Source organism: Gorilla gorilla, chromosome 2 (genome assembly GCF_029281585.2).
Source record: "Gorilla gorilla gorilla isolate KB3781 chromosome 2, NHGRI_mGorGor1-v2.1_pri, whole genome shotgun sequence".
Taxonomy (NCBI): domain Eukaryota; kingdom Metazoa; phylum Chordata; class Mammalia; order Primates; family Hominidae; genus Gorilla; species Gorilla gorilla.
This window is the reverse complement of record NC_086017.1, coordinates 176,210,821-176,787,536: the sequence shown is the minus strand read 5'-3', so window position 1 is coordinate 176,787,536 and position 576,716 is coordinate 176,210,821. Positions and strand designations below refer to the sequence as shown.

General features: G+C 35.2%; 1 protein-coding gene and 2 long non-coding RNA genes across 8 annotated transcripts; 2 read left to right on the top strand and 1 right to left on the bottom strand.

Moving 5' to 3' along the window:
• Positions 1-182,844: 182,844 nt before the first annotated feature.
• Positions 182,845-477,100, bottom strand: LOC129532269 (uncharacterized). 5 transcript variants are annotated; one of them, XR_008677928.2, is made up of 9 exons: positions 476,889-477,100; positions 339,189-339,242; positions 308,145-308,310; positions 299,629-299,793; positions 221,492-221,672; positions 191,027-191,097; positions 186,986-187,031; positions 184,094-184,317; positions 182,845-183,166 (listed from the first exon to the last, which is right to left on the bottom strand). It is a non-coding gene; the product is annotated as an uncharacterized lncRNA (long non-coding RNA). The 5 variants fall into 5 exon arrangements; XR_010132993.1 differs by having other exon boundaries at positions 182,845-183,162; XR_008677931.2 differs by having other exon boundaries at positions 221,492-221,585.
• Positions 433,837-441,081, top strand: LOC109026198 (uncharacterized). Its single transcript, XR_008677934.2, has 4 exons — positions 433,837-434,110; positions 439,393-439,442; positions 440,629-440,721; positions 440,810-441,081. It is a non-coding gene; the product is annotated as an uncharacterized lncRNA (long non-coding RNA).
• Positions 477,101-487,071: 9,971 nt separating the features above from the next.
• SLITRK3 (SLIT and NTRK like family member 3) lies at positions 487,072-497,649 on the top strand. Of its 2 annotated transcripts, none has more exons than XM_004037961.5 (2): positions 487,072-487,391; positions 493,133-497,649. In XM_004037961.5, the coding sequence occupies exon 2, from the start codon at positions 493,154-493,156 to the stop codon at positions 496,085-496,087; it is 2,934 nt and encodes a 977-aa protein (XP_004038009.3). In that variant the 5' UTR covers positions 487,072-487,391; positions 493,133-493,153; the 3' UTR covers positions 496,088-497,649. The 2 variants fall into 2 exon arrangements, with proteins under 2 accessions (XP_004038009.3, XP_004038008.3); XM_004037960.5 differs by lacking the exon at positions 487,072-487,391 and adding an exon at positions 487,501-488,403.
• The last annotated feature ends 79,067 nt before the right edge of the window (positions 497,650-576,716 follow it).

The window sequence follows — 576,716 nt, the reverse complement described above, 5'->3', positions numbered from 1 at the left end:
ATTTTAGATTATCCAAATAGGAATAGAAAGAGTTCCAGAAAGATAAACTAAAACAGAAGAGAGAAAAAAATACAAAGTTAAGTGGTCTAAAAATGTCCTAAAAACCGAGAGACATGAGTTTCCAGATTGTAAAGGACCAGTGATCGCCCAGTAAAGCAAATGTAAAAAGACCAGCATCAGTACTTATCATCCTGAAATTATAGAACACACAGAATAGAGAAATTATTGTAAAAGCTTTCAAAGAGAAAAAATAAATTAGTTATTAATATGAAGACTCCATAGACAGAATTGCATGAGACTTCTTAAAAACTACACTGAAAGCTAAAGAAAATGAAGTAAATCCTTTAAAATTCTGAGGAAAATAACTTCCACTTCAAATTATATATCCTATCAAATTATCTGCTAGATATGAATGTGAGCTAAAGACATTTTCAGTATGCAAAATCCCCCCAAAATTACCTATGTCACTTTTCTAAGACCCTGAGAAAATATCATAAGAGAAAGTTGTTTAGGCTTAAGTTTTGTCTAGCCAAAAACCTTATTTAACTGCAGAGAAAATGAAGTCAGATTGCTTATATAAACACTGTTCCCTTATTCATAAGCTTAAACCAACACAATCAAGTATCATTATATAATTCAGAATTACCATTAAATGATGGAAAGAGCTGATCCATGTTAAAGAGAAGTAGAGAAAATAAAAACACTGGGTGGACAATTGACAACAAAGTTGTGAGATTTTTTCTTAAAGTTAGGAAGAACTGAATTTTATGAGATTTAAAGAGCTCACCATAATTTAGGAAAAAACTAGTTTCAAAATCCTCTATGCTGAGATAAATAATTGAATTTCAAGGAGGAAGAAATTTTAAAACATTTAGCAGGAGAAATAAGGGAATTTATACCTCTGTATTCTCTAGTGATGATCTATAGTGAATCTTGGAAGACAATGGAGCAATAATTGTAAAATTTTAAAAGCCCAACAAAGGTGTGAATAGCTTTTAATTTTTAGTCTATGCTTTTTGCACTACTGGAATTTTTGAAACATATACATTTCCAGAAGATTAACAAGTATTGATATATGTTTATTGGCACAGAATTCTGGACCTGTATTTGTTAGTATTAGGTTCAGCTACATGTAACAAAGTGAAACTAAAATGAAATCTATCAATTAAATAAAATGAATACTGGATAGGCAAGTTCGTTGTCTGTTTATCTCTTGAGATACTTCAATCTGGGCCTTCTCTTCCAGAAACCAGGCTTATACTAGCTTGCTATTCCAAGCTGATTTTCTCAAACTAGGCCATCATGTCTAAATTCTACATAAGAAAAGGAAGAAATAAAGAACTAATGATTCATTTTTAAGGACACGTACCAGAAATACCATAATAAAGATCTTTTGGCTGGGCACAGTGGCTTACTCCTGTAATCCCAGCACTTTGTGAGGCTGAGGTGGGTGGATCACTTGGGCTCAGGAGTTTGCAGCTAGCCTGGGCAACACAGTGAGACGCTGTCTCTACAAAAATATTCATACAAAATGTAGCTGGGTGTGGTGGCACACACCTATAGCCCCAGCTACTCAGGAGGCTGAGGTGGGAGGATCACTTGAGCCCAGAAGTTCAAGGCTGCAGTGAGCTGAGATCCCACCACTGCACTCCAGCCTGAGCAACAGAGCAAGACCCTGTCTCAAAAAAAAAAAAAAAAAAAAATCTCCTTACCTCATACTGTTCAAAACTTAGTAACACTTATTTTTAGAGAGGCTGGGAAAGAGAGGCCTTATAACTTTCTCACGGATTATAGATTCACAGTATTCTATTTAAATACAATAAAATACATAGAAAAATGTTTATATTTCTCAGTGAAAAAGAAAAGGTATTAACTTTGTCTATGCTATGATTAATAATATGTAAAAATCACATCTGCAATTGGAAAATGACTCAAATGTAAACATGGAAAAAGTAAAACTGCTACAGTTGTTGGGGATCATAACATTGTAAATTTATTTTTCCTTTTTGTCAATTAAAGTTAGTGCTCTTCAGTAAACTTTTTAAAATATTGCTTCACGAGTAGTTGGAGAGACAAAGAATGGACCTGGAAATTTTATATTTTGACTTTTGTAGGTTATTAAATAGGTCTTTGGGGGCAGTGATCATTGGAGCACTTGGACCATTCAGGATCTTCAGGTGAAACAAAGAATATTACACAATGAACACTCTTCTTTACTTTTTTTAAAGTGTTGTCTTGTAGCTGTGAGCAGCTGATATTTTAATAGGAGCTTGAATGGCATTATTTAAATCATTTTAGCTATTAAATTATTGTTGATAAATTATTTATTTACTAAAATCAGTAAATTGAAGCGTTTTAAGCTATATGCACCAAATATATTTCTTCTTTTTTACTGTCATAGAAAGAAACTTTTATGATTTCAATTCCCCAGAATCTGCCTTTCCTACCATATAACTATGAAAGAATTTACCATTGTTCATCAATACCTGAATCCCCATCCCACTTTCCACACTGTGTGATGATATCACTGCCCCTCTTGACATGAGACATGGACATATAAAGTTTGGATAAATGATTTGTCAGTAGAACCCATGTACCTCACTTTCTGATTGGAGAACTTAATTGGCAGAGACCCTATATGCTCACTGTCCCTATTTTAGTGATTGTGAAAGACTCATTACTACATAACTCTGATGAGCAAAGCCCCTATCAGCCATTTGGGGCATGTGTTCCCAGTAAGAAATAGTAAGAAATAAACCTTTGTTGTGTTTAACCAGAAAGAATAACCTGAGGGGACTATATTTGCTTTTCTGAATGTTAAATTTCAAATTTTCTATAAGCAGCCATAAAATCAGAGTTGTGCTTTACTGTTTTTTCATAGGAGGAATCATGAATGGCTAGAATTTTAAGTGTATTTATATATTCCCCTTCTTACACAATTTTGAAGTCCACTTTCATTTAAATTCACAAATTATTTTCTATCATACAAAATATTATTACAAAACAAGCTTAAAACTGAAAATATCAACCATCATTTGCAATTCTGATCTTAATATTTTTCTTACATGTTTGAATCTTATCAACATGGAGTTAGAGAATCAACTATATATTAAACGACTATATATGTATATGTATAAGAAGTGTGTATATGTATATTCATTTGTATATAATTTGGGTTTAATTAACATTGTAAAAATACACTTGTTTAAGGTATTTGGTTTATTGAGTTCTATAAAAATACATTTCTTTTAGGTATTTGGTTTATTGAGTTCTGGCAATTGTATAACTGTGTGACCATCATCCAAAACAAGGTAAAAAACATTTTCATTACCCAGGAATGTTATTTTTCTCCTTTCTGGTGAATCTCCCTCCCTCATTCTCCAGGAAACTACTTTCTAATTTCTGACAGATTAATTTTTTTCTGTTCTTGCTTTTTTTAATATATGGAACCAGAGAATGGAACACTTTTTTGTTCCAGGTTTCTTTTGTTTAACAAAATATTTTTGCAATAATTCACATTATTTCATTCAGTTCATTTATTTTAATTGATGAGTAACATTCCATTGTATGAATACACTATAGTTGGTGTAGCCTTTTTCCAGCTGATGGATATTTGGGATTATTTCCAGTTTTTGCCTGCTATGAATAGGCTGCTCTGAACATTTTTGTGCATGTCCTTTTGGCAAAATATGATTTCACATAAGTTGAGTAAGTATCTAATTGTGAAATTCATACTGTAGAAGAGCTATTTTTGGTGATATGTATATGTTAACTGGAATCAGAACAACCTTTCCACTTCAAGTTTATTCTCAAATCTGCATATCTTAGGGGGAAAAACTATTAAATCAGAAGCCAATGAAAGCTTCTGCCTGTTTTGGTTCCTGTGGCTGGCTAGGGGGTGGATACTCAGACTCTTACAACTAAATGCTCATACCTCCAGCTTTGAATCTTGAGAAAGTGATCAAATGATGTGAGGATATGCAGACAGTTTTCATTTCAGTATTGACAGTCAGCACTGTGACAGTTCAGCAATGGAAACAGTGATAAGTACTCAGTGGTATTAGTGCCAGCAGTAATATCCTAATCAGACCATCACTGAGGCATAATGTTGCCTTTCTTTCCTGCTACCTGGATATTCCTGATATATGAACATTCTGAGTCTATTTTTCCAGCCTTCTGTTAATATTATGAACTACCACACATTCTCCCAGTGAATTTCTTTTCTACTTGAGTTCTAAAATATATTCATGGAACTGTTGTAGTATTCTGTTGAAACAAGATGGACACCCACCTAAAGTCTGGTTCTATGCCAAGACTGATGATACACACAAAAATAAGAAAATATATAAAATTGTTTATTTCTCACATTAGGAGACATTCTGGAGGAAGCAGTACAGGCTTCCAAGCTGGTCAGAAAATCATTTTAGAGAGTTGCATAAGGACACTGGCTTGGCTTTCATGGTGATTACGAGTATAACTGAGTGAAGGTTCCCAGGTGTGGTGACCTAGGTTGCATGGTTTGACATTGTCACAGGAACCGGAAGAGGTAAGCATCTGAGCTTTTCATCAGTTTGCCCCGATGTGGGGCAAAAGGGGAACAGGTAGGCCGAAAAATGGTTAGTAGTCAAACATTAAAAAATGAAGTTAGATTCTTTATTAGAGGAGTTACTAAAAATATTAGTTGACCAAGACCAAATCATGGAGACCAAAATTATAATGAACACCTTCAAAAGGAGTAAAATTGTTGCCTCATTAATAACTACTGAGCACATTTTTCTAAAATGTGGTAAATGGCAAGTTTAGTGGCTTTGGAATTAGATAAATATAACTTAAATTATTGCTCATACCTACATTAACTATCACCTTGTACAAGTTATCTTATCTCAAGATTCATTTCTATCATCTGTAAGAATGGTACTCATAATAGCAGCATCACACAATAATTAAGAATGTCATCTCAGGAGTCACAGGGCCTTTGTTAAAATCTCCTCTCTACCACTCACCAATTCAATAACTGAGCAAATAATGAAACCTCTCAAAGAATCAGTTTCCTCATCTAAAATGGAGAGAACAACAGTACCGATAGAAACATTGGGAAATGTAATCACAGATTTGGCTCAGAATAAGAATTCACTAAACCTCAGGTGTTAATATTCTATTCACCAAGTAGATCCAACTCTACCATGTACTAACAAAAATTGCATTACTTACTGAAGATACTCTGAGAATGTAGGTTGATGTTTCACGTTACATACCACACAGCAAAAGCTTTGTCAGATTGCATATTTTGGGGCTTCCTTCTTCTCCATTAAGGTCTTTTCTCTACAAGCTACTTGTTTCCTCTCTATCCCTCCACAGACCCCAAAATCATCCCATGAATTGATCATTGTAATTAGTTCTCACTCCTTATTTCAATACCCTAATCAGTCACATACAATCCCAGGGGTCACCATTGCATTAAAAAGGTCTTATCTTTTAACAAGTTTATGGAAGAGGGTCTTATTTGCTACAACACGGTGAGTGACTTACCATATTATTAACTCAACAAAGTATGTCTCTGTATAAAACAGGATGTCTCCTAAGAAAATGAATATGTCTAAATAGTGCTATAAAGGAATTATACCTGTCTCATGAGCTTGTAGAGAGGATTAAAGCAGGTAATTTCTGTAAAGAATTTATTTCAATACCTTGCTCATGAGAGCTGGAAAATTCATATTAGTAATTTATATTAGTTATTAGTTACTCCCATTTGTGCTGTATGTAAGGATCTATTTCATATTTTCTCAAGATGGTATTTAATCTTATAATAGATCTGACATTTTAAAATTCTATTTGTTAAAAATAATATCTTACTTATGATGCCAGTTTACTTACCAAACTGTAAATGCCAATTCAAATTTTATGCAGTTCAAGGCAAAGGAAAAGAATAATTCATTTAAAATCACGGCAGCCAACTATAGACTGACAAAATATACTTTGGGATTTAAAATCTTCATTAATCTTTTAACTTTTCTTTTCCTCTTTAGACCTCTGAAATATAAACTATTTTGGAAAAGAGTGAGAAAATTATCTGCTTTTGGACCACAGAAAATATCCTGAGATTATAAAATATTTAGTTTATTTGTCCAATATACACTGTTTTTATGCTTTCCAAAACCTCTAAGTCAAAACTGAAAACAAAATATTTAACTTGTTAGCCTTTAAATGCTTGGAGGGCTACTTTACTTATTTATTATTTTAAAATAAACTGAAGAATGTACAGAAATATTTGAACATTTAAAAAATATAACCTCTTACAGCAAACAAAACAAAACAATGTTAGATTTTATTTCTGAAGGTTTAAAATCTCTACTGCTAGTGATGCTAAAACTGAACAATCCTAAATAAAATCTTATAGTCCCTTTCTCTTCCCAAAGTAAGAATGCAGGCCTAGGTTAAGTAGCAGAAAAAAAGTCAGCAAAAATGTTTGCATTAATAACATAGAAAAATGCACTATCTTATCCACATCATGAAGGATAAAGGACCAGGTTATATTTCAAAAGAAAAAATATTCATAAGGATATAAAATGCTCTTAGATCAATCCTGAGTTGAATATGCAGGAAGACTAAAGCTTTGACAAGAGGTGGGTAAGACAAGATGTTTGGTGGGTGATTCTCACCCTGCAACCCATTTCTTGAACATAGAGCCAATTACTAATGCTGCATACCTATGCACTAAGATTTTTGCATTTTTATCGAAGGAAAAGTACTCTGTTAAGAATATTGTTGAGGAGAAAACGTGTTTTCTAAGCTTGCTTAAATATAGATTGAAAGATAAAAATCTACAAACACAGGTAAAAACAAAAACAAAAAAATCTATTTATTGAGCAATCAATAAGCAAATGTATCAGATAAATACATTAATAGAGTGCAGGTGAAGTACTTGAGTCATTGTCATTTGCAAAACAATATGTTTTTGACTCGGTAGTTACTCAGAAAATATAGAATTTAGTTGCATAAGTACCTCCCTAGGTTGCTTTGTTCCTGATTTGGAAAGTGCAATCTGTTTTTCTACAAATAGGAGAGGGAAACAAAACTTTGGCATTATTAATATGGGTGTAGAATAGCTCATGGTTTTTCAATGAGTCTGACTAAAATATACTTAAAGAATTTTAGGTCAAACATAACATTAGCCTATAGAAGACAGTATTCTCTGAATTCTGAGATGGCTTCAAGTCTTCAAAGACTTTTGAGATAGCTAAAATGTTGCCTTTATGAAGAAAACACCATATTTAGAGCAGAACCAGGGACTATGCACATCAGCCAAGGCATGCCTGTTTCACACTGTAGGGACCCATTGTGCTTGTTGAAACAGACATTTCAACCTCCATTTCACACAACCTACATTGCCGCCATGACATTTTGGGGATTGACTCTTGTACAACACAATAGTGTGACTTGATTCATCTATGAATTCCTCTTGCCTGCACTTGGCTTAGATTTAAGCCACATTAAGCCAATAAATGCTTACAGACTTTTGCCAGTGGAGCTGTGGTAACATGTGAGAGTCACAGTTTCTCTCTCCTCTTAGAATGGGAGCATGGGAGCATGCTGCCTGTATTGTTGCAAGTAGCTATCCTGCAACTATACAGGAAGTATAATAAAACCAAACAAGCAAGAAAGTGAAACAAAGAATCTCAGAGAAATAAAGTCAGAGCTACTATTATGTGACTCAATATGATTCCTTGTTCTTCAGGCTGGTTTGAATGGAGTTCTTGCTATACACAGGAAAAAGCATCCCAATACAGGATGCTTTTCCTTTCTGCCTGCCTCTGAGAGGCCACTGTGTAGGAGCACACAGTGAATGCTGGCTTTACCACATCTAAGTACACTTATCTCCCAACTGTAGAATAAGCCCTTTTCCAATTACTGCAATCAATGAAATTTTCCTGACTTTCTTTTTAAAGTCTTGCTTCTTTTGAAACAATATAGAAATCTCCAGTTTACAGAAAACAAAGTAGGGATGGGGCACAAGAAAATTTTGTCTGGAAAAACAAAACAAAAATTAATTTTCCAAATTAAATTGTTGTAAGATTTATCAAAACAAAACCAAGCAAACCCAAATATTTTTGTCTTCTTTGGAAAAGAAAGAAGAAAGAATGGAAAAGGAAGGAAGAAAGGAAGGAAGGAAGTGAGGGAGGAAAGGAGGGAGAGAGGGTAAGGGGCCTGGTGGCATGGTGGGTCATGCCTCACAGCACTTTAGGAGGCCAAGGCAGGTGGATTGCCTGGCCAACATGGTGAAACCTTGTCTCTTCTAAAAATACAAAAATTAGCTGGGCATGGTGGCAGGTTTCACCATATTATCCAGTGTAGGGAGACCCCCTGAAACTATTGCTATGGAATAAAAGATGAAATGCTCCTGATTATTGTAAATACAAAATTGCATGCAGGATTGTGTAAAGACAATGCCACAATGAGCCAACAGCATGTGATGTGTTTCCCCCTGCAGAGAGCCTATGAATGGATGTGCAGTCAGGGAGGTTTCACATCACCAAGATTCCTATCCCAGAAAAGCAGATGTTCATAGCTCTGGGAATGGAATGCAACCCTTGTGGAGAGCCTATAAACAGATGCATGAGGGTCACCGGTTCATATGGATAAGATAGGGCTATAAATGCCCTCATCTTGCCACGGCTCCTCTAGGCCTCTTTAGGGTAAAGGCATACTCCCTTCTGAGAATTTCTGGTCTAACTGGTTGTCTAGCTTCATGTCCTGTTTCTATTGATTGTTTGTAACCAACTTTTGATGCAACTGTTACTGCTGATTAATATCTTGCTAACCATAGGTTATGGAAAGACTGTGTTTCTGTTTTTAGGCTCTGTTAGAAATTACTGATGCACACACTATATTGTAAATTCTTATCTCTGTATACTGTACTTCTGCATACAGATGTCATGTTAAAGAATTACTTCATCCCCATGTGACCATCTCACCTCATAATCAAATGACCCTAAATCCCTCACTAACCTACCCCCACCGTCACTAAACTTAATAATAAATGTTGGTATATCCAGTGCATTGGCAGCATCACAAGAACAGAAGGCAGTTACCCCCTTGGACCCAGCTTTCACTATCTTGTGTGTGTCTATTATTTCTCGACCTGCCCATCCACCTGGGAATAAAGAGAGAGCCACATTGCATTACAGGCTGCTGGCCAGATCCCACAATAGTCCAGGGTGGTCTCAAACTCCTGACCTCATGATCCACCCCCTCGGCCTCCCAAAGTTCTGGGATTACAGCTGTGAATCACCATGCCTGATCTATGTTTTATTTTTTAATAGCATTATGTAAGAACTTCATGTATGTTAATAATTTATATTTATTATTAGACTATTGGCAGAATTAAAATCAATACTTTCAATTTTATAGTATTTTGAAAATCTAGTATTACTTTTAAAGAGGTAGTCAACAAATCAATAAGTCAATGGATTATAATAGGTGATATCGGAATTAGCATTTGAAAAGTCTGATGAAGACCATCTTACTTGACAAAATAGGAAAACTGATCTATAGAAATCATTTTGAGAATGCCTGAATAATTCAGATATGATACTTATATAATGGATGGAATATAGCATTAGATAAATTTAGCATTGTCTACTCAACTATACTTAGCTTATCAAAATATCTGAAATAATTGGAATATACAAATACATATAGAAAGAGATACATGTGTGTTTAATTTTTAAGTTAATTGCTGAACATTTATAATAATGAATCCATGGATCCCAGAAACACAGTGACTATAGGAATCTTAGAAGACATTTAGGAGCCAAAGACATGTTTCTGTCAAAATCTACAGCATCAAAGCCAAGTTTCTGTCAAAATTAAGTATCTAATTTGAGGACTGCACAGGATATTGAGAACAGGATCTACAGCCTAAGTCTTCTCGATATCAGAAATCTAATTAAAAAAAACAACATAAAGCTGAGAACTTGCATAAATTTGGAACCTTGAAGGGTTACAGTCTCAGTGTAAGTACAAATGAGAAATAAACCCCATTTTCCCCACTATCTTAGGGATTAACATTTGGCTCCTCATTGCTTATGCACATTTCTACAGCTGGTTTGAATTTCTCTTCAGAAAATGGAATTTTCTGTTCTATTGCATTGTCAGGCTGCAAATTTTCCAAACTTTTATGCACTGCTTTCCTTATAAAACTGAATGCCTTTAACAATACCCAAGTCACCTCTTGAATGCTTTGCTGCTTAGATATTTCTTCTGCCAGACACCCTAAATCATCTCTCTCAAGTTCAAAGTTCCACAAATCTCTAGGGTATAGGCAAAATGCTGACAGTCTCTTTGCCAAAACATAACAAGAATCACCTTTGCTCCAGTTCCCAACAAGTTCCTCATTTCTATCTGAGACTACCTCAGCCTGGACTTTATTGTACATATCACTATCAGCATTTTGGGCAAAGCCATTCCACAAGTCTCTAGGGAGTTCCAAACTTTCCCACATTTTCTTGTTTTCTTTTGAGGCCTCCAAACTCTTCCAACCTCTTCCTGTTACCCAGTTCCGAAGTCACTTCCACATTTTCAGTTATCTTTTCAGCAGCGCCCCACTCTACGGGTACCAATTTACTGTATTAGTGTGTTCTCATGCTGCTGATAAAGACATACTTCAGACTGGGCCATTTACAAAAGAAAGAGGTTTAATTAACTTACAGTTCCACATAGCTGGGGAGGCCTCATGATCATGGCAGAAGGCAAGAAGGAGCAAGTCATGTCTTACATGGATGGCAGCAGGCAAAAGGAGAGAGCTTGTGCAGGGAAACTCTTATTTTTAAAACCATCAGATCTCATGAGACATATTCACTATCATGAGAACAGCACAAGAAAGACTCACCCTCGTGATTCAACTATCTCCCACCAAGTCTCTGCCACAACACATGGAAATTACAGAAGCTACTAGATAAGATTTGAGTGGGGACACAGAGCCAAACCATATCACAGAGTTAGCATACAGGCCTTGCACTTGCAGCTACATGCCATACACTGCAATTGATAGGATTTACCACATTATTATTTATGTTTGTGGGAACACCAATCCTACACTTAGCCCATGTCATCATATTGCAAGTGGGTGGGTAAAGAAGTAGGTGGTATCCAAATCTTAAAATTAACCTCAATTGACTTTCAAAAACTGGGCCATCTTAGTTTTCATGAAGCTTAGGCTGGGCGCGGTGGCTCACACCTGTAATCCCAGCACTTTGGGAGGCTGAGGTGGGTGGATCATGAGGTCAAGAGATTGAGACCATCCTGGCCAACATGGTGAAACCTCGTCTCTATTAAAAATACAAAAATTATCTCGGCATGATGTCACACGCCTGTAGTCCCAGCTACTCGGGAGGCTGAGGCAGGAGAATCACTTGAACCCAGGAGGTGTATGTTGCAGTGAGCTGAGATCACATCATTGCACTCCAGCCTGGCAACAGAGTGAGATTCTGTCTCAAAATAAATACAGAAATAAATAACTTCTATATGCGCATCCAATTTCTGAGCATTTAAATCTATAAGGCAATATTGACAGATATGAAAGCAGAAATTGACAAAAAAAAATAAGAGACTTTAATAACCTACACAATGACTAGAACATCCAGACAGAAAATCAGTAAGCAGCTTACTTGAACAACGCTATAGACTAAATGGATCTAACTGATATATACAGAACTTTTCACCCAACAGCAAAGGAATGCACCTTTTTCTCAAGCACTCACTGAGCATTTTCCAGGGTAGATCACATGTTAGGTCTCAGAATAAATATTAACAAATTGAAAAAAATAAATACCACTCCAAGTAGCTTTTCCCACCAATACAGAATGAAGCTAGAATTCTGCAACGGCAAGAAAATGAAACAATACAATCACAAATATGTGGAAACTAAACAACACACTCTTGAACAACTATTGGTTCAAATAGAAAATCAAAAGAGAATTTAAAAAGTACCTTAAAATAAATAAAAATGAAAAGAAAATATACTAAATCCTATGCGAAACAGCAAAAGTGTTAATAAGAGGAAAGTTTATAATACAAAATGCCTACATTAAAAATAAAAACCCTAAAATAAAAATCCAATTTTATACCTCAGGGAACTAAAAAATAAGAATAAACTAAGCCCAAAATAAGCAAAGAAAAAGAAATAATAAGACATAGAGAAGAAGTAAATAAAATAGAGAACAAAAAAGTAAAAAAAAATAAGACAACTAAAGTTTATTTTTGAAAGAAAAACAAAATGGACAAACCTCTAGCTAAAGAAAGAGAGAAGACTCAAATAAATAAAATCAGAAATGAAAGAGGACACATTGCAACAGATGCCTCAGAAATAAAAGAATCATAAGGAACTATTATAAAAATAATATGTCAATATATTGAATAACCTAAAAAATTGATAAATTTTTAGAAATATACAACCTACCAAAGTTAAATCAGAAAGAAATGGAAAGTCTAAATGGACCAATAATAAATAAGTAGATTGAATCAATAATCAAACATTTTGCATCAAAGAAAAGCTTAGGACTTTATGGCTTCACGGGTAAATTCTACAAAACATCCAAAAAGAGTTAATAAACTTTTCCCCAAAATAGAAGAAAACAGTTCCAAATTCTTTTTATGAGGTCAGTGTAACCCTGACACTAAATCAGGCAAAGATATTAAAGAAAAGGAAACCATAGGCCATTATCCCTGATGAGCATAGATGCAAAATTCTTAATTTAGTACTAACAAACAGAATTCAACAGCACACTAAAAGGATCATATACTATAACCAAGTAACCAAGATTTATCCTAAGGTTGCAAGGATGGGTCAACCTACACAAATCAATCAATATGATACAATATGTTGTCTATTTTTTTCTTTCTTTTTTTTTTTTTTCTGAGATGGAGTCTCGCTCTGTCGCCCGGGCTGGAGTACAATGGTGAGATCTCAGCTCACTGCAACACTGCCTCCTGGGTTCAAGCTATTCTCCCACCTCAGCCTCCCAAGTAGCTGGGACTACAGACACCGGCCATCATGCGTGGCTAATTTTTGTATTTTTGTAAAGATGAGGTTTCACCATGTTGACCAGGCTGGTCTTGAACTCCTGACCTCAGGTGATGTGCCCACCTTGGCCTCCCAAAGTGCTGAGATTACAGGCATGAGCCACCGTGCCCAGCCAATACAATGTTAACAGAAGAAAAAATGCATGATTATCTCAATAGATACAGGAAAAAAAAAGCCAAAGTTTAACACCATTCATAATTAAAAGTCTCAATAAAATAGGTATAGAAGGATCTTACCTCAACACAATAATTGTTGTATGTTAAAAGCCCACAACTAGCATAATTAATGGGGAAAAAATAAAAATTTTCCCTCTAAAATCTGTTACAAGGCATTTTATTTCATCAGAAAGACGAAAAATAAGTATTGGCAAGGGTGTGGACAAAAGGGAACCCTTGTCCAGTTTTGGTGGGAATGTAAATTGGCACAACCAATAGAACATTTGTATAACATTTCTTCAAAAAATTAAAAATAGAACTGTCTTTTGATTCTGCAACTCCACTTCTAGATATATGTCCAACGGATATGAAACAAGGATCCCAAAATGATGTCTGCACTCTCCTTCTTTCAGCATTATCACAACAGCCAATAAATGTCTCTCAACAGATAAGTGGATAAAAACAGTTTTACACACACACACACACACACACACACACACACACACAATGGAATGCTATTCAACCCTTAAAAAGCAGAAAGTAGGCATGGAAGAAGTATGGAGTTCTTGGTCAAAGAGTAAAAAGTTTCAGTTATGCAAAATTATTGAGTCCTGGAGAGCTAATGTAAAATAATATATTGATAGTTAACAATACTTTATTGTATACTTGAAATTTCCTTTGACGGTAAATATCTAGTGTCCTTACCAAAAAAATTTAAAAAGCAATAATCTGAAGTGATGGATATGTTAATTAGTTTGATTGTGGTGATTGTTTCAAAATATATATGTGTAGCAAACCATCAAATTATATAATTTAAATATATACAATTTTTAATTGTCAAATATACCTCAATGAAATTTTTTAAAACAATGTAACTCCTTTTCAGGCATTTTATTGTTATTTTTATTAAATTTTAGTATAATTATATGTATTCCTTTCTATGTATAATGTATTTCACAATCTTATGTTAAGTATATTTAAACTCATGTTAAATATATTTCACTACTTTGGATCAACAGCAGTAGCACCTTCTCAAACACTTTATTTTTAATACATAAGTCATTAATCTGGAGCATAAAATTTCTCCAACCAAGGTGTCAACACTAAAAGAAGAATTTCAGATTTCTACATGACATGGTTTGGAACAAAATAAACTAATCACCTCCTGCAATTTAATAACCTGTGATAACTCATGAAATGATGTTTTCTATTTGATGGATTATATATATATCTTCTTCCCAATTTAACTTTTACCATACCCAATGTCTACACCATAACTATGTCTTTATTTCTTAGATGCTCCTGTTTTCTCTGTGTATTAGTTGTCTCTCTCATTAAAGATAGTTTCTCAAAATCAGGTATGCCTCAAAATCACAGTTGTAATCATTGGCTCCACTCAGCACATATAGCATTTCCCTAAACTCAAATATACATTATAAACATTTCTTCTCCCTCACACCCACCCTCACCTTAGTAAGAGATGAAACAAAATAGTTTAGTTTCTCTAACTTTTGTTTGGCAAAGGGTCGGAGCTGGGATACAACCCATATTCCATAGTGTGATTCTACCTCTTTAGACATAGGAATCCCTATGGTTAGACTATGCATGTTCCCTTAACTGTCATGCCCAATTCAACATAGTAATTAGAAGAATCAAAGTCTGGTCATGCCATGTTGGGAACTAGAGAAACATGAGTGAAGAAAGCCTCAGGTTAACTTTTTTATTCAAAATGGAAGATTGTTGAGAGCAGCTTATATTGAGAACTGGTGGTTCACTGAAAAGGTTCACTAGTTGCGTGAGGCATGTGTCAGAAAAGTAACCAAGTGCTTTGGACTGAATGAACTGTGTCCCTCCGTAATTCATATATCCAAGTCTTAACACCCCAGGTGTCTATAATGGAGACAGGACTTTTAAGAAGGTTATTAAGCTTAAATAAAGTCATAAGAGTGGAGCCTTGATCCTATAAAAAAAGAAAGAGGCACAAGAGATCTCTCTCTTTTTGCTGTGTAAGGACATAGCAAGAAGGTGATAGTCTGCAGGCCGGTAAGAAGGACTTCATCAGAGACTGAATCAGTCAGCAATTGATCATGAACTTCTAAGCCTCCAGAACTGTGAAAAAATACATTTTTGTTGTTTAAGCCAACCCATTTATGCTATTGTTTTGTTACGGCAGCCCAAGCTGACTAATGCACCATAAGTAGAAATTGAAGATCAGTATTCATGGAAATCAGGTGAAATAACCGAGACCACAACATGGGCAGCAGATGCAATTTGCTGTTAACTCTGCCAGAAGGCATTTCTGTGAACCAGAGCTGCTTTGAAAGAGATGGGGACTTGTGTTCTTTTGTTGCTGTGCAACATCTTAGTGTTGCCTCACTCTTGACAGAGAGATTGAAAATTTTCTGTACTTTGGATCAGGAAAATCTTTCAGATTATTTACTTTATCTTAATATTAGGTTGAATTAGTTATTTAAAAATAAAACGTAGTTAAAACTAAAAAATCATATCATAGCCTTGGGAGATGAGGGAAAGTTTTGTTACTATTAAATGCAAGCAAAATAAACATACTTGTGTCAGGCACTAAGCTGGATGCTGAAAATACAGGGGTGAATAAGCAGAGTCCCTATTATTGAGTGTTAACACTTCAAAGTTTAGAATAAATCTGGGGATACAACTGCCTAAGAAATGAATCAGACAGAAATGGTCCCAAGAATTAGTCAAATCAGAAAAGATGCTTACCTAAGGAAACCTTGGATACCAAAAGAGTTTTCTAAACTGTCATAAATAATAGCATGCAAAATGGAACTAAGCTTCAGAAATAAGGAGAGAAGTGAAAACAGTGATAAAACAGTGAGCAGTGTGTTTGGTGTTAGCTGATGAAGACAGAATCAGAGAGATCAGGCAGCATTCTGAGTTAAAGTGAAAAACAAGCTGCTTTCAATGTGGTAATTCCCAAAATCTCTGGGGCCAGAATGGTGGATTAAAAGAATAGTTCAGCTCTGAACTCTATTTTAGATATCGTTGAGAATGTTTTACACTTACTTATGTATTTGTCCAACACAAAATGTTTGGGCATTTTTGATGTGTGCAAAACCACATAAGGCATAAAATGGAGACCCTACCCCTTAGGATGCATTTACTCAAATTGAAAATCTTTAATACCCCACAATGGGAGTAAACTTTTTTTTCTTTTCTTTTTTTTTTTTTTTTTTTTTTTTTTTTTTACGATTCAGAGCCAGAAGGGATAAACCATGAATACCTAGTGAGTCAACCTAAAGATAGTTTCTAAATAGCTCTCATGGATTTCAGGGTCCAGGACCATAGAGGGAATAAAACCACGAAGTTGTTGTAGATGAGGAAGGAAATGACGCTTTTTGATGAACGAGAAAAAGCAACTTGACTTTCCTTTAGTATGAAAGGGACACGGTTTCAGATTGTGCATCACAGGTTCATGGAATGGAGCACTTCTAAGGAGATGGCAGTACCTTTACAGAGATAAATTGGATGTTCCTTTGGTGAATAATCAGCAAGGTTTATGACCCTTTAAGATATAAAAAGGTCACTTATAGCTGAATATGACAAGCAGAAGCACATAAACTAGCATAGCCCACTGGCTAAGGTGAAAAGTCAGGAAATAAAACCCACTTCAGTGACTTATTCTACTTCTTCCAGGTTTATCTGTGTTGTAACAAGCTGCAAGGTTTTCTTCTTTTTAAGTCTGAATAATATCTCATTGTATGTAGCTACCACATTATCTTCATCTATTCATTCATCAATGGATATTAAGTCTGTTCCCATGTCATGGCCTTGTGAATAATGCTGCAATTAACACAGAAGTGCAAACATTTCTTTGAGATTCTGATTTCATTTTTTTTGATATCTACATAGAGATAGGGTTGCTAGATTATGTAATGGTTCTATGTTTAATGTTTTGAGCAATCTCCATACTGCTTTTCATCATGGCTACATTTTACAATCCCATTAACAGTGTACAAGTGTTTCATTTCTCCACATCCTTGCCAGAACTTCTTTTTTTGTTTATAACAACTATGCTAACAGGTATGAAATAATATCTCACTGTGGTTTTGATTTTTGGTTCTCTGATTATTAGTCACATTGAACATCTTTTCATATACCTCTTGGCCATTTATAAATATTTTTTGAAGTAATGGCTATTCAAATTTTTTACCTATTTTTAAATTGTGTTATTTGTCACAAAAGGACAAATACTGCATGATCGACTTATATGAGATATCTAAAATAGTCAAATTCATTGAAACAAAGTCAAATGATGGCTGCTACAGACTGAAGGGAGAAGGAAATGGGAAATAGCTATTCAATTGGTATGAAGTTTCAGATATACAAGATGGGTAAGTTCTAGAGATTTGTATAACTTTGTTCCTATAGTTAACAACACAATATTGCACACTTAAAAATTTGAGTACATCTCATGTTGTGTTCTTAGTACGATAAAAACCAAACCAAAACAAAAACCACTTCTGATGGAGCATCAGTGTCAGATTTTTTCATAGCAGTATTGCATGACTTCAAGGAAAAATGCAGCTGCAGTGACCACATCTGGTAAACCCTATTGCCTCCAAACAGGTCCCTTGTATAGATCTAAAGACAGGTCAAAGTAGCCGACATTAGATTTCTCTTTGATTTTTGAAGATGGGTGCTCAAGTTGGATTTAATCTAGTTTCAAAGCAGATCTTTGCAACTGAGTTTTCATGAGAGAATTCCTTTCTGTACTAGGCATACATTTAATAAATCGATTGATCTCTTAAGCATCTGGAATGATCCTAGAAATGCATCTTCCATGGGATAAATGAAAATAATAATGGTCCTTAATTTTCTATGAACTGTGGCTGAAAAGCTGTTCTAGAGTTACAAATAAATATAATGTGCTACACAACAAAGTTCATACATGTAGCGTACAATTAAATATGCAGAGGTAGTGAATATTAGAGACTATATCAGGAACACGAATTCTTCCTTTTGACTACATCATCATGCAGCAATATGGGTAAAAGACACATAATGCTTTTAAAGTGAGTGAAAAAATTTGACTATTATTCTTTGGGTAACTAGGAACATTTAAGTTTTTGAGTGGAGTGTCAGGAGGCTCATCTAGAGCAATAAGATCCTAATTCTCTATGGCTGCTTCTGTTTTCTTGTTTTTGACAGACTTTCCCCTGTCCCCTCACAAACTGTGCTATATAGCCACAGCAGACTCAATGACAAGAATCATTTAACTTTGGAAAAGCCTAATGCTTGCTTTAATAACATATTGTAGAGGTTAACACAACTAGACACAATCGAAGTTACCTTGCTGTAAAGTTCTTTGAATCCAAAATCACTTATATAGGCTCCTTGAGGTACCTATAAAACTAATTTCTTCTGTGTGACTAATTTTCTGCTCAGTCCCTTTTTTTGTTGTTGTTTTTTTGAGATGGAATCTCGCACTGTTGCCCGGGCTGGAGTGCAATGGCATGATCTTGGCTCACTGCAACCTCCGTCTCTGGGTTCATGCGATTCTCCTGCCTAAGCCTCCCGAGTAGCTGGGATTACAGGCACATACCACCATACCTGGCTAATTTTTATTCTTATTTTATATTTTTAGTAGAGACAGGGTTTCACTATGTTGGCCAGACTGGTCTCAAACTCCTGACTTCGTGATCTGCCGCCCTCGACCTCCCAAAGTGCTGGGATTACAGGTGTGAGCCACTGCGCCCAGCCGGTTCAGTCACTTTAGGCAGGTGACAAGCTTGTTAGGGAATCCTGTGCACTTAGGCTGATGTCACCCACATTGAGCCCTTGCTCATAGTTTATTGGTAGGAAAATGGCATGGACTTTAACCAGTACTCAAAATTAGGTGATGATTCTTCCCTATTTCACCAAGAAGAGGGAAGTAATGGGATCAGAGCTCCACTTTAAGGGAGACTACTGTGATGAAGACCGAAGGAAGGAAAATTACATATAGGGACAGTTAGGAGGCATTTATGCTCTAATCAGGGAGATAGGAGCTGGAATTATAAACATATAAGAGAAGTGAATGCTTTTCAATGAGGATTTTATAATCAAGTTAAAGACCCAAAATGCATGCACAAACCAATTCATGAATACAATGTCTTAAAATCTAGCAACTCACATATTTGATACCCTTTCAACAGTAAAAGTTTAAAGTGTTCTTGATGTGTATATAGATAGATAGATAAATATCTATATATAAATATCTATAGATAGATATATATATATTTCTATATATACATAGAAATCAGGAAAGAAAACAACTTCACTGTTGTAGTTGGCAAGGCTAAATTAATGAATGTATAGGATGTGAATTATTTTTCTGTATGAGAAAACATATAACTTGTTTTTATTTCTCTTTTTCTTTTTTTAAATTACCATTCTTGAAAATGTTTTTCAATGATAATCAAGAGTAAATGTTATTGCTAATTCTGGTTAAATTTGACACAAATAGAAAAATTTATATGAAGAAGAAAATGGACTAGCTTCTCTATTTCTTTTCTTCTTTGAATCCATCTTTATTAGGTTAGACATGGTGCTGGAAATTTACAAGTTTCCCATATGCTGCAAGAACCCTGAAGGTCAGAGCACGAGTACATTTTGGTTGGCATTAAATGTCACACTATCCCAGAACAGTGGGACTTTGCATTTGTATATTAACTCATTATCTGCAGGCAGTACTGATGGCGAATTTGCTCACAAACCATCTCATAGTGTAATTAAAAAATATTTAAGGAATTTGAAACCAAAGTAAGCATATAGAAAAAAACATTCTAATTTGATCTATTTTCAATGAATAAATTAAAATTCCTCTATCTTAAATAAAATGCAATCTGAAGTTAAATAAGAAATCTGGTGTAGAACTAACACTTTGTGGTAAACAACTTTGTACACAGCTAACTAAATATATGCATGTGTCTCCAAAGGGAAACAAGTGAACAAGGCATTTAATTCAAAGCAAATATAACTTTACAAAAAATGATTTACTTTAAATAGCCACCCAGTATTTCATTTCGGCTGGTGAAGTTCTGAGAATTCCATTGTTCTATAATTTTAATCTTGGATCCTAAAGTGCTGTGTAAATGTAAGTAACAAGTTAATACTTGTTTGGTTGAAAGCCAAAAACCAGATTTAAAAGGGTTGGAGAGATTCAGCTTGAATCTTGCTGTTGTCAGAATAAGTACTATGCTCTTCCCTCTGAAGCTCTGAACATAAATAGATATAGAGTGCTGGCGGGATCCTTGGAAAATTGTACAAGCATGATTATCCTCTTTAGAGGCCTTGGTGGGGTAGAGGGGGGTGACTGTCATCGTGGGTCTCTTGATCCCCAGAGATGGCTGGCCTTTGTGAAGTCATAGCATTGTCTCTCTAATAACATTCACCTTAGCACCCACAAATTCTGTCCCAACTCTAAGAAACAGAAAAAAACCTGAGGTTCCAAGTTAATATCCACAAGAATACCTTATAAATAGATTCAGATAATTTTTCATTTCAAATCCTATAACACTAATATCTTTTCAGTAAAATTCAACACTGAGTAAAAGTTGCATCGATGTTATAATTTAAATACATACTCTCTGTTTTAAAACAAAGATAACTTCAGACAAAAATTGTTTACATTAAATACCCATCCAGTATTTCCATTGCACTGGTGAAGTTTTGAGAATGCCAATGTTCTGTAATTTTACTCTGATCCCAGAGTGCAGTGCAAATATAGGTAACAAGTAAATATCTGTTTGTTTGAAAGCCAAGAACCAGATTAAAAGAGTACAAATTGATTAGCTTACTAGAAAAGTAAAGTATTTGAGTCAGTCAATATTTTGTATGAAAATCTGGCAGTCCTCAGGTAATATCATCAACAGTTCACCATGGTTATAGTTTCAATCATTTGTTAAATTCATTGATTAATAACACACTTATAGTTTACAATTTTAATTATTTTTCTCACTATTTGTCCCTGTGGATATTTATAGTCAAAATTGCATGAGTTCCTTATAAATGGCTTGATATTGATCCAGAGAAAAAATTTGTACAAAATATCACTGAATCAAAATAAGCAGAAATGGTATACCAGCATTTTGCTTTTTAAACTCTCTCAAAAATATACATTTTTTGGACTTAAAAACTACAGATTTAGGCCGGGCGTGGTGGCTCACACCTGTAATCCCAGCACTTTGGGAGGTGGAGGCGGGCGGATCACGAGGTCAGGAGATGAAGACCATCCTGGCTAACACGGTGAAACCCCATTTCTAGTAAAAATACAAAAAAATTAGCCAGGCACGGTGGCGGGAGCCTGTAGTCCCAGCTACTCGGGAGGGTGAGGCAGGAGAATGGCGTGAACCCGGGAGGCGGAGCTTGCAGTGAGCCCAGATAGCGCCACTGCACTCCAGCCTAGGTGACAGAGCCAGACTCTGTCTCAATAAAAAAAAAAAAATAAGAAATAAAAAGCAACAACAACAAAAACCCTACAGATTTAGTAGAATGAATTGGTAGTTCAACTACACAAAACATATAGTCTTCTAAATGTGAATAATGCATCCATAGAAAAACAACAAATTACTATAATTACATACTTCTCTAATTGAGGTGAGCAATAGTAATATAATTTATTCTCCTTCAACACAATATAAAAGCAAATAAAATTTTAATTTTGGACCACAAAATGAGTTATTTTATTGACATATAACTAGCAAGACTCTGACAAATCAAAATGTTTCATTATCTGTAATTATAGTTTGCAAAAACTTTATCTTGGCAACTTGGTAAAGTTACTTGGCTTTAAACTTTCATTTGAAAGGTGCTTTATTGAAGTAATTTATATGGGTACCTATAACCTCAATTTATATGATGTCTAATTTTTCTTGCAAGACTTATATCAAGTAATAATGTAGTAGAACTATTCTCCTGCACTAAAAGATGTTGTAACAAAGTATACATATTTTATAGTATGTATAGGTACAGTAATTAAGCTATTACTGACAGTATAATATATTATGTAATATCTTCTTTTGGACAAACTATAATTTTCTAAATACACACTACCAGGGAAAGTTTGATTCATCTTAAACAAATGGTTTATGTTAATCATATATACACTAAGAATCATCTCTCAACTGATTGTGTTTACCTCTGTATTTTAGCTTTAGTCATCTCAAGAAAGAATACAGGGGTTTATGGTATAGATTTTCTGCATTAACCTTACCTTAGGTCTCATCATATGGTGATGTCCTATTAGTTTTTCCTAATCCCATCATATTATCATATTAGCATTTCTTAATTAAATGGCATTGTATATAAACTCTCTCAACTGTTCCAAATTTCGTGATTTATTCACTATATATATATATATATAAATATTTTTTTTTTTTTGAGACGGAGTCTCGATCTGTCGCCCAAGCTAGAGTGCAGTGGCTCGATCTCAGCTCACTGCATCCTCCACCTCCTGGTTCATGCAATTCTACTACCTCAGCCTCCTGAGTAGCTGGGATTACAAGTGTGTGCCACGTCACTCAGATAATTTTTGTATTTTTAGTAGAGACAAGGTTTCACCATGGTGGCCAGGCTGGTATCAAACTCCTGACCTCAAGTGATCGGCCCACATCGGCCTCCCAAAGTGCTGGGATTGCAGGCGAGAGCCATCACGCCCAGCCTACAATATATATTTTTAAAAATTTATACCTGCTTTATTGAGATAAAATTGACATGTAATTAACAGCTCATAGCTAAAATACACAGTTTGATAGGTTTTATTTGTTATATTTTAATTATTTTATTTTATTTATTTATTTTTTTAGACGGAGTCTCGCTCTGTCACCCAGGCTGGAGTGCAGCAGTGCAATCTGTGCTCACTGCAACCTCCGCCTCCTAGGTTCAAGCGATTCTCCTGCCTCAGCCTCCCAAGTAGCTGGGACTACAAGTCCATGCCACCATATCCGCTAATTTTTGTATTATTAGTAGAGACAGGGTTCCGCCATGTTGGCCATGCTGGTCTTTGAACTCCTGACTTCTGGTGATCCACCCGCCTTGGCCTCCCAAAGTGCTGGGATTATAGGCATGAACCACTGCACCTGGCTCACAGTTCGATAGGTTTTGACTTAAGCACAGACCTGTGAAACTATGACCACAATAGAAAGAGTAAACATATCCATCATTTCAGAAAGTTTCATGTGCATTTGTAATCCTGCCTTCCACCCTGGCCTAATCCTTCATCATCCCCAATCACTTCTCTGCATTCTGCAATTATGCCTTTTCCCAGAGTTTTATATAACTGTAATCCCACACTATATATTCTATTTTATATTGCACATTACATCTTCCACTAAACATTATTATATTGGGATTCATCCTTGTTGCTACACATATCAATAATTGCTTTATTTTATGGCTGAATAGTTATTGACTGTATGAGCATAGAACACTTTTAAATTCATTTATCTGTTGGTGGTTATTTGGATCTTTTTTTCAATTTGGGACTATCATGAATAAAGCCTATATAAATATCAATACACACATTTCCATATAAACAAGACTTTTCATTTCTCTTGGTTGATTACATTGAAGTGAAATGGCTGGGATATACAGTAGGTCTAGCTTGGACTTTTTAAGAAAGTGTCAAACTGTATCCACAGTGACTCTATCATTTGACATTCTCACCACCATGTATGAGAGTTTCAGTTCTTCACACCCTTGTCAACAGTTGTTATGAGCATGTTTCTTAGTTTTTGCCATATATAAAATGGGTAGTAATAAATAGATATGATTTAATTTGCATTTTCTTTATGACTAATGATGTTCAGCCTCTTTTCATGTATTTATTTGTCATCTGAATCTTTTGTTTTGTGAAATATCTTTTCAAATATTTTGTCTACTTAAAAAAGTTTATATGTATATATACAAATGCACACATATATATATACATATATGCACATGCACATGTACACATATATATCTGTATGCATATATATTTATACAAAGTGTGTGTATGTATGCATATGTGTTTGTGTGTGTATATATTATACACTACTGAACTCATCTAAAATTTATTATGAGTGTGATTCCAAAATATCTCAATACCATTTGTAAAATAATTCTTCTCCATTTTCTTATGCTTTCTTTGTCACATAATACATATCTTTATATAAAGGCTTGTTTATTTCTTATATAATTTCAACTTTAATTTTAGATTCAGGGGTACATGTGCAGGTTTGTCACATCCTAGAAGACAACCTAAGAAATACCCTTCTCCACATTGGTCTTGGCAAAGAATTTTTGACTAAGTCCCCAAAAGCAACTGCAGCAAAAACAAAAACTGACATGTGTGACGTAATTAAACGAAAGAGCTTCTGTACAGAAAAAAAAAAAAAAAAGAATTTCAACAGAGTAAACAAACAACTTATAGAATGGGAGAAAATATTTGCAAACTCTGCATATGACAAATGTCTAATATTCAGAACCTATAAGGAACTTAAATCAACAAGCAAAAAAAAAACAACAAATAACTGTATTTAAAAATTGGCAAAAGACATGAACAGACCCTTCTCAAAGGGTCTGTGGCAAACAAACAGAGGAAAAATGCTTGTGATCACTAATCATCAGAGAAATGTAAATCAAAACCACAATGAAATACCTACCATCTCACACCAGTCAGAATGGTTACATTTTACAAGTCAAAGAAATAAGGTTGAGAAGAAGAAAACACTTTTACATGGCCGATGAGACTATAAATTAGTTCAGCCACTGTGGAAAGCAGTCTGGAGTTTTCTCAAATAACTTAAAACAGAGCTACCATTTGACCCAGCAATCCCATTACTAGGTATCCACTCAAAGAAAATAAGTCACTCAACCAAAAAGACACATGCACTCATATGTTCAATGTAATGCTATTCACAATAGCAAAGATATGGAATCAACCTAGGTGTCCATCAGTGGTGGGATGGCTAAAGAAAATGTGGTTCATGTACACCATGGAATAATACACAGCCATAAAAAAACTCATGTCCTTTGCAGCCTGTAGGTGGGGGTCATAATCCTAAACAAATCACCACAAGAACAAAAAACCAAATACCACATGTTGTCACTTATAAGTGGGAGCTAAACACTGAGTACAGATGGGCATAAAGATGATAACAATAGACACTGCAAACTACTAGCATGAAGAGGGATAAAGAAGGTCATAGGTTAAAAAACTACTTATTGGGTATTATGCTTACAACCTGGGTGATGGAATCCATACCTGAAACCTCAGCATCATACAATAGAACCATGTAACAAATATTTTGCCTATTTTTAATGGGATTGTTTAGCATCTTTTCATGGATTTTTGAAATCTTTTTACAAAAATATGTTGGGATGACTTGTCCTTTATAAAATTTATGCATTGCAAATAGTTTCTTCCAATATATAGGTTGTCTACATATTCTCTTAACAATGTCTTTTGAAGAGCAGAAGTTTTTCACAGTTGAGAAAATCTGAATTATTAATTTTTTTCCTGTATGGATATTTTTGGTAAAATAAGTAAGAAATATTTGCCTAACACAATATCACACAGATTTTCTCTTACTATTATTTCTGAAAATATTATAGTTTTGATTTTAACATTTTGGCCTATGATTTATTTTAAGAAAATATTTGTATAAAGTTCAAGATATGAATTAAAGTTTACATTTTGCATGGGAATATCCAATTATCTTACCACCATATTTTGGAAAGACTGTCATTTTTCCATGTAATTTCCTATTCTTCTTTGTGGAAATCAATAGTCCATATATGCCACAGACTGAATGTTTACGTCCCCCCAAAATTCATATGTTGAAAGTTAATTCCCAATGCGATGGTATTAAAGGTGGTGCCTTTGGGAGACTGACTAGGTCATAAGGACAAAGCCCTCAAAAATGGGGTTAATGCACTTATAAAGACACCCTAGAGTGAGTGGTCCCTTGTCTACTTCTGCCATGTGAGGATGCTGCAAGAAGACAGCTGTCTATGAACCAGGAAGCTGGCCTTCCAGACAACAGAGTCTTCTTTTTTTTGAGATGGGGTCTAGCTCTGCCATCCAGGCTGTAGACAGTGACACGATCTTGGCTCACTACAACCTCCACCTCCCAGGTTCAAGCTATTCTCCTGCCTCAGCCTCCTGAGTACCTGGGACTACAGGTGCCCGCCACCACACCTGGCTAATTTTTGTATTTTTAGCAGAGACGGAGTTTCACCATGTTAGCCAAGATGGTCTCGATCTGTTGACCTCATGATCCACCCGCCTCGGCCTCACAAAGTGCTGGGATTACAGGCGTGAGCCAACACACCTGACCACAACAGAGTCTTAATTATGGTTTTACCAGTCTCCAAAACTGTTTTTTTACTCCAAAAATAAATTTCTGTTGTTTATAAGCTGCTCAGTTCATGGTAGTTTGTCACAGCAATTCAAATTGATGTAGAAAATATATATTTGAGTCTATTTCTAGATTCTACTCTGTTCCATTGATGTATTTATCTATCTTGATGCCAATATCACACAGTTTTGATTACTGTAGCTTTATAATTCTCAAAATAAACTAGTGTTGGTTCTCCAATTTTGTTGTCTTTTTAAAGCAAATATCAGAAGCCTCTGGCTTCTTTCACACCTGTTGTCTTAAATATATAAAACCACTTTGTTCTGGGATTGATATGACTCTTAATCACTTAACCTTGATCCCATTTCTAGGTTTCTGCTTGTTTCTTTGAACAAATGACAAGTCTCTTTTCCTTAATCACTAACATTATTAAATATGCATTTTCCTGTTTAATCCATTTTATGGCAATTTTTGGTAATAACGCCTAGTGAATTTCTGGTCTCTGTTTTTTTGCTTTGTTTTGTTTAGTTTCATTTTTACAGGGCTTAATTCTGGTCTTAAAAGGAAATTCAAAAAATCTAACCCAACATAAAGCCAAAAGAAGTACTCTTTAAATTCTTACAATGTTAATTGAACCTATTTATAAATTATCTCCGGAATAATCTTCCTTTGCTCACATGAACTATTATCAACCAGAAAGTGAAGGCAAATTTACATCAATACTTGCTGCCTTGTGGTTTGCCATTATTTATCAGACTGATTTCAGCAAATTACACAGGTGTTCTCTTCCTCAGTACTGTTTAGCTTTTGTTCTGAAAATAAGTGATTGACCAACATTTCTAGATAGAAAATATTGATTTTTTTTTTTCTGTCACGCTGGTGAGCTAGTGGCGGGACTCAACAAAAATAAGTCCTAAAGAAGAAGAAGTGTGAGAGAATGCTAGATGAAAGATCCAGAGAAATATGAAAGTAAATAAGAAGCCATCTATTTGGAGAAAGGAAATCTAACTGTATATAAAACATCATGGTTTATACTGAATAGAGGTGTTGAAACCCAAGTCATGCAAGAATTTAAGGCCAGGAATGAATGTAAGAGTGGAAGGAATGAGTGGAAGTCACGGTGTTGAAGGCTAATCTGTGGGAAGTTACAGGCCTATAATCAAAGTTTTATGATGGAAATCAATATAATTGCTTTGAAGATAAGTGCTTCTCTGATCTAAACTCATGGATATATGTAAGTGTGTAAGGTAGATTGACATTATTTATTTAAATAATGTAAGATTACTAGTTTTAATTCTCCTAACAGTACTAATAGTTTAGGTTTTGTGTTTTGTATTTTGGTCTTAGGGCCTTTTTTGCTCTGTATTTTGATTGATGAAAATCACATTGTGAAACTTCTGCTTCTGGTCAAGTATACACACACACACACATGCGCATGCACACACACATACACATTAGTACATAATATATATTACATATACATGAATATAATAGTTATATATACGTATACATACACAATGGTGTTAGGACACTAGACATGGGATATTAAAGGACTATAGAGATATTGGAAACAAACAAGGTGAGCCCAATAATTGCCCCAGTTTACTCCTCCAGACATTTTATAGACTGTATGCAGGAAAAGATAATCCAGGCAGGCTTGGTAGTCTCCCTGAGTTGAGAAGGTATAGCTGGGGGCCCAGGAAATCCAAAGTGGCTACACTTCATGGAAAACGAGTACCATTAATTAGAGAGATGCCAGAGAACCTCAGAGATCTGCAAGGTGCCCCCTCTAATATTCAGTTGAGTATTTGTGCATGAGTTTAGGAAAGTCATTAAAAGCAGTGAAATGGTGGAGCAGGGAGGCTATCTAAAAGGCTTAGTGAGAACAGCCTGGTGGTGACAAAATCTCTCAGCATTTGCTTGTTTATAAAGGATTTTATTTCTCCTTCACTTATGAAGCTTAGTTTGGCTGGATATGAAATTCTCGGTTGAAAATTCTTTTCTTTAAGAATGTTGAATATTGGTCCCCACTCTCTTCTGGCTTGTAGAGTTTCTGCTGAAAGATCTGCTGTTAGTCTGATGGACTTCCCTTTGTGGGTAACCCGACCTTTCTTTCTGGCTGTCCTTAACATTTTTTCCTTCATTTCAACCTTGGTGAATCTAACAATTATGTGTCTTGGGGTTGCTCTTCTCGAGGAGTATCTTTGTGGCATTCTCTGTATTTCCTGAATTTGAATGTTGGCCTGCCCTGCTAGGTTGGGGAAGTTCTCCTGGATAATATCCTGAAGAATGTTTTCCAACTTGGTTCCATTCTCCCCATCACTTTCAGGTACACCAATCAAACGTAGATTTGGTCTTTTCAAATATTTCTTGGAGGCTTTGTTTGTTTCTTTTTACTCTCTTTTCTCTAAACTTTTTTTCTCACTTTATTTCATTAATTTGATCTTCAATCACTGATACCCTTTCTTCCACTTCATCGAATTGGCTATTGAAGCTTGTGCATGCGTCACGGAGTTCTTGTGCCACGGTTTTCAGTTCCATCAGGTAATTTAAGGCTTCTCTACACTGTTTATTCTAGTTAGCCATTTGTCTAATTTTTTTAAGGTTTTTAGCTTCCTTGTGATGGGTTCGAACATCCTCCTTTAGCTCAGAGAAGTTTGTTATTACTGAACTTCTGAAGCCTACTTCTGTCAGCTCGTCAAAATCATTCTCCGTCCAGCTTTGTTCCATTGCTGGTGAGGAGCTGCGATCCTTTGTAGGAGAAGAGTCACTCTGGTTTTTAGAATTTTCAGCTTTTCTCCTCCAGTTTCTCCCCATCTTTGTGGTTTTATCTGCCTTTCCTCTTTGATGTTGGTGACCTAGAGATGGGGTTTTGGTGTGGATATCCTTTGTGTTGATGTTGATGCTATTCCCTTCTGTTTGTTAGTTTTCCTTCTAACAGTCAGGTCCCTCAGCTGCAGGTCTGTTGGAGTTTGCTTGAGGTCCACTCCAGACCCTGTTTGCCTGGGTATCACCAGCGGAGGGTGCAGAACAGCAAATATTGCAGAACAACAAACATTGCTGCCTGATCCTTCCTCTGGAAGCTTCGTCCCAGAGGGGCACCCACCCATATGAGGTGTCAGTGGGCCCCTACTGAGAGGTGTCTCCTAGTTAGGCTAAACGGGGGTCAGGGACCCACTTGAGGAGGCAGTCTGTCCATTCTCAGAGCTCAAACACCATGCTGGGAGAACCACTGCTCTCTTCAGAGCTGTCAGACGGGGACAATTTAAGTCTGCAGAAGTTTCTGCTGCCTTTTGTTCAGCTATGCCCTGCCGCCAGAGGTGGAATCTACATAGGCAATAGGCCTTGCTGAGCTGCAGTGGGCTCTGTCTAGTTAGAGCTTCCCTGGCTGCTTTGTTTACCTACTCAAGCCTCAGCAATGATGGATGCCCTTCCCCCAGCCAGGCTGCCACCTCGCAGTTTGATCTCAGACTGCTGTACTACCAGTGAGCAAGGCTCCGTGGGCATGGGACCTGCCAAGCTAGGCACGAGATATAATCTCCTGGTGTGCCATTTGCTAAGACCATTAGAAAAGCGCAGTATTTGGGCAAGAGTGTCCCGATTTTCCAGGTACAGTCTGTCACGGCTTCCCTTGGTTAGGAAAGGAAAATCCACCGACCCCTTGCACTCCCTGGGTGAGGCAATGCCCCACCCTGTTTTGGATCGCCCTCCGTGGGCTGCACCCACTGTCCAACCAGTCCCAGGTACCTCAGTTGGAAATGCAGAAATCACCCATCTTGTGCATCAGTCACTCTGGGAGCTGCAGACCAGAGCTGTTCCTATTCGGCCATCTTGGAACAGAATCGATCGTTATAAAAATTTAACATCCATAAAGCATTAAGAACACATCTACAACACAGAAGCACTATTGGTTTGTTAAATACTTGTATCAGAAATTGCCACATTTTATTCTCAGGATTTTTATTAAAATATTATTTCCACACATTGTATAACTAATTTTATTATTGTTGCTTTGTTAAAACATACCTAATGAATATATTTCTTGAAATACTGTAAAAGGAAAACAGATTATAATTATTTGACTTCTAAAAATGCACATCAAATGAGTATTGTTATTTTAGGACAATCAATGAGATAAATGATGAACTGAAAAATAATAAAAAAATATTTAGTTACCTACAAAATATTTATCTCTAGACAGTAGACAGACCCTTAGAGCGAATGCTCAAAATACTTTACAAGTGAGAAGTAATAAGGAAACTGGATTGTGTAGAACAAAGATGGAAATATGAAGACATGTGATACTCAATTTCTTGCCTCATATGCCTTCAGCAAGGTCTTTAGAATAGTTTTCATATTAGGAAGGAATTAATATATTGTAAACTTTCTAAATTCAAGACAAACTATGAATAACCATCCAATAAGCATTAATGGGCAGAATATAAATATCCATTATAGTAAATAATTCCCAGATACCTTAAATGTGATTATGCCACAGTTGGGGAAACCTCAATTTGTGCAACTATAAAAATTAGGTTCAGATACTCCCTAAATTGATCTATGAATTCAATGTGATTCCCAGCACAATCCCACCTGACTTTTTACATAAAAAAAAATGACAAGTTAGTCTTCAAATTCATATAGATATGCAAGGGAGCCAGAATAGTCAAAGCAATAAAAAAAAATTTGAAATTTTCACGTTTCCTGATTTTAAAATTTAGGACAAAGCTACAGTAATCAAAATAGGTATAATGATTGACTTATAGATAGATCAGTGGAACATAATTGAAAGTTCAGAAATAAATCTTTACCTGAGGTGAATTCATTTTCAGTTTGGATGCCAAGACATTGTTTCAACAGGGAAAGAATATCCTTTTCAACAAATGGTGCTGGGACACCTGGATATGTAAATGCAAAAGATAAAAGTTAGATCCCTACCTTATACCATACACAAAAATAAACTCAAAATGTGTTGTCACCTGACAAGTTTTTCCTGCCCACACAGTAAAACCAATTCACCAAAACCATGGTATTGCAGTAAAAAAGAATTTAATTAATACTAAGCTAGCCACATGGAAGACAGAGTTTATTACTCAAATCAGTCTCCCAAAGACTAAGAGGTTAGAGTTTTTCAAGGATAGTTTGGTTGGCAGAGAACTAGGAAATGGCTGTTCCTGATCGGTTGGGAATGCAATCATAGAGACATGGAAAATTGTCCTTATACACTGAGTTGGCCTCTGAGTGAGGGACACAGAACCATTTGAGTCAGGAGTCATGGAACCAGGTGGGGTCAGTTGGTTAGCAGAATGCAAAAGTCTGAAAAACACCTCAAAACACCAGTCTTAGATTTTCCAGTAGTAATGTTATCTGTAAGAGCAATTGAGGAAGTCATAAATCTTGTGACCTCTGGCCACATGACTCCTGAGTAGTGAGGAATTATAGAAACTATGTTTACATTTTAGCAGAATTCATGCCCCTCCTATAATCCTAATCTCATTAACTTTACAAAGGCGGTTTTTGGTCCCTGAACAAGGAAAGAGTTAGTTTTAGGGAGAGACTGTAATCATCTTCTTTGCATCAAAGTTAAACTATAAACTTAATTTCTCTTATGTTCAGCTTGGCCTATACCCAGGAATGAGAAGACAGCCAGTCTGTGAGGGTAGGAGCAAGATGGAGTCAGCCATGCTAGACTTCTCTTACAGTAATAATTTTTGCAAAGGCAGTTTCAAATGGATTGAAGATCTAAGTGTAGGAGCTAAAACTATAAAACTTTTAGATAAACACATAGTTATAATTCTTTGTGGCCTTAAATTAGGGAATGTTTTCTTATATTTGACATCTAAAGCACAGGTAACAAAAGAAAATTATATTTGACATCAAAAGCACAAATAATAAAAGAAAAAATAATAATTGACTTTATCAAAGTTAACATTTGTGCTTCAAGGAAGCCATCAAGTAATAAAAAGACAACCATCAGAATACCAGAAAATATTTGTAAATCAAATATATGGTAAGGATCTCAAATTCAGAATATATAAAGAACACTTACAATTCAATAGTAAAAAGAAAAACTCAATTTTAAATCAGGCAAAGAATTTGTGTAGACATTTGTTCAAGGAAGATACACAAATGACCAATAAGCACATGAAAAGGTGTTCAATATCACTAGTCACATGGGAAATGCAAATTGAAGCTATAATGAGAAACCACGCCACACGCACTAGTGTGGCTGAAAAAAAGAGTCAGAAATTTGGAACCCTCACACATTGATGACGGAAATGTAAAGTGGTTCAGCTGCTTTGTAAAACAGTGTAGAAGTTCCTCAAAGACGAAACATACAGTTACTCTATGACCTATCCATTTCCACCCCTAGATAGATACCAAAAAAATAAATGAAAGCATATGCCCACACAAAAATTTGGATAAGAATGTTTACAGCAACATTATTCATAATATCTAAAAGTTGGAAACTGCCCAAATATCTTTCATTTTAATTTAATAATTAAAATTTGGTAGTTCTATACAATGTAATAATATTCAGCTATTTAAAGAATGATGTACTGATTCATGCTACAACATGAATGAACCTTGAAACCCTAATACTAAGTTAAAGAGGCCAGATACAAGCGATCACACGTATGACCTCAAATTTAGATCTTAAATTATATACTGTTTATAACTGTATTTATATATTATTTTATACACCTTTATCACTAAAGACTTTCTAATTGGGTTACTCAAAATCTGTTTATAAGTGTGAGCATATGAAAGATATTTGGGTGGTTTCCACCTTTTGCATATTATGAATAATGTTGCTATGAACATTCTTATCCAAGTTTTTGTGTCGACATATAATTTTATAATTCTATTTATATGAAATGTTCAGAATAGGTACATCTATAGACCCAGAAAGTAGGTTAGTGGTTGCTAGGGGCTGAGGAGACAGGTGGTTGGGAGAAAATAGGAAGTGACTACTACTGGCTATGGTGTTTCTTTTGGAGCTGATGGGAATATGGTAAACCTAGATGGTGGTAAAGGGTGCATAACTCTGATTATACTAAAAGCCACTGAACTGTATACTTTGAATGAGTTAATTGTATACTATATGAATTATATCTCAATAAAAGCTATTTTTTACAAAGAAGAAATTTGAAGACTAGTATTCTTCTTTTTGAGTTTGTTTTGTGTCATTTATTTTTCTCATAAAACTACAAACATGCTTTTAAAATTTTTGCTCATTCTTACAACTAGATTTTGATTAACCCAATTATAAAATCTTTAGTGATAAAGGTATATAAAAAGTATAAATATACTTATGAACTACTTATGAAAATTAGTATATGAGAGTTAAAACAGATATTAAATTTAAGTTGAAATTTAATAAATAAAAATGAAAAATAAATAGAATAAATCCAGCTCATTTATTTTAATATAAAATTATTTCTTACTTTTTAATTATTTGGAAATTATAAAAATATTTTTCAAAATCTAATACATTAAAGCCACTAAAAATATTCTGAATTGTCCTTCATGGAGAAGCATATATAAATAACACTCCTCATTTTAGACAATACAGATTTTCTCTTTTACTGCTTCATATAGTAATTTCTTTTCTTAATTATTCTACTCTCTTAGATGGTTCTCAGTAGGGCTTGATTTTTGGCAATATATTTGGAAAGACTGACAAAACTAGATAAATATTTATATCTATTACAATTAGTGACATTAAATCTACCAATACCTCATTTAGAGAAGTGAAGTCTTTGAAACTGCAGTTGAGCTCTGTGTATTTAAAATGCTGTATAATTTATATATTTTTACAAATAAACCTAGTTTTGCATAAAATATTTTAAATTTAAAATACCAGTGTATTAAAATTTTCAATACATTATTAGATATTTGTATCAGAATTATGAATATTAATTATGAATTATGAATATATATTCAATACTATTTATGCATGTATATAGGTCTTAAGTACAAATTTGTTATTTTTTCTCTATTGCTTTTGTAGCATTTTCATTTTTTAAAGAACTAGAATACTTGTGTATAATTTTTAGAGTAACAAAAATAAAACATTAACACTCATCACACATTGCAAAATAAATAAAGAAGTATTTAAATTACACTACATATTATGGTTCTAAAAAAATGCTAAACTTGGAGTGATTCTAGCCTGGTTATTTGACCTTTTAAAAATTACCATGATTAAGATGAATGACTTTTTCCTTTGTTACATTGTTCAATAACTTACTAATATAGCAGGCCCCCAAATGTTTAATGAAAGATTCTTAATTTACTCAATAATTGTACATCAGCCTCTTGCTACAGAACTGCTTATTTCTGAGTTGACTCTTCCTGAAAATAGCAATCACAGAAGCAGAAAATTGTGTCGACTTTATTCTTCTCTTTACTTTTAACCTAACATTCTCTAACAATTACTTGACAAGTCCTGCTGATTGTATTTCTTCTGTTTCATAGTCAATACTATCATAAGATTTTACTCTAACAATTTACACTATGAAATATAACCAGGTACATAGTCATGAAGCCCTGTTTTAATAGTGCAGATCTTTCTATTATGCTTCTAAATTAATGTGAGTCTTTCATTAAGAATTTTCCACAGTGTGATGTTCACCTATCTTTGCAATTTTAATCCTAAAGTTCCCTCAGAGGAACCATATGTCCATATGTCCAACCAAATTTAGCTAGCGATGTAGATTTATATATACATACATCCATAAAACCTGCTCTACAAACTTCTTTCTCTCTTCTGTTGCCAATATTTCTCAAAGAAAATCTACGTAATTATAGTCTAAAATATTGGTCGTTATCAATTAACCATTTCTGCCTCACATTTGGTATGGCTGTGTATATTTACAGTATAACTGGTTGCTCCAAGCCAAGCATGGCACAGGTGAAATATAATTAATATAATTCAAAAGAATTAGGACTTTTTTTTTTTTTTTGAGATGGAGTCTCGCTCTGTCGCCCAGGCTGGAGTGCAATGGCACAATCTCAGCTCACTGCAACCTCCGCCTCCCGAGTTCCAGTGATTCTCCTAACTCACCTTCTCAAGTAGCTGGGGCTGCAGGCATGCGCTACTGAGAGGTGACAGCGTGCTGGCACTCCTCACAGCCCTCCCTCGCTCTCGGCGCCTCCTCTGCCTGGGCTCCCACTTTGGCGGCACTTGAGGAGCCCTTCAGCCCACCGCTGCACTGTGGGAGCCCTTTTCTGGGCTGGCCAAGGCAGGAGCCGGCTCCCTCAGCTTGCAGGGAGGTGTGGAGGGAGAGGCGCCAGCGGGAACCGAGGCTGCGCGCGGCGCTTGCGAGCCAGCTGGAGTTCCGGGTGGGCGTGGGCTTGGCGGGCCCTGCAGTCGGAGCAGCTGGCCGGCCCTGCCGGCACCGGGCAATGAGGGGCTTAGCACCCGGGCCAGCGGATGCGGAGGCTGTACTGGGTCCCCCGGCAGTGCCAGCCCACTGGCGCTGCGCTCGATTTCTCGCCAGGCCTTAGCTGCCTTCCCGCGGGGCAGGGCTGGGGACCTGCAGCCCTCCATGCCTGAGCCTCCCACGCCCTCCGTGGGCTCCTGTGCGGCCAGAGCCTCCTCCACAAGCGCCACCCCCCGCTCCATGGCGCCCAGTCCCATCGACCACCCAAGGGCTGAGGAGTGCAAGCGCACGGCGCGGGACTGGCAGGCAGCTCCACCTGCAGCTGCAGTGCGGGATCCACTGGGTGAAGCCAGCTGGGCTCCTGAGTCTGGTGGGGACGTGGAGAACCTTTATGTCTAGCTCAGGGATCATAAATACACCAATTGGCACTCTGTATCTAGCTCAAGGTTTGTAAACACACCAATCAGCACCCTGTGTTTAGCTCAGGGTTTGTGAGTGCACCAATCAACACTCTGTATCTAGCTGCTCTGGTAGGGCCTTGGAGAACCTTTGTGTCCATACTCTGTATCTAACTAATCTGATGGGGACGTGGAGAACCTTTGTATCTAGCTCAGGGATTGTAAACGCACCAATCAGAGCCCTGTCAAAACAGGCCACTGGGCTCTACCAATCAGCAGGATGTGGGTGGGGGCCACATAAGAGAATAAAAGCAGGCTGCCGGAGCCAGCAGTGGCAACCTGCTGGGTTCCCCTTCCACGCTGTGGAAGCTTTGTTTTTTCACTCTTTGCAATAAATTTTGCTACTGCTCACTCTTTGGGTCCACACTGCCTTTATGAGCCGTAACACTCACCAGGAAGGTCTGCAGCTTCACTCCTGAGCCAGCGAGACCAGGAACCCACCAGAAGGAAGAAACTCCGAACGCATCTGTACATCAGAAGGAACAAACTCCAGACGCGCCACCTTAAGAGCTGTAACACTCATCGCGAGGGTCTGTGGCTTCATTCTTGAAGTCAGTGAGACCAAGAACCCACCAATTCCGGACACACTACCACACCTGGTTAGTTTTTGTATTTTTATTAGAGACGTGGTTTCACCATATTGGTCAGGCTGGTCTTGAACTCCTGATCTCATGTTCCAGCCGCCTTGGCCAAACAAAGTGCTGGGATTACAGGTGTGATATTATTCTTATTATTAACAGAGAGATGTGGGCCAAGAATGTTCTAAAAATATGCCCTGCCAAGAATTAGGACTCTTTAGCAGAGACAGCAAGGAGAAACAAGTCTGCCTTTTCCTAGGCTCACCTTTATTCCTTCCTGGTCTCATTCCTCAAAAGAAAGATCTAGCACAGGTCTTAGACCCAACCAAGAAAAATAAACTTCCTTACTAAATATTTTAAAATCATTTTCACTTATGTTTGAAATTTTTCATAAACATTAGTTTAAAATTTGTATAAGAATCCATTCCACTTAAATTGTGTTTATTGATGAAAATGTGGAATATTTCCAAAGTCTAAATATGATGACTATTTTAAATAATATCTTTGGGCATAATGTTTTTATTGTATTTTTGTTTATTTCCTTAAGATTCTAGAAGTGAAATTAATGAGTAAAGAAATATAAATAATTTTAAGACAGAGAAATCTTACAGAATATTCTTGTAAATAATCTGCTGACTTTAAAAAAATAATTTCTCCCATTCTGGAAAATCTACATCAGTTATGCTGTTGAATTATTCTAACATAAATATGTTTACATTTTCTCTCTGTGTCTCTGAGATAACAGACAAATATATTTCTTTAAGAAAATCCTTGAAAGTCTTTCCACCCTACCAGAGACTATTATAGAGAGGCTGTAATGTAACGGATGAGACAAAGCTGTGGTTCTTAGATATTAGCAATTTCACCAATGACTCAAAAAATAAAAATAAATAAAACAAATTCTAGCACATTATAAACAAAAACCCACTTTTTTTGAAGCTCGTATAGGTTTCAGGCGTGGTCATATTATATTTATCATTGAAGCACACTAAAATAGCACTAAAATAGCAATAGTGTCATCAGGAGTAAATTTTATAGGTTTGAATTTAAAAAATAATTCTTTCAGTAGCTAAAAATTACAGCAATACTGTTTGACATACATTTTACTGCTACAACATACAGTAACTGCAATAGAAGCAATAAAAATTGCTATATTAATGTTGAGTATAAAAAGTTAATGTGAAAAAACAAGTGAGTCTGGCAGTCAAGTTGCAATGAATCAGAATTATTTTCAACTGATGATCTGAAATGTACAAGGCAAAGCATTATGGATTATTCTGTTATAGATGGTAGTGAAAACTCAAGATAGGAAAGAGTGGAATAAAGCAAAATGCACAGTGAGAAGCTGGCAACAGGAACCTAGGGAACCCATTTAAGGAGGGGCCAGCAATGTAATAGCAGTGACAGAGACTGAAAATACACCTAAAAGTTAGAAGGAATACCCAGACAGTATAGCAGAGACAGTTGATGTACAATTATATACATACAAGTAATTTCTCTTCTCAGTTCTGTTTTCCATCCAATAATTATCTCTCCTTCCTGTGAAGCCCTGTGTCTTCAGGAGAATCTATCTCAAGCACAATTCTCAGGTGTGGGCATTGATTCTAACCAGTCATTCCCTTCCTTGACTAGCATCAGGATCACTCGGAACTTAGGGAAAAAAAAAGAAAAAAGAAAAAAAACAATTCTCAGGGCCATTCCAAAGGTTATGTTTTAATTAGTAAGTAGAAACACAGAACATACTCTATTTTTAATCCCTCTCCTGCAAGAAGCTCTTAAAAAAACAATTTGATACATAGAAACAACTAAGTTCATTGGAATGCCTGAATTTGAAAGTGAAACACAGGATTTTTAAAAATTTTTCTAGGTGAATCTAAAATACAGAAAGGGTTAGAGCAACTTTTCTAAAGTAGAATTCTATACCACTTTAAAAGGATCAATTAAAAAAATATATATATATGGCCCAAATTAGCCAAAAAACAACAAAGAGAAATTGCTGATAGCTGGAAAAAAAGAAGTGATGTTTCAGGAGAAATATTTTCTGGAATCAGACTGTCCAATATGGTAGCTACTGGTCACATGTGGCTATTGGGTATTTGAAATGTAGCTAGCAAAGCTAATAAATAAAATTGTATTTAATTTAATAAATTAATTTAATTTGATAGAATAAAATTTTCTTAAATTTTATTTAATTGTATTAACCATAATTAAATTTAAAAACTGATACTCAAATTCATTATTGGAAAACTTTTAAATGTATTTGAAAAAAACTTTGAAATAGAATCCACTTTTTCATCTACACATATTTCAAAATATGCACTTTAATATGTATATTTAGCATGACAAAGGGAATGCACAATATCTCAATAATTTGATTATGTAGATTATGGGTGGGAATAAGTGTTTTGATTATGTTGGGTTAAATAAAATATATTATTGAAATTAATTTTATCAGGTTCTATTTACTTTTTATGCATTTTTTCTAAAAAATTTTAAATTATATTTGTGACTACCATTATACTTCTGCTGGACAGCACTGGCTAGATATGAGTGACTGCAAGGCATGTGGCTGTCATAGTTATCTTACCACCAGCATGAGGTTACACAGAGTATGGTAAAGTCAAGCTAAGTGCAGAGAAATTGAACAAGAGCCCTCGTGGAAATTCACTGATTTTACCAGGCTGCCAGACATTTTCAGTTATTTCTCCAGCCTTCCTGTATTAGTTAGCTGTTGCTGCTTCAAAATTTACCCCCAAACTTCGTGGTCTAAAACAATAGACACTCATTATTTTGTTGTTTCTGTGGAGTGGGAATCTAAACATTCCTTGGCTAGGCACTGCTACCTCAAGGTCTCTTACAATGCTGCAACCAAGGTGTCAGGCAGGCCTGTGGTCTCATCTAATGGCTGGGCTAGGGGAGGATCTGCTTCCAGGCTTACTCATGTGGTTGCTACTAGGATTCATTTCCTTGTAGGCTATTGGATAAGAGCTTTAGTTCCTTACTAGTTGAGGAATTAGCCTCTGGCCTCTTCAGTTCTTTGCCATACAGGCCACTGCATAGATTAGCTCACAACATGCCAGCTGGTTTTCTCAGAGCAAGCGAGAGAGCAGGGGAGGAAACTCAAGATGGAAGCCACCATCTCTTTATAACCTAATCCCTGAAATGATATCCCATAAGGTTTGTCATATTAAATCCATTAAAAGTGAGTCATTAGGTCCAGTCCAAACTTGAGAGGAGTTATTACATAGGGGAATTAATATTAGAAGGCAAGAATTCTCAGAACCATTTTGGAGGCTGCCTATCAGTTTTTCATGCACTTCATCTCCAGCCTTAGAGGTGATTACTATCCTGAAAGTGGAAAATAATATTTATAGGCAAGTTTTCATGCTTTTACCTCAGATTAGTGAATTCATAAATAACATTCATTGTTTTGATTTTAAAAGTTGTATATATATATATATAACTTTATACATATGTATTTACAACTTATTTCTTATTTTCCTCCCTCAAAATTATGTGCATAAGTTATATCTATGTTGTATTTGATGTTGATACTGGATAATGTAGTTTATATAAGTTTATATAATGTACCTGCTATATAATATTTTATTCAATGAATATGCCAGTTTATGCAGTAAATATTAAGAAATAGTTACCCCCATATTTATTCTATTACACAAAGTGCTACAATAGACAGTGTTCTAAATCGTCTCTGTGCATGTATGAGAGTCTCCCTTGACCCAAGATTACTGGGATATAAAGTCTACACAACTTCAAATTTATTAGATATTGCACAATTGCTTTCCAAAATGTTAAACTAATTTATCAACTCACCTGCAAAGTTACAAGTTTTTGTTTCTCTAGCACATGATTTTTAAAAACAATTTATTATATTTAACTACATTTTTCATTCTGTTGGCTATAAAATTATACGGTTTTAATTTGTGTTTCCCTGATTATTCAAGAGGTTGTGGATATTAAACTCACTTTTACATGCAAATTTTGGCAGAGTTTTTTCTCTGAGGCTTGTTTAAATGCTTCATCTATTTTCTCATCAGCTCCTTATGATTTCTTTGTTGTTTTTTTTCTTAATCATTGGAGCTTTCTATTATTCTTGTTACAAACCCTTTTATCCAACATATGGGTGGAAAATATTTCTTTCCAGTATACAATTTGTTTTTATTTTTTATGTTTTGTGTCTTAATTAATACAAAGTCTTAAATATTAATGTGCTAAACTTATGGTAGTATCTCCTTTATGGTTTACATTTATTATATCTTGTTTAAGGAAATATTCCTACCCAAAATGTACTAAAATATTCTGTCTTTTACTTTCCTCTTCTTAATAAATTATCCACTTGGATAATATCCACTTCTGTTTGCATTAGCATTTCTAGGAATGTGTTGGCAGGAGAATTTTCAGATTTACCATTATCTTTTTGCCTGAACCAGAGACAACCCATGTTAACTTTTAAACCAGCCTGTGATTTTTCAATTACATAAAATCTAAAGCATACTTAATTAAATAATAGGAAAAAAGCAAATAATTTAATAAAGAATATGGTATTCAACAATTTAAAGTGTAAAGGAAAGCTCAAGAAACACTGTATTTTGTGACCTTGGTGATAACAGGTTTAGGGAGCAGTTTGTATGGAAACCGGACATCCATGAGTTGAAAACTATACCAATCTCACTAGGACAATTCTCTGAATATTTTCACCTCTCAATCTTGAGAGACTGAGATTATTCTGTACTACTCATCTGACCACAGTGGGGCCAGGAAATATAATGTAGGATATAATGTAGAATTATACTTCCTGGTTCCACTGTGGTCAGATGAGGTCATATGACTGCTTTTAGCTAATGAGTTATGAGAGTAAATTACATGTGCTGAATATTTTCTTGTAACATCTAGCGCTTTCTCCCTCTGCCAGAGCCACAAGCACATTTTATGGTGTGCTGCTTCGCCAGAATGAGTCCAGGAGTGAGGAGACTGGCAGAAGCAAAAAATGAACCTTTCTCATTGCAAGCCATTGAGATTTTGGAATTTATCACCACAGCATAACCTAGCCTGGTCTGATAACATATAAATTGATACAAATGAAGTGTAAATTCATGTCCATTAGTAGAAGGATGGGCTAGATTATGCTGTAGTAACAAACCATCTGATAATTTAGCGTCTTTTAAAAGGAAAGCGTCATTTTTATCCTCATGCAACGTGTCCATTATAACTTAACTGTGGGCTTTGCTTCATACTTTTCTCACTCTAGGCCTCTGGCCAAAGGAGCAGTCACTGTTTGGAATATTGCCAGTTGCCAGGGTAGAGGAAATAGTAAGTGATGAATCATACGTAAGCTGAGCTCCTTAAGCCTGGTATGACACATATTAATTCCACACATTTTTTTGTTTTGTTTTGTTTTAGTTTGGGTTCCCCAGCTGACAGTTTATGTGAAAGTGATATCAGTAGTAAGTGTTATGCAGCTAAAACATGTAGGAAATTGGAGAAATGGAACTAAAAAGAAAGAAAGCCAAGTAGGGTTGCACTATCAAGCAGAGTTCCCTAAAGAGTACTTCCGGCTCCATCATCAGGTCATCAGGGCCACTCGGGAGACTGGGGAAGTCAAACCTGAAAGTTGTCCTGACCACAGGGCACAGAAGGCACAGAACCTGCGTTATTCTACCCCATCATTTGTCAGTTAATTTTTAAGATTTTTAATGTGGTGATGTAAAATGCTCAGCTTTTAAAATTTTGGTGGCCCAGTAAGAGACACATTCTATATTTGGCAGAGAAAAACATGTGAGCCTTTGTACGCTAAAATAGCAAATGGATCCCGGGGTGAGGCGGTGGGTACACTGACAGCTCTGATATTTCTATGGCTGGGCACAATATACTTAGGTTTAATGAGGCAAGCTAGTACCATATTAGCAGAAGGAGGGAGAAGTCACAATAATTAGTGAATGGCAGTACTGACAACTACAACAAAATGGACGGTTGAATAGAAATAATAGAAGCGTTCTTAGAAAAAAGTATTTGACAACTAGCTGCTTCCAAGAAGGAGCAGAGGCAAGAAGGGAAGAAGAGGGGGGATAAAAGCAGAAGAAAGACAAAATATGAGAAAGCAGAGGTTGAAGGAGGGTTTTTTTTTTAAAAAAACCCTAAAAGTCCTCCGGAATATGTAAATGCTGTTATAAAGTTTTAAAATGTCAATATGGAAGATGAGTTTGAAGATGTAGGTAAGAAGAGGTAATATATGAGAAAAAGTATTTCAGGAAACACAAGAAAATGAAATCAATTGTGTTGATGAAAATTTTATTTTCACAAGATGGACAGAAACCATTTACTTAAGTAAGAAAAACAAAGAGTAGTAAGATTAATTGGGCATGAAAATAAAACTACAGGCATCAGGCCAGGGAAGTAAGGATTAGCTCAAGTGCTGTCATCCCTTTATGTTTCTGAAATAAAATCACCAACTCATTTCCTGAATGGGTGGAAAGAGGAAACCTGGGAGTAAAGGTGAGTTTGGGGTGAACGCCGAGGGGAATGTATAAAGTGTATAATAACAATGAAAGCCAAATGAGGACCCAGATCATAAGTTTAGGGTGAAATCGACACACAGGTCTCCTCTATACATTGAACAGATCTGGTTCTGTTGTGGAGAAGCGTGTTGCAGGGTGGTGGTAAAACATAGCAAGACAGAAACGAAATTCATATTTTGGCCAGAGAGTGATTAAATTGAGTTATTTTATGACATCATCTTGTAAGAAAATGAAGGAAGCCGGAGAGATCAGAAAGATAAGAAAATGAAGGAAGCCAGGAGAGATCTGAAAGATAAAGTATAGAGAGTTGGGGGCTTGATATCAACAAAGATCAGCCAGAATAGAGCTAATGGAGTAAAAGGCCTGCAAGGAAAGAAATTGTATACATGTACACGGTTGAGCTCCTGAATTTCAGGGATTCTGCCATTTAGAATGATAAGAAGATTTAGTGTATGGTATGAAATTATGTTAGAGAAATTTTGAGGTTAAGGTGTGGTGTTGGGCACTTCATTCACATGTACAATTTGGTTTAGATGATAAGGTGACCAAGAGATAAAATATAATGTAGTTGTAATTTTGGAGCACAATATTCTATAGCACAAAATGCAGTTTGTTGTTGAAACACCGCAGTTAGAATGCTGATCTCTAAAACAATGTCTAAAATTATAAATTGTGATTAATACTATCTCTCTTCCCTACTTAGCTAGTTATTATGACTAATCATATTCATTATCTTGATAATTAAACATCATAATGAATGTGAACTCTTATGTAATGTGCAAAGTGCTGGGCAAATAGTGTGTTGCCCAACTACATTGTGTACTTAAAATCTTACATAATGGCAAGCATAATGCAGCACATCAGAGCTGCGTAATGTGTGGTAAATTGAATTGAACCAATATTTGAAAATGCCAGATATCTTTACCCTTCCTTAAATGCAGTGTGATTAGGGAAAAAAGAGGTAGCTGGCCTCAGATCGTACAGTATTGATCAATGTTCTCCTTAGATAAACAAGTATAATTTGATGTAAGTTACTATCTGTCTTTGTCTAGGAAATACAATTGAATAGTCAGCAGGAAAACCAAATTGCAACTCCATTTAAGTAACAAGACACAGCAGGAAACGGTATTGTTACATTAAACACCCTGAAGTGAGTTAATGTGATTATAAGGTGGGTTCTTTAAACAAACCAATTATAATATGCACAGGTAATAAATTATTATCACTATTAGTATGTGAAGCTAATTCTTTCATTTTCTATATTTCTTATATATGCACATTTAAAAATACTTCTTCTTAAAACATGAATATTTGTATTTTACTGTTCGTAGTTCATCCCACCAGACAGGCTTTACTCTTCATTCAAGTATTATTTCTTTCATTCACTTATATGAAAATACTTACCAATAAGGCTATATGTGGAATTTAAATATAATACATTCCTATACATGTAGTGCATGTGTGTGTTTTAATTATTTTGTTAAAAGAAGTCACATTACAACTACATTAACTCATGGGGAAGGAAGGATTCTAATATGACAATAGTAGAACTTGCTATGTCTTATTATTTGAAAGAAGATGGCCTCAAGGAGTTTATAAAACTCAGAACAATAACTAAATGTCAGGAAAAACATGTTTCAAGCGTCACAGAGAGATAAAACTGGAGTATACACGTGGAGATTTAGAGAGTAACAAATAATATTTCCTTGGAAGAATGCAGGAGAGTTTCCTAGAGAAGATACTATCTTAAAAGAATTTTGAGGGATCAGCAAAATTTCTACAATCAGAAATTAGAAGAGTTGTCAAGAGAAGATTATACAGTTAAGCTCGTCCTGAATAAGTTTGGAAAGTAATAACCATCCTGTTTAAAATTATTTTTTAATTAAAAATAAAATGGAAATATTCTCACAGAGTCTTTTCATAAATCAATGCATATATAATTTTCAATCAATTGTTCAAAAAATATTCACTAAGCATTGATCCTGTTCCATGCAAATGGAGAGAGCTCAAGGTAACTTAGTGTATTAGTGCTGAAAAAAGAAAAAAAAATCAGATTTGTAATCTATATAGAATTAATACTGACATTTTTTGCTAATGGACTAAAAGAGTATAAGTGAAATTAAGAATAACTACAAGGTTTTGATTTCACCAACTGAATGGATGGTGCTGCCAGTTACTGAGAAGGAGGATTGAGATCAAGAATTTGTAGACCTGTTAGTCCAAGATACCTGCGACCCATTTCTTATATAAAATTCTATAATAAATATATTTCTGCCTAGAAATATTTCTGCATTTAGGGAGCTGTCGACTTGAATGGATCTATCTCTTTTACATCTGAAGAACTGGGAACTGAAGTGAGCTTGTTCTAGTAGCTTGGCTGACTATTCTAACAATGCATCTCTCTCCAGTCTCTGTCATTTCTACATTAACAATGAAACAGGTCAGCATGCGTCCTTTCCAGTATACATTAAACCACATAAAAAGTTATTGGCTGATTTCTTTAAAGTCTCTTCCCTCAGATTTGGGTAGCAAAGTCAACCATATGCCTCCCTCCCTTAAACATCTATAGAGAGTGATATCCTGCTTCACTAAGTTTTTCCTGAGGGAGGTGACTTCCTTTCTCTTGTCAAATATCAAACAATTTGGCCACTGTTAAACCTGGAGTAAAACTGGTACTCTTATTTTGAGAAATAAGCCTCGAGAAAGTTAAGAATTTTATTTTCCACATAATGCTTTCTATGTTGTAAACACTGCACTATTCAACAATTCTAAAAGCCCAAAAATACTGCTTTTAGTTTCTACCTGGGGTTTTTCCTTTGTTTTCAGAAAGTGTAGACACCTTTAAATAAATAGTTATTCAAAATGTTGCATCATTAACTATTTTTTACTGGCTAAATAAATAAATTAGTCTATATAGTAAGATAATTATTACTAACTGCTCACTCCTCCATTACTAGAATTCACTGTTTCAATGATAGATGCGGTTTTGGCTTCCAATTCTACATTTTTTTTTTCACATTTAGAGTTCATTATCACCGTGGGTTATGATTATCTGATCTACTCAACACTTTATCCTCCCATGACATATACACACACCAAAAAATAGAGCAACAACAAGAAAAACCTGTCACTGGTTTGATGGAAGGCTCCCAACTTAAGTGTGATTTTATTTTTCCAGTACTTGCTATCAGATGTTCTCTTTAGAATCACCCTTTCTCATGGGTTGTAATTTTTCCTTAATAATACATTAATTTAGTCTCATAAATTTTTCATCATACTAAAAAGTTTGAACTTATTCCTCATAGTAATAGACAGTTATTGATGATTGTTAAGCTAAGGAGTGACATGACATATTTCGTGTACTGGAAAAATTAAGTCAACTTAGTGAAAGAATAGGCTTAGAGATATGGAAAAATATTAGTTAAGATATTTTTTAAGTCAAGGAAGGTAAATAATGTTATGTAAATTTAAAAATATGATACAGAAAGTTGAGAAAACTGAAAGTTTTACAAATGTAGGCAGTAGAATCAACAGAAATTGGAGACCAATTGACTGTGCAAAGTAAGGGAAAGACAAATGTGGATGCAAGGACAACACCAGACTTTTGACTTTGACAGCTGTGTAGATGATATCGACAATGACTAAAACTGACATTCAGAAAGAAAAGCAAGGGAGAAAATGATGTCAGTGTTAAACCGTGCTGTTCCTGAGCTAACGGTAATGTTTGGTATTCAGTCGGACATGTGAGTCAGGAGCTCATTAAAGAAATGTTGTTTGGTTATCTAGATGAAGAAATCATTAGAAATGATAAAAGTTGCATCACAAGAGGATGTGTAACAACCCTGAATTATAATAATATATGAGAGAAGGAAAAGGATTGCATAAGAAATCTGATAAAATGTAACATAACAAAAAGTGAGAACTGCCTTTCTGAATGTAAACCAAAATAAGTCGGATTGGAAAGTAAGTCACAATATACAGGGTTAAATAAAACCCATCTGATGAGAATTTATGGTTTGTAGGGTATGACTCCCCAGACTCTTTAGATAGGAATTTGGGCAAGAGAAAAAAGTCAGAGCTTAGTCCTCATTAATAAAGGTGTCATGTTATCACACAAGATAGTGTCAATTTTATAAATATAAAATATTTTATATAAATATAAGATAGTCAAAAATACTGTAAAGTGTTTTTTTTTAACATAGTGAGAGATCGGGGTCTAGTTTCAGTCTTCTGCATATAGCAAACCAAACCCAAAGCTAGTGAAAGAAAACAAATAATAAAGGTAAGAGGAGAACTAAATAAAATTGAGAAAAAAATAATGAATTAAAAGTTGGTTCTTTGAAAAGATAAACAGAATGGATAGCTCATTAGCTAGACTTAACAAATAAAATAAGAAAGGATCCAAATAAGCATAATCAGGAATAAAAAGGAGACTTTACAACTGATACCACAGAAATAGAAAAGATCATCAGAGACTAATATGAACAGCTATATATCCACAAACTAAAATGCCTAGATAAAATGGATAAATTCCTGGAAACATACAATCTTCCAAGATTGAACCAGGAAGAAATAGAAATCCTGAACAAATCAGTAACAAGTAGTGAAAGGAAGCCCAGGACCAGAAGGATTCACAGGCAAATTCTACCAAACATACAAGGAAGAACTGGTACCAATCCTCCTGAAAATTCCAAAAAATCAACGAGGAAGGAATTCTCCCTAATTCAGTCTAGGAAGTAGGTTTCACCCCAATACCAAAGCCAGACAAGGACACAACAAAAAAAGAAAACTACATACCAATATGAACATAGATGCAAAAATCCTAAAGAAAATACATTTTGGAATATACACACATAAGCTTACATTTTTTTTGCTTCCAAATTGTGTCATATCAAAGGTGGCAAAACTATGAATATCTATATTCATGGATTAAAATAATTATTTAGAGGCCCACTACTTCCCTATAATTATTGCATTTTGCATAATCTGGATTTATACAATTGGTTTACATTTCTCCTTTAACATGAATAAATTTATTTTTTTATTTGTATTTATTTATTTATTTTTGAGACAGGGTCTTGTTCTCTCATCCAGGCTGGAGTGCAGTGGTGTGATCACAGCTCACTGCTGCCTCAACTACCTGGGCTTCAGGAATTCTCCCACTTCAACCTCCCACATAGCTGGGACCACAGTCATGCACCACCATGTTTTTTTGTTTTTTGTTTGTTTGTTTTAATATTGTAGAGGCAGTGTCACTGTATTGCCCAGGCTGGTCTTGAACTCTTGGGCTCAAGCAATCCTCTTGCTTTGGCCTCCTAAGGTGCTGGGATTATAGGCGTAAGCTACCGCACATGTCCAGAATGAAAGTTTAAATTGAAACTTAAACTTATCTTTATTTTCAGCTCTCTGTAGTCTGAATGTGGTAGACTTTCACAGTCTCTGGGCACAAATTAGATCCCATTAATGATTAATCTGAACTTTGGTAACTCCATAGTTATATCTGTGTAATTGTAGACTCCCAGACTGTCATTTAAGGTTCACCCTTCCAGTGTCTCTGAGAGTATTTAGAAGTCTTTCATGTGTTCCTGGTCGATTTAAATTAGCTGCATATACTCCTGCAATAACAGTACCTTTGACATTGCCCTAACATACCCGCAATTACATCACCCCCACAGTATTTCTCAGGACTACCACTGCTCCAACAGAAGGGTTTGCCCCTCAGGATGCTCAGCTCCTGGTTGTGTTCCCAATATTTTTTGTAAACCACAGCCTATGCCCCTGACCTTTCATTCCATTTCATTCTTTTCAGGCAACTGTTCTGCCTTGAGCTAGATTCCGGTTACTAACACACCGCCTCTTGGGCCCTTCTGTGAGGTTTTCCTGCTTCAAGTACCCTTCTCTACACTTCCCTGTAGAGTTCCCCAGTGCTATGTCTCATGATAGTTTTACTTTTTTGGACCCAGACATGATTGTCTCCAATATTACTCACTCTTCTCTCCAATATTCTTCTCCTGATGAGTCATACTATTCATATTGACCATAACGTCTTGTCTTTGTTCTTGTAGAAGTAAAATCATTCTATTCTATGATTCAAAGGAGCATTGCATGATTCTCAGTTGTTAGAATTCTTTAATTTACAGCTAGGTCATTACTTTTTGTTTGTTGTGTGTGCGTCTGTTTTAAACAGTTCCAAGAATACGGATGTGCTACATGAGTTTAGATCAACGGTAAAGTCAAGTATAGTCACCATGTTCTCCCAGAAGCTACTTCTACCCCTGGCCATGTTGCTTTTCCTGAATTCAGATTCTGTTAACCACAGTGGATTTATTCCCAGAAATCATATTGATTCCAAAATTTTAGTTTTTTCATATTTCCCATTATGCCTTCCATCAAAGTTTAAACAATACCTTTCATAGATATTCCTGTATATGACAAATGCCAGAATGTGGACAAAGCTTAATTGAGTTCCATGTAAATGTTGGACCTGAATGCAAATCATTCATTGCTACCAGATCCTGAAGGTAGAATATATTAACCAATTTTACTTGCCAACTTTATCTGAATCTGTTTTATTTCAGATATGAAGCCCTGTAGTATAACAAATTCCATTTTATATAACTCTAAAAACCCTGAGCTCCTTTAATGCAAGAACTGGGTCATAAATATTTCTACTCCTTGCCATCTTCAAATTTTAGCATAGCATATACTCATAAGGCAGCATATATATTTTCTGTTCACATCCAATTGGTTAGAATTTTGTAACATTACCGTATCTTGCTACAAAGTATGCTGGAAAATAGTAGTTTATATTCTGTATAGACATAAGTTTTACCAACTTTGAAGTTATATTTTTGTGTGAGAGAAGGGGAGAGTAGGTATTGATAAGTAAGTAGTGATCTCTTCCACAGAGGTCAACTGTATGTGCTTTCTTGATGATGTGTGAAGAAATCACACTAAGAAGACATGAGCATTGGATAAATTTCCCCCCCAAAAATAAATAAATACTCCCAACTCTCTTCTCCATTGATAGAAGACTTGCTTGGATATAAAGAAATAAAGCTAATAGACAAAGAGCTACTTTGAGAAAGGATTGGACAAAATAATATATTATTGAAAGTTATGTAATCTTTATAACTCTCTAGGAATATCAGTTATTTTGAGTTGGACTTGAGTAGTAAGAATTCTTGCTCCCCTTATATTCTTAGGTCCACATTGTTGATAACACTTCTTACACCCAAAAAACAAAATGATCTCTATTTTCTTCATGCCAGAGACATGAGAAATTGATTGATTTATTAATTCAACAAATACATCAAAGCACCTACTATATATGCTAAACACTAGGAGAAACAATGGGGAATAAAACAATCCTGAAATTTAAATCTAAAAAAATAGTAAAGAAAAAATAACCATGATAATAGAGGGTTTTAAAAAGACTTACGAAGAAAATAATAAAATATTTCAACAGAGAACATTGTAGAATTCTGCATTTGGTATGATAATCAGAAAACCTCTTTGGCTAGGGGATACGTAGAGAAAATCTGTTTGGTAGATCGGTGAATGTTACACAGTTTCATTGTGGTACACAACTCGGCTTTCCTGGGTCTGAGAGTAGGGCGTATATGGAACATATACATCTGCCATCTAGGATATCTTAAAGGAGCCAGTGGCATCACCTAGAAAGTGGGACATTTATTATAGGCACCACTCAAAATAGATGCTAGGCAGAAAGCCACAAAATTATCACAGGGACCCTTGCTATTGCAATTAGCCTTTTGATTGCTAATTGTGAGGATATCTGGGGAGTCCCAAATAAGGAGCCTGCAGATCAGAGCAGCAGTGGAGCACTTGAGGGGGTTGGGTCAGTAGCTATTTGCCAACAGGTTTGGGAATATTTTATATTTCACACACCAGTTATGTAGTACCAGTGCATCTTTGCTGAATGCCAGCTCTGAGCATAAGGAACATTATGGGCAAAGACCTTGAGGCTCAGAAAAAATTAAACTGTTTGAGAGGCAGAAAGAAAGCCAGTGTGAATGGAATAGAACAATTATGCAAAATAACATACAAAATGGAATGCAGGTGCCAAATTGGTATGTTTTTACTCTGTAGACTAGAGAGTAATCATTAGTGCTTATTTTAAAGGAAAAATGAATGTTCTGAAAAGTTGTAAGCAAAAGGTATGTCTAAAAAATTGGACGATGGAAAGAACAAAATGAATGAAGCCACTTTAGAAGTTGAATATGTATATCAAGTGGGTGATGGTGATGGCCAGGACAAGGATGATGACATTAAAGATAAGAATAAATTGTTTAAAGAACTATTTAGAAATTAGAACAGACTGGAATTTATTCAATTGGATGTACAGTGTGAGAGTAAAAGAGGAATTACAATGGATTCCCAAGTTTCTAGTTAGGCTACATGGTGGCGTTAGAAAAAAAATACTGGGAGAGAAACAGGATTGCTTTTGAAGAGAAACAGGTTTTTTCTTGATTTTGATATTTTATCTCTTTTCCTTAGTGTACATTCCACTGTCTGTGAGTGTTATGTTATAATTATTCTGAGGAGACTTTAATACATTGGCTCAATCTCTCTGCTTGGCATCACTAAGTTTAAAAGTGGTTAAACCACTTTGGGATTCTGAGGCAGGTGGATCACGAGATCAGGAGATGGAGACCATCCTTGCTAACACGGTGAAACCCCGTCTCTACTAAAACTAGAAAAAGTTAGCCAGTCATGGTGGCGGGCACCTGTAGTCCCAGTTACTCGGGAGGCTGAGGCAGGAGATTGGTCTGAACCTGGGAGGCAGAGCTTGCAGTGAGCCAAGATGGCCCCACTGCACTCCAGCCTGGGAGACAGAGTGAAACTCCTTCTCAAAAAAAAAAAAAAAAAAAGTGGTTAAACATTTTGTTTCTTAAGGTATGATTATGTTCTCAAAAGACCATAAAAATTCCCCAGAATAAAACTGAATCTATGAATTTAGAAGATATAGACAGCTAGATATATTATATACAATATGCAATATATAATTTACATGTTCATGTTTTTGTATGTATGTGTGTGTGTGTATGAGTGTGTATAGATATATTTAAATGCAAAAAAAATTCTTTGGTGGTTACTTCAAGGAGTATGGGATCAACACTCCTCAAACAAAATTGATTCAGATGCCTAGCCTGATGATGCCAAACATGCCTCAAAAGATTACAAAAGGATTTCTTACTCACATAATGAAATTTTCTGGAGATAGAAGGATGAGCACCCAAATCAATCCACTGGGCTTGAGCAGAGAGAGTGGATTGGGCCCTTATAGTGACTAGAGGAATGTTCTGGGTAAATGTTCCTATGCACCCACAGGGAATTTATGGGCTTCAAACTTCCTGATAGTGACCAGGGAAGAAGTTAGTGGGTTTTAAAATCAGCTTGGCCTAATGTGGAAAAGAAAGAAAAGTAAAGCTATCAGTGGTCAAAAATGTAGCCATATGCTTTATTACAAATCTCATTGCTAGGTTTTAACATGAGATCCTATATAGCCTTAGTTTTAGAAACTCTTGACCATAAAATAAACCCATAAAATAAAATTACCTTGCAAATAACCAACTGTATTAGTCCATTTTTCACACTACTGGTAAAGACATCCCTGAGATTAGGTATTTTATAAGATAGAAGTGGTTTAATGGACTCACAGTTCCACATGACTGAGGAGGCCTCACAATCATGGTAGAAGATGAAAGGCTCATCTCACATGGTGGCAGACAAGAGAAGAGAGCTTGTGCAGGGAAACAACTCATTATAAAACCATCAGATCTTGTGAGATTTATTCACTACCATAAGAGCAGCACAAGAAAGACCTGCACCCATGATTCAATTACCTCCCACTGGATCCCTCCCACAACATGTGGGAATTGTGAGAGCTACAATTCAAGATGAGATTTGGGTGGGGACATAGCCAAACTGTATCATTCTACCCCTGGCCCCTCCCAAATCTTATGTCCTCACATTTCAAAAGCAATCATGCCTTCCCAAGAGTCCCCCAAAGTCTTAACTCATTTCAGCATTAACTGAAAAGTCTATAGTCTAAAGTCTCACCTAAGACAAGTCATGTCCCCTCTGCCTATGAGTGAGTAAAATCAAAAGCATATTAGCTACTTCTTAGATACAATGGAGATATAGGCATTAGATAAATACATCCATTCCAAATGGGATAAATTGGCCAAAATGAAGGGGCTAAAGGCCCCATGCAAGTCCAAAATCCAGCAGAGTAGTCAAATCTTAAAGCTCCAAAATGATCTCCTTTGACTTCATGTCTCACATCCAGCTCACACTGATGCAAGAGGTGGGTTCCCCTGGTCTTGGGCAGCTGCACCCCTGTGGCTTTGTAGAGTACAGCCTCTCCCCGGGCAGATTTCACAAGCTGGCATTGAGTGTCTGCAGCTTTTCCAGGCTCACGGTGCAAGCTGTTGGTGGATCTACCATTCTGGGGTCTGGAGGACAGTGACCCTCTTCTCACAACTCCACTAGGCGGTGCCCAGTGAAGACTCTATGTAGGGGCTTTAACCCCATGTTTACCTTCCACACTGCCCTAGCAGAGGTTCTCCATGAGGGTCCCACCCTTACAGCAAGCTCCTGCCTGGACATCCAGGATTTTCCATAAATCCTCTGAAATCTAGTTGGAGGTTCTCAAACCTCAGTTCTTGATTTTTATGTACCTGCAGGCTCAACACTAAGTGGAAGTTGCCAAGGCTTGGGGCCTGCACCCTCTGAAGCCATGGCCTGAGCTGTACCTTAGTCCCTTTTAGCCACAGCAAGAGCAGCTGGGATGCAGGGCACCAAGTCCTTAGATTGCACACAGCAAGGGGCCCCTGGGCCTGGCCTACAAGCAATTTTTTTCTCCTAGGCTTCTGGGCCTGAGATGGGAGAGATTGCCACAAAGTTCTCTGACATACCCTGGAGACATTTTCCCCATTGTCTTGGTGATTAACATTTGTCTTCTTGTTACTTACGCAAATTTCTTCAGCAAGCTTGAATTTCTTCTTAGAAAATGGTTTTTTATTTTCTATTGCATAGTCAGGCTGAACATTTTTCAAAATTTCATGCTCTGTTTTCATTTGAAACTGAATGCTTTTGAAAGCACCCAAGTCACATCTTCACTGCTTTGCTGCTTAGAAATTTCTTCCACCAGATACCCTGAATCATCTCCCTCGAGTTAAAAGTTCCACAAATCTCTAGGGCAGGGGCAAAATGCCACCAGTTTCTTTGCTAAAACATAGCAAGAGTCACCTTTACTCCAGTTCCCAACAAGTTCTTCATCTCCACCTGAGACAACCTCAGTCTGGATTTCATTGTCCATATCATTATCAGCATTTTGGTCAAAGCCATTCAATAAGTTTCAAAGGAGTTCCAAGCATTCCTACATTTTCCTATCTTCTTCTGAGCCCTTTAAACTGTTCCAACCTCTGCCTGTTAACTAGTTCTGAAGTTGCCTCCTCATTTTGTGATATCTTTTCAGCAATGCCACACTCTACTGGTACCAATATACTGTATTAATTCATGTTCATGCTGCTGATAAAGACATACCCAAGACCAGGCAACTTACAAAAGAAAGGTCTGTTGGATCTACAGTTCTACATGGAGCAAGTCACATCTTACATGGGTGGCAGCAGGGAAAGAGAGAGCTTGTGTAGGGAAACTCCTGTTTTTAAAACTATCAGATCTCGTAAGACCCATTCACTATCACTAGAGCAGCAAAGAAAAGACCTGCCATCATGATTCAATCATCTTCCTCCAGGTTTCTCCCACAACACATAGGAAGTATGGGAGCTACAATATGAGATTTGGGTGGAGATACAGAGCCAAAGCATATCAATACCTGAAAGTAGCAACTTGGGAACTGGGTAACAGGCAGAGGTTGGAATAATTTAAAGAGCTCAAAAGAAGACAGGAAAATGTGGGAAAGTTTAGAATTCCCTAGGGCTTATTGAATGGCTTTAACCAAAATGCTGATAATGATATGGACAATAAAATTCAGGCTGAGGTGGTCTCAGATGGAGATGAGGAACTTGTTTGGAAGTGAAGCAAAGGTGTCTCTCATTGTTTTAGCAGAGAGACTGATGACACTTTGCCCATGCCCTAGAGATTTGTGGAACTCTGAACTTGAGAGAGATGATTTAAGGTATATGGTGGAAGAAATTTCTAACCAGTGAAGCATTCAAGATATGACTTGAGTGCTGTTAAAGGCATTCAGTTTTATGAGGGAAACAGAGCATAAAAGTTCAGAAAATTTTCGGCGTGACAATGTGATAGAAAAGAAAATCCCATTCTGCAAATCTGCAGAAATTTGCATAAGTAGTGAGAAGCCAAATGTTAATCCCCAAGATGATGGGAAAAATGTTTCCAGGGCATGTCAGAGATCTTCATGGTAGCCCCTATCATCACAGGCCTGGAGGCCTAGGAGGAAAACATGGTTTTGTGAGCCAGGCCTAAGGTCCCTGTGCTATGGGCAGCCTAGGGACTTGGTGCTCTGCATCCCAGCTGCTCCAGCCATGGCTGAAAGGGGCTAACATAGAGCTCAGGCCATGGCTTCAGAGGGTGGGAGCCCCAAGCCTTAGCATCTTCCACATAGTGTTGAGCCTGCAAGTACACAGAAGTCAAGAATTGAGGTTTGGGAACCTCAAACTATATTTCAGAAGATGTATGGAAACACCTAGATATCCAGGTAGAAGTTTGCTGTAGCGGTGGAGTCTTCATAGAGAACCTCTGCTAGGGCAATGCAGAAGGGAAATGTGGGATGGGGTGGGAGCCCCTACACAGAGTCCCTACTAGGGCATCATCTAGTGGAGTTGTGAGATGAGGGTCACCATCCTCCAGACCCCAGAATGGTAGATCCACCGTCAGCTTGCACTGTGCGCCTGGAAAAGCTGTAGACACTCAACACCAGCCCATGAAGGCAGCTGGAGGGGAGGCTGTACACTGCAAAGCCACAGGAGTGGAGCTGCCCAAGGCTATGAGAACCTACCTCTTGTGTCAGTGTGACCTGGATGTGAGACATGGAGTCAAAAGAGATCATTTTACAGGTTTAAGATTTGACTGCCCTGCTGTATTTCAGACTTGCATGGGACCTGTAGCCCCTTTGTTTTTGCCAATTTCTCCCATTTGGAATAGCTGTATTTACCCCATTCCTGTACCTCCTTTGCATCTTGGAAGTAACTAACTTGCTTTTGATTTTACAGGCTGGTAGACAGAAGAGACTTGTATTGCCATGGATGAGACTTTGGACTGTGGACTTTTGAGTTAATGCTGAAATGAGTTAAGACTTTGGGGGACTGTTGGGAAGGCATGATTGCTTTTGAAATGTGAAGATATGAGATTTGGGAGGGGCCAGGAGTGGAATGATATGGTTTGGCTTTGCTTCCCCACCCAAATCTCATCTTGTAGCTCTTGTAATTTCTACATATTGTGGGAAGGACCCAGTGGGAGATGATAGAATCATGGGGCCGGATCTTTCTTGTTCTGTTCTCATGATAGTGAATGGATATCAGGAGAACTGATAGTTTTAAAAACAGGAGTTTCCTTTCACAAGCTATCTCTTTGCCTGCTGCTATCTGTGTATCCATGTAGAACTGTAATTCCAATAAACCTCTTTCTTTTGTAAAGTGCCCATTCGTGTATATGTCTTTATCAGTGGCATGAAAACAGACTAATACAGGTATCTTTAAAGCAGCGCCCCACTCTACTGGTACCAATTTACTGTATTAGTCCATTTTCACACTGCTGATAAAGATGTAAATGAGACTGGGTAATTTATAAGGAAAAAGAGGTTTAATGGACTCACAGTTTCACATGGCTGGGGAGGCCTCACATTCATGGCAGAAGGTGAAAGGCATATCGCACATGGCAACAACAAGAGAAGAGAGTTTGTGTAGGGTAACTCCCCATTATAAAACCATCAGGTCTCATGAGACTTATTCACTTATTCACTATCATGTGAACAGCATCCACCCTCATGATTCAATTACCTCCCACCTGGTCCCTCCCACAACATGTCAGAATTATGGGAGCTACAATTCAAGATGAGATTTGTGTGGGGACACAGCCAAACCATATCACCAACCAATTAAAATATCACTCAAATATGTGAAAACAGATTGAGGTGTTAATGTGGATGGCATTTAAAAAGCCAAATACAATTTAAAAAATAGAGGTTAACTTATAAAACTTTTTATAAGATAAAAGTGATACTTTATACATGGGCTTTTGAAAACGCAAAAATGTATAAATATAAATCTTCCACAGACTTACTGAAAAAAATTATGTTAAAATATTTTCTTCTTGTTACTGTTCTAAATATGTATCTGTACTGTATCTGTGTCTGATTCTACATATTTACATATGTACATCCATATATCTGTATCCATATCTGCATCTATCTATAATGTTTTCAGCTCAGCAATAATTGTGTTTTAACCTAATATTATCTTAGGTGCTATTCTCTCAGCAAATGTATTGTTCGAAGTTATTCCATTGAATGGGTATTCCAAATATATCTCACCATTATTCTCTCTTTATATAATATGCTGTTTTAAATATTTCTATAATAAAAATTATAAAGCACACTACTGAGAACTTTGAATTCTTTAGCTTGGATGTACTGAGTCGAACAACATGAATGATATTAATATTAATTCCTATTTTAAATCTGCTTTTAAAAGAACTTGTGACAATTTCCAAATTTACCATAATATGAGAGTAAATCTCTACAAATAATCACTAGTAGTGGTTGTGTATTTCCAATACACACATCTGTTTATATTCTTTGATAAGATAGTTAAAAATAATATCACAGTTTTTTATCCACACTTCTGTGATGCTGCTAGATAATTCTTGATGAATCTCTGTTGTTTCTACACATCCAGACATTAGTCTTTGTTCTCCAGAACTATAGTCTCAAGAATGTTTTTACAAGCCACCCTGGAAAGATAGAGACAGGAACTCCCTCTGGTGCAAATGTATTTACATTTCCAGATAGTAAAGAGAAAGTCAGTAACTTCTTCTGTAGTGATTTAAAGATGTCTTACCCGTGAGAAATGTCTCAGTTTAATAATTATAGAGACCCTCCCACTTCTCCAAAATGAACTTGCTTATATTCCAAGGTATAAAGACAGTGTCTGTCTCAAGAGGGGAGAAGAACAGGTTTGTCAGCACCCCATTTATAAGACTAGAGTGTCCTAGAGGCAAGGTTCCTTTCCTGGAATGCTTCCCCATGGTATATTCATGTACCACCTGGCCCTTATCATGTTGCCCTGTGAAAATTGGGGCTCAGAGAACTGATGTGAAATGTTACTCTGGTTAATCTACTGCATTGAATAAGAAACTTTGCTCTTACTCAGAAGTCTGATATCTTTCCACCAGATGAAACTGTAAAATTATGACTGACTAACTTGCTAGCTTGCTGGCAGAGTGAATTCTCAAATGCTGAAATTTCTGACTTGGCTTCTTAATGCTAGTGATATGGACAGGAGGCAGGGACCTAGTAGAAGAGGGCAATTCCCTTGCAAAGGCCCCACCCTCAAGCCTGGTAATCCATGTCCCTCAATGGGAATAGGCATTCATGTTTTTGTGCCCAAATGCTGCCTTTACCAAAACCACTCTGGCCTGCCATGCTCCTATCCTGTATGCATATAAACCCCAAGCTCCACTGACAGAGTGGCAGAACAGCACAGCAGTGAAAGAAAGAAGACAAGGAGCTTTTGAACGTTGAGAGGAGTTTGTCTGGGGATGGTCAGAGAGGAGATCGGCGGCGAGACAGCTGAACTCCGGGGAAAGATCATCTTCTCACTCCATCTCTTTTTCAGCTCCTCATCCATTCTGCTGAGAGCCACCTCCACCACCCGATAAAATCCCCGCATTTACCATCCTTCAAGTCTGTGTGAGCTGATTCTTCCTGGATGCTGGACAAGGACCTGGGTACCAAGAGGGCAGGGTGTAAAAGGCTGTCACCCTGACTCCACTGAGCTGGTTAACATTTAGCCACCCACAGACGGCAAAACTAAAAGAGCGTCGTAGCACCCGTAGACAACGGCTGTGGGGCAAGAGCCCAAAAGCACTTGCCCCAGCTCACCTGCATGCTCCCATAAGGGGTTTGAGTGCATGGCGGCCGAGTAAATGAGAAACACCCCTGTTGCAAGTCCCACTAAGGGGTCAGGGAACTCCTCCGTCTTAACTGGGGGCTCGCCTTTGATCCAGGGGTTCAGCACAAGGGTGAGTACAGATGCAGAGCTGTCGGATCTGCCTCTTTTCCAAGACCCTGACACCTCCCTCTTTCCTTTGAGTAAAATAAATATTGGCTCTGTTTTTCTTCATGGAGGTCTAATCGTAGACCTCCGGAGTAGAGTCCTGGGGCAACCAAAGGCATCTTTTGTTGCTGGAAGGCCCCAAGACTAAACTTCTTTGGCCAAGATCCCCAGACTTTGCTGTGGTGTCTTTTGTTTTTTCATGGTTTGAAATGGCTCCTATCTCTTCTGTATAATGTTAGGGGTAATGCTGCAAACTGCTGAGATGTTACTAAGTACAATGTATGTTTGGCCCAGCAATCAAGGGAGCAATTTAGAACAATTTGGTTTCCGTTTGTTCTTAGAGGTGCGACCCCAAACCTCTCCCTAATGGCGGCAGGTGATGCGTGGGATGGACAAGGTGCAGTGACTTACCACCTTACTGCCTCCCCTTCTTACTTGGGCACCTGGGCCTGTTTGCAGCATGCACAAGCTGTGCCCAATGGCCATGAGGGGTGGGAAAAAACCATGGCTGCCACTGGGCCCCCCAGTGCCTCCTGATTGCTGCACCAGTAGAGCCTTTCCTCCCGTGGTTGAGTGGTCCTTACTGGTCTGAACCGGGTAAGGGATACAGTAGTTGAAGAAACCCATTTGTACAGAGCAAGAAGTTCCCCCCAAAACACACTTTTTTTTTGTACTTTAAGATGTTTCCTTTATTCTTTTCTAAGTGAGAGGGTTCCTATCTCCAGCACTCTGCTTGTAACAGGAAAAACAATGGATGACCGACCCCTGCTGGCTGATAACTGCAAATTCACCAGGGCACATCTGAGACTTAATCTAAACAGATCCATGCAGCCCCTGAAACTTGTCCCAAAATCAATTCTAGGCTTCAGATTGAGGCCCTAGAATGAAAAACCTGATCTGAGGGATCCAAAGCTAGGCAACAGGCACAGTGTAAATGGGTAGGACCAATTCCTGCCAACTAAATCCCTGTTTCACGGAAGGAGGCCATGCTCCATGACAAAGATGAGGCCCAGGGAACTCAAAGGTTGTTTACAGCAGGGAAAATAGGACGTAATGGGTAAGAGAAGATACTCCCACCCAATAGCCCTTCCTCTGTTAGCACAGGTGAAAATCACTTTGGCACCCGTGGGTGGCACCTGCCAAGGTCGCCAGGACTAGGGGACAAGATGGAAGAGAAAGAAAGGATGCCCACTTTCTCTCCATTACACCTCTGGTTATCACTGAAAGAAGAAAGAAAATGAAGGATGCCTCTATTTCCCTGTCTTTTAGAATTGGAAACCAGCTATCTTCACCATCCCCAGGTTATACTTCTCTGGAGTGTATCCTGAACCAATGGGACTGCTTTGACCCTCAGACTTTGGAGGAAAAATGCCTCATATCCCTCTGCACAAAGGTTTGGCCAAATTATGGTTTACAAGAAGGACTGGTTTGGCCTCAGGAAGGACCCATTCATTTTGATACAGCCCTGCAGTTGAACCTTTTCTGTAAACATGAGGACAGATCTGAGGCCCTGTATGGGCAGGCTTTCTTTACCTTGCATGGCAATCCAGACCTTTCCTGACAGTGTAGGATTTATCCATCCCTCCTGTTTGCCATCTCAGGGGAGGCTACAAGGGGCAATCCCAGGGAACTAATAAAACAAATCCCAGAAGCACCTCCAACAGAGAAGCCAGCTCCCTGCAGCCTTGCTCTAGGTCTACCTCATCCTCCCTATCCAGCTTCTCTCTCTTGCTTGCCCCCTCCTAGAAATCCTCACCCTAGACAAGCCCCAGTCTCGCTCTTGCTCTCCAACAGATGCCTGGTGAATTTGGCCTCAGTAAAGTCCAGGTTCACTTCTGTCTACAGAACTTAAAACAGATTAAGGAGGATCTTGGCAAGTTTTCAGATGACTCTGACAGATAAATAGAGCCCTTCCCGAGTTTCACCCAAGTATTTGAGCTCTCCTGGAAAGACTTTGTGTTACTTTTGAATCAGACCCTGACTAACACGGAGAAGCAGGCTGCTCTGCAAACAAGAGTGAGATTTAGGGATGAGCTTTCTATCACATATAGCATCAGGGAAGGGGACAAACTTTATCCAACTGGAAGAGAAGCAGTACCAATAGATGACCCTGGATGGAATCCCAGTGACGAAATGGGAGAATGGAAGAGGAGACTTTCAGGAGTGCATAATGGAGGGGTTACACAGGACTAGGACCAAGCCTCTCATTTATACCAAGTTATACACGATAAACCAGGGATTTGATGAAAATCCCACTGCCTTCCTGGAAAGGCTAAGAGAGGTCTTGGTCAAGCACACTTGTCTATCTCTTGATTCAGTCGAGGGACAACTAATCCTGAAAGATAAATTTATTACTCAGGCAGCTCCTGATATCATGAAGAAGCTGCAGAAGCAGGCCCTGGGACTAGATAGTACTTTAGAGAACCTCCTGAAAGTGGATACTTTGGTTTTTTATAAGTGAAAAGGAGGCCCGAGAGAGACAGAGAGGAAACACAGGAAAGATACAGGAGCTTTAATGGCCACCAGGCAAGCCAACAAATCCCAGAATTCCCAGGATACACCCTTTAACTGGTACAGATGTGGCAAGCCAGGGCATTTTAGGAAGGATTGTCCAGGAAGCATGAGGTAGCCACCTTGACCTTGTCCAATCTGAAATGGGGACCACTGGAGGAGGGTGGACTGTCCCCAGAGATGCTGGTCACCAGTTCCAGACCAATCTCCCAAATGGTCCAGCAGCAGGGCTGATGAGTCCCAGAGCTCATCTCTTCAACTTCCCGGTGGTCCAGACCACCATTACCATCCAGGAGCCCTGGGTAATTCTGAAAATCAAAGGGAGAAAAGTGGACCTCCTTTTGGAAACCAGAGCTGGTCTCAGTTCTCCTCTCCAACACAGGGCCCTCTCTCCTCTTAGCATGACCATGAAGGGCATCTCAGGAAGGCCTTTTACTGAATATTTTTCCCAACCTCTTAGTTGAAGTTGGGGAGAACTTTTGTTCACCCATGCATTTCTAATTATGCCTGAAAGCCCAACTTCTCTGTTGGGCAGGGATATTCTGGCCCAACTGTGGACCACCATCCTGATGGCCCCTGGGCAAACTCTTTGTCTCCCTCTATTGGAGACTGATATTAACCCAGAAGGTTGAGCAATTGAAGGGAAGATTGGCTAAGCCACAACCGCCATACGGGTCAAGGTCCACCTTAAGGATTCCACCTCCTTTCCTAACCAGAAACAATATCTCCTGAAACTAGAGTTTAGGAATGGACTGGAAGCCATCATTGATAACTTGAGGATGCAGTGCCCCCTCAAGCCCTGCAATAGCCCTTGTAATACCCTGATATTGGGGGAACAAAAACCCAATGGGGAATGGAAACTAGTTCAGGACCTCCACCTTGTTAATGAGGCTGTGGTTCTGATACATCTGGTGGTTCCCAATCTGTATACCCTGCCAGCTCAAATACCTGAGGTAACTAAATGTTTCACAGTCCTGGACCTAAAGAATGCCTTCTTCTGCATACCATTATACTCTGACTCTCAGTATTTGTTTGCATTCAAGGATCCTTCTAACCAAACCACCCAGTTAACCTGGACAGTGTCACCTCAGGAATTCTGAGACAGCCTCCACTTTTTTGGGCAGGTAATTATCAAGAGACCTCTCTGAGTTCCTTTATCCTCAGGTTAAAGCTTTACAATACATAGATGACATTCTCCTCTGGGCTCCAACAGAGGAAATCCCTAAGGAAGGCAGTAAGGCTCTTCTTAATTTTCTAGCTAACAGATGATATAAGGTTTCAAAATCTAAAGCTCAGCTCTGTCAGACCCCAGTGAAATACCTAGGCCTAGTCCTGTCAGAGGGGACTAGGGCATTGGTCAAAGAAGGGTTTAAGAAAATCTTCTCCTTTCTCCTCCCCCAAACTGTCAAGTAACCAAGGGAATTCTTGGGCATTACAGGATTCTGCAGACTGTGGATACCTGGGTAGAGTGAAATAACTTGTCCCTTATACCACTTAATAAAGGAGACTCAGGCAGCTAAAACTCACTGTCTAATTTGGGAACCAGAGCCTAGAAAGGCCTTTGACCAACTAAAATGAGCCTTCCTTAAGACACCAGCCATTTATCTCTCCATAGGAAAAATGTTTAATCTTTATGTGTCAGAAATAAAGGGAATGGCACTGGGAGTTCTAACATAGGCCCAGGGTACAGCCCAGTAGCCTGTTGCCTACCTACGTAAGGAACTTGATTTAGTAGCCAAAGGGTAGCTGGCTTGCCCCTGAGCAGTCTCAGTGGTAGCCTTGCTTGTAACAGAGGCTATTAAGTTAACCATGGGGAATAACTTAACTGTTTATGCCTGCATAACGTGGTAGGACTACCGTCTACTGCCTTCTTTATGTTTGTTTGTTTTTGAGATGGAGTCTTGCTCTGTTGCCAAGGCTAAAGCCTTGGCTCACTGTAACCTCTGTCTCCTGGGTTTATGTGATTGTCCTGCCTCAGACAGCCAAGTACCTGGGATTACAGGTATCTGCCACCACACCAGGCTAATTTTTGTACTTTTAGTAGAGACAATGGGGTTTCATCTTGCTGACTAGGCTGATCTCCAACTCTTGACCTCAGGTGATCCACCCACGTTGGCCTCCCAAAATGCTGGAATTATGTGTGTAAGCCACCATGCCCAGCCCAGGACTACTGTCTTCTGACGGGAGTCTCTAACTAACAGACAACCACCTCCTCAGGTACCAAGCTCTGCTATTAGAAAGATCTGCAGTTCAATTATATATATATATTGGGGTAAAATACTTCAATTTCTTTTAGGGCTTGTTATCTGTCATATGATGCTATACTAGAGTAAGATTAGAATTTGGTATGTTATTGCTACAAAAAGTCTGTTTTGTCAGGCTTAAGATCTCTGTTTTAATGTTAATACTGGTCAGTTGTGCCTGAATGAGGCATTTCCAAGCCCCTTTTCTTATCATGGCCTGAACTAGTTTTTCAGGTCAACTTTGGAATGCCTTTGGCTGAGAGGAGGGGTCCATTCAGTCTGTTGGGGGGCTTAGAATTCTGTATTGTGTTTACAGAGCACTACCATTATCAGTGACCCCTTCCCTTCCCTTTCTAATCACTGTTTCCTGTCAAAGATAATCATTAAGCTGATTCCTAACACAGTGAAAGGGTTTGATGAGTCTGTTTCTGAAGTTTTCATAAATCAAAGTATTCAGTGTAAAACTCCTCTGTATCATTTTTTTCATCTATGTGGTTATGTGTAGTTTTCTCATAGTTCTATAGCAGAATTTTTCAATCTTGCACTATGCACATTTTGGACTGGATAATTCTTTGTTATGGGAGCTGTGCATGGGAAGATATTTGGCAGCATTGCTGGCATATGCCCCTTAGAAGCCAATAACATTTCTCCAGTTGTGTCAACTAAAACTGTCTCTAGACATTGTCAAACATCCTCTGGGGATGAAATAGTCTCCAACTGAGAACCACTGTCCTATAGAATTCAAGTTAATATGATAAAAATTGTTAATCAATTTTACTATTGGTTGGTATTTTAGTTGTTTCTCTTATTTTATTTGCTGGTATGAACATTCTGCTACATATCTTGTGGTAACAATAGGCAAATCTGTTTGGTATATACATAAGGGAGGGATTACTGATTCAAAATGTTAGTCTTAGATATGCTAAGCAGTACTTTAGAACTGGTTGTGCCAATTTATTCTTCCATTAGAAGTGTGTGTGTTATATTTTCTATACAATTGTTGGTATTTTGAGTCTTAAATTTTAGTGCTTCTGGTAGATATCAATTGTTATCTCTTTGTGGTTTTCCTTTGCGCTTTTCATTAAGTAATTAAATGCACTGCTTTTTCAGTCCATTTAATGTTGAGTGTACATTTGAATAACTTTTTATGACTATATGTTCAAAATTTTTGCAGATTTTTAAAAATTAATTTGACCCATCTTTTGGGAAGTTCTTTATACTTGCTAGAAGTAAATTGATTGTTAGATGTATATATAGCAAATGTAGCTTGTCTTTTTATTTTCTGAATGGCGTTTTTTGACGAGCAGTTATGTTTAACTTTAATGTAATTCCATTTATGTATCTTTATAGTTAGTATTTTTTGTGTCCCACTTGATACATTTGATATACACTAGATATTTCATATTTTCTTCTAGGACTTTTAGTGTTTTACCTTTCACTTTTAGAATTATAATCCCTAATAAATTAATATTTTATATAGGGTGAAATGAAATAAAATCTACTTTTTCTGATGGGAATATCCAATTGATACAGCACTGTTGATTAAAAGACCATTCTACTCCCATTGCAATTTATATGTTATGTAATTCACTATGTCATGGCATTATTACACTTATGTTATAAAACAGGTGACTTACATGGCAGCATGCTCATTCTCACATGGAAACATTTCAAAAGAAAGCTTATGCTTAAGAGTGCTCTGTTTTATATTTTCTTCCACAGTTTTTGGCACCTTGACTCAGGTCAATACTGGACTTGCTGCTCCTCAACCTGGATTACTTCAGCAATGATAGTTTGCAGCAGATCTGTCTCTCTCTCTCTCTTATTTTTTTTTTTCATTTTCAGATTCTCCTACTGAACATCTGAATAAGTCTTGCTGATGACCACTCTGTCGTCTTTCTTTAAAGACTACTGATACGGTTTGGCTCTGTGTCTCCAAACAAATAGCATCTTGAATTGTAATCCCCATGTGTTGAGGGAGGGACCTGGTGGGAGGTGATTGGATTATGGAAGTGGTTTCCCCCATGCTGTTCTCATAATAGTGAGTTCTCAAGAGATCTGTTGGTTTAAAAGTGCTTGGCAGGTCCCCCCTCACTCTCTCTCTCTCCTGCCACCTTGTGAAGAAGGTGCTTGCTTCTCCTTCGACTTCTGCTATGATTGCAAATTTCCTAAGCCCTGCAGAACTGTGAGCCAGTTAAAGCTCTTTTATTTATAAATTACCTAGTCTCAGCCACTTTTTTATAGCGGTATGAAACGGACTAATACAAACTCCTAAATCATTACTATTTCCTTTATTGTCTTTGAATAAGTTTCTTTTAATCTTTTCATTACTCAGGGCTGTTATAGATGACATGGAGATGTACAGCCCAGTTTCCATAGGCATAAATATTTGTTTCCGGTTTTCTATCCATATTTAAATATAAGCATTCATTGAAACTCCAAGTCATTGTCCAGATTTAGCTCTCTACAACACAGAAAAGTTCTAAAACTATTTCCCCTAAGAGATCTTAGAAAGATCAAATATATCTTTTGAAAAATAAATAAATATAAAAAGCAATATAAATATAGAAATAAAAAGACTAAAATATCCAAACTTAAACTTTTCTCTTCCTCTTGATTCAACTTTTGTTTGGCCTCCTTTGTGACCTCGACTTGAATTCCTCCATCCCCTTGCTCTGTTCCTGCTCTTCCTACTTCTGTACTTTGCAAGAACCTCTTTTTTTTCCTCTACCTCCTCTTGCTGAGCACACAATTCTCATTAGATTATATCTCATTACAATGTCTTATAAAGATTAGCCTTATTTTTATTGGTTAAATCTTGTTCCTGATTAATATAATCTAATGAAATATCTAGCCCTCAAAAGAAAAGACAAAAGTCAACAAACAATTTACGTTTTTCCATAAGACATATACCCTAGGATGCCCTAATATCTACCAATTATTTCATCATTTTGTGGAACTCAGTGATACTAATATTTGGTCAGAAAAAGTAAAATAGATTATCAAAATTGTATTCAATATAAGGATCAAAATTTGACAACAGATACATATATATATTTATGTATGTCATATAAAAATAACATTATAATACTGTACATTATATGTGTTATACATAACATATATATACACCTGTATATGTTATATAATATCATTTTATATGTTACATGCCATTTATATATGTTATATGTAAATAACATATATATACACACTATGTATTATGTATATACAGCCATGTGTCATTTAATGACAGGAATACATTCTGAGAGATATTAGGCAATTTCTTCATTGTGTGAACCTCATAGAGTGTACTTACATAGAGTATGTATAGTCTACTACACATCTACGCCATATGGTATAGCCTATTCCTCCTAGGCTACGAACCTGTGTAGCAGGTACTGTACTCAACATTGTAGCCAATTATAATACAATTGTAAAAATTTTTGTATATAAACATAGAAAAGGTACAGTAAAAATAGCATATAAATGATTTTTTTAATGGTACACTTGTATAAGGCACTTACCATGAATGGAGCTTGCAAGACTGGAAGTTGCTCTGAGTAAGTCAGTGAGTGAGTGGTGACTGAATATAAAGGCCTAGGGCATTACTGTATACTTTATCAACACTGTACACTTAAACTACAATAAACTTATAAAATAAATTTTTTTCTTCAATAATGTTATCCTTAGATTACTGTAACTTTTTTACTTTATATACTTTTTTAACTTTTTGACTCCTTTGTAATAACACAGTCTAAAACACACACCGTATGCTATATAAGAATATTTTCTTTTTTGTATAGTCTTACTCTATAAACTTTTTTTATATTTTTAAAGTTTCTTTTTCACTCTTTAAGTTTTTTGTTAAAAACTAAGACAAAAGCACATGCATTAGTCTAGTCTGCACAGGGTCAGGATCATCAATATCCCTTCCTTCTACCACCTCATCTTGTTTCTCTGGGAATTCTTCAGGGGCAATAACAGGAAGTGAAATTGTAATCTCCCATGATAACAATGTCTTCTTCTGAAATACCTCCTAAAGGACCTGTCTAAGGCTGTTTTACAGTTAGCTTCTTTTACAAGTAGAAGGAGTACATTATAAAATGAAAGCAAGAAGGCTAGTATAGTAAATACATAAAGCCATAACATATTTATTATCATTATCAAATATTTTATGCTGTACATAATTGTATGTTCTATATTTTTATGTGGCTGGCAGTGCAGTAGGTTTGTTAACATCAGCATCACCACAAACCCATGAGTAATGTGTTGCAGTACAACAGCTATGACATCACTAGGTGAGATAACTTTTTCAGCTTCATTATAAACTTATGGGACCACCACTGTATATGAAGTCCATTGTTGAGCAAAACACCTTTATGTAGCACATGACTGTATGAGAGAAAGAGAAAGAGAGAGAGAGAGAACTTAGAAATAAGACCTCTTCATATGCTTCATAGCTATTCTTGAAGTTCTTCCAGTAAAAAGTAATTGGTCAAAATTGCACTCCTGAAACAGAAAATAAATAAATAAATAAATAAATAAATTCATCTCATTCTAGCCTTTTGAGACATTGCTATTCTCAGAGGAAAAAACATTACAACTGTCATATCCACCTTTCTCAGTGATGGTATTTAACCAAGTGTGCCAGGTTTTGTTAGCAAACTAAAAAACAAACAAGAAATAGAATGGCAGCTCTTTCTAGCTCTCTGAACTACTAGGTTTTGTTTTTTTTTTTTTTCAAAACTTTAAAGATCCAGAAAAAGAAAAAAATACAAACCAAATTATTAGCTTTTCATATTAGAAATTAGATAAACCCAAGAATAAGGACACCTTTAGCCTAGCCTAGACAAAGATGTCTGATAATATTTTAAGGCAAAAGGGTAATGGAAGAAAACTTTCCCTATTTTAGCTGAAAAGATAGACTCTAGTCGCACCTGCAAGGAAGTAGCTACTCACCTACCTACAATTTCTATTAACAAAAAAGGAAGAAAAATTTCATGCAATTGCAAAACTGGAACATTCCATTTCTTGTTACTTCCCAGGGTTACACTCCCTACTATAAACCATATGACCCTTCCGTCATTTCTTTTTCAGAGTTACAAAGTCATTTTATTGGTAGAAATCTGAGATACCACACAAACACTGCTTTTGCCTCACTCAGTTCCTGTCTCTCTGGAACTTATCAATATACGTTTATGTTTAGTGATGTTACTCCAGTGAATTTGTGGGAACAAGACTTATTTGGAAATGAGGTGCCATTATAAAAGATAAACCAGATGACCTCATTCTGAAAATTCCAGAAGGAGATGAATTCTGATCCATAGTTTTGTGATAGCCTGGAGTGATCACTCACTCTGATGCCTTCCCTACCAACATCTCAGACCTTGAATCTGTTCCCAATAGCCTTTTGGCTAAAGAAAGTTTATATCTAAAGCCGATGAAAGAGGCTGAAGCCATAAAGATCTTCATCAATTCATCTATGTCTTACTGAAACTAACCCAATGTCTATTAAAAAAAGAGACTTTTGAAGACCCATCATACTACATACCTCCAAAAAGTACTCACAGTTTCCTATATTAGCCCTTGTTATGCCTCTTCTGCCCATCAAAAAGCCAAATGAGTGTGGTTACTACCTTGTACAAGATTCATGGACCATTCATTAACAAGTTTGTACTCCCTCATTCTTTGCAGTTTTCAACCATAATACAATTCAAAAATACCTTACCCCTGAGGCAGGTAACTTCAGTGGTAGATCCATATTCAGCATTTTTCTTTTAAGTATACCTTTCCATCCAACCTCATGATACCTTTTTATATTTCCTTAGGGAAATAAATAATATACGTGATAGTTACATTCCTCAGATTTACAGAAATGTTCTATTAGTTTTTGCAAATACTGAGCCAGTACTCCACTCTTATATTATAAATGGTTGGTTTTCTGTTCTGTGCTTCAGTTTGAAAGTCTTACAGGATTGATTTCCTCCTTTTTCTGACAAAGATTTTAAAAACAAACTTCAATTTTTTTAGATGCAAGAGCATTTTCTAGTCCATGACAATACACAAAATGGTAAATCTTGTTGCCTCAAAAATTCGAAGTTATTTTTCATTGTCTCTGACCAATTAGTAGTAGGGAACTTAGAGAAAATCTTGTTCTCATAAGACACTGTACAAAGAAATGCTAACATTTTTGAACTTAATGACACTTTGTATATAATCGAATGAAAGCTGAAAAATCTGAGCCTTTGGCTTGGAGAGATTCACAAGAGACTGTCTTCACTAACATTAAGCATTTCCTTCAAAATCCCTTTCCTTGGACTACATAACCATAAAACTTTTCTTCTATTTGTATAGAAAACTTAGGACAAGTTAAGAAACTTTGATCTAAAACAGACCGCTAGACATGGCCTTCATCCAGAGCCTTCAGATCAAGACACCTGAATGCAGAAAGCCAAAAACTGCTACAACTATCTTTGTATCTTTCTCCTCTAAATTTTAATGGCTTTTAATTCCCTCTCTCTGTTAGTTTAGTGTTACTGATTGCCAAGATGAGATTCTACAAGTTATTTCTTCAGTCTTCTTTGTCTAAACATCAAAGATTAAACCTGTCATTTATATTACACTTGGCACCAATGAGTCCACACTCTAGCTAAAGGTTTAATCAGATCGCTGAGTTTGTACCATTTTCCCTAGGAAACTATATCCTTGTGCAAAATAATAATAATACCACTTTCCTTTCACTACATACTGCTAAAGAGACTTGAGAATAATTAATATTAAAAAAATCAAAATAAAAAAGTCAAAATCATTGTAGACTATTATTCCCCACAAAGAAGTTGTGTGTTTAACTAAATCTAATGATTAAAGGTATCTGAAAACAAGTTTTACAAAAATACCATAAACTTCCTTCTCTTATTCTTCAGGACTAAATAAGGTTTTTTTCTCTAAACCTTCAGGACAAAATTTGACTATTCATTGCCTTCTACAACCTTATATACTACATTCCCATTTGCCCTGTTGCTAGCCTGATTGCCAACTCTACTAAATGCTCTGATAGTTTTAAGTTTAGGAGACAATCTTGTTTTTTCTTTTCTATTTGATTCTTATTAAGTTTAGGAGACAATTTTGATATATGCCTCCAACCAGAAATCACCCCAAAGTTCCTGCTTTTCATAAGAAATTAAATTTTTATGACAAAGTGTCATAATTTTTATGATTCCAACCTTATCAAAACTATGCAGCAATTTTAAAAAATAAATTTAACATTCATTTGGGAGCCGTTGATCCTAGAAATTCTTCATAAATACAAACAAAGCTATTTGATTAATCAAATACTTAATACTTAAATATAGACTCTGGGTCACATTGTTTGAATATTTTCAATCTCTGGGACCCAAGATTACTAGATAATTCCTACTTATTTGTTAGCTATTAAAAACTTATAATTTTTATGAGTATTTCAGTTTTGTAATAATCTGACTTAATTCTTTTAAATGATAAAAAATTCTTACTCTTTTTTTTTTATTGCAGATACTGAAACCTTAAATAACTATGGCCCCTGCATAGAAAGGCGGGGTCTAAATTTCCAAGAGAATATTTACTGGAATTTGAGGAAGTTTAAGCCTGAATAAAGATATAACAAACTATGTCTACCAGTGAATAGTGGATAGCTGTTTTGTCTCCTAGTATGTAGCTTTGACAGCCATGCGAAAGCTCAGAAACATAATTTATTATGCCATGATGAAAAAAACATTAATAACCTAGGCAAGCTAAGTAAGGCTGTAAGACTTGGTAAAAACTGGACAAGCTGTGATGCAATAGAGAAAGACTTTAAATATACTCAGCTTCCAGGGAAGTACACGTGTTGACTTATGGAAAGAAGAATACACACATCTAACAAGAGACGTATTGGATATTTTTCAATATAAAAAAGAAGGTTAGGAAAACTAATAAGAAATTAGAGGAAAAAGTAAGTGTTATGCAAATTTATATCAAATTTCTCTTCTCTACAGATTCAAAATAAGAATGAAACCTATTCTCTCGGCTTAATCATGACTCTTGACTAAAATGCATTGTCTGAGACATTCTGATAATTATGATATTAATATTTGATATCTGCATAATTGTTTGCTCTGTTCTCAAAGACTCTTAAATGCTCTGCACAGAAACTCATTGGTCGGATAATTTAAATTCAACTACAAAGACAAAAGTTACAAAAAGCCCTGATGTCTACAATCACCAGTGAATCTGTGACCATAATTAATATGAGTGGTATCAATCTAGAATTCTGAACAAATCTAAATGTGATCAAATTATAATACCCAGCAACCTGTTGAACAGTAGAGGGGACTGTGAGAGACCTTGAAGACATAAAAATTATTCCATTGAAAGTGTTGTATAATATTAGCACCTACCTTTATTTGCCCCCATCCTTCTTGGTAGTCTCATGACTTTAACACCCATGTGGCTGGACACACATTGCTCAAAAAACTTTTATTAAACTACAATTACAAATGTTCCCTTTTCCAAAAACTGTTTTTGGCCAATCATTCTCCAATCTAGCTGAATTAATTTTGCTTTTTTCTCTTGCTTAAGCTCTATTAAATTTCATCTGTCTTCTCTAATTTATACTACATCATTTTAAGGGAAGACTTTATTGATCTTCTTCCTAAGAATAATTAATATTTTTATAATATTGATCTTGCCAATTCATGATCATGGTATATACTTCTATTTAATTTAGGTCTGTAATTTATCTTAAAATATGTTTGTGGTTTTTAGTGTTGAAGTTTTCCACATTTTTTGTTAGAAGTTTTTCCTTGGTATTTAATTGGTATGCTATTGTAAATATTATTTTATTTGTAATTTATTTTATTTTTATTATTATCATATAAAAATAAAATTAATTTTATACATTGATCTCTTATTAAAACCTGTTTGCTAAATTTATTTAAATTCACTTATTAATTGTAATGTTTATTTTGAAGATTCTTTTGGATTGTCTCTATCCACAAACACATTGTCTGTAAATAATGAGAAGATTTTTTTATTCAAATTATTAATTTTTTTCTTCTTGTCTTATTGTATTGGTTAGGGCCTCTAATACAGTGTTGAAAAATGTTGATAACTAACACTTACATCTATGTAAAAAGAAAATTTAGTAAAATATCACTAAATATGGTGTTTGCTGTAGTTTTTTTCTAGTAATTGTTCTAAAATTAAAGATGCCCTCTTCTAATCCTACTTTGCGCTAAGAATTTTCATCATGAATTAACTTTGAATTTTTTGTCAAATGCTTTAGTACATCTAATAAGATGTTCTAATAATCTTTTCTCCTTTTCTTTCTGTTAACATGGTACATTTATAGGGTTTTGAATATTAGGCTATTATTATATACTTGGAATAATCCTGTTTAGTCATGAACTATTATCCATTCTGTATAACGCTGGACTTGATAAAATGTTTTTTACAATTTTTGCATCTATGTTTAAAAGATAGATGGGCCCATCATTTTCTTTTTCTCTAATGTTTTTGCAGGTGTTGATTTCAAATTTACGTTGGGTTCATAAGATAAATTAGAATACATTTCCTCTTTTCTATATTCTGGAAAGGTCTACATAAGTCTAGTGTTATTTCTTTCTTGAATATGAGGAAAAAATAACTTTAAGATATTCAGGTTAATAAATTACATATTAACTTATTTAAATAGATAATTTTGTTCTATTTTATTTTACCTTTTTGATAAATTTTGTTTAAATTTCTATTTTAATTATGTTTATTTGTTCAAAATAGTATTTTATCTGACTAATGTCTGTAGCATTGTAGGAATGTCTTTTTTTATTAGTTGCATCCCTCTTACCAGTCTTACCAAACTCTTATTAATTTTAACAGTCTTGTTAGAGAAAAATAACTTTTGCTTTTGTGGTTTCTCTCTAATTTTGTTTCGTTTCTATTTTGTTAAATTTTTTCTTATTATTTTTTCGTCCATTTCTTTTGGCATTAATTGGCTTTTTCCCCCAACTTCTTATAATGTACTTATATATCATTTATTTCAAGCTTTTTTCTCTTAAAGGTTCATTTAAACTTACAAATCTCCTAATATGTACGGTTGAACTCAATTTCTTAAGTTTAGATGTATTGTAATTTTATTATCATTTAATCAAAATTATGTGGTAATTTGTACTGAAAATACATCATTCAGTCATGGGTTTTTAAAAGTTTATTGTTTAATTTCAAACATTTCATGCATGTTTAGTTACCCTTTATTATTATTGTTGATGTTGATTTTAAAATAAATCCACTTAAATCTACATATGGTCAATTTTGGTAAGTACACAATAAATTGAAAGTAATATATATTCTATAGGTATAAAATGCAGTGTTCTGAGTATCCAAATTTGGCCTGATTTGTTCACTGTGTTAATCAGATCTCCTACTTGTCTACCAGTTGTGTTAACAGTGAAATGTGAATGCTGTGAAAATAGCTTCCACTAAGGTTTTGGACTGTCTTTTTCTTCTTTTGTTCTGTCAAGCTTTGCTTTATGTCTTTTTAAGCTATGCTACTCAGTGTTCATAATTAGAATCCTTCTTGAAGGATTTATGTTTTTACCATCATTAAATATCCCTCTCTATCTTTAGTAATTCTATTTGCATTAAAGTTTACTTTCCTGTAATTAATAGCTACAACAGCTGTATTTTAATCAGTGTTTTCATGGTATACTTTGTTTATTTTCATTTTTCTATGTCTTTCTATATATTTCATCTGCAGTTTTTTATTGTTTTTTAAACTAGTCTAACTAAATTTGTATTTAATTGTTACTACATTTAATTCAGTTACTGATAGTTGTGGTAAAAGCTACCATTTTTCCTTTGTTTTATATTCCTCAAAACTGTTTTAAATTACTTTTCTGTACTCTATTTTTTCTCACAAATTAATAAAGTACATTTTTATAACCTTCCCTATTAGCTTTTTTAAATACATCCTTTTATTGTTCACTTAGAGAATACAGGGAGATTACATTATTATTGAATAATCACTGTTAAATATAAATTAATATTTTATAATTTTAGGCAATATTATAGTCTTCAAAATTTTAATTCCATTTACCACTTCCTGACTTTTTATTTTCTTCATATATTTAATATTAAACATATATGAAAGTTCACAATTACTAAAATCATCTTAAAAAGTAAATAATTGTATTTCTGTTATTTATTGCATTTTTAGGTTTCTCTATAGAATCATTTATTTTTGCCTAGTGATTTCCCTTTAGCACTTCTTTTTGCATAGGACTGCTATTGACAAATTTGGTTTTGAGTTTTAGTTCATCTTTACTGTTAAATGGTATTTTTTTCTATATATTAAATTCTACTGTGACAATTTTCTTTTTTTTTTTTTTTTTTTGAGAAGGAGTCTTGCTCTGTGCCCACGCTGGTGTATAGTGGGGCAATCTCACTGCAACCTCTGGGTTCCAGTGATTCTCCTGCCTCAGCCTCCTGAGTAGCTAGAATTATAGGTGTCCACCACCATACTTGGCTAATATTTATATATATATTTTTCATTAGAGACGGGGTTTCACCATGGTGGTCAGGCTGGCTTTGAACTCCTAAACTCAAATGATCCCCCGACTTTGGCCTCCCAGAGTGCTGGGATTTCAGGCATGAGCCACTGCACCTGGCAAACAATTATTTTATTTCAACACCATCCTAACAGGTAGATGTGAATATTGAAGTTAAAGAGAAGATGTAAATATTGAAATTATTCAATGGAAATAAACATGGAAATAAAGAAAATTAATACTATAACAAGAATTTTTAATCAAGGTAGATCAAATCCGTAATGTGTAATAAACTATCTTAATTGTTTGCGTTGAAAATTAATGAGTGACATTCCAACTTTAATTTGTTTATATGATCTCTTACCCTACTTGGAGAGATCTTTAGGCTACCTTTAATTAGCCTTTGGCATAGCCAGGAGTCTCATATGATTGCAATGAGTAGAAATTATAAATTTTACCATGGGTCTGAAACTAGGAAACATTATTTTAAAAATTTTAATTAGAACATTTTCTCTTTTGAAATAGCTGTAGGCCAGAAATTTTCTGTGGATATCCAGAGATGTGCTGAAAGTAGACCTTCATTTGTCTTTAATAGCTGCAAACAATGCCAATTCTGAACAAAGAATGTCTTATCTTTGAGTTGTTTGCATTTTTAATTCATATGAATGTAAAAGGATAACTTTGAGTTTAATTCATAGGATCTCAAGTTATCTTTGTGTTGTTTCAGAATTGAACACATAGGGACTTGAAAGGAATGTAAAACTCTGACCATTTTCTTTTTCTTCAACTCCTGAAATCTCTATCTCAATGTGATTTTTAACAGAGGTTTAAAAACTGCCATGTTTAGAAAAGGAGACCATCCTTAATGTGGGTAAATGATAAAATACCTTGGAAATTTGAAAATCATTAAATTATCTAGGCAACCTCAAGTGAGAGGAGATTACCTAAATCTTGCCATGATTATTGTCAGATATAAATGATTGAATCATAATTTCAAAAAATATAAATTACAGAAACTCAGAATGATCATTTGGAAATGATTTAAAAAACAAGTACATCTCAGTTGCTTTGTAACTGGAGAAAACAAAAAATCAAAAAACTGAAGCTGCATTCTTCAAAGATTTGGCTAAATTTATGTCACCAAAATTAGAACCAACTTATGCCTACATCCTGGGTCCTCTCACAGCAAGTTATCCTCTTTAAGTATATCTATTTTATTATATATAATTACATAAGAGCGGAATACTTCAGAGTTCCTCTAATATATGATTATTTTTAAGTTAAAGGAGTATAAGATGCCAATGCCTCTCAGCAAACCTGTAGTGTGAGTGATTATTTGTGTCAAGGTAAGACTTTTCACAGACAATGTATTAGGTTGTTCCCTAAAAACATACTGAAAGATTATTTTTCTAAAACTTTATTATAAGAAATATATCAATCTTTGGAAAAGCAAAAGAAACAAATGTATAATATATGTTGGTCTTGAAGATAACCAAAAACAAAACACAAACAAGCAAAAAAAACTCATAGCATCAATTGTCCTAAAAGGTAGCTAACAAATCAGGCTCCATAATTACTAGTTATTTCTTTAAGATTTTTTAAAAAACAGAAAGGTATGGAAATTCATAAAATTAATCTACTATCCATAACTGAAAACTAGTTGTACATAATTTTTATATAAGTTTGTTAAAATAACATATGACTTCTCTTTTTTTACCTTACCAGACCATCTAAATTCATGGGGATTTTTCTATACAAAACCCTGACTACTTCAGGAAGGTTTAATAAACTATTTTAAAACATTTTAAATGAAGGCTATCAAACACCTCTATATCTCTCTATACAAATGGAAGGATGTATAAAAAGAGATGGAGAGAACTAAATGTAAATTTTCAGACTTTGCTTTTACCCAGTTCAAAACAACTCCATGTGATTGTATCTTTAACCAGAACACCTAATGCTTCCCATCAGATTAGTGCTCAATTATGTCAAAGTGCACTGAGTACTCATTTTAAAATAGATGTCTATTATCAGAGCTACAGAGACAACATGAGGAAATGGATACAAGAGAAAAAAAATCTAGACATTTATTGTTAGTGGTATACAGAAAGAAGAAGGCTCAGAATTCAGCTGCATAGAATATTTTTTTCTTCATGACAGCAAAACTCTTTGTTAAATGTTTTGAATATAAAAGTCAAGTTGATAAATGCTAAGGATTCTTTCTGCTCCATAGCTACAATAACTAGTCAGTTGTTAAAACTACAAATGATTTCTACATTTCCTCTTGAAAGGTAGTTCATATAGGAGTTATTGAAGTGGGATATACTAAATCTAAGTTTATGTTCAATGCCCTGTGGTGATGTAGGTGTTTTTAGTGTTTTTGAGAGTGAAGGGTACTGTGGTTGAGTTTGGTTAGAATTGCTCTAGAAATTTTTGATTACAATACTTTAAAGGGGAGCATTATACTGCAGGATTCTTTAACTCAACATATTGGAAGATTTATTTCACAGTGTTGTGTGTAACTGCCAAATAAGTACACTGCTAAACCCTTACTACCTTTCCTTAAGAAAGTAATTGTAGAGTAGCTAAAGAATTTGTGGGTCTCATGGAGACTAGAGATAAAAACCAATTGGTTCATAAAAACACCTCTTTGAACTTGTTGTAATAGAGTGCTCAAATAATTCTCACATAAAATATATGGATTGTAATTATGTTGATAATATCTCCACAGAGGTAGGAAATGCAGTTCTATATTTTAGATTAACACATCATAGAGATAACAAATGAGACATAATATTGGACTGGATATGAACATGGGTCAGTATTAATTCACCATTAATTTAATAAATAGGAGTGTCTTTAATAATCGTTCTTGTTAAAATTATAATTCCAGGAACAAAAATCTAGCAAAATTCCAGAAAATTTATAAAATCTTTTGGAAAATGAACAATATATTTTGTTTGCTGTTTGTATTTTTGTTTTTAAACAATCCATATAAAATAATAAGTAACCAATTAACCTAATTGTAATAAAATTCTGAAGGGATGTTATTTCATAATCAACAATTCCAAAGACACTTTTGTTCTATCATTTTATACTATCGTATGGTTACTTCGTTTGTAGATATGTATTCCATAGATGCCAAAATAGTAAGTTTGAGTTTGTGGTTTATAAATAAAATAGCATATGTATAATAGCACATCCTCCAGATAGTTTCATTTACCAGACTAGAGAACTAGCATTTATTAAGCAGCTACTGTGTGCCTGCTCTGTGCTTCCTTTTAAAAATATTACGGCATTCAATTTTCCTTACAATTTCTGTAAGTATTACATAATAATATTCCCACTGTTTTAGATAGAGTAACTGAACTTTGGGAGGTTAATTATCTTATTCAAATAAGTAGAAAGGGTTAGAGACTAATTTTCATCTAAGACTTCCTAAAACTACAATCGTTACACTTTTTTCCTAAGAGAACAAAGACCTCTTGGAAGGGGTGGCCTTCAAATTGAGTCTGTAGCACCACTTTCCTAGCAAAAGCCATTACGTGCTAGAGTTTGATCCAGATATAGAACAAACCTAGAATAAATAATTTATTTAAACTGATAAGTTTCTGTCTTAATTTGCTTCCACAAAAATGTTATTATGAGTACTTGGCTTAAAAAGAAAAGAGTGTTGTCCATCTAACTCGAATTTCAATTTATTCTTCTCTAAAAATGTTCAATGTCTGTCACAGCTTTCTCCCTAAATAATTGAATTTAGGAAGGTAAATAATAAAGTGAGCTAAAAGAAAAAGTAGGCCAGATTAATCTCTTTAGAACTTTATATTCTGTTAACAGGGGTGGATGAAATACCAGAATTCCCTGAAGCAAATAATAAAGTTTCAAAACACCTGAGTTTTTTGGGGGGAAAGGGGGGAGACATAAAGCTCAGTGTTTTAGCTTCCTCAGTTGTTCCTTTTTGATGTGGTAAGATACAGTGCCTGTATCCACTCAATAGAGATAGAAAAAGAATTTAATAAAATTCAACACCCCTTCATGATAAAAAAAAAAATCTCAACAAAGTAGGCATAGAAAGACCATAACTAGGTTGGGTGCATTGGCTCATGCCTATAATCCTAGCACTTTGGGAAGCCAAGGTGTGTGGATTGGCTGAGCCCAGGAGTTTGAGACCAGCCGGGACAACATGGCAAGACTTCATCTCTTAAAAAATAAAAAACAAAAAACAAAAGAAAATAAAGATTATACCTCAAAATAATAAAAGCCATGTATGAGAAGCAACTCACAGCCAAATCATACTGAATGGTGAAAAGTTGAAAATATTCCCTAGAGAACTAGAAAAAAGACAAGTATGCTCACTTTCATGACTTGCATTCAACATAGTACTGGAAGCCCTAGCCAGAGCAGTCAGTCAAGAGAAGGAAGTAAAGTAAATTCAAGTTGGAAAACAGAAAGTCAAACTATCAGTGTTTGTTGATGATACGATTGCATACCTAGAGAATCCTAAATACTCCTCCAAAAGACTCCTAGATTTGACCAATGAATTCAGTAAAGTTTCAGATTACAAAATCAAGGTATGCAAGTTATTAGCACTGTTATCGTAATGACCAAGCTGAGAATTAAATCAAGAACTCAATCCCTTTAGAATAGCTGAAGAAAAACAGTAAAATATCTAGGAATATACATAACCAGGAAGGTAAAAGATCTCTACAAGGAAAATTACAAAACACTGCTGAAAGAAATCAGGGATGACACAAACAAGTGGAAACACATTCTATGCTCATAGATTGGAAGAATCAATGTTGTGAAACAGATCATACTGACCAAAGCAATCTACAAATTCAATGCAATTGCCATCAAAATACCAACATTGTTAATCACAGAATTATAAAAAATAATCCTAAAATTAATATGTAACCAAAAAGAGCCTGAATAACCAAGGCAATCCCAAGCAAAAAGAATGAACCTGGAAGCATCACATCACATTACTGGACTTCAAGTTATACTATAAGACTATATAGATACAAAAACAGCATGGTCCTTACATAAAAGTAGACAAATAGACCAATGGAACAGAATAGAGAGCCCAGAAATAAAGCCAAATCATTATAACCAGCTGATCTTCAACAAAGCATACAAAAACATACACTGGGGAAAGGACACTCTAATAAATGGTGCTGGGAAAATTGGCTAGTCACATGTAGAAGAATGAAAGTGGATCCCTACCTCTCATCTTATACAAAAACTAACTCAAGATGGATCAAAGACTTAAATCTTGCCGTCATATATGATTTTGGAAAATTTTAGTTATTTTTATACCATAAGCAATTAATAAATTCTGATTGAATACCTAATTGATACCTATTTTATAGAGAATATTATATTCAAAGGCAGGGGTTACATTATCTTTGTATCTTCTATAGTGTCTCACGTATACAAGGTATTCAAGAAATATTTGTTAAAATGAAGTATATTTTATTGTTTCATATTTATATTTTTTTACAATTAGCTTTTCCAATGCCTTGATAAATACATCAAGTTATTATTTAATGTTTGATAATATATATTTAATTAAATATATTCTATACTTCTAAAATACAATTCATGTTTGATAATATATTAAAGAAGAACGTACATAGAATGTGTAATAATTTTTATCATAAACAACTGAATGTCAATGTTTATTGATTTAGTCTTAATTACATACAACCTTTTCCACTCTAAAACCATCTATACTTTTTCATATATTTTTAAACAAACTTAATACTTTCAGAAAGGTTGCTGCTCAATTCAGCCATTTTATCCTGTTTATACCTCCATTATTGTTTTAACTTGCTATTCTATTATCCTTCAGTCCCTATATCTTTATTTTATATGTATGAGTTTGTTTTTTCTTCTAGAGTAAGTTTCAAAAATTCCAGCAAACTGAGTAGTCTGTTGTACCTTATGGTTCTAAACCATTGTTGTTTGTATTTACGAATTTTTCCATTATCTTTTAGGCATTTCATCGTTGTTTCACAATCTAAATGCTGGTTTTGTTTCCACCACATTTTTTTTCTCTAAGCACACTATCCTGGACAGAAGTTCTGCAATTTATTGCTGTTTTGTTTTTCATCCTTGAAGTTCAGTTAAATTTCGTATTAAACGAAAAGATCAAATGTGAATACAGAAAATCGTGCAAATAGAATTACTGTGTAGGATAAAATATTTTTCTTTAAATATTGGTCTCCTGTTTTGTTTATATTAAGAATATATTTATTGCGGCACTATTCACAATAACAAAGACTTGGAACCAACCCAAACGTCCATCAACGATAGCTGGATTAAGAAAATGTGGCACATATACAACATGGAATACTACGTAGCCGTAAAAGATGATGAGCTCATGTCCTTTGTAGGGACATGGATGAAGCTGAAAACCATCATTCTCAGCAAACCATTGCAAGGACAAAAAACCAAACACTGCAAGTTCTCACTCATAGGTGGGAATTGAGCAATGAGAACACTTGGACACAGGAAGGGGAACATCACACACTGGGGCCTGTTGTGGCGTTGGGGGAGAGGGGAGGGATAGCATTAGGAGATATACCTAATGTAAATGATGAGTTAATGGGTGCAGCACACCAACATGGCACATGTATACATATGTAACAAACCTGCACGTTGTGCACATGTACCCTAGAACTTAAAGTATAATAAAATATATATATAAAATAAAAATAAAAAATACACTCTAGAAATGTACATTTTCATGACTGTACCCAATATTGCATACTAGCTTCTAAATCTAAACCAGAGAGCCTGCTTCTTTTTGTTACTTCCTTTTGACATGCAGTCTTCCTTCTTACCTTTTTTAAGAAATGACACCATTTCCTGTGACCAGGCAGAAGGGTAAGTTACAACAGTCATCTCAAACATGTGTACAATTTCCTTGCTGGAAGTACTGGAGCAAATATGATATGGTCTTTTAAGGGAGAAAAGAAGTAAAAGTCTTCATTTGTATAGGGCAAAATAAAAAATAAATTGTTTCCAAGCTAAACTTTCAAGCAATAAAATACCTGTATCAATTTCTAAAAAGTAGAAATAAAAAATAAAAAGGAATATATATTTAGCCAATTTAAGAGAATGTGTATGTTACACACTATTGAGGGAATATAGTTGAAAAATAAAATTTCCTCTCAGCCTAGAAAACTGCTGCACAAAGGTAGAAGAAAAAGACAATTTTTCTTTTCTTTTTCGTTTTAATTGAAGAAGCATTAAAGCAGAATATGGTATGTATCACAGGCAATCTTCTAGGAGATTATAAAGAAACAAAAAAAACCTCACTCTTCTACGTAGCTAAGCAGATTCAAGCCATTGCATACATGGTCTCAGAATAAATGATAACTAATCGTCAAATAAGAGGACTTGACAACACTATTTATCACACATAGCTCATCATAAATTCATCTGGTAAGTGGGATGACCATTTCTGTTAGCTAAATGGTTTTCTTCAAAGTAAGAAAAATTTCTTATGATTTTATGTTAGGAAGTTGTTTTGAAGCAAGGAACTCTTTTGAGTTAGGTCCTATTCTTCCACAAAAAATGGGAGACAGCACCACTTTTCTTGATAATTACATTTCAGAAATGGTGCCCAGGTCCTTTAAAAAGACATTCTTGGTCTGTACAGCTAGCAACAAGCTTATTTAGGTTTTTAAAATATTTATGTGCATCTCAAAGGGACAGAGAAAGGATTCGTAATTGCAAGTATTTTTTAATAAAATGATTTGAAAGAAAAGAGGAAGATAGAGGAGTCTCCCATAATTACCAGAAAATTCCCCTCCTCACCCCCAATTTGTATTCATTGTTACAATACCCTTGGGCTATATATGATTCTTTCCAACAAAAATTTGCAATGAGTTTAGGGATATGTGAAAAATTTTTTAAATAATCTCCTGTCTGAAGGATGAAGTGTATTTTTTGGTTCTCCTTTACTTTTCCCTCCATTTGGCTTATAATCTAACTGAGGAATAAGAGATTCTTCCTGCATCTATTCCACATTTGCAGGGGAATATCTGTTGAATGAATTGATGAAGACAACTTTAACAATATTTTCATGCACACACTCAACTAGACTCTATTTGGTGCTGGTAGATTGTCTTCTTTATTCTGACATTTTTAAATCTCTTTTAGATGAGTTCATTCTAAGGAAAGACATATTATATACTTAATAACTATTTATATAAATCATTCAACAAATGTATTGGTCTCAATTCTTCAAATATTTCTATTCTACAAATAATAACTAGAGCACTTTTTGTGCAAAGTATTGTTCTAGATTGTATGAACATAGTATTTCTTGCCATTGTTAACTAAGATATCTTACATTCTTCGGAAGTTTGAAACAGATGCCTTTTAAAAAAGTCATATATACAAAAAAGAAACAAAGAAATTTGAGTACACATAAAAAGCCTATTTTTAAGTTAAGAGCCAAGACAATGATCTTTTAAAAACCTCTTAAGTAACTGAAACCTCATTTTATTAACACAATCATTGTACAAGAGTTAATTTCTTGTCCCTGAGAACAGTCTAACATTTGTCCTATTCAGGTTTTTTTGTTCTTTTTCTTTGGTGAAATTATACTTTTCAGTGACCACAGTCAATTGCCATCACTACTTCCAGATACATTTGGAACAATTGGTGAAAAATATTTTACCACAATAGACGTTTTGATTCTGACAACACATGTACTGTGAGCCTTTAATTTACTCAGTCAAATCCCACAGGACAGAGAAAATCCACATAGCATTGACATATTTATTGAGACACTCTTCTACTGTAGCTTGGGGATATTTTACTTTTAGAAATTGATTAATTTATATAATTTAGATTCTTCACTGGAAAATCTTATATTGAGACACTCTAAGTGTAAAATTTAATTCTTCCATACAGTCACTCTCTTTTTCATCTCACTTCTTTTCCTCTCTGCTTTCCCTATCTCACTCTTTCGTTCTACCACTGAAACATTTAAAAATAAAACAAGACCTTTCATCATTATTTAATTCACAGATATAAGTGGATTTCATTTTCTTTGATCACCATTTTTTGTTATTTATTACTTAATATTAACTGTATTTGTTTATTGAATTATGAAAAATATTTTTAACAAAGTTATTTATCTTACTAAAATGAATCCATTTGGGTGACATTGCCATTATTGTGATAACAGTGAAATTGATTGCAATAATCATTTCTCCAATTAGAAATTAAAATCTAATGTTAAAAACCATTAAAAACACAGTAGAAACTCTGATATTTAAAAAGAGTAAGCCCTAAAAGTCTCAACTAATTTATAAAAGAATGCAGTTAGTTGATGAAAACAGTATGCTAAAACATAATTTAAAAATACATAGCGAGTCTCAAATCAGATTAGATGGATAATTTTTTAAATCGGTGGCTAAAGTTAATTGTTTTGTTCTCCTTAAAGTACTAGCATGTTCGAAAACCAAACAAAACAAAAACATTATCATATTTAAATTCAACCTCTCTGTAGCAATATTTGCAAGATTATAGACTTTTCAAGCTAAGTGCATCAATCAATCACCAGAGAGCAGTAGCCATCATTAACATTGGCTTTTATGAGATATATTCTCTCCTACATTCAGAGGCAACAAGCTAGGCAGAAAGAGATAGGCAACTGAATAAAAATATTAAATATTTATGATTTAAAATTCCCATATTGTTCAAGACTTTTAAGGTGATGCCTTTTAGTAAAAACTCATGATTTTTTTAGCCATCAAAATGTCTCTTTCTCTGGGATTTACTATCACAGGAGTTTAAAAGAAAAATAACCTTTCCTTTGTCTCCTGATGTTAAAGTTCCTACTTTAGTGTACTCCAAAATTAAGTACTAAGCACAAAATTCTACTGTGGTTAATAACTGTAATTGATCACACAAAATAAAAAGAAATATGAATTCTATATGACAAAACCAGATAATTTCCCATGTGATCAGTCTTAAGAAAGGTTTGAGAATTTCTATGCTTGTGATATTAGAAGCTGTTGCTTTCAAATTTTACCTTACATCAGAATCACTGGGAAAGTTATTAAAACATAGAATCCTGGACCTCATTCCCAGAAGTTCTAATTCAGTAGGTCTGGGCAGTAATTTGCTTTTCTGACAAGTTTCTAGGTGATGCGGATGCTGCTGGTCTGGAAACCCATCTTTGAAGATCACCTAGGATTAGAAACTAGGTGACTTATGTTGAAGTATCACTTGCATAACAATCTCACTATTAGTAAATAATAAAAGTTTCATAAAATTTATTTTATTCATATCTTACATTAATTGAAGAACAGCACTTGCCTATGTTAAGAATTTTATTGTTTTCACTTGACGTGGCTTTGTGGAAAAATTATAGAAAAAAATGTGGAAAATAAAGCCTATTTTGGGGATAACTATGGATTTCTGTTATATATTTTAGGGTGCTAAGTGGTATTAAGGTATGTAGGGAAAAAAATTCATGTTTAATGCAGTTGATGGGTTTGATATTAAAGGAAGGGAAGACTGTAAAGAGTTTAGTGAACATGGCAGTTCCCAGTATTATAGAGCTTTATGTCCTGAAAGACAAGTGTGAACATATTTCTCACCTTTATTTTTATGATTTATTTATTTTTCTTTTTTTTCTGGAACAAAAAGCATGAACTGCATTTGAAGGGCCATATATGATATAAAAACAGAACTAAATGAGAAATTTCAAAAGCCTTTTAGTTGCTGTTCCAAGGAAACTGTTTTTAACAAGAAACCACAATGTCATATTTAATCAACGATGAACAGAAAAGTTGCATGACCAGAACAAATAAAGGAATAATCTTGCTTAATGAAACCAGTTTATCCCCCTTATTATGAATATCATATTTCTATAGATATTCCAAAGATATCATGGGCTTAGAAAGTAGAGTCAAAAATTAACAGTAATTTACAAGGAACCAAATGACCCTTAAAAAAGACCTTTTAGTGGTTTCATTTCCCATTCTTCACCAAAGTGTCTCTATGTTTTTTACTAGCATTCTAATTTTGACTTTTTTTTGGCATGATAGTTTGATAATAGTTATGCAGAAATTCATCCATTTATAAAATCTCTAATCTTGCTTTACAAGCAAGAATCTAAAAAAATCTATGCAAAAACTCTACATAATCTATTACATACGATGTGTACTGTGAAAAAGCACACAGGAGATCCCTTATGAATTAATAACTGGTTTTCTTAACTTTAAAATTGTTTTCCCGGCCAGGCGTTATGGCTTATGCCTGTAATCCCAGCACTTTGGGAGGTCAAGGCAGGCAGATCACTTGAGCTCAGAAGTTCGAGACCAGCCTGGCCAACCTGGTGAAACCCCGTTACTACTAAAAATACAAAAATTAGCTGGTCTTGGTGGTGCATGCCTGTATCCCCAGCTACTCAGAGGCTGGAGCATGAGAATCACTTGAGCCCCGGAGGCAGAGGTTGCAGTGAGCCAAGATGGGGCCACTGCACTCCAGCCTGGGTGACAGAGCAAGACTCTGTCTCAAAAAAAAAAAACAAAAAAAAAAACAACCAAAAAAAACAGATAGCAACCTACTTTCTTCTCTTTCCAGAAGGCAGTTGCTTCAATGCAATTTGCTGAATAGTCTATCCTTTCTTCATTTATTTTTTTCAATTTACCAAGAACCCATACATTTGGAAAACATAAGCAATGTTTAACAAAGTAGAAAATAACCCATACTCAATGATTTATGGTAAAAACATACAACTCCTGTTTGTTTTCCTTTACAGAACTGTCTTAGACAATCCTAAATTTTTACACTTTTGGAAGAATTGTAGAATCAATTCCTCAAGATTTCTCCCATCAAAAAACTACTTGGATTTTTAAATGTAACTGTATTATCTGTATATTTTAATTTGGAGAATTTAACATTTCCAGATTGAGCCTTAACACTCAAAAACATGAACATCTCTTCATTTATTCAAATATTATTTATAACTTTCAATAATACCTTACAATTTTCTCTCTAGAACTCTTTTATTTCACTGAACAGCTTTAAACTATTGTTTATTATAATATTTATTTTATTATGTTTTCTATATATGAAATAAATGTGTACACAAGATAGATAGAAATTTTAAGGAACTACTTAGTGCTTTTCTGATAAATGAAGTATATAGTATTCATTTGGGGTTAAAGGATCGGACATATAGTTTGGGTTTACATCAGATATAATAATAGTGGCTCTCACTCAGGATATAAAAGAAAAAACCTGAGATGAAGAGGAACATAGAGGGCTACAGCTTTACCTATAAATTATTATTCTTTATATAATTTATAGCTTTACCTATAAATTATTACCTATAAATTATTAGAAGGACAGAATGGTCTGAAATAAATATATTGTTTCTACTTTTGAATAGTGAGTATATGTGGAATAATTGTATAACTGTAATTATCTTTAATTTTCCATGTAATTAAAAAAGAAACATAAGGCAGGGCTTTAAAAGATTAATATAATTATATGAAATAAGCAAATAAATAAAAAGTTAGAAATGGAATATGCCAGCTGTGTATTAGCCATTGTTGCTTTATCTAAGAGATATATTTCCCAGTTACAAGAGGAAGAACCTTTCAGGTTCAACAATACAGCTTTTCCATATTATACTTAAAATCTTAGATGGATGCAGTACACCGCTCGGTGTCAACAATCTCCACTCGACCTGTCAGTGCGGGGCCAGTTAATAGCCCCATGCTTCACATCCTTGTACATCTTACATAACTGACATTCTTATACCTGCGCTGTGCTGTGCTTCTTCTCAATCATTTCCACAACAATGTCTGAAACCGCTGTCCATTAAAAAGAGATCCTCCTTTAACCTGCAACTTTTCACAGAATTCTTCCTCCCTGTCCTTGCCTGAGGCTAACACTTGTCCTTTTTCCCCTCCGAAGCTTTCTTAAGAGGAGGAGGGTATTCATTCTTCCATACTTCATGTACCTCTGGACAAAGAAGTAATTCCATTAGTATTCTTTCAGTGTTTCATTGCCGCTTCTAGACAATTTTTTTTAAAATCCAAAAATAGCGTAGACTCTGGTGCCTGAAGTCTTAACAAGTTTTTAGCAGTGACTTACTGGACAATTAAAAATTCTATGTCTCCATGCCCTCATATGAAAAACAGAGAGATATAAAATAGTCAACTTGTAGACTTGTTGTTAGAATTAAATGAGTTAATACACATAAAGGACATATAAAGTGGTTTTTAAAATGTAACATGATTACAAGGTTTACACACATATTTATTATTATAATGTCTACTAGAGGAATCCAATCTGAACCTTTTAATTTCTACCATTGATTTCATTCATACATGATCTCTGTAACAGCACAGAATCTAAAATATTTCTTTTTCTCAAAAATAAAACTCTATTTCCTTTTAGTTTCCTCCATGGAGAATTCTAGTCATTTATTTCATGTATTCTCTTGTGATATAATTTCAGACAAACTACAGACTTATCTACTCCATATTCGAATGACGATTTGCTACTGATTTACATCTAAATTATATAAATGATATATTAACATCAAAATACTGATTGGCTATATGTAGAAGAACTAAGAAAAAGTGCTTATGAAATGATGGTTTAAATTAGATGGCTACTAATTTTTAAATATAGAGAATGAAGAGAATTTTAAGGAAATACATGAAACATGATATAAAGAAAAATACATTTTTTCTTACCTATAAATAAAAATAGCTTACATTAAGATGGAGCTTTAGATGTATTGTACTATAGGTGGAGGCTCCATGGCTCAAATGAACTAATTTATATTCCAGTCAATAGAACAAAATCTCATCCTATAGGAGCTGTGGCATATTAAACAATTTTTGTGGTCTTCCCAGAGTCCACTAAATCAGAATAAAGACCAACACCAATAAAAATAATTACGGGTCTAGAGATTTTATCTATAAATTCATTCTCCACTATAAATTGAAAAACTTCTGGTAAGTTGGATAAAGTACTCATGTATATTAAGATAAATAGCTTTGGTCTGAAGCTTTCTAGATTATTCCCCTTGAATGTATAATAAAGATAAGGTACACACGCAATCATTATAGAGTCAAGACACTTGCTCCGATTTCCTCAACTATTCAAACAAGAATTCCATGCTTACAGCAGTCCTAAATTGGCACTGATTCTATGATAATTCCTAAACCATAAAAAGTTAAATTGGACCAATTTGATGTTTTACACTTGTTTTGTAAAAGTTTAAGTTTGCTACGTCTGTTTCCAATATAAAAGTAAATTAGAAACCAGGTCTCAGAAGTCGCTCTGGGTTTTTTTCTGATTGGCTATGCTAATAAAAAGTACTGTTTTCAACATTGCAATAACAAGATTAGTCATCAAGTCTTGACAATTTTTAAGTAAGAATTAGTATTTCTCAAAGGGTAGTCTGCAGACACTAGTGTGTCCTCAAAACTGTTCCAGGGTATCCATGAAGGTAGAACAATTTTCCTGTAATATTAAGACATGATTAGCCTTTTTGACTGTGATGACATTTGCACTGATGGTTGTAAAGGAACAAAATATAAAGCTCTGGGTACTTAAGCATGAATTAAAAAACCGAACTGTGCCAGTAATCATTGAATTCTTCACAGTAGCAAATTTGAAATTAAAAAAAAATCCAGTTTCACTTGAGAATATATTTGATGAAGCAATAAAAATTACTTATTTCATTAGATATCTGTCATCTGGTGCAATTGTTTTCAATATTTTATGTGATAAAATAGAACGTACACATAAAAACCCTTCTGCTCAGACCTGAATTACCATGGTTGTCTGAAGGAAAAGTGTTTTGCAGTTTGAACTGTGAGTGGGCCCAGCCACATTTTTTGTGAAATACCATTACACTTGAAAGAACTATAAAAAGACAAACTACAGTTGTTAAGTTTTGGATATTGGACAAACATTTTCTTCAATATGAATTAAATGAATCTACTTTTCCAAAAAAAAATAAATTTTTCTGTGATTCTTTAAGGGTTTTTGTTTTGATTTGTTTTTGACACAGGCTCTGTGCTCAAGTTGAAGTGCAGCGGAATGATCTTAGCTCACTGCCGCCTCGAACTTCTGGGCTCAAACAATCCTCCCCCTGCAGCCTCCCAAGTAGCTGGGCCTATAAGCACATGCCACCACACCTGGCTAATTCATTTCATTTTTTGTAGAAAGGGCTCTCACTGTTTCTCTGGCTGTTCTCAAACCCCTGGCCTCAAGCAATCTTCCCCACCTCAGCCTCCCAAATTGTTGGGATTATGCAGATGAGCCATTCCACCAGGCCTATTTGTGGTTAATAATGAAATTCGAGCTTTCAAGTAAAACATTAGAAATTTGGAAAATACATTGTCATTATCATGAACTTAATAGCTTGCCAATACTTAGAGGCTTTACTAATGAGATCAACTGATAAAAATGAATGTGATTTAAATTTTAGCTTGAACAGTAAAGTATGTCAGCAGTTGGGGGATATGGATAGTTCTGTGAAACTACATTTTTCCAATGAACAATTATGCATAAAAGGTGCATTCAAAATGTAAGATGGAGCAATGGATCTTAATGTAATAAAGTACACAAAGCTCAATGTTGTAGTTTCAGAATCCACATTGCAACTAACTTTAAGAAAGTACTATTTCTCTTGTTTTGGTACAGTAACAAAAAAAGTCCTTAATTATGTGAAAAGCTATTAAAATGCCCTTCACATTTTAATGTGTATTTGAGGTTGAACTTTATTCACGTTTAAACCAAAATAAAACACTGTGATAGATTAAATGCAAAACAGCAGAAAACAGCAGAAAACAACTGTCTTCTGTTAATCCCAATATTAAACAGGCTTGCAAAATTATAAAATAATTCCAATCTTCTCAATTTTTTTGGTTTGGAAAAGTATAGTCATTTTTTATTTAAAAAAACTCTTTATGTTAACATTTGTCTGTTTCTTATTTTTATATTAAGATAAAATAGAAAATTAAAAAAGATTTTGTCATTTAATAGCAATAGATATAGTACTTATATACAAAAGCATTTAAGGATCCTCAATTATTTCTAAGAGTATAAGGGAGTCCTTATAGCAAACCGTTTGAGAAACACTGTTTTAGATCAATGCCATCATCAGTCTCTTACTCAGCCTTAACATCAGTGGTTTTTCTCCTGGAGCTGGAAATTTTACTGGTTCTCTGCAGTAACATCAGAAAAGAATTTTCTTTAGACCCTGCAGCATGTGATTTTAAACTATTTTTACTCTTTCCTCCAGAAGTGCTTCCTGGTGTCTGACTTATGCTTCAATGACGTTATTTTTACAAATACTTTTCTGTTCCCATGCCACTGCAACAAGATTTGCTCACCAAAATGCCATATTACTTTTTCAGCCACATTCCTATAATAAAGTTGCTATTTTAAAGCCAAAGAATTTTATATGTATTTTTATTAAATCAATTTTTGATTTGGTTCATTGTTCAAGTTCATTCACATTTTTGACTGGATTTTCTATCATAATATTAATGTCTGCTAACACAACATTTTAGTCACTCTATTAGAACGTGTTTTATAGGTTGTCAGTAATTAATGTCACTGGTAAATTGTTAATCAACAGTAGAATCAACAATATTATTATTAATAGCATATTCCAACATCTTACAAGAAGAAAGAGGAGGAGGACAGGAGGATGGGAGGAAGAGCTGGAGGAAGAAGAGGATGAAAAAGAAGAGAGACTCTGCCAAACTTTTTTTTTTCTGGATATCATGATACTACATATGATCTACTAGTCTAAGAGAGACCATTAAGTTTGCTCTGACAATTCTCCAGTGAATCCATCATGGATCTTTGTGATGCCTATGCTATTATTTCTGAGGTTTTACAACATTTTGAGAAGCATTAATATCAAACTTCTCAGTATGTTGCTTCCTGTTGCTTCCAGGAGACTTCTATACTCAATGAATACTTTTTAATAATATAACTTTTTTAATAGCTCTTTTTCCAAAACTTCCTATTTTTACCATTATTTTGTAAACATTACCAGTAGTATTTTTGTTTTTGTTTTTGAGAGAAAGTCTAACTCTGTTGCCCAGGCTGGAGTAACTCTGTTGCCCAGTCTGGAGTGGTGCGATCTCGGCTCACTGCAGTCTCCACCTCCTGGGTTCAAGCAATTCTTCTGCCTCAGCCTCCCGAGTAGCTGGGACTACAGGCACCCGCCACCATGCCCTGTTAACTTTTGTATTTTTGGTAGAGATGGGGTTTTACCATATTGGGCAGGCTGGTCTCGAAATCCTGACCTCGAGATCCGCCCACATCGGCCTCCCAAAGTTCTGTGATTACAGGCACCATGCCCGGCCACCAGTAGTAATCTTTACTCACCTCTATAAACTTTCCAGTGAACTTGAATATAATATTTAAAAGAATTTATAATTTTTGTATTCGTATTTTACATCCACAGTTTCCCAATATGACTTAGTAAAATGTTATTCCAAGTCTTGCCTGAGGAGACATGGAAAGCACTAGGGTACACAGACTGTCATACGGCCCCCAGTGATCCCTGTTCCATGCCCTCATAGACTTCCTTCCCCTCTTGTGTGGGCTACACTTATTGATTAACTTCTATTGAATAGAATATGATAGAGATGATAAAATGTCATTTCCAAAATTAGGTTATAAAAAGACTGTGGTTTCTGTCTTGGGCATAATCTCTCTCACTCTTTCTTTTGTATTGTTCACCCTGGAAAAAAATCAGCTGTAATGTATGGTATCCCTGTAGATAGGTCCAGGTGGTGAAACGTCAAGTCCCACCAAAAACCACATAAGTAAACTTGGAGGCAGACCTTCCTTTCTGCAATGGACCTCTGAAAGAGGATTACAGCCACAGCTGAATGCTTGAGAAAAACTTCGTGATATATCTGAAGCCAGTGGTTATTGGTTAAGCCATATTCACATAGATACTTGACTGTCAAAAATTGTAAGACAATAAACATTTATAGTTTTAAACTGCCAAGTTTTGGGGGCAGTTTGTTACAGATTGTCAATATAGGCACTAAAGTGGCAGATTCTACACTTTCTTAATGTAGAATCTGAATTTTATATTGTCTTCACCATAGGTTTTCATAAGTTATATCAACAATGAAAGAGCCAGCTAAACAAAGTCATAGAAAAATCAAATAGAAAATTCCAAATTATCTAGCTAGTATCTACAGCATTAATAGTGTTGAAATTAAGTCTTAATGCTTAGATATAACGGTATCATTTAACGGGCTAAGAGTAGTAATTCTTGAAGCACATACAATTGCTATAGGAGATTATTTTGCTACAGTGTTATACAATTACCAATTCTTCAGTGGCGACCGCTCCTAATAGGTATATCAAGGAAATACTAGATTGAATTAAATTTAATATTATTTATAATTTTTTTGATAGAGATATGTTTTCCTTAGAGGCTTTTATTCTTTTACTTGACAAAATTGAGTCCTCAGGAAATACATATTGATATTGCTACTGTTTGGTTGGCTCATCATTTATAACAAAAATAACTAGGATGCATAATACGTCTCTTTTATTCTTCACTCAGTAACATTTTGAGGTAGTTATTATGATTAACACTTTTTAAAAAGAGACATTGTGATTCAGGGAATTTTAGTAGATTTTGTGGCTGAAGTGCAAACAATAATAGGAGTTTTTGAATCTCATTAAAACAATAAAAATTGCAATTCCTTAGATATGATGACCCTTCCAAAGTGTTTCATAAAACACTAGTTTTGTCAGATGTTAAGATGTGTTATATTGGAATCAAATAACTTGGAAAATACTGGATAATAAGTATTTAAACAGTCTTTGTCACTTCTGAAATTTCAAAGCAGTTACAAATTCTACATCGTGAATCATTTTGCTATGTGAATTTTTACGTTATAACATATATCAAGAAAAGTGTACTACAAATCATGTGCACAGCACTATGAAAATTTTCACAAAATAGAATATTCATGTTACAGCATCCAGATCAAAAGATAGAATATTACTAGTAACCCAGAAGTCCTCATCATGATGTTTCCCTTCATAAAACCTCAAGCCCATGGCTAATAACTACTGATTTCTAATGCCTTTTTAAAAAATCATTTTATAAATGCAAACATATGTCTTTTTTGTTCAGCATTATACTTGTGAATTCACACATTTTTGTGTGTAGTTTCAGTTCATTCATTCTCATTGCTGTATAATATTCTAGTTATGAATATATCACAATGTATGAATTCATTATTGCAATGGAAATGTGAATGTTTCTAAATGAAAATTATTGTGAAATCACTGCTAATGATTATTCTGGTATGTTTCTCTTTTTTTGTCAATGTTTGGTTATTTTTTTTTTTGTATTTGTCTTTTGGTGGACATATTCTTGATTATTGGAGAGTTAGAATTGCAGGTAAACAGGGTATGGTTCCTGATACAGTCTGAATTTTTATGTCCCCCCAAATTTCATATATTGAAACTTAATTCACAACAAGACATCAAATCTGCCAGCACTTTGATCTTTGACTTCCCAGCCTCTAGGACAATGAGAAATACATTTCTGTTGTTCATAACCTACCTAGTTTATGGTATTTTTTTGTAGCAGCCCAAATAGACTATGACTGAGACAGCTATGTCGAGTATTAGTAGAAAGAGCAAAAAAGTTTTCCAAAGTCGCCATACCAATTTACCTCCCAATGCAGTGTATAAAGAGTTTCCCTTTGACTCATTCTCTTGCAGAACTTTAGCTGGCTTTTCTGTTTTTAACTTTCTTCTGGTGCAGTCTGATATTGAGGTTTAATTCACTCTTCTCAGGTGACAAATTATGGTGCAACACTGTATTTCATGATTGGCAATTGGATATCATATTACAGTGTCTTTTGATAAACTTATACTTCATTTTTAATTCACCTAATTTGCTAATTTTTCATTAGTAGCACTTTGTGTTCTATTTTATTAAAATCTGAGGCAGGAGAATGGCGTGAACCCGGGAGGCGGAGCTTGCAGTGAGCCGAGATCAGGCCACTGCACTCTAGCCTGGGTGACAGAGCGAGACTCTGTCTCAAAAATACAAAAAAAAAAAATAAACAACAACAACAACAGAAACCTTTATTCGATGTAATGTCATAAATATAGTTTCATCAATTGTCTTCTAAAATCTATTACCTTTTATGTTTAAATCTACAATCTATCTGGAATTGAGCTATCTGTGATGTGAGGTAATTCTCAAGTTATTTTATTTCCATGTGGATATACAATTTACCCATTACCTATTATATATTTCAAAAATCCTATCTCATTTCACTGTAGTCCGTCTTGTCTTTAATCAGGTGAATGTGCATGTGAGAGTCTGTTTCTTGAGTCTATATTCTGGGTTATTAGTTTGTTTATATATCCTTGTTCCAGTACTGCATGTACTGTTTTATTCCTTATATACTTTTTCATAAATCTTGATCTCAGGTGTTCTATCAGCTATGATTATCTTCTTTAGTATTCATTGTTTTGTCTAGTCAAGATTATATGCACGTTCATATTAATTTTACAAACAGCTTGTCATTTAAAAAAATACTTGTTGAGAATCTGATTGAGATTAAATTTTATATATATATATACACATATATATATGGAAGAATTTTTATGTTAACAGTATGAAGTCCTCTAATTAGTAGACATGGTCTATCACATTGTTCATTTAAGCCTTTGAAGTCCTTTAATAATGTTTTGTTCTTTCCAATATAGAGGAATTACATAAGTTTTGCTGAATGTATTACTAAGTATTTGATGTTTTAATGCTACTATAACTAACAATCTTTAAAACTTTTATTATTTATTATTGGTATATAAAAATAAAAATTATTTTTTATATATTGGCCTTGTAGTGAACTGATACTATATCTGTGGATGTATTTGGATTTTCTACATAAATAAGCATAAATATTTCTTCTGCAAATAGTTTTATTTTTATTCTCATTTTTGTTTATTCTTTCCTTATTAGATTTGCTAATTTTATCTCAAGGATAAAATTAAATAAAACTGGTAATGGGCCATTATTTTCTCATTAGCTATCTCAACTTTTTATAACACTGCAAAGTAAGATGTTTGCAATAATATTTCAAAGGCATTATTTATTAAATTAATATATTTCTGTTCCATTTCTCGATTGCTATGGATCTTAATTATGAATCGAATAATAAATATATTATCTATAAATTTTCTTCATTATTATATTTCCACATTTAATTTATAAAAAATGGTATTTATTGTGTTTTAAATATAAACCTCCCTCATATTTCTGAAATAAAAAACATTTTGTAATATTTTTATATGTATTTTAAAACGTTATTTGCTAACATTTTATTCAGGAATTGCTTCTATGTATGTTAAATAAATTGGTACATCATTTTTTCCTTCAGCCTTTCTTAACAAATTTTTGTGTCAAAGTTATTCTTGTCCTCTAAAAGGATTGGGAAGTAGTGCCTACTTTTCTATTCTCTGCCAGAGTTTAAGATTAGAAAAGTTAACTATTTAAATATTTTAAAGAATTCATGTTGGAGCTAGGTTGGCCAGCAGCATTCTTCTTAGGAAGGTTTTAAATATGGATTTATTCTGATTAGGTATCCGAATAATCAGAGTTGCTATTTCTTCTATTTCCAATTTCTTAACTAAAGTTCTTCAAATAATTTTTCTATTTTGTCTCAGTAGATTTTTTTCTGGACATAAATTTATTGATAATTTGCCTAATTTTACTTTTACGGTCTGTAGTACCTGATATTGGCAACGGTCATTTTCTCCCATTTATCTTGTTGCATCTCGCTAGCTTTTCAAAAATCAATTTTAGTAATATTTTTCAATAAAACAATTTTCAGCTTGGTTAATTTTTAATATATTATTTTCTCATTCATTGTTTTATCTTGATATTTATTAATTATTTTGAATTTTATTTACTCTTTTTTTCCTATTTTATCACAGATTGTTTAATAAAAACCAAAAAAACAAACGAAAAGAAAAAAATGGCCTGGTGCAGTGGATTACAGGTGTAATCCCAGCACTTTGGAGGCCAAGGTGGGGAGATCACTTAAGCCCAGGAATTTAAGACCAGCCTGCGCAACATGGCAGAACCCTGTCTCTACAAAAAAATTACCGGCTTGGTGGTGCACATGCAGTCTCAGTTACCGGGCAGGCAAAAGTGGGAGGATTTATTGAGCCTGGAGATCGCGGCTGCAGCGAGCCATGATCACGCCACTGCACTTCAGCCTGGGCTACAGAGTGAGACCTTCTTTCAAGATAACAAACGAACAAAAAACTTCGTTCTTCTTAGGAAGGTATTTAAGCTTAACTTCAAACTATTTCTTAAAAGTAGGCAGAAGTAAAATTTCACATATTTTAATATGTTGAATTTTCATTATCGTTCAATTCAAAATATTTAAAAGTTTCTATTTTGCAATCAGTTCATATTGTTAATGAAATAAAGACCACAGTTCAATATTATATATATTCTCAAATTAAACAAGTCAATTGTAATATAATAAAATGAAGAGAAAAAATAAGACTAATATTAGGCCACATATTTACCTTTTTTGGTGTCTATATTCTTTCCTGTACATCTGAGTTTCTATCTTTTGTAGTTTTTCTTCAGCTCAGAGAACGGCTTTGACCCAAGCATGGTAGCTCATGTTGGTAATCCCAGAACTTTAGGAGGCTAATGCAGGCAGATCGCTTGAGCCCAGAACTTCAAGACCAGCTTGGGCAATAAGGTGAAACCCCTTATCTACAAAAATAAAAATAAAATAAAATAAAAATGTAGGTGTGTGTAGTGGCATGCACCTGAAGTTCAGCTACTTGTCAGGCAGAAATGGAAGGATTACTTGAGCCCAGGAGGTTGAAGCTGCAGTGAGCTGTAATTGTGCTACTGCACTCTATCCTGGGAGACACAGTGAGACTCTGTCTCAAAATAATAATAATAATAAAAATAAAATATTTGGCCTTTTGCAATAGAGATATACTAGTGATTCAGTCTCTCTCACCTTCACTATGTCTGAAAACAAGTTTTTATTAAACTTTTATTTTTTAAAGTTTTTTTTCTTTAAGTTCTGTGATACATGTGCAGAACATGCAGGTTAGTTACATGGGTATACATGTGTCATGGTGGTTTGCTGCACCTATCAACCCATCATCTAAGTTTTAAGCTCCATATGCATTAGGTATTTATCCTAATGCTCTACCTCCCCTTTCCCCCCACCCCCCGACAGGCCCCCGTGAGTGATGTTCCTCTCCCTGTGTCCATGTGTTCTAATTGTTCAACTTCCACTTATGAGTGAGAACATGCAGTGTTTAGTTTTCCATTCCTTTGTCAGTTTGCTGAGAACTATGGCTTCCAACTTCATTCATGTTCCTACAAAGGACATGAACTCATTCTTTTTTATGGCTGCATAGTATTCCATGGTATATGTGTGCCACATTTTCTTTATCCAGTCTATCATTGATGAGCATTTTGGTTGGTTCCAAGTCTTTGCTATTGTAAATAGTGCTGCAATAAACACATGTGTGCATGTGTCTTTATAGTAGAATGATTTATAATCCTTTGGGTGTATACCCAGTAATGGGATTGCTGGTTCAAATGGTATTTCTGGTTCTAGATGCCTGAGGAATTGCCACACTGTCTTCCACAATGGTTTAACTAATTTACACTCCCACCAACAGTGTAAAAGTGTTCCTATTTCTCCACATCCTCTCCAGCACCTGTTGTTTCCTGACTTTTTAATGATTGCCATTCTAACTGGTGTGAGATGGTATCTTATTGTGGTTTTGATTTGCATTTCTCTGATGGCCAGTGATGATGAGCATTTTTTTATGTGTTTTTTGGCTGCATAAATGTCTTCTTTTGAGAAGTGTCTGTTCATGTCTTTTGCCCACTTTTTGATGGGGTTGTTTGTTTTTTTCTTGTAAATTTGTTTGAGTTCATTGTAGATTCTGGATATTAGCCCTTTGTCAGATGAGTAGGTTGCGAAAATTTTCTCCGATTTTGTAGGTTGCCTGTTCACTCTGATGGTAGTTTCTTTTGCTGTGCAGAAGCTCTTTAGTTTAATTAGATCCCATTTGTCAATTTTGTCTTTTGTTGCCATTGCTTTTGGTGTTTTAGACATGAAGTCCTTGCCCATGCCTATGTCCTGAATGGTAATGCCTAGGTTTTCTTCTAGGGGTTTTATGGTTTTAGGTCTAACATGTAAGTCTTTAATCCATCTTGAATTAATTTTTGTATAAGGTGTAAGGAAGGGATCCAGTTTCAGCTTTCTACATATGGCTAGCCAGTTTTCCCAGCACCATTTATTAAATGGGGAATCCTTTCCCCATTGCTTGTTTTTCTCAGGTTTGTCAAAGATCAGATAGTTGTAGATATGTGGCATTATTTCTGAGGCCTCTGTTCTGTTCCCTTGGTCTATATCTCTGTTTTGGTACCAGTACCATGCTGTTTTGGTTACTGTAGCCTTGTAGTATAGTTTGAAGTCAGATAGTGTGATGCCTCCAGCTTTGTTCTTTTGGCTTAGGATTGACTTGGCGATGCGGGCTCTTTTTTGGTTCCATATGAACTTTAAAGTAGTTTTTTCCAATTCTGTGAAGAAAGTCATTGGTAGCTTGATGGGGATGGCATTGAATCTGTAAATGACCTTGGGCAGTATGGCCATTTTCACGATATTGATTCTTCCTACCCATGAGCATGAAATGTTCTTCCATTTGTTTGTATCCTCTTTTATTTCATTGAGCAGCGGTTTGTAGTTCTCCTTGAAGAGGTCCTTCATATCCCTTGTAAGTTGGATTCCTAGGTATTTTATTTTATTCTCTTTGAAGCAATTGTGAATGGGAGTTCACTCATGATTTGGCTCTCTGTTTGTCTGTTATTGGTGTATAAGAATGCTTGTGATTTTTGTACATTGATTTTGTATCCTGAGACTTTGCTGAAGTTGCTTATCAGCTTAAGGAGCTTATGCTCCTGTGTTGGGTGCATATATATTTAGGATAGTTAGCTCTTCTTGTTGAATTGATCCCTTTACCATTATGTAATGGCCTTCTTTGTCTCTTTTGATCTTTGTTAGTTTAAAGTCTGTTTTATCAGAGACTAGGATTGCAACCCCTGCCTTTTTTTGTTTTCCATTTGCTTGGTAGATCTTCCTCCATCCTTTTATTTTGAGCCTATGTGTGTCTCTGCAGGTGAGATGGGTTTCCTGAATACAGCACACTGATGGGTCTTGACTCTTTATCCAATTTGCCAGTCTGTGTCTTTTAATTGGAGCATTTAGTCCATTTACATTTAAAGTTAATATTGTTATGTGTGAATTTGATCCTGTCATTATGATGTTAGCTGGTTATTTTGCTCATTAGTTGATGCAGTTTCTTCCTAGTCTCGATGGTCTTTACATTTTGGCATGATTTTGCAGGGGCTGGTACCGGTTGTTCCTTTCCATGTTTAGTGCTTCCTTCAGGAGCTCTTTTAGGGCAGGCCTGGTGGTGACAAAATCTCTCAGCATTTGCTTGTCTGTAAAGTATTTTATTTCTCCTTCACTTATGAAGCTTAGTTTGGCTGGATATGAAATTCTGGGTTGAAAATTCTTTTCTTTAAGAATGTTGAATATTGGCCCCCACTCTCTTCTGGCTTGTAGGGTTTCTGCCGAGAGATCCGCTGTTAGTCTGATGGGCTTCCCTTTGAGGGTAACCCGACCTTTCTCTCTGGCTGCCCTTAACATTTTTTCCTTCATTTCAACTTTGGTGAATCTGACAATTATGTGTCTTGGAGTTGCTCTTCTCGAGGAGTATCTTTGTGGCATTCTCTGTATTTCCTGAATCTGAACGTTGGCCTCCCTTGCTAGGTTGGGGAAGTTCTCCTGGATAATATCCTGCAGAGTGTTTTCCAACTTGGTTCCATTCTCCCCATCACTTTCAGGTACACCAATCAGACGTAGATTTGGTCTTTTCACATAGTCTCGTATTTCTTGGAGGCTTTGCTCATTTTTTTAAATTCTTTTTTCTCTAAACTTCCCTTCTTGCTTCATTTCATTCATTTCATCTTCCATCGCTGATACCCTTTCTTCCAGTTGATCGCATTGGCTCCTGAGGCTTCTGCATTCTTCATGTAGTTCTCGAGCCTTGGTTTTCAGCTCCATCAGCTCCTTTAAGCACTTCTCTGTATGGGTTATTCTAGTTATACATTCTTCTAAATTTTTTTCAAAGTTTTCAACTTCTTTGCCTTTGGTTTGAATGTCCTCCCATAGCTCAGAGTAATTTGATCGTCTGAAGGCTTCTTCTCTCAGCTCGTGAAAGTCATTCTCTGTCCAGCTTTGTTCTGTTGCTGGTGAGGAACTGCGTTCCTTTGGAGGAGGAGAGGCGCTCTGCTTTTTAGAGTTTCCAGTTTTTCTGTTCTGTTTTTTCCCCATCTTTGTGGTTTTATCTACTTTTGGTCTTTGATGATGGTGATGTACAGATGGGTTTTTGGTGTGGATGTCCTTTCTGTTTGTTAGTTTTCCTTCTAACAGACAGGACCCTCAGCTGCAGGTCTGTTGGAGTACCAGGCCGTGTGAGGTGTCAGTGTGCCCCTGTTGGGGGGTGCCTCCCAGTTAGGCTGCTCGGGGGTCAGGGGTCAGGCACCCACTTGAGGAGGCAGTCTGCCCCTTCTCAGATCTCCAGCTGCGTACTGGGAGAACCACTGCTCTCTTCAAAGCTGTCAGAGAGGGACATTTACGTCTGCAAAGGTTACTGCTGTCTTTTTGTCTGTGCCCTGCCCCCAGAGGTGGAGCCTACAGAGGCAGGCAGGCCTCCTTGAGCTGTGGTGGGCTCCACCCAGTTTGAGCTTCCTGGCTGCTTTGTTTACCTCAGCAAGCCTGGGCAATGGCGGGTGCCCCTCCCCCAGCCTCGCTGCCGCCTTGCAGTTTGATCTCAGACTGCTGTGCTAGCAATCAGCGAGATTCCGTGGGCGTAGGACCCTCCGAGCCAGGTGCGTGATATAATCTCGTGGTGCGCCGTTTTTTAAGCCCGTCGGAAAAGCGCAGTACTCGGGTGGGAGTGACCTGATTTTCCAGGTGCCGTCTGTCACCCCTTTCTTTGACTGGGAAAGGGAACTCCCTGACACCTTGCGCTTCCCGAGTGAGGCAATGCCTCGCCCTGCTTCGGCTCACGCACAGTGTGCGCACCCACTGACCTGCGCCCACTGTCTGGCACTCCCTAGTGAGATGAACCCAGTACCTCAGATGGAAATGCAGAAATCACCCGTCTTCTGCGTCGCTCATGCTGGGAACTGTAGACCAGAGCTGTTCCTATTCGGCCATCTTGGCTCCTCCCGAAGCTATTCTATTATTATGAGCACTGAAATTCTTTTGGACTTTTTATTTTTTCTTAATTTTTAGACTTTATATACTAGAACAGATTTTTGCCTAGAGAAAAGTGAGCAGTTGATACAGTTCCTATAAATCCCCTCTAACCCTTTCTCACAGTTTCCTCTATTATTTACATTTTGTATTAGTGTGGTATAGTTGTTACAATTGATGAACTAATATAAACACCTAATTATTATTTAAACTACATAGTTTACATTGTTTCACTCTTTGTGTTTACAGTTCTATAGATTTTGACAAATGCATGTCATGTACTCAACTTTATGGTGTTATATAAGAAAGTTTTACTCTTAAAATTCCACTGTGCTCCAATTATTAATCATTCATCTCCTTCCCCCAAGTCCCTGGAAAACCACTGATCTACTATTCCTGTAGTTTACCCTTTTCCAGAGTGCCGTATAGTTGGAATCATATAGTATGTTGCTTTTCAGACTGATTTCTTTGATTTAGAAATGTTCGTGTAAGGTTCTTCCATGTCTTTTCATATCTTGATAGCTCATTTCTTTTTATCACTGAATAATATTCCATTGTATGGATATACTAGTTTTTTATCCTTTCATATTTTGAAGTACATCTTGGTCACTTTCAGATTGAGGTAATTATGAGTTAAGCTGCCATAAACACTTGTGTACTGGTTCTTGTGTGGATATATTTTCAACTCATTTGTGTAAATATGTAGAACAGTTGTTGTACTGCAGGGTAAGGCATGTTTAGTTTTGTAGAAAACTGTCAAACTGTCTTCCAAAGTGGCTGTACTACCTTGCTTTCCCAGCAGCAATGAATGAGATTTCCTGTTGCTCTTCAGGCTCATCTGCATTTATAGGAGTATATATTTTTAATTATTGTTTTAATTTACAATTTCCTGATGAAATATGATGTTGAAAACTTTTCACATACTTTTGCATTTTGGATATATGTACTTTATCATATATATATACACATATATATATATATACACACACACATATATATATGTCCTTTATCAGGTATATATATATATTTTTTTTTACAAATATTTTTCCTAGAATGTGGCTTGTATCTTTATACTCTTAACAATGTCACTCATAGACTAGAATTTTTTTGTTTTATTTTAATAATATCCAACTTCTTACATTGTTTTGTCGTGGGTCAAGCTTTTGGTGGATGATTCCACCAATCTGCAGTATGGTCACCTGCATTTTCCCTATGTTATATTTTAGAAATTTTACAGTTTTGCATGTTATGCTTAGTTTTATCATTCATTTTGAATTAAACTTTTGAAACATGTAAAGTTAGTGTCCAGATTCATATTTTTTGCATCTCTCTTCATCTTATATTTAAAGTGGGTTTCTTATGTACACTGATGATTAGCTCTTTTTTCTATCTGCTCTGTCATTCTTTGTCTATTAATTTTCATATGTAGACCACTCACATTTAAAGTAAGTATTGATTTAATTGTATTAATATCTACCTTTTTTATTATTCCAGTCTTTACACTTGTTCCTTTTTTTTTTTTTTTTTTTAAATATTTCCCTCTTTCCTGTCTTCTTTGGCTTTGGTTTAGCATATATATGATTTCACTTTCTCTTCTCTCTTAGCATATAGATTATTCTTCCTTTTAATTTTTTGGTGATTTCCTTATGGTTTCTAGTATCAATTTATAACTAAGTCCACTTTCAAGTGACACTGTACCTCTTCATGGATAATGCAGGTTCCTTTTAACAGAATATTCCTGATTTCTCCCTCCTGTACTTGCTGTCATTTATTTTACTTATAAATAAGCTATATTCAACCGATACATTATCACTGTTATTAGTTTGAACAAATAGTTATCTATTAGATTAATTAATAAGACAATTATAAGCTTTTATTTACTTTTATTTTTTAATGCTCTTTTGTTTATGAAGATCTGAGTTTCTGACTTACATCATTTTCTTAGTGTCTGCAAAACTTCTTTTAACATTTCTTGCAAGGCAGATCTACTGGTGACAATTTTCCTCAGTTTTGATTTGTCTGAGAAAGTATTTCTTCTTTTTTGAAGGATAATTTTACTCGGTAAATAATTCTAGGTTGGAAGTTTTTTCCTCCTTTAATACTAAATGTTTTACTCCATTCAATTGCATGGTTTGTGAAGAGAAGACCAATGACAGTCTTTTTCTTCTGCCTCTGCAGGTAAGGTGTTTTTTTTTGTTTTTTGTTGTTGCTTTTTTTTTTCTTTTTCTTGTAGCGTCTTTTAAGATTTTCTCTGTCATTGGTTTCCTGGAGTTTAAGTATTACATGCTTAAGTGTAGACTTTTTGATATTTTTCCTGTTTGGTGTTGTCTGAGCCTTCTAGATGTGCGGTTTAGGTTTGTCACTTATTTTGGAATTTTTTCTGCCAATATTACTGCAAATATTTATTCCGCTCATTTCTCTCTTCCTTCTTCCCCTGATAATTTTATTATGCATACAGTATTTTTTATTTGTCTCATAACTTTTGAATATTCTGATCTTTTTCATTATTTTTGCCTTTAATTTTCAGTTCAGAAAGTTTCTATTGACATGTCTTCAAAATGACTGCTCAGTTATCTGCAGTGTACGATTATACCAATCTGAAATATTCTTTATTTCTCTATAGCATTTTTTCTTAGCATTTTCTTTTGAATTCTTTCTTAGAGTTTCAATTTCTCTGCCTTTGCTACACATCTATTCGTGCATATTTTTCACTTTTGCCTTGAGTAATTTTAGCATACATAGTTATGTAAGTATAATTTTGATTACATAGTTAAATTGTCTGATAATTTCCATGTATTTCCAAGTCTTATTGTAATGCTTTCTCTGTCACAACAAACTGTGTTTTATGTCTTTTAGTATGTGTTATAGTTTTTTGTTTGTTTGTTTTCTTAAGCTAGGTCTGATGTTCCAAAATAGATCTGGAGTAAATTAGACTTGAGTGTGAGTTTTTATGTTTGTCTGCCTAGGAGTTAGGCTGTATACTGCCTGCAATAGCTGTGGGTGTCAGAAACTAAAATTTCCTCTGGTGTATTAGTTTTTGTTTTCTTTGTTATCATTGGGTGTCCCTAGAGACCTCTTTAAAAAAAAAAAAGACTGAGACTTGTAGTTCTTTCAGTAGTAATAATCTATTATTGTACAGAAATCTCACTGAAGTGGTTGTAGGTGTTGGAGAAGGAAAGAAGCTGTAGTCCTATGATTATATTTTAACCTGCTGGTGAGACTGTACCACTGAGATATGACTTTTGAAATTATCCTCAGCGTGTTTATTCCCCTGAAGTGATACAGGAAGCATAGACAGGGCTGCTATTCTCCGTTTCAGATAATACTCCAGTAAAGTAGTTTTCCTTGAGGGCTGTTGTTTTTGTTGTTGTTGTTGTTGTTATAAGTAAATATCTTTACTTTTTAAAACTGCATTAGGAACACTTAACTTGAAATCTACCCTCTTAACAAATCTGTAACTGTGCTTTAACAATACAGCATTGTTAAGTAGTACAATGTTGTACAGCAATTATCTGAACTTAGTCATCTCGTGTCACTGACATATTTTTTTAATAACTCCCTGTTTCCCCCACCAGCTAGCCCCTGGCAGTCAGCCTTCCACTTTCTGTTTCTGAGTTTGGCTATTTAAGATACCTAAGCATAATCAAGCAGCAATTATCTTTCTGTTACTATCTATTTCGCTTAGCATAATGTCATTCATGTCCATCCATGTTTTTGCATATGCATATACAAAACTTCCTTCTTTTTAAAGGTTAAATTACATTCCTCACAAGTTACAGTTTCCTCTAATCTCTGCTCTGTTCAGGCTACATGGCGAAAGCTGGGGGTGGGCTGGAGAGAGGGCTCATTGTCGTTATCAAGAACAGAACAACAAAAAAGAGAATTCTCTGGACATATTTCAAAGTGGTTACTTTTTCCTATGCCTATTGGATGTATGAGGAGGTTTTTATTCAATCTTTAAGGTGAGATCCCAGTGGGATTCTGGAAATAAAACTCTTAGAAGTGTGGTGGCCCAGCTAAGACTGGACTCTCTGAAATTGTTAATTCTTAAACTAATTCAAATTACGCCTCCTATAATTCATCAATTACAGTTTAAATGTTTCTATACCACTGGCTCCAGTGTTGAACTTCGGTTTCCAGTAAGATGTCATTCTCTGTATGCCTCTCTCACCAGATTTGGGGGCAGTAGTTTGCCCCTTGATCTCAATTATCTGTTGCACCTGAAAACAGTTGTTTTTCTTGGGTTTTTAAGCTTTTATCTTATGATAACAAAAATGATGAACTCAACAAGAAATTAAGCACTGCAGAATAGATAATCAATGAAGTTAAAAACAGGTTAATGTAAGCCATCCAAACCGAAGTAAAAGAGGAAAAAACAAAAAATACAATAAGACTGTCAGTGACTTCTTATGTAAAATTAAGCTGTAGAAAATGTGTGCATCTGTGTCTCTCCCAGATAATAGAGCTATTAAAGGATAAAAATATTTGAAGATATAACATCCAAACATTTTCTAAATTTGATAAAACATGTTAATTTATTAGTACAAAGAATATCAGTCATAGGCATATCACAGTCAGTTTCTGTAACCAAAGACAAATTTTAAAATTTTAAATTAGTGTCAAAACAAACATTACATACAAAGGAACAATAAAAACAATTCAGACATTTCATAAGAAATAATACAGTCTGAAGATATGAACTACATTTTTAAGGTACTAAAGGGAAAACAAATATCTTGACAGAATTCTTTTGCTTTTCCAACTTTTATTTAAGATTCAGGGAGTACATGTACAGTTTTGCTAACCTAAATATATTTCATGATGCTGAGGTTTGGGGTATAAATGATCCCATCATTCGGGTACTGAGCATAGTACCCAGTAATTAGGTTTTCAACCCTTTCCTTCTTCTCTCCCCCGATAGTAGCCCCAGTTTCTATTGTTGCCATCTTTATGTCCATGAGTATCTAATGTTTAGCTCCCACTTATAAGTAAGAACATACAATATTTGCTTTTCTGTTCCCGTGTTAATTCACTTAAAATAATGCCCTCCAGTTTCATTCATGCTGCTACAAAGGACATAATTGTATTCTTTTTTATAGCTGTGTAGTATTCCGTGGTGTCTATGTACCACATTTTTTTAATGCAGTCTACCATTGATGAGCATTTAAGTTGATTCCATGTCTTTGTTATTGTGAATAATGCTGTGATGAACGTGTGAGTGTATGTGTCTTTTTGGTAAAACAATTTGTTTCTTTTGGATATGTACACAGTAATGGGATTGCTGAGTCAAATAGTAGCTCTGTTTTAAGTTCTTTGAGAAATCTCCAAACTGCTCTCCATAGTGGGTGAACTAATTTACATTCTCACCAACAGTATATAAGCATTCTCTTTTCTTCGCAGTCTTGTTAGCATCTGTTTTGACTTTTTAATAATAGCAATTCTGACTAATGTGACATGGTATCTTATTTTGGTTTTGATTTGCATTCATCTGATGATTAATGATGTGGAGCATTTTTTCATGTTTGCTGGTCACTTGTATATCTTCTTTTGAGAAATGTCAGTTCCTATCTTTTGCCCACTTTTTTAATGGTTTATTGCTTGTTCAGTTGCTGAAGTTTCTTATACATTCTGGATATCAGACCATGTGGTGATAGAATTCTATATCTAGTAAAAATATCCTTTAAAAGTGGTAGTTTTAGAAAAACAAAAACAATGAATTAGTCCCCAGCAGACTTTAAATATGAGAAATGTTAAAGAACATTCTTCACACTAAAAGGAATTTATATATATGGAAACTTCAGATATTAAAAAATGAACAAAGATGCTATAAATAGTAAATATTTGAACTAATTTTAAAGATTTTTATCTTATTTCTTATTTTTAAATAGAAATTAAATTTAATAAAGCAATAATATCATTGTATTCTTGGTTTTATAAATACATAGAAATAAATTGTATAACTATAGCACAAAAGAGAGGAGGAATTATATTGATTTTCACATTTGTGTGTAATGTGGTAAAATATTAATTTAAAGTTTTAAGGTGGACTGTGATAATTTAAGCTTGGATATTTTAATCCTACCACAAAATATGAAATAAATCATAGCTAAAAATAATGAAAGAGTTAAAGTGAGGTACAGGAAAAAAAAAAAACCTCATTTAATGCAAAATAAATCAGAAAAAAAAGAAACCCCTAAATCAAATGTGACAAATAAAAAACATTAAAAAATGATAAGCTTTAATCTAACTAAACCAATTATTACATTAAATGTAAATGAACTAAAACATTTAACATTGCCAGGCACTTGAGTAAAGGTGGTGGATACATATGGAGCTCGTTCACCATCTGCTATTTCTGTTTCTAACGAAGAGCTATTAGAAAAAAAAAAATTCTAAAAACTGCTCATCCAATATGTATATATAGGAAATACATTTTATTTATTTTGTAAAATCTTCACTGTTGTCTGTTTTACATGGTATCAATAGCATATTACATAATTTTTATATGCCAATATTTAGAATAATGTACAAAAATTTCTGAAAGTTATATATATGGTTGGATATTATAACTTAGTGAAATTACTTTAGAGCTCAGTTATAGCATATAAATAAACTGTAAAATACCAAATAATTGAGTTCCAAAATTTGTACTTGTCTTTTAAAAGTACAAATGAGAAACATAAATCTTTCTGTGCCATTTGTTTTTAATTCAAATTCTGAATTTTCTACTTAAATGTAATTACAATATAAATGGAGTATATTTTGTTCACTGGAGATCAGTCTGTCAGAATGTTAAGTCTTTATGAAAAGTTCTGTATCTACAAGATGCCAGTAAAAAAAAACACAAGCAAATAGAATAGATATCTTTTTAATGGACATAGATAGATCTTGCATATCTTACCAGTTTAATGAAAACTTATCTAATGAATAATGCCTTTAATTTATACACATTAGTAATTATTCACACAAGGTATAGCCATTTATATTTTCTTACAGGTATTAGCATGTGGTTTATTTGTTAACTTCTGATTGATAGTAAATAGAGAGGGCAAAAGAACATGTTAAATTATACCATGAGGATGCAATGGCAAAATCTCAAGTGTCAGAAATCATAGCAGGAGAAATCAGGTTTCTCCAAAAATTAATTTTAAAGAATAAACAAAAAGACAGAAATCATAATTTCAGTTGTTTTGAAATATTAAATATTTGTAAAATTTAAAATATAGGAATATGGCAATTTATTCAAATAAACTAAAAAGTATGAAACAAATGGAAATTTGAACACTATAGGCTCTATCTACCTCCTGGGTTCAAGTGGTGATCCTCCCATCTCAACCTTCTGAGTAGCTGGGACTACAGGCATGTGCCACCACAAACGTCTAATTTTTGTATTTTCTGTAGAGAGGGAGTTTCTCCAAGTTGACCAGGCTGATCTAAACTCTTGAGCTCAAGAGCTCAAGATCAAGCAATCCTCCTGCCTCAGCCTCCCAAAGTGGTGGGATTACAGGCATGAGCCACAGTGCCTGGCCTTATGACATTGTTTCTATTTCCATGAGTGAAGTGGGGTTATAATGCTCTTAGGTTTTGTCATCAAGGTTATGATGACGTTAGAAAACAAGGAATTCCTATATATATATTTTTTTACTATCTAGGAGTGGTTCTGTAAAAGTTATACTATTTCTTCTTTAAATATTTTATAGGATTTACCAGCACAAAAATCTGGACCTAGGAGTCTTATTTTTAGTAAGATGTTTAAGTTATAATATTTTTAGATGTCAACATTTTATTATTAAATACCTCATGCTGCAGTTAGCCTCTGGAAACTTTTTTTTTAACATTTGATTTCCTGTATTACCCCTTGATTCAACCCTTGATTCAACTTTCAGACTAAAATATATCACCCAACATGTGTTATTACATATTTCAAGAGAAAGTTATGCCAAAGATATAACTTGTAATGATAGTGTGTTTCTAAAAGAAAATACAAATAAAAACTTGGAGAAAAGTTTTGTCTTATGCTAATTACAAAAGTATCACTTTTTTCTGAGAATGAAGAATTTCTAAGTTTAAAGATTGCAAACCACTCTCATTTAACATTAATTCATGTGTGAGAGAGAAGCATAGATACAAACTAAAGAACTCTGATTCATTTGTACTTGTATTTCTATATTTTACATGATACACACACACACATATGCACTTTTGAAAATTATTTTAACAGAGACAGGGACTTTCTATGTTGCCTAGGCTGGTCTTGAAGTCCTGGCCTCAAGTGATCCTTCCATCTGCCTGGGCCTCCTAAAGTGTTGGAATTACAGCCTTGAGCCACTACAGCCAGCTAAATTGTATTTTTAATTTTGAAATATTTTTCTTATTACCTTCCTTATCATATGAACTAGAATGTGTTTTTTTTTTTTTTTTTTTTTTTATTCTTTGATGTGGAGTTTTGCTCTGTTGCCCAGGTTGGAGTGCAGTCCGCACAATCTCAGCTCACTGCAACCTCTGCCTCCTGGGTTCAAATGATTCTCCTGCCTCAGCCTCCCGAGTAGCTGGGACTACAGGCATGTGCTGCCACACCTAGCTAATTTTTTCGTATTTCTAGTTGAGATGGAGTTTCACCATGCTGGTCAGGCTGTCTCGAACTCCTGACCTCAAATGATCTGCCCTCCTCGACTTCCCAAAGTGTTGGAATTGCAGGCGTCAGCCACCACACCAGGCCCAGAAAGTGTTTTATAAGTGTTGCAGCTAACAAAAATACATTCTGTTGTTGGATAGTCTGTATTTTTAAATTAAATTTACTAATCATTTTATTTACATTTTCTAGTTTTCTATAATTTTTTATTTCTGCTTTTAGTTCTGTCAATTTTTGTTTTATATGTTTGAGAATATATTCATTTGTATATACAATTTAGAAGTATTATATCTTAAAGAATTATGCTTTGTTATCATTATGATGTATTCTTATTATTTTTGGTAAAGGTATTTTATTAAAAGCCTATTGTTTTTGCTGTCCCTAAAGCAACAATAGCATTCTTTTAGTTAGTGTCTGCTTTGTTTTCTTGGATTATTCTGTAATCTTTTATTTTCACTGTTTCTTTGCTCTTATTGCCCTGAAACTTTATTTTCAGTGTTTCTTTTCAATTCAATTTAATTACTAAAAAAAAAAAAAAAAAAAAAAAAAAAAAAATGGCAGGCTGCTTGGTGGCTTACGCCTATACTCCTAGCACTGTGGGAGGCTGAGGCAAGAGGATCACCTAGGCCAGGATTTCAAGATCAGCCTAGGCAACACAGCCAGACCCTGTTTCAGCAAAAACTAAAAAAACTATCCAGGCATGGTGGTAAAAAATGTACAGCATTCAGTCCATTTAAACCTAATGTGCTTACTGATATAATTGCATTTATTTCTACCAAGCTTTAAATTGTAATTTAAGTAATTATTTGTATTATTTGTTTCCCTTGTTTGGGATTATATTTTTCTCCATTTCTTTTCTCTCTGGTGTTAAAGAAATATGTTCTTTAAATAATTGGTCTTTTCCCTAAAGATTGCAAAATCTATTCTTGGCATGTCAAAATATAATATTTATGACAACTTACCCTCTTCCCATATAATGAAGGAATCTTAAATCACTTCAATTCCATTTGCCACATTCTCAATGTATAGACTGCTGTTTGCATGTATTTTAATTTAATTTTCATTTTAAGCTCAAATGACATGATCATTGTTTTATATAATCTGTGTTTGTTTAGATTCCCTTACATTTATTCTCGTCATTCGTCCTAAATCTGTGATTTTTCTTTAAATATTACACAACTTCTGCTTGAAGAAAACCATTTGGTATTTTCATCAATATTGTCTCCTGTTGGTCGATTCTGTTTTTTTTAATTGTACTTCCAAGATATTGCATTTTTAAAAATTTTTGTGGGTAAATAGTAAATGTATATATTTGTAGAGTACATAAGCTATTTTGATACAGGCATACGATATGTAAGAATCACATCATGGTAAATGTGGTATCCATCATCTTAAGCATTTATCCTTTTTTATGTTACAAACATTCCAGTTATATTGTCATCATTTTTAGTATGTCAATACCATTTTTCAGCTCCAGGATTTCTGCTAGATTCTTTTAAATTATTTTAATCTCTTTGTTATATTTATCTCATAGGGAGCTAAACAACTGAAACAATTGAACTTATGAAGATAGAAGAATGATGGTTACCAAAGGCTGAGAAGGATAGAGGGGTGGGGCAGTGGTGATGGTTTATGGGTACAAATTATAATTAGAATAAATAAGATCTAGTATTTGATAGCACAACAGGGTGATTACAGTCAACAATAAGTTATTGCACATTTTAAAGTAACTGAAAGTATAATTTGAATGTTTGTAAAACAAATGTTATCAAAATCTTATGCACCATATCTATAAATATATACACCTACTAGGTACTCTTAAAAATTAAAAACTAATAAAAAAGAAATACATTTTTAAGGTTATAGCTGCCATAGATAGTAATTCTTCTAATGGATCTGGACAAAGTAAGTTAAAAACCTTTTGGAAAGAATTTACCAGTCTAGATGTCTTTAAGAACATTCATGGTTCATGGGAGGAGGTCAAAATATTAATGTTAATAGGAAGGAATTTACTCAAATTCTTATGGTTTACTTGAAGGGGTTCAAGTCCTCAATAGGGAAAGTAACTGCAGATGTAGTGGACATAGGAAGAGAACTAGAAGTAAAATCTGAAGATGCAACTGAGTACTGCAATCTCATAATAAAAATTTAACCAGTGAGAAGTTACTTTTTATGGAGTCAAGAATACGGTTTCTCGAGATGGAATCTATTCTTGGTAAAGTTGGTGTGAATATTGTTGAAATGACAACAAGGGATTTTGAAAAACATGTAAACTTAGTTGAGCAAGCTGTGGCAGGGTTTGAGAAGATTGAGTCCAGTCTTGAAAGACATTCCAGTGGGACCAGAAACAATGGCTCACATCTATAATCCTAGGACTTTGGGAAGTCAAGGCAGAAAGATTTCTTGAGGCCAGGAGATTGAGACTAGCCTGGGCAACATAATGAGACCTGGTTTCTAAAAACAAACAAACAAAAAAAATTAATGAGACAGGCGTGGTAGTACATACCTGTAGCCCTAGCTACTCTGGTGGCTGAAACAGGAGGATCTGCAGGAGCACAAGAGTTTGAGGTTACAGTAAACTATGATTGCACCACTGCACTCCAGCCTGGGAGACATAGTGATATTCTGTCCCCCAAAAAAAGAAATTAGTAAGAAGTTCTACTGTGGTTAAAGGGCTATCAATCAGCATCATATGCTACATAGAAATCTCATGTTACGGTCAATTGATGCAGACAACTTCTTTGTTGTCTTATTTTTGAAAATATCCATAGCCACTTCAACCTTCAGCAATCACCACCCTGATCAGTCAGCACCCATTAACATCAAGACAAAACTTTCCGCTGCCAATAAATTACAACTTACTAAAGGCTCAGAGGATCACTTGCATTTTTAGCAATAAAGTATTTTTAATTAAAATATTTACATTGTTTTTATACATAATACTATTGCACACTTAATAAACTGCAGTCAGTGTAAACATAATTTTTATGTGTACTGGTAAACAAAAATATCATGTAAATTGCCTTGTTGTAATATTCACTTTATTGTGGTGGTCTGGAATAAAAACTGTAATATCTTCAAGTTATTCCTATAATCTTTAGTCGGTGTCCTTGGAGGCTTATGCAGAAAGTAAGAGTAAGAATTAGACAAGTAAGGATCCCACTTGTCAGCTTCTGGACTCCTTGCCCTTATAGGCACAAACGTGATCAAATGTGCCCTTAAACACCTCTACAATTCACAATTGTCTTTTGGAGAAAAGGTGCCCCCTATATAAGGGTACACATCCCTGGAAACTCACCCTCCTTAGAAGAATGGCCCAGTAGTTATTTACTTTAGTGTCAATTCTTCAATATCTTCAAGTAGATCTTTATTTGTTTGATTTTTTTGGTCCAGATTTTCTTATCTTCAGTAAGGAAGGCCTTCAGAAGTTACATTCACCATTATCTAGTGATAAAAATTTGTATCTAATTATTAAAATCCAAAAATAAATATTCAGGCATAATATGTTTTACTTGTCCAATAGTGATGATATAGTGTAATAAGTATAGTTACAGCCTAATTTTTTTTAATCTTAGGCCCTTCCTCCACCTATTTTTCTGGAACTCTTTTTTTACAGGAAGTTCATATTTCAGCAGGTGGTGCAGGAATGTGGTTCAGGCTAACAAGACTTGCCTCTGATCCAGGGTTTCACATTTGAGTTTTTTGAGCCTTTACTCTTTCTTTGTCAATGATAATAGGCAACAGTATAGTTCTTTCCTCCCTACCCTCACCACCAAATACAAACATTTTCTTCTCTTTCATTCTCACAGAGCAAGCTATTTCCTTTGATTAAGGTTACACATATAATTTTTCATTTAATCCTGTCTTCTCTTCTAGCTGGTTCCATCTTGATGCTATTATTGTGGTGAAGACATTTAGTTTCTTCATGCTTTGATATTAAATAGTTTATTTTACCTTCAAAGAGTAATTTTTATTGGCTCTTTTGAGGTGCAGGAATGACATCATTTGTTAGAAACAGCTTTTATTTACTTTCACCTGGATTCCTTCCCTGATGAATATCCACTGCTGTGAACATTCTTTCTATCCATCTTGGGGTTTGAGTTTTAGCTCCTTCCACTTTCACTTACTATACAGTGTGGGCAGGAACAGAAAAACAAATACTGCATATATTCATGTATAAGTAGGATCTAAACATTGGACATAAAGAAGGGAACAGACACCAGAGTCTACTTGAGGGTGGAGGGAGGTAGGAGAGTAAGGATCAAAAAGTTACCTATTGAGTACTATGCTTATTACCTGGGTGGCAAAATAATCTATACATCAAACCCCTGTGACATTCAATTTACCCATACAACAAACTTGCATGTGTATCCCTGAACCTAAAATAAAAGTTAGAAAATTTTTAAAAATAAATGCTATGGCTATTGGAAGATTTCTTCAAAAAAATGAAGGAAACAATTTCTAGAAAACTGAAATTTTAAAAACTGAAAAATTAAATTATATATTTTATAATATATACTTTTTAAACAATTATACGATCTTAATTAATTTTTAGGAAAAATGAAACAAGTTAACAAAACAACAGCATATAATAGTTAAATACTTTAAACAAACTTGAACAGTATATATACTGTAACATAACTGAAAAGTTGATATCTTTAAGTACATACTTCATTATTTCAATTTCTTGACCTTTAAAATTTGTTATGAGACCTGACAATTTTCAATGTCACTTCCAGTTTTAAATATTCAGAACTCGACTGCTGACTTCATTAAAGTTTTGGCTTGTCAAGGTTTAGTTATATATAGCAAGAATAATTGTTCAAGAGGTGTTTCCTTTAGATTAATTATTTGATTATATAAATATTTTATAAGGGATATGTTTATGTTAAAATGTTAAACTTCTAGTACATTTCTTAAAAACCTCTTAATTTACAATAAAAATTGCTTATATTTTTCAAAAACTATAACATGCAATTGAGCCTGGATACTTTAAGCAGTTTTAATTTGAAAATGTAGCTATATTGTTTTCTTTGCTTTTCTGTCTTGAAAAAGGTAAAACAAAAAATGTCTCGTCATTCTGCAGAAATTTTAAATATTAAGTCTTCCCTTTTATAAAGAAAAGAGCTAGCTTTAAGGTCATCAATGTTTCCAAATTTGGATTTAATAGGCCATAAATGTCTCTTGCCAGAAAAGAAGATATATTTTTTAAAGAGATAGGAGATGTGGTTCCTCCAGAGAAAGCAATAAAAAAGGAATGATTTCCCCTAGGAAAAAAAGGAGGTCAGAAGCTTTGGGAAAGAGTTACTGGCATCCACTCTCAAGCCAGGGAGTTGATCCTGAAGTTTGATAATGCTAGATAAGTCTAGAAAGAGCTGAATGACTGGACCAAGTGAACACTATAAAGACATAAGAGGTCGCTATTGGGATAGACGCATTGACCAAACACTTCTCAGCCTTTAGAGAAAATATCTCATTGTCTTAAACCAAAAGATTATTATCATTTCCAAGTGGTCATTAGCAAGACCCATTAAATAAAATATCCACTTAATGCATATTTTCCAAATAACTTAAATAATATCTCTCTCCAGATTAAGTAAATTGTAAATGCACAAATTAAATCAGGACATCTGGAGCTTTCAAGAATATTGCCTAGAGATTATATGTAATAACCATTTATTCAGCACATTATTACTTTTTCAAAGAACAATTAAGCTCATGATCTTACTTACTCTCCATAATAAAAACTGACAGTGAAGTATAATTGAAAAATTCTGGCCTAAGACTCAGGAATCTCAGGACCAAATTTGGCTTTATTTCTAAAGTCACTTAACTTCTCTGTGAAAAGTCACTGAATTTCAGTATGCATTGAAAGCTTAAATGTGGTTTTATTCCTTTTGCCTGTGCAACATCCAATCCAATGTTATTTTGGTAATAAAACATATGTTTTTTTTTCAAGATGGAGTCTTGCTTTGTCACCCAGGCTAGAGTGTAGTGGCACTATCTCAGCTCTCTACAACCTCTGGCTCCTCTGGGTTCAAGCAATTCTCCTTCCTCAGCCTCCTGAGTAGCTGGGATTACAAGTGCCCGCCACCACACCTGGTTAATTTATTTATTTTTAGTAGAGACAAGTTTCACCATGTTGACCAGGCTGTTCTCGAACTCTTGACTTCATGATCTGCCCATCTCGGCCTCCCAAAGTGCTGGGATTACAGGTGTAAACAACCATGCCAAGCCAAAACATGATTTTTCTTTGGGGAAAATAGATTTAATTTTTCAGGAGTTAATGTTTAGATGACGATAATTCCCTGTTACTGGCTTAACAGATGAAGCTTTAGCCTGTATGGCAGTGATTTGTTCATGAATGAACGAATAAGCCAATTATGACCAGTAACAGTCATACCTGAAACATTGTTTTAGAGCTATAGAAAAGAGATGTTGTTTCCCCTGGAGTAACTAAACTAGTAAAATATAACCCCGGAGAAGTTTGAAATTCCCAATGTGGACAGCAGGTCAGCAAATAAGAGCAATGCAAAGGAAAATATAATAGATAATGGGAAAGACAATGATTTAATATGAATTAACGTTATTTTAATTAATATAAATTTATATATTAATATAAATAAGACTTGATTAAATATGAATTTCTATATTCAGCCATGTTTGCCCAATACAGTCTTTTTTTAAAGCACATTTTAGTTCAGATTCTATCATTTGCAAGGGGACAAGTCATGACTCATATACTATCTTCCACTATAAAATCATAGAAGTAACTAGATAATAATTTCCAAAGTTAAATCACTGTAATGCAAACCCTAAAGAGAGGTAATTAAATACAGAACCTAAGCTCTCTAAGTGGAGAGATGTTTTTCCTCCAACTGCTGATTCATCAGCACCAAGAATAGTATTAAGTGCTCAATACACGTGTTAAATAAATAGATGGATTTTCATCTTGAGATGAGGAGGTCCTTTTATAATTTTTTTCCTCTTATCATTCTTCTAGAAGGAAAAAAAAATCAATATTATTTATTTACAGTTGAGTGTGGTACTAAATTATGTCACATCTTTAATTGACTGTCTGGCTCCCATAAGCATCTTGGGAACGTGGAAGTCTTTCCTGTCTTTATGAAATTGCAAAACACAGGCAAATCTTTATTGTTCTTACTGGTGAGGCTGACCATGAGTACAGTTGTCATAAAATAGATGAAGCATCTATTTTAACACAATTAAATCTGTATTGAACACATATTTTTGCAAGTCTATATTATGCATGAATGATTCCATGGTTATGAAATATTTGTTGAGCACTTACTATGTGCTAAGAATTGTGCAATTACAATGTGTTATAAGAGAAACAGCAAAATGACCCTTCAATTTCCTTATTCATTAGATATGAACAATATAATATTTACCTAATATGATTTATAAGGAAAAAATATAAAAATATAATTATTTATTTGAAAATACTTTGTAAACTGCAAATTAATATGCACATCTAAGTAATTTTTAGGCTAACCCACATTAGGACCTAAAATTGCATCATTATTCATAGACATGAACATTTTCACTGTTTCAGGCAGGACAATTTCTGCAAAATAGGGTGTGAATGACTCCCACTGGAACACAACTCCAGAATGCATCATTCACTGGAATAATTCAAAGCTGTTGCCCTGGGCCCAATCAATAATAACAACTCATTTATCTCAATTGTCTCCTCACTTTGCTGTCACTGAGACCTCAGTCCCTGCTAAAGCTTCCTAAATCATGTATATATTCCCAAAGGCTGCTTAATATATACTTAGGAACACACGGATCCTGCCCTCCTTTTCATCTCCAGATTCAACTTTCCATAGAAATGTCCACGGCTAAGATCACTCTGTTTTAAAACTGCAGGAAGGCATTTTAATTTACACCCTGTTCCCCATGGCTGTTACCACCAGACATTGAAATCACCTTTCCCAATTTCTACCGCTGACACTGGCACTGTCACATCTTCTGTGGGTTTTCACTGTGTCCTCCTCTGCCAGGAACTTCTATCTCTGATCCAAAGGATATCTCAGAGAGCCAATGTGGTTTTGCAGAAAAAAAAAGTCATTAGCTCGAAACTTTTTTATAACATGGAAACATGGGAATGGGTCATGACTGTTTTATGGAGAGCAAGAAGTTTAAAGGCTTTATAAGAAAAATTGAGGATGATCAGGAAAAGTACAGTTTTTTCAGTGAGTTTTAACTATTCAAATTCCTAAAAGGTGTGAGGATATTGAGAATGTGTTAATCATGGGAGAAGATGTGAGAACAGCAGGACTGAGTTTATGGTTAGCAGTTTTTTATCAATCGAATTTAGGAATATGTACAGGAAGGAACATTTGGGAACAAGTTCTTGCTGGTGTCAACAGAAATTTTTTTACTCCTTCAGTATTTTTAGCACTCAACCTAGTAGATTCTTCATGGGCATTTTGCTCAATGCAGATGTGAAGAATGACTCCCACTTTTGCTATTAGGATTTATCACACAGTTATTATGATACTTCATAGTCTACCTCCCTCAACCCCTCCAGAGGAAATAGACATAAATGTATGGACATTTGGGATAGTGACTAATGTTTCTGTACATACAATATTGCATTTAGACTCATCCTTTCTGCTATGGGCTGAATTGTGTTCCCCCAAAATTCTTATATTTATGTTCTAGCCCCTGGTTACCTCAGATGTGACTATATTTGGAGATAGGGTATTTAAAAGAGATGATTAAGTTAAAATAAGGTCACTAAGGTGGGCTCTAATGCCATATGATTTGTGTCCTCATCAGAAGAGGAAATTTTGTCATAGTCATATAAAGAAGGAAGAGCCTATGAAAATACTCATCTCAGATTTCCAGCCTTCAGAATTGTGAGAAAATACATTTCTGTTGTGTTAACCACCCGGTTTTTGGTACTTTATCATGATGACCCTAGCAGACTAACACACCTCTCCTCTTAAAACTAAAGTATTGTTAATAAAGGAGGCCTGTTCCTATGTCCTTCTCATTCCTTAAAATAAATTCTCACTCAAAAGTCATATCAAGTCTTCTGATACACAAATCCCCCTGAAATATCCAGTAGGTCTAAATCCCAGTGTTGGATGCAGCTTAAGTTTCAGATGAGCCACACACTCTCTATTCTCAAACCAAACACTCTTTTATACATTTAATGAACTGTCATGCCACTATTGCTGGCCCCATTATTATAACAGATGCTCCTATTAAAAAAGTAAGTATTACTTTGCTGTAAGTCAGTCTATAATTAAGGTTCACAGGTAAAGGGAAAACTCTACTTGAAAGAGAGAGTGATGAATTTGTTCAGCTGCTTCCACTTTGTAATGGCATCTTTAGGAGAACCTCTCTATTGCTCTTCTGTGTACAAGTTTTGGTCAATACCTGAAGTAATGGTGTTGTCATTAGGCTCGCTTAAACATAAAAGCTTTGAGGTGTCAAAGAGAACGTTCATTGAAAAAGAAATTGACTATATGGCACACTTGAATGTGCCTGTACTTCTAAATGAATTTGTAAACTCATCCTGATTGATGACACAATGGGCAGCACCTAGCAGGCTTGGAGAAGAAAATTAAATACACATAGATTGCACACTGATAAAGGGTAAATGCTCTTTCTATTGTTCAGTGTGATTTAAAATTTTGTTATATGTTAGAATAATTCATTTTACTCTCACTGTAAATTAATAGATAGATGATGAACACTGGAATTAAATAGAAATTAATTAACATACTGGCTCTCCTACTTAGTACCGTCAGACTCCTGCCCCTTTTTCACAAAAATATCTTAATCTGCAAGCTAGAAATAATAATACCAATTCTTCAGTAATTGTAAGAATTATTAATGTATATTGCTTAGAAATTTGTAAATGTTCAACAAGTGTTAGTTGCTTTCAGTAATGTTAGTCAGCAAAGGCAAAAATGTTGGTGTTACAGTACAATTAAACTGAATACAAAATGTCCCTATATTGCATATTTTCTTTAACGGGATGTATTAGTTTCCTAGGACTGCCATAACAAAGTACCACAAACTGGGCAGATAATAACAACAGAAATTTATTTGTCACAGTTCTAGAGGCTAGAAGTCTGAAATCCAAGTGTCAGTAGATTGGTTCCTTCTGGAGCCTCTGAGGGAGTAACTCACATGCATTCTCTCTTAGCTGCTGGTGGTTTCTGGAAATCCTTAGTGTTCCTGGGCTTGTAGATACTTGAAAATCACTCTCATCTCTGCCTCCATCTTCACATGGACTTCTTCCTTGCATATCTTCCCATGATCTTCTTGTAAGAGAAATATTCATTGGATTTAGGGATCTCCTCAATCTTGTATGATCTAATCTTAATCAATTACATCTGCAAAGGTCCTATTTCCAAATATGGTCACATTCTTAGGTTACACGTGGACAAGAATTTTGGGGAGACATTATTCAATCAAACATAGTTCATCCTCTTTTTTCCCCAAAATTCACATCTTCTCATTTGCAAGAGTCACTCCATCACAACATCCCTAAAACTCATTCCAGCATTAATTCTAATCCAAAATTATCAACTCAAAAAGTTCTGAATCTCATCACTTAAATCACCTTAATTGGCCAGGAATGGTGGATCACGCCTGTATCTCAGCACTTTGGGAGGCAAAGGCAGGCAGATCGCTTGAGGTCAGGAGTTCAAGATTAGCCTGGCCAATATGGAGAAACCCTCCCTCTACTACAAATACAGAAATTAGCCAGGCGTGGTCGTGTGCTCCTGTAATCCAAGCTACTTAGCTGGCTGAGGAACCAGAATCACTTGAACCCAGGCGGCCGAAACTGCAGTGAGCTGAGATCATGCCACTACACTCCATCCTGGGTTTCAGAGTGAGACCCTGTTTCAAAAAAAAAAAAAAAATTACCTTAATCAAGAGATGTTGAGACTCTAGCTATAATCTATCCTGAGGCAAAATTCCTATGGATGTGTAAAACCAGAAAACAAGTTGTCTATTTCGAAAATACAATGGTGGAACAGCCATACAATTGATGTTACCATTCTGAAAGGAACAATACAGAGGAATAAAAGGGTCACTGATCTAAAGTGAGTTCACAACTCATCAGGGCAAATCTCATTAGGTAGACCTATGTAACAAACCTGCATGTTCAGCACATGTATCCCAGAGCTTAAAGTAAAATTTTAAAAAGATCAAAAAAATAGCTAATATGTAGAATGAACATAATGTCCATCAACAAATGAATGGATAAAGAAAATGTAATGTATATACACACAACGGAATATTATTCGGCCATAAAAAATGAAATTCTGTCATTTGCAACAACATAGATGAGCCTGGAGGACATTATGTTAAGCAAAATAAGTCAGGCACTGCAAGTTCTCACTCATACGTGGGAGATAAAAAATATATTTTTTTGAGCTCGTTGAAGTAGAGAGATAATTTTGGGCGTCAGAAGCTGGGAAATGTAGGAGGGTGAGAGGATAGGGAGAGGTTGGTTAATGGATACAAAATTATAGCTAGATAAAAGGAATTAGTACTGATGTTCTGCAGTACTGTAGGGTGAATATTCTTAACTATGAGTTATTGTGTATTTTTTTTAAAGATAGAAGAGAGGATTATATTTAATGTTCACAATACAAAACAATGATAAATGTTTGAGGTGATGGATATGCTAATTACTCTGATTTGATCATTACACATTTTATATATATATATCAAAATATCCATTGGTATCCCATAAATATGTACAATGATTACATATCAACTAAAAATAAAACTCATTTTAAAAGAGAAATAAATAAATAAATAAATAAATAAATAAATATAAAAATAACAGCCTGAGAATTATCCTCTGTGGCTTTATGCTCTGCCTTTTGTGATGGAGGCTCCACTAGCCACATCTTCTGTGTTACCTTCGAAGTTATTCTTCCTTCATTTCATCTCACCTTTGTCTTTTTCAGTCTGGCTGGCAGTATTTCAGCTGGTATAACATTTTTTAAAAGCATACCAGCCTTCTGTGTATGTGAAGGAGATCCACACCATTAGGTAGAATAATTTTCCACAGTTTTTCCTGGATAATCACATGCCTATTCCTAGTCTTTGCTGAGATAATTAACTGGCTCCATGAGTGTCACACCTAAGCTCTTCACCAAAAGATAGTCCAGCCCAACATGCTTTATAATATCTTATAATATGGATCAGCTGAGAATTTTCCAAAAATTCAAGTTCTGGTTCCTTTGTGTTGAAGAGTTGCTTCCTCATCTTTCCTCCTGCATTTGACTATAAACAGCAAGAAGAAATCAGGTCACACCTTCCTTATTTTGCTCAGAAATGTTTTCAGCTAAATATTTAAGTTTCTTGCTTACAACTGCCACTTTCCACCCAGCTAGAACACAATTCATCTAAGTTTTCTGCCACCTTGTAATATGAATTAAGAATCACTTTCCTCTAGTGTCCAATAACATGCTTCTCATTTTCTTCCAAGACCTCACTGGAAGCACCTTTAACATTTATATTTCTACCAACGTTCTGTTTATAATGCTATGCATATTCTCTAAGATGATAGTTTTCTCTACCTTCCTCTTCATTTGCATGTGACCCTTCACCAGAATAATTTTTAACATCTGTATTTCTACCAATCTTCTCTTCAAAGCAATCTAGACTTTTTCTATCAAGTGCCTCTACCCATTACCCAGTTCTAAAGCCACTTTCACAATTTTAGGTATTTGTCACAGCAGCACCCCACTCCCCATTACCAAAATCTGTATTGGATTTTTTGAGTTGCCATAAAAATGTATCACAAACCAGGTGTTTTAAAACAACAGAAATGTATTATTTCACAGTTATGGAGGCTAGAATTCTGAACTCAAGGTGTTGGTGGGCTTGGTTTCTTCTGAAGAAGCTGAAGGAAAAACTCTCTGATGACTCTCCCCTACTCTCCGAGGGTTGCCGACAGTCCTTGGTAGTCCTTGACTTAGAGATACAGCACTCCTATCTCTGCTTCCATCTTCACATGTCTTTCTTCTCCATGTGTCTTTCAATTACTTTTTTTTAATAAGGACCCAATCATTGAATTTAGGGGTACCCTAATCCAGTGGCCCTCATCTTAATTAATTATATCTTCAAAGATAATTTTTCCAAATAAGACCACATTCTGAGGTTCTGGGTAGACATGTGCTTAGGGAGAAAAACATTCAACCTAGTAGCAGAAGGTCATGTGTTTCAAATCAGCACATGGATCTAACAGTTAATGTAGTGTCTATGATAAATGGAGAGCACTTAATAAAGCATTGATTCAGACAAAATACATCAACACTAAGCATCATTCTCCTTCTTCCACTTTCTGCATAAAAACATTTTTAATACAATATGGTTTGACAGAAACATTTAATCTTGTTCCAAAATATTTTCAGGGATCCAGTCTCTGAAGAAAACTGATGTTTAAGATACAGCTACACATATGTATTAAGTAATAAAAAAGACAACAAAAATTAAAAGCATTTTCTTTAATGCCAAGAGTGATAAATGCAGCAAATGCTAAAAAAAAAATTTTTGAAAATCGAAATTAGCTATAGGCCAAAACCATCACCCCAACCAATTCCTTATATTATGCTTCAATTGTAAAGTAATATTTACATGATAGGAAATTGATTTCAAGTGGCTTATTGTTTGATTTTCCTAATTAATAATAATCCTCCTGGGGTACTTGTTTTAAGCCCAATATTATGCAGACTTGGCGTGCAAAGGGAAGCTGAAAGCAGTGGTGGTATGTGCTATTTCCCGTGGTGCCAGCTGCTTTGAAAAGATGCATCCAGCTGCTTGGCCGTTCCTCCAGTGAGCAGCAAGACTGAGAAGCAGGGCTCCAGTGGCACCTGGCAGCCACAGTCCCTGCAGGTGACGAAGGCTAAATGACTTTGAACAAGGACTCAGAAGAATAGTATGACCGAAGCAAGGAGTATTGTGCTGGATTACAACAGTGAAGATGAAAGTAAAATGAAGCTGAATAAGCAGGCAGGAGTGGTGGAACAGATGAAACATTTAAATGCCACCTGTTTCCTATCGCTCCCATTACTAGCTATCCCTTACTTGATGAAGGAAAAATTTTCAGAACCACTTGTTTGGAACTCACTCCTGAGCATTTGGTTAGAAAGTTTTTATGTTGCTTCCTTTGCTTGTAGGGGTCACTTTTAATTAATTATACTAAAATCTATTAATATCTGAGGACTTGGCCCCAAGCATTGGCTCCTAGGTAATTCTGATAAATATACATATATATATATATATAGTTAAAAATTGCTAAAAATTATGATTTGTTCCTACTCATGCTGTGATCCTGTCTCCTGACAAAGTAGCTTGAGTCGCACAAACATTAAATATTACATTCCAACATGGTTTTGTAAAACCTCTAGTTTTCTGTTAAGTCTTCCCTGGATTCAGGGGCTTCCCAGGAGTAAGGTTGCAAAAGAATATCACATATGCTCAGAAGCAGGTCTTGACTAGCTTTGAGGTGAGTCCAGCTTCTTAGCATTTTCCTGCTGGGACTTACCTTTTTTGTGTCCACAAAAGTTCTTTGCTTCCTGCATGAAGATGCTCTGCCAATGCTTCCAGCATCTGTCCATCAGCTTCCATCTGGAGACCATTGCTTTCTCTGGGGCACTGACACCCCGCTATACATGCAATAAAGGAGCCTCTCTTCTCTACAGATCTCAGTGTTCCCCTGCCCACCACCCACTATACAGAAGTGGAGAACTCTATTCCCTTTTATTTTTGTTCTGTTACTTTGTTTCTAAAGCAGTACTGTATTGCGGGATCTGGCCAGCAACCCGCAATGCAATGGGACTCTTTCTTTGTTCCCAGGCAGATCAGCAGGTCTAGAAATAATAGACACATGCAAGATAGTGAAAGCTGGGTCCAGGGGGGTCACCACCTTCTGGTCCTGTGATGCCACCAATGCACTGGATATGCCAGCATTTATTATTAAGTTTAGTGAGGGCGGGGATAGGTTAGTGAGGGATTTAGGGTCATTTGATTATGAGGTGAGATGGTCACATGGGGATAGAGTAATTCTTAAACATAATATCTGTATGCAGAAGTACAGTATACAGAGATAAGAATTTACAATATAGTGTGTGCATCAGTAATTTCTAACAGAGCCTTAAAACAGAAACACAGTCTTTCCATAACCTATGATTAGCAAGATACTAATCAGCAGTAACAGTGGCAGCAAAATCTGGTTACAAACAATCAAAGAAACAGGACGTGAAGCTAGACAACCGGTTAGACCAGAAATTCTCAGAAGGGAGTATGCCTTAACCCTAAAGAGGCTTAAAAGAGCCATGGCAAGATAAGGGCATATAAACAGGCACCCGTCATGCATCCATTTATAGGCTCTCCACAAGGGTTGCCAGTGCTATGAACATCTGCTTTTCTGGGATAGGAATCTTGGTGATGTGAAACCTCCCTGACTGCATGTCCGTTCTTAGGCTCTCTGCAGGGGGAAGCACATCACGTGCTGTCGGCTCATTCTGGCAGCCCAACCTGGCTTTGTCTTTACACCATCCTGCATGCAATTTTGTATTTATAATAATCAGGAGTATTTCATCTTTTATTCCATAGCAATAGTTTCAGGGGGTCTCTCAACATCTCCCCCTTTTCTCTGATTTAAATGAAACTCCATAGCAATCATAGCTTGGTGCTGATCATGATTGGATTGAAGAATATTTTTTCCAATTTTACACATGAACAATAAACCAATAGCACAAATTATACCCAGAACAAAATTAATGATAGTGGATCCTCCCAAAGATTTTACCCATTGATGGGGTTGAGATTAGATAACCACTCAGAGATACCATCTAAAACTTCAGCACTGGGTAAAGCAGTGAAGTGTGCTTGAGAGGCCTCAAAAATCTGTTCTTTAAGCGTGCTTATGTCTAAACTTAAATTATCTTCACTTCCTTGTAAATGGTGTTTTACTGATTCCTAATTGTGAACAGACTCATTATATTGGAACGGAGTTATACAAAAATCAGAAGTATTCCAATCACATTGCATTTGTAATCTATGTTCTAAACTCATAATTCTGTCTCCCATCCATATAACAGTTTGTGTTAGATCATTAATTTGATTGGCCAATTTTTGATCAATACCTGACTGAGAATTCCACATCCGAGTAGAATTTTTTTTTTGCCATTTATCCACAAAATGAACAGTTTGTATAGATCAATGTAATGCAACTCCAGCAGCAGCAGCAGTCACAGTAACAGCAATCAAGCCCATTACTACTGCAATTAATGTAAAAATAAATTGTTTATTCCTTTTAAGAATTTTTTATAGAATATTGTTAATAACATGGACAGAAGGGGAAGATTCCCAAGGCCTATGTAAGGCTACGGGGAGCCAAATACCTTCTCTGGCTCTGACTATTAAAATACTATGATATTGATTAAAGGATGAGTCAATACAAGTATACAAGTAACAATTAACACAGGTAATTATGTTGGTTTTTGAACTAATGTGCATCTTTCCTACTAATAACATATATGGTGTTTTAACACAACTTTAAAGCAGTATAGTTTTGTTAGACTCCATATAGATAGTATATATATTTTGGGATGGTACTCTTTTTTGTGAATGTGGGGTGGGGGGAATAGGTTGTATGAGAGGTGGTGGGGGGGACATTAGCAACAGGGGGGTATAAGTCCTCATAATCTTTACTGTCCCATCTTTGAATTGACCTTTTGACAACTGCCATAGTGATATTTTTTGCCGTGTGGAAATAGTAGTGTAAATCAATCTGTTGTCTTAGTTTTCGAGGTGACAAGGTGGATTTACTTATAACACTTTCTCCAGCCCAAACCCTCATACCAGTCATAGCTATGGTTAATCTCCATAATTCTGAATGTTCAGGTACTAAGTGGGGAACAACGAGCCTTGGCTTTGGAGGGACAACCCCTTTCATATTTTATTCTGTAGCAATAGTTTCAGGGGGTCTCCCTATAGTATTGCCCAATGTTCCAATGGCTTACAGAGTTTTGATTGCTTTCAGAGTTTTAATTGATAAAAGCTCCCTTTTTCAATTTCACTGGGGTGAAAGGAGGGCTAATAGCTAATAAATACACATTTCTGGACAAAGAGTTCACGTGGGTTTTTACTTTGTTGATTGTATCCTTTGCTGTGCAGAATAATAGTTTAAAGAGCATAGATTGTTTGCAACTTAATGGATAAATGCTTGAGATGATGAACACTCCATTCTTCATGATGTGCTTATTTCACATTGCATGCCTGTATCAAAACATCTCATGTACCCCATAAATATATACACCTACTATGTACACACAGAAATTTTCAAAAAATTAAAAGGACAAAAACAAGAGAAAACAAAAGGGTTTTTAGTGGAAATAACTTGTTATTTAATTAATTTCAGTGGCAACAATTTTTATACAGATTTTTTGAATGAAAACATAGTGTTTTCACACTGAAATCAAAGCATAAAAATCACATTCCTGAACAATCATCTTTATAAATTTAACATAATTTGCATATTTGTACTTATTGAGCTATGGTATTCTTTACAATAGCTAACTTTAATATGTTTTTTATTGTATTATAATAACGAATATTTTAGATGTTTTAATTCTTTGGTATTTCCAAAAAGAGCTAAAATTAATTACCTCATACATATATATTTGTCCACTGTGGAAATAGATCTGAAAGATAAATTCCTAGAATTATTTAGTCAAATCTCACATTTTAAAAATCATGATAAATGTTGTCATATTGTGCTCCATGAAAGCTGTACCCAAATAAACCTTACAATAATAGGTTGTTTCATCACATCTACATACTTTTTGTCTTTGCCAGTGTAATAGGTGAAAAATAGGATTTTCTTATAGTTTTAATACGCATTTCTGGTTATATGATTTTCATTGAGCTTATTTTAAAGTTGTTTTTGTGTCATTTGATGTGAACTTTTTCCATACGTGTTACTTTTTCAAATTTTTTTCTCATTAATTTGTTAAGGCTTTAAGGGATTTAGAATAATAGTATTTTGCCCATGTTAAGTATTCAACATACTTTTTCACACTTTATCACTTTTCTTTTGATTTTGTAGATGTTTTCCACATCAAAGTTTTAAATGGCTTTGTGTCATCAACAGTCCACAATAGACTCCTAGAAAAATGTATTGATCAAGCAAAGTTGAATTTAATAAACTTAGTGTATCAAGGAAAAACACAGCCTTGATAAAATCTTAGTAATGTCTTAAAAGGAGGAAATAGTATACCGAGTTTATAGGGTTAAGCTTAAATGGCTTTAGTTCTCAAGGTGGTAAACTGATTGGAATTGGGAAAGTTTATGACATAAAGGTGTGGAATTGGTGGACACAGAGCACTAAGGAAGGGTATTGAAGCGATTCTTCATGAGCAAATTGTCCTGAGAAATGAGCTGTTCGTCCAGGTGAGCAAATTGTTTGCCTAGATGAATTGATTTGCAAACATTTCCTAAAGTAAACAGAGAAGCTGTTTATTGATTTTCATTCTTAACTTCCTGTGTAAGAAGTTTCTGGAGCAAAGAGTTAAATTACATTGTCAAAGGTGGTCTCAGTTCTCAATCCTAACAATTATATATATACATATATTTATAATTATAACCAATATAATTACATTGATATTGGTGGTGTCAGTTGTTGTGGTTTTTAAGTATTTATATGTCTTCCCAATTTCAAAACTATTTCTAGAAATATTAAAAAGAAAAGTCTAATAATTTTATAGTTTCCTCTTTTTCTTCCTCTGCTTTTTCTCCTGTTTCTTCCTCTCAATTTATTTGCTTGTGTATTAGTCAGGATTCTCTCGAGCGACAGACTAATAGGATTTATATATACTCGAAAGGGAGTTTATTATGGAGAACTGACTCACAAGATTTCAAGGTAAAGTCCCAAGATAGGCTGTCTGCGAGTTCAGGAGAAAGGAAGCCAGTGATCAATCAGTCCGAGTCCCAAAAACCTCAAAAATAGGGAAGCCAACAGTGCAGTTTACAGTCTGCGGTCAAAGGCCCAACGACTCCTGGCAAACCACTGGTGTAAGTCCAAGAGTCCAAAAGCTGAAGAACTTGGAGTCTGATGTTCGAGGGGACAGAGAACATCCAGCACAGGAGAAAGATGAAGACCGGAAGAATCAGCAAGTCTGCTCTTCCGTCTTCTCCTGCCTGCTTTATTGCAGTGGTGCTGGCTGCTGATTGATTAGATAGTGCCCACCCACATTGAAGGCGATTCTGCCTCTCTCAGTCCACTGACTCAAATGTTAGTTTCCTTTGGCAACACCTTCACAGACACAGCCAAAAACAGTGTTTTCCATGCTTCAATCCAATCAAGTTGACCCTCAATATTAACCATCGCAGCTTGAATAGGTATTGAGTATGTTATAAGAAGTGAAGTTGTAGTACCAACTCATTTTTAGGTTCCTAATCAACATCCCCAATATCATCTATGAATTAATCTACATTTTCTTCACTTACATAAAATGACATTTTTCATGTACTAAATTCCCAGGCATATTTGTATATATATCTAGACTCTTTCTTCTTTAACATTGGTTTATTCATGAATTAGTACACTATTATATGCATTATTAAGGTTTACGATATTTCATAATATGTTTGACTATCTTCAGGTCCTTCAAGTCTACCTATTATTCTTACTTTTCAATAATTTCCTAATTAATCTTAAACATTCATTTATGCTCATGAAATTTAGAATCAGCTTTACCAGCACTAGTAAAAAATATCCTATTGGTAGATTGCAAGGATCACAGCTTGCACACTGATTTATTATTAATTGAGACTCTTCTTATATTAAGCTTATCTATCCAACAATAGAGCATTTATTTCCAATGATTCAAGTTTCACTTTGGATCTTTTAGTAACATTATAAAAAGCTGCTGTATTTATTGTTTAGATTATTCACAGGTATTTTTTGATTTGGGGCTATAGTAAAAGAAAGATGTTCTTCCATCGTCTAACAAGTTTTTTGTGTGTGCATAATGGCTATTGATTTTGGGATGTTGATTTTGTGCCAACTACCTTATTGAAATATCTTATTGCTTGTGATAGTTTTTTTAGTTTTACAGGATACAGTTTGTAAGTATTCTTCATGTCATTATAAATAATTTCAACTTTGCCACCCCTTTGAAGTTTTTATAACTCATTTCTTTCTCATGTAAATTCCATTAAGTAGTACCTTCACAAAAGTATTAAACATAAGTGATGATAGTGAATTTGTTTATTTTGTTCTCAACTTTAATACACATTTTCTTATTTTGGCTCGTAAAAGACACATATATGCTATGCACATATAATTATATTTACGTGTTGCACATGTATGTGCATATATATATTCAAAATGTATACATATAAATAATTGCCTTCACCTATATACACAGTGAGGAACTATGTATGTATCAGTCTTATCCAGTATGGATATGGTTTTTGATAAAAGGAATTTTCTATATCAATATATATGACATTTTCTTTATAATTATAGCAAATCACATTTATTGATTTCCCAATATTGTTGTGTAAACAGACTGTAACCTACTTTTGTGCCAATCATGGCGTTTTGGCAAATCAAAGGCATTCAATTGTTCAAACCGTGCTCAAATAAGACAAAAGCCAAGCTATAATATATAAAATGTATACATATAACTAGTCTGGCTCTTTCTGTATGTCACTTCATTTTCTGTATGTCACTTTCCTTTTTCTGTCCATAAACCTTTTTTTGACCAGCAACAGTGGTAAAGTCTCTCTGAATCTATTCTTTTTCAGAGGCTGTCCCATTCGTGAATTGGTCTTTGATCAATCGACCTCTGATTAAAATTTCTAACATTTTTATTTCACAAGACAGTAGATGTTTTGGGACAGAAAAAAAGAGACGGAAAAACATCATGTAACTTTTAGTACGGCATGTTGTTATGATTGTTCCTTTATTTTTATGATTTTTATTTTTTTGTTTTTTCTTGCCCTTAGCATATGAAGAAACCATTCTCTTTTATTATGAGTTATTGTTAGGATAACTTCAGTTTTGATTATATGGCTTTAGGCAGTTGGCCTTGAGATATATCTAAACTGTGGCCTCCATTTTTATTTATTTTTAATAATGTGCGTGTGTATATGATTTACACCAACAAATGTGCATACATACACTCCTAGAAAGAAATACACACTGACAGAAAGGGATTATTGACTTTTACTTCTCTCAGGTGAAATATCTTATTGTACCTAATTTGTAAAGACAAGTTTATCACAAGTATGTATATATAGGGAAAAACATAGTGTATATAGGCTCTGGTGCTATCAGTGATTTCAGGCATCCACTGGGGATTCTGGAATGTGTGCCCCATGGATAAGGGGAGAATACTGTATTTATTTTTCCAACCTTTTCCTCATGCTCTTATATCTGTTTTGGGCTCCTAATTTAAATGGATACATTTTCCATGTAATTTTGTCAAAATTGTGTATCTTTTCCATGGTAATATTTTTCTGCTATGTCTCCCTTACTTGCCGTTTGTATTTTTCCTATTATTTATTATGTAACTTATAGGATCTTTGTAGAGATTATAAGCCAAACATTTAAAATTATTACTTACCTGTGAATGAGAGAAGTTCTACTTTTGCCATCATCTTTTGGTAGAGCTTTTCCATGGTTTAAAAGTGAGAACAGTTTACAGACAGCCAGGATATCTTCCTCATTTATAAAGAAATTTCTCACAACACAAGGTTTTAAGTTTGCGTGTGTGTTGTCAAAAAAATACATCAAGTCAAATTTTAAAAATGTACAAGCTTCTTTTGATTATAAAACAATAGTTTTCAAACTGGGATTTCCCAAACTAAGTGGTTAAAAAGCTCACCTTACAATAAATATGGCACAGCTTATAAAGCTCAGAAAAAGGAATTTTGCATTTTTTTAAGATTGGCTGTTATACATGAACATTTATTTTAAGGCAAACTGAGCTGTTTAAGTTGATAGGTCTATAGTTGATCGGTTCAATTTCACTGAATCATGCTGACGAGAACATAAAGTTTATGTCTTCTTGGTTTATGATGAGAGCTAGGGTTTCAGGAAAATCAGGATAACTTAAGCTTTGACTATATGGCTATAGGCAGTTGGCCTTGAGATATGTCTCAACTGTGGTCTCCATTGTTATTTATCATTAACAATGTGCGTGTATATAAGATTTACACAGAAACAGAAACGTGCACACATACACTCCTAGAAAGAAATATAAAGTGATGGAGCTTTTACTTCTTCCAGCTGAAAGAAATCATCAGTGTCAGGGCTGTTACAGATCTGAGGCTCGCCTTTGTCTGGCCATAATGACAGAATGCTTTCAGCATATTCTGCATGTCCGTGTGCTGTCTGCTGCAGTCTCCTCTCCTTGCTTCTCTGTGACGCTAAAAATGGTCCAGAAAAGCTCCTACAAGCTATCCTACCATTCTGGAGATTTATTCCGAAGTTACAATTTTATCCCTCAGGATGGCAAACTACCTTAAAGAATTCTCCATGCCAGCGTTATTTTATGGTACAGCTGTAGATTTCTTTTCTCAGCACTTCCTTGCATCATATTATTTTCGCTAGTCTTAGCAGGCCTCATTTGTCTATTTTTTAGAGCTACAGGTAGTTTTTAGTTTCACCAAAGATAGAGCTGTGCTTTCATCTCTTCTTTTACAATTCTCTCGTTGTTTTGGAATGATTTCAGAGAGAAGAGGCAAAGACCACAGAAATGTTATTATTATGCCATTGTAAACCAGAAGTTAATTCTTAAAATTTATTTTGTTATCAACTTCTGTGTCTTCTGTCAACTTTGGACTTACTCATTAACCAATTGAGGGTTAATGTGGGGAGATATTTGAATAATAGTAACATTAATAGGACAATCTTACAAAAACCTGTGGCATTGATATTGGGTCAATCAAATGACTTTGGGATATTTGGGTTATGTCTTGATCAGGAGACTCCTGATAATCTGATTCCAGTATGATATTGATTCTGCCAAGAGAGGGGTCATAGTTTCAGTTCAAGATGAGACTATTCCTCCTACTCTAATATTCCCATTGGCATACCAAAGTGGAAATGTCAGAACAATGAAAAACGTTGAGAGGGAGAATAAGGCATGGGGGAAGGAAACTATCTAGGGTTAGAAGAGAAGTGTTTTGCAGTGGAAGGATTTCTGAAGGAGGTAATGCCTGAGCTGGATCTTGAAGGATGGGTGAAAGGATGGGAAGACATGAGCTGAAATGAGAAGAAATAACAAATGAAAGGCAAGGAGAATTGAGAAAGCATTATGCATTAGTGTTCTATGGTTGCATAGCAAATGATCACAAACCTAGCAGCTTAAAAAAACACTCATATTATCTCATAGTTGTGCAGGTCAGAATTTTGGGTATATCTCAGCTGCAGTGTCTCCTTGGTATCTCACAAAAATACAGTAAAGTATCAGCCTGGCTGGTGTTCTTATCTGGAGTTTAGGATCTGCTTCCAAAATTATTTAGATTGTTTGATGAATTCAGTGACTTGTGGTTATAGAGTGAAGTCTTCTGTGGCCAATAAGGCATCTGGTGCAGCTTGGAGTATCTCAAGCTTCTTTCATCTCTGACCTTCGCATCCTCTTTCCAAAGGACTCACTTGATTGAGTCAAGACAACTCGCATTCAAGGGAAGGAAATTATGCAGCATGTGCACAGAAAGGGGTAGGCATCTTGTGAGCCATTTTAGTCTACCTACTACACACAGTGTTTTGAGAGAGACTTGAGACCTTTGGTATGACTGCAGTACAGACTGGAAACAGGCAATCTGGATGAGCAGATAGATGCCTGATGTCTGTCATGCCATAGCATTTGAACACTATTTTTTACATACGATGGGCACACGGAAAAATTTTAAGCAAGATCTTTGCTGCTTTAACAGCAATGTGGAAGATGCATTGGTGGAGTATGAAACTGGAGAAAGAGATATTTTAATAAAGAATATTAAAGTGTTCCTGGAAAGAGCTAATAAATTAAATTTTGATAGTAAGTGAGCATAGAAAGTTTACCTTTAGATACTAAGGAGATAAATTTGACTGTTTTAATGTACTCTACACTTACCTTTATATATTCACTATCTACTATGTGATAAACACCATTCTAGGCATCAAGTCAGAATGAATATAAAATAGATGTTTTTTTTAAAAGCAGGGAAAGACAAAAACAGGCAAATTCATAAATGAGGTAATTTGAGATTTATTTCCTGCATGAAAACAACTGGATAGGGTAACAAAGCAGAGAACATGTCAGTTAAACTGCTTTGGTCTGAAATGAACATTAGACTCAACTTCAAATGGCTTAAGTATAAGTGAGATTTATTATCACACATAAAAAGAAGACTAGAGGTAGTGTAGTGATCTAACTCAACAATGTCATTTAGACTCTGGTTCTCTTTGTCTTCTCTGCCATCATTAGGATGTTGGCTTCTAACCTCAGGTTTTACCCTTCCTGGAACAAGATGGCTGCAGCAGTGCCAAGCTTCACATTCTTACACAACAGTGTCCAGCTGATTGTTGAGAGGTTAGGTCTTGTTTGACACCTCCCCGTCCTCACCTTTCAAGACAAAGAACATTTCTCAGAATCTCATCAGCAATCTTTCTTTCATGTCTCATTTACCAAAGGACAACCCATGCCCATTTTTATACCAAATCACTCAAAGTTTATTCAAAGTACTGTAACTGAGCTGGATGTGGTGGCTCACACCTGTAATCCCAGAACTTGGAAGGCCGAGGTGGGCAGATGGCTTGAGCCCAGGAGTTTGACACCAGCATGAGCAACATAGTGAAACCCAGTTTCTATAAAAAATTAAAAAAAAAATGAGCTGGTGTGGTGGTGCCCACCTATAGCCCCAGCTCCTTGGGAGGCTGAGGTGGAAAGATCACTTGAACACAAGGAGGTCAAAGCTGCAGTGAGCCATGATTGCACCATGGTACTCCAGCCCGAGTGACAGAATGAGATCTTATTGAAGAAAAAAAAAACAAAAAACAAAAAACCCAAAAACAACAACAACAACAAAAAAACTGTTTTAGAAAATTAGAAGTTTCTAAAAATTTTAAAACTTCAGATCTATACCAGAATTTCTGTGTGTGGAGCTCTTGCACTGGTTGAAAACTTCAGGGTTAGACTTATGAATAATGAAGTGCATCAGATTTAGACTAATGGGGATTGAGCTCACATCCTCCGAAACATGTAGCTATGCGAAGAGGGTATACAAACTCAGAGTGTTGTTAAACATAAATAAGAGGAAAAGAGTTGTCTGTTGAGGAAAATGACATGGCAGGATAATATTTTAAATAGAAAGTTAAGAACTATTATTTCTAAGGAGGTGATATATGACCAAAAACCTAATCATGAGAAGGCAGCCAGCCAGAACTGGGCAAAGTGGAAGGAAGTAAAAGGCCTTAAGTTGAAAATGACCTTGGAATAGCAGAAGACAAAATGAAAACCAATGTTAAATAAGTTGGTGGAGTCAGTTTCCATAGTCCTTGATGGTTCCAACACAGAGCATGGACTAAGGGCCGTGACATGCTATTTTACAATATGGTGCTTCGTTGCAGCCTGATAGAATTTACTTTTCTTCTAAACATTCACTTCTGAAAGAATAAATCATGTAGAGGGCTTAAGTGAGAAGAGGAGAGTCTTTTAGCAGTTTATGCAGCAATCCAAGTGCTTTGGAGAGAAAGAGAAGTGAATGGATTTAAAAATAAATCCATTTCATGTTTTCCTGGTAAATTGAATATGTCAGGTGAGGAAAATAAAAAAAGAGAGGGAGTATAAGGAAAATAAATAATCCCTCTCATGTTTAAGGTACTGAAGAAATGGGTAAACATGGATGGTCTGATTGACTAACAGAGTCACAAAGAAAATAGAAAGTTAAAAAATATATTTTTAGAAGCTAAAATTAATATTGGAGGAAGATCCAAAGGTACTGGTTGAAAGAAATAACAAACATAACTCATGTATGTAAATCCAACTATTTGGTATGAATAAACAACACACAGACTCTAGGCTATTTCTAACTGGAATTATAATGAAAAAAAATCCAAAAATTAAACCCTTATGAATGTAAAAGAGAGCAACAACAACTTGTAATGGTGGTTTCAAACTTAAAAATACGTGGAAATAGTTTACGGTGGACAGATATTTCCAGGAAGTTGTCAATGCCATACTCTATGAAACTGTAGGCAAGAATTTCACCAAGTTAGCAAATAAAGAAGGCCATTTGTTTGGAAGTATTTGTGATAAACACTGCCTGGAGAGAAAATTAGAGAAGTCCCCAGTTCCCTTCAACCCATCATCTTCCCTCGACCGCACACTATTACATATTCATGCATTATGCCTAACTACATTAAGATTATCAAGAAAGCACAAATCAGTTTGTAATTTGTGTTCTTGACAAGTTAACTCAACACTGCAAAATATATCAACTACTACCTTTAGGAATTTGTTGGCTAAAAGAAGAAAAATTTTCTAAAAGCTTATTTTCCTCATAGTGGTTAATGTGGACAATTTAAATGTAACCACACAGTGAAAAACATACTTTTCAGTTTCTGATACTGTGGGAATATCTGCAAGTTATCAAGATGTAGTAAAAGAATATCTATAAAATAATTTGTTGCAGGACCAATTTTGCCAACTAAAATTGAAAAAATAAAAATACTATAAATGTCATGTTAATGGAGAAGTACAACTGATGTTTATAAAATTGAAACAACAAATATATACTAGGACCTTGTTTAATGTTATCACAATATAATGTTTTGTTTCCAGGTGTGAAAAAGTACTTCATTTATTCATTCAGTGAATATTTATTGAAATAACTACATATGCCAGACTCTATTCTAGGTAGTGAATAAACATTAAAAAATTCTCATTCTCATTGAGTTTATATTCTAGTGAGAGAGAAAAAACAAAAACAAATAATAAGAAACCCACAAAAATAAATAAACCCCCAAGAACCGAGAGAATATACCTGTTCCTTGAGACAGGCATATTTTTTTCTTGCACTTTGCTATGCAAACAATATCTGACTTAGAGATTCATTTCAAGGTCACTTGGAGTGGATATTACACTCACTATGGATAGGTTTACATTCTACATCTAGGTTCAATGCTTGTGTCACAAAAGCAGAGTGAAATTAAAGCTATTATTCAGGCAATTAAGATCATGTGCCCTAACACTTCAATCAATGCTTCCCAACCATTTTCAGCCACCACACCATTCACATTCACAAAACGGTTCTGTAAGTAGGCTATTTCAACAGAACTTAATAATTCTCAACTAGGAGGCAATATGCATCATCTCAATGTGGGCAGAATAGGTGGAGGAAGGAAAGGACCTAGAATTTCCAGAGAGGTTTGGATAGAGGAAATACTTTTTCTCCATTCTTCATCTGATGTCACCTTTTCACAGTTAAAAGTCAGTAATTTTAAATAAGCAGCATATCTATCTATCTCATTATTTAGGAATATCTACATAAATGCCACAATAATAGCAGCTAATGATAGTGCTTACTATGTTTCAGGCACTGTTCTAATAGATTTAATTCTGAAACCAATCCCTGATTAGAAAACCAAGGCATGGAGAAGTTAAGTGACTTATCTTAGGTCCCACAGCTAGTAAGTGACAGAGCTGGGATTCAAAATCAGGTGTAAATACCAGACACTGTGGTACTACTCTACGAAAAGAACACACAAATGTATAACCATGGCTAAAACATACCATTACTCAATTGTTCATTTATGAAAAATTTAATATACAGTTTATTTCTTTTTGGCATGATCAGAAACTTATTGTTGGATCTTTCTGATTATGTCAAAAAGAGATGGAGTAAATATAAATTTAGCTAGTCCCTGAAGCTTGAATGGCTCTAATTAATAGCAGTGAGCTAGGTCCATACTTCTGAGTTTATTGAAATCTTTATGGAAACACTTGTTCAGTATAACCTTATGAGGATCAGGATCTGAAACCCTGCTAGTTCTGGAAATACGAACCACCACAATAAAAACAATACTGGGAGTATCACTCATTTCCTCCTTTGTTTATTGACTTGCATCAGTGTGCATCTGGGATACATAATGATGGAATTCATAGGTCCTGTTCTATGGCATTGTGGAAGCTACTGGAGCTTCGTGTGGCAGTTTTTTTTTTTGTTTATAAAAGCCATGTAAGAGTAAGTGAGAAATAAATTATAAACTGTGAATGTGAAAACATTTGTCACAGTACCTGGAATACATAAATGATAAATCAATGGTATATATCAGTTCTATTTATCTAAATGTTTATCAAAAATAGGTTTTTCTTGTTAAATAATTTTATTGAGTACTCCTTGGTAGAAAATGCTTAAATTGAGATTAAGTAATTATTCATTATTTCAGGTTTTTTTTTTTTTACTTTTTCTGTTTTATTTATAAGCGACAAAACTTCTACATAACACATACCAGTGTGTACATATACACACATTCACACACCTGCACGTGAGCATACATATACCCTTTCTCTCTCTCTGTCTCTCTCTCTCTCTCTCTCTCTCTCACACACACACACACACACACACATAGAATATGCAGGTAGATATGTTTTGATATAGTTTGTATTTCTGTATGTTTGATTATTATGGTGCTTTTTCCCAAGTCCTAGAAATAGATAATGGGTTTTTTCCCCTTCCTACTGAAATTTGACTGTATTTCAACATTTTCTTTCAGAACAAAACTCTCCTCTCTGCTTTCAAAGTTGTTAGCTACCAAATCTGATGAAAAAGTCCTTGTTAGTAGTGTGACGGCAAAGTATTTTAGCACCTATTTCTAGATCCAGATAATACATAACAGTTCCAAATAATACGTAGTATGTTCATAGTAGCTTCCTGAAGGCAATAATTTCATATCCACCATACTTTCCAAAAGAGCTATTTCAATGGTGGGAATTTAAAGCAAGCAAAAAAGGAAAATTATAACAAAGGAGGATGAAAAAGATGATTTGCGTAGGTTGTTAGGATTCTCCAATTTTATTCCTATTATTTCTTTCATTTTAGCAATAATCAAACTTTACATTAATTCAACAAAGTTACTTCCCTCCCTCCAGGCATTGCCAATATAAAAAAGATTTTGGATTTTTAAGCAGAAAATGACAGCAATATTTTTAATCACAAAAGACAATCATGTAATTAGCATTTATTATGTACCCATTTAAACGTCCTTTCTTTGAGAAAATGTCTTGTGAACACTGCAAGATATGAGACATGATAAATTACTCAAGTACAACATATGCCCGGTGGATGAGTTCACAGTCCAATTGAAAAAATAAAACCAAAACAATGAGAGTATTGATTTATATACGCAAGTATTAAATTATTAGACTCACATTACAAGGACTCTGAATAGCTATCAATACCTTAACTTTGACATTTCCAACTGCAAATGCCATTGCGTGCTATATAGATCTTTTTACCCATAATCTGCACTTCTGCTATTCTCTCTGTGTTCTCTCAAGTATCTTGCCTTTTTGCCAGCTATTCTTCTAACAATAACTTGTCAACTAAAACAATGCTTAAATTCTACGTCATCTATTTGGATTTTTTTCTGATCTCTATGGTATTATCAATCAAATCTCAAAAATTCAGAGGTTCTCTTTCATTACTAGGCATTTTATATATTAGTCTTGCTTCTTCAAATAGAGGAAAGCTCTTTGAAGGAAAGAATCACGTCTCTAGTTTTCAAAATGTAATTAAGAAAGTTTTAGCAAGTGCGTTCAAACAAAAAAATTTTGATAAACACATTAATTGAAGAGAAGAGATTAACAAGCCACATTTATTTCAGCATTCATCCTTTGTCTAATGACCATTAAGCTTTAATTAACTTTGAGTCAACATGCTTCAACCACCTTTTTCCCTGCTAGTTGTGCCCGATTAGAAAATAAAATATTTATCATCATATTGCCCCAAATTTACTAAAAATACTAAGGCTAGATACTTTGTGTTCCTATGAATTATTCTTAAAATTATATTACATTGTTATTGCTATTTGACTAAATGTACAAAATATATATAGCTTGAAGAATATGAATATAAATAAAAGTGACTCACAACTACAAGAATAAACATTACTCAGTAGATAACCAAGTGGTACCCTACTACCCACAGGTAATACTAATGGTCTCGGAGCAACATTTATATAATCACACTTCAATGGAAATGATTGCAATTAGAATAACATGTTATTTAGTTGGCTCTGATCTGATGATGCTCATGACTAGCTAAATTTCAACAGATTTCAATGTATAGCCTTGGACAAAGGTTGGTACCACCCACATTTTTACATGTAGCTAGAATATGTTCATGTTGTATAATATTTTCATTTTATGTCTTTTATCCCACAAATGGCATTTTAATAGAGGATCGTTCCATTAGTAAACAGACTGGTCTTGCTGACACATCTTTCCTTTTAAAATATACTTTGGCTGAATTCTAACAAAATCATTTTGAATGCAAAAGGGATGCTTTTCAAGCCAGATGGTTTATCTAATAGGAATGTTTTCTGATTAGAGAAACAGCAGTAGACTCATGATCACAGCAGGTGCCAAACTGGTTCTGTAGCTTACATGAATTTGCAACTGAACAAGTCATGAACTAAAGAGAATCTATTTTGAAATGTGCCACAGTCTATTCTGAGAAGAAGGGAGAGTGTAAAAGTTGCTACCATATTAGATAGGGTTCATATGGCATTTCTTGATATGAATGTGGTCATTATTGCATTTGTGATAAAATCTATTTGTATACTAAATTTCCTGAGTATGTTGTAGAGAAGATTAATAACACTTCAAAATCATAAAGCTTACAGAGCATTTTATGATGGGATAATAATCTAAAGTGTTTTTTGGGTCAAAATAATTTGGAATCTTTTAATTGGAAAAAATGTATCTTTTTTTTTCTTTCTTGTTTTCCTTATTCCTTGTACCTGTATTCTGCTTTTGTTTCAAGAAAAAAAATTTTACATGTACTGGTAATTAGGGAAACAGAATATTATTGGTATGATAGGCCCAGCCATGTCTAAGTGTGCATAAAAGGAAACCTCCCAGGCATTGCAGAGATGGCATCCCCATTCAGGTTCCGAGTAATGGACTGTTGCCTTTTACTACAGTATAAGTTGCTCCTGGGTGCTGAGATGACTATTGGGTACAAGAGACAGTGAGCCAGTAGATTCACACTGAGACTTAGTAGCTTCCCATTCTTCATGGTCTGACAATACCATCAAACTTTGATGCACCTTAATGGCATACAAAAGGAAAAGTATGTAGTCTAGGAGAAAAGATGTATAGCCCCCTATGATGGTTAACCCTGACTGTCAACTTGCTTAGATTGAAGGATACAAAGTATTGATCCTGGGTGTGTCTGTGAGGGTGTTGCCAAAGGAGATTATCATTTGAGTCAGTGGGCTGGGAAAGGCAGACCCACCCTTAATCTGGATGGGCACAGTCAAATCAGCTGCCAGCATGGCTAGAATATAAGCAGGCAGAAAAATAGTGAAAAGAGAGACTGGCCTAGACTCCCAGCCTGCATCTTTCTCCCATGCTGGATACTTCCTCCCCTTCCTTGAATACTGGACTCCAAGTTCTTCAGTTTTTTAACTTGGCCTGGATCTCCTTACTCCTCAGCCTGCAAACAGCCTATTGTGGGACCTTGTGATCCCGTGAGTTAATGCTTAATAAACTCGTATAATGGACAGACTCCATTAGTTCTGTCCCTCTAGAGAACCCTGACTAATCCAGAATTTGGTACCATAAGTGGTTCTAGAGGAACAGAATATTAAGGATAGAGTTCCTTCATTGGTTTTGGGGTTTCTGGAGTTGGCTGCTTAATATGATTAAACACAAAAATGCTAAGGAATCTACATCTAATCTTATGGAGAACACTGATAGTCCTTGGCGTGAACTGTTTATAGAGTTATGCAAGATAAATGCATTTGACAGTCCTGATTCATTGCTCGTGAGAGGCAAGGAGTTTAGTGACTCTATACATAATACCTTTGACCATAGTGGAGAACCAAGGAACATAATGAAGCTGGTTGGCTGCTAAAAAAAAAAGTGATGAAAGAAAATGATGAACTCAGGGATTCTATCTCCCAGCTTCAGAAGCAGACACTGAGCCTTAAATCTGCTAAGATTGCCCTGAGTGAGAGTCTTATCTCCTGTAGAGAAAGAGCTGAAATTGTGGAAAAACAGACACAGGCTCTTATCATGCGAGTGGCTGACCTGCAATGAAAGGTGCATGCACAGCCTTGCCAAGTGTCCATTGTTAAACTGAGGGCATCGATTGGAAAAGAATGGGAGCCTGCAACTTGGCATGCAGATGTGTGGGAGGACCCTGATGAAACTGGGGACACTGAGTTTGTAAATGCTGATGAACCTTTTTTTGCTAGAAGCAGCAGCTTCCCCATCCCCAGTAGTGGCAACATCCCCTCCCTGACCCACGCTGCCATCGCCTTTTCACCTTTGTCTGAGGAGATAAACCCTGTGCTGCCTGAGGCAACAGTGATGACCTCCCCTGAGGCAGTTGCCAGGCAAGATAATGTTGATTCTCCTCAGGAGCCACCCCGAACACCCCTGTTTGCTTCTAGACCTATAAGTAGACTAAAGTCCTGGAGGGCCCCTAGAGGTGAGGTTGAGAGTGTAACCCATGAGGAGGTACACCAACCTCAAAAATAACTGCTTGAGTTTGCTAATTTGTAGAAACAGAAATCTGGAGAACAGGCATGGGAATGAATATTAAGGGTGTGGGATAATGGTGGAAGGACCATAGAGTTGAATCAGGCTGAATTTATTGATTTGGGCTCTGTATTTAACTTTGCAGCTCATGGAATTTAAAAAGGTTCTAATAGTTTATTTGCTTGGTTAGCTAAAATATGGATTAAAAGATGGCCCACTGTGAGTGAGCTGGAAATGCCTGATCTTCCTTGGTTTAATGTAGAGGAGGGGAACCAAAGGTTTAAGGAGATTGGGATAGTGGAGTGGATTAGTCACTTAAGACTTACTCATCCCAGCTGGGAGGGTCCAGAAGATATAACTTTGACCAATGCCTTGTGAAATAGATTTGTGAGGGGCACTCACATCTTTGAAGAGCCCTGTAATTGTTCTTCTCTGTATGTTAGATCTAACCATGAGAACCACAGTCACTCAACTACAGATTTTAAATACAATGGGAATAATTGGATCCCGAGGTGGCAGGGGCCAAGTGGCAGTACTCAACCATCAAAGACAGGGTTGCCATAGCTACTGTAATGGACAGCAGAGGCAAAGCAGCAATCAGAATAGTCTGACTCATGTAGATCTCTGGCATTGACTAATTAATCACAGTGTTCCTAGAAGTGAAATTGATAGGAAACCTACAAAGCCCCACAATAGGCTGTCTGCAGGCTGAGGAGCAAGGAGAGCCAGTCCAAGTTCCAACACTGAAGAACCTGGAGTCCAAAGTTCAAGGGCAGGAAGTATCCAGCACAGGAGAAAGATGTAGCCTGGGAGGCTAGGCTAGTCTCTTTTTTCACATTTTTCTGCCTGCTTATAGTCTAGCCATGCTGGAGCTGATTAGATTATGCCAACCCAGATAAAGTGTGGGTCTGTCTTTCCCAGCCCACTGACTCAAATGTTAATCTCATTTGGCAACACCTTCACAGAAACACCCAGGATCAATACGTTGTATTGTTCAATCCAATCAAGTTGACGCTCAGTATTAACCATCGCAAGTTATTTTTGTTCCCCTAGAGAACCCTGACCGATGAGGGAACCCCCACCTACTTTCTTATCTTATTTACGTCAGTCACCTACTTTCTTATTTATATCAGCTATTCTGTTTATTTACTGCTTTGGAAGGAAACTAAAGTAAAAGTAATCTAGAATTGAGTCCAAGTCATCATTCTCACTTATTGCCACCCCAGGCAAATTTCATGATCTGTTCTAAAACAGTTGGTTAGACTGTTGGTACCTGGAACATGTTCAAGTCAGAGATGCATCACCTAGAAGAATCATAATTTTGAAATTTTTGATAGTTCAAAATGCAAATGAAATTAGATTTCTATAGTGATATAAATGCAGTTATCTAAGTCCTCTCTAAAGGTGTTCAGTAAGCATCAAAATATGTAAGTTAAAACTTGAGGTCTCATTTTTTAAAGAAATATAATGATTTGGCCCATTTTTCCGTATATGGATTTGTCATTATAGGAATCAAAACTTTCTATGGCTCATTATTACAAGTATCTTTACTAAGTAAATTCCTATACCTTATATCATTTCCTCTAACTAACCAAACTTCTTCAGAATTTTTAAGTATTGATTTTGTTTTAACCACTTGTTTTGGTAGTTATTAATACAAATACTTAAAGTTTTATAATACCTAACCACTTGATGTAGTAAATTTTGGATATTATTTAGATTAGCTATGAGTTTTATAGCATATTATACATTTATCTTCGATATTCTAATTCCTTCATAATTCACATTATGCAGAATAGAACATTAATGTGCTTATTTCATTAAAATTATGAGGTTGCTTACAGGAGTGTGAAATAGGGAACCTGGATTGAACTTTCTACTTAAATTATAATAGTCTATAATGAAACCTCTTCCAGCATTAAGCAATGTTATAGCATCGTTCATCCTTGCCTAAATGACCATTAACCTGCTCTTCTTTAACTTTTAAAATATTTCTATCTTTGTTCTAGTGTTTTGTAACCAGAATAGAGGTAAGACAATGTATACAGGTAACCTACAAGTTCCCAATGAGAACAGTTAAATTTCCCTCTCCATCTAAATAATATTGTATGCATGTACATAAATGTATGTATGTGCATATGTATGTAGATTTATATATGCATACATATGTGCTAAAGTCAAATAACCTGGTTGGTCATCATAAACAAGAACTTCCATGAGATTCCAGTGCTCACACTGCATATCAGTTTGAAATGAATTGTTTAAGAACTTCAGTTATATGATCTTTCGTCATTCATGATGTGCTCACTAACAAGCCAAATCCAATTAATTCAACATTTTCTGTCCCAAGGAGGTTTCATGGAAATTTGAATGGAGAAAAATGGAGAGAGAACTCAATCACATGGAGTGCAGTAGGAGCCATGTACCAAACTGAAAAGGCTGTAGTCACATCAGGTAGTGCCATTTTTATGCCTCAAGTACAGAGTTAGTTTGTGCAAAATAACATTACCATTAAATCCATTTAATGTTAATTTTATGTGTGCAATACTTTAGATATATTTTGGGACAAGCTAAACCTATAAGGAGTGTATACCTAAATATGTATTTATTTGGATTTAAGAAACTGTATAATAAAAGTAATTTAAGTCATTACTGGTGGTGAGGAGAATACTTTGCATCCTTCCAAGGGAATATTCACATTTCTCAAGCATGAGAAATGCTGCTATAGTCTATGTGTACTCTCTGTGGTCTTGGGGTTTGTTACACTGATGGGGCAAGACACAAGAATCAATTTGTTCCCTTCAGGAGTTAGTAAATATTTTTGTAAATGACCAAATAGTAAATATTTGGGGCTGTGCAAATCAGAGCCTCTGTTGCAAACACTCACATCTAGCAAAAATGCAGCACAGACAATAAATAAATGAATGGGCATACTTGTGTTCTAACAAGATTTTATTTACAAAAACAAGTACTTCACCAGACTGGATCTGTAAAGTAAACTTTGCTCACCCCTAAAACTAGCTGAGTGGGATATCAGGAGATGCACTAATAAAATATTTCAAAAGTCACCAATTACCCTAGCTTCTACAAAGGATATCCTAGTACTATTAACATAGTATTCCAAAAGAAAACAAGCACAAAGCTATCCAGTTGTTTCTTACTTTAACTTAGAAATGGCTTATTATTTAAAGATGCTGAATAAAATCTACCAGAAGTAAAAGAGATAGTATTCTCAACACATAGAAATGATAAGTAGCGGAGGCGATGGATATCCATACACACATACATTCTATGACTATAATAAAATATCATATGTACTCCATAAATATACGCAAATATTAAGTATCAGTGAAAAAATTTTAAAAGGTACATTTTATACACATCAAAAACTTAACAGTGACATAAATTAGCCATGTTATTAAATATTTAAAAATAAACATTCACCACTCCTAAAGCCAGCATTTCATTTTTCTCCCTTAAACATAAATTTTCAGAAACCTTTATGGTTATGATCTTTATGAATTTGGCTACTTTTTTTGGAAAAAAGCAATGTGCTAAGGTAACACATTTTAGTAATGAGAGCAAACCACCTTTCTAATGTCAGCATGAATGTGTCTAATGCATTCTAAGTACCCTGGTTCTGAACAATAGCTTCACATATTTTGAACGATGATTACCTTTAGAACAAATAAATGTAACACATCAGGCACTTTCTCTTCTTGCCAACTCAAAGGTATTAATTGAGAAGCAATAAAGATAACCAAAGAAAGTACATACTATTTTTTAAAACAGATTTCATATTAAATATAATTAGTTGATACATTGTGAAAACCAGATAATTCAATTCTTTCAGCAAAACAGCATTTCTTCTACTCAAAATACATTTATGGTATTAGGAGGAAATCCTGATGCTTGAAGTTTAATGAATGACATGCGTTACTACTTAAGCAATTTTACAGCAAAGGTAATTTGTTGTATCTAATGGTGTACATGATTGTGTTTTATTTTGTTTGTAAAACAGACATAAAGTAGTGAATCATTTATATCAATGTCTAATGGCCATTACTTCCACTCAGCTAAATTTTGATGTTTAGCTTTCCATTTTATTTTTTAAATTCTTTATAGAGGATTGTAACTTTCTAATTTGCCATACTCATTTTTCTTCTTTATTTTCCCCTCTGATATAATTCAGCTGTGTCTCACCAAAATCTCTTCTTGAATTGTAGTTCCCAAAGTCTCCACGTGTCATGGGAGGCATCTGGTGGGAGGTAATTAAATCATGGGATGGTTTCCCCCATGCTGTTCTGGTGACAGTGAGTGAGTTCTGATAGTGAGTGAGTTCTGATGGCTTTATCAGCATCTGGCATTTCCCCTGCCAGCATTCATTGTCTCTCCTGCCACCCTGTGAAGAGGTGCCTTCCACCATGATTCTAGGTGTCCTGTGGCCTCCCCAGTCATTTGGAACTGTAAGTCAATTAAACCTCTTTTCTTTATAAATTACCCAGTCTTGGGTATTTCTTCATAGCAGCATGAGAATGGACTAATATACCTACTGTTACCTTATTACGTTTATACTTTCATTCTTTCTTTCGCCTGTTATTTTTTATTTAGGTCTTTGGCAAATATTTATTAATTATTTTACATTAAATTAGCCATTAAAGGTATTTTGAGTTCACAACATGCCTGACATGTTACACCGGATGCTTATATAGAAAGCAGTCATGTATAGAGTGATGAATAATAACAGCAAGAGCATCTAGCCTTATTGGGGCAGGGCATGGAGGGTGTCAAGCTTTTATTAACACTGGCTATAATTTGAAGTAAGTAGCCTTAAAAGAAGTAAATGTTCATTGAAAATATTCAGTAATACGGAAGTATTAATATATAAGTGAAAAGTACATTTTTCATACCTATCTCCCAAGCTCTTACACACTTGTAATCTGTCAGCACATCAATATATACAATATACATTCTGCACATGCAAACGTAAATGTTTATATATGTATCTGTGCCTGTATATACAGGTATAAAAATACATTACAATGTATTTCTTTTTACAAAATGAAACCTGACCTTGTACACTGCTCTCTTTTATTTTTTTCCCCATTCATCAAACACAGAAGTGTGGGCATCCTTGTACAAAAGTACGTCTCATTTTTATATCAGCCAGCTACTCCAAATTGAAAATATCCTTTCCTTTATTAAATTATCCCCCTATTGATAAAATATAAGGCATCTGTATTTTTTTTCCTAAAAATGATGAAATACTGAACACCTAAATGGGGGAGTTTGTATAACTTTGAATTTTGCAAGCAGAATTTTTGAATCAAAGTGTTTGCACATTCACATGTTGACTGACAGCTTAAAGTAGTTTGTCTTCCAATTTGCTTTCCATCAACTGTGTATATTTCACCACACTGCCACATTCACTAATCATTGCCTTTTGTAAAAAAGGCAGTTTTTTGGAGAAATTTTGAATTGTATTTATTTCAGATACATTTCGTAATCACCAATGTAGTTTTACATTTTTACATGATTCTTGCTCTTATTTATTTCTTCCTCTGTGAATTATCTTCATTTCCTTTGTCCATTGCTCTGTCATGTTGTTTAGATATTGTTCTCATTGATTTAGTGTTGTTAATACATATTGACCATTAAGCCATCATTTACTATGTTGGTATTCTTTTTGCAACTGTTGTGGCTGTAGTTAGCCATAAATTACTTTTAAATTAATTATATGTAGTTTTATTTGTCATTGTTTTCTTTCCAGGCCACATATCTTGAACAGAAAAGAGTCTCTCAAGAAAATAAAAACATTTTATTGATGATATATTTTATTTTAACATTTTATATGTAATCATTGAGACCTATTTAATGAGTTGAGTACATTTCTTTTTTTCACTTTTCTTTTTCTTTTGTATTTGTTATAACTAGCTTAAGCCACAATGACTAGAGTTTTATTGGATGTATACATTTATTTGACACACATTTGGTATGCTTATGTTTTGGTATGTTTTATTTAGTTCTTCAATAAAGATTTGTATTTTTTGCAAAAAAAACTTAAGTATTTTATGTCTGGAATAAATATACATATTTTGTAGTTGTTTTCTCATGAAGGAAATTTTTTTCTTAATATTGTCTTACTAAGAATCACAAGAAAACTATTGGAGTATGTTAGAACTTCAACTAGTTCAAATAATTTATTTGAGTATCTTATATTTTCTATGTATTAATCAAATAATCTACCATTTGCCAATGGTAGAGTTTTTTTATTCCTTTAATTTAAATCTAGAGTTACTGATTTTATGACATTTCCAATATACTTGATTAATTCTGGTATTTTTAAGTATTTTTAATGAAATTTTAAAATTCCTTTACATTTTAAAATATTTAGAATAAAATTCCTCAGAAAGCCATTTAAAAATAAACTCTGATTCTTTGGGGATGTCCCTGTTTAAGTACTAATTGATTTTTTTCTCTTTGTTTATAATCTGAATTATCTGATGTATTTCTCATTTATTTATGAAGTACTTTATTTTGCTTTCAATTTCAATTTTTTTTCTTTTAGGATATTACTGTAACTAAATTCAAGACTTATTTGGATGTCACCAGTTTTTCCATCAATGTCCTCTTACAGATTTAGGATTTAATCTAGGCTACATCATTGCTTATGATTGTTCAATTTCCACAATGTCTTAATCTGTGATTGTTTATCTCTCCTTTCTGGTTTTCATGACCTTGAAAGTCTTGAGGCATACTGGGCAGGTGTCCTGTTGAAGGTCTCCAATGGATCTGTGTTGTTTTTCTCCTGATTAGACCAGAATTATCAGTCATTTGAAATAATACCACAGAGGGAAATGCCTTTCTCATCACATCATACCAGGGAGGTAGTAATGTCCACATGGAATCCGTGATGTTAACTTTCATCGTTTGGTTGAGGTAGAATGTGCCAAGTTTCTTGTACTAAAACAATGCACCTTTTTTTTTTTTTCACTGCACTATTTTTTTTGAAAGATATCAGCAAATCTAGCCCAATCTCAATGGGAAGGTGTGAAGAAAGGATAAGAATTCATCTCCACCTCCTGGGAGCACAGTATCTCCATATGTTATTTGCAATTCTGTTAAAAAAAAAAGACACTCTTTTTTTATTAAAAGAACTGGTTTTCAAATATTTATGATTTATTTCTCTTCCATTGACTGTTAACTTCACAAAATACCTTCAGAGATATTGAGGAAGACAGCTAAGTTTACATGACCTATTGCAGGAAGAAAAACTATCACCTTAATAGAGTACAAGTGTAGTGTCTCAAGAAGGAGAAGTCAGAGGGAAAGGGAGATGTTTATTAGAATCTCATACCTTCATGAGTGATTTTAAAGCTCGTCTTGACAGGGGGGAAGTTGGTTGAGATTCAACAGGGTCTAGGAAGTAGTTTTGGATTGATGGGCACCATGAAGCCAGGATCTTGAAATGAGTATTGATCAACACTTTTGTTAGTTTTGATTAAAAACCTATTTTAGCTGGTTATTCATCTTATTTTGAAAGAGAAAATATTTTCTAGAACAAGTAATTGCTTTATTTTTGCTTGTTCTTGGTATTAATTTAATAGAGGTACAAGGAAATATTCTGGTTTCAATTTTATTTAACAAAGTGACCAGAAATTATGTTGATTTTAGTTCTTAATGTTTTGTTGTTTTGCTAGCTTCTTGAGGTGAATGCAGATTTCATTTATCAGACTAAAAATATACATCTGTGGCTACAAAATTTCTTTAGAGTATGATTTTGATATTATGTGATTTGATATATAGTAAGATTCATTTTTAAATAATATCTAATTTTAGTTTTGATTTCCCCTTTAACACAAATAACAAAACATTTTTATTTTCAAATATTAATTTTGGCTATTTTAAATTTTAACTTCTAATTTTATTCCATTAATTCCATTAATATAATTTACATAACTTCTGCTTGCATTTTTTTCTAATATTGTAAATATATTATGGGTATTTGGGAAAAATTTATATTCTGTTTACTGGAAATTTTAAATATATTATTTCATAAAATACTTCTATTTCTAATATAGGCTCACTTTATATGGTTTGTGGCTTTTTTTTGGTACACACATGCTTATAAAGGCAGCATATTTATGATAGATTATACCTCTTTGCCTTTTTGTTCCAGCTATTCCTCTCCATTTCCATTCCACTTCTTTATCCCCTAGATCACCAAAGGAGGCACAAGTCCTTCAGGGTCTTAAGACTCTTAGGAAAACAGTTGCTTTGCCTTTTGGCATTCAGCCTGTCATTTTCCATCAGAAGTAATCACAGTTCTCCACAGGACAAGCTGTAGTTTTTTAGAACAGCCAAGTCTCATTCTATTAACAACAACAAAAATCAGATGTCAGGCTGCAGAGATGTACCACAGTGACCATATTTTCTACTATTGTATAGAGCATTTTTACTTCTTATAATGAAGGGTCTGTAATTGCTTTTCTGATATTGGAGTCTGTCTTTTATTTGTTTAGTTATATATCTCAAGAGATTTTTCTAGAATAAAAGAGCCTGTCTTAAAAATGTGTTTATTACCTCTATTTTAAAACAGAAACCTGATATTTTCTCTGAAACATCTGAAGGGTTACTGGAAGTTCTACTCTCTTTCAAGATTTCAAAAATTCTTGGGACCACATTAGAGTTCAATTTCAAAGTAACCAGTCACATACCTCCAGCAGTCTGTATAATAGTTTCCCCAAGATTCTCCCATGCTCACAAGAACATTTAATATAGTAAGTGGTCAGCCATTAGAGGTAGATGGCACCTGTTGCGTCTTTATTGTCCTACAACTTACTGTGAGGCCTTGCACAATTTACTTAATTTCTTTACAATTATATTTCTCTAAATAAAAAATGAAAATAATACCAGGTTTTGCCTTGTACCACTGTTGCCAGGATTAAATGAGATAAAATCTGGGATGTGTTTTGCAAGAGCTTAGCACGGGGTGAGGACTCAAGGTAAGAGAACTCTTATTAGTAATGAAAGCTCAATTGTAAGATAATAAATATATACCAGGCATATATATCTTGTTCCAGGATCATTACCTTTTTCCTGGGAAGAGATCACAATTATACCTAGAAGCAAAAGCCAAGAACCCATTAGTATCTGAGAAAGCACATGGTAACAGAAGACAGGGTACAGGAAGCAGGTGCTGAGGGATCTACTTAATTCTGAAGGATGGCATGTGTCTGGCCAAGGGCTATTTTTAACAAGCTCAGCAAAACTACAGCAGATCATATTCTATAGCCTCTTAAAGGCACTGCCAGCACCTTCAGGTTTCGGGACCAATGGGAACTCTGTGCAAAGGTATTTGTTATCATTTCTGGCAAAATATTTACTTTAATTATGACTGGAATTCCTTGTCAAATATTTTAATAATATTCCCACTGTCAGTCTATCCATAATAATTCAAACAGTGAAAATAGTCTCTACTACTAGATACTTGCCTTCTCTTTCACACTACCTAAATTTCTGAGAGTTAGCTGCTTCCTCACACCAGCAAGTTGAGTCAGCAGATAAGTGACCACATGCACATTGCAAAAGTACCTCTTTCCCTGTTACAAACCACAATTATCTCTAATTAAATTGTCTTGTAAGCACCTCAAACTCAACATCTCCAGGCATAATATCTTGATTCCTATTATCATCTGCTCTCAAACTTTCGTCTTTCAATGTTACCCATCATAGAAAATGGTATCACCATTCATCTAGTTCCTCAGGGTTAGAACCTTACAATCACATTTCATCCCTCTTTCTCTCCTACCTCATAACTAATCCCTCAGTGAATAGCAGTCAGAGTAAAGGTAACAAGAGCTACCTTAAGCATATGTTCTTATTGCACCCTTCTCCCTACCTGCACCACCACTGAAGTCACACCATCATTTCTAACCTGGACAACTTCTGTAGCCTCCTAACTTGCCTCATTGCTTCCTCTATTGTATCACTCAGTCTATTCTGAACATACCAGCAATTATATAATTTCTTGACCTCTTAATGACTTCTAAATGGCAAATCAGATAGTGTTACTCTTGCTTAAAATCTTTCAATGATTTCCTATCATACATTGAATAAAATTCTTATTATGGCTTATAAGAATGTCAGAACTCGGTCTTATCTCTAGCTTCCTCTGTGTCATCATTTCTTATCATTCTACTTGTTGCCCACTTCACCCCTGCCACAGAGCCCCCTTGCAATTTCTTAAGCACTCTCAGCACACTGTTGTCTCAGGATATTTGCACTTGCTATTCCCCTGTCCCAAAATCCTACTTCTTACATGGCAGGCTCACTTAATTCACTTCATTCAGATTTCAGTTCACATATCCTCTTATCAGAGTATCTGCTTTTCTGCTTATAAACCCGTAACATTTTTTCCCTAAAACAGCATCCATGTCTCTTTATTCTATGATATTGTACTATTTTATTTTTCTTCATAGCATTTATTACTTTTCAACATCTTGTTTGATTTGGTTTGATTTGATTATTATTGGCCCCTACCCATACTAAAATGTAAGCTCCATGAGAGTGGGGCTGGCTCTTTACTATCCACTTTTGAGTTCACAACATTTGTAACACACCTTGAACCTGCCCCATTGTAGATACTCATCAAATAAATTTTCTGTTTATTACTCATTTTAGTTTTGTTTGCTCTTTGCAGTAATTAGTGTATGCCCTGCTAAGGGCCCTAATTAAAACTGTTATATGGAGCTGATGCAGGGTTATTAGATATGTTTTTGAAGTTTGCGTATTTCAGAATGCTAGGGGCACCCCTTGGATTTGCATTATTAAGAAACTCTGCAGCTCTACACATTGGCCCTACAAGTAAGAAGAAAAAAAAAAAGAAAGTATTGAACAGGAACCCAACCTTAAGGCTGATAGAGAGAACCAGAGGAAACTGATAAATTTAGAGCAAGTGGAGCCAACAGGATTCTTAAGTCTACTGTTGATGATGTCATCATGCGGGTGATCATACTAGAGATCCTGATTCTACTGAAAGTCATTCCCCCTTTCCCCAGCCCCCACCTGCAAATAAGCAAGTATAATAAAAGCATAATTTGGAACCAGTAAAATATGTGATTAATATTTAATAAACAGGATGTGTCAGGAGAACAATATCATGTCAGGTAGATGAGGTTAAATAATATGTGAAATTGAATTTATAAAATGTATTTAAAGGGATGAAAAGAAATGACAATAACCGATATCAAACTAAACATGTTCACAGTATTTTCTTCTCTTAGTGTCTTAGGGATTTTATGAATTGAGGAAACTTCAGGAAGAGACAAATGCTCTGTATGTTTTCTTTCCTTTGTCTCCTCCACGCAATGAGGTGATAGAGGTTTCAAATTGAAATGCACTTTGAAGTTATTAGGACAGAAGAGTCATCAATTTTAAGGTATTTTTCTCCTTTTCTTTCTACTATTCCTCACATCATTTTATGCCCTGGACCATTTTAACTTCCACTTTCTTAGGTCTCTATCACTCATCTCAAATTTCTCCACCTTCGCTATTCTGGCATTTCACCTTTGCTTTCCTCCTATTAAACCCACTAAAAGGCCCACAAATCATAGCCTCTGGTGAGTCATTTATCTTTCATACTTCAGTTTCATCATCTATAAAATAAAAATACTAGCAATCTTTTATGTGTTTTACAAATACAGTATGGTATAAAGCAAGTAATATGTGTGGAAAATGATGGAAGATGCTATGAGACAATCAGAAGGTAAGGAAAGTGGAGGAAGCCTGATCACCTGCAGAGCGGTCACAAATAGAGGAAGAAGGTGAAGCAAGGGTCTAGAGAAAAAGATAAGGAGCAGATAGTGGAAAGCAGGTGGTAGGGAAAGTGACTGCCCCTAGTAACCTAAGGGAACAGTATAGAAATAAATGAAAAATCTTGTGAAACATCAAGATAAGCACCAATAAATATATAATATTTTGCTCATCAGACAGAGCTAAGCACTGTGATATGCTAAATATGTGTTATTATTTATATGCTTTGGAAATTGGTTAGTAAAAGCATAAGCTGGCTTACTTACAGTGAGTTAGGAATTAAAATTAAGTCATGATTGCTATGGCTGTGTTTGTGCTGAAGTGAAATTGCATTATGATTAGGTTAATAGAATAAGACATAAGTGCAAAATCCATTGAAGTCTTGGGCTCTCAACTCTTATCAAAAGAGTAAGGGAATGAGTTAAAAATAGTAGGCAATTAGAGTCTACCAACAACTACTCTCGGGAGATCTTTGTGCAAGAGCCAATAGTAGAGGTTGTTCAGAATAGGCAAATGGATGACTCAGAGTAGAAGATGGTCTCCTGGCCTGAGGCTTTCTTTTCATGCTTCTCAAATCAGAAGTACTTTTCACACTTCTCTCAGTAAAATATATCCAAGGAAATCCTGAGGAAAATCAAAGCAGGCTGCAAATACTAGATTATGACATAAATAAATCCCCTGATTCTTTCAGCGTAGATACCAGTGAGATTTCAGACTACTGCTCCTCCTCAGGGAGAAAATCAGTAAAGAAATTCCTCTCACTTACTTTGGGACTGCTTCTTGTTGAAAAGTGTTATTCTAACGATTTTTGTGCACTTGCTTTGTTACCCAGGCTTCAGGGTGAAAAGGAGTAAACTCCAAGAAAATAAAATGAAAGTATTTGTCTATTTTATACATTAATTAGATGAAAAAGCTCTATCTCTATAATGCCAGAATTCCACATTCCAAATTCCTAGAAATTGGAGTCTTTTCTTTTATTGACTGCTACCAGTACTTTTTTTCTTTTTTGGAAATGTTTTTTGTTTTTTTGTTGTTGTTGCTTTTGTTTTAACGTTTGACACTAAACTCAAAGCCTAACATTAAAGAATGAAAATTGGCCAAGCATGGTGGATTACACCTGTAATTCCAATACTTTGGGAGGCTGAGGTGGAAGGATTAGTTGAGTACAGGAGTTCCAGACCAGCCTGGGCAGTATAGCGAGACCTTGTGTCTACAAAAACTACAAAACTTATCCAGGCATGGTGGTGCACACCTGTAATCCCAGCTACTCAGGAGGTTGAGGTGAGCAAACCTTTTGGGCCTAGGAGGTTGAGCCTGAAGTGAGCCATGATTGTGACACTGCACTCCAGCCTGGGTGAAATAGCAAGACTCTGCCTCTAAAAACAGACTGAAAGTTGCTGAATCATATTTTGGGTTTTATTTGCATGAAATAAAAGATTCATATAAGTAGAACAAGATCAAATAACAAATATATAAGTTTTATTTGAAAATTTTATTTTCTATGGTTTATTGACACAAACCATATAAATAGAATTTGTAGAAATAATCCAAGTGGTATAGAAACCAATTTTGTTTTTATAAAGTCATGAGATGGTGAAGATTTTTCTATGTCAATTTAATGGATTTAATTTTTAAAAAGAAGGTATTATTTTGTAATATGAACTGGATTAAATATTGGATTTCTATTTTGCTGTGTAATGTAAAACTGAATTAATATTTATTTCCACTGGTTCATTAAGTCAACAAATATTTGTGGAGTGCCTACTATCTGATAGGCACTGTTCTAGGTAACGTGATTAGGGAAGAAAACAAGATGAACAATACTTCTGTCTTTCTTTTTTTTCTTTTTTTTTTTTATTATACTTTAAGTTCTAGGGTACATGTGCACAACATGCAGGTTTGTTACATATGTATACATGTGCCATGTTGGTGTGCTGCACCCATTAACTCGTCATTTACATTAGGTATATCTCCAAATGCTATCCCTCCCCACTCCCCCCACCTCACAACAGGCCCCGGTGTGTGATGTTCTCCTTCCTGTGTCCATGTGATCTCATTGTTCAATTCCCACCTACGAGTGAGAACATGCGGTGTTCGGTTTTTTGTCCTTGCAATAGTTTGCTGAGAATGATGGTTTCCAGCTTCATCCATGTCCCTACAAAGGACATGAACTCATCATTTTTTATGGCTGCATAGTATTCCATGGTGTATATGTGCCACATTTTCTTAATCCAGTCTATCATTGTTGGACATTTGGGTTGGTTACAAGTCTTCGCTATTGTGAATAGTGCCGCAATAAACATATGTGTGCTTGTGTCTTTATAGCAACATGATTTATAATCCTTTGGGTATGTACCCAGTAATGAGATGGCTGGGTCAAATGGTATTTCTAGTTCTAGATCCCTGAGGAATCACCACACTGACTTCTACAGTGGTTGAACTAGTTTACAGTCCCACCAACAGTGTAAAAGTGTCCCTGTAACAGAGATATAGACCAATGGAATAGAACAGAGCCCTCAGAAATAATGCCACATATCTACAACTATCTGATCTTTGACAAACCTGACAAAAACAAGAAACGGGGAAAGGATTCCCTCTTTAATAAATGGTGCTGGGAAAACTGACTAGCCATATGTAGAAAGCTGAAACTGGATCCCTTCCTTACACCTTATACAAAAATTAATTCAAGATGGATTAAAGACTTAAATGTTAGACATAAAACCATAAAAACCCTAGACGAAAACCTAGGCAATACCATTCAGAACATAGGCATGGGCAAAGACTTCATGTCTAAAACACCAAGAGCAATGGCAACAAAAGCCAAAATTGACAAATGAGATCTAATTAAACTAAATACTTCTGTCTTAACAGAGCTTGTGTGTTAGTAGTAAAGAAACATGAAATTTCAATTAGATAGATGACAAATAGATAAAATTTAGATGAGATAGATATAAATATCATGATGAAAATAAATAGGGAGATGGGCTAGAGTTTGTGGTGGGTTACTTTAGGTTGAGTGGCCACAGACTATTTTTGAGTCTGAATTACAAGATTTGGACAGACAATATTCTCAGCAGGGAATGACAATGACAAAGCCTGAAGATAAGAACTAGCTAGTTTCAGAAAACAGGAGAAAAGTCAGTGAAGCAAAGTAAGCACAGTGAAAAATGGTATGACATGACTTTGGGGTGTTGGTAGAAACTAAATCTCACAAAGCCTCATAGGACAACATAAGAGATTAATTTTATTCTATATTCAGTGTTTTATCAATCATATACTGCTGGGAAGCAAATCAGTCCAAAACTTAGTAGCTTAAAAAGCAATATTGGGCTCAGTGCAGTGCCTCACACTTGTAATCCCAACAATTTGGAAGACTGAGGCAAGTGGATCACCTGAGGCCAGCCTGGGCAACATAGCAAGACTCCGTTTCTACAAAAAAATAAAAAATTAGCCAGACACAGTGGCACATGCTGTGGTCTCAGCTACTGGGGAGGCTGAGGTGGGAGGACCTCCTGTGCTTAGGAATTTGAGCCTACAGTGATCTGTGAATGTGCCACTGTACTCCCACCTGGGTGACAAAATGAGATTTTGTCTCAAAAAATATTGTTTAATTAGAACAAAAAGCTATATTAATTTATTTTGCTCACAAATCTGCAATGATCCATGCAGCATCAGCTGAAGTGTTTCAACTGGGTCCTGAAAGATTCAAGACGGTTTACTCACAAGGCTCTCAAGTTCTTATGGGTTATCAGATGAGAGCTCAATCAGACTGTAGGCCAGGTGCCTGCATTCTTCTTCATGTGAGCCTCCCCACAACAGGTCTCTTGGACTTATACAAGCATAGTGGCTAGGTATTAAGAGCAAGCATCCTAAATGAACTAGGAAAATGTATCATGCTTCATGGCCTACTCTCAAAAGTCATATAGCATTAATAATCACAGCCTTGCCCATATTCAAGGGAAAGGAATACCTCTTGATGGGAAGAGCATCAAAGGCATATTGTAAGCAAAACAAAGTAGCTGGGCATGGTGGTTCACACCTGCAATCCCAGCAAGTTTAGAGGTTGAGGCAGCAGGATCTCTTGAAGCCAGGAATTCAAGATCAGTCTGAGCAACAAAGTGAGACCCCGTCTCTACAAAACTTAAAATTAAAAAATTAGCCAGGAGTGGATGCACACCTGTGGTCCAAGCTACTTGGGAGGCTGATGTAGGAGGATTGTTTGCACTCAGGAGTCTGAGCTACAGTGAGCTATGAATGTGACACCACTCCAGACAGGAAACAGAGTGAGACCCTGTCAGAAAGAAAGAAAGAAAAGAAAGAAGGAAGGAAGGAAGGAAGGAAGGTAGGAAAGAAGGAAGGAAGGAAGGAAGGGAAAGAGAGAAAGAGGAAAGAGAAAGAAAGAGAAAAATAAAGAATAAAAAAAAAGTGTGACAGGAAATCTTTGAAAAATACAATCTGCCACAGTCTATCTTCAGGCCACAGTGATTTATATACCTCTCACATATAAAATACAGTCATTCCCCAAGACTAAAGGTCTCACTTCATAATTACATAAGCTCAAAGTTCAAAATCTTATCATATTAATCCAATATAGGTAAAAATAATTCCCCTTAAGTGCAATTCCTGAAATACAGCTCATTGAGCACTCTTTTTTACAATGTGATACGTGTCACACATCTGACCTAAAAAGAGAATTTTTCTTGTTCTCCAAATTCCCAACGTCAAGTGGAGGAACAGGCATTGGGAAACTGCTATAGACGGCAAGTGGAGGAACAGGCATTGGGAAACTGCTATAGACACTCCTACACAAAAGGGTGGGGAATGGGAAGGAACACAGTAGCCACTGGTCCATGTCAATCCTGAAATGCCAGGCACATGCTGCCAATTATTTGATTAGAGTTCAGTCCTACTCCCTGGAAATTGCTCTCTACGGCTCTTTGCTGCACTCCAAGATCTCCTCAATCTGCCGAGTCCACCTTCCATTTTCCTAAGCCTGTTTACACCTATTTCCTGCTTGTAAAGGTTTGAGGGCTTAGCAATATTCCATTTTGAGCTATTTCTTTCCCTTTTTCTTACAAGTTGATATAATTATTTTAATATTTGTGGGATTTCTGTGTATTTGTGTACAATTCATTCCATCAGACAAAAGCCAAAACCACAAATCTTGTCAAGACAGGCCATTCTCTTTCTCGATCTTGCCATGAGTTTGCCTTGGGACACCATCCTTGAGATTCTTATAAGTCTTTTTTTTTTTTTTTTTTTTGAGACGGAGTCTCGCTCTGTCGCCCAGGCTGGAGTGCAGTGGCGCGATCTCGGCTCACTGCAAGCTCCGCCTCCCGGGTTCACGCCATTCTCCTGCCTCAGCCTCCCGCGTAGCTGGGACTACAGGCGCCCGCCACCACGCCCGGCTAATTTTTTGTATTTTTTAGTAGAGACGGGGTTTCACTGTGTTAGCCAGGATGGTCTCGATCTCCTGACCTCGTGATCCGCCCGCCTCGGCCTCCCAAAGTGCTGGGATTACAGGCGTGAGCCACCGCGCCCGGCCTCTTATAAGTCTTATTGTATAATGGGGAGGACATTTAAAACACATTGTTATGCTCCTTAGAGGGGTGATTGTTTTGAAAATTATATAAAGAATCATCTTAGATCTCTCTGAGTTCTTAAGTGTGAGTTGTGCAGTATAATTGATTTTCTCCCTTAAGCCAGTCCTTGATTTGAACATCATTTGCAATCTAGAAAGAGTAAGAAGGAGAAACTGATTTATTTTCCAACTAAGAAAGTTCTGAATATTTTATACTTAAGACTTAATTTTTAGCTCATTCCTCTCCCTCTGACATTTTATCATAGGCAGTGAAAAGAATCCCGGTGACACTTCCAATTTTCTGCTTGAAAATTTCCTTAGTTCGATCATCATGTTCATTGCTATATTTCCCATCTTGCCTGTTACTTCAGGTAATAGTGTTGTCAAAGTTTCCACTGCTACTAAACATCTTCCAATCACATTTTCCTACTTTTCTTGAGCTGTCAGACACAGCTTTCTCAACATTCTCTAGGCTTCTGGTAACACTTTGCCAAAGCTTTTCTGGCTTCCATCTGTGGCCTATCTCAAAGCCAATGCTACATGTTTAAGTGTCTGTACAGCAACACTCCACTTTCCAGTACCAAAATTTATATTAGTTACCTGTTACTGGATTAAAAAAAAACTATCCCAAAATCTAGTGACTTAAAAGAAAAACAAAAATTTTCTTTGCTCATAATTCTGCAACTTAACAAAGTATGGTGAGTATGGAACAGCCCACCTCTGTTCCACCTGTCAAGATGGCTGACTTTCTTGGCTGGCAAATTAATACTGGTTGTGGCCTGAAAACTTAGCTGAAGCTGGAGGAACCAGATCTCTCCATATGGGCCTCTCCATAGCTTACATGAATTTATTCAGGCATGGAGGCTGGGTTAGAAAGTGTCCTAAGGGGATCAGGCATGACTTTATCTAATTTCATTACCTGTAGTGTCAGTTCTGCTGGAATCATAGGGCCATCCATATTTAAAGGGAGGGGACATAGACTCCCACCTTAGAGTGGTAGGAATATCAAGTTATATTCACAGAAGTAAATGTAGGATGGGAGACTTTAAGTCTTCTTTGGAAAATAAAATTTGCTCAAATGAAAAGAAAAAAACATCAGATGGCTTTGAGCTGGATTAGTAATGTTATCTGATTTTTGTAGTAAAAGATTACTCTGGTTTCTATGTGGAAGATAGATTAATGTGTATCAAGACAGAAATTAAGGATATCACTAAAGAGGCTATTGCTAAAGTTTAGGAAAGAGATAATGGCAGCTTGAATGGGGAGAAGAAATAGAAACGGAGACAAGATTGGAGATATGTTGTAGAGGTTCAATCAGTGGAAATAAATTAGATGCAGTCATTGAGAGAAAGAGAGTAATCAAAAATTACTTCTAAATTTTGCACTTGAGAAATTGTGCGAATTGTAATTCTATTCACTGAAATGAAGAAGACTAGGGAAGAAACAACTTTTAAGTCTGTTTTACAAGGAGATGAGATCAAGAGCTCAGCATTGTATGTGTTAAGTTTGAATTCTTTATTTAATATTCAAGTGGAGATGTTAAGTAGGCCATTATGTTTACGTGCCTAGAATTCAAGGATTCAAGAGGAGATGCCAGGGATAGAAGTGCAGGGTGGTGGAGTAGAAGGGGATAACTTTCATTACCCATGTAAATGCCATGGGTAATGACGAAATAAAACAATTTAGATAATGTATGTAGAACATAATGGGTAGCCCAGGATCCTGAAACATGCTAATATTGGAAGACTGGGCACAGAAATAGGAGTCAGTGGAAAAGAACAAGAAGAGGCAACCAGTGGAGGTGGGACTATCCAAAATGCCTACTACTGTAGAAGCCAAGACAAGTGTTTTAGCTACTATGACTGTGTAGTACAAACACTCCAAAACTTAGGTCATTTAAAAATAAATCTTGTTCTGTGAATCAGCAATTTGATCCGGGGTCTTACTTTACTCTGCTCTAAGTGTAAGCTGGGACAACTTGAAGGCAAAAGGCTGAAATCATATGGAAACTTTTCCCCTCAAGTGCCTGGTGCCTGTATTGTGAAGATTCACACTTGGAAGCTGGGCCAGCTGGAGTTTCTAAATCCTCCTCTCTATCGCTAGGTAGTATCTCCATGTAATCACTCCAGAATGGTGGCTTTAGGGTAGCTGTATTTCTTACATATCTCTTTTGGCTCCCAAGTTGTGTGATCCCAAGACAGAGCCAGGTGGGTACATATCAGCCTTCATTACTTAGTTTTACAGGCCATACAACATTGAATCCACCACATTTTATGGGATAATGCAACTTAAAAGGTCCAAAGAAGCTGAGGAGAGGAAACAAAGATCCATCAGTCAATGGAGGAAACATAGACCCCCATCTCTCAATATTACTTTGTTGGGATATGTTGGTTTAGTCATCTTTGGAAAATATAATCTGCTGCAACTAACAAAGTAGATCAAGTAAGGTAAGCAGTATTGGATTCCATTAAGATAGCTAGTAAGGTGAGCCTATTAGAATGAGGGCTGAATTTCCCAACTGTTAGAGATCACTCATAACCCTAGCCTGATCAATGGAAAATAATGAAAACAGCTTGGGGAAGAGTAAAAAGGAAGGGCAAGAATCTGCGATTAGAAGAATAGTGACTATAGATGATTTTTTTTAAAATTATACTTTAAGTTCTGGGGTATATGTGCACAATGGGCAGGTTTGTTACATAGGTGCCAATATGTTACATGTACCATATTGGTTGGCTGCACCCATCAACTTGTCATTTACATTAGGTATTTCTCCTAATGCTATCCTTCCCCTTGCTCCCGAACCCCCGACAGGCCCCAGTGTGTGATGTTCCCCTCCCTGTGTCCATGTGTTCTCATTGTTGAACTCCCACTTATGAGTGAGAACATGTGGTGTTTGGTTTTCTCTTCTTGTGTACCATTCAGGATATAGGCATGGGCAAAGACTTCATGACTAAAACAGCAAAAGCAATGGCAACACAAGCCAAAATAGACAAATGGGATCTAATGAAACTAAAGAGCGTCTGCACAGCAAAAGTAGATGACATTTAAGAAAGTTTTCTGTTGAAGGGAACTAAGAAATACAGCAGCAGATGAAAGATATGTAAGTTAAAGGAAATTCGTTTTTTAAAGAGGGAATATTTGCGTGCTGATGGAAATCATTTAAGAGAGAGATAATAAATTGCAAAGAAAAAGGGAGTATGGTGGGCACAGAGTCTCAGGGTACTGCACAGTTTAAGATATTGGACTTAAATGGGAGAGGAGTTTTTTTTTTATTTAAAAAAATTATTTGTCTTTTTTTCTCAAGTTAAGTAATTTGCCCAGAGAGTGGACTGTATTGATAACCGCCTGAGGAAAGTAAGTTACAGGTAAAAACAAAATTATGGTTTTGTGAATACAGTGGAAGAAAATACAGCCCAAGAAGTTAGCAACATTATTTTTGAGTCATGTATTTTTAAGTTCAAAATTAAGGTAATAGCCATCACAGGCAAGATTAGACAATTATTCTTTCATTTTAATCATATTTTTGCTTCTAATGATCTGAAAGAAATTCTACTCTTCCACAATTTAACTAATCTTCACTCTACTGTTTAGTTCTTGTATTTTTTAAAAAATATAGCTGAAAGAATACTAATTGAGTGTCAGGCAAATTAGATTTATAACAACAAAAAATTTGACACTTTTAGATACATCTCTATTTGATCTAAATTATTAGGCTCTAAGAGAATGTGTAAATTTAAGGTAATACTAAATTGATATTTTTCCACACTTTATATTTTACTTCATATGCAATATACTTTTTACAATATTAATTTTGAATTAATCTTATGGTTTATGTGTGAATGTTAAGTTTTATAAATTAAAAAAGTTTTCCTCTTATCTTTTTCTTTTTTTCCTGTAGAGTCTTGAAAGCCTATAGCAGAAGCGTGTGCTTAGTGATGGTACTGAAGACAATGTATCAATATATAAAGTTTTATTTTTTATAATGATTATGTCACTTTGTTTGTTATGTTCAGTACTTTTTTAGGTATTTGAAATCTGTTAAGTCATTTTATGATGACAACAATATGTGATAGATGCTATTTCTGCAGTGATTTAAGCGGAGATATAAAGGGGTTAACTAAGGTGAAACAGCTAGTAATTTTGGATGCAAAGTCTATGATATTAACCACTTATCTGAACTGTCTCTCTGATAATGATGAAGTTATTGATGATAATGCTTAAGAAAATGATGTTGAGAATTGTGTAGCTGAGAGTTAATTAAATAAATGAGGCTTACTTCTAAGAATAAATTACTTAAAGCAAGGTAAAAGAGAGTTATGCAGAGGAAATTAGCTTGCCAAGTGAGTTAATGCCTCCAGAACACAGGGTGAGTGACACGGGATGAGACTAAGTAACAAATTTTCTGAAATGAAGATATGAAATACAATCTGTTTCATGCTATTAATTGTGTATAACCGATCAAAATTTGATTATTAAACAAAATCAACCTCTGAGTCTGAGTTCAAAGGCCAGAAAAGATCAATGTCCCAGCTAAAAAAATCAGGCAGGAGGAGTTTCTTCTCACTGAAACATTTTGTTCTATTAGATCTTCAGTTGGTTGGATGAGGCCCACCTAAATTAGGGAAGGCAATCTGCTTAACTCAGTCTACTCACTCAAATATTAATCTCATCCAGGAACACCCCTGCTGACACATACAGCATAATGTTTGGCCAACTGAATGACCACCTCCATGGCTCAGTTAAGCTGATACACTAAATTAACCATTACAATAATAGGGTGGCTTTATTAAAAATTAGGAAGGTTTTTGCTAATTATCATGCAATTATAAGACGTATGTAAATTCACAAATTTATTTTACCTACAGTTAAATGAACAGATTTGGTACACAATTCAATGTATATACCTGTGAAACCACTATCCCAGTGAAGAAAAAGAAAATCTTTGTCATTCCAGAGTTCACTCAGGCCTTCCTCCAGTCAATCTCCACACTCCTAGGTAACCACTTTTCTCCTTTCTATTATTACAGATGTGTTTTGCTTCTTCTTGAACTTCATGTAATGGTACTATGCAATATGCCATTTTTGGTTAATGACTTCTTTCATTTAACATAAGGTTTCTGAGATTCTTACAAGTTATGCTATATATTAAATCATTCCTTTTTATTGCTGAATAGTATTCCATTGTAAGGATATGTGGCATTTAAAAAAATTGGCTGGGTGCTGTGGCTCATGCCTGTAATCCTAGCACTTTGGGAGGCCAAAGCGGGTGGATCACGAGGTAAGGAGATCGAGACCATCCTGGCTAACAAGGTGAAACCCCATCTCTACTAAAAATACAAAAAAAAAAAAAAATAGCCAGGCATGGTGGCAGGTGCCTGTAGTCCCAGCTACTCAGGAGGCTGAGGCAGGAGAATGGCGTGAACCCAGGGGCGGAGCTTGCAGTGAGCCGAGATCATGCCACTGCACTCCAGCCTGGGCAGCAGAGCAAGACTCCATCTCAAAAAAAAAAATCTATTTATCAGTTGACAGACATTTAGGTTGTTGCCAGTTTGGGGCTATAATGAAGAAAAGCCTCTGTGAACCTTTTGGTACTTGTCTTCTTGTACACATACATTTACATTTATCTTGGGTACATAAATAGGACTGAAATTGCTAGGCCATAACTTACACATATGGTTAAAAGGAAATACAAAACAGCAAAAAATAATTAATTCATTTAAACGTCTACCAACAATATATGACACTTAAAGACATTCTACATACAAAATTTGATGTCAACATTTTTAATGTTAGTCATTTGACCTAGGTGAAACAGTATCTCATTATTGTTAAATAATTATATTCTCAATAATCAAAGTTGATGTGTTGATGTATTTGACTGACAAAAAGAACTTGCAGTACTTGCAGTATCTAGTAAGAATTTCTTGAATTACTGATATGGTTTGGCTGTGTCCCCACCCAAATCTCATCTCTAATCATAGCTCCTATAATTCTCATGTGTTGTAGGAGGAATTCAGTGGGAGATAATTGAATCATGGGGGTGGTTTCCTCCATACTGTTAGTGTGATAGTGAATGAGTCTCATGAGATAAGATGGTTATGTAAGGGGAAACCCCTTTCAATTCACTCTCATTCTTTTCTTGCCTGCTGCCATGTAAGTCATGTTTTTTTGTCTTCTGCCATGACTGTGAGGCCTCTCCAGCCACGTGGAACTGTGAGTCTATTAAATTTCTGTTCCATGAACTATTTCTATATCTAGGAGACATGGTAGGAGGTAAGTAGATCATGGGAACGGTTTCCCCCAAGCTGTTCTCATGGCAGTGAGTGAGTTCTCATGGGATCTGATGGTTTTATAAATGTTTGACAGTTCCTCCTTCACATACTCTCTCTCGCCTGTCACTATGTAAAATGTGCCTGCTTCCCCTTCTGCTATGATTATAAGTTTCCTGAGGCCTCCCCAGCCATGTGGAACTGTGAGTCAATTAAATCTCCTTTTTAGATAAATTACTGCTGACACATACAGCAGTCTCAGGGAAGTTAGCAGTGTGAAAAAAGATTAACACAGGAAATTGGTACCAGGAGTGGGGCAGTGCTGTAAAGATAACCTGAAAATGTGCAAGTTACTTTGGAACTGGATAACAGTCAGAGGTTGGAACAGTTTGAGAGGCACAGAAGACAGATGTGGGAAAGTTTGAAAATTCCTAGAGACTTCTTGAATAGTTTTCACCAAATGCTGATAATGATGTGGACAATGAAGTCCAGGCTGAGGTGGTTTCAGATGGAGATAAGGAACTTCTTGAGAACTGGAGCAAAGGTCACTCTTGCTATGCTTTAGCAAAGAGACTGGCAACATTTTGTCCCTCTCCTAGAGATCTGTGAAATTTTAACTTGAAAGAGAGTATCAGAAATTGGAACTTATGTTTAAAAGGGAAGCAGAGCATAAAAGTTCAGAAAATTTGCAGCCTGATGATGTGATAGAAAAGAAAAACTCGTTTTCAGAAAAGAAATTGAAGCCAGCTGCAGAAATGTACATAAATAATGAGGAACCAAATGTTAATCACCAGGAAAATGGGGAAAATGTCTCTAGGCCATGTCAGAGAGCTTGATGGCAGCCCCTCCCATCACAGGCCCAGAAGCCTAGGGGGAAAAATGGTTTCATGGGTCAGGCTCAGGGCCCTGCTGCTGCGTGCAGCCTCAGGACTTGGTACTTTGCATCCCAGCCACTCCAGCTCCAGCCATGGCTAAAACAGGCCAAGGTACAGCTTGGGCCATTGTTTCAGAAGGTTCAAGCCCCAAGCCTTGGAGGCTTTCATGTGGTGTTGAGCCTAGAGGGGCACAGAAGTCAAGACTTCAGAGGATCTATGGTGATGCCTGGATGTCCAGGTAGAAATCTACTGCAGGGGGAGAGCCCTCATGGAGAGGCTCTGCTAGGGCAGTGTGGAAGAGAAATGTGGGGTTTGAGCCCCCACACAGAGTCCCCACTGGGACACTGCCTAGTGGAGCTGTGAGAAGAGGGCCACCACCCACCAGACCCAAGAATGGTAGCTCAACTAACAGCTTGGATTGTGCACCTGGAGAAGTCACAGACACTAAACACTGAACATGAAAGCAGCCAGGGGGGAAGGGGGTGTGTGCCCTGCAAAGCCACAGGGATGGAGCTGCCCACGGCCGTGGAAGCCCACCTCTTGTATCAGTGTGCCCTGGATGTGAGACATAGAGTCAAAGGAGATTATTTCAGATCTTTAAAATTTAATGACTATCCTGCTAGATTTTAGACCTCCTGGGACCTGTAGTCCCTTGGTTTTGGCCAGTTTCTCCCATTTGGAATGGGAGCATTTTCCCAATTCCTGTACTTACATTGTATCTAGGAAGTAACTTATTTGCTTTAGATTTTATGGGCTCCTAGGTGGAAGGGACTTGCCTTATATCAGATGAAACTTTGAACTTGGACTTTTGGGTTAGTGCTGGAAAAAGTTATGGCTTTGAGGGACTGTTGGGAAAGCATGATTGGCTTTCAAATGTAAAAAGAATGTGAGATTTGGAAAGGGCCGAATGGAATGATATGGTTTGGCTCTGTGCCCTCACCAAAATCTCATCTTGAATTGTAATCTCCATAATCCCCACATGTTGAGGAAGGGCCCTGGTGGGAAGTGATTGGATCATGGGGGCAGTTCCCGCATACTGTTTTCATGATAGTGAGTTCTCATGAGATCTGATGGTTTTATAAGTGTTTGAGAGTTCCTCCTTCACACACTCTCTCTCTTGCCTGCTACCATGTAAGACATGCCTTCTTCCCATTCCACCATAATTGTAACTTACCTGAGGCATCCCCAGCCATGCATAACTGTGAGTAAATTAAACCTCTTCTCTTTGTAAGTTATCCAGTCTCAGGGTAGATCTTTATAGCAGTGTGAAAATTGACTAATAGAGCCATATAGGCTTTTCTAAGACTCCCATCTAAAGTATGTCCCTGATTTTACAGATATGAAAACATAGTCCTATAGATATTAATCATTACAATATTATTATAACTAATACTTATGTAATTATACTATATATGTCAAGAACTAGTCTAAAGGATAAATATATATTATCTAAGTTAGCCCTCAAATTGACCCTAAGGGTAGTAACTTTATTACCACTATTTTAAAGATGAAAAAACTGATTCATAAACAGCTCAAGTGACTAGTCCAAGGTCTTACACTGAGTTTCTAATGAATTGGTACTGGGGCTCAGTTGTTAAAATTTTCAGTCTACTAATTTTTCAGTGACATGCTAGATGCAGTTCTCTAATTATTGATTTAGCCCCCAGAAAAGGATTGGTACATTATGACCAGCCACTTAAGCAGAGGTAGAAAAAGGATGAAACCTAGGGGAATAGGTTATTCAATAATGCAATTTAAAAAGAAAAAAATGTTCTAGTGAAAGATAAGTATACAGGTTTTTATTTGCTTGAAAAGTTCTCCCATATCCATTTTCTAATATCAGCAGTGTCTTATCTTGTTACAACAGGAATGTTTAAATGTCAGACTTTTCAGATTCAGTAAATAGCCCATCTGTGATCACATGACCTAGGAGCCACAGTCCTCTACTGGAATCAATTTTTAGTTGCTGGAGGAGAGCAGCTTTCTTCTGCTTCCTCCTAAGATTCTGAATAGGCAAACTTGAATTTGATGCTGACAATACTCAACTTTCTCTCAAAGTAAAGAAACCCTATCTGCGAGATGTAACCAAAGAACTACAGAGAAAAATGAAAACCTGGGAAGGTAGAAGTGGGGTTCAGGGGTGTGGGTGAAAGCTCCAGCTATGGAAACCACTACTTCTCTTTAATTTGGCTTATGCTAGTTCATTTGGGAATTCAGCTATTTGTCATTGCCATAGTACTAGTTAATACAGTAGAAAATCAGACAAGCCGAAACCCTTGGGAAAGCAGTTGGCAGTCCTAACGTTAAACTGGTATAAGCATAAAAATCTAATTACCAGCCAAATACAGAGCCCTAAGAAGATCTAGTTCAGGAGATTCAGGACTGAGGCATAGATCCGGGAATTCTAAGTAGAATCACATAAACCCCAAATTCTGGGTAGGAGAGCTGGAAAAGAATGGAGCCCCTATGGCATTAACCAGTATATTCCTGTGGTTTGAAATTACAGTTAACACTACCCTGAGACATTAGTTACTAAACGGTAGAAGGGAAAGCCCACAGACATTTAAAATCAGAAAGACAAGAGGCTATTTTTATATCTACCTAGCAATGCTGCAGCAAATCAATCCCAAGAGAACAAAGGAGCATTTGGAATTGCACAAAGCTACTGCAATTCAATTAACTGTGAAGAGGAGATAGCCCTACCACTAAACACCTGTATGTACTTCTGGGAAATAGCTGAAGCAGGTAACAGCATGTTATATATTACCATATTAATGATTGTACATCATTTAAAAATATAAACAAAAATAACCGTCTTTGACTTCCAAACTGATTTTAAAAAATAATTCTCAGTAGTATTATAAAAGCCAATTTAAAATAAATATTAAATTTCCGTGAACTGGTTTCATTACAGCAAACATTGCTTATAGATATGGCATAAAATTATTCCAGACTCAACTACCTGTAAGCTCATGGAATGCTTCCAGACTTACCTCTTTTCATCTATTTTAGCTCTTCCCACACATAGATTTCCTACTATCCTGACATTGCCTCTGACTGGCTTATATTGGCTTTGCTTTTTCTTACTTTGGCCTATTTGAATTCATGGCCAGTGTTTACTTTGGTTCCTTTCCTTATGAGTAGTAAATGCCATCTCTACAATGCTGTTTCTATTCAGTCATCAGCAGTTCTGACTTTTTTGCTAATTCAAGAGAGAAAACAGATTGAATAAATATGAATGTAGACCTACAGAAAAATCCAAGCACAATATAAAACTAGAAATGAAGATTTGCTAATAAGACAACTTGTACTGTTACAGACAATAGCTGGAGAATTTGAGAAAGAAAAATCAAAAGCACACAAATGAGACTGTGCAGTGAAGAGGCCACAGAGACAACCATACCGTCTTTTTGTATCACAATAAGCAAAGTAAGTAGAAATTTCATTCATTTAAATTTATGATTTTTAGGAATTAATTCAGACCATAAATTCATTCTTTCTAATGGCTCAAAATGCTTCTATTGGTGTTTTAAATTGTGTTCCAGGTTATTGGGGAAAAAATACGTCTACGAGCTTTTAATAGAACGAAGAGTGTATCTGTCAGCTCTACCCACGAATTTAGGCATTGGTGCCTCTGATCATCAATTTACTTTAGCTTTGCTCCTGACTCACAAGAATGTTAAGTACTCAAGGGATTAAATGCTAGTCCCTTGGGGTTCTGTACACAAATGGGCTGATTTGGTCTAGTGATCAAATGAGATTTGTTTTACAAGAAGATACAAGCACAATTACTGAAACTAAACACAAACAGAAAGAGGAGCTGGTTACCAAGCCAAACAGAATGTCAGTGTTTAAGAACAAGGAGATAGACACTATCTATAATAAGTCATCCACTATGAATTACACAAATTTCTACCTATTTTCAAGAGAAAAATCTTTGGCTAATCCTCTTTTTAAACACTAGTCATTCATAAAACACATTGATATAACACTGATTGAATTCTTACTTCTTTTTCACTCCCTACAAACAAACATACTACAGATTAATTCAGCGGTATAAGATTCCCCAGAAGAGTTTATAACTGAAAGAAAAACAATATACCCCCAAAGGTGGGAGAATTATTGGAGAAATATAAACAAGTCTTTTCATCCTGATCGGCTTTCTGATATCTTCTTTTTTCCTTTTTTTTTTTTTGTTTTAATTTATTTTTGAGACAAGGTCTTGCTCTGTCACCCAGGCTGGAGTGCAGTGGTGCAATCTTGGCTTACTGCAACCTCGCTGCTCAAGCAATCATCTCACTGCAGCCTCCCAAGTAGATGGGATTACAGATGTGTGCCACAATGCCTGGCTGATTATTTTGTTTGTTTGTTTTGTTTTGTTTTTAGAAACAGCATCTCAGTATGTTGCTCAGGCTGGTCTCAAACTCCTGGGCTCAAATGATCTCCCACCTCAGCCTCCCAAACTGCTGGGTTTACAAGGCATGACCAACTGCACCCAGGTGAAAATTTTCTGTTTTTCTAAAACTATTTCTATTTTTCTAAACTGTTTGTCCACTCTAGGAACTGTTAGAGTAAAAAAGATATAAGGTTTACATATAAATCTCATAAGAAAGCTAGATTATTTAGTGTTAATTTACATCATATATTAGCCTAGTGCCAGTATATTGAAGGGTTTATAAAGTAATATACAATTTTATAATAGTGTGGTTTATAAATACAAAAAAAAAACATAAGTAGTAATAAAAGAATAGACTAAGACCATCAAAGTGATGTTTCCAAAGTAGAAAGTAAGGATACCTAGAGGCATTAATTATTCTTGGTGTCTTCCTGAAATTCTTTTAGATTTGTTGTTGTTGTTAGGTATTTAAGATAATTTAGAAATTTCTAAATAATTATTTTTATACTTTGAAAATGTACAAAATCTATTTTAGAGCTTCATAAAGAGGGAAACTTTAAAGGATCATGCTACTTTTTCTGAATCCCAACCAATAACTATACAAATATCTACGGATATTTGACTAGAAAATTTAAATCCTCGTTTATTTCAGTCAGTTGTTCTTGCATAGTAATGGGTTAAATATTTTTATGTAGTATATCTTAAAAGCCCACTTAACATTTTCTTTTAGATTATTTTAAAACAATTTAGGAAATCTCAAATACTAACGTTAGTTTGTTTGCTTTTTAAGTTTAACTTTATGTACATTTTAATAAGTGACATGCTTGAATTTTTTCCAAAAAATTACAAAGTATTAGAAAAGTTTCTAGACTTATGTATTTGAAATTCTGTATAATACAACTTTTTTTCAACAAATCCTTACTTCTGCACTCACTGTCAAAACTTCACTTATACTTTGAAGAGACTGGTTGTGTTTACTTTTTGTCAAAAATATTCTATTTATTATACAACAAAATAAAACACTTACTGTAATAGAAAGATAAGCAGGTAGGAAACACTCTCATTTGTAAATTAGCATCTTGTCTGTAAACTCAAAAAAAGAAAAAAAAAATTTGGGGCTGGGCACGGTGGCTCATGCCTGTAATCCCAGCACTTTGGGAGGCCGAGGCGGGTGGACCACGAGGTCAGGAGATCGAGACCATCCTGGCTAACATGGTGAAACCCTGTCTCTACTAAAAATACAAAAAATTAGCTGGGTGTGGTGGCGGGCACCTGTAGTCCCAGATACTTGGGAGGCTGAGGCCGTAGAGTGATGTGAACCCTGGAGGTGGAGCTTGCAGTGAGCCGAGATCACGCCACTGCACTACAGCCTGGGCGACAGAGCAAGACTCCGTCTCAAAAAAAAAAAAAAAAAAAAAAATTTGATACATTTTTGCCAGCAAACATCTATGTGTTCAGATGACTGTCATGGTCTTGATCTATCTCATTACTAAGTATTGGAATTTTTTTGTGCTATTTATGAAATCTGGAGGGACAGGCTAGGATGGCCGAATAGGAACAGCTCCGGTCTACAGCTCCCAGCGTGAGCGACGCAGAAGACGGGTGATTTCTGCATTTCCATCTGAGGTACCGGGTTCATCTCACTAGGGAGTGCCAGACAGTGGGCGCAGGCCAGTGGGTGCGCGCACTGTGCGCGAGCCGAAGCAGGGCGAGGCATTGCCTCACCTGGGAAGCGCAAGGGGTCAGGGAGTTCCCTTTCTGAGTCAAAGAAAGGGGTGACGGATGCACCTGGAAAATCGGGTCACTCCCACCCGAATATTGCGCTTTTCAGACCGGCTTAAAAACCGGCGCACCACGAGACTATATCCCACACCTGGCTCGGAGGGTCCTACACCCACGGAATCTCGCTGATTGCCAGCACAGCAGTCTGAGATCAAACTGCAAGGCAGCAGCGAGGCTGGGGGAGGGGCGCCCGCCATTGCCCAGGCTTGCTTAGGTAAACAAAGCAGCCGGGAAGCTCGAACTGGGAGGAGCCCACCACAGCTCAAGGAGTCTTGCCTGCCTCTGTAGGCTCCACCTCTGGGGGCAGGGCACAGACAAACAAAAAGACAGCAGTAACCTCTGCAGACTTAAATGTCCCTGTCTGACAGCTTTGAAGAGAGCAGTGGTTCTCCCAGCATGCAGCTGGAGATCTGAGAACGGGCAGACTGCCTCCTCAAGTGGGTCCCTGACCCCTGACCCCCGAGCAGCCTAACTGGGAGGCACCCCCCAGCAGGGGCACACTGACACCTCACACCGCAGGGTATTCCAACAGACCTGCAGCTGAGGGTCCTGTCTGTTAGAAGGAAAACTAACAAACAGAAAGGACATCCACACCGAAAACCCATCTGTACATCACCATCATCAAAGACCAAAAGTAGATAAAACCACAAAGATGGGGAAAAAACAGAACAGAAAAACTGGAAACTCTAAAACGCAGAGCACCTCTCCTCCTCCAAAGGAACGCAGTTCCTCACCAGCAACGGAACAAAGCTGGATGGAGAATGATTTTGACGAGCTGAGAGAAGAAGGCTTCAGACGATCAAATTACTCTGAGCTACGGGAGGACATTCAAACCAAAGGCAAAGAAGTTGAAAACTTTGAAAAAAATTTAGAAGAATGTATAACTAGAATAACCAATACAGAGAAGTGCTTAAAGGAGCTGATGGAGCTGAAAACCAAGGCTCGAGAACTACGTGAAGAATGCAGAAGCCTCAGGAGCCGATGCGATCAACTGGAAGAAAGGGTATCAGCAATGGAAGATGAAATGAATGAAATGAAGCGAGAAGGGAAGTCTAGAGAAAAAAGAATAAAAAGAAATGAGCAAAGCCTCCAAGAAATATGGGACTATGTGAAAAGACCAAATCTACGTCTGATTGGTGTACCTGAAAGTGATGCGGAGAATGGAACCAAGTTGGAAAACACTCTGCAGGATATTATCCAGGAGAACTTCCCCAATCTAGCAAGGCAGGCCAACATTCAGATTCAGGAAATACAGAGAACGCCACAAAGATACTCCTCGAGAAGAGCAACTCCAAGACACATAATTGTCAGATTCACCAAAGTTGAAATGAAGGAAAAAATGTTAAGGGCAGCCAGAGAGAAAGGTCGGGTTACCCTCAAAGGGAAGCCCATCAGACTAACAGCGGATCTCTCGGCAGAAACCCTACAAGCCAGAAGAGAGTGGGGGCCAATATTCAACATTCTTAAAGAAAAGAATTTTCAACCCAGAATTTCATATCCAGCCAAACTAAGCTTCATAAGTGAAGGAGGAATAAAATACTTTACAGACAAGCAAATGCTGAGAGATTTTGTCACCACCAGGCCTGCCTTACAAGAGCTCCTGAAGGAAGCGCTAAACATGGAAAGGAACAACCGGTACCAGCCGCTGCAAAATCATGCCAAAATGTAAAGACCATCGAGACTAGGAAGAAACTGCATCAACTAATGAGCAAAATAACCAGCTAACATCATAATGACAGGATCAAATTCACACATAACAATATTAACTTTAAATGTAAATGGACTAAATTCTCCAATTAAAAGACACAGACTGGCAAATTGGATAAAGAGTCAAGACCCATCAGTGTGCTGTATTCAGGAAACCCATCTCACCTGCAGAGACACACATAGGCTCAAAATAAAAGGATGGAGGAAGATCTACCAAGCAAATGGAAAACAAAAAAAGGCAGGGGTTGCAATCCTAGTCTCTGATAAAACAGACTTTAAACCAACAAAGATCAAAAGAGACAAAGAAGGCCATTACATAATGGTAAAGGGATCAATTCAACAAGAGGAGCTAACTATCCTAAATATATATGCACCCAATACAGGAGCACCCAGATTCATAAAGCAAGTCCTGAGTGACCTACAAAGAGACTTAGACTCCCACACATTAATAATGGGAGACTTTAACACCCCACTGTCAACATTAGACAGATCAACGAGACAGAAAGTCAACAAGGATACCCAGGAATTGAACTCAGCTCTGCACCAAGCAGACCTAATAGACATCTACAGAACTCTCCACCCCAAATCAACAGAATATACATTTTTTTCAGCACCACACCACACCTATTCCAAAATTGACCACATACTTGGAAGTAAAGCTCTCCTCAGCAAATGTAAAAGAACAGAAATTATAACAAACTATCTCTCAGACCACAGTGCAATCAAACTAGAACTCAGGATTAAAAATCTCACTCAAAGCCACTCAACTATATGGAAACTGAACAACCTGCTCCTGAATGACTACTGGGTACATAACGAAATGAAGGCAGAAATAAAGATGTTCTTTGAAACCAACGAGAACAAAGACACAACATACCAGAATCTCTGGGATGCATTCAAAGCAGTGTGTAGAGGGAAATTTATAGCACTAAATGCCCACAAGAGAAAGCAGGAAAGATCCAAAATTGACACCCTAACATCACAATTAAAAGAACTAGAAAAGCAAGAGCAAACACATTCAAAAGCTAGCAGAAGGCAAGAAATAAGTAAAATCAGAGCAGAACTGAAGGAAATAGAGACACAAAAAACCCTTCAAAAAATCAATGAATCCAGGAGCTGGTTTTTTGAAAGGATCAACAAAATTGATAGACCGCTAGCAAGACTAATAAAGAAAAAAAGAGAGAAGAATCAAATAGACGGAATAAAAAATGATAAAGGGGTTATCACCACCGATCCCACAGAAATACAAACTACCATCAGAGAATACTACAAACACCTCTACACAAATAAACTAGAAAATCTAGAAGAAATGGATACATTCCTCGACACATACACTCTCCCAAGACTAAACCAGGAAGAAGCTGAATCTCTGAATAGACCAATAACAGGAGCTGAAATTGTGGCAATAATCAATAGTTTACCAACCAAAAAGAGTCCAGGACCAGATGGATTCACAGCCGAATTCTATCAGAGGTACAAGGAGGAACTGGTACCATTCCTTCTGAAACTATTCCAATCAATAGAAAAAGAGGGAATCCTCCCCAACTCATTTTATGAGGCCAGCATCATTCTGATACCAAAGCCAGGCAGAGACACAACCAAAAAAGAGAATTTTAGACCAATATCCTTGATGAACATTGATGCAAAAATCCTCAATAAAATACTGGCAAACCGAATCCAGCAGCGCATCAAAAAGCTTATCCACCATGATCAAGTGGGCTTCATCCCTGGGATGCAAGGCTGGTTCAATATACGCAAATCAATAAATGTAATCCAGCATATAAACAGAGCCAAAGACAAAAACCACATGATTATCTCAATAGGTGCAGAAAAAGCCTTTGACAAAATTCAACAACCCTTCATGCTAAAAACTGTCAAGAAATTAGGTATTGATGGGACGTATTTCAAAATAATAAGAGCTATCTATGACAAACCCACAGCCAATATCATACTGAATGGGCAAAAACTGGAAGCATTCCCTTTGAAAACTGCCACAAGACAGGGATGCCCTCTCTCACCACTCCTATTCAACGTAGTGTTGGAAGTTCTGGCCAGGGCAATCAGGCAGGAGAAGGAAATAAAGGGTATTCAATTAGGAAAAGAGGAAGTCAAATTGTCCCTGTTTGCAGACGACATGATTGTTTATCTAGAAAACCCCATTGTTTCAGCCCAAAATCTCCTTAAGCTGATAAGCAACTTCAGCAAAGTCTCAGGATACAAAATCAATGTACAAAAATCACAAGCATTCTTATACACCAACAACAGACAAACAGAGAGCCAAATCATGAGTGAACTCCCATTCACAATTGCTTCAAAGAGAATAAAATACCTAGGAATCCAACTTACAAGGGATGTGAAGGACCTCTTCAAGGAGAACTACAAACCACTGCTCAAGGAAATAAAAGAGGATACAAACAAATGGAAGAACATTCCATGCTCATGGGTAGGAAGAATCAATATCGTGAAAATGGCCATACTGCCCAAGGTCATTTACAGATTCAATGCCATCCCCATCAAGCTACCAATGACTTTCTTCACAGAATTGGAAAAAACTACTTTAAAGTTCATATGGAACCAAAAAAGAGCCCGCATCGCCAAGTCAATCCTAAGCCAAAAGAACAAAGCTGGAGGCATCACACTACCTGACTTCAAACTATACTACAAGACTACAGTAACCAAAACAGCATGGTACTGGTACCAAAACAGAGATATAGATCAATGGAACAGAACAGAGCCCTCAGAAATAACGCCGCATACCTACAACTATCTGATCTTTGACAAACCTGAGAAAAACAAGCAATGGGGAAAGGATTCCGTATTTAATAAATGGTGCTGGGAAAACTGGCTAGCCATATGTAGAAAGCTGAAACTGGATCCCTTCCTTACACCTTATACAAAAATTAATTCAAGATGGATTAAAGATTTAAACGTTAGACCTAAAACCATAAAAACCCTAGAAGAAAACCTAGGCATTACCATTCAGGACATAGGCATGGGCAAGGACTTCATGTCCAAAACACCAAAAGCAATGGCAACAAAAGACAAAATTGACAAATGGGATCTAATTAAACTAAAGAGCTTCTGCACAGCAAAAGAAACTACCACCAGAGTGAACAGGCAACCTACAACATGGGAGAAAATTTTTGCAACCTACTCATCTGACAAAGGGCTAATATCCAGAATCTACAATGAACTCAAACAAATTTACAAGAAAAAAACAAACAACCCCATCAAAAAGTGGGCGAAGGACATGAACAGACACTTCTCAAAAGAAGACATTTATGCAGCCAAAAAACACATGAAAAAATGCTCATCATCACTGGCCATCAGAGAAATGCAAATCAAAACCACAATGAGATATCATCTCACACCAGTTAGAATGGCAATCATTAAAAAGTCAGGAAACAACAGGTGCTGGAGAGGATCCGGAGAAATAGGAACACTTTTACACTGTTGGTGGGACTGTAAACTAGTTCAACCATTGTGGAAGTCAGTGTGGCGATTCCTCAGGGATCTAGAACTAGAAATACCATTTGACCCAGCCATCCCATTACTGGGTATATACCCAAAGGACTATAAATCATGCTGCTATAAAGACACATGCACACGTATGTTTATTGCGGCATTATTCACAATAGCAAAGACTTGGAACCAACCCAAATGTCCAACAATGATAGACTGGATTAAGAAAACGTGGCACATATACACCATGGAATACTATGCAGCCATAAAAAATGATGAGTTCGTGTCCTTTGTAGGGACATGGATGAAACTGGAAACCATCATTCTCAGTAAACTATCGCAAGAACAAAAAAGCAAACACCGCATATTCTCACTCATAGGTGGGAATTGAACAATGAGATCACATGGACACAGGAAGGGGAATATCACACTCTGGGGACTGTTGTGTGGTGGGGGGAGGGGGGAGGGATAGCATTGGGAGAGATACCTAATGCTAGATGACGAGTTAGTGGGTGCACGCACCAGAATGGCACATGTATACATATGTAACTAACCTGCACAATGTGCACATGTACCCTAAAACTTAAAGTATAATAAAAAAATAAAAATAAATAAAAAAATAAAAAAGATTATGAAATCTACAAATCTCTTTAATGGGCAAAATCTGATGAAAGCAAATCAACTCTTTTGGATTGTGTAATACTCTGGCAGGCTACCTTGCTTGTTACCTAAGGTCATGATGCTTGATTATCCGATAAATGGCCCAAGAAAGAGCACCAGTGTCAATCCTTATAGTAAATATTTTAAGTATAAATCTGTTTCTTATTTTTAGAAAAAATAAATTACCAACATAATATTTTTAAACCTCAATGGGTTTTCTTTGAACATCAGCAAATTGAAAAAACACAATAGGACAATTGGGAAAAAAAATTACTAGAGAATACAGATGTTTAAAGAAGTCTGAGCAGAAAGAGGGAAAGAGAATAAAATAAACCCCGAATATGGGTGACATTCTCTTAGTACAAGATTCAATACAACATTCAACTGCAGAATGAAAAATTGGTACATAAATTTTGGAAATGAAGTTTAAAATAAAAGTAGAAGGCAGGGATAATCACAGTTGAGGGGAAAAATATGGTGGATATTTTATTTTTTCACTTGGATTAGATTTTATCAGAATGAGTACTTCTATGTGCATACGCAAAATACAACACACAATTTAATTTTATCCAGCAACAAGTACTCTTTCACTTAGCATGATGCTTTGGAGATTCATCTGCATTGCTGGGTATATTAATTTCCTATTGTTGTAACAAAATATCACAAAATTACTGGCATAAAACAACACAAATTTATTTATATATACTTTTTACACTTCTAGGTGAGAAATTTAAAATACTTTTGCTGAAATCAAGGTGTCGAGAGGCTGGTTTCTTCTACAGGCTCCAGGGGAGTATCCATTACCTGCTGCCTTCAGATTTCAGATGCTTATAGCATTCCTTGGCTCCTGTTTGTGTCATTTTAATCATTTTATCATTGTTTCTGTTGTCACATATTTCTCCACACCTTTTTTCCTCTCTCTGATTTCCTGCCTCCCTCTTATAAGAACCCCTGTGATTACATCAGGCCCACAGGATAATCCAAGATGATGTACCCAGCTAAAAATCATTAATTTAATCACATCTACAAAGTTTAATTTTCCAGATAAACTAACATCACAGGTTCTAGGGATTAGGACATGGACATCTTTGGAAAGAAGGGAAGGCATTACTCAGTCTACCATGATTCACAGATCAGTAGTGAGTTCCTTTTCATTGTTGAGTAATATGTATTATTGCCTAGATTTATCTCAATGTATTTATCCATTCACCTGTAGGTGAATGTTTACATTCATTTTTGTTTGAACATAAATTGCAAACTTTATGTTCATATAATGACTTATGCACTTATGAACATTAGTGCATAAGTCATTATATGAACATAAAGGTTGCAATTTTCTTAGGAAGACATCTAGGAATGAGATTCCTACTTTGTAAGGTAAGTATGTATTAAATTTTATATACAACAGTCTAACTCTTTTCCAAATTGCCTGTACTATTTTCCATTCCCTCCAGCAAAGTATAGGAGTTCCGCTTGCTCAATATCCTCACCAGCAATTCAAATTCTCAGGTTCTGCTTTGCTTTGTTTTGTTTTTCTGTCATCTGTTTGTTCACAATTCTTTCAGGTGTACGGTGGTATCTACTGGATTTTAACTGCGTTTCTCTGATGGAGCTCTCTGCACTTTATCATGCAAGGTGATATACAAAGGAAGCCTGTCTGGAGAAAGCAGAATCAATAAAATGGAAACTAGAGACACAGAGAGAATAACCTCTGAGTTTCCTCTAATCATTCCTTCCTTTCTTCCCTCCCTTCCTCCCTCCCTTCTTTTCTTTTTTCTTTTCTTCCTTTCCTTTCCTTTCCTTTCCTTTCCTTTCCTTTCCTTTCCTTTCTTTCCTTCCTTCCTTCCTTCCTTCCTTCCTTCCTTCCTTCCTTCCTTCCTTCCTTCCTTCCTTCCTTCCTTCCCTCCTTCTTTCTTTGGTTCTTTCTTTTTCCTTCCTCTCTCTCCCTCTCTCTCTTTCTTTGTGCTTCCGTTTCCTCAGACCCGTGCCTTAGGTGCTGAGGTCTATCAATTTACTGCCCTTGATTTTGTGAAATTGTTACCTTCGATTCCTATAATGAACACAATTTTGTTTGTAAAAGCTGGTTTAGGGAGGTTTATAGATTTGCCCAAAGGTACATTTATTTCTATGTGATACCAACGACTATGCTTTTTCAACTTCACTAAGCCACCTCAAATAACTTTTTGGAGAATATTATTTTGTCCTTCATCTAATGTCTCTATTTATACATTACACTAACTCATAATTCTTTTTTTAAGAAAAGAGTTCTGTCATTAGGAAAGGTAACACTTGAATAAAAGAAGAGATATTTAGAGACCAAGAAACAGGGATACAAACACCAAAGATGTCCAAAAAGAGGAGATGGTAGGTTGAGGGTTATTCACGGTCTAGAGTTGAACTTATAAAATTATGGACTGGGATATTTTGAGAGCAAGCTAATTTTATTTATTTATTATAAAATTATATCATAGAAACATTAGCATTTATATGTTAAAACTATATAAATAAAGAAGTATATATTAAACTCAGGAGGTATAGAAGCACAGAGACAGAAGGTATAGATTAAAATGGCAAGTCTACATACCACTTTCCATGTGTTTCTTTTCCTTCCTTCTTTCTTTCTTTCTTTCTTTCTCTTTCTTTCTTTCTTTCTCTCTTTCTTTTTCTTTCCTTCTTTCTTTCTTTCCTTCTTTTTCTTTCTTTCTCTCTCTCCCTCTCTCTTCTTTCTCTTTCTTTCTTTCTTTCATCTTTCTTTTCTTTCTTCCTTTTTTTCTCTTTCTTTTCTCTCTCTCTTTGTGCTTTGGTTTCCTCAGTAATAAAATGGAGATAATAGTACTAATTACCTCTTAGAGTTGTTTTGATTATTAAATGTGTTAATATCTACCAAGTACTTAGAATAACATCTACTGCATACTAAGTATTTTATATATGTTGAATAAATAAAGGTTTGCATAGGTAAACCTAACTGCTAATGGTGAGGCAGGAAAAAATTTGAGCCAAGGGCTGAGTCTTATTCAGTGACTAAAATAAACTAGGCATAGAACAACTATTTTTTGATGGTAGAATTTTTTCAATAATTCTTCTTTTTAAGAAACAAAGTAAATGATTTTTGCTAATTTATTTTTTGAAAGCATTAACTTTAAAATTATTATTTTTGAAGTGTTTGACCTTGATTATCCAAATGAATACTTTAGTTAAATGTATTAATATGCTATTTTGCTTCCTAACTTTCACCCATAAAATATAATCATATTTTATCTTTGAATTTTAGTCATGTGAACAATATCACTAATCACATAATAACAGGCTAAAAATTTTAAGAACTTTACTAATAATATAGGTAAAGATAAATTATTTCATAATCCAATATACTAAATATTTCCCCAAGTGGAATCTGGGAGGAAATTTGGAGCATATATCAATGCTTTCAAGCAAATGGATTAAGATAAAAAACATTGAAATAATGCACTGTTGAATATAATTTTGAACTAAATTATGTTGATCTTTACTTAAGTTGATATTTTCTGTGCTTTCTTGTTTTCAATAAACATATTAATTTTACAATAAAAATACGCATGTAAAAACATACACCTGTGGATACACACACACATCCATACATTAACTTGGCTGTTATTATGCTGAAAAATCATTAACCATCATTACCTTAACAAATCCTATTTCCAATGAGCTAATGAGACTTGATTCTATCACAGTCATTCCAGTTGACAATCAGCTCTGCAAATTTGAATATCTGCTTTTCTAACTTTGATTTTAGAGGCTCATATTTCCATTCATTATTTATTTTCTTTGTGCATATTTTTTTCTTTTTAATTGAGGTATAGTTTACCATAAGTGAACGCTTTAACAAATTTATATATATTTATTCATATGCTCTAATTAACCACCTGCCACATTTTAGATATATTTCTAGCTTCCCAGCAGGCCCCCAGTCAATAATAACACAGCACTCCTGAGATAATGGTCACGGAATTTTAATACACGTTGCCTTTCTCTCTCTAAGTATCAAAAAAACTTCTTACGGTGGCTCATGTTTAACTGCTTAATTGAATGACTGCCTTTTGAGGTAAGGCCAGACTTCATACTTCAAATGAATTCTATATACTTCATGTAGCGCACACGTAATTCACACTGTTCCAAACATATTCACTAATTTTATGAGAATTTAAGTTTATTTTATAATGCTCACGAAATATAACTGCTTCCCTTTTTTAAGGGTGTCCTTTGCTCCCAAAACACAACTGGGGGATGCTAACAGCCAGTTTTGAAACTAGCTTATCCCAAGGCTCTCCAAACTTGGTAACAATATGTCTAGCTGATATCTGACTAGATTATACAAAATAAGCAGGCTGAAATTTATAGGCATGATTTATATTAACTTATATGTGATCTATAAAATAATGGTCAATGTACAAAAGAGAACCATTTCTGATAAAAAGTCAAAGATGGTTGTGATGAGATAATAAAAGGATTTAAAGCATAAATGAAAAAGCTGAGTTATAACTTAATAATAATTTTATAAATATGAAATATTATCAGAAGATGGAAAAGTGTTTTTCACCTTTTTACTGAAGCCAGAACCAAAATAATGATGATGATAATAATAATCTGAATCTGAAACATGAGCACTTTAAATCTGAAATACTTAAAATATCCCTCACAGTGAGAATTGTTAAATATACAGAACCTCTCTCCAGAGAGCTATAAATGCAGAAAAGGTATCAATCTGTCAGAGGTAGTTTCAATATTTTCTGGAAACTGAATAATGACCTCTAGAGATGTCTTTTATGCCTAAGATATTTCAGTTCCTTTTTGATAACGTGTTAAAATATTTTTAAAGCATAATTTTAAAAAAGTTTATCTTCAGAAAATTAATGTTTAAGAATCAGCTTACATATCAATCTTTCTTTACCTTGTTAATAACCAATTCATAGAATATTTATATAAAACATATTTACAAGAAGTCACAACTAGAAAGATCAAAGTTTCAGATTTTGCAAAACAAAAGAGATGCTTTTGTTTGGTATAAACTTAAAACCAACTTATTCTTCAAACAGAAAGTGTCACATGTACTGTTAAATTTAAGCAAAACTGAACTTGACAATCTTTAGGAAAGTATATACAATACTATTGCTTTGCCTTACAAAGAAATTTTACAAAAAATAGCTAATTCCTGATCTAGTAGTAGATAAAATGCTATAATGTTAATAGAAAATTGTGATTGTTTAAACATTAATGAGTTACATATTTTGTAGCTGCAGATTAAAATAATCTTTATCATATGAAAGTACTAATTATTTCAATAATTATTTTGATTATAACAATAAGTTAGAAATTTGCCTTATGGAACAGATTAGGAAGAAAGAAAATGAATGAATGAAAAAGTTTATAAGGCAGATACATGCAATTTCTCTAAAAAAAAAACTTATTATACAAGTGTATTCTTATGCAAAGATACATTGTGGAGCTGTTGTCTTCAGTCCTGAAAACAACCGCAGGGCATCCTAAAAAAAGAGATGAAAACCAATTATGAAATGTTGCATCAAGGATTGGTATGGCAGAACTGAAAAATGTCAACAATATAAGCAAAATTTTTGGACCACATACACAAAAAGAAATAACATATACAGGCATCCCTACAGCCAGTGAAACTTGTAACTATAGTAATTTCCTAGTGACATTCTATCAAAAACATGACTAAAGTTCTCTCTAATAGAGGGGCCTTCTTGTAAACTCATCAACCCATCAGAACTCTGGACTGAATATGTGCATTTGTGGAAATGAAATTAAGGATGAGATTTATATAATGGACTTCTAAAAACCAAAACTCTGTATCTATCCTTTTATTGTCTCTGGGGTTTAAAAAAATACAGTTTTTAAATTTAATAATAGATATGAATACAGGAATACTTAGGTGAATAATATTATTTATGACATTTCAGTTGGAAATAAAAATAGCATGTCAGAATCCTGCTGGAGGTCTTTACTACTCTGTGAGGAAAAACTGTATGTAGGTAGCAAATTCTAATAACCATAGAAATTTCATGTCCTGTCTTTGAATGACATATTTTTCCTGGATTATATTCTTTAGTCCTTTTTTCTACTAAATATATCCAATACTGAGTGGTTCAGTTCAACCCCATAAAATTCTAGAACTAAATGTTTTTCATTAAACATGTTGGATTCAATCGGTGGAGAGTCATAAGAAATTATTACAAGTGGATTTTTAAAGAAAACTGACTCGTGTTCAAAATTAGCATCATTCAAATGGGTTAGAATGTTTCAGATACTCAAGGAAGATAATGAAATAACCTGAAGTCTTTAAAAGCAGTGATATTTTATTTTTTTATATTAGAAAAATCTGCAAGAATGATTTGATACTCAATGAGTCCCACAAGGTAGAAAAGTGGGTCCAAGGAACAACAAACACCCTTAGAGCATAATAGCCCCAAATTCTTGGCATAACATGGCCAATGACAGATGACTCCAAAGAATGTAAAAGCTTCATATTTCATGTAATATAATAATGCTAAACCACAGGGAAATCCTTTTCAACTAATGTTTATGCAGTAATTCCTGGAAGCACAATTCTCACTCTATCTTGACTGTAGGTACAATTTTACTTTATAGAAACTTTTGTCTTTTAAAATATTTTGTCTTAGTACTATTACAGTATCTCTCAATGGCTTAAAGTGCTGCTTTAATCTTTCTAGGTAACATTCTCTTCCTAAATGATGAATTTAACTCAGATCTACAGAAAACAATCTACCCCAGAAACAAAATAATTATGAGAAATGCCAAAAAAATTAAAACACAAACACAATTATAAACAAAGTATGAATTGCAAAAAATAAAATATGGTACAGAAAGTTACATTTTTAGTCCTGTAACAACATGATGAATTTCCTTCATTTTATGACAGATGATGACATTGTTAACTTCTACATAGACCCTAATACTGAAAATATTTAAAGTTGTAATAATTGTCATTGAACAAAAGTCTAAATGTTTTTAAGTACATGAAAGAAGTATATAAAAATTGATTATTTCTTTTTATGCAATATTTTTTCAGTCTTAAAATATATTTTAAACATTATATAACTTACAGTAACTAATTCACATTGACAAACTTGATATTTACATTTTTACCTACCTTGCTTACCCTAAGATTTTTATGCCAATAAAAGATTGTTTTCAATTTATAATATTAAATATAAGCTTTCTGTTCACTAATCACAAAGAGCAACTGAGTTGAAATATTACATATAGAATGTAAATTACAATATAATCCTCAATTTAATAAATCTACGTATACTTAAATGTCAATCAATATATGACAAAATACATGCACCAACCCAACTTACATATTTCACACAATAAAATATTATACAAATATTTTTTAAAATAAAAATAAATTAAAAATGTAAAATCAAGATACTTGCATGGTTACCATTATATCCTAGGCCTTTATTTTTAATTTAAACTGGAAATTATATTTGACACATAATAACTGCTTTTTAAAAAGTTGTCAAAAAACAGCCTATGAGCAAATGCTAACACCAAAATTCTGTCAGCTCTACGACTACCACCTCCACCCTACCAGCCACCCAATCTTAATTGGTATTGACCCTAGACATGGAAGTTTCTCGGATTGCATAATATGATGCTATTTATGGGCTTACCAGTAATATGAGAGGAAAGACTATATTAATAATATGAGCAGAGGTTTACTATTTTGTTGATTCAATCATTCAGTTCAATTCAGTTCATTTTCTTTTCTTGGTTGTAAAAGTAGTCTTCATACTTTCAAACTGTTCAACATAAACTTTTAAATCACAGACACACACTTCCTGAAATAATTTTTATTCTTACATCAAGCCTCATCTAGAAACTACAAATGTCAAAATTATTTCTACTCTGCTGAATCAGCTCAAGAATAAAGTTGCATTTTTTCTCCTAATATACTTGAAGTATTCTAAAGATGTGTTGAATCCTTCAGTGTGAACATTTGGTATGACTTATAAAATCTAATTTACCTTTTAAATCTTTCTAGCATAATGAACTGACAAGTCATGTAATTTTCTGTTTCATAATTTAATGTCTCTGAAATATACACCTATCAATATTTTCAGAAAGCTAACTTTCCAAACAGGAATCGTGGCAAAGGGTAATTAAACTATTTACTTTTCTGTAGAAACAACCAGGTTTATACAAACATTGGAAGTCCAGTTGAAATTTTTCAGTTATTCTGACTGGAAATAAACACCTGTAGTTACTCCTGATCCCATGACAAAATCTTTTTGTGAGTGAGAATTGTGTGTTGTTATCAGAACCCTAATATAGACAAATGGCTTTTATCTTAGGCTATGTAAAAGTATATTATTGTTTATCAGTTTATCTGATAAATGTTGCTTCTTTAAATCCAAAAAGGAAATTATGGGTTTATTTGTCTCTGAATTATGGAGCCATTTCATTATGACTGATGTTCAATTCCCAGTCTCTTTGTCCCTTTATTAGCATTATAGCTTAGTAAGTGGCTGGGGAAAGAGAACCTGAAAGATATATATATATATATATATATATATATATATATATATATATGTATGTATGTATGTGTGTGTATATATATATGTATGTGTGTGTGTGTATATATATATATATGTATGTATGTATATATTTTAATGCCGTGGCATCAAAGAGTGGTGGAAATAAAGAAAAACTTAGAAGTAGGTAAAACAGGTACAGTGTTCCCTTACCAAGTTTCTATCTTATGGCCTTCTCTGAACTATTGATTGTTAATTTCCTTTACTTATTCTGATTTCTGATGACAGAAAATATCCTGCTAACCACCATACTCAAGTCTACAATACTGAAGATGTTTCCACTGTATGTATTTGTTATCTATTGCTGTGTAATAAATTTTCTAAAATACCTTGGTTTAAAACAAAACATTTATCATCTCACAGTTCTCTCAGGTCAGGAATTTTGTTTTGCTCAGCGTGGTGGTTCTGGCTCAACATCTCTCAGGAAATTGTACTCCAGTGTCGCAATTATCTCAGAGCACAACTGGGGAAAGATTTCTTCCAAACTCATTCGCATGCCTTTTGGATGACCTCAGGTCCTTGCTGGATCCCGGCTGAAAACATCAGTTCTTTGACATGTGTGCACCTTAAAACACTGTAGCTTGCTTCCCTCACAACAAGTGAATGAGAGTGTAAGAGAAGGCACCCAAACCAGACCACAGTCTTTTGTAACCTAATTAGAAATGACAGCCCATCACTTTTGTAATATTTTGTTTATTAGAAACAAGTCATTAAATCAACCACCCTTAAGGGGAAAGAATTACATGGCAGTATAAATGCTAAGAGGTAGAGATCTTTAGGAGTCATGTTGGAGGCTGCTGACCATACCCATGTTCCAAAAAAAAAAAAAAGGAAAGGAGAATTTTTACTTCATTCCTCAATTAAATGTTATCTTAGAATTAAAACTAAAAATTTACCTTATTTTGCAAGTTCCTGTATGTGCTCTATCTTGGTTTTAGGAAATGATGGAATATGCTTGGCTTTCGTTCTAGAGTGAGGAGAACAGAAAAATATAAAAATACAACAATATGAGTCTCATGAAGAAAAAAATAAAACAAAGTGATAGGATAGCATGATGGGCTGATGAAAGAGAGGCTAATTATTTTGATTAGGCAAGGTTTATATGAGAAAGTACTTTTAAAATGAGAACTGAATAACGAGGAATTAGCCTTATGTTTTCATAGGGGTATTGTTAGGAGTAGAATATTGCAGCAACGGGAAGAATAAAGCAAAGATTTAAGGCATGAAAATCCTTGATAGGCAAATTATAGGAATTTATCGAGACTGATATAAAGTTAAGAGAACCACATCTTCTAGAACCTTGTATATCATGGTAAGGATTTAGACTTAGTAGAAGTGCAATGGAAAGCCACTGTGTATTCTGAGTGGTTGAATACCTATTTATATCTATCTATATCTATATATATTTTAGAGACCGTGTCACCCTGTCACTGAAGCTGGACTGCAGTGGCACAATCATAGCTCACTGCAGCCTCAACTTCTAGGCTTCAGTGATCCTCCTGCCTCAGCCTCCCAAGTGGCTAAGAATATAGTCACGCCTCACCATGCCCAGCTCTTTTTAATTTTTGTTAGCAGTGGGGTCTTGTTATGTTGCCCGTGCTGGTCTTGCCTCAAGTGATCCACCCACCTCAGCCTCCCCAGTAGCTGGGATTACAGGCACAAGCCACCACTGTGGCTAATATCTATGTACTTTTTAAAAGACCATTCTAGGACTGTGTGGAAATGTATAGAATATGGCCACAAAAGATCACATAGCTATTTCGATATTCCACATAAAAGATGAAGGTAGCTTGAACTAAGCAGTAAAGATAAAGAGACAGAGGGATATAAAATATATTTTGAAGGTAAAGCAGATAATCTTTACTAATAAATTAGATCTGCGAAGATATGGTGAACGTGTATTTTGGCCTCTAACACATTTGAACATATTTCTATAATTTTGTAATGTGCCAACTATGAGTCTCCTCTGATTAAAAGGAATCTGAAAATGCATTTTCCTACACCTCCTTGGAGGTGAAAAACAGGGTTATAAACTAGGTTACACCTATCAGGCATACAGAAGACAGACTGGTACAAACCAGAAAAACCTGAGGCAGCAAGTATAAATACGTCATCTTAAAAGCCAGGAGAGTATGTCAAGAAGTAGGGAACGTTCAGTTATATTGAATACTGCTGTGGTTTGAATACAAAGAGAATGAAGATGTGAATATTCTTTGGCAACAAAAAAGTCACAAGAGACAAGTGGACAGGTGTAATTGGAAAGTGATTTGAGTCACATATGGCATGGAAGAGACGTTAGGAAGAGGAAATAGTAATTATAAAGATATACATTTTAGATTAAGTTTTGCTATTATAGGATCAGGGAAAATCAATGGTAACCATGGGAAGTTAGAGGCTTATAATAGATTTTTAAAAAGATGAGTAATATTAAAATAATGTTTGTATAATGATCTAGAAAAGAGGAAGATGCTGATCATGCAAAAGAAAGAGGTTGTATTCATTATGTATTTGTCAGCAACAATGTATTGAGTGATAATTATGTGCCAGGCACTGTTCTACAGATAGAAAATATGGAATTTACTTTCTATTTTTGGCTGAAAAAATAATAAACAAGGAGTATTAAGTAAAATATACGTTGTATCAATTGATTAAAGAGAATATAATGCTGGCAATTTAAAATAGAGTGACCAGGTAAGATCTCACTGAGAAAATGAGTAAAGGCCTGAAAAAAATGGAAATCACATTATGTGAACACCTGAGAGAATAACTTTCCAGGAAGAGGGAGGAGCAAGTATAGAAGTCCTAATTCAAGAACGTGCTCGATTGGTTTTTTTTAACTTAATTATTATTTTCAATTGTTATGGGTGCATAATAAGTGTATATATTCATGGGGTAGATGTGTTGTTCTGAGAAAGTCATACCACGTGTAATAATTACATCAGGGAGAAATATTAAGAAGGGCAATGTGGGGCCGGGCGCGGTAGCTCACGCCTGTAATCCCAGCACTTTGGGAGGCCAAGGCGGGCGGATCACGAGGTCAGGAGATCGAGACCAGCCTGGCTAACATGGTGAAACCCCGTCTCTACTAAAATAACAAAAAATTAGCCAGGTGAGGTGGCAGGCGCCTGTAATCCCAGCTGCTCAGGAGGCTGAGGGGAGGCGAATGGAGTGAACCCGGGAGGCGGAGCTTGCAGTGAGCCGAGATCTTACCACTGCACTCCAGCCTGGGTGACAAAGTGAGACTCTGTCTCAAAAAACAAAAACAAACAAACAAACAAACAAAAAAACAAAAAAAAAACCAAGGGCAATGTGACTGAGGATAAATAAATCAGAACAAGGGCACAACATCAAAGAAGTAACAGGCCAGGCAAGGTGGCTCATACCTGTAATCCCAGTACTTTGGGAGGCTGAGGCAGGAGGATTGCTTGAGTCAAGGAGTTTGAGGCTGCAGTGAGCCATCATCTAGCCTCTGCTCTCTAGCCTAGGTGGCAGGGTGAGACCTTGATTCAAAAAACTTTAAAAAAAGAAAGCCAGATCTTTGGGGCTTGGTAGATTATTTAAGAACTTAGAATGTACATTTGTGATATATTTTTGGAATAAGAGCCCACTTAAAGTAAGCCCGTGAGGGAATTGTAAGAGATAAACAGGAAACAGGGAGAAAAAACTACACTTTCAGGAAGCGTTGCTTACAGAGATGGGGAAAATATAATGAGAACTAGAAGAAAATATCAAATCAGTATGAGTTTTTTAATGGAAGAAACATCAAAATATGTGTGTGCTATTAGGAATGGCCCATAAGCTCAAAGTCTTTTTCCTATATCTCTGACTGTCCCAGTAGCTCAAAGTCTTTTCCTCTATCTCTGACCGTATCCTCTCAGCCTCCCGAGTAGCTGGGATTACAGGCACCTGCCACCACGCCTGGCTAATTTTTTGTATTTTTAGTAGAGACGGGGTTTCACCATGTTAGCCAGGATGGTCTCGATCTCCTGACCTTGGCAGCACTTACATTTATAAAGCCTGCAGCACTTATATTTAACATATAATTTAGCCTTCTCTTTCACACACACATATGCACACACACGCACACACACACACACACACATACACGGGGAACTCTGAGCATGAAATGCCATATCTAAAAATATATACTTATATACTCAACTATACTTCTTTGCCTTGATTTTCAAAGAAAGATGTTTCTTTCAGTCGGAAACAGTGTTTCCCAACACCACTTCTGACCCCAAATATTTGCCTTTTCCATACCAAGCAATTCTTGAATTCTCTAGCACCAACTTGACATTCAACAATTCAATTTGATTCTAACATTACCTACAAATTCAGCTAATTGCAAATTTGAGGATTCACACTATTTCCATTTATGTTCATTAATTATCTAGAATAGCTCACAGAATTCATAAAAACACATTATCTATGTTTTTTCTTTTATTATAAACGTTTCAACTCAGGAATAGCCAAATGGATGAGATGCATAGGGTGAGGTATAGGGGCAGGGGGAGAGATTGTAGGCGCTGCTTCTGCTCAGCGCACATCGCCCTTCCAGTACTTGCATGTTTTCACCAACCCCAAAGCTCCCAGGCTCCTGTCATTTACATTTTTCGTGTTTAAATAAAGATTTCATTATATAAACATAATTGATTAATCCTTGGCCATTGGTGATTTAACTCAGCCTCCAGTCCCTCTCCCCTCCCTGGAGCTTAGGGTATTGTGCTAAAAGTCCAAACCCTTTTGTCTTAGTCTTTTTGATGACCAGACCCCATCCTGAAGCTATCCAGGGAATCTTCCTGAATCCCATTAAAATAAAAAAAAGACAGTAAATTCCAAGAGTTTTAGAAACTGTGACAGAAAATTGAGACAAACACAGAATATTTATTTTTTGTTAAACTACACAGTCTAACCCTATATTGCAAACCTCTTCTTAAATTACATAGTCTCATATTCTGTAAAATATTATTTCTCAATTATACCCGCTCCAATATTTTCTGATTTTTTACCAAAATTATAAATCATAAACTTTTTACTGTAAAAGCCACCCCATATTGTCATCTAACCATTATTGCCCTATCCTCCTTTCTTCTATCAGCATAAGCTTCTAAAAGGGATATTCCACATTTACTCTTTTTACTTGTCTACACCATATATTGCTCAATACTTTCCATTCCTATAGCTCCAATAAACTCTCTCTTATTGAAGTCATAAGCAGCTCTTCAATATGATGGACTCATTTCAGGGAACATACAATTAATAGTAGTAAAAAACTATTTTCAAATAACAAAACAAAAACTAAAGAAACTATCTCCTGTGCAGTTTCTTAGTACAGTATTTGACCCAACTCTATGCTTGAAAAGGATGTGTGTATAGAATTATATTAGTATGTGATTGCAGGTATACAAATAGAGAGCTTTTGGAGTAAGAACAAATGTATTGTTAGTGCCAGTTTCATCTGGTTTTGTATCTTTCTTAGAAGGGATGAACTACCTTTATCACAGCAGCTCTTGCTCTAAAAAATAATATCATGGATACTTGGAGGTTTCAGATCTACCTCATTTAAAAGCAGGGATGACTCACTCTATCAATGATCTCAAGTACTCTGATTTCTAGATCATGTCATTTACTGCATTTCCACGTTTATATCTGCTTGTAATAATGGGCAACTTCCTAAAATGCTTTTGAAAACACCACCCCATTCCCAAAGTCAAATTTTTCTTCTCATCTTTGGAGTAAAATGACTAATTAAGGAATCATGAAAACCCAAGTTAAGACTTGGGGAAACAAATTTGAAAGTGTTGGCAGTTTACCCATTAATCAAAGAAGTACAGTACTTGTGAGCAAAGGTATTAGCCAAAATTAGGTTTAGATAATTAATTCCTATGAAATCCTAAATACATCTTAACATATCAAGGGACCAGAGAAACAAAGTATTTGATGGAAATTCCAGCTATAAAAGCACCTGAATGTTAAAGATGTCTGCAAATTTCATTCCTAATTTTTTTTCCATTTACAGGTACTCCACAAGTTAAGAAGAGGTTATGTCACAGTAAATCCATCGTAAGTTGAAAATATCAAAGTCAAAAGTCCAATTAATACACCTAACCTACTGAACATCGTAGTTTAGCTTAGTTTACATTAAACACCATCAGAACAAGTAGCCTAGACTTGGGCAAAATCATCTGGCAACACACTACAGAAAGTTTTGATGTTTTGTAAAGGCAAAATATCTTTGGACCAAAAGGTTTTGCTTGTTTTTCTTTTGCTCGTAAAATTTAAAGTTATTCTGCTTCTTTACAGTTTAAAACTTTAATGGTCATTGTTTCAAACAATCTCTAGAAGAAATTGTTCATCTATTTTTAATTTTGCCTACATAGTTTTTTGTTTGACTTAGATGCATCATCTGGAGTAATTTAAAGGCTGCTTGACCTCTTAGCAGTATTGCTATCGCTACAAACTCCTCAACCCTTCACTCTCTCCCCAACTGGATTAATTATTGTAGTAAAAAACTAAGAAAAATACACAGATCTCTTTGGGGAAAAAATGTGTACATGTAATTACTAGAGCACTTTTTAGCATTTACGGGATTCTTGAATATTTAAGGTTAATATATACTGAGGCCTTTGGAATCCTGACCTGAAACTATATTTTCTTATTATTTTACTTTCCATAATTTCTGAAGTAAAATTTTCTTATAGTCTGCAAATTAATAAACCATACTCACATTGGTTCATATTTATTAATAACCCATACAAACATTTGTATGTTTCTAAATAAACAGAAATAAGTTTATTATTTCTGTTTATTTAGTAAATGGAATAAATTATACCCAAAACAAATTAAACAAGTTAAAGTTGAATTACTTTTTAAATAAAAATAAAATTTAACTCTAGGTTTATTTTTATTTTATTTTATTTTTGCATTTCTAAGATTTGTTCTAATTGTGTCAACTTAATGTCGTTAAAATCAATTTATAATTGTATTAAAAGATACATAACATAAAATGTATCATGTTAACCATTTTGAAATATACAATTCAGTAGTAAATACATTCACATTGTTGTGCACCCAATCTCTAGAACTTTTTCATTTGGAAAAACTGAAACAGTATTTTTATGAAACAACAACCCCCCATTTCTCCCTTCCTCCAGCCACTGGCAACCACCATTCTGTGTTCTTTTTTTAATTTGAGTACTCTGTATACCTCATGTAATTGGAGTCATATAGTATTTGTCTTTTCTGTGGCTGTTTCATATGGCATGATATCCTCAAGATTTATTTATGTTGTTGCTAGCATGTATGAGAATTTCCTTCCTTTTTAGGCTGAATAATATTCCACTGTATGAAAATAATGCATTTGTTTATTCAGTCATGCATCAATAGACACTGGCCTAGCTTCCACCTTTTGACTAGTATGCATTATGCTGCTATAAACATGGATGTGCAAATATTTCTTTGAGATCCTGCTTTTAATTCTTTTAGATATATACACAGATGTAGAATTGCTGGATCAAATGGTAATTCTATTTTTAATTTTTTGAGGAACTGCTGTATTATTTTCCATAGTAGCTGTACCATTTTACATTCCCACCACCAGTGCTTAAAAGGTACCAATTTCTCTACATCCTAGCCAGCACTTAATATTTTCTGTTTATTTGATAGTAGTAATTCTAATGGATGTGAGGTGACATCTCATTGTAGTTTTTTTTGAGACAGAATTTTTCTCTTTTTGCCGAGGCTGGAGTGCAATGGTGCTATCTCGGCTCACTGCAACCTCCGCCTCCCAGGTTCAAGCAATTCTCCTGCCTCAGCCTCCTGAGTAGCTGGGATTACAGGCATGCACCACCACGCCCAGCTAATTTTATATCTTTAGTAGAGATGGGGTTTCATCATGTTGGTTAGGCTGGTTCAAACTCCTGACCTCAGGTGATCCGCCTGCCTTCACCTCCTGAAGTGCTGGGGTTACAGGTGTAAGCCACCACGCCTGGCCCATTGTAGTTTTGATTTCATTTCCACAACTATTAGTGATGTTGAGCACTTTTGTGTGTACTTATTGTCCATTTGTATATCTCTTTAGAGAAAAGTCTGTAGTTATTTTCTCATTTTTTAAACGGGGTTGATTTTTTTTCCCCCGTTGAGTTCTAGGAGTACTTTATATATTCTGGATATTAACCTCTTACCAGATGTATAATTTGCAAATATTTTCTCCCTTTCTGTAGGTTGTTATCTTAATCCATTTTGTGTTACTATAATAGAATACCTGAGACTGTGTTATTTGTAAAGGAAAGAGTTTTATTTAGCTCATGGTTCTCCAATAAGGGTACTTCAAGATTGGGTAGCTGCATCTGGATGGCTTCTGGTGAAAGCCTCATGCTGCATTACAACATGGAGAAGAAGCAGAAGGGGAAATAGGTGTATTTAAAAAGAGACCAAACATGCGAGGCAGCCTCACTGTGCAACAATCTGCTGTGTGATAACAAACCACATCTCATGAGAGCAAGAAAGTGCGCCTGAAAAAAAAAAAAACTAACAAAAAAACGTTAATTTTTCTTAATGACCTAATCACATCTTAACGGCACTGCCTCCCAACACTACTACCTTGGGTACCAACACATGACATGACTTTCAGTGGAGACAAACCATATTCACATCACAACATTCTCTCTCTGGCTTCCCCAAAACACACTCCCTTCTTACAATGCAAAATACAATCATTCCATCACAATAGTCCCCAAAGTCTTAACTTGTTTCAGCATCGACTTTGCATCAACTGAAAAGTCCAAAATCCAAAGTCTCATCTGAGACTCAAGTCAAACTTCTTCCAGCTGTAAGCCTCTCAAATCAAAAACAAGTTATCTGCTTCCAAGGTACAATGGTGGAGCAGGAAATGGGTACACATTCTCATTCTAAAAGGGAGAAATAGGAAGAACAGAGTAACTTTCCCAAAGCAAGCTAAAAGCCCATCAGGGAAGGTATTAAATCTAAAGGTTAGAGAATAATGTTTTTTGACTCCATGACCTACATCCTGAGCACACTGGTGTAGGAGATGGGGCCCCAAGGCCTCAGGCAACCCCACCTCTCTAGCTTTGCTTGGTGCAGGTTGCACAGCTGCTCTCATGGTTTGGAGTTTCATACCAGTGCCTGCGTCTTTTCCAGGTAGGCACTGCACAATGTTAGTGACTTGACAGTGTTTGAGCCCCATTTTAATGGCTCCACAGGCATTCTGCTGGTAAGGAATCTCTGTGGTGTCTTTACCTGTGCAGCAGGTTTCTGTCCAGGCTTCCAGGCAGTCCATACATCCTTTGAAATGTAAGTGAATCCTACTGTAGCTGTTGCTCTAGCATTCTGTATACCTACAGAATTAGCACAATGTGGACCCCATCAAGATCTGCCACTTGCATGTTCTGAAGCAAGGGGCAGAGCCACGGGTGGAACCACATCAGGGGCCACCAGAAAGATGGCTGTGTGGCTAAGGGGCACTGTGCAAGAATGCAGAAGCAGGGTTCTAAGGCAGCCATGGGCAGCAAGCAGGTGAAGGGCATCAGGGACTTAATCCTCAAAACAATTCTGCCCTCATAGGCCTCTGGGTCTGTAATGGAAGCTGCAGACTTAAAGATCTCTGAGATGACCTTAGGGCCTCTTTCTGATTGTCTTGATGATTAGCACCTGGCTCCATTTTAAACATATTAATTTCCTTAGCAAGTGGTCCCTGGGCCACATAATTGATTTTCTCTCTGATGCTTTTTTATTCTACCACATGGCCAAATGTAAATTTTCCAAATCTTTCTTTTCTTCTTCTCTTTTCTTTTGCAGCTCTCTGGAAGCAGTTAGAAGTAAACTTGCACCATTCTGAGAATTTTGCTGCTTAGAAATTTCTCCTACCAGATATGCTCTTCTATCACTCTTAAGTTCAGTCTTCTGGCTGGGTGCAGTGGCTCATGCCTGTAATCCCAGCACTCTGGGAGGCCGAGGCGGGCAGATCACAAGGTCAGGAGATCAAGACCATCCTGGCTAACACGGTGAAACCCTGTCTCAACTAAAAATACAAAAAAAAAAAAAAAAAAAAAATTAGCCAGGCGTGGTGGCAGGTGCCTGTAGTCCCAGCTACTAGGGAGGCTGAGGCAGGAGAATGGCGTGAACCTGGGAGGCGGAGCTTACAATGAGCTGAGATCATGCCACTGCACTCCAGCCTGGGCAACAGAGTGAGACTCCGTCTCAAAAAAAAAAAAAAAAAAAAAAATTTCGGTCTTCCACAAAACCCTAAGGCATAGACACAATGCAGCCAAGTTCTTTGCTACAATGTAACAAAAATGATCTTTACTCTAGTGTCAGTAAGATATCCATCATTTCCATATGCAAACTCATCAAAATGGCCTTTAGTGTTTATATTTCTATCAGCATTCTGGCCAGACTATTTAACCAATCTCTAAGAAGTTCAAGACTTTACCTAGTCTTCTCATCTTTGGAGTCCTCACCAAAGTTGCCCTTAATGTTGTCTTCATTGCAATACAGGATTTTTCTAGCCTGCTTCTCCAAATTCTTCCAGTCACTATCAATTACCCAGTTAGAAATTTTATATTTTCAGGTATCTATATAACATAGTTCCTCTTCTCAGTATCAATTTCTGTCTTACTACATTTTGTGTTGCCATAACAGAATACCAAGGAAAGAGGTTTATTGAGCACATGGTTCTCCAGGCTGGGAAGTTCAAGACTGGACAGCTGCATCTGGAAGCTTCTGGTAAAGGCTTTGTACAGTATGGAAATATAGAGAAACAGAAGGGGAAGCAGGTGTTGTTAAGAGACAAGACGTGAGAGACAGCCTCATTGTATAACAGCCAGGGTAACTAAATCAGTCTGAGGAGAGCAAGAATTTACTCTTGGAAAAAAGACATTAACCTCTCTTAACGATCTAATAAAAAAGGCACAATGTCTCAACAATGTCTCACTTGGGAACAAGCATCAACGTGAGTTTTGATGGGAACAAACCATCTTCAAATTATAGCAGTTTACTTTTCACTCTATTAATTGTGTTCTTTGATGAATGAAAGTTTTTGATTTTGATCAAGGCCAATTTATCTATTTCTTCTTTTTTGTTATCTGTATTTTTTATGTCATACCTGTAAAATCATTGCCAAACTCAATGCCATGAATTTTTTTATCCATATTTTCTCCTAAGAGTTTTATATTTTAGCTCTTATGTTTAAGTCTTTGATACATTTTGAGTTAAATTTTGTACATGGAGTAATATAAATATCCAACTTTTGCATGTAGATATGTTTTCCCAAGTAAAATTGTTGAAAAGACTGTTCTTTTCCCATTGAATAATTTTGGCACACCTGTAAAAAATAACTGGATTATGAATTCAGGGGTTGATTTCTGGACTGCCTATTACTGCCAATTAGTATTTATGCCCATACCACACTGTTTTGATTACTGTAGCTTTGTAATAACTTCTGAAATTAAGGAGCATAAGACCTACAAGTGTGTTTTTCCTCAAGATTGTTTTGGCTATTCAGGTCCCTTGAGATTCCATGTAAACTTTAGGATGTATTTTTCTATTTCTGCAAAAAACATCATTGAAATTTTTATAGGGATTTTCACTGAATCTGTGGATCATTTTATGTAGTATTGACATTTTAACATTATTCTAATCAGTGAAAATGGATTTCCATTTATTTATGTCTTCTTTAATTTCTGTCAGCTTCATTTTGTAGTTTTTAGTGTACATGTCTTTAGCCTGCTTGGGTACATTTATTTCTAAGTAAATGAAATTGTTTTTTATATTTCCTTTTCAGATTGTTCATTATTAGTGAACAATGATATGCAGCTAAATTTCATGTGTTGATTTTGTATTCTGCAACATTGCTGAATTTAAATTAGAACTGAGCCCTATTAGTTTTTTGCTACATTTTTAGGATTTTCTGTGTGTAAGATCATGTCTGTTAAAAGAAATAATTTTAGTTTTATTTTTCCAATTTCAATGTATTTCATTTATTTATTTGTTGCCTAATTTCCCTGGTGAGGAGTCTATTAAATAGAGGGATGAAAGTGGGCATCCTTATATTGTTTGATTCTAAGTTTCTTTTTAAATTATAAACACAGAAATAAAAATGCTGAACATATTTGTTTGATTGATGCAATTGAATTTTATGTTCTAAAGGTATGTATTTTATGTTTATGTCAATTTGCAAAATAATTATAATTGTCTTTATTGTGGGAATTTGGGATCAGTTACTCAATCAAATGATTGCTCAGTTCTCTATTTTACTTCTCTCAGTAGCAAAGGTATAACAGAAGGAACTTGTGGAATGCTCATTAGGTTACAAACAGACTGGTAATTTAACAATCGACTGCCAATAGAACAATAAAGCTACACAGGCTTTATTGTCTTGATACAGCGCATAATTTTTGACAGAAGCAATAGATTTTTTTCATTTTTCTGAAAAACTTGTTCTCAAGATAATATTTGTGTAGCTCTGCAGGAATAGACATCATCTGCTGAGAGGCATTCATAAAAATAAATAATGGGGGAATTCCCTCCAGCCCCTATACACACTTTCTTTGAAAAGCAGTGACCATCACTGCATTTGGCTTTTTTAATTGGCACTGATTTCCTTTTTTGGCAAATGAAACTCATTTTTCATAGAAGCCAGCCTTCATTGTCTAATCCTAAATATAGGGGCAGCTTTATCACTTACATTTGGCATGGAAGGCTATACAAATCTATTTGGCTGATTTAATTCACTGAAAGAGGTAATTTTCTAAATAACTTCTATTGGCCTAAAGGAGGTAAGGTGCTGCCAGGTGGGTAGTTTATTCTCATTGGCACAATCATATCAGGACATGAATGGGATCCTCACTCTGGGTTTCTAGACACACAAACAAGCAGAACATGCAACTAAGCAAAGGGATTTGTACTCTTTCTGTATTGGTAAGATTCTCTTAACCTTTGCTCTATGTATTTTGATATATATATATATGACCCTTGAACAACACAGGTTTGAACTACAAGGGTCCACTTATACACAGATTATTTTTAATCAATATGTTTATTTATTAAGGTAGATATGTAGCAAATGCATAAAATACACATAGATACTAGTCTATTTACATGCTAATCAATCATTTATGTTATCAGTAAGGCTTCCAGTCAATAGTAGGCTATAGTAGTTAAGTTTGAGGAGTCAAAAGTTATGCATAAATTGTCAATTGCATGAGAATTGGCACCCCAACCCCAATATTGTCCAATGGTCAAATGTGTATATATATATATATATATATATAAATGTATAGTGTATATAAAATAATATTTCTGTTATATTAATGATTAGGATTTTTAAATGTTTGTATTTTGAAATATAACACACATATATATAATGCATAAAATGAATCTATAATGCAACAAATTATCACAGAAATCAAGCATGTAATGCTCATCCAAAAAAAGAAATAGACCACAAGAAATAGTTCTTTCTGTGCAATCTTCACTCCAACCATCTCCTTCCTCATCAAAGGTAACCACTACTCTGACATCTGATTCTAAAGTTCAAATTTGCCATAGAAATCCTTAAATAAATTGAATAATATGTATTCTTTGTTATCTGACTTGTATAATTATTTGTCTCTCAATAATACTTTCACTTGTCTGAGCAGGGTTCTTGCTTATTTTTCACTAGTTTAGTTTTTAAAAATTTGTTCAATTCTATTTATTGGAAATGATGTTCTTTCATGACTAAAAAGTACTGGTGAGGTTGTGGAGAAAAGGGAACACTTATATACTTCTGGTGGAAATATCAATTAGTTCACACTGTAGAAAGCTTTTGGAGATTTCTCTAAGAACTTAGAACAAGATTACCATTTGAGCCAGTTATCCCATTATTGGGTTTATACCCAAAGGAATATAAATCATTCTACCATAAAGACACATGTATGCATATGTCCATCACAGCACTACCTGCTATTTCACAATAGCAAAGACATGGAATCAACTTGAATAACCGTCAATGGTAGGCTGGATAAAGAAAATGTGGTACATATATACCATGGAGTACTACACAGTAGTATAGGACAATGAGATCATGTCCTTTGCAGCAATATGGATGGAGCTAGAGGCCATTATCCTAAGCCAACTAACATAGGAACAGAAAACCAAATACTGCATGTTCTCACTTGTAAGTGGGAACTAAACACTGAGTGGAAACAGCAGACATTAAGGCCTACTTGAGAGTGGAGGTTGGGAGGAGGAGGAGGCTCAAGAAGCTACCTATCGAATACAATGCTTATTACTTGGGTGATGAGATAATCTGTACACCAAGCCCCTGTGACACACAGTTTGCCCATGTAACAAACCTCCACATATACCTTCAAATCTAAAATAAAAGTTAAAAAAAAGAAAAAGAAAATGGTGTTTTTAAATTTATTTCATTTTTATTTTTGTACTTGGTATGTGCATATACTTTTGATATTTGTGTGCTGAGCACTGAGCTTATGTTCAGTATTATTCCCAAACTCACTTCTTCATTTTAAAAATTTATTTGGAGATTTACTTCTATTTTCTGGCATATCATTATGCTGTCTGTAATGACACTTTTATTTCTTATTTTACAATATACATTACTTTTTCTTATTTGTGCTTTTATTATATTGGGTTGGACCTCCAGTAAGATGTTGAATAGAAGTGATGATAACATGTATAATTTTTTTCTTATTTTAAATAAAAATAATTCAACATCATACCATAAAGTATGAGGCTAGCTACATATCTATTGTATGTACTCAATATTACATTAAGAAAATATTCTTCAATTTCTGGTTTTCTAAATTCTTTTTCATGACTAAGTGTTTAATTTGTTAAGGGAGTTGTATATGTTGAAATCAAATGACTTAATATAGTACTAAAAAACACGGGTCATTTTTCAAATGTTAAACTAAACTTGTATTTAGCAGATAAACCCAAGTTGATTATGATATGCTCTTCTTCTTATATTTCATTGCATGTTTTGGTTAATATTTTATATTTTTGCATCTCTGTTCATGATTTAAATTGGCCTATAATTTTTACCAGTGATAACGCTCTTGACAGAATATGTTATCAAAATTTGTTCCTATTTTTCCTAGTCTTGGGAAGAGTCGTGTAATACCGGCATTAATTCTCCCCTACATATTTGATTGAATTCATTGGTCATATCATCTGAAAATGGAATTACTTCTATAGGAAAGTTTTAGATTTTATATTAAATTCTTCAATAAATATAGTAATATTTGATTATTTTATTTCATCTGTGTCAAAAGTAGCAAGCTGCATTTTTTCTAGGACTGTCCATTTCATCTAAATTTTTTAATGTGGAGTAAAATTTTTCATAATATTCTATTGGTGTCTTCTAAATTTTCGGTTTCTTATATTAGATAGCCTCCCTTCCTTTCCTTCCCTTTCTTCCTCCCTCCCTCCCTCCCTTCCTTCCTTCCCTCTCTCCCTCTTTCCCTCCCTCCCTCCTTCCTCCCTCCCTCCCTTCCTTCCTTCCTTCATTCCTTCCTTCCTCCCCTCCCTCCCTCTCTCCCTTCCTTCCCTCCCTCTCTCCCTCTCTCCCTCCGTCCCTCCCTCCCACCTTTCCTTGCTTCCTTCCCTCCTTCCTTCCTTCTTTCCTTCCTTCCTTTCCTCCCTCCTTTCCTCCCTCCTTCCCTCCCTCCTTCCCTCCTTCCTTCCTTCCCTCCCTCCCTCCCTCTCTCCCTCCCTCCCTCCTTCCTTCCTTCCTTCCTTCCATCCTTCCTCCCTTCCTTCAAGTTTTACAAGGCATTTATCAATTACAAAGACTGTCAAAGATACAATTCTAGGATTTGTTGATCACCTTTCTATTTTTGCATTCTTAAGCTGTAATCTTATATTATTTCCTTGCAGATAACTTCTTTTGTCTTAATTTGCTCCTTTTAAGGAAGCTTAGATCATTGATTTTCAAATGTTCTTTTCTAAGATATCAATTTAAGCCTACAAATTTTCTACAAATTTTCATTCTGGTTTTTCTTTTATTTATGGGTTATATACAAGTATCTCAGTTCTATATGTCTAGTGACTCATATGTGTATATATAGATATAGAGATAGAGATACAAAATTATGTGTTTATGTCTAGCAGAAATATACCATGATCAAAGAATAGTCTGAATATAATTTCAAATTTTATAAATGCCATTATGGAGTCTGAAGTTGCTGATCACAAACTAAAAATAAGTCAGTCAGGACAAATTTTTAGTTGAGTTCTTGAAATCTTTCATTAAAGTTGCACTTTTTTTTTCTGTTTCTATAACCATTAGTAAGGAGTGATAAACTTTCCACTATAATTATACATTTTTCTTTTACTTTTTTCAGTGCTGTCATGTTTCAAGGTTTTATTATTGGCTGCATTAAAAATTTGAAATTTTAAATATTCCTAGTTAATTATGTTTTTCCTTTAATGAAGTATATATTCTAATGTCTTGGTATGCATTCTGCATTAAAGTTTACTTTTTTAGCTATAGTTACACTAGTGTTCTTTGGGCTAATGTTTTCATGTTCTAACTTGTACTAGCTGTCTATTTCAATCTTTCTATGTTCTTTGATTTATCGTGTATCTTCTGTATACTTTTTCTAACTTAGTTTGAGAACTTTGTTTCTAATTGGACAACTTGGTCCAGTTAATGTAACGTAATCACCAATAAACTGAAATAAATTTACTATTGTACTATTTGATTTTTATGTTCCACTACCTCCTTTTTTGTCTGATTTCATATTAATTAAATATTTTTATATTATTTCATTTTCCCATTCCTTAGATTAGTGATAGAACCTCTTATTAACCTTTTAGTGGTTTCCCTATAAATTATAAATATGCATTGCTAATTTATCAATGTCAGTAGATAATGTTATCTGATACTTTTAAGCTTGTTTAAGATCAAACCTGGACGTTAATACTCTTCAAATGTGTTCAAGCTCCTCCTGTTCTTTGTGGTCTATTCTAATTCTATTTTTTAATTTTCACAAGGTATTTTTATTGTTTCATGTACTCAATACGTAACCATTTTCATTGCATCTAAAGTTTGCCTGTAACTCCAGATTTTTATTTTGAATAATTTTCCTGCTGATTGAAGAACATCATTTTGCATTTCCTTTATGACAGTACTGGTAAATATACATTTTTTACATTTTTCTTTTCTAATATTGTTTTTATTTCACCTTCATTGTAAGGTAATATTTTCTTTAAATAAAGTGTGTAGAGGGAAATTTATAGCACTAAATGCCCGCAAGAGAAAGCAGTAACGATCCAAAATTGACACCCTAACATCACAATTAAAAGAACTAGAGAAGCAAGAGCAAACACATTCAAAAGCTAGCAGAAGGCAAGAAATAACTAAGATCAGAGCAGAACTGAAGGAAATAGAGACACAAAAAACCCTTCAAAAAATCAATGAATCCAGGAACTGTTTTTTGGAAAAGATCAACAAAATTGATAGACCACTAGCAAGAATAATAAAGAAGAAAAGAGAGAAGAATCAAATAGACGCAATAAAAAATGATAAAGGATATATCACCACCGATAACACAGAAATAAACACTACCATCAGAGAGTACTATAAACACCTCTGTGCAAATAAACTAGAAAATCTAGAAGAAATGGATAAATTCCTGGGCAGATACACCCTCCCAAGACTAAACTAGGAAGAAGTTGAATCTCTTAATAGACAAATAACAGGCTCTGAAATTGAGGCAACAATTAATAGCTTACCAACCAAAAAAACTCCAGGACCAGATGGATTCACAGCCAAATTCTACCAGAGGTACAAAGAGGAGCTGGTACCATTCCTTCTGAAACTATTCCAATCAATAGAAAAAGAGGGAATCCTCCCTAACTCATTTTATGAGGCCAGCATCATCCTGATACCAAAGCCTGGCAGAGACACAACAGAAAAAGAGAATTTTAGACCAATATCCTTGATGAACATTGATGCAAAAATCCTCAGTAAAATACTGGCAAACCGAATCCAGCAGCACATCAAAAAGCTTATCCACCATGATCAAGTGGACTTCATCCCTGGGATGCAAGGCTGGTTCAACATACGAAAATCAATAAACGTAATCCAGCATATAAACAGAACCAAAGACAAAAACCACATGATTATCTCAATAGATGCAGAAAAGGCCTTTGACAAAATTCAACAACACTTCATGCTAAAAACTCAATAAATTAGGTATTGATGGGACGTAATTCACAATAATAAGAGCTATCTATGACAAACCCACAGCCAATATCATACTGAATGGACAAACCTGGAAGCCTTCCCTTTGAAAACTGGCACAAGACAGGGATGCCCTCTATCACCACTCCTATTCAACATAGTGTTGGAAGTTCTGGCCAGGGCAATAAGGCAGGAGAAGGAAATAAAGGGTATTCAATTAGGAAAAGAGGAAGTCAAATTATCCCTGTTTGCAGATGACATGATTGTATATCTAGAAAACCCCACCATCCCAGCCCAAAATTTCCTTAAGTTGATAAGCAACTTCAGCAACGTCTCAGGATACAAAATCAATGTACAAAAATCACAAGCATTCTTATACACCAATAACAGACAGAGAGCCAAATCATGAGTGAACTCCCATTCACAATTGCTTTAAAGAGAATAAAATACCTAGGAATCCAACTTACAAGGGATGTTAAGGACCTCTTCAAGGAGAACTACAAACCACTGCTCAATAAAATAAAAGAGGATACAAACAAATGGAAGAACATTCCATGCTCATGGGTAGGAAGAATCAATATCATGAAAATGGCCATACTGCCCATGGTAATTTATAGATTCAATGCCATCCCCATCAAGCTACCAATGACTTTCTTCACAGAATTGGAAAAAACTACTTTAAAGTTCATATGGAACCAAAGAAGAGCCCGCATCGCCAAGTCAATCCTAAGCCAAAAGAATAAAGCTGGAGGCATCACGGTACCTGACTTCAAACTATACTACAAGGCTACAGTAACCAAAACAGCATGGTACTGGTACCAAAACAGAGATATAGACCAAGGGAACAGAACAGAGCCCTCAGAAATAATGCCACATATCTACAACTATCTGATCTTTGACAAACCTGACAAAAACAAGCAATGGGGAAAGGATTCCCTATTTAATAAATGGTGCTGGGAAAACTGGCTAGCCATATGCAGAAAGCTGAAACTGGATCCCTTCCTTACACCTTATACAAAAATTAATTCAAGATGGATTGAAGACTTACATGTTAGACCTAAAACCATTAAAACCCTAGAAGAAAACCTAGGCATTACCATTCAGGACATAGGCATGGGCAAGGACTTCATTTCTAAAACACCAAAAGCAATGGCAACAAAAGCCAAAATTGACAAATGGGATCTAATTAAACTAAAGAGCTTCTGCACAGCAAAAGAAACTACCATCAGAGTGAACCGGCAACCTACAGAATGGGAGAAAATTTTTGCAACCTACTCATCTGACAAAGGGCTAATATCCAGAATCTACAATGAACTCAAACAAATTTACAAGAAAAAACAAACAACCCCATAAAAAGTGGGTGAAGGATATGAACAGACACTTCTCAAAAGAAGACATTTATGCAGCCAAAAGACACATGAAAAAATGCTCATCATCACTGGCCATCAGAGAAATGCAAATCAAAACCACAATGAGATACCATCTCAGACCAGTTAGAATGGCAATCATTAAAAAGTCAGGAAACAACAGGTGCTGGAGAGGATGTGGAGAAATAGGAACACTTTTACACTGTTGGTGGGACTGTAAACTAGTTCAACCATTGTGGAAGTCAGTGTGGCGATTCCTCAGGGATCTAGAACTAGAAATACCATTTGACCCAGCCATCCCATTAGTGGGTATATACCCAAAGGACTATAAATCATGCTGCTATAAAGACACATGCACATGTATGTTTATTGCAGCACTATTCACAATAGCAAAGACTTGGAACCAACCCAAATGTCCAACAATGATAGACTGGATTAAGAAAATGTGGCACATATACACTATGGAATACTATGCAGCCACAAAAAATGATGAGTTCATGTCCTTTGTAGCAACATGGATGAAGCTGGAAACCATCATTCTCAGCAAACTATCGCAAGGACAAAAAACCAAACACCGCATGTTCTCACTCATAGGTGGGAATTGAACAATGGGAACACATGGAATGGACACAGGAAGGGGAACATCACACTCTGGGGACTGTTGTGGTGTTGGGGGAGGCGGGAGGGTTAGCATTAGGAGATATACCTAATGCTAAATGACGAGTTAATGGGTGCAGCACACCAACATGGCGCACATATACATATGTAACAAACCTGCACGTTGTGCACATGTACCCTAAAACTTAAAGTATAATAATAATAAAATTAAAAAAAAGAGACTTATAGGTCCTATGTTACTCTCTTTCACGACTTCAAATATGTCACTTTATTGTCTACTGACTTGAATTACTTCTATGAAAAGTTAGTTCCAGGTTAATTGTTGCTCCTTTAAAACCAATCTGTATTGTTTCTCTAGCTGCTTTTTATTCTCTCTTTCTCTCTCTGTCTCTCTCTCTCTCTCCTTCCTCCCTCAGAATTTTCACTGTGTGAACCTAAGGGTGTGGGATTTTTTTCACTTTTTTTTTTTTTTTTTTGCATTCTCAAAGTCTCTGTGATTGGTTTTGTTTGTTGTGGTCAATTTTGGGAAATTTGCAGAAATTGTATCTCTAAATATTGCTTCTTCCTCATTTTTTCTTTCTTCTCTTACTGAGAATCAAATTACACATGTTTTTGATCTTCTAATTTTGTTCTTTTTGACTCTGAAATACTGCCCTCTGTTTAACATACTTCATCTCTTCTTGCTTCATTCTGGAAATTTTCTTGTGATCTATTTCGAATTAACTAAATCTTTCTTTAGCTGTGTCTATTTTATGGTTGAACCAATCTATTAAATTCCTCATTTAGTTTCTTATTTTTTTAAGTTCTAGAACATTCATTTAAAAAAAATTCTCGTGCTCTGCCAAATATTTCTGTCTTATCATCTATCTCCTTGAATATAACAAGCAAAGTTGTTTAAACTCTTAAACACAGTTAGAGATAACTAGAAATCTGGGATTATCTAATTTAGTTTTTGATTTGAAATAATTTAAAACTAGGCCTCAATGTGTGGGAGAGTTACACCACTTGTTGTTTAAAGTTTTCTTCCTAGACTTGAGGGAGTTTCAAAAGCTTTGCTCAGCTTCTCAAACACTGAGCTATGTTTTTAAGAATCAGCTTAAGCTATTTGAGAGAAATTAGCACAAAATAACAACCATATTTAGATTTCTACCTTTCAAATCTTGACCTTGCAATTTTTTCACAGCTTTGTTAGCTCTGCCATGCCTTCAGGCTATTTTTTTTTTAACTTTATCCAGCTTTTTAAGTTGTCTTCAATATGAATTTTGAATTTTGCCAAATTACCAAATTACTGGCATTTAAAAACTGCAAATCTGCATAATCTGTTTGTTTTTAATCTCTGAAGAATAATGACGGAAAATATATTTACAGGTCTTTATAATTTTCAAATGATACATTTCTAAATATTTTAAATACTCTGCAGAGCATGAATTGTTATACTCTTTAAAATTATAATACATGAGCACAAAAACATCTATGTCCATAGAATTGTGTCGTGTCATTTTTACACATATTCCTCTAACATTAAGTACCATTCTTGAACAAGCATGTCTCTTCCATCATTATCATCTTGACACATTGGACAGTGCCTTGTATATAGTAACTACTCAATACATCTTATAAATTTAAGGTATTTGATAGAAGTATAAGAATTATCATTAAAATCTTTAGTGGCTATTTTTAACTGGCTATTTTAACCCTAGCCTTTTTCAAAAATGCATATAAAAATATAATTAAATATAAATTATGTTTTTTAAATAAGTTCCAAGGCTTAAAAAAAATTTAACAACATCGTAAAAAACTCATACTGTAAATTGTTTATACTGAAAATATTTTATGCATGTATCCAAATGCACCAGTAAAAAAAATGGTTATTTATAATTATATACAGATAATACATATATTTAAATACTAAATAAATAAATGTAATAATTATTAATAATTTTCATCTCTCTGTGACTTTGTGAAGCTCCAGTAGTTACTCAAATTAGTGAAATAATCCAGTTTAAGGGTTTTCATATTCAGGTTCAGGGTCCCTTATAGCCTCAGGCATTGTTCTTCTTAAGATACTTGGTCTTTCTCTACTTTTCTTGGAGTTAGAAGCAAATAGCAATTATCTTTGGCAGCATATACAATGCTGCTGTGGTTTAGAGTGGAATAATCTCTGGTTGTGTTTTTTTGCATTTTGGTCACCAATACACTGTTTAACTCCCTCAAACTATGTTCAAGATGTTCTTAATGGTTTAGAACTACTAGATATAATTCTGTCTCTATTTGATGGATTGATAGAGTTCCTGTTTAGAGATATGTTTGTGCTCAGCTCCTTTTGTTTGTGTCTCTAGCCCTTTAAAAGAAAGATACTATTTACTCTTTTTCATTCAATATTTGGGATCCCTTCTTTCCTTTCTTTCCAAGCAGAGTTATTCATTACCCATCCACCTTCTATTCTTCTGTGTACAGTTCCACTCTTGTCTGAAGCTATTGTTTAAGCAGATAGTTGAATTTTTCTATCACTTACTTACATGTTAAGTGTTTGTTCATGCTTCCCAACCTGCAAGATGAGCACGGAAAGAAATGGCCTCGGAAAACAATGCTAAGAGGGTGAGGAAAATATGCAGAAAATGTGCAGATTAAAATTTAGAGATATAATACTGGTACATACATTATCCTATTTATATACCTAAAAGTCTGAAAAGAAAGAAAAAAGCCTTTGTTTTATGCCTACTATGTTCCAGACCACATAGAAAAGATGTTTATATTTAATAAGAATTATAATTTTTTAAGGCAGATGTTTATAGATGAGGAAACTAAACTTCAGAGTAGTTAAGTTGGTTTGCCAAATGTCACACAGTAAGACAAATTGTCAGAATTTAAACCCAGGTCCTGCTGGCTTCTAAACTAGGCCTGCAGATTTCTATTTCATGCTTATACTTATGTTGAAGATATAAAAATACACATATCTAAATCTATGTCTTGTCTCATTTTAGATTTTATATATGACTTCATTTGCACAGATTAAAGTCATTTTCCACTGGGCTAAATATCCAGAGCTGAAGAATTTTTATAGGCAATGAATTAATGTATATGAAAACTTAATGAATATTACATATTACAATTAGGTAGAACCTTCTTTCCTTATCCCATTTCCTCTGCAAAGGAGAAAAAGGAAGGACAAAAAAAATGCTTGATTCCCCTCCTGATTTACTGTAGCTGCCATTTAAAATGATTAGTTATACCAGAGTTACCAAGTTGCTGTATAGATATTATTTAAATTGGATTGTTGGACAAGCAGGAAGAGGAAGGCTAGTGTAGAGGAATGGGCTATTAAGAAATAATACTGATCATATTTATATTTTATAAACATTTGTTATTGGCCAGGCACTTTGCAGAGAGTTTTTCATGTATTACCGAATTAATAATTTTATTGATCGTTAAATCTTGACTTTAACCCTATGAAATAGTATATATTACCCTTTTTATAAGTGATAAAACAAAATGGAGAATGCCTAAGAATAAGTTTAGTATAGTGATTACTTATAGTGGTTTTTAAATTTAATTTGGCTACCTTTCCAATTTTTGCTGTTCAAGCTTTAGATCAATGCTTCCCAAACATTAGGCAGCAAAAAATCACCGGGAGATCTTGTTAAAATGCAAATTCTAATTTTGTAGGTGGAGGGGTTTGGATATGGTTTACTTGTCCCCACCAAAGCTCATATTGAAGTTTGGTCCCCATTGTGATGGTGTTGAGAGTTGGGGCCTAATGGCTGGTGTTTGGGCTATGGGGATGAATCCCTCATGGGTAGCTTGGTGCTATTTTCCTGGGAGTGAGTGATTCTGGCTCTCACGAGACAGGATTAGTTCTCACGAGAGTGAATTGTTAGAAAGCCAAGACACCTCTCAGGTTTTCCCCTCTTTTCATGTGCCTGCTTCTCATCTTATCTTCTCAGCCATATTTTGATGAGCACAAAAGCCCTCTCCAGAAGCCAAGCAGTCATCAGCATCATGCTTCTTGTCCAGCCAACAGAACTGCCAAACAAACCTCTTTTCTTTATCAATTACCTAGCCACAGATTCTGCTTTAAGCAACACAAGACAGTAGGTCTCAGGTGGCGTCAGAGATTCTTCACTCAAACAAGCTCCCACAAACCATCCTTTAAAATACAAGACTTTAGATCACTGCTTTTTCCATTAAGTCCAATCCTTAAAGCCCTTTATACTGATTTTACATTAGTTAAAAATGAAGCAGGTATTAATATTTAAATTCATTAAATAAATTTGGTAACCAGATACACATCTATTACTTGATAACTTAGACTGTGTAAGAATAGATAATTCTAAACTTTGTACTTTATGACTACGAATTAGGGTTCATGTCCTATCAATGTATCCAGAAACAGGCTCATCTTTTCTGGCTTTATACAAATGCTTTACACAAATTGTCCCTGTCCCATTACCACTTAGACACTGCTCCATGAACTATTGAGTTTGCTCTAGCCTTAAATTAGTTTTTTATAATCATACATTTAGTGGCTTTAAACGCTACAAATTTATTATTTTAGAATTCCATGGGTCAGAACTCCGGTGGGCTCTAAGAGAGGTTCTGTTTTCTTGCTTGTTCAGGTTGTTGGCAGGATGTTCCATCCAGTGGATAGAACTGAGGTCTCTATTGCTGCGGTTGTCAGCTGAGAGCCGTTACTAGCTCCTGGAGATTGCTTGCACTCTTCAGCTCATGGCACCCTTCCTCTATCTTCAAAGCCAGCAACAGCTAATGGAATCTCTCTCATGCTTGAAGTATTTCCTGCCTCTTCTGTCACATCTCTCTGACTCTCTCTTGCACTCACCAGAAATAATTTATTTCTAAGTGTGTATATGAGTAGATTGGGCCTATTTCAATAATTTAGGATAACTTATCCATTTCAAAGTCTGTAATCTTCATCTGATATGCAGAATCCCTTTTTACAAAGAAAATTCATATTCAGGTTTTCAGAATTCCCAGGATTATGACATGCACCTATTTGGGGGACTATTATTCTAACACACAAGCCTGTTGTGTGGGATAGGTTTGTTTTAGCTAGATTTATTAGCTAAAATGAGAAAAACTAAGTGAAACAGAAGAAGAATGTATTAAAGCTTCTAAGATATCCCTCAGAAATTCTAGGAGGGCCAGAAAACTGGTTTTAGAGATTATGCAGCCAGAAGTAATATCTAAGCCAACCACCAAACTATTCACAGGCTTGATTCCAGTACAGGCATTGCAAACCATGAATATGGGACCCTAAGCGCAGCCCTTCCGCAACAGTTGTTTCTCAGTCTCAGTGTCTATGCCAACCTCTGCCATATTTACTAGGTATGAATTCCTCAAAAAGCCTGCTTCTTCTTGTTTTGCCCTGCTGAACACTGAAATATTGTGGAGGTACATTTCACTGGGGAAAACAAATAAATATCTGTCTCTTAGCCACCAAGGAGGTGACGAATTGAATTTTGGATTTTTCTTTAGTATCAATTTTGCCAAATATAGGGAAAAAAGAATTTTTAAAAAGTTCTGATCTATAAGTATGACTCTACAACCTATATAATCTTTGGATTTAAATAAAGCTCTAAGAAGGCTAGTCCTCACCTGGCTGTTCCTCGCCTTCAACACAAAAGAATGCTTCTCCAAGCCTCCCAAAAGGCCTAGGGAGTCCACCCACACTACGTTAGTTAATATAGTAACATTCATGGTTGTATTTTGAAAAGATGGTGACATTTAAAGACTCAATAACTCATAGAATCATAAAAGTAAAGCCTCAAGTATTTCTTAAGAGTTCTCACAAATCTGCAGCAGGGACAATTTAGTTTTTTTTGTTTATATTCATGGAATTTTATACCAACTCAAGGTGTCTTTCTCTAGTCATAGGGCTCTGGAGCCTGGATTAAATGACCCTAACAATAGCCTGTGTTGTATACATTATGTTTAGCTTACAAATCCCATTAATACAGTACTTTTTGCTCATGTCTACTATCTAGAAATTACTATGAACAATAGTGCACTGTCTGTCATATAGTTGGAGGATTGGTTCCAAGACGCTACATAAAAACAAAATTGGTGCATACTCAAATCCCGCAGCCCTGCCTGTGGAATATATGCACACTAAAATTTGGCCCTATGTATAGGCAGGTTTGCCTACCACAGAGGTTTTATTTGTTTGGTTGAAAAAAAAACTGAGTATAAGTGGACCTATGTAGTTTAATTCTGTGTTGTTCAAGGGTGATCTATCTATTTATTACTATCTTTATTTTACTGTAGAATAATCACTGGATTAATTGTTTAAATTGGGAAGACCTTGATCTGAATTCTCTGTCTCATTTTCTGCATCTCTCAGATTGGGATGCTAGCATTTATCTCATGGAATTTTTTTCAAAATTAAAAGGGATAAAACGTGTATCACTTGGTTGCTATTAATACAATGTAAATTTAGAACCAAAAGTGGATTTAGTAATATTTAAAATAATTTCTTAACAGTGACCCAATTGGTCAACTGATGATTCAGATTTTGAAATGGAAAAGCCTAATGTCTGCTCACATTTAATCCAAGATTTTTCATTTAGAACAAGACAGACATTTCTATCTAGAGTTGAGGTTACAAACTATGGGAAGGAAAAAGAAGGTTTTCCTGGAAAATCTAATTTTTCCTCTGAGAATTAAATCAGTGGCCCTAGCCATGAACTTTCTAGAATCATATGTAATATAAACTATAACCTAAAGGCATTTCCATAAATAGCAAACCATGAAATCATGCCACAAGAATGACCGACTGATGTGGTCAAGCTATTCATCTTACACATAGTTTATTCAATAGCAATGTTTGAGTTCACTGGGAAATATATCCATGAATTTGATGCTTGTATCCTGCCGCATCCAAATTCAGATTAGTCTCTGCACACGAAGTCAGCAGTTTGGCTTGAATCCCCTTTCCTCCCAGTTACTAGCTATGGGCCTATGCATTCATTTTATTAATAAGCAATTCCTTATTGAGGGACTGTACACCATGTAAGATAGGTGCTAGGGCTCTAGTTCACATGACAGACACCATTCCCGTCTTCACAGAACTTTTAATCATGGTAATAGTAGTTGCTGAATGACAGCCATTAAACAACCAATTACAAAATTATTTCATTAAAGTTTGAATGAGAGCTATTGAAAAAATATTTATATTTTTCACACCAAATCAATTCCTAACTGCAAAATTTTGAAAATAAGATTGACTTGAAAGAAATTTACGTCCTATGCCACTCATTGTAAAAAAAAAAATAAAGTACACATTGTATTAAGTTTAGAGATGGTTAAATGATGCCAAGTAAAAGAGGTTACTTTCTAGCATTTTGCTAGTGAGGCCTTTTATTAAACATCACTTGTAATTTGAATGTTGCTTCTTTCAATTTCTTATAATTAGTTAGAATTTATTCCAAGCCACATCATCATATAATCTAAAATAATAACTTCATTGACAATGTGCAGTAATAATTGCTGTGTGGTTATCAACAGTGATCTATGATGATTGGGCTGATAGTGTTAATGCTGGTCTTTTAAAGTCAGTGCAACAATATTAATATATTCCAAAAGAGTACCAGCCAATTAAACCTTCAGTGAATTTTATCCTAGTTTGGTTGCCCTGCATTCCACTATGTTTTAATTTCTCAATTGTTAATAAATATAACTTCATCTTGTTGATCTATAGCACCTGTCATCAAATAGCACTGTAATTTGTGATGCCAGAGTTTAGCATCTTAAATAAATGTCTTTAGGATGACCATCTCAATAACTAAATACAAAATGTTTTTTGCAGGAATGAAATACTACTTACACTCCATCTGGAGTACTTTCATCAACTCTAATCTATCTTATTGCTTATAAAAATAATCATTATACCATGACTTTTTCCTTAAGTAAGTTATCTGAAAACTTTTTTGTCATATTTTCAGTCTTTATCACTTGTTGAGAAATTTTAGTAAGTCCCTGAATCAGAGAATCTCCTTCTTTCAAATTAAGTTGCCATTACAAAATTTAATCATTCATGTTATCACTCGTAGTGATTCAACACATTAAAACTATAGCTCTCTGGCACTAACACCAAGAATCGTATGTTTCCCTTTAACACTATAGCATCTTCTTTTGAAGCTGTTACAATATTCCTGGAAATGGTTTAGCTTGTCTATGTGATACATTTTCATTAAAAATATCTCATTTAGAATAAGTCATAGTGATTCAACTGAAGTCTGCAAAATATATTAACATACATAATCAATAAGCATTAATATTATGTTTAATACAGAGTGTTTCACTCAATATATTGACCTCACTTTGCTGACAAAAATATTCTGTTGATATTACAGAAAATGTTCACTATTATTTAATGTCACTTAAATATTTTGCATAATGCAAGATGTTAAACAAACCTTTATTTTAAAGGAAAGTAACACTTGGCTTTTGTGATTTTCTTAAACATTCAAAATGAAATGCTCTGACTTTAGAAAAAAATGTCCCTACCACTTCTATTTGACAGCATAGCCATGTTTGAAAAATGATAGAAGTTTCAGCGAGGTCCAAAAGAACAGAATTAGCTTCATAAGGACATGTTGGGAAAGTATTTTTTCCATCATGATATTGCACAAAGCAAATACACATACTTATTAAGTCATTGAAACAGACATGAAAGAAAAGACCGTTAAAAGAACTATCTGTCATAGTAGTTATTAATGATGAAATTTTAGATGGGATTCTGTCCAATTAGTTTCTGTGACTCTCAAGTTCTGCATAAATTTGATAAAATTTGCTTGTTTGCATCGTGATTTTTCTGAGGCTTTCTTTCCTGGGCAAATCTCCAGATTGGCAAGCTCAAGCGGATATTAAAATAGCCTTTCCATATATCACCCACACTTGTCCTGCTTGGGGACGGATTGACGTTTGAGCTTTGAGGGTTGTAACTAAGCTGCTTTTCTCTGCAGAAAAGTTCATTTTACTTCAGCTGTTGCAGATACCTCCCTTACCTCCCACTAATTCAGTGTTTTCCAATTGTGTCAGCCTGCTTCCAACAGCTCAAGCACACCATTTGAGGTTCACAGTAAAAGAATGCCGTGAAGAGCAACTTTTCCAAACTCATTCTTCACTCTTGACATGTTACATAACTTTCCTACATGGATAAAGTATAATAATATATTTATTTTTCTTTCAGTTCAGATAGGGAACTGTTAGACTGGCCAACCTGATGTTTGTTTCTAATATTTAAACATTTAATTTATTCTTATTAATGAGGTTTAATCTTTATAATCTAACTTGTAAAATAATTTAAAAATTCTTGAATGATCTCAATCAATCCATGTATTTTGTTTCTTTTCTAAGAGCAAAGCTTTCTAAAAAAGCATAGAGAAGGTAGAAGAGGATCTCAAATAGAAATTAAAAGTAGGAATCTAAAATCTGGCAGCACCTATCACATACAAAATGCAACTTAATATATTTCTTTGGGCCTGATTAGTACTAGTAGCACACCACTAATGAGGTCTAGATTATAGACTCGTAGAACGTTGGAACAGACCTAGAGAGAATCTATAAACTGATCTAGGTCAAAATTCCTACCTCTTCACTTTCAAGAAGAGGAAAATGATTCTTGTAGAGTTAAATGACTTGACTAAAGCCAAATAACTACTTACAGAGCAGAAATTAAACCCAAGGCCTCCTAACTTCTGTGTCATTGCAATTTTTCCTAAGAATAATAAGTATAGCTTATGTAATCCTTTATTAACAGTGAAAGCAGCCCCACATACATGTCCTTTGACAGTGGATCAAGATCATCATCTTCATATTAAATAGCAAGCTTTATTACTCACACACTGATTAAGGGAAGGACTAAAGCACATGGTTTTCCACTTCCTCACTAGGTTACACCCAATAATTTTTCAATGTTTTATTTCATAGCCAAAACAAGAAAAGTGGTAAAATAGTATTTAGTTCATATAAGTTTCCGGCAAATATGTATGAAAATGGTTTAAATGTATATTCAAATGCTTTAAACAGTAGTTTCTGTGTTGATAATATGTTTGCTCTAGAGAAGAATATCGTGGTTGATAAGGCCATTTTGTGAGCCAGGACAACTGAGTTCAGACACCACAGTTTAATCATATGTTAATGAAAATAGGTTAATGAAAGTACTGACCTCACAGGGATATTTGATAAAATGTGTTAATATGGCTATGTTGATATTGTTATCAACCACCATTATTATTTTTTTTCAAAGATTTGTAGTAATAAACTGTTTTAAAAACAATGGCTACATTGTGTTCACTATAATCTGTTCTCTATGAAGGATACATTCTTTTAATAAAATATTTACTGGCAAATTGCACCTGAGGCATTTTTTGAGTTGAATTTAGAACCATAAGCAATAAGATTTCAACATTAAAAATGTATGGTATATAAATGACTTTATACTAAGCTACAACTAAAAATAATTGCTGATCAAGGTGTTAAAACTTAAAAATGTAAAGTAAAAAGTTTTCTCCTATATGTCCCCTATTGCTTACTGACTTCATATTCTCCTTCAGTTTACTTGTATGGAAAAAAAAGTATATTGGACAAGATAGTCTCTGAGAAATTTCCAGTACTAAAGCTTTAATTGCATTTCTTGATTTTATGTCTCATTTTCAAAGGAAGCTTTTGCACTCTCAGAAATAGGTAACAAAGCAAATGTTTGCTAAAAAGTAAGTATTTCAGCCTTAAGTAATAGATAAATTTAAGTAATAGATAGATTTAAGTGTTTCAGGTTTAAGTAATAGATAGATTATCTTATGGATTTTTCTAAATATTAGGTTTCCAAAAAGAACACAGCGGTAATTTAGTATATAGAATAGCTTTGTTGAAAGTGAATGATAGGGTACCTGTATAAAAATTCAGTGAAATTAGAATCCTGAAAATTATTTTAGACAGATACATTTAGACAGTAAATATGGGGTTAAATCACAGGAAACGTTTCATAAGAAACAACGTTTACTTTAAGACCAATATTTTCTGGAGTTTTCATTTATGTTATAGAAGCTATTTCTCACCTCACTAGTTGGAATTCTCCAGAGAAACAGAACCAGTAGGATGTATATACAGAGAGAGACTTATTTATTAGAAAGGAATTGGCTTACATGGTTGTGGAAGCTGAAAAGTTCCAAGATCTGTAGTCAGTAAGCTGGAGTTCCGGAAGAGTCAATGCTGTAGTTCCAGTCTGACTCCAAAGGCCTAAGAACCAGTAGAGTTGATAATGTGAGTTTTAGTTCAGGGACCAGCAGGCTTGAGAGCCGGGAAAAGCTGATGTTTAGTTTGAGTCTGAAGGCAGAAAAAAAAAAGGCACATGTCCCAGTTCAAAGGTAGTCAGGCAGGAGGACTTCCCCCCTTACTCATGAAAAGGTCAGCATTTTTGTTCTAGTAAGGCCTTCAACTGATTGGATGAGCCCCACCCACATTGTTGGATCGGGAGAGGTGGCAAACTACTTTACTCAGTCTACAAAAATGTTCATTTCATCCAGAAACAACCTCACAGAAACATCCGGATTAATATTCATCCAAATGCTTCCGTGTGCTATGGCCCAGTCAAGTTGAGACATAAAATTAACTATCACACTCACCTTCCTAAAAGTGACTGGGTGTTAGACTGGTTCACCCTTTCCCTCCCTCCACCTTGCAACCCACGGTTAATCACAAACGAGGGTGTTGAAGGTGAACAACAGCCCCGCTTCCTGATGTCAGGGGATGACAGACTGTCTTGTCATTTGTGGTCCAAGTTCACAGGGGATCAGAACGAACTTAGTCTTCACCTGAAAGCACATCTTGTGCAGCTCCTTCTCCTTCTCCACCTTGCTTCCCTCACTCCCTTACTTGTTTCTCCTGAGAACACTATCTTAATAAATCAATAGCATAAAATTTCCTATTGGAGGTCAGCTTCTAGGGAACCAGATGTAAATAATAGCTTTGCAGCCTTTGGAAAAACTGTGGGAGAAGCCCAAGGAGGTAAAAAGTACTTACACTTTTTTCAACCTCTCCTCAACAAATCTTCAGTTATCTATTTTTATAATTTAAACCTTAATTTTATAGGAATATATGAGTTTTACATATATATAGAGTAATGCACATCAAAGTATATAGCAATTCTTATATAAATTAACATTCAATATTTTTGTTATAGTTTGTAGTTATATTTAGCCTCTATACTTTGTCTATATGGTTTTTAAAAGTGGAAGGTCTTTATACAACATTTAAAATGTAAGGAAATGTAAATAAGCATCCAATGGAGAATCAAGGAGTGAGACTGGATCTATGAGGGAAAGAAATATAATATTCCTGATATTCTTTAAAATTGCCACTCAAAGTAGAATCTTCCAAGACTAAAGTCAACAGATATTTCCCATCTCTCCTGTCTTCTGCTGTATCATTGTTAACTCATGTGGCCTCTCATCTATGATGAGATCTGGTTATGAATCAGAATAGTACGCTCATAGACATGCCCATGCTCATGGACATGCCTCTTGTATCTGTTATCTGCTTTGTTTCCTTTTTTCTTTTTGCTAAAGTAACTTTTTTCAAACCATGTCCTCAGTTGGTTAATATTTCATAACTAAGACCCTTCAGTGGGTTGACCATTATGTATGGACTTTGATTGCCTTTCTTCTGTATTTTTGCAATAAGCTAATTATCACTGCATGCAGCTTGGGCTTATTGGCTATACAATCATTAGAATAATATATTATAGTTAAATACTCTAACAATGTAATTATAGATGCACATAGATAGAAGATAGTATTTACAAAATGTGAATTATAGATCATTGAAAGAAATACATACTGTCTAATTCTGAATGTAGAGAAATGTAAACCAGACAACTTAACCATATCTATGTATCCCATGATAGGTCTAAGGGTGTCTTGCACTACCTTATAATGAACCGGATAAAAAGTAGGTTAGCGTTCCCTTTTTTCTTTTCCTATTTTCATTTTATTTAATAAAAATTGCACGAACACTTAACTTATCCATTTACCCCCTTATAGTTGAAACAATCTAAAATAGTGGAAGAACCATGAATTACAGAAACCAGTAATGACAACCATTAATTCAGAAGAGTTAGCTAAATATAAGATAAAATCCTTGGCCATTACAACTCTGAGTGTGATCCACGAACGGTAATTTCTCAAGATGCCCTATAGGGGAGAAACTTTTTTCATGTTCAAACAGATGAGGGAAACACTGTTTATTATAACTACAATTTTAGAAGTCACGCTTCGCATTGGTATGTTAAATATTATAAGCTGTTCTCATTTAAACCTAAGCAAAGCTAATCTAAATGAGAAACAAACAATAACAACAAAATTCTGCTTAATGTTATTTAACAAACCATTACAAACAATGGACCTTGGATATTATTTGTAATTAACACTTATTTACAAGAGCTTGAGTTCTGTGTATCATATTTGGGTAATAAAAGTTAATGTATTAGATAAGAAAACAAAATTATTGAGGAGTTAGAGCATGGTTACTCATTTTTAAACAAAAGGATAAACAAATAATCAGTAGTAGAATCTCCTTAATTTAAAGAACTAACTTAATAAACAGAGCCTATTCTCAGATAGTTTTAATGCTAGAAAAAGGCAATTCATGAAGCCATAAAGATTCTGTTTTCACTACATATTTATCAATAAGTATTGAGTATTTCATATAGTGTACTATTTTCATAAACTATTTTCATGAAACAAGGTAATGAATGCTATTTATGGCTCCTGGATAATTATTTAAAATCATGAAAAGTTTTCAATTAACAGTAAATTCTGATGCTTAAAAATACCTGCTTTATGAAAAAGAAGTTGGTAGAAGATCAAGATGAAATCACATTTTTTTAATTAATTATGTAATCATGGAAAATTTACTTAACCTTGGACAATCTGTTAAAAGATATCAATCACACTTTCTTTATTCATCTCTAGAATTATTGTCAGGATCAAATAAAATATAAGAAAGCATACTGAAAAGCATCACAAAACATGGTATAATTGAAGAGATTTAAATTGTGGCTTTTACTAGGAAGTATCTTAAATTCTGTTAATACTAGTATTCACCTAGAAAACAAAATTTACTTATTCAAAATTTATTTATTGACTGGAGTGCCAAGTATGTGCCAGTACCTGTTCTAAAAGCTTTCCATATATAATTCAGCAAAAAAGACAAATCTGTAGAATTCTTATCTTGCTGGATACCACAATATAATGCCTTTGCTTTTTCTGGCTGGTCATAAATTTTATCATGCTTTTTGCCAACTCCAAAATAAGAGAAAGTTTGCCAGAGGGATCTTAGTTGGTGAATATATTAGTCTTTTGTAACTAATTGCTGTAAAATTATTCTTATATCAGAGTCGTGGGAACCAGAGCAGCTTCATCTTGAATAGAGGCTGGGTAAAATGAGGCTGAGATCTGCTGGGTTGCATTCCCAGAAGGATGAGCATTCCTAGTGACAAGATATTTAAGATATTTCCAGTTAAGGGAATAGATGAATAATGTCTGCTAAACAGACCCAGAACTTAACAAAGCCAGGAAGTGTCCTGATATCCCACATCTAAAGGACAAAAACATTCTTTTTTTTTTTTTTTTGGAGTTGGAGTCTCGCTCTGTCGCCCAGGTTGGAGTGCAGTGGCGCGATCTCTGCTCACTGCAAGCTCCCCGTCCCGGGTTCACCCCATTCTCCTGACTCAGCCTCCTGAGTAGCAGGGACTACAGGCGCACGCCACCAGGCCCGGCTAATATTTTTGTATTTTTAGTAGAGACGGGGTTTCACCGCGTTAGCCAGGACGGTCTCGATCTCCTGACCTCGTGATCTGCCCACCTCGGCCTCCCAAAGTGCTGGGATTACAGGCGTGAGCCACCACGCCCAGCCGACAAAAACATTCTTAGTTTAATAATGAGTTTCTTGCCAAAGTCAACAGTTACACAAAGCTTAATAATCTTTTGTCAGGAGTCCTTGTACTGGAGCCCATTTCCCCCCATGATTTTTTGCCTTTATTTTATTTTAATTTTATTTTTATTTTCGTTCAGTTGTTGTAGGGGAATAAGGTGGTGTTTCATTGCATGGAAAAGTTCTTTAGTGGCGATTTCTGAAATTTTGGTGCACCCATCACCTGAGCAGCGTACTCTGTACCCAATGTGTAGTCTTTTGTTTTTCACCACCTGCCAATCTTCTCTCCAAGTCCCCAAAGTTCATTATGTAACTCTTATGCCTTTGCATCCTCATAGCTTAGCTCCCACTTTTAAGTGAGAACATAAAATATTTGGTTTTCCATTCCTGAGTTACTTCACTTAGAATAATGGTCTCTAACATCCCGGTTGCTGCAAATGCCATTATTTTGTTCCTTTTCATGGCTGAGCAGTATTCCATGGCAGATATATATATATGTATATATATATATAATATCACATTTTCTTTATCTACTTGCTTGTTGATGGGCATTGAGGCTTGTTACATATTTTTGCAATTGCAAATTGTCCTGCTATAAATGTGTGTACAAGTGTCTTTTTCATATAATGACTTCTTTTCCTCTGAGTAGATACCCAGTACTGGGATTGCTGGATCAAATGGTAGTTCTACTTTTAAATGGTTGTATTAATTTATATTCTCACCAGCAGTGTATAAATGTTCCTTTTTTTTTTTTTAACCACATAATGCCAACATCTATTTTTTTTGACCTTTTACCAACGGCCATTCTTGCAGGAGAAAGGTGGTATCCTATTGTAGTTTTAATTTGGATCTCCCTGACGATTAGTGATGTTGAGCATTTTTTCATGTGTTTGTTGGCTGTTTGTATATATTCTTTTGAGAACTGTCTAATCATGTCCTTTGCTCACTTTTGGATGGGATTATTTGTTTTTTTCTTGCTGATTTCTTTGAGTTTCTTGTAGTTTCTGGATATTAGTCCTTTGCCGAATGCATAGTTTGCAAATATGTTCTCCCACTTTGTAGGCAGCCTGCTTAGTCTGCTGATTATTTCTTTGGCTTTAATTAGGTCCCATCTACTCATTTTTTTATATGCTGTATTTGCTTTTGGATTCTTGGTCATGAATTATTTGCCTAAACCAATGTCTAGAAGGTTTTGATCCATCTTGTGTTGATTTTTGTATAAGGTAAGAGATGAGGACCCAGCTTACTTCTTCTCCAGGTAGCTTGCCAATTATAACAGCACAATTTGCTGAGTAGGGTGTCCTTTCCCCACCGCAAGTTTTTGTTTGCTTTTCGAAGACCAGTTGACTGCAAATATTTGGCTTTATTTCTGGGTTCTCTATTCTGTTCAATTGGTCTATGTGTCTATTTTTATACCAGAGCCATGCTATTTTGGTGACTATGGCCTTGTAGTATAGTTTGAAGTAGTGTAATGTGATGCCTCCAGATTTGTTCTTTTTATTTAATCTTGCTTTGTCTATGTAGTCTCTTTTACAGTTCCACATCACTTTTAGGATTGTGTTTTCTAGTTCTGTGAAGAATTGACATGGCAGTGGGACAGGGATGTGCTGGATAGAAAAATGTGGGGTCTCTGGCGACGGCTCCACTCTCAGGCTTGTGCCCATGGAACTAAGTGAGAGCAGGCACTCCTGTTTTTGCACCCAAATGTTGCATTTTCCAAGACCACTCTGGCATGCCATGCCCCCCATTCTGTGCCCATAGAAACCTGAGACCCTAGTGGGCAAAGACACAAGCAGCTGGACATCAAAAGGAGCAGAAGAGCACACTGACAGACACCAGTAGACACTGGCAGGCCATTGAGGGAGAATGACGTGGAATTTGGTCGGGGACAGTCAGAGGAGAGTCTGGCCACTGGGCAGCTTGATTCAGAGGAAAACCACCTTCCCACTCCATCCCCCTTCTGGCTCCCAGTCCACCTTGCTGAGAGCTACCTCCACCACTCAATAGAATCTTGGACCCATCCTCCAAGCCCATGTGTGATCTGATTTTTCTGTGATACTAGGTCAAGAACCCGGGATACAGAAAGTCCTCTGTCCTTGACATAAGGTAGAGGGTCTAATTGAGCTGATTAACACAAGCCACAAGATGACAAACCTGACAAAGCACACTGTAATACACACTCACTGGGGCTTTGAGAGCTCTAACACTCACCCTATACGTTGCTGTGGGGTCAGAGCCCCAAAATGCACCCCACAACCTGCCCCTGTCTGCATGCTCCCCCTAGGGGGTTTGAGCAGTGGGGCACCAAAGAAGCGAGCCACACCCCTATCACACACCCTAGGAGGGGGATAAGGGAACTCCTCCCATTTCAGAATGATGGTGGTATTTTCATGGGAAATGCATTGAATGTATAGTTTTTGGCAGTATGATCATTTTCACAATATTGATTCTACCCATCCATGAGCATGGGATGTGTTTCCATTTGATTGTGTCATTGATGATTTCTTTCAGCAGTGTTTTGTAGTTTTCCTTTTAGAGATCATCCATCTTTCATCTTTCATTGGTTAGTTATATCCCTAAGTATTTTATTTTATTTTTTTTCACAGCTGTTGTAAAAGGAATTGAGTTCTTGGTTTGATTCTCAGCTTGCTCACCCTTGGTGTATAGCAGCACTACTGATTTGTGTACATTGATTTTCAATCCTGAAACTTTACTGAATTCCTTTTTCCTCTCCATGAGCTTTCTGGACGAGTCTTTAGGGTTTTCTAGTTATACAATCATATCATTGGCAAACTGCGACAATTTGACTTCCTCTTTATCAATTTGGTTGCCTTTTATTTCTTTCCCTTGCCTAATTGCTCTAGCTAGGAATTCTAGTACTATAATGAATAGAGGTGGTGAAAGTGGCCATCCTTGTCTTGTTCTAGTTCTTGGTTCTTTCAACTTTTCCCAATTCAGTATAATGTTGGCTGTGGGTTTGTCATAGATAGCTTTTGTTATCTTGAGATATGTTCCTTCTATGTCACTTTTGCTGAGTATTTTAATCATAAAGTGATGCTGAATTTTGTCAAATGCTTTTTCTGCATCTATTGAGATGATCATATTATTTTTGTTTTGAATTCTGTGTATGTGATGTATCACATCCATTGACTTGTGTATGTTAAATTATCCCTGAATCCCTGGTATAAAACCAACTTGATCATGTGGATTATCTTTTTAATATGCTGTTGAATTCAATTAACTAGTATTTTGCTGAGGATTTTTGCATCTATGTTCACCAGGGATATTGATCTGTAGTTTCTTTTTTGTTTGTTTGTTATATCTTTTCCTGGTTTAGGTATTAGGGTGATACTGGCTTCATAGAATGCTTTAGGGAGGATTCCCTTTTTCTCTCTCTTTCGAAGTAGTTTCAGTAAGATTGGCACCAATTCTTCTTTGAATGCCTGATAGAATTCAGCTGTGAATCCATCTGGTCCTGAACTTTATTTGTTTGCCTTTTTAAATTACTGTTTCAATTATACTACTTGTTATTTGTCAGTTAAGAGTTTCTATTTCTTCCTGATTTAATCTGGGAGGGTTATATATTTCCAGGAAATTATCCATATCCTCTAGATTTTTTGAGTTTGTGTGCAAAAATGTGTTCATAGTAACCTTGAAAGATCTTTTGTAGTTTTTTTTTTTTTTTTTTTGTATTTCTGTGAGGTACTGTTCTATTTGTCATGTCAGTTGTTGCCTGAATACCTTGGGTTTTTTTCGTTGTGTTGTTTTATAGGCCCTGTGAGATTTATACATTAAACAGTTTCTATTTTGGTGTATTTTAAGATTTTGTTTCAAGACTAGAACTCTTTATCATTTCTTTAGTGTGGCCTTGGTAGTAGCATTTGTTTGTCTGAAAAAATACTTTATCTTTTCTTCATTTTTTGAAGCTCAGTTTTGCTAGATACAAAATTATTGGTTGACAATTATTTTGTTTCAGGAGGGCTAAAGACAGGACCCAATACTTTCTGGCTTGTAGAGTTTCTGTTGAGAAATCTGCTGATAATCTAATATGTTTTCCTTTATAGGTTACCTGGTGCTTTTGTCTCACAGCTCTTAAGATTTTTTTCCCTTTTCTTGACTTTAGGTAACCTGACGACTATTTGCCTGGGTGATGATCTTTTTGGGATGAGTTTCCCAAATGTTCTTTGAGCTTCTTGTATTTGGATGTCTAGATCTCCAGCAAGGCCAGGGAACTTTTCCTCAATTATTCCCTCAAATATGTTTTCCAAAATTTTAGGTTTCTCTTCTTCCTCAGGAAAACCAATTATTCTTAGGTTTAACATAATTCCAAATTCCTTAGAGGCTTTGTTCATTTTCTTTTTTTTTTTTATCTCTCTGTAATTATGTTAATTTGAAAGCCTTGTCTTCAAGCTCTGTCTTCTACTTGTTCGATGCTATTTTTGAAGGTTTCCAGTCATTTTTTATGTCTCTTAAGTGTGTCTTTCATCTCCACAGTTGTGATTATTTTTCTTTCTAATATTTATTTCTCTGAAGAATTTCTCATCCATATTCTGTATTTGTTTTTTATTGTTTTGTTGGTTTTCACCTTTATGTGGTATCTCTTTGAGTAGCTTAATATCAATCTTCTGAATTATTTATCTGGCAATTCAAAGCTTTATTTTTGTTTTGGATTCTTTGCTGTGGTCTTTCTGGGGTGTTATAGAAACTTGTTTTGGCATATTACCAGAATTACCTTTTGATTCCTTCTCATTTGGGTAGACTATTTCAGTGGAAAGGTCTGGAACTTAAGGGCTGCTGTTCAGATTCTTTTGTCCCACAGGTGGTCTCTTGTTGTGGTGCATGCCTCCTTCCACTAGAGATGGGGCTTCCTGTGAGCCACACTGCAGTGATTGTTATTACTCTTCTGGGTATAGTCACACAATAGGGCCACCAGCCTCTGGCCTGGTGCTGGGGAATGTCTGCAAAGTGGCTTGTGATGTTATCTGTCTTCAGGTTTCCCAGCTATGGATACCAGCGCTTGCTCTGGTGGAGGTGGGAGGGGAGTAAAGTAGACTCTGTGAGAGTCCTTGGTTGTAGATATGTTTAGTGTGCTGGCTTTCTCGAATGCTTGTTATGCTAGCAGTGAAATTGTCACATGGACAGACTCAGGACCACTGGTTAGCCAGGATGTTGCAGGTAGCAGAATCAGCTGTTGTTTCCTCCTTCCTCGGAACAGGGTTATTCTGTATGAGTTTCTGTAATGTCCTGAGTTGGTTGGCCTCCAGCCATGAAGTGGTGCTTTCAAGAGAGCACAAGAGATTTTTGCCTGTCTCATGGAATTTGCAGTGACCTGCCCCTTCTTTCAAAGTATCTGTGAATTATTTTGGTTTTCAACAAGCATTGTACCAAAGTGGGTGCATTCCTTCTCTGTCTAGAAGTAGCCATTATTTTATTTCTTTACTGTGCTAACAAACTTGTTTTCACTTTACTTTGTGGACCCTCTCCAAATTATTTCTTGCATGAGATCAAGAACTCTCTCGGGGTCTGGATCAGGACACATTTCCGCTAACAGTTATATAATTAGTAGAAAGCACTCATTCAAATGATAGCCTTAGTCCTATAAGTTGTTTGATGTTGAAAAGTTACTTAGTGTAAGTTTATACAATGGAAATAAACACATTCATTCAACTAACACTTATTGAGTTTCTACTATGTTCTCAGCACCATTCTCTTTCTCTCTCTCTCTCTATATATATACACATCTTATATATATAAATCTTATAAATATAATCTTGTATAATGTCATATATGTCATATATATCATATATGTCATAAATGTCATATATATGACATACATGTCATGTATATGACATACATGTCATGTATATCATATATATGTCATTTGAAGGAAATAAAAATATTTCATGCCAAAATATGCCTCCTTGATATAATGAGTACTTTAAATTAAAATCTCTTCTAGATTAACAAGCCCTGGAATAGGCTTGTTCCCTATCTACATAAAGATAAGAACTGACCTACAAAGGAGAACAATTATTCTTGTTCCTCTCCTTGTTATCTCATTATCCATTACAGGAAAGAAAACCAGAAACATAACTATATTTGAACAGAATCCTTTTCCAGAAACACTGTCTCTAAGATTTCCTTAATTCCATAGAAAACTATTTACAATTTTATTTCTGTTCCCTAGCAACATTTATTGTGCCTTAGTAGAATTCCTCTTTTCTCCCCTGCTCTTCTAACCCGTTTTACCAGGATCCAAGCCTTCATTCTTCCTGTAACCTCAAGATTGTAAATAAGCCTCTGCACCTCATTGGGAAGTTGGTCTTCACTTCATTCTGAAGTCTCCCATGTATATGCCTTTAATAAATTTGCATGCCTTTTCTTTTATTAATTAATCTGCCTCATGTCAGTAATTTTCAGTGAATCTTAGAGGGCCAAGAGCCTTGTCCTCCATACACTGGAAAAATGGACAGTGTTCCTTCCCTAGTGAGGTATATATTTCAATTCAGAGCATATGCAAATCTTATTTTCCTGGTAGAGATTTAGAGAAAGAATTAAGAAGATGACTATAAGAAGACTACTTAGTACATTGCCTGGCATGAAGTTGATGTCCATTAAATGGTAACTAAAAAGAAATATTTATATAAATTAAATATGTTTTATTATCAAGAGAAAAAATTACTTCTAATATTGATATACTCTTAAGATGAATAATCTTATCAATCATGAATTTAAGATAGTATCTATTCAAATTTTATTGAGGTTATTAGTGCAAAGCAGGAGATATTAGATGAGTTCATCAAAAAACAAATTGTAACACTTCAAAGTTATACAACAATGAAATATTTCACCAAGGGAGAACTTTGTAAATGGAAACCTTTTTCTCATTATGGAGTTGGCAGGTAATGATGACTGGACATGGTGAGATTACTAATCGGCAATAAAGCAGGTAGTGTAACATCAAATCCACTACCATCCCAATTCTGCAGAGCAAATTACTAAGAGGATGTGTTCCTGGTGGAAATTGGATGTGTATTGTCTAGGAGATTGAAAAAAGACCACTGTGAAATTGTAGGCTGCTTATCATCAGCTCTCTGAAGGCAGGAGTAAAGCCCTGCTTTCTAATATTTGCAAATTCCTGTGATACTATTATTTGGTACTGTTCAATTATTGCATGCTTTGTTTATTCAACATTGAAAGGGAAGAAAGCAACATTATTACTGAAACATAAATACAACTAAGAATATATTTCACACTTCCATAAAGAGAATTTATAATAAACGTCCATTTGTTCATGCCACAGAAAGAACAATCTTAACTTTCTGTCATATTTTCATCAGATAAGGGTATCTTAGGTTTTGAAAACTGTGTTCTCAGAAAATAAATAAAATAAAGAACATTCAGACTAAGATTTTTAAAAATTTTTTAATTTTTCATTTCAATGGATTTTGGGGGAACAGGCAGTGTTTGGTTACATGAATAAGTTCTTTAGTGGTGATATCTGAAATTTTGCAGCACCCATCACCCAAGCAGCATATACTGTACCCAACTGTAGCCTTTTATCTCTTGCCACACCCTACCATTTCCCCCCAGTATCCATCAGTTTTGTTTGTTCTTGTTTCTCCAGTTTTGTGAGACGTGACCTTAGATTGTCTATTTTTGCTCTTTCAGACTTTTTAATATAGGCATTTAATCCTGTGAACTTTCCTATTAGCACCGTTTTGCTGTATCCCAGTTTCGATAGGTTGTGTCACTATTGTCGTTCAGCTCAAAAAAAAATTTTAACTTCCATCTTGATTTCATTGTTGACCCAACCATCATCCAGGAGCAGGTTATTTAATTTCCATGTATTTGCATGTTTTAAGGGTTCCAATCAGAGTTGATTTCCAATTTTTTTCCACTGTGGTCTGAGGGAATACTTGATATAATTTTGATTCTTTTGAATTTACTGGGACTTGTTTTGTGGCCTATCATATGGTCTATCCTGGAGAGTGTTCCATGTGCTGATGAGTAGAATGTGTATGCTGCAGTTGTTGGGTAGAATGTTCTGTAAATATCTGTTAAGTCCATTTGTTGTGGAGTACAATGTAGGTACTGTAGGTCCATTGTTTCTTTGTTGACCTTCTGTCTTGATGACCTGACAAGTGCTGTCAGTGGAGCATTAAAGTCCCCCACTTTATCGTTTTGCTGTTTATCTCATTTCGTCAGTCTAGTAGTAATCGTTCTGTAAATTTGGAAGCTCCAGTGTTTGGTGGATATATATTTAGATTTGCAATGTTTTCCTGTTGGCCTAGTCCTTTTATCATCATATAATGTCCCCTTTTGTCATTTTTAACTGCTGTTGCTTAAAAGTTTGTTTTATCTGATAGAAAAAATAGCTATTCCTGCTCACTTTTGGTGTCCATCTTCATGGAATATCTTTTTTCACCCATTTACCTTAAGTTTATATGAGTCCTTATGTGTTGAGTCTCCTCAGGACAGCAGAAACTTGGTTGGTGAATTTGTATCTATTCTGCCATTCTGTATCTTTTAAGTGGAGCATTTAGGCTATTTACATTCAATGTTAGTACTGAGATGTAAGGTACTATTCTATTCGTGTGCTATTTGTGGCCTGAATACCTTTTTTTTTTAATGTTTTTATTGTTATATAGGTCCTGTGAGATTTATGCTTTAAGGAGGTTCTATTTTAGTGTATTTTGAGGAGGATTTGTTTCAAGATTTAGAGCTCTTTTTAGCAGTTCTTGTAGTGCTGGCTTGGTAGTGGCAAATTCTATCAGCATTTGTTTATCTGGGAAAGACTGAATCTTTCCTTTATTTATGAAGCTTAATTACACTGGATACAAAATTTTTGGCTGATAATTGTTTTGTTTAAGGAGGCTAAAAATAGGTCCCCAGTCCATTCTGGCTTATAGGGTTTCTGCTGAGAAATCTGCTCTTAATCTGATAGGTTTTACTTCATGGGTTATCTCATGCTTTTGCTTCACATCTCTTAAGGTTCTTTCCTTCATCTTGACTTTAGACAACCTCATGACTATGTGCCCAGGTGATTTTTTTTTGTGATGAATCTGCCAGGTCTTCTTTGAGCTTCTTTCATTGGATGTCTAGATCTCTGGCAAGGCTGGAGATGTTTTCCTCAACTATTCCCTGAAATATGTTTTCCAAATTTTTAGATTTCTCTTCTTCCTTGGGAACACCAATTATTCTTAGGTTTGGACGTCTAACATTGTCCCAAACTTTTTGGAGGCTTCGCTCATTTTTTGAAAAAATTCTTTTGTTTTTGACTTTAATGGTTTGAGTTAATTCAAATGCCTTGTCTTCAAGCTCTTAAGTTTTTTTTTTTCTGCTGTTCAACTTGATTGCTTAGACTTTCCAGTGCATTTTTCATTTCTCTAAGTGTGTCCTTGATTTCCAGAGGTTGTATTGTTTTTTATTTATGCTATCTATCTCACTGAAGATCTTTTTATATCCTGTATCATGCTTTTTATTTAAGTTGGATTTAACCTTTCTCTTGTGCCTCCTTGATTAGCTTAATAATTGACCTTATTAATTATTTTTTGGCAATTCAGAGATTTCATCTTAGTTTGGATCCATTCTTAGTGAGCTGGTATAATTTCCAGGGGGTATTAAAGAACCTTGTTTTCAGTGGGTATTACAGAATCAGAATTGTTTTTCTGGTTCCTTCTTATTTGGGTAGACTATGTCGGTGGGAAGCTCTGGGATTCAAGGTCTGCTGTTCAGATTCTTTTGTCTCTCCGGGTGCTCCCTTAATGTGGTGTTCTGCTCCTTCCCCTAGGAATGGGGCTTCCTGAGAGCTAAACTGTAGTGATTGTTTCCACTCTTCTGGGTCTAACCACCCAGTGGAGCTACTGGGCTCCAGGCTGGTACTGAGGAGTGTTTTCAAGGAGTTTTGTGATGTGATCTATCTTCAGGTCTTGCAGCCATAGATACCAGTACCTGCTCTGGTGGAGGTAGCAGGGGAGTAAAGTGGACTTTGTGAGGGACTTTGGTCGTTTTTATTTAGGGTGCTGCTTTTGTCTTTGTTGGCCTCTAGCCAGGAGGTGGCACTTTTGAGAGTGCATCAGCTGCAGCCCTATAAGGAAATGCGAACTTGCCCTAGGCACACCTGGTTAAGTAGTCAGGTTTCTTAGGCAGTGGGCAGGGCCATAGAGTTCCCAAGAGATTATGATTATGATTTTTGTCTTCAACTACCAGGATGGGTAGAGACAGATCACCAAGTGGGGGCAGAGATATGGGTGTCTGAGCTCAGCCTCTCCTTGGGCGGGGCTTACTGCAGCTGCTGTAGGGGATGGGAGTGTGGTTCCCAGTCCAGTGGATTTATATTCCCGGGGTGATTATGGCTGCCTCTGCTGAGTCATACAGGTCACCAGGCAAGTGGGGGAAAGCCAGCAGTCACAGGCTTCACCCTGCTCCCATGCAGCCTGCAGTCCTAAAGGGTGTTCTCAGTCCCACTGTGCTTCCCCAACACCACCCAGTCTATTTCCAGGTAGCCAGTGACCAGGGCTGAGAACTTGCCCCAGTCCACAAGCTTCCCTGCTGAGAAAGCAAGCAGACTCGCAAGTTTTCTTCAGCATCTCAGGGAGCCTGTGGTGGTAATCAAGATCCTTCTGTGGATTCTCTCAGCTTTCCTGGTATGGTCCTGCAGTAGTTCTTGGAGCAAAAGTTCGTGATGTGAGTCTCCACACACTGGTCTGTCTGTCTCAGTGGAAGTTGCAAATTAGTCCTGCCTCCTATCTGCCATCATGATTTTCTCTACTTCCAGAGTAACATAAATTTGCCCTGCAGTTTATTTTAATCATGATAAAAAATATACGGTTAGGAAATATCCTTCATTATTTAGTGTAAACATAATGCAAAACTTTTAAAAATATGAGGTAACTTGAAATGTTGTTTGTCTTTACCTAAGGGTTGAAAGTATCAAAAATAAAGCACTGTCGACAGCCAGGTACAGTGGCTCACGCCTGTAATCCTATTACTTTGGGAGGCTGAGGTGGGTGGATCACGAGGTCAGGAGTTCAAGACCAGTCTGACCAATATGGTGAAACCCCGTCTCTACTAAAAATACAAAAATTAGCCGGGCGTGGTGGTGCACGCCTGTAGTCCCAGTTACTCAGGAGGCTGAGGCAGGAGAATTGCTTGAACCCGAGAGGCGGAGGTTGCAGTGAGCCGAGATTGAGCCACTGCATTCCAGCCTGGGTGACAGAGTGAGACTCCATCTCAAAAAAAAAAAAAAAAAGAAAGAAAGAAAGAAAGAAAGAAAGCACTGTCTGTATTATGCATTTATATTCTTGATTTTGGAGTATGTTTAAGCCATAAATTCTGATACCACTTACTTAGAGTTGGGCCAAACTTCACAGGTTAAGGACATAGATTTCCAAAAGAATGCCCTCACTACAGAGCTGGCTACTAATTTAAGGCTTCTACTACTCCTCAGGTTCAATAATTCACAGAACAAAGGAAAGTGCTATTCTTATGATTAGAGCATTATTATAGCAAAAAGATACAAATCAGAACCAGTCAAAAGAAGAAATTCGTAGGGCAAGGTATGGAAGGATCTTAAATAAGAGGGATCTTTTGCCTTTTCCCCGTGGAGTCAGGAGGAATCACCCTTCTGTCATATCTACATGTGACCATATGTAGATTATTGCCAATCAGGGAAGCTCATCTGAGATTTGTGCCCACAGTTTTTATTGGGGTTTTGTTAGGTAGACATGATTGATTCAATCATTTGCTATGAGATTGAACTCAGTCTTCAGCCCCTCTCCTCTACCCAGAGGTTACGCTATTATCACATAGTTCAAAGCTCCTAAACCTCTAATCATATTGTTGGTCTTTCTGGTATGTACAACCTCTATTCTGAGTCATCTCATTAACACAAACTTTCTAGGGGCGCCCATGAATTACCTCCTTAGGACAAATGTATCATCATCAAGGCTCACCAAGAATGATAAAGACATTCCGTTCCCTAAAGATTTACATCCTTTCCAAGGATTTAGAAGCTACTTCTTGGGAATCGGAGGCAAAGGCCAGCCAAATTCTTAATTACATAGGAGTTTATTTTGAAATTTTTATCCCATCAGTATAATCTAAAATATATAAATTGTTATTTCATATTGTCTTCACTATTGAGTATTGAGAAATTCAAAAATGTCCACTTGTACAAAGGTTATTTCTAGTGGAAAAGCCCTGGCTAGAAAGTCCACAGCACTGTGTTTATGCTTCAGGTAGCAGAAAACAAAGAGCACAGTGTTCAAGCCAGAGGCCACGGGTTTGAGCTCTAGTTCTGTTATATACTAATGGTGATTTTGGACTAATTGCAGCCTCTGGGTCTTAATTGGCTATTGTGAAATAGATACAATAATAATTCCTATTCTGGCTGAATAACAAGTCGGTTGTAGTTTACAAAGAATAGCTAATGAATATAAAAATAAGACTATAAAACTATTTTTGTTGTTTTGAGATAGGGTCTTGCTCTGTCACCCATGGTGGGTGTGATCATAGTGCAGTGGTGTGATCGTAGCTCACTGCAGCATATAAAACTCTTATAGATGTTATTTTTAAGTCCTAGCTCTAACACTCTTTACCTGTGTAACCTGATGTAACCAGTAAGGAACAAAGGGATATGTAGATGTCCTATGACCACAATGTGCTGATGAGCTCACTTAAATTAACTTAATCCTTTAAAGAAACCTGACAGGAAGGTGTGATTATCTACGTTTTGAAAGTTAAGAAAATTAAATTGAGAAAGATTAAGTACTTTTCTGACTTCACATAAGGAGTGACTATCAGACCTATTTAGGCTATACTATTTTATGTGACTTATCTAAATGATGGACTGCAACTGTATAATTCCTATGATAACTTCCAGCTGTAAAACACCATGACATTTTCTTTTGAGAGATTACAGATTGTGTGGTCAAAAAAGACTAGTGGCCATCTGACCTCAGCAGGAAAGAAGGCCAAGGTACTGGGAGGGGTTGTGACGTCTTTGAAAGCAAATAGTGCAATTGTTTCTCAAAGGCAGATGATAGGTACTAGGTAAGAAGGTTATTTTAGCAGTTGATGTAAGATATGTTATGTTATAGTGACAAAGCACATTAAAATATCAATGGCTTAACATAATAAAAGTTGATTTCTCCTATTGATGCTACATGGAGAACTATAAGGGTTTCACTCAGACACCCAAGTGCTAAGATTGCACGGAAGCTTAAGTTTTCATGGGCAGGGAAGATAATACATCATGAAACAGCTTGTAAAGTTTCTGTTTGGCAATTTTTTTTTTAGCTTTAAGGGGGCAACAAAGGACAATTCTATTATATGTCTAAAGGAAGGAAAGCTGGACATATTTAGAAAACACCTGTAACGAATACTGTTTCACCTACTTTCCATTTGTATAATATTCTGCAAGTTGCAAATCACTGTATTCCACATTATTTCACTAATGATGACAATAATGTTGGTACTCAGAAACCAGCACACCAAAATGTGAAGCCTCTTTATCTTCCCAAGATTTGGACCCACCAGGGAATATAATAGTTTTCTTCCCTCTCTGTAAGACCAAAGATACATCCACACCGGAACAGACCTTTTTTTTGAGGTAATGACTATCTGCAAGCATCATTTAAATTCCAAAGAGAACTATTTACAAGTTAATTTATGTTCCCAGATCCATCATTTTCCCTAGTAATCATTTATTACCCTTCAACGGACTTCCTCTTCTCCCCATCCCATACATAACCTGTTTTTCTGCAACCTCATTCTGTCTGTAATCTCAAGATGGCATATAAGCTTCTGTACTGCATTGGGAAGTTGGGTCTTCATTCTGAATGCTCCCTTGTATACACATTAAATAAATATGTATGCCTTTTCTATTATTAATTAATTTGCCTCATGTCAGTGATTTTCAGTGAGCCTTTATTTAGGGAGCCAAAAGTCTTGGCCCCCAACAATAAAAAACTGCATTAGTAATAGCTCAGAAATAAGCATACATGCAACATATAATTTTAGTAGGCTTTGAGTGCCTCAACTCAAATAAATTATATAAAAGTCTTGGCATTAGACTTTTGCAACCAAAGTAATATGTTGAGGTAAAAAACCGTCATATTTATGTAAGAAATCCAAAGTTTAGGGGTTTCAAACCATTTAGTTCAGGAACCAGAATAGAAATAAAAATAGTGAAGCAACACAAGCAGTTTTCTATTCTCTGCCATATACATACACACTTTATATATCCCATGTGAAAAATAAGTTGAAGAACCATATAAATTACTGCCCAAACTAGGACACTTTGGGAGTAAACAGAGATATTATTAATACTTACAATAAGACAAGTATAAAGCAGAACTATTACACAAAACCAGGCATGTATTATCATCCTAAAAGAGTTCAGAAAGAAATTATCTTTAATGATTTAAAAATTAATTTATTTTTTTCTTTCTATGCTGTAAATATACAACCATAACAGTTCAAGTTGAAAAAGCATTTATTTATCTACTTGTTTATTTAACAAACATGTGTGTGTACTTTATGCCAAGCACTGATATACACTGGGGAGAGAAGTATTAATTTGCTTTAGATGAGAATTACAGAATGAAGTTACAAGTTTATAAACACAATTCTTAGTTAAGAAACATTCAGCTGATATGTTTTGTGATGCTGAAACATAGCAGATGATGATTTCTTAACTAATTTTTATAGAAATCTCAAAAACATTTCTCAAATCTTAACTTATTTACTTTGGTTTAAAAGTCTAAGCTATTTTCAGTATAAATTTGAAGCTAAGTATATATGCATTGATATGTTTAAAATTAAAATAAATATAAGCAAATTACATTTTGCTTTATGATCCATGTCTCACTAAATACTGTTTGATTGCCTTAACCTATTGAATTTAAAAACAAGAACCATGCAACAGGGGCAATTTCTTTAAAAAGCTTGATAATAGTACAGACATTTCATACACAAACTTAAAATGTAACAACATGAAGATTTTTAAGGTAGAATTTTCTAGCTCTACCATTTGTGGGGATCCTCTTTGACTCCCATAGTTGGCATAACATTTATTTTAAATTGAAAATATTTGAACTAGAGAAGATGCAGCAGAAATCTTATTGGAACTTCCCTTATCTGCTAAAGTATAAACTCCCCAAAACATAGCTGTTATTAACCCTCCCCAAAGGGAGTTTCCTGCAAATTAGCTGCCAAGAAGATAATCCATTTCTGTTACCATTAAACAACACTATGGAATCGCTCATACTTTCTCATTGGAGCCCTAAAATCTTTCCTTTCATTAAGTTTATATATAGGAACATTTACTTCCAGCTATTCTATGACTTTTTCCATTATTGAGAGCTCCTTCATAAGCATATAAATCAACATCGTCTTTTCTCCTGTCAATATGTATATTGTCATTTAATTTCCAGGCCACCAACCACTGGACCCAAGTGAGAAGAGAAAAATATTGGTTTTTTGCAACACATTCTTAGGTCTGTGATATAGTTTTATATTTTTCCTTTGAAAAAGTAACCTTTTCTCCTTAAATGATTTCTAGACAGTTTAATAAGCTGTACTATGGTCCAAATGTGTCTCTCCAAGCCTTACCATAGGTTTTACATGTTGATATGTGGAGACATAGTAATAAGGTTCATCTACAAACAAGGATAAAAGCCCTCATCAGACACTCAATCTGCCAACACCTTAGACTTCCCAGGCTTCAAAACTAGGAGAAATAAATTTTTATTGTTTACAAGCTAACCAGTCTATGGTATTTTGTTATAGCTGCCCAAAAAAATGAAGACAAGTAGTATTGCTTGAGGTAGTGAGTTTTTAAAATATTCACGTTACTCGATTTTAAAATTAGGAATATCAAATTTTTATTAAAAAATAGTTGTGAGATTAAAAAGATTATATAATTTGAAAATGACATGGCAATTTGGAATGTACAGAGAGAGTTTAATGTAAATGTTTTGATGAACGAATTATTTTAATCACTAATTAATTGTAGTTGTGAAGAAATTTAAAAAGTTATTCTACAAATATAACAAAGATAAATTTAATTAGAATTACCACAGTTATTCCAGAAAAAAATAAATAAATACAGAACACAAAATATTCTACAAAACAATCTAAAATAGCAGTAATAGCTTGACTACTTATCCAGAACTTTATGCAACTGAGAAACTTGAAAGTACGTGGCCTAGCCATTGAACACAAAACCACTAGTTGGTGATAGTCCCACAAATAGAGCTTGCGGCTAGCTTCTAGCTAAATGTGAAATAGCAAATGAGAAAATTCACCTCAGTAGAGTAAGCAGACCCAAAAGTCCCTTTTATGTGAAAATTATTTTTTAATGTTGTCATAAAAGATATTCTAAAAGTATTTTCTAATACTTAGGTGGTTTGGATAGCCAATAATAAGCAATTAGGAGGGAGTATTTTTTTCTAGCAATGAAACATCCATAAAGTGCCAAAAAAGAGATATATGTCATGTCAGTCCAAAGCATTTGTAGTACACAACTGCACAAAATGTCAGGCTGAGTAGAGGTTAATGAAGCAAGGAAGAAAACAATAGGAAAGAAGGGAGGAGAAAAAGAGATATTTTTTAGTGACTTCTTGCAAAGAGAAAACAAAAGGAAGCTACAGATTTAGAGACTATGATCTTTAGAAAAAGCTACCAAAAGGATCTGATAAGAAAGATAATAGTATATCTGTCAAGGACAACTAATCTTGCCTTTCAAAGTTCTAATGACACAGTAGAGAATGAATCTGAGTGATAAGGCTCCATCTCTCTTCACAAATGCAGGACAAGGTAAACCACAGGGGAAATAACCAATGAAGATGAATAGAAACAGAAGAAAGTCACGTTTCCTTTATCATTCAGTTTCCTTCAGGTTGCATCATACTATCAAATATTTTCATCCTTTATCCACCCCTTTCCCTTTCACATGACCTTGAGTAAAATGAGCATTTTATTTTCCCTGGCATCACTCCTTCTTCCTCATTCTTCTCATCTCTTTCTCCTTTCCTTTCAACTGTTATTTCATACACAGATCCAATACCAGTCACCACTGTGTTTTAATGCAGTAAACCTTCAATTCTACACATATAAATTCTGGAAAAAAATTGAAAATGTAAGTTAAAGTGTAATACATTTATGGAGATTTCATTCTTCATATGTAGCATTAACACAACCACAAAAAGAAGCAGAAATAAATCATTCTAATTTTATCTGCATAAGGAAAGATTATGACTACTTTTCTCAACAGCAGTAAAACACTCAGTTGATACAAATGGGTGTGAGTATTGGTTACATTACTTATGGTGGTCTGTCTTGTATAACGTTTAAGGGGAATATGTAATACTTTCCTGGATTTTAAATTAAGACTTGTGAAAAATAATAGTGAATATAATTAGATTATCAAACACCAGCACATAACTAGAAAATTGTCTATTTATATACAGAAAAATGTGTAACATGTAAAATGCATGTATCATATCTGAAATTTTTATGATTTTTAAAAGTACAGATTTTATAAGAGTAATAATAATAACAAAAACAATGCCAAGAAAAACAGCCAGAAATTCTGCCAAGTGCTTTATGAACATGAGCAGAAAGAATTAAGCTCAAATTCTCACCATGGTCACTATTCCCTTAAGGAATAAGTTTTGTTGGCCAGGTGTGGTAACTCACATCTGTAATCCCAGCACTTTCGGAGGTCGAGGCTGGCAGATTGACTGAGCCTGGGAGTTTGAGACCAGCCTGGGCAACATGGTGAAACCCATCTGTTAAAAAAAAATACAAAATGCCAGGTGTGGTGGCTCATGCCTGTAATCCCAGCACTTTGGGAAGTGGAGGTGGGCAGATCACCTGAGGTCAGGAGTTCAAGACCAGCCTGGCCAACATGGTGAAACCCTGTCTTTACTAAAAAATACAAAAATTAGCTGGGTGTGGTGGTGAATACCTGTAATTACAGCTACTCGGGAGGCTGAGGCAGGAGAATCACTTGACCCTAGGAGGTAGAGGTTGCAGTGAGCCAAGATGGTGCCACTGCACTCCAGCCTGGGCAACAGAGCAAGACCCTGTCTCCAAAACAAAACCAAATAAAAACAAAACAAACAAAACAACAACAACAAAAAATTAGTTGGGTGTGGTGTGGTGGCACACACCTGTAGCCCCAACTACATGGAAGACAGGTAGGAGGATTCCTTGAGCCCTGGAGGTTGAGGCTGCAGTGAACCGTGATTGCACCACTGCTCTCCAGCCTGGGTGACAAAGCAAGACCTTTTCTCCAAAAAAAAAAAAAAAAAAAAAATTAAATGTATTGTAAAACATGCTTTTAAATCATGTATTTAAAAAATTAACATATAGCACCTTGGCATATTTAGTATTTTGGGTTGAAAACATCCAAGAAAACCAGAGAAGCAAGTCTCTTTTACCTTATTCCACCCCAACCCTCCCCTTCTCCCCTGAAGAAGATCATAAAACCTAGAAAGAATTTTTTGAACTTCCCCTGAAGGAGTCATAAGATACTCATATGAGAGGTGATGTCCCTATACCCAAGGAAAAGGAACATTCTTCTATCTGGAGACAAAAGGTCACAGGGAAGAATCTGAAGAACAGTCCTTGCTGCTGTAGGGACAATGGAAAACTTTCCCTTCCTCTCTCAAGGCTAGAGTCTGTGGAAATAAACTGACAATAGAGTAACAGGAGAAAAGCCATACAATGTTATTAATGTACAAATGTGCATGAGAGCCATGCAAAATACGAGAATCAAAGAAGGGCCAGATGAGGCTCAAATCCCCTCTTTATGGAGGAGAGGAAAATGGAGGATGTAGGCAATTTTTAGGGGATAGTAAATGATTTTCAAAGGAACTGATTGGGCCCAAAAAGAGACAATAACGTGTAAATAATTCTCTCTAGAAGTTGAATCGACGGAAGAATAGATAATAGCATTTGACACATCTATATAGGTGTGGTGAATTTTCTCAGTCTTCCTTTCTGTGATATGTGTTTTATCTTTCCTGGCTAATGGAATCTCAAGGAAGTGATCGAAGGCAATTATATTACTTAAGGAGGAGCTTCAGGTAAGGGAACTTAAGAGAGAGAGTTCCCCTCTGTGTCTGGGGAGAAAAATAGAAGATCAGAAGATCCTTGGTTCTGAGGCTGTTTCTAAGGCCTTTTAAATTTCCTTCAATGTGAAATGCTCAGCATGCCAAAGTGCCAGATTATGGGAAATCATTTTATGAGCTTCAGCACTGAGTTTCCCCCAAGTTATTAACATTTGATTGATAAAGTTTAGGAAACACTACTCCAAAATACAGGAACTTGGCATTTGAGGAAACAGCAGAAGCAGAAAAGTCACTCTCAACTTCCTCTTGCCCTTCTCTCCTAAAGCAAGTAATAAAACCCAGAAAGTTTAGTCTTTGACCTTCTACCACTTTTCTCCCCTGGCAGGCTATTAAGACCTTCATGAGAGAAATGTCCTCGCTATTCCTGGAGGAAAGGAACAAGAATGTTCATATCCCTGAAGACACAGAAACACAAAGAAAAATCTGCACAAACAGGCCTTGCTAAATTCCCCCCAGTTTATTGCCATGAGATTGTACACTTGTGTTTTCCAATCATATTTCTCCATGACTGTTCACTCTTCATCAAACTAAGTATAAAAATATACATTTACCTGTTTCTTCGGGTCTTTATTTCTTTATTAAGGCTCCTATATCACATAAAATTTACATTTAATAAATTTGTATGTCTTCAAGTCTGGGCACAGTGGCTAATACCTGCAATCCAGCACCTTGGGAGGCCAAGGCAAGTGGATTACTTGAGCTCAGGAGTTCAAGCTACTAGGCAGGCCAAGATGAGAGGATGGCTTGAGCCCAGGGAGGCAGATGTTGCAGTGAGCCAAGATGACACCATTACATTCCATCCTGGGTGACAGAGCCAGATCCTATCTAAAAAAGAGAAAAAACAATGTATGTTGTTTTTCTCTTGTTAATTTGTCTTTTGTTATAGGGACCATAGCCATGAACCTGAGATGGGAGGAAAAGATATATCTGTCCTTTTATGACATAAGGCCTTTTGTCCTATCATATATCTCACGACTGTTCACTCTTTATCAAACCTACTATGAAAAATACTTGGGTTTAACTGTTTCTTTGGGTGTCTTCATTTCTTTATGAAGGCTCTCCTCTCATGTAAAACTTATATTAAATATATGTGTATACTTTTCTCTTGTTAATCCATCTTTTGTTATAGGGGCTATCATCACTTGATAGGTTCTTCCTGCCTTCTGCACAGACAAAATTAGTTCACTGAGATGGCAGCATTGCAGCAGAGAAAGAGTCAAATCAATGTGAGGCTGGCTCATTTTGGATTACTGAACTTATCATTCAAATCAGTCTCTCTGAAGGCTCAGAGGTTAGGGATTTTATAAATAATTTGGTGGACAGGGCTAAGGAATGGGTACTCCTGACTGGTAGGGGATAAAATTTAGAGGTGTGGAAAATAGTCCTCTTGCACTGGGTCTGCCTCTGCAGCCCATAGAACCAATTGAGTTATGAGTTACAATTCTGGATCGGTGAGTCTGAAAAACATCTCAAAAAAGACCAATCTCAGGTTTTGTAATAGTGATGTTATCTATAGGAGCAACTGGGGAAGTCACAAATCTTGTGACATCTGGTCATATGACTCCTGAGCATTAAAACTATAGAAGCTGCACCTACATCCTAGCAGAATTCATGCCCCACCCATAGGCCTATTCTTGTGGCCTTCTGTTAGTCTTACATACGTGGTTTTTGGTTCCTAAGCAAAGAGGAGGTTAGTTTTGGAGAGGGACTCTTATCATCCTTGCTTTTAAGTTAAACCAGAAACTAAATTTGCCTCCAAGTTACTTTGGCCTATGCCCAGGAAAGAACAAGAACAGCTTGGAAATCAGAAGCAAGATTAAGTGAACTATGTCAGATTTCTCTGAGTGCCATAATTTTGTAAAGGTAGCTTCAGGGCCATTAATCTATGCCCCTTTCAGTCAGAATGGACTCTCTGTGACTAACTGAGGTGCTCAAAGTTAAAATAGAATCAGGTATCCATGGCTGGGTCAGGGAGCATTCTCTGTGTTCTCAGAAAGTTATTGTAAAAGTGTCACAGAACTTTTTTTTTTCCTACAGTCAAGCCAAACCAGCTCTTGTTGTCAGCGATGAAATAGACTGCAGCTGGACATTCCCCCACTGACTACCAACAGACTACCTGGTGCCAACTCATCAACCACTTGGAACCAACCAGTTAAGAGTGACAAGTGATTTGGGGCTACACAGTCATTCAATCAAGATTCTGTTTCTGTTTCTCACTTCCCTGACTCCCATCCCCTGCTATTATTGCCTCTATAATCACTAACTCTCAAAACACCCCACCACCTGTCTGCTTTTCTTTTACATCACAGGTTGCATCTCCCCAATCTAAAGTTGTTTTATTTTCTTCCTTTTTTTTTTTAAGAAGATAAAGCTCTCCATTTTTTTTTCTTTCTGCGGATCTCATGGTCCTTTTTTCACAGACTTCCCCTTAACTTTGGAAATGCTGGGAGCCACCAACTTAGTTTCCCATTTGCTGTCCATGCATTCTATAGAAAACCCTGATTATCAAAAATGTATGACCCACTTATAGAGAACATACAGTCAGTCATCCTCTGCAAAAGTGAGCTCTGTTAAAGAGAGAGGTCCTAATGTCACAATAAAAAACATGGCTAGTCCCGTGTACAAGTCAATACATTTTAACCATAAATGTAAATAAAGAATCAAGGAACACTGGATACTGGGGAAAAAATCAATAAAATGAATGTGAAGAATAAAAATGTAAAATGGAATAAGTGACATTAGGAGACACAGAAAAACTTTAGGATACAAAGATAACATTAAAACTTTTCTAGATCATCATCTGAGAAAGATGGCAGAGAGCAGATGGGGCTAACATACAGCTCCCACTTGGACGGAAAGAACAGTATGTGGAGATTCACACTGTGAACTTTGGCTCCAAGAACCATCACAGAAACATACCAGGAAAACCAAAAGAATTCACAGATCCTTTGAAAGAAGCAGCACACCACTGCAAATTCCATGAAATAGGCAAAACAGTGTGAGTTCCCAAAGTATGAGAGGGGTAAAACCTGTCTCCAAACAGACATCCCTGGGAAATCTGAAAACACAGATCACTGGAGAAGAATTTAACCTTATCTAGAGCTGAAACTGATTTAGGGAGCCACATTAAATATAAAAGTAGAAGCAGCAGTGGGAAGAGCCTTGTAGGCACTCTCAGTCTCCAGCTTGAGCCCAGAAAAGCCATCCCTGACTATATCTCACAGGGCCTTAAGGCAAGGCAACCAGTGGTTTTAGGGAGGGGCCACAGAATGAAAGAAGCTTTCAACTGAAAATTATAATAATTTTTACTGGGCACTAATGATCTTGAGCAGAATCTTGGGGGTGAATGGGAACTGCTGCAGATATGAGCACAGAAGCCACTAATGACAATGTGGCAAGATGGAGAGGAGCAGGTTCCGAAAGCCATGCTTGCTTTCTTAGTGGGGAAGCTTACAGCCTGAGGCAAGGTCTGAGAGGGACACTGTGGGAGCAAGACCTGCCTCACCAACTGCCTAGGGTCTGGGTGAGGCTTTTTGTTACAACTATCCCCTACTTCTCTGGTGAACTATTTGACACAGCAGAGGCAGCCATAATCCCCTCTGGAACATAACCCCATTGTCCTGAGAACCACCACCTCAACCCCCCATGGTGGCCATGAGAAACCCCACCTAAAAAGAGTCTCAGCCCAGACCCACCTAACCCTTTGCTCTACTTCCCAGTAAGTTCCTCATCTTCATCTGAGACCGCCTCGGGCTGGACTTCATTGTCCACATTATCATCAGCATTTTGGTCAAAACCATTCAACAAGTCTCTAGGAAGTTCCAAATGTTCCTAAATTTTTCTGTCTTCTTCTGAACCCTTAAACTGTTTCAACTTCTGCCTGTTACCCAGTTCCAAAGTTGCTTCCATATTTTCAGGTTTTCTTTATAGCAATGCCCCACTCCTGGTAGCAATTTTCTGTTATTAGTCTGTTTTCATACTGGCATAAGGATACTAACTAGGATGGGGTAATTTATGAAGACAAGAGGTTTAACTAACTCACAGTTCCACATGGCTATGGAGGCCTCAGGAATCCATGGCACAAGGTGAAGGGAAAGCAAGGCACGTCTTAAATGGTGGTGGAAGAGAGTGAGAATGCAGTGGAAACTGCCACTTTTAAACCATCAGATCTCATGAGAACCCCCAAACTATCATGAGAACAACATAGGGGAGACTGTCCTTATGATCCAATCACCTCCCACCAGGTCCCTCCATTGACACATGGGGATTACGTGTGTGAAATGAAATTTAGGTGGGCACACAGCACCAAACCATATCACTAAGGAAGGAGGAGAGTAGCACATCAAGGAGTCACTCCTTGGGACAAAAGAATCTGAATGGCAGATCTTGAGTTCCAGACCTCTTCCATGAAAGAGTTTACTCAAATAAGAAGAAATCAGAAAAGTAATTCTGGTAATATGACAAAACAGGGATCTATAACACCCAAAAAGATTACAGCGTCTCCCCAACAATTGATCTAAATCAAGAATAAATCTCTGAATGGCCAGTTAAAGAATTCAGAAGGTTAATTATTAAGCTACTCAAGGAGATACCAGAGAAAGGTGAAAAGCAATGAAAATAAATTTTAAAAAATCCAGGATATAGATTATAAAATGCTCCAGAGAAATAAAAATCATAAAGAAAACACAATCACAAATTCTGGAAAGGAAAGACACACTTGGAGAAATACAAAATGCACTGGAAACTTTCAACAATAGACTAGAACAAGTAGAAGAAAGGACTGCAGAGCTCGAAGACAAAGCTTTTTAATAAACCCAATCAGAAAAAGAAAAAAGAAAAGTAATCAAAACAAATAAAGCCTCAGAGAAATTTGGGATTATGTTAAATGGCCAAACCTAAGAATAATTGTTGTTCCAGAGGAAGAAGAGACATCTAAGTTTGGAAAACATATTTCAGGGAATAATCAAGGGAAACTTCCCTGTTCTCGCTAGAGATCTAAACATCTCAATGCAAGAAGCTCAAACAACACCTGAGACATTCATCAGTCATTGAAATATCTAAAGTCAAGATGAAAGAAAGAATCTTAAGAGCTGTGAGGCAAAGCATCAGGTAACCTACAAACAGAGATGGTTAAACAAACACAAGTAAATGAATGTGATACATCAAATAAACAGAATTAAAAACAAAAACCATATGATCTTCTCAATAGATGCAGAGAAAGCATTTGACAAAATCCAGCATTGCTTTATGGTTAAAATCCTCAGCAAAATTGGCATAGAAGGGAAATACTTTAAGGTAATAAAAGCTATCTATGACAAACCCACAGCCAACATTATACTGAACAGAGAAAAGTGGAAAGCATTCCTCATGAGAACTGTAACAAGACAAGGATGCCTACTTTCACCACTTCTATTTAACATAGTACCAGAAATCGTAGACAGAGCAATCAGACAAGATAAAGAAATACGAGGCACCCAAATCAGTAAAGAGAGAGTTAAACTGTTGCTGTTTGACAATGATACAATCCTATACCCAGAAAACCCTAAAGACTCTTTCAAAAAGCTCCTAGATCTGATGAATAAATTCTGTAAAGTTTCAGAATACAAAATCAGTGTACACAAATCAGTAGCACTGCTATACACCAACAATGACCAAGCTGAGAATCAAATTAAGAACTCAATCTCTTTTACAACAGCTGCAAAAATCAAAATAAAACGAGACAAAAACACTTAGGAATATATCTAACCAATGATGTGAAAGATCTCTACAAGTAAAACTACAAAACATTGCTGAAAGAAATCATCAATGCCACCAACAAATGGAAACACATCCTATGCTCATGGATGGGTAGAATCAATGTTATGAAAATGACCATACTGCCAAAAGCAATATACAGATTCAATGCAATTCCCATCAAAATACCATAATCATTCTTCACAGAACTAGAGAAAACAATCCTAAAATTCATATAAAACCTAAAAAGAGCCCACATAGCCAAAGCAAGATAAACAAAAAGAGCAAATCTGGAGGCATCACATTACCCAACTTCAAACTATACTATAAGGCTATAGTTACCAAAAGAGCATGGTGCTAGTTTAAAAATAAGCATGTAAACCAATGGAACAGAACAGAGAATCCAGAAACAAGACCAAATATTTACAGCTAACTCATCTTTGACAAAGCAAACAAAAACATAAAAGTGGGGAAAAGAAATCCTATTCAACAAATGGTGCTGGGATAATTGGCAAGCCACATGTAGAAGAATGAAGCTGGATCCTCATCTTTCACCTTATAAAAAAATCAATGCAAGATGGATCAAAGACTTACATCTAAGAAATGAAACCCAAAAATTCTAGAAGATAACGTTGAAAAAAGTCTTCTAGATGTTTGCTTAGGCAAAGAATTCATGACCAGGAACCCAAAAGCAAATGCAACAAAAACAATGAAAAACAGATTGGACCTAATTTAACTAAAAAGCTTATTCACAGCAAAAGAAATAATCAGAAGAGTAAACATACAACCCACAGAATGCAGAAAAAAATATATTTGCAAAATATGCATCCCACAAAGCTTTAATATCCAGAATCTATGAGGAACTCAAACAAATCAGCAGGAAAAAAAAAACAAATAATTTCATCCAAAAGTGATCAAAGGACATGAATAGACAGTTCTCAAAAGAATATATACAAATGGTCAATAAACATATGAAAAAATACTCAACATCAGTAATTATCCAGGGAATGCAAATCAAAGCCTCAATGAGATACCACCTTACTCCTGAAAGAATGGCCATAATTAAAAAAAATATAGATGTTGGCATGGATATGGTGAAAAAGGAACACTTATACACTGTTGGTGGAAATGTAAACTAGTACAACTACTAAGTAAAACAATATGGAGATTCCTTAAAGAACTAAAAGTTGAACTACCATTTGATCCAGAAGTACTGGGTATCTACCCAAAGGAAAAGAAGTCATTACGTGAAAAAGACTCTTAGAGATTTGTTAATGTCCTCACTGTCTATTAAATATTCTTGTCCTCAAGGAAAACATCCATCAGACACTTAGGAAATAGTTATGTGCTGTACCTTAAAAAAGACTTCCTTTCCTTTTCTCTTTTCTAATAATATTGGTATGATAATAAATGAACAATATCATTATCAAACATGTATCTCCTTCCTGATGGAACCAGCCTAAATGCCCATGAACCAACGAGTAGATAAAGAAAATGTGGTGTGTATATATAAATGTGTGTGTGTGTGTGTGTGTAAATACCATGGAATACTGCTCAGCCATAAAAAGGAACAAAATAATGGCATTTGCAGCAACCCAGTTGGAGTTGGAGACCATTATTCTAAGTGAAGTAACTCAGGAATGGAAGTCCAAGTATTGAATGTTCTCACTTACAAGTAGGAGCTAAGCTATGCGGATGCCAAGGCATAAGAATAATATAAACTTTGGGGTCTTGGAGGGAAGAGTGGGAGGCAAGTGAGGGATAAAAGGCTACTCCTTGGGTACAGTGTACACCGCTTGGGTGACAGGTGCACCAAAATCTCAGAAATCACCACTAAAGAACTTATCTATGTTAAAAAAATTATCATCTATTTCTATGCTGTATATATAAGTTATTTTATATTCTTATGCCTTGGCATCTGCATTGCTTAGCTCCCACTTATAAGTGAGAACATTCAATATTTGGATTTCCATTCCTGAGTTACTTCACTTAGAATAATGGTCTCCAACTCCATCCAGGTTGATGCAAATGCCATTATTTTGTTCCTTTTTATGGCTGAGCAGTATTCCATGGTACGTACACACACACACACACACACACACACACACACTTATATACACATACCACATTTTCTTTATCTATTCGTTGGTTGATGGGCATTTAGGCTGGTTCCATGTTTTTGCAATTGCAAATTGTGAAATAATTATATTTGACGCTTCCTGTATTAAAGTAACAAATTAGTATTAGAGTTTTCAACATGGAATAGTAACAAAAAGTTGTTTCCGTGTAATTTGTCTAGAAAGACATGACGTTTCAGTTCTCTCTAGAATAATTCTCCTTGCTTTGTGTTAGCTTTATCACATTTTTGATTACTTTAAATGATAACAAAAGCAACACACAAAAACACAAAGAAAGCAGGTTTCTCTTTTGTGGAAGATGAGAATTCTTTCTAATAATCCTTTCTTCTATGTTTACTTTAACACATTTTATCACTTTGATTAAATGGGTATACAAGTATAGTTTCTCAGGTTCCTGTGACCCTGTCTTTATTAAATGACCAAATCTTTTTGACAACTCTTGCTTTTAGATTCCTAAGATTGGATCCTAAATTAAAACTAAACTAAAATAAAAATTTCTTGTTATCTCTCACAGCTAAAACTATCTTTGAGTCTTCCCAAAGGACACCAAGAAAATCACAAAGATTGATTTTATCTATTAAACTGGAAATGGGTTCTAGCAATAACTAGGTTGGCTTGGCAGACTCCTTATGTTTTAATTAGCTCAATATCGTTGTAAGAGCTACACAAGAAGTGTCAAATCAAATAGTCACATTTCCTAGGTTAAGTTTATTTTTTAAAGTATTGATATTAGTATTTAGAAATTGTATTCTTTGGGGAAGGGCTTAGAGATTTGTTTTTAAGTGGTATCTGATTCTCCCTATGTCCTTAGAATTCAGAAATACATACTTTTACTGAGTCTCATTAATTTTCATAGTAATATATTTATTTGCCTAGGTTGAATAAAAATCTGTCCTTTTTTAATGGGACACATTTGAGCAAATTGTGTGCCTAAGTTTATATTTGAAAATAAATCTCATTTATTCTCATTAAATAAACCTCATTTATTTTCAGATATGAACTTAGCTAGGACAAGCTTACAATTAAAGAACAAGCATAAACTTTCTGTGTGAAATCAATATCTACAAAGCTCCGTCCCCCCAAGAAAACTGGCTTGGGTACTTGGCTTAAAGTTTCTTAAATACAAAAAAAAATTTCCGGGGACACTGAGAGCCCCAGATCTATATTATGTGTGGGTGTAGAGCCTAAATGTTGCTAATATTTCATAACATACAGTCATTATACATGTCTGGACTTGACAGCAGGCAGGAAACAACTTTTTTTTTTTTTTTTTCTTATCCACTATCCTTGCAAACCCACCCTTTGTACTCATTGACTCTTTACCGTTAGACAAAACCCTAGACAGGACCCATAGTTCTTTCAGAAAATTTCAGGCAATAAAATGTCCTCACTTCATTATCAGGTAATTTCAAAAAATTGTCTCTTTTTCTAGGTAATACATTCTTATACACCAATAACTGACAAACAGAGAGCCAAATCATGAGTGAACTCCCATTCACAATTGCTTCAAAGAGAATAAAATACCTAGGAATCCAACTCACAAGGGATGTGAAGGACCTCTTCAAGGAGAACTACAAACCACTGCTTAATGAAATAAAAGAGGATACAAACAAATGGAAGAACATTCCATGCTCATGGGTAGGAAGAATCAATATTGTGAAAATGGCCATACTGCCCAAGGTAATTTATAGATTCAATGCCATCCCCATTAAGCTACCAATGCCTTTCTTCACAGAATTGGAAAAAACTACTTTAAAGTTTATATGGAACAAAAAAAGAGCCTACATTACCAAGACAATCCTAAGCCAAAAGAACAAAACTGGAGGCATCACGCTACCTGACTTCAAACTATACTACAAGACTACAGTAACCAAAACAGCATGGTACTGGTACCAAAACAGAGATATAGACCAATGGAAGAAAACAGAGCCCTCAGAAATCATACCACACATCTACAACCATGTGATCTTTGACAAACCTGACAAAAACAAGAAATGGGGAAAGGATTCCCTATTTAACAAATGGTGCTGGGAAAACTGGCTAGCCATATGTAAAAAGCTGAAACTGGATCCCTTCCTTACACTTTATACAAAAATTAATTCAAGATGGATTAAAGACTTAAATGTTAGACCTAATACCATAAAAACCCTAGAAGAAAACCTAGGCAGTACCATTCAGGACATAGGCATGGGCAAGGACTTCATGTCTAAAACACCAAAAGCAATGGCAACAAAAGCCAAAATTGACAAATGGGATCTAATCAAGCTAAAAGCTTCTGCACCGCAAAAGAAACTACCATCAGAGTGAACAGGCAACCTAAAAAATGGGAGAAAATTTTTACAATCTACTCATCTGACAGAGGGCTAATATCCAGAATCTACAAATAACTCAAACAAATATACAAGAAAAAAACAAACAACCCCATCAACAAGGGGGCAAAGGATATGAACAGACACTGCTCAAAAGAAGACATTTATGCAGCCAACAGACACATGAAAAAATGCTCATCATCACTGGCCATCAGAGAAATGCAAATCAAAACCACAATGAGATACCATCTCACACCAGTTAGAATGGTGATCATTAAAAAGTCAGGAAACAACAGGTGCTGGAGAGGATGTGGAGAAATAGAAACACTTTTACACTGTTGGTGGGACTTTAAGCTAGTCCAACCATTGTGGAAGATAGTGTGGTGATTCCTCAAGGATCTAGAACTAGAAATACCATTTGACTCAGCCATCCCATTACTGGGCATATACCCAAAGGATTATAAATCATGCTGCTATAAAGACACATGCACACATATGTTCATTGTGGCACTATTCACAATAGCAAAAACTTGGAACCAACCCAAATGTCCATCGATGATAGACTGGATTAAGAAAATGTGGCACATATATACCATGGGATGATATGCAGCCATAAAAAGGATGAGTTCATGTCCTGTGTAGGGACATGGATGAAGCTGGAAACCATCATTCTGAGCAAACTATCACAAGGACAAAAAACCAAACACTGTATGTTCTCACTCATAGGTGGGAATTGAACAATGAGAACACTTGGACACAGGAAGGGAAACATCACACACTGGGGCCTGTCGTAGGGTGGGGGCATGGGGGAGGGATAGCATTAGGAGGTATACCTAATGTAAATGATGAGTTAATGGGTGCAGCACACCAACGTGGCACATGTATACATATGTAACAAACCTGCACGTTGTGCACATGTACCCTAGAACTTAAAGTATATTAAAAAAAAGTAATACAAGTCCAAATATTAACCAAACTTTGAAACTTCTTGTTTTGTTGTGTTTTTGGACAGGATCTTTCTCTGTCACCTAGGCTGCATGGAGTGGATTGGCACAATCACACCTCACTGCAGTCTCAACCTTCTGGCTCAAGCCATCCTCCTATCTCAGCTTCCTGAGTAGCGAGGACTATAGGTGCATGCCACCACATGCAGCTAATTTTTTTTTTAACTTCTTGTGATTTTACATTACTCTATTTTCCAAGTTTAAGTCTATCTCAGAATGGAAAGCCTGCTATAGGGAGGAGGCATGATAAGTTTCATTTCTTTTTCTAGCTCTCTATACTGTCCACTGGCTAGATGCTATTTAGGGTCATTTCCATGTTTGGGGAGTTGGTAATGAGCAATGGTAAATGGTACAACTGGGTACAATCGTTTGTCTGTCTGATGAATGCTGTTTCCAGATATTCACAGCTGCTGTCTTTTTCTCCAGTAGGACACTTTGCTTGATGGGTTTTTTGAAGATCCTCATTTCCTAGGGAGCTCTTACATATGTGTCCCTTTCATGGGAGGTGACTCCTCCAGCTGGCTGCTTGAGACTTCCTCCTTATCTTTGTCTTGTGAAGATATACTGTCCTGTTTAAGGTTGACCTCCCCCATCCAGAAAGTTTTCTTGAGATGCTCACATTCTTCTTATACAACAGGTATACCACCTTTGCTTGGCAAATGTGAAAGAGTAGAAGGATACCAGTGAAGGCTCAGTTGCTTGCTCTGCCTATCAATATAATTCAGCCAGCTCCAGCTACTTGCCTTTAGACTTTTCAGTCTCTAAAACTCAAGGAACATAAAACTCTCTGAATGGCTTTCTCAGAACCTTTTTTTTGAGATACATGTGAGAGGGAAAATAACCAGGGAGGAGAGTTAACTCACATAGCACACTGACAGCTCTCTCCAAGAAACCATGTGCATCTAAAGCCTCCTCAATTTCTTCTCTATTGTGCCATGCAGGTGGGTGATATGCCAGAGTATAACAATAGTTTAGATGACTTTAAAGGTAATCAACCATCTTTTTGTAAGATATGAGCATATTTGACTTTTGAGGTCTTTGACCAAACTCTGAGACAACAAAATCATATTTAACATTCTGTTACATTTGTTCCCTTCTATCCCTGTAAACACAAATTATCCTTAAGTAAATCTCATTCTTCTGTTTGCTACTTATAAATACTCTCAACAGGTTGCAACTATCTCATAGTAGTAATTTTACTCTAGCAGCTCATGGTTCCATTTTTCTGTCTAGGAGTCCTTGATGAGCCTGGGATACATCTTTAATGTTGGGTTTGGGTTCTTAGAGTGTCTTTGGTGAGTCGTCCTCAAGCAGACACTTTATTGACAAACGGACCAGTGAAAAGTGAAGAAAAGTTATCCTTTGTTTTGAACTACTCTCCCTGAATATTTACTTGTGGACTTTCCTTCTGCCTCCTGAATCTTTTTATGTACTTTTTCAGCCACTTAGTGGAATGTTCATTTCAATTTTAAATTGAAATGAACCTCCAAACTTTCATTCAATTAAAGCTTCTTCTGTCAACTCTAACCTATTTCAGGTCAGATAATCTTCGATGTGGAAACTTGGAGTGATTTTTTTAATCTTTATTTTCTTGCTCTAATTTATTCTCTTCTTGATTACTGCTATTTTAGGCTCATCCAGTGTTAGAAAATGAGCAGAGAAGGGTAAAGTGTATTCACGAAGCCACACTGCTAACTCTCGATGAAGAAATTTCCAGTGGGCTTTTCAACTTTCTTCCTTTCATAATTTCAGGGTTAGTAAAGATCAAAAGCTAGCTGAAATGACCAAACTTCTAACACGTCCTGTATAGTTGAGTTGGCACCTTACTTTGGGATGAGGGGATGCTTTCACCTATTTTACTATTCTTGGCCTTGGAGTTATCTGCCTAAATTCTCAGACAATAAAAGAATGACAGCTAACATCTAACACCCTAATAGATATTAGTGCTTATCACATGAACAAGAACTTTTCTGAACATTTTGTTAGCTCTTTTAATTTTCAACCTTACTAAAGGCCGTGTAATCACCCTATTTAAATATAACCAAACTGAGATAGAGACATTAAGTAATGTATTTAAGTTAATTGCAGTATTGAATTAAAACATTTCCCTATGCTAAATCTAATGATAAGGAAGTCACCATACAATAATAAAAAGGAAAAAGAAAAATGGCCAACTGTATGGCTCATGACTGTAATCCCAACACTTTGAGAGGCCAAAATGGGAGGATCATTTCAGGCCAAGAGTTCAAGACCAGCCTGGGCTACATATATATATCAGCCAAGAGTGGTGGTGCATGCTTGTGGCCCTAGCTACTCTGACGGCTCAGTGGAGAGGATCATTTGAGCCCAGGAAGTCAAGGCTACAGTGAGGTATAACTGTGCCACTGCACTCCAGCCTGGGTGACAGAATCAGACCCTATCAAAAACTACTAATAATAAGATGTAACTATTGTGACCCCCATTGTCAAAAAAACTTAAAATTAGTAAAATGTAAAATATTTGAATTACTCTAATTAGCAAATTAGGTCTAAAACTCATAATAGTTAATTGCAGACCACACCTTTATTTCTTCTTCCTTAATTATGCTCCAGAAAGAAACACCCCAATTACAGGAAAGAATTTATGTGTGGGAAGAGAAGGTGGGGAAATGATATGGAGAGGGGCAGTGTTTAGATACAATGTATGAAGTAACTATTAGATCAACTTACAAGGAGTCAGCATTAGGCTAAACTTAATTTTATAGGACATAGCCCCACCCAGAGTTGAGGAGCATCTATATGTTGAACTGGATGATAATAAAAACACATGGGAAGAAATATAAAGGTAAGAGTAGAGTAGAAATTAATGTAATACAAAACAAACAACAGAGAAAAATAAAAATTAAAAATGTGTTCTTTAAGTAGATTAATAAATTTGGTGAATCGATCAAAAATAGAATGATAGAGAGAGAGAGAGAGAGAGAGAGAGAGACTTACCAATACCAGAGAAAAGGAGAAATATTCTAAAGATATTGGAGGAAGAATAATGAGATAACATTTGAAATGATTCCAGAAAATTCAACAACATTCCCAAATTAAACATTAGGTCCATGTGACTTTACAGATGAACTCTAGCAAACATATAACAAGAAAATAGTATCAATACTAAACAAATTATTTCAGGAAAAAAGGAGAAAACTTGTCCCAACTTCTCTTATAAAGCCAGAATACCTCAGATACCAAAGCCTAGTAAAAAAACATTTCCACTCTGGGATACCAGAATAGGCCACCCCAAAATAAGCCTCTTTGCCATAAGTATTGTTTTAAGCTAAAGGCAATTAAAAAGACACAGATGCAGGAACGTTTTCTGCCCTCCCTTTATTTGCCTACAAGTAGGACATACCTTTAGAAAGATAAAGGATATCCCTTCCTTCTTCTCTATCAGGGAGGACAAAACTTAACCACCGAACACAACTTTAGATCCTTATTGGTCTAAAGAGACGGCACCAGAAAAATACACATTTAATGAGCTTTATCAACTAGTCTTTATCTACCATGTATTTGCCTTGCCACAATTTGCTGCCCTTAGAAACTCTACATTGTTTTCTTTTACTTTGTCACTTCTGTAAAAATCTATTGTTCTTTGTTGAAGATGCCATATAAGTTGGAATTCAAAGCTATCTTTTTGAGAAAGACTCATTTCCTGGGTGTAGCCAATGTGTATATATATACATTGTGTATATATGTATATATAATGTATATATATACATGTATATATGTATATATAATGTATATATATACATTATATATGTATATATAATGTATATATATACATTATATATGTATATATAATGTATATATATACATGTATATATGTACATAGTATATATATATAATGTATATATGTACATGTATATATGTACATAGTATATATATAATGTATATATACATTATATATGTACATAGTATATATATAATGTATATATACATGTATATATGTACATAGTATATATATAATGTATATATACATGTATATATATACATGTATATATGTACATAGTATATATATAATGTATATATACATGTATATATGTACATAGTATATATATAATGTATATATATACATGTATATATGTACATAGTATATATATACAATGTGTATATATACATTGTATATATATACACAATATATATACACACACACACATATATATAATATACATGTTAATAAACCTCTATTTTTCTCTTGTTATGTCTTTTGCAGTTATCCAACCCCTGTCCCTCTAATCTTTCTGCCTTACCTTACAGGAGGAAAAACCTAAGAAACCCTTGTGAAGGTCACAGCCCAGTGACACAGCCTCAGTAAAAGAAAGAGATTAAATCAAAAGATAGTAGAATGCTTCCTCTCACCCCATCCTTTATACCATATCAACAGTGGATTACAGCTGAAAGACATGCAAGTCACAGACTCCATTTCAGAGGGAGTTCTATAGGAAACACAAAGACAATAGGGGGAACAAAAGCAAAGGTGCTAGGGAAATTTAAAGTTTCTGGTACCTGCAATAACAACAAACATTAAATGTACTCCACCTATTAGCCAGATTAACATAAAACTTTGCACTAAAGGCCTATTTATCTTCATTCCTGTTACTCAATGCATCATGTCTGGTTTCAATACGTTACTACAAGATGTGAAAAAACGCAAGAAAAAACACAGGCTGAAGAGGGAAAGCAAGCGTCAGATATAACACAAATTTTAGAATTATCACACAGGGAATTTAAAATAATTATGATTAATATGCTAAGGGCTGTAGCAAAAAAAGTAGACAAGATGCAAGAACAGATAGGTAATGTAAACAAATGCAAACTCTAAGAAAGAATTAAAATGAAATGACAGAAATCAAATCACTGAAGAGAATCACAGACCTAAATGTAAAATGCAAGACAATAAAACTTCCAGAAGAAAATATAGGTGACTTTTAGTTTGATGATGAGTTTTAACTACAATACCAAAAGCAAAATCCATACAAGTAAAATTTGTTAATTTGGACTTTAATGAAATTAAAAACTTCTGCTTGTGAATGACAAGAGAATGAAAAAAAAAGCTACAGACTGGGAGAAAGTATCTAAAAAATATATAAATATACAAAAGAACTCAAAGTTGAAAAATAAAAAACAATGCAATTTTTAAAATGAGATAAGTTTTAAACAGACAACTCACCAAAGATGTACCAATGGCATATAAACATGAAAACATGTTCAACATCATTTGTGTTTAGAGAATTTCAAATTAAAACAAGAGTGAATAAACTGCACACTTATTAGAATGGCTACAATTTGACAATGCTAAGGTTGCAGAGCAAGGCTGTAGAGCAACAAAACTATAGAGACAATAAAGACATCAGTGGTTTCCAGGGGATTGTGGGGACGGAAGATTAGATAGGTGAAACACAAACAATATTTTAGGGCAGTGAAAATATTCTGTATAATATTGTAATGGTGGATATGACATCATGTATTTCTCAAAACCCATTGAACTCTACAGCAAAAGGAGTGAATCTTAAAGTCTGCAAATTTTTAAAAAAGCATTTAGGAGGTCAGGGGATCTTAGGGAGGAAGGCAAACTGTGACATAATAATCTAACTGTATTACAAATGTTTGAAACAACTGAACTAGACATTGGTATTTATAAAACTGTTAATACCCTAGAGCATGATTTTCTCTGGTGAGCAGATATTTATATAAATAAAAGGCTTTCCATTTTTTAATATGACAGGAAAGGCTATATTTGATCTTTTTTTAGCTTTTAAGTTCGAGGATACATATGCAGGTTTGTTACATCGGTAAACTCATGTCATGGGAGTTTGTCGTACAGATTATTTCATCATCCAAGTATTAAGCCTAGTACCCATTAGTTATTTTACCTGATCCTCCCCCTTCTCCTACCCTCCACCCTCTGGTAGGCCCCAGTGTCTGTTGTTACCCTCTGTGTGTCCATGTGTTCCCATCATTTAGCTCCCATTTAAAAGTGAGAACATATGGTATTTGGTTTTCTGTTCCTGGGTTAGTTTGCTAAGGATAATGGCCTCCATCTCCAACCATTTTCCTGTAAAGGACATGAACTCATTCTTTTTTATGGCTGCATAGTATTTCATGGGGTATATGCACCACATTTTCTTTATCTGCCATTGATGGGCATTTAGGTTGATTCAATTTTTCTACTATTGTGAATAGTGCTGCAGTGAACACATGTGTGTATGTGTCTTTATGATATAATGATTTATATTCCTTTGCGTATATACTCAATAATGGGATTTGTGGGTTAAATAGTAGTTCTGTTTTCAGGTCTTTGAGGAATCACCACACAGGCTGAGAAATCACCACACTGGAAATCCACAATGGTTGAACTAATTTATACTCTTAATAACAGTTTATAAGCATTCCTTTTTCTCTGCAGCCTCGCCAGCACCTATTATTTTTTAACATTTTAAAAGTAGCTATTCTGACTGATGTGAGATGGTATCTCATTGTGGTTTTGAACTGCATTTCTCTAGTGATCAGTGACATTGAGCATTTTTCATATGCTTCTTGGCTGCATGTATGTCTTCTTTTGAAAAGTGTCTGTTAATGTCCTTTGCCCACATTTTAATGGGGTTGCTTCTGTTTTGTTTGTAAATTTATTTAAGTTCTTTATAGATGTTGGAAATTAGACATTTCTCAAATGCATAGTTTGCAAAATTTTTCTCCCATTCTGTCTGTTTTCCCTTTTGGTAGCTTCTTTTGCTTTGCAGAAGCTCTTTAACTTTATTATTAATAGATTCAATTTGTCAATTTTTGCTTTTGTTTCAATTTTCTTTGATATCTTCTTCATGAAATCTTTGCCTGTTCCTACGACCAGAATGGTATTTCCTAGGTGTTTTCCAGCATTTATATAGTTTTGCCTTTTACATTTAAGTGTTTAATTCATCTTCAGTTAATTTTTGTATATAATGTAAGGAAGGGGTCCAGTTTGAGTTATCTGCATATGGCTAGCCAGCTATCCCAGCACCATTTATTGCCTAGGGAGTCCTTTCCCCATTGGTTGTTTTTGTCAACTTTGTTGAGATCAGATAGTTGTAGGTGTATGGCATTATTTCTGGGCTCTCTATCCTGTTCCATTGGTCTATGGGTCAATTTTTGTAACTGCTATGATGTTTTGGTTACTATAGCCCTGTACTATAGTTTGAAGTTGGGTAGTATGATGCCTCCAGCTTTTTTCTTTTTGCTTAGGATTGTTTTGGCTATTTGGGCTCTTCATTGGCTCCATAGTAATTTTAAAATAGTTTTTTCTAGTTCTGAGAAAAGTATAATTGATAAATGGATAGAAACAGCATTGACTCTATATACTGCTTTGGGCAGTATGGTCATTTTAACAATATTGATTCTTCCTATCCATGAGCGTGGAATGTTTTTCTATTTGTGGCAGCTCTTATTTCTTTGAGCAGTGTCTTGTAGTGCTAGTTATAGAGATCTTTCACCTCCTTGGTTACCTGTATTCCTAGATACTGTATTCTTTTTGTGACCATTGTGAATGGGAGTGCATTTTTGATTTGGCTGTCAGCTTGATGTTGTTGGTGTATAGGACTGTTAGTGATTTTTGCATATTGATTTTGTATCCTGACATTTTGCTGAAGTTCTTTATCAGCTTAAGGAATGTTTGGGCTGAGACTATGGAGTTGTCTAGATATAAGATGATGTCTGCAAACAGGGAAAGTTTGACTTTCTCTCTTCCTATTTGGATACTTTTATTTCTTTTTCTTGTCTGATTACTCTGGCCAAGATTTCCACTAGTATGTTGAAGAGGAGTGGAGAGGTCCTGTGCTCTCTTGTCCTGGTCTTGTGCTGGTTTTCAAGGGGAATGCTTCCAGCTTTTGCCAATTCAGTACGATGTTGCCTGTGGGTTTGTCATACATGGCTCTTATTATTTTGAAGTGTGTTCCTTCAATAACCTGTTATTGAGAGTTTTTAACATGAAGAAGTATTGAATTTTATCAAAGGGATTTTTTGCATCATTTGAGATAATCATGTGGTTTTGTCTTTAGTTCTGTATGTGATGAATCACATTTATTAATTTGTGTACATTGAACCAACCTTGCATCCCAGGGATAAAGATTACTTAATTGTGGTGGATAAGCTTTTTGATGTGCTGCTGAATTCTGTTTGCCAGTATTTTTTTTGAGGATTTTTGCTTTTATGTTTATAAAGAATATTGGCCTGAAGTTTTCTTTTTTCGTTGCGTCTCTGTCAGATGTTGGTATCAGGATGATGTGTGCCTCAGAATGAGTTAAGGAGGAGTTTGCCCTTCTCCATTTTTTGGAATAGTTTTAGTAGAGATATATCAGCTCTCTTTGTACACCTGGTAGAATTTGGTTGTAAACCTGTCTGGTTCTGGACTTTGTTCAGTTGGTAGGCTATTTATTACAGATTCAATTTTGGAACTCGTTATTGATCTGTTCAGGAATTGAATTTCTCTCTGGCTCAGTCTTGAGAAGGTGTGTGTCTAGAAATTCATCCATTTCTTCTAGTTTTCTAGTTTATGTTAATAGAGTGTTCATAATATTCTCTGATAGTTATTTGTATTTCTGTATTTCTGTAGGATCAGTGGTAATATCTCCTTTGTTTTTTCTAATTGTATTTACTTGGATTTTCTTTCTTTTCTTTATTAGTCCAGCTAGCAGTATATTTATTTTATTAATATTTTTTTAAAAAACAACACTTGGATTTGTTGATTTTCTGTATAGCTGTTTGTGTCTCAATTTCCTTCACTTCAACTACGATTTTGGTTATTTCTTGTCTTCTGCCAACTTTGGGGTTGTTTTGCTCTTGGTTCTCCAATACTTTCAGTGGTGATGTTTGGTTGTTAAATTGAGACCTTTCTAACTTTATGATGTGGGCTGTATTAGTATGTTCTAATGCTGCTGATAAAGACATACTACCCAAGACTTGGTAATTTATAAACAAAAACAGGTTTAATAGACTCACAGTTCCACACGGCTGGGGAGGCCTCATGATCATGGTGGAAGGCAAAAGGCACACCTTACATGGCAGCAGACGAGAGAGAGCATTTGTGCAGGGAAACTCCCCTTTATAAAACCATCAAATCCCATGAGACTTATTCACTATCATGAGAACAGCACAAGAAATACCTGTCCCTATGATTGAATTACCTCCTACCAGGTCCCTCCCACAACATATGGAAATAGCGGGCACTACAATTCAAGATGAGATTTGGGTAGGGACACACTCAAACTATGTTATGGGCATTTAGTGATATAAATTTCCTCTTAATACAGCCTTAGCTGTGTCCCAGATATTATGGTATGTTGTATCTTTGTCCTAATTAGTTTCAAAGAACTTCTTACGTTCTGCTTTAATTTCATTATTTACCCAAAAGTCATTCAAGAGAAGTTTATTCAATTTCCATGTAATTGTACAGTTTTGAGTGAACGTCTTAGTCTTGATCTCTAACTTCATTTCATTACACTATGGTCCAAGAGAGTAGTTGTTATTATTTCAGTTGGTTTGCATTTGCTAAGGAGTGCTTTGTGTCCAATTATGTGGTCAATGTTAGAAAATGTGCCATGTGGCCGTGAGAAGAATGCATATTCTGTTGCTTTTGGGTGGGGAGTTCTATAGTTGTCTGTCAGGTCCATTTGATCCAGTCCTGAGTTCAGGTCCTGAATATCTTTGTTAATTTTCTGCCTTGATGATCTGTCTAATATTGTCAGTGGGGTGTTAAAATCTCTCACTATTATTGTTTGGGAGTCTAAGTCTTCTTAAAGATCTAGAAGAACTTGCTTCATGAATCTGGGTGCTCCTGTGTTGGGTGTGTAAATATTTAGGATAGATAGGTCTTCTTGTTGAATTGAAGCCATCACCATTATATAATGTCCTTCTTTGTCTTTTTTCATCTTTGTTGGTTTAAAGTCTGTTTTGTCTGAAATTAGAATTGTAACCCTTGCTTTTTTCTGTTTTCCTTTGCTTAGTAGATATTTCCTCATCCCTTTATTTTTAGCCTATTTGTGCCATTGCATGAGATAGGTGCCTTGCAGAGAGCATACCAATGGGTCATCGTTCTTTATCCAGCTTGGCATTCTATGCCTTTCAATTGGGACATTTAGCTCATTTACATTCAAGGTTAGTTTTGATACGTATGGATTTGATCTTGTCATTATGATGCTAACTGGTTATTTTGCAGACTTGTTTGTGTGGTTGCATTATAGTGCAACAGTCTGTATACTTCAGTGTGTTTTTGTAGTGGCTGGTAACAGTCTTTTCTTTCTATTGTATATTTAGTGCTTCCTTCAGGAGCTCTTGTAAGACAGATCTGCTGGTAATGATTTCCTTCGGTACTTGCATGTCTGAAAAGGACCTTATTTATCCTCCACTTATGAAGCTTAGTTTGGCTAGATATGAGATTCTGGGTTGGAATTTCTTTTTTTAAAAAATGTTGAATATTGGCCCCCAATCTCTTCTGGCTTATAGGGTTTCTGTGAGAGGTCCACTGTTAGTCTGATAGACTTCCTTTTGCAGGTGATATGGCCTTTCTCTATAGCTGCTTTAACATTTTTTCTTTCATTTTGACCTTGGAGAATCTGATGATTATGTGTCTTGAGGATGATTGTCTTGTCTTGTAAAGTATCTTACTGGGGTTCTCTGCATTTCCTGAATTTGAATGTTGGCCTCTCTAGCTACATTGGGGAAATTTTTATGGGTGATATCCTGAAATATGTTTCCAAGTTGCTGACAACCTCTTCCTCTCTTTGAGGGACACAAACGAGTTGTAGATTTCATCTCTTTACATAAACCCACATTTCTTAGAGATTTTATTTTTTGCTTTTCATTGAACTTTTTCCTAATTTTATCTCACTGTTTTATTTTAGAAAGCCAGTCTTCAAGTTCTGAGACTCTTTCCTGAGCTTGGTATATTCCACTATTGATCCTTGTGATTGTATTATGAAATTATTGTAGTGTTTCAGCTCTAACAGGTTAGTTATATTCTTTTCTATGCTGGCTGTTTTGTCTATCAGCTCCTGCATTGTTTCATTGTGATTCTTAGGCTTCCTTGGTTTGGATTTCAACATACTCCTCAATGATCTTTGTTCCTATCCATATTCCAAATTTTATTTCTGTCATTTCAGCCATCGCAGCCTGATTCAGAACCCATGATGCAGAGGTGGCATGAAGGAAAGAAGGACTTTCTTTGGAGGACTTCTTTGGAGGAAAGAAGACACTCTTAACTTTTTGAGTAGTCAGAGTTCTTGCATTGGTTCATTCTCATTTGTGGGCCGATATTTCTTCAATCTTTAAAGTTCCTGACCTTTAGATGATTTTTTTTTCCTTTCATCTTATTTGATTACCTTGAGGGTGTGATTGTAGCATAAGGTGAATTTAGCCAGCTGGCTTCATTTCCAGAAGATTTTAGGGGGCCAGCACTCAGCTCCCAACTTTTGGACTGCATGCTCTTCCTCTGGTGGACTTCTATTACGCCGTGACTTCTTTCTCTGGCTACTTGAGCTTAGGAATCCAAGGCACTGGGGGGAAGAGGGCAAGGTGCTACCAGACCACTGGTCACTACACTCTAATAGGTGGAGTTAGCCAAGCATTTCATAGTGCAGTGGAAGGGTCTGTCCTCGTTTGAACATCCCGGCAGCAGCGGCAGTGGCAGTGCTGCAGGGTGCACACTTGTCAGCTGCAGCGGGGCACTAGCAGGTGTCAGGGTGCCTGCCTCCATGCGAGAATTCACCACAGTGGTGGAGGCGGCATGGCTAGGAGTGGAAGGGGAGAAGATATGGGCCCTGCTGGCAACTCTGCATGTGGTCACGCCGGTGGTGGTGTTAGCATGGGGGCAGGGTGCTGGTGGGTGCAGGTCTATGTGTGTTCTATGTGTGCTGTAAGTAGGGCTGGTAGCTCAGGGTGGGAGATGGTCTGCTGTTCTCTGAGACTAGTTTCTTTCTTGTACCATTGTTGGCACCAGAATGGGCACTGGTGGGGGTGGAGCTGGCTTGCTCTGTGCCTGCCAAGGATCTCACTGCAATGATAGTCCACGGAGGGGAAGCTTCTTTTTTTTAAAACAGACATTGGTTTTTGTTTTGGTTGTTATTTTTTAATTGAAAGACAGATGAGGAATCACATTGAATTTAGTGCCTGCAATTTCTGGATTCAATAGTGTTATAAATAAGATTAAAAAGACAAGATAAAGATTTTCAATTCACCTCACAGATACATAAAACTAGGTATTCAAAAAATTATGATACATCATGTCAAATATAATCTACAAGGAATAGTAATCTCCATATTCTGCCTTGTCTACTTTTAGATGAAACTGATAGTAAAATATGTCTAATAATGCCATCAACTTCTAAAAGATTACAAAGAAAACTTTGTTACATTGGAGTAAACATATATATGTATATATACACAAAAAATACATATACATTTATATATGATATATATTATATATCATATATATGTATATACATATATACACATGTATATACGTGTACATACATGTATATACATATACATATATATATTTTATATATATACATATATACACATATATATATTTATATATATATATACACATATATATATTTATATATATATATACACATATATATATTTATATATATATATACACATATATATATTTATATATATATATACACATATATATATTTTATATATATACATATATACACATATATATTTTATATATATATACCTATATACACATATATATATTATTTATATATATATCTATGTATGTATTTTTTTTTAGGGGCCAGCCCTGGAGTGCAGTGGCGTGATCTTGGCTCACTGCAAGCTCCACCTCCTGGGTTCATGCCATTCTCCCACCTCAGCCTCCCGAGTAGCTGAGACTACAGGCATCTGCCACCACTCGCAGCTAATTTTGTTTTTGTATTTTTAGTAGAGACGGGGTTTCACTATGTTAGCCAGGATGGTTTCGATCTCCTGACCTCATGATCTGCCCACCTTGGCTTCCCAAAGTGCTAGGATTACAGGCGTGAGTAACTGCACCTGGCCTAGAGTAAGTATATTTAAACCATCATGGCTGTCTGCTTAGTTGCTTTAAGATTTGAGCCTTAATCTTTTCCAAGAGTCACTGAATAGTTCTTAGACTGAATTATAACTGGCATTGTTAGACTTAAAACAGCCAACAAAGGGAGCACTTCGGAGATTTCAATATAACTCACTTATCACCATATACTGTTTTTAGTACTCTGATTTGCATACCTAAAAAGAAAAAATATAAAATAACTCGTTTAAAAATGAATTTATAATAAGTGTGTTTTGCTTCCTTGAATATATACACATACTATATTTAGGCTTACCAATATTCTAAATCCTTCCCTTATCAAGCAACTTCAAAATGTGAGTTGGAACCCAGAGAAGAGTTAAAGGATAATCCCAGTTATTACACTGCATTGGAAAAATTAACTCTTAGAGTTTAACAATTGCAATTTTTGTTTGGGACTCATTGTGTCATGTAGTTATCTTTAAAATAACAATAATGATAACAACAACAACAGAACCAACAATGTAACAGCAACAGAAACAACATAACAGTTTGGTAACCAAAATATGATTGAAAGCATTTAAATATTTTATTTAATTTCTCATGAAAATACTAATAGTTGTTTTTTCAAATGTGGGACAATACTTTACACAATTTCTCTTTGTCTATTTTTCTTACTCTTAACTCCTCTCATAAACAGGATAGACTCTCGCCAAAATTCTCTTTCCCAATCCACCTTGTACAGACTCTTGTATCTCTTGCCCCTCTCCCTTTTCTCACACAGTCATAGCCTAACCCATTTCTTAGGTTTCTCTTTTTCTGTGTGTAGGGTGGGATTATTTTCTGACAATCCAGAGGATGATATTTGGCTTTCCTGTGCTGAATTAGAGTCTCTTCTGGTTAATCAAATCAATTATTAGAAAACAAGTACTTCAAAGTTGGTATTCAATAGCTGTCAGCCATGCTTCTTGCCAGAGGAGGAAGATGGTATATTCACAAAGTCCTGTTTTTAATGTACGAATTCAACCACAAGACCTCCCTTAGTGCTTCAACTGAATTCACTCCATTAATGCTCATGCTGACAGAAGATTCTCAATTAAGTTCCCCTTATTCATTCTGGTGTCTGCAGAATACCAAGGAGCAGTAATTATTTGTGTAACTGACGATAAAACAATCTCTAATATGAGCACTAGACTGGCTTCCAGACACATTTTGTAAACTAGAGTTATAAAAAAATCAATTAACTAAATTGTATTCAGCAAATTTTTAAATAATATTCAATAAAAGAAAATATAGAGTACATCACATGCATTAAGTGTTGAATTTCTTTAAATTGCATGTGCATGTATGTGTGTGTGTGTTTGTGTATATTGGATCCTTTGTGTAAAATGTATTTCTTATGGTAGGTCATAATCTAAAAAGTTTAAAACGGTCTAGGGAGTCTCATGATTAGATTTGAATAAACAATATTTCCTATGCCAATGGGAACATGTCTATATCTAACCTAACTTTGAAACACAGATACAAAAATTTTATCATTAACTGGCTCCGTATGTCTATCTTGGGTTTATTTTTTTCTGAGTTTTATAGGTTGGCCTTTCTCTCTGAAAGAAAGGTTCTTTCTCTCTTTGACAGCCTTTACTTTTTTCACAGCAAAATTGAGTGCACAGTACAGAGTTCCCCTGTACCCTTGCCCCTACATATGTACAGCCTCTCCCACTATCAACATCCCACATCAGAGTGGTACATTTGCTATAATCAATGAACCTACATTGCCGCATTATTATCACCCAAAGTAAATGGTTTACATTAGGGTAGATGCTTGATGTTGTACTTTCTGTGGGTTTTGACTAACGTAGCATGGCATGTATCCACTATTGTAGTGTCATACAGAATAGCTTCACTGCCCTAGAAGTTCTCCCTGCTCTCTCTATTCATCCTTCTCTTATGCACAAAACCATAGCAGCTACTCATCGTTGATCTTCTCTGTGGTTTTGCCTTCTCCAGAATGTCATATACTTGGAATCATACAGTACATGATTTTCCAGATTGGTGTCTTTCATTTAGTAATAAGCATTTAAGTTTCCGCCATGTTTTTCATGGCTTGATAGCTCACTTATTTTTAGCACTGACTAATATTCTATTGTCTGGGTATACCACAGTTTATTTATCCATTCACCTACTAAAGGATATCTTGGCTGCTCCAAAGTTTCGGTAACTATGAATAAAACTTCTATAAACATACACTTTCAGGTGTTTAGGGAATATAAGTTTTCAACTCTTTTGGGTAAATACTAAGGAAAGTGACTACTAGATTCTATGGCAATAATACATTTAGTTTTTTTTTTTTTTAAACAAGCAAATGGTCTTCCAAAGTGGCTGTAACATTTGTATTCCCACCAGCAATGAAGAGAATTCTTGTTGCCCTATATTCTAACAAGCATTTGGTGTTGGTCTTTTGGATTTGGACCATTCTAGTAGGTAGATAATGGTATCTTCTTGTTTTAATATGCAGTTTCTTAATGACTTGTGATGTTGGGCATCTATATATATGCTTATTTTATATCTTTATATCTTCTTTTTTTTTTTTTTTTTTTGAGACGAAGTCTGGCTCTGTTGCCCAGGCTAGAGTACAGTGGAACCACTCTCGGCTCACTGCAACCTCTGCCTCCTGGGTTCAAGCGATTCTCCTGCCTCAGCCTCCTGAGTAGCTGGGATTACAGGTGCATGCCACCACGCCCGGCTAATTTTCTTTTGTATTTTTAGTAGACACGGGGTTTCACCCTGTTGGTCAGGCAGGTCTCCAACTCCTGACCTGATAATCTGCCCGCCTTGGCCTTCCAAAGTGCTACATCTTCTTTAGTGAGGTGTCTGTTCAGGTCTTTTGCCTACTTTTTAATTATTTTTTTTAAATTGAGTTTTAAGAGTTCTTTGTGTATTTTGGATAACAGTCCTTTATTAGATCTGTTTATCGCAAATATTTTCTGGCAGTCTGTGGCTTCTCTTCTCATTATCTTCACAGGCATTTCTTTTGTTCCCAGTACAAATCATCTTCTCCAAAAGCAAAGATTCAGGCTACCCCTCAAGTTGCTAAAAGAGCCTAAGGATTTTTTTTCTTATTTTTAATTTGTGACCATAAGTTGTCTGGCATTGATGCCATTGGTGTCCAGATGTTTGTGGTTCTTCAAGCTATGCTGTAACCATCTGTTTCCCACCCTTGCCAGGTCCCCTACATGGATAGAACACTGTAGAAGGCAGTTCTTTTATGGTAAAAACAGGTCTGTCCTCTTTCTGTTGATGTATGGTTATAAATTCAACACATATACGTCAGGTACTCTATGCCCGGCTGAATGATCTTTCAAAGTGTAGAGTCTGTAAGTTTATTCAATTTCATTCTTCTAATCACTGAACTTTGAATATACCCAGTAATTGAAAATAAGCAGAATGGGCAGTGTAGAATTTATATCAGAAAATTATATTTCTTATAAAAAGAGGTTTGGAAATGCTATGAATTCACTTACACATATCATTGTAACTAAGCCCACAGGGATAGATTTGGGTACATTATCTCATTTGTTATCAAATTATTCTAATTATATTAAGTATTTAAATAATGTAGTTAAGCTATTATATATTTTATATTATTTCTCCACTTTAAAAAATTGATTATTTTAGTGTGTATGAATGCTTTAAAATTATATTATCTCAAAAGCTTTTTGACAGAAGGCATGAAACAAATCTTAAATATGTAAATGTATCACAAACTAAAGAGGTATTTTTCAGTTGTTCTTACTTGATTTTACCACTTATTTGATAATCTTTAAAAATTTTGGCCAGTAAGTTTTATTTTGTTAATGAAATAGTTATGTTTATAATGAATTAAACAAATCTCTTTTATGTATCACAACTAAAGTTATTACAATCATTGTAACTGACTTGACCATGTGAAACCTGCATTTAATCAAATTTTAACATACATTAACACAAATATTATTTATAAAATATTACCAATAATGTTTTGAGTATATTTAAATAGAGTGACAAGTTATGTCAACTGAGTTTAGAAAATGGTAATGGTATGTTAGGATGATATTAATTTGCTTTATGTATTTAGATTTAATCTTTAGTGTTTTTAAAATGTTATTATTATAAAATAAAATGCATTAATGAACACCACAGCCTTTGAATTTTTATTTCCATATTTTAAACACTGTGTCTATAATCAGAAATAAAGAGGGAATAATAAATTTAGGACACATTTTATTTCTGAAATGTGTTTTCTACCACTGTTGTTTAAAATAATAACGAAAAAGAAACCCCAAAGAATCAGGTGTGTGCTGAGATTGTTTGTATTTCCTATAAAACCATCATTGTTTAACTGTGATCAGGGAAAGTAAGTCCCAGATTTGAAATATGTTATCTTGACTAAAGCTCTTCAACATTTTTAGCTTGGTTCAGTTTAACTATTTAGCTACAGAGAAATAAAATTCCAATTCCTTTTAATATATTCTTAAGAAATAAAGTTTACTACTTGCTACCACAGAAAGAAATTTACCACATGGTATACAAAGAACAAGATGACAAGTTCCATATGCATAGTATAGTTAAGTTATAGTTTCTATCAATCACACTCTGAAATGTTACCCTAGAGAGTAAAGTCCTAAGCCTAGAGTGTGGAATATTTTAAAGTATTTTCTAGAACTTATTTCCCAGATTTCAATCTCTTACCCAGTAATTGATTTCATAAGTCACACAGTGATAAGTGCCATTATATCAGCCAAGCAGAAATACAAATAAAAAATTTAAAAATCTAGTTTGGAACTCTTATATGGTGGTTCTTTTGCTTTTTTCAAATTTAAAGCAGTCACTTTTTTTGTGTTGACTAATACACACTTTTTTATTATTATTATACTTTAAGTTCTATGGTACATGTGCACAATATGCAGGTTTGTTACATATGTATACATGTGCCATGTTGGTGTGCTGCACCTGTTAACTCGTCATTTACATTAGGTGTATCCCCTAATGCTATCCCTCCCCACAGCCCATGACAGGCCCTGGTGTGTGATGTTCCCCATCCTGCATCCAAGTGTTCTCATTGTTCAATTCCCACCTATGAGTGACAACATGCGGTGTTTGGTTTTCTGTCCTTGCGATAGTTTGCTCAGAATGAAGTTTCCAGCTTCATCCATGTCCCTACAAAGACCATGAACTCATCCTTTTTTATGGCTGCATAGTATTCTATGGTGTATAGGTGCCACATTTTCTTAATCCAGTCTATCACTGATGGACATTTGGGTTGGTTCCAAGACTTTGCTATTGTGAATAGTGCCACAATAAACATATGTGTGCATGTGTCTTTATAGCAGCATGATTTACAATCCTTTGGGTATATGCCCAGTAATGGGATGGCTGCGTCAAATGGTATTTCTAGTTCTAGATCCTTGAGGAATCGCCACACTGTCTTCCACAATGGCTGGACTAGTTTACAGTCCCACCAACAGTGTGAAAGCATTCCTATTTCTCCACATCCTCTCCAGCACTTGTTTTTTCCTAACTTTTTAATGATCGTCATTCTAACTGGTGTGGGATGGTATCTCATTGTGGTTGGGCAATACCATTCAGGCCATAGGCATGGGCAAGGACTTCACGACTGAAATACCAAAAGCAATGGCAACAAAAGCCAAAACTGACAAATGGGATCTAATTAAACTAAAGAGCTTCTGCACAGCAAAAGAAACTACCATCAGAGTGAACAGGCAACCCACAGAATGGGAGGAAATTTTTACAATCTACCCATCTGACAAAGGGCTAATATCTAGAATCTACAAAGAACTTAACAAATTTACAAGAAAAAAATCAAACAACCCCATCAAAAAGTGGGCAAAGGATATGAACAGACACTTCTCAAAAGAAGACATTTATGCAGCCAACAGACACATGAAAAAATGCTCATCATCACTGGCCATTAGAGAAATGCAAATCAAAAGCAGTCACTTTTAATGCCACTAGTAAGGTATTTACATTCTTCAGGCAATCTTAGAGAGTTACAAAGTTAAGACTGACCTGAGTATATCAAGAATTACATGGAATTTTTATACTTTTTTTTCCATAATTTGTAAGCTGAACTGTATTACATTTTGTTAAAACATTTTAGATTTTTCAGTTTCCACTGCTGTGCTTGTGACTCCAATAATACTGACCAGGGATGGTCTGAGGTATAGAAAAAGGAGATTTTATTATATATAATAAACCAATTTGAGAGAAGAAGGATAATTTGCTATAAGTGTTAAAAGTGATTGAGAAATCAATAAAGATCAAAAAATGAAAAAACCATTTTTAGAAATGTTAGTATAATTTTATAATTGTTAATGACATAATAAACAATATGCTGCAAAACTTATTACCAAAAAAACCTCTAAATAAATAAATGAACGAAATGAGCAAACATGATTACAAAGCAGTAAGAGGGAGAAGTAAAATTGAAAGAAAAGAAACTATTTTGTGCATTTAGTGTTCTTTACACGTGTATAAAGCATTTTATTCTTGTTTTCTGGTTGTTTTGTGTTTTTTCTTCTTTCCTGCCTTCTTTTTTATGAAAGTAATTTTCTCTGTCAGTATATTTTTATTTTTTGCTGTTTGTATTTTGTGTATCTGTCATAGGGTTTTGGATTGGAGGTTACCATGAGTCTCGCAAATAGCATCTCGTAACCCATTATTTTAAGCTGATTACAGCTAAACTGTGATTATATGAACAAACTAACAAACTAGCAAGAGAAAACTAATAAAAACTCTACACTTGAACTTTATCTCCCTGTTTTTTTAACCTTTTGTTGTTTATTTTTATATCTTGTTATACTGTCTTTATCATAAACAGTTTTTATAGTTATTTATTTTTTTATTTTTTGAGATGGAGTCTCACTCTGTCACCCAGGCTGGAGTGTGGTGCTGCGATCTCGGCTCACGGCAACTTCTGCTCCCTGAATTCAAATGATTCTCTTGCGTCAGCCTCCAAAGTAGCTGGAAATACAGGCGTGTGCCACCACACCTGGCTATTTTTTTTGTATTTTTAGTAAAGATGGGGTTTTACCATGTTGGCCAGGCTGGTCTCGAACCCCTGACCTCAAATGATCTGCCCACCTTTGCCTCCCAAAGTGCTAAGATTACAGGTATAAGCCGCCTTACCCAGCCTGTAGCTATTTTTTCGTAGGTTAATCTTTTAGTGTTCTTACTCAATATATGAGTCATTTATACACCACAAATACAATGTTATAGTATTCACTAGTTGTCTATGTACCAGTGACTTTTGTGCTTTGAGATTATTTCCTATTGCTCATTAACACCCTCTTCTTTCAGATTAAAGTACTTCTGGTAGCATTTCTTGTAGAACAAGTCTCGTGTTGATGATATCCCTCACCTTTTGTTTATCTGGGAAAGCCTTTATTTTGTTGGATGTACTATTCTAGTATAAAAGTTGTTTTGTTTTGTTTTTCCTTCAACCCTTTAAATATTTCATGCCACTCTCTCCTGGCCTGTCAGGTTTGCATTGAGAAATCTGCTGTTACACATATGAAGCTCCTTTATGTGTTATTTTATTTTTTCTTTTCTCTTGTTGCTTTCAGAATCTTTTCCTTTATCCTTGACCTTTGGAAATTTTCTTATTAAATGTCTTCAGGTAGTCTTCTTTGAGTTAAATCTGCTTGGTCTTCTATTATTATTAACAGCTTTCTCTAGCTTTGACATGTTCTGTGTTGTTATTTCTTTAAACTTTTTATCCCAATCTCTCTCTCTCTCTACCTCCTCTTTAAAGCCAATAATGCTGAGATTTGCCCCTTTGAGACTTATTTTCTAGATCATGTAGTCCTGCTTTATTGTTTTTATTCTTTTTTTGTCTCCTCTAACTGTGTGCTTTCAAATAGCTTGTCTTCAAGCTCACCATTCTTTTTTCTTGATTAATTCTGTTGTTGAGAGATTCTGATACACTTTTTTGTATGTCAGTTGAATTTTTCAACACCAAAATTTCTGCTTGATTTTTAGACATTATATCAATGTCTTGTTAAATTTATCTGATAAAATTCTGAATTTCTTCTATATTTTATCTTTGATTTCACTGAGATTCCTCAAACAGAGATTTTGAATTCTCTCTGAAAAGTCATGTATCTCTGTCATTCTGGGATTGTTCACTGGTACCTTATTTAGTTCATCTGGTGAGGTTATGTTTTCCTGGTGGTCTTGCTACTTGTGGATGTTCATTGACGTTTGGGAATTAAAGAATTAGGTATTTAGTCTGGTTGCAGTGGCTCACGCCTGTATTCCCAGTACTTTGGGAAGCTGAGGCAGGTAGATCACCTGAGGTCGGGAATTCGAGACCAGCCTGACCAACATGGAGAAACCCCATCTCTACTAAAAATACAAAATTAGCTGGGCATGGTGGCGCATGCCTGTAATCCCAGCCTCTTGGGAGGCTGAGGCAGGAGAACTGCTTGAACTCGGGAGGCGGAGGTTGTGGTGAGCCAAGATCGCACTATTGCACTCCAGCCTGGGTAACAAGAGTGCAACTCTGTCAAAAAAAAAAAAAAAAAAAAAAAAAAGATTTAGGTATTTATTGTAGTCTTCACAGTCTAGGTTCATTTGTACTTATCCTTCTTGAGAAGGCTTTCCAGGTATTCCAAGGGGAGTGAGTGTTGTAATCTAAGTTTTTGGTCACTGAACCTATGTCTACATTAGTGGCTCCCCCAATACCAGTAACGCTATGACTCTTGAAGAATTATAGAAGAACCACATTGGTGGTCTTGGGTATGATCTGGGAAAATTCCCTGGATTACCAGACAGATTCTTTCATTTTCTTCCTTTACTTTTCCCTTGACAAATGAAGTCTGTCTCCATCCTGAGCTGATTGGAATTGGGAGAGGGGTGATGCAAACACTCCTATGGGCACCACCAGTGGGACCGTGGTGGGTCAGACCTGAAGCCAGCACAGCACCGGGACTCACTCAAGGTCTCTGGTGACTATCACCTGGCTACTGCTAATGTTTATTCAAGGCCCAAGGGCTCTGCAACCAGCTGATGGTGAATCCTGCCAGGCCTGTGTCTCCACCTTCAGGACAGCTGGCCCAATGTGCTTCTAGAAATACTGTCCAGGAAGTAAATCCTTGAGTTGGAGACTTTAGAGGTCTGGCCTGGTGGTCTTTGGTTTTACTGCTGCTAAGCTGGTACGCAAGTTGCAAGACAAAGTCATTTTTACTCTTCCCTCTGCTTTTCTCAAGCAAAAAGATTTTCTCGCTGTGCCCATCACAGCTGGGAATGCACTGCATCACAGCTGAAGCCAGTATAGTACTGTGTCTTGCCTGAGACCCATAGCAACTACTGCCTGGCTACCACTTCTGTTTATTCAAGGCCCAAAGGCTCATGAGTAAACAAATGATGAATCCTGCAAGGACTGGGTTTTTCCTTTCAGGGCAGTAGTTTTCCTTCTGGTCCAGAGTGGGTCTAGACATGCCATTTGGGAACTAGGGCCTAAAATGAGGGCTTCAGGCCTCTGTTTTTTTGCTTTATTTTGCTGTGGCTGAGCTAGTATCAAAGTTGCAAGGCAAAGTCTTCCTTATATTTCCTTCTTTTTTCCTCAAGTGGAAGGAGTCTCTTCTGGAGCTCCAAACTGTGCTGCCTGAGGTTGAGGGAGGGTAGATGTAAGCACTTCCTTGGCTGCCCTAGCTGATGTCTTATGCAGGCACCTGTACCCCAAGTCTACTGGTGCTGGGCCCAGCATAGCACCAGGATTTGCCCAGGAATTACAGTTCTTGTGGCCTAGACTGCTTTTGGAGTTTATTTAGAACCCCAGATTGCTCTAGGCCCCCATGGTGGGGTTAGCCAGAATTTAGGTTCTCACAGCTGGGCTGGATGATTCCTCTCTGGCTAGGGCTGTTCTGATTGTTATCTCTGTGGCACCAACTGAATTTCTGTTCTGTGTTGCTTTCCATTGTGACAGGGAAGCACTAAATTCCAATGCAAAGTTGCACATCACTGCTCCTTCCTTCGCTCAAGCACACAGATTCTCTCTCCATGCCACATGGCACTGCTGGGAGAGAGGGGAGGGACAGCGGAGGAAATTCAAGCCTATTTTTCCAATGCTCTTCAGTGCCTCTTTGCTTGCTACGATGTCAAAGTCAGGTACTGTGATTGCAGACCTGATTTCTTAAGAGGGTATTTTCTTGTGCTAGTAGTTGTCCAATTTGGTGATTTTAGTGGGGCAGGGGTGGGGGATCATCACTGGAGGGTTATATAAGCCATTTTGTTCCACCTGAGAATATATATCCTAAAGAAGATTTTGTAGAAGGAATCATTATTGTAAACAGTGGGATAGAGGAAAAAGTAAGCTTCAGCTAAATAATGCAATGAATCATTTTGAATTTTACTCCTTCATAGACATAAAACAATAAGTTGTTGGATTAAAAAAAATTTAAAATGCAAGACCAGAAGCTATGATTTATTTTTATTTTATTTATTTTTTAAGAATCTATGCACTCTTGACTCTGGAAATTAATGTTTGATGTGTTTTTATACATAATTTCACAAATAATTTCTTTAATATATTAGGCCATACTATATATTGATTATATTCAAATAAATGAACCTATTAATTAAATGTCATATTAATCTGTCCATTATTCATGACAAATGTCCTACAATTAAATAAGTGTTGAAGAAATCAACCCCCCAATGGAATAATAAACAATTATAATTTCAGATGACATAGTCTTCTGTTTCACATTTTAAGACTTAAAATTTAGACCTTTTATATCAAATATTGGCACTTTTAAATCATAGATGTTTAAAACTATGTTAAGATTCCTATATCATTTACATGATAAATAATATTTAAAATTTATAGCAAAAAATATATAAATGTCTTTTCAGTGTATGGTTTGTAATGACATATATGCAGTGTGCTATTTATAGAATTTAATAACTAATGATGTTTAATGTAAAGACTCATTCATGATATTTAACAAGGAAGTTACATTTATAGACAACAGAATTTATCCTGACTTCTGGTTCTTTCATTGACAAATGTATACTCAATTTTTAGTTAACAATTTTAATTTCTTCCTGAAAATTGTGTCACACACATATTTAGTAATTTTAATGGGAAAATATGATGCAGTGTATTCCAACTCAAATACTTCTTCCCAGTTAAAGAAAAAAATTAACAATTGAACTGTAAAAATTATTTACATAAGTGATAAACAACAACGTGGAAGTAAATAATACAGTTTGAACATGAAATTCATTGAAGAAAGAAGAAAAAATTCTATATCAAGTGGAGGTTGGTAGAAGAAGAGTGCAAATAACTCATCTTTAGAGGGTAATAAAGAGTTATTAAATCTCTTGCAGACGTCTAATATCAGAACCACATACACTTGGTAATAATAGAAATAACAATGACATTATTAGTTTCTTACAGGTTTTTAGCAGAAAAACTATTCAAAGCTAAATTTTTAGATCTATGCTTCCTGTTAAGAGACATCACAAAAAAAGCAATTGAAAATATAATTCTAAACAATTACACAGGCAAACATCTGTCAGGCATCTAAATGCCACATTCATAAGCATTACTGTAACTGTGAATTGACAATATGCTGCTATACATATTATTTCATTTCCACTATTGTTTTGGGAAGAGTAGAATAAGCCTGATTGTGAATTCAATGTAATTTTTCCCAAGTAAAGATTATGAGAAGGAGAAAAAAAGACAAACAAAAAACTACTGAAACAAAACAAAAAAATATTGATAGCTCCAGGGAGTTCTTGATTCAATACAGATGTCTCTTAGGGATAGGTTCACACAGCGCTTTGCAGAAATAGTTCGATTCATATTCTAAGCAGATCATTACATAATTTTTAAAACTTCATATTATTGTTATAGCAATATTGATAGATAGAACTAAGAATGTAAGAAAGATATAGTGTATGTTTAATAATTACACTGACAAAGAAAGGAGTTTGCTCTTTGACATCCTTTTCCTCATCAAAGCAATGTGCATAACGAGATGGTTAGCTAGGGTATAATAAAAGATCTGGAAGAGATAAAGAATCTGCTCCAGGAATAAATCTCAGTTTTGGTCAAGTAATTTCATCACCTGGCTGGAGTAGAGAGAGCAAATAGGTGGTAGATAAAACAAAAGAACAATTAAGTCACCTATCCAAGGTCATGTAGCTAATGGATGATGGATCCGAAATTTAAATTCAAGTTCCCTATCAATAACCTCTCTCTTTCAGAGTCCTGGTGCCGTGGCTCAATCCCATAATCCCAGCACTTTGGGAGGCTCAGGTGGGCAGATTACCTGAGGTCAGGAGTTCGAGACCAGCCTGGCTAACATGGTGAAACTCCGTCTCTACTAAAAATACAAAATTAGCCAGGCGTGGTGGTGCATGCCTGTAATTCCAGCTACTTGGGAAGCTGAGGCAGGAGAATCACTTGAACCTGGGAGGTGGAGGTTGCAATGAGCCAAGATCATGCCACTGCACTCCCGCCTGGGCAATAGAGTGAGACTCTGTCTCAAATAAATAAATAAATAAATAAAAATAAATAACCTCTCTCCTTCATAGAAAGCGGCTACTCTATATGCCTATGCTTCCAAATCTATTAAATTGTGTGTATGAACAAACACGTACCCCACACATTTGCATGCACACACACATACCAATTTAACAGTGAAACCTATTTACATAAGTAATAAGCAACAGTTTGGAAGTAAGTTGTTATATATATATATACACATTCATGTCTATTAAATCTTCCTGACATTTAGGAATATTAATAAGCTTTCTCAATGTCACTAAATTAAAAAGTAGCAAGCAAATTTGAGCTGAAATATTTTTACCTCCAAAGCCAGTGGCTCATGCTTTGCTATCTCTTTCTTTAGCCTATACAAATATAAACAATTGAGGATTTCATATCCTAAAAGTACATTCCCTCATTCTAAACAACCATTCCAACACATAAAACTGGGCCTAAATAGGGGTGGGCCACAATAGTTGTTTTTATTTTTTAGTTCTAAATCATGTTGAAATAAACTTTTCTACAGTTAAAGTCTCCTTGGAGACTACAGATAATTTTACAAGAAAAGAAATTGAAGTTAGAAGTTATAAGGGAAAGCTGATTAAATGTACAGAGACCTGCCTTCTGCTTCTCTCCACACATATTCATTTCAAGGAAAGCGTTACCAACTAATACCAACTATAGATAGATTTCATTTTCTCTGTTTATGTAATAAAGTGAAAGCAAGACTTCACATAAAAGCTAGAGTTGAAAGTTTATAATTTAATTTTAAATAAAATATTAATTACAATCTCAATACTCATCAAGTATATAATAAATTCAATTTAATTAAATTATTTCATCTGTGGATAGCACCAACATTTACTATTTTCATATCTAAGATTTTTCTCCTCATTAAAGGAATTCTAAAACTAAAAATATTTGAGATTTTAACAAATCAATTTTTTTAGACTGAAAAAGAAAGATATTGGGCTACCCAGTTCTATTTATACTTTTAAATAACAGCAGTAGTTAGAAAAAGGTCAATTACCTATATCTATTTTCATAAGCGCCAAAAACAAACATGAACGCATACTAATGGATATTGTGCAAACTTTTAATAAGCAATTAATTTGAAAATGCATTGTAAAACTGGAATGAGAAAGAGAGAAAAATGGAGAGAGAGAAAAAATTCAACCTAATCATTTTTTCATAGGAATTTATAGTTAGGAAGTAATAAGAGAAATTTATAACAGCATTGATAATATTATTTATTGCAATGTCATATATAATAGCAAAAAAAGAAAATAAAATGAGACACATCATAAATAATCCAAAATAACAAATAGCTTAATAAAGAAGGATGTTAAACCAAATTGTGTAGTTAATATAAACTATTTTTCAGAAATAATGAAATACAGGCAGAAGTTAAGGAGTTTTCAAAAAGCATGAACAAAAACCAGAATTAGTAAGTACATTTAAGCACAGAATTTTAAAATAAAATAAAAAGAATACATAAAACTTTGGCAAATATAATTAGAACAACATGAGAAAATTAAATGAAGTAAAGAATTAAACACGATAAAATCATGAGGGACATGAAAGGTACTTTTACAAAGTATAAAAGAATATAACACTGCTGGTAATTTTAAAAACTTAGATTCTACTTAAATTTTTCTATAGCATAGAAGAACAAAAACTGACTTAATCCATTACCAAATATTAAAAACATAACAGAAAAAAGTCATTTGTGACTCTCTGATTAAAACAGATTTCAAAAATAGCAAAGGAAACATATTAACTGAATTATGTAATGTATTAAAAGATCCATCAACCTGACCATGTAAGACCTAGTATCAGAATTCACAGATAGTTTTTAAATTAGAAAAATACAAAAGGACTTTTTTTTTTTTTTTTTTTTTTTGACGGAGTCTCGCTGTCGCCCAGGCTGGAGCGCAGTGGCGCGATCTCGGCTCACTGCAACCTCCGCCTCCGGGGTTCACGCCATTCTCCTGCCTCAGCCTCCCGAGTAGCTGGGACTACAGGCGCCCGCCACCACGCCCGGCTAATTTTTTTGTATTTCTAGTAGAGACGGGGTTTCACCGTGTCAGCCAGATGGTCTCGATCTTCTGACCTCGTGATCCGCCCGCCTCGGCCTCCCAAAGTGCTGGGATTACAGGCGTGAGCCACCATTCCCGGCCTATTATTACTTCTTTAAGTTACCGTCACTTTATTTTATATATATTTTTCTTATTTATTTATTTATTTATTTATTTGAGATGGAGTCTTGCTCTGTCGCCCAGGCTGGAGTGCAGTGGCGCGATCTCTGCTCACTGCAAGCTCTGCCTCCCAGGTTCACGCTATTTTCCTGCTTCAGCCTCCTGAGTAGCTGGGACTACAGGTGCCCGCCACTACACCCGGCTAATTTTTCTGTACTTTTAGTAGAGACGGGGTTTCACCGTGTTAACCAGGATGGTCTCGATCTCCTGACCTCCTGATCCGCCTGCCTCGGCCTCCCAAAGTGCTGGGATTACAGGCATGAGCCACCGTGCCCAGCAGGCATATTTTATATATTTGTTTGAGACAGGGTCTCACTCTGTTGCCCAGGCTGGATTGTAATGCCGCAATCACAGCTTACTGCAGCCTCAATCACTGGAGCTCAACTGATCCTCCCACCTCAGCCTCCTGCATAGCTGGGACTACAGGTGCATACAGCCATGCCTGGCTAACAGAATAAAAATTATTAGGTCTAAATTTTAGATTGATTCTAGCTACAAAAAAAAAAAACAAAACAAAACAACTTGACCACTAAGGGGATGTATTAATGCACATAACCAGGTATACAAATGAGAGCAACTTCTGAATAATTTGATTCACTGCTGAGTGAATTCACCAAGGACTCAAGTTGTTTCTGACTCTCTGTTCTGCCTCTTCACTGTTGACTTTATATTTCCTTAGTCTTTGTGGTAATTGTGTACTTGGAAAGCTCAATGTATTATAAAAGACTGACAAAGTGAGTTGTGCAGGTAAAAGAAAGCTAGTATGTATGTTCGGTTGTGCAACATATGGTACACTTATTGATTGTTGGACACTCTCTTAGCCTATGCAAGAACGTTTACCACCCCTGGACTCCACTAAGGAAATGATAATAATACCCTCCCCATTTCTGTGACCGCTAAAATACTTTTACATATTTGAGAAATGATGGCAGTAACACCACCATTGAGACACACTGATAATGCCACTTTGAATAGCAAAATTAACAAATTAGATTTAAAGGAAACATTTAGTACATCATATACAACATGTAGAAAATACATATATTTTCTTTGCAAATACACATATTTTCTTTGCAAATACACATGATACATTCCAAAAACTACCTATGCAAAGTAATAGCTCTAAGCTGTGGTAGCAATATTCTTTAGATGTTTTAGAAAATGTGGGGCATCATTTCATTTTCTTGTATGATTATATCTAAGCATGTCTATAATTATACTTCTTGAGGATTTTATTTTTTAAAGTTTTTTTAAGTTTAAAATTTTAAAAGAAGCTTTTAAAAATAACTTAATATTTTTTAAAACTTTTTTAACTTATTAACTTTTTAAAACTTATTAACTTTTAAAAACATTATTTTTAAAAATACAATATATTTTAAAAACTTTAAAAAATAAAGTTCAGGGATACATGTGGGTGTTTGTTATAGAGGTAAATTGTGTGTCATGGGCATTTGGTGTATAGATTACTTAATCACCCAGGCAATAAACATGTCACCCAATAGGTACTTTTCCAGCCCTCTTCCTCCTCCTGTTCTGCACTCTCTGATAGGCCCCAGTGGATGATGTTTCCTTCTTTGTATACATGTGTTCTTAATGTATAGCTCCAATTTATAAGTGAGAACATGTGATATTTGGTTTTCTCTTCCTGTGTTAGTTTGCTTAGAATAAAGGCCTCCAGCTCCATACATCTTGCTGCAAAACACATGAACTTGTTCTTTGTTCTTGTGCTGTGTAGTATTCCATGGTACATACATACCACATTTTCTTTATCCGATCTACTGTTGATAGGTGCCAAGTTGATTCCAATTCTTTACTCTTGTGAATACAGTGATGAATATGTGAGTGCATATGTCTTCTTGGTAGAACTATTTGCATCCTTTTGGGTATATATCCAGTAATAGGCTTGCAGGGTCAAACGGCAATTCTGTTTTAAGTTCTTTGAGAAATTGCCACACTGCTTTCCATAATGGCTGAATAAATTTACATTTCCATCAGTAGTGCATAAACATTTCCTTTTCTCTGCAACCTTGCCAGCATCTATTATTTTTTGACTTTTTAGTAACAGCCATTCTGAATGGTGTGAGATGGCATCTCATTATGGTTTTGATTGCATTTCTCTAATAATTAGTGATGTTGAAAATTTTTTTCATATGCTTGCTGGCCATGTATATGTCTTTTTTTGAAAAGTGTCAGTTCATGTTCTTTACCCACATTTTAATGTGGATGTTTTTTGCTTGTTAATTTGTTTGTTATTTACAGATTATGTATATTAGACTTTGTTGGATGAATAGTTTACAAATATTTTATCTCATTCTGTAGGTTTTCTGTATACTCTGTTGATAGTTTCTTTTGTTCTGTATAAGTCTCTAAATCTATTAGGTCCCATTTGTCAATTTTTGTTTTTGTTGCAATTGCTTTTGGCATCTTTGTTATAAAATCTTTTGCCAGTGCCTATGTCCAGAATTGTACTTCCTGGCTTATGTTACAGGTTTTCTTATACAACCATTTAAGAATTTAATTCATCTTGAATTGATTTATGTATATTTCAACGTTCTGCATATGACTAGCCAGTTACCCCAGCACCATTGAATAGGGAGCCCTTTCCCCAGTGTTAATTTTGGTCAACTTTGTGGAAGATCAGATGATTGTAGGTGTGCAGCATTATTTCTGGGCTCTCTATTCTGTTCCATTTGTCTATTTGTTTTTGTACCGGTATCATACTGTTTTGGTTTCTCTAGCCTTGTAGAATTGTTTGAAGTCAGGTAATGTGATGTCTCTAGTTTTGTTATTTCGTTTATAATTGCTTTGGCTATTTGTGCTCTTTTTTCATTCCATATGAATTTTAAAATAGTTTTTTTTTCTAATTCCTTGAAAAATGTCATTAGTAGTTTGATAGGAATAGCACTGAATCTGTAAATTGCCTTAGGCAGTATGATCATTTTAAAAATATTGATTCTTCATGAGCAGGGATTTTTTTTTTTCATTTGTTTGTGTAATCTGTGATTTCTTTGAGTAGTGTTTGGTAATTGTAGAGATCTTTCATTTCCCTTGTTAGCTGTATTCCTAGGTATTTTATTGTTTTTGTGGCTATTGCGAATGGGAGTGCATTTTTGATTTGGCTCCCAGCTTGGACATTGTTGGTGTATAGAAATGCTACTGCTTTTTACACAATGGAACTTTGCTGCTGAAGTTGTTTATTAGATAATGTCAATGGAAAGAGGCAAACTCTGTAAAAATATTTGAAGATATTTATCCTGAGGCAAATATGAGTGACCATGGTCCATGACACAGCCCTCAGGAGTTCCTGAGAACATGTTCCCAAGGTGGCACATGGTTTGGAATACACTGCTTTGGTCCAGAAAAGCTGGACATTTAAGGAATACATTGCTTTGGTCCAGAAGAGCTGGACAACTCAAAGCTGGGTGTGGAGTCGGGGGAGAGGTGCTTCCAGGCTATAGGTTAATTTAAACATTTTCTGTTTGACAACTGGTTGAGTTTGTCTAAGGACCTGGGATTAATAGAAAGGAAATGTTAAGGTTAACATAAAATATTGTGGAAATTAAGGTTCCTTTGAAGTCTTATAGTGGCTCCCCTTAGAGATAATAGATGACAAATGTTTCCTATTTAGATCTTTAAAAGGTGCTAGGCTTTTAGTTAATCTCTTTAGGATTGAGAGGGCCAGGAAGAAAAAGATCTAGCTATGTTAACAGAGATTCTTTACTGATGCAAATTTTCCCCCACGAAGGACAGCTTTGCAGGGCCATTTCAAGATAGGGCAACAAAACTTGTCTTGGGGTAAAATATTTAGTTTTTCTTTCTTGTCTTGTAATGTTATGCCAGAGTCAGGTTGGAAAGTAAGTCACAATATATAGGGTTAAATAATACTCATCAGATAAGAATTTATGGTTTATAGGACATGAATCCCCAGACCCCTTAGATAGGAATTTAAAACAGAAGAGACTGGGGTGATAGAAATATTCTATATCATGATTATGGTAATGGTTACATTGGTGTATATATTTGTCAAAACATACCAAATTTTATACCTAATTTTATGTAAATTACCCAAATAATTTTGATTAAAAATTTGTATTTAAAGTTAAATCTAAGCCTTATATTATTAACACTAGTTTAAAACAGTTCAAAGTTAATAAATTTACAAATTAACAAATAAAACAAAAGCAGCAGAATAAACTCAAAGAAACAAACATAAGAACATAATGCAAAGAAATAAAAAAAATAGAGTTCAGAAATGATAAAAACTGGCTCTTTGAGAAGACCAATAGATAGACAAACCATTGGAAAATTAATTTAAGCAAAATCAGAAAAGACAAAAGGAACAAAATTATAGATGCCACAAAGATTAATCAGTTAAGAAAATTTCAAGAACAAGTTTGTACCAACACATCTGAGAAGTTAGATGAAGTTAATAAATCTTCAGAAAAATACAACTTACCAATTCTTTCTTGAAAAGAAATTAGAATTCCAAATAATCATAACTAATAAAAAACCGTAATCAGCTAAATATCTTCCTACAATGAAGATGCATGCCCAAATATATTACAAGTGAGTTCTATCAACATTCAATAAACAGTTTACTCCAAAATATACCAGAGAGGTTTTTTGTTTGTTTGTTTGTTTTGTTTTGTTTTGAAACAGAGTCTCACTCTGTCACCCAGGCTGGAATGCAGTGGCACAATCTCAGCTCACTATAACCTCCACCTCCTAGGTTCAAGCAATTCTCCTGCCTCAGCCTCCCAAGTAGCTGGGATTATAGGTGTGTACCACCACATCCAACTAATTTTTGTATTTTTAGTACAGACAGGATTTTGCCATGTTGACCAAACTGGTCTCCAACTCCTGACCTCAGGTGATCCACTCGCCTCGGCCTCCCAAAGTGCTGGAATTACAGTTACAGGCATGAGCCACCGCACCCGGCCACCAGACTGGTTTTAATCAGAGAACTAGACCAATTAGGAACAACAGGGAATAAAGGATTTATTACAGAAATTAGACAAGGCCAGCTAAGTAATTTGGAGGACTCAGTATAAAATGAAAATGCAGGGCTTATTGCATGAAAAGCAAGAACAAAGTTTTCTCCTTTTTTTCCCCAGTATCTTTTTTTTTATTTTTCATGATGTTTTTATTTGCTATTTAAGGTCACACTTCCTTGGGCATGGGAATACTTGTGAGTGAGTGCAGACCTCAAGAGTCACAGAGCCTTGATGCCTGGGGTGCATGTATCTAACTCAAAGTCTCTCCATCTTTATCTACAGTGGGCTGCTGAGTCTAGAGGACAGCAGTAGTTGCTGGGCAGTGGCTAGGAAGTGGACAGCTAGAAGTACTTCCAGGAATGCAGGACAACATGTGAGCCAAGGCCCCAAGTACCTGTCTTATGCTGCATTGTCCCATCAGATTTTGCTTACATGACAAAAATTTAAAGATAAAACTATTAAAGGTTTTAAAATATCAACCACAGGGCATAGGCATCATTCTAAGTCTGCGGCCCAATGTGATGATGTACTGGCTGCAAGCCCAAGGAGCAGACCCTGGAGTCAGGCCTTACATAATTGTGGAAGAATATTTTGAAAAGCCTATGAAAAGCTGTAGCATCCTCAAGATACCTCTGCATCTTGAGGTGAGCCTCAAGTCACTAAATTAGCATAGACAGCAATTAGGAAATAACACACACATGAAGTAGAGGAGAGTGAGGATCAACTGGAATTCACTTGGACAAACTGAGAGACACAAGAATATTCTGAAATCTCTATCTCTCAACACCTCCAATCTCCTGCAGAGGAAACGAGTGTCCTTAGCAACAAGTATCTAGCTCAGGAGTCAGAGAATCTGAAGAAGGATGACCTACAAAATCTAGACAAGCTGAGGGCCCAATAAGCACAGCAAAGGAGGAGATATATATATATATATATATATATATATATATATATATATATATATGTTTCCAATACAATAGCCACTCAAAAAAAAAAATAGGAAAAGACACTCAGACCAAGAAGCAGAAGAGAAGCAAATTTCTTTAACCTAGAGTACATGTAACTCTTAAGTGGAACATCAAAAGCTTCTAAGTTATTTGTAACATTCCATTTCTTATTCTGGGAGATTAGTACAAAAATACCTATTTCATTATTGTTTTGTATTGTATAGTCTTATGCTTTTATATCTCTGTGTGTATAATATATCTCATAGTAAAAAAAAAAATGAAAGAAAAGAAAAGAAAAGAAGAATTAGAGACCTAGAGAATTTATTCAGAAGGCCTAACATCTAGCTAAATAAAGTTTTGGAAAATATATAAAATAGAAAGTGAAGGACATTACCAAAGAAATAACAGAATAAACTATGCAAGAACTTCATAAGTACTCAGCTTGGAAGTTCACACCACACATCAAGTCATACCATTATGATTCAGAATACCAGAAAAAATGAGAAAAGCTGAAGAGTTTCAGAGAATAATGGGTCACAAAGATTCAGTCTGGCATCATATTTCTCACCAGCCTGATGAGTCTAAAAGCTACTGAAGCTACAAGGAGAAAATAAATATAAAATCATAAAATATATTCAGACACATAAGAACCCAGGAAAATGTCCTCCCATATACCTTCTTAAACATATTTACTGAACGATATGTTCCAAAGAGGCAAGGAAATATTAATTAGCTAATCAGTCAGTTCATCAGATGAAGACATGGGATCTAGGAAATAATGGATCCCATCAGGCAATAAGATAAGGCAAGGAACCAAAATGACAGCTGGGCAGCAGACTAGAAGCCACCAGTTTGGACTAAAGTTGGAACAAGGATGCAAGAAGAAATAAATTTATATATAAAAAAAAGACCTGATAAATGGATAAACTGAAAAAATAAAGACCCTAATAAATGGATAATCTGAATAAACATTTTAGAATATCTCATATATATGGTATTCTCTCTCAATATATCATATATAGATATGCTATATCTGTATGATATATGACATACAGATATGATATATCTGAATGATATGATATATATAGATATATAGATATCTAAATATATATAGATCCATAGAAATATCTATCTCTCTTTCTATATATAGAAAGAGACATATGAACGCTACGCTCCAAGGAAGCAAGGGAATATTAATTAGCTAATCAATCAATTCATCAGAGGAAGACATGGGATCTGGGAAACAATGGATCCCATTAGGGAAAAAGATGAGGCAAGGTACCAAAATGACAGCTGGGCAGCAGACATTTTCCTGGGCTCTGATGTGTCTGAATATGTTTCATGATTTCATTATATTTTATGTATGAATATATATATATATATAGAGATACACATAAATCTGTAGATCTACATATATAAAAGAATAAATATATAAAGAATACCTATATATTGATATAGAAAGGAATGTAGAAAAAAGAAGTATTTTTATAGTAAACTACTTAGATTTAAAGACTGCCTATATTTGCAGTTATCCTGTGAAAACTGACTTTTCTAATATTGGAGGAAATGGTAAAAAAAAGACATCCTGATATTGCTAAAGAAATAAATCCTCAGCCATGATAGCAGTGAGTTAATAAATATTTTTAACATAGAAACCAAAAATTAATAAGAAAAACCAGTAAAAGCACATCATTTAACAATTTGTGCACTTAACAATATATATTATATTTAAATACGTTAAATATGTATCATATTAAATACATTCATATTTAATACATTTAACAATATGTATTATATTTAAAAGCCAAGGGGGAACAAAAAAAATTAAAGTCATTGCCTATGGGTTATTGGGAGAAGAAAGCTTAAGGCTACAATTTTTTATTCAATTAATTAAGATATTTAGCATCGTCAAAATTAAGATTTTTAACATTATGAAAATAAAATGCCATTTTATTAAAAAAACACACAAATCTATGTTTAAAAAAGACCAGCAACTTCAAGTTTAAAATATACAACTTAACACATTGAAATGTTCTCATTCTACATAGAATAACAACTAACAAAGTCCTCAAAAAATTGCTAAATATGTAACTAATCTCAAAAACCAAAAGAACATTTCCTTGAATAAGAAATACACATCTCTTTAAGAAGGAAGCGCCCAGAAAGCCACAACCAAAGTAGGGTCAGACACCACTTTGTTAAAAGGCAAATACTGGCCTGGCGCGGTGCCTCACGCCTGTAATCCCAGCACTCTGGGAGGCGGAGGAGGGCGGATCACCTGAGGTCGGGAGTTTGAGACCAGCCTGACCAACGTGGAGAAACGCCATACCTACTAAAAATACAAAATTAGCTGGGCTTTGTGGTGCATGCCTGTAATCGCAGCTACTCGTTAGGCTGAGTTAGGAGAATCGCTTGAACTCGGGAGGCAGAGGTTGCAGTGAGCCGAGATAGCGCCATTGCACTCCAGCCTGGGCAACAAAAGCGAAACTCCGTCTCAAAAAAAAAAAAAAAAAAAAAAAAAAAAAGGGAAATGCTGAATTGCAACATGGAAGGCACAAACAGACTGTCTCAAGTGCCCAGGATGTGCAGTAATTTGACCTTCACATATATGCCACTGTTCCCAAAGTGTTACAAGGATTATTTTCTGGACTGCAAATATATATTTCTGTGTAAACAATCTTTCATCGTTTCTTACAACAAACCTAGACACCTTAGCTTAGTATACAATGCTCACCATAACCTGGGAGCTGCCTTCCTCTCCAGACATAGTTTTTGCCACGATTCCTCTCATACCTTACATTCTGGCCATGCGAGGTGGCTTACATTTCTCTGTGTCAGATGGTTTATCTGTGGCCATCCTACTTCGTCTATGTGGAATGCTAGCACCTCAGGTTGTTCTTCAATGCACTCACCCTCTCCCTGCTAGGCTGTCTCTTACATTAAAACACTAAGTGTCATGTCTATAAAGAATTTTCTGACTCCATAGATAAAGCCAACATCCTTTGCTTTTTATCCTTTATTTTGCCCTATACTAATATCTAACGGAAGACCATGTGACTCTATATTAACTTTTTTTTTTTGCAGCCAAGTCTTACTTCTGATTACTGGTCTGGAAACTCCTTGAGGGTAGATACTATGTCTTGATCTCTTCTACATCTCTAGTACTTCGAGCAGTACTTGGCATATAACAGACACTTAGTAAGTGTTTTAGTAATTCAGTGCACGTTGAATGAATGAATGAAAAGTAAATGTTGCTTTAAAATATCTTCTGCAGCTTGAGAAGTCGGCAACCTGTCAGTATGATAATATAGGCTGAGACAATCATTGTTTCTGACAACAGAATAAATGTCATTGCTTATAAGCACAACAGAATAAATGTCATTGCTCTGCGTCTCAACAGGATAATCACTGAAAGAGTGAACTTTAGGAAAGTGATTGTGGTTGCTATTACAGAATAACCAGATTAACACAGGCAACTGCTAATGTCTAAGTGTTTCCTCTCTACATTAAGCCAACCTAAGTAATAAATGGAAAATATTTTACAGGGAAAAAAACAAGACAAAATTTCAGACTAGGAATCCATACTCAATACTTTCTGTATTATATGTATTCTTTTTCATTGATAAAAATGCAAAATTCCCTGTAATACTGGTGAAATAAGTATAGTTTTCTTAAATAAGATAACAATCTATGCATTCTTAAATAGTGATAAATATTATTGTCATATTTTATAATATAAATTAAATAAAGCATTCCCTTTATTGTGGTAGCTGAAGTAGGTCTGTAGCTATTTTAAAACATCAAGCAAGGTTTTCTTAGGGCTTCTTTTTCAAATTGAACAATATCCACAAAGGAACTACAACAGGCCCTTTTCTCCAATCTTACATCATCAGAAGCATTTCTTAGCCACAGGCCATCTGGAGGATTTGGAAACAGCAGCAAGGGAATAGAGGTTAATGAGAACTCAGAGTACTTCCAGCTGACATGTCAAAATTGGTATAACAAAAATAAACTAACAAAACTATTTTCTTGTTACCTACTTTCTTTTTATGCATTTTTCCCTAGCTATATGTAAATTTACTTTCCTGATAAACTCTCCTGCCTCTCTTCTTCAATTAAAACCTTATCATCCCCATAAATCTACCTTACCTTTAATACATTCTTTATTCTCCATTGCTCTCACTTTGATTCAAAACTTCCAAAGAATGAAAAAAATTAGACTATATGTCAATAATCTACCATTCCAAGTTTTGGAATCACAAAGTAGTGCCACTTAGATAAGTACCCAAGGAGACAGATGTTTCAGACTTAATTCAATATTCTTCATAATGTTGGTAGAAGAGCTGAGGCAGGTCTGGCTTGTCTGTCATAATATAAAAGAGTCTTGGAAGATGTCTGGGGTCCAGGGTCTAAAACCCCTCGTGGCCTTTGGAACACCAAGCTCTGTGCCAAAGGGTGGAAGGCTGCCCTGCTGCACCACAAATCTAAGGCCAGGGCATAAAACCCCTCGTGGCTTGAATGGAACCCAGGGCTCAGGGCATAAAACCCCTTGTGGCATCTGGAATGTGCACAGACCTGTTGGTTGCTCTCCCAGGCTCGTAAACATGTTCTCTATTATCTCAAGCAACAGAGCATATTCTATATGCGTCAAAGAAAATGCTAAACCATCACAGCTACGCTTGATGCACCACTACCTTTCTACCCTCCATGTCCTCACGCCCTCACCTGTTTACCCTCACATCCTCACCACCTGCTTCTTTGTTTGATCACCAATAAATAGTGTGGGCTCCCAGAGTTTGGGGACTTCACAGACTCCAATCTATGTTGGCCCCCTGGACCCACTTTATGCACTCTTAACTTGTCTTTTCTCATTCCTTTGACTCTGCCAGACTTTGTAGCCCACACAGCCTGGTGTTGGGTCTGATGACCCCAACACACAAAGACACCTATTTAACAGGGCTTATTAATTCCTACATTTACAATAAAGTGTCACTGAAAAGCCATGAGGTTATAAATTTATTCTTGAGATCCAGAAGATATGACTTTATATCACTTAGATTTTTTCCAATGAACTATTATCTTCCATCATTTTCTTCTTTTTCTTTTGAGATGAGTCTCACTTTGTTGCCCAGGCTGGAGTGCAGTGGCATGATAGCTCATTGAAACCTCGGCCACCTGGGTTCAAGCGTTTCTCCTGTCTCAGCTTTGTGAATAGCTGGGATTACAGGCTCACACCACCAGGCCCGGCTAATTTTTGTATTTTTTTGTAGAGACGGGGTTTCGCCATGTTGGCCAGGCTGGTCTTGAACTTTTGACCTCAGGTGATCCACCCCCCCCGGACCTCCCAAAGTGCTAGGATTACAGGCGTGAGCTATCGCACCTGGCTTCTTCCATCACTTTCACTGATGATCGTCATGATGCAGAGTCATCAAAAAAGTATAAATTATTATTATACAACTTACTAATGCAAACAAATATGTAATATATCTTATAAGTGTAATTATTAAATCTGTGGTAGAAAGAATAAGTTATTAAATCTGTGGTAGAAAGAATAAGTTATTAAACCTATAAACACAAATAGTCAACATACCCAGTAATTTTGATGTTACTAATTTTGGAAGTTGGATCTTATGTGTCTTGATAATTAGGTTTTGTTTTATAGTAGCAGCTCCAAAAATTGTATTTCTTAAATTCAATACCCAGCTCTGTCATTTGTATTTATGTGACTTCCAGCCATCAGCTGATATACTTAAACCTCAGTCTCCTCATCTGTAAAATGTATATTACACTTGTGTTATATCATAAGATTTTTGTGAAGATAAAATGAAACCTGGTTTAGGAAACTAGCACATTATATGTCATGCAGTGAGTGTTTAATAAATGGTAGCTACTATTATTTGCAAAGAGCCATAGAGAGATGTTATACAACTATAACATTCTTACTAAACACAGAAACTGTAAACAAGCATGGTTCCTACAAGAATGTCAGCTCAGGGTTATACAGGGTTAGATATACTTCTATGCTGTTTTTATTTGCCTGGCTTATGGATGAAAATGAATAGGGATGACCTTAGACAAAACATTGAGGTCTCATACCCCCAGTTCTTTCTACAAATCTTGTTTTAGAGCTTATCAAAACAGTTTTAATTTCTAACCCATTATTTTTCTTCTCAGTGGCCTTAAAACAACACATACACCTATGTTTTCTGAAGTCTATTTCTAAAAAAAAAAAAAAACTATAGAAGGCAATGTGCCTGGTACTTAAGTTTATCTATATCTTCATGTTACTTTCTTGTTCAGTTTCTTGCATTTTGACTGTACGTCTTTCATCTCCATTCTTTATATTTGCTTCAGGAAGTTTTAAATTATAAACTCAACCTACATACTCTTATAAAAGTTGACCAACTGACTACATAGGAAACTGTTTTCCAATATTAAGAAAAATAATACCAGGACATGTGACTGTTTTTCTTCCAATGCCATCCTTTCATTTTTAATTTTTTACAGTTTGTGTATTAACTATAAAATTTCACTCTTTAGCAAATGAAATCTGCTTAAGGATTTCCTATTAGGAATCTTAAACCCCTTCTGGTCTTTGCTTGAATTAGCACTATTTAAATGATTGTCATATAATAAAATGTATGCTTAATAAGCAATTATTCAGACAACCATTTCTTTGAGTTTTCCTTACTGCAGCTAATGTCAGAAAATTCAAAGTGTAGAGACTTTTGGGGAAATAGGACTGCCATATTTACAAATGCATAAAGCCAGTTTTATAGAAAATCCCATGCAGATAGGGAGTCTTAGGGACTGAAGTTGGTTGGTTGTCCAAACTGGTCAGAAAGAAGAGTCACTGGATAAATATTTGCCCTTTCAATTAGGCAGCTGAATTCTAAGATGAGAAGCAGAAAAGAGACTATGCCAACATTGTCTGAAGCTGGATAGAAAGAAGAAAGAATATAAAAGTAAGGAATGAGGACAAGTGAATGATATGCAAGTTGGCTTGGTTAAAAGCACAGTTTCAGGAAAACATTGCATTGCATTATATACACAAAATAATTACCATGACATTGATTTAACGTGATAACCCAATTTTGTAATCCAATTCAGCAAACATTTATTGAAAGCCTATTATTGTATTACATACAATAATAAATAATACATCAAGGATTATACTATGTGCTGAGGATACAACTATGACATGATCCTTATCTTTACTATGGCTATCATCTAATGGAATGGCTCAGCTCAAATTTGATTTAATTTTTGAAAATTATAGTTTCTAAATTAATGATATGGCATATGAGTTAAGCTAGACAAGTCAAAGAAGATTTCAAGACTTCAATTATCATGATCTCAGATAATTTGGTAATATTATGAGAAAGGGTAAAATAAATACACATGCATTCAAAACTTTAACATAATAAAATAAAAACAGAAATAACATAAAAGGATAGTCATGTGTTAAAGAGTGATATTTTAGTCAACAACAAACTACATATATGACACCATAAATGCCATATATGATACCATAATATAATACTATATTTTTCTGTACCATTTCTGTGTTTAGATATGATTAGATACACAAATACCTACCATTGTGTTACAGTTGTCTACAGTATCCATTATAGTAACATGCTGTGTAGGTTTGTAGACTAGGAGTAATAAGCTATACTATATAGCCTAGGTGTGTTGCAGGCTACAACATCTAAGTTTGTGTATGTAGACTCTATGGTGCCTGCATAACAAAATAATTTACCCATGCCTTTCTCAGAATGTACGCCTAACTGTAAACATCGAATGCCTGTACATCTTAGTCTGAAATACAGACAGCAAATGACACTCTAAGCATATAAGCACTTAAAGATATCACAATGGGAAATGGTGACCAGTGTGATAAATATAACTAAACTTTTAAAATATCTAACATTTTTTAAACATACTAAAGGCAATAAACAGAAAAATATTTGTCACAAATATTACAGACAAATGCTTAACATTAATTTATAAACAAGGTTGTATGAAATTTCAAAAGACAATTCACTGGGTAAAAAAAATGAAATGACTGCTAAACATTTAAATATTCAATCACCTAATTCAAGAAAGGCTAATTTAAAGAATAATACATTATTTCTCCTGTTGATTTACCAAAGCTCAAAAAAAAAAAAAAAAAAAAAAACGTTAACCATCACCAGACATGGAAAGAAGAGTCAACAGAAAAAAAGAATTAAAGATGATAGAAGAAAAGTAAATACTGACAATTACCTTTTTAGGAAAACAAAAAGGGGTTTGAGTGCTCTCTTTTCCACAAACATTGGGAAAGATGAAAAGATCTTCATGTAGAGATAGTGATCGATTAAAATGAGAAGGTGAAATGAGAAAGCCTGGGCCAAGTGTCTTGATTTTGGCTAAATGAAAGGCAAGATTAACAGCTAGAAGAAAGAAGGATAGTCCGGGCGCGGTGGCTCACGCCTGTAATCCCAGCAGTTTGGGAGGCCGAAGCGGGCTGATCACGAGGTCAGGAGATCGTGACCATCCTGGCTAACATGGTGAAACCCCGTCTCTACTAAAAATACCAAAAATTAGCCAGGCGTTTTGGCGGGCGCCTGTAGTCTCAGCTACTCAGGAGGCTGAAGCAGGAGAATGGCCTGAACCCTGGAGGTATGGCCTGAACCCTGGAGGTAGAGCTTGCAGTGAGCCGAGATAGCGCCACTGCACTCCAGCCTGGGTGATTGGGTGACAGAGCGAGACTCCGTCTCAAAAAAAAAAGAAAGAAAGAAAGAAAGAAAGAAGGATAACGAGAAATCAGAATAGGAAAGACCCAGAGCAGTTAATGAAAAAAGCCTGCCAAAGAGCAGCAAGAATAAAAGTTATACTAGGACTTTGTAAATTATGGTGAGCCAAGCCTGTTAGAGTATAAGATTTTTTTCGTTTTTCCCCACTCCCATCACCAACCTCCCACCACTCCCACCAGGGGTTACTCTCTCAGCCTCCCACCAGCAGCCATTATGTCCATGTACTCATAGATGCAATGCTTAAGTGACTAGAATCCAATGGTATACCAGGGAAGGGCATCAATAAAATAATTTATCCTGTAGTCCATTGTTGGAAGAGCCTACTGAAATGAAGAAAATGTGAATATTTGAAGAATAGATGTTTGAACCCTTGAAGGTTCTAGGAGAAATGAGAATGAAATAATTTCTAAAAGGAATAGTATAAATTGCAAATTACAGAGCTAGAAATTCTGAAGGCAAGGTGATTCATGTTACCTTCAGTTTTAGAGATGAACTTACTAAAACTTGAACCGATCTGTTGAGTATGTTTCCATCAGATCTGTGAGAGTTTGAAGTTCAAATATGCTGATATTTTTTACGGGCAAGTATATAAAACTCCAAAGGTCTATGCTTTGACCTATAGAACTACAGTGGGATGTTAAGGAACTGGTCAAGTTCAAAACTTTGCCTAGTTACAAGGCCAACCAATATCCCATTTCTTCTGGGGCTTTCAGTGTGTTAGTATTCCCACAGTTGTTACAGACAGTTCCAAGTACAAACACTTCCCTGGCTTGCTTCCCCCTGCTTTCACTTTCCCAACCTGGATTACACACATACTATCATTGAAATGACTCAACTTTTCTCAAATTACTCAAAGTCACTTGCCCATTTTTTACCCTTGCAGATTCACACTTTAATCTAGCTTTAACACTCTAAAAGGATATCCACCCACTAATCAATGGATTCTAAATTTGCCTTTGATCCCTAATAGTTGTGCAACCCTAGTGAAATAATTTTATTTTTCTGTACCTCAATTTTTGCCTCCAAAAATGAATACTGTACATGTATTTGAATAACCTATGTGCAGGTATACAGTAGAGGCCTAATAAATATTAGTGTCCTTTCTCCTTTTCCATCTTGGCAGATCTTCACTGCTCAAAACTTCCCAGATTTTCTCCCCTGGTTACCTCTCTCCAACTCTTCCCTCAGACATACACAAGTCTCTTCTCAGATCTCAAATCTCCTTTTCTGGCAGGCTCTTCCTTTCGCACAAGTTCCCCTTGGATCTTTCCCCACCATAAACATTTTCCCTTATTTCTTCTTTTCAGAGGTCAGAATCTGATCTCTGTTGAAAGCAAATGCCAAATTTTTCCCAATTTCTTATTTTCTCTCCATTCTAAAAGATTGCCAGTTACTCCGGTACTCACCATGCCAGACTGTCTTTGGGAGACACTTCATCAGGTCTAAAAGAGTTAGTACCTGTGGTTTCCTGTGGTTTGCTTTGGCTCTCAGGTGCTTAGAGGTAGGAATTGATGGAGGCTGAAAGAGCACATGGCGGTCATGATTTCACAGGAAGTCCTGCTGGTTTGTTGCTGTAAAATGGAGAAAAGCAGAAGTTCATAGTTTGAATGAATATGGATTACAATAGAGCAAGATAGAGCCATAGAATTTTTAAAGACGAGATTTAGTTAACTTGGTGGGCAACTTTCAGGAATTTTAATTATTTATAAGGAAACAATTTCTCTGTATAATGAAAAGATTTAAACATACACATTCTAGACTAGTGCTGTGTAGTTGAAATATAATGTGAATTTCATATGTAATTTTAAATTTTTTAGTAGCCATATTGAAAAAAGTAAAATTAACTTCAATATTTTAATACAATATATCAAAAAAGTCATTTAACTAATCAAAAAGTTGAGATATTTTACATTACATTTCTTGTACCAAGTCTTCCAAATATGATGTATATTTTACACTTATAGTATATCTCATTTCTGACTAGCTACATTTTAATTGCTCAGTTGCTCCAGGTGGTTAGTGGCTACTCTAATGAATAGCACAGTTTTATACATTACAAAATAGTGTATTTAGCCAGGCACAGTGGTGCATGCCTGAAATCCCAGCTACAGGAGGCTGAGGAAGGATGATGCCATGCCAGTTTGAGGTGGTAGTGCACCAAGATCACACCTGTGAAAAGCCACTGCACTCTAATCTGGGCAACATAGTGAGATCCCAACTCTTAAAAAAATAGCACATTTATATTTCTCTGAATACCTAAATTTCAGGAGTGATGATATAGATAGGATAAAAAATTCCTATCTTCATGTTGATTAGAAACATAAAATCATAGTAGACTGATAATAACCAGCCTCCCCAAACCCCCAGAAAAACATCCATACCCTAATTTCTGGAACCTGTGAATGTTATTTTATCTGACAACAAAAGATTATATAGATGTGACTACATTAAAGATCTTGAGGTGGAGACATTATCAGGGATTAACAGAGTGGGCTCTAAATGGAATCACATGCATCCTTATAAAAGGGAAGTAGAGGGATATTTTACAGCAGAGGAAGAAAATAAGAAGGTAATGTGATGACCAAAGCCATGACTAGAGTGACACAGATTTGAGCCAAGAAATGTCTGCAGCCATTAGAAGTTGAGAGAGGCAAGGAACAAAACCTCCCCTTGAGCCTCCAGAGAGAATATAGCCATCTTGATTTAAACCCAGTAGTACTACTTTGGACATATTTTGAGCATCCAAAACCATGAGAGAATATATTTCTGTTGTTTTAAACCACAAAGTTTGTGATAATTTGTTACAGCAGCATCAGGAAACTGATACACAAGTCATTTATAGTAATGACATTATATTTTCTTGTTTGTCATCAATGTGTAAACAAATGCCATTCATCCTATCTCTAGAAATTGCCAATAATGTGTTCAACAAATATTGATGCTAAAAATGCCTTACCAGATCTTTCATCTCAAGTGGTTGCATTGACTGCCCATATGCTGAAAAATTTAAAATTTATATTTCTATATTTCAGCACTCCCCTGCACTGCAAATTAGTGTTTTCAAATATCTCCTGTGCATTGCCACCTATATGTTCCACAGTCATAAAAATAAATGCTCAACATTGCTAATCAACAGATAAAGGCAAATTAAAATCATGATGAGAAATCAACTTACACCAGTTGGAATAGTCGCTACTAAAAAGACAAAAAATAACATGTCCCAGCCACGTGTGTCTGTCTTGTCCCACAGCCTGTGAGTTTCAAATTGCTAAGCCTCCACTTAGTAAGGGCTATATAGAATGTAGGAAAGTATATGTACATGAAATATGTGTAAAAAATAGAGGCTGAAGATGATATCATGTATTTTATGCTGAATATTGACAACTAATTGTTTCATTGATTGCACATTCATTTTGCAATAAACTCTTTTTAGCAGCAATGAACCAAAAACATTTAATTCTGAAGAATAGGTGTTTAATAAAAAATTCAGTAATAACAATTGATAATGAACATATAACTTGCACAAAATATCTGTTGATATTTCTCATCTAACATATGTGGGGCCATAGAAATATTAAAAACCCCACAAAAGCTAGGTCATAAATCTTCAGAAAAAAATATCAGCATGAGTTTAACAATTAGTACTTTTAAAAAGGAAACCATGTCAGTATTAATAGATTTTGGTTTAATTCATATAGTCATGGAAAACAGGTTTCAATGGAATGTGACTTTTCATTTAGATTAAATGACTACTCAAAATTATTGTTCTTCTTTTTCAATCTCAAGTTTTCTTGCATGCATGAAAACAGTATAGGGACAACTGTTTATGGAGTAGGGCTATTTCTGAAAAAACTTTGCAAACAGTTAAATGACGTGTGGTTCAAATTAGTCTCAACAGTTATTTCAAATAGAAAGTTTTATTAGCACAATAGTAGTTATATTTTCATGTAACTCATGGACACTAAAACTTTTAGAAGTTAATTTTTTAATGGTAAAACATCAGAAAATTATTGAATATTATTTTGAATAGTTAGAATTTCAACCTTGAAGACTAAAATGATATGTTTTAGGGAAATAAAAATATAAATGTTTGTGGATCAAAATTCATGATAGAGAATTAAGAAATGCATGAAATATAAATATATTTGGAATTGGTTCTATTAAATCCCAACAAGTTGTAAGATTTTACCAGCCTAATATACCAAGCTATATACTACAGCTTCTATATAGACACAAAAACACACATACACATTAAAATGAAGCTTCACACTTTCTCTCTTTGCTCCTTATCATCAATTAAATTATAGAAATAGTTTAACCTTTACTAAACAACATTGTAAGCCAATCTAAGTGTCCTACCATGGTATTGAATTGTGTTGTGAATGGTTTTTCTAAATTTGTTATTTATTTATTTATTTTTCTAGGCCTCGCATACCTATTTTTTATCCAGTTACTTTTAAAAAACTTTTTTATGTTGGAAATCTAATAAAATTACCCAAAATATCAACATTGACACAGAAAATTGAAATTATTGAAATTAAAAATTGGAAATAGAATAGTATTCCATGGTGTATGTGTAACACATTTTCTATATCCAGTCTGTCGTTGATGGGTATTTTGGTTTATTCCATGTCTTTGTTATTGCAAATAGTGCTGCAATGAATATACACATGCATGTGTCTTTATAAAAGAGTAATTTATATTTCTATGAGTATATACTCAGTAGTGGGATTGTTGGGTCAAATGGTATTTCTGTTTTTAGGTCTTTGAGGAATTGCTACACTGTCTTCCACAATGGTTGAACTAATGTACACTCCCACCAACTGTGTAAAAGTGTTCCTTTTTTTTCACAACCTCACCAGCATTTGCAACTTTTTGACTTTTTAATAATAGCCATTCTGACTGGTGTGAGATGGTATCTCATTGTTGCTTTGATTTGCATTTTGAGGGTAGAGAGAGAAAGGAAGGAGAGGATAAGGAAAAATTACTAATGGGTACTATCCTTAATACATGGGTAATCAAATAATCTGTTTACAACAATCCTCCATGACACGATCTTACCTATGTAACAAACCTGTCCATCCACCCCTGAACTTAAAATAAAGGTTAAAAAATGGCATTCATGTTTTATATTAATTGGAAAGGTATGGAACACACAGAATAAATTCCGAGGAAGTTAAATGGAAAAAAAAAAAAAGAATAACACTTTTGTCTATTGTTATGAACTGAATGCTTACATTCCCCCAGAATTTATAGGTTGAAAACCTAACCCCCAATGCAATGCTATTAAAAGATATAGGCCTTTGGGAAGTGTTTAGGTCATGAGGGTGAAGTCCTCATGAATAGAGTTAGTGTTCTTATAAAATAAACTTCAGAGAGCTCTCTAGCATTCTTTGTCACGTGAGGATTCAATGAGTTGACAGTCTGTAACCTCACCAGAGCCCAACTATGCTGGCACTCTGATCTCAAACTCCCAGCCTCCAGAACTGTGAAAAATACATTTATACATTTCTATTGTTTTTAACCTACTGTCCATTTTTTGTGATAGCAGACATCTACAGAATTGACTAAAACGTCCACAGGAACAAACAAACAAAATTAGAAAATTTGATGATGAGAGTTCAGTGTACACAATTTATTTACATATTTATTTACTCATTTATTTTTCAGAGCCAGGGTCTTGCTCTGTCACCCAGGCCACAGTGTAGGGGCACAATCATATCTCACTGTAACCTCAAACTCCTAAGCTCAGGTGATTCTCCCACCCTCCCCACTCAGCCTCTGTAGTAGCAAGGATTCATAGGCATGTGCTGCCATGCCCAGCTAATTTGTGGTTGTTTGTTGTTGTTGGAGAGACAGGGTCTCACTATGTTGCCCCGCTAGTCAGGAACTCCTGGCTTCAAGCAGTCCTCCCTACTCAGCCTCCCAAAGCATTGGGATTACAAGTGTGAGACACTGTGCTGGCCCATAATTTACTTTTCAAAATCTACAATTGATCTACAGAACAACTTCTCTTCTGAGAGAAAGTTCTGAAGGTGCTTTTTTAAGAAATTGAATAAATTAATATTCTTTACCCAAATGGAATGAAATTGAGCCCTTTGTTTTTTGTAGCATCTAAATTTGGCAAGACTTATAAAAGAACCATAGGATCACCTTATTTGATGAGTGTTGTTACATAAAAATATTTGTTGACGAAAGTTATTCTGAATAAAAGCAAAAAGGCAGTGCCAGTTAAAATATGTAGACTGAAATTTTTAAATGTTTCAATAAAAAGATAGAATGAAGAACATAATTCATTTGGTAGAATTAACCCTGAGCTTACTGAAACCTTAGGAAAAATATAGAAGAATTTTCTCAATTAAAAATATATATTTTTGGCCTGTAGAACTGTAACAATAGAAACAATAGCATCAATAAACCATTTCAAATTTATTAGCCTTAAAGTATAACTATGTAGAAAATTACGAGGAGCATCTGAACATACATTCTTTAGTGACTTGATTTTAGAGACAGATATGGCTAAGAAATTGCCAAAAGCATATGAATATGAGTCAAATATAATCTTTCCACCTAAATTTTAAAGTAATTTTTAATGTTTTGTTTTGCTTTGATATACACAGGTATACCTTTTTATTAGTATACATAATTTTATTTGTACAAAATTTTAAAAAATAGTTTTTGAATAAAAGATTTTTTATATGTTCAACAGCATAAAAATCAACAAAATCATTAATAGATAAATGTCAACATTACAAAGCTTTGATTATTTTATAATCTACTTTCACCTTTATAAGTTTTCTGATTTGTACTAAAAAATGATACTATCTTCCTGATAGTATCCAAACCTGAAATCATGGGGCCATCTGGGGATCTTCCTTCTCCTTACCTGTCCTGACTTCACATACAGTTGCTTACTATAGCCCACCAAGTTTTTCAAAATAGTTTCTTCTTCATCTTTACCTAAATGGTTTAGTGTAGGCCTTCATCATATCTTGTAAAAATCTGTGGTAACCTCCTAGTTCAATCCCTGTCTCTTCTCTACAAACACTCAATTCATTAGTCCTACTGCTATCATACACATTTTCAAAAAGGAAAATCAGATTTTGTTATCCAAAGGTATCGATTTCCTCAATCAGGGGTGTTTTATAACAATAGTCTAAATATCAAACACATTACATAAAATTGTAAAATATTTTATGATTTAATCTTTGCTTTTGTCTTCAACCATTTATCTTGTTCTTCTTTATTCATTTCTGGTCATATGTTCCTCCTCTTTGCCTTTGCACGTGATTTTTCTCCTCCCCAGAGTAAACACTTGCCTAAAGTACTTGGAAATTCTCCTGTTAGATTTCAAAACCTAGTTCAAGTGATATTGTTTTCTCTGTGAAGACTTCCTTGTCCATATTGCAAAGCTGAAATTATAATTCTCTTTGTCCCACACTATATATAGTGTATGTATGTGTAATTATATGTGTGTGTAGTAGTAGTAGTCACTCTTATTACACTAGATTTTAATTATTATTTTAAGTCTGCCTTGCCTTCTGGACTTTGAGACATTGAATGCTGACTTTTAGTTTTATCCATTGAAAATGGACAAATGCCTATTCCAAATAGACGCTCAGAAAAAAAAGTTTTTGTTTCCTCAGTAGTTGGAAGGAAGAATGAATGACATATACACTGACTGTTCAAATTTATCTGTATTTCAGCACGTTATGTGTTTCTTGTGGATGTATAAACACACACAAAACCAATGCAAAATTTACATAAAATTTAAAAACGCAAAAAACTGAACTGATAAAGAATGATAAAGAATTCACACACTTTTTTTTTTTTTTTTTGCCAGAAGTGTGTTTTTTTTTCTTTTGTTCTGCCTCCTAGATTTGGAAGTTTGCCCTCAACAATGTTGATCATTGAATCTGACAAGAACACCCGCATCTGGTGTATTTAGTTAGAAAATCTCTGGATTATTTAATAATCTAGTTTTATATTGGATTGTCATCACAAATGGCATAAACTTTACTGTATATCAAAAACATTTTGTATATTTAAATTGCAATTTACTTTGTGTTAGTGTTGTTATAATAATTAGCAAATTTAATTCCTTTGTCAGTTCCTATAACTGACATAGCTATATTACCTAAAACCTAATTTGGGGGATTAAATTTTAATATAAAGCATGAATTTACTTGTAATTGCCCAAAACCTTTTCTCTCATTTCCAATTGTCCATGAAATAGACTGTAAGCATCCAATAAGTTATACAATAAATTATTTTTCTTGAATTAAACATGTACACTTTCCAAACCTATACTTTCTGTATCTTCTTCTGTTTGTCCAAGAAAACTATTTTACAATTATGGCAGGTACAAGTAAAGATTTAAAACAGTCTTAATTATATTTGCTAACTGGTAGCATATTAATTCTTAGTTCTACCTTCTAACCTCATAAATAGTCGGTTCAATTGTGTCTGTATGTCTGTGAGTGTGGGAGTTTTGGACTCATCCATGGCTGCATTAAATTTGATGATCATAAAAATGAAAATTGGTATTGGTGAAAATGACAATAATGGTGACAGAAGTAATTATTTGTTTTTTGATAAACAATATGATTTCATGGATACTTGTTATCAGGCTCACATTATTGATCAAAGAACTAAATTTAAGAGCAGTGACTTGACCACATGCATTCTACATGGATGAAGATGGACACAAACAAGTCAAATTTAATGTTGTTTTCATTATGTATGAATATAATTCATGAGTCTATTTGATTACATTGAACCTTACAAAACTAAATTTAGTAGACTGATATGGTACCTTTTTCAGGATAATTTGTTTATGATTTTCAAGTAATATCTTGCGTAGAAACTGGTTTTTTAATGATAAAATAGAAAAATTTTGGCCAGGTGCGGTAGCTCATGCCTGTAATCCCAGCACTTTAGGAGGCTGAGGTGGGTGGATTACCTGAGGTCAGGCTGAGTTTGATACCAGCCTGGCCAACCCTGTCTCTACTAAAAATACAAGAATTAGCCAGGCGTGGTGGTGTGAGCCTGTAATTCCAGCTACTCGGGAGGCTGAGGCAGGAGAATCACTTAACCTGGGAGGAGGAGGTTTCAGTGAGCTGAGATCATACCACTGCACTCCAACCTGGGCAACAGAGTGAGACTTCATCTCAAATTAAATAAATAAATAAGAAAAGAAAAGAAAAGAAAAAAATTCCAGCACTTTCAAATGGCAGATTTTCTCACTGTAAAATATAACGTAGTCCATTGAGCACTATTCATTAAGAGGACAACAATATACATCCAGAGAAGGAGATTATACATATTACCAACTCTTCCAGATTTAGAAACACATGCTGCACTTCAGCAAATTTGAACAATTTGAGATTCTAAGAAATATGAAAGGAAAGTTTTTTTTTTTGAACAGCAACATTAACCATGAGACCAGCATTTAAACAGAAAGAGCAGAGATCCAGGAATTGTGAACATATGGAGGAAATTATTTAAAACAGTAATTATCTTATTAGTTGTCTTGCAGAATGAACATTTAAAATTGAAATGTTCTTCAGTAAACACTACAATCAGGCCAATCTGCTTCTACTAGAAAGAAAGAGATATATAAAATAGTCCAGAATATGAACATTGTCCTGAATATTAAGAACTTGCAGCCAAAACTATTCCTTAAATTTATATTCCCCATTTTCATTTCTAAATGAGTTATAAAATCACATATAAGTTTTCTTTCAAATAATTTGCGTGAGAAACACATTGTGGTTGGTACAAGTGCCAACCCACTATTAATGACATCAAAATAGAGAAATACTGTGTCTAAAACCTGGACTTCATTTTACTGCATAAAGAGTTAATAGTTTTTCAGTGGAGAAACCAGTATCAATCATATTATTAAATCATAATTACCTACCTGCCAGGTTACTGTGATTTTTGGCATCATTGGCATACAGCGATAGTTTGGTCAAATATTGTTTCTATTACTGCCATTTCATTCCCAGAGGTACTCTTTGGCTTTCTAAATTGATCTGATATCCGTAGTGCTTCCAGGAATAAGGTTTAAAAATACAACAGTGATTCTGTGGATAGGTATATAGAAATATGGGAATCCAAGTATACATTTTTTTCCATTTGGGAATTATAATACATTTTCTAGCTATTGTAAACTTTTCAAATATACATATTTGCTCTTGATGTAAACTTTAAAGCAAAGTATAGTCAAATGATAAAAGTTCAAAGCACTACAGCCATATTGCTAAAATTTTATGTATCTGAAAATTAGGTTTTTTAAAAAGCAGCTTTTAAAGTCTATTCCTTCACATTGTGTTAAATATAAATTTCATGGATTTATTACTCTCCATTTAATCTCCCTCATCTCTCCCTTAATTTAACTTGAAACTTCTGATTTTATGTCACTTTCCTATACTATAACCAGAATATTCATGTTGATGTTATCCCCAGTCTTTTATAGGCTTTCTAACAAATGAGTTTTATAATTATTTTCACTTTTTCTGACTGTATTATTTTCTATTAATATTTTCCCAATATTACTCTTCCCCATCAGGAGCTACTCGAAAGTATCAATTTTGTCTTTTTTCTTTTTGCTATTATTGTTTTATGGATTGTTGGCCTTGGTTACTTATCTGCTATATACCAAATTTTCTCTTTAGCATAACTTTGTGTCAATATAGTTATTTCTAATTTACCCAGAATTCTCAAAAACATATATATGTGTCTTATTTTGGGCGGGCTTTATTTTAAACAAGTCTAAAAGAAAATTATGATATACGTTTTCCTCTTGTTACATTAATTCTCTTCTACATTGGATACTGAGTGAATTTAGAACAGCATTTCGGAATGTTTTAATATACGTTGAAAGGCAGAAAAATTTTCAAGGACCAAATAACTTTATGAATCATTTGATTAAATATCATTAAATTGTGATCTTTACTGCAAAACCTTAAAGAATATTTTACAGGCTAATGAACTTAATAAATCTCTAATAGAATCTTCCAAACTCATTTGCCAAATAATCTTTTCTTGTCCAAGAATCCTATAGATCAGCATTTATCCAAACCCAGTTTAGGAGGAATGTGGATTACATGTAAATTGCTTCAGTATTATATTGTACATAATCTCTCTCTCTCTCTTTGTCTCTCTGTCTCGTTATCCTCCCATTCCAAAAGAAATACCTACTATGTTCCTATTATTCTTCCAGGGAGTGGGAGTAGAGTGATAAAAAGAGTAGAAAAAGTCACTGCTCTTAAAACAGTATATAGCTAGAGGAAATAAAAATAATATACAAGTAAAATAAATTCAAGTAGAGATGAGTACTATGCCCCAAACACCATATAATACAGTAGATAAAATAGAGAGAACTGAGGTAATTATTTAGATCTCAGGGTAATTCTCTCTGAGATGTCACTTGGGCTGAGACCTCAATGAAAAGAGAAAGCCAGCCATGTAAAGATCAGAGTGCAGAGAGTGCCAAGAAAAGAAGAAAGCAGGCTCAAAATTCTAAGGATGGAAATAAGTTTAGTGCTTTCCAGGAATGTAGAGCATCAAGTGTGGTTAGAATAAAATCAGTGAGGAAAAAGAGATAGGCAGTGGAGAGTGAGGCAGTGACTACATCATGGGTAGACTGGTGTGGAGCTCTGATTTTATTCGAAGTGCAATGAGAAGCCATTGGAGGGTTTTGAGCAGAGGAATGACATGAATTTTAAAAGATCACATTGGCAGCTGTGTGAAGAATGTCTAATTAGGGGGAATAAAGTAGAAACAGACAAACCATTAAATAGTCTATTGAATTTTCCCAGATGAGGGAAGATTTCTTGGGCAAGAGTAGTAGCAAAGCAAATAAGAAGTATTTTGAAAAGAAATAACAGTATTTGCTGATGGATAGAATGTGGGTGCCGCGAGGAAGAGAATAAATGATAATTCCTAGGTGAGATTAAACAACAGAGTGAATGTGACACTGCTAATTAATATGAGAAAGACTGGAGGAGAAGGAGGATGGGTAATAATACAAGGATGAGAAGATAATTATGCTTTGAGACCCAACAGGAGAAATGAAATAAACACCTAGTTAAATAAATGTGACGCTAAGAAGAGACATAAAGCCTGGACAGTGTTCACTAGAGATGATAGTATGAGTTATGGGACTGGATAGGTCACTTAGAGAGATACAGTTTACAGAAAGAAAAAGAAAACTCATGATCAAGCCCTGGGAAATACGTACATTTTGAAAATGTTAAGTTTATAAATTTTAAGCTTATAAATTTATAAATTATAGATCATAAATTATATAAATATTTATATAATTAAAATTATGTAATTTAATATAAATTATATAAAAATTATATTGGTATATAATTTATATTTGTATATAATTTATATTTGTATAATTTATAAGTCATATAATATTAACTCACATCTGATATATTTATATATAATTTAAAACATAATATATAAATATATTATAAATAGGTTATATTTTATATAATATAAATATTATATATAATATATAAATATATTAAAATATATTTCTGTGATTTATTATAAATTATATAATTTATAAATTTTAAATTATATAATTCATAAATTTATAGCAATTATAAATGTATAGCAATTTACAAATTATAAAGTTTTAAAAATTATTCTGTGTATTGAGCAATGGGTGTATTTCAAGATGCTTCAGTATCCTCAGAATTTACAGACCACAGTTCCGGGGAAATCCAAGTATAAAGCTACTAGATTAGACCCAAATTATCAGATACTGGAATCATATTCTCAATCAAACAATATAACTCTGTGAAGGTAAAAATCTGGAGCCATATCATTCAGAAGCAATAAAACTGTTACATTTTCTACCTCCTTATTTTCTCAAAAGAACTACAATTTAATTTTTGATATTATATTAAGGCATAGCAAGTTGATTTTCTGAGAGGATAACTGAAACATCACTAACACTGATTCAGACAGGGAAACTTTGAAAAGTCATTCAGATCATTACTAAGCAAAACTTTACATTAGGAGCTCTATTAGAACAGACGCTTCATTGCCATAGGATCTAGAGACTTCTTTTAAAATGCTGTCACTATTGCAATGTATGTAATATTTGATAAATTCCACCTGAAGACATGTTTCAGCAATTAAAACAAACTGCATAGAAACTCAGTAAGTTTACAATAATAAAATTCATTTGCATAGAAATATCTATCATCTATTTTTCTGTCACTTAGTATGTCCATTTATTATCTATAATCAATTAGCCAGTTTATGTTGTCCTCCAGATATAATCTTTTTTTATTTTTATTTTTTTATTATACTTTAAGTTTTAGGGTACATGTGCACATTGTGCAGGTTAGTTACATATGTATACATGTGCCATGCTGGTGCGCTGCACCCACTAACTCGTCATCTAGCATTAGGTATATCTCCTAATGCTATCCCTCCCCCCTCCCCCCACCCCACCACAGTCCCCAGAGTGTGATGTTCCCCTTCCTGTGTCCATGTGATCTCATTGTTCAATTCCCACCTATGAGTGAGAATATGCGGTGTTTGGTTTTTTGTTCTTGCGATAGTTTACTGAGAATGATGATTTCCAATTTCATCCATGTCCCTACAAAGGACATGAACTCATCATTTTTTATGGCTGCATAGTATTCCATGGTGTATATGTGCCACATTTTCTTAATCCAGTCTATCATTGTTGGACAGTTGGCTTGGTTCCAAGTCTTTGCTATTGTGAATAATGCCGCAATAAACATACGTGTGCATGTGTCTTTATAGCAGCATGATTTATAGTCCTTTGGGTATATACCCAGTAATGGGATGGCTGAGTCAAATGGTATTTCTAGTTCTAGATCCCTGAGGAATTGCCACACTGACTTCCACAATGGTTGAACTAGTTTACAGTCCCACCAACAGGGTAAAAGTGTTCCTATTTCTCCACATCCTCTCCAGCACCTGTTGTTTCCTGACTTTTTAATGATTGCCATTCTAACTGGTGTGAGATGGTATCTCATAGTGGTTTTGATTTGCATTTCTCTGATGGCCAGTGATGATGAGCATTTTTTCATGTGTTTTTTGGCTGCATAAATGTCTTCTTTTGAGAAGTGTCTGTTCATGTCCTTTGCCCACTTTTTGATGGGGTTGTTTGTTTTTTTCTTGTAAATTTGTTTGAGTTCATTGTAGATTCTGGATATTAGCCCTTTGTCAGATGAGTAGGTTGCGAAAATTTTCTCCCATTTTGTAGGTTGCCTGTTCACTCTGATGGTAGTTTCTTTTGCTGTGCAGAAGCTCTTTAGTTTAATTAGTTTACCAACCAAAAAGAGTCCAGGGCCAGATGGATTCACAGCCGAATTCTACCAGAGGTACAAGGAGGAACTGGTACCATTCCTTCTGAAACTACTCCAATCAATAGAAAAAGAGGGAATCCTCCCTAACTCATTTTATGAGGCCAGCATCATTCTGATACCAAAGCCGGGCAGAGACACAACCAAAAAAGAGAATTTTAGACCAATATCCTTGATGAACATTGATGCAAAAATCCTCAATAAATTACTGGCAAACCGAATCCAGCAGCACATCAAAAAGCTTATCCACCATGATCAAGTGGGCTTCATCCCTGGGATGCAAGGCTGGTTCAATATACACAAATCAATAAATGTAATCCAGCATATAAACAGAACCAAAGACAAAAACCACATGATTATCTCAATAGATGCAGAAAAAGCCTTTGACAAAATTCAACAACCCTTCATGCTAAAAACTCTCAATAAATTAGGTATTGATGGGAAGTATCTCAAAATAATAAGAGCTATCTATGACAAACCCACAGCCAATATCATACTGAATGGGCAAAAACTGGAAGCATTCCCTTTGAAAACTGGCACGAGACAGGGATGCCCTCTCTCACCACTCCTATTGAACATAGTGTTGGAAGTTCTGGCCAGGGCAATTAGGCAGGAGAAGGAAATAAAGGCTATTCAATTAGGAAAAGAGGAAGTCAAATTGTCCCTGTTCACAGACGACATGATTGTATATCTAGAAAACCCCATTGTCTCAGCCCAAAATCTCCTTAAGCTGATAAGCAACTTCAGCAAAGTCTCAGGATACGAAATCAATGTACAAAAATCACAAGCATTCTTATACACCAACAACAGACAAACAGAGAGCCAAATCATGAGTGAACTCCCATTCACAATTGCTTCAAAGAGAATAAAATAGATATAATCTATAAATACTTTTTTTATTTCTAGAAGAAAATGCATTTTCTTTTTTCATTTCTACAAGGAAATATCCTACTAATGTTATTGCATTGTTCCCAAGACAACTGAAAAGCAAGAATAATGAAAGATTCTATTTAAATATCTGCTTAAATTAGGATAGCTCTTGAGAAAACTGAAGATAGCATTATAAGAAAAAAAGAACATAAATATTTAGAGAGTCATTAAAAAATTAATTACTAGATGCATAACAGTATGTATTATGGTTATGGATATAAATATATTCTACTAATATGTTTTTACTGGAAAATAACTAGTGGGTTGTATGTCAGCAGTTCTCATTTTATAAAATGCATGTAATTACATTCTGACTTTAGCATACTACAGGTGGTGATAGACTACACAATCCATAGCTGTGAGGATTTACAAAGGAGGGCTGTATTTCTAAAGCCACGGAGTGCTTCTAAATTGTGGCTATCTCTTACTTCCAGCCTAAATTTGCTTTAGATTAGGTAAACTCAGTTTTGACTATTCTTTTGAACAATGATGTAATATATTGGTGGTGAAGAATAGGGGAGTGGAGGAAATTAGTAATAAAACTAAAACTGAACAGAAAAGGTCTGAATCATTGCAGCAGGCAAAGGGGAAGGAAATAAGCTATCACCAACAATTGGCTGGATTTGGTATGAAAGCATGGAACATTTGAAAATTAGCTGCTGTAATAAAACAGAAATTTCCTGTAGAGTTTTAAAAAGACATAAAGAAATGCTTTTATAATTTCATCAACATTTTCAAATACACCTCTGCATCATTTACACATTTCCACTTTTTCTACTTTTGTCTTCTTTAATGAAATGCATAATTATTTATTATTAAATATTTCTTATAGCTCAATTATATTAAAAAGTACTGAAAAACTGTGTCATATCATTCTTAGTTATGAACCAAACATTAATGCTTGTGCTTATAATTTTAAAATATTCTACCTATATTTACTTTAGCATTTATAAACCAAGTGAAGTTAACACATTTCAAAGACTTTGTTAGCCATAGCATCATCCAAAGTTTCTTGTGGTTGTGAAAGAATAATAAGTAATACTCCTGACCACAAACAGCTGGAAATTTAGTTTGGAAAACAAATTAAAATTATATGGAAAGGTAATCATTATATAAGAAGAATTATATTACTGTTCAAATAAATATTTTAAAATATCATTAATAAATAGCAAAACTATAAATATGTGAAAGCCGCAAATCTTGACATATTTCACTCATGTAGAAACGTTAAGTGGGAATGGAAATGAAGTTTAGGTGGAAATATGAAAGGTATCTTTGTTTACCTTCAGAAATGTCAAAAGTTCTAATACTTTTGTTATCCCTGTTTATTGCTTTCTTTAATTATGAGGAATCATAGTGAAATACATGAAGAAAGAGTAAATTCTACTAAGAAAATGGTTTCAACAAATCCATTTTGAATTTAATTGATGGACGCTTCGAATCGATTACATTAGACAATTACGCATTTTGTATCTACTATGTGCAAGGCAAAATGCTAGATATTTTTTGATAATGTTTTAAATATACTTTCTTATTTTGCTAACTGATAGGATCAACCAAATATAGCCTATTCAAACCGTAAAAAATATTAGGCTGCCAGATCGACTTAATCCAGAAAGGTCACGTATTTGTTACTCCCTATGAAAACGTTCAGCCTACTTTGCATACCAAACAGCTCCAAATTGAAAAGCCTTACTAATTCCACAGAATCTGGGTCAAAATGGGAATATAATATAAATTGAAGTTCACCATCATTTTTTATCAAGACATATAGACAGAATGGTTGCAATTTACAAATTAGGTACCTATTCTAAGGTGTAAGACATTTTATTGAGAAAAAACAAAAGTATGAAAATATTTAAACTTATATAAAAAGAATCATAATCTAACACTCCTAATTAATTTTACACTCTAGGACACTAAAACATATATGAACAATTCTTTTAAACAATTGAAATAATTATGTGTATGTTATTAAGAATATTTCTATTTCTTATGAATGTTTGTCTGTAGTCTTGCCCTGTCCAAAATGATAGCAGCTTGCTACATGTGGATATTGAGATTGGAAAAGTGACTCAACCAAATTGAAATGTGCTATAAGTGTAAATTATGCCAAAGTTTCACAGACTTAGTACAAATCAAACAATAAAATAATCTCTCATTGGTGTCATTTATATTGATTACATGTTGAAATAATATTCTCAACGTATTGCTTAAATAAAATATATTACTAAAATTAATCTTACCTCATTTATTTCCATTTTATTATATGACTACCAAAAAAGTATAAATTACATATGTGGCTCAATTTATATTTTATTTGAACAATGTTGGACTATATGGTATTCACTTGTTACTTTTAATGAGCAAATAATATTCTTAAATGATAATTCATGGCAGTATTACTTATTAACATTCTAATATTGCATATTCTGGAGGCTTCAATTAAATTATTCCAACTCTGTAAAATACCACAATGAATAAAAATATTTATAGGTTTCTATTTCTATCAAATTATTTTATGAGAATAAAGTGGTAGAAATGTATCAAGCTAAAGGTCATAGATATCCTTATGGATCTTGTTACATATAAATAAATTGCATTTTGTGGAAAGGTTATATACATTTATAATGCCTACAGCCAAAAAATTAGTATACTAGGTTCACCAAAATCATTCTGGAGTTAGTCATATAAATAAAATGAAAAAAATGCTACCTTAATGACTACAAAATTCTCTCTCAAAGTTACTTTAGTTTACATTTTTAGTTTTTACCAATGATGAATGGTATATCTTTGTATTTACTAATGCATATTCTGCAATTTTTCTCGTCTTAGCCTTTGCCTTTTATTTGAATTTTTATGATTTTCTTATAAATCTAAAGAAAATATGAGTATTTCAGTAAAAGAGCTGAGCATCTATATTAGATCTGGCAATTGTTGAATGCATACTCTTTTTCAAGTCCTGTGCTAGTGATAGTGACAGGAGACAGACAAATTCCTAGGCACACAGCGATGGGTCCCTGGTGAACACTGACCTTCAAGCCAAGGACAGTTTAAAGCCTGAAAACTGAGCTGCCAGTTCCAGATAGAGTCCAAGACTGGAGCGATAACTTCTATCCCCATCTTATCCACTCTCCTTCACTTGGTTTCTTCTGAATGATGTCTTTTATCCAATAAAATTGTGCTTTTTCCAAGACCACATGTGTTAGTCTATTCTAATGCTGCTAATAAAGATATGCCCGAGACTGGGTAATTTGTAAAGAAAAAGAGGCTTAATGGACTCACAGTTGCACATGGCTGGGGAGGCCTCACAATCATGATGGAAGGTGAAGGAGGAGCAAAGGCACATCTTACATGATGGCAGGCAATAGAACGTGTGCAGGGGAATTTTCCTTCCATCGGATCTTGTAAGACTTATTCACTATCACAAGAACAGCACAGGAAAACTCACCCCCATGATTCAATTACCTCCAACTGGGTCCCTTGCATGACATATGAGGATTATGTGAACTACAATTCAAGATGAGATTTGAGTGGGGACACAGCCAAACCATATCACCACACATGGACAAATCAGCATGCACTCCCCCATTCAAACCCATAATAACCCTGAACTCAGCCTCACAGATGACTGCCCACTTTTGCATTCCCTCTCATTACTGAGAATTTTCTTTCTGTCATTTGATAAAATTCTACTCTGCCTTACTCACTCTCTGGTGTCCATGTACCTTATTCCTCCTGGTCATGGGACAAGAACCCAGAACTCACCAAACTATGAGAGTGAAAGAGCTGTAATACTCCTGCTTGCAGAATTGCTGGTGGTGAGAATGAAAGAGCTATAACACTCACTTTCACTCGCTGAGCTATGGGAACGAAGAAGCCACTTAGTGCCACTCCTTCCTGCTCACTGAACTACAGGAACGGAAAAAGCCACAACACTAGTAACTTTACATATTTATGTTTACATTTAATTTTCACCTTATCCTTCAACATAGATACTGCAAATCCCACTCAAGTAACTGAAATATCAGTTTAAATAAATGTACGAAGAATCAGAAATCTGTTAAGAGAAAAGGCCTAGGCAGATTGTCTTCAAAGCCTTTATTCTTTCCATTAAATAACTTGGTCCCTATATAATAAGTATTTACTTGTTTCTATCACATATGGTACATTTTCTACTTTTTTCTGCCATTTAAATATACATTTGCTATGTAAAAGTAATACAAATAGGCAAACCAAGAAAAACCCTCTACTGTGGCAGCATTTTTCTGAAACTTTTAATGTGATAAAATGGAGAAATTACTGAAATATCGGAAAAATTGAGATTAAAAAGCTGGATTTGGGGAAATGACGATAAGAAAAAAATAGGATTTACATTTGAATTTGGATAAAAGTCTATAATGTAGGCATTTGTGGAAAGATTTTACTGCATTCAGAAAACATTTACTGAATATATAAAATAATCTAGCTGCCAATGAGATGAGGCAGAGTAACTTCCTACCCAAGTGACAAAGAATTATAAGAACAAAACAAATGTTGCCTAAATACGTCACAGAAAAATCATTAAAAAGTGACATCTAATCTCTATAGATGAGAAAGAATTTATTTAATAATCAAGGCAGAGAATAATGTTCCAGGTACGGGAAATGGTATGAACACATAGATATGAAAAGACTAGACATATTTAAAAATGCTGAAAATCTAGGTTTTATTAATGCTTAGATGCCTGTGTTAATTGAGAGGGGATGTATTAGAATGAATCTTAATTATTATTTGTTGAGGACCTTCTTTTCTCCAACACTATGATAGGTGTTTTTCACACATTTCTTCAATTCTCGCAATTTCTTTGTGGTCCCATTTACAAATGAGATCTTGTGCTTCAAAGAAATAAATAACTTAAGTTCACACCCTTGCTAAATGGTTGTGTCAGGTATCAAACCCAAGCCTTACTGACCACAGCATCTTATTCTTTAATTATCATGTTTTTAGGTTTGTGAGGAGGACCTTGTAAATATTTTGATGTATTTTCCGGGTGAGAGGTGGGTAACACTGAATTAAAATTAACTTTAAGACAAATCTAATTAATCTTCATGCTTGTGGCCTGAAGACGGGAAGGAGCCAGTTAGAAGGCTACAGTGGGAGATCTGACAAGAATCAATGAGCATCCCAAACAGAAGCTAGATTGCACAAAACTGGGAGATTTCTAATCTACGTAAGAATTAGAATAATAACACCTGAAGACTCCCTACTTTTAAGAAATGAAAAAGAGAGAGAAATTACAAATGACTACTGTTTTTCTAGCTTGGAAAATCAGTTGCTGGCCATTATGCTATGAGTGTGAGAAGGGAAGTAGGAAAGAAAAATTGAGTGAAGACAGTGAATTTAATTGTTTAGTTTTGAATTACTGGAGCCTGGAGAATATAAAGCTAAAGATATAGAAAAGTCTGTTGAACATATAGATCTAACACTGAAATGAAAGGTTAGAGCTGAAAGTCTACGTTTCTTCATTGGCCTGAGGCTGTCATTTAAAACTACTGAAAGAGGGCTGGACATGGTGTCTCACGCCTGTAATCCCAGCACTTTGGGAGGCTGAGGCGGGTAGATTACGTGAGGCCAGGAGTTCAAGGCCAGCCTGGCCAACATGGCGAAACCTCGTCCCTACTGAAAACACAAAAATTAGACAGGCTTGGTGGTGCAGGCCTGTAATACCTACTGGGGAAGCTGAGGTAGGAGAATCGCTTGAACTCCGGAGGCAGAGGTTGCAGTGAGCTGAGATTGCGCCACTGCACTCCAGCCTGGGCGACAGAACAAGACTCAATCTAAAACAAAACAAAACAAAAGAAACAAACAAACGAAAAACTACTGAAAGAGAGGAGACAAAGCAATCAACTAGAATGTGACCACAATAGAGATATGACAGGAGAGAAGACCTTAGAAGTACCAAGTGAGGCTCCAGTGGACCAGGAGTGTGAAGATGCTGCCTGAAACCAAAACGGGGATGGTAGGTGGTGGGTATATAAGAGGAGAAGAAGGAAAGAAGGGACATCAAAAAGACACTACAGATGAGTTTTAAGAAGTAAAGAAAGGTCAAATGCCACAGAAAAATTAAGCAGATTGATGATGAAAAAGAAGCTATGGAATTTAATAATTAAGAGATCCTGAATGACCTTAAGCAAAGTGTATTGTGTCAACTGTCTGTGTGTGAGAAATTCAGATTTAAGTTATATTTCCACTTAAAATAGCAGTGACAATAACAATAGTAATCACTCTGAGAAAATTTCAGCCAGTTTTGAGGGAGTTAAAGCAGGCCTAAGCCTCAAAGCCAGGTCCTCTAACTTCAGACTCCATACTGATTCATACTTATCATACTGTGCGTCTTTTGGTCAGTGGAGCCCCAGTTATTTTGAACAGTGAGGGAGATGCTGATATTCAGCAGGATAAGCCTGATATTTTACATTTGGGGTTGAATGAATCTTGGATCTGCCATGCACAAGCGATGTGAGGTTGTGAGCCTTGTTCCCTCATCTGAACCACAGAGAGAATAATAATCCGCTCTTGACGGTGGCTGGGAAAATTTAATGAGGATGCAAGTGAGAAATATGATAAGCAACTGTCATTAAAATAAATGTGTTTTTCCCCTTTAGTTTCTGTAAAATAAATATTTCATGTTTATTTTTAAAAGATGACAGGTTGTAATTTTTTTCCTTGTAATCGTTTTATCAGGTTTTCTTATCAAGGTACTGGTGTTCCAATAAAATAAGTTGGAAAATGAAAAAAAAAAAAGATGACAGGTTATTAGTAGCAATTGTTTTCGGTTAGCTAGGCAAGTGAAAAAAATACTGCTCAAACATGAGGATTTTTTTAAATTAAAAGGAATGGGACCGTGTTCGCAGCCAGAAAAACAAAACAACAAAACAAAATAAAACAAAAGAGTCTCTGTAATTGCCCTACATGTCACCATGAACAGGATTGTGTATTTCACATTTTAAATCTAACTTTTTATAATGTTAGGTCTGAAATTTGTAGCTGGTTCTGCAAATATATTCAATAATATTCTTAAAAGCCTGAATTTGGGAAGCTCTCAATATACTCTCTCCACAGTAAGAGGTACATAAATATTTTTCAGGGAAACTCATAAATATTTTCCTATACTTGGAAATGATTATGTTTTCATTTTCAATATCTTGTATAGAAAAAATAATTTCTTTAATAGTGATTTTATGGAAATATTTAGAATTTTTTATTAATAGTATTGCCTAGTAGAAACAGGAAGAAGTAAAGTTAGCTGGGTGTGGTGGCGCACGCTATAATCCTAGCTACTTGGGAGGCTGAGGCAGGAGAATTGCTTGAACCCGGGAGGTGGAGGTTGCAGTGAGCCGAGATCGTGCCACTGCATGCACTCTAGCCTGGGCAACAGAGCTAGAGTTTGTCTCAACAACAACAACAACAACAACAACAAAAAAAAAAGAATTACATTACTTGTTTTGTTCCCAAATAGCTTTTTTACTTCTGACAAGCCACCAAGTTCCCTTTCAGAGGTTATTGCAGATGAAAAAAATAGCTAAAATTATTAAATATTATGTTCTAGGCATTATGATTCCCATGTATTAAATAACTTAATCCTCTCAAGAAATGTGTGCAGGAACACTTTGTGGATAAGAAAACTGAGATACATGAGAGGTTTCCTTAATTCACATTGGTAATAAATGTTAAGTGAGGATCAAAACCAAGAAGTTCTAGCACCAGCGTTTATTATGCCTTTGAGCATTGCTGTCCTTCCCTCTGGAATTCCGTAGAATTCTGGAGATAACGCAACACAATGCATCAGCTGCTCTTCTCATTTCAAACATGAAGACAGTGAGGTATAGAATGTTATAAGATACGTCAGGTTAGATCACAGCTAGATCTGGACTTATCACCCAGATCCCACAACTTTCTAATGCTTGTTTTACTACATTACCTTGACCTCTCTCTTCTGGGCATAAAATCATGATTTTATAAAACCAGTTTAATAAGGGTTAATCTTGTGACTGCAGCTGCTTAGTAGCATAAATGGGCAAAATTATTATTGTACTTTGACATACTTAGTAAAGTGTCATGGAATGGGTCTCAGATTTTCCAGTATAAAATTGTTCTATATACTGAAAACCATAAAACGTTGTAAAAGAAATTAAAGAAAACACAAATAAAGGAAGAGATAGCCCGTTTTCAAGGATCAGAAGAATTAATATTGTTAAAAGTACCTACTACGCAAAGCAATCTGCAGATTCAATATACCCTTTATCAAAATTTCAATAACATCTTTGACTGAACTAGAAACATCAATCTTAAAATGCTTATAAAACCACAAAAAATACTGACTAATCAAAGCAATCTTGAACAAAAAGAACAAGACTGGAGGCATTACACACTCTGATTTAAAAATATATCATAATTATATTGTAATCAAAACACTATAGCACTGGCATTAAAAAAAAAAAAAGATGTATTAGCCAATGGAACAGGATGAGAAGCCCAGAAATAAACCCACACTTTTACAATCAGTTGACTTTTGACAAAGGAGCCAAGAACATACAATAGGGAAAGGTCAGTCTCTTCAATAAGTGGTGTCCAGAAAACTGGTATGCACATGAAAGGAATGAAATCGAATCCTTGCATCATACCATACACAAAAAAGTAAACTCAAAATAGATTAAAGACTTAAAATAAGACCTGAAATCATAACATTATTAGAAAATAATAGAGAAAAAGCTCCATAACATTGGTCTCGGCAATAAATTTTTTGATATGACCCCAAAAGCTCAGGCAGTGAAAGTAAAAATACACAAATAGGATGGCATCAAATTAAAAAGCTCCTGCATGGTAAAGAAAACAACAGACTGAAGAGACAGCCCACAGAATGGGCAAAAATATTTGCCTATCACACATCTGATAAGGGATTCATATCCAAAATATATAAAGAATTCAAACAACTCAATAGCCAGAAAACAAACAACCCACTTAAAGATGGACAATGAACCTGAGCAGAGATTAATCAAAAGAAGATGTACAAATAGCCAACAGGCTCATGAAAAAATGTTCAACATCACTAATCATCAAGGAAATGCAAATTAAAAACACAGTGTTCTATCACCTCATAGCTGTTATAGAGTAGCCATTATCAAAAAGATGAAATATAAGTATTGGCAAGGATATGGAGAAAACTATTGTACACTATTGATGAAAATGTGTATTAATACAGCCACAACAGAAAATGGCATGGAGATTTCTCAAAAATTCTAAAAATAGAATTACATATAATCGGGTAATCTCATTTCTGGTTATATATCCAAAAATAAAATTGAAATGACTGTGCCAAATCACGATGCTCATGTTCATTGCAGCACTAGTCAAAATAGCCAAGTAATTAAATCAACCTTAGTTTTCATCAATGGATGAACGGAAAAAGAAAATGTTGTATACACAATGGAATGCTCTTCAGCCTTAAAAAAGAAGGAAATTCTGTCATTTGAGGCAACGTGGATGAACCTGGTGGACATTAATGTAAGTGAAATAAGCCAAGCATAGAAAGACAAATACGTGCCACATTTTCTTAAACCAGTCTATCATTGTTGGACATTTGGGTTGGTTCCAAGTCTTTGCTATTGTGAATAGTGCCTCAATAAACATACGTGTGCATGTGTCTTTATAGCAGCATGATTTATAATCCTTTGGGTATATACCCAGTACTGGGATGGCTGGGTCAAGTGGTATTTCCAGTTCTAGATCCCTGAGGAATAACCACACTGACTTCCACAATGGTTGAACTAGTTTATACTAGTCCATGGAATACTATGCAGCCATAAAAAATGATGAGTTCATGTCCTTTGTAGGGACATGGATGAAGCAGGAAACCATCATTCTCAGCAAACTATGGCAAGGACAAAAAACCAAATACCACATGTTCTCACTCATAGGTGGGAACTGAACAATGAGAACACATGGACACAGGAAGGGGAACATCACACACCGGGGCCTGTTGTGGGTGGGGGGAGGGGGGAAGGATAGCATTGGGAGATATACCTAATGTTAAATGACGAGTTACTGGGTGCAGCACACCAAAATGGCACATGTATACATATGTAACTAACCTGCATGTTGTGCACAATGTACCCTAAAACTGAAAGTATAATAAAAAAAAGAAACTTCAAAATTAGTACAATAAAAATAGCTAATACTTGTAAAACAAAACAAAACAAAACAAAACAAAAAAAAATACTACATGATCTCACTTATATGTAGAACCCAAAAAGTCAAACTCATAGAAGTAGAGGGTAGGATGGTAGTTACCAGAGGCTGAAGGATGGAGGAAGAAATGCGGAAATGTTGGTCAAAGGGTATAAAGTTGCAGCTGGGAGAAATAAATTTTTGAAATCTATTGCACAGCAGGGTGATCATAGTTAATAATAATGTATTTTATATTTCAAAATTTATAAGAGTAAATTTCAAATGTCTAACTACAACAAACGGTATGTAAATGAAGTGCTAGATATGTGAATTTGTTTGATTTAATCATTTAATCATTGTACACATATAGCAAAACATCACCTTGTACCCCCAAAATATATACAATTATAATCTGTCAATTAAAAATAAAATTAATTTAAAAATTATTTCTATTATCTTGATAGTACTGTTCTTTTATGGGTTTTATCTGATTTTGAAAGTTAGTAAGATCTTTTAATAAAAGGCTGTGACAGAGACTATTTCCATGTGCTCTTCTAGTTACCCTTGTAATTATGTTGGTCACCTGTAAGGTAGACAGAAAAAAATATTAAAAAATTTACTTCTCTAGCCATTTAAAACTCCCTACTGAGCCTATGAACCCTCTCGCCTGTCATGTTGACTTTGACAACCATTTTCTCCTGAAGGCATGGAAGAGAAAGATGGAAATAGCTTAAATCCTAGAGTCAGTGCTGAGAAGAAAGACACCAAACAGAGACACCTGGCAGGCATCAAATGTTGCCTCAATGAGAAATAAACATTTCAAATATTAAGCCACTGGTATTTGGGCTTTATTGAGAAACACAGATATTGGGCTTTGTTGAGAAGCACAGATACTGGATTAGAAAATGAAATGAGACCGTTTTCACCAATAGTAAAAACCGGCAATTTGTTTAGCAAATCAATGACAAGTAGTTAGGAAGCTGCTGAAAGAGGCTGGGGAAATAAAGATACACATTTTGCACTAGCAAAACCTTTAGTAATATCATCTGTGGTAACTTAAAAAGCAGTTCTTATTTTACTAAATTTCATTTAAAGTCAGACTCCTGAATTCTAAAATCTCTATCATTTCTATCATAGTAAGTTATGATGAAGTTTTCACTTGTATATACAACTAAATTCTAGAAAGCAGATGTTCATCTGTAAAATGGGGATCATAACATTTATTTCTCAATGTTGAGGAAGATAAGAGAAAATTTGAAAGCACTTTGCACTATTAATATTGAGGTTGTCTTGAACAACTTGAATGAAAGTAGGGAAAAATTGAGAAGGAAACTGTGTGAGAAAAATATATTTAATTCTAGAAAGTATGATGACTCTAAAATATATTTGTTTCAATAATATGAAATTGGCTAATAGAACCAGTACACCTAATTATACTTTCAATTTTTATCATTAGCTACTTATATAATTAACATGAAAATGTATAATTGTTGATATGGTTTTGCTGTGTTCCCACCCAAATTTCATATTGAACTGTAGATGTCACGAGAGGGACGCCACATGTCATGGGAGGGACCCAGTGGGAGGTAATTGAATCATGGGGTTGGTTACCTCCCTGCTGTTCTCATTATAGTGACTGAGTTCTCACGAGATCTGGTGATTTTATAAGATGCTTTTCACCCACTTCACTCTCACTTCTGCTTGCTGCCACAACGTGTAGAAAGACATATTTGCTTCCCCTTCTGCCATGATTGTAAGTTTCCTGAGACCTGCCAGTCATGCTGAACTGTGTGTCAAACCTCTTTCCTTTATAAATTACCCAGTCTTGGGTATGTCATTATAGCAGTGTGAGAATGGACTAATACAATTGTTTATTCATTTTGTGTATATATAAATAAGTACTATAAATTATTGTTGGTTAAAAGCACAGATTTTGAAGTCCAAAATATCTGAGTTTAAATTAGTTTCTGATGAAATTTCACTCCATAACTTAACCCCCCAAAGCTTCAATTTTATCTAGATAATTTAAATAATGAAATTACTTCATTTGTTGGCCAAATAATAGAGAATTATATGTTAATTATTTAGTATATTTTCTGAATCATAGTGTTAAAACATTGATAGCTATTTTGTTGTTGCATCAAACACTGTCATAATTATTATAGCCACCTTTATACATGCTCATATATCTTTCGCCAAAGATATTAATAACTGATGAGCAGTCTACAAATGGACTCAACGGGATCTTTAAATTTAGAACAATGGAGTTATCAGAAATTCTTACATTACACTGAAACTTTTCCCCCCAAATTGTAAAGTGACCCCATCTTTCAGTAGAATGGTTGGTTTTATTGAAAATGGTAGAGGATTTTAAGGTGGTTAAAACAAAATTATTTTAAAATCTAGTGTATTGGAAAGAAAAAAATATTTTGCCTCATTCTTGTTATTTCCATGAATATGAAGTGTAAATAGCCTTTTTATTGGAAATGGTGAATATAAACATCACAACTAAATGAAATAAAATCACCCTTAATATCAATAAAGATTCAGATAGCATTAGCCATCAGCAATCTCTATATAATTCGCTAACTTCAATTAAGAGTTTAGATTTTAAAATATGAAACCCTTGCTCTATTCAGTGAGGTTACAGTTTAGTTGTTTATTTAATCTTGACAGATTGTGTCCTATTGTTCTGAATGAGTGCTCATTAATCTGAAGCAAGAAGTTGATCAACTTTTTAAATTTTTTTTAATAATGCAGGTGAAAACTATTTTGGCTCAATATGTGATATCTTTTCCCAGGATTTTTCATCTGGAGGGCTCCTCAAGTTTTTAAATTGTATCATAATTTTATTTAAAAGTTTTGTGGGAGGTTTTCAAAGTGCTCAGAAACCTCATGAGTTAAGAGTGTAATCTCAGAAAACCTGCGTAGTAATTGACAAGGAAATAATGTTGGGTAGGAAGCACTTTGCAAGAGGCTATTATGGATAGTGAGTTTCAATAATTTCATTGAAATGGGGTGCAGTGACTCACACCTGTAATCCTAGCACTGTGGAAGCCTGAGGTGGATGGATCACTTGAGCTCAGGAGTTTGAAACCAGTGTGGGCAACATGGTGAAACCCTATCTGTATAAAATGTACAAAAATTAGCAGGGCATGGTGGCACACACCTGTGGTCCCAGCTACTTGGGAGGCTGAGGTGGTAGGATCACTTGAGGCCAGCAGGGTGAGGTTGCAGTGAGTCAAAATTGCACTACTGCACTCTAGCCCAGGGAACACAGTGAGACTCTGTCTCTAAATAAATAAATAAACGAAATAAAAATAATGTCTTTGATACTCAGAAGAACTTTTAAACTACCCTGAATACAAGCCCCTGATTCTCAACCCCATGACTGTTTATACTGGATCGTATCAAAATTTAAGAGGGAATATATATTTATATATGTATGTGAATAGTATTCTTTCTCTCTGTTTTTCTCAAAAACACATAAATTATCTACATTTTAAATTGAGAGACAGTTGTGTGGAAAAAAGATTTCTTCCTAAATTAAATTTTAATTATAACAATGCATAATTAATCAGAGCAAAAATATGCAAACCACCTTAAAAAATCAAAATGGATCTGAGGTCACAAGACCTGATTCTATCTTGGCTGAATATACTAAGATAGGTAGGGAAAACGCATGTTTTTAAGAAGAATTAGCTAGTCATAAAATAAATCTAAAATCATTGAGCACTTACTACATTCCAGGCAATATTTGAACTTTTCAAATATTTTTCACTGAATAATCAAACAAATCCTATTTCAAAAATGTGCTTATTAACATATTAAAAGTAGGACATACAGGAAAATGAACTTGCCCATGATTATACAACTAGGAAGTCCTGGAACCAATTTAGAAAAAGAGTCAAGAAAAAGTAGTTTAGGAAAACTACTCAGGGCTCATCCTAGCACAGTTCAGAGTAAACATATTCCTATCCAATAGATTTGGAGTGTTTTACTCCATAGGCAAAGCTATTCCTACTGTGGAAATGGTGGATCTGAATCTGTTGCCATTAGACTTTTCTTTTTTTAACTAATGAAATCCATTTATTTGAAATCCATACTCACCAAGCAGTTTACAATCTGATTTTCCCATATATAAAAATAGAAGGAACTCATTATGTTGAAATAAGTGTTTTGATTTCATAGTTAAGTGTCTCCTTATAAATTTATAACATGCCATTTTAAATTTACACACCATTGTTTATAACAGGCATATTTTAATCATAATGTAACAGAATACCAGTCCAACAGTGGCTATAACTCGGGTTAGTTTTCCCCGATAACAAGAGGACTGAAGGTAGCGATCTGCTGGTGTTGGTTTCACAGCTTACATAACAATATCAGGATCAGAGTCTCTGAAATTAATTTAGCTTTCTTCTCTTGGTCACAAGATGGTTAACTCAGCTCAAGGCATCATGTCAGCATTTAAGGGAAGAATTAAGAGGAGGGGTCTGTGTCTCCGATATCTGGATATGTTATCAGGGGAGAGAAAGATTTTCCAGAAATTTTTCAGCAGACATTGGCCAAAATTGTATAACAGAGCTACTCCTACAAGTGTAAAGATTGAAACAGTGAATAACAGCAAGGCCAGCTTCTCCTAGCATCACATGTGCAACACATTTTTACCAATTTTGAAATTCTAAAAATGCAATTAAAAATTTCAGTGTCAACAGCCAATTGCCACCACAGTAGGAATGTTTGTCTTGCAATTATTCTAATATTCTATCAATTCATTTCTTCATATCCAGGTACCTGTGGTCCCAGAATGGGTTTCTAAGAATAAAACACACTAGAAATCTGGGCAAGTCCACATTTGGTGGGCACCTTGATCAACCAAAATTTCATTTACATAAACACCAGTGAGTCCCATGGGAAAGAGTGGTGTGTTGGAGCACATCATCAAAAATTTAGGAAAAAAGACCCTTAACCACCATAGCACAAATAGGTTGAGAAAGAAATTTCATTTGAGGCAGAAAATTCCTGGTACAGGTTCCTAGGCTTTAGACTTTGGTGGACGCCCGTAAGAAGAAATAATTTTGAGGGTAGAAGTGGGTAGTGACAAAATCTGTGGTCCGATCATTCCCAGAAACAAGGGAGTTGTGATCAATCTAAAGAACCAATGAAATGAAAAACCTCTGTGAATCAGGACCATTCCACTCTCCTCTTCATTCTATTCCCAAACTGGGGTTTGCAATTTGCTGGCAAATAATAGTTAATTTACTTGAGTAAATCAACAGATAAATATAGCTAAAGTATTCTCAAACTGAAAGTACCAATCTTCAAAGTACAGCTCAGTAGAGTGGCTTCGTAAATGTGGGGATCATTGTCTTTCTATAGTCCTGAGGCATGCTCAGTGGAGGACAGTGAAAAAGAAGCTATGGTACTGCCAAAAGGAGCCATGGACTGAGGCTAGAGGCTTTCAATTTACTGGGTGAGTTTCAGGATCTACAAAGGAGAGGAAGAGAAGGGATTTGTAGCATAGTGGTAAAACAATACAAAACAAAACAAAACAATAAAAACGAGACTTGAGTAATAAACATATCTGGTCTTGGTCCAGCAACCTTGTGATGAACAGAGAGACACTCAGTGTAGCAGTGTAGATCCTCCTTCAAGGAAAAACGTGATGCTCCAGCTGTTGAAAGTGCTATTGGCAGAAGCCTACAGCTGTTAGCCCTTAAGGGGTTGTTTGAGCTGAAGAATTTCTCCCAATTCACACTCTTCCGGCGGGTACATCCAATGACTGTAAGTGTTTTCATTTCAGCTCATCCTGGGACAGTTCTTACAGGTCCACTTTAGCTCTGAAGTTCCCTGATGTGTCTCCTAAAATTGTCCAGCCTTAAAACTGGAGCTCTCCCTCTGCCTAGTCTTTTTTTTTTGCGGGGGAGGGGGGGGGGGACGGAGTCTCGCTCTGTTGCCCAGGCTGGAGTGCAGTGGCGCAATCTCGGCTCACTGCAAGCTCCGCCTCCCAGGTTCACGCCATTCTCCTGCCTCAGCCTCCTGAGTAGCTGGGACTACAGGCGCCCGCCATTTCGCCAGGCTAATTTTTTGTATTTTTAGTAGAGATGGGGTTTCATCCTGTTAGCCAGGATGGTCTCGATCTCCTGACCTCGTGATCTGCCCGCCTCGGCCTCACAAAGTGCTGGGATTACAGGCGTGAGCCACCTCTGCCTAATCTTACTTCATTCCTTTTTCTTCCACAGAGGCCAGTTCCAAGGCACTTACTAATAACTGTGTTGCACTGTAAATTTTGTCTCAGAGTTCTCTTCCTGTGAACCAGAATTGTGACACACCTCACTGAGGGGCCCTTAATTATTCTCATTTAAAAAATGGAAATAACAGTACCAGTTTCAGAGTTTGGGGTTTCATATTTTGTTTACAAATATAAGCAAGAACTGTTGTTCTGACGTTATTTTTCACTAATGTTTTGCTATTGCACCTGCAGCCTGATTAGGTGTAAAAGCATGTGGATAAATAAACTACATACACAAAAATTAGTCTAATATCACATGAACAAATAGCTCAATGTTTACATTGACACAGCATAGATAACATTGTAGTATAATATCAAATGTGTTTGTTTTGCTTTAATAATTTCAAATGAATATTAACACTTCTGTTTATATATCTCGGCATTTATAATAAGAAATTTTGCCAAGATTATGCTATTATGAAATAAATTACTATTAAATATTTCTTCCAGAAATATTTCTGTTGCAATATATTCCATTAAGCACTTTATTATAGGACCACTATTTACTTTATTGTAATAGATACTTCAGTCGTTTTAAAATTTTATTATATTAAAATTATTTATCTAAAATGACATCTAAGAACATATTCTTTTTAAGAAACATTTTATGAGCTAATTTTAGATGTTCATGATTTATACAATATTTCTCTTTGTTAGAGGAGACAGGTAGGTCTTTGAGATCATTTAAGAGACTGTTATTTCAAGTTCTTTGAAGCTAACTACAATTTGAAGCTAACTACAATTACTATAATTTTTACTGCAATTCTTTTTATCAAATATTACAAGCAGTAGAAAAATTCAAAGGTAAATTAATCAGTGAGTTAATATAACTATAGACAAAAACTATCTTTCGTGTATGTAAAACCTTATTCCCAAAGCTATGAAGACATATAAAGAAAATGGATGACACTATGTTAATACATTGCAGAATACAAAATATAATCTGAAAGATGACATAGTTGAATAAACAAAAAGAAGACAGGATCAAATGAAAAACTATAGTCACTATAATAGCAAATCTTCAAACAAATACGGGTGTTTATTTTCTATAAAACTGCATGCTAAGCACTACAGGGAATACAAAGAGGAGTCAATTTACAATTTAGTATGCAAAGAAGAAAAGTGCACAACAATTGGGATATAGCAATGATAAGAAATAAAACATACGTTAAGTATAAAAATTATTGATAAATGCTAGCCAAGATCAAGAGAGGGAGACATCATATGTATTTGGTGGAAGAATTAGAAAGGAATGGAGAAAATAACTTTCATTAATTTTATCTACAATTTCAACATTGTTGATATCAATATTTAGAATGGAAGAGAGGCAGAATGGGGAAGGCATATCAAACAGAAAAACAGCCATTGTTGAATGAAGATCATATAAATGTCTTACATTTTAAATTTAAGAATATACCCTAATTCAACAAATACGTACAAGTTGGCCTGATTTTACACATAGACATCTTAGAGCAAAAGAACATGGAATGTAAAAGAATGATTTTAAAACTAATATCCCCGTTGGCTCCAACATCATTTAGGAGACATATTGCTAAAGCAGATGAGGAGAGGGAGGAAAAAGGTAGATTTCTAAACTGCAAAACAATAATTTATTAACATTCACCCTGTCTATTTCATCCTATTTAAGCCTATAATACTCCTTGTAAATTTGTGTGCTTGCAGCTTTGCAAGCTCAGTTTTCCCTCTGAGGCCTCAAATTCAAGTGAGATTATGATGATCTTTCTAGAGGTTTTATAAACCTTCTCACCTACTAAACACTAAAATTCCTCCAAAATGTGACCCCTTTGGTTGACAAAAAATGAATACCTGGATTATTTGTTTTCTTTTTTAGTATTCCTCATTATCCTTTCAATTCTGTTTTTCCTACTGCCAATCATCTTCTACCTAATAACGCCTTTCCTTGACATCTGTTATGTTCTTCAAGATCTATATCGTAATCCAATCTGCATGGACATGACATAGAACTCCTGAATTAGGTACTTTCTCTGCATTATGATACACCTTTTACATTTTCTTCCTTTCAAGTTCACTAAACTTGCTCTTATTCCCAGTATCAACTCCTATTCCTCAATCCTGCCAATTCACACAGATCTTGAACCTCTAATTAGAATGGACTCATCAAAATCTTGGTTTCCACCACGGCATCTATCGCAATTTCAGATTTCCCCAGAGTTTTATTTCCCTTTCCCTGTTTCCGGGCCAGGCTAGACCATGAATTCTTGGGGAATAAAGACTTAAATGCATAAAGCCAAATTCCCCCAAAAACAATCATGATACTAATGTTTTACTGGGAATGAATTCTTGGGGAATAAAGACTTAAATGCATAAAGCCAAATTCCCCCCAAAACAATCATGATACTAATGTTTTACTGGGAACTCACTACTGCAAAACATTATTTAATTCACATACTTTTTTTTTCATTTTTTTGCACACTCCCAAGAAAGCAATATCAATATTTACATATTCTTTTGAAATCTCCAATTTATACATTGTTTAATAATTTCCAGTGTGAACTTCCTCAGGTAAGTTTCTCCCAAACTCACAGTAGATTAGTTTTTTCACATATATCTCTTGTTCTATCATTTAGTTTCAGAGAAAAAAGTATCTCTTCTGAATTTCAATACTAACATTTATATTTTAAAAAGCTTGCCTTACTACTCTCTTCTTCCCTGTCAATGTCTGTTCCCCAAAACCGATGTTTACTCGAATGTTGAATATTCCACAGTAAATTCTATCAAGTCAAAAATCGAATTCCCCTTGCCCTCCTTTCTTCTCAGGTACTTAACACAGTCAACCAAACTATGGTATTTTTCACATGGTCTCACATCAGTTGTCTGCTTGCACAGTATATATATTATGGTCCTGTTCCCCACCTTTTCTCAATCCTACTGCCACGAGGACCGAAGAGGCAGGACTCATGATGTATCTTGACTTCAATATTGCAAATACTTCTGGACTAGTTTAATTGATCCCATTGTTATTTATCTTCCATATATTGTAGCCAAATTAATCTTCTGGAAACAATGCAATATTACTTTGTTTGCTTCCATGAAAGCACTCTTTTGCCAAGCAGTCTCAATTCATTAGTCTGGCCCTTAAGACTCTCCTTAACTAGTTGACTGTATTTTTACAATTTTACACTATTCCTCAAAATAGGTTTTATACTCCTTCAAAACAGAAATGATCCATAAAATGTAATGGTGGACTTTTTTTTTTTTTTTTTTTTTTGCCCTGTTTTAGCTCTCAATCACCTCTTGAACATACTTCATGTGTCAGAAGGAACTCCAGCTTTATGATTCCAGCTTCCATTGCTGTCAGGACACAGGCAATGTCAACACAGTTCCCTAGTCAGATATACTGACTTAAAACATCAGAAAAGAAAGATAGGAAAAGAAAGACACAAAGACCAGGCGCAGTAGCTCACGCCTGTAATCCCAGCACTTTGGCAGGCTGAGGCAGGTGGATCATCTGAGGTCAGGAGTTCGAGAGTAGCCTGGCCAACATGGTGAAACCCCATCTCTACTAAAAGTACAAAAATTAGCCGGGCGTGGTGGTGGGTGCCTGTAATTCCAGGCACTCGGGAGGCTGAGGCAGGAGAATCGCTTGAACCCCGGAGGCGGAGGTTGCAGTGAGCCGAGATTGCGCCACTGCACTCCAGCCTGGGTGACAGAGTGATACAGCATTCAAAGGCAAAAATATGAACTTTTTTCCGCAAAATTCTCAATTTAGTGTTCTGTGCCAATTACTTTTTATTTTATAACCTCTTCGTCTTAATCTTCTCAATCTGGCTATTCACCCACAACCATATGAACGTATACTTTAAATATAACTTAGACTTCCTATGGAGTAATCAAATGTGCACTTTTAGGCTTTAGTTCCTGTAAATTTTGCTGCAGAATTCATTACCTCTAACCAACTCTTTATTCTTAAATATGATCCTTTTTTTGTCTAAAATTTCATATTCTTAAACTTCCTTTCACCTGACTAGTCATTATCTGTCTGTCCCTTTGCATTCTCTCTGCACTAACCCTCCAAATATGGATATTTCTTGAAGCTCAAAGAAAAAATGATCCCCGTCTCTACTAAAAAGTACAAAAAAAAAAAAAAAAGAAATTAGCCGGGTGTGGTGGCGGGTGCCTGTAGCCTGTAGTCCCAGCTACTCGGGAGGCTGAGGTAGGAGAATGGCGTGAATCCGGAAGGTGGAGCTTGGAGTGAGCTGAGATCATGCCACTGCACTCCAGCTTGGGCAAAAGAGTGAGACTCCGTCTCAAAATGAAAAAAAGAAAAAAGAAAAAATGAAAAAATGATGCTCTTTCTCTATATTTCTTCTCTTGCTTTGATCCTCAATAATGGCTGTATACTGATGATGCTAAAATATATTTATCTCTGCTTTCTTTTATAAGTTTTTGTTACATATCTCCAACCTTTTCGAGAATATTGACACTGAATATCTCACCATAGTCCTAAATTTTTTACAGCTAGAACTTAAAAAAAGCCTTCTATCTCAACTTTGTTTTCTATCAATAATACTATTATTCTTCCTATAGCACTACTTCAGAATACCTATCCTTTGGGATACTCTGTATAAGGCAGAGTCATAACCAAATTGGAACATAAACTTTATTAAATGGTTACATTGTTCAGTGTCCAAATAACTGAATAGCAAATTAATAGACTACTAAACATTCTCTTCTCAATCAGAATTATTAAGGATAGAGTGATAAGAAAACTTGGCATCAGACATGACATCTCATCAATTAGTGAGTGCAATAATTATATCCATGGCTAAATGAAAGAGAGAGAAAGGTCCATGTAAATTTACATTACCTCTGTTTAAAATTTCTTTTAATATTATAAAACACAATTACAATGAAGCTTCAAACAATAAAAAGTCCCTTTATCAAATTTTTGACATATCTAAGGTGCGTAAGTCCTTGTACTCTACCTTTCGTGAACCTCACAATGTAAAATTTATAACTTGTTTTAAAATTGCTATCAGTAGGAGCATATAGATTAATTCAATAATAGCTTTGTTCATTTTATGATTATAATAACTTTTATAAAATACTTTGATTTGGGGTTTGTGCTATTGTGTAGCACAAACTGTACAGTATTGTATAAAAATATCTATTTTTGGTTTCTGTTACTGACATTCAAAATTCAACATAAGAGGAGGCAGAGCAGATAAAAATGAAGAAGACCAAGAAAAGGTTCTCTGAATTGTTTGGGGGAGACATGAAGCCTGTAGGGAGATAAATGGTGGATGTTTGACATTTAACAAAGAAGGCAGAACTTGAACAACATTTATAGAAAAGTGGAGGCTCTAACCAAAGGATTAGTTTAGAAAGAGGAAGATATAAGCATATTTAGAAATAAAGGGGTGAAGATAAATTGCCATTGCTACCAATAGAGAAAATAATTATAGCACTGAACCTCAAAGGATGTGGCATAGAATACTTTTTGGAATATATATATATATAATCTCCTCTTTGGAAAAGAGGAAAAACCTCACAATCATAAAAAAGAAGTATAAGTTATATTCAGAATCACCTACTTGCTAAGGCAGGATAGAAACTTATTCATTTCAGAAAGAAATGGGTCAAAATTATCAGTACAAACATATTGTAGCATGTAAGTTTATTACATTTCTGACTCCAGTGACATAAATTGTAGGAATTCCAAATTTCTAAGAATGTATTAAAATATGTATGCGATATTGGAAATCTATGAAATTTGCCACATTGATTACATAGAATGTTCAGGACAGTAAAAGCAGAACAAAATAAAAACTATCAATGAATAAGAAAGAAATTATAACACTCATTTTCTTGCATTCTAATTATGTAACTGTCCACTAATCAATAAAAGCATAAACAGTTTTTTATCAGGTAAAATGGTGACCTATGTCCATTTCTCTTATTCTTATTAATGGGTCAGGGCAGAATCTTAAGGTTGTTGGAATCAGTCTCAAGTTTTAATACTGAAAATAGGAAGAATAGGCTGGGCCTGGTGGCATACACCTGTAATCCCAGCTACTTGGGAGGCTGAGGGGGGAGAATTGCTGGAACACAGGAGCTTGAGGTGCAGGGACCTGTGATTGTGCCACTGCACTCCAGCCTGGGTGACAGAGTACAACCCTGTCTCCAAATAAATAAATAAATAAAATAAAAAAGGAAAAGAAACAAATAGATTACATATAATGTAGAATACTTTAAAAATGAGAACTTTATTATAAGAAAATTAGCAATTCAAAATGCAGTGCTATTCATACTAAGATTTTGTCTCTATGATGGAAGACTTCTGTGTAAAATGTAAAAAAACAAACAAACAAACAAAAAAAAGCAAAATCAATGAATAGTTATTGTAGTGGCCATGGCCATGTAGTAGTGAAATAGTTCAATATTTAGGCCGGGCATGGTGGCTCATGCCTGTAATCTCAGCACTTTTGGAAGCCAAGGTGGGCAGATCACAAGTTCAGGAGATCGAGACCATCCTGGCTAACACTGTGAAACCCCATCTCTACTAAAAATACAACAAATTAGCTGGGCGTGGTTGCACGCGCCAGGTACACAGGAGGCTGAGGCAGGAGAATTGCTTGAACCCGGGAGGCAGAGGTTGCAGTGAGTCTAGATCATGCCACTGCACTCTAGGCTGGGCAACACAGTGAGACTCATCTCAAAACATAAATAAATAAATGAAATAGTTCCACGTTTAATTGAAAATATACAGTTCATGCAAATTAACTAAACCAATGTCTTTCGTTTTTATATCACAAAATCATCTCTCCTGCAAGCTGTATGATTGATTCACAGCTTCTGCCAAGCAGCAGTGAGTTCACAGCCTCAGGTCCTTTTCCTGAGCTGCCTTATCTCTTACATTCGATTGTGTATTCTTTGTTTTTTCTGAGGTTATATTTTCAAGTTAGGAGTTTTCCTTTCGAAAACACATGGCAAGATGCCAGAAAAGTAACTCAAGTGGTTTTTGGATGACTGGAGTAATTTTTAGTGTTTTGAAGTTTCTGAGTTTTCTATATGGGCTTCTCTGATTTTTGTAATAAAAGAATTTCACTAAAATGTGATAATATTTCTTACAATCAGCAGGTAGCATCAATCATTGAGCCAAAGAATGAAATCCTGAACGTATTTAATGAAATTAGTACAAAATACACCAAATAAATAAATACAATATATACACCCATAATGGCATTTAAATATTCATCTTTTCACACTATTTTCTGCCCCAACATAGATTAACTCCCACATAAAATAATGAGCATGAAGACAATATGGTGATCATAAGATTGCTTCATATCTTCAATGACCAAAATCTTTCTGTCTTTTTCTTTGAATTCTGATTCAAAGATCACTCAAGAATAACTTGACAATTTTTCAGTGGTATAAGGTTTCAGGAGGATTCTATACTTTCACACTGTATTAAAAAGCATCAACTATGCAAGTGCTCTTAGCTGGGATGCTATTAGGATGACATGTTGACCTTATCATCCAGAATCATAGAGTTCCCAACTCTGGCATCCATTAACTGATTGCAGTCTCATTGTGGCTACAGAAGCAATTGATCTCATCTCCTTTTAACTCTGAAATCTTGAAAATATATCTAACCTGCTCAGCTATGACTCTGTCACCAGTGCCCTTTCTGACCTTAGCTAGAAAGAATTTAACATGTTTGGTTCAACTTTATGAAAATTACTGTGAAATAACCCTTGCTGTTGGTCACTTATTTCTTTATTAAATAGCAGTTTACAGAGGAATGACTGTGTGCCAGAAACTGCTAGATGCTAGAGGTACAGACATCACTAAGACAAGCGTAAGTACAGCGTGTTCTGAAAGCTTACAGCTACGGCTCTTGCCCTAGCTTGAGAGGTCAGGGCAGAATTCATCACTAAGGCAATGCCATGTGAGATTGGATGCAAATAATGAGAGAGAATCACTAGGCATAGGGATAGAAGGAAGACAGGAATCTAGCGCCCCCTCCCAAAAAAATGGCACTATGTGAAATAACCCTAAGGCAGGAAGTAAAAGGACCCATTCCAAAAATATGAAGCAGGTGAGAAGTCAAATCAGCCCCCAGAGATAACATGCTATTGGAAATTAGAAAGCACTTTAGGGATATAAGCATAGTAGAGACATATTTATGCCAATTATTTTTAAAAGATAACTCTGGCTAAAATGTGATAATTTCATTAGGCAAGACAAAAGAAGGAGAAAGACCAAAGATGAGGCCACTGTGGTATTCCTGAAGAGACCTCTGCCTTTGGGAGATGGATATAAAGAAACTACTATTAAATAGGTCTTCCAGACTGGATGAGCTAGACCTGATGCCCTAAAGACAGGGGCTAAGGGTAAGAGAGTTATCAAGAATGGCTGGGTTTCTCACCTAGATTTTTCCTTAGTTTATGTGCTAGCTGTTAAGCCTGGGTATAAGCTGCATTAAGTGCTTGTTTTGGTAATTTTCCCCATACTCCAATCTTTTAGAAGTCAGATGACAGATATCCTCAGGCTGACTGCTTGAATGCTAACTTAGACCTTCAATCATTGCCCGTTTGTGGATTTTCCATTGCCTGCCTATTTTAACTCCTTATTTTCAATTTTCTGACCTTGAATGACTGCCTCAATTACTGCATTTATTCTTTTTTCTACCCTCTGTATTTTAAATTGTTTATTTTATACTGCTCCATTAAAAAAATAAGGATACTTTTAAAAATACCTACAATAAAATAAAAAATAAGAATTCAAGTGAAATCCAAAAACTGAGTGAAAGCTGGGCCAGATTTGTGCAGGTCAATAGGGTGTGAAGCTATTTTTATAAAAAGAGTTGCAAGTTTTAAATATCACTTTGTGGTGGACAAAGCAAAAAATAAAATATGATTTATTGCCCAGTTCACATTATCTACAAAAGGAAATATGTCAATTATTGGAGGAAAGCTGTAGATTTCTTGGCACTTAGGAGTGACACATTTCTCTCAAAAAAGAGAGCCTAAATGATGCAGTGTTACAGCTCAACATCCCTGCACTAAATATAATGCTGACTTTCATATACTACTTCTTTCTATTAGTCCTTTTGCACATTGTTATAAAGAACTACCTGTGACTGGGTAATTTATAAAGAAAAGAAGTTGACTTTACTCACAGTTCCATAGGCTGCACAGGAAGCACGGCTAGGAGGCCTCAGGAACCTCATGATCTGATGGAAGATGAAGGGGAAAGGAAGCAAGGCACATATTACAGGGTGGCAGGAGAGAGAGAGAGAGAGAGGGAGACAGTCAGGGCGAAACCACCAAACACCTTTAAACCGTCAGTTCTCATGAGAACTCACTCTTTATCATGAGGACAGCATGAAGGAAACCATCCCCACGATCCAATCACCTTCCACCAGGTCCTTCTACATGTGGGGATCACAATTCGAGATGACATTTGGGTGAAGACACAAAGCCAAACCATATCATTTTTAAAGTATTTAACATATTAGTATGAAGAGGTAGTGCACAGTTATTCTAAAAATAATTCTCAATGCTATCCAAATATATTATTTGATCCAGGAATAAATTCTAGATTATAGAAAACATATTTGCATTGAAATGGAGAAAACAGAATAAAAGGGAGGTACATTTCACTTGGGCAGAATCTAATAAAGTGGGACAGATTTCTTACTATACACAATCTTCACCTCAAGACTCTAACATGCTCACCTAAGGGAGTATTACCTCTGGTATGCACTACCCAATTCTTGAAGTATTGGGTAATTGGGTATACTTCAGGTATGCTAGAGAGAAAAAAAAATTGAGAAACACTGATATTGGGATATGGATATAGGCTATGTCTCAAACACCCCTTTTTCCAACACATACACACACACACACACACACACATGCATGCAGATACACACACAAAATCTCTCACTTAGATGGAATTTTGACAGAAATTGGACGAAAGCTCGTTCAGGGTCCTATATGTGAAATAGCATTAGTGTTGTGATTAAGAGCACTGTCCCTAGACAGAGGTTGTCTAGACGTAATCTTGGGTGAATTACCAATCTTCCTATAAACCAGTTTTCTCATCATGAAAAGAAAAAAGAAATAAATCTTATATCTCTAATAAGATTGTTGGGAGAATTAAATAAATTAATTTGTATAAAATACTTAGAAAATTGGTTGGCATGTAATATGTACTATTCATTGTTTATTGTTATTGTTGTTGGGTTTTGTTTTGTTTTTTTTTTTTTTGAGACAGAGTCTTACTTCATCGCCCAGGCTGGGATGCAGTGGTACAATCTCGGTTCACTGCAACCTCCGCCTCCCGGGTTCAAGTGATTCTTCTGCCTCAGTCTCCTGAGTAGCTGGGACTATAGGCATATGCCACCACACCTGGCTAATTTTTACATTTTTTGTAGAGATGGGGTGTCAGCATATTGGCCAGGCTGGTCTTGAACTCCTAACCTCGTGATCCACCTGCCTCAGCCTCCCAAAGTGCTGGGATTACAGGCGCGAGCCACCACACCAGCCTCTTTATTTGTTTTTAAAACTACAAGAAACCTGGTGGGCAGGGTGGCTTACAACTATAATCCCAGGGCTTTGGGAGTCTGAGGCTGGAGGATCACTTGAGGCCAGCGGTTTGACACAAGCCTGGGCAATATAGTGAAACTCTGTCTCTACAAAAATGAAAATAAAAATAAATTAACCGGGCATTGGTGGTATGCTCCTGTAGTCCTAGCTCCTTGGAAGGCTGAGGTGGGAAGATCCCTGGAACCCAGGAGTTTGAGCTGTGATGATACCACTGCACTCTATCTTGGGTGTCTCTAAAAACAAATAAATAAATAAATAACATTTTTTAAAATGACAAGAAACCCTTTGTAAGAATTTGAAGGGCTACTATTCTTTATTTTTCAGTATTTTTTTAAAAACATTCGGCGTACGTTTATTACATATCTACTGTGTCAGGTCCCATAGTAGGGTACATTAAGTCAACTGTGAGTATGATAGATTTTCAGCTGCCAACCCCTAAGCTCCCTAAATATGTTGATGAAAAAAGCCTATTTAACCTTTAAAGATTTCTCTCTCTTTTTCTTTCTTTTTCTTTATCTTCATTTTTAAAACTTTTCTCATAACTCTTCAAATAGATACTATACACAACACATAGTTTAGAAAACTTGCCTAGCCATATTGCTTGAATATATACAACTTTGCAGATTAACTGAAGAGATAAAAATGCTCAGTGTTGTGAGTGAAAATTTAGGAGCCACATCTAACAGCCCACCCTTATGTTGAGGTTGGCTTTTAAGTACTGAGTAGTGTCTGCAGATATGGACTTAATCCTAGAGCACATAGCTAAATCTGTTCATTCATGGAGGAAGTTTTGCTCTAGTCTATAGTTTGCCCCCATATTACTCTACCTCATCCTGAAGGAGAATAACATACAACCACTGATAACTGCTGTGGATCCAAAAACTATTTATATGTGTCACAGGGCAAATCCCCAAATTGTGATTCAGCCAGGCAGCCCATGTAGGTTCTTAGCTTCATGCAGGAAAGAATTCAAGAGCAAACAGAAAGTATAAAATGAAAGCAAGTTTGTTAAGGAAGTAAAGGAATAAAAGGGTGGCTACTCTATGAGCACAGCAGCCCCAAGGGCTGCTGGTTGGCTATTGTTTTGGTTATTTCTTGATCATATGCTAAACAAGGGGTGGATTATTTATGAGTTTTTTTGGGAAAGGGGTGGAGAGTTCACAGAACCAAGGGCTCCTCTCCTTTTCAGACCAATACACGGTAAACTTCCTGGAGTTGCCACGGCAATCGTAAACTGCTATGGCTGCTGGCGAAAGTTCTTTTAGTATGCTAATGTATTCTAATTAGTGTATAATGCACAGTGAAGACAACCAGAAGTTGCTTCCATTGCCATTTTGGTGTTGACTGGCTTTTTTTTTTTTTTTTTTTTTTTTGAGACGGAGTCTCCATCTGTCTCCCAGGATGGAGTGCAGTGGCAGGATCTCAGCTCACTGCAAGCTCTGCCTCCCGGGTTGACGCCATTCTCCTGCCTCAGCCTCCCGAGTAGCTGGGACTACAGGCGCCTGCCACCATGCCCAGCTAATGTTTTGTATTTTTAGTAGAGACGGGGTTTCACCGTGTTAGCCAGGATGGTCTCGATCGCCTAACCTCGTGATCTGCCTGCCTCAGCCTCCCAAAGTCCTGGTATTACAGGTGTGAGCCACCGCGCCCTGCCAGTCAGCAGGGTTTTTGTGACCTGTGACTTGTGAAACAAGTCTGCCGAGTTCCTATCTCATGTGTATATTCCTGGTAACATTTGAACGTGACCAAAACTAATACTCCATTTCAATTAACACAAGTCACATGTACTTAAGTATTCAGAGATTGAAATCAAGGTATGTTATTCAAATGGTCTTATATTAGCATGCATATTCATTGAGCTCTTAAATTAAAATTATATACCATGAATATATGCATATCCTTTATGCATATCCTGAATGCATATTAGGAAGCTAAGATTTAAATATTGTATTTGGATTTTGGGGGGCAGAAAAGTAAATTGCGAACTAAATTTTTTCTAAAATTATTTGTGACATTGTTTTCTCCGCTAAAGAAATGAAAATCCAAAAACACTCTGAGAATACATGTCATCATTATTTTTCGTAATGGAAAACATTCATTTTTATGTCAGAATTAAACTGTTAGTACCTTATAGGAAAACATTTTACATATTGAGTATATGAAAAAATTTAGGATATTTAGGTAAACCCTTTAATGGATTTGAAGAAAATATTTAGTTTATCAAGGGAAAATATTCAAGAAGTTAAAATTAAATTTAAAAAATAAAAAACATAAAACTTTCTAAGATACTTATTCTAGTAGACAGCTTAGTAACAAATACTTTACAAAGTCATCTTTTAATTTTGTTCTAAAGTATTTATTAAAATATATTCTTAACATATTAAAGAAACACTGTTTGGAATACAGTCAGTACTTCATATAGTTCAATATTTAAAAGTGCTTAAAAATGTATATGTAGATATCCATTTACTTATATATTTAATACTAATGTAGATGGCAACATGGTAGCTATATGTTTAAACTAATAGGTGTCTGATTATAATAACAAAAATAGGATTTTCGTATAGTTTCAGAAGTCAGATATTTTTGAAGAAAGGCAAATTTCATATCAGAGACATGCATATGATTCCCCAACTCAGAAGCAGTCTACCACAGAGGTAAGAGTTGTTTCCGGACATGCACAGACTGTTGTGATTTGCAACTCCATGATCTCAGTCTCGGGACAAGTTGCATGATTTGCTCCTGCATAATATACCTAGAAGGTTCAATAATCATTTTGGGGAGACTGACAAAACAATGAGCAAACCTAAGAATCAGTTTTTTCATTTTCTCAAGGTACTTGATAAAGCAGGTAAACATAAAGGTAAATATTATGGTTGTTTATAATTGTTATTTACATTATTATTGTTTATTAGATATTAAGATTATGGCTTCAAATTATTATTTGACATTATAAATATTTGATGCTATCATAAATATTTGATGCTATCATAAATATTAATTAGAAGTCATAATCTTAATAATATCTAACAAACAATAATAATATAAATAACAGTTATAAACAATCACAACTCTTGCCAGGCCTTCCAAATGGTTGAGCAATGAAAATAGCTTAACCAAAATTTCTCCCTTTAACAGTCATATAAAAGCTACAGTAGTGCATTTTTAAAATAAAATAAAATATCAGAGACAGAATTAGAACACTTTGAAAAATAAGTTTAAAATAACTTGTTCAAATTCTCCTAGAATATTTAACACTGGTATTCTATTAAAACCTGCTTACTATAAAACTAATGTCAATGAGATCTACATTCATTCATAATACTTACAAACAAATCAGTATTATTTTTAAATATTAGCATTAAATAACATAAGAAATTATGAGAAAAATAAACTCATAAAAAATGTAAAGAAGGAATATGAGGACTCTAATTTCTAATAAATACCTTTAATTATGGTATTAATTATGATACATATACTATGTTTTTCCAGAGTGACATTTTAAAATTAAACTGTGTTTTATTTATGTTTTACCTGTAAAAGTGTACTAACACTGTAATGCCAGATAGATAGATATAGATAGATAGATAATAGATAAAACAGCACTTTGAATACTTCTCGGTTTCAAATTTGCAGAAAATATTGTAGGATGTTTTTCTTGTTTCAAAGCTTTATTTTCCTAAAAATAAGTACAAAGTTCTGTTTTATGATAATCTCTGACATTTTGAGTCTTCCGGAATAAATCAGTTATTTTAATTTAAAAGTGTTTTAAATGTCTGTTACAAAATATTTTTCATATATATGCAATTACCTGTGTTTTCACATTTGTTCAAACAGATTTGTATTAATTTGCAATTTTTTTAAGCAAACTAAAGATATGCCTCAATTTTTTTGATTTTCTAAATTAGCAATTCTTCTCTCCTGGCAAACCATAAACTGTTTCAAGAATGTCACTTTCTGCTCAGCTACAGAGATATCTTTGTAAAGAGCATAATTTCTAAGAATGTGGAGATTAACACATGTGAGAGTCACTCACGTAGTTATTATTTTATTTAAATATAACTTCTCCATAGTTACATCATAATGTAGCTTCCATTCATCTGCTTAATAGTCTTAATATAATGTAATCTCAAGGTAATCGCTAACCTAAGAGCAACCTCTGCTGGCAAACAGAGGTTGAGCTGCAAGCAGCTTTACAGTAGTTTTACAATGCTTTTTCACCATGCCAGATTAACAAGTATATTTTGGAGAGGGTTTTAACATTTTAATTTTATACAGCAGTGTGAAAAATTGTATAGTTTCAACTTAAAATTTAAAATGAAGGTAACCATAAGTGTTTTTAAGATTAAGCAAAAATCAGAAATTCTATGTTAAAAGCTTGATTTTAAATTCTCAGCTTTGGAGTTTGAGACTCATGTATAAAGTACAGTTAAACGGGGATAAGAGCTCAAATTTCACAGAACTCTTCAGAATATTAATAAGAAAATGTTATATCAAAAAGTTTATTATAAAACACAAAGTACTATATAAATAAGTAAATTCTAAATTTTAAAGATGATTTCAATATAATGAACAAAACAGACATGATTAATAAATTTTTTCCAGGTAAATATAATTGTAAATGAGAGGTCATATACAGAGAAGGGACAAGAAAATACTTTTTTTAAGAAGCATATAAAAGAAATGTTACCTAGATAAAACTTTCAAACATTACGTCTATTAAATATACACTCACTCTTGTGTTTATGTTACTAAAGCACACAGAGTTGAACCATAAAATGTGAGCTGCATACTAGTCCATAATTACTCAGTAAATATATGTAATTGCCTTGTCTTTTGGGTTAGGTACTATGGAGGAATATCATATAAAGGCATACACATCTACCATGGTGAAATTAGATCCACAAAAATAACACACTTGTACAATAGTGAATAACTCAGATCTGCAAACACTGTGTGACCGTTTAACTACACAGACTATATCCATTTGACTGCTGTATTTATTTTGTGTAGAATCATCCCTCTATACTTCATCGGGACTTCTTCATATGGCCTAGAAAACATGTAATATCTTATGTCAGTGATTTTTCAACACAGAGCCACTTATACAACAGAACTCTCTAAATCTGACTCATACTTTCCAAATGTATTTCCTACATGATTTTGTCATTCACGTTTACCTAGCCTACCAATTTTTTGGACAAACCTTGGCACTTTCTTCTTAACAGTAATAGTAGCTAATATGAAAGCCTAGTGCAATAGTTCTCAAAATGTGATCAAGACTCCTGGAAGTCCCAAAACACATCCATGGGGTTATGAGGTCAAAACTATTTTTGTAATGCTAAAATGTAGTTTCCAATTTTCATAGCGTTGACATTTGCACTCAAGGTGCAAAATCAGTGATGAAGAAAACTGATGGTTTCTGGGCACAAATCAAGGAAGTTGTACCATACTGTACTATTAGTCACTGTATTCTTCACCACCACACACTCATAGTTAAAAAAAAAAAAAAGCCAGATTCAGATTCACATAAGGACGGCCATGAAGCATGGAAAGTGTGTATAAGCGCTTCTGCTGCACACTAAAGTATGATGATCATCATGAGAAACAGCAGTTATTCAATTATGTGATGTGATTTTAGAGCTGAACTAGTTGCTTTTGCTTTTTACATGGAAAATCATTTTTACTTGAAAGAACAATTGACAGACTAACTACAATTATTCAGAGGATATTTGGCAGAAATGCTTTTAAAAATGAACAAAGTAAGCTTACCCTTAAAAGAAAACAACTGACATTGTTTGTTGTTAATAATAATATTCAAGATTTCGGCCAGGGGCGGTGGCTTACGCCTGTAATCCCAGCACTTTGGGAGGCTAAGGCGGGCGAATCACGAGGTCAAGAGATTGAGACCATCCTGGCTAACACAGTGAAACCCCGTCTCTACTAAAACACACACACACAAAAAAATTAGCCGGGCGTGGTGGCAGGTGCCTGTAGTCCCAGCTACTCAGGAGGCTAAGGTAGGAGAATGGCATGAACCCGGGAGGCGGAACTTGCAGTGAGCCGAGATCACGCCACTGCACTCCAGCCTGGGCAACAAAGTGAGACTCCGTCTCAAAAAAAAAAAAAAAAAAAAGAAAAGAAAAAAAATTCAAGATTTCAAGCAAAAATGAGAAGTACAGAAAACTTACATCTGTCATCATAAGCTTAAGATCTTTCTAATAATTCGAGACTTCCCTAAAGCAATTGTTGGTGACAATAAATGTGATTTTCTGATGTTGCGTAATCAAATGTGTTTAACATTTGAAGACTGGCATAAATCAATAAACCAGCATTTTTCAAATGATCCTTATGTGATGATACAAAGTTATGCATCAGTAAGGATGCATTCAAAGAATATGATACATCATTGGATTTCAAAAGTTCATTGATATGATTTCAGATTTCACCTTGCAGTTAAACATTAAGAAACTATCATATGCCAAGTTTTGGTGTAGCATCAAAGGAGAGTAGCTACAATTACATGAAAAGCTTTTGAAAATATCCATCCCTTTTCCAACTACGTATCTGTGTGAGACCAGATTTTCTTTACATAGGTCTGCAAACACAGCATTGCGCACCAGATTGCATGCAGAAACAGATAGAATAATTCAGCTCTGTTTTATTAAGTCCTAGAGTACAGAGACCTGCAAAAACGAAAAACAATGCTATTTTTATCAATTAATATTTTTGTCTGTAAAACATAATCTTTTTCCTAAAAAACATTACTTAGTTTAGCTTGTAATGAGTTTACTACCGCAATTTTAAATTAATAAAGAAATATTTTTAATTCTTATATTGTAAATATTGATAACTATAATCTACATGAATCCTTTAGGGTATACAATAATTTTTAAGTTGTAATTGCTATCTAAAACCCCCAATTTTAGAACTATTGGCCTAATATGTGCCAGATATTAGTCTAATGTCTGCAGATACTGTTTTGTTTAATCTCAAAACAACCTTGTGAATGAGTAATACTATTTTTATGATCTATAGACAACATGGAGGCATAGTAATTTGTCAGAGGCCTCATAGCTAAAACGGAGTAAAGACAGGATCTGAATGCTAGGTCCCATGCTTTTTACCACTTCCTGCCTCCATGGTTTTGGTAATGTTTCCCATAAAAGGCCTACCTCATGGTCTAAGTACTCCATTGAATAGCACTGTAGCACAAATTGTAAAGTAATAAAACAGAAGGCCTGAATTTGACTCCCAACTTTACTATGAAATTCCTTGAGGATCAGTAGCTTAAAAATGAGCAAATTAATAATGTTCTTGTGACATGGTTCTTGCAATAAGGAAATTAAATAATACATATAAAATGTTTGCATTAACTGTAAAGCATGCAAAAAGTATTATTATTGCCTTTGCTTTATGTCCCATTTGCAGGCATTCCTCTCCATGGTCTTCTTAACTATCACCTTCCTCTCTGTTTCTTCTCTTTCTAAAGAACTACAGCACTTTTTTAGTGCACTCATTTACAACTCACTTTTCTTTTATGTGTGTCTCTTACTCTCTACTTAAATAACAGGCTCTGCTGGGGCAGGGAACCTCTTATATCTAAGTGCATCCTCAGTTCCTTACCTCCAGCCCAATCTCCAGTTAAGTTCCCAACAGACATTCTCGTATGAAGTCTCAGTCTATTGCTTAGGTTTAGAATTAGCACGCACCAGGTCTTACTGATCCGGCCCAGCTTTTATTCAAGGACTAAAGCCAGTAAGGATCTTCTAACTGAGTTAAATAAAAGCCATAGGTGAGTGATTTTAGAAAGGTGTCTATGTATCTGGATAAATTAAGGGAGACAAAATAAAGCCACAGTTAAAAGGAATGTGTTTATGAGTTATGCTTATAATGATGTATCATGAAAGCCAATCAATATGCACATTTTCCTGTTTTGACTCTTAGGCCCTTATTTATGGAGGGTGTAACTATTTTATGCATTGTCTTTGAGGTGTGCAAACCTTGATGATCTGTCACCCAGACTGGAGTGCAGTGGCACAATCTTGGCTCACTGCAAACTCCGCCTCCCGAGTTCAAGTGATTCTCCTGCCTCGGCTTCTTGAGTAGCTGGGATTACAGGAGCCTGCCACCACGCCCAGCTAATTTTTGTATTTTTAGTAGAAATGAGGTTTCACCATGTTGACCAGGCTGGTCTTGACCTCCTGACCTCAGGTGATCCGCCTGCCTTGGCCTCCCAAAGTGCTGGGATTACAGGCGTGAGCTACCGCACCTTGCCACCCTTCTAATAAATTAAAAATGTATTCGATGTATACGAATAATCATCATTTTTTCTTACTTCACATTCTTTTGCAAATCTTTACCTTTAAATATCATCAGACCTCTTTCACTGGAACATTTAATTGTTCATCTTCAGTTCACTGATGCATCAGAGTGTCATTTCTGATAAAATATCAGCTCACTTACTGTATCAAAATAAAATTATTGTGCAGTAATTTAATGACATAGCTCTTTCCTTTATGAGCTCTGAAAATATCTCATTAAGAATTTCACAAATTACCACAATAACTTATGCTGACATGCTCATTTATTCTCATTTATGAATAAATCTGGTTGACAAGTCTAAAGAAATATTGCAGGGAATTCCTGGCCTCTGATATATGTCAGGCATCATTAGAGAATCTCAAAGTGGGGATTATCTGAGCACAACCACTTGACTATAAAAGCAAAATATTAGATTCCATCAAAATTTCCACAAAAAAATGTACTTGTCATCTGACACTTGTCCATGGTACAATATGGAGATGTTCTTACTTCCCACTCATCAATAATCACAGTGATCTCCTCCATCTGCCAAATGCTTCATAACAGAAAACAGTCCTGTACTGTGGCATTTTTCTGTCTTTAGAATATCATTATGTGATTTGTTTTACTTTTTAATTACGATAGGCCACTCTCAATGATTATTTTTCAGAAAAGAAAAAATAAATGTAGAAAATTATTTGGGGATTGAGTCCAACACATTTTATAGATAATAAGTACAAATTAATATTGTTGTGAAAGTGAATAATAGACAAAAAGTTGTACTTCAATTTCTGGGATTTTTAAAAAGGTACTTTAATTGCCTAAGCAAATGAAGGTGAATGTTTAAAATATAACATGGGGTATATATTTTTATTTAATTAAATATCTATGAAAGGAATATTAATTAAATACTTAACAAAAACTAATAAAAACTAATAAAATAATTTGTCTTTTAAGAGATTATGGTCCAATACATGTTGATAATATTTAAAGAAAGATATTCACGAATCACCCAATTTGTTTCCACATTTTAATAGCTCTCTTCCTTTTAAAATGTCTTTTTATTTTCTCCTTTACAAATTTGTTTAAGAATTACAAAAGAGCAGTGTGCATGATTAGCCTGTCTATAGTAACATTCTCTATTTTTTTACAGCTTCAAACTCATTTTATATATTTATGGTGTAAAAAGATTGTCTCTGACGTGGATCCTATTTTATAGTATGCAGGTAACATGTGAAAGTGCTTTGGCCATTATTAGATTCAAATATTTACAGCTTATGAATCAAAATCTATTATTCAGTTTCTTTGTCCAGTGTCCTTCATTACATAGTTAAGCTATTAAATATAATATATTATAAACATTAAAATAATATTAAAAATATATTATTTTTTCAGACAAGGTCTCAATTTTCTTACTGAAGAACTTCTATTAACAACATAGTTAAGTACGGTTCTTGAGTACCCCTCCTATCTCATCTCTGACTATGCTCATCTACCTTTACCATATTCTTGTTACACTGTACCTCTTTCCAGTTCTCCAAATAGCAAGCTCATCCTACTGCTTGTACCTCAGCATATGCTGTTTCCTCTGTCTGAAACTCTCTTTTCCCAGATCTTCAGAGGTAAAGCTTTCTCATCATGCAGATCTCAGCTTAAGAGTCATATCCTCAGATATGCTTTTGCTGAACATCTTCCTAGATATAGACCAAATATGAAATCACTTTTTATTGCATTTTTCTGTTTTCTATCACAACCTGGAATAAACTTATTTGTCCACTTATTTTTTTTATCTTCTTCTCTCCCAAAGGAAAAAAAAAAGAAGAAAAAGAAAAGCAACAGCATAAAATATGACCTTTGTTTCCTTCATCAGTGTTACATCACACAGTATAGTACCTGACCTCTGGAATGTCTTCATTACTGGATAAATGAATGAATGAATAAATAAATGATTATATAATCATGATATCTAAAAAACAAATTCTAGAACAAAAGGCAGATAACAAAACAAAACATATTTTAAAACATGTTAAATGCTGTAAAAAATATTTTTTAATGGCCATAGAAACATGAAGAAGGAAACAAAGTTCTGCAAGTGGAAATGTGGATAAGCCTCACAAATGCATGAAATGCATGAGTTGCACCTAATTACTAGAAAGATTATATAATTTTTCAGCCATACCAAGATGCATTTAAAAGCAAAAGGAGGAAAACAAACATAAACTGGGAAATAACAATTTGGAGTAGCGGCAGTGTGGAAGAGACCAGAGAAGCTGAAAAGGAGACGATTTCAGCATAGCAGAGCATAATACAAATTATAAAATGTGTACAAAGAAATATAGATTTTATCCTAGAGGCAGTAGATTCTATTAAAACATGAGAATGGCAAGGTGACATTTAGAGTTTTAAGATGGAGAGTAAACATTTAATGTTTTGTAAAACTTCCCTAAGTTCCTATAAGCAGACTTGAGAGGGGAAAGAATGCAGCAGAGTCGGAAAGTAGGGAAAAACGTGAGGAATGAGATGATAAGGCTGTGCTTGTGAAGTTGCGTTTCTTCACAAAAAGATCCGCTGCACAGGTCATCTGGTCTTCTCCTACATTCAAGGGTCTGCAGACTGTATGAAAATACAAATGGGTTAAAACAAAGACGTGAAAATTCTAAGGGGTGCAGGGAGAAAAGGAGAGGGAATACAAAAAGAAAGTCTTTGGGTTTAAATGAGATAATACCTAAGACAACGTTTTTAAAAGAAATGGCATAGAAAAAATTATTCTGAAAAGACAGAGAATACATAGAAAGCCAGACTGCTCTAACTTGTTTTAGAACCTCTGGTGACAGATGGATGCTTGCACTGACACATAAATACTCAGTATGGTTTTACAGAACTATGAGTGTATATAATTTCTTTGCGTTTATCCAGAATGAAAGAAGACAACAAATAAAACAAGCAAAAGCAAATGTAAATTCTCTACATTTTTAGTTAGATCAATGCAACATGTGCAAATCTGACTTATGAACTTGTGAATATCATGTTCTATTTTAAACATCTTTTACTAAAAATTTCACTGGAATTGGCAAAGAAGGGCCATTATCAAGGAAGATTTTCTTGTTAAGATTTAGGATAACTAAGCCATATAAGGGTAAAACAGAAATAAATACGGATCATGTTGGACCCTGTGCATTAGCTGGGGAAGCAGGACTCTTTATTACTGTCTTTCATACTCCTAAGGAACGCTAGCCTCTTTACAAACTGAGCATAAAGTGGTCCTCTCTCCCTCTTTTAAAATGCAGAACTGTTCTGTTCTGCTCAAACAACTTTTGCAATAATGTCTTTACCAGTGAAAGTGAAGAATAATTCATCTAATTGAAACTTAGAATGCTATAGATAGGCAGAAAGTAATTACCTATGATACAAACTGGCCAGGTTCCTGGGAATAACATCCATATCTTTATGAGAAATGCTATGAAATTATTCGAGACCATGAACATCAGGCCATCCATTTACATCTTACCTGCACTTCTCAGAGTTCTACAGGATGCATAAACAGGAGTACAGTAAATATGGACAGCAAGGTAATCCTCCCATTATATTCAGCACCAGTGAAATCCTACTGTGTCTAGTTTCACACCCCAGAACTTAAGAAGAAGGAAGTGAGCTCAGGATAGAATAAAAGAAATAAATGAAGTATTAAAAAATAGGAAAATTCTAAGAAGGATTAAAAGAACTTATATCATTTCAGCTTGAGAAGGACTGATGAAAGGGACATTATTAATAGTCTTCAATGAAGAGTTGTTCCACAGATTGTGGTGACCAGCTATTTCCCATTTTCATTGAAAACATAACAGAGAAAAATGAATTTTAATTGTTAAACAGGGAGGGAAGAAAGAAGCTTTTGATAATGGAAAAGGCTGTTCAACACTAAGTGAGTTCCAAAGGATTTCAGAATATTGCAGTTGTGGAAATCTTTTAAAAATAGACTTTTAACTACATCAGGTTTGCAGGTCAAGAGAAGGGCAAGATGACCTATTAAGATGATTTCCATGACTGCAATTCAAGGACTCTATTACAAAGGAGGGCAGGATATCCATTAATCACTAAATAATAACTTCTCTTCTTAAAGTTATTTATTTAATTTGATTGTATAAAGGTTTTCATTATGTGAGAATGAGGGAAGCAGTTTATTCTTCATTTCTAGTTCACAAAACATACCCCTATGAAAGGTCATTTTACTTTGTCCTTCTCTTGACCTCCACCTCATATATTTAAAAGTCTGTTTTTAAAAGTTTTCCACAATTGTAATATTTTAAAATTCCTTAAACCCATTGAGTGTTGAACATTCTTGTCCATTATCAAAACCTTTGATTTCATGTGAAATGAAATCTCCAACATTATGCAGCAGAAATAAGCAAGGGAAAACTTTGCATAGCTACTAACTTAACCCATCTCTAGCAGTGTGGGAAAGCTTTGGACTAGAAAATGTAGAGTAAGGCTTCTCAACTTTAGCATGCATATAAATCACGAAGAGTTGTGTTAAAAATGCAGATCCATGGATCAAGCCCTCAGAGTCTGATTCAGTTGGTCTGAAGCAGATCCAAGAATCTGTATTTTCAGCAACATCCCACAGTGCAGATTAAGGACAATAATATCTGAAACAATTATCTAGAAACTTTGGTTCCGGGTCACATGTATATTTACTCAATATTTTTGTTCTAATAAATCATATAGATAGGTAGATAGACATAATTAAACTATTCTATGAATATGAAGTCACAAAATCATCACAGAAAAATTATTTATAAACAAAATTGTTCCTGAAGCTCCTTTAAATCACTCATAAAATACAGTATAATATTGTGGCATATGAAAACTTGTATAGTGATGTAAACACAACCAATGGCTTAAGAATTATTTTGATATACCAAGGCATATCTAAGTACTAAAGGTAATTTTTTTTTCCAAAGCATTAGAAAAAATGCTTTGAAAAAAGCTTCTGCATCCCACAAGAAACAATCAGCAGAGTGAAACGACACCCTATGACTTGTGGAATGAGAGAAAATATTTGAAAACCATACATCTGGCTGGGTGCAGTGGCTCAGGCCTGCAATCCCAGGACTTTAGGAGGCCGAGGTGGGTGGATCATTTGAGATCAGGAGTTCAAGACCAGCCTGGGCAATATGGTGAAATCCCCTTCTCTACAAAAAAATACAAACATTAGCTGGGCATGGTGGCATGTACCTCAAGTCCCAACTACTGGGGAGGCTGAGATGGGAGGATGACTTGAGCCTGGGAGGCAGCGGTTGCAGTGAGCCGAGGTGGCCCCACTGCACTCCAGCCTAAGTGACAGAGACAGAACTTCCCAAAATAAATAAATACATAGAAAAGAAAGAAAACCATATATGTGTTAAGAGGTTTGCTATGGTCTGAATGCTTGCATCCCCTTCAAATTCATATGTTGAAACTTAATCCCCCATTTGATGGTATTAAGACTTGGGGCCTTTGAAAGTTGATTAGATTGTGAGGACTCCACCATCAAGAATGAGATCAGTGCCCTTATAAAAGAGGTACCAGGGAGCTTGATTGTCCCTTTGCCTTTCCACTGTGTGAGCATACAGCTAAAAGCCACCATGTATAAGGAATGAACCTTTACCAGACACTGAATCTGCTGTTGTCTTGATCTTAAACTTTCCAGTGACTAGAACTTCAGAAATACTTTTCTATTTACAAATTACCTAGTCTAATGTGTTTTGTTATGGCAGCCTAAACTAAGACAGCGTTAATATCCTACATATACTGTAAGGAATTCAAACAACTCAATAGGAAAAAAACAAATAACATAATTTTTAAATGGAAAAAAGGACTTCAATAAACATTTATCAAAAGAAAACATATAAATGACCAATAGATATATGAAAACATGTTCAACATCACTAATTATCAAGGTAATGCACATCAAAAGCACAAGAAGATATCACCTCACATCTGTTAGGATGGTTATTTTCAAAAGATAAAACATAACTATTTTGTAAGGATGTATAGAAAAGTGAACATTTGTACACTGTTGGTAGAAATGTAAGTAGTTACAGCTGTTACAGAAAACAGTATGGAAGTTCCTCAAAAAATTAAAAACAGAATTACCATGTATCTAGCAATTCCACTTCTGGGTATATTTTCAAAGGAAATAAAGTCAGTGTGTTGAAGAGATATCTGCACTCTCATGTTCATTGTGGCATTCTTCAAAATAGTCAAGATGTGGAAACAACTTAAGTGTCCATTGACAACATATGGATGGATAAAGAAAATTTGTGTGTGTGTGTGTGTGTGTACAAATATGTGTATATATACACACATACACATTCATGCAAATTTTCTTTATTCATTCATATGTTGTGTATGTGCATATGTATGCATATATACAGAGAGAGAGAGAGTCATGCACTATACACATATTATCACATAATGATGTTTTGGTCACTGATGAACCACATGTATGAGAGTGGTCCCACAAAATTTTAATACCATACCTTTACTATACATTTTATATATTTAGATATTTTTATCTACACAAATACTTACAATGTTGTTACAGTTGCCTACAGTATGCAGTTCAGGAACATGCTGTACAAGTTTGTAGCCTAGGAGCAACGGGCTATACCATATACCCTACATACGTAGTAAGCTGTATAATCTAGGATGTGTAGGTACAATCTGATGTGCGCATAATGATGAAATCACCTAATGATGCATTTCTCAGAATGATCCCTATTTCTAACTTATATGTACATATATACTACATATATACACAGGCCACATATATGTGCATACATCACACACGTACATACATCACATATATTACATATATGCACACACCACATACATTACATATATGTACACACATCATACACATGTACATACATTACACATATGCATATGCATCACCCGTATTACCTATATGTACATGCATTATATATATTACATATATGTACATATATTACATATATATAACACACATATAATGGAATATTTTTCAGCCTTAAAAAAGAAGGAAATCCTACCATTTGCAACAGTATGGATGAAACTGGAGAACATTATGCTACGTGAAAAAAGTCACACACAAGAAGACAAATGCTACATGATCTCACTTATATGTGAAATATAAAAAAAGCTAAACTCATAAAAGTAGAGAGTAGAATGGTGGTAGCAAGGGGCTAGGAATGGAAAGAAATGGGAAGATATTGGCCAAAGGATACAAAGTTTAAGTTATGCAAGATGAATAAGCTCTAGTGATCTAATGTACAGCATGGTGACTATAATCAATAATACTTTATTGTATATTTAAAATGTGCTAATCTTCTTAAGTATCTCACCATACACACAAAATAATGGTAACTGAGAGGTGATGGATGTATTAATTAGCTTAATTCTTGGAAGAAAGTTACACATATATAAAATATCATGTTGTACATTTTAAATATATATTATTTTTATTTGTCAATTATATTTCAATAAAGCCAGGATTAAAAAGGATTAGTATTCACACTATACTGCCATTAAGTGAATTTGTAAATTTACGATTATGAATGTGGAATTGGTGGATAATTCTAAAATGACTATGCTTGCCAACAGAGTTTAATATTAATCCTATGTAACTGATCATGTTAATAGTTTCAAATATGTTTGTATTAAATGAAATAATAAATGTGGTAACACCTAAAACAGGGTCTGTTGCTTTGAAGATGCTCAATATGTTTTTGTCTAAATTTGAAAAAATACTAATTATAATGACTAACGGTTTTTATTTTGTTTTGTTTTGTAAATGCTGTGGATAACTTGATGACTAGGTTCAAAATTCTCCATCATTGCCTTCTCATCAAAATCTCATCTCACCGAACATCTCTTTAATGCAGTCAAAGACTGATCTTATGACGTATTAGGCTCTCATTACAGAGTTAGACTATAAAAGCAACTATTGATGAATTAGATGCTTATTTGATGTGATTTGCTTGTAATGCCATTTGGCCATTTTCCACTTTGGGTCTCAGTGTTCTCAATTAGAGGGTTTGGACTATATGAACTCAAAATTATGTTGCCAGCTTTAAATTTCTATGATTTGACAGTTTTTATATTCTTTTGTTTTCTCCCAAGTTACAAACAACAGGTGACTAGTTCCAGTGTCCAATCAGACAATTCATTTTTTCATTCTGAACCACACTTCAAAAGGCAGTATGGAAAAGTGGTTAAGGTCATAGTTATTGAAATAATTAATATCTGGATTTGCAAACTGACAATAAAATTTGTTAACTCTATGATTTTGTGAGCAGTTATTCAATCTTCTCAAAGTTATTTTTATCAATTTAAATGGGTAAAATATTGTCTACTTCTCACAGGTGTTGAAAAAAATCAACCACTATAAAGAATTTATGATGCCTGTATTATACTAAGCACTCACTGATTGATAGATGTTAGTTTAATTATTTTATCTTAAAATGGTCATTGCCGCCTCTCCTGAAACTGACTTCTTTATAATTTTTGTTTATATGAGAATCAAAAACACATCAGGACAAAATCATGAAAATCTCTGCAAAATTTAAATGCCAGCAATTCATTAGTTAGGATCCTGTTTATGCTTGTTAACAATAAAGACTGTTGGATTAAATGGAAGTCTTTCTACTATTAAGAGAAAGTATGCTTGTATTTTCCAAATATTTGAATTGCACACACCACATTTTTCCCATAGAAAGCAGGTTTTTAAAAAGCATTCATCTTCTGTCAATAGTGATTATCTCTTTTAAAGTAATTTTATTTAAGAAATAAATTTGCTAATAGCCTGGTCATGATCTTATGTTAGCCCTGTTCTAATAAAATAGATTTGATTATTTACATTAATAGTAACAGAAATTGCATAGCATGAATTATGATAAAATTCAAATATAAAAACAGTACAAGCCAGTGGCATTATATTTTTCATATCAGGTTCATCAATTAATAACTTTTTAAATATGAAGTTTATTATAAAAAACTTCCCCAAGAGTGTAGCACAAAATATTCTTGTTAGTTAAAATTTTAAAGATTGCTTTTCTAGGCAAAAAAAATTTAAAAATCAGAATTATATGATGGAAATTTCTATTCCAATATCCATAGATTCATTATTAGTTACACAAATAATATGCTAAATTAAAGATTCTTCCACAATAAATCTTAAGAACTTGTAAATTTTGTCTATGACTTTTTTAATTTTTAATTTTTGTGGTTAAATAGTAGGTTCATATATTTATGGGGATACATACGATATTTTGGCACAGGCATAAAATGCATAATTACCACATCATGAAAATTTGGGTACCCATCCCCTCAAGCATTTATCCTTTGTGTAACAAGTAATTCATTTATATTCTTTTAGTCATATCATCTGTCAATCCCACTGCTGTGTATATATATCCAAAAGAGAGAGAATGAGTATATCAAAGAGATACCTGCACTCCCATGTTTGCTGAAGCACTGTTCACAATAGCCAAGATTTTGAAGCAACCTAAGTGGCCCATTAATCGATGAATGGAGAAAGAATATGTTGTACTTATATACAACGGAATACTATAAAAAAGAATGAGATTCTGTCATTTGCAAGGACATGAATGGAACTGGAGGTCATTATGTTAAGTCAAGGAACTTGTAACCTTTAAGCATAAGTCAGCAGCTAGCACAACTCTCTTTCTAGAGCCATTTATATTTAAAAAAAAGTTTAGAGAAAGATTAACCTCAATTTTTTTCTTTGCAAAATATAGCCATTTCCAATAGGGAGGAGCATAATAGAAAATTCTCAACTTACCTTTCCCTCACCACTCCAGCTCAGGTTTAGAAATGTCATTATAAGCAGGTATCTACAACTGATGATTTAGAAGTAATAATCAAATAAGTCCCACAATTTGGAAGCCTTGAACTACAAGAGATTCTAATGGTCTGGAGAACTTATGGTTTCCTAGGTTAGTAACTTCCTGCCAAAATTATTTCAAATATAAAGGGAAACAAATTCCTTTGCTTATTATAATAAACTACCCACACAATTTACACTTATTCATCTCTTTAACCATATATAAAAATATATATGTATATGTATATGGTGTGTGTTTATATAATACATATGCATATTCTTACTCTATTTTGTGCCAACTGCTTGAAAATGTGTACTACAAATATCTGTTTTATTTTCTTAAAACAGATTTTTGTCAACCATGTTACATTTTCTGTTAATGTAGATTTACATTAGCAGTACTAACTCTAACAATATGAACACATTATATTGATAGTGCTAATAGAACATAGACATGAAAATGGTATTCTCACTATATTCACGAATATAATGTATATCATTTTCTAACAGTTGAGGAGTATTGTTTTATATATTTATTTATTTATTTATTTATTTATTTATTTATTTGAGACGTAGTCTTGCTCTGTCACCAGGCTGGGGTGCAGTGGCGCAAACTCAGCTCATTGCAACCTCCGCCTCTCCAAGCTGGGACTACAGTTGCACACCACCGCACCCGGCTAATTTTTTTGTATTTTAGTAGAGACGGGGTTTACAATTTTGGCCAGGATGGTCTTGATCTCCTGACCTCATGATCTGCCCGCCTCAGCCTCCCAAAGTGCTGGGATTACAGGTGTGAGCCACCATGCCTGGCCAATATATACATTTTAATTTTAAGAGATTTATGACTGCATACGGATTATATCAGAACATTTATGTTTTCATTCTATTGTATAAATTTTGTCTGTGACATTATTTTGGTGGGTTACAATTCTTTGTATAAGGTATTAATATCTCAAATATGAAACACCTTATGACCCTTTGTGGAACTCAGCCTATTTCTTCACAGAAAAAATATAGAAATAGAGGAAAACTTTATATTTTTGTCAATCCAGAAATGTCAGATGTGAAACTGGGTCCCTAACTTTTCCTTGAAGAGGAAGTTCTGCTTCTGGTAAGGCATGGTTCAGGGATAAATAAGGACATCCCTGTTCTAGAAGGCAGGCTGTTCTCTGTCAGATACAAATGATCCCATGAGAATGAAGGAGATAATAAAAGGGGGAAAAATTGATCTGTCATCAGGCTGTAAAGTAATGCTTCGGACCTGCTATTTAGATCCCATATTTATGCTCTGAGATTGAGCAGCCCTGAGTAGTATCTCTCTGTAGAGTTTAGGTAACTGAGGAAGGAGACTTAGTATCAGAAAACAGAAATGCAAGAATGCCTCAGAGCAGAAAAGATTCTGCCTTCAGTGTATACACAAAATTGGAAGATAGCATTTAAATTAATATAGTCTTTGCTGTAGCAAGTTTTTCTTTTTCTCCATTCACAGGCTTCTATTTACCTATATTTCCTCCCTTTGGCAACTTAGAATTTTTGTTCTTTTGTACAGAAAGAAAACAATAAAAATAAAAACAAACTAGGATTCATGAAGTATTCATCCCTTGGAAATAAATGAGCATCACCTTACTGTATGCCTCCTAATGAATTCATCAACTTAGCTTACATTTCTATTGAAAATTGCAATATGTCAACTTGAAAAATGCCCTTTATTTATGAAGTAAACCGTTTACATTACACACAGATTTAAAAAGGGAAGCAATTCCACAACCTCAAATTCAGTGAAATTAGAGATCCCACCATATCTTGGTAGCCTGGAAGCAAATTGCAACCGATTTTGCAGAAGCTTTATGTTTGAATACAATAATAGCAAAGTGCTGGATCTTACCTTCAGGCCAATTTCAATATAGCATTTTAAAAATCATACTAAAAACTACAATAACCTGAATAAATAGAATGGGTTTTCTTTGTAAGATCTCAAAGTGTTTCTCCTAAATTATCTCATTTATTCTTGTGACATATTTCCATAGGGAGAGGAAATTAGTTTTGTATAATTTTAGTCTACAACTGACCAAACAACTTTCAGATGATCCTGTGATATTCTGGCACTGAAAGCTATAGCCAACTGGCTGCATGCTTGGTAGGCCAACAATAGCTGGGCTCTCTAATACATGCCTTTCAGTTGGGAGAAGAGTTGGTTTTATAGGTAAAGTAGGGTAGGTGATTGCCTAACACAGTGTGTTTGAGGAATGCTTGGAATACATTATATTATATATTATATACAATAATAATATTTTAATATGTACTCTGGTTTGGTAGAGGGTGCTTTCATATATCAAGGTTAATATATGAACATTTATATAAGTAATACATAAACATTTATGTTATATTAGCATTAATATATGAAAACACTGCTTATCAAAATATAATAAATGAGAAAGATGTGGAGCAAGATGGCCAAATAGAAGGCTTGACAGATCACCCTCCTGGAAAGGACACAAATTTAACAACTATCTCCACACATCTAAAGCACATTTATAAGAACCAAAAATTAGATGAGCACACACAGTACCTGGTTTTAACTTCCCATTGCTGAAAGAGGCACTGGAATTGTGTAGAAAAGGCAGTTTTGAATTTTCAACGGCCTTCCACCCGCCAACCTCCTACTGATCTCCCAGCAGTGACCACATGGTGTGGAGAGAGAATCTGTGGACTTGGTAGAGGGAGAGCGCAGCAATTATGAGACATTGCATTGAACTCAGTGCTGCCTTGTCATGGCAGAAAGCAAAATCAGCCTGAACTCAGCTGATGGCAGCCCATGGAGCGGGTATTTAAACCATCCCTAGTAAGAGAAGCATCGCCCATCTAAGCAATTGGAAGTTCCACCAAGCATTGCCACTGAGAGCTGAAGTGCTCTGGTGGCTCTAAATAAATTTGAGAGACAATCTAGGCCACAAGAACTGCAACTTCTAGGTGAGTCCTAGTGCTGAACTGGGTTCAGTTCCAGTGGACTTGCATGCAATCTACTGAGACATCAGCTGGGGCAGCTAAGGGAATGTTTGTGCCATCTCTTCCTCAACCCCAAGCTGCAGAGCTTGTGGCTACAAAAAGGATTCCTTCCTTCCACTTGAGGAGAGGGAGGGAAGAGTTAACAAGAGCTTCTTTAGCATTTTGGATACCAGCTCAGCCACAGCGCACAGGGCACCAGAGTAATGAGGCCCCTTTCCAGACCTCGGCTCCTGGAAGACATTTCTAGACAACCCCGAGGGGAACCAGCCAGAAGGGAACCAGCTGCCTTAAAGGAAATGGCCAATTCCCAGGAGGACCCATCATCAACTGACTAAAGAAATTTTAGGCCCTGAATAGTGAGCAATAATACCCAGGTAGTAACACCAAAGGCCTTGGGTGAGCCTCTGAGATTTGCTGGTTTCAGATGGGACTCAGCACATTCCCAGATGTGGTGGTTATAGGAAGACACTCTGCTTGAGAAAAGTTGAAGGAGAAGCAAAAGGGACTTTGCCTTCCATGTTAGGTACCAGCTCAGCCACAAGGGAGCAGAGAACCAAGCAAGTTCCTGAGGTCCATAATTCTAGGCCTTGCCTCTTGGATGGCATTTCTAGACCTACCCCAGGAGAGAGGGGAGCCCTCTACCCTGAAGTGTGAGTTCCAGGCCAGGCAGCATTCACCGCAAGCTGACTGAAGAGTCTTTGGGCTCTAAGGAACATTGGTGGTAGCCTTGGAGTACCTCCCATGTGCCTAGGCTCATGGTGACCATGGAGTGAAGCTCCTGTTCCTGTTGAAAGGGGAAGAAAAAGTGAGAAGAACTGCATCTTGTGGTTTGAGTGCCAGCTCAGCCATAGTAGAACACCAGGGACACTTCTAAGATGTTTGACTTCAGTTCCGGGCCCCCAGATAGCACCTCTGGACCTACCCAGAACCTGGGTGAACTCACCACCCTAGAGAGAAAAAAAAAACAATCCTGGCTGGCTTCACCACCTGCTGATTGTAGAGCTCTAGGGCCTTGAACAAACACAGGTGGTAGTCAGGTAATGGTTATAGTGAACCTTGAGTGAGACTCAGTGCATCAGGCCTTACCCGACATGATACCAGGTGCGGTGGCCACAGGGGTGTTTGTGTCACCCCATCCCCAGCTTCAGGTGGGTCAGAACAGAGAAAGAGACTCTATTTGTTTTGGAGAAAGAAAGGGTGGAACCAAGAATCTCTGCCTAGTAATCTGTGGAATTCTTCTGGATCTTATTCAAGACCATCAAGTTGGTACCTCTAGGAGTACGCAAGAACCATAGCGTTACTGTGCTTGGGGTGCCCTGCTAATACAGATACAGCTTAGATCTCAACACCCAAGTCTTTTCAAATGAGTTATTGGCCTTAAAGAAGAGGTAGAAAAAGAGATAGGAGTAGAAAGAGTATTTCAAGGGATAATAACAGAGAACTTCCCAAACCTAAAGAAAATATCAATATCCAAGTACAAAAAGGTCATAGAACACAAAGCAGATTTAATCCAACGAAAACTACATCAAGGCATTTAGTAATCAAACTCCCAAAGGTCAAGGATAAAGAAAGGATTCTAAAAGCAGCAAGAGAAAAGAAACAACATGCAATGGAGCTCCCATATATCTGACAGCAGACTTTTCAGTGGAAAACTTACAGGCCAGGAGCGAGTGGCATGACATATTTAAAGTGCTGAAGGAAAAAATCTTTTATCCTATGTATTAGTCCGTTCTTGTATTGCTATAAAGAACTACCTGAGACAGAGTAATTTATAATGTAAAGAGGTTTAATTGACTCACAGTTCTGCAGGCTATACAAGAAGCATGGCTGGGGAGGCCTCAGGAAACTTACAATTATGGAAGAAAGTGAAGGGGAAGCAAGCACATCTTACATGGCCAGAGAATGAGGAAGAGCGCGAGCGGGGAGGTGCTACACACTTTTAAACAACCAAATCTTGTGAGAAGTCACTCACTATTACAAGAACAGCATGGGAGAAGTCCGCCCCCATGATCCAATTACCTCCTACCAGGCCTCTCCTCCAACACTGGGGATTACATTCAACATGAAATTTGGATGGGGACACACATATCACCCTAGAATAGTATATTCAGTGAAAATATCCATCAAACATGAAGGAACAATAAAGACATTTCCAGAAAAACAGAACCTGAGGGATTTTATCAATATCAGAGCTGTCCTACAAGAAATGCTAAGGACAGTACTTTAATAAGCAAAAAAATGTTAGTGAGGAATAAATCTGTTAAGGTACAAAACTCACTAGTAATAGTAAGCACACAGAGAAACACAGTATATTATAATATGGTAACTGTATGTGTAAACTACTCTGACTAAAAAGACCAAGAAGTGAACCATTCAAAACTATAGCTACAACATTTGAAGACATAGTACAATAAGATATAAATAGAAACAACAAAAAGTTAAAAAGCCAGTGGAACAGAGTTAAGGTGTAGAGTTTTTATTAGTTTTCTTTTTGTTTGTTTATTTATGAAACAGTGTTATCACCTTGAAATAATCGGTTATAAGATAGTATTTGCAAGCCTCATGGTAAACTCGAGTCAAAAAATATGCAACCAATACACAAAAGAATAAAAAGCAAGAAATTAAATTATACCACCAGAGGAAGTCACCTTCACTAAAAGGAAGACACAATGGAAAGAAGAGAAGACCACAAAACAACTAGAAAGCAACAAGAAGGCAGGAGTAAGTCCTTATTTATCAATAATAACGTTGAATGTAAGTGGACTAAACTTCAATCAAAAGACATAGTGATTGAATGGATAAATAAATAAGACCCAGTGATCTGTTCCTTATAAGAAATACATTTCACCTGAAAGGACTCACAGAAACTGAAAATAAAGAGTTGGAAAAATTATTCCACGCCAAGGGAAACCAAAAAAGAGCAGGAATAGCTATACTTGTATCAGACAAAATAGATTTCAAGACAAAAACTATAAGAAGAGACAAAGTACATGGCTAGCTAATGATAAAGTGGTCAATTCAGCAAGAGGATATAACAGTTGTAAATATGGGATCAGGTGTGATGGCTTATGCCTGGAATTATAGCACTTTGGGAGGTCCAGTTGGGCAGATCTCTTGAGCTCAGGAGTTTGAGACCAGCCTAGAAAACATGGTAAAACCACATCTCCACAAAATATACAAACATTAGCTGGGTGTGGTGATGCATGCCTGTAGTCTCAGATATTTGGGGCAGAAGGATCGCTTGAGCCCGGGCAGTACCGGTTGTAGTGAGTGGTGATTGTGCCGCTGCACTCCAGCCTGGGTGTCAGAGTAAGACCCTGTCTCAATAAACAAACAAACAAACAAACTGTAAATATGTATGCATCCAACATTGGAGCACTCAGATATATAAAGCATATATTATTAGAGCTAAAGAGAGATACCTCAGTACAAAAATAGCTGGAGACTTCAACACTTCACTTTCAGCATTGGACAAATCTCAACAAACACTGTACTTAATCTGCACTATAGACCAAATGGACCTAAAATTTATTTACAGAACATTTAACTCAATCGCTACAGAATACACATTCTTTTCCCCAGCACATGGATCATTCTCAAAGATAGACCATATGACCACATGTTAGGTCACAAAACTAGTCTTAAAAAATGTTCAAAAAATTGAAATAACATAGAGCATCTTCTCTGACCACAATGGAGTAAAACTAGAAATCAATTAATAAAGGAATTTTGGAAACTATAAAAACACATGGAAATTAATATGTTCCTAAATGACCAGTAGGTCAATTAAGCTTATCCACCATGATCAAGTGGGCTTCATCTCTGGGATGCAAGGCTGGTTCAATATATGCAAATCAATAAATGTAATCAGCATATAAACAGAACCAAAGACAAAAACCACATGATTATCTCAATAGATGCAGAAAAGGCCTTTGACAAAATTCAACAACCCTTCATGCTAAAAACTCTCAATAAATTAGGTATTGATGGGACGTATCTCAAAATAATTAGAGCTATCCACGACAAACCCACAGCCAATATCATACTGAATGGGCAAAAACTGGAAGCATTCCCTTTGAAAACTGGCACAAGACAGGGATGCCGTCTCTCAACACTCCTATTCAACATAGTGTTAGAAGTTCTGGCCAGGGCAATTAGGCAGGAGAAGGAAATAAAGGGTATTCAATTAGGAAAAGAGGAAGTCAAATTGTCCCTGTTTGCAGATGACATGATTGTATATCTAGAAAACCCCATTGTCTCAGCCCAAAATCTCCTTAAGCTGTTAAGCAAATTCAGCAAAGTCTCAGGATACAAAATCAGTGTACAAAAATCACAAGCATTCTTATACACCAATAAGAGACAAACAGAGAGCCAAATCATGAGAGAACTCCCATTCACAATTGCTTCAAAGAGAATAAAATACCTAGGAATCCAACTTACAAGGGACGTGAAGGACCTCTTCAAGGAGAACTACAAACCACTGCTCAATGAAATAAAAGAGGATACAAACAAATGGAAGAACATTCCATGCTCATGGGTAGGAAGAATAAATATCGTGAAAATGGCCATACTGCCCAAGTTAATTTATAGATTCAATGCCATCCCCATCAAGCTACCAATGACTTTCTTCACAGAATTGGAAAAAACTACTTTAAGTTCATATGGAACCAAAAAAGAGCCCGCATCGCCAAGTCAATCCTAAGCCAAAAGAACAAAACTAGAGGCATCACGCTACCTGACTTCCAACTATACTACAAGGCTACAGTAACCAAAACACCATGGTACTGGTACCAAAACAGAGATATAGATCAATGGAACAGAACACAGCCCTCAGAAATAATGCTGCATATCTACAACTATCTGATCTTTGACAAACCTGAGAAAAACAGGCAATGGGGAAAGGATTCCCTATTAAATAAATGGTGCTGGGAAAACTGGCTAGCCATATGTAGAAAGCTGAAACTGGATCCCTTCCTTACACCTTATACAAAAATTAATTCAAGATGGATTAAAGACTTACATGTTAGACCTAAAACCATAAAACCCCTAGAAGAAAACCTAGGCATTACCATTCAGGACATAGGCATGGGCAAGGACTTCATGTCTAAAACACCAACAGCAATGGCAACAAAAGCCAAAATTGACAAATGGGATCTAATTAAACTAAAGAGCTTTTGCACAGCAAAAGAAACTACCATCAGAGTGAACAGGCAACCTAGAAAATGGGAGAAAATTTTCGCAACCTACTCATCTGACAAAGGGCTGATATCCAGAATCTACAATGAACTCAAACAAATTTACAAGAAAAAAACAAACAACCCCATCAAAAAGTGGGCGAAGGACATGAACAGATACTTCTCAAAAGAAGACATTTATGCAGCCAAAAAACACATGAACAAATGCTCACCATCACTGGCCATCAGAGAAATGCCAATCAAAACCACAATGAGATACCATCTCACACCAGTTAGAATGGCAATCATTAAAAAGTCAGGAAACAACAGGTACTGGAGAGGATGTGGAGAAATAGGAACACTTTTACACTGTTGGTGGGACTGTAAACTAGTTCAACCATTGCGGAAGACAGTGTGGCGATTCCTCAGGGATCTAGAACTAGAAATACCATTTGACCCAGCCATCCCATTACTGGGTATATACCCAAAGGACTATAAATCATGCTGCTATAAAGACACATGCACACGTATGTTTATTGCGGCACTATTCACAATAGCAAAGACTTGGAACCAACCCAAATGTCCAACGATGATAGACTGGATTAAGAAAATGTGGCACATATACACCATGGAATACTATGCAGCCATAAAAATGATGAGTTCATGTCCTTTGTAGGGACATGGATGAAATTGGAAATCATCATTCTCAGTAAACTATCGCAAGAACAAAAAACCAAACACCGCATGTTCTCACTCATAGGTGGGAACTGAACAATGAGAACACATGGACACAGGAAGGGGAACATCACACTCTGGGGACTGTTGTGGGGTGGGGGGAGAGGGGAGGGATAGCATTAGGAGATATACCTAATGCTAAATGACGAGTTAATGGGTGCAGCACACCAGCATGGCACATGTATACATATGTAACTAACCTGCACATTGTGCACATGTACCCTAAAACTTAAAGTATAATAATAATTAAATAAATAAATAAATAAAAATAAAAAAGAGTATAATTTCACTTACAACAGCTGCAAGTAAAATAAAATTCCTAGGAATTAAACAAGGAAGTGAAAGATCTCTACCATGAAAACTATAAAAAAGATGTAAAAAATTAAAGACACAAAAAATGGAAGGATATTTTATGTTCATGGTTTCGAAGAATCAATATTGTTAAAGTGTTTCTACTACCCAAAGCAATCTACTGATTTAATGCAATCCCTATCAAAATACTGATGCCATTCTTAACAGAAATAGGAAAAAAAACTGTCATAAAATGTATATGGAATAATAAGTACCCAGAATAGGCAAAGCTATTAAAAGCAAAAAGAATAAAACTGGAGAAATCACATTACCTGACTTCCAACTATAGTACAGAACTATAGTAACCAAAACAGCATGATGCTGGCGTATGACATACACTGATGCATTGTTAGTAGAACAGAATAGAGAACCCAGAGATATATCTATACATCTACAGTAAACTCATTTTTGACAAAAGTCCCAAGAACATATATTGGAGAAATGACTGTCTCTTCAATAAATGGTGCTGGGAAAACTTGATATCCATAGGCAAAATAATGAAACTCGACCCTTATCTCTCATCATGTACAAAAGCCAAATAGAAATGGATTAAATACTGCAATCTAAGATCTCAAAATATGAAACTACTAAAAGGAAACCTTGAGGAAACTTTTCAGCACATTGGACTTGGTAAAGATGTTTTGAGTAATACCCTACAAGCACAGGCAACCAAAGCAAACATGGAAAAATGGGATTACATCAAGTTATAAACTTCTGCACAGCAAAGGAAACAATCAACAAAGTGAAGAGACACCCACAGAATGGGAGAAAATATTTCCAAACCACCCATCAGACAAGAGATTAATTAACAGAATACGTAAGTAGCTCAAACAACACTATAGGAAGAAAATCAGTAATCTAATTAAAAAATGGGCAAAAGACCTGACTAGACATTTCTCAAAAGAAGACATGCAAGTAACCAACAGGTATATGAAAATGTGCTTAATATTACTAATCATCATAGAAATGCAGATCAAAACTGCAATGAGATATCATCTCACCCCAGTTAAAAAGGCTTTTATCCAAAAGTGGGGCAATAACAAATGCTGGAGAGGATGTGGAGAAAAGGCAACCCATGTACATTGTTGGTAGGAATGTAAGTTACATTGTTGGTAGGAATGTAAGTTAGCCGTTATGAAGAACAGTTTGGAGGTTCCTCAAAAAACTAAAAATAGAGCTACCATACAATGCAGCAATCCCACTCTTAGGTACATACACAGAAGAAAGGAAATCAGTATATCAAAGAGATATCTGCACTTGTTTGTTTGTTGCTGCACTATTCACAGTGGCTAAGATTTGGAAGCAACCTAAGTGTCCATCAACAGATGAATGGATAAAGAAAATGTGGTACATATACACGATGGTATATTATTCAGCCATAAAAGGAATGAGATCCTGTCATTTGCAACAACATAGATGGAACTGAAGGTCATTATGTTAAGTGAAATAAGCCAAGCACAGAAAGACAGACTTGGCATGTTCTCACTTATTTGTGGAGGCTAAAATTTAAAAGTAGAAGGATAGTTACCAGAGGCTGCAAAGTGTAGTCGGGGTTTGGGGGAAATTGTGGATAGTTAACAGTTACAAAAAGGTATTTAGAAAGAATGAACAAGACTGAGTATTTGCCAGCACAACAGAGTGACTACAGTCAAAAATAATTTAATTGTACATTTAAAAATAACTTAGAGAGTATAATCGGATTGTTTGTAACACTAAGGATAAATGCTTGAGATGATAGATATCCCATTTATCCTGATGTGATTATTACACATTCCATATTCATATCAAAATTGCTCATGCAACCCAGAAATATATACACCTACTATGCACCCACAAAAATTTTTAAAGTGCAATATATGGTGAAATGCCAATTATTAATAGTATTAAACTAATATTATCAATGCTAATCCATGAACACACCCCCTATCAAAGCACAATATGTTCTAATATATAAAATTTCACTATTGGGATTTATGCAAGAAGGTCTTCTTACATATACTGTGTTACACTTGGTATTTCAGCTAGCACAGGTACTGCCCTACAAGTTACATGTTAGTTTATAAATAATTATAAAGATCTCAGCATGATAATTTTATCAATAATTTTATTAATTATTAGTTTTCAATAAAAGAGAAAGGCACCAATTAGATTTGGATAGGGCAGATAAAATTAAGATTTTCCTAAGAATTTCATAATTAAGCTGCCATTTATTCTAATATTGTAATAGGTCTGAACAAAGACAACCAAAGACATTTAGGCAAATGTGGATCTTTGGAATTCAAGAGAAGTGGCAAGAAGGCATAGCAGAGAGTACAGTAAGGAAGGAACTTTTATCAAAAGAAAAGTTGATGAAAACATAGTATAATAATTTTCAGTATTTTTGCACATTATTAGAGCTATAAATGAGACTTCTGTAACTCTGAGTTTTGTAGGTTGTTCAGGCCTTATGCTTTGGTGTTTAGCTTATATATAGAATTGCTCTCTGGTGAGCATGTGGAACCAAACATATGAGCAAATTCAAGAGTATCTAAGCAATTTTGACTCACCTCCTGGTCCAAAACAATGTCCATGTATTTTGGAAGTTTGCCAGAACAGAGTGACATATCTGGACAACGTAGACTGTGGTAGCTATGTGGTAGCCACCATTCAAGAGAAATTAGTTATGTAAACCAAGTTTACTATCATTAGGGATATCATAACTACTACAAGATTATTTTATGTACAGCAAAAAAGATACTAAAATAGTTAGTCTTTGTTTTATTTAAACTATATGAAGTAAATAAGTGAAAGGCCAAATTACCCAAACCACATCCATCTTTCCACTTAGTACAACAAAAAAAATGTCATATTGACATGAAAATTTACAAATGAAGATACTTATCTAGGAAAAATAAAAAACTTGTCTCTTGTCCACCAGAAGCTAGTTAATTTTTTATCTCACTAAATACATTTGATTTTTTTTCTGTTTGTTTTCTATGATTATTGCAAGATAGAGCATTTCTTCACATGCCGTCGTCTTCCTCATACTAAATTCCCATTAATACTTTCTCGCTCTCTCCACTCTTCTTCTATATATATATATATACGTATATATATATGTATGTATATATATATATATGTATATATATATATGTATTTTAATGCCAAAGGAAACAAGCATAAATTAAGCCAGATATCTCTTTAGGACTGCCCACCAGAGACAAACTTTGTTTCTGCCTAAAGTCTTTAGTAAAATGATATATTTTAATTTTCAATATAGTCTTACTCCCAATCTCATAATTATGTTCTACACTTTTATTTATCCCTGGGCTTGCATTCTGGCCCCATCTCCTTGTTACTAATTTCACAGAGAGAAAACTATTTAGATACATGAATATAATTTAACACACATAATGGAATAGGGATAAATACCCAAAACCCACTTCTTAGAATAAATTATAAAAATAAGAATAAATAATTAAAAATGAAAATACCTAAAATAGTGCCTGACAAAGGAAGTGCCAAGTGAATGGTGGCTTTCTCTCTTTGTTTTAGTTCAAGGGGAAAATAGCATGTGCTTTGAAAAATCAAGGTGATGAGATAGACAGTGCTTTAAGTTTAAAATGAGAATAATAATATTTAAATACCTGCTCCATCGTTTAATAGCTATTGACCTCACACAAGTCATTCAAAATCCCTGGAACTCAGTATTTTTCCATGTAAAACAGGGATAATACCTGTTTTGTTTTCATTATGATACTGTTATAAGAAAAAATTAAACGTGTTTGAGAGTATTTTAAAATATACACCTTTATTATTGTTGCCTTATCATATACTAATTAATTTGCTAGGCATTTCTGAGGCTACAAATAGATACAACAACAGAGCATTGGTCTCTGTTTTCAAGGCTCTTAAAAGAAAGCATTAAAAAAAGAGATTTATTTGTGAGAAAAATGAGACAATCCAATGAGGTTAAACTGAGACTCTTAAAAAATTTATAAACTCTTGATCTCAGAGTAACAGTCAGCTAGGGTCATCTTTTCTGGCATATAAAATCTATTATAAAAGTGTATTAATAGCACAAAATCATAAACCCTCTGTAGCCTTTGAAAATGACTTTCTCAAAAAAGAAATGTTCTGCTTATGTACATCTGTACTTCCTGTGGAAAGGCTGTTTTTCCCTCAGTTACATAAAAATCTAGAAGTTATCTTTTTCACTCTGATATCTGGCTGTCAGTTTCTGGGACTCACTGTGCTGGAACACTATCTCAGACCATCAACAAATACTACATTTCCAGATCTTTAGCATTTATTGTTCCTGACATCTCTTGAGGCCACTGCCTGTACTTGCTTTCAGCCTCTGTGAATTAAACTGCCCAAGCTTTCATTAGGAGTCAAAGCAGAGGAGGTGGCATTCTGTAGATATCATGAGGTCGCCATCTATCTAAACATCTGTGCTGAATTTTTTGCCACAGGGTCTTGCATTGATTATTAGCTGGGATAAATCCCAAAATACTGTGTTTTATAAAGAGAACCAGAACATGGCTTTGAACCCAGAGTAGATAACAGAAATGTTGCATAATTATAAATCATCTGCAGAATAAATTCATCTGCATTCATTTTTGGAAAGAAGACTATTCTTGTTTCTTTTATCATTTTCTTGTGCAGTGTGCAGCTTTAGGAAGGATAAAGCCAAAGGTCATTTGTTTCTATAATAGAAATACATCATCTTATTTCGACAAAGATATCTTCTGGCTTACATATATACCATTAAAATTGTATTATAATATATACATAAATTATGATTTGTTATAACATACTTGCTTTAGGTTTCTTGGAAAATCTTCTCTAAGTTTTTTTGTAATATATTTGTCTATTCAAATCACATGGTAGGATTCTTAGAATCATAACACTTAGAAATCATTTGGACCATTCCCTATTATTTTACAGAAGAAAGTGAAGCTTATAGTAAGTGAATTACCCAAGCTTACTCTTCTAGTTAGTGATATCTTATTTTCTCATATTCGGTCAAGAGATTTTTACCGCAAAATGCTGCCTGCCTTGGGGGAGGGATCATTTTTTATTATTTCCTGAGGTTATTTTCTCTATTCCCTATATTCTTCGCCCTCTATCATGCCAATAAGGAAAATATGCATATTTTTGTTGTATATATTCAAGTTGCGGTTAAAAGAATGGTTTAAATAGTGGAAGGAAATAAAAAATGTGAGATTAACAGGTAAAAATTCACATAGAATTTTAATAAAAATCTGTTGAAGACAGACATGGGAAACTATATTTTGTACCAATGTTTATTCATAAATAGTAATCTATTTGAAACCTTCAACAACAATGTTTACTAAGCAAGTACCCTTATAAATGCTTTCATAATTTCACTTAGTATCAAGATAATTCTATTGCTTAGGTTTTATTTTTATCATTCCTTTAAAATTTTTATTTTTAATTATTGTGGGACATAATAGTTGTATATACTTATGGGGTACATGTGATGTTTTGATACAGAGATACAATGTATTATGATCAAATTAGGGTAATTGGGGTATCTGTTACCTCAATCATTTATCATTTCTTTGTGTTAGGAACATTCCAATCCCACTCTTTTACTTATTTTAAGATGTACAATAAATTATTGTTAACTATAGTCACTCTTTTGTGCTACTGAATACTAAATCTTAATCATTCTATCTAACTGTATTTTTAAGCCCATTAACCATCCCCACTTTATCCTTCTCTCCCCCACTACCCTTCCCAGTAGCTGGTAACCATCGCTGCATTCTATATCTCTCTCAGCTCAATTTTTTTTTTTCAGCTCTTACATATAAGTGACAACATCCAATATTTGTCTTTCTGTGACTGGCTTATTGTACTTAACATAAAGACCTCTAGTTTCATCCATGTTGTTGCAAATGACAGGATCTCATTTATTTTACAGCTGAATGATATTCCATTGTATATATGTACCATATTTTCTTTGTCCATTCATCTGTTGATGGATACAGGTTGCTTCCATATATTGGCTTTATGAATAGTGCTGGAATAAACATGGGAGTTCAGATATCTCTTGAATATACTGTTTCCTTTCTTTTAAAATTATACTCAGCACTGGGATTGCTGGATCATATGTTAGTTTTATCTTTAGTTTTTGAGGAATCTCCTTACTCTTCCCCACAGTGGCTGTACTAATTTACCTTCTCACCAATAGTGTATGAAGGTTTCCCTTTCTGACATCCTCACCAGCATTCATTATTGCCATCTTTTGGTTAAAAGCCTAGCAGGGGTAAGATGGTATCTCATTGTAGGTTTGATTTGCATTTATCTAATAATTAGTAATGTCGAACATTTTTTCATGTACTTTTGGCCATTTGTATGTCTACTTTTCAGAAATGTCTATTCAGATCTCTTGCCCATTTTTAAAATTTATTTTTTATTTTTAATTGTGGTAGGTACATAGTAGTTATATATATGGGGCACAGGAGGTGTTTTGATACAGTCTTGCAATGTGAAATAAACATATCATGGAGAATGGGGTATCTATCTCCTCAAGCATTTATCCTTTGAGTTATGAACAATCCAATTACACTCTTTAAGTTATTTTAAAATGTACAATTAAGTTATTGTACACTGTTGGTGGGAGTGTAAATTAGTAAAACCACTATAGAGAACAGTTTGGAGGTTCTTCAAAAAATTAAAAACTGAGCTACTATAAGACCCAGCAATTCCACTGCTGGGTAGATGCCAAAAACAAACAAACAAACAAAAGGAAATACGTATATCCAAAAGATGTCTGCACTCCTAAGTTTGTTGCAATAATGTTTACCACAGATATGATTTGGAAGCAGTCTAAGTGTTCATCAACAGATGAATGGATAAATACATTGTGGTAAATTATTTTTTAGTTTTAATTTTTATAGATTTAGGGATACAAGTGTAACTTTGTTACATGGATATATCAATGAGCCGCTTTTAGTTTACCCATCACCTCAATAGTGTCCATTATACCCAATAGCTAATTTTTCATCCCTCACCTCCCCTTCCATTATCGTATCTTTCGGAGTTTTCAATGTCTATTATTCCATTCTGTATGTCCATATGTACCCATTGTTAAGCTTCCACTTGTAAGTGAGGACATGAGATATTTGACTTTCTGTTTCCGCATTATGTCATTTAGGATAATGGCCTCCAATTCAACCAATGTCAGTGCAAAAGACATAATTTCATTTTTTATAACTGAGTAGTATTCTATGGTATCTAAAAGTATTGCCATTACTTTTAATGGCAAAAACTGCAATTTATTGCTATTATGCTCCAATTGTGTTTGTACCAACCTATACTAACTTACATTCCAATCAACAGTTTCTGAGGGTTCCCCTTTCTCCATATCTTTGTTAGGATTTGTTATTACCTTTCTTTTGAATAAAAGCATTTTAACTGGGGTAAGATAATATATCATTGTAGTTTTGATTTGTATTTCTCTTCTTATTAGTGATACTGAAAATTTTTCATGTCCCTGTTGGCCATGTATATGTCTTCTTTTTGAGAAATGCCTATTCAGATCTTCTGCCCATTGTCAATCATACTTTTTTTCTATTGAGTGGTTCAGATTCTTTACATTTTTGGGTTATTAATTCCTCAGCAAGTAAGTAGTGTACAAATGTATTCCCTTATTCTGTGGGTTGTCTCTTCACTTTGCTTGATTGTTTCCTTTGCTGTGCAAAAGCTTTTTAGCTTGATGTGATCCCAGGGTTTCTTTGCTTTGGTTCCCTGTGCTTTTGAGGTCAGACTCAAAAAATCTTCGCTCAGACCAATGACTTGGAGTGTATCCCCAGAGCTGTCTTTTTTTGTTTGTTTTGTTTTGAGACAGAGTCTCATTCTGCCACCCAGGCTGGAGTGCAGTGACGCGATCTCAGCTCACTGCAACCTCTGCTCCCCAGGCTCAAATGATGAGCCTCAGCCTCCAGAGTAGCTGGGAATACAGACGGGTGCCACCATGCCAGGCTAATTTTTGTATTTTTGGTAGACATGGGGTTTCACCATGTTGCTCAGGCTGGTCTTGAACTCCTGAGCTCAAGTGGTCCACCCACCTTGACCTCCCAAAGGGTCAGGATTACAGGCATGAGCCATGGTGCCCAGCTGGATTTAAGTCTTTAGATCCATTTTGATTTGATTTTTTATATAATGGAAGATAGGGGTCCAGTTTCATTCCTCTACATATGGATATACAGTTTCTTCAGCAGTATTTATATATACATATATAAAACCTGTCCTTTCCCTGATGTATATTTTTGGCACCTTTGTCAAAAATGAATTCACTGTAAATGTATGGATTTGATTCTGGGTTCTCTACTCTGTTCCATTGGTCCATGTGCCTGTTTCTATGTCAGTACCATGCTGTTTTGCTTACTATAGTTTAATAGTATAGTTTGAAGTCAGGTAATGTGATTCTTCCAGCTGTCTTCTTTTTGCTCAGGATGGCTTTGACTATATTCTGTGTTGTTTGTGGCTCCGTATACATTTTAAAATTATTTTTATATTTATTTGAAGAACTGACATTGGGATTTTAAGAGGCATTGCTTTGAATTTGTAGATTGCTTTATGTAATATGCACAGTTTAACAATATTGATTCATCCAGGACTATCTTTTCATTTTTTGTGTGTCCTCTTCCATTTCTTGCATCAATGTTTCCATTTTTATTACAGGGATCCTTCACTTCTTTGGTTAATTTTTAGGGTTTTTACTTTATTTGTAGCTATTGTAAATGAGCTAACTTGCTGGATTTCTTTTTCAGATTGTTTCCTGTTGCCATACAAAAATGCTACTGATTTTCGTATGCTGATTTTGTTTACTACATACAATTTTACCAAATTTATCAGTTCTAATGGATTTTTGGTGGCATCTTTAGGTTTTTCCAAATAAAAGATTATATTGTCTACAAACAAAGATAATTTTATTTCTTCCTTTTTAATTTGGGTGTCCTTTATTTCTTTCTCTTGTCTGATTATGATGGCTATGACTTCCAGAACTATGTTATTGATAAATAAAAGTGGCAAAAGTGTGATATCCGTGTCTTGTTCCATATCTTAAAGGAGCTTCAGATTATTCCCGTTTATTATGACACTAGTTGTGGGTTTGTCATATATAGCTTTTATTGTGCTGAGATATGTTTTTTCTATACCCAGTGTTTTTGAGAATATTTTTTATCATGAAGAGTTGTTGAATTTTTAGTATGCTTTTTGGCAGAAATTGAAATGATCACATTGTTTTTATCTTTCATTCTGTTGATGTAATGTATCACAGTTACTCATTGTGTATATGAACCATCTTTGCATCCTTGGGATGAATCCTACTTGGTCATGATGAAGGATCTATTTGATGTGCTGTTGAATTCAAGCTGTTAGTGTTTCATTGAGAATTTTAGCATGAATATTCATCAGATATATTAATCTTTAGTTTTCTTCTGTGTTGTGTCTTTTTCCAGTTTTAGTATCAGGGTAATATTAGTCTTACAGAATACATTTGGAAGTATTGCCTCTTCCTCAATGTTTTTGAATAGTTTGCATAGGATTAGTGTTAGTTCTTCTTTAAATGTTTGGCAGAATCCAGCAGCGAAGGCATCAAGTCCTGGGTTTTTCTTTGATGGGAGACTTTTTAATTATTACTATTGCTTCAATCGCATTACCTGTTTTTGCTCTGTTTAAATTTTGAATTTCTCTGTGGTTTAATCCTGGTAGGTTGTATGTGTTTAGTAACTTATTTATTTTTTGAGGCTTTCCAGTTTATCGACATATAGTTGCTCATAGTAGTCTCTAACGATCCCTTGAATTTCTGTGTTATCAAATGAAATGTCCCCTTATTCTCCACAGGTTTGAGTTATTTGAGTCTTTTTTTTTTCTTAGTCTGGTAAAGGTTTCTCAATTTTGTTTATGTTTTCAAAATAACAACTTTTCATTTCATTGATCTTTTGTATTTCTAGTCTTCATTTAATTTATTTCTGCTCTGATCTTTATAATTTCTTTTCTTCTTCAGCTAATTTTGGGTTTAGATTCTCTTGTTTTCTGAGTTCTTTAAGATGCATCATTAGGTTATCTGAAGTTTCTTTTTTATTTTTTCTTACTTTTCTAATGTATAATAGATGTTTATCACTATGAACTTCCCTGTTAGTACTGCTTCTGCATTTCCATTTTCATTTGACTTAAAATGTTTTTGAATTTTCTTCTTAATTTTTTCATTGACCTTATCGTTGTTCAGGACCATATTGTTTAATTTCCATATGCTTGTATACTTTCCAAAGTACCTCTTGTTATTAATTTCTAGTTTTATTCTGTTGTGGTCAAAAATATATTTGATATAATTTTCTTTATTTTAATTTTTGAGACTTGTTCTGTGGCCTAACGTATAGTCTATCCTTGAAAATGTTCCCTGTGCTGGGGAGAAAAATGCATGTTCTGCAACTGTTATCATTTCTTTTTACAGAACAGGAAAGTGAGTTGCTATATAACTTCACAATTAAAATGTATATGGCATTTTAATAGTATAAATATTTATTTTAATGAATTTTACATGTTTAAATTATTTAAGATATGGAGCACACATATGTCATATGTCCTGTAATTACACATTTGTCTTAATATGACTCTGTGTTCCTGTGACCCCTATTTTTCTATATTCTAAGATCTTTGATGGAAATATTGAGGTATCTCAGAGGGTACCTAAGTAAAATTTAGTCACATAATTAGCCTACAATAAATACTACACCAATGAATAAATAAATGCATTAAATAACCAGTATTTGCTATAAATGGGTTAAAGAACAGTATTGCAATGGCTGATCAGTTTTCCTCCTTATGGAACTATTGTTCTCCCTAAAAACTTGCAGCTCCAAAACAACAATTAATTTTTTTTTATTTACCTGTAACTCATCTTCAGTAGGCTTGGAAATAATTGATTTATAGAATTTTCAATTCGATCTCCCCCAAAAGATGAATTAAATTGTCTTTGTGTTTCTCTTACTGCTTGTATTTTACCTCATTAGGAAATCGAGGACTGTCTGATTAGCTTTTATCTAAATTTACTGTCACCTAACTACCTCAGAGACCAATGGTTTAAATAAGATTGGAAAATACAATTAATGAAATTATCAGAAAATATTTCCAATAAATTACTGTATCTCATTTACCTTCACAATTCCATAATCTGTCACAAACTTGGCTTACTTATCTACAAAAGCAGACTGATAATCTGTCATCCGTATTTAGGAAAGACTATTTTCTTCAACTTTCTTACAGAAATAATTAATTAGAAAATAATATTCTCCATCTGATCTTATGAAGGCACAAATATGAGAGCTTAGTTGAGGCAGAACCTAAGGACTTGAAAGCGTGTCTCTCTCATAACAGATGGAACATGTAGTATTGACGGTACCCCCAAAATCTTAACATATATAAATTAGGGGAAAAGAGTGGAATGAGAAGCATTATTCATTTCTTATCTCAAAATGAAGAATACTATCTCACTTATATTGTTAGGTCTTTTAACTCCATAGAAAACATCTGCTTTAACTTGTATTAGTACAGCAGGATGTAAGCAGACCTGGTAAGTTCTAGAGACTTGAATTCAAATTCTTTCTTTATCTGTGGCTCAAAGTTAATTTTTCAGACCTCTAACGTGGGCACACTTTAAACATTTCAACACTATATTCTGTTAATAGAGTTTTCAACATTAGAAGAAAAATTGAGAACTCCAGAAATTATTATATTTTTCTAGAGTTAATGAAATAGTTTCTACTAACATTCATTTCCAGTTCCCACCAACCCTGCGTCTATGATTAGCAGAAACATGTCATAGCAGAATTGTATTCCTAAAGCATGTAGTGAAGGAAACACCACTCTCCACTACAGTACTATATTGTTTCTACTTTAAGGTAAGACCATCATAACTTCCATTTCCTTAGCAATGGATTTCTTTCTGCATTGCTGACACTGCTGAATAAGAAAAAGCTGCAGATATTAACAGCAGCGCAAACAATTGTCTGTATAATTTAGTTATTAAAATTGCTATGTAAAAGTAAAGATACTATAAAATATTCTCTTTTACAAAACAAAATTCTTATTACAAAAATACAAAATCACTGTGTTTTAATCCTCTTAAAACATCTCTCTTTAAAGAAAAATGGCACTTATGTTAAATTCACTGAAATTAAGCACATTTCATTAAAATTACATTGAGGCATTCTTGAAAGACACAGCACCACAGGCAATCCCATGATGCCCTAGTGTCAGGTTCTGTGAGTTAGTCAGCCACATATTTAACACCATAGAAATATGAGGTTGGTAAATGGAACTTTCATGAGTCAAGAGCATAACCTTCCAATTATGTTCAAAAATTTCTTCTTGTATAAAAGATAATATGATGTACTAGGAAATACATATGTAAAAGCAAAATTCTTCAAATCACATTACTTTTAAAGACTTTTTTTAAGTGTGCAGAAACAATTTCTTTTTTACAAAGTGATTCACAGGTACAGAAGATTGTAATGTAAGCCAGCTGCCCTACCCTTGCTTCCATCTGTCAACTCCTTTCATAACTCAAAGTTCTGATGTAAACTGAAAGCAAGCATCAGACACACATAAATGAATAGTTTTTCCTATGTATTTTTTGTCATATCACATTGTGGTGTTTTGACTGCCACACAGATTGATATAGCAGATAAAATAATAAGGTACTGAGAGGTAACCAGTACAACAGAACTAAACACAATTGAAGCATATATGGTAGCAACACTTGTCTCTAGCAGAGCTACTGCAATGTTGTATTTTCTGTTTACATAATATAAATATAATGGCTCTTGTAACTTTTTGTTTTCTTTTTGTAGTGCTATAATATTTCATGTTATGTTGCTTCTTTCCATGTTCTATTGTATATTCCATATAAATAATAGTACTTATATTTAGCATAGACTTGTATAAAGTCTTCATTATGTATTCCTCATTACAGTTTTCCTAACTCTATGGAGGCTACATCCAATAAATATGCAAAGCTATCCCTAATTGTGAATTTTTTAAACTTGTGGGATTCTAAAACAATCCCAGCTGTAAAAATATGTCCTATTAACTATGATTATTGTATAATAAATTTGAATTATTGTTTCTGATATATCCAAATAAACATATGTACAACTTCATCAATACCATATTAGAGGATACATTCTAGAATTTCATTAATTGAATAGAATCACCTGGAGAAACTTAAGATTTTTCTAGTCCTCAATTAAGAAATGAACTAATATGATATTTACCTATTAACCAAAATTAAAATGCCCTAGAATAAAAAAATCATGTGAGAATGCACATATTTATTCTGAAATATACATGTGTGAAAGCAGAATTTAATCAATACCCTGCAGTATTGAGTTTAGGTCTCAAATCTAAATTGCTGAACTATGAGCTTTGCAGATATTTCCTAGGGAACAATTTACAACAACCTTGGGCTACAATGGATATGTGAATGGAAACCTGGTGATTTTCCAGATTTCTTTGTTGTTTAGCTTTGAATTCACCCAGAGAATTGCTTAAGCCGGAAATATAACCTTCAGGGGAAAACATAGGTAGCATATGTCCAGTGTGCCTAGATAGTTTCAAGTTTCAAAACAAGGTGATGATGATGCTTTAACTTAAATATGATACTGAAGTATTATACACAAACTTACATCTATAATACCATCCAAGTAAACAATAAGAGATAAGTTAATGTTTAAAAAATGAATAACTACATGGGGGTATCCATCTCTCTCTCTACTCTAGCGGATCATATATAAGCTTGTGCAGGGAATGGCTTTCTTCTGTCTATTATAAAAATTGTATACTGAAAAATATTGTTAGTATATAGGTTTCTGATTTGAGGCCCTGTTTCTCTTAATCTCTATAATCTACCTGAGAAACCAATTAATCCACATTCACTTCGGATGAATGAACTTAGATTTTTTGTTTGTTTGTTTTTGAGATAGAGTCTCACTCTGTTGCCCAGGCTGGAGTACAGTGGTGCGATCTCGGCTCACTGCAACCTCTGCCTCCTGGGTTCAAGCAATTCTCCTGCATTCAAGCGATTCTTCTGCCTTAGCCTCCTGAGTAGCTGGGACTACAATCCTGTGCCAACATGCTTGGCTAATTTTTGTATTTTTAGTAGAGATGGGGTCTCACCATGTTGACCAGGCTTATCTCAAACTACTGACATCAAGTAATCCGCTCGCCTCTGACTCCCAAAGTGCCGGGATTACAGGCGTGAGCTACCATGCTCGGTCCATGAACTTAGATTTTATATTTTTTAAGTATGGATATATAATAGTTGTAAAAATGTATGAAGTATATGTGGTATTTTGATACAAGCATACAATGTGTAATGATCAGTCTGGGTAATTGTGATATCCTACACCTCAAACATTTATAATTTCTTTGTGTTAAAGCATTCCAACTATATTCTTTTTGTTATTTTGAAATACACAATAAATTATTGTTGACTGTAGTGGTTCTATTGTGCTACCAAATACTAGGTCTTATTCCTTCCATCTTGTTGTAAATTGTACCCATTAACCATTCCCTTTTTATTCTCCCAAACCCCCAGATGCCAACTATGGAAGACTATATTAGCAGCAGTTATTTCTGTGGAAACTAAAGCATTGGTGAGCTAATATCTCTCTACTGAGGCATTCACTAAATTCTTAGTCAGTCAGTGTTTTTACCAAAAAAAAGGTATAACACTCCAAAACCAGTAGGTAATTATTTCAAACCTTTTCCGCATTCCTATTTCTTTGATTGCATGCTCCCTATGCTTGCTGTAAGATTTTTGTTTTAACAATTTATTATGTAATTTGGTTTGAATACTCTAGACCATTGTTTCCAAAAGTGTTCTTCCAAGATGTCTAGGAAATTTTACTACCTGATTTTATGAGGGATTGGCTTCTCAAGATAATTATTCATTTAACAAAAGCTTGATGAGAATCAACAAATACACCACGTTTACAAGGATAAAGTAGTTGCCAGTGAAAATTTATCAATCATTTCTCAGACTAGTGGAGGAAGATTGGCATATAAGCAAATGAATTACAATATGGATGATACTTACTGTGACCAAGGTACAAATTTAAGGCTTCAGAATATCTATCTCTGTGTATGAGTTAGAAAAAGCCTCCCAGGAGATATAGGATTTAAGAAAAAGCTCAAAAGTTGATTTTTCGGAGTAAAGAAGGGGGAAGCAACTCTAAAAAGAAAAAAAAAATAGCATGGCAACAGGCAAAGTCTAAGAAAAAAAGTATTGTGTTTGCAAATTGCTGAAAAATGTGTTAATAACTGACATTTATAGGAGACACAACAAAGGGTAAGACAGAATACAATTAACTGGAGAGAAATAAAAATCAGACACACTGGGTAGAGGCCTATTTGTCAGGCTAACGAATTCTGATTGCTCTTGAAGGTAAAGGTAAGCTAATGTGGAGTGTCAATTACCATTTTAAAAAGCAATAGAGAAGAAGACTAATAAGGGGAGCTAACTACAAACAGGAAGACTAGGTACACCAAAGAGTAAGCAGTTAGAAAAGCTGCAGTGACAGATTATGGGTTTAACTCTGGCGGTGGTACTGCAGGTAGAGAGAAGCCAGGCGCAAATGACTGTCTCCGGGTTACAGCTCAGTCAAGAACAGGGTGAGCATATTGTCAGCTTTTGTGTGTGTGTTCCTGTGCCCAAAAATCTTTCAAGATCCACCTGGTATGAGCAACATGTTTATAAAGCACTATTATTTAGACAATATAAAATTGCCATCTGTCTATACTCTCCTACAAACATTATTCTAATTTCTGCATTTTCTGCTGGGTATGCTACAGAACCAGCAGCTCTTATAGATGACAACTTCAATCTCCCATCTTCAGAAAAACCCCAGTTAACCATGGGATATTTTTTCTCAGCTATATTACCTTGGACATCTGTAGAAGATACTCTTCCTTCATTCAAATGAGTATTAGACTGAGTCCCTTTATCACATTGCTTTCCAGTATAAATTTCAATAAGGATGAAAAAGTTAGGGTTCCTTAATTTAGTTCCTAACTTAAGTTAGGGGTCCTTAAATTCCCAGGGAGAAAAGGTAGCAGAAATCCAGATTTGTATGCAAATTTTCCCACATAAAAAAATCTGAGTGCCAAATGGTTTATAGGCAACTAGTTTTCAGCAGTACCAGGCTCACAGCTGTTAGTAATGATACATATTTAGTGAAGTAATTGACCTAGTATATAAATATTCAGGTTTTTTGAGGGTAATTGTCATGGCAAACACCCTGTGAAGTTGATGGCCAGTGTGAGTTCATGGCAAGTTTGATGCACAGACCAGACCAGACAGATGCTATCAGACTAGAAAACAAAATTATGTAATCACTTTCCTTTTTCTGGTGAGATGCAAAAGAACCCATGCAGAAGCTAATTTATCCTATCAACACATTTTAACTGAGCGCCTCATCTTTACATTCACCAAGCTAAAATTTTGAACAAGATAGACATGGCCCATAACTCACTTGGATATTACTTTAAAATAGGGGTAGCAGAGACAAAATAAACAAACCAATAAATAAAATTATTACAACTGGTGAAAATGGCTGTAAAGTGAAAGGGAAAGATCAATTAGATCACATTCCAGCAGAGAACAGTGGGTTGAGGGAGGCAGGCAGCAACATCTCAGGTGAATCTACTCTCTGCCTGTCAGACACTTCATTTCCCACATGATATTAAGCTCATTCAGAAGAAAGCTAATCTTATTCATTCATTCTAAAAATATTTATTGAATTCTTATTGATCATTTAATTCTGAAAATTGGGAACACTGACACCAATTGTTCTCAAATACTAAGTAGGTCCTCTAATATTTATACTAATTAGACTAATTCCTCCTTTTTGATGCAGTACATTTACAGAAATGGAACAATTACACTTTCCTAACCCCTTTTCCATTTGCCCCAAGAATACTCACTAGTGGTGCTTGCAGCTGCAGCATTTACCGCAAGATAACTTTGTCACAAAATATCTCACTTTTATTATTATTTTTGCATCTTTCTAGTGTATCGACTTTGGAAACAAAAGACATCATTCTATTTATAGCATTCTGGTTTTAGTAGTGGGATTTACATTTCCAAAATACAGTAATCCTCAATCGCTATAAATGTCATATCCTAGAACATGTAGCATTCCTATGCATGATGTTAACATCATTCTGTAGCAGTTGCTGGCTGAACATTCACTTCATGAATCTGATTTTTCCGAAGTAGACAATTGTGATGATTTAGATGATTCTGATGTTAGCTTTGTTTAGAAGTAACTCCAAGAACTGTTTGTATATTTTATTTTCAAATTGAAAACCAGTAGGGGGCCAAACGCGGTGGCTCACGCCTGTAATCCCAGCACTTTGGGAGGCCGAGGCGGGCAGATCATGAGGTCAGGAGATCGAGACCATCCTGGCTAACATGGTCAAACCCCATCTCTACTAAAAATACATAAAAAATTAGCCGGGCATGGTGGCAGGTGCCTGTAGTCCCAGCTACTCGGGAGGCTGAGGCAGAAGAATGGCGTGAACCTGGAGGCAGAGCTTGCAGTGAGCTGAGATCTCCCCACTGCATTCCAGCCTGGGTGACAGAGCGAGACTCTGACTCAAAAATAAAATAAAATAAAATAAAATAAAATAAAATAAAATAAAATAAAATAAAACCAGTCAGATTTGCTTCAGCCTCAAAGAGCATGTTTATGTAAAATTAAATGAGCACTGGCAGTGAGCTGCACATTTTGTTTCTAACTGGGAAAAGGGTTAACAGTTTCTTTTGCTGTTGTTGTGATGGTTAAAAAAGGAAAACAAAGAAAGAATAAAAACACTCACTGTGATGGTTAATGTTATGCATCAACTTGACTGAGCTAAAGGATGCCCAGATAGCTGGTAAAACATTACTTCTGAGAGTATTTTTAAGTGTGTTTCTGGAAGAGATTAGCATTTGAATCAGTAGACAGAGTAAAGATTGCTTTCACCAACATGGGTGGACATCATCCAATCTGTTGAGGGTCCAAACAGAAGAAAAGGTAGAAGAAGGTCAAATTTGCTTACTGTTTGCATTGAGCTATCCATCTTCACCTGCCCTTGAACATTATTGCTCCTGGTTTATGGGTCTTTGGATTCAGGCAAGGACTTACACCATTTCTTATGCACCCTTATGCTTTCGTGCCTTTGACTCAGACCAGAATTTAGACCATCAGTTCCCCTCTGGTTATCAGGCTTTTAGACTTGCATTTGAGACTGAATTGCACCCCCAGCATTCCTGATTTTCCAGCTTGCAGACAGCATATCATGGGACTTCTCAATCTTCATAATCACATGAGACAATTCTCATAATCTCTCTCTCTCTCTCTCCTATTCTGGAAAACTTTGACTAATACACTGACTTAAGTGCAACATCACCAGTAAATATATAATTTGAGAGCAGATTGAACAAGAAAATATAGCATAAAACATTGCTTCCACCTTACTTAAAAAAGAAGTAATGAATTCATTGTTGTGAGAGAGTAACTTAATGTATCCAAAATTAGACAGTCTCCTTATTTAAACGCACTGCAGTTTTAGCAAAGTTAAAAATAAAATCAAATTTCAAAGTAAAACTAAGTTAAGTAAAAGTATTTTTCAAAAGTACTGAGTTGATTTTAAGATGTGGTTATAAGAATAACTTTTTGTAGCATTATGCAAAGAGATGCATGTGATTACTGTCAAGAACCAAAGAGGAAGAACAATCTACAAGAATAAAGAAAATACAATATTACTGAGTCCATTCATATTGATAACTTTTTTATATACAGAAATTTATTAATTCACTGAAAAAACAGTCAACATGTGCTTTTTGATATGTATTGCTTATTAAAAGTAATACCACTGTTTATCCTCCTGTTCTTACAAGTTTTTCTGAAGTAAATCAATGTTCTATTTTCTTCTACTAAGATTAAGAACAATGGAGTGTAAAAATTATAGTTAAACACTTCCTTTTTCAATTTACATAGTTTCCCACTACTCTGAAGTCCGTTAAGTATCTAAGTGGATAACTCTGTACAAACAATTACCAAAGTGAAAATTAGAAAGCCAAAACTTAAACTGAATGTACTAAGACGTGTTTCATAAATATTTCAAAAGAATAATTCATGAAAAATGAAACAACGGATCCTAAGAAAGGTAAGGAATACATGTTCTTAGCATACACTCAAAAGACAGGGAAGAAAAGAGTTGGACTGAAAATTCTCTGAGCCTACTTCGTCAAAATATTGGGAAAAGAAAAAATAGAAAGGGCTGAAATAAGATTAAGTCTTTGTTAATGGATTTAGCTTCTGTGGCAATGAAGCGGCAAGAAATGAAGAAAGAAGGAAAATAAATAAATAATTTAAAAAATGTTTAAAAATGGTTATTAATGCCCCATATCTTGATTTAATTAAACAACAAGAAATATAACTTTTTACTTAAGAATTGTAATATTTTTGACATATGACATAAATATTTTATAACCAAGAATAAAAAGGATATTGTAGAGTAACTTTCTATAAATAAATAAATTCTAAACCATTTTGTGACGAGTGATTAGTTTGTTATGAACCCAGAGTCTTACAACCTCTAAGAACAAAATACGGGGAGCTAGAAAAAGTCACAGAGTGGCTAGAAGTGTGACTATCTGAACTTCACTGAAGGAAAGATAGATGTAATTGAAGGAAAGATAAATACCTATGTTTCCTTCAGAAAGATGTCGGTCACGGGATAGATTCTGATTCTAGCCGCGATAATAAAGGAGGTAGCACTAATGGTTTAAGGAGATGATGCTCTGATACTTTCTATCAGAGAGGCCTTGATTTAAATTTCAAACTCTCACATTCAAAGCTTTGTAACTTTGCCTAAGTCATTTGAATTCTGTCCTTAGCTTCATGATCTGTAAACAAAGCTATTAATACGCATTGTATAGGTTTTATGAAGATTAAATGTAATAATATAGGTAAATACAAAGGTCTTAGTACAGTGTCATATGTCAGCTGGCATTCAACAAATATTAGTGATTATTCTTTCACAGGTTTTAGTATGGTGTCAGTCCTGCATAATCAGTGTTCAGATACAGTACTTTAGTCTAACAGCACATTAATAATTTATACTAAGAAAAATAATGGGACTAACAGGTTGTAACAAGAATGTGTTGCTTAAAGCAAATGGCTAGATAAGAAGGCCAAGAAAAAATTCAATGTCAACAGCAACAGAAGCTGTTTATATATTAATCACAGGCTTCAAATTGGGCCTGGGGGTATGCCAAAGGGCAATAAGTGAGTGTCAGGTCAGCGACATTAACATCAAGCGCCTAGATTCCTGCTCTTTTAGGCAAGACTGTGCTAAAATACGGAATAGTGGACTGTGTGTCATAGGTATATGCTTTATGAGAATATATTCTGTAGTCAATAATAACTTACTTGTACATTTTAAAATAACTTAAAAGAGTGTAATTGGATTGTTTGTAACTCAAAGAATAAATGCTTGAGGGGATGGATACCCCATTCTCCATGATGTGCTTATTTCATATTGCAAGACTGTATCAGAACATCTCATGTATCCTATACATATATACACCCACAAAAATTAAAAATAAGAAAGAATTGTTAATAAAGAATATATTCTGGAAATGCAATTGATTCCAGAGTTTCAGGTAAAACAGAAAGACAAAGAGTGCAGTAATGTAAATAAAGATGTGATCTCAAAAATTGTGTAGATTTTCCTGTGTGTTTCAGGGACTGCTGGTTAGCCCTCCTAAAAAGCAAACAGAAGCTCACTTAGTATTTCCTTAAAAATCCTTCAATCTCTGACTCCTCAATTTCTATATCTATAAGGCTATTGCTACCTAGATAAGGATTACCGAAACCGATATACTAGCATCCAGCTGTGCTGGAGGCACAAATTTTCCCAAAAGCAGCCTTCAGAAACTGTCAGATGAATGTCAAAATACTGGCTTGAGAATAAGTATCTAGAAGGCCTTGTGGAAAGTAATCCTGGTTCCTAGCGTAATATTTTCAAGAAGCTCCTGGATAAATCAGTAAATTTGGACTTGGGTAAAATAACTTTATGGCCCATTATTCACTGGCTAAACATGCGGGTTATATTTCAGATTTTTGTATGGAGTACCCAGGTCCACTAAGAAATAAATACCAACTGGAATGCAGATGGAAAGATGGACAGAAATTATACACATTTATTGTGGATTTAATAGAGATTTAAATTCACAATTAAAGTTGTAAATGCTATGAATTTCTTATGACAGACAAGAAAAAATGAATAATGTTGGTAGACTGATTTGTTGAAGGGCTTTGTATTTTAAAGAAGCAAATCACTTATCTATTATAAGATTTAAAAACATTTTCTAATTTCTGTGCTTTATCTCTTCATGCTTGTGGAAGTTATGGTTTTCTTTGGCAATCATAAGTCTTAAATTTGATTAAACTTAAATTTAAATTTTTATCTTTTAGAGTTCTAACATTGCTATCTTATTTTTTGGAAAGATTTCTCCATAATATTATTTTTAAAAATCTTCTATATTTTATAGTTGCTTTAAATTCCTACATCTTTTTTAGTTTCCTTCCTTCCTTCCTTCTTTCCCTCTCCCTCCCTCCCTCCCTCCCTCTCTCCTTCCTTCCTTCCTTTTCCTTCTTTCTTTCTTTCTTTCTTTCTCTTTCCTTCTCTCTCTCTCTTTCTTTCTCCTCTCCCTTCCCTCCCCTCCCCTTCCTTCCCCTCCCCTGCCTTCCCTTTCCTTCCCTTCCCTTCCCTTCCATTCCCTTCCCTTCCCCTTCCTTCCCTTCCCTTCTCTTCCCTTCCTCCCCCCTCCCTCCCTCTCTCCTCCCTCCCTCCCCCCTCTTTCTTTCCTTTCTTTCTTTCTTTTTCTTTCTCTCTCTTTCTTTCTTTCTTTTTCTTTCCTTCTTTCTTTCTCTTTCTTTCTTTCTCTCTTCCCTTCCCTTCTCCCTCCTTCTCTCCCTCTCTCCCTCCTTTCTTCCTTCTTTCTGTCTTGCTCTATCACCCAGGCTGGTGCATGTAGTGGCATGATCATAGCACACTCTAACCACCAGCATCTGGAATTAGGCAGTCTTCCTGCCTGACATCTGAGTAGATATAACTAGAGATGTGTACCACTACAACTATCTAACTTTTTTATTTATCAAATTTTTGCATAGAGACAAGATCTCACTATGTTGCCAAGCTGAATATTGTTATGTCTTTGAATCCATCTAGCAATTCATTTGGGGTATGATTTGAGAAAATTTCAAAAAGCTTTTTTCCCCATATGTATAGATATTTTCCCCAACACCTTTATTAAATATTCCATCTTTTTCTTTTCAAGTCATAAATCATCATATGTTATATTCAGCAATACAATAGATAAGATTTTGGATTCTTTCATTTACCTATTTGTCTATCTACAGTGTTGGTATGTTTCAGCTACTGTAATTTTCAAGAATTTTTGATGTTTGGTTTTAAAGTGTTACTCTTCTCCACCCCAATACTTTTTTTCTTCAAAAGTTTAACATATAAATCTTCCAAATAAACTTTAAATGTAGCATGTAAACCCACTCCCATACCAATTCCTTTTGGAACTTGATTTCTTCAGTTTCTTTGACTCACTGATGAAAATGAAGAAGTTAAATTCCTCACAGGAAGTGATAACCATCAGGGACTAGGTTCTCTGGGAAAGAGACTTGGACACAGAGACAGCGTGCACAATGTTTATTAGGAAGATCTTTGTGCAAAAGAAGCTAAATGAAAGCTGTAGTGGTTAGAGGAGGAAGATGAGGTACTGCAGATCTAGTGACAGCCTCAGCCAACAGATTGAAAACTCTGGACTTGGAATGTCAAGTCAGTTTTGTCCTGAGATGGGCTGAAAAGATTAAGTTACTTCATCAGTTGGTCACTGAGTGTAAGGGACTAGGAAAAGGACATAGTTTTGGGCAAAGAGGCTTTTTTTCACCTATGGCAACTTCTAAAGGGGGTGACAGCTTAAGGTGGTCTTTCCATAGCATTTGTGGCAGCTGTGGCAATGACACTTTCATTGAAGAAGAATCTGGATGATACATCATAGTGTTCACTATACCACTTCACAGTATTGACTACACCACTTTACACTACAACACTTCACATTATTGACTCTTTTCATTCAGATACTCATATCTATTGATTCTGGTCTTTAATTTGACTGAAAGTAACAAACTATAATTTTCTTTATAAAAGTCTTGAATATTTGGATAAAATTTAACAATTCTACAGTTTTTATTGCTATGGGAATATTCTTTTTTAAAACCTTAATTTTTTTCCATTAGACAGAAGAAAGTTGTTGATTTCTTCATACGAATCCAACAATTTTCTTTAATTTCATTCACTCTTCTATTTCTGTTTCTGTTGTTGTAGTTGTTGAATGCTTGATTCACATATTTTAGTCTCTTCTCCTATAATGAAAATATTGAAAAAAGTTTTCTCTGGAACCCTGCTCAGACCTTACTTTGTATGTTTTGATTAGCTGCATTCTTAAAATATTTTTATTTTAAATATTCTGTAACTTTAGCTTTGTTTTCTCTTTAATTCAAGCTTACTTTGGAAGTTAAAAAATACTTAAATGGTTTAATATTTTTCTAAGTATTTTACATATCTATTGCCTTTGAAGAGTATGTCACATGAATTCTAATTTTAGGAAAATTTTTAGTTAACTTATTGTAGTTGCCACAAAAATAAAAAAATGATGTGGGGTACACTCTTTGTTCAATTTTCTAGATGACTATTTTTTTAATCTGCTGTTTTTGTTTCCTTAACTATCTCTTACATTAGGTGTATGTTTTATTGTAGTAACTACACTTTTAATTTGTAACTTTTTAATGTTCTGATTGCTTTTTTGTAGCAGCTTTCTTATTTTACAAATATGACTCTAACATCCTAAAAATATTTTTTAAAAATATTCGGTTTCATTCACTGATAACTTTTTAAATCTAACTTCATTTCTCTGTTAATTTTAGTGAATCTGTTCCTGCTAGATTTTAGTGACTTACTGAGAAAAGAAATGAAAAAAAAAACACATATAGAATGAAAACAAAACGTGAAAAACTAAATACAGAAATGACCATCCTTATACTGAACAGTAAAAATTGAAAGCATTCTTCTTGAGAACTAGAACAAGACAAGGATGCCCTCTCTCACCACTTGTAACCAATATAGTAATGAAATTACTAGCCAGAGCAATCAGGCAGGAGAAATAAATAAAAGGCATCCAAATAGGAAAAGAAATCAAACTGTCTCTCTCCATGGCTGATATAATTCTAAACCTAGAAAACCCTAAAATTCTGCCAAAAAGTTCCTGGAACTGATAATCAACGTACAATAATCAGTAGTATTTCTATATGCCAATAACATTCAAGCTGAGGGCTAAATTAAGAATGCAATCCCATTTACAATAGCCACAAAAATACTGGGACTACATCTAACCAAGGAGGTTAAAAATATCTACAAGGAGATCTACAAAACACTGCTAAAATAAACCATGAATAACACACACAAAAATTGAAAACATTCCATGCTCATGGATCTGAAGAATAAATGTCATTAAAATGGCCACATTGCCTAAAGCAATCTCCAGATTCAACCCTATTCCTACCAAACTACCAATGTCATTTTTCACAGAATTGAAAAAACTATTCTAAAATTCCTATGGAACCCAAAGAGGGTCCACACAGCCAAAGCAATCCTAAGTAAAAAGAACAAAGCCAGGGGCATCATGTTAGGTGACTTCAAACTATACTATAAGCCTACAATAAACAAAAGAGCATGGTACTGGTACAAAAACAGATGTATAGACCAATAGAACAGAATCGAGAACAAGAGAACCCAGAAATAATGCCACAAATCTATAGCCTTCTAATATACAACAAAGTTGACAAAAATAAGCAATGGGAAAAAGAATCCATATTTAATTAATGGGGCTGAGATAACTGGCTAGCCATGTGCAGAAGAATGAAACTGGACTCCTACCTTTCACCCTATATGAAAATTAACCCAAGGTGGGTTAAAGAGTTAAATGTAAGATCTCAAACCATAAGAATCCTAGAAGAAAATCCAGAAAACATCATTCTGGACATTGAGCTTGGCAGATAATTTATGGTTAAGTTGTCAAAAGGAATTGCAAGAAAAATAAAAATTGGCCAGTGGGACCTAATTAAACTAAAGATCTTCTGCACAGAAACAGAAACTATCAACAAACAGACAACACACAGAAGGGGAGAAAATATTTGTAAACTATGTATCCAACAAATGTATAATATTCAGAATCTATAAGTAACTTAAACAATTGAACAAGCTTAAAACAAATGGTCCCATTTAAAAATAAGTAAAAGACATGAACAGACACTTCTCAAAAGGCAACATATCAACAGCCAACAAATGAAAAAAATGGTCATCACCACTGATCATTAGAGAAATGCAAATCAAGACCACAATGATATATTATCTCACACCAATCAGACTATTTTTTGACTATTATTAAAAAGTCAAAAAAACAACAGATGCCTGTGAGATTGTAGAGAAAAAGGACTGCTTTTACACTGTTGGTGGGAATGTAAATCAGTTCGGTCATTGTGGAAGACTGTGGCGATCTCTCAAAGACTTAAAGACAGAAATACCATTTGATCCAGCATTCTTATTACTGGGTTTATACCCAAAGGAATATAAATTGTTCTATTATAAAAACACATGCACATCTATATTCATTGCAGCACTATTCACAATAGCAAAGACATGCAATCAACTTGGTTTCCATCAATTGTGGACTGGATAAAGAAAATATGGCACATATATACCATGGGATACTACACAGCCATAAAAATGAATGAAATCATGTCCTTTGCAGCAACATGGATACCACTGGAGGCCATTACTAAGCGAATTAATGTGAAAACAGAAAGAAAAATACCCCATGTTCTTGCTTACAAGTGGGAGCTATACACTGGATATTCATGAACATAAGCATGCCAACAATAGACACTGGTGACTACTAGAGTGGGGAAGTAGCAGCTTTCTTGTTTTACAAATAGGACTCTAACATCTTAAAAACATGAGAAGTTATTCTAATTCATCCATTAACCCTTTTAAAAACCTTGTTTCTCTGTTAATCTTAGTAAATTTGTTGGAGGAATGCAGGGGCTGAAAAACTAACTGTTGGATACTATGCTCACTACCTGGGTGACAGGACCATTTGTACCCAAAACTTGGCATCACATAGTATACCCAGGTAAAAAACATGCACATGTACCCCCCTGAATCTAAAGTAAAAGTTTTTTTAAAAATTAATTAATGGAAAATAGAATCAATGTCAGTTAAAAACAAAAGGAAAAAAGAAATGACTATATTTTCATAAAATATGTGTTTTAATAAATATCCTTTCCAGAGGAAAAAAAGAATTGTGGTAATATTTAGGACAACACTAAATAAACCTTATTTCTTATAATTATTACTATTATACTTTGAATATATGAGGATTTTATTTGTAATACTTGTTGATTTAGATCATAGAATGCTTTTATGGTTTTCTATGTTTCAGATGACAGAGGTTTAGACGTATTTACAGGAAATTTTTTGGTACTTTCCTTATAGTAAGTCCCTTTATACCAACATTGCTTGTTTGCTTGAAACTGGCACCAGAGATTACAAGGACCTAGATATTTGAAACCAGTTTCCCATTTTAAAAAATGCTAGAAGGGTTTCATGCATTTGTTATGACCTCTGTATTGCTAGTTTCATGTAAATAGCCTCATTTACTCTAATATCAACATGGGGGGTTAAAGTATCTTTTAGGGGAAAATTGTGAGGATTTCAATATAAAAGTCATGAGTTTGTTGCAAAGAGAAAAGAAAAGTTTCCGATTCAGAAGCCAAAAGGTGAAAGAGTGGTGATGTTTTCAAAATCTCTACCAGGTGAGAAGAAAAATAAAGATGTATAAATAGACATTTAAAACTTTAGGAAAATAAATCTTATGTGACTTTTTAAAAAAGGCCAAAGCAGGAATAAAAGACCATGACCACCAAAGCAGAAACTATCCATGTATTAATGACAAGACTACAACAATACTGAGCTGTTGATGATCAACCTCAGCATACATGCCTAGATTGTAAACCCTAGAGCACATTTATTTTCATTTATGCATAGAAGAAATGTGCAGTGTAAGAATATAATATGAGCTTTAATTGGTGTAATGGTTAATAGGTGAGTCCAGAAAGGCTTCATCAGCAATAGAAAGGGTAAGCCTTTTTTTCCATCTTTAAAAGGTTGAATAATTGTGTCTTATTTGGTAAGTTATGTAACATATGGTTTTTAAAAATATAACTGTTTGAAAAACAACACAAATAAATAAAAACAATACAAACTAATTCTTTAATAAAATAATTAGACTTTATGCTAGGAAATAAGGAGACAAATGAATAAGACCAGATCCTTGAATTCTGAAATTTGTGGCATTCACATTTTTTATGACTTTTATATTCGGTATTATACTAGATTATATTATTTACATCCTCTACTAAGCTATAAAATCATCTAGTCAGAGTTCATACTGTTGTAGCTATTACTGTTTTTACCATTCTACCTTATGTGGAATCTTGTATATACTGGCTATTTTGTAAATATTTATAAATGAATAAATGTATATATAAACGCATGAATGAACAACTAAAATTTTTAAAATAATAGTTATGTGTAATATATACTGAGGACTATATTTATCTGATACAAAGATGACTACAAACCTTAAAAGTTCATTATTTGAAGGAGAGAAATGATTACAATTAATTTTAAATGAATCAATATAAATACATGTGGATCAATTTATCAAACTCATGCAAGAAGTTGTTTAAAATGTTGCATAAGATTACTTAATCCAAACATGATCACTACCCACAAGGCACTGAGGACAAACAGTACCAAACTCTGAAAAATCTAATCAACCAATCAATATTTGTAAAACAGCTTAAATTTGTTAAACCACATACTCTAACTCAGCTATGGGGAAGAAATTTAACTATAGGTCTTAGTATTTGAAGAGTCAAACCAACTATTTTAACTGTACAAGTGAAGGGTTCTAGAATTATTACTCAGGAAAATAGATCATTATGGTGAAATGAGAAGTCATTATTCTGGGATATGTTGTTTCAGTCAGCATTAGCTTTCAGGAACCAGTCAGGAATGGCAGTGAATAGAATCAGGCAAAGTACTCAAGTTTCAGCCAAATGAATTGGGAAAAGAAGGGAAAACCCACTCATTCATTCATTCTTTTAATCACTAGATAAGTATATAATGAATATCTACTACATGCCAAGTTCTCTGCTACATGATTAATTTTAAAACATAGTCCTAGCTAATTTTAAAACATAGTCATGGAGTTTACAGTCTAGTTATTCAAATAATTAGAAATAGATGAAACAAAAGGATGATGCAATAGCATTATTGTTAGGTAATGGATAAATTGGAAGGAAACATTGAACTAGCCCAACAATTGCCAAATTTCTGCTATTGTGAATGTACAATAGTCTGCATAAAGTCTAGGTTTGGGACTTTAAGTTGAAAAAACAGAAACTTACATATGTTTTTTAAAATGAAGAGAATCATTACTCTATATGAAGGAATGTAACTATAAAAAAAGTCATTTGTATAATTAAATTAAAATACTCTTTTTTTAATGAATGACAGAATTTGCCAGATTATAAGAAAATGGTGATTCTAATTATGGCACTATTAAATGGGTCCCTATTGCAACAATTAGAATTTGACTTTTTAATTATGCCCTGGCAAACTGCCTTACTGAATTAATACCCTGGAACTAATATTTGAAGGCATCATTAGTATATTTTGTTAATAATACCAAGAAAGATTACATTATTATATTCCATATTGGAATCATATTTTCAGGTATTGCAAAAAGTCATTGTGAGCAAAGTAAAGTTTTTAAAACTTAAATTGCACGATATTTTTATTCAAATATGTTCTGCTAGGCACTCAGAAGTATAGGTCTCAGAAGAAACTTTTTATTTCATTCCAGTTCCTTTATACATATTCAGCACATTTTCCAAATATCCCATGAATTGCTCCTAAATTTCTGATAGTTTTCTCATTTACCTTCTCTGTTATTGCTAATTACTCAATACTATTGGTTCCTTAGCAAATGTTTAGCACCATTCCTTGGCTGCCGAATGTCCTCTAGCTACTATTTACAGCTGTCCATACTTGATCTAAATTTTTGCGTCACTCAACAAAAAGCTGTCTGGATCTACCAATCAGCTTCATACAACTTCTTATAAAAGTGTTCCTGCCCCTTCTCAGCACCTAAGTCTGTTCCTAACAGTTCTCCATATAAAAGGGAAAAATAATTAAACAGAATCCTTTACTTATTTAAATATTTAATTTTTTTCTTTTTTTAGAATATATGCAAAAGTGTATAATAATTACAGCAAAGTTTTTGTAATATACTTTTCCTGATTCTCTTATAGCTATCACTTTTGAATTACAAACTTACAGTAGCTATGATCCAACAAGGGGTTACAAATTGCAGGATTTTTTTAAATGATATTTTAGATTACAAAACAACCACCATCCAAAGAGATATTCTCAGAATTTTAAAATCTTCTCTCTTACTAAAAATACACAATAACAAATAATTTTAAATATAAAAAAACCTTTAAACCAATTTCAGCTGACTCTATGGAACATAATAGATAATTCTGCCACTGTATTGATGGGAATGCACTTCAAAAGCGCTATAATACAGCATTATTTATAATTTGTTACAAAATCATGAGCTCGTTCAACAGAAGTGTATCTTTCAGACAACTGACAAATATCCATCTACGAGCTAAAGGTGAGATTATTTAATAATATCTGAGAGAACTTTTAAAAATATTATAAACTTCAATGGTTTCTTAATCAGCATCATTATGGTCCTCAATTATTACACTAAGGTTTAATGCAACAATTCCTCATTTGGCATTAAGGTAGGTATATAAGAATGATTTTCTTGTATATTTCAGTGCCCTCAAGTCAATAAGCTTTTTGCTTTTGTGTTTTTTTTATAGTCATCCACCCCTTTCTTATTATCAGCCTGTCATCTTGTTTTATTTTTTGCTTGTAAAATATCTTACCCAACCCACTTTTCCTTTTTTTTCCCACATCTATCCTTTACTTAGGACTAACAACTTTGAGTGAATTATGGATTTTTAGATCATTTCTTCCAAACAAATGAGCATTAAGTTTTATACATATAAATATAAATAAATGTTATATCTAATACTATATAACATATTAACATTTATATTACATATAGTCTATATAAGTTTACTCACCAACACAATGTGTGTGTGTATGCAACTAGGATATAAAATGGTTTAAGGGCAATTTCCCACATATTTGGGGTTTATGGCAGGGTTGTAGACATTTGAGTCAGCCAGAAAATGTGCTTCCTGATAAATAAAGTGTCATTGCAATAAACTAGAGCTATCAAGCTCCACCTAGTTCACCCTAATGAATGCTATGAGATATGGAAAAATAAAATAATGAAAAAATTTGCTCCTAGCATTGATTATATTTAAAACCTAATTTCATAAATATAAGCAAACACATGTTATCCAAATGTGCAATTTAATCTTACGTTAAAATTGAAATACTGAAAGCTTTGGTTTCATGTTGACAATATTATTTTAATATCATTATTTTAACTCAGATTCAATTCTACTTTGTTTTTGTTATTCTGAAAAAAAAGAAAATAAGCCATAAGCCAGTCATAGACTCCCTCACTCTGCTGATTAATAGGGGTTTCTCATATTTTTGTATCAGTAAATCGCTTTGGCCTGATTCAATGCATCATTATCCTTTATTAGGAAGTCGGGTTTTATGCTATCACATAACATTTTAGGAAAGGGCCTGAGAGATCATTGGTCCATTCCCTTTATTTAGAGATTATAAAAGGATTTTAGAAAGATGCTGAAAAAAAATCTCTTGTGTTCTGATTAAAGTTTATCCTTTTTTGCTCCACTTAAATAAGTTTCTTATGTCTTGTTCATATAAACAATCCCACTGTTATATAAGGTCAGCTAACTGCTATAGTGCTTCAATCAGGCATTACCATGTTGTGGAAAGAAAAAAATAACACATTTAAAAAAAATGTCATACACAGTAATGTTCATAACTTACATCCGTAAGTTATTGTTTTGTCATAAAAATGTTCTTCTCAACTATGACCAAATAATCCTCATCATATCTTATTTTTTCTTTGTTCCATTTTCTTTTCTATGTTATCGGCATTAGAGGGATTCTGGAAAAAAATCACCTTAGTGGTATTTCTAAAAAAAAGAGATGTTTTAAAGTGTTTTTTTCTGACCACAAAATTAATGCAAAGTATGACAAATAAAAAAGACGTATACATGTGTCTGTGTGCATGCATGTGTGTGTGTGTGTGTGTGTGTGTAATGCGTAAGTACATAATATATACACACAATCTATACTTACCATGATCTATTATCTCATCATCCAGGGGCTAAGTATCTTGATATATTTCTATTTTGTCTTTCTTTTATACTGTTTTGTTTTGTTTTGTTCTGTTTTGTTTTGTAACATGAATGCAGACATACATATGGAAATTGCAAGCCTGGCTACTGTCTTAAGAAAGAATTAACCTGAATTTGTTTTTTAGTTCTGATGCAACACACCAAGGACAGGCCTGCAGAGTCATTCTTTAAAAACCTCTTTTTCTGTGTTCACCATTAAGACCTAACTTGACTCAGGAAGAAAGAGACAACGATTTTGAAGTAAAGGAAAATTTCACCCATTTGAATCCTGGAAAATTATAAAAAGAAGAAGAAATATTTTGTTGTAAAAGAGCATCAACAGCAAGGCTCCCCCGCAACTACCTATTTCAACCACTGGCAGGAGGGAACTTTGCAGTATATATTATAAATAGTCAAGAGCAAAATGTGATCACGGAAAAGGAGGCTTTGGGATTTATCTTTCCAGGATGATTTAATTTCAAATATGGATTGGAAGTAAACTGAAAGCCAGAGGAACCACCATGATGTATATCATGATGTAGTGAGGGGACTTCTTTCAGACCGCAGGATGGATCACGGTAGCTGATAGCTCAAGAAAGCTGAAGAGAAGTTGAGTCAGCATTGAGCAGGCTAGGGGTCCCTGTATACGCATACCAAAAAAAGATCACGTGAATTTACCTGCAGGGTGTGTTGTAAGCAGAAGAAAAAAAAAAAATATTTCCCTGGAGAGCAGCACGTGTCTGTCTTTACGCACTGGAGAACCAGCAAGAAGTACCTTTATCCTCAAATTTAGAAAGACATAAACACCTCAATATTCTTGCTTATATAAGAGGATGGTAGTGTAAGAGAAGAAAATTTATTTGAGAAACTATTCTTTTAGTCCAAAAATAAACAAATACTAAAGTAAGGTTTACATATTGTAATTGTTTCTAATAGAATCATTAGAATAGTCACTCTCAACCCGTGCCCCTGCAAGGCACCCTATTCAGAGAATGGGATTCAGAAGAAAAATTCACAAATTAGATATTGCAAAAATAAAGTAGTTACTTTTTTCTTTGTACACTCACATCATGGAATGAGTTATTCACAGATTTGATTTATACGCATTTGTTTTCCTGAAATTACTGTGAATAATATATACTTTAGGCTGCCATGCCTTACATTTGTTAGGACATTAATGAAAGGGTCAGAAATTTAACTCCATTGTCAACCAACCTGCCATTTGTCTATCTAGATTTGAACTATTCTTAAGTGCCCTCAAGTGAAAGCAGTCACTGTCCCAAATGAAATAGAGACAGTATAAGGATACACGATCCCTATCTATCTTTCTACTATCATGAAGAATATGATACAACCTTATTTGATAGGAGGTCTAGAGAAATTGGTGGATTTATATTAACTTTGCATATAAAAGTTACTAAAGCCACAAAATTGTTATTGTCATTGCTTAAAATGTATTTATTTATTTTGAGTTAAATCTTGAATCTTTTTTCATATGTAGAGAATAGCTATATTATAGAAGATAAACCGAAGGCAAAGAATCTTCTCCCCAATTGAAAGTATAGTATATATTTACGTGTTCCATCTTATCTTTGTTAATATAAATTTTCCTGAATTATATATTCAGGATTTCTGATTTTTCATAGAGTCCATCTTCTAATAGCATTGGAAACTGAAGCTAGTTGCTGTAGGTTGATATCACAGGATACACCCCTCTCTTTAAGAAGAGATTCAGGGCCAGGCCTGGTGGCTTACACATGTAATCCCAGCACTTTGGGAGGCTGAGGCAGGCAGATAACCTAAGGTCAGGAGTTCGAGACCAGCCTGGCCAACATGGTGAACATGTCTCTACTAAAGATAGAAAAAATTAGCCAGGCATGGTGGTGGGCACCTATAATCCCAGCTACTCGGGAGGCTGAGGCAGGAGAATCACTTGAACCCGGGAGGCGGAGCATGCAGTGAGCCAAGAGCCCACCAATGCACTCCAGCCTGGGCAACAGGGTGAGACTCCGTCTCAAAAAAATAAAAAATAAAAAAATAAATAAAAAATAAAAAAATAAAGAGAAAGAAGGGACAAGAGACTCGGATACAATTATTCAAGGTAATCACACTATGAAGTCTTGAAAAAACGTGAAAAAGAGAAATCCTTAAAGAAAGTATGGAGAATCATCGTAAATATTTTATTCAACTAACCAATATTTCATTACTTTGCTTATCTATGAGTTGTTCTGTAACTGAGCAGATCCTGTGTACTACAAATATTATCTGTTTTAGTGTGGTGATAGACAAATAATTTTCTGTAACTTTGCATACAAACCTGGAAAATAGAAAGTCATGAAATTAAGACATTATGAAACATCTGATTAATGTTACAAAAAGAAAATGTAACAAAGTATATAGGATACCCTCATTTTTGGAAAAGGTCCTGATTATTTTATTATTACTTTTGGCATAGCTTTAAAATCTTTTCAAAATATTGATAAATGTTTAAACTACTATAATTGTTTGGTTTTACTACCAGAACAATAAAGCCACGAGATAAAGCATTGCCATCCCTAGGCACGGAAAAAGTAGAAAACTTAACATGGTATCTGGAATATTGATTCTGGAAATTATGTATTTTTATTCCATTTGGGGTATATACAGACTATTGCATACTAATGAGAATCAGCTAAAATATTCTTACAAAGCGTTGTTGTGTATAAAATGCATTCAAATTTTCTAAAAGAAAACAAAATATAAATATCCTGAATCTTAATAATAATAAATAACATTTATTTCACATTTAGTTAGTACTATTTTGATACCCAATGTAGAAATAGTAGGCTTAGCGTGGTTAGTTAGCTTATCATGGGTTGTTTAGCTTACACCAATAAAAAATTAGCAAAATTGCAAAATGATGTCATGGCTTCCAATAATTTTTTTTGTTATGGAAAAGAATAATTTTGTTTCATTCTTATAAACAATTTTTAATGTTAACATGAAATGGGTTTACTTTTGTTATTTTAATACAAATTCATAAACACATTTTTGCAAACATCTTTATTGCATTAATAAAAGCAGCTGGATCAATCAGGTAACCCCTGGAAAATTTCTAATGGGAGTATACTCTTATGAGAATGAAAGTTAATAAGGAAATAACATCATCTTAATATTACTAAGAAAGTAGTTTTGACCTTGCAGTAGGTCCTCACAGAGGCTCAGTGATGCCTAGATTGTTTTCCCCTGGATTGGAAGATCTCTACAGTTTTTGTCAATCCTGTAAACTTAAATATTAATTGATGATTTACATCTCTGTGCAACTAGACTTTTCTTTGTGGGTGTAATCAGAATTTTTTTAGGCATCTTGAATCAGCATTATAGTAGGAAATCTGAAAGGAAGATAAGGGGAATTCCAAAAACTACAATAATAAGAAATATATAATAGTAATAACAGGATTGGAGACTAGAATACATTCAAAGACAATCTAAATAGAATCAGGCCCATGCTAGAAGATGAACTGAATACAGAGGGGGTAAGTGCGTGATTGGATATTGATTAGCACAAAGTCACCAACAGAAGGCTGACAGATGATTAAATATTTGTCAATATAAGTCCAGTCCTATGGCATCCAGCCAAATGAGAATCATAGATATTTGCCGCAGCATAATTGTTAGAAAAATGTTTTTAGTTTTCTTAGAAGATATGCTAAAATAATTGGAAATCCAGATAAATCTACCACTCTAAAAATGATACACCTGCCAAATATCCTATACCTAGGATGAGATAACATGATTTGGAATAAAAAGCCCTTGATAGGAGACAGAAGTTCCACATCCTCTACTAACTGCTTAGAAAAGAGTGGTAAACAGCTTAATCTCTCTAGACCTTAGTAACACTAAATAAAACAGATGAACAGTATGATAGATAATATTTTTAAAAGTCCAATGCACAATGTAAAAACAGTGGCAAGACCAATAGATATTATGAAACATAACATTAATGTTACTAAAAGAAAGTAACAACATGTATTTTATACCCTTCTGGTTGAAAGAGGTTCTGACTATTTAATCATTTTTGGCATAGCTTTAAAATTTTTCAAATTATATATTGAGAAATGTTTAAAATATTATAAAAATTGTTTGATTTTCCTTTTAGGAAGTGACAGGAATGTGATCAGTTTAGAAAACTACTACTAGGAATTGGGGGTGGGGGATATAAAGTAGAACATACATTTTGGGCAAAATAAAAAGGAAGAAGGAGGAGGAGAAGAAGAAGGAGGAGGAGGGAGAGGAGGAGGAGGAAGGAAGGAGAAAAGAAGGAAGGAGAAGAAGGAGAAGGAGGAGGAAGAGAAGAAGAGAGAAGAAAGAGAAGGAGGAGGAGGAGAAGAAGAGAGAAGAAGGAGGAGGAGGAGGTAAAAACATGTCAAGGAGTGAAAAATCAATCCCTTTAGAGAGACAGCAGGCACAAATACACAAATAACCAAAGAAAGAAAAAGTGGATTTAATGATTAACTGGGTAACTAAGCAGGGAAGAGATCACATAAGAACGTGCATTTCTTGTGGCCAGGCAACAGTGACTCATCTCTTTAAGTCCATTCCTTGCATGTAATCAACGAAAGCGTTTTATTTTAAACAGAGTTATGGGTCTCAGTTCTAATTTTAAAAAATCCTTATCATGGGTATTTTAAATAAGAAATGTTCTAATGGTTAATAAAATTCTACATTACATATGGACAGTCTCTACTTTTAGCTTCATTTAATACATAGAAACTATACCCAAAGTCAATATTATTAGGTAATGCTATTTTCTCCAAGGAACAATGCCATAATTGTTAATTATCCCCCTATCCAATGATATTTCCTAAAATAAATCCAAGTTATGACCAATTATAGGAAAGTATGTTAAAGAAATAAAAATAAAAGTCTGAGATTACTTACAATATTAGATCAATATTCTGTGGTATCATATCTGTATTATTTTTCCACATTTTCCCTGGGATTTGAAACCTTGGTATTTTAGACTTCTGCCTTTCCATGCCCTCTTCTCTCCCTGAAATGCCAGTGTCATTCCATCAAATTAAGAGACTCCTATTTATTCACCAAAACATTTCTCAAGTGTTCTAGTAAGCTTTCACTTGCAATGAATCAGTCCTGTAATATAAAAAAGATTTAACAGTTCAAGTTCTCTACTAGATATGAGAACTCTGGAACATCTCCTTGATAAATATCTAACAAATGCCAAAGACCATATAAATCTCAGTGGATCGTTGTGAAAATTTAACAAGACTGCAAACACGAAATGCCTAGTAAAAAATGAGCATCAAATTAAGTAAGTTACCTTCTCACTAATCCCCACTCACAATACATACATGCATAACCCTTCCTCACAATTTCATTTATTAGCATACACTCATTGACTACATATATTGCCAATCAATAGAGATTTTTAAATAATAGATTTTAAAATAGATACAACAGACAGAAAAATAAGACAAAAATTTTTAAAAAAGAAATGACAAGACAAAAATTCTTGCCCTCATAAAATAACATTTTACTGGGAAAAGGCAGATAAGCAAAGCATTTAATATGCTAAGTAGTGATAAAAATGGAACAAGGAAAAGGAATAGAAAATACAATTACATGGAAATTGAATAAGCTGCTCCTGAACGACTTTTGGATAAATAATGAAATTAAAGCAGAAATCAAGAAGTTCTTTGAAACTAATAAGAGCCAAGACACAATGTACCAGGATCTCTAGGACACAGCTAAGGTGGTATTATGAGGGAAATCTGTAGTACTAAATATCCACATCAAAAAGTTAGAAAGATCTCAAGTTAACAACCTAATGCCACAACTAAAAGAACTAGAGGACCACTTGCAAACAAATCCCAAAGCTAGCAGAAGACAAGAAATAACCAAAATCAGAACTGAACTGAAGGAGACAGGGGCACACACATACACAAAAATAACCATTCAAACGGTCAACAAACTCAGGAGCCATTTTTTTGCAAAAACTAATGAAATAGATGATATGGTTTGGCTGTGTCTCCACCCAGATCTCATCATGAATTCCCACATGTTGTGAGAGGGACCTGGTGGGAAGAAATTGAATCATGGAGGCAGGTTTTTTTCTGTACTGTTCTCGTAATACTGAATAAGTCTCAGGAGATCTGACGGTTCTATGAGGTGGAGTTTCCCTGCACAAGCTCTCTCTTTTTGCCCGCTGCCATCACGTAAGATGTGACTTACTCCTCCTGGCCTTCCAACATGAGTGTGAGGCTTCCCCAGCCATGTGAAACTGTAAGTCCATTAAACCTTTTTCCTGTATAAATTACCCCGACTCAAATATGTCTTTATTAGTAGCATGAAAACAGAATAATACAACTACCACTAGCTAGACTAAAAAAGAAGAAAAGAGAGAAGATTCAAATTAACACAATTAGAAATGATATGGAGAATATTACCAGTGACCCCACAGAAATACAAACAGCCATCAGAGAATATTATAAACACCTCTATGCCCATAAACTAGAAAATCTAGAAGAAATGGATAAGTTCCTGGACACATACACGCTCCCAGGAATGAGACAGGAAGAAATGTAATCCCCGAACAGACCAGCAATGAGTTCTGAAATTAAGGCAGTAATAAATAGCTTACCAACCAAAAAAGCCCAGGACCAGACAGATACACAGCTGAATTCTACCAGATGTACAAAGAAGAGCTGATACCATTGTTACTGAAACTATTTGACAAAATTGAAAAGGAGAGACTCCTTCCACACTCATTCTACCAGACCAGCATCACTCTGATACCAAAACTTGGTAGAGATACGACAACAACAAAAAACTCCAGGCCAATATTCTTGATGAACATTGAAACAAAAATCCTCAAAAAAAATTGTCAAATCAAATCCAGCAGCACATCAAATACTTATTCACTACACTCAAATAGGCTTCATCCCCAGGATGCAAGGTTAGCTCAACATCCATAAATCAATAAATGTGATTCATTAAATAGATAGAAATAAAGACAAAACCACATGATTATCTCAATAGATGCAGAAAAGGCTTTTGATATATTTCAACATCCCTTTGTGTTAAAAACTCTCAATAAACTATGTATTGAAGGAACATACTTCAAAATAATAACAGCCATGTAGGACAAACCAATAGGCAACTTCATACTGAATTGGAACAAACTGGAAGCGTCCCCCTTGAAAACTGGCACAAGACAAGGATGTGCTCTCTCGCCATTCCTATTCAACATAGTATTGGAAGTTCTGGCCAGGCAATCAGGCAAGAGAAAGTAATAAAGCGCATTCAAATAAGAAGAGAGAAAGTCAAACTATTCCTGTTTGCAGATGACATGATCCTATATCTAGAAAGCTCCACTGTCTCAGCCCCAAAAGCTTCTTACGCTGATAAACAACTTCAGCAGTCTCAGGATACAAAATCAATGTGCAAAAATCGCTAGCAATCTTATTCACCAACAACAGTCAAGCCAAGAGCCAAATCACAAACAAACTCCCATTCACAATTGCCACAAAAAGAATAAAATACCTATGAATACAGCTAACAAGGGAAGTGAAAGATATCTACAAAAAGAGCTACAAATCACTGCTCAAAGAAATCAATGATCACACAAAAAATGGAAAAACATTCCATGCTCATAGATAGAAAGAATCACTATTGTTAAAATGGCCATACTACCCAAAGCAATTTATAGATTCAATGCTATTCTCATTAAACTATGATTGACATTCTTCACATAACTAGAGAAAACTATTTAGAGTCAATATGGAGCAAAAACAACAAAAAAGCCCAAATACTAAGGCAATCTTAAGCAAAAAGAACAAAGCTGGAGGCATCACGCTACCCAACTTCAAACTATATTACTTCAAACTATACTACTTCAAACTTTGGCAATGGTAACCAAAACAGCATGGTACTGGTACACAAAAGACACAGAGGCCAATGGAACTGAATAGAGAACACAGAAATAAGACCACACACTTACAACCATTGATTTCAATAAACCTGATAAAAACAATGGGGAAAGGATTCCCTAGTCAATAAATGGTGCTGAGCTAATGGGGTAGCCATATACAGAAGATTAAAACTAGGCCCCTTCCTTATACCATGTACAAAAATTAAAAATCGCTTAAAGATTTAAATGTAAAACACAAAACTATAAAAACCCCAGAAGGCAACCTAATCAATACTATCTTGGACATAGGAACAAACAAAGATTTCATGACAACGATGTCAAAGCATTGCAACAAAAGCAAAAATTGACAAATGGGATCTAATTAAACTAAAGAGGTCCTGCGCAGGAAAAGAAACTATCTACAGAGTAAGACAACTTACAAAAGGGGAGAACATTTTTGCAAACTATGCATCTGGCAAATGTCTAATAGCCAGCATCTATAAGAAACTTAAACAAATTTACAAGAAAAAAAATGCATTAAAAAGTGGGCAAAGGACAGAAACAGACACTTCTCAAAAGAAGACATACATGTGACCAACAATCATATGAAAACAGAGCTCAACATCACTGATCATTATAGAAATGCAAATAAGAACCACAGTGAGATACCATCTCACACCAGTCAGAATGGCTATTACTCAAAAGTGAAAAAAATAATAATAATAACAGATGCTGGTGAGGTTGCGGAGGAAAAGAAACACTTATACACTGTTGGTGGAAGAGTAAATTAGTTCAACCTTTGTGGAAGACAGTGAGGCGATTCCTCAAAGACCTAAAGACAGAAATACCATTTGACCCAGAAATCCCATTACTGGGTATATGTCCAAAGGAATATACATTGTTCGGCTATACAGATACATGCGTGCATATGCTTATTGCGGCACTATTTGCAATAGCAAAGACATGGAGTGAACCTAAATGCCCATCAATGATAGACTAGATAAAGGAAATGTGGTACATATACACCGTGTAATACTATGCAGCCATAAAGAGAAACAAGATCATGTCCTTTGCAGGGACATGGATGGAGCTGGAGGCCATTATCTTTCGCAAACTAACACAGGAAAAGAAAACCAAATACTGCATGTCCCCACTTATAAGTGGAAGCTAAATGATGATAACACATGAACACAGAGGGGAACAACACACGCTGGGGTCTATTGGAGGGTGGAGGGTAGGAGGAGGGAGAGAAAATCAGGAAAAATAATGAAATAATCTGCACAACAGGCCCCCATGACACAAGTTTACTTATGTAACAAACCTGCACACATACCCCAGAATTTAAAATAAAAGCTTTTAAAAAAACCAACCCAAATGTCCAACAATGATAGACTGGATTGGGAAAATGTGGCACATATACACCATGGAATACTATGCAGCCATAAAAATGATGAGTTCATGTCCTTTGTAGGGACATGGATGAAATTGGAAATCATCATTCTCAGTAAACTATCGCAAGAACAAAAAAACCAAACACCACATATTCTCACTCACAGGTGGGAATTGAACAGTGAGAACACATGGACACAGGGAGGCGACCATCACACTCTGGGGACTGTTGTGGGGTGGGGGGAAGAGGGAGGGATAGCATTAGGAGATATACCTAATGCTAAATGACGAGTTAATGGGTGCAGCACACCAGCATGGCACATGTATACATATGTAACTAACCTGCACATTGTGCACATGTACCCTAAAACTTAAAGTATAATAATAATATAATTCAAAAAAATGTGGCGATGCATGAGGAAGTTGGAATTTTAGACAGGTAGGCCCAGGAAGACCTCATATTTAAGTGGGTGACATTTGAGTGAAGATCTGAAGAGAGTTGACAGGCCAGCAGAAGGCTGGTGGTATTTCTGGCAAAGGGAAGACCAAACACTCTTCCATCAGCATATCACCACGTCGCACATACAGAATTATAGATGTCTCCAAGAAATGTCTCCAAGAAGGAAATGAGATGAACTGAAGCAGAAGCAATAATCTACATTATAAATGAATCATTAAAACATTATTTATATAGCAGGGAACTGAAATCCAAACCATTACTATGTCCTAAGACCAAAAAAAAAAAAAAAAAAATCAATGAAAAGAGACTACCATGTAGCCTAGCAAATTTTTGATTTATAAAGATAAATAAAAAATCCGAGAGGCATCGAGATAGAAAAAATAACAAATAACAGGTTGGTTTCAGGTCTCTGATCATCAGATGACAATGGAGCAATGTGATTAAATTTTAGAGGAAAATGTTAAAAATCAGAAGTCATACTCAACTTATTTTCCATTTATGTATAAACTTGAAAGAGATCTTCAGTTGTGTATAGGATCAGAAATAATGGCACTAATGTTTTCTTAAATGAATAAATAAAATATGTGAATCTATACTGCCAACAAATAAAAGATAGATAATAATTTACAATGTAAGAATTTTAAAAGTGTGAAATAGATTAACAGATTTTTTTTCTGTTTGAATGAGAAATCAATTATACGGTAATCAGTTCTAAAACAAATTCAATTTCTGACCATTTCTGCAGCCTAAAATATCAGGCTTAATCCTGCAACATTACCTTCAGCTGTTATTTTTCCTTGTATTGGGAAATATCTCTTGGCATATATCCTTCATTAAGAGTGCAGATGGAATCTTTTTCCTGAGTTGATAGAAGCTTAACACATGAAATGATGTTTTTATCTTCAGACTCTTGCTAAATAATATCTAAACTAGGCAATTCAGCTGATAGGCTCAGTGAAATATTAAACCAAAGTTTTGTTTTGTTTTATTTGCCTCTCACAAAGTTATCACCAGCTAAAAACAACATAAAAGTCATTTAATAGCCAAGTTTAATTAATGTTTTTCTTGCTAATTAAAATGCATATTGAATTACTTGACCCATCCTGTTGCTTTGATTTTAATTGGGAAATAATAATAAATCACTTAAAATGTAGTCTCACCTGTCATTTAGTTCTCTTTTTATGTCCTCTTGAATTTTAGGACCAGTCATGTTTCTTCAGTAATTATGAAAGATTCAGTACGTAAATGTATATGTAAAAATATTTTAAAAGTATACTTCTAAAAAATTTTAAAAGTATAGCAAAAATATTGAGTTGTTATTTTTGATATATACTTCTAGATAATTTTAAATATTTTAACATGTACATTTTTCAAAGTAAAAATTTTGTTTCATAAATAGAAAACAGGACTAAAATTTTGTACAGAGAATATAACCACAATTAAATAAAATTTTAAAACTACACCTAAAATCATATTTTTGATGGTGTTAGGATTGCGGATATTTTTGCAACTGCATTTTTTTTTTCATCTGGGACTATGTTACCCAGGCTGGAGGAAGGCAGTGACTATTCAAAGGCTCCATCATTGACTATTGTGCACTGCAGTCTCAACCTCCTGGCCACAAGCAATCCTCCTGCCACATCCATCTGAATTGTGGGTATTTTTATTTTTAAAACTCTATACCTTCCTATATTTGTCAATTTTTTTCACAATTAGTATTCATTCTTATAATATCAGAAATGCTCTAATGAAAGTAATATATTTTGTCATGTTAGTGTTAGTCTACTTTTTCATCATTGACTGGGTATAATTGGCATTTTGGAACATGCCATTAGAATCCTTCATAGGTACTTGCTTGGATCAGTTTTATACTTATTTCTGCTCAACTGAATTGCAGCCTCCTGAAAGATTAAATCTGGTCTGCCTCTGACATTGATAGGATTCAGGACTCAGAACATAAGTACAAACACAGGGTCGAATATCCTTATGTCTTAATATTTAAAACCATAAGTCAAAACAACAAACTGTAAAATAATACATACTCTACCCATTTACATTAGCAAATATTAACTTCCTATTGCCAAATGTTTTTTAAAAAAGTCAAGATATTATTTTTTTAAGACTGATGTAAGTAACATATCAAAGACACATGTAGCGGTCATTGCAAATGCCTAGATACTGTGTGGATAAGATGCTGATGTAAGGATGCAAAAATATACAGGCACATTATATATACATATATATTTCATAAATTATTGCTATTTTATATATGTCTATCTTATAAAGCATATTGTTTTTGCCTTCATTTCAGTGAAATTATTCATAAAGGTAATAATAAATATCTGTCCATAAAGATCTAAATAAATTTTAAAATTTAATTATAAGTATAAAAACTTCAATAAATTTTAACACAAATGTAATTCAAAGTAAATGTAAAAGTTTTAAAGTTATTTTATATATTTGCTGTTTTTAAAAAATATTCAAAATACTCTACTAAAATTAATTGGAAATATAAAATATCAAAATATTTAATAAAATCATGTAAATATAATGTTAAATTTAATTTTATAAAATTCTCATCCTAAGCCATTAAATATTTTTATAAAAATAGAACTATTCACAGATCTGTTATTAAATGTCCACCCAGTTGTACCTTTTATACATACTATATCTAAGACTACATCTATTCAGATTTAAGAGTAGCATGAATGGTTAAATATTGAAAAATGTTCCTCAGCCAATATGTGCAACACTTGCAAAAGAAAGATGCTTATTTCTGGGCCGGGCACGGTGGCTCACGCCTGTAATCCCAGCACTTTGGGAGGGTGAGGTGGGCACATCACCAGGTCAGGAGATCAAGACCATCCTGGCTAACACGGTGAAACCCCGTCTCTACTAAAAATACAAAAAAAATTAGCTGGGTGTGGTGGTAGCTGTAGTCCCAGCTACTCAGGAGGCTGAGGCAGGAGAATAGCATGAATCCGGGAGGCGGAGCTTGCAGTGAGCGGAGATCGCGCCACTGCACTCCAGCCTGGGCGACAGAGGGAGACTCCGTCTCAAAAAAAAAAAAAAAAAAATACATAAATAAATAAAAAATAAAAATAAAAGATGCTTATTTCTGAGTACTCTAAGGATTAAATAAGAGCACAAAGAGGTACAAAAAAAAAAGACACTCAATATCCCTGGGAAATAATATTTTACTATGTAAGAATCTAATGCATTTGTATTAACTGAAAGGATTTAAAAAATGAATTTGTTTTTATTTTTAAGTGCTTCTTCCTCTCAAACTTTTTCTTTACCCAGAAATAGTACATATCTGACACTGGCAATTGTGGAACCCGCAAATCTTCAAAGCATTTGTATACAATCACCTTTTGTTGTAATAACTTATGCCAAGATATGTAGTAGTTTTCCTAGGATCTGAATGATGTTAATCATGAGAGCAAATGTTTCAAATAATGAGTTGTGCGGAGAATTGTCTGTGTGTTCTTTAATTATTTTTATTCAAGTTTCTCTGACTTGTGGAGCTTAGGGCAGGAAGTTTTTTGCACTGATCTAAGGCAGTACCAGTGGGAATCATGCCCTATCCACCTTGTCTACACTGCAGTTACTAAACGAACATCTCATAGCACATGAAGTGCTTAATAACTTTTGAATTTGTTGAATTAACCTGAAAACCATTAATATAATAATCCAGAAATTGCTAAAGACATGCAAGTAGAGATTCTTGAACATGTAGTATGATGCTTTTTGGAATCCACCAAATGAATGAGTAAATTGAGAAAAGGAAGGTAATGAAGAATTTAAGATTGAGTAAAGCAACAAAAGAAAAGGGGGTAAAAGGTGGGACCTGTTTGCAATGTTCCCTCCCTTCGTTAGAGTATATGCTATGCATCTGAAAGTCTCTAGTCTTAAAAAAGATAAAGTAAATAATTAAAGTGATAAGTTAAATATTGACAGCCCTTAACAAAAGCAAGCCCAATTTTATGTCTGAAAGAGAATCTATTTACACTACACGTGCAAAGCAGGTATCCTTTTGTGAATTTAAGAGCTTGTATCTTTCTTGCACCAGAAAGGAGGAAGTTCGAACCCATGGCAAAGAAGTTAAAAACCTTGAAAAAAATTAGACGAATGGATAACAAGAATAACCAATGCAGAGAAGTCCTTAAAGGACCTGATGGAGCTGAAAACCATGGCAGGAGAACTACGTGACGAATGCACAAGCCTCAGTAGCCGATTCGATCAACTGGAAGAAAGGGTATCAGTGACGGAAGATCAAATGAATGAAATGAAGCGAGAAGAGAAGTTTAGAGAAAAGAGAATAAAAAGAAATGAACAAAGCCTCCGAGAAATATGGGACTATGTGAAAAGACCAAATCTACGTCTGATTGGTGTACCTGAAAGTTACAGGGCGAATGGAACCAAGTTGGAAAACACTCTGCAGGATATTATCCAGGAGAACTTCCCCAATCTAGCAAGGCAGGCCAACATTCAAATTCAGGAAATACAGAGAACGCCACAAAGATACTCCTGGACACAGGATATACATTGACACAGGAAGGGGAACATCACGCACCAGGGCCTGTAGTGGGGTGGGGGGAGGGGGGAGGGATAGCATTAGGAGAGATACCTAATGTTAAATGACGAGTTAATGGGTGCAGCACACCAACATGGCACATGTATACATATGTAACAAACCTGCACGTTGTGCACATGTACCCTAAAACTTAAAGTATAATAATAATAAAAAGAAAAGTCTTGATTTTTATAACCAATGATATTATTTAAAAGAAATATACTTGTAAAATAAATTCTAAAATTTAGCTTAATAGCTCTTGAGTAAGTCAAAAGAAAAAAAAAAGACACATTTTACTGCCAATTTGTTAAAGAAAGTGCCAGGTAATGTCACTCCACTGTGGTCATATCTCAAAATATCTCTGCTTTTACTCTAAAATAAGACATGATCTATAAAATGTTTGTGCATCTCAAGATGATTTCACTGAAAGCAGTGCAGAGTTCCAATAAGGCAATCAAATTCTTCAGAGACTCTTCTAAATATAATTGGTAACCTATAAGGTATTTTGTATTCTCTTTAATAGAATGCCTGACAGAAATAGAATAGAAAAAGATTACCTTCTTCCTCCCCAAAGACATGCAGTGGATCTGATTCTGTCTCAGCCTTAGTCAACAAATGTACTAATGGAAATACTATGGCTCAGTATGTTCCACACTGGTAAACTTGACAGAAATAGCCTGAAGTTAAAAAATAAAAAAACAAAAAAAACCTAGAAAAGTTTAGATTTTAGGAACTCACTGTGAACCCTGAAAACTAGTCACTACATCTGTATTTTGATGATCTCTTTTTGAGACATATATTATGTGAACTATTCTTAACATATTTCTGTTTTATATCCCCATTTTAATGGTTTCAAAAACTACTTTATTTAGGAATAAGGTTTTATTTCATATTTAAAACTTCTAGTGCCATCTGATAATATCATTTTTCCCATTGTATAAACCCACCTCAAACTTCAGTTAAATGATTCGTAAAAGCAATTTTGTCAGTTTTTCTCAATAATGAAAACATAATATTGTTTTTCTAAAAATTCTAATAATATGAGCTTAAAATGTTAGTATGAGAGCAGTTTTCAGCTTATTTACATTTGATTTATGGCTTGTTCTGAAATATATTCTTTCTGCTACAATGTGTATTTTCTGTAAAGTGGATGAGTCATATGTGACAGGTAAATAGGGAAACAGTATCAATATGAAGTGGAAATTGCTTTGGTTCATACACGATATTCCTTAGCATTTCAGTGCTTTGTGCCACCAAATAACTACTGAATGCAGCAAGCCATGAGAGGATATAATATTATATACGATGCCAGCTGACCCCACAAATCTACCTGTTGGCTTGAATTAAATAATGCTTCTGACTTGGAAGTTATTATTACATAGTTTGCTACCATTCTTGTATATTGAATAAAATGGTGGCTCCCCAAATATATGCCCGCATCCCAATTCCCAAAGTTTGTGAATATTGCCTTATTTGGAAAAAGGGTCTTAGCAGTTGTAATTAATGAATGTAAAATATAGATATGATAATTACATTATCTGGATGAGTCTTCAGTCCAATGACAAGAGTCTTTGTAAGAGAAAGGGAGAGGGAGATTTGAGAGAGAGCAAGGAACAGGAAAGGACACAAAGCGTAAGTTCACATAAAAATGAAGCGGAGAGTGGAGTAGTGCAGCCTCCAGCTATGAAATGCTCATAGCTACCAGAAGCTGAAAGAGTTAAGAAAGAGAAGTTTTTCCTACAGCCTCTTGGAGGAAGTGTTGCCCTGTTGACATGACTCCTTGATGTTAGACTTATGGCCAGACTAGTGAGAAAATAAATGTCTGTTGTTTTAAGACTCCTAATTTGTGATAATTACTTAAAACATCCCTAGTTAATTAATATATCTTGTAACTTTCATTTTAATCTTCATAACAGAGCAATTTAACTCAATTTTTTCTGGTTCCTCTTTTCAAACATAATGATTACCTTTTTTGGTAAATAAAGTTTGATATGTACTGTAATATTTATAACTGTTAGGAATTAAATATATATTATATATATATTTAACTGCACCAGTATATTTATAAGGAACGTCATTTTGTTCATTTGTTTTTGTGCTCTAATTGCAAAGTTTTATAGATGCTGAGTCACTTTGCCTATCATTAACTTTTCTATCAGCATACTCTTTTTACATGTGAGATTTTGGAAAACAGCTCAGTTTATTTTTAGAAATGCCTATTTTGTGATGTAACAGAAATGCTTCCATTTTATGTGTATAGATGTCTCTTTAAAAATGTAATTGCATATAAAAACTGACAGCATAAGATGTCAGTGATTATTAAAAGCATTTTTCTGTAATTTCTTGGGTACATAACATTACAGAAATAAAAAATTGGAAGCTATCTTGGTTGTCATTTTGTCTAACCTCCAGACTAATGCAGGAAAGCTGTCTATAATATTTAGGTTGCCATCCAATGTTTATTTGAATATGTCTATTGACATACAGCTTATTCAAAGTAGAGAGTTCATAACCATCTTTAGGTTTCTAAATTACTATCTGAAATATATTTAATCCTCACTTCTTTTTTACTTTCATTTACAATTATATATTTTTTGAATTTGCACATTTAGATATATGTAAAATAGTCCTTTTTCAGGTAAAATAAAAGTTGATAGGGTGCCTGAGGGTTTAGTCAGGATAGATAGCTGAAGGCAGTTTTGGATTAGTGAAATTATAGACAACTAGACGCAATAACTTCTCTAAGGATATATTAGAAGTCACATATATGACCTGGATAAAACAACACAAATGTTCATCACCTGACAAATGAATAAATAAAGCATGGCATATCCACCTAATGGAATATTATTCAGGAATATAAAGGTAGTGGAATATGAACAAGTCTTTAAACATTATGGAACGTGAAAGAACCTAGTTGCAAAAAAACACATTTCATGGTTCTATTTATTTCTGAAGAGCCCAGAATAGGCAAATCTATGGAAACAGACAGTACATCAGTGATTTCCAGGGATTGTTGGGAAAAGATCATGTGGAGTGACTGCTAATGGATTTTTTTTTGGGGGGTGATGAAAATTTCCTAATATTAGTTCATTATGTTTGTGCAACTCTATGTATATACCAAAAACTACTGAATTACACATTTTAAAAAGGTGAATTTTACTATACATTAATTATATCTAAATAGAGCTGTTATGAAAACATACACATACACACACACACAAAACCAAAACCAAAAAACAAATCAAGGTCCACATGGTGTCAGCAGCTATGAGAAAGGAAGCAGAGAAATGGCAAAGGGAAATTGGATAGACTTAAGAGCCTGAGAACCTACAAGTCACCTAGAGGTACTCCTTAGAAACCTGTCCAGCTAATCAGCGTATGGCAGTCAAAAGTGGAACAGCGTTCTTCACAGTTCAACTCAAAGGTATGTGTAAGGAGACTGTCTAAAGGCTGCTGTGAAAAAAGGTTGAGCCCTATGGATCCTTGAAATCCACTGACTAGATATCCTTTCCAGAACAGTCTGATATTGAGAGAAGCTGTAGGATACAGAAGCTAAATTAAGAGAGTTCAGATAAATTGGGAAAGGGAAAGAGAGTTAACCTTTCAAAAATATATGGCTATATTTTTTTAAACATCTGTGAGAATAACAAAAGTTTTGCCAGATATGGTGGTTTACACTTGTAATCCTGGCACTTTGGAAGGCTGAGGTAGTTGAATCGCCTGAGCTCAGGAGTTTGAGACCAGCCTGGGCAACATGGTGAAACCCAGTGTCTACCAAACATGCAGACACACACACACAAATACACACACACACACTCACACACCCACACACCCATAGCCCTGTGTGGTGGTGCACACCTGTGGTCCCAGCCACTCAGGAAGCTGAAGTAGGAGGATCACTTGAGCCTGAGAGGCAGAGGTTGCAGTGAGCTGAGATCTTAGCACTGCACTCCAACCTGGGAGACAGAGTGAGACTCCGTCCCCAAAAAAGGAAGAAGGGAAAGAGAGAAAGAAAAGAGAAAGAACGGAAGAAAGAAAGAAAAGAAGGAAGGAAGGAAGGAAGGAAGGAAGAAAGAAAGAAAGAAAGAAAGAAAGAAAGAAAGAAAGAAAGAAAGAAAGAAAGAAAGAAAGAAAGACAGAAAGAAAGAAAGACAGAAAGAAAGGTGTGAAGGGAGGGGGGAGGACGGGAGGGGTGAAGGGAGGGGGAGGGGGAAGAAGGAAGGAAGGGAGGGAGGGAGGGAGGAAGTAAGGAAGGAAGGAAGGAAAGAAGGGAGGAAGGGGGGTGAAGGGAGGGGGAAGGAAGGAAGGGGGTGGAAGGAAGGAAGGAAGGGAGGGGGAGGACGGAAGGAAGGAAGGAAGGAAGGGAGGGAGGGGGGAGGAAGGAAGGAAGGAAAGAAGGGAGGAAGGGGGGTGAAGGGAGGGGGAAGGAAGGAAGAAAGGAAGGAAGGGGGTGGAAGGAAGGAAGGAAGGGAGGGGGAGGAAGGAAGGAAGGAAGGGAGGGAGGGAGGGGGGAGGAAGGAAGAAAGAAAGGAAGGAAGGAAAGAAGGAAGGAAGGGAGGGAGGGAGGTTCTAATGCCTTTAGGTTGGTAAGGCTATCTTGATCTATCCTCTTCTTTAAGAGCATAAAAAGATAAATTTTATTTGCATATGAGCAGTAGAAAAGAATTGTAGTAAAAATTATGCAAATATAAAGGAAATAAGAACAAAATACAGAATAATTTACCTACTACAAATAAAGACACACCCAAAAAAGAATCTACCATCAATCAAACAGAAAAAAAACGAAGTATTTCAAAACAAGCTAAAGAAACTTAATAAAATTATAGAACACCGAAAAACAAACTTTAAAAATAGAAAAACTCAGATATGAGGGAATTGAAGAAGAGAGGATTGCAAGAAAAATATTACATAATTTAAGAAATAATTAGAAGAAACAATCAGAATTAGAAAGTAGATTAGAAGTTTTATTCTTTCTGTTAAGAGGAATAGAAAATGGAAAGGAAGAAATTGCTTTAATCAAAAAGAAGGAAAGAAATAGATCCAAAGTATTTAATAGACACTAAGAAGTGAAAAAATCAAAGTAATGAAATGTAATGTACAGTTAAAACTGTGATTTAAAACATTTTTTCTAAAATAAAGGAATAGTTGAAACAACACATTGAAAGATAGACAACATACTTGGGAAAACTGACCCAGAAGAACAAAACAGAGCACACCGGTACAACCATTAGATTCTAACAACAGTGAACATTTTTTTCCTTACACGCAAAAAAGCAAGTGACTTGAGGAAAAAAAATCAGATTGTTACCAGATTATTCAACCATAACATGCTCCCCAAAATAGAATAATATGTTTATGAATGAAAATGTGAGCCTAAAATTTTATCTACAATCAAGCTTACTTTCAAGCATGTAGGTTATAAACTGTAATGAACAGGGAATATTGTATTCAATGAGCCCTTCCCTTTAAACAAGCTTCTCACAACAAAAATGACTGTAAATACATGAGCATAAGGAATTGTAGCAAATAATAAATATAACCTATAACTAAAATTAAATGGAGATTAAAAGGAAATTATATAGTACATAATACATACATACTTTGAAAATATATAACTGTCAAAAAATGACGTGGGGGAACACAGATTGCAGATGAAAAGTAAATAAGCTCACAGATTGCCTTACTGGTATTAACTTAGATTAAAGTAACATTTTTTTTTGTTTTTGAGACGGAGTCTTGCTCTGTCACAATGCTGGAGTGCAGTGGCCTGATCTCGGCTCACTGCAACCTCCGCCTCCTGGGTTCAAGTGATTCTCCTGCCTCAGCCTCCTGAGTAGCTGGGATTACAGGCACGTGTCACCAGGCCCAGATAATTTTTGTATATTTAGTAGAGATTGGGTTTCATCATGTTGGCCAGGATGGTCTCAGTCTCTTGACCTCGTGATCCTCCCGCCTAGGCCTCTCAAAGTGCTGGGATTACAGGCGTGAAATATTTTAAATTAGGTGCTGTGGGGATTCATTATACTTTTCTCTCAGCTTTTGAATACTTTTGAAATTATTATAAAAGAGATAAATTTGGAGTTTCTAGTTTAGAAATCTTGCAGTAAGCCAGACAAGAAACAATAAAAACTGGAAACATAAGAATAATGAGGAGAATAACAAGGAGAGAATGGATATACTATTAAATAGAATTGGCAGAAGATTGTGAGCTGTGGAGATAAGAAGGGTGGAGAGGCCAAAGACGACTCCATAGTTCTAGTTGAGATGACTTGGTAGATTGTGGTTGTTACCACTGAAACATGAGACACATGGGAAAGACAGGTACAATTTAACTTAGATGGGAGCATAGAAGAATAAATACGGCACAGAGGATGATGAGTTGTATCTAGAGAGATTAAATTTACCAAACATCAAGGTAAAACAAAATAATTAGCTATAATGACATTTTAAATTCTAAGTCCAAACTAATAATAGAGCCTAATGAATAACTGCGGAATTAACTCTTTTTTCTTTCTTTCTCTCTTCTTTGGTTTCTGAAAAGCTTTCTTCCATAAATTCATCTCTTGTGCTCTCTCATCTGCAATTCCATTTGAAAACTTTTATTGCTTTTAGCAAATGATTTGTACCTTGTTTTAAAAATTCAAATTAAAGGTGAAAAAAGTTGAAAGTTGTTTAAAGAAAAAAACAGGCCATTGCCTTATAATTCTGTTCTCCAGAATTAGGAAATTTGAAGCTCTTTTAATTGTTTCTCCTAGCATTTACTTTTGTATTTCCAAATTACATGCAAATTCTACCAACTTGATGTTTATCAATTAGTAAACGATCTACTGTCTTTCCATTACAGTAAATAGAGATTTACCTCTTACACTCACCTTGTAACCCAATACAACAGCTACATTATTGTTTGTTTGTTTGTTTATTTTGAGATGGAGTCTCTCTCTGTTACCCAGGCTGGAGTGCAGTGGCGCAATCTCGGCTCACTGCAACCCCCGCCTCTCAGGTTCAAGTGTTTCTCCTGCCCCAGCCTCCCAAGTAGCTGGCATTACAGGTGCCCGCCACCATGCTTGGCTAACTTTTTGTATTTTTATACAGACTGGGTTTCAATATGTTGGCCAGGCTGGTCTCAAATTCCTGATCCCATGATCCACTCGCCTTGGCCTACATTATTGTTAAAATCAGTATTTGGTTTATGCATTATTATGAGTAAGTAAATATTGTTACTTTCGAGTCAGTTAACATACTCAAAATTACATTTTCTTTTGTGTGTAATGTGTGTGTGTGAGTGAGTGTCTGTTTGTGTGTTTTTTTTTCTGGAGTTTGTAATTAATACTTTTTTCACATTTTTAGTTTTATTTGGTCCTTTATACTGACCCTTCTCACATCATAGAGTAGCCTATTAATTAAAATTTATCTTCATATAACTTCCTTTAATAGAAGTAAAATAGTGCATTCAACTATCCATATGGTCAAACATCACATAGTCTCTCAGTTTCTCCCATTGCTCTCAAAATACCTGGAGAGGAACATAGCTTTCAAAGGCTGCTGCATAGCTGTGGCCATAATTCTAATTTCCTTCTCAGCACTGCACAGGGAGAGGCAGCACATTGTAGAGCTTACAAGTATAGACTTTGAAGTAAATTCTAACTGTGTTCAAATCTTAATTCCTAGGGGTGTTATGACATATAAATGAATTAATACATAAAAAGTGCTTAGAGAAGTTAATCTACAAAGTTCAATGACATGTAGTATTTTAAAATAAAACTTTTCTCCCTGCATTGGATCTATAGCTTCTTCCTTCTTGGTTGACTCTACAGTTTTGATAGAAGAGATGCTCCAGGAGATTCTTGAGAAATGATGGGAGATAAACTGTTGAGATATCGCATGTTGAAAATATATTTCTTCTACACTTATACTTACTTCCAAATAAACTGCAATCATATAATTAAATTAATTAAATTTTAATCTTGTAATTACTCAATTAATTCATTGAGTAATTAATTAAAGTGCTTTTAAAAATCTCAGTGAAGTAAAATAAGGACTCCTAGCATCAGAAATTAGTAAGTTCTGCCACTGAAGATTCTCAGTGATTATTGATACCAAGCAGAACAGTTGCCCCAAGTAATGAGCTTGTGGAACCTCACCTACACAAAAGTAGTTACCTCTACTCTCTAAACAAGCCTGTCTATAACTTACCATTCCGTAACTACTAAACCATGTCTCCAGGAATCGTAACCTATTTTCATTACTTGTAATTCTCCCTGTTCATTACAGTTTGTAGATTTTATATGTATGAAAATCAGTTTGATTGTAAATAATATCTTTGGCTCTCACTTTACTGAGAAAATACACTCTAGCTATCAGCCAATATCATGCATTAACTTAAATCCTTACACTTAAAAAGGAGTAGAAAATCCTGAGACACCAAATATTTCAGAGAAACAACATTAAAACCATAAACGGATAAAACAATCACCATGAACAAAAGGAAGTAATAACTACAGTTCAAGAAAATAAAGCTAACAGAAAAAATAAAACTAATAGAAGAAAAAGACTAAAATACTAAAATAAGGAAATAAATTTAAAGTAAATACATAAAATAAGTAAATAAGTAAAAATATTAAGATAAGTAATATTTATTTTGTATTTAATATTAATGTAAGGAAAATGTTAAAAAAGGAAATAAGCTTTAAAGTAAAGCAAATAAACAAGTAAAAACGTTAAATAAAAATTTATTTAAAAGTAATATGATAAAGATTTCCATTGGAAAGTAAAAAAATAAAAAAAGAATAAAATATTTTTAAACAATTCAGTTTTTGGAACTCAAAATCATAATTGATATTCTCCCCTATGCACAACAAAACAGAATAACAATAATAACAAAAGTAGATTCTTAATATACACACTGAATAACAGATGGGGCAGGTTTATAGATAAAGTTACCCAAAAAGAACAAGCAAAAGCACTATTCTAAAGCAGAAATAAAATGCTAAGAGATAGGGCATATATGTCCCTGTCTTAATAATATCCCTTGATTAAGATATTCTACAACATAGATAAGATATTCTACAACATAGATAGATATTCTCCAACAGATAAGATGGAGAGGAAAAAAAGTCAAAGAAATAACAAAAAAGAATCTATGAGCTGAAGAAAGATTAGAGTCTTTACACTGAAAAGTACCACCAAGTGGCAAAAGTAAATTAAGAAAATTATCCCGAAAAATATTCATATGAAACTGTTAAATACTGAATAGGAAAAAAGTATAAGCTTTCAGAAAAAAATACATAGAATTGGTAATCATACTAATATTCACACCTGGTCACTCCCCATTACATAAATATTTACTTTCTGAAAATATCATTCCTCTTAATCTGATTACTGTTTTTTTTTTTTTTTTCTGTCAGTTTCCTCTTGTTAGAATATAAGATATTTGACAATAGGGAATGTATTGTTGCTGTTTTTATATTATTATTATTACCGTTTTCCCAGCAATAAGTGTTGTGTCCAGTATGTATTAGGTGCTCAATAAGTATTTACTAAAGAAATGAATTAACAAACAGTATGCTATTTTTTCAATGGACAAGACACTTAATCACTCATACTCAGTTGCCTAACAGAAAAAAAAAAAAAAAAAAAAAAAAGCAGCTACATGAGATGGTTTCCATGGTTCCTTACAGGTTACATTTTTGTGATTCAAGTATGACTATTTATCCCAAAAGTTAATTTACAATATTAAATCTTAACTTCTCAATCTCTTTAATGGCTGCTCTGTAGCTGTCATTATTTGTCTTATAGTTGTTACCCTGAATATAAACTCTGTTTCTATATTGGAAGATTGCTGCTCTGTGAATCTTGGTTGCAGGTAGAATTGATCCCGACTCTAGAAGGCAGATAAAGACAAACAAATTATCAGGACTCCCTTGTTTTTAGGCCATGAGCGAGTGACCTAAGTACAACACTCAGATGCTCTTATTCAGACAACAGAGAATCCATTGCAGTGGCAGGAGGTGCAGTGGTCTCCAGGAACAGAAGTGGCAGTGACAACAGCAGCTTTATCCAGAGGCCACTGTTGCTTACTAGCAGTAGAGCAATCTGTGGCGTCTAATGATCAGCAAAATTACAGCACAAAATGCTTTGCTGAACTGTTTTTGTCACAGGACTGGATATTGCCTAACTTCCTTACTTATTTCCATTTTCTGTTTGTTTTGTTTTTTGAGCTACCCAATACCTTTTAATACGTTTATTTTCAGCTTACAACACCTCCATTCTGCTTGTAGGCTTCCAGCCAAAATTGCTGACTAATACTTGGCAATAGAATGATAAAGCATTCCTGAAACAGCCTCAGAAAATTCTTAGAAATATGATTTAAAAAGTTATGATTCCTTAATTGTTAAAAATAATATTGTCAAATTAATTATCTTCGGTAAAGATACATGTGATTAATTTTCAGCAAAACAAAACTATTAGTGGTAGATTGTGAGCTTTCAGGCTGAAATTTCCCTGTATTTCAAATGTTTGTTGTGTGTATGTATATGCATATATGTAATAGAAGCTAGCATTTATTGAACTTACAAAAATTGCTGAAATGCTATATACGAGTAATTAAATTAGAATGTTAAAAAGGTTAAAAATAAAAAGACGCACAAATATGCTAAGATAATACTAATAAAAAAGTAGTATCTGTATTAATGTCAAAATTAGAATTAAAAGCAAAATCATTCAATATGGAAAAAAATTTTAAAAACATAAACCGGGAACAATGGTGAGTCTGTAATCCCAGCTAGTTAGGACATTCAGAAATGCTAGAGCCCAGGAGTTTGAGGCCAGGCTGGGCAACATAATGAGACCCCATCTCTTAAAAAATTAAGAACATATAAAATATATTTTAATTCATACAATTGTGATACATATTTAAATTTTGGTGCTCTCATTAATCTTCATAATATATCATACCTTACTTCTTTTTCTTTGATTCAAATTAAGTCTGGCACAGAGTCCACATGGGCAAAAGCTGAGAAGGATACAGACCAGACTATTAAAAATGGAATAGGATAGTATGGTCTTTATCCAAGTTTCTGGCACAGAGCTCCTAAAACCCTTGGGGTTTGAGTAACAGCAATGTCTTTTGTTATTCATAATGAGCTCCTTCTGATGACACCTAAGTTTATGCTAGTGAGACGAACTAGGATAGGGCCTCCAGATAGCCTCAGGATGGGGCTAGGCTCCAGAAAGACCAACTGATCAAAGTATTGGTACTTTTAGTCCAATTCAGTGACTTCTGGGAAGGCTAGGAGAGGCTGGAGAGTAAGCTCTATAAAAACACTTGAGGCCGGGCACAGTGGCTCACGTGTGTAATCCCAGCACTTTGGGAGGCCGAGGCGAGCAGATCATAAGGACAGGAGATGGAGAACATCCTGGCTAACACGGTGAAACCTCATCTCTACTAAAAATACAAAAAATTACCCAGGTGTGGTGGCAAGCGCCTGCAGTCCCAGCTACTCGGGAGGCTGAGGCAGGAGAATCCCTTGAACATGGGAGGTGGAGGTTGCAGTGAGCCAAGATCACACCATTGCACTCCAGCCTGGCAAGAGAATGAGACTCCATCTCAAAAACAAACAAACAAACAAACAAACAAAAAACACTTTAACACCTAAATCTGGTGAGCTTCCAGGCTGGTAAACACATCAAGGTGCTGCGAGTATGGTGCAGTCCGAGAAAACATGGAAGCTCTATGCAAACTCCCACCCCCATCCCCATACCTTGCCCTATGTAGCTCTTCCATTTGACTCTTCTTGAGTGGTACTCCTTATAATAAACCAATAAGTTTATTAGTTTATTTACTAATAAGTGAAGTGTCTCCGTAAATTCTGTGAGACCTCTTGACCAACTATCAAACCTTAGGGGAGAGATTCGGGGCACTCCAATTTATAGACAGCCAGTCAGATGTATGGGTGACCCAAGGCTTGTAATTGGGGTCTAAAGTGGAGTTAGTCTTGTGGGAGTGAGCCCTAAAGCTGTAGAGCCTGTGCTAACTCCGAGTAGTTAGTGTCAGAAATGAATTGAATTGTTGAAAACCGAGTTTCATCCAGAGAATCAGAAAATTCATTGTTGGCCTTGGAAATCAACCCAGACAGAAATATCAATAGGGGACTTACACATTTTACTGTTGTAATCCTACTATATATGTATGTAGGTATGTATTTATAATCATAAACATGTATTTGCTTTTTACTTTAGTTTTAAAATCTTGTAAATAATGTGTACAGAAATATGGTAAATGTAGTTTCTGATTTCTTATCATCTTTGATGCCTTCTCTTTTAGTATTGCTGTTATCCTATTTTAGTGCCTATTATCTGCTCAGGTTCCAATTACTTTGGCACTGCCTTACTAGGTATACAAAATGAAATAAAGTTCAGTAATGGTTAGTAAAATGACGCAAAAAGTTTAGGCGAAATGTTGAAATGAGCAATATCACTAAGCAGCTGAAAATGTGTTGAGATACACTAAGTGCTATATAAAAGAAAGCAAACAAACAGGACTTCATTACACAGTTGACTAATCTCTGTAACTGATGGGCAATCCTCATTGTCTTATAACATGCAGGCTTTCATTAGTGATTTCAGGCCAGCAGAGGAAACATAAAATTGAATGCATGCTGCCAAGGTGAAGTTTTAAGAGTATGATTTTGAATTTATTATGTTAAGAATCATATAAAAGTAATCAATAGTAAATAGACTAGAAATGTCTTTACACAAAATGGTAGAAGGCTGTCTTCCTAAATCCAGAAAGCTAAACATACTCTGAAAAAGAAAGTTGTCAAGTACATCAAACTTATATTCTCATGGTTATTTGTATAAAAGATAACGATGATTAAAGGAAAATACTATACACGTAGTTCTCCATTATTTTCTAATACATTTGTTGTTAAATAAGTTACATTAATGCTTTCTAGAGATGAGATTTACAGCAAGAACTACATATGTACTTGTGCATGAAATAAAATCTTTAGTGACATCTCTGATTGCCTGAAATGCAATTCAAAATCCAAATCTGTATATTATCACAAAGTAATCTCTCTCTGGGCAAGAGAAGCACATCATATGTCATATTTCTAAACTTTTAGTAGGAAGAGAAAGCTTTGCAAAACTAAACAGATTGCTCTGCAAAGGCTTCTGAACTTGATTTTTTTTTTAATCACAGAAAACTGCCATCTATCGGTAGAAAATCTCAACCAAGGAATTCATAGAACTTAACAGACTTGACTAGACTACAAAGCAGTTCACAAGGCTCTCTTAGTCTAATTGAGAGTGGTGTAACAATATTTTAAAGACCTTAATGGGATTTCTAAAAGCTAGTTATCAGCTTTCTAAATTATATTTACAGCACTTTTTCCAAATAAAATGTATCAGTATGTAATGTATAATATACATTTCTTTGACATTATTTTCTCATGTAAACCTAGACTAATTTTTTTTAAGAGACAGGGTCTCGCCCAGGCTGGAGTGTGATCTTAGCTCACTGTAGCGTCAAACTCCTGGGCTCAGGTGATCCTCTGGCTTCAGGCTCCTGAGTAGCTGGGATTAGAGGGCAGGCATGAGGCACTACAACTGGCCTCAATGTTACCTTTTAAAGATTCTAACTACACCATATTTGGGAGGGAGGGAGGAATTTTAATATTTTTGAAGACTAAAAGAATTATAAAAGCACATTATGTAAAAATGGTAAAAAATTAGTAATTTTAATAATGAAACAAAATATATTAGTAAAAGTTATTACTAATATTCTCAAATAACTGTGATCAAAAATTATAACTTAAAATATATGTATTTTTTAACCATATAACATTAAACTTTGACTATTTTCCACATATAAATCTGTATTTGAATCAATGTGATTTTAAAACACGCTCGGGATGCTCAGCTTTTCGGTTTAATTTGGTAAACTAAGTGGCCTAACTATAACCACGAATCACTTTTAACAAATCAAAATATCAAAACTGGAAAGGCCTAGAAGTTAAACCTTGTAATTTTAAATTAAGGAAATTGAAACCCACTGAGGGTAAGCAATTACCTAAAAATTACACAACTAGAAGAGAAGGCAGCTTTAGAACCTAGTCCCTCGACTACATCTCTATTTCCTCTCCATTCTTTTGAGCCATCATTTTCAATTACATTAACTATGACAAAAATGTACACAGTTGTAAAAATTAGAAACAAATTGTTAAATATCTTGTAAACTAAGCTTTGTTTATTATTGTTCATAGTCTCATTCAAAAACGAAAACATGTATAAATTACAGGCTTATCAGATATTCTGAACTATCATAAACCATAGCATGGCACAGAAAAACATGTAACAGAAATTTAAACTCTGGAATCTAAAAGGTTAATTTCATGTTATCCTTTTATTAGCCTAGCATTCTTAAATTTTATCAAACATCATTAAATATTCTCTTCCATTCATACATCTGGCCTTCTTCAGATTAGTGGCACTCCTCATCAGTCCTGAAATTCAACACTATATTTAATCAATTTAAATCTACTCATTCTATTAAAATAAATAATCATTAACTCTGGAACTCCGAAGATAATGTGACTTGGAAGTTAAATATGCACTAAGGGAGAAGTACTTTTTTTTTTTACTTTTCTTATCAGAGGTAATTTATTGCTTATATGAGTTAAGACTGAGCATCCTCAAATATGCTTACTAATAAGGAACTGTTCACCTCATTTAGCAAATAGCCTTTCTCTTGTCCTACCTTATAGATCATCTCCTACTTTCAGCTCTTACCAACATTCCACTTAGTCACAAAAGCCATTGAAGGAACAGTCCTTTGAGGCAATAATGTAAGGTAAATCTCTTTCCAAATTAAAAGCAAAATAAGTGGTGTAGCTCAGTGAAAATGCTGACTCAGAGGGATAAGTGTTTTAGCACCGGCTTCGTCACCAGCAACGAAGTGTGTTCATATTTGCCTTATACCAAAAAGGTCAGTGATTCTCAAGTAAATAGCTCCCTCCACTGGTCCAACCATCATTATATGCTTTGAAGCATAAAGTCCCTGGAGTTCTACTAGAACCTCATCTGTTTGCAATCCAGATGAGAGAATGCTACCCAGAACTGTTTGAGAATTTAGAAAAACTAGATTTAAAAGGTGGATCAGCCAATAGCTAAAAGGTAGCAATCTCTGTAGAGCAGTAAGACCTCAATGGAAATGTAATTAGATGAAAAAATACGTATAAATAACAGGACTCCTTTCAGAGACAGCAAGACCAGCGACTGGAAAACACACTATGAAAAATATATCGCAGCTCTCAGAGGATGTGATGAGATATAAAAGAGAGGAAAAATGATCTCCAAACTACTGTCAAGGTATAAACGGTCTGTCTAGGTACTGGGCTTCTTTTTGCTAACTGGGTATTAAAGTTTAGGAATAATCTGAATTACTTATTTATAGTAGAGACTGAATACTTCTTTGCCCTTCTTTCATAAAACACTTATCCTATTCTAAAGAATATTTTCAGTTCGAAGGGATTCTCATTATTAACCTATCCAATATTTCTTTGTAGGAGATATAATCTAGTCCAACCTCTTTGTTTTATAGATGAGGAGGCTCACAAAAGTAAAATAGTTTACTAAAAAGTTTCTCATCTAAATCCTGACCATATCGCCAGATTGATGAGGTATCCTTTATAGGACAGTGGTTCCCAAAGCATTGTGCTTGCACTAGCAGCAGCAGCATCACCTGGCACTTGTTAGCAATAAAAATTTGGGGGCCCCACCCCAACCTGTCAATTCAGAAACCGGAAGATGAAGCAGAAGCAATCTGTGTTGTTTTTGGTTTGAGACGGAGTCTCTCTCTGTCACCCAGGCTGGAGTGCAGTGGCATGATCTGGGCTCACTGCACCTCCGCCTCCAGGGTTCAGGCAATTCTCCTGCCTTGGCCTCCGGAGTAGCTGGGACTACAGGTGCGCACCACCATACCCGTGTAATTTTTGTATTTTTAGTAGAGATGGGATTTCACCATGTTTGCTGGGCTGATCTCGCAATCTGTGTTTTAATAAGCCCTCCAGATGATTATGATGTACATTAAAGTTTGAGAACTTCACTCTGGCAAATGTTATCAAAATTTTAAAGTTAATTTATTTAATATAATTAATGAAAAAAAATTTTAACAGTGTTCTATGTACTAAATTTAGGGAGTATAATCAACTTGTGAGTTGTATACAGATAGATTGTCCTTAGACAATCAAAGTTGGACAAATTGTTCTCACCCATGCTTACTGTATCCCTCCCAATATCTCATTCTACGTTGGCCAAAAATACATATTTATTGTTCAGGTTCACTCAAAAGATAATTTCTATGTGATTTTCTTTCTTCTACAATTTAACTAAATTCCAGATCAAATTAACTTTCCCTTATTATTACAGGCATATTTCTACCAAAATATTTTAACAAATTTCTGTTAAATAATTGGATACATATAATTTAGCTGGGCCTCATGGTTTTTGAGATTCCTGTCATGGAGATAAAAATTACTACTGGAAATCACTGAGAATAATAGTTCTCTGCCTTAGCTGCATCATTTAAGGCTGCTCTTTCTAACTAAAGAGTTTAGAAAAATACTGATGTCTGGATCCCTTTCATACGCCACCAAAAGGCTCTAATTTAATTATAATGGGAAGCAGCCAGGACATCAGAATTTTTGAAAGTTCCCCAGATTATTCTAATATGAACTCAAAACTGATGTGAAAATTGAACGTGAACGTTGCTGATACTAAGATGAAGTCACTCCTGTCAGACCCAAACAAGGTATAGCTGGGAGGTCATGAAAGAAGGGGGACTCATCCGTGTTTGAGATAAGAATTATCAAAAAGGCTTTTCTGAAGTCCACAAAAAGTTTCTATATGTCCTATATGTGTTTCATATCTTACCTTACCTGGCTGGCTTTTTCTATATGTCCACATATATTTTTTCAACAAGATTTATCTAAGAAATTCTTCAAGACAGCAGTGTTACAGATTAGATGCTTTCACAAGAACACTTGCCTAGCAACGGGTATGTTTACCAACGGGCTGACATCAGCTCCAGAAATGAGCTTCTGTGACCAACATACCTTTATTCGGAGCAGTTTATGAGGACTCCTTTTTGCCTTTAAAAATTTCTCATTATCTCAGATTATCTGGATACACCTATGATTTTTTCATAGCTTGTGTGTCCTGGATCACAATCCTCTGTTATTTATTCTCAAGTAAAATCATTTTTTTGGGAGAGTCTCTCTCTTTCTGTTTTTATTTTAGGTTGACACTGAGAACAATTGGCATAGAACAATCTCCAATTTGGCATCCAGAGTTGTATTAAAACAGCAAAAATAAACCTGCACCACCGTCTCTACAACAAACTTACCATGTAAATATGTCTGGTTTCAGTCTACTGAATTGGCTTGCTGACTTTACCATTTCCATGTGAAAAGAAGAAAAATATGTTCAGAAGGTTAGAAAATTGAGTGTTTGGAAGGCAATAATGAAGAGCAAGCATTTCTACCACTGTGAATATATATTAATTGCCTTAAATATCTTACCCCAATCCTTCCCCAAGTCCAAAGCTGCCATATTGAAGTACAGCTTTTATAGATAAGTATTTCATAAACCTCTGCCTCAGTTAACAATAGCATTTTGGGATTCTATGCAAGATTTATTTGCTTGGCTAGACAGTTTCTTAGAGCCACATTCTGGTCCTTTAATGAAAATGCTATTCTTGGCATGTCAAACCCCAGTGGCAACTATTTGAGTAGATTTCTAATAGAATGTTAATATATTCTGACTTAGTACCCTTTGGGAAAAATATCAACATCTGTGTCAGAAGTGTCAAATTAGTATTTTCAGATATGTATGATGTACTATATTCAAAAAGAAAATAAAAAAAGGAAAGGAAAAGAACAGAAAGATCAAAAAAGGCATTGAAAAAAAATTTGGGAGATATCATTTAAAATGTAAATTCTGGCCGAGCACGGTGGCTCACACCTGTAATCCCAGCACTTTGGGAGGCTGAGGCGGGCAGATCATGAGGTCAAGAGATGGAGATCATCCTGGCCAACATGGTGAAACCCCGTCTCTACTAAAAATCAAAAAATTAGCCAGGCGTGGTGGCGGGCACCTGTAGTCCCAGCTACTTGGGAGGCTGAGGCAGGAGAATGGCTTGAACCTGGGAGGCGGAGCTTGCAGTGAGCCAAGATGGTGCCACTGCACTGCATCCTGGAGACAGAACGAGACACTATATTAAAAAAACAAAAAAAAAAAAAAGAAAAAGTAACAAAACTAGAATGTTTAGCAACACTAGGCAGCAAACTGTCATAATACAGGAGAACGAAAGCCAGAAGCTACGTCTCTAATGCTCACTCCTTTTAGGGCACTCTAAAGTTTGCCACAGTTCCCATGAAGGCTGTTCACACATTTGTTAACTACCTGGCCCTTGTTACTGATGGAGTTCAAGACACACTACCTCAAAATATGTCACCTTGGCAATTGAATATTTTAAGAAATTTGAGAAAACAGTAGAAGCAGGAATGTCACCCCCGCTCCTTGTGCCCTTCTTCCCTGAACCAGGTCATACAACATAATAAGGACCTCCTGACTTTCTCCTAAAGCCGATGATAAAACTTTTGTGTTAGGAGTGTCTCCTCTATAAAGGGAAGAAAGGTACATCCTTACCTCTCAAGACAAGGACAGAGAGAAGAATCAGAACACACAGGTATTGCCAAGCGGGATCTACTCCTCCCCATTGGTTTACTTGCATTAGATCACACCCTCTATGATCTATCATGTTTCTCCACAACTATCCACTATTCCTTAAACCTATCATGAAAAACACTTAGTTTTAACTATGTTGTGGACTTTGCATATCCTCAGGAAGACTTCCATGACATGCGAAACTAAACTGAATATATTTGTATGCATTTCTCTTGTTAATCTGTCTTTTATTATAGGGCCCTCAGCCATGAACCTAAAATTAGTAGAAAAAAAGATATTTTCCTCCCATAGATTAGCCTATGCTTTAGTGGGCCTCAGGTATCACTGATGAGAGTATTAATGCTATGTGGAAAGATAGGTACAGAATGGGGCAAATCTAAAGTTAATTTTATTGTGCTATGGTAAAGATTTCTCCCTGTGAAGTCAACCTGATAACCATGACTTTGTTAACTCCCTTTTCTACTAAGTGATTTGAGTTCCATGAAAAGACCAATCTTAAATAAATTGTACCCAATTGAAATGCTCTTTAACAGTAAGTAGAGGAAGGGGAAGAAAAGAAAGAAAATAAAAAAAGGAAACGTGAAGAAAGAATATTTTAATTAAAAAAAACTTGTCTGTATGTATAGATGGTTAATAAATCCCAAATGTCAATATGTATTTTAAATTATAATTCAGAAAGGACTAAATGAATCAGTTGATATATGTACATGTTGTGAAAGTTGTCACAATCAAAATGCAGTCACTAATGTTAAAAATAAAATAAAGAAAACCCTGACAAATAGAGCTGGAGGAGGCCAAAGGCCATGAAGAGAAGGTTTTTTTGCTTGTATGCTCAATAACAAAAACTATCACAAAAGACTGCAAAAGCAACAACCTTTTGGCTTAATTCCATTACAACTTTAATGCCATTGTAATAGCATTACAAAGGCATAAAGGCCATTACAACCTTATACAAAAAATACTTCTGCAAGGACATCTGCCCAGCAACTGCTTCTCTAACCTCAGACTGGCATCACCTTTGTTATTCATCTTTATAGCCAAAAATAGTTATTTCTAAACAATTATGTCATTCTCTTCATTTTTTTAAAATCTTTTAACTTCCTTTACCTTTCTGAATATGCATAGTTTACTGTAACACAGGTATTTCCATTGCAACGCTTATGCCCCAATAAATATCTTTTTCTTTTATAGTGCTTCTCTGTTATTCACATTGACACATATGGTGTCAGAAATGGGGACTGGAAAGGAGCAATCCTGGGAGGAACTTGTGATTTTTGGAACCCGTGTGCAGTAGTCACTGGGGTTCTTTGCGTTCTCCCCTTCCGTGGCCTGCCTTTTCTGACCTGGTGAGTCTTCCCTCTGATGGCGCCTCTCTCTTTGTGGTAGAAGACATTCGATATTGTTAGGGGTCTGGTTTAGATAAGGATACCTTAATAAAAGACAATACATGCCTCCTGGGATGATAAAAGACATTTTGTCTTATTTGGTAATTTTTTTTTCTGATATAAAGATATATGTCTTTCTGGATTGAGTATTCTGATTTCTTCAGAATTTACATTTTGTCTGTGAGGCATGTCTTTTCTAATAAATTACTTTTGGTTTGGTCTGCGTGCCTAGTTGAATATTTTGTTTCATCTGCATGCCTGATTTAAAATTTCAGTGAATACTCATCTTGGTATCTTTGATTTTGTTTGACCCTTTCCCCTTGCTTGTTTCTGAAAATCCTTCCGGAGCAAAAATAAACATTCTAAGTGGTGATTGCAGGATGGCTAATTAAAGCCACTGGGCTTTGCCACCATGTAAAAACATCAGTCTAAACTCCTGACATGCCTCTATAGAATTTATAAAATTTTCTTTGTTTCTGAGAGATTGATAATAGTCTTATTGGGATTCCCAAACATTAAGGCATACCAAGTTTTCTGGGACTCTAGCTGGTTACATAGTATAGCTCATTCTTCCACATATTTTTAAACTGATGGGTAAAATTACATCATGGAAAATTCAGAGCTTAAACGATCATTATTCCAAAAACCCATAACTCTAAGTTAACATGTATAGTCTTCTATGTTCTCTGCTATATATATATATATATACTTTTTTCTGCCTACTTTGAATCTGCTGACTTTTCCACTGGCATTGAGCTAAAACTCACTGCTTATGGCATTCCAGCCAAAATGTAAAAAAAAAAAAAAAAAGAAAAAAAGAAAGAAAAAAGTTTTATGGGATTTCAAAATAATGACTTTATAAATTGCAACAGCTCTATGGTTCAAAAATTAATAATCTAAAAGGTAGAGAATCAAATAAATGTTTATAGGAATTAGGCACTCAGATCAAACAGGTCAAAATCCTGACCTCAGAGCAATAATATAAGGTATCTCTGACATAAAAAATTTTATATTTTCTACCATGCAGAGGCCAAAAAGAAAAAGCCCCTCTGCCCCTAGTCTTCCAATAAGATGGTAAAATTATTCTCTGTCTGAATTTGGTAGTCTAGCAAACCAAAGTAACAAACAAAATATACATTTGTTACTAGTTCAAGGCTATTAGGAAATTTTGTTTTTCTTATACAATTCAGAAAAAAAAATAGTCAAAATGTAAACACTGAAAGAGGAAAGAGGGTGAAAGAGTTTTTTTTTTTTTAATTAAACTGTCATTTTACTCAAAATTTTGGCCCACAGCCATCATTAAACTACCCATCAGGACACGTACAGTTTAGGCTTGTGAAGAGGTCCTGATTTTAACAAAAATGTAATTTTGGTTTAATTGTCTTTCATAAACCAGTGTGATTATATTACTACCTCATGACTAAAATTCTAGAATGAAAGCTACAAGGTCTTTATTTGTGTATGTACACATGTGTTTAGGTATATTTATGCATATTTACATGTAATATATTATATCTTGTGTCTACAAAATAAATTCTGGCATAGTCAGCCAGAAATCCCTTACGGAATTCTATTCATATTGGCTTAGATAAATGGACTGTCATCTAAAATATAAAATACTTAGTAATTAACCGAAATGGTTTCCAGTTAATGTGACTTAAGTACATTTTTAGTAAAGAAGCTGGCTTTAAAATCATTGGTAAAATAAAAAAAGAAATATCTTCAAAATTATCAGTATTTTTTGACAATTTTATACTTGTCTCAGACAGATGTTTTAAGGTGTCAAGATCTGACACAAAAGTTATAAAACTTTTATAAAACCCAGCCTAAAATGGAATGACCTTTGTGTAATTTTGGTAAGACTAAGTTAATATTGTTGGTTTAATGAAAGTGACTATATCTTCTGAGTTAACAATAAAATATCCATATATTTGAGGTTCTTACTTAGGTAAACACCTGGTATTCACAGGCTATCATGACTAGTTTTACCTAGTATCTGTTTTAATAAGTAATCTAGCTAAACTGTTTTTAAAAAGTTAGTAAATTGGGTGATATGGTTTGGCTCTGTGTCCGTAGCCAAATCTTATCTTTAATTGTAATCCCCATGAGTTGAGGGAGGGACCTGGTGAGAGGTGATTGGATCTTGGGGGTGGTTTCCCATGCTGTTATGGCAATAATAAGTTCCCATAAGAGCTGATGGTTTTAAAGCATGGCACTTCCTTGCTCTTTCTCTCTCCTGCTGCCAGGTAAGGCGTGCCTTGCTTCCCCTTCACCTTCTACCATGATTGTAAGTTTCTTGAGGCCTCCCCAGCCATGTATAACTATGAGTCAATTAAACCTTTTTTCATCATAAATTACCCAGTCTCAGATAGTATCTTCATAGCAGTGTGAAAACAGACTAATACATTAGGTAAATGTAAATGGGATAGACTTCTATAAATAAACTTCTTATGTAATTTAAAATCTTAAAGTTATGTTAAATTATAGATACTCATTAAAGATCTGAGTCATTTTAAATAAGATAGAAAGTAAACAAATTGCTGAACATAAATATAAATTTGTTCTTGGCTTCTTAAATTTTATGGAAAAGCTAAATATATTTGTATCTATTAATATAGACAAATATTATGAAAAATATGTTTCTAAACATTATAAAATGATTTCCATCTAAAAATACTGATATGTGGGCCAGGTGCAATGAATCATGCCTGTAATCCCAGCACTTTGGGAGGCCGAGGCATGTGGGTCACCTAAGGTTAGGAGTTCAAGATCAGCATGGCCAACATGGTGAAACCTTGTCTCTACAAAAAATACAAAAAAATTAGCTGGGCATGGTGGCAGGAGCCTGTAATCCCAACAGAGCGAGACTCCGTCTCAAAAAAAAAAAAAAAAAAAAAAAAACCTGATATGTGATCTTTAAAACTGCTGCTAAAAATTGAAGTTACTAACAGTTAAAAATCTAATTAATATATATATAATTCACTGCATACAGTGTGCCTAAAACTAACTTTTTTCTTTTTTAATAAGAAAAAATTACAAGAAAGGCACCAATATGTGTTGTTTATTGAGGAAAAATAATAATTTTGGGTGATTTAAAGAGTATTTAAATGTTTCTCAAAAATACAGATTTAGGATGTAATTAGAAACAAGAAAGAAAGGAAGGAAAGGAACTAGTAAGTAGGAGAGAGAGATGTGAAGAAAATTATGGATATGAAGGTATATTTTTGGTAAGAAAGGTGAAAAATAAAAGAGAATAATTTCGTGTGAGAAAGAATTTTATTTGACAAACTTTTGTCCTGAAGTACAATGACTGGCTACTTAAAAAAGAGGAAGTATAGGACAAAGCAGAAAGTCCAAATATGTCATCAATGGTCTGAGTAAGTCATGATAAAATTTGTAAAGGAAAAATTTATGAAAGAAATTTTGTGTGTAATCAAGATGGCTATAATTAGTGTTATTTATAAGTCTTTCTAAAGATTGATCCTGGATATTAAAATTACATTAATATAAAACTACAATATGTGATTTCCTATGTTAGAAAAACAAGGTTTTCTTAAATTATTGATTTGCTCCTAATAAAATGTAAGAGGTTAAGTTTTTAATTCTGATATTTAATTCTTTAACAGCCATCTTTTAAACTACAGGGAGTTTCTATTTTTGCAACACTTTTTCCTGAGGTCTATTTAATTCCCCTAGTTTCGGTTGGAAATGCTGTCTTTTTCATTGAGAATGGTAATTTCATTTCTTGAAGTGAAATTCTTCTTCTTGAAGCTTCTCAGATTTCTATCTCATACGTTCAGTTTTTGCTGTATCTTCTGCACATGATTTGCAGGTCATACATCATTGCCTTTTGTTCTTTCTTTTCTTCAAACAGTGTATCTTTTTCCTTGGTGGCAGTGATAACTCGCTTCTTCAATCTTTTCTTCAGTTTCTGTAACATTTCATTTTCTCTACTTGTACCTCTGCTGATATGGCCTGATGCTGAAATGTTTATCTTGAAGTTCTAAAGAAGGAATTCTTCCTCCAGTATTACTTGTTTCTCTATTCTTGCCTTTTTAAAAATTTGACTCTGTAAGCAGGAAACTTCCCATGCTTGTAGTAAAAGCCATGTATTACCCTGCTCAAGGTACTAGTTTTCTTTTTACATTCTTCTGTAATATAGTTCAAACTCATAAGCCTGGACACCCTCTTACTGTGGCTCATTAAATTCAAGTACCCTTTTCATCAGATTCAACCTCCAGGTTTTCTAAATGGGCTTCCCATAATAAGAAACAATTTCATTATAGGAGGTTTTTCTTTACCTTTCTGGTTAAATCCATGTAAATTTCTGTATTGCTTTTGAAGTTTTTAAAGTATTTTTCTGTTTGAATGAATATTATTTTATAGTGGCCTGTGAATCTGTTTTAATCAATTGTTTTGAAAATTTTGTCATTTTTGATGGGCTTCCCCCAAATCAAAGTTCTAAGTTAAGTCTTTTTGACCAAGAATTAATTTTGGCATTTCCCAGTGGGCCCCTGGAGAGCATCAAAAAGTGTACCTCTCATCTTGTAGAGATGTTAAATAATTAGACTTATTTGGTAAATTCTATTTGAAGCATTGCCAAATGATAAGTGACACTATATCTTTCAGTGAAATTTATGGGTATATTATTAATAAAAATGTTTCAAAAAGTATAAATATTTATAAAAATCAAATATGTTTCAGTCATAATTTTTGTTATATTAAATCTTTTCTAAACTTATATTTGTACAGACACTTTATTAATGTGAGCATTCTAAAGATTTTATGAAATTTATAAAAGTCTGATGGTCCTGATGTGACACCATTACATGATTATGGTAATCATAAAATGCTATATATGTAATAGAAATAACTGAATTTCCTTGTCGGCTGGGAATTTTCATAAAATTTTTGACTATGGCTATTGAAAGATTTTATTATCTATTGTTATTATTTTGAATTCTTCTCCAAAAGTATTTGCAATCAGTTACAGCCCAAACTTACTTTTTATGGAAAAGATTTTTGCATATATTCTTAAACACAAATTTCTGATAACCCTAAGGTTAATGAACTAAATAAAAATTCCCAGAACTCTAATAAATAAACTAAAGGTTCATGAAACTACTAATCAAGATCAATTAAAACAAAAAGATTACATGAAATTAAGTAATTGATGAAGCTTCCATTTTATGGCTTTTATTTAAAACATTGTTCATTCTTTCCTTAAATGTTTTGTTTTCCAGATTTAAGAAAACTTTCTCACATATGCTAATCTACAGTTTACAACAATTTGGTAAAGTATACTTTTGTGAACAAATATGGAAGCATTTGCTTTTTCTCCCTATTTTATTCCTCCAAAATTCAGCAACTATTCATGAGTATTCTTATTTTTTATGACAGTATGATCAGTTACATAATTTTAGTAAAAATATGCTCTCTATTTATAATCAGGATACAATTGGAAGCATTGGTTATATTACCAAGACTTTGACTGAAATTACATATTTAAAATGTGCATAAAATGCCTTGTTTCAAGAGTCCCTAGCCTTACCATGAGTGAGTACAAATTGTCACTTCCTGGCAGGCTCAAGTACTTTAAGACTGTAAGTAAAATCTAAAGTCTGCCTTGGTTTGGCTTCCTAGCCTCAAAAGGTTTTAAAATATGAAATTCCTATATAAAGAGAAAAAAAGTTATATTTCTAAAGAAAAAGTCTATGATATATCTGCTATTGGATTGTAGCCCTGTGCATTGCTTTCAAGTTCTTGTTATCTACCTGTAGTTTGGGCTAGACCCCGAACTCTCCTAATTTCCTATAACATTTGGCTACAATTCTACAACTAAAAATAAAAACTATTGTGTTCCTAAAATTTGATAATCTGAAACTAGATAAATTTTAAAGAACAATCCTCCTGACTGATATATGGGCCATACAAAAAAAAAGTTCATCAAATCACTCAATGTCATAAACAAAGACATTCACACTGATCCAGGGGAAGCTGACATTTTCATGATGTAGGAAGCTTTTTTTCAAGATGTCAGAATAAAATTTCCTATCATACGAGAATCTCACCCATCTTAATGCCTATCTTTTCCCTTGGCAGTATAATGATATAATTGAAATTTTACAGTCAATAGCTTTTGCTGTTAACAGAACTTAACCTAAAAATTCCTTTAATATCCACTGGCTAGTAAGAAAAGGTCTGTGCTATTGTTAACACTTCATGCTGCACCTGGAAAAATTCCTCTTCAAAAGTTAAGAGCCATATACACAAAATAATAATAACAAAATGGCTACATGGTTACAACAGATCCCACCTAAGTTCCTATGATCATTTGACTTTTTCAATTCTTTGCCTTTAAGCCTAGGTCCATGGCTCAAAACTATTATGCAAACTGAAGTTATCATATTATTATTAATTTTACTTTATATTTCTCCCTTTTTAAACTTTGTAACTATTACTTGTTACATTTTTTGCAGAAGTACAACTACTAACAAAATTATGATGGCCCAAAATAGTTGATGACAAACGACTATGAAACAGACAAAAATTAACTTAATAATGGAATCCAGGTAGACTTTGATTGAGAGTCATTCTCCTCTTGTTCAAGTTCATTTCTTGTTCAAGTGTGGTTAAAAGGGTTTTGATACTGATTCCTAGGCACCAGTTACTCCTCCCAAATGTGAGATGAGACCAGCAACCAGGACAGCACCATTTCAGGACCAAGGGACATCAAAACCTAACTACAAGATGATTGATCAGTGAAACTTTCAAAGAAAGATTTTAATCAAAGGGGGAAATGTGAAAGTTGTCAGAATCAAAAGGGGATCACTAATGTTACAACAACCCAGACAAACAGCTGAGAAATGGCATGAAGAGAGGGTTCTCGTGCTTGTATGATTGATAACAAAAAGTATCGCAAAAGACTCTGCAAAAACCATAACCCTGCACAAAGGCTGTTGCAACCTTAAACAAAAGCTACTTCTGCAAGAACATCTGCCCAACAACTATCTGTCCAACCTTAGACCGGTGTCACCCTTTTTACTGATCTTTGTAACCAAGGATAATTATTTCAAAACAACTAATTCTCCTTATTTTTTTTTCCTTTAAAAACCTTCGTCTTCCTTTTCTTCCCTGAATACAAAGTTTACTATGACATGCATATTTCCATTGCAATGGTAAAAAATATTTGGGAACATTTATTTCCAAATAAATGAAGATCTCTCTCTCTCTTATTTAGGGTAACAATGTGCTTAGATAGTAGCAATTATTTCCTCATATTATCATCTTTTATTTGTTCTTGCCTAAATTTCAGGTGATTGACATTTTCCAGTGGCTTTGTTTTATGTATTTTGTCCTTACAAATGTTCTGATGTGGGTGACTACAATTTTTGAAATATATTTTTGTTAACAATACAAAATCTGTCAGATATAAAAATTTAATCATTCTAATCTTGTTTTGATAAGTCTACAATTCACTGACTACATTTTATTTAACTGACCTTGTTTGATCATGTATTATTCTCCTCCTCCCCAATTTAAATTAAAAAATTCTTCATACAGTTACATGAATGTCTGTGAATCTTTAAGTATAGAAAGAAACGAAACAATCTCCCTTTTTTTCTCTCTCTCTGAAATGTACCAAGATAAAAAATATTTCTGAGACATATTTTGAAGCCATAGCTTTCAAATCTTTTCATTGTTTCTTTCAACATTACAAATAGTCAAAGACCAAAATTAATAATATTCTGGATATTTAGGATTTATATTTGTATGATGTCAGTGTTACTGTATCATCTTTTTTACTTTTTTATTTTCGACTGGGGATCCAAAATCAAAAGAAAGCCATTTGTTTATTCTAGTTAGAACCAGAGCATCTTTGCTCCATCAGAGAATAATTGGCAACGAAAATTGAAGCATTCTCAATTAAGATTATAGTGATAGATTGTCATAGCTTTTCTAGCTAGACAAAGAAGGTACAGGGCTTCAGAATTTCCAGAAAATTATGAATACACACATTGATGCACATTATCTAGATCTCTAAGGACTTGAGCACATATTCATCTATATACAAACACATTTAGTTTGGGGACTTTCATCCTCAGCACTACTGACATTTCAAGCCAAATAATTCTGTTCTGTGCAAACTAGGCTGTTTAGCAGAATCTCTTTACCTTTAACTTTACCTTCACCTTACCTACTAGATGCCATTAGCACACTTCAAAGTCATTTTATGACAATCTAGAATGTTTCCAGTCTTTGTCCAATGTCCCTTGGAGAGAAAAATCATCCTTTGTTTAGAACCATTGACATTGTCCTTTCTAAATAAACAAGGCTTCTCATCTCTAAGAAATAGATTTTGTACATAAACTTTAAGTTAAACTTGAAAGAATATTGATATTTAGTAATATTATTTGAACTAAATTGTAAATCCCTATAATCCGTAAATATTTATGGAGCACCAACTGCATGCAAATTATATTCTTTTTTAGTACTATTTAAATTCAATGTAAGACACAGGGTCAAACAGGTAATGTTTTAAACAGACATGATATCATTTTAGGGAATTAGAAAGTTAATTTTGAACTACAAAATATTTACCACACTGAATGTAATTTGTCACTGTTTTTAAACTGCTCAATATCTAAAAATTAAAGACTTATTTTGGCTTAAATTCTCTATATTCCAAATATGAAGTTTCATGTTAATGCTAGATATTTTATTTATTTTTATGTATAATTTGCATTCTGATTTGTCTTATTAATACTGCTGTACCTGAGAAATGCATACAAGTAATACACATTTTGATAGAGTTGAAAAAATTCCAAGATTAAATTTTACCCTTGTAAGCTCTTCAAAGGAGGGGAGGTTGGTAGTGAGAGTGTTAAATTTCACCTGAGCACCATGCTTCTAAAATACACAGAAGGTTACTGTATTAGTCTGCTTTCATACTGCTGTTTTCACATGTACCCGAGATTTGGCAATCTACAAAAGAAAGAGGCTTAACAGACTCACAGTTCCACATGGCTGCGGAGGCCTCACAATCATGGTAGAAGCAGAAAGGCATGTCTCACATGGTGGCAGACAAGGGAAGAATGAGAGCCAAGCAAAAGGGGTTTCCCCTTATAAAACTGTCAGCTCTCACGAGACTTATTCACCACCATGAGAACAGTATGGGGGAAACTATCCCCATGATTCAATTATCTCCCACTGGGTCCCTCCCACAACATGAAGGAATTTTGGGAGCTACAATTCAAGATGAGATTGGGGTGGAAACACAGCCAAGCCATATCAGTTACAAAATCCTCCCAACAATTTGTGTTCAGAAAAACTGTAAATGACCACCTTATAAGGCCTACCTCCACCATTCCTCAATTATTACCTTGTTTTATAAGTGCCTAATGATCCCCTTCCTCTTTGAGACATTCTTTATCAATTAAAGTTCTGCTGATTGCATAGCCAGAATAAAATTATATCCTTAATTGTCTTGTGCATTTTGTCTTTCATAGTGGCTTTTTAAAATTAATTTTTGTTTATTTGTTTGCATGGTTTTTATTTTTGTTTTCATTTATTTGTATTCAGATATAGGAGAGTGGAGAAGTCAAGTAATCTCAGGAGATCCTGGCAATCTCACAAAAATTATGCTTCAGCCGTAAGTAGTCTCCTATCATTTAACAAGATTCCCAGATTATTCATATGCACATTCGAATTTGACGCACATCATCCAAAACACATCCTAGATACTCCTTCTGGTAACCTATAGGCTGTTGCATTTTCTTGTGTCTTTCCATACTTCTACCTATAGCTAGTAAATGTCTTCTGTTAGACTAATTTTAAAGTGATTAACCATGATGAGTCTCATCATTTCATTAAGATATCAGGTTCTTTCATACTAGCTTTTGCATGTGTTTCTCGGCCTAAAATGACCCCCTCTCCTATCAAAATCCTATTCATTTATTGTAATCTGTCATTATATATGCCTGTCTCTGCAAGAGCATATATAGGGTAGAAGCTGAGACTCTTTCATTTTTTTTTTTGTTTTTCCAAGTAGCACTTAGGAAAATGACTAGAAAATTGTATGCACTCCATATATATTTAGGTAATTACATGAACTGAATGAATAAGATATAAAATAAGAGACCAATTCATTTATGTATTCAAAAATAATTATGAAGGATTTACAGAATAAACACTGTTTCTTGTGACAGTATTTCAAGGTAGCAAGATATACAAGTTCCTTGCCCACAATTAGTGATTTCAGATCATGATATGTACTTTGAAGTAATATCAACTACAAAGTTGAAATTTAGAAAGTGTCTGGTTTGCAAAACAGGTAGCCCCTCACAGGACAGGTTATTTGAGCTGACAAAAGACAAGTGAAGGGCCTGACCTGTATACATTGATCAGCTAGCAACAACGTGTTCTAAGCAGAAACAGGAAAAGCTTTGGAGTGTTCAACTGATAGAATGTGGCTAGATTCTGCAAGCAATGGGAGGAGTAATATGAATGAAGAATGGAGAGGGAGATTTAAATTTTAAAACATCACTATTACTGCTCTGAGGAGGAGGAGAAATGAGTAGCAAGAGCCTGAATCAGTAAATCTAAATATATAAAATGGTATTCCAAAAAAAAAAAGATGAAGAAATTCATTGGACAAAGGTAATAATAGCAGGGGAAGTTATAAGAAAATGTCATACTTCCCGTGTTGCCAGAAAGACTCTCTCAGACACTTACGAGAGTCCTTTAATCCAATGCTTCTGACGTTTTAATATGCATAGGTGTCTTCCGGGTACAACATTAAACTGCAGATTCTAATTCAGTAGGTCCTAAGTGGGGCCTCAGATTCTGCATTTTTAATGAGCTCCCGGGTGATGCTAATGTTGCTGATCTGCAAAACACCTTTTTAGCAGAAAGGTTTCAGACAATGGCCTGATCTATGTATACGCATGTTAAGAAAAGAAGCAGAAAAACAAAACTGAAGACTGTCATAACTGGGTTCAAGAATTCTGTACTGCAACATTAAAGTGTCAGACACGAGAGCATAGAAACACTCAATTCTGATTTATGTAGGCAATTGTTAAATACTGGTCAAATTTGTAATGATCATATTGCCCCACATGTTACAACTGGTATGATTTCTTAAGTCTAAAGTTTAAAGAGACAAGGAGTCAGAAACTGCTTTGAAGACCTGCTGGTGGCTCAGTTTTCTTATGTCCTTTATACTTTTGATTGGTGAAATCATTTATAAAATATTACTATTGGCATTTCTTTTCTGACCTTTTTATCAAAGACACATTAATTCTGTTCTTTAGTGTGTTGCAGTGGGGTTCCTCAACTCTTGACATCACTTCCCTTTTCTAAAAACTTATTTTTTGGAGCTTATTAAAACACTGATAGAGTTGGGAAAATACTCTGGAATGAGTAAAAGATAAACACTCCCATTTTTACTTAAATGATTTTTAAAATATTTTTGAATGAGAAAAATGATAAAAGTGAACCAGGACTTGCATAAAACTTAGCACACTAAGTTCCAACTCAGAATTTTTTTTCAGTCCAATATGTAGGTCAACAAAAATGACCTCCAGTTTGTCTGGAAACTTTTCAGAGACTTACGTGATAAAAAGGAGAATCTATTTTAAATACAATAATGTGTACCATCACCTGATATCACTGTCCAGTTCTGATGTATACCCATAGAATTCACCTCAAGTCTATGAACAAACTGGATCAGATCTTTCTCTCAGGTTTTTTTTTTTAATTTTAAAGTGATTTATCAATGAATTGAATGAATAAAAGTAGGTTAATCTTGTGATTGACAGACAAAATAAATTTCAAGATGATTGTCATATAGCCTTTTAGAAATTGATGCAAATTTGTGATTTGAAATTTGGGAGAAATTAACAAATTGGAAAGCCTTGAGAAAAGAAAAGAAATGTCTTGGAAGGAGAAAGTCAGCAAATAATAGGTAGTCTTATGACATATTAAAATTTGATAATATTATTTGAAATTAGAATACGCATTTTCTTTAACACTATGCATTTTCAGAAAAAAAAGTAAATGCCAGTTTTCATTGCATTGAAATATATTTAAAACATGTTTCTAGTTTCAGCTTTCCTTTGAGTTCCCCAATATTATCATAATTGGCTAGAATTCGCTAGATATACAAAGAGAAATTTGAAAGGCCATTATTAAGAATCCATTCCTTATGAGAATGGTGATGGGAAATCATCTCCTCATTTTTATAGGTTAATTAGTCAACACCTAAAATATCAACTTATTTTAAAATTGTCTAAAAAATAAGTGTTCTAATATTGAAGATTATGCAACTTCTACATGTAAAATGGAGGAATTAGGGCACGTATTGGTATTTCTGAACACAAACTGGTATAGGTTCTAAAGCTTTACAGTTCACTCTTAAGTAAAAGTAAGTCAATTTGAAGCAACTGGGCAAAATATATAAAACAATACCTTTTGATATATTTGGCATTATGCAGTGAAACACGGTGATATTTTCAAGGAAGGGGTACATTTTTTATATTTTTACTAAATACAATTATTAACTCAAAATAGATCATGACTTAAATGTAAAAACAAAAACTATAAAAATCCTAGAAGAGGCTGGACATGGTGGCTCATGCCTGTAATCCCAGCACTCTGGGAGGCAGAGGTGGGTGGATCATTTGAGGTCAGATGTTCAAGACCAGCCTGACCAACATGGTGAAACCTCGTCTCTACTGAAAATAAAAAAAAAAAAAAAAATGAGTCAGGTGTGGTGTCATGCACCTGTAATCCAAGCCACCTGGGTGGCTGAGGCAGGAGATTTGCTGGAACCCTGGAGACAGAGGTTGCAGTGAGGTGAGATGGTGCCACTGCACTCCAGCCTGGGCAACAGAGCAATACACTGTGCAAAAAAAAAAAAAAAAAAATTCATAGAAAAAAATTAGAAAAAAAAAATCCTTGTGACTTTAAGTTGGGCAAAGGTTTCTTATATAAATTTCCAAGATTAGGATTAATAAAATAACATATTGATAATCTGACTTATTTATTTATTTATTTTTGAGACAGAGTCTTGCCCTGTTGCCCAGGCTGGAGTGCAGTGGCATGATCTTGGCTCACTGCAAGCTCCGCCTCCTGGGTTCAAGCAATTCTCCTGCCTCAGCCTCCCAAGTAGCTGGGATTACAGGTACAGGCCACCACACCCTGCTAATCTTTGTATTTTAGTAGAGATGGGGTTTCACCATGTTGGCCAGGCTGGTCTCAAACTCCTGACCTCAAGTGATCTGCCCTCCTCGGCCTCCCAAAGTGCTGGGATTACAGGCGTGAGCCACTGTGCCTGGCCAATAATGCAAATTTTATCAAAATAAGAAACTTCTGCTCTTCAAAAACAGCAAGAGAAGGGAAATATAAGCCAAAGACAACAAGACTATATTCGTAAATCATATATCTGATAAAGGACTTGTGTCCAGAACATATAAAGAACTTTCAAAACTCAAAAATAAGAAAACAAACCCAATGTTTTAAAATAGTCAAAAGATTTGACTTGCACTTCATCTAGAAGGTCTACAAGTAGCAAATAAGGTCATAAGAAAACACTGACATAGAACAATCTATGGATATAAATTAGGCTTCCGCAAAAAATATTCAACAACATTTCTCATTAAGGAAATGCACATTAAAACCACAGTGACATACACTGTATACATAATAGAAAATATAAAATTTAAAAGACTGACAATATCAAGTGTTCTGAATGAGGTAGAACAACTACAATTCTCACAAATTGCTGGTGGCAATGTAAAATGGTACAATTACTTTAGAAAACAATTTGGCAATTTAATTAAATATTAAACATGGACTTACCTATAATATGATCCAATGATTCCTCTCTTAGATATTTGCCTGAGAATTAGTATATATGTTCATGTAGTGACTTGTACACAAATATTCAGAACAGCCTTATTTGTAATAGCCCCCAAATGGAAACAATCCAAATATTCAAAGCAGCTGAATATACAAACAAAGTTTGGTTTATCTATTCTTATTTTATTTTTTATAAAATGCCAGTTATGTAGAAGAAAATTTTAGTATATCTATACAAGGGAGTATTACTCACCAATAAAGAGAAATAAGGTGCAGATACATGCAACAACATGAATAAATCTCAAAATAATTACGCTGTGTGAAAGACACTAGACAAACAAGATATTATACTTTATTATGCCATTTATTAAAAATTCTACAAAATTTAAACTATTATAAGTAACAAAAAGAACAGTGGTTGCCTGGGAGCAAGGAGGGAGGGAGAAGCAGGAGGTATGGATTAAGAAGAGGCAGGAAAAATTTTTTTGGAGTGATGAATATGTTCATTATCTAGATTGTGGTGATAGTCTCATAAGTGTATGTGTATGTCAAACTTAATACATTGTACACTTTATATATGTGCAGTTGATTAGATGTCAATTATATGTCAATAAAACTGTTGAAAAAAGTAGTCTCTTTAGTATGTGTTTATGGTTTCAATTTACAAAGTTCTAAACATTCAATTTACTTCAAACATTCAACACATTTTTCTTTACTTAAGGAAATATAATTCCATCTCTCAAATAGTTTGAGCTGATTGCCTGTGGGGAGGCAGGCATAGTCAGCTTCTTTCTTTCCAACTCAACAGCTGCTGTTTCTGACATTTTCAAGGGTAGGTTTGGCTAGAGGTAAGAGACGTAAAAAATTCTGATTTGATTGCCACTATCATGTAATGGATTGGAAATTTCTAGGTCTGGCAAATATTTAAAGCTGACTTCTCTCTAGAGACATTTTTGTTGGTTCTCTAGAGCTGCACTGCTCAATCTACAGACACATGAGGCTACTACACGCTTGAAATGTGATTATTGTAAGAGTAAAATACACACTGATTTCAAAGGCTTAGTATGACAAAATGCTGTAAAATATCTCAACAATTTTTTATTTTTGACTACAATGTTGAAATAAAATATACAGTTTCTTAAATTGTATTTTAAGTCATAAAATATAAATAATTTTTAAATGAATTTTACTTTTTTACTTTATAAAACTGTGGCTCACAAAATTTTGAATTACATATGTAATTCACAATATCTTTTCTATTGGACAGCTAAAGAGAATCTCCCTTTAGGTCTCGTGATATAATTCTCCTGGCTCTGACAGTGTTCTTACTTCACCTGGTCACTTCAAATATACTCTTGTCTTAAGCCACAATGATATACTTCATCAGACTTACTCCTAGTATGTTCTCACCTTAGGAGGCAGAAGACCGCAGTCTGGCATTCCCTCTGTGGGCTCCTTATATAGAACTCAGAATTTGGGATGAACGTTGTAATTAACCGTCCGGATTTCTCTTCAGGAAGAAGGACTTAATTAGCCACGTAGTGGGTGGGTCACTCTTAGCTATCAGCTGTTTCGGATTATTTCCTTCCACGGCTAAGCAGTGTCCTAAGACTGATTAACATGGGGAAATTTGGCCGGGCACAGTGGCTCACGCCTGTAATCCCAGCACTCTGAGAGGCCGAGGGTGGTGGACTGCCTGACCTCAGGAGTTCAAAACCAGCCTGGGCAACATAGCGAAACCCTGTCTCTACTAAAACAAAGAAAAATTAGCTGGGCGTGGAGGTGTGTGCCTGTAATCCCAGATACTTAGGAGGTTGAGGCAGGAGAATTGCTTGAACCTGGGAGGCGGAGGCTGCAGTGAGCCAAGATCTCACCACTGCACTCCAGCCTGGGTGACAGAGTGAGACTCCATCTCCAAAAATAAATAAATAAATAAATAAATAAATAAATAAATAAATAAATAAATAAATAAATAATGGGGACATAACAGGCTTGCCCCCTTGTCCCAAGTCATGTAAACGCTGAAGAGCCATTCAACTTCCCGGCTCAACTTCATTCTCAACTCTCCCTTACGCAGCTGTTGATCCCAGAGTACTCACTAATATATTTTTGCAAGCTAGCTAATCACTGTTTCAGTATCTGCTTCCTGGAGAATGCAATACACAATATTACAGCACATTTGACTCATGAAAAATGAGTGTAAGTTCTTTGAAGAAAAATTTGTTCACTCTGTTGACACTAGTCCTTTTATCTTTGTTGGTCCTGACTCAAGCACCAGCCTGCTAAGCCTCTCAATTATGAAGGACACACATCAAGCTCTCAGAGTAATCTCACTGAAATCCTTCTTATTAGGCTTGAGGTTAGGCAGACATTCTTCTCTTCCTAACTCAATGAGAAGATGGAATTCATAGCACAACTCTCTCAAAAACAATCCTTTAAAAAATGTTTTCTCTTTATATTACTGTCCTGTCTCTTCCTTATTTTGTTTGTGAGTCAGTCACAAATTTTTGGTCATGATATTCTCACAATTCATTTTGCAATGTAGCATTTCTCTCTTTCCTGGTGAGCTTTTTTTCTTTTTTCTTTTTTTTCTTTACGCCTCAAGATAAAGTGAAGCAAGAAAGGAAGAGGAAAGAGTTAAATTGAATATTTAGTTACTGGTAAAAGCTCCGAGATTTCCATATGTCCTGGCCTTACAACATAAGAATAATAAAAGCTCAGTAAAAATATCACAAGACTGTAGTAGCTAATAAAAGTTTTAAAAATCTGCACTAATTCAAATTACGGTTTTAAACTAGTTTTTAATATGATTGATATGATCAAATCTGTTTTTCCCATTGAGCATTACCTTTCCCTCTCAGGATTTTGGCTACATATAATTTTTTTCATAACATTTAGTATTTGATTTTATTATACTAACAATAATCCCAAATCACTCAATATTGTCTCTACAGTTTGCAAACAGTTTTGTTATCTTCCTATTTTTTTATTGCCAGAGAGCTAAGTAAATTTACTAAAATCTTTGAAATATTTTGTATGCATGCTACTTCCATGCAATTGTGTATCTATAATAATAGGTTTGAAAAAGCTAATCGACTTTGTTAAATATCTACTTTGTAAAATGATCATTATAAATCATTGCGAGGAGTTAATTGTACTTATTAAAATATTATTTTGTAGATATATTACAATGAAAAATCTTTTAAAAGATTGAATTTTACACTCATCAACTTTTTGAAAATTAATATGACTCCCTACCCTTCAATTTTAATACTATTACAAAGCTTTTGTGACATATCAGTGTTTATCTATAGTCTTTCCTTGATATGTGAGACATAAGATTAGTATTTTGGTTTAGGTTTTTTATTTTGCTTTTTAAACAACTGAGAGATTACATTGATTTAAACTTTCTCATATTCTATTTAAATAACTGTATAGGAAATAACGGGTCGCTGAATTAGGCCTAGCGTTCTGAGGTAAGAATTAGAAGACTAGCCTTATTTCTAGCAGAAAGATGATTTAAAATAAATCTTCTTAAGGATATGCTCTGGTATTTGTTTTTTTATAAGGTATGCCAAGAAAAATATGATAAATTTGCAATACAATTTGGATTTATATGTAACATGATTAGTGAGGTCAACTATAAAAGTATTGCAGATTTTCCAATGCAAAATTGACATTTTCAGTCTCACTGACAGGAGAGCATGCACTTTAAGTTTCTTTAAAGACTAGCAATGATGAATTTGCAGCATCTGATCCATATACTCTCACAGGGTCCTTCTCAAAAGCACAGAAATGGTCTCGGCCAATGTCTATGTCTATGAAAGGAAGAGAAAGCCAATGTGATCAAATCTCCACTACTGGCCTCACTAGCATGTTTCAAAGAAGAGAATCATCAGCTTCAGAAGTCATACTAGCATTTTAATGTTATGATTAGTAGTAATATTATTTTGTTACTCAGTGTACAGGTAGATCAAACAACTTCCTAGTTACCTTGTCCAGCTTATTCATTTATTTAAGAAGTCTTTACTGTGTGATATTAAACTTTATGAAACAAATAAAAGGTATAGATCCTATTCTCCAGAAACCTATGGTTCCAGCATAAAGCAATATATGCACAGGAACAATTTCAAATTATGTGAAGAATAGCTACTTTTTGTACCTATGTTTGTGAACTCCAAGTCTATTGTTCTATTTCCATTGGCTAAGCAGAGTAGGGCCCAAAATCCTTAGGTGGCACAGACTACATAACGTGTATACATAGTTACTCAACAATAAACTGTCACAGCATGCTATTTCATAGCTTTATGTTTGTCTTGGGTTGAAATACATGGACTTACTTTCAGAGCTTGTTACATATGACCTCCTTCAGACCTTGTTTACATATTACCTCCGCTGTGAAATCATCTCCAAATCCTCTGAAAAGAACAAATTGATATCTGAGCTTTGGCTCAGTAATACCAGAGAAGGACCATAATAAAACAGAATATGCATGGGCTTTAGTACTGGATTGCTGTTGTTGATTCTATCTCTAAGACTTACCTGCTAGGCAGCCCTTAGACGTATTGTTTACCTGCATGAGCCTCAGCTTTCTCTTAAAATGGAACTAGTAACACCTATCTCACAGGACTTGGTGAACTAATATAGGAAAAGCACAGTGCTTGGTACATAACAAACCATAGTATAACATAAAATATTATTATACAATTACTATACATATGCCTAAAATATAAACAGGTGGTCAGTAATACTATTTAATATTTTACTTTAATAATTTAATTAAATAAATACTATTTAATAACACCAGCGATAAGAATAAGAAGTAATCATGTCTAGGCTTCTATCACTTTTTTTAGCCTGTGATAAAATTAAAGACAACTGTCTTCCTCACTTTATTTCCTTAGTTCAGCTACGCCTCTCATCTGTAGTAGTTGTTCAATGACTGTAAAATTAATGACTCAATAAATTAATTACACAAAAGTTGAAATGACTATGTTTTGCTCTACTGGGATGACTTCCCAAAATGTAATGTAAAAAGAGTATGCTGAAAAGCAATGGGTGGGAAACATGGGAATGTAGATTTAAGTAGTGGCACTAGATTATGAGGAATATAAAAATCTAGTGGCATGGGGGAGATAATACAGTTTTCTTTGAAGAACAATAGGGGTTAGATTATTACCCTTGTTCTAAGTGTTACGGTGAGTCTCTGTTTTGTTCCCCATTGTATAATAGATTCTTATGTACAGTGATACATATTATTTTAAATAGGAAATATTATTATAATATATAGATATTATTTTAAATAGAAAATGACATGCACTGTAAAAGAGGTATGAATTATGTACTCTTAACATAATAAGTCAGTGCATAGTCTTGGCACCTTTGTCAAAAATCAATTGGCCATACATTCACAGGTTCATTTCTGGGCTCTGTATTCTGTCCCATTGGCCCATGTACATGCTATTTTAATTACTGTAGCTTTACATTCTGTGCTGCAGCTGTGTATAGTTTGAAATCAGGTAGTGTGATACCTTCAGATTTGATCTTTGCTCTCGTGATTGACTTGGCTAGTCTGTGTTCCAATTTTTGAAATCAGGTACTGTGATAACTTCAGCTTTGTTCCTTTTGCTCATGATTGACTTGGGTATTCTGGGTTCCAATATACAAATCTGTGAAAATTGTCACTGGAATTGTGATAGAGATTGCATTGAATTTGTAGAGCACATTGGATAGTACAGCCATTTCAACAATATTAATTTTTCTAATCCATGAACATAGAATATCTTTCCATTTATTTGTGTCCACCTCAACTTTTTAAAAATGTTTTATAGTTTCCAGCGTTAAGATATTTCACTTTCTTGCTTAAAGTTATTCCTAAGTATTTTTGTTGCTATTACAAATGGATTGTTTTCTTAATTTCTTGTTCAGATAGTTCGTTGTTAGTGTATAGAAATGCTATTATTTTTTGTTTGTTGATTTCATATAATGCAGTTTTACAGTATTTGCTTATGGGAAATGGATAGTCTTTTACACAAATAATGTTGGGAAAATTAGTATCCACATACAGAAGAACAAAATTGGACCTTTGTCTTACACCACATAAAAAAAATCAACTCATAATGGATTAAAGACTTAAACCTCTGATTTTAAGCAGAGACACTGTAACAGTAATAGAAGAAAACATGGAATAAAAAGCTCCATAACTTTGGTCTACACAATAATTCTTTGTATTTGGCACCAAAATCACAGGCAACAAAAGCAAAAATGGACAAAAGGAATCACTTAAAACCAAAAAGCTGCACAGCAAAGGAAACAATTAACTGTGTACACAGACAACCTACATATTGGGAGAAAATAGTTGTAATCTATTCAATAAGAAGTTAATATCCAAAATATGCCAGAAGTTCAAACAACTCAATAGCAAGAAAACAAAACAAAAGAAAAATACCAAAGAGGGGCAAAGAATCTCAATAGACACTTCTCAAAAGAAGAGATAAAAATGGTCAACAGATGTATTTAAAAATGCTCAACATTGCTGATCATTAGGCAAATGCAAACTAAAACCAAAATGAGATACCATCTCACACCTGTCAGAACAGCTATTATCAAAAAAAGAAGATAGCAAGTGTTGGCAAGGATGTTCAGAAAAGAGAACTGTTACAGATTTTTGGTGGGAATGCAAATTTGTAGAGCCATTATAGAAAACTGAATGGGGATTCATCAAAAATTAAAAATAGCATCACCATATCATCCAGCAATCCCATTTATTGATATTTAATCAAAAGATTTAAAATTATTTTGTAAAAGAGGTGTTTTCATTCCCAGTTTATTGCAAAACTATTCATAATAGACAACTTATGGAATCAACCTAAGTGTCCATCAACAGATAGATAAAGAAAATATGGTATATATCCACAGTGTAATACCATTCAGCCTTTAAAAAGAAGGAAATTCTATCAACAAAAGAAGGAAATTCTTGCAACAACATGATGGAATTGGAGAACATTACGCTAAGTAAAATAAGCCAGGACAGAAAGACAAATACTGCAAGTTCTTACTTATATGTAGAATCAAAAACAGTTAAATTCATAAAAGCTGAGAGTAGAATGGTGTTACAGCGGCTGGGGCAGGCAGTAATGGGGAGATGATGGTCAAAGTGTATGAAATCCTCAGGCAGAAGGAATATGCTTTTATTTATATCTATTGCACAGCATGAGGATATAGTTAATAACAAAGTATTTCACTTTTCAAAATTGTTGACAGGATGAATTTTAAATATTATCGCAGCAAAAAATGTTAATATTAGAGATTATGGATATGTGAACTAGCTTGATTAAATTATTGTGCATTGTATTCATAAATTATAATATCACTTTGTACCCCAAAAATATATGCCATTATAAATTGACAATACACAATAAAAATAAAAATAAACATTTTGTCTTACCAGTAGGCTTTTTCTAGAAACTCGGAAGCCTTGCTGGCGAAGAAGAATCAATAGATCATATTGGGAGGCCCTTTTGGCTAGGAGGTGAGAGTAGCCTGAAGTTGACAGCCAGCAAGGAGCTGAAGGACCTCATACCTACTGTGGCAAGAAAATAAATTCCTCTAACAGAATTATTTGTTGGAGGAGGATTCATTGTGAGTTGTGCCTCCAGATGAGAATGCAGCACAGCTGACACCTTTTGACTGGAGCCTTGAGAGACCCTGAGCAGAGAACCCAATTAAGCCACAACTGGACTCCTAACCCAAGAAACTGTCAGATAATAAATAGCCAACTTATGGCTGTTATAAGCCAAAAAAAATTAAAATTAAAATAATGTCTATATGGGAGAGTAGAAATGTCCATGAGGATACAGGAGATACAACCAATCCTTGCCAAGACTGATGTACTTGATGAGATTTAATCAGCACAATGCTGTTTTCTTCACTCCAATTACTTCCCATCCCCAACCAGATAAAGAAGGACTCAGTGTCCTGTCAACCCATGACAATCTTTATCTAAAGGATACTGAATGTGTTTCATCTTTTTGTTGTCTATGTGGTCTCTGTGAGTCTATGACTCTGATATTAGGCAAGTTATTTATTATCTACTTCAATTTCTCCAAGTGTAAAATGGAAATATATAGGAGATAATAACATCTCTGACCTCACAGAATTTCTGTAAGAGTTAAATGAGGTTATCCATGCAAGACACTTAGCATTCAGTAAGCATATGGCACTCAATAAGTTTGCAAATGTTACGTTTTACTGTAATTAGTGAAACTCCATTCATATATAGGGAAGATACCCTGTTTTACCTCTACCTTTAGAACTACAAAGTTATAACTTAATCATATGACTTCACTGAGTTAGAAACCAGGGCACAGGAGTTCTGACTTTATCTCTACCACTTATTAAGTGGCCTTGATTAGGTCACATAGCTTCTATGGGCATTGGTTTTCTCACCTGTAAAATACAGGCTTCAAATACATGGTCTCTATAGTCCCTTATCATACTAACAGTTTATAATCCAATGCACCATTAAGGGTAAGTGATATATGAAGAAAGTCAGTCTTGCCTATTCAGGGTGCTGCCCACTCAGGGGAGCAGGGGTCAGTAGAGAAATGGGATAGACATGACAAAAAATTTGTGAAATTAAACAAAGGAAAAATGAAAGCAGAAAGTGCCAATTCATCTGAACATAAAGCAATGGGATAGAAAGACTTAATAGAATGGAATAGAAAGCCATGTTAAAAAATTATAAGTCAGAGGACACATATCTATGTTTAAAGACAGAAGGAAGATATTGGTAAGAAAAAGAGATAAAAAATATATCCTTCATATATGTTAATTTTCTAAAATTAGAATTATTATTTGTTTTTTCACCATTTTCATCAGCTAAGGATTATGTTTTGTCAGTAGCAGTCTTTTGAGAATTTATCCCACTTTTTTTAATCATTTCAGAAAGTCTCTCAACAAGATGTTAATTTTGTTGCCAATCTAGGAAAGTTAATTTGAAACTATAGGTGAAATTTAATGCTGTCTACAGTGCAATTTCTTTTGTTCCATAGAACCATAGTACAACCAGAAAAGTTTCAAAGTCAAAAAACTTATGATCTTCTAGCTCTCTGTACTGCTCTGCACTTTAAACATCAATGATGTACTTGCCCACGTTAGCTGAATTAAAGACGCTGTAATTACTGAGGCATAAGATAAGAAACTAGAGAGTCAAAGGAAGGAAAATGGAGGCAACAGTTCAAAATGAGGATACCTGAAAACACTAGGCTATAGTTAAGAGACAAAGATGTCTTAAGAGAAGAAACTAAGAAAGAATTGGTAACATGGAATCCAATGATTTGTCATTATAGGTAGGTGCAAAATCTCTAACAAAGTAAACATTTGATATATAATAATACCTTTAAGACAACACAAAACCATTAGAAAATAAACATAAAAGAATGTTTCAATTATATTAAAATATATTGTCCCTAGATATTATTGTTATGTATATTGTTTTATGACAATAACACTGACAATTACTACTAATATTTTTATCTGACATTAACAGACTGAAATTACTTTCATATATTACCACCTATCAAGAAAGGCAGATCATCGACAGACAAATTAGATTAACATAGGCATTACTATGTGCTAGGCACTTCACTGAGTACTTTACATAAGCTATATTATTTAATTCTCATAACAGATCTACAAAATAATATTGTCCCCATTTTACAGACAGTAAGACTCAGAAAGATCAAGCCACTTCCCAAGTCACATAATTAGTGACATCACAGAGATTCAAACCGAAATTTGTCACTTTTGAAAACAATATAAGTTCAGGAAGAGAACAAAAGAAAACCCAGGAGAAAAGATTCATTGTTAAAATTTCTAACTCAGGATACTATTGGTAATGTGAGAAACAAGAGGAAGTTATGGGCAGAGAGAAAATTGACTAAAACAAATTAAAACAACAGAAATTTAGAAGAAAAATTATGTCATTTCTAATCAAAGCCCTCTTTATATAATTTTATATTAATTTATATCCATTCCCTGAGTCTAATGCAATAAATTAGTCATTCTATTTGAGCTGCATCAGATTCACCAAGAGGGCTTATTAAAAGAGACTGCTGGACTTCTCCCCCAAGCAGTTCAGATTCAGTATGTCTGGGGGTGGAGCCTGAAAATTTTCATTTCAAGTAGGTTCCCAGGTGATACTCATGAGGTCCAGGGACCTCACCTTGAGAACCAGTGTGTAAGCTATTAAATCTGGATGTCCAGTTAAAATAGGATACTTGAAAGCTCTATCATATCATTTAAAGCAGTAGTGACTTTGTAAAACAAATCATTCAAAAGACACACTCAAAAAGAATAAAAATAAATCAAATTTTTAAAATGAAATGCTCAAAACCTATTTTTCATATCCATTCAATGTTGCTTAGAAAGTCATTGCTGTAATTCATTTTTAAAGTTGAAATGCCAAGCAGAATAAAGGATGTGGGATGTTATTGCAGAATTGTCTTTCTTTTAATTTAACCTTTTAAAGTACAGTAGACTCAAGCGTTAAAAAGGAATGGAGTTCACTGATTACAGGGCTTCAGGAGAAATACTTAACATGAAAAAATAGAAATCATTTTACAATGGAACACAACTGTCATTCACTGAAGCCATGTGGGAGTATGTCTTTATATACAAAATTAGATTATACTGCTTGAAATATCTTCATATAATCATATAAATGATAAAATTCCTGGTTTTGTTCATGCCTAATCAAAATTAACACTGGAAGGAAAGGAGAAGAAGGAGAAAAGAAAGAGAAGAAGGAACAGGAGGAGGAGGAGGAGGAAAAGAAATAGGAGGATGAGGAAGAGGAGGAGGAAGAAAAAGAGAAGTTTAAGTTGTCTAGTATTATTTTCAACAATGTGTTGGCAGACAGCTGATCTTACTAAGAGGCTCTCTGGCATCTATACAACACATCTTTTTATACAGCCTACCCCTGCTTTGTGGTTCAACCCTTCATCAATTAATAAGGTAGTTAATGTGTTCTCCACTATAAAAGTTTTATTCTCTTCTGGCATTTTCTGTCAACATTTCAGGGATTTAAAGTGAAAAAAATAATAATAAATGATCAAGAAATCACCTCTCTTTCAGGTTAATTTTGAATTGTGAATTTCATAAGTGTGCTTTAACACAACTAAGACAAATGAGTCACTGAGACTTCCCTCCAACTCTTAATCCCATGCAGAGCACAGAGAGAATTCCTTGGGTGGGAACTTTGTTTCAAGATTACAAAAACTGTTTCCTTATGCATTCTGGCTGGAGTTTCCTGTTTGTTTCAAACCATGGATTGAAGAAATGATATGAGAGAGAATTACAGCTCATATTCTAAGTAAAGGTGGACTACTAGTTGGAGTAGATTCAAATCCACATAGCCTTTAAATGTACAGATTATACCTTGCAAGGCTTGTTGCTAAACCATTCTTAGTTCATTTTTGAAGAGATTCGTTCTTGGGGAGTGGAGAAGTAAAATGAGAATTAAAGGAATGGGGTAGAAAAAAGACAATCATAACTTCATACCAGATATTGGTGAGCACTTCAAGTCTCTGAGCAACTCTAGAAAGACGAGATGAAGACAGCATAACAAGAATATAGCAGAGGCAAAATCTCTGATTCTCAGAATCTGATTTTTCCACTAAATGAAGCACAAACCTAGAATAGTCCCAAAGAATTTTTTTTTTTTTTTTTTTTTTTTTTTTTTTTTTTTTTTTTTTTTTTTTAGCACAGTTTTGCTCTGCTACCCAGGCTGGAGTGCAGTGGTGTGATCTCAGCTCACTGGAGTGCAGTGGTGTGATCTCAGCTCACCACAACCTCTGCCTCCCAGGTTCAAGCAATTCTCCCGCCACAGCCTCCCAAGTAGCTGGGACTACAGGTGTGCCACCACACCCAGCTAATTTTTGTATTTTTAGTAGTGACGGGGTTTTACCACGTTTGCCAGGCTAGTCTCAAACTCCTGACCTCAACTGATCCACCTGCCTCAACCTCCCAAAGTGCTGGGATTACAGGTGTGAGCCACCGTGCCTGGCGGCAAAGACAACTTTTAAATGGAATACTCAAAATCACCTACTGCATTAATATCTGCTTCAGATAAACATTATAAATATCTTTTCATTTGAAATGATTTAATGTAAACTAATGCTTAGCATATTCTCTTTTTCATCTCCAAAATTATTTTTTAAATATTTGGTAATTTTCCACTTATTGTTTCTGAAGAAGAAAATATGCTTTTATATTTAATGTGTGATTTAGCTTACTTTTAAAAAATTAGAAATGTATAGATAAACGATTTAATAGTATTAGCACTTTGGGCTTTTAAAGATAGGCATTTGCATTGAAATATTAATCCCTAAATTCTATTTTAAAGTCTGCAGGCATCATTAAAAACAAACAAAAAAATGCACAACTTTTTGTTTCTTTTGTCAGTATTTCTTTGGAGTCATACTTAATAATGGAAAAACATCTTTCATATTAAGAAACTTCTTATTTCCCTTTTAAATGTGACATGTGACCAGCAACATGAAATTAATGTCTTTGGATCAATTACAAAATTACTGTTCTGCTATCCTGATACTTTATAGCTGTCTTCATAACTTTGCATTCCTTTTCATCAAATTTATACCAGCTTAAGTCCTCCTTTGTTAATCTACTTGCCACTAATTCATTATTTCTTGCTAAGGAACCACCCAACGCACTGCTGTCTCTGGATAGCGGTTCTTACTACACTTCTCTGAGAAAGAGCATCCTTTCTGTCTTTCTACATAGTATTCAAGACTTCCTTATTCCAGAAATATTTCTAACCTCATCTCACTTGATTCCACATTTATTTATTTGGTTTATTATTTATTATATTTTCTTATTTTTCGAGACAGAATCTTGCTCTGTTGCCCAGGCTGGAGTGAAGTGGCATGATCTCGGCTCATTGCAACCTCCGCCTCCCGGGTTCAAGTGATTCTCTTGCCTCAGCCTCCTGAGTAGCTGAGATTACAAGCACATACCACCGCATCCAGCTAATTTTTTTATATTATTGTTAGAGACGGGGTTTTGCCATGTTTGCCAGGCTGGTCTTGAACTCCTGGCCTCAAGTGATCCACCTCCCTTGGCCTCCCAAAGTGCTGGAATTACAGGCATGAGCCACCGCCCCTGGCCCACATTTATTTTTGATGAAAATCAGGAGAGAGAAGTAAAATCAGAAGAGTGAAATAAATGGTAAGGTAGATACAAGCGGCTCTCCTTAGAAATTTCCTGAATAGGACCATAGATCACTGAGCCAAGACTTGTAGCCATTGCACACCATTCACAGGATTATCTCACATTTCCTGGGTGTTGAAGTAAAGTTAGTTTTTCATTCTACACTGGTGGGTGTACGTCTCCCATTCTAGCATGAGGACACTAGTTGTGTCCAAGAGTTTGAGATTCTAATCCAAATTCCCTCTTGTGAACATCTGCTCCCTTCTTTCAGTGGGTTTAATACGCAAAGAATATTACATGGAAAAGAAAGTCAAACACCTGTTTTAGGTAGAACCCTGAAGTTGTGAAATCACACTATATAAGGTTGACACTTAGAATATTTTGAAAAGTTAATATTTTCAAATGATGTTCATAGGACCTTAATAATATAACTGAAGTTAGTAGGTAAAGTGGTAGTCATTAAAGGATTTTGAACTGAGGCAAACAAACACAAGAGTTATCCTGATCTGATAGCTACAAGAGAGAATTGTGATGGTTAAATGAATGATTATGAAAGCCTGAACTATGGGGTCTCAGAATTAAATAACAAATATAGGCTCTAGAGATATCACTGGAGATGGAAGCATTAAGATTTAAAAACTTTTTATTATTGATGAATATAAATGATGGGGAAAGTGGACCGGGAAGAACAAGGGTTCTAGTATGAGTGACTGGGAAAGACAGATGCCCTTAACAAAAAAGAAACCTAAAAAAGTAGCATGTGTTGTATGTGTATTTCAGAACTTGGGTGATCAGGGAAGGGCAATGGAATATAGGTTAGGTTTTATATAGGCTAAATTTGAGTAGATATGAAGACAGCAAGCAAATATGTTCAGCGGTCAGACATGAAGGACTAGAAATAGTCGACTTATTTAAGTAATGAGCACAGAGAAGATATTAGAGACCAGATGCACGAATACAATCAAAATTATAAAAGTATAGAGACAATAGGGCCAAGCATAAAATCTGAGTGCCTAAAATTAGGAAACAGAAACAGGAGGAATTCAAATGCTGTTATTAGTCACTAATAATATAGATGGATCATCTGTTATATCAATTTGGCACGATAACAGCATTAGTACTTGCTAAGTTATTATGACACTATTTATTATTCCATTTCTCTTATGTTAATAAAAAGTCACTATTATTTTGAAAATATTGCCAGCAATGTAATTCATTCTCTACTTATTCCAAAGATATTTACTCATAGGCATGAGGTTCTGTGTTAGGCATTGGGAGCCATGTAGTTTAAAAAGACATGGTGTTTGGCTTCAAGGGACTTTTGCAGAAAAGTAGTCAAACATTCTTTTTTTTTTTTTTTTTTTTTTTTTTTTGAGATGGAGTCTTGCTCTTGTCGCCCAGGCTGGAGTGCAATGGCGCGACCTAGGCTCACTGCAACCTCCACCTCCTGGGTTCAAGTGATTCTCCTGCCTCAGTCCCCCCAGAGGGAAGCCTAGCCTGCAGCTAGGATTACAGGGGTCCACCACCATGCCCGGCTAATTTTTGTATTTTTAGTAGAGGTGGGGTTTCACCATCTTGGCCAGGCTGGTCTCGAACTCCTGACCTCAGGTGATCCGCCTGCCTTGGCCTCCCAAAGAGCTAGGATTACAGATGTTGAGCCACCGTGCCTGGCCGGTCAAACATTCTATTATATATTAATAAAACACAATACTCTTTCAAAATAGTAATTATAACTTAAACTCCTTTTCATCGATACCCTTGAATAGTACTGTTAACCGCTTTATCCACCAATTTTCACATTTATCCATCTCACTTGATCTTTATAACAACGCTGTTGAGAAAAACGGACAAATATGTTTCCCCATCTGACAGCTTTTTCTGGCCTATCCACCCACATCTGTTATCTCTTAAGAGATTTTTCAATCAGGGCAGGGTGTTGGTGATGGAAAAATATGATGCAACTTCAACTCTCCTTCTTCTTAGAAAATATTGAAAACCTGTGGCTTCCTTAGGAAGATTTCTCTTGTTACTAAGGCTCAGTTAGGCCTTTTCCTCAAATACTGGTCATCAGGAATCCATGCATTTATTTGCAGATTCTGTTTTAAATATTGTTGATTTATAATTATATAAGTATATTTTATTATTTTCTGCATTTAAAATGACAAATCCATTATATAACATTTTGAGACTACAAAATGTGATAGAAAAAGGCATCAATCATAATTACCATTTTAAAGAAAACTATCATTTTGGTGTTAAAACTGAGATTTTGGTGTTCTCTATATCGATAGTTAGGTCTATATCTAGATCTACATCTACTATATATAGTCATACTTTATATTCAAATCTGTATCCTGTTTTTATCACTTAACATTATTTTATCACTCAGCAAAATCATTTTTCCTGTAAATGGAATCCAACAAATGAAATATAATTTACCTTGCCATATCTTGTGGTAGGATTATATTTGAAGGTTTTATCTGGGAAAGGTGGAAAATAATGTACATAAGTCTTGTTTCTATAGCACTCTATGAAAATAAAAAGACCTTTAAGCAAAAGGGAGCTGGGGAAAGCACTGAAGAGAAAATCCATAACACTACATAATTCCATTATCTCTGAACCTGACCTGCTCACATTTTTACTAATGACTTGGATAAATATGACTGATAACTGTGTAGATGGCATAAAACTGGTAGAAATAACAAATATGTTGCATGATGAAATCATAGTCCAAAAGGATCAAGCAGGTTGAAATGATTGGCTAAACCAAAGAAGGGTATACTTTTAAAAGGATGAATATAAATTTTCACATTTTGGATTTTTAAAAAATCACTAACATATGATATGATATGTGAAATGAACTTTTTAAAAATTGCTAATACATGATATGAAATATTAACAGAAAGTTCATGCAAAATAAAAACAACAAGCTATAAGAGACAATAGCATCATCTGGCTGACAAAGAAGCTAACGCAATAATAACTATGACCAAAAAATACTATGACCAAACTGTGGAAACTGACGGCCCGTTTTCCTCTAAACTAGAAGTCATACATTGAGTTTGTTCATTTCTCTTCTCCATACCTTAAGAAGAATATGTAAAATGGCTGCAGTTCAATAGAAAGTACTCATGATGCAAGAAATGTCAAAATATAATGTATAAAAGAAGGTTGAAAATTATAAAGATATTTAGTCAGGGCATAAGAATATTGAATTTTAAAAATTAATTTAATAGTTATATTAAAATATGTGGAGGGATTTAGAAAGAATTCTATTTGTCCTGATAGGCATGTTTTGTGTTCCACAAAAGCAAAATTAGGACAAAAGAAATATTATTATGGAAAAATTAATTGTGGCTCAATACAAGCAGTTTGGCTGATATGTAACAGTATATAACAACAATAATAACATACAACATTTGAAAGTATTCAAACATAAGATGAGCTGACTCAATCTATCTCATGTGTTTAGGAATTTTTAGTCTCCAGACCTGTTCAATAAAAAATTAGATAACATATAATCATCTACATTCTTCCCCTGCAGAATCTCATATATTCACATTGCTTAGGTTGTCGCTACTGATGAGTCTAATATTGATTTCAAGCCTTGTCTGTCTCCTAAATTCTAGACACACAACATCAATATCTTCTTTGTTGTCTCTATACCAGTGGTTCTCAGTTGGGTGCAATTTTGTCCCTGCTTCAGGGAAGACTTGGAAAAATCTGGAGATATTTTTTGGTTGGCACAAATGAGAGAGGTACTACTGACATCTGGTGAGTAGAGTCCATAAACATTGTTAAGAATCCTACAATGTACAAAATAACCCCCCACCCCCAAAAAGGAATTATCCATCTCAATGTGTCAGTATGACCAAGATTGACAAACACTGCTCTACATGTATGTCCAACAGGTAACAAACTCAGCATGACAAACTCCAAACACATTATCTCCACTCCACTCTCCTGCTTCTCCCTTAAAATCCCAAGCATCCCTTCAATAAAGCTTAGTGGCTATAAATTACTATGATGAATGCCACTGTTAGGTAGCTAACTACATGAGTTAGAATCTCAGAGTTATCCTTAACTCCTTACTTTCCCTCATCTCTTAATGCCAAATTCTATTTATCTACTTCTAAAATGTATTTTTAAATCCACACCCGCCTTTTCATTACTGCTGCCACTGACAGTTTGGTCCCACACTTTCTACCAATAAGATTTTTATTTCGAACTCATCTTTCACATCGTTGCCGGGATTATATTTTTAAAACAAAAAAGCAATTGTCTCATTATCCCATGCAGAAACTATAGGCAAACCTCTTTCGTCCAGTGAATAAATGTTCAAGCTTTGAATTGCCATGGAAGATGGAGTGGGAGTATCATTGTGTTTGTTACCATTTTCTAATGGAGTGTTACAATTTCTTCAGGGAAGATTAAAAATGTAATAGTCCTTTGATGATAGCACAGAAAGGAAAACAAATATTTGACTAATGCCTGTAGCCAGGGTAAAATCATTAAACATACAGATGTTTAAATGTTAAGTATGAAGTTAAGAAAGACCACATGAAATAGGTTTGAGCATGCACTGCACTGCACTGAATATATTAAAAGTATACAAGCATTGAAATTATTTTCAATAAGGTAGAAAAAGAGGCATGTGCACAAAATAATGCACCCAAATCTTTTAAATTTGCCTTTGGAATTTTGATTGATTTATACCCAGTCATACACACAGGCACTCAGTCTTCCTCTCCACGTCTAAGCCGAATCCTTCCTAAGGAGACCATGCTGTTGGCAGCAAAAAAACAAAGTTAGGTGTTCCAGGGAAGCAAGTCTGGGGTTACAGCCAAATCTCCACAAAGCAGAGAGTTCTCTAAATAATAAAGAGTTGACTGTGATGGCAAAAGTCTTCTTGCAGGTGCAGATGCATGTATTTTGGAATACAAATAACCCCTTTCAGCTGCTTTCCCTATCCCACTATCACCACCTTATTCTCATAGTGTTCTGATCTTACTGGCATTCTTAACTCAGGGATCTCTTTACTCCAACTTAGTCCAGGTGTGGGGTAGAATATGAAAACGATGAAAATAAGGGAGGATACTGATAGAAATAAACACATAATAACAAAATAAAAATTGGAGAAAAGGGGGAATAAAGACCCTTCTGCTATAAAGGGCTTTATGTTTGCTTCAAGAGTATAATTGATGAATACTGTTTAGAGTTAATATCTGAAAACCAACCTTAATGCACACATTGCTGACATTTGGGCTAGTAAGTAAATGAAATGGAGCCCAGACATCAGTTAAGATATCTGTGCTATCACTGAATTAAAAAAAAATTCCTGAACTTTGGCTGAAATTGTTTTGTTTTCATCAATCTCCTGCATTTCACATTTATCTTTGTAATTAACTAGTTTTGACATAATCTAATTTCTTACCAGAGCCTAAGAAACTGTTGCACAATGAAAGTTTGGAACATTTCATTTCCAAACTGCCAAACAAAAATTTTCTCCTTAACAGTTCTTTTTATTATAAAATCCAAATCAGTAATGGATCTACTTAAGTACTGTTTTAGGCAAAATTAAGCAGAGTAATATCTCAAGCTCTGCAGTATGCTTATCAGTCGCAAATGAAAGTTAAAAATACAGCCAACTGATTTGCACAGCTTCATTTTCTGATCTCTAGCCTAATAATTATACAAATACAGATTTGTATTATTCTTCCCAATGTTATGTAGATCATCAAATCAGACAGACAGCATCCTTTTCTTGTGGGTAAAATTTTTTTATGTCTCACAAACTCAATATATAATCTGTTTAGCCATTTGTAACTTGCCCAATATTGCAGTACTGACAAACAAAAGCTAGGGTGATTCTCCAGTTTTATCTTCCAGAAACATTTCAACATGAAAGATTGAAACAATTTAAAAATATACGTGAAAAGCAGAAAATTATTGATTCTGAAAATGTAACAGTAAATATTAAAAGTTTCTCAAATTGATGTATAAAATTGTAAATGTACTTTGAATAATTTATCATAATGATTTGCACTCATGCTGAATAAATGAGTACAGATTTGAAAACAGTTCATGAAAAAGTCTACAGCGAATCTAATTTAATCTAATCTAATATAGCAAATCCACCATAGCTGGTTTATAGTGAATCTAATTTCCTGTGTGTGAGATACCCATATAATAATCTCCCTTTGACACTGACTAAAAGATTCTGCATAGAAAGTAGCAATCAATGAGACTCCAGCAAACTTACCATCCTAAAAATCCATAAATATGCCAGAAGAGAAGATGACTTACAAAATGATAAGAATGAGAGAAGAAACATGGAAAACTCACTAACTAGATGGTGTAAAATTATGATTAAGTTACTGAAGTATAAATTGAAGGAAGAGACATCAGGTTGCATTTCTAAACTAAAAGGATAGAAGAGGTCCTTAACAAAAAGTAATTACTCAGAAATAAGGTAAAATGATCATCATTTAGTCAGACAATCTTTTTACTTAATGCTAGTATATTCATAATGTTACCTGCCATCAGGATGATCAGGATTCAATACACAATAAGTGGGTGGTAATGTGATTGTGAGTCTTCAATACAGGCATTCCTCAAGGGCAAGGTTTACTGTTTTGCATTATTGATAAATCCACTTAATATTTGGTACAAAACTTTGCACTTGAATAGTACATGCCTACAGGAAAATGATGATAGGTGTCTGAAATGTGTACATAAAATCACGTACATACAAAATTATACTGTAAAGTGTATACCTTCAATCCTTCTTCAGGATTCAACCACCATTTTTTTTGGTGTTGTTTCTGAATGTGAATGGTCAAGTGTAGAAGGTGAAAAGGCCAGTGGAAAAAGTCAAGCAGAGAATTTAAAAAAAATAGCCAATTTAGATAAATTACAAAACCAGGGAAAATGATTTTAAAAACTAGAAGTAAGAAGGCAAGGAGGCCTAGAAAAGCCCCTCTTGTAGCTCCCTGCATGTGAAGTACACAGAGCCCTGCCCTGCAGAAGGAACTCATCAAAAGAGCATGGACTAGGTGCATAAGGTGTCTGCAGTATTTATTGAGGGAGAGATTTCAATAACAATCTCCTAATATCTAAATGACATGTATTAAAAGGTCAGTGGACCAGTTTTCTGTTTCCACTAAGATCAAGCATGAAGATGTGAGCTTATATAGCAATAGGAAGTATTCAGGGAAGGGTTTAATAAAGAATCTCACAACAATGCAGGTAACTGATATGAGGATAGGTTAGCAAGAGAAGTTGTGACATGGCTTTTTTGAAAGTGTTTTGAAATTGTAGAGATTATCCTTTCTTCCTGAAAATCACTTTTCAAGCTCTCCTTTAGCCCCCTAAGATTGTAAGATTATATGTTAAGGACCAATACAAAAATCCAACTATAGAGGACTTCAAGGTTAGATTTAACCAGAAAATGCAAGTCAAAATATCTAGTCTCCACTATGTTTATTATTCAGTAACAGGCCCAGAAAATTAGTTGGCACAACTCGAAATATTTCTGTAGCAGAAGGTACACCAGGAAATGTAATACCATCAATTATAATTTTAACGATATTAATGTCAGGCAGCTTATTAATTCCTGACAAAAACACAGTTTTAGAGAACATTGGTCTCAAATATTAGAGAATGTTTTCTTTAGTACACTCTCTAGGAATTCACGTCAAATAACCGCAATACAAAAAGAACAAAAGTTCTAAAATCTTTGGTAATCATTTTAATTAAATAATATAGTGCACATCTCCTGTAGAGAACTTTCTTAAAGTTACAAGATGTTCCGTCAACTATTTAAAATAATGAAAATGTGGGTTGAAAAATTCACTGAAAAGTTGCTTTTGAGCATCATTCTTGAATGAATTAGGACTCATTCTCTGGAAGCTCCTTTTGTCATAGGAAAAATCAATTTTATCAATTGCTATTCAGTCTAAAAGGCTAGAAAAAATTCTATGGAAATACAGAGAAGGGAAGAACTAATTCTAAGATATCCTCCTTAAAAATAAAAAAGTCAAACAGAAAATTCAGATCAGGTTTCTTAGTTTAAGTAGTGTATACATGATTAGGATCCACAAGCATCACACATTCTGTGCATTTACCTTCATAATCAACACACTTTAAAGCATATTCTACTTTGGCAAAACCTTGCTGTCTGCCATTTCTGTTCAGTCGACTTAGCATTAATTTTGCTTTTAATTTCGCTTTTAATTTCAAGTGCCTTGAATGTGTTTCATATTTCAAATTACCTGAGAAAATGAAACCTTCAAACCCTGAGTTGTTTTTACATCCCCACAGTTTCCAGCCATACTATCCCACAGGAAGCTCCATCTACTTTGAACCAGTGACTGCCAAAGTTTCATGTCTCATCTTAAACTTTTCATCCTCTCTTCAGCATTATTTTGCTAGTTGCCTATATCTGTGGTTGCCATTTAAAATGTTATCAAAATTACCAAAGGGATTTGTTAAAAACAAAGGCAGTGACCTACTTCAGATTCTGGATATAAATCTTCTAGATTCATGTCTGGAAATTTGGGTTGTTAATGAGCCTTCTGAGAGTCCCTCAATTGCCAGGAGATTGTGAAATTCTATCAGTTTTGGGATATACTTTATGAAATACCTATGAGCCTCAATGCTAAAATTGAGCCCAAGGATAAATTCTTTTGGATCTCAATCTCCATATATTATTCAAGTTAACCATCACAAACTCCTACATGGTGAGTATTACTGTTTCTATTTTACACATGAGGAAACAGAGGCTCAAATAAATTGTCATGTGGAGCTATGAACACTGCTAGCATGCTGTGTAGACTGCATGGTGGAATGAAGAAAATAAAGTGTTGAGGAGTGAGACTTATATTTGAATCCTGGCAGAGCCACTAAAACAATCTGATTTTGTCGTTCATTACCTTTGAGCCCCAGTCAGTCACAGTAAAATAGTAATTATAACGCTGACCTTCATAGGTGATAGCATACCATGGTCTCTCAAAAAACATTATTCCATTTGCATTTGCCATTCCAATTTATTTCTTGCTATTTCATTAAATATTAATTCTGTCTTAAAATTTTTTGGACCTGTTTATCTCTGAGTGGAAGTGCATTGCCCCCTTTGAAAATATTATTTTCAAATATTGTTATGTCATCATCTAAAGATGATTATTTAGAAGGTACATCTGTCATGTAAAGCACCATAGTAAGCCTGTTCAAATAAGTGAAAATTGAAAAGAATTAAACCAATTTTCAAAATTGGGAGAATATTAAACAGAAGCAAAACTACTAAATAAAATTATGATACAGCCATATATGATAATATTACGCAGGTACTGACAATTATAATTTTTAAAGAGCATGACAAAATAATAGGTACAAAATGGGACATAGAATGTATGTATAATCTAATTTCATATTAAAATGTGTGTACAAATGGATGCATATATACAAGCAGATGTGCATGTAATTTTGTCAAAAAATAGAAAAAAAATGCCAAGGTGTTAATAGTAGCCATCTCTTAGTTGAATAATTATGGATAATTTTTGTTTCCTTCTTTGCTGTTTGTATTACATATTTTCAACTAAAAGCATTTTATAGTGAGAAAAAGTAAACACTATAAGATAAATAGAATTTATAAATAAAACAAAATAAACGAGGAATGCTGCAAACTGTTAAAATAGGCCATGATATTATTTACTTCTTTTTTTTATCTTGAGACCTATAACAAGAACATATTTCTTACAAAGATTTCTTTAGATTCTAACATGCCCCACACCATATAACGCTCAATAAAGATAACGGTTCTCTCTGACTGCACACATTAGAAGTTTTTCTGTAACCATATTGGGCTTCCATGGGAATTCTACAAAGAAAATATCTGCAACAGAAGGCTCTGAAACCAGAGAACAAACTGTTCTTAATTGTTTGGTGTAATTTCTCATTTACACAGGAATCAGCCTTCCCTAAATAAAATTGCAATAGTCCCAAGTCCAGCATTTAGCAAATATCTACTCTGACCTGGTCACTCTACAAGGCCTTTTATTTTTGTTGTTCTTCTCTCTGTGACCTTGGGCAAGGAAGCTAACCTTTCCATGCCTCTATTTCTTACATAAAGCATCGTGCTAATAGTACCAACCTGATGTTTGTCTTTTTGAAGATTAACTCAGTTAACATGCAGAAATCCCATAAATAAATCTTCATAACACTACTACAAAAAAAATTATTTAACCTTAACAACTACTTTTTAAAAATTTATTATTTTTAAAAACTTTTATTTAAAGTTCAAGGGTACATTTGCAGGTTTGTTATCCAGGACTATAACTACTTTTAACAGGCAGGTATACAATTGTCACAGATAGTAGATGAGGACACTAGGACTGAGAGCTTAGTCACTTTCAGCTCACACGTGGCACTGAGTCAAATACCGCCTTTATTGATATCCAAGCCCATACAGCCTATACATACTCATAAAGCCGCATGCAACAGATACTACTTATCAATATGTACACACCTACTGTATGCAAGACAGACACTGAACAATGTTGGAAAAGACTCAGCTCTTGCCTTTCCTGAGCCTAGTGAGGAGGGCAGGCAGGTCTTCAAGCAGTAAGTGTGATGGCAAGGGTGAGACTATGAGGCCATAACAGTGTAGAGAAAGGTGCTAAATGCATTCTAGAGAGGTCAGGCAAAGCTACTTGGAGGAAGCAACACTTCAGCAGAGATCTGAAGAGTGAGTAGGAGTTAGCCAGCAAGCTGGTGAGGAACAACAATCAGTTGGCCTTTGCTCCCTGGTGTTCTGTGCTGGAGCTCCAGAGCGGCCAACACTAACTTCATGCCAGGTGACAAATGATCTGAGTGCCCACAGCTGCAGCTGCCGCTTTATATGCTATCCCTCCTACTTCCATCGTTAATGAGCCTGAGACCAGGAAAGAATACATCTTAGTAACCAAAAGCTCTTCTGTTAGCCCTTCGTTCAGAGACACAAGAGAAGCTTCTTCGCTTCTGTTAACAATACAACCACAGATCTTTTGTTATTTTCCTCTAGCACTTGCTAAAATAGCAGTTTGCAGCTACTAACTCATTTTTATACATCTTGGTGGCAGGTGGGGGTATGCTCATAAATATGCTCATTATAAAAAATGCATGATTTTTTTTTCCCCAGGAACAGCTCTAAAGCATATAAATGCTTCTAAGCTTCCTTAAGGTTAATTCTTACTGCTAGGAACTCTTCTGATTTGTTCTTTTAGTAGTTCTAACTTTGGAATATTCCACCTGCAGTTACACAACACCCTAGAGACACAGGTATGCTAGAAGATAGCTATTCCAGATGTAAATAGCTCTACCAAGTAAAGGCAAGTTTTGTATCTTTATAGATATTTCCACATTTCAAATAATATTTTTAAAAAGATGTTTCATTTCTAACAGTTAATTAAGGAGAAGGAGCTTTCTCTTTCTGTTGTGATGTGTCAGGTATAACATTCTTGGTATATAGAACCACTAGAAAGATTTCCATTTTGTCCTTTAGAAGCCACTATTATATGACTATATCTACTATTTTAATTAGTGTGAAAAAATAATAATTTAATCTTTACTCAATCGTTCAAAAAAAAAATGGCAGGGCCCAGGGGGCTCACACCTGTAATCCCAGCACTTTGAGAGGCTGAGACGGGCAGATTGCTTAAGCCCAGGAGTTCTAGACCAGTCTGGACAACATAGTGAAACCCTGTTTCTACAAAAAAATACAAAAATTAGCTGGGCATGATGGCGTGTGCCTGCAGTCCCAGCTACTCTGGAGGCTAAGGTGGGAGGATCACCTGAGTCCAGGAGGTCGAGGTTGCAGTGAGCCATGATTGTGCCACTGCACTCTAGCCTGGGTGACGGAGAGAGGCCCTACTTCAAAAAAATAATTATAAACTTAAGTGCTGTTTGTGGCTGGCAGTATGTTTAGTATAATAGAGAGATTCAAAGAAAGCATGGGATTTGTTTCCTGCCTTTAAGGAGTTTACAGTACGGTCACACAGGCTAAAGAAAAATCATGTTAAACTGATTCAGTGTCACCGCTGATTAAAAAACAGTGACATTAGGATACACAGAGGGAGAAGAGATCTTTCCACTACACCCAGAAAAAGGAGTATAGTGTGAATCTAGTAGCAGAAACACTTCCATTATTTGTATATATTTTGTATTTGTGTAATTTTGAATGTCCAGCCTTCCAAAGAAGACACACAAGCATGTTGTTCAGGGCATTGTATTTGTATCTTTCAAAATGATCATTTAACAATGATCATTCAGAAGAAATAATCATTTCTTCTGAAATAAGTTTTTAAAAACATAAGTTAGAAAATATTGACCAAGCCAGCTCCATATATGAAGAAAAGTCTATTTCTATTGTTTTAATACAACAGCCTTAAGTCAACCACTAGGGGGAAAAAACCTGCAGTACACACTGCAGTAGATTTCTCCAAAACTGAATGTCCAGCAGTATTTAGACAAGGTATACTTTCCCTAATAGATTAATCTATTAGGGAAAGATTAATCTCCAGGCCAAGCCATACACTAGGGTTTCAAATAAGGTGAAAGTCTTGGGCCAGCCACCATGCCATACTACCTCCTCTCACAGGGATAAAAATAAAGCATTACCAGCAAGTCCAGCAGGATGGAGACCAGGCTAGTGTGGAAATTTGTCTTATTGACACTGTTGAGAGAAAAAGCCTGACTTCGCACAGATTAGCTCAAGCTGAAACTAAAAGCTTGCATCCTCAGTTGAACTGACACATATAAACCCCATCGACATATATTTTTAAAGTGAGAAATTCCACCCTTGTATATTTTTAGATGAGTGATATAAAAGTAAATTAAGATATATAAATCATTATCACAGAGGAGAGATCTCTCTTGAGGAGCAGGGGAAACTCCAGGGGTTTATTTCTGAAGTTGTTGGCTCAGTGACATTGTTTATTTGGCCCTTCTATTTGCAAGTCATTATGCATTCATTTATAATTTAGTTGGGCAGATCATGTTTATACATTCCTTTAAAATCATTGTATCTTTTCACCCAGTATCATCCTTTCAAATGACAAAAACTTTTTTCTTCACTAGTTTATCCACATATTCATGTCATTGTCCATAAAAAGTATAGATATCAGTATACAGGAACAAAAAAGAGGAGCACTGCTGTTGTGGGGTCAGGGGCTGTGACCCGTAGAAATTATCACAGAGTTCCCAAATACTATGTAAACACACAGCTAAGGATTCCCCAAATGATCACTCTGCATATCCAAAATTAAAAAGAGGCTCTAGAGAGTTTCGCCTAAATCAAGTTGCAGAGAACCAAATATTAGAAGCGTTCTAATACGGAGGTAAACATACGTTACAGGGAGCAAAGACATTCCTCAAACCCTCAACTCTTTTCCTGAATGTATTTGTTTAACTTGTGTTATATACTCACTATTTCTACTATAGGGATATGAAGAGGAACTGTTTAATTCTGCCTGAATAATCACACAGTTTATAATTATCTTAATAACCGTTTTAAAAATGTAAAGGCAAGACTATTCATAAAAGAGGTTAAAAATAGAGTAAGATTAAATGCCAATAGTGGTAATTCCAGGGAACTTGCTTAGAAGTACCTGAGCCATAAGTGGAATCAGCTGATACAATAGCTTCAACGACTCGGTAAATTTTGAGGATTTTAGTAATTTAAGACCATCAGGAAAACTAAATGTGAATGATTTAGAACCCTGACCGTATTCCAATTTTACTATTCATTAATTCATTCAGCAGATAAATATTTTTCAAGTACTTTCTAGGCTCTGAGGATATAATATTGAAAAAGAGTGCTATGTTTTGCAACTTACATTCTAATATGGTAGACATGCAATACATAAACCATACAAATATCCTAAAACTTTGTGCTGGCTCTTGTTGTTATGTAGAACATTCAATGTTTTAAGAATACTGAATGCCTACATTGTTAGTGGCACTAGGAATGAACTGATGATGAAATCCACAAATTTCAGTCCCATGTTCACGATCATCTTCAATATCACACAGCCTATTTGTATAATATTATCTCTTACTGCTTGCCTCTGAGACCAATAAAGAAGGCCATAGCCAACCCAAACCAAATGTCTGACCTGAATACATCTCTTGCCCAGAACCTCTTCACACCTACCAAAATTGTTCTTTTAATCCATCTGTTTAGAAGAGGGCTTTCCAATCTGAAGGCCTTACTAGTGCCCCTAATTTAGATCTCTCCCTCAATTTAAATGCTACACACCTGTGCATGTCTCACTTTAATGGCATTTATTTTGTCTTTTACTGTGTACTCATATTCATGAACATGCCTAAGGTAGTCATTTGAATGGCAACTCTTTGAGGGCAGGGACTCAATAGTTTCTAACTTTTCTCAGTATTTTAGGCTTTATTTAGCATGCTATCTTACCTAGTTAGCTTGCAAGTCATATTTCTTGTATTGAATTGTGTTATATTTGCTTATATGCAATGATAGAAGATAAAATTCAGTCACTGGTTCATGAACAACATCTGTTCAAGGGAATCTATACAAGTTTATAAGTAGTCTAACATTAATCTTAGAGTAATATTACTAAACATAAAACCTCAGCCTCGATTATGTCCAATTTAGCTCTGAATCTTAATCTTTCAATTTTGTTGTTTCTAATATAAACTCTCAGTCAGAACTCTCGAGTTTTCAAAACTCTTGTGAATTCCACATACAACCTGAACTTTAGGGAACCTATATTTATATATCTATGCATCCTATCCCCATATAATCACCTCGGCAAATAATTTATGTTCAAAATATAAAAACCAACCTTTCCTCAGAATTTAAAAGCATAGAAAACTCAATGCACAACTCAATGAAATTCAACAAATGTAAAGTATAACAGTAAAACAAATATATTCTTTTTAATTCAGATTTAATATTGTGGCAATGGATAATCTGCATACTAAGTTATCCAGATAGACATACAATGTATGAAGGTGCAGAAATTCATCTATATTCAGCACATGCCTATTTGTAATCATACGATAATAATTCTGCATCTAGGTCACATATACATGTTGTGTATATACACAACACACATTTACAAAACAAAATGTACATACGCATGACATGCATTTTTCATAACTAGTGTTTTCATAGCTACACCATGTTTTTTTCTGGCACATAGATTTGAAAACACTGATATATTACAGGTGTGTTTAAGTCTACACCTACAGGTAAAAGTCTACTCCACGGCAGTCAAACATTTTTTGCCATTGTCTTTTAAGTCATATCTAGTAACACTGCACAGTGATACAGTTTAGGTTTACTTTCTTTTTCTCTAACAAAGAAACATAAAATAAAAGTATTATTCTATCATTATCATGTGTTTCTTAAGACTGTGACTCGGGTCACATTTCTATTAATAAACAATGTTCTGTAAAGCTTTTATTGTATCATTTTGGAAAAATGAAAGATTGTGACTCCCAAGTCCCCATGATCCTGGTGAAAATGAAATGGGTGTATACACATAGGCGCAATCCAGGACACACAACGTTTGGTACACAAAGGACGATCAGACCAGTCCTACCCAGAACAATTCCATTGAGTAGTTTCTGTTGCACGTACCAGCTCGGCTGCCCAGGATCCATTCTGCCTTTAAATACTACAAAGCAATTTACACTCCAAGTGCCGCCCGCTTAAGTTCTTCCTTTTGCTCTCAGAAATGGAAATACTTATACAGTGAGTGATGCCTTGTTGCAGCTGCTTCGCGAGTCCAGAAACCCATCTCTGAGCCGCGCGGGATTAAGCCCTGCGGCTCCAAGCTCATTCTCTCCAGCAGCTGGCAACTGGCCGGTCGCTGGGAGGCGAGAACGAGCACCAGCACGCCATCTGGAGGCGGTAAGAAGCAGCTGCAGCAAATTTATAACAACTGTGGGTGGAAAAAGGATGTCAGAAAATTCTCTTGTTAAATAATCAAATGGTTTTTTCTCTTGTTAAATAATCACATGGTTTTATTTACACATTTCTGTGGATTAAAAAAAGACCAAAAATTGCAGGAAGATCTCATTCTGTTGCCTATGAATATTCTCTGTCTTTCGTACTTCACAATAAAATAAAAAATATAGATTTCACGTATGTACAAACACCACGAGATGGCAAATTTTCTGCTTCTTGGTGACTCGTCTCAAAGGAAGATAATTAACACTGACTGCTATCAGAAGTTTCAGGATTTGGGTATTTAACTGAAAGGCAGCTTTCCAAAAGAGAAATCTATCCCTCTGAACTAACACAATCCAAGTGCGTTAAACATGCTCTGCTACTTTGAAAAATTATGAACCTTACCTCTGGAAATGTTTAGTCTGCTTTTTATCAATGCATTACACTGACTTTAGTATGATAACAAGGAAAAGCAGTTTCAACTATACCTCATGTGATCAGGTGTTCATATGACTTTAATATTTCAAAAAAAAGCTCTTTCAATTAATTTCCCACTATTAATCTCCCTAAGCTTCTTTCCCTTAAAGAGAATAATTTGGTATACCTGGATGAGATATAAGCTTAATTAATTGAATAGAACATTTTATGGCTTGTCTACTGCGGTATGCATTTAGAAATATAATCATTAAAAATTTCTTCATTACCTGCAGATGAGTGAACCCCACCCCTGCCCCGATTCCTACTTCTATAATTGCATCATGATTTTGAATTTCACTTTTTAAAAATAAAAATTTCACTTTAAAACTCTTTAATCAGAATCTTATGTAGAGTGGTTGTGGTGGTTTTTTTTGTTTTGTTTTGTTTTGTTTTGTTTTTTTGTCAGGGAAATGTGAACCAGAGATTGATTATGCGCTCTGTGGGGCCCTCTTGGGAAACAGAAATTCATAATCACTTCATTTTCAAATCAGTTTTTGAGAATGTCTGGCAGAATAAACAGAAGAAATTTCCTCCATCAGTATTTCATCTCAAGTGTTTATTTCCATTTGTATAACAAATGAACATACTGGTTTTTCAAGTACATACCACTAAACATATTCTGAAGAAAAGTAAAATTTTTATTTTAAATACAGACAGTATGTACCAAATATTTATGCTGTAATTTTTGTGAGTTTGTTAAAGTTCCGAAAACAGATGTTTTCACATATAGATGTGTCTAACCAAATAAAATTTACATGAATATTCAGATGTAACATGTAGATAAATCAGGGATAAATTTTCACACATAAACATCTTGACCTTACAAAATCACTATTTAAGTAAATATTCCCATTTTTTACAAAATATTGTTTAAGTAAATATTAAGCGTTGTTTAAGTAAATATATAAAAATTTAAGAATTTTTTTTGAAAACATTAAGTAAGTTAAATATTTAAATGTATAAACAGAAAAAAAGTGAGACATTAATGAGAGGAGTTAACATATGAATCTCATAGTCAAAGACATTGGGGCTACGCTCATCAGAACCAGCTGAAAATGATAGGAGCTGATGCTGCATGCAGAAAAGATGATTACGTGGTTAAGGGAGGAAGAAAAGTATTATGGTCACGTGTTGTTTTCTGAACGGTCTAAAGTTAGTCTTAAAACACTGAGAACAGGGAAAATATAATAAAGGAGTAAATCACCAAATAGAAAGATACTAAGGAAGTAAAGGATATTATTTCATTTTCCATAATTTAATATGTGTAACTCAAGAAAAGAAAAAGTTTAAGACAAAGTCACACCGTGAGGTCTAAAGAAAGAAAATAATAGGGGCCTTTTAACGTCTGTCTCTTTCAGTGAACTGGGATGAAGATCTGTATTAGATTTCTATTACTGTATAACAAATTACCAAAAATTTAGTGGACTAAAACAAAATACATTTATTACATCACAGTTTCTGTAGGTCAGCAGTCCAGACATGGCTGAGTCCTCTGCTCAGTGTCTTATGAGACTGTGATCAAGAGGCCAATTGGGCTGTATTCTTATCCAGAGGCTTGACAGAGAATAATTTATTTCCAAATTTAATCAGGTTGTTGAAGTATTTATTTCTTTAGGGTTGTAGAACCCATGGTTGCTTGCTTCTTCAAGGACATCAGGAAAATGTGTTTTCATTTTCAGGCGGTCACCAATCTCTCTTTTAAGGAATTTCACCTGATTAAGCCAGGCCCACCCCCAAATAACCTCTCTTGATTAACTCAGAATCATCTGATCAGGGAGTTGAATTACATCTGAATAATTATTTCCCCTTTGCCATATTTTATTGAGTAGAAGGAAGTACCAGGTTCCATCCACACAAAACAAGAGGGGATTAGGCAAGGGCATGATTCATTGGGGGTCACCTTAGTGTGTGTCCACAGCAGGATCTATGTAAAAGCACGATATTTCTTGCTTACCACGCCAAAGTTAATTGGGATAGCCTTGGGGAAGTGACAGTACGGGGTCATTTTGTTGTCTTTAGAGTCAAGGCAGAGACATGGATTTATTTATCATAGGAGAACTATAAATACATAGTTATATCTGTGATGAAAGAAGTGTAATGAGAACAACAAAAAGCCTGGAGGAGTCATCTGATGAAGAAGAAACATGGAAGTAAAAGATTGATGCAGTGAATTGAGGAATGATGTCAGACTCATGAGTAGGACTTAGGACAGTGAAGAACATTGGTGCAGATGAAGCTGCAACTGTTCTATGTGTTAGACGTATTTATCTTGCCTGGATGCCTTCCTACAGGCCCTCATGCCTATGCAGCCATGTTCCGAGGTGGCTCAGCTTTATTAGATAACTGTATATACCTGACTGAAAAGAATACAGTCAGAGATTGTCCAGAAATTTGTGGTCTGTGTGGCCTTACTGAAAAAATAAATAAATAAATAACCTATCCAATTAGATTTTCAGGAATTCGAACTAACAGAAAAGAGAGAAGTTATCAGTTGCTAGAGAACATTATAAATTAAAGGTCATGAAATAACTGTGAACTGACTGCTAGCTAATACAAAAAAGAACTACTTAGCAGGAAAAAAAAATGGTGGAGACTCAAAAGGAAGTAGCGATTAGAAGTAATAGTCATTCATTTCATTCCTCCAAAACATTCATATGTAATTCCTATTATGTACTGGGCACTGCTTTGGGTGGCAATGGTACCACAATGAATTAAAGTCCCTGTTCTGATGAAACTTATTGTTGTAGGAGGTGGTAGACAGTAAAACCCACAAGTAAATAAATTATATATTATCAGGTAGAGAAACTGTAGGAATAAACAAGTTATGCAGTTCAAGAGTAATGAGGGAATTACTACTTGGGATAGCATGGTCAAGAATGCCTACATGACTATATGTCATTTGAACAGAAACCTAAATATAGTGAAGGTGCCAGCTAATATTTGTGGAAGGATGTTCTGGGCAGAGTGCATAGCAGCTTCAAGTGTCCTGAGATACGTGTGCTCTTCTTAAGTCGAAGGAAAAGCAAGATGGAAAATGTGGCTGGCACAGTGGGAGCAAAATAGCAAATGATAGGGCATAGGTCAGATACAGGCTGAGTGAAATGATCATATAGGGCTTATGAACCTGTGTAAGGATTTTGGCTTTTACGTAGAGAGATAGGAAGCCAGTAGAGGGTTACCGGAAATTGCATCATACTTAAATTTTTAGGAATCACTCTTCCTTCTGTAAAGAACAGAAAGAAATTAAGGAAAGTGTCAGGGAGGCAACCATGCAGACCCCAAAAGAGACAGAAAAAAGACCTAATATCCAATTATATTTCCCATGAAGTTTGGCTGTACTAGTTTCAGTTCTTGATTTCTATGAGATGAAGACCGTAAATCTTTTAAATAAACAAACAAACAAAATCCCACCAACAACCCTTTTCTTAAACTAGTTGGATGGATCTCAATTCCTTGTAAAGTGAACACTATACTGTCTGCATGGTAGAAAGAAGCCAGTCCAGCTTACTGAGCAACAGGTATTGCGTTTTGGTTGATTCATCCTATCAAGCTGAGTTGTATATGAAAGGTCCTTGCATGAATTAGTACTTGCTCAAAGGTTTAAGGAATGTCGAAAGTGTTCAGCACTTGAATATTCTGGATTCCTGTTTATTTTGGCATTACAGTTAAAAGGTAGTAGAGTTTTTAAAACATGTTACCTTTTAGTAAATGCCAGAGAACACTTGCACATGGGGAGTTAATGTCAGCCTATTGTATCATTCAACAGAGTTATTTTTCCAGGGCATTGATTTAAACCCACAGAAAAAGGCCAGTTTCTAAAGATTATCTGATCTTTTGTTACACAAGTGTTCCAAAAGTTTCTAACTTAGCAAATATTATCATTCAATATCAATACAGTGTATTTAAGACATATAATTCATTTTTAATATTTTATTGATAGCTATTCTGTTTGTTTTATACTACAGAATCTTTGAAACTAGATACTCTCTACATTTTAGAAATAAAATAATTCAAACAAATAATTTATAAGAAGTCCCTTAATTTCCAACTTTGTATCCTTCTAACACACACGCATACAGAAACACACATGCGTATGTATCACTTGTATATGTGTAGGCATATTTTGGCTATTTTTCATGGCCCTTCAAATGAAATATTACAAAATAAACCATAATATATTTTAAGGTGAAAGTGGGAGGTATCAGCAGTTGCTTTTTCACTTTCTTAACCACATCAAACATTTCATCACTACCCTTTGAATAAAAATATCCAACTGAAACAAAAAGTAAGAAAATTACTTTTAGGTCAGATTCTCCTTTGAAATTATTAAGGGCACAACATGAAATACCTACTTAAATATACAAGTGTTAAATATTTATCTTCTATTTATGTTTTTGGCAAATCTTTTTAGAAGGTACTTTATGATTTTTCGGGAGGGGGAGGTAAATTTGTAGCATCATGGGTTCTACATTATTTGATTGCTTTACCATCATTAAAAAACTAGTGAATGATACCTTCACCATGACACATATGTTTATTATTTTTTTCTTGTTAATATTATTCAAAATATGTGCAAAATAATAACATTTGTAATAAACATTTTTCTACTTATCAATTTTTTTAAAACCATGCCAACTGAAGTGCCAAATTCAGACCACTCATCTGTGAAAGTATTTTGTCAAACATGATGAAGAAAAAATGACATACATATGGAATAATATTTATCTTTAGATGCCCAAATATGAAAAAATCAATTTCAGTACTAAAAAGGCAGAGTTACAGATATGGAAATCACTAAACATTGGTTGTTTAGCAACATAGAAATGTGAAGGGAGACTTAGATAGAATATAGTAGCTAAAAGCAGCTATAGATGCCTAAGCCTCAGCAGCAATATAAGGGAAGCAGCCAAATTCAAAGAAACTTCAGTTTTTGTTTTTTGGGTTTTTTTTTAAATTGAACTAAGCTACTTTGTGAATTACTGACATTAAGAAATATATTCGGTGTTTCACTACACTCTTGTTATATACTTAAGATGCAAGACTGTACATAAGATTTCCATTATTTGTGAATTCCAGCACGTGATCATATTGAAGACTTTTATCTATTCCCATACTTGGTGCTGAAAGCATTTTTCATCAGGTTCTTTATATTGAAATCAGCCTGATTTCAAAATATTCACTTTATATACATGTTCTCAAATAGCTTTCAAAAATTCAAAAACCAGGAGAAATTTGGTTTTACATGTAAACATGTACATATATGGTTTAGGCTGTCTAATCTGTGTAGCTGATACCAGTACTGTTCCTCTATGATGCAGTTGGTTTAAAGTCAGTAGATTAAAAGGACACATACAGAACTTCAAATGTGCTCCCAAAGGGATATCCATGAAGACTAATTAAAATATTGTGGATGTTTCAGAAGTAACTCTCAAGCACCACAATGCTCTCTAACATTTTGTCACTTCATTGCTTACAACAAATTCTGTAATTCCATGGCTTCAGTTGTTTTTTCAAGTTAAATCACTCCTTCTCTAGCTCAAACTCATATCTTGAAAACTAGTTCTGCATTTCTACCTGGCAGGTGAGTTTCTTTGCATAAATATATACTTAAATAACTAGGAAGTTCATTACCTTAGACTTTTAAACAAGTCATCAAGGGGTAAAACAAAAACAATTGATGGAAAGTAGAAGTTTTAATTTGCTTAACTTTTTTTTCAATCAGTTGGATTTGTCCAAAAATAAAATGGCCTGCTCTGAAATGCACTAAGCTCCATTACCTATGTAACAAACCTGCACACCCTGCACATGTACCCTGGAACTAAAACTAAAAGTTTATTAAAAAAGGTATATACATAATCTTGATAACAACTTGCCAGGGGACAGTGAAGTAGATTCTAATACCACATAATTGGTCAGATTAGATTACCTTCCAAGTCCCTCTTAATCTTGAGATTTTATGATTCTATAAAATTATTATTTCCTTCTCTCATAATATCATATTTAAAAATATGTTTCTACCACTAAAGCTTATCTGATCTGCCTTTCTCCATTACATATAACACCTACATTTATTTCCTTATACATTATTCAATAATCAATTTACTTCAACTTGTACATTTGATTTATTTCTCTTCATCTTAGTCTTTTAAAACTTTTTCCCCTCTCAGTAATTTTAATCTTAACATCTACAATTTATTAATTCAAAATAATTTTGAAAAATATATTTAAAAGTAGACAAATAACTTTGTGCTTAATCCAGCCTATAAATAAACATTTGTTCATATTGAATAGTTTAAATCTGATTGTCTCAAAATAGCTCACATAACCTTTAAGATTAAAACACTTGTTTACTTCAAAAAGAAGCTGAAGTTTCATTTGGAAGATGCCTATAAAGTGCTTTAAAATGTTTTAGTGAAACAAGATATAAAAGATCAATGTTTAATTGAATATTTTATAACTTCTTCATACTTATAGCTTGTTAAATCTATGCTGATTCACTAAGACTTATAAGATGCTATTAAAAAAACAAAATTATCAATTGGTGTGGAACTTTTTCTATGATATAAAATGTTTCAAAAGTGTTTCTCCTATGGAGATACAGAAAGATCTACAGAAATAAACATACAACAAAACTAAAAATGTTAATTCATGTTTTATCACATTTTTATTTGCTTAACTTTTATAGCCTATGCTCCCATTTATAAAATTGTGTGTAACTATATTTTCAATTGTTTCAACAGTGGTATATCAAAAGTTAAGCAAATGACAATGCACTTAGGTTTTGATGGTTATCAGACATGCAATTTGTTGACCTAAACAGCATTTGAAATGAACAAAGAGAAAAAAAATGTTTTTTTTTTACAAATTTTTTACAATACTTCACAAATGTTTTTACAATGCTTAAAAACAGACAAACACAATACGTAAATGGCTATATGCTGTACATAATCACAGATTACCACAGCTACATTTCAAGTTTGGAACTTTCTTGAGTGGCTACTTCATTATACAACAAACAGTTCTCTAACCGTAGTTTAATTAGTAGTAAATCTTTTAAAAGATGTATTTATTTTATTTAAACCATCAGAATGAGCAAAATATATGCTAGACCAAAAAATAAAGTCTATCTTAGTTATTTCAATATCATTGTTCCTCTCTGAAAAATGACAGAATCGTTAAAACTATTTGAAATATTGCAATGTTTATAATTTAAAAACCAATCAGCAATGTAGACATAATTAATATTTGCTGAACTAAAAATTACATCCTATATATTACTTTTATGTTTTCCTTTTATCCATTGTGCATCATCAATAAAGAACATCTTTTTTTAAATGGGAGTTCTCCTTTTTCACAATGTAAATGATGTTTGGTTAAAATAAAACTAGGGACATGTAAATGTCTGTGTGCAAAGCACTAAAAAGTCACAACATAAAATCAAATATCCATCATAATCACTTACTCTACAATATTTTTATCTGGCCTGTAATATTTGTATGGGTAGTACTCATGTTTAACACTAACAACCTATTCTAGCTATTCAATCTTCTGCAGCTCCCCAGTACCATCAGGCCACACTAACATCTGCTCAGAGTAAACAAATTAATATATTCAGAACTCTCTCATCAAAATGACCTTGAAAATAGTTCCAAAAAGTTAAAGAGATTCAGTAACTTTAGGAGTGATGTTGCCCAATGTCTTTCAGGGTTACTTTAATATCCTCCAGCCCTGAGGCTCAAAGGGCATGTGTGTGATTTCACACTTGCCCACATAAAATATGGTGTATCCAGGAGTGAGTCTCCTCAAATTGGGCAACCACCTGAAAAGGCCAAAAATATCTCAGTGACACATCAAACCACTGATGCAGTTTGGTTTTTCCTAAATCTGACTGATTCATTATGGGGATGCACTCCTTTGGCAACCCTGCCTAGATATACCACTTTGAAGCCCAATTTGGCGACCCAGTGAGTGAAACACCTATGACAAATTTTCTTTGTATATCTATGTCTTCCTGTATGTAAAATTCACATGGAAGAATTTATTATCCTAGAAAATACTGGAAAGAGGTTTGGAATTCATGCCAGTGAGTCTGAAATGCTATATTTAAAAAGAATCCATTTTAATACATGATGCTTTTTATTACTTTCTGGGTCCCTGTAGATATTTTACTAATCTTAATAATCTTGAAGAATGCTGAGTATTTTAAAGAACAAATGAAAACATTGTAAGTATGATATATACACACACGTATACACGTATATATATATAATCTAAATTCATTTTATGCAGAACCAACACAGTTGCCATACTAAATTTAGAGTGTGTGTATATGTATATATCCCCAAAAATTCCACAGGCCCCTGGCTGTCTCTATGACCAACTCCATCCTTTCCTATCTTTTAATGTAGGTAATACGGACACTAACTTGTGGTATTATATGTCAATAATATGAACTAACGATGGTATAAATTATAGTATATACAAAATTCACTAAATAAAGATGTAAAACATATATCCAGGCCTGTCTATCAAAGGATTTTATGCATAAATTAAGAGAGTACTGTTTCTTTGCAAAGGGTGAGTTAGAGTTCTTTGAATGCTTTTGAAAATAGGTTCAAGATCATTCTACCTCTACAATTATAATAGCTAAATAACTTTGCCTTCCTTGGACAATGTATTGCATTCTCTTCAGGAAGAAATGGCAAGAGATACAGAGATGATTCCCCAGGCTACCTTCTATTCACTTTGGGAGTTAGTGGAAGACTGCCCTCTTTCCAACACAGTCTCTGATGAAAGGGATCTATTAAAAAGAATTGCGTTGGTTTACACTGCAGATTGAATGGAGCATTAAACGACTGACTGCATTAGTATGACTGCAGTGGGGGTAATGGTCGCCTCTATAATGTTGTAATAACACTTTCACATACGTGTAATAATTGTTCCAGTGTCCGTATCTAATTTATCACGAAATGGTATCCAGCATCTCTCAGGCAAATGCCCCCCTCCCAACTCCCTGTGCCCTACAGTTTTATTCCCCCCGCCCCCGGCAAATGTAAACAGATGAGGAAATATGTGTACTTTCAAATCGTCACCCATGTATCATGAAGGTGGGGGATTACTGCAAATCACTTGGAAACCGCTCCCCGGAGGCGGTTCAGCTCAGATGTTCTTAATTTGATCACCCTCCACCTTTGGGGCTGTAATTTTCCAAACAGGCATCTCTCTCATTTGCAAATAAAAGTTACAAATCAATCCACAGATACAGAATGCTGACTTCCCGACACTCAATTTCACAGGGTGTCTCTTGAAGAGCTGCCAGGTTGTGACCGATAATGGGGGAGAGGGAAAGGGGGACAGCGAGAGCGAGAGCGAGAGAGAGAGAGAGCGAGAGAGAGACATACAGAGAGAGAGAGAGAGAGAGAGAGAGAGAGATCACTTGCTTCCTTGCTTCCTAAGCCGGGATTTTGCCTGCGATGCGCGGCGAGAGGACTGCGGCGGCTGATTTACACAGTTGGCGCGGAGGAGGGGCCGGGGGTGCGGGGGGGACGCGCTGGCGGAGCTCCGGCGATGGGCTGATCTGGGGGCTCCCGAGCGCCGCTCCCTTGGTGCGCGATTTGGGGGCGGCTGATGGATTTGCATTCAGGTTCCAGCCCTGCGTTTCCTATATTGACTCCTTATACACGACCTGGCGCTCCAGTTTAGGAGGAGACGTTGGTAAGTAACGTGTAATCCGATTTTAGTTATTTCCTAGGCCATTAAAGTGGCACTTTTAAAGCAGGTCAGTCTTAAAAGATGCCGCCGCCGCTGCCGCCGCGAGCGTCTCCTTGGCCTGAAACGTTCAGCAGTCCCCTCCCCCTCCCACCCCCCTCCCCCGCACCTTCTCCCGCTCGAGAAGTGAGGGTGCTTGAATGGTGAGCGGTCAGGGGACTCACTCTCTGCCAACGGGATCGCTTCACCTTCGTGCTTTGCCTGAGATCTCCCAAATCCAAGTGGAATTTGGTGTGCACAGCCATACTGTGTATTTGTATCTTCTCTCCCTCTCTCCTTCTTTCCCCCCACCTTCGCCGTCTGACCAATGCTGGGATCTGAGATCTAGTCGCCCCCTTCCTGCCTCCTTTCCGCCTCTCCCCACCCTTTTTTTCTCTCATCTACACGCCACCAACCCCCACTCCCACCCACCTAAAGGGCAAAGAGCAAAGACACCCTGGAAAAGCAAGGGCTAATTCCATCTTCTCGGATGGAAGGAGGCCTCGGGCAGGGATTGCGCTGTGAGTGACAACCTTTGAGGAAGAGAGAAAGAGAGAAATCCAGAGACTGAGCTCAGGCTCTCGGGAACAACGAAGCTCTCCACTGATCGAGAGAACCGAGATTTTAAATCAAAGGAACCTAGTCCTGGGACACTCACTCTGCCTGCCTGCCTACCAGCCATCGAGGGCATAGGGAGCTGTGGTCGTGAGCTCCCTGTCGCTGGCATCGCCGCGCTAGGTGCGCGCCCGGCTCTCCCATTGGTATGCAGCGACCATTTCCCTGCAAGTCTCAAAGGTGGAAACATTTAAACGGATTACAAGCGTGATTCGGTAGCCTTTCGGAAAGTTGGTGGCCAGAAGAGGAGAAGCTACAAGGCTACAGTATGATGGATACAATTCAGCTTCGCAGAGAGTTTGCCCCTCCTGCTGGGAAGCCCCTCGGAGCAAACCTCGGAGATCCTGAGCGCTCTGCACCATAGGTACTCGCCGCCATCCTTTCCTACTTTGCCTAATTGAAACCAGTATTTCTCGTATGTAGGATGTGCGTTGTAGAGCACATCGAGTTTGGCCGCGGTGTCTTCTGTACGCTCACAGGTGCTAGGGGTTTGTTGCAGTTTTGAATTGGATCAGTTAGGTGTAAGGACGTTGGTGGAAGGAGGGGTACCGGAGACTAACATACCCTCGGACCTCTTTTCTGGGTGAAGACATCGTAAGTAACTCCAACAAATAGGCCAGGTGGCGGAGCGAAGGACCCCTCCCCCAGTGGATTGCTCGCTGGTGTTGTAAGAGGTAGAAGGAAAAAGGCTTGAGCTTTTAATAATTTTCCGTTTCTAAACAGACCATTGTGCGTTTCGCCTGACGACAGCAGATTAGAAAAGGATCTATAGACGGCTCAAAGCTCTTCAGAAAATGAATGATGCAGCATTTTAATTATTTGTTCTAGGGAAGATAGTTTTGCTTCCATATTGGAATACTTAATCTTAGATCTGAAAAGATTGGTGAGCTGTAAGATCCAGCAGTGGGGAGGAGGAAGTGGGAAGGGGGCACAGCGGGGAGAAAGGGCTTCTTGTCCTCCCTCTGGACAAACAAATGGCTCTGGGCGCTCCCAGCAGGACACGGAAAAAACCGGGGCCCCATGGCTCAATATCCCCTAACTTTTGGAGCCCTCCCTATCCTTTAGACGCGCTATCCTGAGCTAAAGAAAAGGAAAAAGGTGAGATAGCCTTTAGGACATAGCCCAGGTCCAGAACTTAAGGGGTTTTAGTTCAAGAAAGAACAGAGACTTCATTGCCGAGACAACATTTACCGTCATCTGGAAGCTCAGGACAGCCTCCGGGTTACCCATCGATTCCATCACATCATGGGTTCCGATAACACCCGATAAATAGTCACCGCCTCTGCACATTGGGTACCCAAAGTGCTGGGCGGGGGAAGGGGGGGAGGGTGCGGGTGCCGGCAGCTGGGGAGGGAGAGGGAATTGCTCTGATTCTGAGCTTAGGCTATCGGTATTGGTTTACTTCTTGGCTAAGACCTATGGGAGCAATAGGGTGAGTCTGGAATATTAAGGGTAGAATGTTAGAAAATTCTGCCCTCCTGCTTACTTAGTGTATGGTGGCATGTTTCTAAAATTAGCTACTGTCTGCCAGGGGACTCATGTGCGGTCATTTTAAATGCAAAATATCATGGAAATTGCCTTTGACTGACTTTTAAGGAACACATTGTTAGGTGATTTACCTGTTTTAGAGCAGTAAGAAATTGACATGTAAGCTGTGCTTTGCTTTAAAATTTGCTTTTGTAAAGGGTCCATTAAGGGAAAACCACATCTACCTACTAACTTTGAGTCCTTGGGCAATTGAGGTTCAGTTTAGTTCTTTAGCAACCAAAAAGTCCCTCCCTTCTCCCCTCCCGGCGAGGAGTTGGTGACAGGATTGGTGTGTGCTGGTGGGGGCAGATGGGGAGCATCCACAGCACACGGGTCCTGTTGATTAGACTCCTTTGCTGCACACTTGGCTCTCCCCAGTTTCCCCACCAAGCTGCATTCCTTCCCAGCAGGCAGGACTGTTGTGCTGTCAGCTGAGCCTTAAAAAAATTCCTCTGAGAGCGTTCCTGAACTGTCATCTGGTAGTCCCTCTACAATACAATATCTTCCTTCAATCACCTCCACCCCCACTCCCACTACTCCCTAGGATTCACTCCCCGAAAATTTCACGGAGAAATATTTGAGTTTAAAAAATAAGAAAGAGAAAGAACGGACAAAAGCATCCAAATCCTTAAATCCACCCCAATTCCGCGAGGTCTTTCCCGGTGGCGCAATGTGAAATGTACCATTGTTACCCAAGTGGTCTGTATCTCCTTCCAGAGAATTGGCTTGTCTCTGTTTTTAAAAAGTGGAAGAAAAGAAATGCTGTTGAATCCAGGGGCTATCGAAGGCTTTGACCTGCAGCACAACAAAAGAATTCCTGGTGCAACGGGATCGAAGCAAAATGCAGGAGAAACGCGGTCCAAGTCTTTCAGGCTGTCTGAGCTCTTATTCGGGACACCCAGGCAGAATCAGACAGATTCAGCTTTTCTGCTTTGGGGACCTGGATTTTCCCCCCATCCCCGTCATTGCAGGGAATGGCTGTCCTGTGAAAAAGATACTTACGAAGGATAGTCTCACTTTTCAAACCACCTGCACTAGAGAGATGAGCTTTGGAAACTAAAGGAGCAAATCATTCAGGGGATGGTTTCCTTGAGAGTTTAAAAAAAAAAAAAAGAAAGAAAGAAAGAAAGAAAGAAAATGCCTATCCCTGCCCCCCTCCCCCATCTCCACCTACCTCACCAAAGAAATGTTTCCCATAGGTTGGTCTCCTCCCCCTTCTCTCTGGTTTCTTATTTTGCCAATTTGTGTTCTCTACCCCTCTACTTCTTTTCCCTACACACACACACACACACACACACACACACACACACACACACACACACACTCAACTGTATAGTCAGGGGTTCCTAGTGCTCGCTCCCGAACCCATGCTAAGCGCGTTCCCTTTGGAGCTCATTTTCATGACGTGGAATGCCGGGTTCAGGGTTATAGCACATATATATTTTTAAAGCCGGAGCGACAGAAGTCTGAGATTCTGCACTGTGATTGAGCCTTCCTTCCTCCCTGCCTCCCTCCTGTGCTTCCTCCCAGTGCCCAATGATGTGCTGTGGGTACCCAAACAGAGCAGCCACCGCGGCGGCAGCGGCAGGGGCAGCAGAGCTGGAAGCCTGCTGCAGCCCCTTCTCCTCCCTCCTCTACTGAGTGTGCCAAGCGGCAGTTCTGCATCCTAAAGAAGCCCATTGAAGAGCCCATTGCATTCCCAGCACGTCTCAAGCTTGCTGCTTTTTTTTTTCCTCTTAGTCCCCCCGCCCCACCCCCTTTATCCCCTTTTGCTTCAGCTTCAGCAAAGCAAAGGGAGGGGGAGGGAAAGAGAGAGAATCCTTAAACTCAAGCTTTTTTTCTTTTTCTTTTTCTTTTCACGGTTCCATGCTAATAAATAAACAAATAAATTACAAAAAAACCCGAAACCCAAAAAACTCTGGCAAAATAGGTAAGTCCAACACATCTGTAGCCTTTTTTGCCTAAACCACAGGGACCTGAAAAACAAGAAAAATATTTAAGATGGTGAAGAAAGAACTTAAGTAGATTTTAATATTTCATAAGGGAGATGGAAGACTAATTGATACTGCAATGTAGCCTTTTCTCTCTCCCTCTTTTTCTTTGAATTGTTTTTAATTTTTGAGTATTGCATGTCTGAGGCAGATTTCTCTTTGCTTTCTCACGGTATCTCCTTTCTTTACAGCTGTGAACATTATAGGCAAGTGTAATGTGAAGATTTATTTCTTTCACTTTTCCTATAAATTATATCATTGTGTTTTAAGAAAAAGGTGGATGAAATATATCTTTCTGTGTGCTCTCTGTGAGGAAAATATATGCTAGAAACTTTGGTTTATTTTTGTTGATTAAAATCAGCTATTCAATTTTGATTGATATTTTAGTGACTCAGGAAGCACAGTGTAATGAAACTGCATTATTATCATTTATGTAAACATTTTCATATACTGATGTTATTAGGCAAGGAAAACGATGCATAGAGAAAGACTGTTATCAGAATAGTGCACTGCATTTGTTTCTTCTGATTGGAAAAGAATGATATCTTTTTTGAAATTTATTTCATGTGATAGATCATTTATCAGCAGGTAAGAATAGAGGTTTCCACTCTCTCTTGACTTTAACTACCCACCTCCCGTCTAATCAGCCACCTGCTCTTCCAGCTGTTTACAGGGTTCCTCAGTTGATCTTGAAGGCGCAGATACACATTCCAAACTAAGCTTTGCAAATGTTTTAATTCAGACACTTTCAGACTCAGCATTCTCTAGCTGTCCCTATCTTTAGCTCTGACAATTGCACGGGCATGTTTTTTAGAAGGGCTAATCACTCCTACGTGTTTTAAATAGTCAAATGATACAAATATATACAAATTATTTATTAAATTAAAGAAGATGACAATAACGTATTCTTGGGCAAGAAGATGTGGACATATAGTGTACATACTGACTATACACTGTAATAAAGCTTGTTATGATCATTTCATAAAAATAAATCTTAAATTTTCCTGATCATTTTACACATCTCAACATCTGATATTGAGCAATAGGCTCATACTTTATCACACTAATCAATATAATAATTTTGGAGTATATCATATCTTTTTAATAGTCAAAACCTATAACTCAAAGAACATATTTTTCCCATCAGAGTTCCAATCAGATTTATTATGAGTATCTTTGATGTCAACATGAGTTTTAACAGGCAAACAGGTGTGATGGCCACATTATTGCCATTATTACTGAATCTGACTATGCCTAAAAGGAAGTACGATATACCAGTTCTGTTGTTTGTTATACAGAGGCAAAGCAGGCTGCTTTTGTTCATGCGATATGCCGTTTACCAAGTATGGCTTGGTTCAGGAAAATGTCATTGCATGGTTCAATATTTCAGAGTCTCCTAAGTTTAAAATATAGGACACACTCTAAACATTAAGTATGTTGCTAGCTCATCTTGAGTGTCACTTCAACAATTGCTGAAGTTTTTATATAGCTCTTAAAATGCCCCACATGTAGGAGTCAATTAAAATAGTACATATGACTAAAAGCTAAAAATCTGCATTTTTATTTCTGTTGCAGTTTTGTAATCAACCACGAACGATGAAACCTTCCATAGCTGAGATGCTTCACAGAGGAAGGATGTTGTGGATAATTCTTCTAAGCACAATTGCTCTAGGATGGACTACCCCGATTCCCCTAATAGAGGACTCAGAGGAAATAGATGAGCCCTGTTTTGATCCATGCTACTGTGAAGTTAAAGAAAGCCTCTTTCATATACATTGTGACAGTAAAGGATTTACAAATATTAGTCAGATTACTGAGTTCTGGTCAAGACCTTTTAAACTGTATCTGCAGAGGAATTCTATGAGGAAATTATACACCAACAGTTTTCTTCATTTGAATAATGCTGTGTCTATTAATCTTGGGAACAATGCATTGCAGGACATTCAGACTGGAGCTTTCAATGGTCTTAAGATTTTAAAGAGACTATATCTACATGAAAACAAACTAGATGTCTTCAGAAATGACACCTTCCTTGGCTTGGAAAGTCTAGAATATCTGCAGGCAGATTACAATGTCATTAAACGTATTGAGAGTGGGGCATTTCGGAACCTAAGTAAATTGAGGGTTCTGATTTTAAATGATAATCTCATCCCCATGCTTCCAACCAATTTATTTAAGGCTGTCTCTTTAACCCATTTGGACCTACGTGGAAATAGGTTAAAGGTTCTTTTTTACCGAGGAATGCTAGATCACATTGGCAGAAGCCTGATGGAGCTCCAGCTGGAAGAAAACCCTTGGAACTGTACATGTGAAATTGTACAACTGAAGAGTTGGCTGGAACGCATTCCTTATACTGCCCTGGTGGGAGACATCACCTGTGAGACCCCTTTCCACTTCCATGGAAAGGACCTACGAGAAATCAGGAAGACAGAACTCTGTCCCTTGTTGTCTGACTCTGAGGTAGAGGCTAGTTTGGGAATTCCACATTCGTCATCAAGTAAGGAGAATGCATGGCCAACTAAGCCTTCCTCAATGCTATCCTCTGTTCATTTTACTGCTTCTTCTGTTGAATACAAGTCCTCAAATAAACAGCCTAAGCCCACCAAACAGCCTCGAACACCAAGGCCACCCTCCACCTCCCAAGCTTTATATCCTGGTCCAAACCAGCCTCCCATTGCTCCTTATCAGACCAGACCACCAATCCCCATTATATGCCCCACTGGGTGTACCTGTAATTTGCACATCAATGACCTTGGCTTGACTGTCAACTGCAAAGAGCGAGGATTTAATAACATTTCTGAACTTCTTCCAAGGCCCTTGAATGCCAAGAAACTGTATCTGAGTAGCAATCTGATTCAGAAAATATACCGTTCTGATTTTTGGAATTTTTCTTCCTTGGATCTCTTGCATCTGGGGAACAATCGTATTTCCTATGTCCAAGATGGGGCCTTTATCAACTTGCCCAACTTAAAGAGCCTCTTCCTTAATGGCAACGATATAGAGAAGCTGACACCAGGCATGTTCCGAGGCCTACAGAGTTTGCACTACTTGTACTTTGAGTTCAACGTCATCCGGGAAATCCAGCCTGCAGCCTTCAGCCTCATGCCCAACTTGAAGCTGCTATTCCTCAATAATAACTTACTGAGGACTCTGCCAACAGACGCCTTTGCTGGCACATCCCTGGCCCGGCTCAACCTAAGGAAGAACTACTTCCTCTATCTTCCCGTGGCTGGTGTCCTGGAACACTTGAATGCCATTGTCCAGATAGACCTCAATGAGAATCCTTGGGACTGCACTTGTGACCTGGTCCCCTTTAAACAGTGGATCGAAACCATCAGCTCAGTCAGTGTGGTTGGTGATGTGCTTTGCAGGAGCCCTGAGAACCTCACGCACCGTGATGTGCGCACTATTGAGCTGGAAGTTCTTTGCCCAGAGATGCTGCACGTTGCACCAGCTGGAGAATCCCCAGCCCAGCCTGGAGATTCTCATCTTATTGGGGCACCAACCAGTGCATCACCTTATGAGTTTTCTCCTCCTGGGGGCCCTGTGCCACTTTCTGTGTTAATTCTCAGCCTGCTGGTTCTGTTTTTCTCAGCAGTCTTTGTTGCTGCAGGCCTCTTTGCCTACGTGCTCCGACGGCGTCGAAAGAAGCTGCCCTTCAGAAGCAAGCGGCAGGAAGGTGTGGACCTTACTGGCATCCAAATGCAATGCCACAGGCTGTTTGAGGATGGTGGAGGTGGTGGTGGCGGAAGTGGGGGTGGTGGTCGACCAACTCTTTCCTCTCCAGAGAAGGCCCCTCCCGTGGGTCATGTGTATGAGTACATCCCCCACCCAGTTACCCAAATGTGCAACAACCCCATCTACAAGCCTCGTGAGGAGGAGGAGGTGGCTGTTTCATCAGCCCAAGAAGCAGGGAGTGCAGAACGTGGGGGTCCAGGGACACAACCACCGGGAATGGGTGAGGCTCTCCCAGGAAGTGAGCAGTTTGCTGAGACACCCAAGGAGAACCATAGTAACTACCGGACCTTGCTGGAAAAAGAGAAGGAGTGGGCCCTAGCAGTGTCCAGCTCCCAGCTTAACACCATAGTGACGGTGAATCACCATCACCCTCACCACCCAGCAGTTGGTGGGGTTTCAGGAGTAGTTGGGGGAACTGGGGGAGACTTGGCAGGGTTCCGCCACCATGAGAAAAATGGTGGGGTGGTGCTGTTTCCTCCTGGGGGAGGCTGTGGTGGTGGCAGTATGCTACTAGATCGAGAGAGGCCACAGCCTGCCCCCTGCACAGTGGGATTTGTGGACTGTCTCTATGGAACAGTGCCCAAATTAAAGGAACTGCACGTGCACCCTCCTGGCATGCAATACCCAGACTTACAGCAGGATGCCAGGCTCAAAGAAACCCTTCTCTTCTCGGCTGGAAAGGGCTTCACAGACCACCAAACCCAAAAAAGTGATTACCTCGAGTTAAGGGCCAAACTTCAAACCAAGCCGGATTACCTCGAAGTCCTGGAGAAGACAACATATAGGTTCTAACAGAGAGAAGAAAATATATTAGTGCTTTTTCTTTTTCAAAAGAAAAGGAAAATAAAAGAAATATATCCCTTGCTCCCTTTACACTTGTCCCAATAACTCCATCCTCACGATCTTCCCTACCCTGAACAAAACTAAAACCGCATGATAACTAGAGAATACAGATGTATGCTCTCCCCTCTCAGATGCGATTTGGAGGAAGGGCCATACTCAGATCATTAATCAATGAAGTGCCTTCGCAGACTTTTGCCAGCAAATGTTATCATTATTTTTTTATACTGAAACTTGAGACTTTGACTGTGCCATGTATAAGGTATACTGGGGATCATTGTATGGATCCTAATTAAGTAAAATTCAATGTGTCTTTTTATTTTCAGTAACTTTTTTTTTTAGTTGTAGTTTTGATTTAAAGTGGGGGGAATCAAGTTGACATTTGTCATTTGTGGCTTTCTTTCTTATCATCATGGCACAGATCCTGTACATGTATTAACAGTGCAGTTTGCTGCATGCCTGGAAACTGCAAGATGGGGGGGGGCGGGTCTTGCTCGAATGTTCTCACTCACTATCTTGTCTCTCATACACATATCCATCTGCAGACCGTGGTCCCTAAACCTGCAGTTTCTTCCTGCTGGTGCAGGTACACACACACACATGCACACACACACACACACACACTCCATACCATTTCCATTCAACCCAATCTGCTTAGTTCGGGTTTGATCCATTTTTCTCCTCTCCATAGTTCTACCACCCTTCACTGCTAGTGTACAGCTCACAGCATCTCTCCTACCACCCTGGGAAAAGTCACATTCTAGGCTGGATTCTACTGAAATAGAGGCCTGGTGGTTTAACAGCCGAAGACACGCGCCTAGGGATGAGCACCCTCTTTGTGACACTTCATCCTGATGCCAAGATTTTTTGGAGAACATCTGCACTTTCTTATATATATATATAATATTAAAAAAAGCAACTGGGTATATATCACTAACAGCTTTGTAGGAAGCACTTTTAATGTTTTCTCTCTCACACACAAAGATTCAAAAGAAATGTGCATATATTTATTCTGTAATTTCAGTGATTATAAATTGTAAAGGTAATGTTTAATCATTGTATAGTGATTATGCGTCTGGTATAGCTTTCCTAATAAAAAGTTTTTGAAAAACATAATACATTATATATAGAGGATACAAAGCTTGAACCTTAAACTCCAGCTATGCCATGCCTTTCGTGCTCCCATTTTAAAAATGATTTCTTTTACTTGTTACACAGAAAGTAATTTATTAACGGGTTTGATGCACTGTGATGTTGATAAATCTTATATCCCACCATCTCTAGTCCAAACCAGGATACAACTGAGACTTAAAATGTGACTTACGGTTTACTTTTTTTTCCTTGAATTATGAATTTCAGTCTTAGTAACCAATGATGCACTGTTTCCCAGGCAAGATGCAAGGGGGAGAAAATAAAGTAACTAGATCGCTAAGAAGTACAGGATTAATTAGAAGATAATCAAGGATCCATACATCTTAAGATAATAAATGAGATAAAGAAATTGGAAAGTAAAATTGCTATTGTTTTTAAAATATGTAGTCCAATTACATGCACACCCTCACACACCCACACGCTTCCACACACACCCACACAACCCAATAAATATCAAAGGCCGTGGAGCCAATTTAGATGGCCAGAATCCTGTGAAAGCTGTCACTTATATTTGGTTACCATTTTCCAACCACTTACAGCAACTGGCCCCAATAACGCTTGAACTAAGTCAGAGGATGCTGAATGAGTTTTTCGTCATATGACATTAAAATTATGTTGAAAAATTAACCTGACAACAACCAAGTTTAGATCCATTTGTATGTGAGCGAAACCAAAGAATATTGGATTTTTATGGTGCCGGTATCAAATTGGTGGAGGAAACTTAAGAAAACAGACCTATGAGGCAGGCACTTATCTAAGTGGGCCATTAGAGGGCAGCAGAGTTCCAGAGATCCACAGACCCAGGACCCGCAGAACTGTGCAGCGAGGTCAGTATTCTCTGCTAGGGTTTCCTCAAAGTGCCCATAGCAGGAATTATCATTACGTGTTGAATGTAATTCATCACAAGTCACTGAAGCCTTACATCACAATTTTTTCCACAAGAAGAGAATGAGTCTAGCAGCTTCTGAAGGTGTGTGACTACAATAGCACGAAGGCATTGTAGTAACAAAATGAAAAGCCCCATGAATGTCTACAAGAATATATTTATATTTCTCTTAATTAATTATATAGAAATATCAGCATAGGTATGCATAAAAATAAAAAAGACAAGTATATACACATAAAATTGCAGTTTTGGGGCACTTGACATGTATCTATAACTTTTATGCTCAATTATTTGAATACAATTTGGAATTATTTTAAAAGGAAAAAGCCCATGAACATCATTCACTTTATCTGTCTGTGTAATATTGAAATGAAGCTCTTATGCAGAAGAGTCAGGCCAATTATTAAATAAGTGTCATTCTTCTTTTTTATCTTCTTCTTTTCTTTCTTGTTTTCTTTTTTTGCTTTCCCACAAATCACGTTTCTTCTGGTTATCCCACCTCCTTTATTCTTTCTAATCATCTGTCTCTTTTTTTTAAGGTACACAAAACCAATATTACACTTTAAGTGTTTTAAAACCCAAATTACAGAGTCTCTCTGAACTAGCAATTTATCATACTTCCATTCCTCCTAATCAAATGGTTTGGGGAATAATAGAAAGCATATGCATAGTAAAAACTTAAAAGTGCAAAGCTAGATGCTTCAGATAATAGTCCTCATTTCCTTAATGACCACGCACATATTCATAACACAGCATATTATACAAATCAGGCTAAAGTACAATCTCAAAAGACCCTGGTGCTTTCAACGTTTGAAAAATGAGTGCCCATAAACAATATCAAATCACAGTATAACTTGATAATTATAATGTTTATATTTCATTTATTAAATACAGAAAGTAAGACTGTTTGGTCTTAAATATAGGTGGTACTTTCACCCTTGAATGAGAAATAAATTTATTTATGTAGTAAAAATAAATTTATATGAGAATGGAACTTTGTATTTAAGGGAATAGTTTTTTGCTTTTATGGAATTTTCTACCCCCTGGTTAGGACATTTATTTTTGCTGTGCATTCAAATTACCTAAGTTAGCTTCAATTTATAATACTAGATCTGTTTTCATTAAACACGATGGATATTAATGTAGGTACTATGATTATAATATGTTTTATGTTTTTGCTGCAGTAAAATATTTATTTTTAAGAAAAAGTTAGATTACTAATTCACTTCATTGTGATGACTAACTTGACTAAAGCAGACCCAGTTCTGGCAGATACTTGCTATTATTCATTGCTATTTTTATTACTAAGTATAGTAATAATATTTAAAAATAATAAAAATATTGTAATATCTCAAACTATAAGATGATTAGTGAGAAATAATTGGAAATGAACTATTAGTTTAATTCAATAAGTTTAACGTCATGTTATACATCATATGTGGTATTATTTATGTAGATGTTTTTATATTTTTATTTAGAATGCTATATTATTTTATGTAATTGCAAATACTTAAATATAAGGATGATGAACACTATAATTTTAATAAATTTTAGAGAGAGGGAATCGAAAGGAAAATTTAATGACTGAGCTTGAAGATTTCTTTTGAAACCTGGCACTATTACTTTAAACCCTCGATATTTGAAAAGAATATGTTTAGGATTATGGAAATTTATAATGCAATTATAGAACAAAAGAACTTTAACCATCGCAACACATTATTTTGATTAACTCAGTGTAAATTCATTATTTGTACAGTCCTGTCCTTTTGCAATTATGTTGTCTAGGCCAATAAATGTTACACTTTTGTGAAATGGCTATGACAAAGGGAGCATTAATGAAATGCTACACAAAATTTGAGAAATATGACTATAACAAGTCAAGATAATGTGAGAGGAAGTGGTAATCAATGGACACTCCATCTTAAGTGATTTGAGCTAGTTTCATTTGAACTTAGACATTTATAACTTACACTTAGCTCAAAAATTTCCACTGAATATTCAGGTGAACAGAACGCAAATAAGTATCACTAAAATCACCGTATTCACTTCAATATACTATGTTCTGTTTAATATACTATAGGCCTTTTAAAAGTAATAGGAGCAATAACGCATGTATAATTGGGCCATTGTGTGTGTGTGTGTGTGTATATATAGTACTATTATATATGTATATACATTGTATATACATGTATATAGTTTATATATGCTGAATTTTACTTATATGTAAATTACACATTTTTTATTACATGTATAACAATTTCTGTTTTATGCATTTATTTTTCTTGCTTCTGTCTAGCCACCATCCAAGAGAAGCTGGATGAAATTTTGAGTCTTCACTTTCGGAATATTCACATGTAAAAAGTAACACTGTAATTAATATTTCTGAATTTAAAAGTTATTTTATCTTCCAATTTGTTTCATTTTGTTATTTAAATCATAGGGGATACATCTCAGTGAGATTGTGATTTATTTTAAGTCTTCAGAAGTCTTCAGAGTATAGGAACTAATTTCTTCATATAAGTATGCAACATAAGTCTAATAAAAAGCAAGTACTTATTTTTCCATTTTTCTATTTATAGAATAAATTTTACAGGTAAAAACAATTTTAATAACTTCATTAATTAGACAAGACCTTTTAAATTTATCTAGGTCTGTAGGAAAAGTGAGATCTTAAAGGTGAAATATAAGAGAAGTAAGATCCAGTTTAAGACATCCAACATCCCGTTTTACTTTTAAAACATCATCCTTAAATTAAAATGTTTGATAATAGTAGTAATAATAATAAACAAATATTACCATCTTTAGTTTGCTTATAGGGAATCTGAATTGAGGAGACATAATTTTTATATATAGAAATCAAGTGTATACCAGGGGTTAGTAGTTGTGAAGAGGCAACATGCTATGGCCATCTTCTTTAATTTTGGTAATTTTTACTCCTGATAATACAATTTCCTGAGAAATTGTATTTTTTTCTATTGCACTCACACAGATGATTTTTTACATTAAAAAATTCTAATAGAAAATAATTCTTGTGGTGGATTTCAAAGATATACAGCCCAAAAGCATCATAATAAATTTACAGTTCGACCCAAACCAACTCCTACAGTACCATTAAACTTTAAAACCCAATGAATGTTAGTAAAAAGAAGCCTTTCTTCTTCACCACCCAGTAACAGAAAGGCTCAGCATGCCTAATTAAATGTTTCTTGGCCAAGTGTGGTGGCTCACGCCTGTAATCTCAGCACTTTGGGAGGCCGAGGCGGGCGGATCACGAGGTCAGGAGATCGAGACCATCCTGGCTAACACGGTGAAACCCCGTCTCTACTAAAAATACAAAAAATTAGCCGGGCGTGGTGGCCGGTGCCTGTAGTCCCAGCTACTTGGGAGGCTGAGGAGAATGGTGTGAACCCAGGAGGCGGAGCTTGCACTGAGCCGAGATTGCGCCACTGCACTCCAGCCTGGGTGACAGAGTCAGACTCCGTCTCAAAAAAAAAAGGTTCTTTAGTATATTTAGTCTATCTACTTACCAATAAGAAGTACAATGGATTGATGAGTTTGCAATGTATTAAACTGTATCAAAACCAAACAAATTGTATTAAGAAGAATGTGCCATTGACTTAGATAAAAACAAACATGAATACTTTATTTTGATTCAATTATAATAATTGGGAGATTGTTCTCTTGAAAATGAAAGGTGTTCTATTACCCATATTACAATGTGTTATATGTGAAGACAGAGCTTTTGTATTTCTGATACATTTTGCTAAGAACCTGTAGGTTTAGAGTCTTTTTGAATGATGAAACACTACATAATCATTTTTGGTAGCTTTGAAACGAGAGCATAACTTCCCTAAACCTGGGCATGTCAAAGTTAGCTCTGAAAAAATAGATGTTGAAAGAAAGATATCACCTGATTGTGTGGAGAGATGGAAAGAAGTTCTGTTCTTCCTGCAGAACTTATTGCTTTCACTATTGCTGACATCCCTGCTTCTACTTCCTTTTCTGACTCAGTGCCAAGATATTCTTATGACTAAGGGCATATGCATTGAGCTCAAATCAGGTGTCAAAGCAAGATCAGAGATGGATGACAATTCTTACACCCAGTAACAAAATGCCTAATTCACTTAGTTTTGTACCTAGGCTGAGAAGATAATTCAACATATATCCCCTGATTGTGATATCATTCATAAGTCTGATGAAAAATGTCAGAACCTATAGTAAAACTATAACTACATGTGGAAATTGACAAAATCAGTTAAGTGTTTTAAAAATATGAAACTCATCTTGAAAATCTCAAAACCTTGCCTTTCCTCTTCTGAAATGCTCTTTATCTTTGCTGTGGCATCCAAAATATTGCCTTCATTAAAGCTACTAGAGTCCACATATTGTTCCTCCTTTTATTTACAGTGTAAACTTTTGGTTATTCAGATGTTATGTGGCCACAAAGAATTCTAAGGGGTGTTTTTTTTTCCTTCAGAATTCTGGTAAAACAATTTATCTTAAAATACTTTTCTTTTCGGTATGTGGTAACAAACTTTATGGTAAAAACAAGCCCATCAAAGATGTAAAGTATTAACAGATCCTGTAATTTTTTTTAAATTGAAAACCTTAAGGTTTATCTAAATTCAATCTTTTATGTGTATTAAATCCAATTGCAATTTTTTTCCCCTATACGTTCTCTGCTTAACCAAATTTGAATTCAAAATTGAAATCTGTTCCTCTGTTTCCTAACTGACCCTTCATTTGTTGTTTTATTTTTAGCTGGCAATTTTAAAAGTAGGTAGAGAAAAATGTTAAATCCAAGTATAAGTATGAAATCTGTCTGTGGAATAACCAGGCCTATGCATTTTTCACTTTTTCTTTAGGAAATCTTCAACAAAAAGGACAATGGAAATATGGGGGTAAAATGAAAATGTCCTCTTTCTGAAGACCGTTTGATAAAGGCTTAATGGAGAAAGTTTGAACGAGGTTTTTGTATTCACCTTTAAGTGTCCTATCTTTGGAAGAGTTTAAATCCCACAGTTGGTTTACTAAGCCACTTCAATTAGCATCTGTTAACAGATTCACTGAAAATCATACCTTGATGATAACTAAACAAATTATAATTAAAAGTAAATATTAACGCAAAAAATCACTAGGATGAACTGAAGTAATGATGTTAAAACATTTAGATTAGTTCATGGTACAGATGTATAAAATAAATGAGGAGGTCTTTTTTCCTCTTTTAAGTAGTAATAGTTTCTTGTGTACAAACAAGAACTCCTCATTGCCTGCTAGTTAATTTTTGGGCCATTTTAACATAACTGTCCTTAGCCCATTACTAGAATGTATTTAAGAAACACAACCAATTATTAATATTTTTAAGAAAACTCAATTATGTATTAAAGTTATTATAATTTATTATGCAACGTTTCAGAGCAATGACTATTTCAGAGCCAAATATACATAGTTTAAAGTATTTTTGTTACCTGTAATATTGCTCGCCCCTTTTATTTTTATGATTTGAATTTTAACAGTATAAATGATAATGACATTGCATTTTAATTTGGATCTTATACGCTTCTCTCTATAAATGTGGATAACGTAAGTGAACATTGCTCAAATGAATTCTGGATGTGTATATATATATATATATATATATACACACACATACACACACACATAATGCATATATATGTGGACACCATCTACTAACATCTTTATGAAACAAATGACAGTTTACATACTGCATTATTGCACAGATGTAGTTTTTAATAAAGGCTTAAATTTAAGCTTCAAAATAGGGTAAGATGTGGTGTGGAATGTTGAACAGTATATAAAACTGCAGTTGGTAATATTTTATTTGTTAAATGAATCAGGCTTGGGTTTGACACCTACTCACTTCTCATGTTAATTTAAACATGGCTACCCAGTTGTGAGGTACACCTTTCACTACTCCTATCCCATTTCAAAAATATATGTGAGCATTTCCATAAAGCATTGTGTCCTAACTCAAAGCAGGTAGCATGGAGATATTGGTTCTGTGGAACTTTTCTTCAAATTGCAATCTGCCTTTCCTAACTGCAACATGCACAGATCCGTCCTTATATCCACTGCAAGGGACATCACAGAAAAATGGAAAGAAATGTAGCAAACAGAAAATGAAGAGAGAGAGAAGATAATGTGTAATCAGCTGGGGAAAGACTTCTGAGGTAATTCTCATATGCCTGCTCATCAGCCACCATTTTGAGAACTATTATTCTCAGCAAATATCTTACCAAGCAAATACTTTATCTTTCAGAATATGCAGTTTGTTTATCCCCATGTTTGTACAAATTACTGTGGTTATTCTTTTATCTCCTGAAAATACACATCTTTCATGGGTATCAAAATTCAGTTTCAAATTCCCTTCATGCAGTAGGCCTCTATTGATACAGTAAACTAAATTTTGACTATTCTCTCAAATACTCCTGCACACTATTTACTTTATGCTGATTTGAGTATGTTGGAATATTTTACCCTAAGAGTCCTTCAGTCATTTCGCCTATTGGTGCCAAGAATTCTGGCTTTTCAATTATATTGTAAGCACTTGAGAGCACACATTGTCTTCAATCTTTCGTAGCCCAGTGTCTAGGACCATATTTTGCACAGGTAAGGGCAATACATTCTGATCAAACTTCTGAGTTTCGTGAATCTTTTCCTGTTACTAAAATAGCCACATTACTACCTTTCTTCCCATTATTTTCAACACAGAGCCTGGGCAACAATAAACACTAAATAAATATTTGTTGAATAACTGAATGGACAGAGTTTTAAATATGTGTGGCCTATAGATTCTTGCAAAAGTTGAAAGTCCTGTGTATGTAACCCAGAGAAATGATGAAAAGAAATGGAGTTTGGAGTGTAAGAGAGGTGGTAAGAAATGTGACAGTATGAGAAATGACTTCTTTTACTTTTCTTAAATTTGATTATTGGCAATATACATGGTGTCTAAATAAGCAATATACAAGCTGACTAAACAAAGAAGGCAGAGGAAAATGAGTAATATGAGCATGTCTCCAAGGAGAAACTAGGGGGAAGAAAGTAGGAAGGAAGGAAGCGAGGGAGGGAGGGGAAGAGTTACAAGATGTATTCATAGCTCCTCAGCAGTAGACAAAGCAGAGAAAGGAGCATAGCCAATACTATTCAGACGTGGTGTTAGAAAGCTTTTGCTCAGTTGCTTAAATGTTTACAAATAAGGGCAATAATTTAGTGGGCTCTATTGATGTATTCTTTGTTATCATTGCTTAACAGCAGGTTCTACCACTTCACTGCAAATTTTACTAGAATGTTAATCCAGCCAAGATTATTAAAATAAGACAGGGCATATATAAAAGTATTATACATATTGCCTTCCTTTAAAAAGAAGAGCTGTTTAAATACATTTTTGTCTATTCTATACAAGACAAATGTATAATAATTGACACTTGGAGTGTCAGGATTTGTGTAGTTATATCCCTTTCAGTTCTAACTCTGTTGTGGACAAAGGTGAGGAGTAATTAGATTATCAACAAAAGATTGCAGATACTCATACAAATTGATATATGAAATATATTTCTGCCTTGTAGGATCCAAATTTTAATGCATGTCAAACTGCATTTTCACTTAGGTAATGTGAGGCCTTACAAAGAGAAGAATATGCATCTGTATTCTTATTAAACTTTGATTCTTGAAATGCTATGATCACATTCTCTTCTAGCTTACTGAAAATGTATAGTAATCAACCAGAGTTTAATTGATGGTAAATTTAACCCAAAAAGAAATATTTAAGGCAGTTGTAAGAACAAAGACATACTTTATACAATAAACTGAAGGTAAATATTTTTATTAAAGATATGAATATCCACATAAAAATTCAGAGTGCTTTTTGGGTCTGGAAGTTTGGCACTTTATTCCTACACGTTAGTTGTCTTGAATGTTTGACTTTGTGTTGAAATTGTATATTTTCATTGCCATTTTATATTGTCCTTGATATGCTTGTGTTTGAATTCTAATCTTATTAGGGAAAAAATAATTCTAAACTTCATATTTACATTTTTAATGCATTTAGAGTCTAATTTAATTATTTTAGAAGTTATTTTGCAAAAGTACTGTGTTAAAGGGATTGCAGAATTTCAAACTATTGTCACAGAAATTAATGGCATGTAGCCCAGTATGTCTTAGAATGTAACATAGGAATATCTTCCTTGTCAATAGAATCAGGGATGTGGGGCTAATAAATTCTTCAGACATAAAATAGGTTTGTATAAAATTGACACCTAAAATACGATCACTTAGGAAGATGTAATATATTGGAATTGTAAAGTAAAAAATATGAATATGCATACAGTTATGTGTACAAATATGCTACAGAATTTTATTACTATTTTCATTAATAAAAATGCTATGACAAAATATTAAAAGGTTAATATACAACATACAAAAGATATGAACATGAGACATAAATTAAGTTTCATATCTTAACCCCCTGTAAAAGTCAGTAAATGTTTTAACTTGAATTTTTCTGAATAATTAACTGTGTTGGGCTGAGAGAATACCTGGTGATAATTAATAACTTCCAGGAAAAGCTTTTCCATGTCTTAAACATGTTTACAGTCAGACTTAAGTTTTATTAGAGCATTATAAATTACTATTATCTAAGAAACATAAAAAGCCATTTACATTGCATATTAAAATGTTCTTTTTTGTTTGTTTATAATTCTGATTATAATATGATCAGATTGTTTGAAGTAGTTGATGATATCCTATGATATGCATATTCCACTCTGAGTCAATATTTTGTGTGAATTATGCTCCTATCTTAAAAGACCAACTTGCCAAAAACAAATGAAGACTAGATAAAGAAAAATTCAATAACTATGATTCTCTTTAAAGTGCTTACTGTAGGGATTTAGATTTCCTCTGCCTCCTGCTATTATCAAGTGAAGTGACAACTAGATAGAAAAAATACTACTGTAGCCTGTAATCTCATCCTTTTGTCCATGTTTTCCCAATAACACTACTATGGTTTAATAAAAAGCTACGTATAAAAAAGAATCTCACAGATAACCACAGATAATAGGTCTCACTGCTAAATACCCAATTTTCCATATGAAAACAAGACATGGGATACCATAATGAGTAGAGCTATGATAATTCAGTTTGGTTTTTCAATAGTTCCAGCTATCTGCCACATTCTAGGACATGTGGAATAAGGCTAAACTGCAGAGGGATGTCTTCATAATCCAGTTACCACTTCATAAGAAAGGGGAGAATGAAGACCTATATTAAGAAAATGGGACCTCTACTAATGACAATTCTTCAGTTTACCCTTTTGAGTCTCAAACTCTGTAAGACATCATAGTGAAGGCTATCCTATTTCAATAACCTCACAGAAAGACTTTAACTCATACCTTAAGAAAATTTCAGACCCTGCAATATCTCAAACCTTTAAAAATGAATTGCAGCTGAAGGCATGGAAGGACTGTTATTACTCTCCTGGCATATTAATTTAGGTTGATATTGATAAAGATTTCCTGAGAGTACATAGATAATGGAAAATACCTAATTACATATAAATATGGCAACAGAGTATATAGCCTAGCAAATAAAGTAAGTTTAACAAATAATTGATTTCCCCAGGCCCATATCTTAGCTAGTGAGAGTAAAGTGTATGAGTGTGACATTTCCTGTTTGACAGAATGGGTCATAAGGAACTTTTGTGGGAAAGAGGTGGTTCAACAGTCTTGATATGTATAATTTGTTCAGTAATAATCGGCTTCTTTTCTCTCCTCCCAATGCTTTTATCCCCAACCGACACACACACTGCTTCAACATACACACACATTATGTGCTTTCTTGACTGTTTTAAAATTACCTTTTCACTTTCAAATTATTTCAATCTGATTTAAAATGATGATATACACTGTGGATAGGCCTCCTGAATATCCCCCAGCTCTACTTATGGAGATATTTGTATGAAAAAAAAAAAAGGAAACTAAAGTAAGTCAATGGGTGTTTGATATATGAAATGAGAGAGAAGAATTTTTGCATATTGGGTGACTGATATTTTAAATTTTATCCAGAATTTTGATGTTAAAAATAGGCACAGATACAATAATTTTGACATTAAAAAACAGGCTTAGACAACCTAATTTAATAACTAAATTAGGTTGTTTTCTTCATGTAATCATGAATGTAATAAAACAACTCTTTAAGAATTGTTATCTTAGAATATTTTAAAATGTGATCTAAAATTTGAAGATACTTCTAAATACTAATAATACCAAAAATGAACTAGATTCTTTGTTCTTTATTATGTGTATGTGGTAGAGGCCTTAAAATTGTGTTTTAGGAAAAGTTTCAACTGAATTTGAAAGTAACTTAAATTGTTATGGCTGTGTGTATGTAGATGCAGGGGTTCCTTGAATGTGCAGATTTGCAAAACAGTTTCTATTAAAATGGTTGATAAACAATTGAGCAAAGTAATAACAAATTTTGCATGTATCCATGCTTACGTTTAATGTCATTAGCTTCTAGGGGTTTTGAATCAGATCAAATTTAAATCATAGATGAGATATCTGCGAAGCTTGGAACTCTGGCTTAGTTGTGCTAAGTGCTGAGTTCATCACATAGAGCACTCAGTAAGTGTTATGCTCAAAAGACAATGAATCCTGGCAAGGCACAGTGGCGTATGCCTCTAATCCCAGCACTTTGGGAGGTCAAGGCTAGCAGATCACGAGGTCAGGAGTTCAAGACCAGCCTAGCCCACATGGTGAAACCCAGTCTCTACTAAAAATACAAAAATTAGCTACGCGTGGTGGTGCACATCTACAATCTCTGCTACTCAGGAGGCTGAGGCAGGAAAATCGCTTGAACCGGGAGGCTGAGGTTGCAGTGAGCCGAGATTGTGCCACTGCACTCCAGCCTGGGTGACAGAGTGAGACTCCATCTCAAAAAAAAAAAAAAAAAAAAAAAAAGACAATGAGTCCTGTCATATCTGAGAGTCTCTGTTCAGCCATTACTCAATGCCTACGTAATCTCCAACAGGTTGTTTTAATGTTTCTGCTCTGCCAAAATCTTTTTATATAGTCAGATTTATATTATTAATAATTTTAGATGTGAAGAAATGGGCAAAGGTAATACAGAGTTGTCTACATGCCTTTCAACCAGTCTCCAGGATCCCCCAATGTTAATAACTCATATAAAGATGTTACATTTGTAAAAACTAAGAAATTAACAATGATACAATACCATTAGCTAAACTACAGGATTTATTTAGATTTCAGCACTTTTCTCATATATATATTTTTTTTCTGTTTCAGGATACAATCCAGGATATCATATTGTATTTAGTAGAATTTGGTTTTACTGATTTCTTGATTTCTGTATTCCAATCTAAAGATACTGGTAGCCTGGACTAGGGTAGTAGCATTGGAGACAGAAGGAAGTAGATGTAAAATATATTTTGAAGCCAGGAACAATAGGCTAGGTTACTGAATGGCTATCAGTCATGAAGCAAAGGAAAGGATCAAGGATAATTTGTGGTTTGGGCCTTGAAAAACTTAGTGGATTGTAGATTATTTTATTGAGACAGGAAGACTTAAGGATGGGATGGGAGCATGTTTACTTGTTAAGATGTGAATATAAACAATAATGCATGTAAAACATCTATATCAAAGACCTCCACATACTAACTGTTTAATAAATGCAGCTGTTATGAGATGGTCATTATCATTATTATATCATTATTATTAACAAGGAATATCAATATTGCCAATATTCAAGGAAACTTTCTGTGCAGGTGCCAGTGAGAGAGACGTTTATGTTTGGTTTTGCATTTTTTTCTGTTTGGAATGCTTTCAGAATCCTATCCAATAAGGATGTAAACTGGAGACACCAGCCTTTGTTTGGGGTTGGAGAAGGATATGCCCATACTTTCCCATCCTTCTCTATCCAGAATTGGGTCTTAACTATAGACCCTTTAGTACCAGAGGCTTCAATGTAAGATGCCATGTTGAGAGGGTTCTATACAATTTGGGCTAAGACATAGGGGTATAAAAAATCATAAAATGTTAAGCAAATGGAAGAAGTTTAGAAAGGTGGAGGGAATGGCTAAAGATGAGATTAGTAAAGCAAATTGGGATCATGGTGAAAGGGCTTAAATATAAGCTAAGAAGTTTGAAATTATCCCTATAAAAGGAAGATCATACAATTTCGTAATATCAAGATTCTAATCACTGAGAAAGCTACAGCAAAGTAACAATGAAATTCTAATGTCAAAAACCTTATAAGCAAGATGATCTCCTACATTCAGTTCATTCCTAACAGTAGTGCTCTTGAAAGCAGTAAAATGGATATCTTGGGTATTAAAGTGGTGAGTTTAACAAAGAGAGTCACTGTGGATTTTCACAGAAATACTTTTAGTAGATCCGCACTCTGAGAAAGGACCAATTTGTGCTGTAAAGTTCCAATTTTGATATGCCTTACCTCCTGTGTTCATCTTCAACCATTTCCTTCAAGTCAGAGAGAATGAAAGGATGTAGGTGCCAAAAATGAGGGATTGCCATTTATTTCCTATGTAGGATGATAAAATATTTTAGAATCTGCCATGTGTTTCATAAAGAGCAAAGTAGAAGTTAATTCCAGCTGAGCTAGAAAAAAGTGGGGTATCTGCAGGGTAGGATACAGCAGCATCTATTCATAATGCCATGGGACATTTTCTTTGTGTTGTACACAGCCAGGTGACCCAGAATTTGCTAACTGCATGATTTTACAAGTGTCAGCATGTACCTAGCTTTTATGTCAATACAAAGAGATTCTGATTGTAGTCATATAGCTTATATTTAATTTTGTGATGGGTTCATTTTACAAGTATCTTGAATGTCAAGGAGAGACAATAGGGCAGCTTCAATGTGATGCAAGATGTGAAAACAAGAAATAACTTATGTATGTATCAAGACACTAAAAATTAAGTGTTCTTCTACCATTCAAGTGATTGAGGGTGGGTACATGTGTGTTGGTAGGAGATCAAATGCCTGGGCAAAGATTCCTTTAAACTGTTAAGTATCCTCCATACTTTATTCATAGTTTCTCAGTAATATCATTATTGGGCATTACACTCATTACCTAAAATTGTTTCACTGTGTACACACAAGTCCTGAGACTTACTTAGATCTTTCAATGCATAGTTGGTGAGTGGTACAAAGAGTACTGGAGCTGACTTCACTTACTCTTCTGTTTATGATCTCATATTAAATTCGCCTTCTTCTATGGGGCCTTACATCTTTTATTTATTTGATCTGCTTATGTTATTCTTCTGAGCAAATGCACATGCCAAGTAGTAAAGAATGATTTTAAAAAAGGCTTAAAGCATTCGTACAAAAAAGAAAATGTTATTCAGAAAATGAATGCTTTTATTCAGGTTTAGCATGGCAGAATCCAGGTCATGAATGGCATTACTACATTTTGTCCTTTAACTGCAGCCCCAGGAGATAGATGAAATCCCAATAAAGATTGACTTCACATAGGTAAATGATGGATAAGAGTATAGATGTTAAAAAAATTCCTACTCTTTCCTTAACCACAGAGTTATTTAATTTTGCTGGTGTTATTTGAAATAATGGCTAACTTTCTGCTTTGCTTTTACTGTGTAAATACAGCCACTACAGTGCTGATTGGAGGACCTGCTATTTTTTATAATTTAAATATTGTTAGAATAAAAGCAGAAAAAAATGCCTTCAATAATTATTTTGCAATTTAAAAATATCTTCAGAATTTCTTTGGATAAGCTTCTGTTGGCTTCTTCCTTAAAGTAAGAGAAGTAAATTGTAAAGGCTTAATTTTGAATGACTGACATTGCTGGTGATACAGATGTCTGATTCTTAGTTATACTAGTTACGTTTCCACACTAGTATCTTTCCCTGTATTTTTATCTTCTCTTATTTTGAGTGAGAAACTTAATCCTATCCCTTTAAATTGTAAACCTGCTATAAAGCAGGCAACATGGGGGAAGGAATTTTATGCAAAATAATAATGTAAAATGAAGCCTCTTAAATGATGCTGGAATTGTACCTTTAAGGCATCGTCTAGGAATGATACAACATCACTTAACAAGTTGGTCAGGTACTAACAAGAATATATAGCACCATATTTTGCACAACGTTATTGAACATCTACTGTTTCAAAGGAAGTTATGGTGAATACAAAAGCATATGATCTCAAGGAAATTACAGACTAGTTTCAGAAGCCATAACTTACAAATGTAAAATTATTTTAAGCTATTAAAAACTATTAGTGTAGAAATAATGTGTGACAAGAATTAAGAAGGGATTAAAATACAGTTTGACAGAAAGATATCTGTTATCTATTTGATTGTCAACACCCAGAATCGGCCCTGAGCAAGCACCTCTGAAATGCTGGATTATAGAAGGCATGATGCCACAGCTTCCTGTTCACAGTTCATTTTGTTTCAGCTTGCATTAGCTGAAATCAACTATTAAGTGTATAAAATAGCAAAGTCTGGAAATTACTTCTTCTTCTTCTTCTTCTTTTTTTTTTTTTTTTGACAGAGTCTCCCTCTGTTACCAGGCTGGAGTGCAGTGGTGCAATCTCGGCTCACCGCAACCTCCACCTCCTGGGTTCAAGCGATTCTCCTGCCTCAGCCTCCCGAGTATCTGGGACTACAGGCACCCACCGCCACACCCAGTTAACTTCTGTATTTTTAGTAGAGACAGGGTTTCACCATGTTGGCCAGGATGGTCTCGATCTCCTGACCTTGTGATCTGCCTGCCTCAGCCTCCCAAAGTGCTGGGATTACAGGTGTGAGCCAATGCACCTGGCTGATTAACCACAATTCTATGCTTAAAAGTCCTCAGCTGAAGAATCACTTAATGGCATAGTTATAATTATTCAGACCATTGCAACATTTTAAAAAGTTTCTGCATTTAGAAAGTTGCTGACTTGTTCAAACAACTATCTCTGAAATTATTAAGCACTCCTTTTGCAAGTAAAAAATCTCATATCATCACAATTTTATATATTCATTTAAGCATATTGTATCAAAACAAACTTTGGCTTCTTGAACTTGATTGCAGTGCCATCTTTAGCTATCTCTGGATTGGTTCATAATTATTGTTTCCAGGCAGCCCCTTTATGAATGAAAGAAGAGGCCCTGCTTACATTGCTGTGAGAGTGGCTGAGGTTATGCTGGTTGTATAGTTTGGGATTAGGTTTCTTCAGAATCCTCTAGGTTGTTATGACTGTTCTCTCCACTCTGCATATATTCTGTTAATTTTAATAAATAATATTTATCTCTGAAGTAAATCTATAGAGGCAGCAATATTTTGCCCCTCAGAACTTGGAAACAGAAGAGGTTGTGCTCTTAAAGTAAAAATCCTAGTCATAATGCAATACATTCCTAATGGAGAATGTTAGTCATCTATAGAATAAGCTGTGCAGTTATGTCTGTTGAAGAATTCGTTATATAATAACATTAGGTTACAATAATTTAGGAGCAGTCTCAGAGATTCATGACAGGAACAAGATATCGTATCAATCCTATCAATTATATATCCTGGATCTATTTCTGAAATTATTCCTCTCCACCTCAAGGAAACCACTATTTTATTCACTATAATTTCTTCCTAAACTTTGGCAATAACCAATTATTTTAAATATATTTACTTTTAACCCTACCTCCATAAACACCTTTTTCACAGTAGCCAAAGTGATAACGTAATTCTAATAAATTTCTTTCTTGCTTAAAGACCCTTCAAAAACTCCCTCTGGTACTTCTAAGAAAGTTCAAAATCTGGTGGTTCCAAGATGGCGGAATAGGAAGAGCTTTGGCCTGCAGCTCCCAGCATGATTGATGCAGAAGATGGGTGATTTCTGCATTTCCAACTGAGGTACCTGGTTGATCTCACTGGGACTGGTTGAACAGTGGGAGCAGCCCTTGGAGGGCAAGCCAAAGCAGGGAGGGGTGTCACCTCACCTGGGAAGCACACAGCATCAGGGGATTTCTTTTTCCAACCAAGGGGAGTTGTAACAGACTGCACCTGGAAAAACAGGACACTCTTGCCCAAATGCTGCGCTTTTCCCAAGGTCTTAGCAATCGGCAGACAAGGAGATTTTCGTGCCTGGTTCGGCAGGTCCCATGCCCAGTTTGGCAGGTCCCACGCCCACGGAGCCTTGTTCACTGCTAGGGCAGCAGTCTGAGATCAATATGTGAAGTGGCAGCCTGGCTGGGGCAGAGACATCCACCATTGCTGAGGCTTGAGTAGGTAAACAAAGTGGCTGGGAAGCTTGAACTGGGCAGAGCCCACCACAGCTCAGCAAGTCCTACTGCCTCTATAGATTCCACCTCTGTGGGCACGGCATAGCTGAACAAAAGGCAGCAGACAACTTCTGCAGACTTAAACATCCCTTTCTGACAGCTCTGAAGAGAGCAGTGGTTCTCTCAGCATGGTGTTTGAGCTCTGAGAATGGACAGACTGCCTCCTCAAGTGGGTCCCTGACCTCCATGTAGTGTAACTAGGAGACATATCCCAGAAGGGGCCGACAGACGCCTCATACAGGCAGGTGCCCCTCTGGAACAAAGCTTCCAGAGGAAGGATCAGGCAGCAATATTTGCTGTTCTGCAATATTTGCTGTTCTGCAGCCTCCGCTGGTGATACCCAGGCAAACAGGGTCTGGAGTGGACCTCCAGCAAACTCCAAAACTCCTGCAGCTGAGGGATGTGACTGTTAGAAGAAAAACTAACAAAAGGAATAGCATCAACATCAACAAAAAGGACCCACCTGTAGGTCACCAACATCAAAGACCAAAGATAGATAAAACCACAAAGATGGGGAGAAACCAGAGCAGAAAAGCTGAAAATTCTAAATACCAGAGCGCCCACCTTTGCTCCTCCAGAGGATTGCAGCTCCTTGACAGCAATGGAACAAAACTGGACGGAGAATGACATTGACAAGTTGACAGAAATAGGCTTCAGAAGGACAGTAATAACAAACTTCTCTGAGCTAAAGGAGCACGTTCTAACCCATCACAAGGAAGCTAAAAACCTTGAAAAAACATTAGACGAATGGCTGACTAGAATAAACAGTGTAGAGAAGACCTTAAATGACCTGATGGAGCTGAAAACCATGACACGAAAACTTTGTGACTCATGCACAAGCTTCAGTAGCTAATTAGATCAAGTGGAAGAAAAGGTATCAGAGATTGAAGATCAAATGAATGAAATAAAGCAAGAAGACAAGGTTAGAGAAAAAAGAGTAAAAAGAAATGAACAAAGCCTGCTAGAAACATGGGACTATGTGAAAAGACAAAATCTATATTTGATTGGTGTACCTGAAAGTGATGGGGAGAGTGGAACCAAGTTGGAAAACACTTATCAGGATATTATCCAGGAAAACTTGCCCAACCTAGCAAGGCAGGTCAACATTCAAATTCAGGAAATACAGAGAACACCACAAAGATACTCATCGCGAAGAGCAACCCCAAGACACATAATTGTCAGATTCACCAAGGTTGAAATGAAGGAAAAAATGTTAAGGACAGCCAGAGATAAAGGTCTGGTTACCCACAAAGGGAAGCCCATTAGACTAACAGCGGATCACTTGGCAGAATCCCTACAAGCCAGGAGAGAGTAGGGGCCAATATTCAACATTCTTAAAGAAAAGAATTTTCAACCCAGAATTTCATATCCAGCCAAACTAAGCTTCATAAGTGAAGGAGAAATAAAATCCTTTACAAACAAGCTAATACTGAGAGATTTTTTCACCACCGGGCCTGCCTTATAAGAGCTCCTGAAGGAAGCACTAAACATAGAAAGGAATAACCAGTACCAGCCACAGCAAAAACACACCAAATTGTAAAGACCATCAATGCTATGAAGAAACTGCATCAATTAACGGGCAAAATAACCAGCTAACATCATAATGACAGGATCGAATTCACACATAACAATATTAACCTTAAATGTAAATGGGCTACCTGCCCCAATTTAAAAACACAGACTGGAAAATTGGATAAAGAGTCAAGACTAATCAGTGTGCTGTATTCAGGAGACTCATCTCACGTGCAGAAGCACATATAGGCTCAAAATAGAGATGGAGAAAGATCTAATAAGCAAATGGAAAGCAAAAAAAAAAAAAAAAAGCAGGGGTTGCAATCCTAGTCTCTGATCAAACAAACTTTAAACGAACAAAGATCAAAAGAGACAAAGAAGGCCATTACATAATGGTAAAGGGATCAATTCAACAAGAAGAGCTAACTATCCTAAATATATATACACCCAATACGGGAGCACCCAGATTCATAAATCAATTCCTTAGAGACCTAAGAAGAGACTTAGACTCCCACACAATAATAATGGGAGATTTTAACACCCCACTGTCAATATTAGACAGAGCAATAAGACAGAAGGTTAACAAGGATATTCAGGACTTGAACTCAGCTCTGCACCAAGCAGATCTAATAGACATCTACAGAACTCTCCACCCCAAATCAACAGAATATACAGTCTTCTAAACACCACATCACACTTATACTAAAATTCATCACATAATTGGAAGTAAAGCACTCCTCAGCAAATGTAAAAGAAGAGAAATCACAACAAACTGTCTCTCAGATCACAGTGTAATCAAATTAGAACTCAGGATTAAGAAACTCACTCAAATCCGCACTACTACATGGAAGCTAAACAACATGGTCCTGAATGACTACTGGGTAAATAAAGGAATGAAAGCAGAAATAAAGATGTTCTTTGAAACCAATGAGAACAAAGACACAACATACCAGAATCTCTGGGACACATTTAAAGCAGTGTGTAGAGGGAAATTTATAGCACTAAATGCCCACAAGAGAAAGCAAGAAAGATCTAAAATTGACACCCTAACATCACAATTAAAAGAACTAGAGAAGCAAGAGCAAACACATTCAAAAGCTAGCAGAAGGCAAGAAATAACTAAGATCAGAGAAGAACTGAAGGAGATAGAGACACAAAAAATCCTGCAAAAAAATCAATGAATCCAGGGGCTGACTTTTTGGAGATCAACAAAATTGATAGACTGCTAGCAAGACTAATAAAGAAGAAAAGAGGGAAGAATCAAATAGATGCAACAAAAAATGATAAAGGGGATATCACCACCGATCTCACAGAAATACAAACTATCATCAGAGGATACTATAAGCGTCTCTATGCAAATAAACTAGAAAATCCAGAAGAAATGGATAAATTCCTGGACATAGACACCCTCTGAAGACTAAACCAGGAAGAAGTTGAATATCTGAATAGACCAATGACAGGCTCTGAAATTCAGGCAACAATTAGTAGCCTACCAACCAAAAGAAGTCCAGGACCAGATAGATTCACAGCCAAATTCTACTAGAAGTACAAAGAGGAGCTGGTAGCATTCCTTCTGAAACTATTCCAATCAATAGAAAAGAGGGAATCCTCCCTAACTCATTTTATGAGGCCAGCATTATCCTGATATCAAAGCCTGATAGAGACACAACAAAAAAAGAGAATTTTAGACCAATATCCCTGACGAACATCAATGCAGAAATCCTCAATAATATACTGGCAAACCAAATCCAGCAGCATATCAAAAACCTTATCCACTACTATCAAGTTGGCTTCATCCCTGGGATGCAAGGCTGGTTCAACATATGAAAATCAATAAACATAATCCATCACGTAAACAGAACCAATGACAAAAACTACATGATTATCTCAATAGATGCAGAAAAGGCCATCAACAAAATTCAACAGCCCTTCATGCTAAAAATTCTCAATAAACTAGGTATTGATGGAATGCATCTCAAAATAATAGCTATTTATGACAAACCCACAGGCAATATCATACTGAATGGACTAAAACTGGAAGCATTCCCTTTCAAAACTGGCACTAGACAAGGATGCCCTCTCTCACCACTCCTATTCAACATAGAGTTGGAAGTTCTCACCAGGGCAATCAGGCAAGGGAAAAGAATAAAGGGTATTCAATTAGGAAAAGAGGAAGTCAAATTGTCCCTGTTTGCAGGTGACATGATTGTGTATTTAGAAAACCCCATCGTCTCAGGCCAAAACCTCCTTAGGCTTATAAGCAACTTCTGCAAAGTCTCAGGATACAAAATCAATGTTCACATGTCACAAGCATTCCTATAAATCAATAACAGACAGAGAGCCAAATCATGAGTGAACTCCCATTCACATTTGCTACAAAGAGAATAAAATACCTAGGAATCCAACTTACAAGGGATGTGAAGGACCTCTTCAAGGAGAACTACAAACCACTGCTTAACAAAATAAAAGAGGACACAAACGAATGGAAGAACATTCCATGCTTATGGATAGGAAGAATCAATATAATAGCCCAAGGTAATTTATAGTTTCAATGCCATTCCCATCAAGCTACCAATGACTTCCTTCACAGAATTGGAAAAAACTACTTTAAAGTTCATATGGAAACAAAAAAGAGCCCCCATTGCCAAGACAATCCTAAGCCAAAAGAACAAAGCTGGAGGCATCATGCTACCTGACTTCAAACTATACTACAAGGCTACAGTAACCAAAACAGCATAGTACTGGTACCAAAACAGAGAGATAGACCAATGGAACAGAACCAAGGCCTCAGAAATAACACCACACATCTACAACTATCTGATCTTTGACAAACCTGACAAAAACAAGAAATGGGGAAAGGATTCCCTATTTAATAAATGGTGCTGGAAAAACTGGCTAGCCATATGTAGAAAGCCGAAACTGAATTCAAGATGGATTAAAGACTTAAATGTTAGACCTCAAATCATAAAAACCCTAGAAGAAAACCTAGGCAATACCATTCAGGACATAGGCATGGGCAAGGACGTCATGACTAAAACACCAAAAGCAATGGCAACAAAAGTCAAAATAGACAAATGGGATCTAATTAAACTAAAGAGCTTCTGCACGGCCAAAGAAATTACCATCAGAGTGAATACGCAACCTACAGAATGGGAGAAAATTTTTGCAATCTACCCATCTGACAGAGGGCTAATATCCAGAATCTACAAAGAACTTAAAAAAAATTTACAAAAAAAAACCCCCACAAAGAGTGGGCGAAGGATATGAATGGACACTTCTCAAAAGAAGACATTTATGCAGCTATCAGACACATGAAAAAATGCTCATCATCATTGGTCATCAGAGAAATGAAATCAAAACCACAATGAGATACCATCTCACACCAGTTAGAATGGCAATTATTAAAAAGTCAGGAAACAACAGATGCTGGAGAGGATGTGGAGAATTAGGAACGCTTTTACACTGTTGGTGGGAGTGTAAATTAGTTCAATCATTGTGGAAGACAGTGTGGCGATTACTCAAGGCTCTAGAACTAGAAATACCATTTGACCCAGCCATCCCATTACTGGGTATATACCCAAAGGATTATAAATCATATTACTATAAAGACACATGCACACGTATGTTTACTGCAGCACTATTCACAATAGCAAAGACTTGGAACAAATCCATCAATGATAGACTGGATTAAGAAAATGTGGCACATATACACCATGGAATACTATGCAGCCATTAGAAAGGATGAGTTCATGTCCTTTGCAGGGACATGGAAGAAGCTGGAAACCATCATTCTCAGCAAACTATCACAAGGACAGAAAACCAAACAAGGCATGTTCTCACTCATAAACAGGAGTCGAACAAAGAGAACACATGGACACAGGGAGGGGAACATCACACACGGTGCCTGTGGAGGAGTGTGGGGCTCGGGTTCGGATAGCATTAGGAGAAATACCTAATGCAAATGACGAGTTGATGGGTGCAGCAAACCAAGATGGCACATGTATACCTATGTAACAAACTTGCACGTTGTTCGCATGTACTCTAGAACTTTAAGTATAATAATAATAAAGAAAAGAAATTTCAAAATCTGTAATATATGCAGGATTCCCCTTCAAGGTCTCTACTTCTCAACTACCCGCCTCCCTACACACACACCTCAATCATTAATCACTCTTCTCTCATTCACTAAGTTCCAGCCACACCTGCTTTGTTAATTACTTAAAATACCCAAGCGATTTCCCACCTGAAGATCTTGTTCCATGTTTCCACTGCCTAAGTCCCTTCCTCTAGTCCTTGGTAGGGTCCATTCATTCATCCTTTAATACCGATCTCAAAAATCACTTCTGTAGGGAAGCCTTCCCTAACTTCCCAAGGAAAACTGGGTCTTTTGTACTGTAGTCACATACCACCATTTATTTTTCCTTCAGAGTAATAAAGGCAGTTGTAATTTCTTATTTGTGTGATTACTTCTTTAATGAATGACCCCCTCACTAAATTATAAATTCACTAAGAGTAGAAACCATGTCTGCTTTGTTAATGTGGTCTCTTCGCTGATTTGTTTAGTGCTTAGCACATGATCTGTGTTTAGCAAACATTTTTAAATGAATGAATCAATGAATAAATGAAAGCTAAAACCTTATCAAGTGTATTGTAACCACTTTGAGGAAGAACTATTAAAACCAATAACCAGCTAAAGGAAATTAGTGAGCAAGAACTTCCTACTACTTTTCCAATACTGCCCCAGAGATGTTGATGCCTCATGAGGAAATAGCAGGTCAAGTATCCTGCCATGAAACAGAATACATTATCTATTAAATAAATAAATAAATAAATAAATAAATAAATAAAAATTAAAAATTAGAAAAAAAGATTGTCTAGTTATCTATTCTTGCTTTGATTTTATGTTCACCGAACAATGCTATTTTCACTTTTTAATTTCTTTATTTTTTTCAGAAAGGTCACTGTAAAGCTCATGTAATTATTCTGATATCTGTGATATAGTTCTCACTATAAATAGATATTGATATTCTGGTTTATATATCAATCCCTTATTATTTTGGTGAATATGGGTCAGCCTCATAAATCCAAACACCTCTCCTTGGGTGCAGAGAATGAGGAATAGCTTGGAAGATAGAATATTGAAGAATCTAACCCTCTCAAGCCTGCAGTAGACCTTAAAGGTGTGAGCAAAATCTAACATAAGGAGAAATCCAGATTTCTAGTAAGATTATTTAAAAAATATCTAGATGGAACTATATATATGACAGAAATTGGTTTCAAAGGCAAGATATGGGGTTAGGAATTCAATAGTCAAAACAATGAAAATGAGAAAAGGGAGTAGAACTGGAGAGGGGTCTGACAAAATTGTCTGCCAAAGGTACTGTTCATGGTGATGGGTGCCAGCAGTAATACATGGTGGCTTCTGAGCCTAAATTTAAAGCACAACATGCATCAGAGATATCAAAGACGGAACATCAATGCAGCATCATAGTAAATTTAAATTGAATGTCACCTATGAGTCCAGAGAGGACACTGTTTAACCTTTCCAGAGGCAGGAAAATGTGGAGTGTGCGGTATAGTGTGTTGATTAAGAGACATGTTCTGGAGTTAGAATGCCCGCTATTGAATCCGAGCACTGTATTTACCAGCTGTGTGACCTCAGGCAAATCATTTAACATAATATATAAACATTAGTTTTCCTTTCTGTAAATTGGGAATAATAATAGCACCAACTTTTAAAAGTTAGATATAAATTGTGAAATATTTATATGCATGGGTGTTTAGCACAGTGAAATACACAAATTAAATTTTGTAACTATAATATTAATAACAAGGCCCTAAATATAGTAACCTACTATGTTCAAAACATTGTAAAAATGATTCACAAGAACAGGTAAAGTGGGGGTGGGGGAAGAGAAATAATGAGATGAATGAGACTGAATTCCTCTCAGATAGGCATTTATTATTTAATAAGGGATATTTTATGCTGAAAAAATATCAACAGATATCCTGTTTGCATAGGACAAATTCTATTGGCAAATGGGTTTAGTAATTCAAGAAGGAAGAAAAACGAAAGACAGAGATTAACCTGTTAGAGCCTAGATAATACATTTAACCTTTTAGAAATTTATTTTGGTAAAATATAATTAATAAAACGTACTAGAAGACAATTAGCAAAGAGATTAAGAGACATGAAAAGTGACATTCCTGTTTAAATAGAGATATTATTTAATATTAAAATGAAGTATTAATGCAAAATCTCTTATCAAATAAAAGTGATTTGTTTTTGGACTTTCTAGTGTGTATAATTGTACAATAACAACTGAATGATGCTCACCTCCTTTGAAAGATTCTGAATTACAATAATGGCATGTTTATGTAATGAAATTTGACATTTCAAAAACAAAAACTGTCTTAGAGGAAAACGAAGAAACATCATGATAGAAATAAAATATTAATTCAGTTCGCATACCCTATTACACATATATTCTAGGCAAGTGGATGGGCATTTGCAACAAACTATAACATTAGCTACTGAAATAATAAATAGTAAGAGCAAGTCAATATTTTCCTAGTACAGCATAAAATAGCGATTTGGTAATGAAAAGTTATCTCAAGCAGTTTAAAGTATCTTGGAATAGTGTATGTTCCCAGTAATGCACAGAAGCAGATTGTTAAGTCAGCTTGCAGAATAGTCATAGTAAGAAGCTGTTACATAAGCAAACCAAATAGTTCTGAGTTCTTGGTTGAAACGATACTGATGAACCAATTACAATGGGATGGAAAGAAGGAATAAATAGAAAGAGTGTGCCTGGAGTTGTGGGGTGTGTGTGTGTGTGTTTGTGTATGTGTATGCTTGTAAAATAAATAAATACATTTGGCAGAAAACAAAAGGTGGAAAATTCAATTGGCTAATAAAAAACCAATGATAGCAAAAATAAAAATAATAAGGAACATCAATTGACCAAATAAAATGGTCTTGCAAGTGTGATAATAATTTACCACTTCTTGAAACTGCTGCAAATAACGGGCCAGAAGAATCTTATTTTACCGACATCCAAGACAGAGAAGATAAAACGCATTTTAACTCAGGAAAACAATACAGATCTAGAGGCAAACCTACTGATTAAAGAAATACCAACCTAATATTAATGTGTCTAAATGTTGCCAATTAATAAGGCATTCTTAAGATGTTATAACATCAAAGCATAGGTCTACAATCTACATATAGAGGCCTTGTGAAAATAAATTCTTGGGACCATTCTATTTTTCCTACCACTGAAGATGAGGTTGGCACCTACTTCTCTAAAATCACAATGACCCTTCTAAATTCTGACCAGTAGTTATGGTAGTAATAAACAATGTTCCACTGAGGGGTATTTATATGTGTTTGAGAAAATACAGCTACCAAATTAAAACTATGCTATTTGAATCCCATGTAATCAACGATTCTACCCTAAATATTTCCAAAAGTTTGCATTAGTATTTTTTTTATCAAAGGCATATAATTTGCCTAATAACTTTGTATTTGTTGATCATTATGCTACATTGCAGGACACTTCTTCAGGTAGCCCTGGAGTGACCCAATTTTCCCACATACTTGTTTGTAGTTCTTATGAATAACTAGATTGTTCTGAGAATGAAACATCCTGAGATAAGAAGAAACTGAATGGAACAGCCTGGGCTCTGCTCCAGTACCTCCTAAAAACAGGATGTTTTCTCAACACTTTAACCAAGTGATTCCAGGCTCCCAGTTATATAAAACCAAGGGCAGGCTACTTTCCAGGGTCCCTCAGTTGCTGTGCTAGAAGAGCAGGGACAGAAGAGATTCTGTCCACCTGGGGAAGCTCTCCTAAGCCTAGGGCTATTCATCTTTCTTCATAAATTCCAGGCTTCTGGTGTTCCTTGCTGCTTACCTGTAGGTAATCAATCAGCTTCACGTAGCTTGTCTGTAGGTGTTCTGTCTTACTGGACTCAAACACGTTAGTAACCAGTGCACAGTCAACCTGTTTTGCATACATCTTATCATTTGATGTCATAACTGCCAAGCTTGCTGTACATATTTATGTTCCAGGATCTTTTTAATACTGAAACATAACAAATTTAAGTTTGTTTTGATATTCCAGATTACATTGAAACTTCTGCAAAGTTTTATTTTCTTTTTAATGTAACTTGTCGTTAAACATTTATTTCAGATAAATAATGGAAGTTTCATTTACCCCAAACAAAATCTAAGTAGCAATGGATTCTCTTTTCATAGAAGAATCTAGGGCTGAAAGGCTGAAATTAGTTTCTGGAGAAGGGACATATATTGCATGTAATAACAAAAATTAAAACATACTGATGCCCTTGTCACACTTCAGTAACACAGCAACAAGAAATGATCTTACTTTCCTCAAACAAAAATGTTTAATACATTGCTCAGAAAGTATATTATATCTTTAGCCTCACAGAACTCTGGTTGGATTATTTCAATAAGATTTCCGAGGTAAATGGGAGAGCAAAGTTTGTCCCTTTACATATATGCTCACCAATGTTCCACCTGAAGAAAAATATACACAATTTGGTTCTAACAAAACCTATGTCTACAATTAATTTTATTCATAATACAAAATGTACTAAATCTTAAATACAATTTTTAAAAACTATTTTAAAATATATTAATTTAAGGAACCATATTAGCTACTCAGCCTCAGTAGAGCAGAGCTTCTGGAAGCAATGTGTTTTTTCTTCCTAACAAACTGCAGTCATTTATGGAATATTATGTCATGAGGTAGAGATAGTGGGATGAAATAATGAATTCTTTTTAAAGACTATGCTACTGAGGTACTGGATATCATTCTTTTCTCAGTTTTATAATATATACATGTATGTGTAAATATATATATATATATATATATATATATATATATATATATATATATATATTCCCTACAGGAGATAAATTCTAGCATGAAAGTGCTTTTCAGTTTTGTCTTTTATGATTACTACGTAGCATAGCTAAAAAGTGCAAATATTTGTAAAAGCTGTTCACTCTGAATTTGTTATCTACAAACGGATAATTCACCCATGGAGTGATACATTTTGAGGATTTGTTTTGATAATGTTGTTATGGTAAGCCTGTGAACATATTAAGTAGTTCACCTGTCCCCATTGTTTGGAATGGCTATGGGTTGTCATAAAATATGCTCATTTTATATGACTCCATTAAACAATGGCTTAACGATTTCTGCTTGAACCAGGTCTCAGTATTGAGAAGAAGGATCAGGAGATGATAAAGAAAAGTGTTATTAAGCCACACAGGATTACATGTGCCAGTCTTAACAGACCAAAGGCTTTTCTGCAAGAAAAAAAAATGTCTGTCTGTCTTTCCCTGTTTCTCTGTCTCTCTCTCCCTCTGCCATTTTTGTCAATGTATGATTGGAACCTTAGGTAAGAATAATGCTGAGGATTATAGATGTGAATAACATTCCTGGGGAATTTACATTATGGTGGAATAGTTTACCTCCATTGGTTGTAAAAATAATACATGGTTACATTTACCACCACACAGAATATGAGACTGTATGATTATAAAAATAGTTTTTTTAATCAGGGTCATACGAAGGGTGAGATATATAAACTTCATCATACATTGTTTCCTTTGAAGTATGTATTGAGGATATAGACTTAAGAAAAGCTATAAAAATGTTCAGAGGATATTTTAGTGTTGTAATGAGCCATAACTTCAAGTACTATAAAAGGATATACAAAGCAAGATGACTGTACATCGAGTACCTGGTGTTAGTGGCTTTCATAATGTAACAGGTGTTTAGAGACACCAAGAAGGGATAGCTCAATGTCTTTAATAAATTTTTTCAGTTAACTTGAATCAATTTTGTCAGAGCCATTCTAGCCTTCTGAGCCACAAACAGGAGTTCTGCATTAGAAACTTGAAGGCCACTACCTGTTCTGTTGAAGCTGATATTAGAACAAGTGGTCTTTATTCCAACACCTGTTCGTCTCTCAATTCTAAGAGCCATGCACCTGCTAGCTAAGTGCTTCTGGGAAGAGTGTGAATGGTGGGAGAAGACTGAAAAATGGTTCTGGGCTAGAGGACAGTGGCGATTTTTACCTGAACTAGCTGAGAAAACCGATGGTAAGTTTCCGATGGGTAAGTTCCACAGATCTGGGGCAACTGAACCAAGGTTGGAGAAAGTGTTGGGAACTGATAATGAACTTTACTAGAAAAAAAAAAGCTTTCCTCAGATAGTACAAGAAAAATTAGACCAAAATGAAAATTGAAAATGAGAGGATATTTATAATTTGGTTTGAATGTGATGACATAACTGATAGTCTTAAAGAAAGCTGCATATGAAATGAAACAGAACTTTCAATTGAACAGACAATTTTTAGTAAATTATTTCCATAAATTTCTAATTAAATGTTAGTGATCAGGGTGGAAAAAAAGGAAAATTAGAGCTGTAGTGTGCTTTCTCTCTGTCCTAAATTGTAAATTTTAAAAATCCATATTCCTGCTAGATTAATAATGTCTTAATCTGTGTCCTACCTCACATCTGTGTTGGAATGAGATAGGATAAATACTTTAGCTGAAAATATGTCATCTGAATTTAACGCACTTGTTTCAGGGAGTGGAAATTGACTTTTTGTGTGTGTGTTATGTGGTCATAAAATGTCAATTTGTATTACGAAATTTAGCACTGAGCTAATTCAGAGACATTTAGGCTCACTAATAGGACTGTAGTGGCTCTCTCACTTCCCAGTAACATCTGCTGAGGCTGAAAATAATAGAAAAATTAACTTTAATGGCATAAGAGATTGTTGTGTTATTTGGTGCCTAAAAACACAAGTGCATGTGTATTAAGGTAGAAGAAAGCATGGGTAATATAATACTCACAGGCCCTCAGATATGAGGAAATAAATTTTTCAGTGCCTGTGGTCAGTAAAGTACATGGCGTGCCCACACTAACTGTATGCTGTGGATAATTTTAGAAGCCATAAAACAGAGAGGTGAGATGCATTCCATGGTTTATTTGGAAACTGGATTGAGAATTACATAAAAGACTTAGCATAAAGATTGAAACTGTTGCTCCAGTCTGTCCCATCCCCCAATTCTTACTTCCTTGTAAAGAAAAATATGTGAGGTATGAGAAGATACATAATCCTTGTCATTCAGAAGTGCTACATAGGGCCTGGATTTTATCTCCTTTGATTTGCCAAGTGTCTCTCAAAAGAATTTACTTAATTCTTTTATGAAAATATTAGTTTTTCCCCACTTGACTGAAATCTCTTGTGGTCTAAAGCTCTGCACATCCCAGAGTTTATTAGAATTTCTAGCATATAAACACTTTAAATACACAGTCTAGGCTGGCACAGTGGCTCACATCTGTAATCGCAGCGCTTTGGGAGGCTGAGATCGGTGGATCGCTGGAGCCCAGGAGTTTAAGACCAGCCTGGGTAACATGGAAAAACTCTGTCTCTAGAAAAAAATTCAAAAGCTAACTGAATGTGGTGTGTGTGCCTGTAGTCCTAGCTACTCGGGTGGCTGAGAGTGGGAGGATCGCTTGAGCCCAGAGACTGAGGCTGCAGTGAGCTGAGATTGCACCACTGCACTCCAGTCTGAGCAAGAGTGAGACCCTGTATCAAAATAAATAAATACATAAAAATTAAAAAAATAAAAATACATCCTATTTTAAAAAGTAGTTATGTTCTATAAAATTTGGGCAAACATTGAGTTAACAAATACTGAACCGCTGCTCTTAGAGGAAATATATATTATGTATAAACCAAAACAGATAGATACATACACACATGCACAGATACACATACACCTCATATTTCACATAGATTATATGTGAAATCCTTAAGTGTCAGAAAGAACTCGTCCTGGTAGATTTTCTTTATTTTATAAAAGAGAAACTGCGGTTCAGAAGTGTTAAGTGACTTGCCTGAGGCCACCCCACTTATAAGTGCCAGAGTTAGGATTCAAAATCAGTCCCAGAGCTCAGAAGTCTTGTACTACACTGCACTTTCACCAACCAGCTGCATATTATGGTCATCTCTGAAAGAGAGCTAAACCTAAGTAAGAGTGCTGCCACTGTTAACCTCAGCTGGCAGCATGTGCTCATTTTTTGCCACTTTGCATGGATCCACAAATGACTCCCAAACCTGGAGTATTTGTGGGTCACAAATAAATTTAAGCCACTAGGGGATTCAAAAGTACAGAATCTGTGAATAATGAGGATTTTTTTTACACAAATGTATTGAATTCTGTCCTCAAAAGAAATATAATATGTAATATTTATTAGTTATTTTTTACTGACAATTTGCAAACTTCAAGTGGTCTGAGAGGCAGTGTGACATAGTTGTTAGGCACAGAAATCCTGAAGTCAGATTACTGGGCTTCAAAAGCCATCTTGGCAGCTTCTATGAGAAAATGGGCAAGAGATCGTAAGAGAGACAATATTAAGCCTACCTCATAGGAATTTGGGAATATTAAGAAAATTAACCCATTACAGTACAAAATATGGGTAAAAGGCTTATAACTGTACAAGGAAAATTGTAATCATTCTAAGTCATATACATTTTAAGTACTGTTGTCACTCTTATTAATTAAATAGTATAATTTGCTAAAACTTGAAAAGTGAAATGAAATTTTTAATACATTCTCTGAAAGATCACAGAAATAAAGTAGCATTTTTATCTCATCATATCAAGAGTACTTATTATCGACATGATTAATAATGATGGTTTATGTTATCTGTGATCACCTGACTGAAGTGTTTGTCAGGTTTCTCCCCTCTAAAGTTACTCTTTTCCCCCCTCTACATATTGTATGCTTTGGGAGGAAGTCACTATGTGCACACCACACTTAAGAAAGAGATAATAATGTTCCCTCTCCTATAGGGTGAAGTAGCCACATAATTTATTTGGAACTCTGCATAGAGAAATTTTCTTTTCTACCCTAGTTGTTAGCTTATTCAATAATTTATTTACATCAGTATAGATTCATGGATATTTATTTTATTCTTTGAGTCACAATTCAGTATGACTTATTTTATTGCTCACATCTTTCATTTCACTCCCGTGCCCTTTGATTCCCACATTAACATATTTTTTAGCACATCCTTAAATTCCTAGTGCTACAAGATATTCCTGCTTGAGGTTCATCTTGTATATTTCTTAACACAGTCCTAATCCTCAAATCACAGCCACTTCACCAAGGAGCCTTGGTTCCTCTTAGTGGCAAGTGGTATTAGAAACCAACTCATTGACTTCGGGGTATCATTTCTTTAGGCTCTCTCAACTTATAGAGTGAATAAATACATGTGTGTATTTTAACCCATACATAAACACATATCTATGATTACTTGATATGTCTGTATCTATATTAATTCTAATATAAATTCTTACTAATGACTCTAACCATAACCCATTAAATAATGAGTAATTCTTGCCTCCTCCCTTTGCTAATTTATAAATTTCCATTCGAACAGTGATAAACCTGCCTTCCACCATCCACCATCCATTTACTTAGTTATTGAAGTCAAGTATATACATATAGAAATATCAGATTGTTAACCCATGCCTTTGTGGGAAATGATCAGTTAGAGTATAGTGCTTATGTGCAGTTCCTTTTGCCTTTTGTTCACTTCCAAAATTGCTTAGGTCCGTACCTTTTCCCTACCTGCTTCTGTGAGGATGTTTCATACATCTTTAATCAGATTATTTTGTGACAGTCTTCATTTTCCCTGTGACTTCCTGATTTCCTAAATGATTTTTAAAAAATCGTACACATTTAGTTTGACTTTTCATGTTGTAAAGTTATATGGGAATTGAAAAGGACATAATTTCATACTCACTGTTATGTGTTGAATTGTGTCCCCCAACAAAACGTGTTTCAGCCCTAAACCTCTAGTCCCTGAAAATGTAGTCTTACTTAGAGATAAAGTCTTTACACAAATATCGTCAAGTTAAAATAAGGACTTCTGTCCTTAAAAATGGGAAATTTGGACATAGACACATATACAGAGAACATATGTGAAGATGAAGGCAGAAATTAGGGCAATAGATCTATAAACCAAAGAACGGAAAGATTTCTAGGAAACTCTCAGAAGCTAGGAGAGAGGCATGGAATAGGTTCTCCGTCACAACACTCACGAGGAACCAACACTGCCAATACCTTGATCTCAGACATCTAGCCTCCAGAACTTGAGAAAGTAAATTTCCGTTGCTCTAAGCTATCCTGTTTTCTTTCTTATTATTTTGTTTTTAATAGCAGCGCTAGTAAATGAATACATCTACCATTACAGTATTTCAGAATAGTTTTACCATGCCCAAAATACCCTGTGCTTTACCTACTTATCTCTCATTCCCTCCTCTGCACCTTTGGTAACCACTAATCTTTTTAATGTCTTATAGACTGTGAAATGTATCTTTAAGTAACTCCTTAGATAATCATGGGCAACCACAGAAAGATAGAGACAGATGAGGGCAGAGAGGGAGAAAGACAAAGAATAAACACATCTACCTTTCAACTGTGACGTTTAGGTATTTGTTAAATATTTTAGGAATAATTAAATTGAGGAACTAAGTAATATGAAAAGAACTGTCAGACCAAAGAATCCTTTCATTTGGCTGCATATGGAGTAACGTAAAATAATAGGTATTGCTGACAAAATAGTAAAAACTTAAATACAAAATAGATACAAAATGTATCAATTACAAAACTTAGTAATTATTTAGGTCAAATAAAACAGAGTAATTATCCTAAGTAATAATAAATTAATTGGGTAATTTAATTTGTAGAAAATGAAAACATCTGTTATTACCTTTTGCCTGCATCTGCAGGTGACATACAATTAGATTGAAGTTTGTTAACAAAGAATATAATGTGCAAAGCCTAAAAAATGTAAATGTAAAAATGTAATGTTTATTTATAAATGTGGATTTGGGATCAGCACAACAGGTCAAAATATATTAACTTCTCTTAAAGCATGCATATACATAATAGAGAATAAATAATAAGGGAAAAGATAACTTTACAATGATTATTAACTAAATGTTCACTTGTTTACTCCTCATTTTTCATGAATTATTCAGTGCAACATACAGAAACACACCTTAAAGTTTAGTTATCAACTGATCACTTTCTAGAGGTAAATATTGCTTCCAGTGAGCCATCATCCTCAGCAAACTAACGCAGGATCAGAAAAGAAAGCATGGCATGTTCTCACTTGTAAGTGGAAGCCGAACAATGAGAACACATGGATGCAGGGAGGGGAACAACACACACTGGGGCCTGTTGAGGGAGGGCAGGGGGATAGGGCGAGGGCATTAGGGAAAAGAGCTAATCCATGCTGGGCTTCATACCTAGGTGATGGGTTGATAGGTGTAGCAAACCACCATGGTACAAGTTTACCTACGTAACAATCCTGCACATCCTGCACATGTACCCCAGAACTTAAAAATAAAAAAATTGCTTCCAGTGAAAACAAACTTAGAAGAAAACAGAGGGAAATATGCTTTTGGTTTAATGATTCCACACAACTCATTGGGTTTTCACACACAGTTTACTATTTTGGGCTAGGCGCGGTTGCTCACGCCTGTAAACCCAGTACTTTGGGAGGATCACATTGAGGCCAGGAGTTGGAGACAAGCCTAGCCAACACGGTGAAACCCCATCTCTACTAAAAATACAAAAATTAGCCAGTCGTGGTGGTGCACACCTGTAATCCCAGCTACTGGGGAGGCTGAGGCCGGAGGATCTCATGAACCTGTGAGGCAGAAGTTGCAGTGAGCCGAGATCGGCCACTGCATTCCAGCCTGGGTGACAGAGTGAGACTGCATCTCAAAAATCAAACAAACAAAAACAATTTACTATTTTGTTAGGGAATGAGCAGGTTTTATTGCAATCACATAGAGATTTCTTTTGTACTATAGCATGCAGCCTACTATATTGCATTATAACTATGTGGGTATGGGTACGTGAAGAGGGGATGGGTGTAATTTTTCTTCTCTGCTAGATAGTGAGATTTGAAAAAAGTAGGATGTTTGTAAAAAAAGTAGATGTTTGATAAACACATGCTTCTAACATTATTTTTCTTCTTAATCCAGGATTATTGAAAAAGTTGGAAATACAGAAAAATATACAGTGAAATATTTAAATAATTAGGAAGATTGTAAACCAAAGTTGTGCTTCTATTTAATTATTTAAATGTACACATGCCTATCTATCTATATGTAGCTATATATTTAAATACTTTGAATCAAATTCTTAGAGTCTTATTTTACTTAAATTATACATGCACATTTTGCAGTTATTAAAATTACTTAAATATACTTTTAATTATTATACCGTATATACTCTTATTTATGTAAATATTTTTACTTTTTTTTTTTATATAGAGACATTTTTACTATGTTGCCCAGGCTGGCCTCAAACTCCTGGGCTCCAATGATCCTCCCACCTCAGCCCCCTGAGTAGCTGGGACTACAGGAATACACAACCATGCCCAGCTTAATTAATACTTTAAATGTTTAACGTATATAATTTGATGATAAAAAATACAGACTTAGAGTCTACGAACATGTAACATTATTATAGACCTAGTAGGAGTTCCTGGTTGCTATGCTACATTACTTTTTGTAAGATATGTAAAGGCATATAAATACATTTTATAAATGGTAGGGCCAAAACTAGGGTGAGGTAAGCAAGGTGTCTCAGGCACAAAATTGCAGGAGGTCCTCACTCTCCATTGCAAATGCTGACCCTGACCTTCCATGAACCTGAGAGTGAATGTTTCATAAACATTTGCACCAGGTGCCTTGTTTGCCTCACCCTAGTCCTGACCGTGACAAATGATAATCCTAAGTTTTTGAGTATCCTAAAAATATACTGTTTAAGATGTGTTATTATAGTCAATATATTCTGTTCCTAAAATCTAAGCACTAAATTAACAGTTTGAAGGCATTCTTTGTAAATAATTATTTCTCATTTGAAAATAATTTAGGATATTTAAATTATTTTTAAGATAATTTAAAAATTTGAAGATATTTCTGTGTATCTTTTTATAACCTGTAGAGGTAGAACAGTTTCTTCTACATTTTGGCACTGATTCTACCAAGTGTGTTCTTAATTTTAGGTCCTTCTGCTTGCACCCTCAATACTGTAACCATTAGACAAATGTCTTAAGTAGAATAATCAACACTCATTACCTTTACTTCTTAATCTGCCACTAATTTCTAAATGTGAGTAATACCTTGTTCTCAAAACCAACATAAAATGTGCTGTCTTGTCTTTACCTTTCCTCTCTGCAACACTGGGCTGTTTAATGGTACCTCTTGCAATCCCATTCTTCTTGCCTGGCTTCTTTCTCTAAGGCAGTTCCATCAAGACTGTCTTTGTATCGCGAAGCCCACATCCTCTTAGTTTTTTGTTTGCTTGTTTGCTTTCCTATTTTGTTTATTTTGTGTTCATTTCTTTTGCTTTTCTTGTAGCAACAATAGACATAGAGTGATATTTGAAATTGTGAAGCGGTATATTGAAAGGTTTTTGTGTGTGTGTGTGGGAGAAATACTTGGTAGTGAAAAGTGGAAAAAGTAAAGAAAAACTAGATGAACTAAGATTACAGAAAAATCTTTGGGAGGCAAAGGTGGGCGGATTATGAGGTCAGGAGATCAAGACCATCCTGGCTAACATGGTGAAACCCCATCTCTACTAAAAATAAAAATAAAAAAAAAAATTAGCCAGGTGTGGTGGCATTCGCCTGTAGTCCCAGCTACTCGGGAGGCTGAGGCAGGAGAATGGTGTGAACCAGGGAGGCGGAGTTTGCAGTGAGCCAAGATCACACCACTGCACTCCAGCCTGGGCGACAGAGCGAGACTCCATCTCAGGCAAAAAAAAAAAAAAAAAAGAAAAGAAAAAAAAAAGGTTACAGAAAAAAAGGAATTACAGGATAAGAAGCGGATTTGGCAAAAGAAGTTCAGTTTGGGTGCAAGGACAGGTTGGAATTCTGGGGACCTAGATTTAATGGCTGGGTAGAAAATGGAAATCTTGAAACTGAGAAACTCCTGGTTGTTGATAACAGCTTATGAGTACAGGGAGAATGGATATTTCACTTGACATATGTGAATCACTGAGTTTCTGACCTTTGAGATTTCAATTTCAGGGAAGGGATAGGAGAAAGAATCCAATGTAATGATTTAATGACAATGTATAACAAAAGGAAGCATTGAAGCATTGAATGACAATCTAATATGTCCAAGAAATTTGGTGGTAAAGAATTTTAACTGGAGTCTGAATGGAAAGAAGCATTTTGTTCAATAATTGTTAAAATGTGACCATGTTTATATATCTTGTTGTAGATAGACATTTGACTATGGGTGCATCAAAAATAATTGATTGATAGAGCTGAAAGTTTCCCTAATGCTTACTGGGCTTCTTAGGGGGTTCAATCAGCAATTACATAACTTTTCTGTAGTGTTTAAAATCATATAGACTTAACATGATGAAGATAGGAAATGTGAAGTCAGTGGAATTAGGTGAGAGAAGTTGTGGGAACATGAGAGTGGCAGGAAAATATTCTGAGTTATCGCAGGTCCAAGTGATGATCAGGTCAAGGAAGTGACTGTGCATGTGGGTTGTGAATGTTTGGAGTAGAAGAGTCCTAGGAACTGTAAAGTGAAGGTGCCAGAAAAGTCATTAAAGTGAAGTAATGTGGTAACTTCAACTGGGTTTGGCTGTGATAAAGAAGAATAACACATTCTTTCAGTGATGGAGTTTGACCTTTGATATTTTATGACGAATAACTAAGTAATACTATGTAGATCTGAATCATAAAATCATAAAGCTTTAAAACTGGAACCGATATTTGAGATAGATTTGTTGAACTGTCATCATTTTACAACTGACATGAAGAAAATGTAGATAATCAAAGGTCACATTGCAAATGAGTAACAAAGTTAAAGCTATATAAACATAAGTAGCTAAGTACTTGTATACATGTAATTTATTTTAATTTCATTAGTTTGGGGGTACAGCTTGTTATGGGTTACGTGGATAAGTTCTTTAGAGGTGATTACTGAGACGCTGGTGAACCTGTCACCTGAACAGTGTACACTGTATCAAATATGTAGTCTATGTTTTCAACTGTCTTTTTCTGATTTCAGTATCAGGGTAATATTACCTTTATAAAATGAATCAGGAAGTGTTCTCTCCTCTCTTTTTCTGCATGAAATTTTGTTGAATTGCTGTTAATTCTTTTTTAAACATTTCATTGAATTCTCCAGTAAAATCATCTGGGTCTGGATATATTTTTATGAAATTTTTAAAATTGTAAACTCTATTTATTTAACAGTTATAGGGCTATTAAAATTGCCTATTTCATATTGGATGAATTGCAGTAGTTTGTGTTTATTGAGTAATCGGCCTATTTCTTCCATGTTGTCTATGTGTGTAATACATAGTTTATGTGTGTAAAGTTGTTCATAATATTTTATTGTTATTCTCTTGATGTCTGCAGGGTCTATAGTCACATCCTGTTTCATCCCTGATGTTGATAATTTTTGTGTCTTCTCTCGATTTTTTTTTTGCCAGTTTTGCTAGAGGTTTGTCAATTTTATTGATCCTTTCAAAGAACCAGCTCTTTATTTCATTGATTTTTCTGTATTGCTATTTCTGTTTTCAGTTTAATTTCAGTTTCTTTCAGTTTAATTTAGTTTAATTCTGCCCTTATCTTTACTAAGTTCTTCCTTCCTTTTCCTTTGGTTTTATATTAATCTTCTTCCAGGTTCTTGAGCTGAGAACTTAGATGATTAATTTCAGACTTTTCCTCTTTTCTAATAGCATTTAATGCTATAGATTTCCCTCTCAGCACTGTTTTATCTGTATTCCTCAAATTTGGTATGTTGTACTCTTATTTGCAGTCAGATCAATGTATTTTCAAAGTTTCCATTGGAACTCCTTCCTTGACTTACGAAAGAGTGCCTCTAAACCTTTCTGCCTTTTCTGGCACCTTCACTTTAGAATTTTTAGGAGTCCTCTGCTCCAAACATTCACAACTCATATGCATAGTCACTTCTTTGACTTGATTATCACTTGGACCTGCTTTATTCCCATGATATGCAAATCAGAAGTGTACAGGCACTTTGTTACACATTTGTGGGGTTTTAAGTTTATGTTCTTCACTGGGACTTAACTAATGTGGGCGGGCATGAAACCACATTTTTTTTTTTCCCTGTGGTATTTGACCATAGTAGAGTGGCTATTGTCTAAAAGTCTTTTTGTCTTGCCAGACTGCCCCTTTCTAGGATATTTTTCTGTCAACCAAAAGTAAGTTGCTTATGGCCCTGTGATATGAAGGGGCTGAACATCAATATGCAAAAAGCTAACTGAGATGTTACATTACTATACTGAGAAGAAAAAAATATGTGCACTAAAATGAATTGTAATGGATCTTGAAACCCAGAAACTCATAGCTTTTGTTATCAAGTACTCAAATTCTTGAAGTACGAAGAGTATGAAAAGTACCAAAGGAATTAAGAAATCTGGTAGCTAGTCATATAGCAGGTATTTTACTGTAGGACAAACCATTTAAGCTGTTGTTCATTTCAAGAAAGAAGGTATAATATTGGTTTATCTTCATGACATATTGATGCAATTCTACAAGTCTGTAATTCTGTAATTTTGCACTTAAGGAGAAATTAATATTTTTCCCATTGAGCTTAATGAAATAAAAATAAATGTATTCATATTTAGTTGGGAAAAGAGCAATGTGATTTAGAAATAATTCAATATTACTCAATAAAAATTTACAGATGCATTTTCAATCAATGTACGTTATAAATAAAATGCAATATTGCTAAACAGTGATATAATCTGTTAGCACAAATCAAAACTTGCCTGTTTTAACTATAACTTTTATCTGCTAATACATTATCAACTACCAAATGATTACCAATCCAATGAACACTGGAGTGCAAAGATAAAAAAAAAATTCAATTGAAAGGACAAATTCCAGATACTCAACACATGAGATAAAACACTCTTCAGTTTTAGTAAGATATGATTCATTTAAATTACATGTATCCCATCAAAAAGTGGGCAAAGGACATGAATAGGCAATTCTCAAAAGAAGATGTACAAACTGCCAACAAACATATTAAAAAAATGTTCAACATCACTAATTATCAGGGAAATGCAGATTAAAACCACTATAAGATACCACCTTACTCCTGAAAGAATGGTCACAATTAAAAAATCAAAAAATAATAGATGGTGGTGTGGATGTGGAGAAATGGGAACACTTCTACACTGCTGGTAGGAATGTAAACTAGTATAACCAATATGGAAAACAGCATGGAGATTCCTTAAAGAACCGCAAGTAGAACTACCATTTGATTCAGCAATCCCAGTGCTGGGCATCAAAGGAAAAGAAGTCATTATATGAAAAAGAGAAGGTAAATGTCTCCAGTAGCCCATTGTATCTACCTACATAAACTGTGGAACCATTACATATGTATATGCATACATATTGACTACTTATGCATTTGTATATACTTTTCTGAGACTTCAGGGAACCTTCTCAAATATGGAAGTTAAAACTGGAGACTAAAACTTTTTTGAATGGTAATTTTATAGTCTTCAGAACATATGAATAAACATGGAGCTAAAAGTCATTATCCAAGATTAAAAAATAAATAGTATAATAAATATCATAATAACAATTCAATGCAATTTAATAAATAATGTTGTCTAAGCAACGGTAGCTCAAAATATAAATTTCTCTAAGATTACATCTTAGATATGTGGTAGAAGCATTCATATTGGAACATGTACTCAATTTTTAATTAGTGTTTTGTCATAACTTAAATTGCATCACTTCAAGTTTTCTTTTCCTGTTACATCTGAAGGATTCACCTTGCTAAAATGATTTTTCAATTTTGAAAGCACTTTGTTTTCAAAATGTTTTGAAAGAATTAGGGTTATGTTAATAAATTATTTAGCCAATCTTAAAATGGCACCACTGAAATATTCTGATAGACCCTCTTTTTACTTCCTGGAAATATCTTTTTTTGAGATGCATTGACTCTTTCAGACAATCAAGTAGCTTTTTAGTAAATGACTTCACCGAACATCTATTTCTATGCAACCCAGTGCAGATTGCTTCTCTTTACCATTTTTTAAGAAAGATCAGAAAAAAATGATAAATAAATGAAATATTTCTATTTTCCCTGGTAAATTTGTTATATGCATATTTTACATAAGAGATGTATTTTGTATTCTGAGTTTTTTTGCTTTAATTAATGCATTTGCCTTATAAAGGCAGATACTATTCACGTGAGCAAAAGCTGATCCATAATTGTGTATGCTATCTAATCATTTTTATGGCATTGATTATCACAGGATTTGTGTACTGGACAAAGATCAATTTAAAGTAAATTCATGATAATGCTGCCATTATGTGGTTTGTAATATGCTTATTAAGTGGAATCAATTTTATGTCAAATCTTCACATCCAAAATATTTAAAGTACATACTGTAAAAACTTGATAAACTGTTCACCTGAAAATAAAATGATTATATTACATAGAGTTTAGAAAATACAAGAATAAGGAGAGTGTATAGGGTAGGATAAATGTCAAGAGTCAGGAAAAGGAAGGGGAAAAAGAAATAAAGATGGTAGGCAGAAAATAGAATATTATACATAAATAGATTTAAACATAAAAATATTTTGACAAAAATTTGTATTGTTACTTCTTAGTTATGCCCTCTGTGTTTTACCAGTTTCTTTGGTATCTGTGATAAGGGTGTTAGAAGTCTGAAATCACTATTTGTACCTGTGTAATACTCTCATCTCCTTATCTCCACCTTAATACCATCTCATTCTTTGTCCGTAAGGAATAACTTGAAAAGCTGTTTTGTGCATGGATGGAAATATATGTATGTGTGTATAAATACATTAAAAATTATATCACGAGTTCAGGAGATTGAGATCATCTTGGCCAACATGGTGAAATCCCGTCTCTACTAAAATACAAAACATTAGCCGGGCGTGGCGGCACATGCCTGTAACCCAAGCTACTTGGGAGGCTGAGGCAGGGGAATCGTTTGAACCCAGGAGGCGGAGGTTGCAGTGAGCTGACATTGTGCCACTGCACTCCAGCCTGGCGACAGAGCAAGACTGCGTCTCAAGAAAATAAATAAATATATATAAATATACACACAACAAGTGACTATGATTTAGCAATTGTAGCATTCAGAGGAAAAAAAAAATATTGCTTCTTTCAGTTTGTGAATCTAGTAATTCCTTTTATAAAGAAGTAGCCCAAAGTCAATCAGATGTTTCTGAGCCAGGTTTTTCTAAAGATTGTGTTATTATTCACTCTGGGAGATATGCTTTCATAAATAGTAAGCATGAAGCTGTCACACAGATTTATTTGTTTTTCTGGCCTACGAAAAAGCCACTGTGACCTCAGAGATAGTGTCAGACTCCCATCTTGATCAGCCTCAGAGTTCTTAAAATACAAAGAATTACTCAATCTGTTTTATATATGAATTTCCCAGGGACCTAGTTAAAATAGAAATTCTTGGGCCACTGTCTTTAAGATTTAGATTTATTATTTCTTGGGCTGAGCTCAGAAGTCTCTTTTTGATGAGCATTTCAGGTGATTCCAATGTAGCTTCTTTAAGGACATTTATTTGAGTAAAATGTAAATAAGCTTTCTGCTAACAAACTGGGTGGCTGCTTCTCTGGTAATGCCTACCGAAGTACCAGAAATTTCAGGGTTTTGTCAGCATTTGCAATCAGTTCAGACAACTCTCTGTAACCACAATCAAAATCATTCAATAATTTAGAATTTCTGAAGATGACAGAAATAATTAGTTAAAACTTACTGAGAATATGGTATTTAATAATAACTGTATTGTCCTAGCACTTTGGGAGGCCTAGACGGGTGGATCATGAGGTCAGGAGTTCAAGACCAGACCAGCCTGACCAAGATGGTGAAACCCCGTCACTACTAAAAATCCAAAAATCAGCCAGGTGTGGCAGCGCGCGCCTGTAGTCCCAGCTACTTGGGAGGCTGAGGCAGAAGAATTGCTTGAACCTGGGAGGCGGAGGTTGCAGTGAGCCGAGATCGCACCACTGCACTCCAGCCTGGGTGACAAAGCGACACTCCATCAAAAAAAAAAAAAACTGTATTGATTATACATTTAACATCAATAATTGTTTATAATAAAACAATTGAGTATTATAATGCAATCCTTTGAACTCAGGTAATTGCTTGGCATTCTAAAATTATTATTATTTTTTTTCAAATTTGAAAGTTTGCTTTTTCCAGTGACTAATGAAATAATGCAGCACTGTTTGGGGATATTGTGTGCTCCTGTTTTGTTTCAAAGATATTAGCTCACCTTCAAAATGCTTGAAATATTTTCTTTGTTTTTATTTTTGGCAAATTCCATCATAAGTAGAATGATAGGAATACTAGTTTTATTGCTATGTAAGCTTAGGAAGGTGACATTGGAAGTGCCAATGCCATATTTTTCGTTTCTTTCACTCCATTACCTGATGTAATGAACCAAAATACTCATTATTTGGTCTTTCCCTGTATTTATTCTTTTTTAAAAAAATCATGATAAAGATGTCAGCAATGCATATTGTAATATCTGGAATTATAGAAAGCAGAGATCCCAAAAGGTTTGGAAAATTCAAAGACTGATAGAAATTCAAGCTGGAAGAAAACTGAGTAAAAAATTACTTGTATGAGGGTTGAGAGAAAGAAAAGTACTGTTTCTCAAATGTGCTCATGCTAGCAATCACCTGATATAGTTGATAAAACATGCAGATTCAGTTGATCTTAAGTGTGCCCTAAAATCTCCATGTTTAACAAGTATACAGGCCTTCTTATGAACAGGTAAGTCTAGTAAACACTGAAACTGCATTAATAATATATTAGCTTGGTAAAGACATGTTTGTAAAAGTCTTCACAGCTTAATTAGGGAGAAGTTTATAACTCTGGACACCAACTATGGCTGTTATTCACAGTAAATCTGCAGAATCTATAAACTTTTTAAATTCAACTTTATTTACAGTATAACTTACATGAAGTAAAATTTACCCTTTTTAAGTATATATATCTTTGGATGGGTTTTGTCTCTATAAAGATCTAATAATGAAATAATTGGCATATATTAATGTTTTGAGAAAATATCTTAGTCTTTTAGAAATTGGAAATAATTATCTGTTTGATGTAAAACCACCATAGTAGCAGAAAGCCTCAGAGAATGGCTTTGGACACCTGCTGACAACTTCTAGCGGCTTAACTATTTTGATATTTATGAATGTCTTCATATCTGGTTGCTTAGTTTGGTGTAAACAAATTATTTTCCATGAGGCTTTTACATACCTTTCTTTCAATGCTGAGTTGAAACTCCACATTTGAAGATATTATACTTAAAAGTATAACATCCAATAATTATATCATAGTTATTCCAATCTTGAAGAATATATAGAAGTTCTAAAAATTCTGGAAAAGGAGATAAAGACTATTGTAATGAGCATATTTATAAATCAGTCAGCATGCCTTTCTTTTATCTTATATTTGGAGAAAATATGAGTACTTTTGCCAATATGACAGAATGCTAGGTATTATTGCCTAGTTATTTCTGAAAATTTTGTAACTGCTGGACTTCAAAATCATTATTATTTTTTGGGGGGGTTGGGGAGAAGGAATTTTGCACTTGTCACCCAGGCTGGAGTGCAGTGGTGCCATCTCTGCTCCCTGCAATCTCCGCCTCCCAGGTTCAAGCGATTCTCCTGCCTCAGCCTCCTGAGTAGCTGGGATTATAGGCACCTGCCACCACCTACAGATACTTTTTGTATTTTTATTAGAGACGGGGTTTCACCATGTTGACCAGGCTGGCTGCTAACTCCTGACTTCAGGTGATCCACCCACCTCAGCCTCCCAAAGTGCTGGGATTATAGGCGTGAGCCACCGCGCCCGGCTACAATCATTTAGAATATTAAAGATATTGGCTGGGCACGGTGGCTCACACCTGTAACCCCAGCACTTTGGGAGGCAGAGGCGGGCGGATCAGGAGGTCAGAAGATCGAGACTATGCTGGTCAACATGGTGAAACCCCATCTCTACTAAAATACAAAAAAAAAAAAAAAATTAGCCAGGTGTGGTGGCATGCACCTGCAGTCCCAGCTACTAGGGAGTCTGCGGCAGGAGAATCGCTTAAACCTAGGAGGTGGAGGTTGCAGTGAGCCGAGATCGTGCCACTGCACTCCAGCCTGGTGACAGAGTGAAACTCTGTCAAAAAAAAAAAAAAAAGATATTGTTGGATGTGTGTTGGCAACTGAATAGGTAACAGAGGGTAGACAGTTCTATCAAGCATCACAAAATTCATATTTTTCCTAAAAAGCATATTAAAACTAGAACACACCACTAACAATCCTGTAATTCATGGTTTCATTTCATTTATATTTGCTTAACAAATAAAATAACGCCAATTGCATTAATACAATTAGATATTCTTCACCTATTGGTATTGTCAACTATTGTATAGGTTCAGTAGCTACAAACATGTTCCAACTTGATGACCAAGAATGCTCAGTAGGTCTTGATTTTTTTTTTAAACTGTATGCTTCCCAATTCTGTGCAATACTTGGAAGTAAGAAATGTATTTGCATGATTCATTTTGTCCTCGAATAAATGTCTATCAGACATTCTGTAGTGTCATTTCATTTCATAATCTTTTATTTTAAATATCTTTTATCTGAACAGAAGTAATTCTTTCTACAGTTCACTACAACTGTTCTTTCTAAGAGTTTTTTCTACTGTAGTCTTTAATAATGCTATTATGTTTCTTTATTTATTGAGGAGGCTTTCAATCTATATTTCAGTAATTATATGTATAGAACCCTACCATCTATTCCCTCTAATTTCTTCTCTTTATTCAAATAACTTTACATAAAATAACTATGATTTCTTATTAATGTTTATCTGTATGTAAATATGGCTGATTTTTTTGGATAGTAGGAATAAAGTATAAAGTGACTGATAAACTTACTAATTGAGTGGGATGACAGTAAGGGAAAATGTCATAAGGAAAGAGAAAATTTTAAACAACAAAATTATTTAACAGCCTTGAATTTGGGTTTGGCATTGGTTGTGTTATATATTGATACTCTAAATATGAGTTCTTAAAAAATCATTTTTATTAATTAGCATCCTTTTTCTTAGTCAAAGTGACTGACTTGCCAGTGTCTCCAACTAGAGTAATTTGAAAGATTATACTTTTCATACGGTATTAATAGTACTGTTTAATTTTGGGTAAATAAATATTTCCAACATTCCAAAAACAATTTGAAATCAAAGACAGCATAGGAGGTTCCAAGATGGTCAAATAGGAACAGCTCCAGTCTACAGCTCCCAGCATGAGCAGCGCAGAAGATGGGTGATTTCTGCATTTCCAACTAAGGTACTGGGTTCATCTTACTGGGGCTTGTCGGACAGTGGGCGCAGCCCACGGAGCGTGAGCCGAAGCAGGGCAGAGCATCGCCTCACCCAGGAAGCACAAGGGGTCGGGGATTCCCTTTCCTAGCCAAGGGAAGCCATGACTGATGGTACCTGGAAAATCGAGACACTGCCACCCTAATACTGTGCTTTTCCAACAGTCTTAGCAAACAACACACTAGGAGATTATATCCCACACCTGGCTCAGAGGTTCCCACACCCACGGAGCCTTGCTCACTGCTAGCACAGCAGTCTGAGATCGATCTGCAAGGTGGCAGTGAGGCTGTGGGAGGGGCGTCCACCACTGCTGTGGCTTGAGTAGGTAAACAAAGTAGCCAGGAAGCTCGAACTGGGTGGAGTCCACCGCAGCTCAAGGAGGTCTGCCTGCCTCTGTAGACTCCACCTCTGGGGGCAGGGCATAGCTGAACAAAAGGCAGTAGAAACTTCTGCAGACTTAAACGTCCCTGTCTGACAACTTTGAAGAGAGAGTGGTTCTCCCAGCAAGGAGTTTGAGATCTGAGAATGGACACACTGCCTCCTCAAGTGGGTCCCTGACCCCTGAATAGCCTAACTGGGAGACACCTCTCAGTAGGGGCCGACTGACACTTCATATGGCCAGGTACCCCTCTGAGATGAAGCTTCCAGAGTTAGGATCAGGCAGCAACATTTACCACTCTGCAATATTTGCTGTTCTGCAGCCTCTGCTGGTGATACCTAGACAAACAGGGTCTGGAATGGACCTCCAGCAAACTCCAACAGACCTGCAGCTGAGGGTCCTGACTGTTAGAAGGAAAACTAACAAACAGAAAGGACATCCACACCAAAACCCCATTTGTACATCACCATCATCAAAGACCAAAGGGAGATAAAACCACAAAGATGGGGAGAAACCAGAGCAGAAAAGCTGAAAATCTTAAAAATCAGAGTACCTCTTCTCCTCCAAAGGAATGTAGTTCCTTGCCAGCAAGAGAACAAAGCTGGATGGAGACTGATTTTGACAAGTTGAGAGAAGAAAGCTTCAGATGATTGATAATAACAAACTTCTCTGAGCTAAAGAAGGATGTTCGAACCCATTGCAAAGAAGCTAAAAACCTTGAAAAAAGATTAGACGAATGGCAAACTAGAATAAACAGCATCGAGAAGACCTTAAATGACCTGATGGAGCTGAAAACCATGACATGAGAACTATGAGATGCATGCACAAGCTTCAGTAGCCAATTCGATCAAGTAGAAGAAAGGGTATCAGTCATTGAAGATCAAATGAATGAAATGAAGCAAGAAGAGAAGTTTACATAAAAAAGAGTGAAAAGAAATGAACAAAGCCTCCAAGAAATATGGGACTATGTGAAAAGACCAAATCTACGTCTGATTGGTGTACCTGAAAGTGATGGGGAGAATGGAACCAAGTTGAAAAACAGTCTTCAGGATATTATCCAGGAGAACCTCCCCAACCTAGCAATGCAGGCCAACATTCAAATTCAGGAAATACAGAGAATGCCACAAAGATACTCCTCGAGAAGAGCTACTCCAAGACACATAATTGTCAGATTCACCAAAGTTGAAATGAAGGAAAAAATGTTAAGGGCAGCCAGAGATAAAAGTCGGGTTACCCACAAAGGGAAACCCATCAGACTAACAGCTGATCTCTCAGCAGAAACTCTACAAGCCAGAAGAGAGTGGGGGCCAATATTCAACAAGCTTAAAGAAAAGAATTTTCAACCCAGAATTTCATATCCAGCCAAACTAAGCGTCATAAGTGAAGGAGAAATAAAATCCTTTACAGACAAGCAAATGCTGAGAGATTTTGTCACCACCAGGCCTGCCTTACAAGAGCTCCTGAAGGAAGCACTAAATATGGAAAGGAACAACTGCTACCAGCCACTGCAAAAACATGCCAAATTGTAAAGACCATCAATGCTAGGAAGAAACTGCATCAGCTAACGAGCAAAATAACCAGCTAACATCATAATGACAGGATCAAATTCACACATAACAATTTTAACCTTAAATGTAAATGGGATAAATTCTCCAATTAAAAGACACAGACTGGAAAATTGGATAAAGAGTCAAGACCCATCAGTGTGCTGTATTCAGGAGACCCATTTCACATGCAGAGACACACATAGGCTCAAAATAAAGGGATGGAGGAAGATCTTCCAAGCAAATGGAAAACAAAAAAACCAGGGGTTGCAATCTTAGTCTCTGATAAAACAGACTTTAAACCAAAAAATATCAAAAGAGACAAGGCTATTACATAATGGTAAAGGGATCAATTCAACAAGAAGAGCTAACTATCCTAAATATATATACACCCAATACAGGAGCACCCAGATTTATAAAGCAAGTCCTTAGAGACCTACAAAGAGAATTAGACTCACACACAATAATAAGGGGAGACTTTAACACCCCACTGTCAACATTAGACAGATCAATGAGACAGAAAGTTAACAAGGATATCCAGGAATTGAACTCAGCTGTGCACCAAGCAGACCTAATAGACATCTACAGAACTCTCCACCCCAAATCAACAGAATATACATTCTTCTTGGCACTACATTACTTTAATTCCAAAACTGACCACATAGTTGGAAGTAAACCACTCCTAAGCAAATGTAAAAGAACAGAAATTATAAAAACCTGTCTCTCAGACCACAGTGCAATCAAACTAGAACACAGGATTAAGAAACTCCCTCAAAACTGCTCAACTACATGGAAACTGAACAACCTGTTCCTGAATGACTACTGGGTACATAATGAAATGAAGGCAGTAATAAAGATGTTCTTTGAAACTAAACAAAGACACAACATACAAGAATCTTTGGGAAACATTTAAAGCAATGTATAGAGGGAAATTTATCGCACTAAATGCCCACAAGAGAAAGCAAGAAAGATCTAAAATTGACACCCTAAGACACAATTAAAAGAACTAGAGAAGCAACAGCAAACACATTCAAAAGCTAGCAGAAGGCAAGAAATAACTAAGAGCAGAGTAGAACTGAAGGAGATAGAGACACAAAAAAACACTACAAAAAATCAATGAATCCAGAAGCTGGTTAGTTGAAAAGATCAACAAAATTGATAGACTGCTAGCAAGACTAATAAAGAAGAAAAGAGAGAAGAATCAAATAGACACAATAAAAAAATGATAAAGGGGATATAACCACTGATCCCACAGAAACACAAACTACCAGCAGAGAATAATATAAACACCTCTACGCAAATAAACCAGAAAATCCAGAAGAAATGGATTAATTCCTGGACACATACACCCTCCCAAGGCTAAACCAGGAAGAAGTTGAGTCTATAGACCAATAACAGACTCTGAAATTCAGGCAATAATTAGTAGCCTACCAACTAAAAGAAGTCCAGGACCAGATAGATTCACAGCCAAATTCTACTAGAAGTACAAAGAGGAACTGGTACCATTCCTTCTGAAACTATTCCAATCAATAGTAAAGAGGGAATCCTCCCTAACTCATTTTATGAGGTCAGCATCATCCTGATATCAAAGCCTGACAGAGACACAACAAAAAAGGAGAATTTTAGACCAATATCCCTGACGAACATCGATGCAAAAATCCTCAATGAAATACTGGCAAACCAAATCCAGCAGCACATCAAAAAGCTTATCCACCATGATCAAGTCGTCTTCATCCCTGGGATGCAAGGCTGGTTCAACATATGAAAATTAATAAACGTAATCCATCATGTAAACAGAACCAACGACGAGAACTACATGATTATCTCAATAGATGCAGAAAAGGCCTTCGACAAAATTCAACAGCCCTTTGCACTAAAAACACTCAAAAAATTAGTTATTGATGGGACGTATCTCAAAATAATAAGAGCTATTTATGACAAATCCACAGCCAAATGGGATTTGGGCAAAAATTGGAAGCAATCCCTTTGAAAACTGGCACAAGACAGGGATGCCCTTTCTCACCACTCCTACTCATCACAGTGTTGGAAGTTCTGGCCAGGTCAACCAGCAGGAGAAAGAAGTAAAGGGAATTCAATTAGGAAAAGAGGAAGTCAAATTGTCCCTTTTTGCAGATGACATGATTGTATATTTAGAAAACCCCATCGTCACAGCCCAAAATCTCCTTAAGCTGATAAGCAACTTCAGCAAAGCCTCAGGATACAAAATCAATGTGCAAAAATCACAAGCATTCCTACACACCAATAATAGACAAACAGAGAGCCAAATCATGAGTGAACTCCCATTCACAATTTCTTCAAAGAGAATAATCCAACTTACAAGGGATCTGAAGGAACTCTTCAAGGAGAACTACAAACCACTGCTCCATGAAATAAAAAAGGACACTAACAAATGGAAGAACATTCCATGCTCATGTATAGGAAGAATCAATACCATGAAAATGGCCATACTGCCCAAGGTAATTTATAGATTCAATGCCATCCCCATCAAGCTACCAATGACTTTCTTCACAGAATTGGAAAAAACTACTTTAAAGTTCATATGGAACCAAAAAAGAGCTCACATTGCCAAGACAATCCTAAGCCAAAAGAACAAACCTGGGAGCATCACACTACCTGACTTCAGACTATACTACAAGGCTATGATAACCAAAACAGCAAAACAGTATCTCTGGTACCAAAACAGAGATATAGACCAATGGAACAGAACAGAGCCCTCGGAAATAATACCGGACATCTACACCATCTGATCTTTGACAAACCTGACAGAAACAAGAAATGGGGAAAGGATTCCCTATTTAATAAATGGTCCTGGGAAAACTGGCTAGCCATGTGCAGAAAGCTGAAACTAGATCCCTTCCTTACACCTTATACAAAAATGAATTCAAGATGGATTAAAGACTTAAATGTAACCATAAAACCCTAGAAGAAAACCTAGGCAATACCATTCAGGACATAGGCATGGGCAAGGCCTTAATCACTAAAACACCAAAAGCAATGACAACAAAAGCCAAAATTCAGAAATGCAATCTAATTAAACTAAAGAGCTTCTGCACAGCAAAAGAAACTACCTTCAGAGTGAACAGGCAACCTAAAGAATGGGAGAAAATTTTTACAATCTACCCATCTGACAAACGGCTAATATCCAGAATCTACAAAGAACTTAAACAAATTTACAAGAAAAAGTCAAACAACCCCACCAAAAAGTGAGCGAAGGATATGAACAGACACTTCTCAAAAGAAGACATTTATGTAGCCAACAGACAAATGAAAAAATGCTAGCCATCACTGGCCATCAGAGAAATGCAAATCAAAACCACAATGAGATACCATCTCTCACCAGTTAGAATGGCAATCATTAAAAAGTCAGGAAACAACAGGTGCTGGATAGGATGTGGAGAAATAGGAATGCTTTTACTCTGCTGATGAGACTGTAAACTAGTTCAGCCATTGTGGAAGACAGGGTGGTGATTCCTCAAGGATCTAGAATTAGAAATAACATTTGACCCAGCCATCCCATTACTGGGTATATACCCAAAGGATTATAAATCATGTTGCTATAAAGACACATGCACACCCATGTTTACTGCAGCACTATTCACAATAGCAAAGACTTGGAACCAACCCAAATGTCCATCAATGATAGACTGGATTAAGAAAATGTGGCACATATACACCATGGAATACTATGCAACCATAAAAAAGGATGAGTTCATGTCCTTTGTAGGGGCATGGACGAAGCTGGATACTATCATCCTGAGTAAACTATTGCAAGCACAGAAAACCAAACACTGCATGTTTTCACTCATATGTGGGAATTGGACAATGAGAACACTTGGAAACAGGGTGGGGAACATCACACACTGGAGCCTGTTGTGGGGTGGGAGCAGCAGGGAGGGATGGAATTAGGAGATATACTTAATGTAAATGAAGAGTTATTGGGTGCAGCACACCAATATGGCACATGTATACATATGTATCAAACCTGCATGTTGTGCACCTGTACCCTGGAACTTAAAGTATAATACAAAAAATAATAATAATAAAAAAGAAATCAAAGACCACACAGAAAGGGACATATGCTCTATCTTTTTTTTTTTATTTTTTGAGGCAGAGTCTTGCTCTGTTGCCCAGGCTGGAGTGCAGTGGCATGATCCTAGCTCACTGCAAGCTCCACCTCCCGGGTTCACGCCATTCTCCTGCCTCAGCCTCCCGAGTAGCTGCGATCACAGGCACTCTCCACTGTGCCCTGCTAATTTTTTTTTTTTTGTATTTTTTAGTAGACACCGGGTTTCACCATGTTAGCCAGGATGGTCTCGATCTCCTGACCTCGTGATCCTCCTGCCTTGGCCTCCCAAAGTGCTAGGATTACAGTCATGAGCCACTGCACCCAGCCAGAACATATGCTCTTAACCAAAACTAACATACATGTTGAAATTATTTCTGATCTGTGTTTTGCCATTTACCTTTATTCATTCTGAAGCTTAACTCTTACCCTCCCTCTCAAGAATCAAAGACAAAAATTAAATCCTCATTATTTTAATGTTTAAATTATTTTGCTCAATACTACTCTTTAAAAAGAGAGACAGGAAAGGTGTATTATGAAAATGAGCAATAAGATATTTCAGCTTTTACAGCTGTAAGACAATGAAAGGTTAATAAGAAACTCTAAAGTCAACATAGTGAAAATTCCCCAATGTATTTAAAACTCTTAAGTTATGTAATGACTACAAAGTTCATATTCAGACAATTTAAGTAAATGTTTGTGTGTATTTGTCCCTTGACAATGCTATCAAGGAAATTCTGTTTGAGAATGTACTCTGTAATGTGAATAGGTTATAAAATCAAATAACAGATCTAGTCTTTTCTGTCTATAACAGAGTGTATGTCTTGAATCAAAAGTTTAATCTTTCTGAGCCTCAGTGTTTTCATTGGCACAGCTAGGGGATAGGCACTACTATTATCCTCATGTTATAAATTTCAAAACTGAAGCATAGATGAATTAAGCAACTTGTTAGGGATACAAAGCCAAGAAATACTAGAGTAAGAACTTGCTCAAGATTATATGATCAATGAGTGTCAAAAGTGAGACTTGTGTACAGAGCTCATTCTGATTTTAGTTCTTCTTTTGCACTAAGCAGCCTACCAAAGTGAATGCCTCATGAAGTTCAGCAGTAGTGAGAAGGAGAAGGCCCTGGAGACAATGACTGTATGTGTGCGTTTGTGTGTGTGTATATAAATACCTATGTATTGTGTGTGTGTGTTGACATATGTACGTATTGTGTGTGTGTGTGTGTGTGTGTAATAGATTTTCAAATTTAGTAACATGTACATGATGCATAATTCAAACATTACAGATGTCTTGTTCTTTCCCAAGAGACAATTAGCATTATTAGTACCTTCCCAGAGACCATCTATACATTTACAGACACATATTTATATATACACACACACACATATATACACACATATATATGTTATGTGTAATGTATATGTGTAGACCATTTATATATTTACAAACATATGTATCTACACATTTACATACATATATACAGAGATCATTATACATTTACAGACATATATGTATATATGTTACATATATAACATTAATGATATATGTAACCTAAATGATATATACTATGCACACTATGTTGCTTCTAACTTTTTTCTCTTAGAGGTCATATAAGCTACTACATATCTGTCATTTTTCTAATTTATTTTATAATACTCTGTTTTATATATGTGCTATAATGTAACTAGTCACAAAGTAATGAACTTACAAATTCTTTCTAATTTTTGCTGTTATAAACAAAACTGCAGTGAGTAGATAAGATTTTAATGTATGCAATTATGTATGTAGAAAGAAGACCTATGGGTGGGATTTCTGGGTCAACAAACATATATATTTTTAAATTTAAATGGATGTGCCATTCACCAACTTGACAGCAATTTCCTACCCAGATGCACATATGGGAAGGGCTGTTTTCCATACACTCTCCACTACAGTTTATCCAATCATTTTATTGCTAGAGAGTGAAACATGATCTGATGGCTTTAATTTTTATATCTCTTATTATTTATGTATCTTAGTCTGTTCACTTTCTAATATTTTTTTCTGGGTAATGTCAGTTCATATAATTTGCCATTTTAAAAATTAGACCATTGGTCTATTTATTATTGATTTGTAGGAGCTTATGTTAATTCTAGACGTAAACTTTGGCATTTGATAAAATTATCAAAATGCTCTCAATTCGTCATTTAAATTTCTCATTGTTTAAGATGTTTTGAACCAAAAAAAGACCATTTACATTTCTATGTATTTAATTTGTCAGAATTTTCTCTCTATAGCTTCTGAGTTTTAAACATATTTAGATAAGATTCCTATTCAGTGTTTGCTTTAAAAAAAAGAGAATGAATAAGATAGTTTCTTTAGTTTTCTTCTAGTACTTTTATAGTTTTATTTTTTAATGTTAAAACTTTTAATTCATCTAGGATTTATTTTGGTGATGTAAAAATCCAACATTATTTGTTTCTCCAAAACCTCCCAGTTTTTCCCACATTATTTGTTGAATAATATCTTTCTACAGATTTGAAATGCTAATTTTAAGGTCCAGAATTTTTAATAGTATTTATTAAGATATTTAAGGCTTGGTGTGGTCGTTCATGCCTGTAATCCCAGCACTTTGGGAGGCTGAGATGGGTGGATCACCTGAGGTCAGGAGTTGGAGCCCAGCCTGGCCAACATGGCAAAAACCTTTTGCTACTAAAAATACAAAAAAAATTAGCTAGGTGTGGCAGTGGGCACCTGTAATCCCAGCTACTCGAGAGGGTGAGGCAGGAGAGTTGCTTGAACCTGGGAGGCGGAGGTTGCAGCGGGCCAAGATTGTGCCACTACACTCCAGCCTGGGTGATAAGAGCGAAACTCCATCTCAAAAAAAAAAAAAAAGATTTTAAAAAGTCATTTACCCTATTATTCATATTTGACATATATCAAGAAGACATTGTAATACTTCATAATCCTTAACTTAACTTGGAAGCAGTAATGGATTGGTTGGAACATATTTAATTGTTTACATAAGTGTCAATTGAATAGAATTTCTTTGTGAGATTTAGGTAATGATTAGGGATAAAGAGAAAGGGTAAACAATTCCAGACAACAAGAGTGAAAGAACAACTGACCATAAGAAATCTTAAAATATGCCATGGTTATACATCCACTCCTTAGAAATAATCCATATATATTTTAAAATTATAACTTGTATTTAAGCTTATCTAAATATAGCTTATATTAAAATTTCTAGAGATGGATGAGAGTCTTAGATATATTTAGGCTATACAAATACCTCTGGATATGCACTCCTAATTGTGTTTGATTAATTAAAAAACTGCCAATTCCTTTCCATGTTTCCAGTCTCTATGGTCGAGAAATAAATGAAATATGTCTTACTTGACAAAATCCCTCATCAGAAACTAGTCTCTATTATGACATGTGCTTTCTGCATGTACACTCTCACAGTGAAGATAATGTATCCTTGTAAATAAAAATGACCTCATGAACTCTGGGACTTCACCCAGGTACTTCACATAGTTCTAAGGCGCTTGTTAATGCTGACATTGTGCATGATTTTATTATTTAAAATATATGATAGTCTAAACTTCAAAGTTATTAATGCTTTAATGCAAAGAGTATGGCCTTTGGAGATAGAAACCTCTGGCTTTTCAGCTGAATGTGGACATTAAACTTCCTCTTCTCCACCTGCAACTGTAGAACAATTGCTCCGTTCATGTGTTTTTTTTTATTTTTTGACGATAAAGTAAAATAATGAGAAAACATTATAGCACAGTGTTTTATATAAAAGTTTAGAAATGTTAACTCACTTTTTTTTTCTCCTTCACTGGAAACCATTTTTATTACATAATACCGGGTGTTTTACTTTACTTAAAAATTTTATTATAATAACTCTTCCAACACATTATTATAATTTCAAAGTTTTTATTTCTTGAAATCATTTTCATGGTACTTAATTTCTTATGTATTTTATTTTTCTTCAAGAGCAAGATAATTTGAGAGAGGTGGGGCAACATGGCAGAATAGAAGTCTCCACCAATTGTCACCCCTTCCCACAAGGACACCAATTAACAATAATCTACATGAATTAAGCACCTTTGTAAGAACTAAAAACCAGGTGAGCACTCACAGTACCTGGATTTAACTTTATTTCTCTGAAAGAGGCACTGAAAAGGTAGGAGAAACAATTCCGAATGGCCAACACCACTAATTTCCCATTCCTGGCAGCAGCAGCGTGGTGTGGAGAGCATGGGGAGAGGGAGAGCCAGCAATTATGAAGCATTGAACTCAGTGCAACCCTTTTTATAGCAGAAAGCAAATTAGCCCAATCTCATCTGATGCTTACCCACAGCAGGTGCATTTAAACCAGCCCTAGCCAGAGGGGAATTGCTGATCCCAGTGGTGGGAACTTGAGTTTCCGCATGCTTTGCCATTGGGCTAAAGGGGTCTAGGGCTCAAAAAAAAACCTTGAAAGGTACTCTAGGCCACAAGGACTGCAACATCTAGGTGATCGCTATGGCTGAACTGGGCCCAGAGATAGTGGACTGAGGAAGGATGCGACCCACTGAGACCCCAGCTGGGTTGGCTAAGGGAGTGGTGGTATCATTCCTCCCCAACCCCAGGTTACAAAGGAGTGGTTCCAGAAGAGACCCCTTCATTCCACTTGAGAAGAGGAGAAAGAGGAGCAGGGAAGACTTTATCTTGCAGTTTGGAAGCCACCTCAGCCGCAGCATAGGATATTGGTTAGAGTTATGAGGCCGCATTTCTAGGTCCTAGCTTCCAGACATTTCTAGACACACCCTTGTCCAGAAGCAATTCCTTTGCCTTGAAGGGAAGGACTCAGTCTTGGAAAGATTCATCACCTGCTAACTGAAGAGCGCTTGGGCCCTGAATAACCAGCAGTGATACCCAGGTACTACGTCAATGGCCTTAGGTGAGACACTGAGACTCGCTGGCCTCAGGTGAGACTCAGCACATTCCCAGCTGTGGTGACTGTAGGGTGAGACTGCTTCCACTTCAGAAAAGTGAAGGGAATAGTAAAGGGAACTTTGTCTTGCAGTTAGGTACCAGCTCAGCCACGGGGGGATAGAGCACCTACTGGGCTCTTGGGGTCCCCAATTCCAGAACTTGGCTCTTGCTTGGCATTTCTGGATCTGTCTTGGGCCAGAAGGGAGCCAGCTTCCCTGAAGAGTGAGTCCCAGGCCAGACAGCATTCACAACAGCTGACTTAAGAGGCCTTGGGCTTTAAGGAAACATTGGTGGTGGTGGTGGCTACCAGGTAAGGCTTCTCTGTCTTTGGAAATGGGAGAGAAGAGTGGGAAGGACTGTGTCTTGTGGTTTGAGTGCCAACTCGGCCACAGTACAATAGAATACCAGGTGAAATTTCTGAAGTTTTTTACTACCTCTGCTCAGAGCCTGGGGGAACTCACTGTCCTTAAGGGAATGACATAGGCCTGGCTGCCCTTGTCACCTGCTGATTTTAGAGCCATGTAGCTTTGGGTGAACATAAGTGGTAGCCAGGGAGAGATAGCAGGCTTTTGGCCAGACCAAGTGCCAAATTGGCTTCAGTTCTAATCCAGCACAGTCCTAGGGGTGGTGGCCATAGGGGTTTTTGTGTCATTTCACCCCCAGCTCCAGGTGGCTCAGAGACCATAGAGAGACTGTTTGTTTGGGAGAAAGTAAATAAAGAGTACAAAAGTCTCTTCCCAGTAATCCAGAGCATTCTGGATCTTGTCCAAGACCATCAAGTCAGTACCTCTATGAGTCTGCAAGAACCACAGTGCTACCGGATTTGGGGTCATCCCCTAGAGAAGATACAGCTTAGATTACAATACGTAAGTCCTTTCAAATATCTGCAAATTTTTCCCAAGAAGCCCAGACTGAGAAGACGACATTAAATATGTAACTCTTTAATGCCTGTGCAAGAGTAAGATAACTTTACAAAATGACGTAGAATGTCAAAATACTTTAAGTAACTGATTTTCAATCACTATGTAAATTTTCAAAATAAAAAAATCAACAAAAGATAGAGTCATATAACATTTACATTTTCAGTGGTTAAATAACTTTTTTGAATCTGCCCATTTTCCTTTCTGTTTTGAATACTGTTATTCCTGCATGTCTATGTTATATGACTCTTGGTCATTTGCCTTTGTGGGTTTCTCTTCTTTTGGCTGCTTCTCTTAAAGTTATTTTGCTATTCATGGTATTCGAAAAGATATAGGCTTATGACATCTCAAAAACAATTAACTTGGGCTTGCTGCCATTAATTTGAGTGTTGATGTTGTTATAATAATAGAACGGACATGGTCCAGATCAGTAGCATGTCTTAATACTTTTTCTCTCCATTTTATAACTCGAAGTGATTAAAAATACTAAAAATATTTTAATCTGACTTAAATGCAAATTATTATTTCTTGCTTAATGCAGAAAATATTTAAATATTATTTATCGCTGAAAAACACATGTAGAATGAGATATAATTTAAATTTACATCTCCCCACATTCAGCTTTTTTGTAGCTTTTTGTTTTCCCTTATGTCCTGAGGCTAACCTTGAAACCAAGAAAATGACAGTTTAAAGAAATGAATATACTATTTATTTGCATAATGGGTTTTCATCCTTGATATTTGAGGTTAGAATTTAGGGACAAGAGGTAATTTTGTATGATTAAAATTTTCCTATTATATAGTCCCCATCAATAAATCTGATTTGCTGATCTCTGTTCTTGCCATAATCTGCATGCTCAATCTTTCTTTCTATTATTATCCTAGTCACATCTGATCCACATCTGTGGTCTTCCTAATCCATAAAGTGTTCAAGCAATAGTAATCATCTTATTCAATATCTATTCCTGTCTGCATTTCTCAGTCATCCTAACTGCAAAACTTGACATAATGGTTAGCAGGCATCAGTGGGCATATTATCAGTATAGTGATAGAATAGAGAGAAAGGAAAGAGGTTAGTGAGCTAGAAAGGATAACTGCATTCTTTCAAAGGAAAGAGTCATGGAAATAAGAACAGGAGCGGGGGGAGAAGCTAAGGTATCTGAGATTATTTTGTTTACCTCATATAGGTGGATCTAAAATGATTATTTTAAAATGCTATTTGGAAATGTATGCAAATACAGATTGCATACAAATAAGAATTTCATAGTTTTAGACCCAAAATTTTATTTTGGTAGCCAAGAACAGGAAGAATTGAAAAGTAATATTTATCAGAGACGGGAAAATTAGATCTCACGAAATGACAGAGCTTTCATTAAAATGGGTTTATTATATAGATGAGAAAACTGAGGTGAATATCAAATGACTTGCTTAGACTCAAATTTAAGTATTCAGTAGCTAGGCAAGATCTCCTGTGTCCCAGACCAATGTTTAGTCTGCTGAATAAGATCACCAATTGTCATGGGTATGAAGTAGAGTGATGTTAACCATCCCAGGTTTTTAATGGTTTCAGAAATAAAAGCAGAGAAAAAGCAACAAACGAGTGAACCTTACAATTCCTTAAGTGTTATATATAATATGAAGAAAGCAATTAATATCCTGCTTAGAGATTAATCATCCTCATTTAACAGATATTTATTGAGCACCTTCTATGTCAAGAGCTTCATACAATCTTCTTCTAAAATCAGTGTCAAAAGCCACTTACATATTTTGTTTTTTTAATTGCCTTTCTATTATTTTAGCCAAAGATTAAACCTTTTTATAAGTTTTGTTATTTAAGACGTTATCTTTTTAATCCAAATCCAGGAAAAGTTCAACAATATAAGAAAATTAGTTATAATCTACTCTATTTTGGTTGGTTATCTTTTTCCTAACTGATTAATCTTTTGATATTTCTAGTAAAGTTTGAGTGGTTTTGATTTGTTTTCATTTGGCCTATCAGATTTTTAAATATACAATAGTACTCATTTTCTAAATATAGTCATGCACTGCATAACGACGTTTCAGTCAACCATGGACCACATATACAACGGTGTTCCCATAAGATTATGATAGAGCTCAAAAATGATTCTTGCCTAGTGACATCATAGCTATTGCAAAGCATTATTCACACATTTACGATGATGCTGGTATAAACAAACCTACTGTGCTGTCGGTCTTATGAAAATATACTACATGCAATTACCTACAGTTCATAATAATAATAATAAACGTCTGTGTTACTAGTTCATATATTTACCAGTCTATATTTTGTATACTTTTGCTAGTGTGTATTTCTTCTATTTATAATAAAAAAGTAGTTCAGTGTAAAACAATATGCTGCATTAGGCCAGCAGCAGTCTCACACATTTTGTGTTTATTTTGTCTGTTGATTGCATCATTTTCTCTTGTACTTGATCAAATCTCATGTGGTTTTGCTCATCATGGCCTCTAAGCATACAAAATCCACTGCTAATGTTGCCAGTAAGAAGCCACATTGAATCATTCACCTGAACAGGAAATTAAAAGTGATTAAGGACTACAAAGGTAGAAAATCAATGATGATTATTGCTCACCAATCATACATGTTCCTGCCTAACATAGCTATGATCTTGAAGAACACAGTAACAAAAGCTTTTAAAGGATATGATTCATTGAAGGCAATGGGATAAACAAAAATTTTAAAAGTGCTTATATCAGATACGGAGAAACTTCTAATGACTTGGATCAAAGACCAGACACAGAAGTGTATCACCCTCAGCACAATGATGATCACAGCCAAAGCAAAAAGTTTCTTTGCAATATAAAAAGAAAAGGCTGGACTTGACTATGATGTTGAATTTACTGCTAGCTCTGAGTGGCTTAAAGGATTCAAGAATCATTATTTTTACATAATGTGAAAATGAGTGGTAAGTCTATAAGTGCTGATGTGAAAGCAGCTGAAGAATTTTGGGAAACTGTACATAAGCTGATTGTGGAGGAAAATTACTTGCCAGAGCAAATCTTCAATATGAATGAAACCTCCCTATTCTGGAAACAGATGCCTGAAAGAACTTTCATCTATAATGAAGTGTCATCAATGCCAGGTGTGAAGGCTTTTAAGGACAGGAAAACAGCCTTGCTTGGGGGCAATATTGCAGGCTACAAATTAAAACCTTTTGTGATCTGGCACCATAGGAACTCCGGGGCCTTCAAGCATATTAATAAGTGCACACTGATAGTGAACTACAGAAATAGTATGAAGTTACATATTATCCAGTTCCTCTTCCAAGATAACCTCTGGAACTGCTATGCAAGCAAAATGGAGAAGTGCTTTGTAAAAAATGACATACCTTTCAAAATTGTGTTTATTGTTCATAATGCTCCCGCACATCCTCCATTTATAGGTGATCTTCTTCCTAATATTAAAGAGGTGCTTTTTTTCTCCAAACACCATCTCTTTGGTCCAACCAATGGAACAAGGAGTTACAGTAGCTTTTCTTCTTCCTTTTAGATTTTAATATTTTTATAGAAAATTGTATAGAAGCGGATTTGGTTGGTCTGGTTGGAATGTGCGAATGATTGCTATGCATGTACATAGACATTTAGTTATTGCAGATGGACCAGTTGGTGGTAAATTATTACATTTGTATACAGTTTTGGAATTGAAATGTTTAAAGTCATTTCTCTTAGTTTTTATTAGATAATTATAGCTACCAAGAAAATTGTAGTAGGTAAAAATCACCACCTTCTGAGATCTTAGAACGCTAGAATATTAAATTGTCATTGCCCTCAGATTGACAGCAAAGTAAAATATTTGAACAAAAGTGTACTTGTTTTTGTTTTTGTGTTTGTTTGTGTTTTTTCTTGCAATCATGCTGTATTTTCTTAATCTTTTTAAATTTCAACTTTCATTTTAGATACAGGGAGTACATATGCAGATTTTTTTACAAGGGTGTATTGCATCCAGGTGGTGAACATACTACCTAATACGTAGTTTTTCAATCCATTCCCTCTTTCTTCCCTCTTCCCTGTAGTAGTCTGCAGTGTTTTGTATTCCCATGTTTATGTACATGTGTACTTAATGTTCAGCTCCTACTTATAAGTGAGAACATGCGGTATTTGGTTTTCTGTTCCTGAATTAATTTGCTTAGGATTATGGTCTCCAGCTGTAAATGGTATGATTTCATTTTTTATGGCTGCTGAGTTATCCATGGTGTATACGTATCACATTGTCTTTCTTTTCTTTTCTTTTTTTTTTTTTTTTTCTTTTATTTCTGAGACAGAGTCACTCTGTCGCCCAGGCTGGAGTGCAGTGGTGCAATCTCAGCTCACTGCAAGCTCCACCTCCTGGGTTCATGCCATTCTCCTGCCTCAGCCTCCTGAGTAGCTGGGACTACAGGCACCTGCCACCACACCTGGCTAATTTTTTGTATTTTTAGTAGAGCCGGGGTTTCACCATGTTAGCCAGGATGGTCTCGATCTCCTGACCTTGCGATCTGCCTGCCTCTGCCTCCCAAAGTTCTGGGACTACAGGAGTGAGCAACCTCTCCGGGCCATACATATCACATTTTCTTTATTCAATCCACCACTGATGGGCACCTAGGTTGATGTCATGTCTCTTTGCTACTCTGAATATTGCAGCATTGAACATAGAAGTACATGTACCTTCTGGATATAATGATATATTTTCTTTTGGGTATGTACCCAGTAATGGGATTTCTGGGTTAAATGATGGCTGTGTCGTAAGTTATTTGAGAAATCTCCAGACTGCTTTCATCCATCTGAAATAATTTACATTCCCACCAACAGTGTATAAACATTCCCTTTCTCTGCAGGTTTGCCATTCTCTGTTTTTTGATTTTTTAATAATAGCCATTATGACTAGTGTGAAATGTCTTGTGGCTTTATTTGCATTTCTCTGATAGTTAGTGATGGTGAGCATTTTTTTCATATATTTGTTGACCATACAGCAGCTTTTAAGGTCTAACATTTGAGAAGAACATTGCCCAGGCTATTGCTGCAACTGAGGGGGATACTGAGAATATATTGATAGAATTCTGGAAGGATTACATCTATAAGTATAGCAAGAACATTGCTCAGGCTTGGTGATGTCACCGAGGAGTATGTGAACAGTGTCTGGAGAAAGACACTCAGGAGGTTCATCCATGACTTCATGAATCCCCATGAAAATTCACAGCTAAGAATTTATGAAAGTGTGTGCAGATCTCATCAAGCTCCCCAAAATTGTGAAAACATACCATAACATCAAAAGGTTTTCATTAACAAAGAATAATGTTTATTTTGTATTACCTGATTAGAAACAAAGCTATAATGAAAAAGAGAAACAAACCAAGTAAACGATGAAGATATTTCTGAAAAGAGTGAAACTTCCTCCAGAAGTGCCTCAGGTAGGTCCTTTAATAAGTATTCCAGAAGAAGGCACTGTTATCATAGGAGATGACAGCTCCATGGGTGTTATTGCCCTTATAGACCTTCCAGTGGGACAAGATATAGAGGTAGAAGACAATGAAATTGATGATTCTGACCATGTGTAGGCATAGAACAATGTGTAGGTTTGTGTTTCAGCTTTCAAACAAAAAGTTTTAAAGGTAAAAATAAAATTAAAAATAGAAAAAAGGCTGGTCCAAAGGTAGTGAGTTATCTCAATTAATTGTTCAGTCAGTTTCATGTCAAACTTTTTGTTCTGTGCTTTTCCACCTTCTCACTACAGCACTTGAAAAAATTTTTGAAAAGTCATAGAGAAGCCAGGCATGGTGGCTCATGCCTGTAGTCCTAGCACTTTGGGAGGCCAAGGCAGGTGGATCACTTGCAGTCAGGAGTCCAAGACCAGCCTGGCCAACATGGCGAAACCTTGTCATTACTAAAAATAAAAAATTAGCCGGGCATGTTTGTGATTGCATGTAATCCCAACTACTCGGGAGGCTGAGGCAGGAGAATAGCTTGAATCGAGGAGGAGGAGGTTGCTAGAAAACTGGTTTTCTGAAATATGAAAGTCAGAAAAAATAGGAAAAAAAGAACAAAATGGAATGAATAAAATCTCCAAGAAATATTGCATTATGTAAAGAGACTGAATCTATGACTCATTCATGTCTCTGAAAGGGATGCAGAGAATGAAAGAAACTTGAAAAACAAATTTCAGAATATCATCCATGACAATTTCCCCCAACCTAGTTACAGGCCAACATTCAAATTCTGAAAATGCAGAGAACCCAAGTAAGATACTCCACAGGAAAATCATCTCCAACACATATAATCATAAGATTCTCTAAGATTGACATGAAATTAAAAATATTAAAGGCAACTAGAGAGAAAGGTCAGACTACCTACCAAGGGGGGAGCCCATCAGACTAATAGCAGACCTCTCAGCAGAAACTATAGAAGCCAGAAGAGATTTGGGGGCAAATATTCAACATTCTTAATTGAAAGACATTCCAACCAAGAATTTCATATCCAGCCAAATTAAGCTTCATAAGCAAAGGAGAAATAAGATCCTTTCAGAAAAGTAAATGCTGAGGGAATTTGTTACCACCAGACCTGCCTACAAGAACTCCTGAAAGAAACACTAAATATGGAAAGGAAAGAGCATTTTGAGCCAGTACAAAAACACACTTAACTGGGCAGACCAGCCAACATCATGATGACAGAACCAAATCTATACATATGAATATTAACATTGAATGGAAACAAGTTAAATGCCCCAGTTAAAAGGCACAGAATAGCAAGCTAAATAAAGATCCAAGACCCATTGATATGCTGTCTTCAAGATATCCATCTCACATGCAATGACACCTTTAGTCTCAACACAAATGGTTGGAGAAAAGTCTACCAAGCAAATGGAAAACAGAAAAAAAAAGCATGGGTTACAATATTTATTTCAGGCAAAGCAGTCTCTAAACCAACAAAGATAAGAAAAGATCAAAGAAGGGCATTACATAATGGTAAAGGTTCAATTGAACAAGACCTAACTATTCTAAATGTATATGCACCTAAAACAGGAGCACCAGGATTGATAAAGCAAGTTCTTAGAGACTTTTAAAGGGACATAGGCTCCCATACAACAATCGTGAGAGACATCAACATCCCTCTGAGTATTAGACAGATTATTAAGGTGGAAAATTAACAAAGATATTCAGTACCTGACTCAAAATTTGATCAAATGGACCTGATAGACATCTACAGTGCTTTCCATGCCATAAAAACATAATATACATTCTTCTCATTGCCATGTGGCACATATTCTAAAATTGACCAAATATTTGGATCTATAACACTCCTCACCAAATGCAAAATAATTCAAATAATAAAAGTCACTCTTAAACAACAGCACAATAAAATTAGAGATCAAGACCAAGAACATTGCTTAAAACCATACAAATACATGGAAATTGAATAATCGGTTCTTGAATGACTTTTGGATAAATAATGAAATTAAGGCAGACATCAAGAAGCTCCTTAAAACTAATTAGAATGAAGATAAAACATACTAGAATATCTGGGACACAGTTAAGGCAATGTTAAGAGGGAAATCCCTAGCATTTAGTACCCATATCAAAAAGTTAGAAAGACCTTAATTTAATAACCTAACATCATAACTAAAAGAATTAGAGTACAAAGAGCAAACCAACCCCAAAGCTAGCAGAAGACAAGAAATAAACAAAATAAGAGCTGAACTGAAGGAGACTGAGGTACAAAAAATTATTCAAAAGATCAACAAATCCAGAAGTTGTTACTTTCAAAAAATTAATAAAATAGACTGCAGCTAGACTAATAAAGAAGAAATGGAAGAAGATCCAAATAAACACAATCAGAATTGACTAAGGGAATATTGCTTTGACCAAACAGAAATACAAATAACCATCAGATATTATTATGAATACTTCTATGCACTTAAAGTAGAAAATCTAGAAGATTTTCTTGAATAAATTGAATCCCAGAACAGATGAATAATGAGCTCCGAAATTGAATCAGTAATAAATATCCTACCACCACCACCAACAACAACAAAAAGCATGGGACCACAAGGATCCACAGCCATATTCTACCATATATACAAAGAAGAGCTGGTGGCACTCCTGCTGAAACTATTCCAAAAAATTGAGTAGGAGTAACTCCTTCCTAACTCATTCTATGAGGTCAGCATTACCCTGATACCAAAACCTGACAGAGAAACAACAAAAATAGAAAATTTCAAGCCAACATCCCTGATGAACATCAAAGCAAAAATACTCAACAAAATAGTGACAAACCAAATCCAGCAGCATATCAAAAAGCTTATCTACCATGATCAAGCAGGCTTCATACCCGGGATGCAAGGCTGGTTCAACATATGCAAATCCATAAACATAATCCATCACATGAACAGAACTAAAGACTAAACCCACATGATTCAGTAGATGTAGAAAATGCTTTTGATAAAATTCAGACACTCTTTCATGTTAAAAGCTCTCAATAAACTGGGTATTAAAGGAACTTACCTCAAAGTAATAACAGCCATCAATGACAAATCCACAGTCAACATCATGCTGAATGGGCCCAAACCAGAAGCATTCCTCTTGAAAACCAGCACAAGGGAATGATGCTCTCTCTCTCACCACTCCTATTCAACATAGTATTGGAAGTCCTGGCCAGTGCAAGAGAAATAAATATAGGGCATCCAAATAGGAAGAGAGGAAGTCAAATTATCCCTGTTTGCAGATGACAAAGTCCTATATCTAGAAAATTTCATAGTCTTGGCACAAAACTCCTTAAGCTGGTAAACAACTTTGGAGTCTCACGATAAAAAACAGATGGACAAAAATCACTATTATACTTGCATGCCTATAAAAAAACAACAGTCAAGCCAAGAGCCAAATCACAAATGAATTGGCATTCACAATTGCCACCAAAAGAATGAAATACCTAGGGATACAGCTAACCAGGGAGGTGATAGATCTCTACAAGAACTACAAATCACAGTTCAAAGAAATCAGAGGGGTCACAAACAAATGGAAACACATTCCATGCTCATGGATAGGAAGAATCAATATATTGTGAAAATGGTTATACTGCACAAAGTAATTTATAGATTCAATGATATTCCCATAAACTACCACTGACATTAATCACAGAAGTAGGAGAAACTATTTTAAAATTCATATAAAACCAACAAAGGGCCTGGATAACCAAGAGAATCCTAAGCAAAAAGAATAAACCTGGAGGCATCATGCTACCCAACTTTAAATTTTCTGCAGGGCCGCAGTAAACAAAACAGCATGGTACTGGTATAAACACAGACACATAGACCAATGGATCAGAAAAGATAACCCATAAATAAGGCCACATACCTACAACAATCTCACCTTCAACAAAGTTTACAAAAATCAGCAATAGGGAAAGGACTCCTTCTTCAACAAATGATGCTGGGAAAACTGGCTAGCCATATGCTGAAGATTGTAATGGGACTCCTTCCTTACACCATATACAACCATCAACTCAAGATAGATTAAAAACTTAAATATATAACTCAAAACTATACAAATCCTGCAATACAACCTAGGCAATATACCAATCTGGACATAGAAACAGACAAAATTTCATGCTAAAGATGCCAAAAGCAATTGCAACAAAAGCAAAAATTGACAAATAGGATCAAATTAAAATGAAAGAGCTTCTGCAAAGCAAAAGAAACCATCTTCAGAGTGAACAGACAACCTACAGAATTTTGCAATCTGTCCATCTGACAAAGGTTTATTATCCAGAATTATGAGAAATTTAACCAAATTTACAAGAATAAAAAACAAACAATCCCATTAAAAAGTGAGCAAAGTACATAAACAGACACTTTTTCGAAAGAAGAGATACATACAACCAACAAGCAGATGAAAAACATTTCAGTTTCACTGATCATTAAGAAAACGCAAATAAATACCACATTGAGATACCATCTCTCACCAGTGATAATAGCTATTACTGAAAAGTCAAAAAATAATAGGTGCTGACAAGGTTGTGGAGAAAAATAAACACTTATACACTGTTAGTGTGGCTGTGAATTAGTTCAATCATTGTGGAAAACAGTGTGACCATTTCTCAAAGACCTAAAAACAAAATGACCATTAGACCAAGAAATTCCATTACTGGGTATATACCCAAAGGAATATAAACCATTCAACATAAACACATGCAAGCATATGTTCATTGCAGTCCTATTCACAATAGCAAATACATGGAATCAAGCTAAATGCCCATCAATGGTAGACTGGATAAAGAAAATGTGGTACATATGTACCATGGAGTACTATGCAGCCATAAAAAATGAGATCATGTACTTTGCAGGGATATGGATGGAGCTGGTGACCATTTTCTGTAGCAAACTAACACAGGAACAGAAATTCAAATACTGCATACTCTCACTTATAAGTGGGAGCTAAATGATGAAAACACATGGACACATAGAGGGGGACAACAGACACTGGGGGCTATAGGAGGGTGGAGTGGAGGAGGGAGATGATAAGGAAAAATAACTAATGAATACTATGCTTAATACCTGGGTAACGAAATAATCTGTACAACAAACCCCCATGACAAAAATTTACCTAAATAACAAACCTGTACATGTACCCCTGAACTTAAAATAAAAGTTAAAACATAGAAGAAAACTTATAGAATAAGGATATAAAGAAAGAAAATATTTTTGTATAACTAGATTGTGTTTTAAACTAAGTGTTATTACAAAAGTTATCATTTTTTAAAAAATTTTGTTTATAAAGTAAAAAAGTTACAGTAAGCTGAGGTAAATCTATTATTGAAGAAAGATTTTTTTTTACAAATTTAGTGTAGCCTAAGTGTACAGTGATTACAGAGTTTACAATAGTGTACAACAATGTCCTAGGCCTTCACATTCATTCACCACTCACTCACTGATTCACCCAGAACAACTTTCAGTCCTGCAAGCTCCATTTATTGTAAGTGCCCTAGACACATGACCATTTAAAAAAATATTTTATGCATTATTTTATTGTATCTTTTCTACGTTTAGATACACAAATATTTACTATTTTGTTATAGTTGCCTATGCCACTGAGTATAGTAACATGATGTACAGGTTTGTAGTCTAAGAGCAATATACTATGCTATATAGCCTATATGTGCTATATTAGATTTTTGTAAGGCTGTATGACATAGGTTTGTGTAAGAACACTCTATGATGTCAACACAACAATGAAATCACCTGATGACACATTTTTCAGAATGTATCCACATACATGACTTGACTTTAAACATAGATCTTCAAGTTATAACCAGTTTATTTTTAGAAAATAATATAACCCTCTCCAAATCAACATTTTATTTGTTTGCAGCAAAAAGATAGTATTACCTACTTAAAATAGTTTTGCAATAATTAAATAAGAGAGTATGTGAACATGGAATGATATACAGATGGTCAAACACTAGTCTATTTTTCATACTTTTTTTAAAAAAGAGAGATAAAACACAAATTACTAATACTAGAAATGGAAGGCAGGATGTCACTACAAATGCCATAGACATTAAAAGCATAGTAAGAGAATGTTATAACAATTGTATGCATATAAATTAGAATACTTAAATGGAATGCAGCAAAACCATGAAATGCTTAACCACCCCCCCACTGATGAAATATATAAGCAGAATAATTCTACACTTTTACTACTTAAGATACTGGGATTGTAAATAATCATTCAAAAGGAAATGTTTTAGTCCTAGATATTTAAACTGGTGAATTCCATCAATCATTTATTCCATAAAAATCATATAAATGATTATTCCCTAATTTTTTTATGAGATCAGCATGATCCTAATGGTGAAACCTAATAAATATAGTACAAGAAAATAAACCACATAAGAAACTTTTGGACTGAGACAATGGGGTTTTCTAGATATTGTCAAACAGAGACAATTTGACTTCCTAACTTTTCATTTGAATCCCATATATTTATTTCTCTTGCCTGATTTCCCTGGATAGAACTTCCAGTACTATGTTGAATAGGAGTGATGAGAGAAGGCATCCTTGTTTTTTACCAGTTTTCAAGGGGGAATGCTTCCAGCTTTAGCCCATTCAGTATGATGTTGAGTGTCAGTTTGTCATAGATGGCTCTTATTATTTTGAGGTATGTTCCTTCAGTACCTTGTTTATTGAGAGTTTTTAACATAAAGTGATGTTGAATTCTATCAAAGGCCTTTTCTGTATAAATTGAGATAATCATGTGAGTTTTTTGTCTTTAGTTCTGTTTATGTGATGGATTAGGTTTATGGATTTGCATATGTTGAACCAGCCTTGCATCCTGGGTATGAAGCCTATTTGATCATGGTGGATTAGCTTTTTGATGTGCTGCTGGATTCAGTTTGCCAATATTTTACTGAGGATTTTTGCATTAATGTTCATCAGGGATATTGACCTGAAGTTTTATTTTTTGTTGTTATATCTCTGCCAGGTTTTTGTATCAGGATGATGCTGGCCTCATAAAATGAGTTACAGAGGAGTCCCTCCTTTTCAACTGTTCCTACGAAGAGAATAAAATACCTAGGAATACAGCCAACAAGAAAAGCAAAGGACCTCTTCAAGGAGAACTACAAATCACTTCTCAGGGAAATCACAGAGGACACAAACAAATGGAAAAGCATTCCATGCTCATGGATAAGAGGAATCAATATGGTAAAAATGGCCATACTATCCAAAGCAATTTATAGATTCAGTGCTATTCCCATTAAACTACCATTGACATTCTTCACAGAATTAGCAAAAAAAAAAAAAAAAAACTATTTTAAAATTCACATGCAAACAAAAAAGAGCCCAGATAGCCAAGACAATCCTAAGCAAAAACAACAAAGCTGGAGGCATTATGCTACCCAACTTCAAGCTATTCTTCAACCCTACAACAACCAAAATAGCATGGAACTGGTACAAAAAACAGACACATAGACCAATGAAACAGAATAGATAACTAAGGAATAAGACCACACATCTACAACTTCTGATCTTTGACAAACCTGACAAAAACAAGCAATGGAGAAAGGATTCCCTATTTAATAAATGGTGCTGGAAGAACTGGCTGGCCGTATGCAGAAAATTGATACTGGTCTCCTTCCTTATCAATTATCCAAAAAGTAAATTAAGATGGATTAAATACTTCAATGTAAAACCTATAACTCTAAGTATTCTAGAAGAAAACCTAGGCAATACCATTCAGGACATATGCACAGGCAGAGATTTCACGACAAAAATAGCACAAGCAATTGCAGCAAAAGAAAAAATTGACAAATGGGATCTATTAAACTAAAGAGCTTCTGCACAGCAAAAGAAACTATTATCAGAACTGACAAACTCCAGAATGGGAGAAAATTTTTGCCATCTATTCATCTGACAAAGGTCTAAAATCCAGTGTCTATAAGAAACTTAAATACATTTATCAGAAAAAAAAGCACACAACCCCATTAAAAAATGAGCAAAGGACATGAACAGATACTTCTCAAAAGAAGACATTTATGCAGCCAACAAACATATGAAAAAAAGCTCAACATCACAGATCATAAGATAAATGCAAATCAAAACCACAATGAGATACCACCACACAGCAATCAGAATTATTACTGATACCAGAAAAATCATAGAAATAATTATTCCCTAATTTTTTTATGAGACCAGCTCGTGGTGGGAGAATAAATTAGTTCAACCATTGTGAAAGACAATGTGGCAATTCTTCAAAGATCTAAAGACAGAAATACCATTTGACCCAGCAATCCCATTACTGGGTATATACCCAAGGGAATTTAAATCATTCTATTATAAAGGTACATGCACATATATGTTTATTGCAGCCCCATTCACAATAGCAAAGACATGGAATCAACCCAAATGCCCATAAATGGTAGACTGGATAAAGAAAATGTGGTACATATACACCATGGAATACTACACAGCCATTAAAAACAAATAAGATCATGTTCTTTGCAGGGACACGAATGAAGCTGAAAGCCATTATCCTCAGCAAACTATCCCAGGAACAGGAAACCAAACACTGCATGTTCTCACACTAAAGTGGGAGCTGAACAATGAGAACACATGGACACAATGAAGTGAACAACACACACTGGGGCCTGTCAGCAGGTTATGAAAACATCACGAAAAATAGCCAAAGCATGTGGGCTTAATACTTCGGTGATGTGTTGATAGGTGCAGCAAAGTACCATGGTACATGTTTTCCTGCGTAACATACCTGCATATCCTGCACATGTACCCTGGAACTTAAAATAAAATATTTTTAAAATAAAATAATATCAAATTATAATTTTGAAGAATAAAAGAAAATAAATGTAAGACTAGTATCTACTATGAACAGAGAAATAAATCCTCAATAAAATGTTGGAAATTTGAATCTATCAATGAATACACTAAACAAATACAAAAACCTCAAATACAGGATGGGAAAAAGAGGAATATAACTGCCTTATTTATAGATGATATATTATTATCCACCTAGAAAATCCCAAAGAATCTGTGATGGTTAGTTTTATGTGTAAGCTTAGCTAGGCTAAATAGATTTGTACCTAACTTAAAAACTAATATAGATCTTATAGTAAAGGTGTTTTGTAGATGCGGTTAACATCTACAATCAGTTTACTTAAATTTAGGGAGATCATTCTTGATAATGTGTATGGGCCTCATTCAATCATTTTAAAGGTGTTAAAAGTAAACTGAGGTTTCGCTGAGGAAAAAGAAGTTTTTCCTCAAGACTGCATCATCAACTCCTGCCCCCAAATTTCCAGTCTGGTGGCCTGTCCTACAAATTTTGGAATTGCCACCTTCCATCATCACATGAGCCACTCCCATAGATCTCTCTCTATATATATTCCAGTTATTTTGTTTCTATGGAAAACTCTGAATGATACAGAATCCAAAGCCAAACAAAACAAACAAGCAACAAACTCCTGGAACAAATCAGTGAATTTATCAATGATACAGCATACAGGGTTAACAGACAAAAATTCAACACAAATTACAATAACTTTAAGAAATGAAATACTAAGGCACAGATCTAAGAAAACATGTAAAACATATACTTGTATAAATTATGAAATAATAATGAAATGAAAGAAAACCTAAATGCTTGGAGAGACATACTGTGTGCATGGATTGGATTTTTCATGCACTCAACATAGTATTTATGACAAATCTCCCCAAACGGACATGGAGATTTAGTGAAATTATAATTAACATCCCAGCAGGATTTTTGTTAATATAAACAAACTAATTCTAAAACTTTTATGAATAAGCAAACGAACATTTCTAGTGGGAATGCTAAATGTTAAAGCCATTTTGGAAAATAGTTTGACAATTTCTTCTAAATTGAAACATACACTTACCATAAAACCCAGGAGTTCCACTCCCAGATATTTATCTTAGACACATGAGAAGTTACATTAGCCCAAAAAATTTGAACACAAATATTAATAGAAATTCTGCTTATAATTGCCAAAACCTAATTCAACAGGTGAATGGATAAACTGTGGTACATTATTTACAATGGAATATTACTTAGCAATACAAAGGAATAGGGTATTGGTCTATGCAACAATTTGAATAAATCTCAAAGTTATTATATGCTGGGTAAAAGATGCCAATTTTATTTTTTTAACTTTTTCAGACAGGGTTTCACTGATACCCAGACTGGAGTGTAGCAGTGCTATCACGACTGTCTGACTGCAGCCTCTACCTCTGGGACTCAGGTGATCCTCCCACCTTGTCCTCCAAAAGTGTTAGGATTACAGGTGTAAGCCACCATGCCCTGCCAAAAATGGCAGTGTTAAAGGCTACCTAGTGTACCATTTAATTTAAATTTCATTCCTGAAAATACAAAACTATAAAGATTGAAAACAGATTGGCATTGGTCAAGGTTTAGGGCTAGGGAGAGATTTAATGACAAAAGAGCAGCACAAAAGAGTTTTTTGAGGTTTTTGGAATTGTTCTTATCTTGATTGCAGTTGTGGTTACAGAAATCTATACCTGTGCTAAACTCAGAAAATCATATACCAATAAAAGGCAATTTTCATGTGTGTTAATTTTAAAAATACGAAATATTGTAATAATGCTATCCCCTGGCACATGCAATCACCTTCTTACTCATTTCTCTACATAGCTCTTACTGTGTTCTAACACAGTATATAATATACCTATTTAACAGGTTAATTGTTGGTTGTCTATTACTTTCCCATTAGAATCTAGGCTCCAAGTATAAGGACAGACATAGTTTTGTCCTTATACTTTTTTCTTCCTACTGATTTAGGCCTAGTAGCTGAAAAGGGCATTGCAAATAGCAGGATCTCAATAAAGAGTTGAATGAGTAAATGAAGTCATTTTAGAACATATTTAAAGAATGTTAAAATATTTGTATTTTAATTTAAAAAACATATGCTTCATAATTTGTTGAAAACTGGACTTTGTGTTCAAATATTTTCATCAAATATAATTGCAATAAAACAGATAATTTATTGGAGGAAAAGTTATTATTGTACCTTGATCCTCTTATCACAGTGAACTTTGCGTTGTAAGCCAATTTGTATTCTATCTTTCCTTCTTTTCTTAGTAGGAAGTTAGTTATAAAAATTACAAATGTCTTTTCAAAATGTTATATTGTACTAAAATGCATGAACTTAATATATTTAATTGTAATGTAGTGTACCAACAGTCATAGCAAGATAATTATGTTTTTTCTCTTAGGCATATATAATTTTCTGAATTATAATGGTCAATATTTGATTGTTTTTCATATACAATCAAATAAACAAGTTTGAAGACACATTACCTTATTAAAATATTTCATTCTTATAAACAATATGCTGCTAATTATAATTAAATAAGTGTATTTAGGTTAGACTTTAGGTTTTAGGCTTAATGAAATAATTTTCTTTAGAGTTTCCATTCCTTTATTATTAAAGAACAGAAAAGGAAGTAACTTCCTTCTTCCTATCTAAAGCATGGTCCACGTTCATTACTTACTCTACCACCAGTGAAAAGTTTTGCTAAATCTGTTGGTTACTATGACAAAGGCATTGTTTACTAACTAGCATAATATTTCACTTTTTAACAGCTTGGTATGATACAGAAAGTTCTCTCATCACAATAAGATAACTTAGAAATATTTTACTAACTAGTATTAAAACTTTGAAAACTTCACTAGTAAGCTTATTTTCTTAACATTAAGCTCTCCAGCATCAGTTTGCAAACCTACCTCTGATTCTACCAGGCAATTTTGGTTATTCGGCAATAATTTATTCTTTCTAACTTTCTGGGAAGCATTTCTTAATATTTTTGAACAGATTCAGTTCTATTTAATCCTTGCCACCCAGCATCAGGCTTTGTACATGGCAGCTGTTTGCCAAATGAAAGAAGAAATGTTATATATACATTCATCATTCAATAGCTTCCTTTTGCTCTCTTCCTAAAACCATGTTTTGTGATCATGCTAGGTTATAGGGTAAGAATACTATACTACTACTAATAATAAAATGTTATGAAAAATAACTGCTTTTATTAATAGATTGCAATTTGTGAAGAATTTTCAGAATTTTGTTTAACTTGTTATTATCTCTTACATGTTCATAAAAATTTTATGGTATATTTTTAAATGTCTGTTTATAACTATGAAATAAATTAGAATTATCTGTAACAAGTTGATGTACCCAGGTGTATCCTAGGTACTTCTGATACCCTAGCACAGTGGTTCTGCAAGTGTGGTTGAGGGATTTCTAGGGTCTCAAGAACCAATCAGGAACTCCTCAGTTCAAAACTGTTTTCATAATAATACAAAGATGTTATTTGCTTTTTTTATTCTCAATTTTTTGTAAGTGTATACAATGTGTAATGTAATAAATTAATTACAGGAATAAATATGAGAAGCCAGCTATTGTTTAGTAAGCCAAATATTAAAGAGATTTGCCAAAATGCAAAGCAAAATTTTCCTCATTTTTTTATTTTTTTGAAAACATTTTTCCAGAAAATATTTATTTTAGTGTGTGATGGGCTATTATCAATGCTTTTAAATGACATAATATTTTAAATTCTCATTTTAATGTCAAATATGGTAAATATTGATTTATAATATCCACATAAATAAAACCTCTTTAGATACTTCACTACCTTTTAAGAGCATAGTGAAGTCCTGAAAGTAAGATATTTGAGGGCCACTGATCCAGCTAATACAGGAAGCAAGCATAGAAGATCAGGGTAATACGTATATAACAAATTATATACCTAACTTCTTAATATCTGTAATATAAACTTGGTTCTGTAATCTGGAGACAACAATAAAGCCTAAACCCAGAGGATGTTGTGAAATTTTCATTAAATGATTCATGTAAGTCTTTAGCAAATTGTCTAAAACAAACTAGGGGCTCAGTAAATAATCTTAAAAATCAACTTCCTAAAAGTTCTGGATTTCAGTTTGTACTTGAATTCTCAAGTAATTGCTTGGAAATATAATCATCTATCTTGTTTGTTATAAATAAAACACTACATATGTTAATGAAGTGGAGCACATTTAAAAATTAAGAGATATCCTACCTGGGGAGTATTCTACTTCTGCACAGAAGAGGATTCATAGTTCCTGTCCATTTAGTTGAACTATGACACCACCACAATGCTCCAATAATTGTAATCATATTGAGCTAACAGTAGAATTCTACATTTTAAAGTAGTAAAAATGGTTTTGAATCAGAATTTGTATGCATTTGTATTTATTTCATTTTAAATATAAATTACCCATTGAAAATATGTTATTGCTATTTAATTTTTACAAAGAGAGGGTAGCAGCAAAATATTTTCTCAAGTAGTTGAATGCATTGACATTGGAAGATACATATCAAATGCAAGTTATTGTATTTCAATACAGTGTTAAGTTAAACTTTCTGACAATAATAAACTGATTTTTAGCTGCAATTCAAAGTTATCAGATGAAAAGAATGCTATAACATGCGAACATGTGCCTTGTTCATATCATATCTGTATCATTTTACTTAAACCTATGGAAAATTAAAGGAAGTCTTAGATAACACATATGGTAACTTAAAGGAAGGTTTAGAATATATATCTGTTATTTCTTATTCAGCATTATACTTTGATCTATGTTGTTTTGTATTCTGAGTTTAGTAATATTACAGGCTTTGAAGAAATATTAACATTCCCCAAATTTTTACCTACATAATAGAGCGTGGCTGTGGAAACACCAGAAAATCTCAGTGTTACATTTTGGTATCATTTTACTAGCTTAAAAATTTGTTTAAATGGGATTATATTGATTTTTCTGGTTAATTCAGAAAGAATCAGTATCTTTATAACATTGAGTCTTTTGATATAGAGACAAAGTATAATTTTTGCATTAGAATATCATATTCACTTATTCCTATTTGCTAGAATTGTGATTTTTGGGAATCTGATATCAAGGAACTCAGTGATATCTATGTTACTTGGTTCCCCAGAGTAACCCTGACAATTCTACTATGAAATTAAAATTTGATTGTGCTTCCTGAATATTGCCATGGTAGCCACTTATTTTTCTCCTTTTTGTTTTCTAATTTTTAAAATTCCAACTTTTGTTTCAGATGCAGGGGGTACATGTGCAGGTTTGTTACATGGGAATATTGCATAATGCTGAGGTTTAGGGAACAGATCCCATCACACAGGTAGTGAGCATAGTACCTAATAGGTAGTTGTTTTGACCCACATCTCTCTCCCTCCCTCCCCCTTCTAGGAGACTGCAGTGTCTATTGTTCCCATGTTTATGTCTATGTGTGTTCAATATTCAGCTCCATTTTTAAGTGAGAACAAGTGATATTTGGTTTTCTGTTCCTGTGTTAATCACTCCCAGTTACGGGGCCTTCTTGAAGGCCAGAACCTAAGTCCTAGTAGGACTTTTTGTGTTTTTCCGAATCTGCCTCCAGCTTGGCAAGATTTACAAATAGTATTACCAACTATTCACTAGTTTTCCAACTCTTGAGAGTGTCTTTAATCATGGGATAAAACATATGAGAGCCCATGACCTCCCAGAACTTTGGAAGCCTAGAAACAGATGCATTTGATCATGACACAGACGACTATCTAATGGCCTACAGTAGCCAGGAAAACAAATATTAAGTGAACACTCCATATTCCTTATCTGCACCTATTTGTTTTAGTTTTATGTTGTTTATGTGTTTTGTTGAGTAGTTTTAGTTTCCTTTGGCTTAGCGTTGTTTGACATAATAAAAGCATAAGTATGCTGTACAATTCACACAATGTACAATATTGTCTAACATTACATTTTGTTATATTTTTTAATGTGAATAAAATATTGCATCATATATGTATTGTAAACATTTTTTATTTTTATCTAATTTTTTATGTTATTTAACTTGTGCCTTTACACTTTTGTAAGATGTATGTACTGGAATAAAAATTAGACTACAGTATTCCAAACTCACGGCACACACACACACAAAACAAAACAAAAAACATATACTCCTGGATGAGGAGGGATTATAATTCTAAGAGATTTCTGGGCACCCCATTCTTACTAGCAGTTTCAAGTTCTCTGGAATCTGGATTTAGCGCAGGTAAATTTGACAGACAAAGTGAATTGGGTCAGTCTTCGAGCAAAAGTGGTTTGACAACTGAAGAGGTGTTCCAAAGAGCAGATTGGTATTTGGATGCAGACCTAGAAAAGAGAATGGGACCAGGTGGTGAGTGGAAACAGCTGTTTTGTGATATGGAGAATAAATGGTTAAATCGTATTTTTAGAACATTTTGTGTGTGTTAAGGAAAATAATTCTCATTAATCTCTCAATCTTCAAAAGTTCTGAAGTTGGAATTCTCAGTGTGTTTGTGTATGTGTAATTGTGTGTGTATATATATATGATTGTGTGTATGATTATGTGAATATGTATGTGTGTGTGTATTAAATACAACTCTATGCTGCTGCCAGCACCAAGGTAGCTTAGCTTATTCAGGTTATATAGTGTATATTAAAGATATATATTTAATAAGATTTACCACCAAAAAAGACTATCATATTCGTGTTTTCTTATGTCTTTGAGAATAGTACTAAAGTTTTCTTAAGTTAGGTCCTACATGTTACATCACTTTATTTTAAATTTGGTTTTTTAATGAAGAATCTTTTCTAAATATTTATAGGAATTTATATTCCCATTATACTTTCTAAAATTACTATTAATATTTTATTAGCATTATAGTCA

Bases quoted from the DNA above. Each gene is read 5' to 3' on its own strand.
- SLITRK3 (XM_004037961.5), top strand. From the start codon at position 493,154: ATGAAACCTTCCATAGCTGAGATGCTTCACAGAGGAAGGATGTTGTGG.